This window comes from Xiphophorus maculatus, chromosome 3 (assembly GCF_002775205.1).
Source record: "Xiphophorus maculatus strain JP 163 A chromosome 3, X_maculatus-5.0-male, whole genome shotgun sequence".
Taxonomy (NCBI): Eukaryota; Metazoa; Chordata; class Actinopteri; order Cyprinodontiformes; family Poeciliidae; genus Xiphophorus; species Xiphophorus maculatus.
The window spans coordinates 16,371,349-16,905,799 of record NC_036445.1 but is presented as its reverse complement, the minus strand read 5'-3'; the positions used below and the strand labels follow the sequence as shown (position 1 = coordinate 16,905,799).

Here is a 534,451-nt window from a genome sequence, read left to right as displayed (position 1 = left end):
GATTCTGTGTTTGTAATGATGTAAAGCACTTTGAAATGCCTTGCTGCTGAAATGTGCTATACAAATAAAATTTGATTGATTGATTGATTGATTGATCGACTGAACTTAAACTCAAGTACAGTTTGGTTGTGCAGCAGATAATGATCTGGACACCACCAGCCAGGTCACCTCTAAATGTCTGACAAAAAAAGAAGCAGATTTAAGGCAAGTTACTTAAATCTGAGATATGAATCTCTGCAGCTCCTCCACAGTTAGTCAAAGTCATATTTAAGTCCAGTCAGTTAGTAAGGTGACCTTTTATCTGCTTCTCTAATTAATACTCTCCCTCTCTCTGTCTGACCTGTCTGCTGTAAATCCAGTGCAACCACTACTGGTTGCACTGGATTTACAAATTAAAAGGCCACTGAATACAAAGGAACACTGTAACATAAAATCCCAATTAAATTAATTGAAGTTTGTGGTTTTAATGTGTCAAAGTTTGTAAAAGTTAAAGGTCTGTGAATACACCATAAAGTTAGAATGGCTTTAAGATCTTTTGTAAAAGTAATTAGAAACATGTGGTCATATTGCTCTTGAAAACCAACTTTTATTCAGTGCATCAAAATCAATCATTAAGGTAATCTTGAGTCACATATAGTCAATAGAAACTAGAAATAGATTAGCATAAATTAACTATTAATCCTTACAGAGGACTTAAACTACAGTAGTACTGAAAAAATTAAATTGACCTAAAAGTAAATTACATTGTGTGAAAACTGAGCTCTGCTTAGCGTCTAGTAGTTTACGCGTTTCTCAGTCCAACTATCTGCTGATAAAAATGTTGAAAGTTGATATTTTAAAAGCAGATAGTTTGAAGTTTGTTGCAGATATAATAATGTAAAGGTAGTTTAGACGTGGTGCTGTTCTCTGAGTAGGGGTGCGTGCGTGTGTGTGCGTGTGTGTGTGTGCGTGTGTGTGTGTGTGTGTGTGTGTGTGTGTGTGCGTGTGTGCGTGCGTGTGTGTGTGCGTGTGTGTGTGTGTGTGCGTGTGTGTGTGTGTGTGTGTGTGTGTGCGTGTGTGTGTGTGTGTGTGTGCGTGTGTGTGTGCGTGTGTGTGTGTGTGTGTGTGTGTGTGTGTGTGTGTGTGTGTGTTTTAAAGGGATCAGGCAGGGTGGGGCACCCGGGATTAAATTACACAATACCAAATCTGCCCTGAGGGGGTCTGAGATCTTGTTTTCCTCCATCTTCCTTCTCTCTTCCCACTTCCTGATCTCTCCATTCTCCACCTTTCCACCCAGAGGAAGAAAGACCATCCTCTCACTACAATGTGTTCAGTGTGTCTAAGTGACAATGGCCTTCTTTTGTTTTGGCTGAAGCATGTGTGTGTGTGTGTGTGTGTGTGTGTGTGTGTGTGTGTGTGTGTGTGTGTGTGTGTGTGTGTGTGTGTGTGTGTGTGTGTGTGTGTGTGTGTGTGTGGAAACTCAGAGATAATCACTGAGGACAGTGTGAGGGAGTTCCCACAGTTTCGCCTTGAGTCACATTCTGTCACTGAACGGCGCCACCTGAGTGTTTGTGCTCCTCCACTTTAAACACAGAACAGCTCAAATCAAGCAGAAGGAGGCTGGCAAATTCACAACGTTATGTTTATTGTTCAGGGTTTTTTTTGTTTGTTTTTTTCAGCATGTCTGCAGCAGGACTTTCAGCTTTTGGACACATTTTTACAGAAAATATTGATTCTAAACATTAATTCTGCATGGCACACATGACAAAATTTATAAGACACATGTCAAACATGTCCTTCGATTAGCAAAGTTTCTAAAAAATATACAAACGATTTAAAGAGATAACAGGAAACAGGATTTGTTCAATCATATTCCACAGTGTCACTGCAGATGGTGGAGAGAAGACGGGACACGTTGGATCATAAGAACAGGTAATGAAATCGAACAGGGACCTCCTTGAACTCCCGAGATTAATTCGTTTGAGTCAGTTAATCTGGATTAAAGCAAACTTTGGGGTTAAGGCACAGAGAATCAAATGTCGAAGGAGCAGAAACCAAGAGGCTAAAGCAGCGTTGGCATTAACCTATAAAAATAGAAACAATGAAAAGGACGAGAGACGTTACATTTCTGTGAAGCGAGTCTGATGCTGGAGTCAGACACACTCACAGTATTGTTGATCCAGATACCCAACAGGGGGGATGTGTTGTGGGTAAAACAACGCCAGCATTAATAAAGACACCGGTGTTTGAGTTTTCACAAGACAGAATTATTTCTGCATAGATTAAAGGTTCGAATGTCCATGAAACAAAATAAACCACAGTGATACTACAGTGTCCAGAAACAGGATAAGATGTGTGTCCAGAAGATTGAACTCTGCTGAAGTGAGTAAGAATAATACAGGTGCATCTCAATAAAACAAAATGCCAATGGAAATTAAATTCAGTGACTTCAGTCAAACGGTGAAAATCATATTTCAAGTGTCTTTTTCTGATCATTTTGATGATGGCTTAATGAGAACCCAAAATTTAGACCAAATATGAAAACGTTTTAAATAGAGACATGTCACTCCGTTTGCTTGTCCATCTCAGTTTTTCCCTCCACTAAGCTTTTCTTCATTTTGAATGGAGGCAGCACTCTGAACAATCAGCTTCTTTACCTTTCATTTGAGGAAAATAACTTACTCCTTTCTCTTCCTCCCAGGTAACATGTTTCTGACAAATCAGGTTGAATACAATGAATGTGGCAGCTGTCGTCCAGATCCTGCATATTTCTGCGTTTCTCCCATGAATTGTGAATCCCACCGAAATCTCTTAAAAACATTTTTCTTCATAATTTTCAAAAAGGGAGAAAGCTAGCTCTGGTGGTTGTGTGCCACTTTTTACCACACTTTTTTCTTCCACTTAACCTTAAATTAAGAAGCCTTGATACAAGACCTCTTGTTTGGCAGTAATCGTTTGTGGCTAATCCGCTTTGTGGAGGCTCTCAGTTACTGAAGCAAAACTATCAACTGCAAAATATAAAAATATTTCTGTACTTTTTGTAAAAACATTTTGTGTTTTCATTAGCCTTAAACACTTACAAATGTTTACAATGAATCAATCTAATGTACAGGTTTTGAACCAAACTGCTGATAAAAATGACCTTTTAAATAATATTCATATTTATTGAGATGGATCTGTATTTGCATGTCTTGCATTAAACTTGCAGATTTCCTGGATGCTGCAACCAGAGAGCCATCCAGGTTTGTTTGACTTTGTTTTGCAAGCTTCATTTCAATTGTTATCTGAAAATCCCACCGTTAATCTGCCACTTTTGTTGTTTTCTGGATCTGAACCACCCTTAGCAAATGTTTGCCATCAGAAGATACTGCATCTTTATTTCTCTTTACATTTCTACTCGTTAGCAGTGCATTGGTATTTAGCATTATGTAAACATCTTAAGTTTTACTACAGTACTTCTTTATGCACTACAGCTTCCAATACAATCACTGCATACTTGTCTCCATATGCATATAAACACAATATTCATGCATAATATTCACAATGACATCTCTTTCACACAGTCACTTTCACTCTTCACAGAAAAGCTTGGAGAAAAGATTGAGCTCAGTTGCTACTAGATTATACTTCTCTAGTTTGTCTGGCAGGTATAATGATTCCAGTAACTTAACAGGTTTAAAAAAATCTCTATAAAGCTTTTAAACATACAGAAAATGTGCAAGATATATATATAAAAAATGCTATTTTTGGCTAAAGCTGCAGTAAATTTGGTATAAAATACATTAATATTTGAACCTAATAATATAAATAAGATTTCTAAAAGACTATTTTTAAAAAACACAAACTAACAAGTCATTGTCACATACACATGACTTTGTTTTTGTGCGACGCTACAGTAGGGTCAGATCCAGGTACTGGTGGCCCCCGGGCTTTGTGATGAGAGGAAGGGACATAAGAGGAGTTTCTCCTCCGCCGGTCTGACCCATGAGACTGCTGTTCAGCAGAGAAACAGACTCCACAGGACCCTGGAAGGAGGGCAGAAGGGGGAGAAAATGGGACACAGAAAGACAAAAAAGAGTTAGAGAAAAAAAAAAGTTAACAAAAGTACAAAAAGAAGCCCTTCCACCAGAGCCAGATGTAACCCGCCACCTCTTCAACTGCCTGAAGGCCACATCTGTCGTGGGACCCGTCCATTAGCCTAGAGCGCTACGACACCGTCAACTGACTGTTCATTAAACCCTCGGCGTTGATATGCAGGTCAAACTTTAAAGTGCAGGAGATTAGACTTATGTCAGTTTATACTGACTGAAATCAAAGCCAGTCCAAGTCATAAGCAAACTAAGCGGCTGTTTAAGGCAGCTTAGGTTTGTTACAAAGATGTGAGAACTTCAGATCTGTGGCTCCGTTTGTCATTACTCTGAAATGTATTTCCTGAATATCACACTTAAATAACAAAAATTAGTGCATTTAAATCTTCATGACGGTCATAGTTGGACAAAAATAAAATAATTTCCCTATTTTAATAATTCCTGAAAGTGAATCTAAATAAGCGGTTTTCCTTGGCTGTGTTTAAACATGACCATTTAAAATCAGAGTTTGTACTGAATTGAATTCAGACTCAATGAGTAAGTTAGAAAAATAAACTTTGTGTCCACAACATATACACTGCCATTTGTTTATTAAGTAGCTTGAAGTTGCTTTTGTGAGAGTTCAGCCAAATATATTTGGTGATGTAACATTGATATAATTGTTTGGCTGAACCATAAAACGCAGGCGTAAAACACAGAAAAACAAGAGTAGATCCAGCTTTATGCCAAAATGGCGACCAGAATGCTGTGGCCCATCTTTATTGCAATACATGCAAATAAAATGCAGATTATGTCTGTTCAAAGGGTTTTAGGCCAAAGCTGTGTCGCTGTGTGGAGGAATGAGGCTCCATTTTACACGGTAATCTGGGACGGACACATGATCAGTATCAACAGATAAAATATTCTGATAGAATATCCAATATGTACAATATTAACTGAACTCTGATCCAGAACTACATAGCATTCTGGGAGATGTAGGCAGAGAAAAGGATTCGGCAGCTCAAGCTCTCACAGCCAGCTAAACCAGACTGGTGGCATCAACCAACTGACACTTTGGTTACCTAGCAACAGCTTGTTGAGTAACTTCTGGTTTCCTAGCAACAGCTTGTTGAGTAACTTGTGCAGCAGCAGTTTGCCTCATAACTATGTAAAAATCATAAACATCATGAAGTGGAAAACTGTGGATAAAACAGGAAATGTCACGGCAGGATTTCGGATATTTAAAAATAAATACTGATGTTGAGGTTTGTTTTAAAGTGCACTTCAAGTACACTGTGTTTCATGAAGGTTATTACTCTTAACATATATTGTTTTTTTTGGTCTCCAATAATAAAATTAACATATTTTGTGGGATGTAATAAATAATTACTAAAGTTCTTCTGCGCATGCCACTTACAGGAAGACGCGCATCATTTCTATGGGCCAATTCTCCAGTGTTAAATACCCTAACAGCCCCCTCGATCTTGGGCTGACTCTTCTTATAATGTAAAAAAGCTCAGATTCCTCCAACAAGCCCTCCTGGAGCTCCGACGTGAGTCATTTCTGCATGAAAATGCGCCATCATTATGCTAATAGCTCAGCGCGCTATTATTTCCCACTGAGAGGTCAGATTTTTGTTCTAAGGCTTCCAATGTGTTTCTAATTAGACTGTAGGTGTGAATCACAGCTGAGCTGCTAAAAGCTCCTGACTCAACCATTCACTCAGTGCTGATTCACAACACCCAACACACAGCATATTGGTTGAGAAATATTTGTTTGAATTCCTCTGTGTGAAATTGTAGCAGATTTAAAATGAGATGAGATAATAACAAGCTTTTCTCCAGACAAATACACTTCATCCGTCGACGGCTTTGGTTTTGTTGCATAAGGCTTCATGTTCCAGGGTTGAGAGGGGGGTGTAAGTGAACAGTCAGTTCTCTCGTTTTACTATCCCTGCACTGAGTAAAAAACATTCAGTGGGAGAGCAACACACCACTCAATATTAAACAAAGAGGAAAAATTAAAACGATCCGAAAAGGTGAAATAGAATCCAAGAAATCTCCTTTAATCCTCCAGCGTTGTCATATTGAGCCCAGAAACCCTTAGTGAAAAGTCAAGCCATCTCTAAAAGCTGAGTCTAAAGTAATTCCCCCTAACTAAGCCCTCAGCCAATCCTTACCTGCCACCTGCCTCAGACATCTTAAATACACACCCATTCTTTGGGCTGCGTAAGCAACGTCCTAGCCGGGTCGTGAGCGTGCACGGCCCCATGAGCGTGGATGAGAGCATCCTCTGGAGCATACTGCGTCGTGATGAAAGGAGGGGTATAACATAGACACATTTAGCCATTAAACTCAACAAGGGTCTAAAATTAAGCAGGAAAAATGTTTGGTTTTAAATCAGGGATGCAAACAGTGATACTAAGTCAAACTGATAAACCTGCTACAAAAAGTTAAAACATTTATTAACTCATAAGTATATTGTGAAATCTTTGTCTGTTTCTTTCCATATGAAAGTGATACGTTTTATCCCCCAATCATTTTTATTCCCTTTCTTACGATTAAGAGTTAAAAAATGGGGCTAAAAATTGGACGTAACTCGCTGTCCAGCCAATTTTGATGAACTTTGCGCCATCGTTTTCAGATGCACAGCGACTTAAGCATCAGAAAAAACTCTCTACTTCTTCTTCTTTATTATAATGGCTGTTGGGAAACAACTAAAGGAAACATTACTGGCTGATCTGTATGCCAATCAAGTGACGGGATGGATGATATTCTGATTTTTTTTTTAATGTCATGCAGTTTACCCACTCTACCTTTGCAGCACCCCTGCTCTAAATGACAAAATAATTTTTCTTATATCTTTTCCCCAAGTTTCTTGACTCCGCTCCTGATTTAAACAACAACTTGAGTCACTCCAGTTCAAGTCAAAGCAAGCAGCAGTGCATGTGTGACAGAGCAGGGAGAGGAGACAGGATAAACTAGTTTGATAGCCTCTAGGCAACCGCACTGGATGCCTAACAGTCCACACCCATAATACCAGAAGATTTGAATAAAACACTTGCTGCTTACAGAGAGGTGTGTGAACACTGAAGGTAGAGATTATATATACATCTACAGTATAAATATATATATATATATTTATATAAATATAAAGAGATATACATATATATATATAAATGTGCAATGTGAATGCAGAGAGCTGGTTCTTACCTGATATCCCTGCACAGCGTTGATGAGCTCTTTAACGCCGCTGCCATTGTAGGGCAGGCCAGGCATCCGCACCAACCCTCCGGGGGAAGACATGGAGGAATGGGCCGGGAAGAAACCCAGAGTTGTAGGCGAGCCAGGAGGACTGGGAAAATAAAAAAGTGAAATTAATCTTATTTCACGTCGAGCTTCCAAATGAAAAAGAAAAAAAAAAAAACTGGCTTATTCTCAGAAACTAAAACACACACTAACTAAGCAGCGGGAAGAAAAGCATAAAACTGGGAGGGACTCTGGGTGTTGTCTTTAAGTGCCTTCATAATGACCGTCCAGGCAGAAACAGAGGTCACTTCATGTTTACCAAGCTCTGTGATAACACGGTCTGCAGTTATTAACCACCCTTGTCCCAGTCTTTCTCCTTGACAAGAAACATTTCAACCCCAGACTAAACGTTCACATTTCTCTGCAATTAACATATTTTATTTCTGGATACTAGAGCAGATCTAACAACGTGAGCGCCGCCCCAGTCTAAAGTCTCTAATACGTGATCGCTCTGCATTTAGCTTCATCTGTCCTCCAAATTAACTGTGACCAGGTGATGTGCAGTGATAGTTTATCCCATACAATCATGTGGAAAAAATAGATGCTTTTCCAACATGTCTGCATTTAATAACAATGCTAACAATAGTGAAAGGCTTAAGTAATACAAACCCATAAAAACTGAAAAAGATACATTTTCAGTCAAATTTTCATGAAATTATTAAAGGACCACTTATATCTCTTTCTGGGATATACATATTCATTGCAATTTTTGAAAAAATAATTAGATTTTAGTCTGGTCAGTTCTGCTGCTGGCAGCTCACTTGGATTTAAAATGAGTTGTTGGGGTATAAACTCAACAATTATACCCCAACAAGAAAATAATGCGCAATTATACCACACATCTTTGAAAAGCAGAAGTCGGGCCTCTTGTATAATCAACTAGGATGCAGTTGATTTACTCTAGACAGTAAATCAACAACAAAACACTCCAGCAGCCATTGTACAGCGCACAAAGCGGTAAAACCAGTTGACCAAACGTCCTGGAGCTCCTCTTCGGTTATTAGGTGATGGGCGGAGCTCCACGGGGGTTACTAGGTAACGGCGTAGTTGCTGTGAAATGTGACTTATCAATTGGGAGGTTTTTGAAATGGTTCTTTTTCCAGACACCAAAAAACATTAACTTACTGCCCAAGAACAGCTCGATGTTTTTTTTAAGTTCTTGGGCTGTTTTTAAAAGCAGTTGAGACAAATGGGAGTAGAAAAATGTGCAAAATAAAATGTTTCTTTAACACTCAGCATACTGATGCAGAAATGCCCCATATGAACCTCAGATATGTAGCTTTCTGCACTCCTGACTACTGAAGTAAGAGTGAACATCATGAGTAAAAGCAAGATCCTACATGAACCCCAAACAGGCAATCAAAAACAGACTGAACAAGTTTAACTTTCCTTAGAGATGTGAAAAAACGAAACCATTGCTCTCTAAGAACAACATGAGGGTCAGAATGAAGTTTGAGAATCTTGAAAAAGACAAAAATGTCTGGACCAGTGTTCACTAGAGAGATAAATAACATAAAAATGTTTTGGTACCACACAGAGTGAAGCAAACTTTCCTCAAAGTCTGCTGGATAGGGACAAGAAGAACTTTTGCCTCAGGCAGAAAACACATTTTTGTTGATATTTTTTGTTAATGAGTAAATTAAGGTTTAATTTTTAAATCACTTTTTCAAGAGATAAATAAAAAAAGATTCACATCAATATGTGAATATTTTCTTAAATAACTAAATATTTAATGGGGCGCCCTATTTATTTCATAAAGCTTTAAATTTGACAGCATTTTCAGTTCAGTTTCACTTTAGTTTGGTAAATTATCAACATCACACACAGATAAGAAAACACCTTCAGAAGCCCATAATTTACCAAAAAAAAGGAATAGGCTGAAGCCAAGGTTTATGTTTGCCTAAAATGTTCATGAACTCAGCAGCAGCTTACAGTGTCAAAAAAATATCTTCTATTCATATACATACACACATTTTGAAGGAATATGGCTGAAAATTATGACCACAAACAATTGTTTCCAAGATTTAACAATGTTTTTGTTTATTTTTAACCTCTAATTGTTTAGTTGTTTTTTTTTTTTTACCTGGGGTAGTAAGCACTGTAGTTCATGTACAGTTGAGCAGATGCGGGGTAGTAAGGATGTCCGGGGTGCAGGGGGCGAGGTGCCAGCAACATCTGCCCCATAGGAGGGTAAAGGGCAGCAGCGGCTGCAGCTGCAGCTGCAGCAGCGTCCGTGGGGAGGATTTGTTGAACTGGAGTGAAAGAGTACGATGGAGGAGATAAACCTAAAATAATGGAGGAACAAGGACAGAAACAGAAATATAAAATCCGTCAAACCTGGAGGAAAGGGGAGTCGTGGTGGTGAAGTGAGGTAATTGTTTGATGTTGAGAGAGGAGCTCATGCAACAACCACTGATGTCTTTATTGTGCATGTGATGCATGCATTTTTCTGTGTAATGTAAAAGATTTAAAGAAATCACAGTTTAAACCTTCAAAAAATCTTTTTAATTAGATTATGATTGATCTGATTGATTAGAAATCAGAAGTTTTTGCTCTTTTCCTAATTCCTCATAGACCAATTTACATGAGAACGACACTGAACAATCCCAGCAGCAAGAAGCTATTTAAATTAATAAGTCTTAAAAAGCTATTTTAGATTTACATATCCCAATATTTTAGAGTAAAATAAAGAGGTTAAATTGCTTCAGTAATTTATTTTTAAAAGTAAAACTCTTTTATGACATATTGCTTCCACGATTGGTGTGTTTCAACTGTATGTTTGAGTAAATTAGTAATATTATGCTTTGCAACAAAAATCCAACAAAGTAAGAATATTGCAAGAGACTAATGAAAATACTCCGTTTGCATAAAACACCGACTCAATGCAGCGTGGTGTAGAGAAAATCAGCCTCTGCTGCTGCTGTGGGGTTTAGGTCAGGCCAGTTTGTTGGTCAGTCCAGCACAGAGATCACTGGTCATTAAACCTGATCTGTCCTCCTGCTACATGGATTTTCTACCTCTCCACTCCGCTTTCAGACTGTGAACTCTATTTTTATATAAAATCTCATGTATCTCAAAAGATGATAATGGACCCCTGTGCAACAGTTCTTCTTCTCTTTAACCCAGGTGAGACATGTTTATAGTTGTCAGGGACAGTTGTATGTCCTGTCCTGGGTTCGTAGTGTGGGAAACGACTCTGGTGCAGTCCATGTCTTGTAAATCTCGCCCAGAATTTTGAGTGGGCTTTGCTTTATAAACCTCAAAAAGCTATAGTTAGCCCCGTTTCTTATGGGACCTTAATCTACCAGACTTTTTTCTTCCACTTAACTTTCCATTTATATGCTTTTTTCCCCCCATCGCTCTGTCAACAGCCAGCTTACTTAGAAATGATATTTTGTGGCTTATCCTCCATGTGGAAATATGATTACTTTGGCCTTATATATTTTTATGTAATATTAATTTCTGAAAAAAAAGTATTATCGCTAGCTAAAAACAACAATAATCAAAATGAACATAAGAAATATTTTGAATATATCACTCTGTGTAATGTATGTAATCTAATTACAGTAAGTATTTTCTTATTTATAGAAATTATCTACAAAAAATTCATCTCAAAATAAGCTGAACTCATTCCAACTAAAGCATGTAATATTGCTTCTACTGACATAATCATTTGCACCATAAATCAGAAATTCATCAGCCATCAAACCAGTTTTAATTGTGAACAGACACTGAGACCAAAGCACATCTACGCAGCAGCTCTGCCCACCCCTCACACAGATCCTGATTGGACAAGCACAGGAGGCGCACACACCTAACGTATGCTTGTCTGTTGAGGCTAAATCCCAGGACCACCACTACCGATCTGACGGGATCAGAAAACTGTAAGCCGCGTTGCCGCATTCTGAGCTTGTTGAGGAACTGCTTTGCTTACACTTTTCGGAGCCTTTCAGATCTTTGTGAATCAGTTCAGCAGTGGTAAAGTAAAGGAATCAGAAACGAGTAACAAACATGCCGATGGAAAATTACACTACAGTATCCAATCAGAGTGAAAAGTGAAGGAATGTATTAAAAACAGTATCATCATTACATGCAAATGGGTGTAGTGATCATACTAAATTAAAACAAGAAGACTCAGTCTCACGTTGATACACGCACACACACACACACACACACACACACACACACACTCAGAGTATGAATCCTTCCCACATCCTCCCACAGATCTAGATTGGAGGAAAAACCAGCAACTCTGCCACCCCGGCAGGAGCTCACCTACCCTGCAGACCCGAAGCACCCCCAGCTCCCAGCAGCACTTACGTCTGGACTTACATGGCGGCGGGCTGAGCCCTGTCCCACTCCTGCTCCGGGTGTGTGCGTGTGTGTGCGTGTGTGAGAGCGAGCCTCCCATCAGCACCAAGCCCATCTCGTCAGTGCTGCAGGGAAACACTTCCACGTAGCGGCTGTTCGCGCCGCGCTGGCTGGACATCACGTGTTTGTGGAGCCGCTGCGAGGCCTGCAGTGCCCGCTCTGCTGAGGTCATCTGGATGAAGCAGTCGCCCGACGGACGGCCCTGCAAACACAACGGAGAGAGGAAATGTGTCACATCAAAGAGACATTTGATACTTCATTGGTTAGTCCCAGCAGAGGCACAGAATTGATCCGATAACAACAGCACTTGGTCTTCCACTTCACTTTTCTGTCTGCACTGTTGATCGCTCACTCACCTCGGCATGCCAGAAAATTGAAACTGAAAGTGATTTTCCAAATAATTTGGCTAATAATTATTTGCCCACTGGAAGCCACTCAGAGTGACTTTAAAATTCATTCCCAGCTAGGCTGTTGTATCAAAGTATCAAAGATACAGAGCAGCAGTAACATACATGTCCCAGATGTAGCTGAACACTGTGAATTACACACTCTAGATCAGTGTTTCCCAACCCTGGTCCTCAAGGCACACTGCCCTGCATGTTTTAGGTATTTCCTTGCTTCAGTCCAGCTGATTTCAATTGGTGACTGAATAACAGGCGTGTGTTGAACTGCAATCAGTTGAATCAGGCACATTGAAGAAGGGAAACCTCTAAAACATGTAGGACAATGTGCCTTGAGGACCAGGGCTGGGAAACACTGCTCTAGATCACACCACACATGCACTATTCAGTACAGTGGCACACAAACTTCAGATTCACTGAATGATCCACAAAATCCTGTTAATTTACTTACATTTACACCCACTTAAAAAAAGCCCTTTTTAATTCATTTCATTTTAATCTTTATGGGTTCGAGCCTGTAGAGGCACAGAAGATTCTGAAACATAAGTTACAATTTCATAAGCTTTATATTAATCAACTCATTGGACTGGATCAGACAGGATCCAGAAAACCCAGTACTGTTAATAATAGTTTTGCTGCGTTCTACAAAAATTCAGTAAAGTAAAATCTCAGTGTAGTCTTAAAACTGAACGGCCGAGAAATGTACATCTCTTACCTAGAGATGAAAACAAACATAAAAAAGACAAATAATTTCTAAAACTGGGAACACTACTTACACTAAAGTTAAAGTTAAGGGTAGTGTGGCTAATCTGAGATGTTGTAGCAGATTAAATTTATGTTCCAGACTACAAACATGATCTACAGCAGCAAGAACCAACAGTGTTGAGGGGATTATTTTTGCAAAAACAGAGTATTTTCACATCACCTGCAGCCTCAGGCAATCAGACAACGCCTCAAAAATGATGATGAATGATCTAAGTGGGCATGGCTTTTGAATGAAAGCATAAATCTGAACTTAAAAGAACCCATCAGTTTTTATGAAGCTCATATTTTCAAGACATATTTATTAAATTAATGTGAAACTTCACATTCATCTTCAAGTTCTTCACTTTTTTAAAACTCAACTACATTTTGATGGTAGGTGAATGAAACGATGGAGAAAAACAACTGTTCAGTCAGAAAAATGTCTGATCTAGTGGAATGGAAAATATGGACTATTTGGATATTTTAAGAGAAGCTTTGAAACTTTGTGTCCAAGTTGACTCCATGGATTTCCACAGCAGTCATACCAGCTTGAAATTTAACATATTTTTGTTTATTAGTACAGATTAGTACAGGCTGAACACGAGGGGATCACATTAATGCAAAACTTCATCTTAGACAATGGTTATCACATTTTATTTACCTTCATTGCTACCAATCATTTCTTAAAATTGATGCTCTAAAATGCAAAATGAAGCATTAAATTGGCCTTTGAGAGATACAAGAGAAGTTTGCTGGGAAGAACATTTGCATGTCCCAATAAGGATGGTTTGCACTTTTGAAACACCTTGCAGTTCAAATTTGTTATTGTGTTTTATATGAATCTTTTAATACTACATATTCTACTTATTTGATTATTATTTGGAGAGACAAGCACTTTTGAGAGACAGAAACAAACCGTCCTCTCAAAGAAACAGTGACGCAGTGATAAAGTTTATGTTGAATGTATGATTTTGGAAATTTGTGCAAGAAAATATGTGAGCGCAGGGTGTGTCAAGATGGTTGCTGCATGTACCTGCTGGTTGAGCACCATGTGCACACCATGTTGTCTGACATCTTGTGTAAACTCGCCCAGGAAGGAGAGGATATCCTCAATGCTCGCCGTGTACGGTAGTCCCCTCAGCCTGAGGCAGTCCCTCACACCGCCAGGAGGAGGCAGGAGAGAAACCGCGGGCAGCACTGACACCAGGGGGGCTGGGGCAACAGGGATCAGCGGGGCGGAGGAGTACCGGTTCAACACCTGAAATGCACACAAGGTTTGACATGAGATTCTCAACTTGAAGTACTCATTCTGGATTAGGATTTCCTTGTTTGCCTGAGATGCTTTTTAGATAAAACAGTCAAATGATAACTCAGATCTGCTGTTATTAGTTTAAACCCAACAATGAAACACCTACATGGCAGAACTAAGGAGGCAAAGAAAGCCGAGGCAATGCTGTGTTTAAATATGTCGCGTTGTCAAACAGGAGCTGGCCTGCAGCCAACAGGACACCAGCATGTTTGCATTTCTGGAGAAGACAGATAAAGGCCCCACAGGCTCGTATACAAGAGGAAAGGCCTCTGCATAGATATATAGTTATGGGCAGTAGGTGCACCAGTCATGAGAGATAGGAAATTGAACATTAGAACCTCAATAGACAGAGTGAGGGAGTGCAGGATGCAGAAAAGGAAGAAGTTTGTTTGCAAACACACAGGTAGGATGCAGGTGTAAGGCTTTGTAAAAACTACACCCTTACATTGCTACAATACCTGATAGCCACAAGCATAAACACAATTTAAAACTGAAAAAACCCCAAAAGGTAAGAAACAAAAGAACAAATAATAAATCTTCAATGGTTTTCTACTCATTATTATCCTAGCCTCTTCCTGATCATCCAATTAGTAGCTTTAATGCCGAAGTATATAACTTTTAGAAAAAATATATTTCTATATATTTGTTGAAACTGTCACTATGTCATGGCATTATGTTTTGAGACAGATAATCTGTGAAAAAATGAGCTCCTCTGACTTTCCCCAGTAGGGTCTTAGTGTTGCCAATCACCGCTCCATGTGGCGCTGCTCATCCCCACTTCTGTAGCTCTAAGCTACACTGTAGCTAGCATATCCTGTTATGAATGCTCACTCTAGCTAGCATGGCCACTGATGACAGTTTTCCTGTAACGGTAAGCCATTTCTTCGCCACCATTACATTTAATTTCCCTGCTGGGATGAATAAAGTACTTCTATTCTATTCTATTCTATTCTATTCATTGAGCAGCAAGTACATGAGGTTGATTGGCAGCGCTAAGACACTCCTCTTGACTGATTGGTTTTGGTGAGGTACATTTCCTAACACAGCAGTAGCAGCTCAGGGAGGAGATCAATCTTTTCATAGATTATCAGTCTCATAACCTGGTGACAGTTTTAACAAATATGCAAAAATAATAACTTTTATAAAAGTTACATTCTGCACCTTTAACAATACATTAGACGATACAAGTCTAATATGCATGATACACCTTATTTTTCCTTTATTTTCCTCAAACCTTCCACTGACACCACGAGGCAACCAGACCTGCCACTCTGTTTAAACTGCTAGGAGAATCAAAACCACGTCACACCCTGACATACCTGCTGCACCTCCGCTGCCGTGCTTTTGAACAGCTCAATGTATCTCTTCCCCAGGAGCTCCTTGTGTTTCCTCAGAGCGCACTGAGCGTGCTCCTCGCAGGCAAATAACACAAAAGCGTCTCCCGTCGGTCGTCCGTCCGGGTAGCGGACGAAGAGGATGCCGTCCTTCCCTCCGCTGATGGGACACGTCTCTTTAGAGCCGTCCTCTGGTGAGAAAAATCTGAGAACGTCGTCGTGCGTGGCGTTGAAGGGGAGTCCTCGCATCCTCACTATGATCTGGTCCTCACGGGACAGGAACATTGCCACCTCGTTTGAGGTACCTGATGGGACACAAGAAGATTTAGCCAAACTCACAACACATTATGTTCGCCTTTATGGACTGCAGTGTGAATATTTCCTAAAGGTTTCATAGCTTATATTAATCAGTGGCTGGACAGGAAAACGTGCTGAGAGAAAAAGCGAAAGAAAAGAAGCACGGAAATAGCACGAGGTCGGGAATTAAAATGGGTTTTTGTGGAAGTCACACCACGAGCATGTCAAACTTGACTTTATTGTCTTAATCATTCAAAATTTCTCCTAGCATGTTATTGTGAGGTTCATTCTGCAGCTCTTGTAAAAGATGTTATTAACATTAATGACCAAATGCCACAGTTGAGTCATAGCTGACAATTCAATCTGCAAATTATAAATTTTCTCTAAAATAATTGGAACAAAACACACATTATGGAAATGTTAATTAGTGGGCTACAGTTTACCAAAGTGCATGACATTTTAAAATGTGGGCATAATTTCACCTTTATGTTTTTCAAAAATTTGAGTTATGACAACTATTACATTCAGGAATCTGCAGGAGCAGCAGGACCACCAAATGTCCTCAGGACTTCAACTAAACCAGCCTTTTATTACAACGTGAACAGAAAAATGCAGGAATGCACTTTCCTATTTAAATATAGCAAACAAATGGTGCATTTTTTCCACTAATATTCTTTCCCCTTTGGAGAGATGCATCCAGAAAGTTTTCAAAATGGTGGTTGCATGGGAACCAAAAACTAAAACAAAAATGAATAAGATTGATTGTGTTGCTGTCACAATTAAAGTTTATTTTATTGCTGTAATGATTAAAGAAGCAGACAGATATTCCAAAATGGCGCCCAACAAAACACAAAAAAACAAAGGTGAAATTATTACTTAAAAAAAGACCTTTTGTTAATACATGAAGCTCATTCTCATCCGTTTCATGATCTGCATGAAAAATATTATGCATGGAAAACTGTTTGGTCAGTGGAAGATACCAAATTAATCAAACTGGAAACGTGTGCATGGTGAACATATTAAATTATTCCTTAAAATATGTACTTTACTCACTAAAATGCATCTATAATCTTTTTTCTCTCAATAGATTAAATTATTTCATGTTTCTTCAGCATCAAGGGTTAAAAGTGCCACTATACTACAAAAAAATAATTTATCAAATACAAATTTATGTATGCAATAGTTTTAATTACACACTATTAAATATGTTAAATAAATAAAAGGGATGTGTCAGCATTTGAAAAAATGTGTAAATACAAAAAAAGATACCTTCCCAATAACTAAATAAATACTAAAATAATAACATATAATTTCAGCAAATAGGACATTTTTATTTTATACAATAATTTGGACATTTATTTTTATTTATCATGAAGTACTCAAACTTTTAAATTGCTATAACTACATGTATTTAAGTAATGTTTGTGTTTTCAATTATCCTGTCCATAAATATTGATTTAGGAAATTATGTATTTATTCACTTGTGGCACTTTTTGTTCTTGATGCATATAATCCTTCTGAGAAATGAGAAAATATACATGATATGAATTCATGATTCCTTCTCACCTCCTGCTATCTTCAGAAAGTCTTCTCCCGTTGCTTTGTAAACCTGTTGTTGAAAACGAACATGTTGTCTGTTTAGTGCTTCAGATGAAAGTGTAAAATCGGTGCATCATGACAGAATAAGGGCTTTTCAAGCGGTGCCTCCAGACCCGTTACCTCAATGTATCTGTTGCCCATGTGGTGCTTGTGCCTCTGCAAGGCTAAGTCTCTGTGCTCTTCACTGACAAAACGAACAAGTGCTTCTCCATTCCTCCTCCCCTGAGCGTTGAGACACAGAGCGGCCCCTCCTCTGTAAAATACAACATTGACCATACAGTGAAAGATCATCCTAAATAAAAGCTCGCATGACTGCACTCCATTTCCACTTCAACATACTTGGCAATGTTGAGGCCTTTAAAGAACCGAGCGATGTCCTGGTCAGAAGACTGCCATGGCAACCCTCTGGCTCTGATCACCGTGTTGTCGCACACTTTCTCCATCTTACTGCTGCAGACACGCAACCATACAAATACAGTCTGGTAGGAAACAGCCTGGGTTGATTTTAATGTTAGAAAGAGTATAAGCAAAAAAAAATTCACTTACCAAGTGCCACTTTCAAATCTCTCATTTACTCTCTCTGGGTTGGAAAAACTGTTACCTGGAATGAAAAAGCAAAGAATGATCAAACACAGTCAGTATAATAGTTTAAGATGGCGCAGCTTGTGCTTTTCTTGCTTTCTATTTTAAAATCACCCACTTCAGTATTTTATTTTGTTTTTTACACTTAAACATGGATTGGACATTTTGAGGATACAGACCCTCACAAAAGAGAGTTTTTCCACATTCTGTCATGTTAAAAACTTGAATTCACTTAATTGGATTTTATGAATTAGATTAACCAATTCAAATTCTTCAAATAATTAATAAATAGAGTCCTTGGTTTTGTACTTTGATGTCATGCAGCTGTTCCATGAAGGCCTCAGAGGTTTGCCAGGGCACATTAGTGAAAAAACATAATGAAGATCAGGGAACGCATAAGAAAGGTCAGGGAGACAATTTAAAGTGGATAATGTTATATAATATTATCCACAAAGCTCTGGTCAATCCATCATTACAACAAATCTGACCTTTATGAAAGAACAGCAACAGGAAAAAAGCAGTTTTTGAGAAAATATGTTGCAGTTTTGCACAAACACAGTAAACATGTAGGCAAAGGCACCCTGGTCAGATGAGACCAAAGTTTAACTTAATAGAGTACATGCAAAACATAACGTGGGGAGGAAAACCCAAAGTGAATATCATGCTGGACACGTCACATGTGACATGTGGTGGTGGCAGCATTGTGGTGTGGAAATTATTTTCTTCAGAAGCAACAGGGAATCTGGACAAAGCTGTTGGGAAGATAGATGGAGCTAAATACACAGGAAACGTGTTAGAGGCTGCAGAAGACTTCAGACTTGATAGAAGAACTACGACCTTAAACATCTACAGAATATAGTTTGCTCTATAGCTGTAGAGCAAACTATATTCATGTGTTATTCTTGTAATTCTTCTGGGTGGATTCTGAAAAAGGCATTATGTACCATGTATTGCTACGTTACAAGTATGTGCTACTTTGTGTTCGTCTATCACATAAAATCCACCAAAGTTGAAGTAACTCGATACCATAATTAGCAGCTGTCGTTCTCTTCTCCTACTACAGTAATAGCAAACCTGTCTCGTTGACAGTACAGTTTTCTTTTAGCCTCATGTGTGAGATACTCACAGTATGGCTCAGAGAGCAGAGAGAGAATAATGCTGGTCATAAGCCGGACCTGCTGCACGGCTACTTCTGCAGGCAGAACAGACAGAGGATCCTGATTGGCCGAGGGATCCCACATGGAGGACACATCGACAGGTAGGCTAAGAGCTGAAGATGATCCAGTTAAGGAAAGTGCTTATCTAGACAGACAGGTGTGTTTAATGAAAAATGGGAAGAAGCACGTCTGGATGGGTGACTTAAAACACTGACGTCAGGTTTTCTGTACCACTGGGTGTGTGAGGTTAGCCCTACTGGCTAAACACACACTCTTTCTCTTAGGGCTTAGCAAAGTGCTCCATTCTTTCCTTATTTGCATTTCAAAACTTCTTACTCTGCAGCCAACGCCCTAGCTTTAAACCTGTAAAGAGTTATTGCTGAGTGTAAGATGTTCACACCAGATTAAACCAGAATGAAGAAACCAAAAACACACTTAAAGTGCAGTGAAAATTATTTGCACCCTTACAGATTTCACCTGGAACTTTGTTATTTTCAGATCAAACAGATGTTAATATGGAAAAAGAACCTGAGGATATATGAAATGCAGTTTTCAAATGCTGAATTCCCTTAGGAAAAAAAAAACAAAAAAAACACTTGTTATTATTAACTTATGTGGAAAAATAATACCATGCAATGAAAACTGGCAATACACTTTATGTTTTTGTGAAAGAACTTTAGCCCACTTGTAGTTGCTGAAATATTTTTTAAATCACTTAAATTGGAGACGGTTTGCGCCTTTATATCCTCTTTGAGGTCAAGCCGCAGCATCTCAATCACATCAGAATGTAACTACATCACGCCAAAACGTTCATTTTGTTTTTAATTGTTTACTCCAATCTGTACTTTCTGAAACGCTGCGTTAACTTTACACAAGACTCAAACCTCCAAAAAAAAGGTTCCACTGTCGTTTCATCAGAATATTTTTTCAAATGTCTTGGGGATCTTAAGGATTATTTTTGCCAAATGTGATACAAGTCTTTGTCTTATTTATAATCAATGGTAGTTTTGGTCTTGGTTTTAGTCTCATTCTTATTGTTGAATCATTAACAACTGATCCTAATAGACGTATCCGAGGCCTGCAGTGTATCGCTTTTATTTAGATTTTTTGTGATCTCCTGGAAAACTGTAGGACTTGTGAGGCAGTTTTGTCGGCCAGTCACTTCTGGCCACCGTTCTGTGTTTTGTCCCTTTGTGGATAACGGCTCCTATTGATGTTCACTGAAGCCTTAGAGATGTTGTAACTCTCTAAGGCTGTGTCCCTCGGCCACAGTTAAAATGCTGTACGATTTTAACTGTGTTTCTCTTCCGGTTTTGACACTCTTTAGATCGGGGCCTGACGGTTAGTTTTGTGAGACCTTTTGACCCACTTTATGCCGTCAGACAGGTCATGCTTCGCTGCTTTCTTGATTCTACAACCTCAGCGGTCGTCAGGTCTGGGAGTGGCCAAGAAACGAAGAGTAAAAATGTGGTCAGACACATGTGATGTAGGATTTATAATTTATATTTTCACATAGAGTCACAGTGGTTCGGATGTTTTTTTCCTATACGAAATCCTGCTCTTGTGATCTTTGTTGTTAACATTAGTTTTTTGTTTTAAAGCTTTTAGGTGTGATATAAAATCAATCACACCAGACATTTTTATGACTCCATATTAAACAGTACCAACATGTCAACAAAGGATACACTCTGCCATGACGTGTGCATTCAAAGCCTTGAGGTCAGAGGTGGCGAAGTGGTTCTTGAACTCTTTCCGCAAGTCAAAGAAAGAGTAGAAACAGTCTGGGACCGGGATGTTCTAGTAAGAGGGGAGAACATTCAGAGAAAAAGATGTGAACAAAAAGCCCATTAGCAGCTGCTGTTTTATTACATTCATCACATTCATGTTTGCTCAAGCCAGCATGGCACACACCGCCTTCTTTGCTACTCTTTTCTGTGTAACAGTTGTGGGAGAATGCATTCAGCCTCTCTGTCTGTGCACAGGTGTAGCACGGTATGTTCAAGGGGCGTGTGTCATCGGACAGGTTCAGAGTAATTCGGCTGAGAGCAACGCTGGAGGTTCCTGCAGCAGGGAGGCGTTCAGCCCAACCCAGTTCGCTCACCTTGCTGGCGGCCTCTGGGTGAATCACTTGACGGATATGGAGCTGCCCGTCTGTACACAAACACAACGACGTGCCCGCGCCCGCACTGTTCACCTCATTTGTCAGCTGCAGATTGAACTAAAATACAAAATAGAGAAAAGAGAAAAAAAGCACAAGACGCTTACTGGAAGAAAACTTGATTATCACCAAGATTTCAGGTCACAAGACAGTTGAAGACTCAAAGGACATCATTACCATATTTAAACCGCTGTCAAGACTTGCCGCAGTGTACATGCAGTCTGCCCCGGAGGAAGACTCATCCTCCTCCTTACACTCAACCACTACATCTTCGTCTGATTTTTCCTCTGTGGAGTCTGAGAGGTCAGGCCTAATGAGGATCTCATTCACCCTGCCCAACTGGTTCAAAGACAGAAAACAAGTCAGTCCTGAAACAGTAGCTTACCCAGGAACCTATACGGTATGGAATAATAGCGCACATCCAAATGACTGTGACCTTTTATCACTTCATAACGTAGATATTATAACTCTCATGAGCAAGAGCCGGTTAGTTTGTGACATTTAGCATAATAGATGTTTAACATCCTTACATGTTACCACAAAAGTATCTCTGCTTCTTTGGATTCAAATCAAACAGATAATTAGAGAAAAGAACAAAACAGACATTTTGTTAAAGAGTCGTTCCAACTCTTAACATGGTGTAGTTTTAGTTTATAGTTTCCCTGTCCATTCTATTCACTGGATTTCCTGCTTGAACCACATCCAGAGCTAAAGAGTAAGAAGGCGTTTTTACCGTTTTGGTGTTCACATTGACCAGCTGCCAAACCAACTGGACCAGGTCCTTCTCGTCAGAACCCAGCAGCTCTCCGCTCGCTCCAGATGTGGCGGTGAAAACCACCACCAGGTAGTCTACCTGCGCCGTCATCTGAACGAACACGACCCTAAAATAAAAACCTACGGTGATACTACACTGAACCGAAGGACAGCACGGAGGGTGATATGAGGCTGGAACACGAAGGAGGAATAGAAATTACTTTTAGTGTGACACCTGAGCGCAAAGGTGAGCTTGGTAAATCCAGAAAGTTTGATCCCTCCTTGAACCTGCCGCAGTCACCATCGCGGAGTAATGGCTGAACGTTCAACGCTTTTGTAGCGATTCTTACCTGTCTGACCACGTGACTGCATACCTGGTGTCCCCGCCTACTTTCAGGTGCAGGAGAGATTAGGACGTGGCAGAGAGTGGAGGGCTGAAATTTGTTCCTGTCATTCTCTACAATATTATCCAGCCCTCGAGTTCAGCGGCCTAAAGGGAAAAATTGGCTTTTTATATAATTATAATACTAATGATAATAATAAGAAGGTAAGTAGACGTACTATTGATAACAACAGCAGCAACAGCAACAATAATTGTATTATTATTATTATTATTATTATTATTATTATTATTATTATTATTATTATTATTATTATTATTATTATTATTATTATTATTATTATTATCAGTAGCAACAGCAAAAAATCTTTGTATCACTTCTGAAAAAGAAATCACAAAAAGACAGTTGTTTCTATTTTATAATAACAATATCAGAGAATTTCAACAACGAAGCATTTACATGTAAATGTATTTTATCTGTGAAACATCCAAAGAGAAAGAAAAGGCAGAAACAGAAACGGCATAAAAGCCACAACAAATTAATATCAAAATACACTACTACGGAATAAAAAGGTCAAATTAAGAATGTCTTATGATGAGATAAACACAACTCCCCCCACCCCAAATAAAATCTCTTCTCAGTCATTTGAGATACAGTATAAAAATATTAAGTACAACTTAATTTTGCAACTACTGTTAATTATAATACTAATGATAATAATAAGAAGGAAAATATAAATTTGGAAGCAGACGTACTATTGATAGCAGCAACAGCAACAATATTTTTTTAAATTATTATTATTATTATTATTATTATTATTATTATTATTATTATTATTATTATTATTATTATTATTATTATTATTATATTAATAATAACAACAATAATTTTATCATAATATATACATAATATATATCAATTATTATATATGGATGGCAATTATTATTAATAATAATAATAATAATAATAATAATAATAATAATAATAATAATAATAATAATAATAATAATAATAATAATTTGGCTTATTTATTTATATTTTACATTTAGTTACATTAGATAGTTAATTACTATTTTTGTTTGTTTTGAATCGTACTTTGTTGATTTGCCCCGGATGTATTTACTGGGCCGGAAGTTTTTCTTCTCCCGTCCCCAAAGCGAGGAAGCTATGGCGGGGGACACCTCAACGGAGCTTCTTTTTCTCGATACATTTAAGCATCAAAGCGCTGAGGTAATTCTGACATTTGCATCTCAATTTCGTCCTTTGCATTTCCTTCAGAAAAGCACGCATGCAAAACTCATATCGATCTCATTTAGGACTTTTTGTGGAAAGGTGCTCAACTTTGAAGCTAACGATGCTAACTTGGCTAACATTAGCAGTTGTGTGTTTTTGCACATCTACCGGTCACAGTGGCTGCTTTTAAGTCGCGGTTCACAAAATACCTAATAAACTATGGTGGCAACACTTTCCTTATATCCAACATGAACAAAATAGTCTGTTATCTTCGAGTATTAGATTTATTTTTCGTCCATACAGCCTTTAGTTTGTTTGCTGGTTACCTAACATGCTAATGCTACAGTACAATAAAGAGCTAATCCTGTTTAAATTAGATGATATTTTAGATGTCTGGTTTTTGTGATGCAGTGAATGACTGCTGTCATGTGTTCTGCAGCTAACCAACGTGGATGTGGTGCGGTTTCCTTGCGGGGTTTTGATCACAGAGGTTCGGGTGATTCCTCCAGGGATCAAAGCTCACAGTAACTTACCTGACAACAGAGCATTTGGGTAAGAGCTGCTGCTCCACAACAGCCACCGGGCGAATAATTACTTGTTTTTCCTGTTTTAAATGTATGTGGTCTAATCAGTACTTTGCAGAAGTATCCCTCTAACGTTTTCCCTTTTTCAGATTACAACCAAAAATGTCCTTGGATTTCAATAGGATTTTATGAGGCGGACAACTGAACTCGAAAAGAAATAAAATGTGTCTTTGAAAGTCTTTCAAATAAATGTGTGTCATGCATTTGTTTTCAACCACTTCCCTTTAGCTGCCAATAATAGCTCACCTTTGTTTAATTTAATCTGAGTATAAATCCAGTAGCGCTATAAATGCCTCAGAGGTTTATTTTAGAGCAGTAGTGAAAAAACAGGATCAGCACTCTGGCCAGTTCGGGGTTAAAGCTAGGCAGAGGTCAAATGGTCAAGTCAGGTTTTAAGAGGTCCACCTGCGAATCTCTACATGTGTTTAAATCTTCACATCAATCCAATTAAATCATCTGCAATTTGAAACTTGAAGTTGGCAGTACAATGCTGTGGAGATTCTTTTTCCAATCAGAAACTGAGACGTTTGGTTAAAGTTGATAGAAATATAGACGAAGCTACATAAGATGCAATCCTGGACGGAAATTCATTTGAGATTGTGAAAGCCTTGAAACTGATGCTCGTCTTTCAGCAGGAGGACCCTCAACATAAAGTCAGAGCTGCAACAGTACAGTTCAGATCAAAGCAGATTCACGTTAGGGGCGTGCTGTGGTGGCGCAGGGGGTTAGCATGCCCCACGTTTGGAGGCCTTAGTCCTCGACGCGGACGTCGCAGGTTCGACTCCCGGTCCCGACGACCTTTACCGGATGTCTTCCCCCCTCTCCTCACCCTCCTTCCTGTCTGCCTACTGTATAAAAAATACGAGCCACTAGCGCCGCAAAAACTCTTCGGAGAAAAAAAAAAAAAGCTAGAATGGTTCAGTCAAAGTCCAGATGTTGCAGAGAAGAACTGGTGAAACTTTCAGTCTCTATATATGCAAAGTTAGATCAGACATGGCACAAGAGATGTATAGCATAAGGACATGAACATATGCAGATGTGTGAAATGAGAATCCTAAAGGTTCTAATGTAGCTTTCTGCTGTATTAAATTACAAAATGTAAAAAAATGTTAAAGGGTTGTGAGTAGGGCGCCGGCCCACTGCAGATGTAGTATTAAATATTCCCTATGGAAAAGTTTGAAGGTAATTGGCATGTTTGGGATGTGCTAGTATGCAAGAGAAAATGTGAGTAGGAATGTTGAGCTGTTTGTGATCTATTATAACCAAATGTAATGACTAAGTTCTTAAGAATGTGGAAACGTTAACAAATGGGGTTTGGCAGCTTTTAATAAAACTCTGGTATGGATATATGTAGCCACTTGTTTTTCTTGATATTTTCAGAAAGTAGTTTTGGAGGTTTTTGTATTTTGGCCAGTACCTTTGCCATAAATTGTGCTCCATCATTTTTTAACTTTAATAAGTTAAATGTCACTGTACATTATTTATTATGTCTATAGTAATAAAAGCAGAAAAGCCATTAAGTCAAATGTCAAGATGTTTAAGGATCAGCAGAAGCTGTCAGGGCAATAAGTTTAGAGGTCCTAACTGTGTGGTTACTGTACTTGCAGGGAGACTTCACCTCACGCTTTTCAGTTGGAGCTGTTCTTCAACAATGTCACCAAACCCAACAGCCCCACCTTCCACAGGCTGGGCAGGTCAGGATTATTTCCACTCTCCCTTCTCTCATTTTGTCATTTTAAACCGTCTCGTACTTATTATCTGCATTTCCCGATCGCTTAGATGGAAGAGTCTGTCCCACCTGTAGAACCAGTCACTGCAGCGTGTGGGACTGGTTTTCTTAGGACTGTTGTGCACCCATCCTTAGTACCGTGTCTTTGTTTCCTGCGTTGGCTAACTGGTCTGTCCAGAAACCCAACCCCAGACACAATTATCTGAAAGTGACACAAAAATGTGAAGGTCTCATTGAAGCGAGAGGTGAAAAGGAATGTTTTTGTCTTTCAGTTTTATTCTGGCTGCGTAATAACCAAGGTGTGCACAGCAGCTCTGGAGCGTAAACATGCATGTAGAGTTGCCTTTTTGTAAAGCTTACACACCCGCATTATTATATGTCCTGGGAACTTCAGCAGGACAGGTTTGACTAATCTCTATGACTACTGTAGAAATATCGCTTCGGTATCCTAAGCAGTTGCGACTGGGATGTTTTTAAATAAACATTTCTTGGACTGTGACTCATACTTCCCATTATTATTATAATCACATACAAGATTTTTCTTCTTAGAATGTAGTTCTGTTGTGATCAGTTAATACAAAAACTATCTCTTCTTCACTTCTCAGGAAGTGTGTTAGATGTCATAATATGACAACGCTGAGTGAAATTACCATGGTTTCGTACTCTTTACACAAAAATATCAATAACGGTAAAGCTCTTCAGCTCTGGTCTTTAAAGGTGCCAGTTAAAAATATTTCCCTGCTCCAGTCTGTCTGACTGAGGTGATTTTATAACCCTCTGTTGCATTTACCTGAGCATACTGTATGAAGTTGGTATGTTTTTTTTCCCTTGCTGGCGTGTATTATCAATTAGGCAAATTAAAATGTGTTTCTGTGTTTTCTTTTTGTTATTTTGTTTTAATCATTCATGTTTCGGTTTTTATCCACAGTTTGGAATATGATGAAAACAAGTCCATAGTCTTCAGGCCCAGCGGAAAGGTAACAGATCAGTTATGCGCCACATAATTTCTGTTCTCTGTGGTTGATTTGTGAATAATGATTTGACGCTGTGCGTGCAGGTGAACACAGATGGGCTGGTGCTTCGTGGATGGTACACCAGCCTGACTTTGGCGGTCTACGGCACCGCCGAGCGTCCTCACGGACACGACCACGGTTCGCCTCCTCCACCGCCACCGCCTCCCCCGCAACAACCAACTGGGCTCAAGCGGATTATCAAACAAGGTGGAGCCACTAAGCCTCCTACTACTCTGATCTTTTCTTCTACTTCCTGGAAGAATTTATGTTTCTGTTCTCTTAGGCTTGTATTATTTTTTTTTTGCATGCTAAATGTTTCTGTGTTTATGTTTTTGTTTTTAAAGAATGGGAAAAAGATGACCAGTATAACGGCAGCCCACCCAGACCAGCACCCAGAGGGCCTCGTACTCCGCCTGGACCTCCACCCCCAGATGACGATGAGGAGGAGCAAGTCCCAATGGCAGGTTAGATCTGAGCTGCTGGATCAGTTTTATACATGTTGATTTAAAGTATACAAGTGAATACTTTTGCAGAAGTTTAATATAAAAATATGCACTTTACTGCTTTCATTGAGCTTTTTTTGCATTTATTACAATAGTACAATAATTATTGTATTAGTACTCTTTTGATGGATGACCAGCGACGCCGTCTTCTGGATGGTGGCCAAACTACAACACTAATTTTAATTTAATAAGCCATTAATCAACTATTCATTGTAAGTCGATTGATTTTTTTTGCATCTTTGCTATAGCCAAACTATATTTTGTGCCGTCTGTTTTTCAGTGGGCGTGGTCAAAGATGAACCGAGCCAGGGCCGTGACGACTACCTAGAAGCCGTGTCGCCTGAGCGATCGCTGCCCGCCGATGAGCCTTTCTCCGACGCCGAACAAGAGGAGGAAGGGGAAGAGGAGGAGGAAGAGGAAGAGCAGGAGGAGGAAGAAGCACGGACCGAGGGGAGCGTTCCAGAGGAGGAAGAAGAAGAGGAGGAGGAGGATGAGGGTGAGGACGAGGAGGAGGAGATGGAGGAAGGTAGGGGAGTTCTTGCGTGGGAGTGGGATAATCCATCCTCCCAAATGGACACCCGGAACCCCGCTCTGCCAGTCTTTGGGCTCTGGGTCCGTTTTGTCGGACGCCGCTTCGGGGAAAGGTTCCGTTTGGGACTGAGCAACACCTTGAGTGTTTGCTCAGGCATGCTGCGTCCATCTGCAACCGCTGGATGGAGCATCGAGCTCCTTCGGGAAGGCTTGTTGGTTGACCTTTAGATGCAGCCGCGTGGAAGTCTTCCTGATGCTTCCTCTCAGTCGGGGCTGCGCATGTGCTTCAGTCGCATCATGCATGCTGAAACTAACCCTGCATGCTGGAGAGATGCTGCCATCAGAAAGTAGCTTCATGAGTGTATGCAGCTGTGTTTGATAAAGGGACTGAGCCGTTTTTGTTGACCTCACTCATGTTTATAGAAACGTTTAATAGATTATTGCTGAACTTTTTGCCCGTCTTTTTGCCCAGGTGATGATGGCTATGAGCAGATTTCCAGTGATGAAGATGACTTGGACAACGGTAGCTTCAAGCTGCCCACCTTCGACATCGACTACACGCCCGAAGACCTCGCCTCCGTCCCTCCCGTCCAGTACGATCCATATGAACGAGAACTCAAACCGCTCGTCTACTTCACGCCGCCTTACAAGACTCGCTTCGACGCCCAGCTGGAGAAAACCAGCGTAGAGGAGCCCAGAGATGCTGGTGGGACAGAAGGAGCGGCTGGTGGAGAGGAGGCTGAGGTTGTCGCTCAACTTAAGGAGCTACTGGCTGGTAGCGGTGAGGAGAGAGACGCTCGATGGGTCACTGCTCTGGAGGAAGCTCCTGGACTCCTCAACAAAGGTTTAGCTTATCTAATTAAACAAGGAGAAGCTGAGGAGCCTGTTCGCGTTTTAGTCCTGTGGGCTCTCCAGGCTCTGAGCATGGAGATCGCGCTCACGCAGCCGATCGCACTGAACCTCAGACAATTAAAAGCTGGCGCAAAGCTGGCGTCCTGCCTGGCCGAGTGTCCGCAGGGCCTGGCGGAGCTGCTGCGCGAAGGCGCCCTGAACGTGTTGCTGGAGCTGCTGCATGCTGACCACGTCTCCTCCACCCTCAAGCTCAGCATCCTCAGAGCTCTGGACGCTCTCATCAGCGCCCCCGCAGGAGTCGAGGCGTTCCTGCAGGCTGGAAATTCAGAGAAGAGCGGCTATCAGGTTAGCATGGTCTTTAAAATAGCTTCCTGACTTTTTGAAACCATTTTTATTTGTTACTGATGAACACATGGATAAGTTAAAGCTAAACATGCAACTTTTTTTTTCAAATTTCAAAGTCTAAAAATCCATCCATCTATACATGCTCTTTAGAAAGGGATGAAGGTGCTTGAAATCCTTGAAAATCCTTGCATTTCTATTAGGTGTTTTTAAGATTTAGAAAGTGCTTGATTTCTGTCTAAAGTAATTGAAAGTGCTTAATATTCATACTGCACAGTTTTGTACTAAAGTGCAAGCTGACATTTGATTTAAAACCTAAATTTGGAAAACAGAATTTACAGTTGAAACCAGATATTTTATACACCTAATACAAGGGTGCATTTTTTTCTCACTTTCTGAAGTTAAATCAGGCTAAACTTTTCTTGTTTTGGGCTAGTTTGAATTAACAAAATTAATTAAAAAGTAAAAAATTCCAGAACACTTAAAATATTTTTTACAGATTTTATTTTGTAACTTTCTTTGTACATTGTATTTTATTATTTTATTTGAGCAGGAATGTGATTTGTTTGAATCATTTCTTAATGACTCAATGACTTATTGATTTATGTAATTGAAGTAAAAGTTTAAAAAAATATTTTATATGTTAAACATGTTATTGAAATTAAGAGATTTTTTTTTGTTAATTTAGTTTTTTGTTCTCGGACCAGTCAGCTGTATAAGGTGTGTATGAGAGGAACATTTAAAACATAACATTTAGTTTTATTTTATACACATCACAAGACATTAATAACAGTAATAAATTATGTAATGATTGATTGGAGTTGTCTTTTTTTAGTTTATCTGTATTGCTTTGACTCCCATGTTGTGTTGCTGGAAAGGTTTAAAAACTCACCTTAAAATGTTTGAAATTGAATTTTACTGTGGGTAAAATGTACAAACCATTTTCAGATACCGCTGATGTAAATTGACATGTTTAAATGTCTGGAACAAAAAGTGTTTTGACATTAGTGTTGATTTGCTTCTCAGCGTTTGGTGCAGCTGTTCCTGCGTGAGGAAACCGTCCGGGTGATAAATGCAGGCAACGCCATTTTACAGAAGAGCCACATGTATGAGGTGCTTGTCAGCCTCCAACATGCAGCCGCGGCTTGGAGCGAACCTCAACAGGTGACGGCACACACTCTATCCAAAGAGTTCAAACAAATTTGAACTTTGTGGACATGTAGAAATGAATTTGTTCTTCAAATGTGTCTTTATACTTAAAGCTGAATCAATGTTGAGAAGTCAATAATTAAAGAAGTTGTCAAATTTAGAGTGTAATGTTTAGTAGCTGGTTATCTCTGTCAGGAAATTAATGCTGGGAATAATTCTGTTTATATCTTTTATGCTTATTAAAATATTGAGCATATTTTAAAACAAAATCTTTCCATATATTTTGCTGTTTTTTCTAAATCGCAGTTTTTGGCCCCAGCTTCAGTACTTTTAGATATTTTTTCCTTCAGTGGATTAATCACCAGAAATGCTGTAGTAACCCTGGTCCGCCAGTAGGTGGAATCAAAGTTCATTATAACTGCAATAATATTTCAAACAGAAAAAAGATCAGCATGCTAGGCTAAAGATTCACTTAAAACATTTGTAGTTCATGTTCACTTTCACACAGTTTCATCAGTTTTATTTAAGATTCAGTTTGTTTTCAAAGTTCATTAATTGTTGGTTTTTTATTTATCCTTTTATTATCTTAAAAGTAGTCCATGATCAGATTTTTTTTGTTCTCTTCAGCTTTAATCATTTACACAAAAAACTGCAATTTCTCTAGGATTTTTACACTTTTCACTAATTGTTTTTATGGTTCAGCTACACTACATGTAGACCTTCCCATCTTTGGTTTAAAGACACCCGTGTTATTGTAGAGTCATGTTCAGAGAGACGTGTAGAGAGTAATGTTGCTAATCAGATTAAACTTAATTCGTAACCACAAATTCTGAACCGAAAACGTCACAATTTGGTTAAAATTGATCGTACGTAACTGACTCTGATCCTCAGGAGGAGATGGAGGATGCTGAGAGTCCCATGGAGGAGGAGCCTTCACTGAGCTCCGCCCCCGTCAGTGAGGCCGAGCTCGAAAGGCTTGCTGGGGTTTTGGAAGAGCTTCATCACCTGCTGGAGACGGCCTCTCACTGCATGGTGCAGCCCCCTGGGAAAGCGTTCCCAACTACGGCCAGAATAACCGGACCGCCAGAGAGGGACAACCCTTACCCGACGCTGTACAGGTACAGACAGCAGCTGCATGGAGTTTGCATGTTCTCCCTGTGCATGCGTGGGTTCTCTCCGGGTTCTCCGGCTTCCTCCCACAGTCCAAAAACATGACTGTCAAAAACATGACTAAATTGAAAAATAAGTGTGTGTATGCATGGTTGTTTGTCTCTGTGTTGCCCTGCGACAGACTGGCGACATGTCCAGGGTGTATCCCGACTCTCGCCCGAAACGTTAGCTGGAGATGTACCAGCTGGAGAGGCACCCCATTAAGGACAAGGGTGTTAGAAAATGGATGGATGGATAATAATGAACTTAAACATTTTTAGTTCATTTACATTGTTTTTATATCCAAAATGCTGGAAAAGTTGAAAACTTGAAAAAGTGCTTTAATTTTACCGAGGGGAAATGTGCATAAACTCTGTGGTAAGCTTCAAGATGATTTTTGGATAATCTGTGATATTTATTTACATCATCTTCAGGTACATGCACGCGTGTCATTTCCTGGAGAGCACAATTGTGGTTCTGTCAGCGGCCGCTGCAGTCGGACATGTCGGGGTCACTCAGGCCATCAAAGAGCTCCTCCGCTTCCTGTCGCTCACTCAGTCCGGTCTGCTCTACCTCCTGGCCCAGGCCGCGCCCACAAATCTCCTGCTGCGTCTGCTGGCGTCGGTGGCAGAGTCTGAGGGCGAGGAGAGCCTGCCAGCAGCAGGGGAGGGGGCCCTCACGGGGCCGGGCTTCGGCGAAGAAGGCTTTTGCATGTGGCTGATGCAGGCTCTCCACGCTCTGCAGGGCGTGTCCGAACTCATGAGCCATGTGGCTGCAGGGGGGGAAGGAGGGGTGGCCTTGGAGGAAGGGGACAACTCTGAGGTCCTGGGCACGCTCCATGCTCTGTACCTGATGACGTTCACGCAGACGGGCCGCAGCGCCGTGGCTCACGTTCTGAGCCTGGAGAGCAACCTGTCCTGCCTCGTCAGCCTGCTGCAGCACCACAGCAAGGAGACACAGGGGTACGGCTGCGTTCGCTTCAGAGAGGCACCAATCAGGCGTCAGAATCCACCAGGTTATCCTTGATTAGACTCAGATCAGCTGTATGGGCTGCAACTGATGATTATTTCAGTAATCAATTAATCAATTATAGTGACGATTAATTAACAAATAATTAGCACATTCTGCAAATATTCCCATTTAGCCACTCAAGCTTATTTTCTACACTTTTTGTAGACAATAGTGTAGAAATTGTGTTTAGATATTTGAAAAATTCAAATACATTTTTTTTAGATAATAAAATAACAAAACCTTACCATGTATTTTTTGTCTAATTTCTAGTGAAAATATCTTAGTTTTGCTTTATTTCAAGTTTGCTATCTTACCAGTATTTTTTTAGCTAGATATAAAAGCTTGTTTTAAGTAAATAATTCCTTGACATTGATGAAAAAGTTCTTGCTCTATTGGCAGATGATTTAACTTATAACAAGACATTTTTCCCACATTATAAGTACATTTTTCTGCCAATAGAACAAGTACTTTTTCATCAATGTTAAGGAATTATTTACTTAAAACAAACCTCAATATCTTCCAGAAAAGTCACTTTTAACTTAGGTTGTCTTATTTCAAGTGTAATAAGATGTGTGCAGTCAAAACTGGACTCTTGAATAGTTCTGGTTAGATCTATTCAATCAGAACTGTTCTGGTTGAATAGTTGACAAATAAGTTTTTCTAAAATTTTAAGTGCAGTATATATATCCTTTTGGTTCAGTTTTGGATTAATTACTGCCCTGACTGTGTTGTTTTTTTCAGTAAATTAATTTTTTTAAGTTGGTATACAGTTAAGAATTATTTGATTGCTATCTCAGTTGACAATTATTTCAGTCATCGATTAAACTCAATTAATCCAATTAACCGTTTCATCTCTACAGCTGATCAAATACTGCGATGTCTGATTTTGTTAAATATATTAAATCTTAAAACTTTCACAGGTTTTGGTCTTAAACACATCAACCACTCTGATGCAACAAATAAATAAAACAAAATTTAAGACATAAATCAGGTTGATTTTGTAATACCTTAGTGTTATATTGGATTTGAAAATAAGATGTCAACAAAAAGACCTGCAGCACCGTTTCTGTGTTTTGAGTTCTCAGAAAAGCAAAAATCAAAATGGGTCTCAATTGAAATCCTCTGGTCAGACCTTAAAGAAGTCTAGACGTTGGTATCAGCCTGATTGGTGCATCACTGCTTTACTTATAATTATAATTGTTTCTTTGAGTCCTTTTAGGTTTAACTTTTCTTGTCTGTTTTTCCTTTTAGTGAGGCCAAATCTCGTAAAGCAGTGACGTATAACTACGCTTGTATGTTGGTATTAATGTTGGTGCAGACGTCTAATGAGCTGCGGATGATGGAGCAATATGCTGCTCCGCTGCTCACTGTGGCCAAGGCGGATGACACGAATGCCAAGCTGCAGGGTAAGTATGTCACATATATACAGTAATCTACTGTTAAAGAAGGTTTTTAGTGTATGATTATGTGTGTTTTTATGTTCTGTAGAGCTTAGTAAATGGTTGGAGCCTCTGGAGAAACTTCGCTTTGAGATCAGCAGCATTCCGACTCTCATCAACTACATCAAGCAGGTAAAAGCTTCCACATCAGTGCAACTTTCCTTGAAGATGTTTTTATTGTTTTAATTTGTTTTGAAGGTTTTTTTATCTTGTAAAAAAAGTACAAAAGTACATAATTTCACTTACAACATCCGAAAAATGTCTTGTTAAAAGTCAAATAATCTTCCAGTGGAACTAGTATCTCATTTAATCGACATTAAGGAATTATTGACTTAAAACTAGCTCCAATATCTTGCTAGAAAGTTATTTGTAAATTTGTCTTGTTTCAAGTGTGCTAAGATATTTACACTAGAAACTTGACCAAAAATACTTGGTAAGATTTTGTGTTTTTGCAGTGAGAGCAGTCAAACAAGAGCTGTTTTCAGATTGCAATGTATTTAGTTTTATGTGACTGAAAAATACTAAGTAGAGCATAATTACATATTTGAAGACAAAGGAAAACACAATTTTAATTTTTTATTTTTTTTGCAAATAACATCGTAAAAGTGTGGCCACCATTTATTGGCAGGCATCTTTTTTTTATGACACTCCCAAATAAAATCCAGTGCACCTAAAGAGAAAACTGTTTCACAATAAATACCTCGCTTATGTCAAACCTGAACAGTTTTTGTTAGTTCACTCTTTTATTTGCAATAATTGAATGAAACAATTCAGAAACTGCATATTGGTTAAAGAAGTGTGAATTCTCATAAATATCCTGTTTGTTTGATGTCAGAATGTGGAAAATGTGTTGAACATTGAGGGAACTGGGCTGGTCACTGCTCTGAGAGTTCTCTATCACATCGCCTGTCCGCCTCCTGCTGTTGAAGGTAAAAAAAAAAACTAGAAATGTTTTAATTATTGAAAGGAGGAAAAGTCTCATACAAGTTAATCTACTTTTATGTTTTGTTGGTGTCGTTTGTCAGCAGAGTGAACTCACTTGTCACCTCGATTCTGCAGGTCAGCAGAGGGATCTGAAGTGGAGCCTCGCAGGCGTCCAGTTGTTCTCCGGCGAGGGTCTGGACACGTGCGTGCGCATCCTCCAGAAGCTGTGCGGCGTGCTGCTGCAGCCGTGGCGCGTTCACGGGCACATGGGTCCGACGCCGCAGCGCTGCATGATCCTGAGCGTGTGCATCAGCACGCTCAGGCTGCTGCGCACCATGCTGACGGAGCTGCTCCGCGGCGGGGCCTTTCAGTTCAGAGACACACGCGTGGCCAACGTTCTGGTGACGCTCCACATGATGGTGTGCTCCATTCCGGCTTCTGGGCGTCTGGACGGGGAGGAGACGAGAGTGCAAGCGCTCATCGTGGACGTGCTGCTCACCTTCACGCAGGGCGTCAGCGAAGAGGTGAACACAGGTTTCACACAAGAAGTGAGAAGTTCCTGTTGGTCAGTTTGTTGAGACGAGCGTTCATGTCTGCAGGTCACTCACACAGAGGAGACTCTGGCCAGTAACACCTGGTCTCTGATGCTCAAGGAAGTCTTGAATTCCCTTTTAAAAGCTCCTGAAGGTTTGTTCTCTGGCCTAACGCTGCTCTCTGAACTCCTGCCTCTTCCTCTGCCGATGCAGAGCACTCAGGTGACTCACTGACCTCTTCGTCACCCGCTGCTTTCATCACACGCCTGCTAACATCCTGATGTCTACCTCCACAGGCGTTATCAGTCCAAGATGTTGCTATCGCCTTAAACACCAGGAAGCTGTGGAGCATGCACATCCGGGTCCAGTGGAAAGTTCTGTCGGAGGTGCTGAGGTGTGTGTGCTCCACCAGCTGCCCGCCTCTCCTGACCATGCTGAGGAGGGTCTGCGTCCAGCTGGCTGACCTGTCCTCGCCCACCGCAACGCTCGTCATGAAGACGGTGTTGGAGCTGCTGTCTGAGGAGCTGCAGCCGTGAGTGACGTTTATGTTTGGCTTACGTTCACTTTAGAGGAACCTTGTTGTAGGTAAAGACAAAGTAACATTTTCTTTCCAAAAGTCTTTTCAAATTGTTATCTGAAAAGTGTGGCATGTATTTGTATTCAGCCTCGGTTGCTCGGAGGAACCTCGATGAAAATCCGGTGTAACCAGTTCCCTTCAGAAGTAGAAGTCACCCAATTAGGGTTCGTGCAGGTGCTTGAAATTCTTGAAAATACTTCAATTCCAATTAGATATTTTCAAGGTTTTGAAAGTGGCTGATATTTAAGCTGCCCAGTTTTTATACGTTAAGCAATGTTATTGAAGTTGGAGGATTTGTTTTAGTTAAATTAGAGTTTTGTCTGTAGGTGAGGAAATACTCCAAAACACTTGCAGCTGTAATTGCAGCAAAAACTGATTCTACAAAGTTTTGACTTGGGAGGAGCCGAGTATAAATTCAAGCCACACTTCTCAGATTTTTATTTGAAAAATCTTTTGAATACATTGCATTGTTTTACTTTCACTTCCCAATTACGCTCTGTTTTGTGTTAATCTAGGACAGAAATGTAATATAGTGAAAAGGTTTAAGACATTTTCAATGTATTGCTGGGCCTCAGGAGATATTTTTGATTTATACTGTAAACGTATGTCAATACCTGCGATTTACTACCTAAAGGGCCGAGGGGAAAAGTGTTTGCTGGGGGCAAGTCCTGCGTCTGCTGTCGCTGCTGGACGCTCTGGTGTCGCAGAGGGCTTGTAAGAGCTCCACCCTTCACCTGCTGTCGGGCTCCGTCTCTGGAGACGAACAGGTGGCAGACCTGTTTCCTCTGCTTCTGTCTCTGCTGGTGCCCCCAGCTGGTCACTCGCTGCAACAGCAACAGTGCAGTGTGTTAGTGGGGACAATACTGCAGTCCCTGTGTGACCAGGTAGGAGGAGCTCCTCTGGAAAGAAAATAGTTTTCTTTAAGTTAAACTCCCTTCAAATTTCCATCGCTTGTTTTTATCAGGACATTTCTCTGGTGGTGGCGCCACCCAGTGAGGGCTGCGTGTCGGAGGCTGAGCAGCTGGCTAATGCACTTCCAGGCCGAGACATGATGTCTTCGGTGTGTAATTCCGTGTTGGAGGTTTTAGGGAATAAAGAGGCCAGCATCCCTCTGCTTCTCACCTGCATCAGGACATTGACTTTCCTCACAGAGCACGACTACGGAATCTACCACCTCAAAGTGTAAATGTCAAAGTTTCCCTCTGGCTTTTCCACGTTTAATCTATTCTTCAGGCTTTGGCATCGTCTTAGATTCATGTTCTCTTCTTTAATTTCCTTCAGCACTTTGAGGAAACATGGTCCAGAGGTTTGCTCGCTGCTGAAGAGGCTGGTGGTTTCCTTCAACAAGGACTCGACGGATCTGATTTCAGCTCTGCTTGACTTTCTGAGGCAAATCCTAAACACGGAAACAACGGTAAATTCACCTTAAATAACAACAGAGTGAGACCAGCGATAAAAATGTAATCACTCTGGGTGCAAAGAGCTGAATGTTCTAGAGCAGACATTAGATCACTCAAATGAATCATCTGGTAACTGAATGTCGCAAACTGCAAAAACATGAAATCTTACAAAGTATTTTTAGTCTAGTTGCAAATATCTTTGTACATTTAAAAAAAAAAAAAATTACAAGTAAGTTTCCATTAAGATATAGGATCTTATTTTAGATTTAAAAAATGTCTTAATATTGATGAAAGTTCCACTCTCAGATTAGAATAGAATAGAATATACTTTATTGATCCCCAAGGGGAAATTGCTTATTTGTTGTAAGCTCCTCCATCTTTGGTAATAAATGCAAAGTTTGTAAAATTAAAGATTAAGATTTAAGATTATATCTCTTATTCCCAATGTTATAAATGAGGTAATATTTTAAATATCCAAAATTAAACAGAGCGACTAAAAACAATACATAAAACAGAAATAAAAACCACTTTCAACCAAAACCATAAATAAAATAAATTCCGATGCCTCTGTGAACAGAATTTTGCGTATAAAATAATAATCAGAATGGAAATATTTTTAATTTATAATGCAATTAATTGATTAATTGCCTAATTGTGTAAAACACTGTCAAGGCATCCTCTATCTCTGCTGGTATTTACAGGCTGTTGATGCTTTAGCTTAACTTTCCTATTAAAAAAAATATATTTTAGGAAAAAAAAAACATCTTGAAATTCAGACATATTTGCAGTAATCAGTCTGAATTGTGAACTTTAATTTGTTTCCAGTGTGCAGAGGAAGGCCAGGGCTCCAGTGAGGAACCTGCCTGTGTTGCTCCACGCTTGCTGTCGAGCTCAGAGATGAAATCTCTGCTGCAGTTTGAAGACTCAGAGTCACACCCGCTAATGGCCTTAGAGAAGCTAATCACGGTACGCATGATGCGCCGCTGTGCAGGTGTGTCTTTATAAAGCTTGGCGTGGACTTAATGTGCAAGTTTTCTTGCTTGTTTGTGTTCAGAAATTATGTAAAGAAGACGATTCACTGGAAACCATGATGGAGAACGTGATTGTCCTGAAGCAGACGCTGGAGACGGCCACAGAAAGTCCTCCACCGTCAGAAACCGAACCCGTTCTGCCCGCACCCGAAACGCTGGCAGCCCAGTTCAACCACAGGTCGGCCTCTTGAGCTGTGTTCATAACCATGAAAAAACTGACTCACAAAATGATAAATAAGATGAAAATAATCTTATTTAGCAGTAAAGATGCTGTGCCTTGATTTCTCCTGCAGGACAGTGTTTATTCTGTCAGAAGCTCTGGATGAGCAGCTCAAAGCTCTCTGGTTCTCTCCTTTCCAAACTGATGACATAGAAACAGATCTAGACATGGTGAGTTTGAAATTGGTTCAAGATTTGAAGGTTAGATTTGAATCATTGGTTGAAATGATTCAAATCTAACATGAGACCCAATTGTGGATTTGTAAGCCTTCCCCATTGGTTCAAAAGCTTTTCTCCTTATTCCGCTACATTTTGTTGCATCCCTCTGTTTTTATTGATGAGAAACAATTAGGACTGCAACTAACAATTATTTTAGGAATCGATTATTCTGATAATCAGATAAAAAAAATGGGCATATTTTACCTATTTTTCATTTAAGCCTTTTTTATACAACACTAGAAATGCATTGATGCCCAAATAAACAAATAATTCGGTTCCTTTCTTGAATAAGAAAATAAAGGTTATATTTCCTTAAATGCAATTACGGCCTTCTTTTAGTGAATTTTAGCTGAGTGAAGCTGAAACTATACCACTTGAGGGTTTTTCACTAAAACATGTTTACAGACAAAGGTGTTTTTTTTTTTTTTATCTCAAATGCAAAATGTATAAATATTTTGTAAGGTTTTGGCTTAATTACTGTTGGGAATATGTCGTTTTTCATCAATTGGCCTTTTTGAGTCTGTGTACTCTAGTTAAGTAATGTATTACTGAATTGATGATTATTTCAATAATGGATTAATCACTATTATTCCGGTTAATAGCTTCAGCCATTGAAACAATTTTGCACAAGTATTTAGGCGACTGTACTCTCTCAGGGACATAAATATTAAAGAATCCAGCATGTACAATGTATTCTTTACAGTTTTTCTGTTTAATCTTAAGTGACATAAACATGTCTCCCATCTGGTTTCATTCGTCTGTTTCTGAACCTTGCTTCAGGTGAAGGTGGATCTGGTGGGCTTGGCTCAGGAGTGCTGTCCAGAGCTGGATCTGAAGGCTGAGCTGGAGCGCTCCTTCCTCTCTGAGCCGTCCTCTCCCGGTCACACGAAGGTCACCAAAGGTTTCCGACTGGGCAAACACAAACACGAGACGTTCATCACATCCAGGTGCAGCACTGGCGGAGCCTCAGGTGTGGCTGATTCAGTATCTTTACAGGAAGTCTTAAATCAACGCTTTCTGTGCTTCCCTCTGCAGCGGTAAATCCGACTACATTGAACCTGCTAAAAGAGCCCACATCCTGCCGGCGCCCCGCGGCCGTGGAGGTCGAGGAGGGTTTGGTCAGAACGTCGCCCGGCCCCATGATATTTTCCGGCTGCGCAAACAGAACACTTCCCGCCCTCCCAGTATGCATGTGGACGACTTTGTGGCAGCAGAGTTTAAAGACATTGCTAACCCACTTGGGATTCTGCCTCCCAAACGTCTGCCAAAAAGCACTCCCAAGCCCCCCACCAGAGGGCTGTTTACTGGCAACAGAGGCAGAGCGGCCTTTCACAGCCAAACTCGCTTTTTCACCCCACCGCAGCCTAAAGGTGTTCTGCTCTCAGGTGACGTGTTTATCTGTTTTAACTCTGAAGGTTGTACTTCTTTAGCTGAAACAGTAGAAGGTAACGAACGCCCATTTCTGGTGCTGCAGGTAACTACGCTCGGAGAGAGGGAGGCCGGGGGTTGTCATGGAGCGGCCAGGTTCCTGCTGTGACCCACAGAGGAACCTACAGTGAACCCCGCGGAGGTCAGAGCAACTTCGCCCGAGGGCCTCTGCCTTCCCGACAGCTGCCTGCGAGTACGTTCACTGCAAAAACACATTTCTACACAAGCATCTCAGCTAATTAGAACATCATTAAGTTATTTTAACAGTAAAAAACATTTATTGTATAGATTTAAGATACTAAAATACTATACTTTGAATTTACATTTAGGAGACAGATATTCTAGGTTTATGCTTCCTTCTGCTTTTTTTCTTTCATGATTTCGTTTAGTTGTTACATAAACTATTTATATTTATTGCGTGAATGAAATAAATAAAAAAAAAAATTTTATTTATAAAAAGTTTTTATTCATTGTATTATTTATTCGAACAAGGTTAAAAAGTAATACATGCATATCTTAATTAGGGAACCCACACCAATAGACTGATATGTTTGTAAAGTCATTCAATTAAGGGTTTATTAGATTCAAATTAGTTCCAATCGATTAATAGGGTACACTGAGACATTTCAGTGTTGTAGTTTGACTGCCATCCAGACGAGGGCGCCGCTGGTCATCTTTAACGGAGCCAGTTGAACTTGATACAGGAATTAACGATGGCGGCCATACTAAAATGGGGAAGATAAACGGTTAAACTGTTTTCATGCTTATGGTTCAAACGGAGTCCGCTTTGGGAGGCAAAATGTTTGTTTTGAAACATAAACTCTGGAGAAGCTCCTTAAGTTCCACGTTAAAAGCGCTCATTCACCACATTGCTCTAAGACCCATTTGTTTTTGTTTTTTTAATGTTCTGCCCTACAGGTGCTTATCGGTTGGCCATTCGGGATCGAGCCCCACGGGGCCGCGGAGGTACGGGACTGTCGTGGCTTGGTGCAGGGGGAGGCGCCGGCGCCGCAGGAGGAGGAGGAGGACGGGGCTCTCAAGGGAGCAAATTCAGTGGTGGGGGAGGCAGTGGAGGTGGGAGGGGCAGACATGTGCGCTCTTTCACCAGGTAAATCCACCTGGGTAGTGACTTCAGCCTCGTGGGCTACAAATGGACCAATCAGGATTCATGTCTTGGCTTTGGTGTCACAATGACTTCGTTGAGATGTTTTTTGTTTTGTTACAGAATAAAGGTGGCAGTGACTGAGTGTGTGTTTTATTAAAAATAAAAACGGATAAACTGGCTGAGACTGAACAAAATTAAATGTTCAGAAGCACTTATTTACAATTTCATCCAGTTCAAGCTTGTAACGTGAAAAACAAAGAGATAAAAATGACTTGACACTGAAGGAGAATTAGAAATCAAAGCTGAAAAGATTGTATTGAAATCCATCCTCGGTAAACAAAAAATGTGGATGGTTTCATTTAAATTACCGTATAAGTCACATTTTTAAAATCCTCATTTGTTGGTCAACAGAAATCTGGCAAAAACTTTGTTTCCATTCAATCTGCTTTGGCACAAAAACTGAAAAAAAGATTGTGCAATTGCAGCTGGCAGGAACGAAGCTTTTGTATCCAAATGGACAAATTTAACCATTAAACACAAAAGATGAGAATACAAGGTAATCATGGACTGAAGAGAAATTATGAATTGATGGATATTTGAAGATGAATAAACTGCTTTGGACAATAAAAGTGGGAATAAAATTGTATTCCTTGTATTTCATAAGAGATCTTGAAACATATAAACAGGTATGTGCATTTCATTCAGCTTTATTTGACCAATTTTCTCTAAATGCTCGTGAAAGCATTGGCTACAAACTCGAATGTCTGTCTGGATGCTGGATTAACATGGATTAAGCTCACGCCTTTCCTGAGATGACTCTCGTAGTACAACTGAATAAATACTAATGAACATTCCTAGGTAATTTATAAACCAAACCCAAAACAATGAATTATTCTCAATATTGTTCCATAAGTTCATAATTGTTTTCTTACAATGAATAACCAATGATTTTCTACATAATCCAAATATTATAGTTTTACTCAAACTGAAAAATACATCTGTTGTAATGTGATTAATTCATCACATTTTAAACTTTCTTGTTTAACCAAATCTTTACATTTTGACATGATTAATAATTTGTTTAACTTAAAATAAACTGAATAAATTGTTCCAACTTCCAGTTCCTGTTGGAATAGAGGTATGAAGATGAAATAACATGTCAAAGGAAATAGTTTTGTTTTTTAGCCAATAATTGATCAAAACTAGTGTTCAGTACAAAAACAGTGTAGTTTGATTTCTATATCATTGCTGGAACTTGCAAATAAAAAAGATAAATTATAGATGGAGCCATCTTCAGTTCTAGTGGGTTCAGATGACTGTCACCTCGCGGCTCTTCTTCTTGATGCAGTCCAGGGTCAGACTCCGGGTGCCGCCCTTACGGACTCCTTCCCCAAGCTGAGGTGAAGCGGGAGGGCCTGCAGCACAGGGAGCCTGAGCTGAGTGCAGAGACAGGCAGGAGGCGTGCAATGAGGCCTCCCTCTGCTGGTGTCGAGGTGGCTCTGTGTGAACTTCCCAGGTGGATGATTGCTGGTCTCTTGCATCCCTGGCTGCCTGCTTGGCGGGAGGCTGACTTCTGGTCGGCTGGATGTCTCTGAGTAACTCCAGCAGCTCTCTCTTCTCCAGCTCTGCCTCTGCCAGTTCCTGCCTCCTCAGACGCTCTGCTCCCAGCAGAGCACGCATGTCGCACATCACACGGGACAACTGACCCTGCAGAAAAAAAAATCATCCTATCAGACACATTTGTGACAGCTGTGAATAAATCACTCTGCTTCAAAAAGAACCATCTCAACCTGAAACCGAGAAATAAGAGAGAAATCTCTGTCTATGTAATTTAATTAATGTTAGGGATGCAAACAATTAATTAACAAACGATTACTATTCGATTAATGGTTTATTCAATTAAAATTTGTTCCAATCGATTAACCAATAACGTCCACCTAGAGACCTTCTTTTAGTGCTGTAGTTTGGCCTCCATCCAGCAGAGGGAGCCGCTGGCCATCATTATGCTACAGAAACAAAGATGGCGGGGCCATACGACAACGGTAAAGAAAAACTGTCAAAACAATCCGGTGTGGATTCACTGTATGCTGCTCTGTTTTTTAATATAAACACTCAACAAACTCCTTACGTTTAACCTCAATGGCGCCCATTCAGCTCTGCTGCGTAGTGGAGCTGCGTCTATATCTCATGAAAAAATTACTGATGTACAAAGACAAGAGTGTGATGACGGGAAAGGCATAAAAATTGTAACATGATTGGGGGGAAAACACTGCCAATAAGTAATGTTCATTTTGAAGCCTGAGATAAAGAACTTCAAACGTAAAACTTTAAAAGCAAAGTTTTAAGATTCCTTCAAGAGCAACCATAGACGATACTTCCCTGTTCATGGGGGATCGTTTCACATTTGTTTTTCCATTTCATCTTTTTCTATTCAGAAACCTAATATGTTCCTGTTTTGTTATATTCTATAAATATGTCTAAATTTAATAATGTAAGAAAACCTAAATCTTCAGTTTATTCAGCCTAATCCTGCCAATAGACAATGTTAAAAATTTTATTGTTTTTTTTTTGTTTTTCAATTCAGCACATTCTAAATTTTTTAGCCCTTCATGGAAAGACGGTCAACTCTCTTGATCCAAGAGAAGATTCAGGTTCTTAAGAAAATAGCCGCTTATCAATTCATTATTAGTCAATCGATAAGATCAATCAACTTTAGGTTAATCAGTAACTTGAATCCTTAACTCTTGTGTACTTCAGTATTTCACCTTGAGCTCCTCCACTTCACTCTTCAGCTGCGACTCTTTCTGCACCATGTGTCTCCTCTGGGAGTCCAGCCGAGACTCCATCTCTCGTCTCACCTCCTCCACCTTGCACAGCATCTCCGCCCTGCCAAAAACAAACAAACAAAAAAACCCCAAAGTGACAAGATCAGAAGGGACACTGAAGTGTAGTTGTGATGTGACAAAATGTGGAAAAGGTCTGGGGCGAGGACACAAACCTCATCATGTCCACCTCCAAGCGCAGCTCTGCCACACAGTTGTGCTGTGATTGATCGATGGAGTGGAGAGTGTGACCACAGCCGTTGGGACACTCTCTGCTGCGGAAGTTGCATTCGGACAGGTGGGCCTCCAAACCTCGTCTCTCCACCTGCACCGGACAACCTGAGAGGAGAACGCCACCGAAATCCCCAGTAAATCCCCGGTTGCATGAAGACTTTGTAACATATCTGACGTTTTGTTGCATTTTAAGGGTTGAGTTTTGTTTGCAGACAAGAGTTGGAAGAAAGGCCTATAGTAGCAAGAATAAACAAAAAAGCAGAAAGTGTGAAGCTGTTGAATAATGATCCCTTTGTCGGTCTATCTCTGCTTTACTTATCTGTATTTAATGATCATTTTGTAATATCTACTAGAAAATCAAAAATGTGCTTTCTTTTTCATGTGATCAGTTTTGATCTTAAGTGTACATATTCATCATGGGCATTTATATCTTTATTTTGGATTTTTAATGACCCATTTGAGCCAAATAAATCATCAACATGTGAATTTATCAAACTATCAACATCACATCAACAAATTTTAAAACTAAAACCTCATGGAGAAGTTGGAAATTAGTGACTAAAATTTTGAATAAAGCAAATATTTTAAAGCTCAAAACAAGATTTGTTCATTTGCAAACTTTAAATGAGAAGAAATAGAGCAACCAAAATACGTTTCATCTTTCAGAGATCCACTTAACACTATTTTGAAGAAAGATTTGTCAATTTCTGAAACATGGTGAGCATTGACAAAAAAAGAAAAGCAAGCTAAAGATGGAAGAACTTCTAAAATCTTGTAACAAGATCAGGAGTAATACTTTACTGGATGTAGAAGAAAATAATTTATGCAAATTTCTCAGTTTCAACCACTTAAATAGTAAAATGCTTGCGATAAGCATCTAGTTATTTTAAAATCTACAAACTCCACAGCAATCAGACAGCAGCAGAAATAGCTGATGCAATTTTCATAGCACTGCAAAAAAAAAAAAAAAAAAGTCACACTGCATGTTCACACTTTATCACTGTACCTACCACAACGGTAGCAAATATACTCTCCACCTGAAAATGACATGTTCACAGTGACATCATGGGTTAAAAAGCACATATTTTATATGCATTCCGGCTTATCAAATAAATATAGATCCCAGAAAAACTTTGTGTGTGGTCTCTGGGGGGGTTCAGCGCCATGACAACAGATGAGCCACCTGTTGTTCAGCTGGTGGTTTCACGTTACCTTTGTTGCCTACACTTCCATGACGATAACCACTTAACTTTACAGTAGGTGATATACATAAATTGAAATAATAAAAAAAATCCCCTAGCATATGCCTGGCCTCAGCTAAGAAGTGTTTTCTTACCTGTGTTGGAACAGGCTATGAAGGCAAACTCGCACTCATCCTCATGTGAGTGGAGGCTCTCCAGGGAGCAGACCACCTCACACCCCTGCCCTGCGTTTACACAGCGGATCTGCAGCCGGTTCAGGTCGTTACGCATGTACCTGCCATTAAACAAGCAGAACCTCCCAGATATGCACGACCCTAAACAGTTTAAACTCAGTGAGAGATTTGGAGTGAAGGGTGGGCTGCAGGGACCCACCTGTACAGCGGTCTGAGACTGCTCACATCCAGGGGCAGCCTGTCTTCAGGACAGGAGTGGTGATGGAGCAGCCAGCTGCTGATGCAGGCACTGCAATAAGCATGTTCACATGGCGCCTGGAGGGGGCGCTCTAGCACGTCTCGACACACACAGCAGAGCAGACCCTCATTGACGTAGCCCACAAACCTCTCCAGATCAAAGCCCATCCTGCAGCTTCAGAGGTCACTCAAGTTATGCACTGCAACAACAACAACAACAAAACTGTGAAGAAAATCCACTCATGTTTCTTCTCTCACAAAAACACTCTCCTACCTGAAAGATTAATCTTAACTTCATCCAACTCTTCCTTCTTCCTCCCTTCTTTGGTTTTTGACTTTACATGCACCTGCACAGGTAACCTTCCCTCTTCTCTTGTTGCTGGATGCTTTCCTCCTTCATCCCCTCTCTTCACTCCATGCAGATCCAGGTGAGGGTCTCCTCTCCTGCAAAGCCCTCCCCTGCCTTTTGAGCGTGCGTCTCTGCGGGGAGGTATCCCTGACAACGGCCAGACAGCTGTTAGATGAGATCAGATGAGGCAGAATTACAGCAACAGAAAAACTAAGTCAAGAAGAGAGAAACGGATGCAGGACGTCTCACTTACTGCCTAAGAATTAAAGCAGTGTTGGGACATAGCCATTAGAGATCATTGCCAGTTCTGTCTCTCTTTAATGACCTGCCGCGTCCCGAGGTTTCTCTCTTTCTGTCCGTCTCTGGATGTGGGATTAACATGGATTACACTCTCTCCCTCCCTGATTGGATTAAAGAGCACACAACATCAGATGTCACAAAACACACTAGGACAGGGATCAGAGGTCATCCCTCCTCTTATAGGTTAGACTCAGCAGAGAAATAGTAAAAGAGCTACTGCACAAAATTGTGAAATAAGCCGTTTCTTACTTAAATCTATCTGAAATTTTAGAGAACCTAGCTGTATTGACAAAACACAAAATGCACTAGCATAGCTTCTATCCATGATAGAAAACAGTTTACAGCTACAGAACTGGGCTAATGTGATGGTCCTTAAATAAAATGTTTAATTTTACAGTAAGAGATTAATTTCCTTATAAACAACTGTATAATTATTATTCAAAATGTATAAAAGCTCAAGGCAGGATTTCACTAAATTATGAGAAAGTGAGCAAAAAAGGAAACAAACCAAAAATCAGCAGTGGTGCTGGTTTCCATTAAGCCTTTTGAGTTAATGTGTCTAGGGATTTGGATGTGAATTTTATTCTAAATTAAACATTGGTCCATCAGGCAATTAAAGTTCACAAAGAACCACCAGCAATAAATAAATAAAAATGTGTGAAAATTCCTGTGTAAGTCACCTGTCCACAGACACACATACGCACATTAAGGCAGTTTAGAGAGACCAAAAAACCCTAAACATTAAATGTCTTTGAGCAGCTGGAAAAAAATTAAGAATATCCACACATTCAAACTCCACAAAGCAAAGCACCGGCTGGGATTAAAGGACCATCTTGTACTAAACAGTGCTAACTACTAGAGCGCTGGCAATCAGTGTATGTTTCATTTACATTTAAACACTTGCTATGTTGCCCACGGAAGTCTAATAAACAGTGGTGTGATGTAAACACGGATAGAATCGAAAGCTGACATATCAATTTTAAATATATTAAGCTTTAAAAATATATTTTTAAACAGAAAATAATCATAAAACCCCATCAACGGAGTTCCGACCCCGCCTTTGTGTGCCTCTGCCACTGTGGTGACGTAAAAAACCAAACACACCTTTTTCATTTTAGCCACGCCTTCCGGAAGCGTTAAACCAATCAGATTCTTTCCGCTGTTCAGCGGGAGAAACAACAGAAACGAGTCCAGAGTTGTAACTCGTTGAGTTTCGGCTTTTATATGCTGTGATATAACTTTAATCTCATCCAGGTATGCACAAGACGTCGACTAAGATTATATTACGTCCGAGTTAAAACTCGATTAACACTTTCAGTAACTGTTATTTTATAGCTTTTTGGCTAGTTTACTAACTTGTCGCACCGATTAAACAGGTTCTTTAGCCTTTAGCTTCTCCTGATAGATGGGTGAAGAGAGTAATGGCACTTATTTGTTAAGACAATCTGCAGAATGGTATTTTTTTTTCTTTTTAAACCCTATTAGCTCGGTTACATCATGGGGAAATGCTAAACACCATCAGATGTTTGTTTCAGCTTGTTAGCTTGGTGAAATGAAATGTATAAATAAACAGACTGTTCTGCATTAGTTGAATACTAACAGCTTAGTAAAGGTGGTGATAGGCATAAAATTATTAATCCCACAGCCTTCCAAGGTACAAAATGCTTCCGGCTTTGCAAAGTACACTAAGTTACAATTAATTTTAGTTTACAACAAGAGCAAATACAGAAGCTTAGATAACTACTTGATCATGTAACGATTTTGTAAGTTTGCTTATGTTTAAAGGCAATTACAGTATTTGTGTTTACACTTGAAGGATGCGACGCTCAGGAGCTCCCAGTCAGCTTTTGGGCAATGCTGTGAAAAAACCTCGCTTTGTGCCACCAGGAGCATCTGCTTCATGTCCTGTAGAAGAATCAAAGCCTCTAGCCCCTAAACGTGGCTTGGGAAATGCTCTGGATAAAGTAAGTTTGTCCTAACATTTTGTTCTGAGATGCTATGCTGGAAAGCACATTTTCAAATATTGGTGCATTATGTATTTTTGCTCTCTAATTCATATCTTGCAGGTCCAGAGAAGTCTTTCAGCAGCGGTTGTGAATAAATCAACCTGCAGTGTTCTCGGTCAAACAGGCCAGACTGCTTCAGGTTTGTCCAAAGTGCTGGCCCGTGTTCTCACTGCAACAGAGAGTAAAGAAAATGAGGACGAGACAAAATATGACGACTGTACAGAGGACGTAAATGTTTCTGGTGAGGAAACTCTTATTGATCTGGTTTTGTTTATTTTCTTCATTTTTAAGAGTTCTTTTGTATGTTGAAAACAGCAGAAACATATTTAGCTTGGAAATTGCCCTAGAACGACATTTGCTGGGAATTAGCACTGCAAAAATAAACCGAACTAAATGAAAATGCTCTTTGAAGGCTTAATTAAATGCAGTGATTAGAAATAGAAAGACTTATACAGGTAAAAAGTTACAGATTTGTAATTGTTTTTGATCAGTTTTGAGATAAAAGGTTTGCTGCCGTTAAGAGTTGCATCACAAGACAAATCTAAACATTTTTAGTAATCGGTTGCTGCCCTCATATCACCAGCATGTTTCACTATGTGCAAAGAAAAAAGGCATGGAAATTAAAAATTTGCACATTTGCAACAGAGTGCAGCAAACTAATTTAGATATCTTGTAGATAACCTCTGGATTTAGGGTGGCGTTTCAGACTTGACCCACCAGGTGGAGGCAATGAGGCAACATTTGGATTTTCTGGAGAGATTATCTCGTTTCCAGTCTGTGGGTTTCCCCAGAATCCCCAGGAGCAGCAGCAGGAGGAGGTAACTAGAAATAGCTGGGGTATGAATAGCTGCTAAATTTACAGCTCTTTGATTAATGTGTAAGATAGAAAACCAAAGGAGTCTCTTTTATGTTTTTTACTGGGGTAGTAATGGCTAACTAAAAGAGCAGAGCAGCATAGCAAACAAATACAGATTTAGGCAGGAACACGTGAAAAAGGAGGTTCTTTTAGAAAACATTCCTTAAAAAACCCCTAAATGGCAGTCTTCATTTCTGCTTGATAGTGTTTTACCTTTTAACTTTATATAAATAACTTTTCTCTCCTTAGTTGGGTCCTTTCTACCCACCCACTTTTGCATAGTGAAGAACGGCAGCAAACTGATGTAGAAAGTTCACTGTTACGACGCTTTATGTTGTGTGTGGACATTTGATCACCAATATTACTTTTTATTGAATCCATATTGGTGCAAATCTGTCATATAAATTTTGTTCGTACTAGCTGGTAGATTATAAAGTTCCTATTCAGTCTGCATAAGTATTTTTCAGATCTGGACAAGTATGTGAAAAGAAAACGGAGTGTGGAAAAAAATATTGTTTTTCTAGATTTGATTCTCTTTACTATTTTCTAAAATATCAATCCATCCAAAAATCTGTCATGAATTCATATTGAATTTATGTGTCAGTACGTTTAAAAACGTTTTGCTTTGACATGACTAATGTGATCCCTGGTTCATAAAATCACTGTCACAGTTTCTGAAATGAATAATTGTAAAATCTTTATGAGACTGTTGGTTCTGATCCAACCAACTGATAAAAAAACGCTGGAATTTCATGAAAGAACTTGCAATGTCATTTTGGCAGCAACATGCTGGACAATCATTTCAGAAATGACTGCATTCACAATGAAGAGAATAATCTATACAATATGATGTTGATGAATGCAGTGGAAATGCACACAGTTCATTATACAAACCTGACCTTTGAACCTTTAAGATTAAACTTTACTGAGGTCTTGGATCTGGACAAAGATGATCTGATAGAGCAGATTGTTCAGCTTTAATCCGTGGGCCTTCATTTTTAAAAATTATTGAATAAAAAATATTAGTCATTTTTTGCCAAAGTCACTTTTGGGAAATAAATAAATAAAAATAAAAACATTGGCGATTATTTTATTTTTAAGAAGGTGACGAAGTAAAAGTTTATCCGTGTTATTGGATATAAATTTGTTGCATTAATAGAATATTTGTGTCTGCACATCTACACATTCACATGCCGGTCACATACGCTGTTAAATGTTGGATATTGTTGCGTTTTTTAATTTATTTTATTCCGTTTGTAGCATCTGTCTGCACGTACACTACCGACTTCAGCGCAAAGCTCTGCCTCATTTTTTGCCTGTTTGCTTCTGTTTCACCGTGGATGCCCTCAGCAGTCACAACAAAAGCGCTTTTCACCGTGGATATGATAGGATAGGTGGGTGGATGGGTGGGAAGGGGCAGCGGTCAGATTAGGACCGTCTCCAGCATCTCCGCTCGTAAAAACACGCGGTGGACACGCGCGCTTCTGCCAGCTCGGCACGGGCTGTTGCACGCGCTCCGAGCACGTGCTTTGATCCGTGGAACAGGTGTGAGTTTCGGTGTGTTTTCTAGCGAGGCTGCTTTGAGCAGAACAGGAGCGCGGCTTGTTCGAGCATGCGCAGTCGGCCCACTCCCCTCCCCCCGCTCCTGTAGTTAAGCCAGCGCTACTCCAAATCTTCCCTCTCTGTAGAAAAACAGAGCCCTAACCCCGCTGCAGCATCTAATGTTGCGTTTAAAAACACGTCCCTCATGTCTCCATGGAAAGCTGCAGCTGCTGCCATTTTTATTTAAAGCAGTCCAGACAGCGTGGTTGTGCTGCTGCTGCTGCGCTTGGTTTGGGGTTTACACAGACCGAGCTGTAAGTAGGTCGGGCTGGGTTTAAGCGGCTTAACTACGTCAGCCTAAGCTGAGAGGAATTCATCCAAAGCCTTCCGCTGGTAGGCGGGGGCCTAAACGAGGCTGGCCTAGTTAAGCCTGATTCTTATTGTGTGCAGCACAGCCAGTTTTTATTGTGCAACATAGCCGTGAGAGAACCCAGGACCAGAGTGTGAATCCATGCACTTGTTAGTCAAAGCCTAACAAGGGTTGATCTGGAGGAGAAGAGAAGGGAAATGAGGCATAAATGAGTGCTAGGAACAGTGTGTGACCGGGGACCGAGAGAGAGGACAGCAAAGCAGACAACTCTGAGATTGGGAGCAGTTTTAGGCCTGGTTTGGTCCGCCCCAGTCTGCTATGCCATAAGATGGCCTCCAACTCTGTGTTCATGTCCAGCATGGTGGGTAAAGCGCGCTCTTCCAACTTCACCCTCTCCGAGAAGCTGGACCTGTTGAAGCTGGTCCGTCCTCACATCCGCATCCTGGAGGAGCACACCAACAAGCACGCCGTCATCGTGGACAAGAACAAGTGCTGGGACACGGTGGCGGAGCAGTACAACGCTCTGGGAGGGGACAGACCCCACCGCACCGCCCAGGGCCTCAGAACCCTCTACAAGAGGCTGAAGGAGTCGGCCAAGCAGGAAGTGATGCAGCGGAGACACGCCCAGCCCGAGTACAGAGGGAGCATCTCTGAGCCGACCAGGAGGATTATGGAGATGATCCCTCACTTGTTCCAACATGTGCCCATCCACGAGAAGGACCAGGCTCTCCGCAGGTACGGACCAACTTACACCTGAGACCTGCAAACACTTCATCCTCCCATCCATCGCAACGGCATACCCATTAAAAAATACTTTAAAACAGTAAAACTAATTTTCTTTTTAGTTCCATCATTTTCTCCATTAATGGTTTCATTAGCAAAACATGAAACATTATCATTTGGCCTCATATGACATGGGAAAAATCCTTAGCTTCACAATTTGGAGAAACGCTCAGTCATTTAAAATAAACTTCATCACCTGTGAACAGAACTGGGCAGAGTACCCAAAAATTGTGTTGAAGTAAGAGTAGCACTGTTTCAACATGTTTTTACTTAAGTGAAAGTAAAAAGTAGCAATCCAAGAAATTACTCAGGATTATGGAGTAATTCTGAGTAATTAGGATTACTCAATGATAATCCTAGTTAGGTTTAGTTACTCCATAATTACTTCTTATTTTTTATTTTTTATTTTTTGTAACCCCTCCAGGGGGTCTTTTTGTGGGCTCTAGTGTCCCTTTTCATGAAGTAGGCTGACAGGAAAGGGGGAGGGAGAGGGGGGAAGACATGCGGTAAATGTCGCCGGGTCCGGGAGTCGAACCCGCGACAGCCGCGTCGAGGACTTGAGGCCTCCAAATGTGGGTCGCGCTAACCCCTACGCCACCACGGCACGCCCTACTTCTTATTTTTATCAGCACAAAAGACATCTGATATACACACCTGGGCCTGGCATGATTATAAATTATGCAAAATGATAAATTGTCCCAGATTTTCAAGTAATATAATGATAATGGCAAAACAATGCAAAAACACATTCTCAGAGATTATTAAACTTTAATTTCTACTAATTAAAATTTAGCACTGGAACTGGAAAATTATTTAAACATTCAAAATAAGCAAACAGAAACAACAGAAGCGACAAATAAAATGAATTATAACCTCTCCTTAAACAATTAAACAATATCCTTAAAATAATCTCTGGCTAGTTCAGACTAAAGCACCAAACTGAAGACTTGTCACACACTCTGTGGTAGAAAGAGAAAAATAATGTCATGCAAATGGAAATTATTGAGCTTGTTTTAATTTATCATAATATTACTTAATTTATTGCTTATTACAACAGGTCTACATATACGTAACAGAAGCAAAAGATAATTTGACTAATTAGTCAAGCTTGCCATTTTTCATAAAACCTTTGTATATATTGTTGGAAATGTGTTAAATTCTCTCAAATTAAAAAAACACATCATGTCTTTAACCCTCAGGGACATTGATGGACATTTCTCAGACTTCCGGTGTAGCAATAAAGAACATCTAGATATTAAAGATATAAATGCATTATTATCCTTCTGAGCAGAATTTAATATGAAAGATAACGAGTTTGTTTTAACCATCTTTTAAAACGGTTTTGCGTCTCTTTGCTGTTTGCAGGTTAATATACAACAAGCACACGTCCCCCATTGAGCATCCTGGCAGCAGCTCCTCTCTGGCTGGACTTCAGGATTATTCAGCACCTGTACCAAGCATCGCGCACGAGGTGGTCCAGCTGGACCCCGAAGAGGACGTGAAACCACCGCCAGACCTCCCCGTCGTCACCTCGCACGCCATTCCAGTGCTGGACGGATTTCAAGAGGCAGACGGGGAGCAGGACTTGGCCAGCACCCATAATTACCAGGCGTCCTTGTCTCCCGCTTCTTCCTCGGTTAACATCGCCCTCTCTGCCTCGCCGCTGCCCTTGAGCCACGAATTCTACCCAAACGACGTCTACCCTCGCCACGAGGCGGACAGGTTTCGTCCTCTGCACCTTGCCAAGGAGGAGCACGATCTGGTGTTGGCCAATCACAGGAAGGTTTCCCTGTACCTGGAGGAGAAGAGAGAGGGTCTGAAGAGGAAGCAGGAGCTGGAGGAGGAGCTGCTAAGAGCCAAGATCAAAGTGGAGAAACTAAAAGCTGCCCGACTGAGACACGGACTGCCCATTCCTCTATAGCAGCAAGCAGCATGTACATACTCTGGTTCGCAAATACGCTCACATCCCTGTAGCTTTTTCTCACTTCCATAAACTTCAATGTATTTTATTGTGACTTTATGTCATAAAAAGTACAGTTGCAAAAAAATTACAGCTGTATATTTATGTTGACTTCCCTTTATGAAAAAAGTCTATTCAGCTTTTAATTTTTGTTAGTCTGCAACCTTGGCTCTGGAGCCATAAGTGGCTCTTCCACAATAACTTTGACTAAAAATTACAAAGAACCAGACAGTTAATATTTTTAAATGCAGATTTCATATCAAATGCAGGTTTTTAACCTTTTTTCAAAGATTTCCTGCAATATTTGCACAACATTTTCACAAAGACAAAAAGTGATGTAAAGAACTTTGAACTGCCGTAACATTAGTTTAGAATATGTGATTTAAAAAAAAATCAATCCTGTTTTATGTTTATGTTATTATTAAATCCTAAAAATGTAAATAATATCCTGGTTCTATAATAGGACAAGAAATTTTCTAAAGTAGATATTTGTCTCAAAAGTTGTCTTCTGTTCAAAATGACTCCAAACGAGTTTTATTTGGATGTCCTGACACCAAAAGGGCTCTTTAGGTTGTAAAGTTTGCAGACTTTGATCTTAAATTCACAATAAAATGCACTGAAGCTGGAGGATGTAACGTCACTAAATATGAAAAAGTTTCCCGGTCCTGACTATTTTTGCGACACTCTGAGTGTGTGTGACGGTGGATGTGACACAAGTGCTTCTGATGAACCGATTCATGCTTGGCGGCATTTTTAGAATCTGAATTGCTTTTGGAAACATAGTGCCTCATCCGTACCTACTGCATGTGATTATCGTCCTTTTTTTAGGGGATACGCTGCAGTCGGTTACCTTTTATGCTGATCGGTGTTGAACGTTGTCTTCATTATTCATAGAAGTGGCGACAAGACACTGTGATTGTGTGAAGTGGAAAAACAATTTCTTCATCTCCAACTGGATGGTAGCTGTGGGTTTGTCAGGATAGTGTTAATATTCTTTATTAACCAAGATTATTAGGATTGCTGTTGCAACATAAGTGTAAGTAGTAGGACAGTTTGGACAAATCTTGTCAGTCTGAAATGAAAAAGTCCCCCCCGTTTCTGTAGCATTTGAGGTATTAAGAAGTAATAAACATTAAAAGCGATTATTTTTCAGGTTCTTGGAAAACTGGACAGTTTTATGTATCAGCTTAAAAATGACAACAAAAATTAGGTCATCATAAAAGAACATGTCTAAAAATGTTTTTAAATCATAATTGTGGTACAACAAACATTTTGAAAAGCCTTATCAAGTTCTGATGAAGTGATGTGAGGTAAAAATATGCGACAGTCGGGGAATCTCTGCCTGAGTTGATGGCCCTCTTATTTAAGAAGAAGAGGGATTTTTTTTTATACGTATATACATGTATATTTGTTCCTATTTAATGTGAATTTGTTGCTGGTTGTTCTGTAATGTTTGTATACCAGTTTGTCCTCTTGTTCACTGGTTTCTATTAAAGGGCATTGATTAAATCGCTGCTCTCTCCTTTTATTCTTAAATAATTTCTACACATTTTTATTCCTAAAACATCCAAACCATGCTTTTAATGAATTGTTGCTGAGAGCAGGGGATCGCTCTGCTCCAAGTCAAGGCTTTATGCAACAGCGCAATCTATTGGTGGCTTGTTTATTTGCATCTTCAAGGAATTTTTCAGCCTCTTGCTTTTCTTTCTCTAGCAGGAGTAGATGGAGGCCCCCAGTGGACCCACTCGTCTCCTCAAACCCCTCAACCTCCTGCAGATTCACCTCATGTCTCTGGAGCTGCTGGCCCAGACAGAGTCCGATACTTCAGTGTGGTTTGGTGTAAAGCCAGCAAGAAGAAACACAAGCGCTGGGAGGGAGACGCCGTGCTGGTTGCCAGAGGGCGAACAGTTGTACTCAAAGACATGGAGGGGAAGGATATTGGAAAGGGTGGAAAGGCTTCACATTACAGCTGCTTTTATACTGAGAATTAATTACACTCTGTTTGCTTTTTATATAACTTTTAAAGGCAATATGTAGTTTTAAACACTAGATTTTAATTATAGGTATCAGAGTAGAGGAGCGTTGAACACCTTATCTTACAGATTTCTCTTTGTAAAAATGTTGAAGTCAATGTAAAGTTTTACTTCTATTTCATAACTATAAAATAGAAGTGTTGACTTGATGGACGTCAGGTGTAGTAACATGATCACATAGTTTTGCAGGAAACTATTTGATCTTCACAGGATGTTTGTGTCACAGGTAGTGGCTACAAGGTGTCAGAGCTGGCCTCGCTGTCTGAGGGAGAGACGCTGATGATAGGAGGGAAGGAGATAGAGGTGATGGGCATCGTCTCTGCTGAGGACTTTGCCAAAGGTCGTTGTTTCCAGGAGCCTCAAACGGATCAAGAGGAACTGCACACTAAGGCTGCTCCACCTCCTCCTCGCCGCTTCAACCCCAAACCTTTCTGCCCCCCAACAATGTTGGGCAGAGCAGGACAACCAGAAAATAAACCACAAGCGGAGCAAACCAGCAAACCTCGTCATGACCCGCTAGCTCCAGGCATGTAGGATAAATCCTCAATTTAACTTTCATAATGCCACGTAAAGATGGTTTTGTTGGTCCACAGATCGTAAGGGAATTTTGTGAGACACCATGTCTTGTCACAAATAGGACGTATGTTCATAATTTATGTTGCGGCCTGCTGATTAAAGCATTTATGTGTAGAACATTGATGTTGTATTTGCATTTTCATGCTTTACAGTCCGCTAACATGCTTAATGCTTGACTCACAGTCTGTTAATCAGATAATTGATCTGCTGCTACATCAGCAACAATTATTCATTAGTGCTGACTGAGCGTCTGCATAGTCTGGCATGAGATTTAGTATCATTAATGTCCGAAGAACAGCCAAATAAAACTAGTTTAGAGCCACAAATGTCAAATGACCTTTTAAAAACGTGTTTGAGAAATATTTACTTTAGGAAATTTCTTTTAATTTTTAAAGAACAAGCATTTTATTTCCTTTTTTAGAATTTAAAATAAAGATAAGCATAAAATAAAATTGATATTTTTTTAGAAAAGCACATTGATTCCAATTTAATGACAAGTAAAACAGATCTAAAAACATATTACTGGTACTTAAGGTGTAATTTCTTGTGGAAGTTCAATGAAAATATTGCAGGAAAAAAATGAAAACTTCTATTTGTCTTTAAAAACCTTAACATTAAAACTTAACATTTTTAGCCACAGTTATTAAAAGCCATTTTTAAGGTCCAAAGAGCAGACTCAAAGCTGGACTATTATTTACTTACGTTTTTCTTCATGTGCTTCTAAAATGTGAGACATATACTGTACATAATATTATGATGGGGTCTTTAGTATTTGGGGTTCTCATTTTAAAACCTGTTTTCATAGGTGCCTTAGTGATGCCTCGCCCCTCTTCCAACCACCAGTGGCTTCATAACAAGTCAGGCCTTCCTGTGGTCGACGTCGTCGTTGACCCACACCTGACCATGCACCTGCGACCCCACCAGAGGGAGGGCATCCTCTTCCTCTACGAGTGTGTTATGGGCATGAGGTAGGAGTAACGTTCCTCGTAAGAAATCTCTTCCTGAAATCTGGAGAAGGGACCTATTACACAAAATTTAGATTTTGCACATTTTTTATAATTCCATTTTGGGTTTTGACTTCTTCTAGTTGCAGTGGAAGCTTTTTAAAACCCACCCAGCTGTTTTTTGGCAATAAGTTCATGTGTTTTGGTGTCTGGGGAATGAGCTGTTTCAAAAACCTTCCGATTGCTAAGTCACTGTGCCGTTACCTAGCAACCTCCTGTGGAGCACTGCCCCTCATCTAGCAAGTCAAGTGGAGCTCCAGCACAGTCAGCTGGTTCTACTGCTGTACAATGGCTACTGGAAAAGTCAAGTGTTTTGTTGTTGACTTACCATCCAAAAACCACTTGCTGAATCCTTGTTGGTTGTGCAGCAGGCTCTACTTCTGCTTTTCAAAGATGTATAATTGTGCATCTGTTTGCAACCATTTTGATGTGAAAGTGTAAACATTGAGTTGGGGGGGCATGGCCAGCAGTAGCTTATTTGGACTTAAAGTCCCAAGTGGCCCTATAACAGCTTGTTATAGGGCCACTCCTGAAAGGAGCTCAAAAGACGCAGAACTGACTGGACTAAAATCTTTTTATACAAACAAATGTAACAAACAGGTTTGTATAGTCCATAAACCTGTCCTGACCTGTACAAGGAAACATGATAGGTCACCTTTAAATGATCATGTGCTTCAGAGCTGCAGGTCGTCACGGCGCCATCCTGGCAGATGAGATGGGGCTTGGGAAGACGCTGCAGAGCGTGGCGCTCTGCTGGACGGTGCTTAAGCAGGGACCTTACGGCGGGAAACCAGTCGCCAAGCGTGTCCTTGTGGTCACTCCTGGCAGCCTCGTGCAGAACTGGAGAGCAGAGTTCACCAAGTGGCTCGGCCGGGAACGGATCAGTGTCTTCACTGTGGATCAGGTGCATTTACTTTAGTTTCATAATTCAGACAACATGACAGCAAAGTGACTGTGATGGCACTTTACTACGATTAGTTTTCATATGACCATATTGTTGTACTTGTGAGCTCACTCTCTTACATTTGAAGTGCACACAGTGGCGTATAAATCTCTTAAATGGTTTTAAAAACTGCTGTACTCTACTAGAAAAACCCAACTGTTTATAAAAAAAGTTTCTCAAGGCAGTACTGGATTACAAAGTAAATGGACTTTATTCTGCCTTTTGTTCAACCCCGAAGTGCTGCTTCAATCAGTTTCAATCAATCAACAAATCAATCATTTATTTACATAGTACTTTACACAACCACAGTTTAGAAAGCCAAAGTGCTTTACAAGGGGAGAAGGAACATAAAAGACACAGGATCAAGTAAATACAAGGCAACACAGAACAAACTAAATAAAAGCAGAAATGTCACCATATATTTACATAGTAAAATCCTGCTGGAATGACAGCTTTGATTTAAAAAGGCCAAGTTTGGTAATGGATTGAAGAGAAGATTTAGTTGAATTTGATTGAATTTACTCAATAATCATCAATAGTTTGTTCTTGGTTTCATGGACTAAACCGCTGACATTTGGTGGTGATGTTTTCTGTTTAGGACCACAGAATAGAGGAGTTTTTATCCTCCCCTCTCCACAACGTTCTGGTGATCAGCTATGAGATGCTGCTGCGGTGCCTGGAGCCGGTACAGTACATTCATCTCCTGTCACACTGCTGAACATGCATCTTATAAACACATAATCGTAACAAATTTGTTGGTTCTGTTGTGTAATAAACAAGAAATGCAACTCTCTGAAATAAGTTGGATTGGTTTTCTTTACTTGTTACATTTCTGGTGCCTTTTAATCACAAGAACGATCAAATCATGTTTTTCTTATTTAATTTAACTTTCTCGCATACTGACAGCTGTCTGTGGTTCACCCTTTATTTTTTCAGATCCAGAAAGTGGAGTTTGGTCTCATAATTTGCGATGAGGGTCACAGACTGAAGAACAGCAGCATCAAAACGTCCTCCGCCGTCAGCAGCCTCAGCTGTCATCGCAGAGTCATACTCACAGGTGCACACCTGCTTGAGTTGTCTTAATAAAGACTTTCTAAAGAGACAGACTTCTGGGTTAGTGATCTGAATTATGTTTTTTGTCATTTTTAAGGGACCCCAGTCCAAAATGACCTGCAGGAGTTCTACGCCATCATAGAGTTTGTGAACCCGGGAATTCTTGGTTCGATCACTGCTTATAGAAAAGTTTATGAAGAACCAATTCTGCACTCCAGACAACCATCCTGCTCTGAGGTAATGCAGAAAGTCCTTTCTGACTTTAACCACTATTCCTTACTGCGCAGTTCCTATGCAGTCTGCAAAGGGTGGAAAAAGGACAAAAAAATATCTGTGTTTCCAGGCTTTATTCCATATCCCATCGTTTAAATGACCAATATCTGAATTTATAAAAATAAGTTGCTCCAGCTGTGGGATTTTTATTTAGAGGATGAATGTTGCATTCAGTCACCACATCAGGTCTGCAGGTTTCTGGAATCTTTAAAAGCTTTAAGTTGTGTTTTCTGTCTGCCTCTGCAGGACGAAAGAGTTTTGGGGGAAGAGCGCGCCGCTGAACTCTCTCGTCTCACCGGCATGTTCATCTTGCGGCGGACGCAGGAGATCATCAACTGCTACTTGCCGCCTCGTCTGGACTGGACCTTGTTCTGCATGCCGTCGCCGCTGCAGCAGAAGCTGTACAAACACCTGCTCTGCCACCGCGTCTTCAGAGCCTGCCTGCAGGGCTTCACACAAGGCGGCGCACACCTGGCCTGCATCACTGCGCTGAAGAAGCTCTGCAACCATCCTGGCTTGCTCCATGACACTGTCAAGGTTAAATTTTAACTCTCAGCTCTGTGTGTTTCATATCAGGAAATTTGGCTGAATAGTGTTGCTGTTCTTGCAGGAGAGAACAGAGCGCGGATCTGTGGAGAGCTCTTTGTACGAGGGACTTGCAGATCTCTTCCCAGAATCCTATTGTTCAGCAGGATTCGACACCGCTGACTCCGGGAAACTTTTAGTTCTGTCCGACCTGCTGAGTGCCATCAGGCAGCTCAGCCCTTCAGACCGGTGTGTGGGGGTTTATCTTATGGCTGGGCGATAAATTAATTTTATTGATTAATCGAAGTTTTGGAAAATCTGTTGTTTTTTGCTCCTCTTGAGTTTCCACGGTTCAGTGAGATGTCAACTTGCCCAAGTCTGCCATCTTGTTTGACAAGCGTTTTTTTACAGCTTCTTTTTGATTTTTACTTTGAATTAAAATCAAGTTTCTTTTTTATAAATTATGGGTGTAGGGTCGCAGTATTACAAGAATAAAGTCGTACAACAAATGGAGTCAAAATAATTTGAGAAAAAAAGTCATAAAATTACCAGAATTTAGTTGTAATGTTATGAGAATGAAGTAGAAATTTTATGAGAACCACTTCACCAAACCAACAATTAAAATGAGAAATGTTGAGCATCTTCTGCAGTTATGCTTTTGCATAAGTTTAACAGATCAGGAAATACTCAATGTTTTAATGCATGATCATGAAATGATGCAAATGACTGAAGTATTTTTCTCATTAAAAACGCATTTTTTCGCAGAATTTTAACATGTTAAAATTTCATCTTTTTTTGATAATAACAATAATAATAATATGTGAAATATCTCATAGCTTGGCCCTAATAATTATGCAACAGTACAGAAGGAATGGTTGAAACAAAACCACTTTTTGAAAATATTTTCTGTCATTTGTATTTTTTTTTAAGAAAAAGAAGTGAGAAAAATCTAACTGGGTAAATAGGATCTGGTATGAAAAAAAGAGAAAAAAATCCCGTTTTATTTTTAGGTCATATCGCCCAGGCGTGGTTTATCCGTTACCTGAACATCTGCACTAACTTTACTAACGCAGCTTGTTCCTGCAGGGTGGTCCTGGTGTCAAACTACACCCAGACTTTGGACTTGCTTCAGGACCTGTGTGTTTGTTCCGGCTTCACGTTCTGCCGGCTCGACGGTCAGACGCCCACGAGCCAGCGGCAGCGGCTGGTCGACGCCTTCAACAGCCCCTACTCTCAGAGCTTCCTGTTTCTGCTGAGCTCCAAAGCAGGCGGTGTGGGACTGAATCTGATCGGAGCGTCGCACCTGGTGCTGTACGACATCGACTGGAACCCCGCCAATGACATTCAGGTGAGATTCAGTCATAGAGGCGCAAAAAAGTCCAACAGTTTAACTCTGATTTTAGTGTTTTGTATCCAGTTTTATAATTAAAAAAAAGGATTTTGCTTGTTTTATTAAAGTATTTCTGAAAGCTGACAGTAAGTCATTTTGTAAAAACAGCAAGATTCTCTGACCTTACATAAGAGCAGGGCAAATGACAATTAATTTAGTTATCGATTAATCTACCAACTATTCCGACAATTAATCAATTAATCGTTTAAAAAATTGGTATATTCAGCATATTTTATCATTTAAATAAAAAAAAATAAACATATTACTGCCTAATATGCAACAATAAAGCATTCCTTTAGTGAATTCTTGATAATTTGTAGCAAATGATGCATCTGTGGTGGAAAAAAAACACCTCTAACATGAACGGGTGAAAAGCTCTGCTCTTTCTGCTTGACTACCAATACAGTGTAGGGCTGATCTGTTGATTATTTTCTAGATAAATTGATTAATAATTGTATAGAAAAGGTACTTAATAGATTTTGTTTTACAGAATTTGAACCAAGTGAAGCTAAAACTATGCCACTTGAGGAGTTTTGTGTAGAAAATATTTACAAATAAGATGATTTTTTTCATCTTAACTGCAAACTGTAAATATTCATTGTACATTTTTGACTTAATTACTGCTCTGAGTATGTTGTTCTTTCAGCCAATGGCTTTTTTAGAGTTTGTATTCTCTAATTAACAATTAATTGATTGCTAAATTAATTGATGGTTATGTCAATAATTGTTTCAACGCTTCATAAGCGCTCTTATTTAAATACACTTTGCTTTTAATACCTTCAAAGTCAGAGCGCAGGCAAAGTTTAATTTAAGTTCTCCCTTATGCATAAGTGTCTGATTAGCGAATCACTTGTTTAGTCTGTGTGGTTTTGTGATCTTAGTTTCAGGATTTCTTAATAACAAGGAGATGACCTCAACCAATAATTCACAGCTAACAGTGTAGCATATTTATATCCACCAGGTGGCGCTCTGCTCTCAGTTGGATCCTCTGTAATTTTTCTCTGTAGGCCATGGCTCGGGTATGGAGAGATGGACAGAAAAAGACGGTGCACATTTACCGTCTCCTCACTGCAGGCAAGGGGAAAAAAAAAAGCTTCTAATCAGGCAGAATATTTGTTAAAACCCTCAATGATGTGAAGTTTCACATGCAAGTCTGTCTCCTTTCTTCCCAGGCACTATTGAGGAGCGTATATTTCAGAGACAGGTGTCCAAACTGGGGCTGTCCGGGACTGTGGTTGACTTGGGGAAAGCAGCAGAACACACAAGCTTCTCCACCAGCGAGCTGCGAGATCTTTTCAGCCTGACGGACACGCCGTGTTTGACCCATGACCTGCTGAGCTGCAGCTGCAGCATGGACGGCTCGGTCAACGGTACGGCCAACTTAAAACCATTTATGACAGCAGTTACAGTCCTGAACAAAAATATTCATACCTCTTTAAACTTTTAATGTTACAGCTATGAAATCCCAAGTATTTCATTCAGATTTGATGCAAAGTAGCTGGTAATTAAGACGTGAAAGGAAGATATGTGGCTTTTAATTTAGAAACCGATTTTGCCATTCAAACGATCTGGAGATTCTGTTTAACATATGTGACCGACGAGAGAAAAAGAAGCAAATGAAATATTTGTTTATTATAAGATAAATTAAATCAGTTTATATTTAAACAAAAATAAGTTTGTGCATAAAATTATGTAGCTTAAATTGCCAGTATTAGGTTTGCTTAGCTGCCTGTCTTTTTCTTAAATAATAAAATAACATGTCGCCAGAGAAGCTCAGAAAGCTGGAGGAAGATGAGAAAAAAAAATTTGAATTTAATACGTTTTTATCTATTTTTTTTTTAAATAATTAAATCACAAAATCCAATCTGTTTTCTAATCATTGTCATAAAATAGAAGTTAAAATAATTGATTGAGACGTTATATGCCGTGCTCATCTTTCTAAATGGCTGCCAGTCAAATTCAAGTTGCTTTGCTCCTAGAGCTAGCATAGCGAATGGAAAACGGACAAAAGAACCGTCCAGCCGCCCTGCTCATCACCAACTATAATCAGAACATGTGAGGTAGAGTAAGGATTATTGAATGAATAGTGACTAAAAGTTAGGAAAAAACATCCTAATATTTATGTTTCTTTAAATATTTTGTAGCATTGTTTGCAGGTTTGCAGGAGTCGTCCCTGGTTTAGGTTACAGCATATTCAAACGTCAGAATGACCCAGTCAAAGTTTAGACTTAGACTGAAATGCATGCCGCACTTTTAAGATCTTTATCTCTCTGTATTCACGCTCCATCCTTTACTACATTGTATTGGTTTATACCAAAGAATCCAAATGAAACCCCTTTCACTTTGTGATGGTAACAAAAGGTGGAATCGTTCCAGGTGTATGAAAACTTCTGGGATCTGTAAGCTCCCAGCTTTCTCAACACGTTCCCTCACTTATCTCTCCTTCCTCAGACGTGGAGGTGGAGGAGGTGGAGCTTGTTTCTGACAGGCCGTGCCAGCTCGGTCGTCAGGGCGACCGCAGGGGGGCGGCACAGAAGCATCTCAGCATGTCGGAGCTCATGCGGTGGAGACACTTCTCCGGTGACACACACACCTTCTCAGACCCTTACCTTGATCACGCACGAAGCCACATCACCTTCGCCTTCCAGACCACCATCTCCCACACACCCAGCGAACAGTGACCTGTCCACACACACATTTACACACACACCGTATCTGCATTACAGCTTCCAGCAGTGTTTTATTTACTGTATAGACTTCTAATGTGTCTTAAATGACCTTAACGAACTGTAATAATTTATAAAATAAATGAAATTTCATAAAAATAGTTCATGAGAGAACATTTCTTTCTTAGGACAAAGAATAATAAAAGGGTGTGTCTGCAGCAGGGTTTGTATGCAAGGCAAGTTTTATATCACATCTTAAGATAAGATGCAAGTGACATTTCCTTCTCTCCATCTCTATTTACAGCTTCTCTACTAAGGTTTATGGTTTACATATCTGCAGGTGGTATAGAGAGCTAGTTTATATTTCTGAAGTGTGTCATCTGGAAACTAAGGGCAGTGAACTCCACTTGAATTGTTTGTCTCCTCGTTATGCAATGATCACACACATTAGCATGGAGTGAATCTGCTGTGCTTTAAATGTGTGCCATCATGCATTCTGTTCAGTCTGTTATTTTGGACAACACTGCTCTGTTCATGCCCTTCAACACGAAGCTGCTGTGTGGGAGTTACAGCACGCAGTGTGTCGGTGTGTACGTTTGCACGCACCCTGGAGACGCGTACCATTATGTATATCGGGGTAAGTCAAATTGAACTATCTGCGGGACAATAAAAGCCTCCACGCTAAGGTGCTAGTTATCATTTACATGACGGTCGACTCTGTGTGTGTTCAGTTAGGAAACAGGTTTTATAATAAACGGGTCTCTGGGATGTTGCACTTTTCCTTTATGGATATGACACTTTATGTGTGACCTGTCAGGGATTTGTTGAGGTTTTCTCTGCTTCTTTGCTGCAACCTGGCAAGAAATTTCCTCTATGACTTAGACGTTACACATGACTGCATTTTATTGTTTCCTGTGCAAAAGCAGTAAAGAGAGCTGGCAATGTCTTGATGAGGGTTATTATGAGAGATTCACCAATTAGATGCAATTCGTCTGACTACCCTAATCTAGGAGTGGACTTAAAGTTTTGTCATGATATTTTGAGGTATTTTGATGAAGATAAAAACTAACTATTTTATTTTGGGTAATAAGTCAGGAGAAAATGTTAACTAAACGAAATGTATTAGAAATAAATAAACAAGCACATTATGATAATGTTTTAAAAAACTTACATTTTATTTTTAAAAAGATTTCTTTAAAATGTCAGCGTAGACTCAAGAACTGCATTCACAATTAGTTTTAGCGTTTCAGGCCTTTGTGGTTTCAGTTCATCATTAAAGTCGTTTAAATGGATTATATTTCAGCTGTGATAGCTCGCCTGCGGTGCTCGAATGAATGAGGTTTAAATCTAAAACGTCTCGTCAGGAAAGTGGCTAGAAGTGTAAATGTGAAGCACGTTCTGCTGCCACATGGAATCTCAAAAGGATTCAAGTTTTTCTCCAAGTTTCCATATAAATCTGAGCAAAAGTTTCTTATTGATTAGATTCAAGGCTTTCAGATCAACACATCTAGTTGAGACAGAAATGCTTGGTGGCCTAGCAACCATCGCCAAGCAACTTCCTCTAAGCTGCTGGCCTTGCTCGGCTTTACTAGCACAAGACGCCGCTTGCTGCCGGAGGACGGCTGCTTTTTGGCGGCATTGTTATCGGACACGTGCCCAATAGATGATCGCCCCTCGCTGAAGCAGGATATTGATCTGCGTCTGCGTCTCTGACGGGCACAGAGGTCATATTCTGCTGGGTGCATGTATCCGTGTAAAGCCCCGCGTTGTTGTGCTGCCAATCCCCCCGTAATCCAGACTGCAGCTCGACGGATCAGAGAGCGGCAGCATGGCGTGAACGAATGAAAGTCTTACATCTGGATGTGTGGAGAGGCTCTCAGCTGCTGATGGAGACAAACTGGGAGTTTACTCCATGTGTGATCTGTGATGAGGGGTGACATTTTCACTGATGCCAGGTTATTCTAAAAAGATACAATTAAAATCTTACAATGGAAAATGTAATAAAGTGTTCATCCAGGTTTTTACTTTAAATTTATTTAGATTAATTGTTGGTTTTACTAAAATGCAGACGTAGGCACGGTCTTTTAACATGTCAAAATAAAGTGAGTGAGCCATATCCTGCTCTTGTTGATAAAAAGACAAAAAAGATGAAAAATTTAGGAAATGGTTTACTGTTTTTTCTTTTTTTTTTAATCTGGCAAACCTGTAGCTAAGTCTGTCGCAATAAGCAAGTAATCGTGTCATAAATTAAAATTGCCTCAATAGTTTCCATTCTGATGATGAATATTTCTTGAAGGGCAATTCTGTTGCATATGATTTAAATTTTTATTTTATATGTTATCTTTGGTTGTATTTTATTTTGGATGTTTAAATATTGCGCTAGGTGTACTTTTAAGAAAATTTGTGTTAATTGGTCTAAAGGAGGCCTTTTAATTTGCACAATAATTCCATTGTCAATATAAAAATGGTCTCAAAGCAACAATATTATCTCTTATCACAGTAATTACTGGGACAATTTATCGTCCAGCACATATTTATCGTGACAGTTCCATTTTTGTTTTACATTTAGAAATCTACAGAAATCTGACTGCTTTTCTTATTTCGTTAAACTATTGTGTATTCAGTATGTTTTTTGTAGCTGGTAAAAATAAGAAAAAAGTGTTTTTGCTATTATAATTAGACAAAAATATTTGGACCCCACTGTCGTACTTGGTATTCATTAATAATCTAGGAACAGGCAGCGTGAATGTAGACTCCAGGTTTGGTGGCTTTTAAACGAGACACACTGCAGCTGATGGGGAATAATTTGTTGATTGTTGACCAAGAACCCAGTTTTTCCTGGACAGTCCACTGGGATTAATATCTAATATTTCACCCTGGTAATAAAAGCAGCCTGTCCTCTGTGATTGGAATTGGAATCCAATAGATATTGATTACCCTTCTCTCATCCTTTAATAATTATTTGCTCTTCTCTGCTGATCTGAACCTAGATAGTTTAAAGCTATGAAGAGAGAAGTAATAAAATCTGAAGTTAAAGTAACATTTTGAACTTAAATGTTCTTAAATTAGAAGATCCTTTTTCTTCTTGTTTAAAATCAAAACAAGAAGACAGAAAAGAGGTAATTTTGGAAAAATATAGGCCTTGATTACATTATTTTCCATTTTTGGATGAATATAGACAAAAAACATTGTGGGTGGAGGATATTTGTGTTTTCAGACTTCTCTCCTTTTATCCATCCCACAAATTGTTCCTCCATCCACTCAACTATTCATTCTGTCTATATTTAATATTGAGATATCTTCCATAAATATGTGTTTAAATTTAAAAATTAACTTGGAGTCTGGATGAGCATGAACTGGACAAATGTGTAAGGTGATAAAGTCCACACCACAAAGTATTGATTTAATCACACAGTGGCATAAATCACACACAAAAAACACTGCAGCTTCTAGCATATTCACATTGTGTATTAGAGCTCTGTATTAAAATAAATACTGTCTTAAAATAAAATGTTTTGGTTGAATAATCACCACAGTTTGCACCTGAACAGAGAGCAATGTGAAAAAAGTAGGAAAAAAATAGCGTTTTAGGGTCAAACTAGAGGAAAAATGTGACCTTACTAATCAGAAAGTGCACCTGCCTTCAGACTGAACCAGATGTTTGTAACCTTGGCAGCAAGAGGCTGGCTATTGGTTGATCATAAATTAACCAGTTCTGAGAAAAACAGCCTTATGACAGAAGGAAAAGTCACATTTCAACGATCACTTATTCACCTTTAAGTCTGGATGAAGAAAATTACGTCACAATTAAAAAGACGAGTTTAGTTTTAGTTTGTTCTATGTAAAACACACAGACACACAAAATAACTTCGAAAGTCAAATAGAAACGTTCAGATGTGTTGTATAGATCGAAAAGGTATAAACTGAAGCTTTACACATGCTCACCCTTACATGTTTATTACAAATAAATAATCTCCTCTCTTTGTAGCTTTTGTGTTACAAAAATTAACAGTATACACAGGATCAACAATTAAGTCCAAACAAGAAAAGGTTAAAAACTAAGTAAATCACCATTACCAAGGTTTCAGTCAAATTTCAAATATTCATGTCACTGTGTAGCTTTCGTTTAATTCCCTTTTAAACTGTTTTGCTATTACTTAAGATATTCTGGCAAACTATTTCACGGAGATACACAACTTTTTATTTTTTTGCTTTGTATATTATTTGTGCAGTCTTAAATTTGACTAGATCAGCAAACTTTAATACTTTAAAGTACGTAAAGTAGTAAATATGATCATCAAAGCGTTGGTGTGGTTGTTATATATGTGACTTACATCTATTTAAATGTAGAAAGTTTAGAGAGAGGTGAGCACCGGCTGTTTGTTCGTGGTGGTGACTGTGGCCTCGTGCGTTTCTGGGAGAGTAGAAAGAAAGAGGTCAACTCTCTCTCTGTGTGCATCCATCAACATCCCCCTGCTGCCTGCAGCTGGCCTGAGCGTCCCGCCCTCCCTGGCTCCCCTCCAGCATTTAACGGGGATTTTAATGTAGTCTGGTCATCTGTCAGGCAGATCAGATCAGAGCTGTAATACACAGCAGCAGGTCACACAGACGAGGCCGCAGCCCCGTCCGTAAGTCTCAGAAAAACAGTGAAAAATAAATAAATAATTCCACAATTTCTGTAGCAACCCTCCCCTTCAACAGATTGCTGCTGCTTTTCTCGTGCGTTTTTGAAAATGAGGATCACATGTTTACGAGCCGATGTTTACATCATTCACAAAATACTGACAGGTTGATTCAAACGCAGCTTATTGTTATAATACTGTGACGGCCAGTAGATCTGAGTGAAATGTTCGCTCTGCAAAGATAGCATCGAACGAAGATAAGCTGCAGCAAACGGTTCCGCACATAATAAATCAGCTGCCGTGTTTGAAGCCCGATTCTTTGATATCAAACTCTGTTATCAGTGTGTGGAGCCACACCTCGTGTCTTTCAGCGTCGGGCCTTGTCGTTCCTCACTGCTCACTGCTCAGGCGCAAAAAGCATCTTTAACTAGGAGCTGTGATGTTGAGTTTGCATTTATTGTGAATGATTCCTAATTATTTTTTAAAGCCAGTAATAAGTAAAAAAAAAACAACTTTAAAATGTGTTAAAATGTTAATTCTCCTGCAGATTTGTTAAAAAGAAAAACGTTTGATTCTGTATACAAACTTTTTAAAATTGTAAAACATCTCAGCTTTATGCTTGAGTAAAGAGAACGCTAAGGAAAAAGTAGGATTTGCAAATAATTTATTGTTCCTTTGTTAGTCTGTGTTGTAATGTCTGTTAATTATCAGCCAGGAGCTGGAAGCTGAGCAGCGATCATGAACAGCGGATCAGAGCAGCGATGTGCACTTTCTGATCTGTAAGTGATCCTATAATTATTAAGAGTATCTCAGCACAAGCACTCCACGCATTTCAGAAGATATCAGCATAGTAGCTGATTGAAGTTCATTCGTTTTATTTGTTAAATAGCAGCAGGAGATTCAGATTTTAAAACCCAAGTTAGGATTCTCTGGGCTCATTTTCTTTTTTTTTTTAAGCTGATGAATTAATCCAAATCCAAATAATTGCAGTATTTTAATTTAAATACAGCTTCGTTTATAATTCTTAACTGCATTACATCTGAATTAGTAAATTTAATTAGAAAAATTACTTAACAGCAACATGGTGGGCTTGCTAAAAAATATGCTTGAAGTTTCTGGACCCCTTCCAAAAATAAGTGGAAATCTTTGAAATACATTTTTATTGCTACTAATTTCAGACTGGAAGAAGTAAAATTAGCATTTAATATGAAGGGAAGTAAATCATCAACAACTATTGACGCCCCAGTCTCTGTAAACTGTCAGGGGTCTTTCTGCAGGAACTCTAAAGCACACTTACTTACTTCTCTAACCTCTCTGGGTTGTTCAGCGCATGGATTTTTTTGTGCTAAAGATTTTAATGATCAATAATCTGTTCATCCACTTTGCTTTATTTATTTATTTTTTTCCCTCCAAGGCAGGTAATCCTCTGCTTGTCGACCTCTTCCCGACACGTGCTGCCTGCAGTCAGATGGCCGCTGAGCTGCTGTACAGAGCAGAGCTCATGATTTTACGGCCCACCTCTGCCTCACAGATGCTCAGAGAATATTCTTTTACTTCTGTCACAGTAGCTGTCAAAATGTCTGCAGGGTAAACAAAGTGTAGGAAACGACTAGAAGAGAACAGCCTAATGTTTGTTTTTTTGTTTGTGTGACATTTTTATTCAATCGTGCAGAGAAAGAAGACAGTTTATAATAGCGATGCTTGACAAGATGTCGACTGTTTTTCAGAAAAGAGGAGACCAGATGAGTAATGCAAAGACTTTTCTTTGTCTGCCTCCTTTCTGCTTTTAACAAGACATTCATACAAAGAAAATAACTTAATTTGTGCTGCACAACTTTCTATAGTCAGCCTGTATTTAAGTGAGAAAGACTCAATATGTGTGAAAAATGAACAAATTCGCATCTTATTTTTGTAATGGCATCCAGTAAAACATTTTTCATGATCATCTGTTTTAGTATGATTTCAGGCATAAGAGCGTAGTAAAAGTAATTTTTTTTAGTGACAATTCAAGTGAAACTGTGGCCTACTAACACATAGTCACAACCCTGTGCAGCTGTAGTATCTACAGAGGCTTTTTTATCAAATAAAATCAAGCTTCTTTCTGCTGTGCATACAATTATATAGCAGAAAGATGAAAGATTGTTTCTCCGGGGTCAGAATAGGAAATTAAAAACTATTTAAAAGGTCTAGTCCTCTAGGACCTTCCATAAAAAAAACATTAATACCTTCCAGATATAATATTTATGCCTTCTGTCTTATAAAATTTGACATTTCAAAAGGTGTACACCCAAAATTGAAATTGAATTCTTAATAGCGAGCTCATTCTTTTATCAGCGTTAATTGAGTAAACCATACAGTGTCCATGATGTCTGTGAATTTATACATCCAGTCAATACTGCCGTGTATCCATCCATCCATTTGTGTATTAACTCATGCATCCATCATTCCGGCAATCCATCCGTCCATTTGTCCATCCATCCATCTCTCCATCGCATTGTTCATCAATCTATTCGTGTTTTGCCATCTAACAAACCATCCATACATCCAAAAATCCACCTCTTTGTTCATCTTTCTGGTTGTTTACCATCCATCCATCCCTCCTTTATTCTTTTTCCATCCAAATGGTTTCCATATCTAAAACCTGACCAAGTAGAGATATTTCCATAAGTAGAAATTTAGTGGACTATTAGAGACTCTGTGAAATAAGAGCTTAATTTTTCCTGATGTGGATGCAGAGGTTGTGATCTAATACATTAATATTACTTTGTAGTTCTTAACATTGTGTAACAGCCAGTTAAATAAAAATTTGTTCCATCTGAATGTGGAAAAGTTAATTTTAACAGTAAAATGTTTAACACGCCAATCTGCACTTACATTTGAATAATTTTTAAACGTGAAATAGCTGTAATCTTTGCAGAACTGGATTGTTGAAGGCTTACATTCCTCAATCTCTTTTTGGGGAGGAAAACTAACACAGATGAAGCTCCTCTCTCTGCCATGTGGACGTGAATCAAAACAGTACGCCCCCTATATAAAGCCTGCAGGGAAACCCCAGCAGAGCACAGAGCCGCAGATTACTGAGGCAGCAGGCAGAGGACACCGAGACGACACGCCAGCTGGACAAGTGCTCCGGGATTTACCGATCTTTGGCGATGCACAACTTACTTCACTTCAGTCAAAAAAACCTGATGAAGAAACACTGCTAATGTCATACCCAGTAAAGCAGATTTTTTCAAAAAAAGACTTACTTTTGGGTGCGTTTTCCCCGAAAAAATTTGTTTAAACACCATTCAGAGGTTTCACCGCGTCACCCTAAACCACCACCATGCTCTCCAGTGTGCGGCGGCACAGCCTCCGCCTCCAGACGGAGCTCCACCGCTGGAGCATCTGCGACCCGGGCAGCCACCTCCTCCCGGACGGCCTCCTTGCCCGGGTCCCTGCGTGCATCTCCCGCTCCAAGTCCTGCGCCAGTTCCGCTGGCGAGTCGGACGGAAGCCGCGGGAGCTGGTCGTCATCGGACTCGGTTATCTCCGTTGACTCCACCGGGGGCTCGGTGGAGCCCGGCAGCCCGTACAGGGTGGTGCTGCTGGGGGCCAGCGGCGTCGGGAAGACGGCGTTCGCCAGCATCTTCGCCGGCGCAGCGGACAGCATGGACAGCGACGACTGCGAGCTGTGTGGAGGTATGACATGTTTAAATTACTACAACAATGCAAAGTTTTAAAAGATATTAATAATTGAATTACTAATAGGGTACTTTTTTTTATTAGAGTAAAACTTAAAATTCATGTTTATTTCCAGATGAAGTGTCTGAGAGGGAAATTGAAGTTGATGGAGAGACTGCATCTATACTCCTGTTGGATACCTGGGATGCAGAGGTGAGATATGTTGGCCACATTTCAGCCTGGATCCCGCACTGCACTCACTACCTTTCATTTAATCAGTCAAGTTTATTTGTACAGCACATATCAGCAGCAAGGCAGTTCAAAGTGCTTTAAAAACATCACACGGTTACCAATTTGAGAACAAACATTACAATTTATTTAGATCCATCATCAAAAACAGCAATATGGTCAACGTTCCATTGATTATGGTTTAAAGGAAACTCTATCAGATGGGTTTTTAGTGTTTCAGATTTTAACTCTTTGCAATCTTTGCAGAAAGGCGATGAGTGGACCCAGGAGCGCTTCATGCAGATAGGTGACGCCTACCTGCTGTTGTACTCCATCACTGACCGGGCATCCTTCCTGCGAGCTTCAGAGCTCCGGATAACCCTACGTCGCTTTCGTCCTGCCCGGCACACACCCATAATCCTGGTGGGGAACAAGTGCGACCTGGTGAGGCGGAGAGAAGTGTCGGCAAGCGGTAAGAAGACACCGGAAAAATTATCTTAACTTTTGAAATTGTTTTAGTATCTGTTGCACATTTCTAAGTATTTTTGACGGGATTTTATGTGATGGACTGGCAAAATGTTGCACATAAGTGTGAAGTGAATGGAAATTATTTCCAAATGTTGATTATTAGTCACTCACTCTACAAATCTGGCCTTATTGAAAGATAAGGAAGTAAGAAAGCCATGAGAAGACCTGTGTGCAGGGCCGGATTTACAAGGATGTGGGGCCCCTGAGCTGGAGACAGTTTTGGTGCCCTAACCACCACAAAAAAATATTCTACCAATTCAAATTGCAATATAATAGGTAAAACAGGTAGTTCTATACATTAATTGATGCCGGGTAGGTTTAATACATCCCTAGAGCAGTAGCTCTATGTTGTTCCCAAAATAATTAGTATAATTTCTTAATTTCAAATACTTGAGCATTGATTATATTTGTAAAAATCCCCAAACTTTAATACAATTCATTTGGGCCTATATAAAGTATTTATTTTTTATGAAGTGCAATGTATGTCCCAGGCCGTGTGTCATTTTGGTGGCTGTCGTTTTGCACAGGGGCGCTGCTGGGCTTCAGGGGTCACCAAAACAGTGGCATAAAATTTATTTCCAGTCAGCATTTTCCATATTTAAAAACTGTTCATGTGTAAACAATGTGGTCTATAACAAAGGCATAATGTGTCTGCATACAACTCAGAAAGTACAATGTTGCATCCCTGTGTCGTTTCCCTCTGGCTGTGGAGTTAAAACTTCTTGGGAAAAGGTGCATGTCAGATTATTCTTTACTTGTCAGATGTGATGTGTGGTGAGTTGATTGAGCTAAGTATGGGGGTCAGAAAACATGTTGAAGGCACCAAAAGGCAGGATGCTGGGTCACAGTCAAACATGACTCTGTAAAGCCAGAGTTAAAATTATTACACTTGAAAGTTTTTGCTCATCTACCAGATAAAATACATCAACATTCGTGTGGATGTTGTTTTTACAAGTTCAAAGACATCTGAAGGTTTTTGAGTGAATAATTTTGTTGTTTTTCCAGAGGCCCGTGCTTCTGCCGCGGTGTTTGACTGCAAGTTCATCGAGACCTCGGCAGCAATGCAGCACAACGTCTGGGAGGCTTTCTACGGCATTGTGAGACAGCTGCGCCTGCGACGAGACTCCAAAGACGACAGCAGACGTCGCAGGCGCGTTCACTGCGACAAGCGCAGAGAGAGCCTTCCAGTCAGGGCCAAGCGTTTCCTCGACAAGGTGGTGGCGAAGAACAATCCCAGCATGGCGTTCTGGCTCAAATCCAAGTCCTGCCACAATCTGTCAGTGCTGTAGACCAAACCTGAATGCAGATGGGGAAACACCTGAGCAAATGAGATGAGTTAAAGGCTGCAGAAAAGCAGCCGTGGACGGAGCTGGAGGGACATTTCCTGCCTCCGACGAGCTCAGAGTTGGCGTTTACCTTCCACCCTCCGTTCAGGTGGAGGTGGAGGTGGAGGTGAAGGTCTGCATCAAGCTGTTGACAGTCTGAATGGACTGCAGTTCACAGTAACGTCATGGGACATGAGTATGACATTTAGAAGAAACTAAGAAAATGAAGTGATTTTTATTGTTTTATTTCTTAGTTCTTTCCGCTTCTTGCTTTTTTGTCATTTACAAATGCGTAAATAACTAAAAATTCCCTTACATGTGTTTTTTAAGACCTGTGTGATACTTAAACGTTTAGTTTTTGTTTATGCTGCAGTGTTTTATGCGCTAATTGTAAGAGCAAGTCGATGCTATATTGTCTTTTGCTACTTTGAATCACTGTTTGAAGAAATAAAGTGACGCTTTTGCTTGGAAGAAAGCACAGCAGGCCCCCTTTTGTGTCTTTTCAACGTTGTTGATGAGAAATCAAAATGGATGACTCATCTTTAGCACACAAAAGATTCACACTAGTAGGATTTAACCGCGACACAACTGAGCTGATAAAGGATGAGTCAGGCGGTGACGGTAAGGCTGAGAAACAGAACCAGTCTCCTCGGTGAGTGTCATTTCAAAGAGGGAAAAAGTTTATGAACCAGTCAGGATTCGGGTCACAGAGCGACGCTGAACTTCAAGCTCAGATTCTAAACTTGAACTTTGTCTCAAAGGTGGAAAATAACTGGAGGAATCTGTTGCCAAGGTAGCATTTGCTGTGCGATCTGTACGAGGATTTCAGGGGAAGCAGGCAGATGGCTGTGAGCATGCTGGCGCTCATGCAGTCCAATCCTTTACATAACAGAGTCACTTCCATCTGAATCCATGGCTTCATCTGTTGAACCTCCAACTTTGCAGTTTGAATATTGAGCCAATCAAACAGGGATTCACCCACAGCCTGATTCTGTGGATTCGCACCGTTTTCTTAGCTTAGCTTGCAAAGCTCTCGGCTCAGGATGGGATCAGGCTCCATGCAGCATAACTACATCCACTCTTCTTGACAAAATGGTTTCCAGATTTTAACCAGAGGCCACATCATTCCCATTAGATTTTAGCTTTGGTAAATTGATGTTAGCCTGCTTTGTCCGTCCAAGAACAAATTTTGAGTGTTTCGCATCAGAAAGTAAGACTGTGTCAAAGTTGAACTATTTAGCTGGTGAGGCCAAGTGCTTATTCCTTTTTTCATTATTCAATTCTCAAGCATCACAGCATAATGCTGCCACTGCTGTGCTTGACAGTTCGTCTCATGTTTTAGGTGATGGAGCCTAAGCTTGAATTCTCCAAACAGCTCAGTGTTTTCATGTCTGAACGTGAAGATGACTCCAGATGGGAAATGATTTGTTCGTAAGAGTAGCTGCAGATTTTTATCAAGCCTCCAGCTGTTTGTTTTGCTGGGTTTAAAAGAAAGCAATTTGAGGTCTGGATAAGTGTGAAAAAAAGAGAAGAAAATAGAGTATAAAAATTGTATTTCCAGACTTTTTAATCCATGCTTCATTGTTAAAGATAATACATATCTGAATTTTTAAAATAATTCGCTTTGGTCAGTCAGCTTTTTCAGGTGAGTTTAACTAAAAGGGGGGTTCTTAACCAAATATTTATTGGGGTATTTGTATATATTTTTGACTGTTTCTGTAAATACAAGTTGAGAAAATCTGCAATAATACTGTCCACTCATTTTCCTTCTGTAAATTTGCAGAAGTTATTTGTTAAAATTGAATCCAACCAACAATTCAGATGAATCTTTCTGTTGTGATGCCAAACATAAAGCTTTCATTCCCACGATGGTTAAAGTCAAACCTCCCATTGGAGCTGCAAGACACGAAATAAAGATTTCCACACAGCTGCAAGATGTTTCAGATATTTGATGCTTCCGGTAAGCAGGAAGGCTTGGAGCAGCTGATGTTGAGAGCTTAAGGTCAAACTTTCTAATAGTTTCATGCGTGCTGTGACCTTCTGCACCTTGCAGATGACTTCTTAGAGTCTTATGAAGCAACAGACTGTCAGAGTAATCTGTCCGTCCCTCTGTCTCAGCGCACGGCTCCTTATCAGCTGTGCCTCCAATAGAAAATCTCCCAAGAAAAAGGGCCGAGGTCCAAAGGGCAAAGTCTGAGGGGAAATTAGAAAGATAAACACAGATCTCTGAGCTGCTTAGGAAATTCCTGTATTTCATACGTTGTTTTGTCCTGTTTTAAACTTTTGTTCACAATCAAACTATGTGATGATTAAAAATTACCAATCCTTCAAAGAATTAGCCAATGAATTGGTTGCTTTTGTTTCCCGTTGATTAAAACAGAAGAAATCTTCCTGTGTTTGAGTCAAACTGTGAAGCTTACAGCTAATATCAGGCGATAATGGGTTTGTCTTCTGTATGAGTCAATGCCCTGCTCTTCCTGTCTCTGTCAAGCAGGTGAGCTCCCCCATCATTGGTCGGCTCCGTATACAGGCAGGCTGATTAGACAATCATTAGATCCAATAAAACATGATGGTTAACACTCGGGTTAACGTTTGACCAGAGGGATGAAGCTGTTCAGATCGCTCTGAGGTTTGACTCATTTGGTCGCCGCTGTAAGGTAAGTCACTTCTGTCTCCTCTGTCCTCGTTCTGTGTGTCAGTGTTCGGCCTGCTGAAGCTGAACTTCTTTAGGATGTAAATAGAAGAAAACAGAGCTGCTTGATTTGACTTTGGTAGATTATTTGGTACATTTGTCAAGTGTTTTCAGATTATTGCCAGATTACTGTGATCTTGACTTGACTTTGGCGAGGCCGAGAACAAGGCGTTGGCATATATGAACTCCTGCTAATTTGCTTTCAAGTGTGCGTCTTACATGTGCAACTGCATGCATAAAAATGTTGTATTTATCATAATAAATGGTGAATTTTGTGCTGACAGGGACTGTTTAATCGTTGTGCTGAAGATTTAAGAGATAATCTGAAATCCTTGTTTTGTGCTGCCATTATAAGTTTCAGTTTCAGAGTGTTAAATCTTCACAACAAATCACTTCCTTATTTGATTTTTATGAAACTGACCCAGATATATATATATGTAGGTAGGTAGATCGGGTGTAACCAGTGAGGTGAAATGGAACCAATAAACAGACTGATTATTTTTATTAAATCTGATGTTGAGTAGCAGAAAAATGTTCAAAAACAAGGATTTTTTTTATTTTATTTAGGAGTCTCAGGTGATTGTGCTGATACTAAGTGTGTTGTGAAATGAAAAGGTCATCAGGCAAGAGTCAATGTCACCTTCACTAAATGGGTCGACTTCACTCGACTCCTTCGCCTGCAAGTCCCAGACCAGGGGCTTTACCATCATGTTCATATATATAAAAAAATCATTCTAGTAATTACTTTCTTATTTTGTTCAGGTTTCTTATTGGCTTTGTTTCTGTAGTCATATATATTTCTATTTGCATTTATTCAAACAGAAATCTACCACAATAACTGATCTTAACTGAGCTTTTATGCTGTAAATCTGCCAAAGTTTTACAGAAGACAAAACAACCCAGTATTTCAAACTGGGTTATTTTTAATAGAATGAATCCCACATGGATCATTCCTCATCACACTGGTCCAAACATATCCAAATTTAAACTTTATTTTAGCCATTGCAGCAGTATTAAAATAGGACTTCCGACTCTGTAGGGATCTTTAAACAGCCTGTCACAGTTCAACCCTGCAGGATCTGATTTACAGGACAGAAAACCAGCTGGCTTTCAGTTTCTCCTGCAGGGCAGGTCGCTGATTCACCAGGAAGGTGGAGTCTCTGTGAACTTAAAGGTCCCATTCAGCTCAAAGTGTGCACATGTGCAGACTCAAGGACAAATTTCCGTTTGGTGTAGCCGATGTCTTTGTGAATCAGTGACTCATTGTGCTCAAGATAGAAGATAAAATGTGTTTCTTCAGAGTCTTAAATAACCTTAAATGCTTAAATATGGCCAGACATATCAGTAATATGATGCATTTTGTTGTTAATTCACTGCTTCTTCTGTCAACACTTTTAAATATAAATGCATAGAATGATGTTTATTCACTCAGTAACTTGTGAATGAGGTAATGAACAAAACTGCAAGACCCATGATGCAGCACAACAAACATCATGTTTACACCTAAGAATATTGTGTCCCTATAAAGTTGATTAATTTAGTTTTTCTAAATTTAAATCAAAGTGCTCTTGATAAAAGCCCAGATTATCTCCTGTATCATGGAAACCCTTTATTCGAAAAGATTTGACTCTTAAATTTGGATTTCAACAGTTAATCAGGGCTAAATGATCTGTTAGTAACTGTAATGAAGTTTCCTGTAAACATGTAAAAGATACAGAACTTTGGCAACCTTGGTGTAAAATCCCCAGAGCTGAAAACAGCAACTTCAGCTGTACTAAAGTCATGTGTAACTTGTTTCTGAGCTTAAATAAGTGATTTAATCTCATCCATTTACACAAATTAAAGTATTTTTAAACAACAAACATGCAGAAACCTGGTAAAGCACTGAGGTACAAGAGATTAGATGCTTTTGGTTGTTTGAAATCCGTTCTGATTTTGTCACTTTTGTTTTTCTTGCTCCTTTCTCCCACCTCGCCTCCTCTTCCTCCTCCTCCGCAGCCTGTGGTAATGACACCCATGGTGCATCTGTTGTTGCTCCCATTCCTGCTCAGCATTGTGAGTACATAGCACTGCCAACTGCTGCCTCTGCCGGCCTTTGATACATATTCATCTCAACCATGAAGCTGTTAACGTGTCTGCGAGCCACTCGATGTGTGTAAATGCTTACATCTGGAGCGTCAGAGGAGCGTTTTAATGTACTGTGGCTATTCTCTGTGAGACGATACACCTTTATAGGAAACTTTAATCTGCAGTTTGTCTTCAGACTTTGCTCTTCTGCGCTCAACAGGAATGTAGAAATATATCCGCTGTCGAGCATTTTTGGCTCAATAAATAACTGCCCTCAATGTTTGACCAGATTAATGTTGACTCTGTGTGACTTTTAGTTGTACTTTCAGCTCTGCTGTACTTGAGAATGATTGACCCGTCTCTTCATGCTTCGACAGGCTGCAGGGATGGACCTGGAGGAGCTGAAGGGCCCTTTTGTGGACATTTCATTAGATGTGAACGAGGCAACGGCAGTGCCCCATCCGGTGCATCAGGTAATATACACAACGAAGAAGATCTGGGAAGTTTGGATCGTTCAAAACGTCTTCGTAGGAAACCAGAGTTATATAAACTTGAAAAAAAGACAAAATACCAAATACTGAAACTGAGAGTTTCTGTTTTTTATTGTAATTATTATTCACAAAAGTCTCAAATTGCTTTTCTTTTTAAGTAGTTAGGACATGTAAAGATGTGGTTAATTGATAAACAGGTCAGCATCATGATTGGTTATGAAAAGCGAATAGAAAAAACCCCAAATACTTAAAGAACAACGTTTGTAAAACGTTGAACAAAACCGTTTTGTTTGTTGCCAATAACAATGCATTTTAAATGTATTCACACCCCTTGAACTTTTTCACATTTTACTCACATTACAGCTACAAGCTTTGATGTGTTTCAGTGGAACGTTGTGTGACAGACCAACAGAAATAGTGGCAAATAATTTTGAAGTGGAAGAAAAACAATCCATGTTTTTTATTTTATTTAGACAAACAGGATCTGCAAATCGTGATGTGCATTTGTATTAAGACTTCTTTACTCTGCAAACGGCCAAATCCAGCGAAACAAAATCCTGTCTTAAGTAATTTCTCTGACTGTGTGGAATAAGATCTCTTTTGAAATCCATCTGGTCTGTGAAGTTCCCAGAGAATATTAATGAACAAACAGCATCATGAAGACCAAGGAATACTGCAGACAAGTCAGGGAGAAAGTTATGGAGGAGTCTGATGTAAGATGATTGAGTTCTGCTCAGGAAAACGTTAAGATATTTTCAGTTTGTTTTTTCAACATGAAGAGAAGCCAGAGTACCAAGCGTCCTTGAGTTACTCTGGTGAATTAACTCTATTTTGGTTGTTTTTGCAGTTGAGGGCCAACTTAGCATTGAGTCATACCCTTTTTTTTTTTTTTTTTTACCAATCACCGTGTTTGTACTTTTTATTTCCTCTATATTTAGTCCTTCCCCAATTTATCTCCAACCACTTTCAGCTTGTAAACATGCTGCATTCAAAGCACCTCGTCAGTGGAAGCTCTTTAGCTTGAGCTTTTTTTGCTTTTTTTCCCCTTAAACCTATTTCTTAGAAGTGATGTGAGAAACGTAGAAAGTGAAAGCAAACCTATTTTTCCTGTTTTTTTAAATGTATTTCATGTTAGAAATAGATTTTCAGAAGTACAAATTATAATTTTTTTGCTCTATTACGGATTTTACAGTGAAAATATTTAATTGCACCCATGGTAAAAATGTTTTAGACGACTAACATGGAGCTTTAGGGATTTGTTTTTACGTTATTTACCGTCTCTGTTTGTCGTGACAAGATAAACTTTGATCATTGTCAAAATAGCTATTTTTATTGTCATTTTCCGACTCGTACAATTCAGCACATATTTACCTTAACTTTCTGTTATGTTTACACATCTTTTCCATTTTTTAAGTGCTCCTGAGACAAATGGGCCTCCGCTTTGACACATATTTATACCCCAGAAAAAGAAAGGAGAAAGTTGTGTATTAGTAAGGAAAGGTTTTCCTATAACCTCTGATCTTATTTAAACTCCTGTAACATGGGATTTTTTTTTTTTTGTTCCACTAAATAAATGTAATCAAATTAAAGGTCGGGTTTAAAAAGATTTTTGCAATCTCATTATGCCGCTCCAATAAAAGGTTTTGCACAGCTTTTTTAGTGGTGAATAAAATGTGACAGGGAGCAAAGAGAACTGTAAACCTCTAAAATCACAAGTTAATAGCACAAATCCAACACAGAAAGTTATAAGGCCTTAGCTGGGAGAAGAATTACATAAGTCATAATTTACGTTTTCTCGTAACCTATTGAATAAGCTGAAAAAGTCACTCTGTGTAGCCTCTGTAGTACGTTTTATACATTTAAGAACAAAGAGAGACATATATCGTTGTATTAAGTCTAATCTTTGTTCTCCTGTCTTTCCCATTTTCCACTGTATAGTTTCAGGTCCCTGCAGGTGTTACTAGTTTCAAGATGAGCGGAGAAGGCTTGGACATCTTTAAAATGTCCAACGACGGCTGGCTTTACCTGGAGAAACCTCTCGACTGGTCTGAGGGCACCCACTACATGTTCACCGTAATAAGCTCTGTCTTTTATTCATGCTCCAAAAACTCATGATTTGTGGTGGAAATGCAGCTCCTGTTCATGAGCAGCATTGTGTGCGTTTACATCCAGGTGGAGGCAATGGGAGATGAGGATGTAGTGGCTGGCCCAGTAACTGTGACCATAAAGGTTTTGGACGTAAACAACAACATTCCACGGTTCAATCAGGAGGTCTACACAGCTGTGATTCGGGAGAGGAGAAAACCAGGTGAGCTTCATGTGACTCTTCATCAGAGGATATCTAGTTTCTTCTGCTGTTGAAGAACTGTTATTTTTATGCATATTTCAGACACTTAATAATTTTCAAAATATACCAACAAAGTATTTTTGTACAGGCTTTTGTTTTACTTCAGTAGATTGATCAGCTCGCCTAAATAAAGCCTATTGTAATCCATAAATATCTAATATGATACAAATTCTAAACATAAGAAAATGTGTTTTAACATTTATTTTCTTCTTTACAGTCTTTAATAAGGTCCAGATTTGTTGAGATAAGGGTTAATAATTATCCTGTCCATAAATTTGCTCACTTTAGCTGTGAATCTCTCTATTATTTTTACCTATTTTGTTTTATTTTGAAATTATGAAGCCAGTTAGGAGTCAAACATACCAGTTATTTATTTATTTAAGAATTTATGACCATTTTTGTAGGCCCACCTTTGATCCAGGCCCTGTTTTAAATTACTCTTGTCAACCTTTCTCTGTAATATAAGCATAACTCCGGTTCTGTTTGTCTCTTCAGATGTCCCCTTCGTCCAAGTGTCTGCAACCGACCAGGACGACCCCACAACTCCAAACGCTCGTCTGCGCTACAGCCTGCACAGCCAGGTCCCCAACAACAACAACATCTTCCTGTTCCAGATCGACCCCGAAACCGGAGAGATCTCCACCAGTAAAGAGGGTAAAATAAAATTCATCCTCACACATGAGCACAGACCTGAGGCCCGGCAAAGCTGAGCAAGGTTCACCATCTGTGGGAGAATCTGTAATCTGTCCTCTCTCCCTGTAATCCATCAGAATAGCAGCAGTGTAAATCCAGATTACACAGATCATCCTGTCCACCCAAGATTAATGCTGATTGGAGGCAGATTTCCTGAATCTGTCGCATGATGCTGACTCTTACTAATTTAAATTTGCCAGAAACTGTACAGTTTTAAATTTGTGCATCTCAGTTTAAATATTGATAATCGATATTTAATCAGTGTCTCTTTCAACAGGAGAAGAAATGCTGAAGGCCAAACCAGGAATCCAGTTTTCCAGGGGAGAAGAGCGGAGCATCGATTCACTGGAACGAAAGTTTAACGACTACTGTCCAGGACAGAAGATCCCATATGAACAAAATCCATTCTTCAGCTGCGTAGCGACACAAGGTTTGTTCCCTGAAATCCCAGATGCTCTCACTATTTTGGGCCTAAAGATTATCAGCTAAAACCTGTTACTTTGATACACTTTGATTCAAGTTTACCAAAATGTGGATAATTTGGTGTTAATCTGAGCTCAGTCAGGGAGACAAGTTAATATCACCAAATTCAATGTTTTGAGGGTTTTTTTGCACCCTTGAACACTTTTAGTGGAATATAAAGCGTTTCTAATCTTAGTTTTCTTCTTGCTGGTTAGAGATGAAGAGGCGTAACTTGGACCCTCTGGAGGATCCCGACTACGTCCTGTTAGTCCGTGTTCAGGATCTGGACGGAGCCACAGAGACGGGTCTGAGTTCAATTGCCAAAGTTCACATTATTGTGCAGCCCAACCTGTGGGTCAACCCTGGACCATTAAGTATTGAGGAGAACTTAAAAGGAGATTATCCTCGTGTTATTGCTAAGGTCAGCTGGAACAGAACACATAAATATAAAACAATCTCACTAATTCTACTCTATAGGCAGATCCTGACTCTCATCCTCTGCTTTGTTTCTGCATCCAGGTCCAGTCTAATGACCCTGATGCGGGCTACTCGTTAGTGCAGAAGGAGCGAGAACTCAGGTTCCCTTTCCAGATTAAAGAAAATGGAGAAATACTTCTGACAGAGGCGCTGGACAGAGAGCAGAAAGACATGGTAGAAAACAGAGCCGTGACAACACTCCTTAACAACGTGGATTAGAAAAGCTCTGACATTCCTCACTCTGCTCTTGTTTCAGTACATTTTAGTTGTATTTGCAAAAGACTCCAATGACATTGAGGTGGACCCACCCATGGAGATTCAAGTTCTGGTGAAGGACGTGAATGACAATGAGCCTGTGTGTAAAGAAGAGGAAACTGAAATGGAGATCCAGGAGAATGAGCCAATAGGTAAGTTGTGATTATTACATAACACTTCCACAAAACACCAAAAATGGGGCAGCTGCAGCAAATTTTATTCATCTCGCTATTGCTGCAGCCAGGTTTTTGTCATGACAAACTAAAACTAAAATAACATACACCCATGTGTATGTATTAATACATACTCAAGGATGATTGACAGCGCTAAGACCCTCCTCCTGTGATGGAGAGGTGTTTATTCAGATGACAGCAGGTTCATCTGACAGAGGAGCTGGACAGAGAGCAGAAAGACTCTGATTTCTGTCTGAAATCAGATCAGATGAGCTTGATTTTTTTCCCACAGATTGTCTGTTTAAAGGCATAGTGATAGTTTCAACAAATATGTAAAAACCTTTTTTTTTTACATATAAAAGTTACATAAAGCAGCTTTAATGGGTCAGTATATCTATTTAGGAGCACCTTCGGGGCCCTTTTAAGACCGAGTTTCTGAATTACGTACTCTGATTGTTTTTATCTTTTGTTTCAGGCAGCGAAGTGGGAAGGCTTGTGGCCCACGACAACGACCAACCAGAAACTATCAATTCTTTACTGACTTACACCATCATCTCTCAAGATCCATCCAGCTCACCTAACAGCTTCTCTATTGACCAAACCAATGGAAGAATCCAGGCGTTGCGCTTGCTTCAGCGTAGAGAACAGAATATTTACAACTTAGACGTCAAAGTCAGCGACTCAGGTAACGCTCAGCCCTTTAACAAACACATCTTAAGGTAAACTTTAGGAGAGTTTTATTTTTTAATGAATTCCTGCACCCAGAATTGAGCACCATCTGCAAGGTGATCATCAAGGTTATCGGCGTGAACAACGAGGAGCCCGTGTTTGAGAAGAACTACGTGAGTTCGGCGATCATTGTTTCGTTTTGGTGGAGCTGTTTGGAGGATGTTCTCACTGAGTGTGTTTTCTGTGTGAAGTACGGAAACCACAGTCTGGCGGAGGACGCTGAGGTGGGCACCACGGTGCTGACCATCAAAGCCACAGACACAGACGAGCCCGACACTGGCAGCTCCTACATCATGTTCGAGATCTCCAACGGAAACGACGGAGACGTCTTCACTGTGGAAACTGACGGCAAAGGAGTCGGCTATGTCGTCATTGCAAAGGTGAAATATCTACACACGTCTGTGCACTTACAATACATTTTTGTACTGGTTTCTTTTCCCTATCTGTAGTATTTCTTTGTTTAACAGTAATTAAAGGGGTAAGTCATTGTTTCCTTCTAGGAAGATGTGATCATAGCTGATTGGATTTCTAATGGATTTAGGTCTGAGAAACAAGATGATGGTTGTTTTTGTGTCTGGTGAACTTTTTATGTTTATGGTTCATTACGAATCTTAAAGCAATCCTCTCCAGCAAGGTCAGCAGAACTTTGAGGGGATAAAGAGGTTCGAAGCCTCATGGATTCTCCATTCTACCTTACAATGTGCATTTGTTTCATGGTAAACCCAGTGTGAACTGTTTGCTGCTAAAAAGCTCGATCTTAGTTTTATCTGACCAAAACATTTGATCCCAGTAGAGTATAGCAAAATGCATGTTTACGTTTGTGATGGTAGGACAGAAAAAGTTTTGTTTTCTGGCATTGCTTCCTAAAAATATGTTGTTAAGGAGACTTTGGGGCGCTATGGTAAGGTAAGGTAAAGATTATTTTATTTATAAAGTACAAAACAGAAGAAAAGCAACAGAAAAACAAAACAACAACAAAAGTACTTCACAATTATAACCTAGCAGGAGTTTCTATAAGGAGTAAGGATAAGTAATCCACAATTTATAAACTGTGGATTATAATTTTAAACAATTTATATACTAGTAGGAGTTTGTATAGATCTACTTTCAGGATTACATTATGTTAATGCTATAAAAGTACAATTTCCAAAAGAAAACAATAGTTTTTACCATGAGTGCCTCAAAATGCAGATGGTACTGTGTCGGCTAATATAACCCTAAAATCCCTGCTTTTAAATTAAATATAATACATTTATTATATTTGATGGTTACTCCCTTAATATATATTTTTTTGCCACATCTCTGATGGAAATCTTTTCTTAAAAAAGCCTAAACTTGAAGATTTGCTGTAAATAATATTTAAGTAGTTGAAAACTTATTATCGCTGTTTTTTAATGTAAAAGGTAGAACGTCTGCATTTAAAAGTTAACATACCAATGACTTATTGTGAATTAAAAAAAACAATGTCCACCTGTTTGATCCAGTCTCTCTAAGCAGTTTGTTTTCTGCCTCCACAGCCTCTGGACTTCGAGTCCCATTCCACCTTTGACCTCCAGATCAATGCTCGTAACACAGAGCCGCTGAGGAAAGGTGTGGAGTACACCAGCAAATCCACCGCCACCCTGACCGTGACCATCAACGATGTGGATGAGGCCCCAGAGTTCATGATGAACTTCATGGACGTCGTCGTACCAGAAAACTTCACAAAGGGATCAGTGCTGTTGAAAATAAACGCAAAAGACCCAGAAGGGAAAGAGATCAGGTAAAGAGAGCTCAGCTGTTTCTCTCAAATCTGCTTTAGACGTTATAATGTTTCATTTTCGGCAGTGCGTCAAAGAGGAAATGAACATTCAAAGAGGAACACAAGATGCAGGATGGAAAGGCTGCTTTAATCTTGAGATGCTTTTATAGTTTGTTTTTACCCTAAATTATGTCTAAAGAGGCAATCTCACAAATATGCATCACTCCTTGTTTTATTTTCTAACTAAATTCGGAACTTTTCTTCCCCTCAAGTCTAATACATTTAGCCGAAGTTGCTAAATCTACCCACTGTTTTCTGAGTACATTAAGTTTAGGACAGCAGACAACAGAAACATATCACTGAAATCTATCACTAGAGCTTGAATGTCGGCTTGTTGATTTGTTGAAGAAAACTACAGATTATTTTTGTGCACCACTGCTGCACAGGTCACAAGTTCAGAGTGAGTGTTTATCACAGTTGAGCTGTGGTTTCAAGCAGCCGCTGATGGTTGTGTGTTTGTGTGCAGCTTTAAGCTGGACGGCGATGATAAGGGCTGGCTGGAGATCAATCCTGCCACTGGAGAGATCAAGACCAAAACCAAGATGGACAGAGAGACACTGGAGACCTTTGTTGTCACCGTCACGGCCTTCGAGAAGAGTGAGTGGAGGCAAAATAGCAGCAAATTACTGTGAAACTTAGATCTGAGGACTGGTAGGGAATTTAATTTAGTCGTTTTCCAAGTCTGGATGATCATGAGAGAACCTAAACATAGCATGGAAATATGCTTAGGTGCCACATTATATCCTTAACACAAAATAAAATTAATGATCTCTGAAACTAAAGTGTCTTTACTGTGATTTATAGTTGAATCACTCATCCAGCACTTTCAGAAACTCTTTCAGAAATTAAAAACAAATTGTCATTTTACTGCTTTTTCAACCTCTTTGGGTTTTAAACGTCTGTGGTTCTTATTCTGAAGCCAAACAAAGTACTGAATAAAAAAATGGTACAAATGTACAAACTTAAAACAAATACTGTTTAAAGTAGATGAATCCAGTCCAGATTTGACAAGTCTAAATGTTAAAGATTTTGTTATAGATGTGCAATCCTCCATTTCTGGACTCAATTGAATATTTAAGGCCTAAACACTGTCTTAAAAGTATGAGCCGTAAAGATTAAGTCTGCCCTGCATTAAGTAAACATGGATCAAGCATTTGTTTGTCTTCATGTCCATGTTAGTGTTGTCCCTGATTTGCCTCCACAGACAATCCTGCCCAGTCCTCTGAGCGCGCCGTCCACGTCCGGCTGCTGGATGTCAACGACAACGTTCCCAAACTAACAAAGAACGATGACTTCATCTGCATGCAGAACATCAAACCCCTCATCATCGAGGCTAACGACGGTGATGCAGACCCCTTCTCTGGTCCTTTTGATTTCGTCTTGACAAAGAAATCCCCCAACTGGAAGTTGACGAAGCGTGATGGTACGCTTGTTTGATAAAAACAAAAGGACGATCCAGAGACGTGGTTTTCTTGACTCAGATTTTGCTGACCTGGTTCTGTGCAGATTCCTCCGCTCAGCTGCAGTTGACCAAAAAACCCCTGAAGGAGGGAACGTACTCTCTTCAGATCACCGTTAAAGACAGAGCAGGGATGGGCATCCCAAACGCGTTTGAGGGTAACTTATTTGTTTAAATTGTCTTCAAACTAAACCTCATTTTTCTCCTTTTCTCTTTTGGAGAGCTCTTTTTCTGTTGAGTTCTTGTACCTGATGAATAATGACGGCAAATTGTGGCACGTTGCCTAAAAGTGACGAGCGTGGACACATAAAGGACAGAAGGACTTCAATTCAGGCAAAAATGATGCTTCACTCCATGTCTCCTCTCTGCTTTCCAGTGAAAATATGCAACTGTACAACCTTCGGCTACTGCTACACCCCACCACACGGAAAGAGCTTCAAACCTCCGATGGGAGTCACCATCGGGATCTTAGTCGGCGTTCTGGGATTTTGTGGTAAGTCAGACATAAAGTTGAAAGCAAAGGTTAAGACATACTACAAAAAGAGAAAGTTTTTTTCTCTCTCTGCATGATATTAAATCAGACTAAACTTTATTAAAGGGGCAGCATTCTGTAAAGGCGATTTTTTCATTTTTCTTTCATTAGCTTTACATCATGCTATATTGTTATTCCCACATCAAAAACATACCTGGAGTGCTGTCTTGATTTTTTCGTGCATGTTTGAGAAATACTTTAATCTCCATGGCAACCATTCATCTGTGCAAAACGCCTGGGTGGACCTAAAGCTACCTTATCCTCAAAGTTGCAGTTTCCAAGCTTTCACTTCACAGAGAAGCCCTCCCCTACAACTCCCCCACTCAGCTCCTTCAGACTAGCCAGCAGCAATTAGCAAACACCTGGTGGAATTGCTGAGCTCATTAAATGAGCTACTTCACAAAACAATTTGTTAAAGGTTTAATAGAGGAGTGATGTTGTGATGATTTACTGAAGGTAGAGTTTCAGAAAGAGCAAGAGTTTCTTAAAGAGACAGAAGCCCAATTTCAAGTCATTAAATATCAAAGTCAAATTTCTTTTAAGTGATATTTTATATATGAAGCTCTGGAAAACATTAAGAGACTCCACTGCACTGAACCGCATTGAAAACCTCCTGATTATTCCACCAAATATTGATTTCTGACCTCTTCCTGAGCTGAAACATCAGTATTGTTGTTTCTAAATGAATATGAACTTGTTTTCTTTGCATTGTTTGAGGTATGAAAGCTCTGCATCTTTTTCGTTATTTTGACCATTTCTCATTTTCTGCTAATAAATGTTAAATTTTTACTTGGAATTTCAGAGACATGTTTTCAGTAGTTCATAGAATGAAAGAACAATGTAACATGATCAGAGAAGCTGGTCATTTTAAGTGGTCTCTTATTTGTTTCCAGAGCTGTATGTTGCATTTTTATAATTGAAGGTAACATAGTTACTTGATTGTGCAGTAAAATGGCACCATGTGACTGAAAAACACATAACACTGCCCCTTTAGAATAGTATTTTTTTTATTTCCTTTAGTGTTTGGTGAAATTCTTTTGAAACTCCATGATTCCGTTTTTAACATTTTGGGTTACCCGTCCACAAGCTTCTAATAATAGTTACGTTTTGTCCCATTCCTCCTGACTGAAGCGCTGAAACTGAGTCAGGTTTGAAAAAAAACTTTTTTGCGTCTACATTTTTCTGCTTCAACTGACTACATATTTACTCTCGTTGCAGCTGTCATCTTCATCATAGCGGTAAAGCGCTCAAGTAGAAACAACAACAACAATCAACCAGAGGACGGGGAGCGGAAACCCATGATGTAGAGACAAGAGTATATGTTTTATTTATATACAGAAAGTATCACAAATTACCTTTGAGGAGTTTTGCAAGCCGTACAACATACACACAACCCGTTTTCTCTTCCCTAACCTGCCTGAAAACTGTAAGCATGCATCTTGTTTTTGTCTTCCCGTGAGACGGTTTAGTCTTTATTGTTTGGATGTTTCACTAAGTGAGATGTGATTTAACATCCAGTTCATCCATATTTATTTTCGATAAGCATCCTTGCTGGTAAGTAAACTAAGAGAATTACATATAGAAATGTAAGAAAATCCCTTTATTCACTTTCAAGTTTTCTGATTTATTTTAGTTTATTTTCATGCAAACGTTTTATGAGTGGAGTCTGATTATTAGGTGCAGTGCAGACTAAAGTCACTCTGGCCAGCTGAGCGTTCTCACAGCTTGTTGACTTAATGTATTAAAATGGCTTTCTCAGAGCGCCTCATTAGCAGTTTCATCGTTTCAAATGATTTAATATGTTTTTTTTTTCCTCCCAGGCCCAGCGTCTGCTGGTGTTAAGTAACATGCAAATGAACAGTTATTGGATTGTTTTTGTAAAGTGCAGCTTCCCAATAAACAGAAACCTGGGATCTACTTTGGTTTTCACTGGATTTTTTTCGTTTCTGCTGCTCAGCATCAGGAAAGACGCGTGTTGCTGCAGGTGATGGGGTGACATAACAAACTTCCACTCTTCACCTTCATTTACACGTCTCCTCTGTGATTTTTTCGTCGTAGATTTTACTCTGCGTTTACAGTCGGTGTTGTTGCATCCCCTCCTCCTTCTGCTTGCCAGTCTGTCGCTAAGCATTCGAGGCCGCGGCGCAGCCTCGCAGAGTGATGCTCTGAGTCATCTCTTTGACAGTGGGAGACGGGCCGCAGATTGTCAGCTGTGCTGAAAGGAAGATGGCATGATTGTGGTCTTTTACGCAGCACAAAGAGGCCCCCGACACACATGCAAGTGAAGGTTGAGACGGGGGCCCACATGTGCTTCCACGAACAGGCGCCCACTCCCAGCCATGTGTCACGTGTGAGTCGGTGAGCTGCCTGCTGTGGGATCCAGAAGCCAAAGGACGGAGCCACGACCCGCTGTTTATGTCTGCAGTCCATCTGTATCTGTATCTGAGCAACACTTCTCCACAACAGAGGTGCGTGGAGAAGTTGAAAGGTTGAGGATCAGCAGCGTGGAAGCGGATGAAAGACAGAGTAAACGACGTGATGGATGAACCGCCTCTTCCTATCAGATCTCACCCACACTCTCACAGACGTGCAGCCATATTGTCCTTCAGCCGTTTAGTCACCACCAGAGAGGACATTTGTCCAAATATAGAAACTCTGTTGATCTTAGATTTTAGAACTGATTTTTCATTTCATAGCTGCTTAGGTTGGGGCTTAATAGGACTGCGTTGCAGGTTAAAAGTTGCAATTTTGTCAACAGTAAGCTTGAATTAAGCAAACAATCCAGCAACAGTGAACAGTCATGCAGTTATATACTGTAATACATGCAGCTAAGTTAATTTATTTGTACTTCATCAATAATATTTATGCCAATTATTCTATCTCACCAAGTATTACCCAGATTACATTTTGTCACCTCTGAAAAGCTGAGATCTGCATAACTGTGCAATATAAAACTATACAGGAACAAGTCTTTCACACAAATCTCAACTAACTACTGTCAATGGGCTTTTTGTCGTTTGTTATCCTTATCTAACAATTAAAACAAAAGAATAAAATATTGCAAGATTTAACAGAGGGAGGAGTTTCATTCTGGTGCTCTGAACCTATTAATGAATAGTTTGGGATATTTTAGGAAGAAAATTAAAAGAGCAATCCTGAAAAAGAAAAAGAACTAATAAAATAGGACAAGTATTATATATATATATATATATATATATATATATATATATATATATATATATATATATATATATATATATATATATATATATATATATATGTACAGTACAGATCAAAAGTTTGGACACACCTTCTCATTGAATTCAATGAGAAGGTGTGTCCAAACTTTTGGTCTGTATATATACAGTAGTAGTGAGCTCTATTAAGAGTTACTACATCGACATGTTAGTTACTATATAACTATTTCAATGACTTACTGTGTTATAACCTTAATTTAGCTCCATCGGTAAAGTCTATTTAACTAACTACATCTTAACAGGAATATTTTAGCCACGAATATAATAGTTAATGTGAAAAAAGTCATTGGGAGTCATATTCGCTTCTCCGCTTCCTATTGGTCGACAGCGTATGTGGTTATGTAAACCACACACTGATTCAATATGTTCGTCTTTAGTTACTGGTTTAGTTTAATTTCCCGCAACATACCAATATTGAAGCGCCATAAAATAAATTTGCCACCGTCTCTGTTTCTGACGCAGCTTTAAAATAATGTTAAAACTTGTGAACCGTGAGTCGAACGGAGGTCTGCCTGGAAGACACGGTTTCCTCCCCAGTTTTGTGGCATCGCTTCTCGGCCTTTTGGCTCAGATCATGCGTAGTTTCTGTTCTTATCAGTTTAATATCTGATAGTCTCCGCTTCGGGGACCACATATTAAATTGATTTTTGGAACAGGGAGCAGTACGAAGGGCTTGCTCTGTACTCTCCACGCATCGTCCTGGTATTGCAGTATGTCCAGGTATTGGTGCACATTACTTACGTTGTTAAATGAAAACTAATGATGCTAGTAAATTAAGCTTTGTGTATTTTCAACTGTTTCCGATTACTCGTCAAAGCTGATAACTTTTTAAAAATATATAAACAAAACATGGAGACAATATTCACCCCTTCGTTGTCTTCTGATCATATATCTGTTCATTCTCAGCAGCAATAACTGGACAAATGATGTTCGGAAAAATATTCAGTAGACCGATAGGGACCAAAGTGGAACTTTGTTGTTTGCTGGAAGTTGCTTTGTCAGCTGCAACTGATGTAAAATAACACAGCATTTCAGAAAAGTAACTTTAGACAGACAGTAAAACATTGTAGTGGTAGTGATGGTTTGGGGCTACTTTGCTCCTTCGTAATCCAGACTGTTTTGCTGTAACTTCTAGACTCTTTAGATCTATTTAACAGGACCACGTTACAAAGCATTGCAGGAAATTCACGTTCAGACTTTTTTGAGTCCGTTTAGCTTAGAAACGCCACCTGGTAGCTGAATTAACCCAGTTCTGACTGGTCCAAAGTTCCTCCACAAGAAAATAAAAGACACATTGCATCCAAGGTTGGGGCAACTAGTCTTTTGTTTTTTCACATACAGCCAAATCATCATTTGAAAACGACTTTTTGCTTCATGCATAACATTATTATTCTTATTTATTTGTTTTTGGGGTTTTTTCCAGTTATTTGTTAATTCTTACATTGTGTGTGAATTGTGAGACAGTTATTTTTGTTTTTAAGCATATGCACCGACTGATGGCAGCTTTTAAATTTTGTTGTTCTTGTGACAATGACAATAAAGATTTATCTATCTATCTATTAGTTAATCAATCGGAAATGCTTAAGTGCAGCAAACACTATATGTGTTTAATGTGGGAAAATGCATAAACCACAGAGTAATATGCCATTGTCTTGTTTTACTGATAGTTGAAACAATCATTTCAGTTTCCTGGCCTTTAGTTAATGTTTGTGTTTGATCTAGGGGTGGAGGTTTATCGCATTGTTGATCATTTATAGTGATAAATATCTTTTCACGATACGAATTTTGATTTAATAAATGGTTTTTATCGTCACTTTTATCGTTATCACAATAGTACCACAAATGATCCTGATAAAATCTTAAATTCATATCGCCCACCCCTAAAATGACTCAAATAAAAGCTGGTGCGTATGAGAGAATAAGATACTATAATTAAATACTAATGTGTTTCAAGTAAATGTTTGAGGTTCTTTTATGCTCTTCGTTCCATGCGTTTATAAAACTCAGACAGGTCACTTTAAAACTTTTTTTCAACATTAATGCGGTATAAAACCTCAAGTCAATTCAATGGAAGTTGTGGCTCAGCCTGGTGATGAACTGGACAACTCTGATTTTAACTCTGCTCTTAGGTGAGTCATTTCATTACATGGGATGGTTTATTCTTTTTACTACAGAGCCTACATCTTATTTCTAAAGACGCAGAAGCGCGTAAACAAGAGCGTCACTCAGGACGTTTTTCCACAAAATATCCCCGCTGCAACGTCAGAGCTTCTGCAGAGCTGGGGGCTGAAAAATGACAATGTGGAGTCGTTTATTTCCAGTAATCCAAACTGAATGTCATCTAAACACAGCAACTCTGTATTATGCATGTCAATGCAATAATGACTAACAATGGGAATAATAGAAAACTTGTGTGACGTTTATGAGAGGCACCGAGTTATACTTAAAGCAATTGTTGGTTGCAAAATAGCAACGTTTTGAGATTGACTCAAAATGTTATTGAGTCAATCTTATTTTAACTACATATTTTTTTCAACATGGAAGGAAGCAAGATAATAAAAAGCTTCTAATATCAAACTAAAAGAAGCGAAAAAGGGCAAAACTATTGAAACAGTCTGAATTATTAGATTTTTATGTAATCTGTAAGATTATTTCAGGAATCTCGGACCATCAGCTTTATCACAAAGAATGAGAAGTGAATTACTGAGAAGGGATAAATATCTCCAGTCAGTAGTGTAAGTAACAAAGCATGGCACAGTCAAATATTTAGATTTTTATTTAGATGAATATTAAACACATCAGATCTGATTGGACTGTTACCAAAATTTTTTTCCTGTTTGTTACTATATTATTGTAATTTTTAAGATAAATTGGCAAGTTTTCCTTGCATAGTTTCTAATGATATTGTAGATAAAATAGTTGCTAATTTTCAGTTTTTTGATGTTTCACGAAAAAAGTTTTAAGGCTTACAGGATTAGGCCCTCCTTTACTTACAGATTATCAGAGCAGTTTTTCAATAATTTTTGTTCCTAAGTACCAAATACCGTGTGGTAAAATAGTACCAAATATTTCACATTATACGAAAATCTGAACTGTTGCCCTTTATCCTGGCTCATAAGGTCACAAAATATTTAGAAACTGTTGAACTTTGTATGAAACTGACTAAATCCGAGTTTTATTTCTAAAAAAATTGAGTTTTCTGCTGTTGTTAGGTGCTGCAGCGCCATCTTGTGGTGAAAATAAGACAACATCTCTCCTAATAAGCCCAGCAAGTCATAGTTTATGAGCAGTAATCTTATAAACTATGTTTATCCTGAAATGCAATGACCTTCAGATGTCTAGTTGGCTGGATGTCCTGCCGCGCACATGAAAATAAATAAATACAACTTCACAGGAAGCCGTCTGTTTAGCATTTTATTTTCACATACAAAACTCAAACCCCCATAAGTTACAATTTATACATACAACAGAGAAGATGTGTAACATACTGCTGAGGCAGAATAAATATTTGACGTTGAAACAGCCTGATTTTAAAACACGTCCAGTTTATACAGTCTTTTTGGACACATCAGTAATTCATGAGTAAAAGAAAAAACGCTCTGCTTTCCCTCCAAAGGGAAGAATAAAACAATCCAGGGGCAAAACAAACGGGTAATGACCTGTCAGGAAAAAATAATGTAGATTCTTGACCTCTGTGTTTAGAAAAGAAGCTCAGTGACTGCTTCTGCTTACAGTTTCATAACACACTCCGTCACTTCAGCCGAAGCACTCTTAGATCACAGAGGGGAACAACTCCTTCATTAGTGCATCTCCAAGCAAAGAAGCAGGAGGCAAGACAAAAAAAGCTGCAGCTACGGATTTGAGATCAAAACAAAACGAATGTAATTACCACTTTACCATTTTCAGATTATGTAAATAATTTGTGACCTGAAATGTAAGACTACTTAATTATTTTCCTGTAACTTTTAGGTTGTAATGTGACCCATCAGATTTAACATAAAGCTCAAAGGATCCAAATCATCCTCCTTGCGGGACTGAAAATCCAAAACCCAGAGAGATAATTCAACTTCCTTCAAACAAGCTGCACAGATTGACTCAGTCTTAGTAACAAAAACACTATATCCAATTGTGAATTAGACAGTGACAATGATCTGAAGCAGAGAAAAAACAGCTTTCAAATAGTCAAGCTAGCATGGGCCAGCTAGCAGCATCAAGATCAACCAATGTTTTAAAAGTTCAACACTTACATCCTTCATCTGGTTTAAAGTTTTCTTAATGTGATTCACAGGTGCTGCCCTTCCTCCACCTGTTGTTGCAAATGCTGGTCAGCTGGCTGAAAGAAAGCTACTTTGCATAAATCATGCTCAAGACACCATTTTTAAAACTACCACTGGGAAGCTGTGAAAGTCTTCCAGTGCCACTAATTAACCAGTTAAGTTTAGCTTGTTATACTTTATAAAGAGAAGAAATGCAAGATGGTGTCCCATTTGGCCCAAAGAACACTAGAAAACTAGTGTTCAAAACCATAAATAAATATTTAAGGTAATATTAATATAGTTAAAGTTACAAGATTTTACCAGTGAAAATAGTTGCTGTTGCTAAACTGCTCAGATCTCAAAGAAAACTGGAATCTAATAGAAAAGTGCATCTGTAATAAATCATGTGAAACATTAAATGCGTGTATTAATACCGTGATAATATGGAAGTGTTTGCCCAGAGGATCTCATGCCTGGTTTAGAGTCGGGCCTGCTAACCAGAACCGCTTCGCTTTTCAGCGGACACAAAGCTCTTTAAACTCTTCTTGCTTAAATTTGAGAATGAAAGCGTGCGACATCATCCGCTGTGACTGTTGTGCGTGACAACAGCTGCTCAACAAGATTGGCAGCATAAAAAAAAAACCCACTAAGCCAATCTGATGACCGTTTAAATCCATGAGAAACTAAACTTTCGTGCTGCTCCATTAATATTCCATAAATATAGTTAAAAATAGATTTGTCCATGTGGTGTGCTTGGTTTTTAAATCTGTGGCACACAGTTGAATTAGTCAGTGAGAAATCAGATCAGGACTCATCATCCTGTCTCTGCGCGCCAATCACGTGAGGGTTGAACTGAGTGACGATGATGGTGATGTCATCACGGTACATGCGAGCCAGCTCCTCAGGCAGCGACAGCATCTTGGACAGCCGCTCGTGGTCCACCGTGCCAAACTCGTTGTTTCCCACCGCGTGCCGCATCAGGTGCGTCGCTGAGTTCTGGTCCTCGAATGCGGAGGACATGCGGGCCTTCCGCTCCTCGAGCAGACCCTGCATCTGTCCCAGAGTGACTTTGTAGCCTCCGACTTTAAGTGGCTGGCGCTGGTGAACCCCAGTTAAATACTCGCCGACGATGCGGATCACTTCCTGCCGGTGGAGCGTCTCCCAGAGGCCGTCTGAGCCGATTACCTGCAGACAGAGGAGGGCGATGCTCAGAAACATTTCGATCTTACGTAAAGAACAAACTTTAATCTCTCAACTTCCACTTATTCCTGCTCTATTCAAATCTCGCTTACAGTCTGGGCTTTCTCCCATTTACTTGGATTCCCTGTCGTAGTTTTCCTACCAGGCCAATCAGAGAATAGAAATTGTGAACGACCACATCAATTTTCTGCGCCGTTTTAGAATTGGAGTCTACCTGTAGTTTTAACAATGGCAGCGGAGGAAGTAAACAAAGCAGTTCAGTCTGTGCTGGCCACGCTTTCAAACATTGAATTAACATTAACATCCGCTCAGCACTTCTCTCTGTACTGTAGTACCGTCTTTAGCAGTATAATGCACCGTCAAACTGGCACATTACATGCATGACGGACAACCATTACTGATTGGGTAAAATGTAAAACTTCAGAGTCCAGATTCTCTGTAGGAATAGAGAACAAGGATCTGGTCTCTTTTTACTCGGCTAGTTCCATCTAAGAGTGAAAAACTACTTTTCACAAAAACAGTTTGAAATGTTCTTTACAAATCAGTTAAATTAAAAGAAAATCTGCAGCACATAAAACAGCAATGAACCCAGACTCTTAGAAAGAGCTTTCTAAAATTTACACTCAACCCTTTTATGTAAAGAGAGCAAAAAGATCACCCTTTCAATCTGGAAAAAAGATTTACAAACATGTTTTGGAGGACAGACATGGCGTACTTAATGAAAATAGTAGTAAAAACATCAGAATAAAGAGCCTATTCATCAAACCTGAGAACTAATTAGCTCTTAGACATGGGAGGTGAAGGAAGAAGCCGCCATTAGTCACTGCAGTATATACCATCTAAAAGACGAGACAAAAGACCCCAGCGTGGTTTTCTTTCATTGTACTAAATGTCAAGGATCTCTCGGTCAGTGCCAACATTTCTGATTTATTCAGTAGTTTGACAAGATGGAGGGAAAAGTGAGATAATTGGATATTATTTTAAAGGGAAGACCAAGCAGAATATCGCTGCACATTGAAAACAAACAAGAACTTTTTGACAACTTGTGGTTACTAATTGATTCATTGTATAGAAGAAATTGGCACAGTCTGCAGATTTTTCATTGAACCACAAATTATTAGAAATACATAAAAAAGACTAATAAATAATTAAATTACTTCAAATAAGAAAATAAACATTTAATTGTCTAAAATGAGATAACACAGCATTCCTTTGGTGAATGCTTGATCATTTGTAGCAAAGGATGCTGCTGCAGCCAAAAAATACTTCAAATATATGAGAGGATTTTTTTTTTTCTTACAGAATTTAAGCCAGCTGAAGCTAAAGCTTTGGCATTTAAGGAGTTCTGGGTAGAATATATTCACAGATAAAGCAGGTCCTAATATTAAATGCAAAATGTTAATATTTTGTACAGTTTTGGCTTAATTACTGCTCTGAGTGAGCTGTTCCTTCAGAAAATGACCTTCCTTAGAGTTTGTATATTTCAATTAATGATGACTCGATTACTAAAGTAGTTGACGAGTATTTCAATAATTGAATCATCACAATTAATTGTTTTAGCCCGATGTGTAAATAAATAAAATAATCATCATTGAGGAGAGGAATGTTACCTTCCTACATTGTAGATGTTCTTATTCAACTGAATTAAATAAAACTTTAGCTGTGGCAACAACTGAAATTCTCTCAGACATTTAAAGAACTCTTCATTCATGCGACAGAATGCATGAAAGAATACATGGATGAATGATTGAAGAACTAAATTAACTTACTATTGGATACATACATGAATAAATAAATAAATCCATGAAGGTACTAAGCTGTTGCATGAACAAATTAAATGAACAGCATTTGTCGGCGTTCCTCTCTTACCAGGAAGCGGTCCTTTGGCCGCAGCCTGTGGTACGTGATCTCCGGCTCGGCGGTCAGGTAGGGCGGCGTGTGGTAGTTGGGAGGGATGAACTTGGTGTGCTCATTCTCATGGAGCTGATCGGGTCCAGACTCCAGAACGCGCTTCTGCAGATCGATGCTCCACTTGAACTTCACGTCCCCGAAGGCGCGGAACGGCATGAGCAGGCCCAGCAGCCGGTCCTGATGCAGAGGAAGACGGAGAGAGGCAGAAGTTCAGACTGACTTGTTTTTTAGTTTTTTAACCACAGGCGGATTGGTTAAAATCACTACCTGACGAATAACAGTCTTCCTCTCAGAGTGAGGATGCTCGCTTCGTATCCGAGCGACCTCGCTGTCGTTCTGGGCGTTGTGGTCGTTGGACAGTGTGTGAGCACTGAATGAACCATCCTCCTCCTGCACCCCCAACACGGCCCGGGCATCCCCAGCATTGGCTATATAGCTTTCAAGATAAAAATGGGGGAGGCAGGAGTTTAGATATTAGCTTCATAAAAACAACTGGAACTTTTTGTCACAATGTGCTGCTGGACATTTATTCTCCATACAGATCTGGTCCATCGATGTGCGCCACGCAGGCTGTAGCTCCAGAAAATGCCACTCTCAGAACCCAGTAGTGCAGAAACGCACTTGCGTCTCCAACCTGTAAGAGAGAAATCACACACAGATGGTAAGCACCTTAGCCAGTTTATATCACATGAAGTGACATCTGAACTCATTTCTGGTCTACCAAAGTTTAAATCCGGATCATTCCTAACATTGGCGGCCTGGACTGACGCATGTCCTCAAGAGCTCTTACTGATGGAAACATTTCTCAGATTTGACAGTCCAGATAAATGACATGACCTGCAATTCGACTCTATAATAACTGCTCATGGACACCTTAAACAGCAGAACAGGAAATGGGTCAGCTCATGTTGTTGCTAGGAGGAATGCATCAAAGTTTTTTACTTAAAAAAAGAAAGATTTGTATGAAAACCCCAGACTGTTCTCACCTGAGCTTCCAGAGAAATGTCGTTGTCCAGCCTCTTGAAGGCATTCAGTAAGGCCTCTCGGGTGTCTGGAACATCGCCAGGGCTAAAGAATGAAAGATATATAAAGACAGATTGTCTGAAAAAGAGGAACCAAAAATCTCCAGATCGAACAATAACTGACCAATCTAGACAGATTGGTCAGTGATACTGAGGTCACAAAGAGTAAAATAAGAAACCAGAAAGTCCTGTTTGAAATATTTCACATGACAACAATCACTGATGAGAAAGACCAAATGATAAATTAACATGCATTGGACATTACAACCACACATTTAAATTTATTTTGAAGAAGAATACATGGGTTTCAATTCTTATTTTATAAGTTGGTGGGCATTTGTATTTACCCCCTCTGACTCAGTTCTTTGGCTGCAGCTGCAAGTCTTTTTTTGAGGGCATTTCCTGGCAAGCAGATCTGAAAACTCATTCAAGAAAATATGGCAAAACTGTACAACCTACCAAGAGACGGCAGCCACCTAAACTGCAATGAAAGTATTAATCAGAGAAACTGTCAAGAGACCCATGGTGACTCTGAAGGGGCTACTGAGATCCATCCAGCATTTTTTCCATTACTTGAGTTCAAAATTTAAAACTCACTTTATATTTCCTCTTTGCACACAGAGGGATATTTTTCTGATTTTTATCTGTTAATTTGAATGGTTATGGCTACCAGCTAATGAAGATCCCAATATTAAAAAGAAAAGAGGATTTTGAATGTTATATTATGGCTCATATAATATTACTGATGATTTGACATCGTCCATAAGGAGGGTAAACCCCAACAGGTCAGCACGAAAACTTGACCAACAGGTCAAGTTTTCGTGCTGACCTGTTTGAAATTTTTGTTTCAATGGAAAATTTTAAACAGAAATTAAACAGAACTTGATTAATTAGTGAACTAAATTACATTTTTGATTATTTTTACTATAATGAGATGCAACTACATAGTTGAAAAGCTTCAACTTAATTGGGAAGATGTTTTGAGTGAAAACAACAAGATGTTTTAGTTCATGTGTTAAATTTTTGTCCACATACTGTGATGAATTTCTCATACCGGCCCAAACCTCGTTAACGTCTGAAAATTGAAGCTCACAGATGCTCTTCCTTCAAACACCAAAATAAAAACTCTAGACATTAAAATCTGGATCAGACAAACACCAATAGGAATGGGGTGTAAGGTTGTTACCTTTAGTACTGACTCTGGGGGTATAAATACAAATGCACTCCACACTTCTAAGATTTTTATTAGTCTATCCAATATACTCCCAAATTAAATGAACTGATGTTTCTGCTTGCATTATAATCAAATGTGGAAATATAATTATTCTTGTGGACATGTCTTATTTAAAATACTGTTCTTACCAGGATGAAATAGTTTAACTTAATGTAGTATTGCTATACTGTGTGTTTCTCACCTGGTTAGGTCAATTAGCTCCTGCCAGTAGGTTCTCAGGCTGTTGAAGTAGAGGCTCTGAGCCTCCCGGGTGAAGTAGTCATTGGGATGTTTGTGCCACTGCAGGATGGGACTGAGCGCTCGGCCGGCCTCCACTGAAGCCTCCAGCTCACACAGAGTGTCATGGGGGAGCAGTGAGACTGCTATGTAGTAAAACAGCCTCTCACTCAGCGCCTGCAGAGAAACATTATGAGATTATGATAACATACACTGCTGCCGATAAAACAAATGTCTTGGAAAGTCTCTAGATGTTTTCTCTATGCCTAAAAATAGCCTAATGAAGTCTGATATTACTGTTTGACCAATGCCTCAAAAAACAAAGAAATGAATTAAATCCCCAAAGAGTGAACAGATCACCTGAGCACAGGCGCAACCAGCGTGTCCATCAAACACGCCCAGGAGCATTCCTCGTGTCTGCAGGCAAGTCGCCGCGCTCCGCCGGTCCTCTATGGGAGCGTTGGCCGGAAGCTGGTTGCTTTCAAAACCCATCACAGATGACACATTTTTACCGTCGAACTCTGGCACCTGCAACCGGATGATGAAAACAAACAACAGGATGAGAATCTAAACAAACAAATGATGAATCAGGAACTCTGTGCATGATCCGCACCGACCTTGAAGCTGTACTCGTTGGCTTTCAGGATGGAGTTGACCTGTGGGGGCGTCAGGATGTAGTTGTGAAGCGCTGAGGACGTCTGGTAGGACCTTCCTGCCGGGTGTATCTGCCATGTTTGGGACGGACCTCTAAGGGCAGGCAGGAAACCGAGGTGGGACTGGTGGTGTTGGCATGGTAACAGATTGGAGGCAAAGGCCTTGGCACGGGGCAAACCCCTGAGTAGTTGGGATGTAACAGGCATCGCTGACCATGCAGCACCGGTAATCAAAGCACCACCGATGTGCACACACCTGAAGAAGAAGCACACTAAGAGCTCAGATGTACGGATGGTGAACAGCGCATTCTCTGTTCGCACCATTAAGCAAACACTATGCAAACAAGTAGACTTATTCTCATAAGGTTAAGTCATTCTGAATCTGAAATCCAAAAATCTCCAACACACTGAAGACCAAATTATTATATCTAGAGATGAGGATTTACATGGCCAATGTCAACTTATAGTTTAGTTTTTGGTCTGATCTGCAATGGAAAATAGCTAATTTGTTCACTACTAATTATATGGTTTCCAATCTTTGCTTCACATCAGCTGTTAAACCCAAACCATGCTGCAGCCAGATCAAATCAGATTAATGGCTTGAAAAGGTTGTTGATTAACTACTTTTATTTTTCCTGGTCACTGGCACTCCTATGTGGAAAAAATTTAATAGGGATAATAATTACTGCTAATACAGCTCAAAATATTTCCTTAAAGCATGCACACTTCCCTGTTCAAAACTATCTAGAGGAAAATCTTACATGTGATATGACAAATTTGATATACAGGAAAGGACAAAGAGATCTTATGTATGCAGTTAGAGGATGTTTTTGGTGAAACTTAACTGATTGATCTATTTATTTTCAATGAAAATACAGCTTAGTTATCTATTTCTGTCACCTATGGTGGATAATAAAGAGTGCTTTAGTCTTAATTAGAGGGTAGGTATTAGACCACGTAAGTCTGCACTCATAGTTAGAGACAGATGGTTATCTTTACAAGAAAGCTTCACTCATTTTGGTTCTCCACCATGACTGTCTGCATTTTAAGCAAATGGAATATTTTAGAAAACAGTCAAATTTGTATTTTTCCTAAAGTAGCAAAAAGTGTAGTAAAGTCATTTTCCACAAGTAGCAGCGGGGCAACCTGTTGAACTCTATGCCTCATACAACTGGAGGAAACTTTGTCATCGCATTAAAAGGAAAAGCTATATAACAGAAATAGCAGTTTGGAACTGTAACCAATATAAGGAGGAAGTCTTATATTAAAAACTACAATATGTCTTTTTGCAATGAAATGTAAAATTTGCAATAGAGGAGCAGTATTAGTTTGAGTAGCAGCTCTGCAGACCTCTGCAAATATAGGTCAGAACTGGTGCACAGAGAGTTAAAAATAACTGAGTACTGGCATTTGTTCCTCTGATAGTTATGACTGCTGCTGGCCAGGAAACCGAGTCCTGACCGTGACTCTTCAAATAACCTGCTCCAATTTACTGATTTTAATATATCTGCAGCTTCTGAAGCCACCCTCGTCTCCTTACGACTGGTTATTTCTATTTAAACCTGGAGCATTTTAGTCGTTTCTGCTACATCAGTCTTTCACAGGGTGACCCTGATGTGAACAAATATACCTATTAACCATCCAGAAATAATAATTTTTAAAAAACTGTGACCCAAACAGACCAGAAGACTCGTCTCATCTCCGAGCTTTAAAAGTTGTTAACATAATTAGCTTCTCTAAGCTAATTACAAACCAGGTACAGGACGCAGTTAGCCAACATGATATAAGCAACAGCAGTAGCATACGGAGACATGGAGTGAATTAAAAATGTTTAAATAGACTTACAGTTTAAAACTCAAGTCAGTCGTGAAGGTAAAGCATCCAGATTCAGACTAGTGTAGCTAGCTCTGGGTTACACCCACAAGCCGTCGATAGAAATTGCTAGTTAAACATTCCAGGTACACCAAAGTATACTTTATAAAAGTCCGTTTGTGGAGAAGGGGACAAAACAGAACAAAATGTGCTCTTACCCTATCCGACAGATGTGAAGTAGGTATTTAAGTTCATGACTCGAACCCAACCCCTTCGGTTTGTGTTACTCCAAAGCGCCACACCTCATGCTGAAACCTGATTGGTTGAGCCTTAACCTACGCAGTGACGTCAACTCTCCCGTGCACGCAACGTGTCAAAAACAATAGAAAGCTGAATATTCCAGTCCAAGAAGTGATACTGACATGTTAAATGGATGTATTACAGACAGTGACATACCTCAAGTTTGTAAGTTGGATGATAATGGCTCATAGCTTACGAAAAACCTAAATTTAATATTACCAACAAAAAAAAAGTTTTTTAAGAGAAATTTCAGTATTTGTTTTCACTAACTTTGAATTCTGGAACCAAATCAAATACTGTAAATTTGTAATGGAAATTAACCCAGAATTATCTGAGTTGCTACATTTAATAAAATGTGTCACACCTCTCCCTTTCAAAAACACTTAATTGAAAATATTTGTCTTACAAAATGTTTGTAAGATAAATTAATTTTGACATACTCAGCAAAGTGACAGTAAACTGTTTTAGTTAATAGGTTTGATTGACAAAGGTACAAGTAATACAAATGTATAAATAAATCACCATGCAAACAAACAGTAGAAATTTTAAATTATTGCAAATCTCTTTAAGATAAGATTAGGAAATAGTTTAATAGGAGTTATTTTGTTATTTATTTCCATATTTTAATGCTACAAAACAAAATAAAAAGAAAGGAGAGAAAAAAAGCTATAAAAAAACAGAAGATACTACATATTTGGCTTTCACAGTGACAACATTTTATTATGTCCTATAAGTGGCTATTGAGGTTAAATAAAAATAATTATATTTAAATGTTCATATCTTTGTTATGTAACGAAGAAAAGAAAAATGAAAACAAGAAAGAAAGAAATAAGGAAAGAAAGAGACAAAGAGGAAGAAAGAAAGAAAGAACTTTACCATAAAAACAAAACTCCAGTCAGATCTCATATAAAACAATTTAATCATTAAAAAAGCATACAAATATTTCCAAAAAGACAACATTTGCGTCAAATTCAGCAGTGAACAGATTATTTTAACGAGAACAGAACAAGTGAGCAGTAAACATGTTTGCCACCGAAAACAGACCCTGAGGTCTATATCAGAAACCTTTGATCCACCAGCGTTTTGTTGGCAAGGTTCCTTCTCCCAAGAGTTTTGCGGATGAAGCGGAATATCTGCAATAAATAAATTTTTGGTTTAATGTACATTTTTACTTTGGTGAAGGTAACACACTACAAATACATTAACACCAACCATTTGCTGTAGGTATGTGAGAACAGCTGCTAGCACAAAGTTCTGAGATCCAAGGTCAACAACACAGAAGAATAAAATGTCAAAGATCAGCAGCGTGGCCTCATTTCCATAAAAGAGGACATTACTGAAGGAGTGGGCTTCATCTGTAGAGAGGAGAGCAGTGGTATATTATAAATGCACACATCCAAAGATCTGTAAACAACAAAACAAGGAGAGTTTTTTACCACTGTAAAAGTAGCTTTTATCAGCCGGTTCCATAAACTCCATCCCTATGACTCGCTCCAACATCAGCTTTTCCTTCACCATGTAGTCCATGTCAGGATTGCCCTAAGTCAACAATCCAGCATGAGAAAACAAAGATTTGCATCAAATAAACTTGCAGTATCTACAAAACAAACAACGGAATCAGATTAGATGTGATCCAAGGTTACATTCTCACAGACTGAGCTAATTTCTGGATGTTTGTACTAACATGGTCAATAACGGATCCCAGGAAGTGGTTCATGGTGTTGTACGCTCTGAACTGTAGATCTGACAGATTGGCTGTAGATGCATCCATCAACCGTGACGGCCTGTTCCTCTGGAGTGAAAGAGGAACAGTTCAAAGATTTTTAGTTTTTATTTTATATCAAAGAATAAGGGTGATAGAGGTGATCACATACCCTGCTAAGAGAATCTTGTATTCTTTCATACTGCTGCCTCAGACGGTTGGTGACCGACACCTGAAAGGTCTGAATGTCAGAGTTGGGAACCAAACCCCGCTGACCACACAGTGACTCCTACAGGCACAAGAAGAGAAATACAGCAGCAGCCATAAGTGTTGAACAATCTGAAGTTTTTTTTTTTTTTCATATTTTGTGATATGATAATCACACAAAATTTCTATTTAGAATTAGGGATTAATGTGGAAGACCATCACAAAGTAGTAAGTCATGTTCACCAATGTTCTGTAAATGATAAGAGGCCTTCACAGTACAGCTGCATTTACACATTTATAATATATTTACTAACTTCAGATTTCATTAAGACATGTAAACGTAGAAGAGGTTGAATACAAATGTAAATCCACATTTTTCAGATTTGCATTTGCTAATAAAATAGCTGAAAACCAAATGTTTCCTTTTTTCATCTACTTCACATTGACACATTACTTAATTTTGTAGTGCTTGAGCAACAAAACTTAAAAAGGTTAGAGGGGTAATAATACTTTCACAAGTCTTTATTATATTGTTTGATTCTATGAAACCATATTATCTTTAATATCGTAAACAGTCTGAAGTGCATAATGATGTCCGATAACAGTTTCAAGGATTCCAAGAAGACCTGGTTTCTTGGAAGCAACTTCATTTGAAATGTGGGACTTCTGCAAAGTAGGGCTGAAACGATTCCTTGAATGATTCGAGTACCTCGATTATTAAAATTCCTTGAGGAAAATTTACCTGCTTCAAAGCTTCGTTGATTTATGTTTTATTATTTAGAGCACCGTGTCCCGGCCGGAACATTATTTGCAATAGGCGTAGCTCTGACTTTTGTATGCAAATGTTAACGGCATAACGTCCAATTTTCAAGTTTGGCCCATGGGGATTTTATTGATGGATGATAATGCCCGGGTTTTCATCGTTTTTGGGGAGGACCAATAAGCATCCTTAAAATGACTGGCGTGATGCCCGGAGTACGGCAGCCTTTCTCCTCCGGGAGCTGCTGGTTCAAAGCGAACGGCGGGAAGAGCGCTGCGGGAGTATTTATACAGGTGAGCAGATAGACTGAGCACGGGAGGCTCAGTCTATCTGCTCGTTTGCTCACCTTACCCCCCCAAACAGAAAGCTGGAGCATAGACATTTTTTATAAGCGTATTTGTGAGCCTGCCTCTTTATTATTAAATTGAATAGAATTTCAGATCTTTGTATTACTTTTCTTCAGGTTAACTTAGAAAGTGAGCTATTATTGTTACAGGTTAGTTTTCTAAACTCCATAAAGGTAACTGTTAGGGATGCTCAAAAATGAAAAACTGGACTGATATTGATATCAGATAGTAACACTGGTGTTATGCTAAATTTATCAGTTTTATTTTATAATTTTTTTTACCCGACTACTCGATTAATCGTAAGAATAATCGATAGATTACTCGATTACTAAAATATTCATTTACAACAGCCCTACTGCAAAGCACTGCAAATAAAAATGAAAGATGACAAGGTTCACTGTTGTTGTACATACACGTTCTCTCTTCAGGTTATTGCTCATTTCCTCCATGTTTGTGTCTGCGTGTCCATGCACTGAGCGTCCATGGATGTAGTAACCAAAACAACGATTGAAGAACAGCAGCACAGAGACCTACGCGGAATAACAGATGAAGCCCTTTTATTATTACTATTAATATTATTAAATTATTACTGACTGTGAAGAAAAAAACAGGAGCTACTACTTACATTACTGACAGAGCAGAGATCCACAAACTGGCGAATTTTGTCCTCCACAAAGTGTTCATAAAATACAGTGAAGAATATCACCTACAGGCACATGCAACTGTCGGTTATTACAGCTAAAACACAAAACCTCAATAATTAATAATGAAATGGTGGCCATTTACCTGCAGCAGGGCAATACAGAGCCAAAGTGTGGCGGTAAGGCCGTAGCGCAGAATCAGGCTGTAAGGAGGGGTGTACGCCTCTGGGGAGCGCTGTAACGTTGACCAAGGGTCTCTCAAAGCTAGGTTGGAGAAATTCAGCACCTTAACACAAGATGGCGAAATAGCGATAAGGAAAACAGACATGTACTATCAGAATCCTTCAAACAGAACATGTAGGGTGAGATGTACTTCGAGAAAGAAGAGCACAGCCATGGTCTGAAAAGTTGGGCTGATCTTGCGAATGGTCTGGAGCTTGTTCCACTCGTTTGCCACAAAGTAGGTCCTCCAGATGCTGACTGGGGAGGGGTCACGTTTACTGTCCCCATGAGCTAAAACAACAGGACAAAAGCTCAACTGAAGAAAAATACTGAATAACTAGCTTAAAGAGTGAGAACAGAATAACTGTGTTGGTACCTTGCACTGTCCTGTTCCCTTTGCTTCGTGGTCTCTCCCAGTCTATAAGAAATATATCGACTGACACCTGCATATACAGCTTGTGTAGAAACTGGACAGCCTGGATGCAAATGCACAAAACATCACACTTTTATATACTATTATGTACACAATATGATTTGTTTAAAAGACAGATTCCTCTTTTAAGCTTAGGATTTAGATATGAATCCTATGACACTGGATGGCTGAATGGAAATACAAATAACCTGGAAACTACTAAAAATTGTATTACAGATTACAGAGTGATCTGACCTTGAGAGCAAAGGCACAACCAATGTACATCACAAACTGCTCCTCTTGAGAGGGGAGTGGAAGCAGCACAGAAACAAACTGTTGAGCCTGTAGACACACAGAGGCAGTTTGTCTGATAAGAGCTGCAAAAACAACCAGAGTTGAATTTGTTTTACAAACAAAGCTAGTCATGAAAGAACACAGAGTAAAAAATAACTTGCCTTTAGTGTCTAAAGAATGCAGAAATGGAAAGCAAGAAGGATAAAAAATCATGCAAAGAGTGGAAGTTCAATTTGTGGAAATTATTGTCAAAAACAGGCTGGTGAAACTAATGACAGAGACGAACGCAACAGTACAAATTTGAATGAAACTGAGTGAATAACAAAAAATATTAATATTTCTTATGACCCACCTTATAAAATATGAGCCAGTAAAGGCCAGTTCCCACCGTGACGATAAAGAAAACATTGGCCAGGTCACCGGAGTAAAACAACAGAAACTTCAGCATCGTCTGGAGAACACAGAGACCAGAAACACATGAACGCCTGGCGGTCATTTTTTACAGCGCTTCAAAGACGGCGATGTACCTCCAGATCAATGATGGGGGAAGCAATCCTCCTCTTCCAGCTGACTGTCTTCAGGAGAGAGTAGAGTACGGCCAACCCGCCCAAGATGCCAAGAGCAGTCTGTGTGACCCAAGGGTGACTATTTTTCAGTTACATACACAGATTTGTTGCCATGGTTTCAGCCCAACTTGTACTCACATCTGTCTTTGTATGAGCCTCTGTCTGATCCATCTCATAATCCATAGCAAAGGTTATCTACAAACACACACATTAGAGCATTAATTCACAAACTTTCCAGCTTGTGACCCACAAAGTAAAAATGTAACAGGGTCATGACCCCAACTCTCGGCTGAGCAAACAAGTATTTTTACAGTCAGTTAAAACGTGGTGCCGTGACAACAAAGTCGGCATCAAAAGACGACATTTTGGCCAAAATGTTTTTTTATTGTTTGTAGAATTTCTATAATGTTTATGCTTTCTCATCATAATTTTTGGTTTTAGGTTAATTTCTGAAAAAGACAAGACCCCAGACTTAAATATCTGTGACCCCAAAAACTATAAACTTTAGCCTAATGTAGACAGAGTTCAGGTACAATGCTTGAAGTTAATCCATTAATTGTGAGGATCAAACCAAGTTAAAGGACTCTTTGAACCAAAGTCCTTTTCCTTGTGGTAAATGGTGAAACATTGAAAAATGTGTCTTACAGTGGCCTAAAAGTAAAGAAACAAAACCTGTGTTTTAAGACATTAAGACATGTCAAGTTTTTGAATATGTATCTGTCTTCTGTACACTGCAGATATGGTGAGAGGACATATCAGTGTCTGGTGGAAAATTTTCATTATAGGTTGAATATATCATTTTATTAATCTGACGGTCATGTTTTTATTTTAATGCTTATGAACTTTTCCCAAATAAAACTGTTTATGCTACACATCCAAGGTTAGATGTTGTTTGGCAGGAGGCAGACTGTCTCTCCAGTGTTTGGGGTTCCTTGTCCTTGGTATAAAAAACCATGGTGACTGTCAGAGCTTTCACTCTGACCTGTTTATGAGTGTCTGGCCTTGCAGACTCATATCAAGTGCACAGTATTAACAACCCTGACTGAAAGATTTTAATCTAACAGTGCTGGGTAATGATCTTTTTCCACAGCTGTTTGATTTTTATTCAAAAACTGTCTTGGTTATTAATTAGAAAATATGCTAGATTGCCCAGCAGTTGAAGCCACTCCGACATTTAGCATTTGAAAGCAAGTGAATCTTTATCAAAGCAGACCAAGACTGATTACGTTGCTCATTACTGTGACATCTGAGTGAAGTGTGGCTCTGGTAAATGTGTGTGGTATTTAAATTTGTCGCTATTGCCATCAAGCTTTGTACATGTTCAAAAGAACTGTTGCAGCCCGTCTTAGCTGTAGGAGCTAGGTATGCTGCAGCATTCAGTGGCATAGTGATACAAGTACAGCTAAAAAATAGAATATTGTGATAAATTACTGTAGAGGAATTCAACCTGAGGCGCAAAAAAGGTGTAATGGAAACCCAGTGGCTTTGATAGAAATCATCTGGATTTTTTTGTACAGTAAAAAGTAAGAATGTGCAACATAGCAATGTACTCACAGGCACAGTTTGAGTACTGATGTCGGTGATGAGAACATCTGTGTAAGTCAAAGTCATCAGAGGGGGAAAAATGAGCCCCTCTTGATTTCGAGGAACGAGTTGAAACCTACCAGAGGTTTGAAACACGTCAGTACATTGTACATTTCTCCATTTTTATTTCCATTTTAACCATGACAACATTAAATATTACCTTATTTTGACACTGGTGGCAACGCGAATGACTTTAGGGGAGGATGTTATGCTCTTCTCTCTTCCACTCAAAGTGTCCACAAGAAACATTCGGCGAGTCAGATACCAGTTTCTCATACTATCTGTATAAAAAAATAGAAACATATATTGAAATTATCCAAACATTCATTTAGAAGGAAATTGTATGCTTTAATTAATACAATCTCACCCTGATTGATGAATCCTCCATTGTACTGTTGGTTTTCGACCAGCGTTGGCAGGGGGAGAAGTTTCCTGTTCTCTTCTCCTCCCAGGTCCATGTAAACGTCGTAGAACAACGGTTCGGGATGGGAATCCAGCAGATCCGCCACTGAAAGGTCACACTGAACGTACACCAGAACACATTCAAAAACTGCTTAGAATCTAACTTTTCACAGAATATAGGTTTGTTGTCATTCTGTAAAGTAAATTAAGTTGAAGGCACTCACACTTTCTTGGTAAGCGGTTCCAAAGCTGAAGGCTGCTGCCTGTTTGGCGGCTAATCCTGGACAAAGCTACAAGAGAGGGAAGGAAGAATTGTTGGAGGTTTATGAAGTCTTCACAAGCTGTTCAAATTACATATGGTGAGTACCAATGCTCCTTGAACTTTTGCACATTTTGTCAAAACTTCAACTTATTTTATACAATTTATGACCGACTGAGACAAAGTAGTTCATGGAACACGGTCTTTGAGAACTGAACATGTAGTGAGCGTTTATTTCCAGAAACATTTCACTCTAAAACCCATAAATAAAATTCACTGTAACCAGCTGACTTTAGGAGAACAGCTGTTCAGCGAAGACCTCAGATGTTTGTTAGAAAACATTAGCGAACAAACAGCATTGTGAAAAGTAAGGGAGAGTCTGTTGACAGGACAGTGGTTCGTTGTGCGCTATGCAAATCTGACCTTTGATGAAGAGTGGCAAGATATTGAAAGAGAGCAAGAATTTCTCTTTGCACTTTGCTAATAGCGACAATGTTGTCAGAATCTCTCATTCCAGTCTGGTTGAGCTTAAATTATTTTTCCAAAAATAACAGGCAGATATGCAAACATCATGGGAACATACCTGAAAGACTTGTAGAGGTAATTTCAGGTATGAAATGAACATACGCATACAGCACATTTAAATTTGTATTTGAATAAACATTTTCATGAGGGATTCATCTATGTAAAAGTAATTTGTCCTGGCACTTTTACAAGAAAAAGGTTCCATTGAAAAAACATCCTATGGTCTGGACACACACATCTGATCTGATTATTTTCTCGGCAGTGCAGAAGTCTGAATTAAAAGAGATGATCTAAGCCACAAATCTTATTTGCTGGCAGCCTAAGTGTCTTGATCACAGACAACTTAAAATGTTACCTGCAGGTTGCTTCCTCCGACCTTCTCCCACCTCAGGAACTCCCCCCTGACATTATAGACAGCAGCAAGCAGCTGAATGTTGGTGTTCTGACAAAAATAACAAAATTTACATTTAAAGTTTTATTTAAATATCTGTAATGAAGAAGACGCACTATTGATGTATATTTTTTTATTCGCTTATTGTTTAATGTCAACATGTTTTACCTGATTTCTTCCTCTGAAGCTGAAGACCGTGGGAACAGGATCTGTTTGAAGCACGCGACTAGCCAGCCCGGGTTCGTCTCCATAGAAAAGCCACGGGAGATTAACTCTCCTAGAGAAGAAACAATCAAAGCTGCTGGTGTCTGCTCTGGGCTCAGACTGGAAAAATCTGTTTGAAATGTATGAAAATGCTAAAACTGAAAAAATAAAAAATAAATCAAACAGGATTACCAATAAGCAATTTCTTGAACTGAGCTCAGAGCAGCTTTTGATTTGTAAACGGTGTTAAAAAGACCACAAGCATCAGTAGAGGAACCGGTGATGGAGTGCATGCTCAACACACACATGTTGCCAAGAGCCTGGCATGCTGTCAGGTTGGAGTAGTCCTGCAAGGAGAACATCAGATGTTTATGCAGAGGAGCTAATCCTTCATCTCAACAATCATTGTTTGAATCTTTGTTAAAAAATATAAGTGTGTTTTCATTACGAGGCACGCAGCTGAGGAGGAGTAGAGATTTTCCACAAACCAGGCCGACTGAATGCTGAATTTCTAATACAAAAGGTAAAAATGAATCAGAGTGGATAACAATCTGCTAAATGTAACAACAACTGAGAAACCAAGAGCCGAGGATTCCTACCAACTGAGCATAGTTGACACTGGGATTCACATTAGTGGAAAGGACTCCTGGACGGAAACACAATCCTCCTTCCTGGAAAAAAACAAAGCAAACTAGTGACACATTCCCTTCTGACTGCTGAACATGAGCCAAGTTGTTTGAATATGTTAAGAGAGAGACATGATTGAACTCACTTGAAAATTAGGAGCCGCACACACGCAGGAGGTGTTAGTGAAGGTAGACATACATCTCTCACACCTAGAAGACAATTTGAAAATGTATAGATAATTTAGCCATGAGGTACGCAAATCCCACGATTAAATGATTAAGATACAGAGCCTTAAAAGCACATTTTGAATTTTTGTCATGTTGCATCATATTCCTTTTCCACCTCATTACTTTGTGCTCAGTGTAACTATTTGAAGTCAAACATACTCAAAAGTTTTCACAAGACATTTTAAGAAAAAACTGGAGCTCTTTAGAGACAGCATGTTGCCAGCGTGGGGGATTTATTCAGCAGGACAAAAGATGCAGTGAGATTCACTGCATTAAGGTGCTCCAGACTAGATAAATCCCAATTCACGTACGGGTCATTTACCTGTCTCCATTGGTGTTTGATACAGACAAAGCAGGGCTTTTGTTGCTGCACGCTTCACATCTGGCATTTTTCAGAGGATTTCCATTGATATCCCTTTCCACTAGAAAAACAAACAAAAAAGTCATGAACTCCTGTCCTTACATAAAAACATATAACATTCAACTCCCTCTTCATTCCTATTACTACTGCAAATCAAACCAAAAAGTAAATAACTCACCCAGGATATAGCCTGATAAGCACTGACATTTTCCCTCATTACTGAGGCTGTTTGGACAGCGAATGCACTCGAAGCCATCTTGTGTTACTGCCTGTACGCAAACACAGTAATTCACCAAAAAGTCAGTCTTCTATTGAGAACAGATGATAAATCTGTATTGGACACAGCTGCAGGACTTTCATATTACTGAAACAAGAAGATATTGAAGAAAAATTGAACATACGGGACTGTCTGTAGGACACTGCTCACAAGAAATGGATATTTTATCATTGAAGACATTTAAGGTTCTGTAGCCAGTCTGGCAAATGCAGCTCAGTCCTGCAAAACAAAGGAAAATCAGATGAGTAGTAGTGAGTAGAGCTGAACAATATGTTACGACTAAGTGTTAATGGCAATATCAGTGTGTGCAATATTCTCATTGCAAAGAACTGATTGGTGTGCAATAATTGTTGGCTATCTCCAAATGTTTAGATGTTCACAGCGGACACAAATGACACTGCTAAAAATGCCAAAGGTCAAAGAGTGTCAAGTTAAATCAGCAAATCCTACACTTTTGAATGTGTTCACCATCTCCACCCAACTGGCACGCACCTCGCAAAGAATCAAGCACACCCATCCCTTTCACTGCTCAAACTCAGCAGCCAAATCTATAAGGTAGCCTGGCACACCTGTGCTCACACAATGATCTCTCTTCAGACAAAGAACATCAACTGAAAGCTTCCTCAGACAGCACTGGCAGGAAATGGACATTATTCAAAGTTTACATGATTCAGATTGAATTCAGAAGACCAAAACAGATTTATTGTTTGATGCAATGTTTTCCACGTGTTTGGAAACAGATTAATTGCACTGTTTGGCATATAGTTTATTTATTCATTCACTGTTAACTTACAAGTAAATTATTAAATCACTACTTGAGAAATTGAAGTTAAAATGAACTCATTGTTATCTGTAACTACTATCTCTTCTGTTTGTAGGTTTCCAACTTAGTCATGTGACAACTCATGTTGCTTTCATATGCTGCTGATGAGATTCATCAAAAGAAAAGAAAAAGATGAATAAAAGATGTCATTGAGATAAGTTGTCCCTGCGTCTCTTTGGAGCAAGAAAGCCTTCTTCAAGTCTGGGCAAAAGCTGAGGTGGAGACTTGACCGAGAGTGATGAAAGTACAGATGAGAAAGAAAAGAATGAGGAAAATGGGAATATATGGCAAATGATCGCAATATTTAGTAAAATCAAAAACTATACGTTTAACATTAATAAAAAGAAGTAGGATCAGTGAAGAATAATTAACACGATAGTAGGAGTACAGCACAACTTAAACATCTGTTAAAAATGTATTCATTGTTATATTTTGAAATGCATATTGCAGAGTTAGGGAAAAAAAACATGAATCCAGTTCAGCTCTAATAATGACAGCCATTATGAAAAATGGCAAAATGATGAGTCACTTTTCCTCTGCTTATTATCTCTTGCACCAGAGACCATCTGCTGACAGTTCCTCCTTTTCCCATAAGCCTCCTTCACAGTTACCTCCTCTTAGCACTCTCCTCATCTCCACCCTGTTTCAACACTTGATGTCTCAACAGCAGATTATTATACAACACCCTGTTACATTAGTGATCATACACTCACACCATTTTTTATATCGTTTTCAAAGTATAATCATAAATCACAACTCATTTAACTGCAACTTCTCAATAATTAGCACCTCTGATTGAATAACTAAGGAATCATTTTTCACTTTAATTAAAAAAACTTATGATCGTCATGATCATAGGTTTTATTTAATGCAGGCACACTTCTGGAAAAGAAAACAAGATTAATTTATTATTTTCAATCAAAAATCATACATGCTTTTTGCTCTGAGCCTTCAAGCCTATTCTTTTACTCAGTGCTGTACTTTTATGCATGAAAGTGAGGAATGATTTCACTTGTTTTGGCAGTATAACAACCTTTAATGCTTTTATTCCAGCATTTGTAGAAAAAAGAGCATACCAGTGAAAAACTGATATGCTCAAATACCAAATACTCTCCCGTGTCCCTCCAGAACACACTGGAGAGACTACACCCTTATGGCTTGAAACTGCTTTAAGACAGTTAACATTATCACTTTTTCTCTTTTATTGGCAGCCCTAGAAAAGAAGATGGAGTCAATCTTTAGATGTCAGAAACCAAAGTCTAATTTATTTTTGACCACATATAAAGTTGTACAGCGCTGGATGCTTTCACATAATGCTAAAGGGAAGAACAAAGTAATCAGAGTACAATAGATATTTTTCTTCTTGGGCATGTATGCTCCAAACAATAGGCTGGACTTAAACACACACTGCAGCCTAACTGGTAATATGTTAATACTGTGAGCAGGCCAGCCTCTGGACATGTGACTTTGTTGGGATGTGATACAAACGTGTGTTTGTGTTGATTCAGGTGTGAAGCTAAACGGAACAGACCTACTGATAGGAGAAGACCTTGAAAGTGCTCTGCTTCTCAGCTCCAAGAATATTGTGTTAACATAAACAGAGCTCACATAGAGTTCCAAGATGACAAAGAGACAACAACTGTGTGAATACAAAAGAAATGGTTTGAAACCCCTTAAAACTTACAAAATGTTAAATAAACCAAACTGTGTGTGTCAGTTCACACACGGCTAATAACTAGTGAATGACTAATATAAGTTTGGTGATAAAAAATAAGTCAGTTCTAACAAGACAACCCAGAAGGAGCAGGAAAGAGTTACAGGAGGGGGGAGTTTATCTTGAAATCCTTCCTTTTCTGATGCACTTTATGTACTTTTATAACATTTTTCTGTTTTATTTTCTACTTCTGTAATTTCAAAGTGATGCATTCATATTTCTTCTTTTCATAGCTTTTTCAGATTCTTTATTAAACTACGTACATTCACTGTGTAACTTCTAGTAATTTCAATTTTAACATCATAATATTCCAACACCAAAACAGTGGAATTACTTTGTTGCACTGATTAATTTAACTTTTAACTCTTTATAAATATTGTTTTTATTTTAACATACAGTAAGTCTTCCAATGTTTCTGAAAATCTACAGCTCAGGTTTTTCATTTATTCTGGTTCTGCTATCTAGTAAGACTGCACTGTATATTTCCAACAGATTCAATTAGATGACTCATTCATTCACAGTTCATTTTCGGAGTAAATGAAATGTGTTCATTTTTGAAATATTTTTGCAAAGACACACCAAAACGCCCCAATCAAGACCTTCCTCTTATATCGTGCAAACAAACAACAATAAAATGAACAATAACTAATCATCATCAAGATGCTTGAAACCTAAAGTCTTTCAACCTTTAGTAAATATGGATGGACAAAGAAGATTCAAATTAAAAGTATATCCAAAACTTAAATTTTTTTCTACAAAAAACTATTAATTTTATTCCAACTACATAGCAATACAAACCTTTTCACACTAACACAGGCAGATATTGCTGCGTCTGCTGTTTAAAAGATTTACCCTTAACAGTGTCAAAAACATTTATTCCATGTTTTACTTTTTTCCCCTCAAAACATGAATCAACAGGAAGCTAACAGCGTTTAGCTTCACATAATTGGCTCTCTGATTATTAGATGACACACGCCAACATACATTTCAAATTACTCTACATTCAAGTATAAATAGTAAAATATGTATTATTATAGGTTGGTGTCGCAGCCCGAAATCAGCTTAAGACGTGTATTATGATGATAAAAACCGACCTGTAGAGCTCTGGCGCTGATTTGAACCACATCTGGAGCAAGACACACTTGATATGTCGAAGAATTCGTCTACGCCGCAATCTGAAGGCGCTTTAAACGGAATGATAAACTGCTGGCAGTCAATTAGATTTATATATAACAAAAGTGAAAAATATGGGAGAACTCTGTGTCTGCTAATAAACAGTAGCGTCCCCGTCGCCATGGTAAACAACAGTCCTCCTTTTTTTTTTTTTTTACCCACAATCCTTCACTCAGCCTGGTGATGGGATTTTAGAGTCTTTTTAGAGATCCGAATCATTTGGCTTGGCACACCGAACAGGGAGCTTCGGAGCGCTCTGTCGGTTCCCAAACGTCTCCTCAACAACTTCGACGGACTTCTAGCTTTTAAAATAATGAGCTAGGGTGATTTAAAAAAAAAAGAGCGGGAGTTTATAATTATACTGAGGCGTGACTGCTGTTTAAGAGGAGAAAACAGAAGCGTTGCAAGAGAAAGTCTTCTAACAAAAAAGACCGGAAGGCGTTTCTTCAGCGGTCCATCTGAAGAGAACGGTGATGTCAGATGATTTATATAGTTTTGTTCCAGTCCGACATATCGACGTCCATATGATCAGTGGTTGAATTGCTGCAATCTGGGGTCATTTTTTATGGGCTCTCGCACTCCGAAATAAGGTAAGCAGAAATCTGGTGATAATTCAAGAAAATGTCTGCTATTGAATATTCCGGAATTAGTGACAGACAGACCAAAAGTTTTTCCAAAACCCTTTGGTAAGATTATAATTATAATTTATATATTATATATATTTGCATTGACGCGAAAGTTTTAGACCACTCAGTTTCAAGGTTAAATAAAGAAGTTGTGAACAATGTATTTCTCTTCTCGTTGTGCTCTCAGCGCAAACACATAACATAATGTTGTAATCTTCTTATAATTTTGTAATAGATAATTCTTTCAGATTAGACCCGCCTTGTTTGGTTTATAAGGATTACATGCATTCTCAAGCAATAATTGGGGTCATTTTTCTCAGGTGAACGGTGAAAGAATACATTTAGATTAAACTCTTTATTGGGAGCTTATCAAAACAATCTCAGCTGAAATAAGTCTAAGATACAAGGACGGAAAAAAGGACTATTTTGATGGAAAGTTTTGTGTTTTTATAGGCCATGAGTCATAGGGACTTTCTACAGGAAGTGCAGCTGTGCAGTTATCTTACACCATTAATTTGCTTTTACAAGAGCACAAAGACAGAAGAACATGAATTATTAAGTTTAAGTAAGAATTGTGAATTTGATAATTCATAAAAACAATTCATAAGAAAAATCTTAAAGCTTAATTTGATACGTTACAAAATCAAGACAACTAAGTAGATTTCTGAATAGTTCGGGGAAAATAAGTATTTATTTTTAAAGAAGAAGATTTACTTATAAAGAATGGAGAGGTTTGTAAATATTATGGTAAGTGCACCTCAGCTGTAAGAGACATGATTTGAAAAGTCCAAGAAATCACGTTGTGTAATTTTCAAATAATTAATTTCAATTGTATTGCATGAAATCAGTATTTGATCACCTGCCCTGCTGTCCTCCACTCATTACCTCTATTAATTGCACCTGTTTGAACTCCTTACTTGTATAAAAGACACCCGGCCCTGACACCAGGGACAAAACTGGTGTCAAAGACTGGGGTGGGCTACACTGAAAGCAAGCAGCTTGGTAAAAAGGAAATTATTAGAAAAGCTCCATCGGACTGAGGCTTGTTGCAAGATCTCGCCTCTTGCGAGTATCAAGGATTGTGAAAAAGGTGAGGAATCAACCCAGAAGTACACAGGCTGACCTGATCAGTGACCTGAAGAGAGATGGGCCCACAATTTCAAAGGTTACTATTGCAGGACGAGGATGGATGGCCCATGTATTGTGAGATTTTTTTTTTTAGATTTAAAAGTGAACTAAAATCCCTGCTGCAGTGTGTCACACCTGGTTTTCGGACAACTACGGAAAATAGCTGTTGACCAGGGACAACAACTATTGGTCAAATAGTTAGCCAGGGTTGTTAATCCTGTAAATGTAAAACGTTTCTGTACAAAACATTGTTCTATTTTTCTATTGTGTCAAATACTTATTTCATAAAAAAAAACAAATGAATTATTTAGAAATCATACAATGTGATTTTTTTAAAGATTCTGACTCATAGTTGAGTTGTACCTACAATGAAAATTACAGACCTCTTTTTTTATAAGGAGAACATTTTAAAAATCTGCAGTATATCAATATCCAACACTGTATATAACTCATACGTGAGACAATACTTACGGGTTATAGGATAATGCTTAGTGTTGTAAAATACAAGTACTTAAAAAAATGTGAATATTGTTCAAATTAAATATTTTTGTCAATATTTCAGACAGTGAAACTCATATAGATTCATGATACAGAGTTAAAGCCTTTATTTTTTGTAATTCTGGTGATTATGGCTCACTGACAATGAAAACCACAAAATTCAGTGTCAGAAAATTAGAATGTGAAAAATTTATTACATAGAAAGTTCTATGGAAGGAAGAAATGTGGTAGGAAAAACATGCAGCAGCAACAAATATAGGATTACAAGCAGGGGGCGGTCTCAGCTTGTTTGGCACTCTGGCACCTTTACTGCAGAACCTCCTCAGGGTCCCAGAGTCTGGGTGAAGAGTGCAGAAGCACAGCATCCATGTTACTTGAAGTCTAGAGTGAAGTTGTTCCAGAGTTAATGCAGTCATCTACCAGGACATCTTACAGCACTTTATGCATTCTTCTGCTGCAAGGAACGAGATGAGGAAATGCACTAGGCTATTTCCCCACAAAAGTCTGTGAAAGACACCAGAGTTTTGCAACAGTTGGAGGCTCAGCTTCAAGACGGGAGAGAAGTCAACCTGAGGTCACAAGGGTTTAGGCAAATTAATTTACATTATTCTCAAAATTGATGTTCGCAGCAATTTTGTTTACCAGGTATATGGATTGTGGGTGTTCTTTACACCAGTGGAGGGATCACTGTAATTTACAACCAGTTTATTGCACCAAAATTTCTCAGAGCATCAGCTTTAGGAGATGATAGTTTAACTTGATTTGATGATTTAAAAAAATATATATATATTTTCTGCTTTCCTCTCAGCTGCTGAAGTGAATTAAGTGGTAACGATTTTTAAAAGAAGTTATGTTGAAGAATCAAATTAGAAGGTAATCGTGTTTAATGTTTTAAGATGATCATAAAACATAAATAGAATTAAAGCTGCAAGCAGCCTCGGGCGGCCCTCGCAGCAAGCGCCGCTCCGGCCTATTGGCCACCGCGGGGGTTCCAGCCACCGCAGAAGCTCTCGCACGATTTCCAGAGCCGCAGCTAACTCCCCACCGCAGAAGCTCTGCCGCAGTTTCCAGCACCGCCGCCCGCTAGCCGCCGCAGAAGCTGTCGCGCATTTTCCACGCCCGTCCACCGGGCGACACGCGTGAATGCGTTCGGCGGCGCTCCCCGACGACTGTCAAAAAATCTGGTGCAGATCGGTCGATGCGTCGAGGAGATACAGCCGATGTATTAACTTAGGGGGCGCAGTGGAGCCAAATTACATCTCAATCCCGTTGGGCTCTTTAGAGGTGAACAAAGGTCATACATATCCAGTTTGGAGCCAATCGGATGATCCATGCTTGAATTAGAGCCAAACGTATGAATATGGCGAGGGACTGATATTCGCCATTTGGCCACGCCCACACGGTTCAGCCCGCAGCGAGCAATGACAGAGCTCATCATCCGAATCATCTTGATTAGGTCAAGAGAGCCATAAACGGAGCTTTCCAAGGAACAAAACGGCACTTCCGGTTCCGAGGGGGCGGGGCTTAGATGACGTCATAATGTGATGACGTAGGATCGACGGGCAAGCCTCCAGGATCACTCAGGCCAAGTTTGATGCAGCTCGGTCAAAATATGTGGAATGTAGAGGCAAACGTATACGAACGGCGTTGCCGCCATTGAAAACTCTTGGCACTTTAAAGCAAGCGAGACCAACTTCCTATCTGTCATCCAACACAGAATCACCTTGATTAGGTCAAGAGAGCCATAAACAGAGCTTTCCAAGGAAAAAAACGGCACTTCCGGTTCCGAGGGGGCGGGGCTTAGATGACGTCATAATCTGATGACATAGAATTTTCAGACATCACACCAGCATCACTCAAGCCAAGTTTGGTGCAGCTCGGTCGAAACATGTGGAATCTAGAAGCAAAAGTATGGCATCGGCGTTACAGGTCACTTCGCCACGCCGCCACGCCCAGCTGCTATCTCAAAGCCGGTCAGGGTTGGAAACCTCAACACACCAACATGTCTTCTGTCTCTGGACACAGGTTCATGTTGATTAGGTCAAAGGGCTAAGAGAGCGACCGTTCACAGTAAAACATGACACTTCCTGTTCTCAGGGGGCGTGGCCTACGTGATGTCATCATTTGACCATATGGTATTGTAGGCCACCTGATGACGATCAATCACTGAAAGTTTGGAGTCTCTGTGAGTTTTTGTGTTAGAAATACCAATTTTTCATTTTTTCCTGTGTATTACAAAATCGAAGAATTTCATCTGCAGGGCAATGCTGCCCTCTGGTGTCGAATTACTGAAATAATGAAACTATTTCAGTGGCCAGCAGAGGGCAGCATTGCCCTACAAACGACGAACATGTACTGTTTATTATGTAATTACACAGAAGATCTCTCTAATTCATTCTGAGGGGGCGGGGCTTAGATGACGTCATAATATGATGACATAGCATTGTCAGGCATCACAACAGCATCACTGAGGCCAAGTTTGGTGCAGCTCGGTCGAAACATGTGGAATCTAGAAGCAAACGTATGGCATCGGCGTTACAGGTCACTTCGCCACGCCGCCACACCCAGCTGCTTCATCGCAGCCGGTCAGGGCTTGAATCCACAACACACCAACATGTCTTCTGTCTCTGGACACAGTTTCATGTTGATTAGGTCAAAGGGCTAAGATAGCGACCGTTCACAGTAAAACATGACACTTCCTGTTCTCAGGGGGCGTGGCCTAAGCGATGTCATAATTTCACCACAGGGTATTTTAGGACACCTATTGTTGATCAATAACTGAAAATTTGGTGTCTCTGTGAGTTTCTGTGCAGGATATATAAGAGTTTCGTGTTTCATGGCGAGTAGGTGAACTTTGACCCCTGGTAACCCCCCTTCAGCAAGCTCATACAGTCACCAATTTGATAACTTTAAATCAGACATGCCTTATGATCAGACTGACCGAGTTTGAAGCCGATCAATCGAAATCCCTAGGAGGAGTTCGATCAAATACGAATGCTGTAAACGTCAAAATCGAGGTCAAATGAAATTCAATCTAAAATGGCCGACTTCCTGTTGGGTTTAGAGCATGGCTCTAAGAGACTTTTTTGTACGTCCCGACAAGATACACATGTGTACCAAGTTTCGTAATTCTAGGTTTAAGCATGGCTTGGGGCTGTTCATTTAAAATACTCTAGGGGTCGCTATAGAGAAATTAGGCCACGCCCACCAAATTTTGTTATGAATTCCTGTCGGTGAGTGGATAAGGATCCATCCTAGTGAGTTTGGAGCAGCTGGGCCCGAAATTGTGGAATTCAGAGCCAAACGTATGGCAACGGCGTTACAGGTCACTTCGCCACGCCGCCACGCCCACCTGCTATGTCAAAGCCGGTCAGGGTTGGAATCCTCAACACACCAACATGTCTTCTGTCTCTGGACCCAGTTTCATGTTGATTAGGTCAAAGGGCTAAGATAGCGACCGTTCACAGTAAAACATGACACTTCCTGTTCTCAGGGGGCGTGGCCTAAGTGATGTCATCATTTGACCATAGGGTATTGTAGGGCACCCGATGACGATCAATCACTGAAAGTTTGGTCCCTCTATGTGTTTTTGTATAGGAAATATAAGAGTTTCGTGTTTCATGGCGAGTAGGTGAACTTTGACCCCTGCTAACCCCCCTTCAACATGCTCCAAAACTCACCAATTTGATAACTTTAAATCAAACATGCCTTATGATCAGACTGACCGAGTTTGAAGTCGATCAATCGAAATCCCTAGGAGGAGTTCGATCAAATACGAAGGCTGTAAACGTCAAAATCGAGGTAAAAAATGGACGTTCAAGACAAAATGGCCGACTTTCTGTGATAGTTGGCTTATAACATTAAATGTAAGTTCTGAGTCTTTTGGTGAGCTCTACAGGTGTACCAAATTTCATGTCTCTACGATGAAGTACGTTCATACCATTGTGTCAACATAAAATTGCTAGTTGCCGCCGTTCTGCAATTTTTTTTGCGATTTTTGCGACAACCTTAAAATTCAAAATTTTTAAATTTTCTAGTTGCGACCGCCAAGTTTGGTGAGTTTTTGAATATAATAAAGCCCCCAAAAAGGCACACGAAGAGGGGGGCAGAATCGTAATAATAATTAAAGCTGCAAGCAGCCTCGGGCGGCCCTCGCAGCAAGCGCCGCTCCGGCCTATTGGCCACCGCGGGGGTCCCGGCCACCGCAGAAGCTCTCGCGCGTTTTCCAGAGCCGCAGCCCGCTCCCCACCGCGGAAGCTCCGCCGCAGTTTTCAGCACCGCCGCCCGCCAGCCGCCGCAGAAGCTGTCGCGCATTTTCCCCGCCCGTCCACCGGGCGACACGCGTGAATGCGTTCGGCGGCGCTCCCCGACGACTGTCAAAAAATCTGGCGCAGATCGGTCGATGCGTCAAGGGGATACAACCCATGTATTAACTTAGGGGGCGCAGTGGAGCCAAATTACATTTCAAACCCGTCGGGCTCTTTAGAGGTGAACAAAGGTCATACAGATCCAGTTTGGCGCCAATCGGATGATCTATGCCTGAATAAGAGCCAAACGTATGCATATGGCGAGGGAATGATATTCGCCATTTGGCCACGCCCACACGGTTCAGCCAGCAGCGAGCATTGACAGAGTTTATCATCCGAATCATCTTGATTAGGTCAAGAGAGCCATAAACGGAGCTTTCCAAGTAAAAAAACGGCACTTCCTGTTCTGAGGGGGCGGGGCTTATATGACGTCATAATATGAGGACATAGGGTCGTCAAGGATCCCACCAGGGTCACTCGTGCAAAGTTTGGTGCAGAAGCTATCGACGGTTCACAGTAAAATACAAGACTTCCTGTTGTCAGAGGGCGTGGCCTACGTGATGTCATCATTTGACCATTGGATATTATTCTACATCCCAGGCTGATCAATAACTCAAACTTTGGTGTCTCTGTCAGTTTTTGTATTAGAATTACAAATTATTTAATTTTTTCCTCTCTAATTCAACATTGAACTGTCATTCCGTAGGGCAATGCTGCCCTCTGGTGTCGAATTACTGAAATTACTGAAATAGTTTCATTATTTCAGTAATTCGACACCAGAGGGCAGCATTGCCCTACACATGACAAAGCCCTTTGTATTACACAGTCGATCACAGGGGAACTTTGAGCCTTGCTAACCCCCCTTCCACCTGTTCAAATGTCACCATATTGATAACTTTGAATTGGACATGCCTTATGATCAGACTGACCGAGTTTGAAGCCGATCAATCGAAATCCCTAGGAGGAGTTCGATCAAATACGAAGGCTGTAAACGTCAAAATCGAGGTCAAATGATCTTCAATCTAAAATGGCCGACTTCCTGTTGGGTTTAGAGCATGGCTCTAAGAGACTTTTTTGTACGTCCTGACAAGATACACATGTGTACCAAGTTTCGTAATTCTAAGTCAAAGCATGTCTTGGGGCTGATTTTTTAAAATATTCTATGGGGCAATGTAGAAATATTAGGCCACGCCCAACCAAATTTTGTTATGAATTCCTGTCGGGGGCTGGATAAGGATCCATCCTAGTGAGTTTGGAGCAGCTCACCCCGAAACTGTGGAATTCAGAGCCAAACGAAATTCGACGGCGTTCGCAATGCCGCCACGCCCACCTGCTACATCTCAGCCAGTCGGGGTTGGAATCCACAACACACCAACATGTCTTCTGTCTCTGGACACAGTTTCATGTTGATTAGGTCAAAGGGCTAAGATAGCGACCGTTCACAGTAAAACATGACACTTCCTGTTCTCAGGGGGCGTGGCCTACTTAAAAAAATAATTTCACCACAGGGTATTTTAGGACACCCGATGACGATCAATCAATGAAAGTTTGGTCCCTCTCTGTGTTTTTGTATAGGAAATATAAGAGTTTCGTGTTTCATGGCGAGTAGCTGAACTTTGACCCCTGGTAACCCCCCTTCAGCAAGCTCATACAGTCACCAATTTGATAACTTTAAATCAGACATGCCTTATGATCAGACTGACCGAGTTTGAAGCCGATCAATCGAAATCCCTAGGAGGAGTTCGATCAAATGCAAAGGCTGTAAACGTCAAACTCGAGGTCCAAAATGGACCTTCAATCCAAAATGGCCGACTTCCTGTTGGGTTTAGAGCATGGCTCCAAGAGACTTTTTTGTACGTCCTGACAAGATACACATGTGTACCAAGTTTCGTAATTCTAGGATAAAGCATGGCTTGGGGCTGATTTTTTAAAATATTCTAGGGGGAGATGTAGAGAAATTAGGCCACGCCCACCAAATTTCGCTATGGATTCCTGTTGGCGGGTGTATAAGGATCCATCCTAGTGAGTTTGGAGCAGCTCACCCCGAAACTGTGGAATTCAGAGCCAAACGAAATTCGATGGCGTTCGCAACGCCGCCACGCCCACCTGCTTCATCGCAGCCGGTCGGGGTTGGAATCCACAACACACCAACATGTCTTCTGTCTCTGGACACAGTTTCATGTTGATTAGGTCAAAGGGCTAAGATAGCGACCGTTCACAGTAAAACATTACACTTCCTGCTCTCAGGGGGCGTGGCCTACGTAAAAAAAAAATTTCACTGCAGGGTATTATAGGACACCCGATGCCGATCAATCACTGAAAGTTTGGTCCCTCTATGTGTTTTTGTATAGGAAATATAAGAGGTTTTTGTTTCATGGCGTGTAGGTGAACTTTGACCCCTGGTAACCCCCCTTCAACATGCTCCAAAACTCACCAATTTGATAACTTTAAATCAGACATGCCTTATGATCAGACTGACCGAGTTTGAAGCCGATCAATCGAAATCCCTAGGAGGAGTTCGATCAAATACGAAGGCTGTAAACGTCAAAATCGAGGTAAAAAATGGACGTTCAATACAAAATGGCCGACTTTCTGTGATAGTTGCACTATGACATTACTTGTAAATTCTGAGCGTCTTAGTGAGCTCTACAACTGTACCGAATTTCAAGTCTCTACGATGAAGTAAGTGAATAGCAATGGGTCTTTTGAAAATTGCTAGTTGCTGCCGTTGAGCAATTTTTTTGGCAATTTTTGCGGCGACCTTAAAATTCAAAATTTTTAAACCGCCTAGACGCGACCGCCAAGTTTGGTGAGTTTTTGAATATGATAAAGCCCCCAAAAAGGCCCACGAAGAGGGGGGCAGAATAATAATAATTAAAGCTGCAAGCAGCCTCGGGCGGCCCTCGCAGCAAGCGCCGCTCCGGCCTATTGGCCACCGCGGGGGTTCCGGCCACCGCAGAAGCTCTCGCACGATTTCCAGAGCCGCAGCCCGCTCCCCACCGCAGAAGCTCCGCCGCAGTTTCCAGCACCGCCGCCCGCTAGATGCCGCAGAAGATGTCGCACATTTTCCACGCCCGTCCACCGGGCGACACGCGTGAATGCGTTCGGCGGCGCTGCCCGACGACTGTCAAAAAATCTGGGGCAGATCGGTCGATGCGTCGAGGAGACACAGCCGATGTATTAACTTAGGGGGCGCAGTGGAGCCAAATTACATTTCAAACCCGTCGGGGTCTTTAGAGGTGAACAAAGGTCATACATATCCAGTTTGGCGCCAATCGGATGATCTATGTGTGAATTAGAGCCAAACGTATGAATATGGCGAGGGACTGATATTCGCCATTTGGCCACGCCCACACGGTTCAGCCAGAAGCGAGCATTGACAGAGCTCATCATCCGAATTATCTTGATTAGGTCAAGAGAGCCATAAACGGAGCTTTCCAAGTAAAAAAACAGCACTTCCTGTTCTGAGGGGGCGGGGCTTAGATGACGTCATAATATGATGACATAGGGTCGTCAAGGATCCCACCAGGGTCACTCGTGCAAAGTTTGGTGCAGAAGCTATCGACCGTTCACAGTAAAATACAAGACTTCCTGTTGTCAGAGGGCGTGGCCTACGTGATGTCATCATTTGACCATTGGATATTATTGGACACAAGATAATGATCAATAACTCAAACTTTGGTGTCTCTGTCAGTTTTTGTGTTAGAATTACAAATTATTTAATTTTTTCCTTTTCAATTCAACATTGAACTGTCATTCCGTAGGGCAATGCTGCCCTCTGGTGTCGAATTACTGAAATTACTGAAATAGTTTCATTATTTCAGTAATTCGACACCAGAGGGCAGCATTGCCCTACACATGACAAAGCCCTTTGTATTACACAGTCGATCACAGGGGAACTTTGAGCCTTGCTAACCCCCCTTCAACATGCTCCAAAACTCACCAATTTGATAACTTTAAATCAGACATGCCTTATGATCAGACTGACCGAGTTTGAAGCCGATCAATCGAAATCCCTAGGAGGAGTTTGATCAAATACGAAGGCTGTAAACGTCAAAATCGAGGTCAAATGAACTTCAATCTAAAATGGCCGACTTCCTGTTGGGTTTAGAGCATGGCTCCAAGAGACTTTTTTGTACGTCCTGACAAGATACACATGTGTACCAAGTTTCGTAATTCTAAGTTAAAGCATCGCTTGGGGCTGATTTTTTAAAATATTCTAGGGGACCGTATAGAGAAATTAGGCCACGCCCACCAAATTTCGCTATGGATTCCTGTTGGCGGGTGGATAAGGATCCATCCTAGTGAGTTTGGAGCAGCTCACCCCGAAACTGTGGAATTCAGAGCCAAACGAAATTCGATGGCGTTCGCAACGCCGCCACGCCCACCTGCTTCATCGCAGCCGGTCGGGGTTGGAATCCACAACACACCAACATGTCTTCTGTCTCTGGACACAGTTTCATGTTGATTAGGTCAAAGGGCTAAGATAGCGACCGTTCACAGTAAAACATTACACTTCCTGCTCTCAGGGGGCGTGGCCTACATAAAAAAAAAATTTCACTGCAGGGTATTTTAGGACACCCGATGACGATCAATCACTGAAAGTTTGGTCCCTCTATGTGTTTTTGTATAGGAAATATAAGAGGTTTTTGTTTCATGGCGTGTAGGTGAACTTTGACCCCTGCTAACCCCCCTTCAACATGCTCCAAAACTCACCAATTTGATAACTTTAAATCAGACATGCCTTATGATCAGACTGACCGAGTTTGAAGCCGATCAATCGAAATCCCTAGGAGGAGTTCGATCAAATACGAAGGCTGTAAACGTCAAAATCGAGGAAAAAAATGGACGTTCAATACAAAATGGCCGACTTTCTGTGATAGTTGCACTATGACATTACTTGTAAATTCTGAGCGTCTTAGTGAGCTCTACAACTGTACCGAATTTCAAGTCTCTACGATGAAGTAAGTGAATAGCAATGGGTCTTTTGAAAATTGCTAGTTGCTGCCGTTGAGCAATTTTTTTTGCGATTTTTGCGACGACCTTAAAATTCAAAATTTTTAAACCGCCTAGTCGCTTCCGCCAAGTTTGGTGAGTTTTTGAATATGATAAAGCCCCCAAAAAGGCGCACGAAGAGGGGGGCAGAATCGTAAGAAGAATTAAAGCTGCAAGCAGCCTCGGGCGGCCCTCGCAGCAAGCGCCGCTCCGGCCTATTGGCCACCGCGGGGGTTCCGGCCACCGCAGAAGCTCTCGCGCGTTTTCCAGAGCCGCAGCCAACTCCCCACCGCGGAAGCTCCGCCGCAGTTTCTAGCACCGCCGCCCGCTAGCCGCCGCAGTAGCTGTCGCGCATTTTCTCCGCCCGTCCACCGGGCGACACGCGTGAATGCGTTCGGCGGCGCTCCCCGACGACTGTCGAAAAATCTGGTGCAGATCGGTCCATGCGTCGAGGAGATACGGCCGATGTCTTACCTTAGGGGGCGCAGTGGAGTCAAATTACATCTCAAACCCGTCGGGCTCTTTAGAGGTGAACAAAGATCATACATATCCAGTTTGGTGCCAATCGGATGATCCATGCGTGAATTAGAGCCAAACGTATGCATATGGCGAGGGACTGATATTCGCCATTTGGCCACGCCCACACGGTTCAGCCAGCAGCGAGCATTGACAGAGTTTATCATCCGAATCACCTTGATTAGGTCAAGAGAGCCATAAACAGAGCTTTCCAAGGAAAAAAACGGCACTTCCGGTTCTGAGGGGGCGGGGCTTAGATGACGTCATAATATGATGACATAGGGTCGTCAGGGTCCCGCCAGGGTCACTCGTGCAAAGTTTGGTGCAGAAGCTATCGACCGTTCACAGTAGAATTACAAATTTTTAATTTTTTCCTACATTACAAAATTGAACTCTGTCTTTCCGTAGGGCAATGCTGCCCTCTGGTGTCGAATTACTAAAATAATGAAACTATTTCAGTAATTTCAGTAATTCGACACCAGAGGGCAGCATTGCACTACGGAATGATAAAGGATCCCCTTTGTAATTACATATTACACAGTCGATCACAGGGGAACTTTGAGCCCTGCTAACCCCGCTTCAACATGCTCCAAAACTCACCATATTGATAACTTTAAATCAGACATGCCTTATGATCAGACTGACCGAGTTTGAAGCCGATCAATCGAAATCCCTAGGAGGAGTTCGATCAAATACGAAGGCTCTAAATGTCAAAATCGAGGTCAAATGAACTTCAATCTAAAATGGCCGACTTCCTGTTGGGTTTAGAGCATGGCTCCAAGAGACTTTTTTGTACGTCCTGACAAGATACACATGTGTACCAAGTTTCGTAATTCTAGGATAAAGCATGGCTTGGGGCTGATTTTTTAAAATATTCCAGGGGGAGATGTAGAGAAATTAGGCCACGCCCACCAAATTTCGCTATGGATTCCTGTTCGGGGATGGATAAGGATCCATCCTAGTGAGTTTGGAGCAGCTCACCCCGAAACTGTGGAATTCAGAGCCAAACGAAATTCGATGGCGTTCGCAACGCCGCCACGCCCACCTGCTTCATCGCAGCCGGTCGGGGTTGGAATCCACAACACACCAACATGTCTTCTGTCTCTGGACACAGTTTCATGTTGATTAGGTCAAAGGGCTAAGATAACGACCGTTCACAGTAAAACATGACACTTCCTGTTCTCAGGGGGCGTGGCCTACGTAAAAAAATAATTTCACCACAGGGTATTTTAGGTAACCCCATAACGATCAATCCCAGAAAGTTTGGTCCCTCTATGTGTTTTTTAATAGGAAATATAAGAGTTTCGTGTTTCATGGCGAGTAGGTGAACTTTGACCCCTGGTAACCCCCCTTCAGCAAGCTCATACAGTCACCAATTTGATAACTTTAAATCAGACATGCCTTATGATCAGACTGACCGAGTTTGAAGCCGATCAATCGAAATCCCTAGGAGGAGTTCGATCAAATGCAAAGGCTGTAAACGTCAAACTCGAGGTCCAGAATGGACCTTCAATACAAAATGGCCGACTTCCTGTTGGGTTTAGAGCATGGCTCTAAGAGACTTTTTTGTACGTCCCGACAAGATACACATGTGTACCAAGTTTCGTAATTCTAGGTTTAAGCATGGCTTGGGGCTGTTCATTTAAAATACTCTAGGGGTCGCTATAGAAAAATTAGGCCACGCCCACCAAATATCGCTATGGATTCCTGTTCGGGGATGGATAAGGATCCATCCTAGTGAGTTTGGAGCAGCTCACCCCGAAACTGTTGAATTCAGAGCCAAACGAAATTCGATGGCGTTCGCAACGCCGCCACGCCCACCTGCTTCATCGCAGCCGGTCGGGGTTGGAATCCACAACACACCAACATGTCTTCTGTCTCTGGACACAGTTTCATGTTGATTAGGTCAAAGGGCTAAGATAGCGACCGTTCACAGTAAAACATTACACTTCCTGCTCTCAGGGGGCGTGGCCTACGTAAAAAAAAAATTTCACTGCAGGGTATTTTAGGACACCCGATGACGATCAATCACTGAAAGTTTGGTCCCTCTATGTGTTTTTGTATAGGAAATATAAGAGGTTTTTGTTTCATGGCGTGTAGGTGAACTTTGACCCCTGGTAACCCCCCTTCAACATGCTCCAAAACTCACCAATTTGATAACTTTAAATCAGACATGCCTTATGATCAGACTGACCGAGTTTGAAGCCGATCAATCGAAATCCCTAGGAGGAGTTCGATCAAATACGAAGGCTGTAAACGTCAAAATCGAGGAAAAAAATGGACGTTCAATACAAAATGGCCGACTTTCTGTGATAGTTGCACTATGACATTACTTGTAAATTCTGAGCGTCTTAGAGAGCTCTACAACTGTACCGAATTTCAAGTCTCTACGATGAAGTAAGTGAATAGCAATGGGTCTGTTGAAAATTGCTAGTTGCTGCCGTTGAGCAATTTTTTTTGCGATTTTTGCGGCGACCTTAAAATTCAAAATTTTTAAACCGCCTAGTCGCTTCCGCCAAGTTTGGTGAGTTTTTGAATATGATAAAGCCCCCAAAAAGGCTCCTCTTTGGGGGGGCAGAATAATAATAATTAAAGCTGCAAGCAGCCTCGGGCGGCCCTCGCAGCAAGCGCCGCTCCGGCCTATTGGCCACCGCGGGGGTTCCGGCCACCGCAGAAGCTCTCGCGCGTTTTCCAGAGCCGCAGCCAACTCCCCACCGCAGAAGCTCCGCCGCAGTTTCTAGCACCGCCGCCCGCCAGCCGCCGCAGTAGCTGTCGCGCATTTTCCCCGCCCGGCCACCGGGCGACACGCGTGAATGCGTTCGGCGGCGCTCCCCGACGACTGTCGAAAAATCTGGTGCAGATCGGTCGATGCGTCGAGGAGATACGGCCGATGTATTAACTTAGGGGGCGCAGTGGACCAAATTACATTTCAATCCCGTTGGGCTCTTTAGAGGTGAACAAAGGTCATACATATCCAGTTTGGAGCCAATCGGATGATCCATGTGTGAATTAGAGCCAAACGTATGAATATGGCGAGGGACTGATATTCGCCGTTTGGCCACGCCCACATGGTTCAGCCAGAAGCGAGCAATGACAGACCTCATCATCCGAATCATCTTGATTAGGTCAAGAGAGCCATAAACGGAGCTTTCCAAGGAAAAAAACGGCACTTCCGGTTCCGAGGGGGCGGGGCTTAGATGACGTCATAATATGATGACATAGGGTCGTCAGGGATCCCGCCATGGTCACTCGTGCAAAGTTTGGTGCAGAAGCTATCGACCGTTCACAGTAGAATTACAAATTTTTAATTTTTTCCTACATTACAAAATTGAACTCTGTAGGGCAATGCTGCCCTCTGGTGTCGAATTACTGAAATAATGAAACTATTTCAGTAATTTCAGTTATTCGACACCAGAGGGCAGCATTGCCCTACACATGACAAAGCCCTTTGTATTACACAGTCGATCACAGGGGAACTTTGAGCCTTGCTAACCCCCCTTCCACATGTTCAAATGTCACCATATTGATAACTTTGAATCAGACATGCCTTATGATCAGACTGACCGAGTTTGAAGTCGATCAATCGAAATCCCTAGGAGGAGTTCGATCAAATACGAAGGCTGTAAAAGTCAAAATCGAGGTCAAATGAAATTCAATCTAAAATGGCCGACTTCCTGTTGGGTTTAGAGCATGGCTCTAAGAGACTTTTTTGTACGTCCCGACAAGATACACATGTGTACCAAGTTTCGTAATTCTAGGATAAAGCATGGCATGGGGCTGTTCATTTAAAATACTCTAGGGGTCGCTATAGAGAAATTAGGCCACGCCCACCAAATTTTGTTATGAATTCCTGTCGGTGGGTGTACAAGGATCCATCCTAGTGAGTTTGAAGCAGCTGGGCCCGAAATTGTGGAATTCAGAGCCAAACGAAATTCGACGGCGTTCGCAACGCCGCCACGCCCACCTGCTTCATCGCAGCCGGTCGGGGTTGGAATAACTCAACACACCAACATGTCTTCTGTCTCTGGACACAGTTTCATGTTGATTAGGTCAAAGGGCTAAGATAGCGACCGTTCACAGTAAAACATGACACTTCCTGTTCTCAGGGGGCGTGGCCTACTTAAAAAAATAATTTCACCACAGGGTATTTTAGGACACCCGATGACGATCAATCAATGAAAGTTTGGTCCCTCTCTGTGTTTTTGTATAGGAAATATAAGAGTTTCGTGTTTCATGGCGAGTAGGTGAACTTTGACCCCTGCTAACCCCCCTTCAGCAAGCTCATACAGTCACCAATTTGATAACTTTAAATCAGACATGCCTTATGATCAGACTGACCGAGTTTGAAGCCGATCAATCGAAATCCCTAGGAGGAGTTCGATCAAATACGAAGGCTGTAAACGTCAAACTCGAGGTCCAAAATGGACCTTCAATACAACATGGCCGACTTCCTGTTGGGTTTAGAGCATGGCTCCAAGAGACTTTTTTGTACGTCCTGAAAAGATACACATATGTACCAAGTTTCGTAATTCTAGGATAAAGCATGGCCTGGGGCTGTTCATTTAAAATACTCTAGGGGTCGCTATAGAGAAATTAGGCCACGCCCACCAAATTTTGTTATGAATTCCTGTCGGTGGGTGGATAAGGATCCATCCTAGTGAGTTTGGAGCAGCTGGGCCCGAAATTGTGGAATTCAGAGCCAAACGAAATTCGACGGCGTTCGCAACGCCGCCACGCCCACCTGCTTCATCGCAGCCGGTCGGGGTTGGATTACTCAACACACCAACATGTCTTCTGTCTCTGGACACAGTTTCATGTTGATTAGGTCAAAGGGCTAAGATAGCGACCGTTCACAGTAAAACATGACACTTCCTGTTCTCAGGGGGCGTGGCCTACTTAAAAAAATAATTTCACCACAGGGTATTTTAGGACACCCGATGACGACCAATCTCTGAAAGTTTGGTCCCTCTCTGTGTTTTTGTATAGGAAATATAAGAGTTTCGTGTTTCATGGCGAGTAGGTGAACTTTGACCCCTGCTAACCACCCTTCAACATACTCCAAAACTCACCAATTTGATAACTTTAAATCAAACATGCCTTATGATCAGACTGACCAAGTTTGAAGCCGATCAATCGAAATCCCTAGGAGGAGTTCGATCAAATACGAAGGCTGTAAACGTCAAAATCGAGGAAAAAAATGGACGTTCAAGACAAAATGGCCGACTTCCTGTGATAGTTGGCTAATAACATTAAATGTAAGTTCTGAGTCTTTTGGGGAGCTCTACAAGTGTACCAAATTTCATGTCTCTACGATGAAATACGTTCATACCATTGTGTCAACAGAAAATTGCTAGTTGCCGCCGTTGAGCAATTTTTTTTGCGATTTTTGCGACAACCTTAAAATTCAAAATTTTTAATTTTTCTAGTCGCGACCGCCAAGTTTGGTGAGTTTTTGAATATGATAAAGCCCCCAAAAAGGCACACGAAGAGGTGGGAAGAATAATAATAATAATAATAATAATAAACAGTACAGATACAATAGGCCTTCGCAGCGCTTTGCTGCTCGGGCCTAATAAGAAACAGTACAGATACAATAGGCCTTCGCAGCGCTTTGCTGCTCGGGCCTAATAAACAGTACAGATACAATAGGCCTTCGCAGCGCTTTGCTGCTCGGGCCTAATAAGAAACAGTACAGAAACAATAGGCCTTCGCAGCGCTTTGCTGCTCGGGCCTAATAAAAACATAAATAGAATTGTAACTGGAGTAGCCATACATTGTTTGGAGCTTAAGGACATGTAATTCCCAGAATGTCTTATAATTAGAACAGAATTCAGGGTCAATAAATGGTCTGAGGGGAATTCCAAAAAGAGGAATTGATAATTTTGTATGTTGATTCGTTGATGATTAAAGAAGTTAGTTGATCGAGTAATGAAATACATGGTGAATAAAATGATGAATTAAAGGTTAATAATAGAATTGAAATCAAATGTTTATTAAAGGGAGTAATGTTTGAAAGAGTACATTAAAGGATGTTTATGTTTAATGTTTATGATAATCATGCAGCATATATAGGAATGTAATTGAAATAATCAAACAGTGTGTTAGGCACAGAGGCAGGGAAAAGACATGCCTGGACATGTCTTAGAGAAGATTCCATAAAAGGAAGTCTGGGAAAAAGAGAGCTGAAACCAGAAGGTCAGAAGACAAAAAAACAAAAGGGGAAGCGAATAGGGCTTTGACCAAGTATGGGGATGTTTGGGACTTTCCATGAAGTAATTGAATGCTTGAGAAGTCATGTAGGCCATCTCCCCATACAAAGTCATGGGTTGAAAGAGTATATAAGACCATGGAAAACAAGAAGAGAAGTTCTTCGTCTCCGGTGCAGAAGTCAAGGCAACACAAGGATGCAAAGAGAAGATCAGCAGATGACCGCACCCTGGAGCCACGGGGAAGTAACGACTCTGCAGGGCTAGACAGAGACAAGACCCATCATCCCTCAATCCCTGGTTCCTGATTCGACCTCCTGCTCTGCGCTCAACCCAAAGATTTCAAGGCTGTTGCAACGGACTTGGGGATCAGACGAAGATCACAGTAGTGATGAAGAACTGAGTGCTCAGAAGACAACAACTGGTTCTGCTTTGCTTCTAATCTAAGTGGGATTTTGCTGTACATGGACAAGCCGCAGACCAAGGACACTGGAACCTTCCGTTGCTGAGATAATTTACCATCTGGGTATGAGTTGAACTGCTTCCCAAAGCCTCTTTTAGTAAATTAGTGACACAGTTTAGGGAAAGAAGTTAGGAAATTATTAAGGTGATTTTACTCAAATAGATTTTTACTTTTATTTTGTAATCATTGATAATTAAACTGTCATTTACCCCCACTAAACGCTTGCTTAATAAAGATGCATTAAAATTCGAATAAGGATTGTGGACAGTGAAATTAATTGAGTCAGTTGTCATTTTATGGTTCTTCTAGTTAATGTAAAACCCATGAACATGTTTCTAGAAATGTGGTGGCTTCAGAAATCCCTTTAGTGTTGATAAAATAATGACCTTGGGGCTCATGCCGAGCCACTAAAAACTAACTAGTCTGTAACAAGTGCACGTCGTTGATGGAGGGAGCGCTACCGTTAACAAGAGTGGTTGTTGGAAGTTATGCGGTTGTGAGGGCAACTCAGTTGATTGCTTCTTAACTGAAAAAGGTCATAACTCTTGGACTGTAGGTAGTTAAAGGCTAGTTGAATCTCCCTCGACACCAGCTTAGACAGATCATCTCTCCCAGACCTGCTTCAGGGTAATACTCGAAGGTTTAGAGATTTTCCGGACCCGTTAGACAGAGAGCTGGTCAGCAGTCAGTCCATGGAGGTTGTGAGGTTTAGGGCGGGGCTGGCTATTGCGTAACAACACCCAGGGCTCCAGCTCCACGCTATTAAAAGAAATCCATTGCAAATTGTCATATGGTGCATTTATGCATAATTAATGCAAAAGGAGGTTTAATCAACTGCTTTGTGGTTGGAAATTTAAATACTTTTCAGTAGTCATGCATTTCTGTTTAAATTATTAATGTGATCTTGTGCAACATTCTTATTTATGACACATTAAATTGTGGATTCTTTAAAAGCCATAATCATCAAACTTACAAGATACAAGGGTTTGAAATATTTCACTTTGTGTGTGATGAATCTACATAACGTATTAGTTTAACTTTTTCATGATATTGTAATTTGAATGTAGTGTAGTTCACACTCCATCCGCTGGGAGGCAGCGATGAGTTACACGGCACCTCAGAGTAAATAAAAGGGAGGAAACCCGCGGGCTGACGATCAGTCCGAGGCAGAGATGAGGCAGGAAGAGCTGGCAGAGCTCACAAAGTTATGGATAAGTTGAAACTGGATTTCATCTTGTAAACCCTTTAAAATCATAGGACACGTAGGCACGCTATGTAAGTATTAATAGACACGTCATGGTTACATAACTATTTTTTTTCCTCTCTCCTAGATATTCCCGCCCTTACCTTCTTTGTGTTTCCTGTGGCGTCTTCCTTCACGTTAAGGCTTCACGAATAACACGTGTGTTCTCAACTTTTTCACCAGAGCCTTCTAAATTTACAGACAACACCCAGCCTGCAGGAAGGACAGAATGAGCACGATCCTCAGACTGGAAGGCCTGGACGTGAAGGCAGGCACTGAAGATATACGGACCTTCTTTCAGTCCCTGCACATACCTGATGGAGGGGTTTACATTATGGGAGGACATCTCGGCGAGGCTTTTATTTCGTTTACCACTGTAAGTGATGCACAGGCTGCTTTGCTGCGCAGTGGGAATTTTCTCAAAGGCTCCATGGTGACCCTGCACATCAGCAGTATGGAAGAGATAGAGCAGAAATTCGAGGAGTCCTTAAATAGCAAGAAAACTTCGCTCACTGTAAGAAAACCTCATCCACGTTCAGCTGAAAATGAAATGTCAAGGCAACATAAGACTAAAAATGGCAATGTTAAGTCCAAATCCAGCTCGCACGACGTTTACCTGGCTAAGGTGAAGCCCAAATCCGGACCTCATGGCATTAATATATTGAGGCCCAAATCCAGATTACATGAGGACAACATGACTAGATTGAAGCCAAAATCCAGACCACATGATGTTAACATGACGACGAAGCACAAATCTAGGCTGCGTGATGTTAATATGATCAAGGTGACGCCCAAATCCAGGCCGCATGGTGATAATACTTCAGTTTCATCTTCAGCTGCATGTCCAGTTGATCCTGATCCTGCTGATCTGCCAGCTTCTAATGCACAACATTTTCAGCTGAGTACAACAAACATGTCAGCTTCAAATGCACAACTATTGGATACCGATGCTTTTTTTCTTGGAGTTTGTAGTGTCCTTCAAAGACTCCAATCAACTCAAACGGTGCCAAAATTTGAGTTTCCCCACGTTGACAGCGCAACTTCCTCTGAAGTGGTCAGAAATCCAGAACATACACTGGACTTGAGGCCAGGTTATGTTCGGCTATTTGGGCTGCCAGCTTCAATTACTAAAGGAGACATCTGCAAGTTCTTCAAAGGATTACGTGTAGAAGACGTTATAGTTGACGTCGAATTGGGAATCAGTCGTGGCTGCCTTGTTAAGTTTGCAGATATGCAAGATGCATCTGATGCTCTTGGCTTCAACCAACAGATGCTGGGCTCCATTCCTGTGGAAGTACGTGGAGCAGAAGAAAAACTGTGGGTCAGAGCTCTTCAGGAATGTAGTAAGGTTTTTGATGACAGGTCAAAGTGTAAACATGAAAGATCTCCAACGGAAAAGGCACACTATGAAAGAAGATCTGTTGTTTCCCATAAGAGGACATCTGATCAAGTTCCGTTTAAACCATTAAAACACCCAAAACGTGATGCGGAACCCAATGCTTCATTATCAAGATCCTCGGATTACACAGTCATGGTCAGAAACCTGCCAAAAAACATGACCAAGACTGACATAAAAGAGCTTTTCAGATGCCAAAACCTACCGCACAAAAATGTGCTTCATCTGCTTGACGAAACAAACAATATCACTGACACAGCTTTTCTGAGTTTTAACAGTACCGAGGACTTTGACTATGCCATTAATCTCTCTGGCTGCCATGGTGGCTCTGGTGCCATTGAGGTTACATCAATCACCAAGGAGCTCATGTGGAAAATGATAGCCAAAAACCACCCCAGAAACCAAAGGACTGGTCCGACTGATCCAAGATTACAACGCAGCTTCAGGAAGTCAGAGCCAGTGCAAACCGACGCGCCGCAGAGAGAAAGTCTAAATGAGACGGGTCAGCGGTACATTTTTATTAGGAACATGCCTGCAACTGTCAAGAAAAGTCAAATCAGGAGCCTGTTCTGTAAATTCAGTCTGAGTTTGGATGACATAATGTTACTACATGATAGAGAGGGCTATGGCTCAGGTGAGGCTGTTGTTAAGTTTGAATCTGAACAGCAGGTCACACAGGCACAGAGGTTGCACGGCGAAGAGTTCCTGGGGTCAAACGTGCTTCTCACCCCCATAAATGAGAAGCAAATGAAGAACATTTTGGTGAACACCTGAAGATTTTGCCTGAAAATCAGTTTCAGCTGCGCTTGACTGCGGAGGTTTCTAGTTTGCATTAAAGGTTTTTTCATTTCAAGATTTCCCGATGTTATCGTTCTCTTCATTTATACTACACAGTCTGCAATAAATGTTCTAATAATTAATGGAAGACCGTTCCCAAGAGTTGGATACTACTGCGATGAAAAGAAGATGCTTTGGATTTGTGTACAAACATGTTGGAGATCTTTGTTTACCTTCATTCTGCATAGCTGAATAATTTTTTTATATGGCTTTTGAGGAAAGGTCAGTTTGTTTAGGTTCAATGATTAATTTTTTTCCGTGTTAAAGAGACTGGATAACTTAAGTTTCAACACAATGTGGACCCACTTCAGAGATGAGTTCAATAAGCCAGAAACAATGGTGAAAAACAGCTACATGAAAAAAGGAAGAGGAGCAAGTAACCCACAGCAGTGTGGACAAACATGGACTGCTATGGGGGTTGTGTACAACATAATGCTGAAGCATTTGACAGACAGAGCAGGTAATTGAAGAGGAAATGTCACTTGATAAGAGGCTAAAGCGTGGGATTAAATGCTACCTGTGAAATGATTTGATGTTACATCAAGTTCTTTATTACCTCTGAAAAGAGACAATGGTGACATAAATCAACTAAAACATTCTGTTATGTAAAACTTCCCTTGATCTGAGGAAGTGAAAATTAAAACGGAGGGGAAAAAAGCTACCCAAAATTAATATACACAGGGAAAAACTGGACTTGTGCATCGGTGAGAGACGGAGAAGAGGAGTGAAGCGCCATCTTCTGACAATCAGTTGAAGTATTTCTGCAGAGGGTCAGGATATCTGGATGAACCTACAAAATATAATCCAAACAGAGATTGAGGTGAATGTAAATTAAAGCTGTGACGTTCTATGAATCTCCGTTTATAATCAAGTCTGACTAGCAAAGCTGTTGTTCTGTACCAGACTGATTACTTGAATATCGGTCGTTTTGCAACCTTGGAGGAGTGTTAGAAAAGTTCAAGGACGGGTTGCAAAAAGTCGATGCCTGTGGAGGTAAAAGCAATAAAAGAATGTAGCTAAATTAAAATTCATCTTAAAGGTTCATCAAAGCATAAGATTATTGGTCAGCATACCGCAGGAATGGTCCTCAGCCTGTACTCCATCAGCGCATCTGTTAGCCTTTGTGTCACTTTCAAAACAAGCTGTGCATCATTCTCGTTCTCTATTTGGAAAGATTCCTGACGACAAAAAATAAGTTACAAAGCGCGTCCGTCTAGTTTGATTTAAGGAACACAATTCAAGATTCTCACCAAGTGTTTCAGCACTGCAGGCATGTTGCTACTCTGTGGAGCGGCTCCCAATAATCCGGGTCGATCCACTGGCTTGCTTATCGGTCTGTCCACTGAGTTTTCCTGGTACTCATTGGTATATGCTGTGTTTGAGCTTTCAACCATCGGTTCACCTCTTCCATATCCATCTTGTCCAGGACCGATACTGTTTGCGTACGGAGCTGGACCCATGCTGCTGTCAGGGAAAGCTGGTCCTGACATGTAGCCTCCATATGAGGGTTCCTCGTATTCCCCACATGGAAAACCAGGGTGAGGTCCTCCATGAGGGGCAAACTCTCCTGGAAACCTCGCGTCATGGAACCTAGGGCCTGTTAATTACATGATGAATGTTAATTACGCATTAATATGACCACAAAGTGTCAGTTCAGCATATTTGTGGAAATCTGAAACATCCTTCAAGAAAGAAGACCTTACAGTTGCATCTAAAGAATCATCACAAAAAGTGACATTTTAGTTAGTCAAAAGACAAAGGGAAAGGCATATTCACTCATTCATCATTTGCCCACAGTGATATTTTCAGTGTTTTTTAAAAAAATATGTCAATTTTCATTGCGCATTGCCAACAAAGATTCAATCTAGAAATGTGTTATGGTCGACACAGAACCGCTGACTTGACAAGTTGTTTTTTGTGTTTTTTTTCCCTAAGCAGTCAATGGAATGTTTCACGGGAAGGGAACGTCATCCAAGATTAATGCTAAAGAACTTGGGTATTCAGAGTGCTGTCTTTAAGAATATACACAGAAAGTTCAGTGGAAGGAAAACATGCACATGCAACAGGATAACTTCAGCCTTGTGAGGATTGTGACGTGAAGCCAAATTCAGAGTTTGTGGAAGATAAACTAGGAGAGGACTTTTCCTGGAGTCAGTTTTTCTAGAACCACCGCAACGTTCATACTCCTTGTGTTAAGCCACTTCTGATCCAGACATCTCATCAAAAGCATTTTCGCCTAGCTAAGGCGAAAAGGAGCTGAGCTGTTGCTCAATTATCCTCTTTTTTTTTTAAACTATCCTTACAAAAAAATCTCAAGTTGCTTGGTGTTCAGTTTGAAGTAAAACGCAGACAGTGAGCCGTCTCCGCTGCTCCAATGTGATTTATCGAACCAAAGCTACCAGGAAGTTAACTTAATGCTTCCCCCTGCTGGCACGGTTTATGGAGATGCCAAGTTAATTTTCTATCATGACTTGGCACAGTCCCACAATGCTGATTGTATTAATATCTGCTTTGGTTACCATGGTGACCTGAGCTCGACTGGCCAGAAAACCGGACTGAAACTCCACAGAGTTTCATTAAATAAGTTGAGATCCTGTGAAGAGAGAATCGAGATGCAAGTCCAAACATGTTTGTTTTTCTTCAATATTACCCATAAAATGAATCTATATTGGAAATGTCCTACATCATGTAAATAGTTTGTTAAATCATCAAAATGGCTGATTTGATCTTCTATTAAATGTTTTATTAATTAAACTGAATAAGTGATGCGTTTTAATATATAATCTGTCAGAAGAGGGTGAGAGCGTCAGCTCAGCATAATTGTGGAAAGGATATCAACAGAAGGGACTGAACTTCTAATCAAGAGGTTTATTAAAATACTTAAGTGTTACATTTCTTAATCTTCTGTAGGAATTCATAATTTTGTTAGAATCTATAATAAGTTTTAAATGATGATTTCTGTTTATGTAATCAAAAATGATTACATTTTTGATCCAGAGGATCCAGTCCAGAATAGATACCCGACCGTGACCCGACATGTTTTCTAGCAGTCGTTTTACTGATCAGCACTAAAAGTAAAATATAACGATCTATGTAAATACCACAAAATTTACAAATGGCCCCTAGTCAAGTTGAAGCTTATTTTATTTTTGAATGGTAATAATTTTACCATTCAATAATGGTGAAATTATTACCATTATTGTGGTAATAATGATTACCGTGATCTGAAAAGAAACATTTTAGTCACCAATGTGATAATCAGTATATTTTAAGACAATAAGGTAATTTTTGTATTCTGAAAAGTTATGTGTAGAAGTAATACAAAAGCCAGCAGAGAGGAGAATAATAGAGCCATAAGTAAAGTTAGGGGAAGACCAGAGTGAGCAAACGGGGATTTCCAAAAGCAGAAGTAAGGGTTAGTCAGAGTGATGGGAGGTGTAGTCAATGCCTTCAGTACATGCGATTTGCCAAAAAGAGAAGTTACATAATCCAAACCATAAGCTTGAAATGTAAACAGTAAAAACGGGAAAAAAAGAATTTTAGCCGAGGGCTGAAAAAAAGACAAATAGCAAAACACAGCAGTGGTGTTGGCAGAGAGAGGGAACTGGCAGCCGCTGGTGGAACTGAACGAGTTCCTGGCCGAATACAGAAGTGAAGTGAGCATAGAAAGCTCAAAACTAAAAAGCAAGGTCGTCAAAGTAAACGGACGGAAAAGCGGAAGGTGTGGGTTGCCGTCAAAAGGACGATGAGAGACACCAGGGCCAACAATGGAGACGAGCTGAAGGCCAAAATGAAAGGAACCACAAGAACCATCGCCCTCATGCCACTCTGAACTGATGCTGTCATTCGTACAATAGGAGTATTGAGTGCAAATACAGTTCAGTATTATAAATAAAATTGCTTATTATTATTAGTAGTAGTAGTAAAAGAAGACACTTTTCTGTAAGCCAGTGGTTCTATATTAAAAGTTGAAAGAAAAAAATATGACTTGGTGTGAATCTTTTTAAGCTGGGTTTTGTGGATTGTATTGTCTATAAAATAGTCACCAAAATAACAAATATAATTTATATCAATGTGTAAATGATTTGAGTTGCACTAAATTAAATTAGTGTGATAAAATAATGTGATTTTCTAGTCAATGCAAAGAGAGCTCACCAAATGGAGGACCCATTGGTCTCATTTCTTTATTTCGTGGATTAATCGGTCTGGGAACAGCAGAACCTGTGGAAAATGGTAGGAAAAAATAAATAAAATCAGAGCAGTTATTATGCTATGATGGAGCATCAGGACCATGAAAGAAAAACATTGTAGCCACAGAGAAGTAAATTTGCATCCAAAAGCTAAAATTCTATGTTAATCTTAGATATGTACAAGAAAAATATTTGATGCTCTCTGATGTCAAAAAGTAAATTTGACAGGAAAAAGTGTTTTTTTGTAATCGTCTAAATGTATAACTTTTTCATATCAGAGGAAATATGTGACATTATTGAGGAAAATTCTGAGTTTTTTGGTAGTAGTTTACGCCTCAGTGGCCTCATTCTTGGCCACTGAGGTGTAAACTACCAACCTCTGAACTTTAATACTGTTGAGGTCTGAAATCCCCATTGGTGAGTATGTAGCAAAATCACTCACGGAGTCCTTTAAATGCAAGCACTAAATAGGGCTCCTTCAGAATCACCTAAACATCAGAAGAGAAACAGAAAAATGTTAATAAATTTAAGCTACTTCCAAAAAAACAACATTTATTTATTCAGAATTTAAACAATGCTTTGCTCTCCCATAAATATCAGAAAATGACTCATTATTGAGTTAAAAATTAAATAGTTCTGGACCAGACAGATAAAACTGGGTCTTTTTGAACTTGTAATTGTAATAAGTTTATTACGTACCCTGATTTGCCCCCTCCCCTCTGCTTTTTCCACCTCTGCAGCAGCAACTTTAATTGCCTTTCTGACTGTAGGGTCCTTGACGCCATCTTCCTCTTCCCAGATAACCTTATCAGGGTGAGTTTTTTTCTGTTGCAAGCCAAAAAAAAAAAGAACAAAAATACTTGCTTCAGGGTTTATTTTGAACAAAGGCCCTGTGGCTGAATGGGAGACCAGCCGTACTCACCATGTATCTGAAGCTGTGTTTCCAGCCTTTGACATGATCAACCATGTCATGCTGCACACGGGACAGGGAACACAGCTTGCACTGGTAATGCGGTTGGACCAATTTACTGGGGCTGCGGTATTCCCAGACGTACTGAAGACCTGCAGACATCAAGTCATTACTGAGGCTTCATTTATTTGTAATTTGAAATGAAAAATATAAAAAATAAAGATGGAAAAGTTTCAACACCCTCCAAAGATTTTTTTTTCCCCACACTTGCAAGCAAATAACTTCAGTGAATTTTATTATTACACAAAATAGTCCATAACTGTGAAGCGGAGGGAAAAGAAGAGTGTTTCCAAATAATCTGAAAGATGTGGCATGGATTTGAATCCTCCCCGTACTCCAATACTCCTTACCAAATGCTAAATGTTACTGAATTAGTTAATAGATTCTCCCTATGTAAAATTTAATCTCAGACTAAATAAAAAAAACCTCACTGTCCAGCAGGTTTTGGATATTTTCCTGCTCCTACATATCCAACTTAAATTAATTAAGTAATGCAATCATTTGCATTAAAACATTACATCCAAAACATTAAAGACGGTGGGGTTTGAGAACTAGCATCCAGAGCCACTGCTCTAGTCACGTTGTAATTTTTGGACTACATGCAAAATGCTGCAGGAAGAAAAGTAACTCTGCTCATGACCGTGAACATATCGCCACTTCTTGCATGATGCTGCCACCTGGTGGCGGTGTTAGTGTGGTAAATATTGAACAATGCTACTATTTATCTTGGAATTTTGAGCTTGAATATGAATGTGCTGAATATATTAGACTATTTTTTTAATCATGAAAATTATGCATTTTTATATAAATATATAAAATCTTAATAAAACAGACATAACTAATGATTGCAACATGTTCTTACCGACGATGCTGTCTGTGATGTCCTTCAACACTTTGCTCAGAGAGGGGACAGAAAGGAAAGCATGGCCTTTGGAGAACACTGGAGAAAATACAGCAGTGATTAGCACAACAACTTCACTATAATCGAAGAACAAAATCACTTCAGATTTCTTGCCAAACGCAAAACTGCAGCCAAAATTGCAGCAACGGTTACACTGATGGAGTCTGTTGTGTTGTTGCAAAAATTGCAACAACTGATGACCAGCGAGCTCATCTCCTGATTAACCGAACACCATCAGACATCCCTGCATCTTATTGAAATCTGGGAGGAATAGGAGAAGCTCTTAGCCAACCCTCACATATTTCCCCACCGGTCTGCAGGAGACTGCAGATGCAGTGCCTGCCGCTGCGCTCGGCACCACAAGATTCACCGCTGTGCCACAGAAACGAAGCACCTGGTGAAGTATGAAGTGTAAACACTGTACTTGGCAATGTTTAAAAATTAAACATCCAACAAATGTGATGCTGCAGTATCACAGGAGAATGTGTTGCAATGTCTATTAGTGTTCAGAACCTTTTTACAATCTAAACTGGTCACCCGTTGCAACAGAAAGGAAACCAAACACTGGGTTAAAACTGTGTAAGGGCACCAAGAGAGTCCCCTGGTCACTGAGAGGGGGCAGGTGGATCACTGCCTGGTGAACGAGTCACTCACCATTCAAGACATGAACCACAGCGACCCAAGACCTCCAGCTTCAACTCTCAGCACAGGAAGTGGTGCCGTGTGTAAAAACACTTACCTATGTCAGCAGAATGCAGAGGCTGCTTTTTCTGTCAGCGTGGAGGGAATAAACCCACAAGGAGGAGAGAGACACACACAGGAATTAGTGACAGGGTGACACTTGGCAGAGGACAGGACACCTCGTCCACGTCCGCCGCACCATTCAGAGCCGCTTGTTTACTTCATTCTCCACGAGCCCCGCGTCACGCAGAGACAGCCACGGGAATGAGTTTATCTGGGCTCTGAAAAGTGTCATCGAGTGATGAGGACTCATCAGATGAGAGCAGCAACAATAAGTTACTGGTTTTATAGGGGACATGAGGATAACCACAGTTCAAAATACGCAAACGTCTGCTGCAGCCAGGTAACAGAGCACCGAGGTGAAGACCTGCCCGCTCTTCTGACCAGACGGACGTATTCATGAACAGTGGATCAACTTTTGGAAACAAAACAAAATGCAAAAATAAGCTCAGTTCCTCTCATAGAGCAACTGATATGAACGGTAACACAATTACTATTATTATTACTGCCCACTAGAATTAAAATAACTGAAAAAATAAAAAAATCAACATTCTGTAGAATGTGTCTCACTGTTTACACAAATATTTAGTTGGAAAAAAAGGGTGAAAAGATACACCCCAAGAATAAAAATTCCAGTGTGCCAGAAAGTAAAGTTGAACATTTTTTAAAAAGATATCAAAAAGCAGGCAAATACTCATGTCATTAAATCATGAGCTGTATATTTCATTCTGACTCAACTTATGATCTAAATTAAAGTAGGACTGAACACAAACTGGGCAGCTGACAAGAGTTTATCTCTTCATAGTAATGCTCTGCGCTTACTACGAAGCGCAGAGCAGCTGGATCAGCAGCTGGACTTTTAAAGCTCCCGATAACAAGCAGAGCCAGCCCAGCGCCGGTCCCTGCACAGTGATTCATCGAGAGCTCGACGCCTGTGTGTGCACTGCATGATGCTGCCGCAGCAGCGGCTCATGACAGCAGCAGCAGCACATGCACCCTTGGCCTGTATGGTGCCAGAGATTCACCACTGTCACCCAGGAAGGACTGAAGGCTGAGCCAACAAACCTATGAGGTTAGTGAAGCTCTCTTATTTTAAAGTTCAGTGGGAGTCCATCCCACCGTAAAGCAGGAAGCAGGGTGAGGCGGTGATTTCCTTGAATATGGAGATGGGTCCTTTTTTTAAAAAAGGAGTTCATTGTTCTTTAGATATTTTTTCTATTGTCTTGATCTCTAATCTTAATCTACTGTAGAAGAGGTTAGCCAGTTTGCCAGAAGTAAACCAATTTGATTATACTGAAAAGCTTGGGATGATTTACAAAACTCTAAACTTGTGTAGTTTGTTTTTTAAATTAGAGTTAAAAATAATAATAATAAAATAATAATAATAAAAAAGGAAGTTATTTTATATCTCTTTACTGCCATGCACCTTTTTCTTTTTCTTTGGATACGGTGGCCCGTGATTCGGGGCAGGTTGTTCTTCTGTAGGTATAGCCGGAGCCTCCACCTCAAAAGTCTCCATAGTTTCACCACTGCAACATAAAAAAAAAACCGTGTTTTCCAAAATGAAATAAAACATGCAAATATTGAAAATATTAACTACATGAACTTTATCCACGAGCCGCTAGCATGTATTGTTTTGGTAAACTAACTGATTCAACGAAGGTAACCAAATAACTTTCCCCATGTAAAGAAGTATTGGAAATATATATCAGAAAAAAAGCGGGTCAACGACGGTTGTATTTATTTAATTGTATATTAAGCATGTTTATTTTAGTGTATTTTTGCAAGAGAGCAGGCCTAGCTTACCGTTCCTTATGTCCGTTTTTCTAAAGAAAGGCAATGATTGATAATAAATTCTTATCGTGATAAAAAGCTACAACTCGCTTAGATTTCCATCACGCAAACAACATTACACAAACATTAATACCTTAGATTTAATTGCAAGACCCTTGCAGGCCGCCTGGACTGTTTGGTTTCGGAATAAAATGGGCACTCCGAGAAGGAGATAGGCTGACAAGTATTTATCCGTGTAAAAAAGGGAAAAAAAGAGAAAAAAAATGTTTAACTGCTTTGACTTCATAAATAGACTTTTAATAAATACTTACATATATGTATCTGTTGAATATGACTAATGTTTACATTTTAATCTTTTGTAGTAGAATAATAAATAGAACACTGTTATTATTTACGAGGCACTTGTGCGGACAGCTATATGGTGCATTTATTTTTAATACCGGAGCGTACCGTACTGGAATCCAGACGTGAACTTTTATCATTATTTGCATTGATAACGCCCCTAATTTAATCTTTATTTAAGCTTTTAAAAAGTATATTAATTGAATAATTTCCAAATTAAAAATCTCACACATTATCGAATTACCAAGGTGTTATTTTAGCTTTAGCTCCGTTAGCTCCGCACCCCTTCAGTCCAACACATCGAACTGGCAGTGTTAATAAACACGAATGCTTTGAATTGGAGGACCCAGTGAACAACCAAGACGAAAGTGTATACGTCTTTTTATATAAAATTATAGCCGTAAACAAGGCGGCTATGTGTTTAGCATAACTGAATGTTTGATGACGTGAGAAGATCTGACGGTTGAAGCCAAGCGTTTCTTTTTTACTGTGGTAAGTTAAAATCAGGTGACACCCATGCTTGATCCTGTAGGATGTACGTGAAAGGTAAGTTAGCCACATGATAGCAGTGCAGCCGCTCCGACCTTTCATTGTTAGTGTTTACCATTCAGATTTGGGCTATTTTTACATCCCTGCAAGCGATAAGGTTATCTTCTATCTCATGCTAAATGCACATATTAATTCCGTTTAACTTTGTGTTACAGAAATTCTAAGTGTCCACAAAGATGAAGGCCAAAAAGAAGAAGAGGCAGGACGATTTCCAAAAAGTTAAGCTTAAAGTGGGAAAGAAGAAGCCCAGGGCTGATAATGCCACCAACACTAACTTCCGTACAAGAGGAATCTGTCTGCCTGACCAGTTAAAGAGAGACACAAGCGGCCCCACAACTCACAGACAGCTGGGCATTAATGTAAGTTCTGCAGAACTCCAAAACAAACCTTATATTTACATTGGATTTCAAAAGTATTCGCACCTTTTGAACTCTGTCACGTTTTTCCATTGCACAGACAAACCTCAGTGTAATTGTGTTGGGATTTAATGCTTTAGAGCATCAGAATTTAAAATTATAATAAACTTTTCAAAATATTAATGGATTTAGCTTTAATTCTTTTTTTTTTAATATATATCCAGGAGCTCCTGTCTCAGCTGCATCATTACAGTGCCAATGTGAAACACAGTGCCTTGTTGGGGTTGAAAGAGCTGCTGTCTCTGAGTCCTTCTCTGTTGGAACAACATCTTTCACGCCTGCTCTCCGAAGTGGCAGCTGTTCTATCCGACAAGGATGGAAATGTTCGCGTGGCAGCAACCCGGGCTCTCAGGTCCGAAAAGCACCCCATTTTCAAAAATGATGCAGGTTTTTAGATCTTAAATAAAAACACAGTCTCTAAAACTTGTTGCAGGTTCATTGCACAGTCTGTGCCGGCAGAACAAGTGGCTCCGTTCTTCCCACTTCTCAGCGCTCACCTGACCTGCGCTATGACCCATATCGAGCCAGGCATCCAAGGGGACGCCATGAATGTCCTGGACATCTTCCTGGAGCATTACCCCTCTCTGCTGGCCTCTCGACCCGTGGTGCTCCTCACCAACTTCCTGGAGCTGATCTCTCACAGGCAGAACTCTGGAGGAGCCAGAAAGACTCAGGACGCCAGGGGCCGAACCTGGACACTCTCAGTCCACCCAGACAGGAGAGTGACCAGCCAGCAGTGGCGTCTCTCTGTTCTTCTTAGGTAACTGTCTGCTGACATGGTTAAAAAATTTAAGTAGTAAAAAGATTTTTTAGAATAAAAGCCTTGTTTGTTTAATTTCGTCATGTTTCAGGCTTGGAAACTTTCTGCAAGCGATTGTTGAGGAAAGACCAACGGAGGAGGGCGACTTGTCTATGCGAACCGAAGGAGTGTTTGGTTCAAGTGGGATGAGCCGTCTTACCCCTCTGAATCTGAACTGGGAGGAGCTAACTTACAAAAAGATTGACGTTAAGGTGTATGAAAACTCTGGTGCCACCCCAACTCCCCACTCCACCTTTAAACTCAGGTATGATGTCATTCAGGAAGAAAACAATCTCATCACTCTATGTATGAGTGTAAAATCTAAGTCTGGTTTTCTTCTAAAACTAACTGCTTAGACCTGAGATGGACCCTGGCGGCCTGGGAAGCAAGGGTCTGGACTCGGCCGAGACCGTTCAGAGTTTCGCAGGCACACTCGTGCCTCTGCTGCTGGAGGTTTGGGTGGAAGCCTGCGCCGGAGACTGCTCCTGGAACAGCACCGAGGGCGCCCACCTGCTCACACCTGACGCCACGTCCGTAATGTTCCAGGTCTTATCTATTCTCCAGCTGCTGAGGAAACTGCCCACCCACCGTGAGAACAAGGAGGCACTGGTGAGATGAGATATGCACTTTGTAGTTCTGTCTTTGTTTGTGTTCAAGTAATTTATTATGCAACAAAAGAATAACAGAAGCCATTGCTCTTGGTCAGGATGCTTGGTTTCGTAAGGAATATCTGGAAGACTTTAAGCAACACTTCATGAAGAACTTTCCATATGGTCTACGGGACACACCGAAACATAAGAAGAAAGTTGATCTCAAGAGGTAAGAATCTAGGTTCAATCCCAAAAATGCCCATATTATTTTTGCATCTTTCAGTGATAGATGCTTTTAAATCAGACGTTTCATTATTTCAAATCAGACTGGAACCTAACAGAGAGCTTTTTAAAACGAGCTCTGCTTTTTCTCGACTAATTTTCTGTAGTCGGATATCAGTAGATGTTTGAATTTGCCGACACTTTACTTTCCTCTCTGCAGGAGCAAACAGACAGCGGCCGTCCCTTCTTCCACCGTAGAGCCCCTGGCATTAAACATCACGCTCTGCCAGGTCATGGTGTCTCTCAGCCAGAAGCAGGGCCTCGGTCACGAGGCAGACGGGGACTGGCTGTCACCACTGAGGGCTTTTGTTCGGGACACCCTGGGGAACGGTGTGAAGCTGAGCTACAGGCAGCTACACATGCTGCTGCGCACCGTGTGGAAGATGGTGCTCACGCAGCAGAGCCGAGGTAAGCATGCGCATGATTTCATCAACGCAGAGGCGTGAGCTTAATGCGACTACAAGAGTCCATCGTAGGCGGCGTGGCCGTATGTGTCACGCTCACCCTGGTAAACTGTAGTAGACATTTAACAAACCAAATAAAGGTGTCTTAAAGACTGAGGGTTGTAGATTTTAAAGTCAGTTTGGATGCCAAAAAAGAAATTCAGTAAGTTAAATGGCCCTCCAGCACAATACCGTTAGTATTTTTTCACTGAAAAAATACTAATTTAGAAATGGGAACTGTGGAGGCTGACATTAGTGTTTGGGGACGTCTGTGCTTGCCGCTGCATGTTTTGCATTGAGATGGTATTTTAGCCTTGCATAGCTTTGGATAGATAATTTTTGAAACAAAAATTAACCCTTAGTGGGCCAAAAGAAGCAGCTTTGTTATCCACCAATGTTTGTCGCTTGTGTGTCGGATTTATGGGTGAATTAGAAACTCACGAATGCAAAGGTTCAGACTGTGAAGTTTTGTCTTGAAACAAAAAAGTAATTAACTGCTTTAAAATTTTAATGTTAAAATCTATAGAGTTAATTAGCGCATTAGACCTAAATTGACCCTAAATAAGGCCAAAGAAGGTGTCAGAACATTATAAAAATGGCTAAGGAAACAAACATGAGGATGAAAAATTGGGCATAAATCAAGAAATTTTGTATCTGGAAATTTTTTAAGTATGAAAATGTGTCTAAACAAGATAAAATAATCAGTTTTATTAAAATAATTAGCCTGAAAACCCGTGCTCTGTGTTGTTTTTGTGCAGCAGTGACAGAGGAGCTGCTGGCGGCTGTTTACATCTACTATAAGCAGAAGAACCTGCCGCTGCAGACGAGATCGCTGCTGCTCTCCTTCTACAGCAAACTCTACCTGCAGGAGCAAGAACACACACACATTGCCAGGTAACCAGAGAAGATGTCAACACCGCAGATCATCTGCTCAAGTCTGATTTATGTAGTGGAGTTGATGTGAACGTGTCATCTGTCCATCTCTGCCTGAAGGAGCAAGGTGTTGTGTCGATGGCTGGCCTCTCTTCCTGTTCAGTTGTCCCAGCTGGGCCACCGTAACCCAGCTCTGTCTGCTCAGCTGATCGTTTCCATCCATGCTGCAGCTTCCCGAGGAAACAAAGAGCTTCTCAACAGTCTGCAGACATACGCATGCAGGCTCTACGGTGAGATCACCTGTTATGATGATTATGGGAACGTTGGAGACGACTCTGAAATAGCATTCGATGTTTTCCCAAACACTGAAATCTATAATCATACTGAACTGCAGCCAATCTGCTTCTTTTCAGCCGCTTGCAAATTACTTCTGTAATTTTGATTTTAATGTTTTTCAGGTCTGAACAAGTATAGGGGAAATTAGTTTGAATAAATGTCTATATCTAAGGCAGATATTTGTCTTCTTAATTTTCTCTTCTTTCCTCTAAAAGACAAAAACCTAAAAATGTTTTTTACATTTAAGTTTTGTTTTTCAGTTTAAGAGACATGCTTTGATTTTCACATAATGTGGATAAAATTTGAACATTTTATCCAGCAAAATTTATTTCTTTGGTTTAGTGACTGACTCGTTTTTTTGTTTGTTTGCTTTTTTTTATAGGGGCAATTTTAGTTCTTTTTTTGACTTTAGAGAACTTTAAACTCAGGTTGTGATGGAGCTGCCGGTTTTAATTTTGGTTCGGTTTAAGCAACCCTACCTACAGATAAGAAGTGATTACTATTCAAGTAGTTAGAGGATGAGATTTTCTTTTCAAATGTTCAGAATTAAATAAAACTCAAGAAAAAAGCCTGACATTTTAGTTCAAATATATAATCAAGTAAAAAAAATTGCATGAACAAAGACAGTCTGATGTTCCTGCAGACTCCACTGGCCACAGTCTGCTTGGTCCAGGTTAAAGTTCATGAAAGGACAGTTAGGAAAACACTGAACAGTACGGCTTGTTTGGATCATGCAGAGGTTTCTTTACTTGTCCATTAAGATATCTAATATGGGAACTTCTGGGTCTGTGATGGATCATAAATTGGTCTGAAAATCCCATTGAACTGTGGCAATATTAGAACATTGAAGACTATAGCTACCGTTTCATTTTTGTGAATGAAGTTGCAACATTGCATACTCAGCCATATGCCTTCTCTCATCAGTTTTTTTTTTTAAGAATGAAAGCTTTATTTTTGCAGTTATCATGAAAATGTCTACAGACATTATTTGTCCCCCAGGGGGCGGTATTACTCCACACATTAAACTTCAGACTGCTTGCATATTGAAGTTACGGCGTGTTCATGTGCGCAGCTCAGAGGATGAGTAGATAGTGAGGCGGACGTGTGACACACACACACAGAGCCAAAGGGAGGAGGGGGTCCGACAGAGCGCAGTCCTCCATCACAAGACTCCTTTTGTCTGAGATCTTTTGACATCAGCATGTGCGTCAGAGAAACAAACCAACACACACACACAATTACACATAGAAATTATCTGCACCCTTACAGTAGAAGTTTTTCTGTTCTTTTTGTTTTTGTTTTTCACAATAAATGAATAATCCAATTATCACTGTTTTGTAAACCTCTGAGAGTGCACCATGTTAAAAAAACATTGTTCGTCTGTGTGAAGATCCTCAGGACGGAGTTGTGGTGCTGCTACCAGCAGAGTCCCAGCAGCGAATGGTGCAGCTGCTCTACTTTCTCCCCAAAATGCCCCAGCCTCTGCTGGCCAATCTGAGCGGCTGCTGCACCGCCGGACGCATCTCTGCGACCCTCGCCGCCTCCCTCATCCGTATCCTACACTTTAGGTGAGCGTCCAACCTGAGCTGTTCAGTGATGCATTTTAAATCACATTGCCACTACAGTATCTTGTAGAAACGACAATATTTTCACATTTTATGTTTGCACTGCAAATTGAAATGTTTTTTATTTGGATTTTACGCATCAGACCAACATAAACTATTGCATGATTGCGAAATATGATCAGAATTTTTCTGTAGAGGCTGCAGAGATCCACAGCTCAGGTGGGAGAGTCTTTGAAAAGGAAAAAAGTTGGTCTACAAATCAGAGCTTTATGGACGAGTGGCAAAACGAAAGCCTGCGTTGAGAGAAAACGATAAGAGGTCCAGTTTGTAGTTTATCACCAGACGTGTCAGGGACACAGCAGACACGTGGGAGAAGGTGCTCTGGTCAGATGAGACAAAAATGAGTCTTTTTTCCCCCCATTAATCTTTGTGAGTAAGCTCTGGCTCAGACTGAATGGAGAGCCTCTGTTGAACATTCGTTTTCAAGTCCTGCCACAGATTCTGTTAAATTTTGGCACTGCTTGCATTTTTATTCAACCCCTTTATTCTGACACCCCTAACTGAAACGCAGTTCAGCCAGCTTTCTTCAGGAGTCACCTGATTGGTCAATAAAGTCCACCTGTATGCAGTTATATATGTGGTGGAAAACTGACCCAGCACATCACCCTGGAAATTAAGACTAAAACAATTAATCTGATTAATCATGACTAATTGATTATAGAAATAATCATCAACTAGTAATTGATAAATCAGTAAATAGAATGTTCAGACTCAAAAAAGGCTATTTGCTAAAAGAACAAGACACCCAGATCAGTAACTAAACCAATACTGTACAAAAAAATACATATTTTGCATTTAAACCTTCTTAGTTTATAGATATGTTCTACCCAGAATTCCTGCAAGATATATAGTTTTAGCTTTACTTGGTTCAAATTCTGAATTAAGCTAATTTTTCTCTCTAATTACTAATTAGTTACCGTAATTGAAAAAATAGTCAACCGATCAACCCTGTACTCTAATAATGTGAAGTGAAGCGGAGTGGTTTATTTAAGTATTTATGTCGTTTTTTTTATTTAGTTACATATTCATCCTTTGCTAAATAAAGAAAGACTGGCATTTCTTTTTAGGCAATAAAATGTTTTTGTTATTTAGAAAAAAGAATTTAAATATTTGTTTATTTACATTTTTAAATATTTTTATTATTGTATAAAATAAGCTTAAATGGTTCAATGAAAAATCTGCAGACTGTTCCACTTTTAAATCCAATTAATTGTCAGAATATCCGATTATTAAAGTAAATACCATCCCCACAGTGAAACAAGGTGGTGGCAGGATCGCGATGTGGGGATAGTTTTATTAAGGAAGATGGTCGTGTGTGTGTGAGTGAAAATCAAGGACTAAATCCAATTAGGAATTTGTAGCGAGATTTTCTCTTGAGATAGACCAAAGAAGAATCAGAACATTTTCAGTCTCTAAATGTGCAAAACTGGTAGAGACATAAACCAAAAGTATTTACAGTTGTAATTATAGTAAAAGGTTTTACTTGGAAAAATGTTGAAAGCCAGGTATATACAACTTATATTTACTACTATGTGTCGGACCGCCACATAAGATCCCAATAAAAGTTCTCGGTTCTGTGGTGATAAAATGTAAAAACGTTTGAATCCCAGGGGGGGCAAACGCAAAATCACCGGCCACCACAAGATGGCAGTATAGTGCTTTCACTGTCCATCAAATCTCTTAACTGCATCTTTTTCTCTTCAGGTGCAAATTTCCCATTTATTTTACATTCAACATAGTAATCAGCATAGAAGCGAGTTCTTGCAGCAGCTCACCTTTGCCTGCCATGTTGATTCTGACCTGTTTTGCCCCCGGTGTCAGTGGGCCAGTGTTACACAAATTTTGAGCGGTGAGATTGTAGCGTTCACATGGGATGGGATGTGTGCATAATGGATTTGATACAAAGAGTTCTTTGGGAGGCTGGAATGCAGCATCGTCATGGAGTACTGAGTGCACTGCCTGCATGTGCCTCCCAGGCTTTCTAAAACACACACAGTTATTCACACACATTTCCTGTGTGCATCCTCCCTGAGGACAAGGAGCCATTTTTCATAACTGTGTTTACGTGCGTTTTTGGCTCTGATAAATATTTTTGCTCTTATGAAACTGATAATTTCTAGACGTGATTAAAAGAGGAAGAGCATATTCAGTTTTTTTCTGAAAGAAGCTGCATAACTTTGCGAGTGCTGTGTTCTGTGAAAACAGACTGTTCAGTATTTATTGTTTAGGACGCTATCTGATTTTGCTCCTCAGGTCCTCTCTCAGCGGCTGGTCGGTCGGGAGCCAGGAAGCAGCTCTGCAGGACGTCGACTACATCAGCTTCCTGTTCTCGACCCTGGCGGGCTTCTCGTCCGAACACCTCGCCGCCCTGCAGGACGATGAGACCGCCCTGCTGCCCTCCTCGCTCTCCCCCCTCTGCCTCTACCAAACGCCGCTGGAGCAGTTCACACACCACTGGGATGTTGTCGAGGTGCGAACTCTCCCCTCGCCAGTCGGCGTCGTGCACATAGTGAAACCGCCACGGATGCGGTTCTGAAAATTGTTAAGTTTTGATATTCTGGACACAGCTGTGGTCTTTCAGTCCCCCCCTGGTCTCTCTCTGTCCCCCACAAAGAGCTCAGAGGAAAGAAGTTTTATCACTGCGCTCCTGCTGAGAGGGGACCCTTTATCATGTTGCGCAGGTTGGAGATGCGCGGTTATCAGGCGTAGTCGATATGCACAAATGGTAATGAGAGCCTGTGGCATGATGGTAGAGTGACATTTCTGCACAGAAATTACCACTAACCTAACTGCGCCCTGGGGCAAGTGTGTGTGAGCTGGTCGGGGGGGCTTATAATCACTAATTCAGCCTCCTCAATTAAAGCCTCAGATCCCTCTTCTCTCATCTTCCTGTCTGAGTCAATCACAGCCGAAGCGGGGGGCGGGGGACACGCGATGGCAGCGTTACGAAACGGACCGTGTCAGGTCTGGTTCGGCTAATGAGACGGGATTGTTTTTAATGACGGGTGGGGGGTGGATGCCGACAGGTGCAGCGTTCAGACACGCAGGCTCTCGCACCTCAATTTGATAAAAGGTAATGAGAAATTTGATTTGGATTTTCAAGTTAATGAAGAAAAGCAAAGTCTTATTTTTCACTCTTAAAAAGTTTGGCAGCAAGAAGGCCTGAAATTATTTCAAACAGGTGGAGAGTAACGCAAGGCAAAGCTGGCCGTCATTAGGCAGCTGTTTAATTGTTCAAACATCATTACTTGATTCATCTTTCCTGCAAACATGGATGAATAGGAACAACATGTTGGTTTTGGACACACGGTGGCTTTCAAAAGGCTAAAAATCCAAAGAACATGATCAGTTGTTTTCAAAACTTTCGCACCTTATAGGTGATAATTATCCAGTGACCTTCAACAAAAAAAGAAAATATGTTGGAAGGAAACCAGGCTGTCTTGTGTATTCTTAAAAAGTTTTAATGTGTCTAAAATTAAGACATTGAAATGTTTTAAATTGATTAAAGAAAATGTAAGTTGGTTTTACATATGACAATCTAATTCTCAAGTTTTGATTTAACCGCTCAAGTAACAAATGCTTAAATTTTGGTCCCCAATCAGATCGAGTGTATTGGACTATCTGGTGTGACAACACCTAATGTCTACTGTACACTGAACATCGTTGGCTCTACATTAGCAAAAAACTTCACTGTAAATGGTGTAAATATGTTTGGTCCACAGGAGGTGTGTCACTCTCTGGAAACCATCGGATCAAAGTCGCAATGCTTTGACATTCTGCAAAATGGCATCTTCAGATACCTGGTAGGGGTTCAAACATCTGCTTTGCTACCATAAGAACAGTTCAGTTCAGTCTATGCCTGTTTATCTCTGTGTGCTCTGAATTTCTAATCAAGACCTTATTATTATTATTTTTTGTCTTAGATGAAGTTGGAGGTTGTTCCTGACAGCATGGCAGCTGGGCTGCTGAGAGCCGTTTCCAGACTATTAGACCTGTCCATCCTGCCCGCCGAGCAGGTGCTGCGTTTCCTGTCCCAGTGCTGCCTCAGCCTGCTGGTGCTGCTGGTCATCATGCAGCAGCACGCCCCCACTGAAACCAACCACAAAAGGTGCATTCTGGGGGACAACACGGCAAGTTTGCTGCTTAGAGAGATTCCCAGGGTTCCTATCACAGCTCATTTCGCAGTTCATTTCTGGAGTCTTGAGTGGCAAAACTTAGAAATACAGAAGTTCAGTAGTTAAAATACGGGATGGATGATTGGGATAGATATTTTAGATAGCACCATGTTCCATTTCTCACCAAACCTTAACTAGAGATCTAGACATGAAGTTACTTTACCGGACAGTTTTAAAGCCTCTTTGTCTTCAGGGAGGCAATCTGGAGTTCCTGTGTGACGGCACTCAGCAGCGTCCCTCGCCTGCTGCGGATCGTTCTGCAGTCGATGCACGTTGGAGACCTGAGCGCAGAGGAGCTGCCGCAGCTCGGCCAGATCCTCTCGATGCTGCTGCAGCACACGCCGCTGCACAACCAACTGATGGCCAACGCTGTGCTGCTGCAAGAGCTTATCCAGAATCTAACGGTAAACAATCTCGGCGCTCCCGTTGAACTTACTGGTAGACATGAGAGTTAGGGAGTAGACAGACTGTTTACGTTCTGCATATTTGTGTTTTTAGAGGTTTTTCCGGGGAGCGACCAGAGAGCAGTGGCTGACAGATTTGCTCTACTGTTACAGCGTCACCGTGGCTCACGGCTCCTCTGCACACCGTGGAAGCATGGGCCTCAGAGACATGTACTAACGCCATTCATTTAGCAGAGACGGAATCAAAAAACTTTTTTTTTTCTTTTTTACTCGTAGTTCACATAAACTTCATGTTTTGTTGTGCCTGTTCTGATTGTTCCCTCAGTCTTTAATGAAGCTTAGAAAACCTTTGTTTAAAAAAATAGAATAAAGGAAAATAAAAGTCGAAGTTAACCTCAGCTTTTTATTTTATCCGTCTTTTACATAGCGCTATAAGATTCAGTTTAATATTTAATTAATTTGTAAAATGACACAGCTCTGATAATGAAGGCCTAGTTCAGACATGCACGTTTCTTTGAAAGGGAAAACGTTTAAAGAACAGACCGATGTGTAGAGTGTGTGTCTGCACTGCTGCAGGTGGGCTATCTGTATGACCGGCTGTTGATAGACTACCTCATTCTCCGTAGCGAGGAAAGGTTATCTTGGTGTGTGTGTGAGTATGACAGCAATAGAGACTGAGGGGGGGCAGTGTGTATGCACTCCCTCCGTACTGGATGAAAGGTTATCTTTTACACACGCCATTTCTGTAGATTTAACCCCACCCTGTGAGGTCACGGCTCTGATGTCACATGACTTAATTTTAGAAAGCCCGGCACGTTGAGCCAACATTGTGTGCAGTAAAGTCTGACGAAGTGAGACTGACAGCCAGCTGAGAAAACAAACCGCTGCGTTGCAGAAATATTCATAACCCTGCAAGTCTTCTACCGTTTGTCAGCTTCAATCCCAACTAAAAAATTTTGCACAACTTCAAACCTTCAAGCATTGAAGGTCTTCAACTTCAGGGCCGGTGTCCCTGCGATCTCCGTGCCCTCAAGAGTCTCAAATTTATGAATCAAAAAATGAGGAATCAAAATGTCTTAAATTTATTTTACATAGATGCAAGTTGGCTTTAAATATATGAATCTCAAGTCTTAAATTTTGTCACAGCAGAACTATTTAATCTCTATGACAGTGTATTAATGCCAGTATAGATGGAAAGAAAAACGTTTTTTGGTGGAAATTTACTCATTTAAAATTGAAATTTACTCCTTTTTAAAAAATTGTTAGAAAAAAAACGTAGAAATTTTGAGATTAATCTCTGAAATTTTCAAGGAAAGAACTTGCCGTTACTCAAACTTTAGCCTGACATCAAAGTCCCAAGGAGAAAAAAAAAGAAAACAATACAAAGGATATAGGTTAAACATAAAGATTTTTATGATGGCATATTAGGGCCATTGTAGATATTTGAAACTCAGAAAATTTCCAAAAGTCAAAAAAGCTGTAAAACACGCTTATCAAACAAGATAGCAGTGGGGGGGGATTCAGATTTTCCAAAAATTAAATCTTCAAAAACCAAAAATTTGATTAATAGATTAAAATGGATTAATTACCTAGCCCTAAGGTGTCCCAGTCAAAGTTCAGTAGTCATTTAAACTAATATGTTGCAACGTCCTCCATGCAACCTGCCCAGATATTTCATGTTTAGATGAACCCCAAACGTCTTGAAGCTGAAAAACAAAAAACATGCCATATCTTTTTTTTTTTTTAGATTTTTACTTCAAGATTACAGAAGCTATGTGGTAGTCTACCTCATAAAATCCCAATAAAATACACTGAAATCTGTTTATCCAATGCACTGTTGGTAAACACAGTGTGTGTGTTCAGTGTTTGCCCCGTCCTCTCATCCCCTGTCCTGCGCTCTGTGGTCTCAGGTGGTAGGAGTACAGCTTGGCTTGAGTCAAGGCGCCGGTCAGGTGAATGCAGTCTAAACCGCCCACTGAAACACAAGCAGAAGATCAAGTTTAAGAGCCTCAAAGGCAGTAAAGAGGGGTTTGTGTGAGGATGTAAGCACTTACACTGACTCTGGGTGCGTAGGGGAACGTTCAGCAAGAGGTGAGGCTGAGAGCCCTGAAGCGAGCGTCCTCGTCTCGCCATAGAGTTGCCTGAAGGAACGGCATTGGGAGTTGGCTTTTAACCCCATCATTTCTGAATTCAGTGAGCCAAGGGTGGATCATGACAGTGAGTCCTGTAAGACTGGTTCATCCAGCCCAGGTCCACACCTACAGTATGTCCTCCTGTCTTTATATGTGTACTGTCACATATTACCACATGTCAAAGGCCCTATAGCTCAGTGGTTAGAGCACTGGTCTTGTAAACCAGGGGTCGCGAGTTCAATCCTCGCTGGGGCCTAACTTTATCCTTTTCCAGTTAATACCGTCTGCGAACGCCTGACAAATGCCACACAGGTGTTTTAGTTTGATAGATTTTGAGTCAGGGAGTGGCGGTGGCGCAGGGAGTAGAGCACATGGCCCATGTACTCAACACAGCTGTTGAGTACATGGGCCATGACCTTCTCTCACAACTGCCCAATTCTGAAATTGACCAATTAGCTGATTTCAGAATGATGAGAAATGAAACATGTGGTAGACCAGAGAAACTCTGTATACAGAGGCCTCAACCTCAATGTACCTGCTGTAGGTCCAATTCCTGTCCTATTGTAGCTGTTTAGCTACTCAAGGCTAATAATAGTGGCACAAAATCTGAAAGGTAACCTCTATTATGCTTCCTTGAACAAGTTAATGGGCGAAACAAGGTCTGTATATTCAACGAGATTATAGAATGAGTTGTTTGATGGACTCTTGTTACTTTAAATCCAAATTAGCTGCAGCTAGCCACGTCCCCCAACTCAACATTTACACTTTCACATGGAAATGCAAATGCAAATAGATGTGCAATTATACCAACCATCTCTGAACATTATACAAACCTCTTTTCTGAATATTTAGTCAACAATAAAACTATTTTTCCAGTACATACAGAGATAAAAACAGCTGACCAAATGTGCTGGAACTCAGCTTGGGTTGCTAGGTGACGGGGCTGGGCTTGGCTGGGGTTGCTAACGGCGGTAGGTAACGGCGCAGTTCCCGTAGGATGTCACTTAACAACTAGGAGGTTTTTGAAATGACTTTTTTCCAGAGCTTTTTAAGCACCTGGGCTGTTTTTAGAAACAGTTTAGACCCAAATTGAATAACAAAAAAGTGCAAAATATGAATCCCCTTTCAAAAAAGAAAAATGAAAACAGGTCAAATGGTTTATTACTTTAAAGCGACCAGCATTAGTGTGTCAAACATCCTTCTGCTTTGTGGAAATGAAAAAGTGAGAATATGTGTGAGGGTGTGTGAGTGCGTGTGTGTTGGATGGTGAGGCGTGTGTGTGGTGAGCGGAAAGCTCTACGCAGTCGTTTGACATTCCCCGTGACAGCGCTGAACTTTTCACAGTGCCAGGAACTGTCAGGTAGGGAGAAGGAGAGACAGAGGCAGAGAAAGGGGGAGGAAGACGATGAGAAGGGAGTGGCGGGGGGAACAGCCGGACCGAGGACCCTTTCAGCCCGTCTGAGGGTGGAGGGAGAGCGCGTGGGTTTGTGTGTGTTTCTGCCTGTCCTATCATCACCTGGTGATGTGCGGTGAAGGTCGGGCCTGTCTGAGGGAGCGAAACCGCAGCAGAAAAACCCGGCTGATGGCGTCCAGATACGAACACTGGTACTTACACCTGAGAGCTTGTCGCTTTTCATCCAAACCCACAACTTCGTTTTCACAGTTCTACAGCAGTTACAGCAGCAGCAACTATTTTTCTATTAAACTGACACCATTAGCTTATTCATCAGCGATCGAACTGCAGAAAATATATCCAATATTTACCCATGATTGGAAAACCTCAGCTTAAAGCCAATGCAGCTGTTGTATAGTATTTCCTCAGGAGAAATTCCTCAAAGTAAGACTGCTTCATTACCTTTCAAAACATTTGAGTTTTGCTTTCCAGGGAGCGTTTTTATGTAAACTCCTCAGTGCACCTTAACGCCACTATGAGTATATTTAGACATGGAGGTAAAATCTATTTGTTTTTAAACAGCTGTTGAGTTGTTTCAGGCCTGGTTCTGGTGTTGATATAGAGTTATATGATAAAAGCTACATGGAAATTAATTGTTTTTACTCAGAATCTAAAAATAAAATTGCTGAGGGATCTAATAGTCAGAAAAATAAAAATATTAAAAACTAATTAAACAGTTTTTCAGAAGCCTGCATTTCATGGTGGGCTATGAAAATTTCAAATCTTATTTCCATATTTTGAGGTATTTATTGCAATAATAAAAAGTGATGGTAAAGAAGTATTTATCCTCTTTTAGGCAACTGAATGGCTGCGTCTACATGCCTCACAAACACAAAATCCGCTCTTAAAAAAACATACATGTTTGAAAATAGGCTTTCTCATGATACCAGAGGCTTAAAAAGAGTGATTCTTACCACTAATCTGCACAAAGTAACTTTATTTAATCAAATTTTCAAATGTAATTATTTTTATTCATGCTCTTATCAGGATCAGAGTTCCTTTATTGTTATTGTGCAAGAAAGCACAACAAAATCTAAACTCCTGGAACAAACTGAGGAGAAAAGAGCAAAACTAACTCTGACGATACTGTCAGTTCTGTGGAGGTTCAAACTTCATTAATTTATTTTTATGATGAATGAAAATTCTTCTCATAACAAGAAATTTTTCAAGATAACAAAGAACAATATGATTAATTCAAATCTCTCCCTGCAGTCAAACCTGTAAGTAAATTAACTGCTGGAAGATGATTTACAAAGTTGATATTTGATTAGATTTTTTTCAGCACAAATTTCTTGTAAAATATTCATAATCTTTGATTTTTGATCAGAAATGTATTTGCCGGTTCTTCTTTGTGAAATATGCAGGCTCTGCCAGATTATACAGCAAACTTTTCAAAGTCTCAGTTATGATTATGAATCCACCTGTTAGTATTGGTAAGTTTACACTTTAGCCAATTTCCCTTTTCTTGAACAGAAATGATAAAATCTTCATTAAATATATACATTTAGGTTGTATGCAACCTAAATGCTTTCAATCTCTCCGACTCCACCCCAGACCTGTCTGTGTGCTCTTTGGTCTTGATGCTGTTTGTTTTCTAATTCCGATTGACAAATTTTATTTAGGGGTATCAAAGTAAGACTGCTCAATACAACGCTTTCCACACTTTTCACAGAAATCACATAAAATTTCAATTAAACATCATATTTTGAGGTTGTAACATGACAAGAGTTTTACGATGTTTTGCAGCGTCCTACTTCTCTTACCATAGATGCTCTGCAGCACAGAGCTTTTACTCGACGCAGGTTTGCCAAGCGCTGCTGCTCTGTTTTCCACTTTTTTCCTTCCGGGGGTGCAGCTCGACTTGCTCTGCTCGGCTTCTTCACAGGCCCTCACCTCTGTCTTCCTGTGTGCACGGAACCTGAAATCAACCAAAAAAACCATCTCAGACTGCGTTCAAAGGCCCAAACGCTGGCGAGCCCCCACACCGACGTTCACGAAGCGTAAACAAAGTAAACAGTTTATTCAGAGCACTTAATAAGCAGCATGTATACAACTTAAATGTGAAAGCTGCAGAGAAACAGAGGGCCTCCTGCAGGGGACTGGCAGCCTCTAAGAGGAACACAGCGAGCGTAAGAAGGGGAGAGGGGCTGCTGGTAGCTATTAGAGCAGCCCTGCTGAACTTTTAGCCTCTTGTTAAATCTGTATGAAAGATTTAGATTACAGCCTTTCTGGTCTCACTCTCTCCCACGTTCTCTCCCCCACCGCTCTCCTGCTGATGGCATCCAGAGCAGTTAATGCTCAGGGTTGGGGGGTCGGTGTTACAGGAGGGAGGAGACACATGAGGGCACCACATGGCTCGTACAGTTAAAGCACGTTGACATTACCGAGATCCAACCCAGGTATGAGCCTCACCTCTGCCACGCTCGCTGGATGATCCTGGCGGCCTCGTTCCTCCTCACCTGCTCCTTCTCATGCTCCCTCCCACCAGGCTGCGTTTTCCTGCGGGGCCTTTTGTGATCTAAAGACGAGCTGCTCCTCAGTGATGGAGCTTGATGTCTGACCTCTGAACTTGGCTCTTTGTGGTTCCGGTGCTTGCGTGAAGAGTGACCAGTCGTGGCAGGCTCTTTCTTTCTGCCGTCTCTTGAGTTCGCCTCAGCTCGGTCTGCAGAGGAGGCCGTTGCGGATGCAGCGGACGCGACAGAGGAAGACCGTTCTCCGGCAGCTATGGCCGCTGTGGGAGGTGTAAGTTTAAGAGTTGGGGGTTCTCTGGAGCCGGTGGGAGAGAGAAGCTTCTTCAGCCGGCTGTGCTGTGGGGCTTCGGGTGGAGAGCGGTCGCTCAGGGCGGAGCTGCAGCTCAAAGCTTCTTGTCGCTCAGCTGCAACACCTCTTCTGGAAATCCTGATGTTCTGGCCTGACAAGGCAAAAGTAAAAGTCAATTCAATAGCTCACTCGGAAAAATATGACTCAGTAGTCCTGTTTCCATCAAGGTTTTTCATACCTTGATGGTTTTGAAGTAACGCAAAATTTGAAAAACAAAAACAAAAACACCCTACATTTTGTTTAGAGAACATTGCAGAAGTAATTAAATCAATCAATGATAATAATAATAAAAATCCCATCTGAATATCACCTCTGATCTGAACTCTGAACTAAATACATCTCACTATCTGGAAGTTATACTTTGGAGCACATCCTTCCTTCAAATTGCTTCAGAGATGTTCCCTGATTTGAAAACTTGCTGTTTGTAGTTCCAGCGTAAGGTGCGGCTCGAGAGTGTAGATTTATCCTCCTGATCAATATCAAAACCCTGAGACATTTGATTACGCACAAGAAGGTGAACGTTTCATGTCCATGTTTATAATTTAAGTGTGAGATACATGTATTCATCTGCTTGATGTTCAGCTTGTTGAATATTAATTAAACAAAAGAAAAATGAAATGTGTCATTATTTTTACTTAATTATGATGGATTTTTTTTTATTGTGTCTGTCAAAATGACGGACAGCGAAAAAGTCTAGTGTAACCTCTGGGTGGGAAACTCTCATCCACTGGTGGGTTTGTGCCTTACCAGGAGCACAAAACTCATCTTATACCGTGTATTTTTTTTTTTTTACAAACAAGTGTAGTGTCAACTTCTGATGAAATTACAATTTACATGGCCTGGTTGATTCACTTCAAACCAGCAGATGGAAGCAAGACCTTTCGCATTTTCTTTTCTGCGACATCTTTAAAATTCATTCAAAATTCGCATCACAATTTGACGTAAGCCTGGCTACAAATACATATAATTTCTCTAATAAAGAAGTATGTTTTTATTATTATCATTATGTTGTAATACAGTTGAGTATTTCTTTGGCACCTTTATGCCTCCGCTCTTTGACCTTGGCGTGTTTCTTCGTATTGACAGATGAATCATACATGGTTAGGTCTTCCACAATGTTCGTTAAGGAGAGCGCCTCCTGCTCAGCTCTCAGAAGCGAAACCCTTGGTTTGTCCGCACCGTCCGCTCCAACATGCTGTGTCGCGCCTCGCCTTCGCTGCTCTTCTCCTCTCTTCCTACAAGAAAAACACAAAATGAATCGCAGCAGCCGACAAGAAAGGTTGTGCTTAAAATCTGGAGATTTTGAAAAGAATTGTGATAATTAGCAATGCTAACAATGAAATAATTTGTTTTTTTATTGAATGAACATTGTTTTACAGCCTACAGGTTTAAATTTTTCCTTAATTGCCTGCTGGGTTTCTACATCTTCATGTTCTAACAAACATCTGAGACTTTCATACAGTATTCACAGGTGGACTTTGATTTAGCATAAGGTGTCTCCTGAAGAGAATTGGTGTAACTGGGCTTTATCGAGCAGCACCAAAGTACAGGGGGCTCAATCATTTTACTTCTACTTTACAATTACTTCTTTCCTTCTAACCACTATTTAATTTTTCTGTAATCATTCAGCAACAAAGTGAGCACAGCTAAAAGAAACATCTACTTGTAAACCACAAGTGCTTAAACTACACATTTAAATTTCCCTCACTTCATTAATACATTTATGAAGCGAGGAAATCAAAAGAATAATAATTTGTTCCCTGTTTGAAAAAACCCCAAATCTACTAATTAATACAAAGGTGAGACTGGTGAGCAAATAACCAATGAAGAGCAAACTGGAGGCCAGAGACAGAGAGAAGATTCATCTGTTTACCTATGACGGAAAACAAAGACTAAAACTACAATGAGGGACAAATAGGCAGGAAGAGACACCGTCCTCTGGAACAGTCAACAAATACATAGAAAGATAAATGGATTTCCAGTTGATTTTGTGTTAAGGTTGACACAAGGGATGATGAAACTGCATCAATAGTTAGGAATCAGTGTGCAGGTGGGGGCTGCTCAAAGAGAAAGTATCTTCAAATATGCTAAGTGTGTGTTGCTGTGTGCTCCTCTCTCACTTGGCTGCATCTTTGCGCAGCTGCTCGTGTCGCATGAGGAGCTGCTTCCTCTCCCTGAAGGCCTTTCGGACGGTGTATCCCTTATAGACGGCCTGGATGGTGGCAGCGGCGATGTCCTGGATGGCGGCGATGGACAGAGCGCTGTGCTCCAGCATGAACTGGGTCACCTCACTGTGCCCCCCCAGTAAAGCGTAGTCCAGAGGCGTATATCTGAGCAACAGAAGCAGCTTTAGTCATATAGCCGTCTGCCTGGCCTCGGCTCCAACGCCTCCCTCCTCACCTCTCCTCGGTGTGCTCCATCTGGTTGGGGAAGGCGTTGTAGCCCAGGAGCAGCTTCACAGCATCCAGGTATCCGTTGTTGCAGGACCAGTGAAGCGCAGTCCGCCCCTGTGCTCCCACAAAGAAGAAACTCGGTTCATATGACCTTCTTTTAACCCAAATCAAACACATGTGCAAGCGTATCTTCACCTCCTTGTCCTGTATATTTGGGTCAGCGTTGTTTTCCATCAGAACCGCCATGCATGTGATGTAACCACCGTATGCAGCACACTGCAACGGAGTGCGTCCTGCGTGATCCTGCAGCCGGACACACATGGAGACAAAGAAACGTCTCATTCTATACTTCGACTCAAACCTTTAGAAAAGCCAGGCGTTCTTGTGATTGATCAACAAAACTTTACGCTTTTTGAAGGTTTTTAGCAATATTTACGTATTTGAACTTCCTTCTCACTCTTTCCTTTCCAGTTTATGGCCCGTTTAAAACAGAAATAAAGTATCAGTCAACAAAGTTTGAAATTAGAAAAAGGCTTTATTTTTCATTTGATAGGCCTTCTGACTCTAAAGGCTTTATCAAAGGGTCCAAAGCCCAAGAGATAAACTATTAGTGTCTAAATGTAACAGGCTGTCAAAACCTACATGGTTACTATTTCTTATTTTCTTATAAATGCTAAAAATTATATTCTTTAACAGAAAATATTAAACGTAGTTTGTATAAAATTTGGTATAAACAAAAAGATAAGTCATTTCCATGACTTCTACAAAATAGTGCAGATAAATGTTTTTAACCCAGTCTGTTTCTTTTCTCCTCAAGTTTCTAAGCATCCACCGTAGCATCTACCATCATGGTTAGCTACACAAGGTGCACATAAATAGGTTAAAATAGCTGCCAAAATCCAAAGAAAGCCACTATGAGCCATTACTCAAGATCACTTTACAAGATTACGAGAAAGTCTGAATCATGGGAAGCTTAAATGACTCTAATCAAGGTCATTTACTTTCAAATAAAGACAGATGGCTAATCCTCAATAAGTGAATAGTTTTCTTACTTTTGCCCTTTAAATTAGAGGATAAAAGCAGATGAAACCTCATCTCAAATATAATAAAACCCAATTAATCCATCATGCAGAGACCCCAGGATGGGATTCGAAACCAGGACATTGTTGCTGCGAGGCAGCAGAGCTACCAACTGTGCCACCGTGCACTTAAAAAGTGACAAAAGAAAAAAAACTCTTAAGTCCTCTTTTAATTTTTGAAATATTTGTATCAGTACCTGGACGTTGGGACTGATCCCGTTCTCCATCAGTATCTGGCAGACCTCGGCGTTCCCCCCCAGAGCTGCCCAGTGGAGAGCAGTGTGACCGTCCACATCAACCAGCTCTACACAAGCAGAACCTACATTTATTTGTTTTGGAAATATAAAGAACAACAAAGGTAATAAAGGAACAAAGTAGTTATGTTTTCCACAGTGACAAATACAGACAGTCTGGGTGCCCTGCAGGGATCCGCGTTAAAGCAAAACCTCAGAGCATTTTATTGGCCGTTCATGTAGTAGATTAACTCAAAGTGGTGCCTAATTGTAAAGTGGAAGGAAAGGGATACATGGTTTTCAATATTAAGATACGGCATCAGGTATCCTAAAAGTGTAGTATGCATATGTGTTCTGCCCCATTGACTCCCTAAATAAAACTCAGTTTAATAAACTATATTCATAAACTACATGAATGTAATTTAATCTCAGTATAAAGACAAACATAAAAAACTAAATACAGCACTTCTGAGGTTTACGTTAGTAAACAAACCGTAACTTGGACTACAAAATCTTTGTGAGAAATAAAAATGGCGGATTTGCAAAGCTATTTAGCCAGAAGTCCATGACTTTGTTTAGCAAGTCAGCAGCAAAAACATAACATAATAGTTCAAAAAGTATAAACAGGAACAGAGAAAACTGAAGGGATTGAAAAATTTACACTTTTACTATTTTTGTCCACTGTTCAATTATAGCATCAATAAATACCAATACATTTGAAAATACAGTTACCATGTATAGTTTAATCATACAAATCAGACTTTTTATGTGACTGATCTCCTAAAGAGGCAAGTTACAAATGGGAAGGATTTTTCCAGAGCATCACTTGTGTTTGGGGGGATTTAATTACAGTGACACAAAGTCATTGTCATACAGTTACTTAAAAATGCGGTATTATTGCTTTTACAATAATACCGCAAGTTATTGTGATTAAACTTTAAGTCCATATCGCCCACTCCTGGTGTAAAATCAAAATAAGACACAACGATTTTCGTGGTTGTGATGTGCCAAAATGCGGAAAAGTTAGAGAAGTATAAATACAGTTTCCACGACGCCATAAAACTTCGTTTGCCAACATGTAAGAATCACGCCCACCTTTGATGAGCGTGAGGATAACATCTTTGTATCCCATCTCACAGGCACGAAATAGCGGTGTGTGCTTCATGACGTCCAGAGAGTCGACTGTCGCTCCCTTCTCCAGCAGCAGCTTCACCGTGCTCACCTGGCCCGACAGGGAGGCCGCATGGAGCGCTGTTTGGACAACAATGATTTGAAAGTCTTTTAATTGACACATTAAACACCTTCGAGATTTGTTAATCACTTCCTCCTGTTCACTGTATCGAGTCAAGAGCGTGATTCAGTGATTCAGGCTCCAGGCAGTTCTGTCACCCTTCGCTTAGCATGACTCCAGCAGGGATAAATTATTCCCAGCTGGTTAGACCAATGTGATGTTGCCATGGAGATTATGCGCATACATAGTATGTCATGTATGTCAAAGGGGAGGCCTAACAGAACTCGGTTTGACCCAGTTCTGTGTTTTCCTTGATGCTATCCCGTCTGGTGTTATAATGCTTCTTAAGTCCTCTATAACTTCTGCACTGACTCCTCCATGTCTGGACCCTGCTGGCTCTAGTCAGCAGGGTGAAAAAACAACTGGGATATACATGCCTTATTAATGAAACACATTGTCTCTGTTCCAAATGTGATCTCTTATTGGAATAACCTTGAGTCAGACCTGAACTGGGAGAAAAATCCGATGTCTTCTGTCTAAATATTTGATTATTAAAAAGTATCTTGTAAAATTTTATCCCTGCAAGTTTTTACATAAAGCACATTGACGCACTGTAAAACATTTGAAGGTGGTTTAACTTGAAACTGAAAGCCCACCTGCTGCCTTGAAAATGCAATTTAAGTCAACAAGAAAATTGTTGTGGTTTTAACTCAGTAATTAAAGTTCATGAAGTTGATTTAAGAACAAGAGACAAGTTGTCCAAACATTGTTTTTTTAAGTTTATTAATCTTGAATTGTGAGTTTCAACTTAATGGTGCATATTGCAAGTAAAAACTGTGCTTACCTAGTTAGAGAGAACACATTTATCTATTATTTTTACCCACATTATCAATTTATTTTACTTTAGAATCATTTACATTCTTGTTTCAAATTGAATTAACAAAATTTCTGATCTCATAATGAATTTTATTAAACATCGCAATGAATTCTGTTCAAAAATATTTTGTGTAAACAGGACATTATCCTCAAGTTTAAAATAAATATTTGCCGTAATAACACGCAAGAGTCAGATCAATGTAACACACTTCCATCTCACTCACTAGCAACACAGGACACAAATATGCCACTAAGCATTCTGGGAAATAGTTCCCACTCCCGTCTTTTTCTCCTTTAAATTTTTTAAGTGCTAACCTACAGTAAGTGCTAATTCAATTCTTGGAGGTTTGACAAAATTAATAAAAAGTTAACTGTAAGTTTGTCTTTCACAAACTCACACATTTAGGTTCAAAATCTAAAACTCGCTAAATTTATTTGACTTGAAGACAGTAGACACAACTAAAAGAGGCTCAAATGTTTTACAGTGCATGAACTTGTCATTCTGGCAACTCTAAGAAGAAGATCTCTGTAATTTTTGCTGGTCCTGTCCTTTCTCATATTTTCTGGCAAGATATGTGTACATTTAATAACTTTTCCCTCACTTCTGTAAATAAGTTGTTTGGATTCTCCTCTTGTTCCCCAAATAAAACAAACCAATCATATATTATCAACCTAATTTTATTAGTTCCAAAGTATTGTAGACATAAATTAAACTTTAATTCTCAATATTTAAAGAGGAACACTTATTAAAAAACATTAAAGCCATTTAGACAAGTTCTTATTTGTTTGTTTTTTATGTACTGTACACATTTCTATATATTTATGTTGGCATTATTGTATTTGTTCTACGCTCTGTTCATGATACTGATTTTGCTTTCTGGTCAACCCCGTTATTATCAAAACAGTTTCTCACCGGTGCCGCCATACTTGTCGGCCATGTTGATGTCGATGCGAGGGACGAGGGTGAGCATGGTGCGGATGACTTCATCGCTTCCCTTCCCGGCGGCCCACATGAAGGCCGTCCGGCCCTCCAGGTCGGGCTCGTCTTTCACAGACGGGTGAGACAGAAACACACCGACCGTCTCCTTCAAGCGCAGAGAAAGACAGCGGCAGTCTATTAACGGTGTTAAATGGACTTGTTATGACACAAGAGGCAACAGAGGATAACAATTTGCCTTTGTTGGCAAAGATTTAACTCAGCTAATTTGGCTAAAGTACTAGAAAACTCACAGCGTTGTTGCTCTGAGCCCCATAATGCAGCGGCGTCGCTCCTTGGCTGTCTGAAGGAATCGTCCCAGACGTGTTTCTCTCCAGCAGCAGATGGACAATTTTTGCATGTCCTAAAAACAAAAAAAAATCAGTTTTCACATGAGGAGGAGATAAAGTTGGAGAGTTAGAGACATGAATCTGAGAAACTGATCGCTGAACCACAGTGTCACACAAATCATTAAAACGCTTATTAACAGTGGATCTCCAAAGTGTGAACATTCCTAGTAAAACGGCACAAAAGTTGAGATAATTTCAAAACATTGTCCACGCTTAGTGGCACATTCATCCTTTACAACAAAACTGAAAACAAGCTAGTCAGGACAGGGGAAAATATTTTAAAAAATTAGTTCTCCACATTTATCTTCAGAAAAACCTGCAGCTTTAAAAAAAAATAATCCCTCTTCATCTTCAGCTTCCTGTGGCCAAAACTGACTGATTCAATCTTTCCTCCACCCTGAAATAGACCTCAGTTTCACGTGAACAAAGGGAACCCTGGATCATAATGCTGCCAGAGTTTCCGTTTTTGTGTTGTTTTTGGATCTTCCTTCATGGAAATGTACAAAATGATCAAAATTTGTTTCATCAGAGCCTAACACACATACCCCCACTGGAAGGTTTTTGCTAGTTCTTTATGAAAAGGCTTCTGTCTAGCAACATTACTCCTGAGTCCAGATATATGGAGATTATATGAGATTATTGTCACATGAGGAACACAATCAGTCCTTGTGAGAAATTCATGCAGCTCCTTCAGTTTCTTAGAAGCATCGCATGAAACTGTCTTGACGTTTCATCAGTTCTGGGAAATGTCCAGTTTCTATAATGTCTCCACTGTGCCACTTTACATATGGACCATATACTCTTCTCCTGACTGATACCTTTATGTAGTGAGATCTTTGATCATTTCTGATCTCTCTCTTCTTTAACTAAAGGACTAGCTGAGATTTATTCCATGTTAAAAACATTCATTAAATTTTGGCAGGTGTGAAGTCAAGTAATCTGAATTCAGGTTGAATGCATTTATGCTTTTTTTTATTACACTTTTTGCATCTATTAAACCCAGGAGAACCCCACTGAGGTCTATATTGTCTTAGATTTATATTTTGTTGAACACAAATATGTCTTTTTATCAGAATTGTGTGCATTTTCTACTTGACCCTTTACCTTTTGTGTCACTAAACATCATATTTGTATATTCGGAACAATACTGCTAAACACAGTCACAGCTTGTAGTGGCATCTTCAGGCTTCCTTCATGTTTTCCATGTAAAAATTTCTCCATCCTTTGTGTTTAGTTTAAAATATGAAATAATAAAGTTCGCCATGATTTTTTTGGCTGATATTGATAATGAAAAGGAAAGAAAGGAGAGAATGGAGGTAGGACACAAGGAAGGAAAGGAAGAAAACAAGAAATTAATCAAAGAAAAAAGGGAGGACGGACATGAGGTATGGAAGGACAGAGAGACAGATGAATAAGAGGAAGGAAGAAGGGAAAATAGAAAGAAGACAACTAAGGATGACAGAAAGAAGGACAGAAAAACATGATTAAGGAAGGATGGATATAGACCAGGAAGGAAAACACAAGGAAAGAAAGGATACATTTAAGAAACAACACAAAGGAGGAAGGAAAGAACACCAGGAAGAAATATAAAATGAAGGATGGGCACATAGGAGGAATATATGAATGACACATAAAAGAAAAGATGGAAGGACACAAGGCAGGAGGGAATGATACAAGGAAGGAAGAAAGGAGACAAATAAGGATGACAGGAAGAAGGGCAGAAAGTAACGAGGAAGGGAAGAACACAAGGAGATAAAGAAAGGACACATTTAAGGAACTCCACAAAGGAGGAAGGGAGCTAGGAATTGAGCAAGATAGGAAAGACGCAAAGGACGGAGGAAATAGGGACACAAGGAAGAAAAACAGGTTACATAGAAGGAAGGAGAGCGAAGGATGATTTTTAGACAACAGTATTGGTAATAAGGCCTGGAAAATACATAGAAATATTGGATTCTTTCAAACTCTTATTCGGTTTGCCGACTTATCCAGATCTGGAAAATACTTTGAGTGACGGGGAACCTGTGCGGCCCACGTGTTTCCACTCACCCAGCAGCGCCGCCCAGTGCAGCGGCGTTCTGAAGAGGTTATCGTAAGCCGTGACATTGCAACCCTCATAAGACGTTAACACCTCAACCACTGCCTCGTTTCCGTCGGCAACAGCAAAGTGCAAAGGCGTCCGACCCTCATAGTCCTGCCAGTTCAGCAGGGACTCAGTGGGCGCTGCTTCCTTTACACAGACATGCAGACTGATGAGTGAGGATGGCAGATTTAGACGTGTGTGTGTGTGTGTGTGCGTTAGTGTGTACCAGTATGCAGCGGACAGTTTGCGTGGCGCTGGCCTCCTGACTGTGTGCAGCCCAGTGCAGAGGAATCTTGCCCTCGCTGTCCGGGATGCCGATGTTGGAATCGTGCTTGATGAGAAGGCGGACGTGCTCCCGTCGGTTATAAAATGCTGACCAGTGAAGAGCGGTTTGCTGTAAACAGACAAAAGAAAAAAAAAAAGGCGATAGACAGAGATGGATGAATGAGGCTGGAGGAGACAGAGGGATTGCTGTGGGGCTGAGGTTTCCACTTACGTTCAGAAAATTACTCCACTATGACACGGTCAGGAAATATGAAGGAACGTGCAACACAAAGCTTGTATTGAAGGCCCCACAGCGGCCCAGAGATCCTAACCCAGATATTGACTCCATGACGGCTGCTGAGCTATTCTGAGATCTGCTGAAACCACTGTCATCTGACGCGATGATGCATATTGGATTATTACAAAACTAAATACTGATGTCAGATACACATCAGCTCCTTCAGACAGAGGGGACAGTGTGTTTGTGGTCTTATCAGGAAAACACAGAACAAAGACGCAGATTGTTGCATCGCTTGCCGTTGTGTGCGAGCGCGTTTCAAGGAAACTATCCTGAGCCGGTCTGTTATCTCTCTGCAGGTTATTGGTCAGACGCCTGGACTGGCTGCTTTCTAATTGAGAAATTGCAGTGAAAAAGTATTCCTACCTCTTGAACTTTTGACATTTTATTCTACTATGGCCACACACTTCAGAGTATGTCATTGAGATTTTATGTCATGGACAAACACAGAGGAGGGGGTAAACATGAAGGGGAGGAAAAATTCTAAATAGTTATCTAATTTTTTCCCAAATAAAATTCTGAAAGGTTTTGCATGCATCTACTATTTCATGCATCTACGATTTCTTCATCCCACTGAGTCAACACTTCGATGTGCTACATCTGCAGCTGCAACTTTTGAGGTATTTTTTTAACCAGCTATGAACATCTAGGGACTAAAATCTGTTCCCATTCTTTCCAGCTTAACAGCTCAACCTCTGTCAGGTTGGATGACTATTTGTCTATTTTCCCTGTCTTGCCACAGATTCCTAATTGGACTGGGCCGTTCAAATGCATGAATACGCTTTGATCTAAACTATCCAGTTGTAGCTTTTTTCTGGATTTTTAGGATGGTTGTCCTGATGGAAGAATAACCTGCGTTCAGGCTCATCTCTTGTATTTTTTTCCAGGATTGTACAAGACTTAACTGAGTTCAATTCAATTGAGTTTACTTACGTTGCGCCAATTTACAACAAATGCCGTCTTGAGGCACTTTACAAAAACAAAAAGTTGTTTCTGTTTCGATTGGAGTTGATGGGGAGTATTACAACTCCACACAGCACTTTGCATGTATGCCATTAAATCTACTTTCATGTGAGCAGAGCAGCTTCTTCTACATGTTTGCTGTTTCCCCTGCATTGCTTCTGAGAAACTGCAAGCAGAACTCGCTATTGCCTTCTTTCAAAACTGAGTTCCCTCTTGCCACACTTCCCCAACGGCCAAATTCACAGAGCAACTGATTGGTAGTTTATCTTTCTGCAGGCTGTTCTATCTAAACTGTGGATCTCTGCTGCTACGCCACAGTTACAATGGGCATCTTGGCTTCTTCTCTGATTAAGGCTCTCTTTGCACAGATTGTTAGTTTAGGTGTTTTGGTAGAATGTATTTCTATATTCAGAATAAAATGAATCCTTTATTACAAAAGAAAAAAATGTGCAATGACGTGAGCCTTTTCTATAAATATGAAAAATTAAGAAAGACAGATAGCCTAGTTTGAATATAGTTATTTTAAAAAGTATTGTAGATATTCAAAGCACATTCTGCACATGAACTTGCTGAAAAACTCCTGAATAGACAATTTGCTTCAGCCATAATCAATTCCTTTTTGGTTTTGTAGGAACCACAGGTTGCAAGTCGCTGGTCTAGGGCATCAAATCCTGATAAAATGCGCTGAAGTTTATGGATGTAACGTGAAATAGAGGCGGATGAATAGTTTTGCTTGCGTGTGTGTGTCTGGATTATAGAACCTTATTTTTGTCCTGCGTGTCCACCTCTCCAGGCCCGATGTGTTTGAGCAGCAGGGCGAGGGCTTTGGGAGACGGGTGTCGCGTGGCCAGGTGGAGGGGGGTCATGCCCTCCAAATCCTTCTGCAGACAGTTGGCACGCCTGGACAGGAGCAACTTCAGGAAACGCACATTGCCCTGCAAACACACCGCCAGGGTGAACCGTGCTGATGGGAATTTCAGAAATCAGCCATTCTTCTCAACGGTAGTCATGAACCAGCAGCGGTGTCACGCACACATACACACACACACACACACACACACACACACACACACACACACACACACACACACACACACACACACACGCACACACACACACACACACACACACACACACACACACAGGGCTTTTTCAGTGGTGTCTGCTTCAATCCGCAGGTCATCCATCTCCGTCCCCTTCCTCCTGCCTCGCTACTGAGCGCTTGTGATGAGCTGTTAAACAGTAAACAGCGGCCACGTCTGCCTGTCATCCCCCTCCACATCATTATCACCCTCACTCCTGGCCTCTTTAACTACCGGGCCCCCTGGGTGATGCATCGCAGCGGAGAGCTCAGGCGACGGCGGCATGTCCACGCCGTGCGCACGTGTGGCTGCGCTTTTGTATATTTGCCTTTCTGAGGATGCAAAGCCACAGTCTGACAGATCTATCTTGTGTGTGAGGATGCATCTCGACTGTGGAGGAGAGCGTGTGTGTTTGTGTGGGTAGATGCACGCACGTGGTTGTGTGTGTGTGTAATCCTGTCCTCTCCATTCTCAGTCCAATTAGATCAGTAATCCCTGGTCTCTCTTGCTGTCTCAGCCACTTATTGATCAGATGTCAAAGAGACAGGGCTTCCCATCACTTGCATCCCCCAACTCACACACACGCACACACACATGCACACACTTTCCATCGCTGAGATCCTACCCAATAACCTATTACCTCCCATCTCTTCTTAACGATATGATGATCCTGCATCAAAAGTAGCGACATTAGTATTATTGTCACATGTAGCTGTGTTACAAAAGAGCATGTTCCTATTTGTCTCTTAAGCATGATGTGGAATAAGTCTTTACATATAAAAGCATGAGTTACACTGCAAAAACACAAAAGTATTTTTGGTCTAGTTTCTAGTGCAAATATCTTAGTGCACTTGAAATAAGACAAAACTAACTAACAAGTGAGTTTTCAGCAATAAATAGGAGCTTGAATATTGAAGCGGTACAAGACATTTTTTCCATATAATAAGAGTAAAATATCTTTTTTCACTGGCAGATTATTTCACTTATACTAGTACTTTTTCATCAATATATGGAAAAAATGTCTTGTACCGCTTCAATATTCAAGCTCCTATTTATTGACTTAAAACAAGTTCCTAGTTCCTGCTGAAAAGTTACTTGCAAGTTATTTCAAGATATTTGCACTATTTAAAAAAACTTTGTAAGGTTTTGTGCAGTGTAAAAACTCACAGCTGCAGTGTTTGTCCTTAATCATTATATATTAATCAATAATACCCCACATAAACTCTCAGGCTTTGGTGGCAGCCACTAGGGGGCACTAGCTCCCCACTTGAGCTCATTTAACTTCACTTTGATTTTGATGGGCAGCTTTTGTTGCAATATGTTTTAGAAAATTTATACAGAACAAACGATGCATAAAAGGGTAAATGCTTGAGTGTGCTCCACTGTGCGTCTGTGGGAGTCGGTACCTTCTGTGCTGCCAGGTGCAGAGCGCTCCTCTGGCTGTGGTCCGTCTTGTTGACCAAGGCGCCGGCCTTCAGCAGAACATCAGCGCAGTGTAGCCGGTCGGCCAGCACACAGTACATCAAGGGGGTGCGGCCAAACTGGTCCTCATGGTCCCTCAACTGGGGCTCCGCTACACACGCACAGTCAGAGTTAGTTATTCTGCGTTTGAAAGAATAAGTTTTACAAATTGACTCATTTCTGCTCCTTGTCAAAGTTCAAATGGACTAAAACGTCTGTTTTCCTTCACAACCAGCTTCTCTTCACATCTACTCACTAAAATCGTATACACAATGTGAATAAACTATGTTTTATATATATATATATGTATATATATATATATATATATATATACGTATATATATATATACGTATATACACGTATATGTATATATATATATATATATATATATATATATATATATATATATATATATATATATATATATATATATATATATAGAAGGACCTAAAAGTTTCAAGATTAGGTTAATCTTGAAACTTTAATTATTAATTCTCTGGTAAATAATATGATAAAGAGGCTCATCGTTCTCTTCTGCTCTTCAAAATGGGAAAGACCAGGATAAATCAAGAAACAAGAACATTTTAAAAAATATTTTAAAGTTTTATACAACTGAGACTTTGACAAACATGGCTGGATGAGCCTTTTTCTCCCAAACCAACACAAATTTAAAAACATGCCATTTGCTAAACTCAACTGGAACTGTCTGTTTTATTTAGTTGAGACTAACTGAGTCAACAAGCTGCAGTGAAACATCTCCTGCTCACTCTTACTGTTAAGTATGGTAGAGGATGTGTGATGCTTTGGGCTGAGAATCCGTCTGGAGGATTGATGCAAGTCACTTACTTGATGCAATGAGATTTCCTGAGACAGAAACTTTTAAAACTGCTTTTAATAATTAACTGAGTGTAATGTACTGATTATTAACTGCAATCAGAATGCATGTGTGATTAAACTGAGATTATTTTCTTTGCAAAGTGCCTCAAGATGACATTTGTTGTGAATTGTCGCTATGTAAATAAATTGAATTTAACTGGTCTCCCTCACAAAGGCCTGCAGAACCTTGTCACAGTGGTTGTTACCGTGTGAACTATTTGAAACGTTGACATTTTAAAAAAAAATCTGGTCACCTCCACCACGAAACGGAAAATGTTTGATTTGTTCTCCAGATAGAAAATCAACTGTCCTCTATCGGGATCCAATAATATAGAAACCATGGACCCACAGAGTCTCTTAATAACATTAGCATACATAATTACAGAAATACAAGCAATGCATTTAAATATAAAAGCAATAGGAAATGCTACTTTCTGCAGTTACTCTTTTTGATTTGATAGATTTTAAATAAGGAGGCTGTGTGCTTTGTTTCAGAAATGTGAACTCAATTTGCCTTGTACTCAATCAAGTATATTTTTCTCTTTTGTAGGGTCTATTTTTATTAGAAGTAGAAATTAAATGATTGTGACATGTTGAATGTCACAATATACAAAGTATGTTTCTATGTATTACATTTGTGGCTTAAATTTTATTTTGTAGGAATGAGGAGAAAATGGACTAAAAAGGTTGCTGATCTACACAGATTGTATAAATAAACCCCTCGCTCCTTTCTCTACATGTTATTGTATAAGACCAAGTGCTGAATTTTAAAATGTACCCAAATTAAATGTTGGACTGTTTTACATTCTTCAATTGTCATGTTAAGGCTTTTTTTTTTTTACCCCTCCAGGGGGTCTTTTGTTGGCTCTAGTGTCCCTTATGTGATAGTAGGCTGACAGGAAACGGGGAAAGGAGAGGAGGGAAGACATGCGGCAAATATCGTCGGGTCCGGGAGTTGAACCCGCGACAGCCGCGTCGAGGACTCAAGGCCTCCAAACATGGGTCGCGCCAACCCCTACGCCACCACGGCACGCCCATGTTTAAGGCTTTTTACTCATCTTCAGTAAGTGTGCCAATACTGTTAGAGCGTACTGTAGCAGAGGGAGCTACTGATGAACGCCAGCGTGTGTCTGACCTGTGATGAGTTTGACGAGGGCGCTTCTATCTCCGTTGACAGCTGCCGCATGAACCTGCGAGCCGGGGGAAGCTGATCCTGGGCTGGACGTTGCTGAGGCCTGCAACAAAAACACACTGAAGGTCACAACTCAACCTAAAGCAACATACGCTTACTTATCAAGTGGGCAACATAATGAGCCGAGACAGCTTCCCGTCTGTCCTCCTTGCTCTGAGCAACACCAATAGCTCTCTATAAAGATGGCTTGCATTAAATAAGACAAACTTAGGAGAGTAAAAATGACAGAAATTTTAGAGGAAATACATCGATTTAGCAAACCTGGAGGTGAAGAGCTTGATTTGCATTTTTTCTGTAGTCCAAATGAAATAAAAGCCACAGAATATTCAACAGTAGATTTAAAATCACTCCTGACACCGCTGTAAAAATCTTATATGTTAGTGAGGCAACAATTAAATTAAAACTAATACTAATACTACATACAGTATATAATTAATTGAAACAGTTTCTGATCAGATTTTTACCATTTGGTCTTACTCAGTTCACAGTTGTGGTCAATCATAGCAAATCTAAAAAAAATAAAATAATGTTCAGCTGTCATGGTAGAATATACCCAACATTTTCTCAATTAGATCCTTCAGCTAAAACCAAGGTTCACAGCAAGATTCGAAAGAATCAAAATAATATCTCTGTACAAAGGTATCAGCCAGGAGAGGAAAATAAACAATTTCTCAGGGATTGGCAAAAAACACTAAATCTGGACATTTCTCCAAGTTGAAGATAAGACAAAATGGAAACTGGTCACTGAAAAAGCAAAGTCAGAAGAGGCAAATTAAAAGCATAACACAAATAAACAAATAATATTGTACAATTATCAAGAATTGCATAATCAAATTAAAAGAAATTAATAGAATAATTTTAGAAAGTATACAAGACATGTATATTTGTACATATAAACCATTTATAAGAAATTATAAAAATCAGGAAGGATGTGCAAATAACAGAAAGGATGTAAAGTGATGGTCTTAACAGCAGCTGGGAAGGATCTGCAATAACGCTCCTTTGTGCACCTAGGATGCAGCAGTCTGTCACTAAAGGAGCTTTCCAGCTGAACAACAACTTCATGCATGTGTAGAACACATTATTACATTTAGACATTTATTTAATTTTCCTTTGGGATCAATAAAGTATTTTTGAATTTGAATTGAATTTGTCCAACAGCGATGTTACTTTAACTAGATTTCTTCTGTCTCCCACCAAGGGGTCATCTTAGAACATCCTGTAGGAATGAAGAACTGATGACGGCTCTTCTAAAGAAAACTACCAATACCACAGGGCTCAAATTTCCAAAAAACTTTGTGAAAGAATAAGTTATAGTCTGCTAAGACCAAACTGGAAATTTTGGGACACAATTCTTAAAGAAATGTTTGGCACAAAAACAAAACTGCATATCTCGAAAACAACACCTACTGTGACAGATGAGGGTGGTGGCATCATGAGTACGGATGAAGTTAAATGAACAATTCCAGCTCTCAGTCAGTTTTGATCCAAAACCTTTAGGTGGGAGTTAATATTTTCAGTATCGTGGTGAATGCAGGTATACATCCAAACCAACAAAAGAATAACTTCAGAGGAGAAAATGACAGTTTTCTAATCTTTAGACCTAATCTGACAGAAAATCTGTAGGATGATAAGAACTGGGGCTGTGGACAAGAGAAGTCTTCACAATCTGACAGATTAGGAGAACATCAGGAAGATAGAGTGGGCAAATATTGTATTAAATAGAAGAACACTGAACGCTGAAATTAAATGTAAAGGTGTTTCAGCAGAGATTTAGTTTAAGAGTGCACACACGTATGTGGCTAGACTACTGCAGTTCTTTTAATTTTTTTAATACTTTTAGCCAAAACAGATTTTCCAGCTTTAATTATTTACAGATTAAAGATATCTGTTAAATTACAAAACCAGGATTTTTTTATACATTTTAAACCATTTGAGATTCCTAAAACATACCTCGACGCACAAAAAAATTCCAATAACTGAAGGCGTAAAGTGTGTGTGTGCGCGTGTGTGTGTTTGTGCACATTGATACATGGATGCTGGATGTCTCCTCCTGCTGAGGGGGTTAAATCTCTTCCTGGCCCCACTTAACCAGAACCCAGTGAAAGCTGGGTAATCTGCAGACAGGAAGCAGCTGGGGAGGGGGGACCCTGTGTGAGCATGTAGGAGGGGGGTCTCTCTTCATGTCTTATTCATGTCTCATTAATACTGCAGCAAGCCTGGATGTGTTTGTGTGTGTGTGTTGGGTTGGGAAATGTGGGGATGAGCCCTGCGGGGCAAAACACAGAAATCAATTATTGCCCCTAAACACATAAACGCTCGAGGCACAAACTCCTGGTTACAATGAGAGAGTTTTTCCAAAACATTTTCATCACTGTGTCTAGAAACAGATCTGATTTAACACTGGAGATGCACCAATCAATCGATCAGAAAGAGGAATCTGGCAATTTTCCCTTTAAGGGCTCAGATCCCCAATCACAGGTCAAATACTGAAAAGAATATTTACATTTCCACTAACTTTGAACAACCTTAGAAATCAGATGAAGGTAAGTGACATATACTCTGAGGTAATCCTGGAACCTCTTTGTGCTGGACACAGAACTACTGAATCTATTAAAGAACAGCATTTTTCTTTTCTGTGGTTTAGTCCTTATAAAAAAAACAAATCAAAATCAATAAGAAAATTAGAAATCAGCAAAGAAACTTCTGATCACTGGCTTTCCATTTTATATATGGAAGGATGGATGAATGGATGGACAGATGGATGAAGCTTTTACGTAAATACCACCATTAAAGAACCTGGTTGGAGATTTTTTTCTTAAACTCAGATGTTTATTTTGTACACAACAGAACTAGGCATAAAGTCCATTCCCCCACCTTTTCTACACTACTCAACACTTTTTAGGACCAGGAATTTTTGAAAATTGTCAAAGAAATGATGAAAATCCTCCAGGTTGCTGCTCTATTTTCTTCTCGTTCCACTCTTCCTCCCTCTGGTCACCTCATAAACAGCGCTCATGTAGACACTGCGTGCAGCATGGCAATTACTTGTCATGCTTCTTGCTTTCTCACGCTCCGCCAAGAGGTGGTAGGGACCTAACCCAGGGAACATCTTTGTGTGTGAAAAAGGGGGTTAGGTAGAAAAGAAATGGAAGATGCAGCACCATAAAGGTGTGTGTGTGATTATGTCGCTGCGTGAGTGCTTGGAACATGTGCCGCGTCATGGAAAGCGATCTTCCGTGAGAGGCAGAGAGTTTTTACGGCCACTTCACCAAAATTAACCACAAGCTTCTCTAAACATCTCTAATTAACAACGATTGCTCAGACAGAAGTGTGCACATACACGCATGCAGCTTTCAATTACTAATATTAAACATGTGCAGAAAGAGCAGACATTTTACAAAGTTTTACTAGATTTGATGTTAAAATCATGATACAAAGACTTTGTTTCCCCTTGTAGTCTGAACTTTTCTTGCACCATGAAAATTTTTCCCTCCCTCAAATTTTTCCACATTTTTTTCCACTTTAAACTAGAACCACTTAGGTATTTTACAGCATGTTGACTAACACAACTTCAATCACTGTTATGAAATAGGAGGGAAATGATACAAGGTAAATCTTTAAAAAAAAAAAAAAAAATCTGAAAAGTGTGCCATGGATTTGGACTCAGCCCCCCTGAGTCACTTATTTGTAGACTGTTATTATGCTGAAGTTACAGCTGCAAGTATTTTGGGGCTTATTTCTGGCCACTTTGCACTCAAAGACACAGCAGTGTTTGCCCATTCTTTGCAAAATAGCTTAAGCTTGGATGGAGAGTGTTTTTGAACAGCAATTCTCAAGCCTTGACACAGATTCTCAATTGGATTTAGGTCCAAACTTTGACTAAGCCGTCTTATCAAATGAAGGTGCTTTGATTTTAACCATTCCACTCCAGTCATATGCTGGCTTTTCTCCAGTTTTGCCTGAGTTACTTGTTTGTGACAGCTATGTCTGAGTTGAATAATAGTTTTCTCGCAGCGTGATGATGTTACCGCCATGTTTAACTTGAGGATGCTGTGTCCACGGTGATGTGCTGTGTCAGATTTTAAAGCAAACCAAAAACAGAGCTTCTTTCGGGCTTTCTTTCAGAAATAGCCTTCTTTTTCACACTCTCCTGCTGACAGACATTTCCACCTGAGTTCACTGGAGTTCTGCATCTCCTCCATAACTATCATTGTCATTTTCGCTGATATTATGATTAATGTTATTTTGACATACATAGATTGTAATCTTGCCATTGCATGTTTTTTCTACCTGCAGACCTTTAGCATATTTTGGAATACTACATATGACATGTTTTGTGAATTGGTACTCTACAGATAAACTTAATTGAATTGAATATGAATTAAGATCTTTGCAGTGTTACCGGAATAAAGTGGGGCTCAATTCAAAAACAAAAAAGCCCTATTATAATTTTTTATTTGTAAAAAAAAATCCCTGCATCATTATTATTCTTCCACTCTACTTTTTTTTTTTGACTACTTTGTGTTCGTCAATCTCCTAAAATCCCAATAAGATCCATTGGTATTTATGGTTGTAGCATGACAACATGAGGAAAAGTTCAAGAGTTCTGAATAGTTTTGCGACCTACTGTGTTCTGATTCTTCTTTACATTTTTCAAGTGAACCTGAAAGGCTCCAGCTGCTGCAGGAATAAAGCAAATTGATTATGAATAATCTTAAAAGCAAAAAAAACCCCCAGAAAATCATAATATGGCCGAAAAGTGACACAAGAGGGACGAGTCAATATCCAAATCCATGTGTGGGACATTCATGACCGCCATATGCAGCCAGTTATAGTTTCATGAGAAACGCAGTGCTTTGGAAACACCCACCGCGCGTCCAAATTTGGCTAAAAAGGCTTTTTGAGATGCAGTGTCTGCAGTCAAACAAAGGAGGGTGTAAAAACAACACAAGTTCCCGTTGAGAGGTTTGGAGTGGTCTCATTTAGCTATTCATACGAGTTCCTCGGGGAGCGCTCGGCTTGTTAATAGGAAGACAATAACTCAGAGTAAACCATCGATCAGCAGCTGAGGTCCTGACCAAGTGATTGTGCATCTGTATGAGTATCGACTCATGCTGATGCTGACATTATTTAGTCTTTATTCATATTCTACCTCATATAACCAAAGTGACTTTAACAAAGAATCCAGATGCTTCCCTGAGACCTTTCAGCAACACTACAGGTGTGCGGCACACAAACACGCTGCAGCCTGTACATGCACACAGACCCTAACCAGCACATCAATAGGTGCTATTGAGACGAGAAGGTAAAGAAACCAGAGTGTGCGTTTGTGCAGAGCGTTTTTTTTTCCTGGCTGTCCATCACTGTGAAGGTGTCTGCTTTTGACAGAAGACAGCTCTGACATGCTGGGTATAAACAGGGGGGAACTACACAACGCTAAGCCCACACACGCCCACACGCAGTTTTTTTCAGTTTAAAACATACAGATTTACAGTTTATGAGTCATAACAGAGTGTGTTTAAGTTCTTAGTCAACGTGGGGCCATTATATCCGCTGTCTAGGCCACCTACATGCCCCTCTGTGTGTTTCAGAATGAGTCTGTATGTTTCAGATAAAAAGATATACGCTGCAGGAAACAAGCCCTGGGTTTTGACTGACAGCTAAAGAGGTAGGAGGACGGATAATATCAGTCCAGAGGGATGTCCAATCTGCGAAGCCCCATTTCTGGGGGACTCCCCGGATCCCTGAAGACCAATGAGCCGGTTCCCTCGACTGGTTGGGGGCCGAGCCCCGGGGGCACAGCGGGGCCAATCAGCAGGAGGCGAGAGGGCTGAGTGACATATAGATCTGCTAATTTACATCATTACCAGAATGCATCCTGACAAATGAGCCCCCCGGGCGCGAGCCAATCACCTGGGAGAGTAATGCAATTAGGCGGGACTACAGCTGTCAATCTCACAGCCACAGGGGTCAGTTTGTGATGCCTATGGTTACAACAGGCCTGCCTGCTGTCTGATTATTAACATATAAAACACATATAAACATAAAGCTCCAGTCAGAAGTTTACATACACTCTGCATCAGAAGGGTTGTATCCAGCATGCAGTTCATGGTTTTAGTTAGTGCTTTGCTTGTGTGTGTCTCCAGCTTGGGCCTAAGAATGGTAGAAGAATGCAATTTCTTAAGAAACTTCTACCGAAAAATATTTAGATACGAGTCCTTCTCACCTTGTCTGTGCAGTTCAGCCAGACACTCTGAAAGTAAGAGAGGTGGTGCGTTTAGTGTCATCGCATTATATCACTAATGAGATGCCTCCAGGAAGGAGGAGAGGGGGAGACAGCAGTGCAGGCAGTAAAATGAAGAAAAGACTGAAGAGAAGTGGAGAGAACATGAATCGGGGGGCTGGGAGACAGATAGACCAGCTTGGGGACTTTTTCCTCTCTCCTTCTCCATCCTTGTTCGCCCCTACACCTCCAAGTCTAATTGGACTAAAACTGTGATCTAATTAAATGGCCAATTAAAGTGCAGAGAGCAATGTGCCCACTGGCGAATCAGAGGACGAGGACGTAATCAAATGGAAAAACAAACAGAAAAAGGAATCAATGGAAGTGATGAAAAATGGAAAAAAGGAGAAAAAAAAACAGAAAAAGAAACAATAAAAGTGATGGCGGCTTTGTGCTGCTACTTAAAAATAACTCCTCCACAAAAGAAATCAAGTGCAGAGGTTTCATAGCTGTCAGCAAAAATAACATTTCAAATGTTCTGCTTTATTAAAATGTTTCTTTTTTCAACTTAATCTACAAGATAGCTCCTAAGATGTCTTAATACGTAACAAATGGTAAAAAGCTAAACTTCCTGTTTATCATTTATTTTTAATATCCGCATTTTAGTCTCTGAAAAGAAAATTGAATCATAACTCGTCATGTTAATAATGTCTTATATTTGTGAACATGTGTATGAAAAATAAAAATGGGAACAGAACTAAACAGCACTATGAATGGTGCTTTAGTGTTTATCCACATTTGAATTTGTCTATGTAAAATAGCTGAGGTTCAGTCAGACTGAGCATCAAACATAACATCGAGTTTCAAGTCTTGCAACGGAAAGCAACCAGTCTGGACTTTGACTGGTCCATTCCATTGTAGAGTTGTCTATACGTCAAGAGTCATTGTCTTGCTGAAAGGTGAGCTAAATGTGTTTCAGCACATGAATAAGGTTTGTTCAAAACTCCAAAATGCCATATGAAATAATTCAAAGTTGTTGGTGGTGAGAATGTGACAAAATGTGAAATAGTTAAAATCAAGAAACAGTCACTGAACACTTAATCCAAGGCACTGCACATCAGAATCTGTGTATTTTATCCTGGGCAATTAGAAATTAATCTAAATTTGTGTATCTGTTAAAACACATGGAAACTAAAACTAATGCAAGAAATAATTATGAATAAGACAAGATTTATTTGTCCTTCTTCAAATTTACTTTGCTTTGTTTTCTAATGCAAAAAATCCCAGAATAGAAATTTTTGACTAATGATTTGAGCAGGTCAGTGATTTGTTTTCTCCTCCTCAGAGGGAGCTGATTCTTCCTCGCTCCATCTGTGACTATGTCCCACACTGGGAACCCCCTATGGACAGCTTTAGCACATCAAATATTAATGCTGGGATTCAATTCAACATCTAATCTCCTTAACAATTAGGGAGATGCAGCACCCACAATTAGCTTTGTTACTAATTGTTACCTCTACAGTCTTAACCCCTGAAGGGTAATTATAAACTGGAGACCAACATATATACAAACAATGAGTATAAAGGAAAGGTTCTGGGATTTTGTGAAGCTGCTTTAGGGTTTTGGATTCTTACCATATCTTTGTGGAGGGGGGACACTTTGGAGGATTCTTCCCAGTTCAGATCATCCTCAGTGGGTGTGAAGACACATCCAGGTCCCCTACCTGGTCTGATCCTGGCTCCTGGCAGAGCAAAGAAAGACGCTCACTCACGCTGAGACCCACCCACCTGTCCACACAAATAACTGCCAGTAAAACTCAGCTGCTGTGCTGATGACAGACGTAGGGATGAGAGAGACTGTTAGTTTTTATACTTGATCTTATCAGATGTGCCTTACCGGTATCAGGATATGCAGAGGTTTTAAAGTGTTCCAGCAAAACTTTTTTTTTGTTCTGTTCCTATAATTTTAAGTCTTTTCTGGTTTCTCAATCTTTTTTTTAAAAAAATATTATTTTTAGCACAGAATATTAAAGCTGCAGTATGTTTTTTTTTTTTTTTTTTTTTACATATTTGTTAAAACTGTCACTATGTTGTGACAGTTTTTTATGAGAAAAATAATCTGTGAAAAGATTGATCTCCACATCCTCCTGGGTCATTATTGCCATCTAAAGAAACGCACCAAAAACAACCAATCAGAGCTAGGAGGAAGGGCTTAGAGCTGTCAATCAACTTCATGTACTCACTGTTCAATGTGCTAATGGTGGAGAAACAATTTACCTTTACAGGAAAACTGTTTATCCATCATCATCGGTGGCTATGCTAACTAGCCTAGCATTCACAACACTCTGCTATCAGGAAGAAGTTGAAGCGTAATAGAGGGGGAGCGGACATGCCAGGGTGATTGACAGCGCTAAGACCCTCCTTCTCTCTCTGATTAGTTGTTACTAGTTTAGCACCGCAACAAGGCAGAGGAGCACAATTTTTTCACAGACTATCTGATACCATACTGTCATGACACAGTGACAGTCTCAACATGTGTAAAAAACAAATTTCATAAAAGTTACATACTGTACATTTAAGTTATGGCTATGTAATGACCAACATCATCTGCTAACTTGATAGTTGTCCTGTAAACAGTCACTGACTCCAGAAGTAGATAGGCCTACTAATTAATATGCTAATATCAGCTTGCTATAGCTACAAAAAGCAAAACGACAAAAATATATGAAATTGTGCGCCCTAAGGACCTAAAAGTAAAATTACATTTAATGGATATTTCTTATATGTTTTTGACGGAGTCTGTATATCAATATCAATACTTACTATGGGATAAATACCTACTATACTATAAACAAACTCAAAGCTACAAACATATTATAGATAACACAATTACAACCCTATCAATATGTTTCAGTAGCAGTACGAAAAATGGTTGCTTCTCTACTCAAAATAGCATTTAGATCATGATATTTATATTTAAAATATCTGTGTTAATACATAAGTATTTAAGTGGAAGTGGAATCTTAATGTTTTTACTCAAGCTTACCATAGCAAGATAATCTGAAAGTTTGAGTGAGTTTGAAATAACAAAAATTACAAATGAACGTTTTATGCAGTTGGAAGGAATTGGAATATGCCATTTATGTTTATTTTGGATTTCTTCGTTTTTGTCTTTTTATTTATTTATTTTTGTCACACCTAATGTTTCAGATCATCAAAGTAATGTTAACACAAACATAATTCTTAGTACATTTTTAAACACTGTTTTTAAATGAGGATTTCATGTGCAAAAGGGGGTAAACGCTGTGTTACACATAGATGTGGGAATAGCAAACCTCTAACTACAATGATGCAACTCTCCTGTGTTTCGTGAAATACATTTTTCGTACTAATACTATGGTTCAACACAGCCTAAGATTAAAACCACTCGAAATGTTGATAATGTATCATGCCAGTTTAGTCCTGTTTGTAGTCATATTTACCTTCGGAATCTTTTTTTCTCAGACAAAACTCTTCAGAAAGTTTTCCTCTCAGGCGTCCCGTTGGATCAACGCTGTAAACACTACAACTCCCGTTACAGCGCTACAGCAAAATTCACTCGCCATGTTTTGAGTTCTCTCCGAGGTGGATAGCGCTTGTTCAACAACGCGGCCAAAACTACATTACCCAGAAAGCCTAGCGATAACCAGGAAGTGCGCCTCGGGTTTCCGTGGTCACCCTGAGTTCTGTTCGCCGTTTGTTTCCTGCTACAGAGAAGAGCGGCGTCGAGACTGACCGGGAAGGCTGAACAACACCACCTCCTCCAATAACCACGACATACAATGAAACTGTTCGCAATATCTCCATCTCTGGATATCCGTTTCGCCGCTGTTATATTGCTGGTAAGCGTCTTTTTTTTTTTTTTTTTTTTTTACAGCCAGGGACAGTACGGTCACTAACAGATGGAGCTAATGTTAGCTAAATCCTGCTCGCTGGTCAACTGTACTCTCGTTAAAAGCTTGAATTCATGTTACAATATAAGAGGCGTGTTTATTAAAATTTAAAATGTGGTGATAAAGTTGAAATTTTGATCAATTTTGCTGAATGAGCAATAGAATAGTTAGTAGTAGGTGCTACCTACTGTTATCTATTAATTACAGTGAAGTCATTGCTAATTGCTAGCACGCTTTTTGAAGCTTATTGGTTGCCCTACTGTTTGGACGGGATAAGCATTTGTTGTTGTTTTACTGCACAAAGTTATTGTCGTACTTTTTCGGTCGCTATATATGTGTCTTTGAATGATGCTCGCCGGTTGGTAAATTCCTCTGTTGTGGCTCATTCTCATTGGCCGACAACCCGGAACTAAAGGGAAGCTTAGTTTGGCCCTGAAATGAAAACTTCTCTCTGAGCTGCAGAGACCTATGGTTTGATGGGTTTAACCACGGCGAATGTGGCAGTTTGTGGGTCTGCAGGTGTCATATAGCATTCTGTGAAGTCAGAAGCGATCAGCAATGAAATTACGTAGTTTTGAAATAAGTTATTGTCAATTAGTTGTAGCAGTTTTGCAACTTGTGGCTCCTAATAACATGAATATTAAATGATACAGAAATGGGGAGATCATTTTATTATAAAGGCATCCGGAATGCACGTTTTCTAAGTTATTTATGCTTTGTGCTATATCTCCATTGAATTTTAAAAATGACACTAATGGGGGGAAAAAAAATCGCCCTTCCTGCCTTTTATTTCAGTTAGCTGCAAAATGATTAATTTGACTTTGTAGATTATCCATTATTATGTGTATTGTTTTTCCGAATTGAATATTCTAACTGGAAGCCTGCATGTCTCAAAACCTGAAAGAATTTTGTTGTAAATGTTATTAGTTCTAAAGTTTAAACATAAAAATAAATTGACTTTGGTTCTTTAGTTTAATTAAAAAACGGGTCTAAATCTGCTCTAAGCAGAGTAACACTTTGATTTTAACAAGCTATTATTAGCTGGCTAATTAACCTGCACTGAGCTGATTTACAGACATTCTGCAGGCCTTTTCTAGTTTTACGAAAGAGTAAGAGGTGGAATATTCAGATACACAAATAACTTTTTCTTGTAAGACAAGAAAAATATAGGTGTTTTATGTATTGTTTTTTCTTTCTCAATTAACTGATTAGCAGTTTGCAGCAGCAGGTGGGGGAGATACATTAATATATGCTCTTGACAGCTAAAGAAACCCTGAGCTCACCGACCCATTTCTCTGACATCCAATTATAATGGATGTCAGAGCTGTAGGAACAATATGACAAAAGCTGTAGGAACAATATGACAAAAAATTATAGTGATTTTGAAACTGCAACTTTTTACAACCTTGGTCTGCTTTCATACCCATCAAGAACCTGTGGGTAGATCATAGAAACCAGATTAGATATTAATTATTAGCACAGGAGTAATTCAAGTCTTCCTTTTATACATTGACTTATGGAAATGACAGTGGTATTCCCACCTGTTTGTTTATGAATATATTTATCCAGCTCTAAATGCAGTAGTGTTCTTCTCACATCCTGGTTAAAGCGGATCTTTAGTTATCTTGGATCACACCTCATACATTAAGTATATTTTTAAAGTCTTGACATGTCATAGAACTTTTTACTAAAGCGGATATGACAGTGAGCAGCATTATATACTTGAAATGAACTGAAAAAAGGAACTAGGTGGAAAGGAAAAAAATTTGTAAAAGTGTGATATTGCAAAGGTGACACAACTGTGGTGTGTTTTTCTTCTGCACACTTTTGCTCTTTTGACCTTTACCTTCATTATCACCAAAAGATTTAGGGTTTAGAAATACAGTCATTCATACATAAATAACGATAATTAACATAGTTCTGTTCCCACCCAATATACAACCTTGACATGACTTATCTTTAATATGTAGTGTAGCATTAGATGCATACTTTGCTACTTATAAAAAGCTAAAGTTTTGACCTGCATTTACTTATGGACAAGCAGTGAAAACATTTTTGACATGAATGTAAGCACTGTAGTGCATAGTAGCCATATAAAGCACATTTTTGCATAATTGACATAGTAGCTGCTGTTAAGGTTAAGCCCTGGGAGTGGCATTCTGTTTATTGTTTTTCCAAGTTGAATATTCTAATTAGAAGCCTGCATGTCTCAAAACCTGAACTTCTGGTTTAAATATATCAGGGCTTGTTTTAAAGGTAGATAAGAGACATTAATGTCAAAAGGTAGGCTGCTATTATAGAATGTCTCTTTTATTTGTGGCCAAACATTGCTTTGCTCAGGAGCGCTAAAAAGTCTGCACACACTACCCCATAAAGTAATTTAAAATATTAGTTTGAAAGTTTTGCCAATTTATTATCAATAAAGCAAGAAAATCCCAGGTTAATAAGTAGAGTATACTGTACATAGTCTTTGCTTTGTCAGTTAAAATAATATTTTTAAACAGAAATGTCCGGCTTCTTAAAAGTATGGAGGCAGTCAGCCAATGGTTCTGCTGTTTTCAAGAAACCCAGGGTGCAGTGATAGCAGTCTTCAGATTATCTGCACTGTTGGGTCAGGTGTCTCTCATCTTCCTCCTGATGATACTCCTTAGATTCTGTATGGGATTCTGGTCAGCCCAGTTTGCTAGCCAGTCAGTAACATCATGGTCCCTGATCCAGCTTTGTTTTTTTTTTTGTTTTTTTACTTTTGCCAGTGTGAGCAGGTGCTATGGCCTGTTACAAAATTAAACCACCATCTTGATAAAGCTTGTCAGCAGATGGAGGCATGAAGTGCTCTATCATTTCCTGGTATAAAGCTGTGGTGTGTGGACTTCAGAGAGCTCAGTGGCAGCCCCAATCATCATTAAATGTGGCAAGTTCAAGTACAATGCATTCTGATGTTATTCCTCCTCATTCTGGAACCTTGATTTCTAAATGAAATGCAGACTTTACTTGTATCTGTAAAAACTTTAGACTTCTGAAGAGCAGTCCTGATTTCTCCTTTGCCCAGTAAGACACTTTGTAGCTTTCTGCAGGTTTTGCCTGAGTACAGTGGCCTTGATGTGCTGACTCCAGCTTTAGTCCACTACTTGCAAAGCTCTCCCAAATTCTTGAATTGATTTTCTTGACAATATATATATATACATATTTTAAAAGTTGTACCTATAAAATGACAATTTGTCAAATGGCATTTGAGTGACTCTTAGGATATGAGAGACAAAAGATTTGGTCAGATGAAACAAAGATTGAAGTCTTTGTCCTGAATGCCAGGCGTCATGTTTTCAGGTACATCTCATCACCTGGTGAGCAGTGAAGTATGGTGGTGGCCCCATCACACTGTGGGATGTTCTCAGGCAGCAGGAAGCAGGACACTAGTTTGAACTGCAACAATTCACAGAGACATGGCAATAACCTGCTGCAGAGTACAGTTTACCTCAGACTGGGGTGAAAGTTCATTTTCCAACAGGACAACGCACACAGCAAGCATTAAAAAGGAGTGGCTTCTGAAGAAGTTTGTAAATGTCATGGAGTGAGCCAGCCAGAGCCAGACTTTTACCTGATCGATCCTCGCTTTAGAAGAATAAAAATGTCTGCATCGACATTCTCCATCCAACCTGATGGAGTTTAAGAGGTCCAGCAAAGGCTAATGGTAGAAGATGCTCAAAAATAGGTGCCATGGTTGCAGCATCACACTAGGAAGGCCTGAGTCTGTATTTGCTTGCAGAGGTAGTAATTTCCTGCTGCATTATAACAAAAGGTGAAGCTCTGTGAATGTTTTCCCCATTCAGTGTGGGTAACAATCTGTTATCAATCCAGAGTCGCGAATGCTACCGTTTCTGATTTACTTTGTGGGAAGTTCTGTTTGTTTGACCCACACATATGCATCGTTTTTCTTTTTTTCTGCTGTGTTCATGCACTCAGTTTTAATTGATGATGTTTCTGATTCAACTGTAGGTGATGGGCCTCTCTACTCCGGGGAAAGCAGAAATCATCAGTCTGGACTCATCCAACATCGATGATGTCCTGAGTAAGAAATTACATTTGATGTACATAGATGAAACAAGCTTGACATTTTGCTCCATTATATTTAGATGACTATCACTTTTGTGTTTATTTCTGAAATAAATATCTAGTTTTGGATTAAAACATTTTTAAACAACCTGTCTTTCTTTTTATCTAGCTGTAGACAAGGCAGATAAATGTTGGTATGACAGGAAAGAAAACATTCTCACTTCCTACACTGCCATTTAATGTTATATTCGAGTTTTTTGTAATATCGACTTTTGCACTTGCTCTCCTCCTATTTTTTTATTTATTTTTTTTTTACCCCTCCAGGGGGTCTTTTGTGGGCTCTAGTGTCCCTTATATGAAAGTAGGCTGACAGGAGAGGAGGGAAGACATGCGGGAAATATTGCCAGGTCCGGGAATCGAACCCGCGACGGCCGCGTTGAGGACTCAAGGCCTCCAAACATGGGTCGCGCTATCCCCTACCACACCTCGGCACGCCCCTCTCCTACTATTTTTGGCTCGGTGTATAATAATATATAGAAACTAAAAATTGTCATATTTCTATAAATATATGTTCGTGTTGCAATAACAAAATACTTAGCTTATTTAAAAGGCTTTGATTGTGAATATACATATTTTTAAGGGGACAAGACTACAGTAAAATCTCCTTATTGTGTTATAATTGTTGATCCAGCCAAACCATTAATGTCATAAAATAACTTCCTTTGTTAACACAACGAAAACATTGTAAAATAACTCTATAGTCTCAAACGCTCCAATTAGGGAGCTTTTGAGCAAGGTTGCAATGAAGTTTTCTGTTAACAATCAGAGTTAAAAATTTTATAGCCAATTGGAAAGTTTGCTATAGTTTACAGGTAGATAGTTTACAAGTGGTATTTAAATGTGCCATCTCTGCATGTCCAGCCATGAAAATTTCTGCAGAAGCGTAAACAAGAATCGGCTAGTCTGAAAAACAGCAATACTGATTGGATAAACTGATCGGAATAAAGTTAAGCGAGGCTTATACATCATAAATAAAGTTTATTAGGTCAGATTTTGTTGTTCATGTAATAGTAAGATGCTGCTGTCATTATATTGAAAAAATAAATAAATAAATTCATAGTGGGGCAGTCTATTCTGCTCTTCTGTAATAATAAACCTTTATTTATGTATTGATTTTGTGCCTTTCTTGCAGATAATGCTGGGGTAGCATTAGTCAACTTTTACGCTGACTGGTAAGTATTTCTTTTTTCTTTTATGATACTTTTTGATATTTTTGTATTATTTAAGTTGCATTTAAATTGAGTTTTTGCAAAACTTTACATCTTCCTGCCCTAAATAGAAAATAGTTCTTCTAGCTTTACCACTTGATTTATTTTATTACCTTTTAACATTTTTTTTTTACAAAGTTGTGCAAAGTGAACAAAAATCTAAACTTTCTGCAGGTGTAGATTTAGTCAAATGCTCCATCCAATCTTTGAGGAGGCGTCTAACATCGTGCGGGACGAGTTCCCTGATACCAAGCAGGTGGTGTTTGCTCGGGTCGACTGTGACCAACATTGTGAGTAATATTTTCCTTACCTGCTATTTTGTGTGTTCTCTAACTTTGTTCAAGATGTTACTAAAAATACAACTTGCAACGTTCCTGTGAGAAGCACATTACCGGTAATTGTTAAAGTGAATGCTGCACCAGCGTAGAACACATTTAATGTAAAGAATGGGTTTTGTTAGAACGGAATAAGTTAAATATTTTAAACTTTGTGAAATTGTGAAAATATTTTGAATAATATTGGTTGTATGTTTTTGAGCTGTCTTCTTGATGGCCAAGTGTTTTGTCGGAGACTCGCCATAGGTTATTAGGTTATTATAGAGTTTCTGCTCAGTGTTAAAAAGCCTTAAACTGAAAAATCTTAAATTTAGGTGTTAAAAAAGTCCTGAATTTGTCCAGATTTACCAAAACTGGTCTGAAATTATGTTAAGTCTTAAACTTAGATGATTATTTAATTGTTTCTTTCCCCGATGTACAATTTTTTTTATTTATTCTGTCTTTAATTTGTTTTGCTTAGAATTACAGACAGCATTTATTTGGTATGGTTGTTGTGGTTCAGTCTGAGGAATTTTGGTGTCTTAAGCTGCAACCCCTTTAACTGTCTTTTGGACCTTTGTTTATGCAAATAAAATCAAAAGATTTTGTTACAATATATAATATTATAAATTGATTATTACTAAGTACTCATTTAAACGTAAGTTATTTAATTTTCATTAAGTTGGTCCTAAATTTTAGTCATAAAGGGCCTAAAAAGTTCTCAGAAAGTCTTGAGAAATCACTGAAACTTGCAGAAATTTTGCTTTTAGAACTCCATCTGTGAATATCTGGATTTAAAGCGTAGCTGGTTTTGATATGCGATGAATTGTATTGAAGAAACCACTTGTGTTAAGTGTGATTTTAAAAACGAGGTGTTTGTCCTTTATTTATGGAAACTATTGTTTGAGTTGCAACAACTCTGTCCTGGTCTTGTTGCTGAAAATGTGTTATATAAAAAAAAATACCTTTTAATTTTTTAAAAGGTAATTTTAAAACTAAAACTGATATGTTTTACCTTTGGTAAAGTAAGGTTTTTATTTTTGTATGAACAGTAGTCTTTATTTGACAGTTCAAAGTAGTCATAACCATCACTAAAAAGTACCACTGTTTCTCAATACTACAGTATTACTGCAGAAAACTTCACATAAAAGTCATTAAAATGACCTTAATTCTTAAAAAATGCAGTTTAGTCAGATAGAAGGGAGATCTCGTTGAGCTGAGTTGGCAAGTAGGTGTGAAGTGACATCTGGAGACGGCAGCACTGCATCATAACCAAGATGCTCACTGACTGCATGATGTCAGCTTCATTAAGACACAAATGAAGACTTTGCAGCTCTTCTGTAATGCCATTTGACTGCTATAACCTAATAAATGTATGTTATTCATTCAAGAAAAAAATATTTAACTAGAAGCTCAACCTCATATAAACTTTGCATATTCAAAAAGTATCTTAAACATGTAATAAATAAAAAATATAATTTTTGTCTCAGTTTGGTTGCAAGTTTTATCTAAAATGTAAAAACGTATTTGCGTTTGTTTGCTGATCTGCTGTTTTTATTATAGGTTTAATCATTTTATATTGTTTGACTATATGCTCAAAGAAATTCAACAAACTTTATGTGGGAAGGGAAAGAGGCGCACATCTATACTCTATATTTGATGCACATGTTCACACAGAGATGCCCATCACACCAGAGCTCACACACGTAAGCTGCCAGCTTCAGCCTTTTGAGATAAAGCAAATTAAAGAGAATTATTGATGACCTGCAAACTGTTTGAAGACTAATGACAAAACTGCTGCATCCTGTGAAGACTGGAGGCTTAGAGACGCCCCGCAGAGAGATTGACACCTGCCACACAAGCACACACACACTCATTCAGTGCGCGCAGCGCGAATATTTACTCCTGGCGGGGGGGCTGCTTTCATGTGGGAGATCAGAGCTGGGAGCTGACTGAGGGCTGGGCTTTCAGACTCTGGTTTAACTGCTGTCTCTGTCACCACTCCGCTCTTCATCTCCATGTGGTTGTTTTTTCTCTCTGCATCTCGCTCTTCATCAGTTCATTTGCCTAACTCCTCCTATTCCCCCGTGTGTAGCCGACATAGCTCAGCGCTACCGCATCACCAAGTATCCGACGCTGAAGTTGTTCCGCAACGGGATGATGATGAAGAGGGAGTACAGGGGTCAGAGGTCGGTTACTGCCATCGCTGACTTTATCCGCCAGCAGCAGGTCGACCCTGTGAAGGAGATACACTCAATGGAGGAGGTCAATACTATAGATGTGAGTGCCAAAAGCATTATGTCTAATTACATATAAACATTTGTGACTGAATTAAATCGCACAGGGTCATCATTTAACACTTTACACTTTAACTCAACAGAGAAGCAAAAGAAACATTATCGGATACTTTGAACAAAAGGACTCTGATAACTACCGCACATATGAAAAAGTTGCCAACATCCTCAGAGACGACTGCACCTTCTCCGCTGCGTTTGGGTGAGCTCACCGCCATTTTTACAGCTGCACAGTTTCTCACTGAATGTTTACTCATATGTTTGTTCTTGACCTCTGTCCATCCAGGGCTGTGTCGGCGTCTCAGCGCTTCAGCGGAGACAGCGTCCTCTACAAGCCCGTGGGCGAGGGCGCCCCTGACCTGGTCTACCTCGGCTCCCTCACCAACTTTGACCTGACGTACACTTGGGCACAGGACAAGTGTGTGCCTCTAGTTCGGGAGATCACCTTTGAAAATGGGGAGGTTTGTTTACCTCGTTTTTCTGTTGAATATTTTATAGAAATAATTCATGTTGGCACTTGTTCTGATAAATATGCACTCATGTATCAGGTTACACCAAAATCTGTCCTGAAAGGGAAATCAGGCGTCCATTTAGTTGTTGAACCATACACTGATTCTTTTCGTGGGCGTATGTGTGATTTCCAGGAGCTGACCGAAGAAGGACTTCCCTTCCTCATTTTGTTCCATCTTAAAGAAGACTCTGAAAGTTTAGAAAAGTTCCAGAATGAAGTAACTCGACAGCTCATCAGTGAGAAAGGTAGGCAGCATTTAGAAGATGTTACCAGTTTAGATTTTAATCAGTCACAACTTCCTGTACACAAAGATGGTGTTTGTGAAATGTTTGCGTCTCCGTCAGGATCTATAAACTTCCTTCATGCGGACTGCGATAAGTTCCGCCACCCTCTGCTCCACATTCAGAAAACTCCGGCTGACTGTCCCGTCATTGCCATAGACTCGTTCAGGCACATGTATGTCTTTCCTGATTTCAAAGACCTCACGTAAGTATTTGAGTCATTTCAAATAATACAAAAGTTTCTTGCATTTCACTCCATCCTGAACTCTTATTTCAAAGATCAGAAGAAATTATCAAATGTTTTTATTTTGCGAGAAATTAGAAATCAATTTTTATATGATTTTCAGCTTGAGTGGCATTTGCTTTTTATCTCAGTTGTATGTCTTTAATCACAAAAGTTGTTTGCCACCGGGTTGAGGAGATACAAATAGAAGTTTACACCTTCAACTCATTATGTTTTCAATTATCTGCAGTTGCACTGGATACTGACCTCAGTTCTGTTCAGAGATCTTTGTCTGGATCAGCATCTGTGCATCCAATCAAACTCAAAAATCCAATATGTCTGCAGCTCAGGCCGAAGCGTAGTGAAAGTTGCAAATGAAAACAATTTATTTGCACTTCTGAGAATTGACATCCTATTAAAGCATTGTACTTACCAACCTCTAGTTAATCCTAACCCTGACAATTAGCAAATTTCACTGTTTTTCTAACGCCCTGAACTCTTGTGTGTGTTTGCGTGTGTGTGTGTGTGTGATCATAACTCCCAACTTCTGAGGCAAAGTGAGTTGAGCGAGGTTTGCATAAAAAGCTTCAAATGTAATCTTGTGTTTTTAGTTTTTTAAGATATGAGTCAAAAAACTCTGTTTTACAGCATCTCCTCCCGCTCACCAATGGTGTGACATCACTTCTTCTTTTAATGTGAATAATCAAAAACCGAATAATATTTTTATTGGATTTCTTAAAAAAATGTGTATGGACAGGCCGGAGCTTTCCAAAAACTGGAGGTTTGAGATCAATCAAAACTTTCTGGTTGGTGCATCTCTAATATAAGTTAATGAAATTTGGCTTAAATGGTACTCGTAATTGTTAAATAAATCTTGTTTTATATGCAGAGGGAAACATTCCTTTGAATAGTTCTGATTGATGATGAGTTGTGTGATGCATCATTCACCTGCGCGTGTAATTGTTTATAATGAGATCTGTTCATGAGCAAATGAATTTTGTCTAAAACACACACACACACACACACAAAGTGCTGAACAGCAGATAAATGCCACACCTCCTAAAATCTGTCCTTTATGAATGGGCCAGGACACCGGAGCTAATGTGACATGATTTGGCACGTGCAATAAGTGCTAAACTAATCCAGTCTAATCTAATTTAATCTTATTTATTCTGCTCCCCAACGCACCCCCACAATCAGGCTCTGATCAGATAGACAGTAGCCTGGAGGACTTTACTAGCTCCTTCACAACCTAATTACATCACATCAGCACTGCATGTGATGCACACAGCCTGTAATTACATTAGCACACAGTATGTTATATATACATGTTTGTTTATGTGTGTCCTGATGTGTCACACTGGTGAGTTTGATGTGGCACCAGCACACGAGCCCCCCCCCCCCCCCCCCCCCTCATCACTCGGATCAAATCATAAACCAGATTAGATTTCTTTTCATGCTTCAACAGGACTCATCGGCTGTTTCGTCTCATGGCGTCTCTTCTCGCCAACCAACTTCGTAGCTTCAGCGTGTCGCTGTTGGATATGTGTGGAAAAATAATCTTAAGAATGGAGAAATTGTTTTATTTCCAGACTACATTCCTTATTTTTCAAGGGTGGACTGATTTTATGCGTCTCTCTCACCACAATTTAATAATTCAATCAGGGCAAAACTATGACTTTTAAATTAAAATCTGCTTATATAAGTATTAGATGCATCACAAAGTGATTGTATTTCCCAAGCCTTTTGGTTTCCTTGTGTTTTTATGGTAAAGAGAGCCACATCTACTCATTGATTTATGCTCTAAGCTACACTGTAGTGCACAAAAATCTGATTTTAACTGCTGTACTAAAACTTGGCTAAATACAGCAAGTGTTTTGAAATGAAGACTGATCAAGATCCCGTTTTTATTGCTGAGCATAGACAAAATATTTATTCAGTGTTCCTCATTTAAACCCAAAGTAATAAGCACACTGGTTGCTTTTAAGTTAATTAGAAAATGTTGCAAAAACCTTTTGAATCTTTGGATTTACAATCTGTTTCCTCTAAGAAAAAAAAAGGATGATTTTATTTAAAATAGTTCATGCTTAGTATATTGTTCAGTAGGTAAAAAAAAACTGCAATATTAGTGGTGATTAGTTTTTAAAAATGATATTTTTCTGCTCACAATAATTACTTTATGACAAAACTTTATATTTATTCTTTAAAGATGGGTCAAAGAGATTTGGAAACAGGATTTAGGGAAATATGAATCTTTGACTTCATACCGATAGTAAATGAGTTCCATTAAGCACATTTTGTTGAAGGTTTGTTTCATTTTATTAAATTTTTTCCCCTCAGTATTCCTGCAAAGCTAAAACAGTTTGTTTTGGATCTTCACTCCGGAAAGCTTCACAGAGAGTTTCACCACGGTCCTGACCCCACAGACAGCACACCTGGACAGGTCGGCCATTGGTTTCTCCACAGGAAACCCACTTTTATTTTGAAATGCTGCCCTTTTAGTTCAATCTGACTATTGTTCTCAGGAGGCGGAGAAAGAGGTGGCCAGCAGTCCTCCAGAGAGCTCGTTCCAGAAGCTGGCACCAAGCGAGACCCGCTACACCATCCTCAGACGGGACCGTGACGAGCTGTGACCTAAGCAGCCCTGCAGGGATCCTGAGACTCAATGCCACGCCCCGGGGTCAGGGAGGGGTCAGGGTTGGGACAGGCCAGCGGGACAGACGAGTAACACCCAACACCCTTACTGGAAAAATGGAGAAGGAGGACGACAAAAAGAAGAACAAGGAGAGAGCGGTCCATAACATAATGTTGGAGTAGCCTATATTTTCATAACTCTTTGTCATGCAATTTTTATTTTGATTTAGGAGAACGGGGGGATGAAGAAGAAAACGTGTGTGCAAGGGTCTGGGGCATTTAGGACATGAGAAGTTTACTTTTATTTCTTTGGAGGTTGTAAATATGTTTGTGCTACGTTGGAATCACAATGTTGGTCTAAATTAAATGCAGAGTTTTCTTTATTTTATGTAGTCTTTTTGTCATTACGCTGTTTTTCTGCCCTGAGCATCAAACCGTGTCCTCACTCCAGCTGTGTGGTTCTTATCTGTGGGTTGTTCCAGTTCAGCCTGTCTCGATGCAAGATGCTCCTGTAACCTCATTAACCTCATGGCTGCATCTCCACCATGACCAACTCCTGTCTAATTCATTTGTAGAGCACATGTTAAAACGTTATGCCTGTTTAAAATAGCTTTATTTCAATGTCTCCTCATCAAACAGATTTGGGGGGGGATAGAGACGCCTCGCAGGAGTAGCAACATTTCTAATCGAGACAAGTGGCTGAACTGTTCCATCCTTCTGGGATACAACCCTTCTCTCTCTGGTACTGTTTGTATTCTGGCTCTGGATTATGAAATGCTCCTCGGATATTTTTATGTTCTACTTTTTACTATACGGTGCCACAGTGGGGCGTGTTTATCTGTTTCTGTCATCAGTAACGCCACAATTCCTAAAAAGCATGACAGAGATTTTTAACATTATTTTCTTAACACCTAAAACACATAATCCCCATTTCAAAGTGCTGGTGGTGGCAGCATTATGCTGTGGGGAGACCTCTCTGTCCCAGAGTGCCTCTGGTTAAAGCTCTTCCTTCAAACCTAGTAAAAAATACATCAATAATCAGAGATCAATCTGATTTGAACTTAAAATGAAAGAGCCTAGTTTGTTGCTGAGGTACTAAATTGACTGCAAAGAATGACATGAATTATTTTCTAATGACTTGGAAAACAATTACAAAATGTTCCTAAATGATCTTCACCATCATTAATTTATGTAACTCCTGTTTTTGTTTGTGTCTTCATGCTGGGGGCGAAAACACTATGACTCTCCCAAGTGTTTTTAGGGGAAAACCCAAGCGGTTAAAATGAAGCCTGCTACTTTCTACCAGTTTTTCTTTTTGTTTCTTTGTAAATCCGGTTTTAGTCCCTTTATACCTCTGTAAGGTTTCCGTACTGTTCTGGGAATCAAGACGTTGGACTTGGACGTGTTTGGGGACTCATTTGTGTTGTGTGTCCTGTCCTCCCATTTTGGACCTGCATAGTGACATATCAGCCCGCATACAAAGCAACAAAGGGGGGTGGGGGGGAGTCCGATGCCATTTTTTAATTGCTCATCTCAGAGGTGAAGGAGAACAAAAAAAAAAAGATTAAATAAAAATACATTTTACAGATTTGTGTTTGTCGGAACTCCCTTATTCCTGCTAGTTAGTAAGTAAAACTATTTATACAGCAGCTTTCAAGATAAAAATCACAAAGTGCTTCAATGAACAAAATGCATACATTGAAAACAAAATTAAGTAAAAGCTGATTTAAAAATGTTTTTAATTAAATTAATGACCTTATTGCAGCAAGAGGTACAAACTTACCTAGTTATTGATCATGACGTCTCCTGAAATTATGAGAATTATCCTTGGATATTTATATTTTCTTTTTCTTACAGTTTAAAAAATTTTTTTTTACAAAAAGCCTAAAACACATAAACTAACAAACAACTAAAAACCCAGTAGTGGCAGCATCATGCTGGGCGGTCTCTTCATCCATTATTTCTGTCAATGAGCGACATCTTTGCGAAAAAGAAATACTTTATTTGACAACAGTAGTATCTCTATATACAACAACTTCACACTCTCCAGTCTGAAGTGGTCTGGACTTTGGCACCATTAGTGATACTTTGCTGCATAAATATAAGAATTATTACTTACATTTATCATTAGCTATTCACAAAAACACAGAAGAATAGACAACGTAGAAACCCTGCAGATGAAAAAAAGAAAGAGACGAGGCTTTCATTTGCCTTTTAACAGTGATGCATTGGCACAAAATGTTTAAACCTCAGATGATTTTTCTCACAAAAGGCCACATTTTGATTAAAAAACAGGTATAAGCTGTAGTGTGCTTTGCTGCAGTAAATATTGCTGAAGAAACCATTCACACCCGAAGATTTTTGCAGTCTCACCATTTGAGCTGTTCTTGGAACAACTAGAAAAGTTTTAATTTTATTGTTAGTTTCCCCATAATTCATAAAGGGTCAAAATTGTACATACCACCACCTACATTTTGTCAAATGCACTTCAACCACAGAGAACTATTAACAAGGTTTTGGTGTAATTTGAGCAGAAAATTATATCATTCTTCTTGGCTGAACCTGTAGGGTTCATTCAAATAATTTGGTTTCTTGTTGATGATGTGATTTTAAAACGTAGTTCAGATATTATAAACGATATTCAAGTCATCTTTGGGGAAAAGTCTTCTAGTAGGTTAATGTTTTATCCACTTCAACGTCAGTGTTTGGTATAATTTTCCTGTTGCAGACAAAAATCTGACCCAAACTGTTTTCCTCAGATGAAAAATAATTTGTTAGGGTGTCTAAGTGCAACCCTGAAACCAGTAGAGCTCAAGAAAACCAGTAGCCAAAAGAGTGAGGGCAAGGCTTTCAAACCAAACAACATGGAACCAACAGTGATGCATGGTAGTGGTGGAGTCATGCTACTTTTTCTTAGAATGGCTGCAAGCTTTCTGAACATTAATGAACGACGGCGGGTCTGTGCCAGAATAGCAAACACTTTAAATGAGAGATACTCATAAGAAGACTGGTCCGATATCCAGCCAGAACCAAACAAGAAGCTTGAAGATGTGACAAAAACCTTGAGGATGACGTATCCTGCAGTTCGGGGTGTCCAAACTTACTAAAATTAAGCAAATAAAGTAGTTCATTTTTTGTTTGTTTTGTTTGGTGGGAAAATGATCATAGATCAAAAGCATAGAAAGGATTTTGTGCCTTTTACCGTCTTAAAAGAAAGGCATCTACTTTTTAAATACTTTTGGCTTGAATGAACAAATTTATTCTCGATTATAAGAACAGGATTTGGATCACTTTCTGTCAAGACGCTCGCTATATTTAGCCAAGTTTAATAAATTAGATAAAAGCAGCTAATTTGGCTGCAGCAAAGTCGACTTTTCAGTGAAAGGTTGTCTTCTACTACTACTACTACACTTTAATACTTTATGTTGTACGTAACATCTCCCATTGTAAGAAAATTTTGTTGTCCAAATGGGGTCAGAGGGGCATTTTGGACACACCTGCTGTGGTTGTTAAAAGATTTCTAAATTTTAGTGGAGGTGTATGTATATATTTGAGCCTGTATGTGTGCATGTATGGGGAAAAGTTTGAATTTGTGCTCCTTTTCATGCTTTTAGGAAGTCATTGCATTTGATTTTTTTGTACTCCAACCCAACCTGGGTAAACGTAAACCATTAAAACGATTAAAGTGTCGGAGTCGTCCTGATGCAGAACCACCCGAGCAGGACTGCAGGTCGTAATTAAGGCAGTTTTTAAACATCTGTTTGACAAAGTGCACACATTGTCTAGCGCTGAGTCTCCTCAGACCCACAGGTCCAGGTCAGTCAGTCCACACAGTAGAGCTTCATTTGTCCTTATTTTCCTCCAGTTCTTCTGCCGGCGGCGCTGTCAGTCGACTCATCTGCTGGTCCACTTGAGCTCGGCGGTGTTTTCGGACCAGGCTGCCACCCGCGAAGCCCAGGGCGCCCCCTCCCACAGCAGCAGCCACCCCAGCAGCTTTGAACCCGGCCAGCAGGCCGAGAGGGCCTCCCAGCACGCCGCCCAGCAGCGCCCCGGCGACCGGCAGCACCGCCAGCTTGTAGCCCGCCGCCTGGAGAGACATGAAGAAGAGATACGCTCCGGTTTAATTTACCTCGCGCACCTTTAGAGACGCCAGGACTTTGTGGCTTAAAGGCAGGCTGCGACAGGGCGAGCATGCATCTGCCCTTTCATGATCACTCATCAAAACGCACGCAAGGTTGAAGCCGAAGTCACAAAAAGAAAATACAAACTAGCCTGCATGTGTAAATGTAAACGGACGCATCAAAGCCTTTTTATAACCTTCATTTAGGAGAAATCAGAGAGATGTGGGGCGCGTGTTATTACAGCTGTTATCATCAGAGTGGAAGGTGCTTTTTGCTGATGGCAATTAATGATTGATTCTCTGACCTCACACACACACACGCGCACAGACACCCCGACACTCACTTGATTAACACTCGCCATTAAATTAATCTAGTTCAAAAGCCAGCATTGCTTGTCCACATCCCTGTGGCAGTCGAGGGAATTTTAATTTCATCTGAGCTAAGTTAAAAGGACTCTGGCTATAGAAGTTGTGGAGGAAGGAGGAAATGAGCGGGTTGTATATATATATATATATATATATATATATATATATATATATATATGTGTGTGTGTGTGTGTGTGTAATACATGTTTGACCCGATTAGAGATTACAAGCTTTCAAACACGTTAAAACATCTGACACCCTTCTCATTTGTTTCATCTGCTCAGCCTCTACACCCACCAACCCGGCTCACAGCAGGTGGGAGTTTGTTTGCCCTCTCCCTCAATGCTAAATTTCTTTTAAACAACCAAATTAAACATAATGTTTTATTTTATTACATTTAGCCATAAGTTACATTTAAAATGTTCCCAGTTGTTATTAAAAACCCACCACAGACACATTTTTGGTTTATTTTCTCAGAAGTTTAGTGTACTGTTGACGGGCATATAAAAAGAACCAAACCGCTACTGAAATAACACTGTTAAATTGACCTGCTAGATGTTTTAAACTTGAGCGTTTCTTTCTGTTTTTTTTTAAACGTGGACTATATCCAAGCAGTGGCTCAACAACTCTCATCTACTCATTACCCATACAAAGCACCAAAATACACATTGCCAAAACCTAAATTTAATGAACCAACCCTGTCGTTTAGCCGGGGTTATTATTGGCACCCCGGCTAAAAAAAAAAAAAAACCCAAAAAACACTTAAAACTTTTATTACAGCAGCATAATCTCACACTGAAAAAGTTTAACAAAAACCGGGAAATCATGTTGGGTTTTTTTCCCAGAAGCATTGGTGCTCACATTCGTAGAAACCCTAATAAAGTAAATACAACTAAACAGTTTTTATTATTATTATTTTTAAGAATTTGTAGTCATCAGTAGTCTTTATTTATTGCTAGTCTGACAGGGAAAAGGCAAATAGAGGCGAGCATGTTTTAAAGGCCCAGGTCAGCAATCAAACTAGTGACTTGACTTTGAGTTAACGCTCATGTTCCACAAATATGAGGCGACACAGATTCCTATTCTCCTAGTCACTCTTCAAAATGGGAAAGTTAAGAGAACATTTAAACATGTTGATTTTCATAAATCTGTGAAAATATCTCCTCTCCTAAACTTGTACTTACTCACTTTAACATTAAAACAACTGGAACTGTGACAAACAAAGCTGGACTGGGACTTTCGTCCAACTTAATGTTAGGACGATGAAAATGAAAACGTGAAAAAGTCTCTAAGGATCATTTTTTTATATGAGATCATGTTACAGTAATAGAAGATTAATTTAATCTCACGTTTTCTGCACATCTTTTACAGGGAAGCTATGCTATGCCACATTTATTTAGTTAATTTCAGAGAGCGTTACACTAATAATTTCTCATATTTGTAACTTTTACATATGTAACAAAAACTGATCATTAAACAAATGCCTCAGATGATGAGCAACCTTTTTAAAACGTTTTACTTAAGATGAAAGTTGCATATAGGAATGTGTTTCTGTTTTTCTATCTTTGATTTCAAATAAATTCTTCAACAGGGACATAATTTAAAAAAAAAAGGATTCATTCTGGATAATAAAGAGAAAAAGTTCAATATTTGTAATACATATAAAGGTCAGTGACTTGTCCTCTGATTTATATTGTGTGTTAAAGTAGCTGAACTGGGAAATGACAACATATTTATTTAAATCTAACACACACACACACACACACCCATGTGGGTCCTGCCTTGCTCGCCTTATCCAACGTCTTCATCACTCCCACCGCCCCCGTCTTTCCCCTCTCCTCTCTCTATTTCCTTAATTGCAGCTTTCCTCCATATTGGAAGGGATCGATGGGGACAAACGCAGTGGAATGGCTGGGAGGCAAAGTGCCATCGATCTCCCAAACACCACACACACTCACACAGGGGGATCATCGGGACATAAACACACAGATACATAAACACCCACCTTCCCCAGGCTCCTGGTCCCCTCCTCCACGTTGGCCGCGGCTGTGTTGACGTTGTCCTCTATGCTGTCAATCTTCTCCTGCTGGGACTGAAGCACGGAGGAGCACATTAGCACACACTCATATTCCAAGGTGCACTAACACACACACACACACACACACACACGCCCGCAGGTGCAGCGACCACCTGTTGTGTTCAAAGATTTATTTTCTGACTGACCAAACTCTGCTCTCCTGCACGGTGGAGGCACGTGTGCGCGGCGTCGGTATATTCGTCTGGGATTCGGTCACTGTGTGTGCTATTGTGTGGGTCTCATGAAATATTCAGAGTGGCAGCTGCCTCTCGCCCCATGTGAGGACTGGACGAACACAGGGGCCAAACAACAAGCAGAACACAGAGCTCTACCCTTCGTTTCCTCTTCCTCCTCAGAAACAACCCGCGCCTCCTTCACCTGCTCTTACTGCTCCTCTTACATGACGAAAAGCAACTTCCTGTTGCTTTCTGATGATATTTTGCTCATTCCTGCAGAGGTCTGCAATATTCACCAGCCTCCGAGTTACGCTAAGCTGTTTTGTCGTCGCTCTCTCATCTTACAGGCTGTTATTGTTTTTGTCTTCAAATCTGAAACTTTAGAGCCTAGCAGAAGAACTCTGGCATATACTTGTTTTATTACAATAACTAGTTTGATTTCTTCTAAAGGAAATGACGAATTCCTAAAAAAAAGCTTCATAGAGCACTCTTATGATCTTTTTGGTAATATAAAATAAGACAGAACGTGCATACACAACTTAGATTGCACATAACACAACAACTAAATGGCTCAAAAATATGTTTATATTTCTACAAAATAGTTTAATTTTAAAAAATTCACTTGAAACACGAGTCAAAAACATTTGTTAATATAAAATTTAAAAAAAGCTCATTTTAAGTTGCATGAAAAGAATTGTTGAATTGAAATATTTCCCAAAATAATTTAATATTTATCAAAAGATAAACATTTTGACAAAAAAAACAAAAAACTTTTCTCCTTCAGTCTGTAGATTTAAGAAAACTGTAAACCTTATAAAATTGGCGTAGGTAAGTTTAAGTTGACAAAAACTATTAGAACTAAATAACAGAGAAACACTGGGATAATCGTTTGTTTAAATAGTCAATATTTAAAACTGACAATTTGTAAAAAAAAAAAAAAATGTTTTGCAAAGCAGCCAGGTATTTTAGAAATTAAGATTAAGGCTGCAGAAAAGATGGGACAAAAAGAAGCATTGGGCAAAACTTGTTTTTTCAAATTAATCTAAAACACATTTTAATATTTTTCAGAATTGAATTTTTTCCAACATTTGCTTCATAACCCAGCAGGTTTTTGTTTAATAACTATTGAAAAAAATCTAAAGTTTAAGTTTGTAAGAAATCTGAGACGTTTGGAGCTAAATAACGCTGGAACTCTTCAACATTTTTTAAATAGTTTTATGTGTTTTACAAATTAAAATTTGACGTTTATACATAAATCCAAGATAAATCCAAAGATATTTAAGGTTAATATCAGATTAGAAAAAAGTACAAATGATTCCTCTTTTAATAACAAAATCAGGAAACTATTCAACTTCACAGATGATGTAAAAAAAAAAAAAACTCGTAAAATGACAGAGTAGTAAGAAAATTAGACGAACTATAGAGGGGCTGATTTTATTTGGTTCTTTAAACGCATTTGTTAGCTAAATAGATCATTCAACGCTTAGAGATCGGTGGAAAGTTCTAAAGAGAAGGCAGAGAAGTAAAGAAACTCAGCCGCTAACGTGACAAAAACAAAGGAACAACCACACACTCACTCAGTGTTTCCACTGTGGCTCAGCCTGACGGAATATAACTCCCCAAACAACATCTCTCACCTGAGAGACGCCACAACATGTCTATGCTCTTTTGCCTCCCTCTGTATTATTTTTTCTTACACCGCTACGTCTTCGCTCTCTCTCTCCTTTGCTAATCTCTCCTTCTCTCAGCCTCCCTGCTCCTCTCACTCTTTCCCTGAGGAAAGAGATAATCTGAACCGTCTGTTCTCCACCTGCTCTGTTGCATCCCTCGTTTCCCTCCTCTCCCCACATGACAACCTGCCGTCCTCCCACCAATACCCCCCTCCTCCCTCCCTCCCTCTCGTCAACTCCTCGGCCTCTCCCCAGCGTAGGACCTCTGGGGCCCCGGCCGTTCTCTCCCGAGCTGATCTCTGAGGACGCCGCTCAGGCGCGCTTCCTGGAAACAGTGCGGCTGAGCGGCCTCCGTCACTCCTGAGTTTGCTGCATGTAGACGGAGCAATGCAGTCGATGCGGAAACGTGAACGTAGGAACCTGCAGAGTGTTTTTACTCACATGGACAAGCAGGGAGAACTCCGTCACCAAGCCGCTCAGTTCCTTTAGGTCCTGAGGGAGAGAAAGGTTAAAATAAAAGGTTTTCTTTTATTTCAGTTAATTACTTATCAGACAAATCTACTGCAATATCTAATGAAAATAAACTAAACATCCTTCTCACTCCAATTTCCTCCATTTTTCCTATTTTCAAGAATCAGTTTCCCTTTTTCCTCATTTCTCCTTTTTAGAGTTATACCTCATTACACCGTGCTGTTAAAAAGAAATCACCCATATTTGCTTTTAAGTCTTTCAGACCATCAAACTAATTTTAATATCAGATAAAAATACAACAGTCTCAGAATGATGCACTGCAGAAACACAAAACCTCAAAAGTATTTTGGGTTTCTAGTGCAAATTTTATGTTTGTACTCTTGAAATAAGACAAAACTAACTTACGGGTAAACTTTTTAGCAAGATGTAGGAAAAGTAAAAGCATTAGTTCCACTGGCAGATTATTTCACTTATTACAATACATTTTCCCATGTTAGAAGTGAAATAATCTGCCAGTGGAGCAAGAACTTTTCTTAAAATCAATATCAGGAATTACTGATTTAAAACAAGCTCCTAAACATTACTTAAATGTTACTTGTAAGTTAGTTAAAAAGTGATAACTCCTTGTCAAACAATGACTTAAAGGCGGTTAAACATATGTAAGGAAATGTGTTTAACCTACAATTAGGCCTGGGCATCGTTTTCACCCAGGCCTAATTACTAGCAGACCTGTTGAATGAAGAAATCACTCAAACAGAGTGATTTCCTCAGACCTGCTTCATGTTCTTCATGGTTTTTGTCACATCTTCAACACACATCACGTTTCACATTAAAGAAACTTTGGTAGAGACCGGAAACAAAGTAATTGACTGTAACAGAGCCACGTTTACTAAAAAAAAAAAAAACATCCTGATGATCATCAGCAACTTTGGGAAAACATTCGGTGAGCATTTCAGATAAAGAACATCACTACCAGCGAAACATGGTGGTGGCAGTGTGATGATCTGGGCCTCTTTGCCAGTTTGATCCTTGAATTTTGCTCTCCAGAGGAAAACCCTGTGCGCAAATCCAGCCATTGTTTCTCGACCTCAAGCGTCCTTGACCTCTACAGCAGGATGACCTAAAGGAAGTTCATCTCTGAACGGCTCAAAGTGATACTCAAAGTGAACTAAAACAGACTTGAAACCTCTACAATGTGGCTGTGATAGGTTTATTTGTCATAACCTGCAAAGAATCAGCCAGAGACAGAGATTAGGTTTCTTTTGATTTCTTTTCTGCAGAATAGGAGAATTGAGAACAGACGCGACGAATCGCTGTCAAACACTGTCTGGACTCAATTCTGCCAGTTCTTTCTTTGCATTTCTCTTTATTGTATAGAAAAAGGAGGTTGGGCTTCTTCACACAGTCACACAGAGAATTGACCAACCGTCTTTACATTCTGGAGCCTCCTATGGACATGCCCTTACAAGGGCATGTGACTGACCACAACTAATCAGTTACATATGGAACTAATAACACATGAATGTTTAACGTTTTTAGCTTCCAAGCAAACATCCTAAACAAAGTTAATAATATACTATACTACAAAAGAAAGAGAAGTTAAGTAAATATAAAAAGAAGAATAATATGAGAGTAATAATATAAAAAAGAATAATATGAAAGAATAATATGAAAACATAACTTGTAAAATAAACTCATGAGTAAATGAACAGGAGGATAATTTTTCTAACAGGCTGAATTAAAAAAATTCAGAAAAAAAGGGGGCCAAAATTCCTCCACCGTGATGTAAAACACTCATTTTCAGTTATTGCAAACGCTTGACTGCAGATGTTACCACAAAGTGTGGCACAACCTGTTCTTAGGGTATGGAGGTAATTGTTCTGGGTTCTTTTGTGACCTCCTGGGTTGATGAGCAATAGTTTAGTTTTGTTAGCCTGGACACCCCTGGAAAGGCTCATCTTGATACCATGTTTTCTCCATAAATGCATAATGGCCCTCAATTCCTTAGGAATGGCTTCATATCCCTTTTCCGACTGACAAGTCTAAAGTCATTTGTTCCTCAAAGACAAGCCACAAAAAAAAAAAAAAAAAAACAACAAAGGAAAAAAAACTGAAGACGTCTGCTAGCGGGTAAATACTTTCTCACGTAAAAGTTTATAAACACTTGTTTGTCCTGTGCTGAATAAAGATATTTTTTCTCATGAAATTGACCTTTTTAACGAACGCACCTCTTCCAGATTATCCCAGGACTCGGACGCATTCTGATCGGCCGGGATTTCTGGAAGCCGAAGTTGAATCTGCAGGTCCGACAGCGGCTCCTCGTCTTCCTCCTCCAGATCGTGGCAGCTGCTGGACCGACTGACGGAGGGCCAAGTGTCCGGCGGCGCCGCGGGGACCGGTGGGGGCGGGTTGGAGTGCAGAAGCAGGAAGTCCTGTGCTGCGGCTGACGCTCTGTCCCTGACCGGCTTTACGAGCTCCTCCAGAGCTTCGGCGTCTTCAGATCGGACCCGGCTGCACAGCTGCTCCATCTCTCTCATGTTGGCTCTCAGTTGCTGCAGAACCGTACATGACTCACAGGTTACTCAGAGTGAAATCCCGATGTGGTGCTTAGGAAACTAAAATAAAGTTAAAATGAATTAAGTACTTGATCCTGCGTGATTCCACTTGTTTTTTAAATATGAAACACCGAGGTGCTGAATTTGTTCAAAGTTAATTTCACCCGTACCCTTCAAAATAAGACTCATTTTCGGGCAACTGAAGGAGGACCCAAGCTTGACCGGAACTTTCAAAACAAAATTATAAGGCAGAATTTGTGCAGCCCTCCGACTGCAGTTCAAGAATGATACAAATTTGTTGATGTAGATGGAGACTTTTTATCTGAAATCAGGGTAAAATTATTACCAACATGATTTCCTTAAACTCTTAATACACAAAGTATTCATCTCTTTATGACGAAGCTTTTACAATAAGCAGAACCACGTCTATTTAAAGGCTTTTACCGAAAAGCAAACGAGTTTTTATCTAATTTATTAAACTTGGCTAACTATGTGGCACTGTTGCCTAGCAACAAGAAGGTCCTGGGTTCGAGTCCCGGCCTGGGGTCTGTCTACTCTACATGGAGCTTATGTTCTCCCTGTGCATGTGTAGGTTCTCTCAAGGTACTCCAGCTTCCTCCCACAGTCCAAAACACGACTATCAAGCTAACTTTTTTTTAATAGAACTAAACTAGTCATATCCTGCCCTTTAAAAATAAGCCTTAAAGTAGCTTAATTTGTATTTTTCAGACATATAGTGTTATTTTATAGCATAATCAAGAAACTATGTTACTTTCAGTTGTCATAAAAATGTTGTATATATCAGACATGGCTTGACTTCACAATTTAACAATTTGAAATTGGGCCTCTGTCTCTTTAAGAAGCTCCTGCGCTACGTATTCACTACGTTATCACAACAACGCTTCTCCATGATGCCGTTTACAACTGTTCTTAGGTCAGCAGACGAGCAGTTCCATCAGGTGTTTTCTAATTGCTGTTGCTGCCGCTGGTCTGGAGGAGCTGAGTGGCAGAAGCTCGGCTGGAGACTCCAAGGAGGAGCTTTGATTGAGCGAGCGTTTAGGCACGCTGAAGATTTGTCAAGCATGCATGAAAGAATTAAAGCAACACGCCAGGCATGTTTTTGATGAGGGAATAACATTATAACGAGATACAAAGCTAAAAAACACATAAACTTTACGTGATACCTCCCCTTTCATCAAAATAAAAGCCTTGATATTTCGAATAGTAGATTATTGCAAAACGAGATCTCACATTACTAGTGGATGAAAAATTGAAACGGCTGTCCTTTCAAATCAAAGCTCATTGGGGATCTTCAAAATAAAAGCCTATTCATAATTCATTCATTACAAAGATGAACTCCACATTCCTTGTGAGCTTATGCTCATCATTTACAATGTTTGTTCAATGTTCGGTCCATGTGTGTGTGTTTATACGTGTCTGTGTGGGGGTGTTTGCTTGTGAGTGAGGAGCTTAGTAAGTTTTAGATGTGAGGCAGGGGAACACGGGAAATGCCCCGAGGGTGACAGGAGGATTACATCGCGGCCATCAGCCCTCCAGGCCGAGGAACAACCCGGCCTTGTCGGGTCAACGTCCTGCCGATAACACATTCCTTTAATTACAGAACATGAATAAACATACGCCCACACCCATGTCTCCATGTGTACGAAGCCGAAAAGACAAACTGATTAACATGGAGGCAGACGGGTCGGGCACCTGTCAGCCTGCAAATGAACCGGGTTGGTAATGTGAGCACGGATCCTGACCTAACACATGAAAGACGAGACATTTCATGGATTCTGATTTAAGGACCACCCATCAGTCCACCTACCCACCAACATCCCAAAAAAAACAAAATAAAAAAACCCCAACACATCCCAAAAAACACACAAACATCTAAAGCAGCAGCACCTAAAACCGACTCTGGCTTAATGACTTGAAGACACAGGAAAGCACTCCGTGAGCACTCCCAGAGGGGTGAGAGGATAGGTGTGTGTCTGTTTGGAGTTATTTCACCTTCAGAGACACAGAGGCTTCCAGGCAACAGCATCCCCCCTCAGGGGTCTTCACACCAGCCAGGTGAACAAGAACGCCAAGAACTACTTACCACATGCAGGAATTAAGGTTCTGGTGGAAATTCACTCTATCGCTTATTTAGCTTTTTAGTTTTTTTACATGTGTGGAGAATAAATGCAAATATATTCTTGACATATTGTAAAATATATTTACACTAAACACAGGCCCATCCATACATCCATCATAAATAAAAAACAATTCATTAATACATTTTTGTTGTTATACTTAAGGGGGCAGTATTATGAGTTTTCCAGGTACATAATGCCATTTTATAACACAATCAAGTAGCTATGTTATAAAAATATAAAAATGCTGTAAATATCAAACATGGCTTAAAAGAAATTTGCCTTCCTAATTTGATGCCTTGAAATTGGGCCTCTATCTCTTTAAAAACTCCTGCTCTTTCTGAAACGCCGCCTTCAGGAAGTCAAAACAACACGGCTCCTCCACTAACCTTTTAACAATGTTTTTACCAGCGTTACACTGAGAAGTAGCTCATTTAATGAGCTCAGCAGGTGTGCAGTTCCCCCAGGTGTTTGCTAACTGCTGCTGGCTAGTCTGAAGGAGCTGAGTGGGGAAGTCGTGGAGGAGGGCTGCTCTGTGAGGTGGAAGTTCAGTAGCTTGAAAACTCCTCTAAGGAGGCGCTAGCTCTAACCAGGTGTTTTGCCCAGCTGAATGGTTGCCACGGGAGATTAAAGGATTTCTCAAACATGCATGAAAAAATCAGGACAACACTCCAGGTTTGTTTTTTAAGGGATGACAGTATAACATGATGTAAAGCTTAAAAAAGTTTATCTTACATAATCTTACACATCTTACTACCCCTTTAAAATGAGCTAAAAAGCCTAAAGAACATTGAAAATTTGATTCTGAATCAGAAAACAAACTTTTCTTTGACTTGACTTCTAAAGGGAAATTTAATCCTGTTTTATTGGAGAACTGACTAGAGATCGAAGTTGGGTTTTGAGTTTCAGTCTCTAGATGTTAAAGCTAATAGAGCCAGATCCTTGAAGACCTGCAGCTGTAATTGCAGTGACTTTTCTACAAAGTACACCTTTGTCATTTTTTTGTCCATCATGTAAGGTGCTGTAGTTTGTGGCTGCACTATGAGAGTTAAAGGCACTGTGACTGACTGTTCACTTTGAACTCTATTTTCCAGCAATAGTTTACAGATATCAAACTGGCTATACAGCAGAAAACTAACAATTATTTCCTTAATTTGGATGTTGTCTGTACTTAAATGGATAAACCCACCAATAGCTGCCCTAAATCTGCTCTTTGATCTTTAAATTGGAAAACGTGATTGCGACAAATGTAGAAAATGTCAAGATCTACATGTAGGAGGCCACAGGCTTCAAGAGGTTTATTAAACAAATACACTCTGATGCAGAGACATATGGGGTTAAGGCACTCTAATTGGCAGTCAGTTAAATTATCTTCTAAATAAAACCTGCTATTCATTAAATACACATACTTTAGATGCCTTCCCTGTTCATTTAAAAAGTTCTAACATACCTGAACAGTTCTGCTGGCATTTATTTGCTCCTGATGGAGGCGCTCCCACTGCTGGCTCTGTTGATACTGCAAACACAAAAGATAAAACATGCACTTCTTCCCACTGAGGCAGCATCCAGGTGCGATCATGTGTCCAGGCAGATGCGAGTCCTCACCTTCAGTATGTTACTGTGGTGTTTCTGCAGCCTCTCCAGGTCCGTGGGCAGAGCTACTTTAATGAACTTGTTGATGGGTCCCTCCAGGCGCCTCAGTGTCAGCTTGTTGCCTTCCTCTGCCATGTGTCCCGCTGAGTGTCCACAGCCGACACCTCTGTGTAACTTCCACGCCGCACCTGCTCGGCCGAACCTCACTGTGCCCGCACACTGCAAACACCAGCAGAGCTCGATTTTTATTAAACACACAGTTCGAGTGAATTAACTTCGCGACATTAGTTTATGACACTGAATCCTTAACAACTAATTTAAAGTATAAAACAGAAACATTCATCTATGGCAGATAGCTGTGTGTATAGAGAACAGAGTTTACATCTGGAAGAAAGAAAAGAAGGAAGGACAGCAGGTGTTATGTTTTATTTTTTTTTCTTCATGTGAGATTGAAGAAAGAAACCGAACCTTTAAAATGCAGTGAATTTCAAAGTTTGTTATTTTTAGTCAGTTATAAAAATTCAATCTGGAGAGACTCAGACGGAGATAAGAAGACAATTAGAAGACAAACAGAATTTAAAGTCTTTGGCGCTCGGGCCCCGGCTGGGGATAACGGTTATCGCAGCGTTAGCGATAGCCTTCAGATGAGCATCCCCGATGCTGTTAGAAACGTCATCCCCCCGGGCCCGGCACTGGTGGTGGAGGTTGAAGAAGGGTGCGGGCCTCAGGACCGGGCGAATGGAGGAGAAGGGGTGGTGGTGGGTTGAGCTCGGCTGGAGAGCGAAGGACACCATGAATGAAGGTCCTTATCAGCTGGGACTTGGTCGATGATTGGACGTGACGTGGCTTGGTCTGGCGTTGATAGGTCGACGATTGTGGGCAGGTCGCTTCAATTAACGGGTCCCGGTGGGGATAAAAGAGTCTTCCAGTTTGAATTTGCGCCTAGGCTTCATTTCTATTGAAATTTTGTCCTTCTCAGTTCAGACGTGCTAAAAAGACATTTAAAGTCTGGCTTTATAGCCCATTTGATCAATCCCAACTACCTTGCAGCCACCTTTAGGCATCAATAGACATCTTTATGTTCTGCAAGGATTCAATAAGCTCTGCCCTGGTGGCAGCATGTGTCTTGAAATGACTGAGAAAGAGTCATTGAATACCCTGAAGATTTCTTAATGGCTACTCACATGCAAAGTCATTGCAGTGCAATGAAGTTTGCTCTGTTTTCTGTAGGTAACCAAGAACACAACCAGTCAATGTTTTTAAGGACATTCAATCCTCTTTTATGACAATTTGCCTCTATATTTGATTAATAGAGTGATTTCTGCTGGACTTGTCAAAGGTTTACCTGTTGCGATGCTATTTTGTCTTCAAGAAGCCTGTCAGAGATTTCTTAGCTTAATGTTTGTTTTAAACCAATGTGAATCAGATTTATTGGAGGTCATCTAACAGTCTTTTCTTATACAGATGTCTTATTCCTCAGCATGTCAGAAAGAGGATGCTCTTCTCGAATGTGGTTGTTACAAATATGAACTGGTTTCTGGTGGTTTTATGCTACATTTTGTGAGAATGCTTCTGTCATTTTACGCTAAAGTTTTATTTATGTTCTTACGGCATCGGCAGAAAAAAGGTTATTATCATGGATTGTAAACCTCAAATAAAAACATAACTGTATTCTGGTATTTACACAAAATTAAAACCAAACAAATGTAGCATAATCTATTTTCTAGCAATTTACAGCTTTCTAATGAGCAGAATATTAAAGTGTTTTGTTGTTTTGGGCTTTGTAAAGTAACGCCAGTATAACAGACTGATACTAGCTGGTTGTTCAATCATGGTGTCTTCTGTTTTTCTTCCACTCAACTTTCCATCATTCTGCATGGATACAGCAGACTAGGCATTCGTTTTTCTGGCTGTTTACTGGACCGCTGCCCGGTCAGCAGTCTTCCCCATGATTGCGTAGGCCATAGCATAGCATTTTTGCAGTAACTATACATTTTCATTGGTCCTATGTAATATTCTAATGTTCCAGGGACTGAACTTTGTGTTTTTGTTAGCCATAGTCACTAAAATGAACAGCAATAAATCCTTGAAATAAATTACAATTTCTAATAATTCTGAACATAGTTTGAGTTTCACTAAAAATTATATTTTTAATCATGCTCTAATTTATTCACATACACACATTTTTTCAGCATCATAAATTTCAAACACACTTTAAGGTCACTGATGATTAGGCCAAGTGCAAGAGTTGTGATGTATGTCAACATTGTATATGCTTGGTACATTAATATATCAGAGATTACTACTATGACTATGCATATTAGTATCCCTACAAATAAAACAATATTGTATAAATACTCTAGTATGTAATACGCTACTCGTTCTATATGTGGTTGTATAGTGGGTTGTTTAGCCCACTACCATTAAAACCCAGTGATATCAAACATAGTTTTTAAAACAGTTTAAATAACCACAATGGTAAAAAAAATATCACTACTGCGAAAGTGTTGGCATATTTGGACCTTTTAAAGAATGCTTTTCGCTCTTTCCTATTTCACAGAAACACCAATCACTGAGAAAGTTTAAGTTAAAGGGAAGAGAAAAAGCTATTAAGTGAGAATTGCAACCTTAACTCTTATTGGTCTGGAAGTTGATTGGAATAAGAAAATAATAATAATTCATAAATCTATTCCAAGGTCTTTTCTAGCAGAGGTGGCAAACATGTCGTATACATACAGAAAAACTATTGGATTATTTTGTTCATACCTTTGTTTTGTCTTCAATTATTAAAAACTAAAGTATGCTCGGGTTTATTTTAAAGCAGCAGAGTTGTCATACGTGTATAAAAGAGCATAATTTAAAAGACAATATTCCTTTCGAAAGAACGTCGTACGAATAATTACTTGGCCTCAGGTATTTTTCAGATGAAGTTGAATTTAGCAGCAGTGAGAAAGGAAACCTATTCTGATAGATTATTTTTTTAGAGACCTAATTATGCAAACAGCAACGAAAATCCGTAGCAAATCATTTTAAGAGGCGAAACATTACCTGTTACTATTTTTTCAGTTTTTATTTCCTGAAGCTAAATCAGGTCACATTTCATTAGCCTGACTGTCGCAAAAAGGCTTAAACAGAAAGTGAAATTAAATTATATTCGCTGACAGCTCAGAGTGTAAGCTTAAATTAAAGGGCCATATCAGTTTGAGGCAAGCTCCCTGAAATATTTAACTAGCTTCTTTAAGAGAGACAAACAGGCGTTAATTAACCCACATTATCCTGGAGACAGACAGATTGTAAACATCAAAGTTAAAGGACAAAATGCGCCACTTACCTGTCGGAATACAGATCATTAATGTGATTTATACAACCGAAGCTCGACGTGAGCCTTCATACTGATCAGAAAATTAACTTTCACATACAATTGGATTGATCGAAGAACTATTTCGCCCCAAATCAGCAAGTTGTATGTAAACAATTCTCTTCCTGGTGCGGCACTAAAACGTTACCGACCTCAAACGGCGCCCACAGCCAGTTAGTTCCCAATCTATTTTCTGGCATTTTTGCTCCTAAAGCTTAGATTTTAATTATTTATTCATTTGTTTATTTAGTTACTTGCATATATAATTGTGTAACCGTCATATTAAATCACATATAGAGAACTGCAAAAATAGTAATATTTTTGAATTTCTTCTCATTTTGTCACATGACAAACACAAAGCTCCATGCATTATACCGTGACTTTATGTGATGTTACAACGCAAAGATCTACGTAAACTGGAGAAAAATGACACGTGAATGTATTCAGCTCCTTTCACTTGTATATCTTGAAATAAAATCAAGAGCAGCCAAATGCCATCAGTAGTTCTCTTTGTGTGCACTGATGTTAGTATAAAATGTAGCTGTTCTTTGAAGCAAGCAAGCAACACCATAAAGACCAAAGAACATAACAAACAAGTCAGGGGTAAAGTTATGAGGAAATTACTTTAATGCTCTGTACAGCAAAATGAGGCTCTACAAAGAATTGGCTCAGGCAAATGAACCCTATGCACGTCAAAGTTTCATTTGCAACCATCCATTATTTTTCTTCCACTTTGAATTTATGCACATCAAAATCCTATTAAAATACACTCAAATTTGTGCTTGCTGACAACCACGTTTTCACCTCTATTTTCACAATTTGTTTTGTATCAAAAGAAGAAGGTAAATCCAAACCCCCATGGGTTTCTAGACAAACAGCACCAAATCCGCAACAACAAATACATCCTGCCCCCTCTAATTTAGCAGAAACAAGAGTTTAACCATTTCTGTTGATTTGCTATTTAAACTTTCACTGTCAGTTTTGATCCGCCCTCTCAGTCTGCAAGTCTGGGAGTCCCCCAGAACAAATGGCACTCAAATGGACAAATCGCACTCACAGACTGACAGACAAACGCACACAACAACTGCAGCAGATGTGTACAACACCAGGGGAAATCCCCTGCAGCTGGGGACGGCGTGCTTCACTGCGGCCCCTCGCATGGAGCATCCGCTGAGGGAAGAGAGTGTGTGTGTGTGGGGGTTGGCCTAAATGTCAAAGGTAAAAGGTGCTGTGGAATGGAAACATGCAATAGACCCACTCACACAGACTGATCTCAGAGTAGAGGAGGGGGAACCCCAGCCCTTCTCTCTGACTGTCTTCAAAACACAACACAAACAAAAATCTCACACTTAATGTCACTTTCCACAAGATCTATGCTGTTTATACACACAGTAGGTTGAGACAGCATGACAAAAACGGAAATGTCATGTAAATATGACTGAATTATATTGGGTTTGGACTTTTATGTGAGTTCGTTTGTGCTCATAAATATGAACGGAACTGAATTTTTATCACCCTGTCATGTGTCCAACATTTTACATGTATGACCACACAGAACAAGAGTGGAAATTCTGTGGTTGCAACGTCTCAAGATCTCAAGCCAGACGCCACCCACCTACAGCAAGAAATGTTAGACAGCCGCAAAGAGCTACCCCTTCCTCCTGTACGTGAATTATTGTTTCTGTTTTTTAATTTCTTATTCAACAAAACATATATACAAAAATTTAATATTTTTTAGATATTAATTTTTGCTCTATATTATCTGGAAAAATCTGTAACAAATCCTTAATTGTTATGTTATGTTCTACGGTCACTTTAAAAGATGTATTGGTCCAACTCATATCCAATAATATACTAATGCAGTCATGGTAATAAAAAATAGATTTCCTTTAAATTCAGTTCATGACGTTTTAATTATTATTTTTTAGCAATTTTGCTTTTGTCGTTTTATTCTTTATGTATGTTTTACTCATGTCTTCATTTTCAGTTTTGACAAATTAAGATTATATAATAGTTTGAAAAAAAAAAGGTTTTACAAATGTTTATCAGGTAGTTTAATGGTCATTATGTCATATGTTGTAAAAAATCAGCATTGTGCATTACTCCGTGACATTTATTTTGTTAAAGCCTGCAATCAGGACTTCTTTTAGCTTTATTTAAAGCCTTTTCCTGGATTTCTTCACTTTTAATGGGATATGTCTCGTCATCAACAGCTGATCTGTTTCTGCTTATGAAAAACTCTCCCACAGCATGATGCTGCCACCTTTATTGTGGCAACATGAGAACACACCACTGCTTTATTGTGGCAGCATGGTGTGTTCAGGGTGGTCGTATATTATAATATTAAAAAACACATAGCTTTTAGTAAGCGTTGACCAGAGCCTCTTTACTTCACATGTGTTTCATTCATGACTTTAGCCAAACTTTAAAGGAGACTACTGGGCTTTCTTCTTTCTGCTTTTCTGTTAAAACAGATTTTCCGTCTGGACTGCAGCTTCCCAGATGTTGCACTGAGCTGTGCCTTCTGAGCTGGTCAAAGCTTATAATATCATTTATTACCCCAACTCTACTTTAAACCTTTCCGAGACACAGGATGTGACACAGGATACTCCGAAGAGCATCAGAGTTGATGGGGTTGAATATAAATGAAAGCAAATACTTTTCAGATTTCTTGGGAAATAAATGTTGAGAAACTTCTTTCTTCCCTTCACAGCTACACACTCCTTCCTGTTGCTTTATCACAGTAAACTCCAATAAATTAAAGATTGTAGTGTGACTAAAAAAAGTAAAAAAAAAAAAAAGGTTACATCCATATGTGTGTGTATACGTTTGTGTGCGTGCATTAGGCCCATGAGGACTCAGGTGTGGTTTGTTGCAGTCTACTCTGGGAGGTTCATCAGCAGGAGAGGAAGTCAGCAGGGAGCTCTGCTCACTTAGTTCCTCTTGAATCTCTGTTTTTATAGAAAGGTGTGATTAACACACGCTGACGCCTCACAGGCGCTTTTTCACAGCAGACGCATTGACATGTCGTAGTAGAGGAAACACAGGTGTTACTAATAAAATTAGAGAAGCATGCTTAATACGCAGGTGCTCTTGTGTCTAAATGAGCGAGCAGCACCAGGGATCTGAATCAGCAGCATCCATTATGTTTTTCTCTTAGACCAATGCAAAGGCTTTAATGGTGTTTTTTTTATTTTTATTTTTTTTGCAACATCCAGAAAGAATGTAGCTCTTTTTCAACTAGTTTGTCAAAAAAAAAAAAGAAAAAGAAAAAGGAAAAAAAACCCTCATCTGCATAAAAGATCGCATTAGTCTCTGCGTAATCAATTTGTATGCTGTAGAAATATTTTTAGGATGATTTTAGTAACTTTTTAAGCCATAAAAGTCTCTAGTAAATTTCTAAACAATAAAAAGTTACTAAAAGTTATACTTATTTACAGATTTATAGTTTTTGTCTCTCGGGTTGTCTGAAAAATGTCTTATTTAAGAATAGTAGTCCCTTTGGTTTTAACAGAGTTTTAATCACTAACTTGACCTTATTTAAAGTTGATTACTTTATATATATTTCCTTTATTTAACCAGGTAAACCCCGTTGAGATCTAGATCTCATTTTCAAGAGGGACCTGGGCAAAAAAAAAATTGCAATGAAATAAAACTTTACTTCAGTTTTATTTCAAATCAATTAATTTTCTTCTTTAGTTTGCTTTGTTGTGAATAATGCACTTTTATTCAGGTGTATTTTATGTTTTTGTCATGTTTATTATTTGTCATTTTAGCTTAAACACACATTTCTTTCCTAGGATTCTTTCTGTCTTAAGAGTTACGGTCGTCATTGTTTTTAAAATCTTTTAAATCTGTTGAAGATTGTGCATGAAAAAGTTTCATATATAAGGATTAACTATGTTAGATTTTTAAAAGTTGGAACAGTGGTAGAGGTTTTTAGGAAAGAAAATCAACATGCATTAAGAAAAGATTTTTGAGATTCAGTTTTATTTCCAGGTGATAGTCTTTATCAGTCAGTATCTGAAATATGCATTTATTTATTTGCATATTCCCTCTATGAACCAAACCTTTACAACTTTTTTTCCCAAATATGGTTTTTTTTATTTTGCTGATGCAGTTTTATTTATTTATTTATTTTATTTTTTTTACAATGGTTAGCGTTATGTAAGTTCTGGATACATTTACACTCTTGGTAAAGTTTTTTTTTTGTTGGGAGGCTGGGAGGAATTCCATACTGAGAAATTATTATTTTCAATAATTATCCTGCAGCAATAAAAAAATATATATATTGAGTGCCAAAACCGTAACTGGCACTGCAGGTACTCTGGGACGTAATGTTGCTTTCTGAAGCAATTTGTTCTACACCTTTTGTCCGAAAAGTTTTATATTAATGATAAGATTACAAATTATAGACTTACAGCTTCAATAACCCTCCCCTGAATGTGAGTGTGCATGCATAATTATTATGTATATCTGAGAGGCCCTCTAATTAAGACTCTGGGTATCTGCTACCTGTCAGCGCAGATCGATTGGCTGGAAGACTGGCAGCTCTCTTTCTGTGTGTGTGTGTGTGTGCGTGTGTATGTGTGTGTGCACTATGCAAATTTCAGCGCAGTAAACTTTAGTACTATTTTTCCAAAACATGGAGGAAACACTTTTACAAGACATCATAAAAATGATCTTGGTGTTATTGCTGTTTTTCTGCATATTGATGGGACTCAGTGGGATTGTTAAAACGTTGCACATATTATTTTATAAAATACAGCCACAGAGAATAAAAATGGGCATAAATATTATACTTCGTATTATTAAAAGCCACCTAATATTTCCACCTTCTCTATAAAAGGCATTAAACTACAAGTGTATAGGTAATGATTTCAGATCACTCATTTTATATTTTGCACAAACACAGTGCAAAATATACCCCTTGTGCCCCGTCTAACTGAGACACACTCTTACTGAAGGATCTGTTCACTATTTCCCTATCAGTTGGTATCCATCACTGCGCCATTTGAGAGAGAAAGAAAGAGAGGAAGAGGCAGCGCGGCTGCGTCTGTGTAGGTGCTCTCGGTGCTGCCAGTGAGTGATGGCAGTGACAGTGTAGACGGCGTGTGCTGTGAAATGTCACAGTGCCGATCGATGTTGTTTAACGAGGCTAGAGGCTGATCTGGACCTCATGCTAACATAAAGCTCTCCTCTCCTCACTCTTCCTTCCCCTCTTCCCTCCCTTAATCCCCCCTCTACTCTCTGTGAGCGACCGAGGGTCCCTGGGGGGCGAGAGGTGAGGCCTGTTACCTGTCAAGAGGGTTTGGCTGTGACAAGAGAGACACACACACACACACGCGCGCGCGCACCCACACCCATATATGCAGTGGCTTGCAAATAGTATTCATACCCCTGGAAGATTTTCACATTTTTAAAAACAAAAACTTCAAAGTATTTTATAGGGATTTTATGTGGTAGATCAAGATAGAGTAGTTCAAAGTTTCTAAAAGTTCTGAGGTCAAGTCTGATGGTTTGCTGTGAAAAAGGCTGAAAAAAAAAGAACAAAGTTTTGAGCAGCATCAGGACTCTAGAACTACTGTCTCGATGTACTGATTAGGGATGCACCGACTCAAGTTTTCTGGCTGATCTTCGAAAAGCCTGACCTACCGATTCTGATTTTGGCCAATACTGATTTTTTTTTTAAGGGTTACAAAATATAGGAAGAAAGTCAATGAGTTGGCAACAGTGGGGTAAATACTGTATTAACTGCAAACATGCGGACATGACCTGGCGGGTCTGCCAGTCTCTCTCAAGGCAGAACAAAAGAGGACAGTGGTTAATTTTTAGACCTTTGCTGAGGTAGATAAGATCAGCTTCAGATTTAAGTATCAGCCGATCACTGATTTCCAATAATTAAGGAAATTGGGGCTGATTTATTGGCTGGCTGATTTATCAGTGCACTCACTGATATTTGATATTGTGATATGTTTGTTTTTCTTCTGTACAGCACAGATTTGTAATCTGTGTCTTGAAATGTACTTCATAAATAATAGTTTCATTTTCTTTTTTTTTTTGCAAACACCCCTAAACTTCAATCTAACGAGACATTCAACATTAAAGCAAGGAGGGCATTACAAGACTTTGGAGGAGCTGAACAGATTTAGAATTAAGGTTGGTAAATTTATTGACAGGACAACCATTCAGACTAAAAATGGAAAAATGGTGAAATTAAATAAAAATTAAATTAAAATTAATTCAATTAAAATTGAAAGCCAATAAAGTCTGCAGGGGAGGAAGTTACTGTGGTCAAATAGAACCAAAAACATTTGGCCAAAACGCCACAAGATGGATGAATAAACTATCCCAAGGGTGAAACATGGAGGTAGCAGCATAATGCTGTGGAGTTCTTCTCCCTCAACAGAGGAAGGGAAGCCAGTCAGAACTGAAAACAGGATGATCCTCCAAGAAAGGACTTTTACAAATTATTGTCTCAGGGGGCTGGTTACAACTACGTGCCGCAATTTTGTGATAGTCTGTATCTCTGTTCCCAAATTAGTTTGTATTTTGCACTGCATCATTGGGCATTAAATCTTTTTACACATTGGGTATGGTTAAATAAAGGTCTCTGGGTTGCGCAGACATTAAAAACACAACAAAGTGTTACTAAGTGACAAAGTGAGAAACAGTTCAAGGGGTATACATTCTTTGACAAGAAAACAAGTTTGTATCTTGAAATGCAAATGCTAAAATGTTTTTGTATTTCATGAAAAGTTAATAACAAAGAATCACAACACAGGACGCAAAGGGTCAGAATAATCAGAACTAGTTTATGATTTCAAAGTGCTGAACAGAAAATCCAGTGAACAAAAGAGAGGAAAAAATATATATATATATCGAACAGGAAACTCAAACCAAAGACGTACATTGAAAAACAGCAAGTTGTTTTCTTTTTCATTTCTCTTCTTTTTAAGAAAAAAGAAAATGCACAAGTTGTACCACAATATTTGAAAAAGCTAAAAACACTTCAAAATATTAGTTTTTATTTATATATATATGTATATATATATATATTTATATTATATTTATATATCTGTAATTTGCTTCGTTCCTTTTAAAACTGCTCCTGTGAGGGTGTGAGTGGGCGGTGGAGGCCTGGGGAGATCCCCGCGCAGCAAACGCAGCCGGAGCCGTTTTTGTGAAATGCGATGGCAGCTCTCGGCATCTTGCACCACGATCCTGACCTCTCTCAGGCTCAGGGACTCCTGCGCAGCATCCACGACAGAAATGTAAAGGAAAACCAAAAAAGAGAGCATAAACGTGGAATGTTTAACCCACCCCTCCACAAAACTCCTCTCTCCTCCCTCCCTCCCGGATCTGTCGAACGCCCCGCGGCCCGAGCGGCCAGGGCGTGTGTCTGCACTCGTAGCCCTTCCTTCTCTGTAAGTGCTTTACAAGCCAATCTGTGACCATGTGCGCTCCTCCACATGTTCAACCCCAACCTGTGATTTTAAAAATGAGATAATAATAGAAAAGAAGAAAACAAAACAAAACAAAAAAACGACACAGAAGAGCGAGTTCAAGTCTGGGTGTCTCAGTCATGGATCGTTTAGTGCACAGTTTGTCCTTTGCTGCGTAAAAAGCCACACGCAGAAAAAAAGTCTTTGTATTAAAATAATTTAGAGTTTGAAATTAGACCTTCCCTCCACCGTGTCTTCCTTTTTGTGGTGAAATTGCACTTTGTAATTAAGAGCCTGCCTCGTTAGCCACTTCCACGTGGTTATGAAATATTTGTACGTGTTTCTGCCCTTCATGTCTGACCTCTGACATTTCTCTACACTTCAGTATGAAAACACCCCCCTTCCTCTTATCAGCAGGAGCAAACTTGAATCTCACAGGGGCACGAACAGCTCAGCAAACTTTCTGCCCCACAGAGACTTGACCTTTTCTGAAAAGAAGTAGTCCTTGGACAGAATGAGCGAGGCCAAAGCACAGATCAAAACAGTACTCATAAACCCTTCTCTCTCTTTTTGTTTTTGCAAAAGTGAGCTGCCACCCAGATGGAGAAAGGACAGGAACAAGTCATTCTGCTGTGCAACTCAGCTTCATCATCCTCCCCCACAAGACAAAGAGTGGAGGATCAAATAAAAGGTTGCAAAGCGTCTTTGAGTTATTGTCTATTTTTCTTTCTTTCTTTCTTTTTTTTTTTTTACAGATGAAAAGCGTTTTTGTTGGTTGTCCGTTTGGTTCCCCCTTCCCCCCACTAAGCAAGAGGCTTTCCATTTGCTCTCTCAGCTCTGCATCGGCCAGAACGGAGAGTCTCCCTTTCTCTCTCTCTCTCTCTCTCTCTCTCTCCCCCTTTGGGGAATCGGGGGATTAAAAGGCCTGAACAGGACGTTGACGTGGGTTTCTTTCACCGCGCTCAGCCCGAGTCCTCAGTAGGGCAGGGTGTCCAGGAATCTGTCGATTGACGGCGGCGGCGGTACGAGGTCCTCCAGCTTCAGGTAGAAGATCCGCTGCAGGCCCTGGGTCCTCTGCGAGCGGAGCTCTGCCCTCAGGCCCAGCACACGGCTCAGAGGAGGGACGGCCTTGGTGGAGGAGGAGGACGCCCCGCAGCCCAGGTGGTCCCTGAGACAGCAGATGACTTTATTCTGCAGCTCCTCCACTCGCTTCGAGTCCTTCAGACCCGGGACTTGATCTGCAGTAAGAAAACAGAAAACATTAGAGCTGCAATTTACACTGCAGAAGCAAACTTTTTTTTTTTTGCATGCAACTTGCATATATTTTATTTGGATTTTCATGAAGATACGTTGTTGTGATACGTTGGTTTTCTAAGGTTTTTTGGAAATAATAATCTACACACTAATAAAAACATGATACAGAGATACAGAAAACATGATACAGAGAAAGTTTTATCTCATTTGGAAACTTTGAAGCAGTTTTGTACTGCAGATTTGTTTCGGTCAGGTCATTACCAACTTTCACAGAAAAGATAAACCGCAGAAAGTATCCATTCCCTTGAGCGTCGCTGTTTTTTTTTTACCCGGGTGGAACCACAACGAGCCTCTACATCCAGCCTTTAACACCTACAGACTTGTCTGTGACTCTCTCCATTTCCCATCAAGTATCTTCTGCAGAAAAGTAAGTATTCCCGCATTATGATGCTGCCACTGCCGTGCTTCAATGTGGAGGCAGTTTGCTCACTGTTGGTTTCCCCTTGCTTTTAATGTATCCCATGTATGTCAAAATGTTCAGTTCAGTCTAATTTTCCACATGTTTGCTGTGTCCTCATGTGACACACTTTTCAGATTTTTATTCGTAGAAGGATGTTGAAAAGCATTTATGTCGTTTTTCCTCTTCATAATTTTGAACTGCTCTGTGATAGTCCACCACAAGCGGCCATTTCTGTTCCTAAAGTCACTTTTGTTTCTGTAAAAGAGTTAAAATGGCACAAAGAAACCGTGTTTTAAATGACAAAAATCAAGCCAGCGGAAAACAAAACCCACACATCTATGTATACATCAGAGCTCATTCAGGTAAAACAGCATTAGCCTCATCTTGTTTTATATTGAATTGCACCTCATTAGCCCGTATGGCTCATGTTCTTAACAGCCTTACGTTGTCTCATTCACTGCAGATCAATATGTCGTCTAACCCAATAAGCCTCCTCCACATTGTGTAGACAAACACACACACACATGGTGACATGGCATAGAAATATAGCACAAACATGGAAATAAACACATGCTGCGCATTTACCGCTCATAAATACTTTAAATGAACGCATGCAGATGCTCAAATAGGCCCCGCAGTTTGGAGAATTTAAGTCACAACAGTGCTCAACAATTAGCTGATTATTTGGCCTTGTGAGCAGCCAAATTCAATTAGGAATACACACAAACACACACACACACAGGCCGCAGACTGCTGCCCATAGCAACTCCAGTGGCACTCGTATCAGACTTAATGTGACACTAACTCATTCTGCTGAGAACAGGGTGTCCACCCCCCCCCCCACACACACACACACACACAAGATAGTGTATGCTGCGGGGAGGCTGGTTCTGAGACCAGTCTCACTTTGAGGTATCCATTATTGGAAGTGTATTTATTGTTTGTTTATGTGACCCTTTTGTTTGCAGTGTTTGCGGCTGCAGAGTTACTCCAGCCCTCCTTCCACTGCGCCTTTCAGACCTCTTGCACTCCTTTTTTCTTTCTTTATTTTGCTTCTCTGCTTTTCTCCTTGCTCTCTTTCCCCCATTCCTTGTTTCTCTCTGCGCGGCACTTCCTGGGGAGAAATCAATGTGGGCCCTTTCTGCACAGGCCACTCCGAAGCGGTCGATCGGCCGGTGGCCCTGGTGGCTCTGCCGCGGCTGCGCGCTGTGTGCTTTGCCGAGGTGGCGGAGTGCCACTGCGAGAGCCGCGGACGCCGTTCCAGAGCCGTGCCCCATGGTGGGCTGGTCGATGGAGAACAGAGTTAAGTGCTCCCCCAGAGAGAGAGAGAAGGAGTGAGGGAGGACAGGGTTTTAAGGTGGAGGTGGAGGGGGGCAGGGTGAGGGGGAGTTTTACCCGCTGCACATTAATGTCTCTCTGCAAAATTGAGCTTTAAAGAATAAAAATTCAACATATAATTTCGCTGCATCCTTTGAAGCTACATTTCTAATGCATTCTACAGACTGTTGCATCTTCCTGAGGTCCGTCCGTGGATAAAGTGTCGATTTTTCAGCCGTGGACACTGATTAAAGGGGCCAGGTGTGTGGCAGGTGCAGCAGGTGCTTCTGGGTATCGGGTTCTTGTTTCAGGCAGAGATGTGTGACAAGACGCGCTGACATGTGTGTCTCTGAGCGTTTGTATGACGTCAGCAGATGTAAAAAAAAAAACCAAAACACCCACAACTAAAGCTTCTTACAAATTGAAGAAATAATATATATATATATATATATATATATATATATATATATATATATATATATATATATATATATATATATATATATATATATATATATATATATGAAAAGAAAGCATTTAACCAGCACATTTTAACTGAAAAGCACAAATCTGTTAGCACAATGAATGTACAATTAAAAGGTATAATAAACTGGATTTATATGTGTAAAATAATTAATTAAAGAACTATGTGACTACATTTCCACATAAAGGTTTATTTTTTGGAAATCTATCAACATCCCACTTCTTAACTTGCTAATATTACTTTGGTAAAGTTCTCCATATCAATCAGATTTTGCCCACAGTCTTCTTCAGCTGAACCCACAGGTTTTCCATCAAGTCTATTTTAAAAAGTCTGTTTAGTTTTTTACTTGGATGTCTGCTTGATGTAGAAAAGTTTTATTCCTATTCATTATTCATCTTCATTTTAATTTCATCCACCAAGAGAAAAAGTACAGTTCTGAAGAAAAGTAGTCCCAGAGTATGATGTTGCCACCACCATGCATAAAATTGGGAATGAGGTTTTTTTTCTTTTCTTGAACACAAGCCCAGGTGTTTTCTTAAAGAGAAAAAAAAACTTTCCTCTCTCTAGCTCCTACTTTTTACTCCAGACATATGGCAAATATAGATGTTTTATCACACCTTTTATTATAGATTTACATCCAGGTGACTTTATCTTGTAGGATTTGTTCAAGACATAAACCACATTTAAGGTGAGAAACTATTAAAAAACGATTTCTAAATGTCTTACTTGTTACATCACTAAATGTAAACTTCGAGATCCTGAGCGATTGACAGGAAGTTGTGTTTATCAGGTAACCGTTAATGTATTTCTTCCTGCAGATGATTCGGGGGTTTTGGTTACCTGTGAGCAGAACGAGGGCAGACAGGCAAGCGAAGGCAGATGCATCGAGGTTGAGGGTCTGAAGGTGGGTAGAGAAATCCCGGATGGAGTCCAGCCACTCTCCAAACCCACGAAGGCACTGGAACCTGTGCAGCACCAAGCCGTTGCAGAACACCAGCTTGTCCTCCGACAGCATAGACCTGAGAGACAGAAAAAAAAAAGAATGACATTTTTCATAAAAATGCTGCATTTTCCCCTCATGCATTCAGACATATGGAGAAGGAAACGATTACACCAGCAAGCCAGAAACAAGACACACATCAAACAGAGGCATGAGGCTGATTAAGCTTGTGTGTTTTTAAAATTACTGCATTTAAAACCACTCTTGCATTTCCTTGTGGCAGGGTGGGGTGAAGGGTTAGGGCAGAGGCCTGCTCTGTGTGTGTGTGTGTGTGTGTGCAGATAGGTAAACTGTTACAGCTTTAATGCTCCCAGGCTGTGGAGTGCAGTGGAAACACAAAGCTTTAATGAGGAAATGAAAAGGCCTCTCGGATGCATTTAACCATCACTTACTCACGGCACACAACATCCCGCTTTTATTTTTTTTTTTAACTATCCAGCAGAGCAGGGAAAGGGGGGGAGCAAACAATGAATGACGCATAGGACAGATGGGAGGTCGGAGGAGAAAAAAAAAGAGCGAGAGGAAAACAAATAATTGTGCAGATAGAAAGAAAAAAAATGAGGATTAGGGAAAAGACCTGGAAGCCACTAATTACAGTCTATACAAACATTGGTTTAAAAGTTATGAGACTAAGAAGCAGCAACATTTGTGTCTAATTATCCTAACTACAGATTAAAAGATTTACCCCCTCAAAGTTTTAGCCCAATGCACATAATCCAGACTTTTAAACATGCATTAAAAAAAACTTTTTCTCACTATGCAAGCTTTGCAAAGCATAGATGTATGGATTCAAGAAACAGCATGTGAAAAACAATTCACCGTTTTACCAAACATTGCTTATTTATGTTAGCATGGCACTTTTACCCTTTTCCCTACACTCACTGTGATAATATTCTTTATTATGTTTTATTTTTTAAAAACAGCGTGCATTTTCTACAGAAAGTTGCAAGTCACCGAGCAACAAATAAATACAGGTATCAAGAGATGCGACGCGAGGAGCTTTGAGCTTTCAGCTTGTTTTTGACTTCATCCCTTCACACAGTCTAGTCTAGATGAAAGTTCTCAACAGGAAACTTCAATTAGAAACCTTGAGAGGAACCTTTGAAAAGCGTTTCATAGCTTTCATTCCTCCAGCTGGTTTCTAAAATACAGAGTGCTCAGAGAGATTAACACCTGTGTTTGGATCATATTTAAGCATCGGCCAGTCATCGGGTTAAGCTGATGTTTTATAAAAGTTACCGCCTTTAAAATTGCATGTTAAAAGTAATCCTGGAGAAGCGTAGTTTCACTTTGTTCTCACTGCAATGAGCACAAAGTGACCCACTACTCCCCCTTTCCAAATTGTTGCTGCACAATGCTGGTCAGCAATGTTAGCAACTACACCTTACCTTACTTACAAGAAACACAAATTTAGCTAACAAACAGACAAAATAACCACCGCTTGTTAAAATCTTGTTGTGTTATTCAAATTTTACTAAATCGCAACTGGCATTGCAATACCATTATGTGCAACATCACAGTTGCAAAAGGACAGTTGCAAAAGGAGATCAGCTAGTTTAGATCTCGGAGATCTAAACTAGCTGTTAAAGATCAGGGATAATCAATGTTGTAATTGCAACACCTGCTGCTCTAAGTCCCTGCAGCCCATAAAAGATAAAATATCCTGCACAATAAGACTTCTAAAACTAAACTGGGTAGCTAATTATTCTATATTTTTGCTCTTTTTTCCAAAAACTCCCAAAACATTTTAAAACCAGACAAGCAAGTGACAAATGGAAACAAGCTAAGAATAATAATAATTAAAAAAAGAAGTCTGTTTTTATTTCTGATCTGATTATTAAGTCGATGCCCCTCAGCTAAAAGCTCAGCTTCATTTCATAACACCGCTTGGCCTCCGTCTGGTAGTAGCACATGATCAGCACTACACCGACGGGCTGGCAGTCAAGCAGCCGGGCAGATGCACACTGACACTCACGCCTACACATGCACACCCACACATGCACGCACGCAGCTGGAAGTCTGCCACACATTCCTCTCCCCCCTGACTACGCTGTCACCATGGTTATCAGCCAATAACCACAGAAACTGTTTGGTGACGGAGGGGATCACAGTGATGTGGATCCCAGAAGAGCGAAGCAAATTTGCTCTGTGCACGCTGAACACACACACGCCCCCACACACACACCCCCACACACACATATCCACTCAGGGTTTAGACACACGCTTGTGAGTAGAGAGCTGCAGTGCAGGAAAGCGTTTTGGTTCAGCACGGGGTCAAGCAGAGCTGAAGCAATGGGATCTCAGTGTAGCACGGAAAGTAAGACAGGGCCAGATTTGTGTGCGGTTTCCTCTATGTTGTGGGAGTTAGGCCGATAGGAACATGAGAAGCGCATGCATGGGTGTGAGTGCGTGCGTGTGTGTGTCCGCCCTTTGACGTGACTCAGAGTCACCCCTCCTGTTGGGACTGTGATGCCACCACCCATCCTCTTCCCACCGTGCACCTGGACCTCCACTGGGAGGAGAGAAACTTCGACATCGTCAGCGAGTCTGAGTAAGCGCTTCTGTGTTGCCTGACTGTGTTGGTCCTCTGCCCTAGACGACAGCTCAGACAAAAGGACGAGCTTGTAGCGCCATCTCCCCTCCTCCTCCTCCCGCCCATAAATTTAACCAGCAGCATGCCTTGCAGGAGCGGACCGGTAACCCAGGATAACTCTGAGGCCGAGTCGGGCCGGGCCAGCAGTAAAGGCATTGCGTATAGCTGTGTAGTGCTTCTGTGCATACTCTGACTTGCAAAGGTATTCACATGCCCGGCACCTATTTCCCACATTTTTTTCACATTACAATCACACATTTCTGTGTATGTTTTATTGATGTCACATGATAGGATAACACTGGATTTGGGTGCACTTGTATTGTTCCCTCCTGTCGCAAAGTAGAACCAACTTTCACCGCAAGTACAGCTTCAAATTGTTTCGGAACTAGAAACAAAAAATTTTTTGCATTTTTTTCTTCAAACTGGATGTAAAGCATCTGTGATCATTCCAAAACCTGCCACATAATCTGACTTGGATTGAGGTCTGGGCTTTGACTGGGCCATTCTAACAGATGAATATTGTTTGATCTAAGCCACATGTGGCCCTCCTGGCTCTAGAGGGCCACATAAAAACAACCTTCAAGATAAGAGCTGTGTGCTTGACTTTTATTCTATTGATCAAATCAAATCTGTTTTTATTTATATACTTCAAAATTAACTCAATGTGAAAAGACACTTGTACAAGAAGTACTCATCAATTGCAGAGGCGGTTATTTATTCATATACTAACAGATTAATGGAAAGTTTTATCAGCGTTTTCTGACACAAAAAGTACTTTGAGGGCATTTATGACCTTAATTTGACCCAAAATGAAAATTAATTTGACAGCCCTGATCTATCGTAACTCTGGCTGTATGTTTAAGATAGTTTTTTAGTTGGAAGGTGAATCTAGAAAAGCATCCCTCCATCATGATGCTGTCATCGCAGTTTTTAAAGTTGGAATGTCTTTGGAGGGATTTGCAGTGTTAGACTTCCTCCACACTCAATGTTCTGTTTATGGGTCATTTTTGGCTTCTTCTGACCAAATCACTTTCTTCCCCACACTACAAAAGCACAAAATCTTACCAAGTATTTGTTTCTAGTTTCCAGTTAAACTATCTTAGTACATTTGGATGAAGAGAAAATTTACTTAAAAGTGGTTTTTCAGTGAAAAATAGGAGATTGTTTTAAGTAAATAATTCCTTAATATTGATGGAAAAGTACTAAAAGTGAAATACGGTGGGACTAGCACTTTTTCATCAATATTAAGGAATTATTCACCTGAAACTAGCTCCTGTGTCTTGCTGAAAAATGACTTGTAAGTTAGTTTTGTCTTATTTCGAGTGTAGTGATTTATTTGCACAAGAAACAAGACAAAAATACTAGTTTGCTATTTTATTTTAAACTCCAGAGGGGACATCATGTGCCTTTTTTTTTAACAAGATCCTTTCTTTATTGCCATTCTTCAACAAAAGCCAGATTTTTTAATTTCTCCCCCTTTAATTATCTTGTCAACAGCTGTGGATCTGTACAGATCCTCTGGTTACCTCTGCTAATGTGCCGCTTTGTGTTGATCTACAGCACAAAAACTCATTGAAGTTTTTGTGTTATAATGATACCAATGGTGATAAAAACTTCCAGCGGTTTGAGCGGTTTTACAAGACACTGTGTGATCCAGCTCTTTCCTTTCAGTCAGCTGATCTCAACACGCATTTCCTCCCATAGCAACCCTCTCCAGCCGCTCAGCTGACCAGCGTTTCGATGGAATCAATGCTGTCAGTTCATAGCTTTTACACAGTTTTAGCCTGCAGAACACACACACACACACTCACACACACACAGGATTCTCTGTGCGTCAGATATCAGACGAGCGGAGAGGAACTCTGTGGGCGAACTCTGTCATAGCTAAAGTCTCCATTCATAATTCGCTTCATATGGTGACTACTCAGCTGCACTCCTCCTACTCTGGAGATACACCAACACAGCGGCGCACCGGCTTTACAAGAACATTTACACACTATAATCCATTATGCTCATAAAATGATGTAAGATTTAAAAAATAAAAACACATACATCTGTCTTACCTGTATGCAAGTCGCAGGACAAACAGCTCCAAAAAGGCTGAGTCTATGAGCAGGTTCTGATCGTCACGCTGGAGCTCGGTGAAGCCCGGCAGCCGCTCGGCCCAGCACCTGGTGGTCTCCATCGAGATGGTGAGCAGCCTGTAGAAGAGCTGGATGTGCTCCGCGTCTGAAGTGGAGGATGGAGGGTCGGCGGCGCTGAACTGTTTGGATGCAAAGAGAGGAAAGAAGTTGTAAAACAAGACCCAGCGCAAATCAGACTGAGCTTTTCTGACCGATGGGGACAGCTGGGAGGGGGCACCTGGCTGTAGTCAAGGTCTCGTGGTGTGCAGTGGGAGTAAGCCCTGAGCAGAGCAGAGAGCAGGCTGAGCGGGGGCGACGGCGGGGACGCCTCTGTCTGCAGGGGGCTCTTTGGTTTGGAAGGCAGCCGTCCTCTGCGGCCCTTCAAGCTGTCAGTACGGACCACTGTGAAGCAGAGAAAGACGAGGGGCAAATTAGATTTTTTTTTCTTCCTCCAACTTAGTGACCCGAACTCCTCAGGAGCTGTCCAGCGTTCCCACCTTTCCCACGCAGCAGGCCAGCAGGTGGCAGTGGAGCTGCTCTGCTGGCACATGCATTAGTGTGGCAGGGGAATATGAGCACTCTGGGTGTATTTGCATTGATGTGCTGTGTGTATGTGGGTGGGGGTATTACAGGACGTGTGAGACAGGTGAGAAACCTCAGGGGAATCAGGACAGTATGAGTGTCACGCCGATTTTTCACATGAGAAAAACACAGCGCAAAGAAAAACAGAAAGGCTGTGTGATTCTGATGGCCAGCCTTAACGCTGTTGTGGTTTATTTTGTATGGTTGGATTTTGTCCACAGCATGAATGTGTGTGGTTTCGGTCATTACCGGCCTCCTGAACACCAGCAGGAGGGAAAAATCACAAAAATCGTTACAACGTTGGACATGTTTCACATTTTGTGACAATTTAAACACAAACTTTAATATATTTTCTTGGCACTTTATGTGACACAAAAAGTGCTTTGTCACTTAATTGAGTGACAAAGCAACTCAATTAATTTGCATCTTTTGTGAAGGCCTCGAAGGTTTAGTGAACTAACAGAATTACATCCTCAGCTCAGGATGGAGAATCTGTCGCCACGACAACTATCAGTGGGCCAGTTAAATCTGGACACATAGAAGAAAACCATGAGAAATACAGTTTACTTGATGCTATTTGTCAAAGATGTAGAAGAATGCACTCCTGGAAAGAAATGTACTTTTTGGGCAACATGCAAAACACAACATCTCCATCCTCGTTGTGAACCATGAAGCAGAATGACCTCTTTACCCTAGCAGGGATACTTTTCTTGCACAGGGTAAGGGAAGCTGATTAAATCAAAGCCTATTCTTGTGAGAATGGCCTAGACAAAGTCCAGATCTAAATCCAATTGAGAATCTGGGGAAAGGCTAAAAATGTATGCTCACAGATGCTTTCTGTCCACTATCCCGAAAAAACTAGCAGCCGCTGCTACAAAGCACTGACTCAGAAGGGGTAAATACAAATGCATGCCACACTTTTCAGATTTTAAATAGGCATAAATCTCAAAACCATGCATCCATTTGTTTCCATTTTACAATCATGCACCACTTTGTTGGACTACCGCATACAATCCCATTAAAACCTACTGACAACTGGGGAAAAGAAAGCTGTGAATACTTTAGAAATCAGGATAATGTTTTATGTAAGCAGTTTCTTTCATGTGGGATGCTCCTTACCTTCTTTCACCATGCCCACGCTTAGGCACTTCTGAAAGCGGCAGTACTGGCAGCGGTTGCGTCTCCTTTTGTCCACAGGACAGTTCTTGCTGGCCAGACACACATACTTGGCGTTTTTCTGCACGGTGCGCTGGAATGACAATAAAAAAAAAACCCAAGACATGCCGATGATCAGCCTCCAAACACAATCAGCACCTAATATTTGATTTGTTTAATTCAATTTTTCCTCCCCTATCGAAGAGCAGGAAGCAGAAGCTCGCAGGTCAGATTTTAATTACGCGCTGAAAGGCGACGGTGACATCAGTATAATTAGATAAAATTAATTTTCCAACAAGCCTCGCCTGCAGCAGGGACAATTTTATTACAGCCGGGGCTGACAATGGGGGCCGGAGCGCGTGGCGTAAGGATCCAGGTCCCGCGAGAGGAGGTTGGGAGGGTACGCGCGGGGGGAGTCTGCGTGATCAGATTGTCCGTGAAGGCTCCCGGGTCAGCTCGTGGCACCTTTTCCGAGCCACACGCACAGCTTCGCGCTTCTCTCAGTGGGCCCCGTGGGTGCTGTTTTCTCCTCTGCTGCGTGGCCCGCGCTGCTATTGCTGACCTTATTAAAATGAAAACCAAAACAGCCACATGGGAGGACCGAAAGAACCCGGAGTTTTCATGAATCAAAGGCAATTTATAATATCTGAGAAGACATCAAACATGCGCCAGTTTCTAATATCAGGAACAAGTGGTAGTTTCTGATATTAGGTATGTGGCTCCCCGCCCAGGGCGCTTTCATTTTACAGAGCGGCAGTTTTCTAAGGCTTATTTCATGTCCAGTGTGAGAATGTTTTCACAGTTTGGTAATAGTTATGGAGACTATGCAGTAATATGGGTAGGCTGATGTCACACCCTCTTACCAGAGGTGCAAGTAATAGCAAAGTAGTTAATAGTAGCTGGAAGGTTGGACATTCAGTCCTTTTTTTATTATTAGCTCAAACAAAGGATGGTGGAGGAGGACTGAGAAAGCCACGTTTACTGACTGTTTTTCCATTTAGATTTTTACAGAGCAGAGTGACAATTTGAAGCACTTTTGTTTAAAGTGCTCAGTAATTATTTGTTGGTGCAAACAAGCCACAAAGCAACATGAGATTGTTAACTTTCAGTAAAACCTTCAGGGGGGGATCTTTACAGAAGTCTTTGACACATGGGATTAAAACTCATTAAACCCCTTTTGAGTTTTTTCCCCCTTTCTTTTTTATATGGCCTAAGGTGCAGATATGATAACGCAAAGAGGCTCCATTGAGATAAAAAAGGGCAGGATCAGACCAGCCCCGATCATCAGCATGCCTGCCTATGAAGAACAGCCCACATTTCTACCGAGAGCTTAACTCTTTTCTTCATTTTGATGTTAAACGCACACATGTGTTTAGTACAGGCATCAAGCAATTACCAAAGACACTCAAAACATCCCCTGTGGTAATTCCTGACTTCACATGATCGCAGAGGCGCTTGTTAAGTGCAAATGCTTTTATTTGCAGACTGTTTACATTTTACACGTTGTCAAGCTGTGCCTCTAGAACAAGCCGTAAATTAAACAAACGGAACACACGGAAAGTGCCGCAGCCTCCTATTCTTCTTTTAAACGCCTCTAGAATGTATCAAAACAAATAAATCCAATTAGGAGACCCTTGCGCCACACATGCCCGCGTCCCCAGAGAGACCAATCACACACCAATTACACTGTGGGCTGCGCGCGGCTGCGGAGCCGACGCATCAAAGGAGGCGCCAGGGCCGGATGAGAGCGGTCGCCATGGCACCACGGCGGATTACGCTCTCTGCGCCTCAATGGCCGCTGACCCGTGCGCGCCGGGGATAAGGTAGTTGTGGCTATTAACGGAGTTTATAGGGAAATCAGCATCCGCTTAGTCAGAATAGGAAGAGCGGCCGGGGCGACGCAGGCAGCCTCTGCATGTCAACGTGGGTTCACACCTTTAACAGGTCTACCGCGGGGTCAGCGAGAAACAGTGGCCCCACAGAAACGAGTTTGCAGGTGGTATGCATAAGAGTGTCATGCATATTTTTATTGCATAAATATTTATTGTTTTGGTACGCTTGCCTTGGTACATACGTTTTGAGTTGCTTTGTTTCTGTCAATAATAATAATGAAAAAGTACCGAATGTTCAACCTTCCAGCTGCTATTAACTACTTTCCTGTTATTTCACCTCTGCTAAGATGGTGTGACATCAGCGTATTTTGATTCATATCTGTCACTCACTGAAACCTCCTGAACACTAAGGAGAAAGGCTGTGGGATGCACTCATAGTATATCCTGCTGCCACTGCTCTCTACCAGGAAATCACATTACTGAGATTCAGTGCTGCTAGACTTAAGATATGTGCGGATTTGGTTTGTTTCCCTGCAGTGGATTGAGAGCAACAGGTTTAAAGAGGTGCGTAAAGGCTGAGTTAGGTCTGGCTGTTTGACAATAAAGTCTGCTATGTTTGACTGCAAAGTTTAATTTATAAGACTGCTACTTTGAAGAAAATCTTGAGTTTTCAATGATCAATTAAAAGCTCAATGAATTAACGTATTGTAACACAGGTCTGGTCTGTTTTAATCCTGTGACATGCGTTGCAGATCAGCATATATAAGGCTGCATTCCCCCCCCCCCCCCCCCCCCCTTGTTTCTTATACTCCATGCTTTAGTGATTTAAACTGCAGGTTAATGCCCACCAGGCCAGCAGGGGGCCCTCAAGAGCCCCTACCCTATAAATTGCAGAATTTCTTTTGTTGTTGTTTGTTTTCAACTTTAACAAGAATGAACAAACTTTTAAATTTCCTCTATAGTTTTCAACAGAGCAGGAAAAACACGACTTAGTTAAATTATTTAACATTTAAATTCCTGGGACAAGTTCACAACCAGTGACTGGCTTAACAGCAGCGTTAGGTGGGAGGTAATTTATGCTGCTGCTTTAGTTTCATATTGTATGTCGTTTGAGTCACAATTTATGCACACTGCAGGTGTCAGACAATAAGTCTCTACAAGTACCTGAAAAAAGATGTAAATCCAAGCCCAACTAATTAAACCTGCCTGCCAGTACAGACTTTAAGTGTTCTGCATTAAAGTACTATACAAATAAAGAAGAAAGTCCTAATTTTAGAGAACTTCTCCAATTTAACCAATGTTCAGCTTCTATCTTTAGATTTCTTAAATAAATACTCTCTATGGTGAGTGACAAACTGTCAACGTAGGAAAGAACTAGTTAGCTCACTAGTTACCTTTCAATGCAGAGTGTGCATGAATACAAAGAGGGTGAATCTGTGGGGGCTCTTATCTGGACTCACAAATCAAATTCTGCTCAGAGCCTCATTCAAGCTAGGGTCGGCCCTGACTCTGTTTTCCATTTATGTGACCTAGAGAATGATGCCATGTATACTGTAGGTTAAATTCAATCTGCCATGTTTAACTCAAATTCCAACAAAGTTCTAGTGAATTCACTCTCTGAACCTTTGTAGCCCCAAAACGTCTCTGGGAACTAAACACGCTTCAAGCTGAAAAGGGTTCAGGTGAAAAATCAACCTCTCAAATGAGCACAATTGCCAAAAAAAAGCACACTGTGGGTGTTGTGGGGCCCTGATGGAGCAAGCAGAGGCAGATTCTTGACATGTAACATATTTCGTTTAAATTAAAGCCCTGTAGGGACTTTTCCCCCCCCTCTCAACTTAAATTCTTATCAATGTCTTTGTGGATGAACAAACAATGTTGATCTAAACTTACAAAACAGCAGCCTATTCCTGTGCATGTTGTCTAACTTGTATTTCCCATTTATGCATTTAAAAACACACTTTTCGCATCTGTTTGTCACATTCTGCCACATAACTAGGTATGACTAACTTGCTTTCCAAAAGATGGAACATAAAATTTCTGTGCAGCAAGATCAGCTGATGAGCTGTGCAACACCCTTGTGCATAAAAACACATTTTTAATGCTCTGCTCCTTGCAACAAAATGCATTATAAAAACAGGTGAGATGGAGTCAATTTTTTAAAATACAAGCTGAATAGATTCACTTCATTACTGAAAAAAACCACACACACACACACGCACCCACACACAGTGAATGGCACACATTATTCAGCCAAAAATAATAGAATGAGGGACAGAAAAAGTTGTTTAACATCTGAAATTAATTCATGAGGAAATGTGCTTCGAATTGCATTAATAAACTAGCAATAATTTACAGCTAGCCTGTTCTGTGGATTAATGTGTCATAACTACTCAGAGATAATTAAATATAATCAGGGAAGTATTTCAGGGGACAATAAAACCATCACGATAATGGAGGTAATGTGCATAAAAATATGTAAAAAAGAACCCATGTATTTTGTGCCATATATATATACAGTATATATATATATTGTATATGAAAACCTCCTGTTTTTCTTGCATATGAAGAAAAACTAGTGGTTTTCCTTATTAGTGCTACAACCTAGAGTCAAAGTGAACAAAGGAATTTTTACATATATGTTTCCCTTTACATGTGGCTGCATGCATGTGTCGCTTGTGCATGTTTGCATCTGCATGTGTGTGTGTAGAGGAAGCACAGCAAGAGTAGACAGACTCTGTGGCTGTTGAGTTCTGTAACAAGCACACACACACACACACACACACACACACACACACACACACACACACACACACACACACACACACACACACACGCACGCACACACACCGACACTGACACACACCCTGCAGCCTGCTGCCGTCAGACACTGTTTTCATTAATTACTAAATAAAAACAAATTGTCAACCTAATTGAAAAGAAGGATAATTCATTTCCACCTACCAGAGGCATTATTCAATTACCTCTGCACCCTCTGTCTTGCTGCCACTTCATTTTTGCTCCTGCAGAAAGCCCTAACAAAGTGTGCTGGGATTTTTTTTTAATGTAGAGATATATAAATTAAAATTACAAATAGTGCAAGAGAATTACCCTACCTGATTTTAATGTCTTTCTACTTGGAGTTCTTGTGCCACTCACTTATTTAAAGAAAACCCACCTTGCAGCTGCTAGAAAAATTTAAAGGTCTGTTGCATTTTTATGACTTGCACGTTGGACTTGAAACCGTATCTTGCATTAGCACGTGTGCGCTGATATGTGATGTGTGGCAGCCAGAATGAAAAGCGCACGACTGAATCATTTGCGGAGCCCAAATTTCAACCTGACTCATGTTGGACTTGGTATTGTGTCAGTGAAATGTGGTCAATTTCACTGATACAATACTGACAAGCAGAAAGGAAACTTTGATTTTAAGGGGGAGACCTTTTTCTACGGCATACTCGCTGGGCTGTGTTACAGACAGAGAATAAGTGCTGTTATCATCCTGTGTTCTCAAATAAGACAAGCCACCACACACTCCTGGGTAAATGCAGACACTTTGCCCACTTGGTTGCTGGGAGAGATGACCCCCTGTGGGTGTGCTGAGCTTTCACTATGACTGTGAGGATGATTTAGAGAGCGGAGAGGAAGGTGTAAGAGTGGGAGCAAGGCAAGAGCAAGAAAATAGTTTCAAGAGAAACACGTCAGTTTGATGTAAGTTTGGAGGAGGTGACTGTGCGCGTTTGGTGGGATGGGGTCAAAGACGTTGGCAACAGGAGAGGATAATGAGAAAGAGAACAATTCAAAACACAGAAAAGCTAAGTTGATTACAGATTTTCTGTCGTGTTATCCCTACATTTAAAGTGATATTTTTGATATATGCTGCCTCCTCCCCTCCTGTTGTTACACACCGCCTGTCAGCTGGCTGCAAGACAGCAGCTGCACATTTGCTTTTCTTAAAAAAATCCTGAAAAACGTCAACAAATTCATTTCTTTGAAAAAATATCCAGTTTATAAAAACAATTAGTGCAATAACAATTGAGGCAACTCCACCAATGGCTTTTAGGAAGGTAAATCAGCGGATTTAGTTAGTTTTGTGTAAAATGTGTAAAAAGAACGATAAAAGAAACAAAGCAAGGTCAAATAAGTTCATACTTCTACCTCCTTTTCACACAGTTATCTAAATACATTGTAATGTGAATGTGTTTGAAATAAATAACTAAACTAACTAACTTGTTGCTGCATGGTGCCAGTCATGCAGATATATATATTTATTTACCATCAGCCCATGTAGAATCTTAATTTTATAGTTGAAACTCAGGTTTTTATATTAGTATATTAGTATTTAATTCCATCTGAGAGTCTTTAATGGATTTTTAATGTATCTTTATCATAGCTTTTAATTTGGGCTTATTGTTTTGTTATTTATCTATTTTATCACAACAGTGACTCACTTTGGCTGTTTTAAAATGTTCTTTATAAATAAACCAAGCAGTGATGCAGTCTCGCATCCATGACATATTGTCCCACACTGTTGACTTACAGGCTTTAAAAAAACTTTAGAGAGTTTTTACCTTGAAGAAGCCCTTGCAGCCCTCGCAGGTGCGTACGCCGTAGTGCTGGCATGCTGCGTTGTCCCCACACACCGCGCAGGTCCCCTCTCCCTGTGGGCCCCGAGGGGGCGGCGAGGGAAGGCTGTCCCCTAGCAGGGGGCCACACGGTCCCAGAGCCAGAGAGCGGAATGCGAGGCTGCTGCCCCCGGCCCCGCGGTGCAGCTGGTACATGGGCTGCTCCAGGTGCTGGCCGTGCGGGTGGGACACTGACGAAGAAGATGAGGACGAAGAGGATGAGGTGCGAACTAGCCCCCCTCCGAGGCTCTCGTAGCCGCCAACGCTGCCGCCGCTGTGAGGCGGGGAGTGCTGGTAAAAGTGCGAAAAGCGAGGGGACTTGAGGGGTCCGGACTCGAGACCCGAGCCCATGGAGTGAGGGTGAGACTGGGGGCCCAAGGAGTGTTCATCCCACATGAAGGAGGTCCCAGGCTGCTGTGTCATGGATGGGGTGGTGGGGGTGGATGGAGGGGACTGCTTAAAGTACATGGTGGTGGAGGTCATGGCCTCCATGGGCGGGGCAGTTGGGTAACTCTCCTCCTCCTTCTTAATGGTAGGCCTGTGGGGGGGCATCTGGTAGAGGCAGGAGGACTTGGGCTCGTAGCTGCCCTCCACAAAGACGTTGAAGCTCGGGAGGGAGGTGGTGGCAGCAGCAGAGATCTCACCCCCACCCAGGTCCAGCTTGGTGTAGTCCGGGGTCATAAGGTCAGAGCTGTAGCTGTCACCCTGGTAGCCGAAGGACTGGCCGGAGTAAGCGGAGCCTGGAGGGGCCGGCCCGTACTGAGCCTGCACACAGGGCATGTCTGCGGGGGGGGCAAAGGGCATACAGACGGGTCAGAGCTACATTACACAACTCAGTCACGGCATTTTTATTCAAAAAGCATATTATTGTGTTAGTGGAGTACAGTAGAAGCCTATAGCAACAATTGTTAAATAGATATGCAACATACGGGTGGGATTTTGAGACAGATGCTACAATAAATCTAGAGGAAAAAGCAGAATCTATTAGAGGCTCGTGCACATCAGCCTACCAGTCAAACAGTGACTAAAAACTTCTGCATAGCTCTATTGGAACAGGCAGTTTTTAACTGGATGCACCTTTTCCCTCCCTTATTTCTGTCACGCAGTGCCATTCACTTCATGTCATGCTTTTACACTCCTTGCACTTGTGTTGAACAATTACTCAGCAGGAATATGTGAAGCCCCAACAGGCGAACCTTCAAACCTAAGTGATTTGGGCCACGCGGTTAGTCAGGTAAGGAAGGGGGAAGAAGCAGCAAGATTCAGATCCAGTTATTTGTGTTTGTGCTGTGTGTGTGTGTGTGTGTGTGTGGGTTGGGTGAGCGCACTCTGGTTAGTCAGATGGTAAAGCAGATGAGATAACATTAAATAATAATGGAACCCTACGCTGGTGTTGGAGACTTCCCACATACACATTCACACACATAGATACTCTGATAAACACAGACAAAAACATACTCAGATATTTCCCCTAACTGAGGCAGACGCCAGCCGGCGGGTCTTGAGTTATCCTCTGATTTAATTCAGCTGCTGTCACAAAAACAGACCACCTTTTAAACCTGGGCTGGTCATCACATGTATCTACAGGGCGCTGTGTGATTCTGTTCATATTGATATCTATTGATATTAGAATTACTGCCATCGCTATCTACAATAACTCTTCGAAGAATCTGAATTGAAACATTTAATTTACCTTTGAGATCAATAAAGGATTTTTGAATTGAATTAAATTGAATAGCACGCATGTTGCACTGTTCAGTTTGGGAAACGTACAAACTCTGAAATGAAAAAGTGTGTTGAAACTTATAGGTCAGAGTCGGTTTTCATGTTACATTTTTCTATATAAGAAAATAGCCAATAAAACAACTTGCTAAAAAAAAAAAAAGAAAGATGTTAGGTCTGATTCGAATAATTTTTCACATTCAATCCAAATCAGTGTGATAGCTGGCCTAAAATGTTTGTTAATCCCTGATGGTGGTTTTCACCAATTGATTTCAGTTTATTTCACAACAAAAGTTATTTCGAGGCACATCCAAAAAAGAAAGTAATTTCAATTAAATCACATAATCCAGTTGATTCTCGGTATCAAGCAGTGCATCAAGTTCAGCTCGTTATTTAAATAAATAGTCTTTGTACTCTGAAGTCAAATTTTCCACGTTTCTAGTTGGAAGTAGAGAAAGAACTTAAAATCCCTCTAATTTACCCAACTGGGAAACATCAGAGCTCACAGACGAGTAGCATGTCTCTCATGGCTGCAGAGAGTATAAAATGGAAAGTATACACCTTGTATCTCATTCAACCAGTGGCACAAGGAGTGCTGAGAAACATTCCTGTGAACATGTTCCTGTTGTTTTTGAACAGATCTAGAGAAAAACACTAGTTGTTGACTGATATTGCTAATGCTAGTTGACACCACAACAGTTTCTGCTGATTTTCTGATTTGGAGCTTTGGTGTGAAACTCCTGCTGGCAAAGTTGGAGGTTGTAAGGGAACCCATCCAATATGGCTGCCACACTTATGAAATGTAGTCTATTGTTTTTTTAAATTAACTCTTATGATTGTTCAGACGTTGTTAAACCAGTGGCACACATTAGCAGGCTACTGTAAAGCATCTACAGTATTTGTAAACTTGTTTCTTTAGTTGCTGTTGTCTTGTACCGCTAATACCAGTTTTTGCTGGCACAGAAACTGTTTGCAAACCTGACGTGACGTCATTCTCAAATCTTAAAACAAATGGAAGGCGACACTAGGACGCGCTCGGCTCGGGAGTGACGTCATTTCCAGGTCCCACAGCGCAGCATTGCTTTCAGTCCTGGAATGTGGAGTCTGTTCTTGTGGGTCTAATAAAGGCGCCGCCATCAAATCAATGTCAATTATTTAACTCCACTGCTCACACACTGAATAATTCAGAATAATTTGACAAATCGCATTGTCTTGTATCCATAAATAATGTAAAAATTAAGAAGTTAATTTTCTTTCCTTTTTATTTCCACTGAACGCGCTGCAAGGATGCCTATGGAATTGATTCTCACTAACTCCTCTGTTGTGCGAAAGGAAAAAATGAGACAGCCAACCCCGATCGACCCCCTTTAAAAAAAAAAAAAAAAAAAAAAAAAAATCAAAAGACGTGGTTTTCAGTGTTCATTTTCCGTCTTGTCAGTAATGAATGCCAGCTCAGCCGGAGGCTTGTTGCGTTTGCTCCTTTGTCAACACATCGGCTGCTCCCAATTGACGCCCAGCATGCACGCACTCTGCCGCAATCACCACGGTTCCCTGCGCGTCACACTTTACCCAGTTAGGCACGGGACATGCAAGTCTGAGGGCGCTAACCAAACCTCCTTTTCCAGTCTATCCAAGCGGCATCCTTACTTCGACTCGGTCTGAGGAATTAAAGCCAATTAACTTTATTTGCAGCAAAACTGAAAGTCCGGTAACTTCATTAAAAACACTGTTTCTTCTCATCAGGTGGCCACAGACTTCGCCAGAAAGTACAAGGCACTCTGAAAGCAGCCGGCGTGTTTAAATTTGCGGTCGTAAATGCTCATAAAAACTGCTGACGGCAGACAGAGTGACACATTGATTTAGAAGCTGTGGCGCAATTAAAATATACCTGAAGGGCTACCACGAGTTCTGCCTTTAAGACAGATCTAAGGGATTAATTAAGAATAATCTCTAAATGTATTTATTTACTTAGCATTTTATATTAAAAATAAGAATTCGAATATTTAGCAAGATTTTACATTTCTTTTCAAAACATTTTTATCTTAAGTTATTTAGGTATCTACACACAAAGCGCTAAGGCAAGCCTATAAACCAATATAACAGGTTTATATATATATATATATTCAGGATATGAGTCAAGCTCTATGCCTACGTGTCCCTGACGTCATCATTTTTTCTTCTACGCTACGAGTGACCATCTCTACAACCCACGTGGAAAAACACGCATGGAGCAATCAGGGCGTCATGGGGCCTTTCAGTGCAAAACCTAAATAGTTTTATTTCTTTCTACTGCATCAGAGGAAGAGGACGAGAGGAGAGTGCGGCGGTAACGTTTGAGGCTGTGTTGTGTCAGTAGGTCAAACCCCAGATAAGTATTAGTGAGAGTGCAAGTGTGTGTAAAAGACTCCCAGCACCTGCCATGTCCTGACACACCTTGCAGCAGCTCATTAGGCTGTCAGGAGAGTTTAAGTTTAAAGGTTTTTCGAGTTGACTTTGCCTCAGGTGAGCTCAAGAAGAAGTGAGAAATATTAAAGATGGAACATTTTCACGTTGGTCCCTGTCAGATTACTAGCTAATGCTTTTGAAGAGCAATTATTATTATTATTATTATTATTATTATTATTATTATTATTATTATTATTATTATTATTATTATTATTATTATTATTATTATTATTTCTTTTTAAATAAAAGCATGCACAAATTTTTTTTTTCTCCACCATTGATGTTCAGGATGTCAACAAGTATCTCATTGTGCTAATAACATGCGCCCTCATCCTGAGGAGAACCTGTAGAACCGCTTCTGTCAAGTCTCAACCCTCACCAACACACACCCAGCTTCACAGATTTAGATCCTCCTCCAGACACGTAAGATTTTTTCATAGGTGAAAGTTTGGTTTTCTGTCGACTTCAGCACCAGCATTAAATCTCCCTACACTTCATAAAATACAACCGTGTGTGTGTGCGTGTGTGTGTGTGCGTGTGCATATGCAAGCAGAAGGACAGACAACCCAAGCAGAGTCAGACAAAAGGGGGTGCAGAGTACAGTGAGGCAAAGGGAAACAGTCTCTAACCTCGAGATGTGCATTTCAACTGGACAAACTGCAGCTGTTCCAATAACTGAGCGCGCCTGTTCATTGTCAGAATGCCATAGATCTAACAAATAAAAACATGAAGTTGCACACATCAATTAGAAAACATTTTTTTTTCTTAATACTGTCAAATAAATAAAACAAAAATCAAATTCAGAGGCCTCTTTACACACATGAAGAATAAAGTTATAGATATGTTGTGAAAATACACAAAAGCAGATAGATGCATTTACATGACAAGCCTTCAGTTTGAGGGGCTCATTGTAAAGCACTGAAACGAAAGTGTGTGAGGTTCTCAAAAGAATACTGAAACACCCCACCCAGCACCAATCTCTTATCTTAATGACTGAAATGTCACTGACACCAACACTCCTACGCACACACGTACTCACAAATCATACAACTCTTAATTCTTTATTTGATCGGGAAAAAACCTGGAGGATTTACTCACGTCGTGTTTGATTAAATTCAGATTTAAATTATGATGTAGCTTCTGAAATATGAAATTCACTGTCTGCCATCAAACACACCGCAAAAAAGGGCGCAGGGAGAGCTGTCACTGCAGAAAGCATCAACTGAAAGAGAGAGAAAGAAAGAAAGAAAGAAAGAAAGAAAGAAAGAAAGAAAGAAAGAAAGAAAGAAAGAAAGAAAGAAAGAAAGAAAGAAAGACGAGTCCAAGTATACCTGGTGAAAGAGCTTCGCGCTGAATGGTGCTGGGTGTCCGGGGTTTAGGGGTGTCGTGGCTGCGGCCGGGGCAAGGCTCCTGGAGCGGGGAGGACTCGGCGGACGTGGCACAGGAGGGATCCGATCGCCGTTGCTCCGAGCTCGGCTGGGCGCGCTCTTCCGAACCTGTGCCTGCAGGGTCACATGTGTGGGTTAGAAGAGGGGAACTGAAAGAAAAGGTGGGTGATGACTCCCCTGTGCAAGCAGCGATCAACAAAATCCAAACACACACATACACACCCCGACACAAAAACAAGGAACGAGGTCTGATATTATTATTGCCACAATTTTTTTTGTAAACTTGCAAAACTCTGTTTAGCAAATTCCAAGAGTAGAAAAACCTAATTAACTCTCTTAAAATGTAAACTAGAAAAATCTGCATATCAAAAACAATTTTAAAAAATCACCTCAGTTAATCGTTGAATACGAAATTATTTATGAAAAATCAATTCCAACAGATAAAGTGCAACAAATCACCTAAAAAGACGCGTTGAGACATAATAGAGCATGAAAGGAGATGTAGGTAATAAAACAATAAATTACAACCTGAATCCATGCAAATCTCCTTGGATATCATGGCAGACAAATATTCACATCCCATTATCAAACACTGATTGATTTTAAGACTAAAATCTATGCTGCAAAGTAAATATTAAGAACCACAACTAAGGTCTATCGGCTCATTTCAGAAGTTGCACTTACGTGGGCGACAGGTTTCATTCTAACGCAAAAAAATGAGCCCTCAAGAGTTATAAGATAACCAGAATGTGCGCACCAAAAAATTAATTCAACAAGAATAAGTTGTAAAAGAAATATCTACACACCTATAAAGGTGAATATTTTTAAAAACAGCGCGTCCGGGCCATCAGTTCTCCTGCCTCTGATCTCGGCCGTACCACTCCGCCCAAGGTTCATCCAGAGCGGCAGACTTAATAAACTGGAAGTGCTGGGAGAGTCGGACCTGAAACCTTTCAACCAGCGGGGCTCCTGTGTGCTGTGCGCCTCCAGCTCCCTGTCAACTGCAAGAGGACGCCCAGATGCCGGCGGATTTCAAGACCCAGAGCGCCCCCTTTCTGTCAAACATTGTCTTATATGTTTCTCTCTCTCTCTCCTCCCTCTCTTTGCAAGCAGAGAAAATCAGAGATACGGTTTAAGTTGTAAGACCACTTACTGTCGTCCAGCAGGTTTATTTGCGCAAGTCACAACAATCATGACCATCATTTGGGTATTAGTGTCAACAATACTAATAATCTCCGCGACAACCGTTCTTTTTTTTTATTAGCACTTTCTGCCAAACTAATCCCAGTTTTTAGAAAAAAACACATTACAACTTTGCAACTATTTTGTGCTTCTGTTGGTCAGGATGTTCTTTTTATAGTCTAGAAACATAAAGCATCGTATCAAATTATACGGAAACAAACAAAAATAGTTGTATAACATTTATTTGATTAGAGCTGATTTGGAACAATTAAGTCATTATTCAATTAGGCGTATAGCCATTTGAGTGGGCTTTTGGGGGGAAAAAGGAGGAAAACATTCATGTTTGATAAGAGCATAGCAGGAAAAAGATGCTGCTGTTCTTGCATAACTTCTTGAGGTAAAAATGGAAACATGCGTAATTGCGCTCTTATCTATGGTTTTTAAATGTTTATTAGCACATTTTCCACCTCGAAACTAAGACAGGGTCTGTTTCTCAAACTAGTCTCCACTCGCTTGTGCCTCGTCCTCAAAAGAACACCGTGAAGGAGGGGATCTGGCCCCAATAACGCGCTCACCCGCCAGTAACCAAGAGAACGACACAAGAGCCGCAAAACACGCGCCCCGGAGCGCCGGTATAGGCCCCGGTAGCCCCTCACACCAATAACCCCGGACAGACAGGGGGCAAGAGAAGGCTTCCAGCAAACAGAGGGAATATAAAGGCGAAAGAGAGAGAGAAGAGAAATATATGAGTACTGTAAATCAGCCCTGAGAGGGGAGGCTGTCAGAAGTGGCTGCCTCTGTGCGTAAAGTGTGCTCAAGCTTGGTGAGTTCTCCCCAGAAATGGCCCAAAGCGCAAAAGATATAGATTACAACGTGCTGCCAACACATGTCTTCAAGGGAAATTACTTAAGGTGCAAGAAATGTAGAAATGCCCGTGGCTGTGTTTTTTCTTCTTCTTCTTTCTCTTACACCATATGGAATAATGTGACTGACCACTACTTTAATCATTTGACCTAATTAGAAAGTCTTAATGTTTTTTTCCGTGTACATAGATAAAATGGACGGTTTAAGTTAATGGAAAAACTAATACGGTCCTAGTATTTTCCATAAGAAACCAGCAAACAATCGCATCCAGTCACACTATTGCCAGATTAATTAAAAAAAAAACACCATTAGCGACACATTTCCTTCATAAAACCCTAAGAGTCTAATATAAAAATGGGGAAGGGATGAAATCAAAGAATATTAAGTCTACTCTCCCAGACCCTGCATGAATGTAGGCTGGACTATTCTCCACTCAGACCCATTTGTGCGTCTGACTCCCCTCTTCATTGTGCCAGTGAGTGAGAGGCATCTCATTTCCATGACAACCAGAAAGGATATGATACCTTCCCGGCGCAAATTAAAATCGAATCCAGCCTCACTTGGAAACAACACACAAAGAAAGAGCCTGGCTGGCAGTGGAGCGCCTTCATATAGCAACAGGTCATATGCACACACAAAAAGTTGAGAAAAAGCAAAACAGGATGCTGGGGTTTAAGTTGAGCATGACATGCGGTTGAGTTAATGCGAACGCAAACGCACGCAGCTGATGGGGGTTTGTTATCTGTCAAGCTAATAGTCCATAGAAGTCAGAATACGAGGCGATTCATTCATTCATTCATTCATTCATTCATTTAGAGTTTACTTACTGGTTTGCTGTAGCGGTTCCGTCTTTACATGTGGTTATCACCTCGCATGAAGTATCCCCGTTTCCATCCAGGATAATCACAAGTAATTGTTATAATAAAGAGTGGAAAAAATAGGTCTAAAAAAAAATATTCAGAAGAGACGCGAAGTCATCGGAGGTGAACTTTCACGATCGTCTCAATTTTCTGAAGCACGCAAAAGAAGTTTGTTCTAAAAAAATAATAATAAAAAAAAAATACAAAAATAATAATAGTAATAAAAAAAGAGAATCAATAAAAAAATAAATAAATAAAAGCTCAAACTCTTGCGTCCGCTCCTGGCAGCTGAGTGTTGTCAGAGCTGCTGGGTGCTTTTCGGAGTTGTAACGCGGCTTTGTTTATGTGCGCCGTCTGAGGGGAGAAAGTCAAATACTGCATTTATGAGCGCTCTGCCTCCACATTAGAGCTCCTGGTATGCGCTACGTCAATGTGACGCCATGGGAGAGGTGACGTCACTCCCTCTCGCGCTCTCTGTACTGTACGAGACACATAAGCCCCGAGCGCGTGTGCCAGAGAGAGAGAGGGTGGAGAGAGGATCAGTCAGACAGAGAGAGAGCTACACAGAGGCGCTGTTGGTTTGATGGTTAGAGGACAGGAAACTGAGGGGGATCCGCTGGGTGAGCTGGTGTCTTATTACTGTGCTGCTTCCACCAAGCTCTTTTAAATATATAAACATATCTACATATATATATATATTTTTTTGCTCTTTTTTGAAATCTGAAAAAAATATGTTTTGAAAGGTCACCTTGAGTCTTTCAAACAACCATGACTTTCAGCTAATTATACAGTTACACTTTAAGATGGTTGCTCATGTTTCCCATTTGCCACATAAGAGAGGTTAAGAGAGGTCAGCTCAGACTGGGACTAACTGTGGAAACCAGCGAGGGCCCTGGCTGTAGGAACAACTTCACATGTAAAATAATTACTTTCATTTTAAATAAATGCATTTAACATGATGAAATAAATGAACATAAAATAAAACTTTCAAACGTTTTCAAAAGTTCCTCATACAAACCAGAATTAAAAAAGAAAAATGACAAAAACCATAAAGATGAGGATCAAAGGAAACCAAAATATCTTAAATATCTCATGAAAGAGGGTCATGTGTTAATTCATTATGATAGCTTTTCAGCTAAAATCTTTCTTGTTTCTTCTGAAAATCAAGGCAAGCAATGGACCATATGATCTATATAATAACTCACAGTGTGAGTGCGAGCATATGACAGAGATAAATAACCTTTGAGGTGTCCTGATAGTGTTTTAACGTAACGAACAGTAGAGACGTATGGAAACAACTGGAAGATTGTGTAAATAATGTTTGCAGATATTGTGGCCACCCAGTGTTACACCACCAATGCAGATGAGTCAAACTGAACTAATATTTTACAGTAAGTAAATGTGGTTTCAGCTTAATCACTTACTAAACTGTATTCTAATGACTAAATGATAGAATTACATGTTTAAAGTAAGGACGTTGGGCAGTTGTCTAACACAAAGCAACCACACAAACACAAAGGTTCACACAGCAAAGGGGATTTTAATCAAGGTAAACCACAGAAATTTATTTTTTATCTCTCTCTGTTTTTTTGTGTTTTTTTGTTGCAATCTGTTGAGTAAAGGAACATCAGTGGTGGGAGAAGCATTTAGATCACAGATGTGAAACAACAGGCCACCATGGGCACAGACGTACAGAGGGGCCCCCCGCCCACAGAGGAACAAGACAGACAAACTGAAAGAGACTCAATGCAACCACAAACCAGGCAGGTACCATTCTCTTTGTTCTGCGCTTATTATTGGGGCAGCTCAGAGTTTTGCAGCTTTAACGTTTCGGTGTCGTCATTTGTCGTCTTTCTACGAGTTTCCTTTTGTATTGTTGCAAATTTCTGCAACTTTCTGTAATTAAATGTGTGTAAGAGGCAGTATTTTGTCTGCAGCAATGGGTCAGTGTCATCTTTTATCTGATAAATATTACTGACTTGTTGGTATAAATGTTGCCATCCATAAAGAAACGTGATATAAAGTACACGACGTATTTAGCTGTTTGGAAAAGAATTTTGAAAAGATTTTCTGCATTTAAACGTTGCTGACTGCCTTATCTCAGCATTGTGAATCTTTAAATATTTAACATTTAGATTCAATTTGATCACAATTGTTTAACACGTCACTTCGTAATGTTTTTTTTTCATGACCCGAAATGATTCAAATAGATGATCTCACTCTCTTTTCTGCTATAAAACTCCTCAAAATAGGATAATCTTCTGGAATCAGGCTGCAGTGTACACAACCTCACTCTGCCAAAGCACGTGCCAACTTAAAATTCTTAAAATTATGAAACAGCTTTAGGAGAAAAAGGGATTACCTTGAGTTGGTTTGGGAAATGCTGACGTTTAAATCGGATGATGGCTCAGCCCTGACATTTCTCATGATTTAAATATAGCATTTACTAAATTCTCACAAGTTTAATACCTTTCTAATACTCTTTGGACACTGGTTACCTGGTCAGAGTGCCAAGACATCAAAAAGAGGACCAGGCTAATTTTAACTTGGTGAAAATGACCTTAGTTGGGATTACATTTCAAAAACATCATAGAATGTATTGAAACAGCATCACTTTTTTATTGACTTAAATAAATATATGACATTATTTTTTCTATTTCATTCAGAAAAAAATAATTTTGTAGTATATTTCAATTTTTTAAATTGTTTCAAAAATCTTATTCATGAGTTTATTTTATTATTTTTAAAAACCAATTGTTTTATGTTTGCTACATTTTTCAGAATAAATTAATGCTCAAACAGATTAGTTAGTTTCTGAACAGTTTTATAATATTCTAATGCATTTTTAAAGTTTATATGTGACTTTGGTTTCACTTATATGTTTGAATATATAATTATCGTTATTACATTTCCATTTTAATCTTTTTTGACACTGATTTTAAGTGTTTTTATTTTCTTAAACACGTTTAAGACTCTACGGCTGTGCCACATATTCAGAAGATGCCATAAATTTGATGACCGATATGAAGAGAGGCATTGTCAGACAGCGTGCTCAACAACCACAAAATTAAAACAGTCCTCCGGAGTATATCAACTGTAATTTTCAATCGCCAATCACGAGGCGCGTATTCTCGGGTCAACGTCCTTATTCTGACCAATGATGAGCCCCCAGGGGCGGGGCGGTTCTTGACGCACTGAGGTTCCTGATTGACGCAGGCCTAGTTGCTAATTTTAGCCGCTGCCTGTCCGACGGAGGCAGGGTGAGACTGCAGAGAGCCCATTCATTGTACCGGGGCGGGACCGACTATTTTAACGCCACGATTGTGATCCTGCCAAGCCAAATATAGTCGTAGACAGGTATTTTTAGGCACAGAGTGTGTCCCCGGTTCTCTCATCTGGCAAAGCGCGGCGTATATTGTAGCGTCTGAAATGAGCCGCGGCTCTGAAAGTGTAAAGCTGTTTTTCGGCTGGATAGTTTTACAGTCAGCTGATAGCAGCCATACCCCGGAGAGAGGGAGAGGGAGAGAGGGACTGACGGGGGTAAATCCCAGTAACCCCACAGGTTTCCCCTCACTCCGGGGGAAAGGGTGGAAAAGAGCGTAGATCCGAAGATAAATAGCCGGCAAGTCTTCACACAGACACAGTCAACAGGTTTGTAAATGTGACTGCTTGCAGCTTCGCATAGCACCGCTGCTTCTCCACACTGCCAGGCGGTTAAAGTAGCCTCTCTGCACCGCTGCTGCAGGAGAAGCTGCTTGCTCTAACAGACTTTAACACACTTTGCCAAATAGATTCCCCCCCCTCTTCTGATGTTCCATAAAAAAAGCATGTTTCTAAGTCTTAGTCACAGCTCGGATATCTGACATATTAATGACTTCACCAATTAGTCGTTTTATTTCCATTTTAAACATGTTGCTTCACTTTAATGAAAAGACAAAGTATTAATTATCTCCATGAAAATGGATCCTTTTAATGATCTCCACCGGCTCTATCTGTAGCAGATACAAAAACAAACACTGCTTGTTGGCTAACCCTTTAGTACTACCTTGTTATATTCTGCATGTGAATACAATATTCTTGCAAATGAATATTTATGCTTTTAGTTTTTCTCACCTCATCTTATCAACATTTTATTAGTTCTTTTTTCGGAGATCAGTAGATAATGATGGGCAGTCCCACAGCATAATGCCACCATCACCACTTTTGAACCTCAGAGGTAAAAGTTACAGTGGGCTTTACTTAATGGTTTATTTGTAAAGGAACAGATGTGTATTTGTGCAACTTTTTTTTAAATGTAGAAAACAATGTATAGTTGTCCTTAGCTGGGTTTGTCTTTTCTCAACAGCAATCAGATGTCTCCAACTCCCAATTAACTGTATAAAAAAAGCAATTGAAAACTTGCTTCTGGAACAACTGGATAGCTGCTCATATGCCCCAGGTCAAAAACCACTACTGATGGGATGGTATGTCACACTTTAAACAACCCAAGCAAAAATTAGCAGACACAAATACTCCACACAAGCATCTAAGCACTCATACTGACCCAGATGCCTCCACCTGCTTAGTGCCGCGGCTGCCATGAAACGTGCAGGAAATCCTGCATTCCTCTTCTTTAGCCAAGTTTGTTTGTGATACGGTCAGAGGGTGCAGGGATTAATACGCTGGTCAACAACAGCCATTCATCCCCATTGTGCCATAATTAGCCGCTGGGCGTGCAGATCACATGCAGCCAGACGTCAGGTATCCAGAGGGCTCATTCAGTTATGATTTATGTTTAACCCTCTTCACTGCCTCCCACATTGCTCTAAACTTGATTTCACCTCAGTTTGCAGAAATGTCTCATCTGGTCACGGCTGGTTTGGATGTTAAACGGGGGGGCACTGTTGCTCCTGTGGTGGATCCATGTTTTCAAGCTCTGGTGGTTATCTTGGTGCAGTCTTTATCCCTAAAGTCTTCAGTAAATTATAAATTGACCTAATTTCATCAGCATGATTTGTAGAGCAGAACGTATCCTATAGGCATAGATCACAAGTTCCTCTGCATGTCCACCCTCTGTTATCCAAGAACTATAAACTGATGCTTGTGTCATCAAAGGGCGAACTCTGCTTTATTTACAAAAGAGTCCTTCATTTGTAGCATTCCTGCTTTTGAATGGTAGTTCCCTTTTTTCCTTATCTGTCATGATCTAAGAGTTTGCAAACAGATAATTCATCTTGCAGAGGCCTTTATTGGCCTTATCGTCCGTTTTCTCATCATTCCCTCCATGCTTCGGTTTGTTTTCACCTGGCTTCTTCCTGCCCCTCTGACCGGTCAGATGGCCCATTTGTGACTTCACCACGGTGACGTGTAATCTAGATTAACCTGCTCTCTTATTCCGCCAGACATGGAAGTGATTACAGATTATGACCGCGTCGCTTATATTAGAATCTGATGTGTTGGTAATCAGCTGTGTCCGCGGGCATCACGTGTCAGGTGACTCACTCGCACAACTCTCCCTTTTCACACAAACAGCCACTTTAGTTTGGCCTGATCTGGAGGACGAGGCATTGATTTGCATTAATTCCCTGAAAAGTCAGCGCACTCTGAAACTTAAATAAAGCAGGCTTATCCACAAGATTAACTGGAGCTAAGTCCAAAGTTATGAACTTACAATAGAATTGTTTACTCTGGAGAGGCTGTTCTCTGAACATAAAAGGAGGAAATATAAGCCATAAAACCCATCTGTTGTCGTGGAAAAGCTTTCATGCTCTGCTGCAAATCAGTGTCTTTTTCATGGGGATTTATCTCAAAAATCTAACTTTTTCCTGGAATCACATCTCTGTTCCCTCATCAGTACAATTTAGATCAGAGCAAGAAAATCTTGATTTCATGGTGGAAAAATATTGCTTTCATTTGCAGCTTTGTACTCACTCAATGCACTTTGTGTCGCAGTATTCCCATTCTGCTTTCTGGATCATCTTCTCTTCGTATCTGTGTCAGATGGTCCTGCTATTAAGAGTAAAACACCACCAGAGTGAAATCCTGCAGCTTCTGTAGAGAACTGTTTAATATATGCAGGCTTGTCATTGTTGTCTGATTAATGACAGAGGAAGTTGATCTTTTGTTTAAAGCCTGCCTCAGGTGGTGCATGTTAAACTTGTTTATCTGCAGTAATGCACCGCTACAGTTCCTTGCGAAAGTACCAACACAAAATAGAGCACAGTTTTGAAGAGGAGGGAAAATAATATATGGAGTGCAAGATGTTTGACAAATAAAACACAGCATCTATAGATGTGCATAGATGGAGATTGAGTTAGCCTATGAAACAAAACAATATGCTGAGAGTTATACACTTCTCAATCTGTCATCTCTGAATGAAAAGAGAATTGCACAATTGCAAAGCTACCAAAGCGTGGCTGCCCACTTAAACTGGCAGGCCGGGCAAAAAAAAATGGATTTTTCAGAGAGGCAGAAATCGATTGTGTTTCTGGAGGAGCTGCAGAGTTCATAGTTCAGGAGAGAGATGCCAAAGAGACGAAGCAAATAAGAAGGTGCTTCGGTCAGATGAAGCAGAATTTTCCCTTAGTGCTCCGACGTGCAACTTGCATTGTGTGGTGGAAACATCCTGATCACACAATTCTCACAGTAAAACATGGTGATGGTAGCATCATGCTGTGGTGGCTCTTTGACAGGACAGGAAAGCTACTTAGAACTGATGGAAGAAGAACCTGTTAGAACAGAGATTACAACTCCAGTTCTTGATAGCTTTCGTCCTACAAACCTTTAAATGATTCCTGTGCAATCAAATTTCTAATTTACCATTTGAAAAAAAAAACATTCTGTAGCCAATTATTTTTAAAAAAGATTTTTTTGGGCACGAATGGAGTTTAGTGCACAGTAATCTAATAGGAAATGGGGAAAGACATTCGACAAAGAAGCCGAGGATGAGAGTCAAACCTGTTTGAGGTTTATATCCTCTCTATAGGGGGCGTTCGCTCTGACCACTTCGCTACGTGACGCCCTGCTAATCATTTGATTTAGGTGTCTTGGAAAAGGTATGCATATGAAAATTACAGAATAGCAACTATTGAGGACTAGAGTTGGAGTAACTGTGGTTCAGACTGCGAAATAGTTGGGATTGGGGTGACGGTTTGACCTGAAACGTGTAGCCAGATGTACTGCAGGATGAGAGTTCTGTCAAGACATGAAGATTGATATCCATGCAGTCAGAATGAGCCTCAGCTGTTCTGCAAAATAGTCTCTAGATATGCAAAATTGTCAAAAGTCTTGCAATGCAAATTGCAGTAAATAGTTATTTTACAACTTTTCAAATAATTGGGCAAATATTTTGAAACCATTCCATCATTTTCCATCTACTTTGTGATTATGCATTACTTTGTGTTGCGCTATCAGAAAATATGTTGGTGGTTGTAACGTGACAAAATGTAAAAAAGTTGAAGAGCTCCGCACAGTTTTTGCAAGGCGCGGTCTCATATGCAGAGCTTCTGGTGGAAATGTTGCACTGTGAACTCTTGTCTTGTCCCCAAGCAGCAGCAAAAAGTGATTGTGTCAGTTTGAATGAGGCCTCTATGTCTGCGGCCGAGACACCGGCACTAAAGCACTCTGGTGACACTGGAGAAAGAGGAAGCACAGAAACAGTGGAAGGCTTTTATCTTTGTGTCACCAAATCTGCTCCAACTGTACGTCAGAGTGCAAGCGCGGATGGGGAGGAGGTGTGGGTGCGGGGGAGAGGCTTGCTGGCGCAATGGCAAGGCGCTTCAATGGTGGCATTCTTCCTTTTTTTTGTGGGGACGTGCACACTCATGCACACAGATACACAAAGCTTCGCCAGGGGATTCCCCCCAGGAGTAATACAACCCATCACTACCTTATCACACCAGTGCCCAAAGACAGGAGAGGCGAGTGTAGCGAAGGAGGTCGCTAAAAGACTCTGGGTAGGAAGTGAAAATGCAACTCTCTGTGTGTTTATTTTTTCTTTTGGCTTTGAATTAATTTGAGTTTGTTTTCGTGAATGTTGGCAGCTGGGACATTTTGTAGCATTTATGTGCATTCTTTCACTGCACAATCTGAGCAGACAGATTCAGTGGGATGACTGTAAATACCGACTCTGACAGCAAAATTACTCCAGTGGTAGCATGAGAGGAAGTGGAGACTTGTTCCGACAGTGGTGGGATTTCAAAGGGTCCGTGACGAGGCTCGGCCAGATTATCCCATCAAATCAGTTCTGATGTCTCTCCTCAAGCACACAGGCTTCCTTTAAACGCCATGTTGATGGCTCACACACTTATTACACATGCACTGATGAGTAGCAGGTAGGAGTCAGGCAGGATCTAGCGTGCCATGACCCATGAGGGTGTATTTTGTATCAAAACTGCTCAAAACAGCCACTTATATCAATAATGCTGACACAGAATCTTGTGTTTGACTTTAAGACACATATGTGCTAAAATTTTAAACTAAAATAAGGTGAGGGATATAAAAAATACCATTTAGTCATGGAGATGTACTGTTCTGCTACCTTCAGATGTATACTTGGAACTGTTGTTCAGCATAGCCTAACAATAACATAATTTATAATTTGATTATAAATTATAGCCTTCAAGCCTGGGCAATCTTATTGGAATAGTAGATATCAGAGTAGTATCCAGTCTGAACGTGCATTGTCATGTGAGTCCAAGAGAAGTAGTCACACTGCAGATGATCATCTTAAACATGAGGCATCTCTTGGTGTAAAGTCCTCCCTACTTTCCTGTTTCTTTGGCCTGACACCTTTTATTTTGTCAACAATTTCTTCACTATCATAAACACAAATTTTGCTGCTGAGCAGAAAATCACGTCCAAAGAAAGCCTTTTAAAAACCAGATGTTCTTGTAATACAAGAATATTTGGTTCCTTGAAGGCGAAATGAGTAAACTGAGGTGTATTGTCAATGCAACATCAATGTGTGCAATCTCACAATCAAAAACGATTGCTTTGACACAATATTGAGCTTGCAAATATATTATGCCATATCATGCTCTTCCTTTTGCGCACACCTTGTTTATGTCTTTATGACAGAAGTGATGAAATGGCAAGAAAAAGAATCATGGGGGAAACTCTGGTCATCATTTGATGTCACAGTGATAGTCAAGCATATGATCCCAGTCTTATATTGATCTAACACTGTTCAACCCCAGTATTCCCGAGTCCCAGGCGTCAGCCCCTCACCTGTGAGCTCCCCCCAGGCCTTGCTCTAGGAAGATATCCCGGTCTCTCTCTAATAAGATTCACTTATACCCTCTGGTCTTCCTGCATCAAGATCCCTGGATTTCCCTCAATTGGGTCTTCATCCAAAGTCAATTTGACTCGGAAGATCCTACCCTGAAGCCAGACAACAAGTTTTTCAAAGTGAGAGGAATACTCCAACTCATCCAGCCTTTTGAGGTCGTGATAGTGGTTGTCATATTTGTCCAGTCCATTGAAGTTGGATTATGACCTTAACTAAGGGTAGTAACTTCTTGGATGAGTTGTTGACGGTCTGTTGGAGCAATTTTGTCCATTTCTGGCAATGTTCACCACTGTCTCATGCTTTTTCTTTTGTGAATAACGACTTTCTCTGTGGTTTGCTGGATTAATAAAGTCTTAGAAAGGACTTTGTGACCCTTTACTGACTGATCAATATCGGTGACCTTTTCTAATCTGCTTGTTAATTTCTCTAGATTGAGGTACGGTGTGTTAGCTTTTGAGATTTTTCAGCCTTCCTCATGTTATCTATTTGAATGATTTCACAGGTCCGGTAGTGATTAGGACCAACTTATAAAAATATGCTTAAATACAGTTAATTTATGATTTAACAAGGAGGGCAATTATTTTTGTCATACACACTCTTTCATCTGGATAGTTGTTTTTCTCCTGATAAATGAAATAATAATTTGAAGACATCTTTTTGTATTTAGACAGATTATCTTTGTCTGGTATGAAAATTTGTTTGGTGATCTGAAAGATATGTGACAAAACACCCAGAAGTAATCTTTGAAAACCAAATAATATAATATAGATTAATATAGAATTAAAAACTCTGATGTTCCAGAGATTTTGAAACAAAAACGTAGGTAAATGACGCCTTATGGTATGAAACATTTGGCTTATTGATGTTCATAGTTTTATTATTAAATAATCAGCTTTTCTGTTCTGGTTCAGCCCGCAGTTCCTGATATAATCTATGTTTCAAACCAAAACACGACCAGTCACTTCCTGTTGATCTGGACTTGTTCAACCACCAGTCAGACAATTGCTGGGGTCCTGTGCCATGTACCAAAATAAAAAACAAACAAGCAACAAACTCTGTCATTGCTGTTGTTAAGTGTACAACCTAATGGTGGTGATTTTTAGGGTGTGTGGGTGTCATTTGTAAGATAGAGTCTGGAAATATGTGAACATTGGGCGTATGAGTCAGCTGGTGTAGGCAGTTATTTAAAAAGATTTTCTTGAAGATTTGCAAGATTTGTATCGATACATGTATTCGGCTAGCACGGCTTGTGTCATGTGGTTTCGTCATTAGAGTTGAAACGCTGCAGGACTCCCCCTCTGAGGGATTTTTTTAGATCTGCAGATCAGATAAAGTGGCTGACAGAATCCCCGTCTGTCTCAGATACAGTCCTTGTCCACCTGAAAGCAGACAGCAGTGAAGAAAGTGACTAAGGAGAAGATGCTTGCTTGAAGTCAGTAGATAATTCCTGCAGCTAGTGGTTGCTGGTGGCTTTTTGAACTGTGTGAAGCTCTGGTTGAATATTTGCTCTTCAAATCATTCATCCATCCAAATGCTCTTGCACACCTTTGTTAGTTTCACCTGTATTCTCTCTCTCCACACCCGCTCCATCAGCCCAGATATCCGCTTTGTGTTCTCTTTCTTCTATCTCAGCATGAAATTATGCAGTGGCCGACTGGTGCTTCGCTCTCAACACTCAGACCAATGTCAATCTAGGTCACACATTGACCACGTGGGTTTGTATGCGGGCAAACACACAGTCTCGCACACAGCAAAGATAAACAAGTGGTTGCATTTCTGCATGAGTCACAGCCGTCGTGGGCAGAGGTGGAAAGTTTCCTTGTTTGGGCTAATCCCCCTACTGACACTTTTGATACTTTTATTGAGTGGGTCATGTGTTTTTGTTCCCATGTCAGCTTTGTTGCTTCATCTTGAGCTGTTCGACAATAACAGAAGACTATATTATATATATATACTTGGTCAATCCAGTCAGTACTGCTGAGCCTTGTTTATTATGTTGGTAGAAAGAAAATTAAAGATCGAGATGCTATCAATAATTTAATAGAATTTGGCTGCTTTAAATTTGAAAATATGCATGTTTATATTTGAGGAAGTATTTTTATTTTATCATCACAGTGCTTTTGTAATATAATTTCACCCCAGAACAACAATTAGTCAAATAAACCAATTAAACTCTAAAGATAGGATAGCATTCATACCACTAACAAGATGTGCAACTGTGCGCTTTTTATCTAATAAGACTTAGTCTTTTGTTTTATAATCACTCAAGCAGCAACCGCTTAGCTTAATTTGTGGATCAAAAGGAAATTCAAATGTAGTTATTTTGGCTGCAACAGTACGTAGTAGTTGAGAGTATGTTTACACATTTAAATGACTTTTTCTTCTGGATTTTGCTGATTAAGATTAGCATTTTATAATGTCATTTTGGATTAGGTGAAAGTTTGGCATTTTGCTGAAAGGATGAGAACATGAACTAGATCATCATTGCAAAGGTTACTTGAAATTGAGAATGCTTACATATTTAGTTCTTGATGAGATAAATCTATAGGCTAGTTCACTTTACATGCAGAGACGACTTTATGCACTGCTTAGCTTCAGCTGTTTAGATCAGATAGCTCAGACTGAGGTTGTTTTTGTAAGAAACTGCATTTTAAGCAGTTTTTCTTTCCTTCTGTATGGCACATTTCTGATACAAACTACAGTTTCCAGTCCTGCTCACAGAAAACCACATGTTTGCTAATTGATAAAGTAGCAGAAGCCAACAAGAAAGTCTGCAGAGTCTTCAAAACATCATCAAGAGACAATGTTGGATAATTTTATCAGGCAAAACAGCTACTGTACTCGGGTTACTTCTGCTGATTTACATTTGTTTTACATCTGAGATTATAGGGTTAATAGCAGTTCCATACATGCGAAACATAATTTGCATGCTGCATAATAGAGTGGCATTTAGCGCAAGCTGGTAAAGAATCTTCTTTGGGTTTTTCCAGCAAAGCTGAAGGCAGTTCTTTAACACAAATCACATTATTAATGTTTTTTTCTGCAAATTCAAAGTTTTTCAAAGTTTCAAAGTTTTTCAAAGTTTATTCATACTTAAATACTTCTGTTTTATAATCACTCAAGCAGCAACCACTTCCCATTGATTCCCATTGTGCTAGATGATTATATAAAAACAGTTTTATCTCAACCTGCATTTCTGGTTTCTGAACTGTATGTATGCTGATCAAAACTGAAATATCACACAACACTTCATATTATATAAGCATAGTTTTGTCTGAAATTTGCCATTTTAAAGGTGAAACTAAGTCAGGATTTGAAAGTAAAACAGCATGTGCTTCTTAGCATTTTAATTTTAGGTCTTCTGGCCCAGCAGTGACTTGGTACTTTCAAGAACTAGTATTGCTAGTATCGGTTTAGCAATGAAACCAGCAATGAAACCAGCTTGGTGAAAAAAAAAGGCCTTTGAAAGGTTGCATAATTAAAAATATGTTCACCAAATTAGCAAAGACATCTTCATATTAGAATTTATTGGGAATCAAGTCTAAAATAGGTCAACCTGAGAAAGAGGCTGAGTGTATAAGAATAACAAAAACATTTGACAATGCATATTGAAATTGCAAAAAGAATGCTGTTTGAAAGTTTGACACATGCAATTTTTCTAAAATGGTTTTATTCTGTGAATCATTCATTCTGCGATTTACGATGCAGATGTAGTTTCAGATTTACTAATGGAACCACCACAATATTAACCAGAGGATAAAAAACTCTTGAAACAGTATTTTATATGTAATATGTTTAATGTAAATCCAAGAATCATCAGTTTTACTGACGGCAGGATTCAAGGCGATCCACCCACAAAGCAGCAGATATCATTCAAATTTAACGTATTTCTGGTTCATTTACATATCCAAACATAATTAAGCTGGATGACATGTTTGACTGTAGGCAGCACTTTGTCTAAATGATGCACAATATGTCTATATTGTGCATCAGCATCAAGTATGAACAGTTTAGCTTACAGAGGAGGAAAAGCAAATAAGTTTTTGGAAAGAAACGTCTGATCACGAGTCGGCATGTGGCTGTCTATAATTACACACACACGCACTGTAGTCTGTATGTGGATGCTTTTTATTTTTACATGTAGATTCATTTTATTTGTAAGTTGACTCATTACAGGTCATTGGTCAGAATCACACTTCCCTCTGATAGACTGAGTGTTCAAAAGAGACACTTTCAAGTCTGCTTTACAGAACAGCTGACTGATTTTTTCCCCTTCTGTCAAACTTGACGCCAAAAAGTTCAACTGTTTCAAACTAACGAAAAAAACGTTTTAAAAATATTTTTAGCAACATCTGTGTAGATCCCAATACTTACTGATGCAGTTAATGATCGGCTCAAACTCACAAGGGCCATGACAGTAAAGTAAAAATTAAACATTTAAATGAATTTTAAAAGCAAGCACTACATGCACTTTTTTAATATACTTATTCAAAATTATACGTACAATTCTAACACTTGACAGAATTAATAAAGTTAATTTAAATGTATAAGTTTTCTCCCCAAACCTTGTTAATCAGCATTTTTCATAAATGATCTCTTTAATTGAGATCAGGGCTTCCAAAAATACTTTTGATGCACGTTTTTTGATCTATATCCTGCTGGGAAACACAAGCATGTCTTAATCTAGCTTTCAACACCTGTCCATTGAGGTTGTTTTTCTGCTTGCAACTAATGTAAACACATCATTAAATATTAGAATATTATATCAGACCAATACAACACAATTTTTATAAATAAAAAGTAAGTTTAATACCTGCCTAAAAAATATTTTAAAATCTGCCAAGTGAGCCTCGTTCATCACTTATTCTAATTTATTAAATATGACTATAGTTTTGTCTATATCTACATTAAAGATACATAAAATACAAAACTTTATCATCTATTTCTTGTAAAATGACAGTTTTAGTCTTGTGAATCTTGTGATCAAACTATTTTGTTATTGTTTGATTTATTTGTGTTTTTCTTTGCATTTGACTTTCTTTCCTTTCAGGTGCTTGTTTTGCAGAAACTAAGAGCCACCTCTCGAGAATAACATCTCGCCATGATTCACCCAGACACCGGGGTGGATGTTGTTTGACAGTCTTCACGCCCCGTTAGTGGGGAATGGGTCAGCGTCAAACATTGCCTGAAACTGTGCATGAAAAATGCTCTGCTAAATCTGAAACAGTCTGCTGTGCACGTAGCCTGTGAGGGAATCTGCACGAAAGTTCACACTTGGTGGGGGAAAAAAGAAGCAACTCATTGGAAGAAAGCAGGATTTGGGGAACCAAAAGTTGCTTCTCTTTTTAGACAATCTCGCTGTTGCTTTGCACATTTCCTTTCCAGGAAGACCTAATTGCCTGAGAAATATCTTTCGTATGAATAATGAATATGTGTATTTTTTTGGTCTAGTTTCTAGTACACTTGAAATAAGACAAAACTAACTTACAAGTAATTTTTCAGCAAGATACGCAGTTGTTTAAGTAAATAATTCCTTAATATTGATGAAGCACTTGTTCCACTGGCATATATTTCATTCTTTTCCAGTTGTTTAAGTGAAATTATAACATTTCACCGTGTCATTAAACACCACATGTTTAGGTTTGGTTTGAACCATAACAATTGGAACATATTTTATATGAATTGGTGATTTCGACGATGACACTCGACAAAATCTATTGTTTACTTGTTTCTCAATTGGTGATTATATGTTTTATGTCTTTTATTTTTGTGTTTCATGATAAAGCACTTTGAACTGCCTTATTGCTGAAATGTGCTATTCAAATAAACTTGATTAATTGATTGATTGCTCATCTGCCAATGAAACTAGGACTTTTTCATCAATATTACAGAATTACAGACTTAAAACAAGCTCCTCTATCATGCTGAAAAGTTACTTGTAAGTTAGTTTTGTATTATTACAAATGCACTAAGGTATTTTCATTAGAAACTAGATAAACAATGGTAAGATTTTGTGTTTTTGCAGCTGTAGTGGAAAATCCAGTTCTTGTGTTGCCTTCTAGTTAGCCGGAGGTTTTTTTTGTTGTTGTTTTTTTTTTACAGAGCGTTAGCCGTTTATGATTCACTGCATTCAAAATTCATCACCTCACATTTGACACCTGGTGTTAAACAAAAAGCAAGGTGCGGAAATATCTTCCTCATGGCAACCTACGACTGCCATGTAGGTGCCAGTTCAAGCATTGTTATTCTCTCTGCAGTCCTCTGTGCGCAGGGTGAGGCACTCCCATTAATTTTTACATGAAAAATTTCCTCCAGTGAAAGAGAAACGTCGGGACACCTCTTGTGACGTTCACTGAGCTGCATAGCAGAGGAGCAAGTATGTGCGCTTGCTGTTCCTTGTAACTGGAATTGCTGACTTGGTGAGTGAGAAAGAAGCCTGAAAGTGTTGACACAACTCGATGCTGATGTAAGACGTCTAAAGGGTGTCACTGAGTCACGCATTATCTTCTTGAAGGTTGCAAAGCAGAGTGCGTTTTTAATTTTTTTTTTTGATGGCCACGGTGGCTTGGATTGTTACAAAAAAGGTATCAAACCAAGCATGCTGTGTTTGTTGAGTGTGTTTTTTTTTCTGTCCTCCCACAGACGCTTGAAAATAACCACATTACAGAGCACCAGCTGCACTTCAGCTTTCTGAGCCTCGTCTGAAGGGGTAAAAAAAAGAAGATAAATAAGGTAATTATCCCTGGAAACAGTTAAAGAAGAAGCTCAGTTATATTTTTGGATTTAGGATTTAGAAAAAAGCATAGGGAACTAAATAACGCTAACACAGTTAGCTCTGTACTTTCTGACATACAAAGAAACGCTACTATAGACCTGTGTCGATATTATGTTAGATGTGATTTTCTGCAGTAATTTTTTGAGAAACTTAGATTTTTCATGCTGCAGTTGAATTCATGTCCAACTTGTTACATTTAGGTGTTTGATAACTCAGCAGATTAAAGTGCAGTTTATAATTTGTTTATCAAGGCTTAGCATTTTAACATCTTTAAGATTTTATGTTTATCACATATTAATTAACAATACAGCTGTGATTTCTGTTTATCAGACGAAGGTTTTAACTTACTTTCTTTCTTTTTATTGTTGCTACCTATAAGAAACTTATTTATGAGTTACTTTATTTGACTTACATTCTTGTTTGAATTTTGTTTTACAAATTAATTTAGAGGGATTTGTCTATTTTTTCCTAAATTTACTCAACAAGTCAGCAGTTTCCAATACACATGTGAGGAAAATGAGGGTATAAAATCGCTAGTAGGATGTCACTGACTATTTCCTGAAAATCGGTCAAGTTAGTAGTCACATTATGCCATAAATGTGTCAATTAGATAACAATTTTAGATTAAAAATTTCTATTATTTGATTGCCGTGATGTAATATTAAAATTTTCTAAGACATTGAATTTTGGGTTTTCATTATATCTAAGCCGTAATCTTAAAAAATTAGAATAAATATAATTTTATGTGTTATAAATCTATGAGTTTCAAATTCTGAAACAAGTGACAAAAAATATTAAACTTTTTCACAATACTCAGATGTTTTCATATCTACCTGTATCTAATAATTTGTATACAATTATTATGCAAGTCTTATTCTTCAGGAGTATTTTTTATTAATCACCAACTAGATGCGACGTTTTTGTGACTGTGTCCACGTTAAGGGCTTTGTGAAATCTGTTGACTCTTAAGATAAAAATATTTTATGCCAGATTTTGACGTATATAGGTTCCTTTTTTTAACTTGATCCTTTCTTGAAGAACATTTGCCTGTATTTCCTTAATATTTTAGACACAAGCTGTTCCGCCACACCGTTATTTTTGGCTAAACTCCTTTTAAAGCAGCAGCAGTGTTTCAGGGAGCTGCACCTTGCTGCTCCCCACTGCTTCCATGTGGACTTGTGAAGTTTCAGCGCTCATGATTGTACGCTATTGATCCTGTGGTGATAGTGGGAGTGAAAATTAGAGCAGCTTTAGCTCTGTCACTGGAAGACAGCACTCCTCCCCTCCCCTCCCTTCCCAGCTGAATAATCTTCTTACTCACCGGATGTGATTCACCTATCTCACTCTGTTGGAAGAGCGCAGTGTTGTCTAAATGTTTGCTTGATAACGTTGTGTAGTGTTTGGAAAGTTCTGTGCCTGCTAGATAAATAACTTCATCTGAGTCTCAGCCTTCTGTGCTGAAACTGACTGAATGTGAGCAGAAATATGTTGGCCGGGGATGTTTATGACATTTGAGGTCAAACAGCTCAAACTAGACTTCTAACTAATTTATTGTGGTACATTTTATAGATCTCAGTACTTGGCTACTGAACTTTTATGTTGGAGTGATTAGTTTAAATAAATGAATAAATAATTTTGGCTCTAAAGAATTGCTTTCTTTGAGTTGATTCACATGAAAGTACTGCAATATTATCACAGGATACAACATTAGTGAAATAATTCAGTTATCTTTAAATTTTACTTCAATTTTACAGACGAGATAAAATTAGTAACTCTATTCACACATTGATGCCTAAAGCAGAAGTGATTTTATTGTGTTTAAACATTGACTGAAGATCCGGCTCGGATTTCAGAAGTAAAAATCACTGCAGTTCGGAGTGTTTTGCACATAATTTTTCATACTTTTAAGACACATTGAATGGATTGCACTGAAGTTCACTGACACAACATGATAGTTTCATCAGAATTGGTAACGTTTGAACATTGAGAAAAACTGATAAGGCCTCAACTCCGACATAATTCACCCTTTGGTACGTCTGATTCACATTGTATTCCTTGTGCTCTCATTCAGGTGGCTGATGCTCCATTTTTTAAAAGCAAACTGTTCATGACCTGAGTTGTTTTGGAAAAGTTACATGATAACAATGTCTTGAAAATGTTAAAACACGTGTCTCAGGAAGCTTTAAAATGACCAAAGTAAAGTTATTGTCTTTTATCAGGTTGTGATTGGCTGTAAGGGTTGAATGTGGCTGATTCTCTTCAGAATTTACAAACGTTTTAGCCAATATTTTTGCTGAACAATGATATTCAAACCAAACAGGAAGTGAAGCCTTAATAGTAACCACTACTAAGGCAAGAATAAGTTTGCCAGTTTTCTCTGTGTACTTCATGTCTCCCACTGATGCAGAGGCTTTCTGAGCAGGCTTTGTTTAGCGAGAGACGATGGGCTTACACTAACCCACTTGGCTGATGTTTGGAGCCCCCCTCCCACATCACAGTTTCTGTTCCACTTTTTACTCTTCATTCTTCTCATGCTGCCTTGATGTCACTGGTAAATTATCCTCTCCCTCTGCTGCCCTCTCTTCAAACTCCCCCGCTCATATCTTCCCTTGCTCTCTCTTTCCCTCTTCACGCTCCTTCGATCCATGAGAGGGGAACTTCCATTCTAGCTTCTACCCAGGAACAGGCTTCCACTGTGGAAAAACAGCTACATTATTCGACCGGGATGGGATGTCTCTTCAAAAATAGTCTGAATAAAAGGATATTTTCTTTTTTAAAGGGGCAGCATTATGTAATATGGATTATTTTTGTTTAGCTTTACATCATGTTGTAATGTTATTCCCTCATCGAGAACATACCTGGAGTGTTGCTTTGACTCTTTGGATTGAGGGAACCAAGCGCTGCCACTAATCCTTCAGACTAGTGGCAGCAGCAATTAGCATCTGCTGAGCTCATTATATGAGCTACTTCTCAGTCCAGTGATCTGACAAATGTTTGTAAACGCTTGATAGAGGAATGTTGTTTGGAGTGTCGAAAGAACAGGGACTTCTTAAAGAGACAGAGGCCCAATTGCAAAGTCAAATTTCTCTTCAGTCATGTTTGATATATACAGCATTTTTATAACAACTAAACTGAAGGCAACACAATTATTTGATTGTGCTATAAAATGATACTATGTGGCTGGAAAACGTAATGTCATCCCTTTAAGTAAAGTTTCTAGTGATGTATGCTGCATTTTTCAGCTTGCATGGGAATTTTTTGACAACTAAAAACTACCAATCGTGGTCTTAATTTGCCTAAAATCTTTTCACAGTGCAGCATGTCTATTTTTAAACCTAATTTCCAAATAAATTTAAAAAGATAATTTCCTGCAGTCAGGCACCCACATTCAACAGTCCATATAATTGTCTCCAACACGGAAAGCAAATGTGCATATCGGTCCGAATCTTCCTCTCATCTGCTCCTGAAAGACGGCAGCTATAATTGGCCACCTATCAGCCTTAATGGACAGACAACACACGTAAGCTGGAGCTCAGTCACACACTGGAATACACGCACACACTCTCAGGAAACACAGCACGAGTCATCATATTCAAAGCAGATAGAAATAGACACAGACTACATGAGGTAACCACAGTGGCGTAAGCAATACCATTACCTCAACAAAGATCTTGACCAGTAACCTACTATTGTGTGTGTGGCTGTGGGAGCCTCCATGAAGGGCCAAAGATGTTCTTTTTTTCCAGGAAACGGACTCAGGCTTTTCATGAGGTATGCCTGGAACTTACACAGTCCTTGCAGAGTCCTTCCTCTCCTCCTTTTTTGTTGAGGAGTTTTATGTGTCTCCGTGAAAACTTGGGAGCGCTCCTGGCCGCAGCTGTGGAAATGCTTCGCTGGCCCACTCCACACAGTGGGGATAGTGGTGGAGACCCTGCGTAAATGAGTGTTTGGGTGGAGGGCCGAATCGGTTTCACTGAGAAAAAATGAGCAAAAAAGAAAAAGAAAAAAAGGAGAAAGTGGTATTGCTTAATCTTAATGCAAGCTGTTCTTTCTACTCCCTTTAGTTCAACGTATGCTCTCCTGGTCAAAATATTCTCATTTGGTGCTGATGGATCACAATTAGTAGGCAGAACTTTAAAATGCAGAAAGAAGAAACAGGAGCGAGTGGGAAATAAAGTAGGCACATTTTTAAAAACTGCATCTAAAATCAAGCAAGCTATTAAACAGCCGAGCAAAAGTTTAAGGCCGTAGCCTTATGGTTCTGAATCTGTGCGGAAATGTATCTTTCCTGTCATTTTTCATGCTTTCTACCTTTGAACCTGGCAAGATTGTTGGGCTGCACAAGCAAGGCCTCTTGCGAGGTGCTTTCACAGAAACAGTTGGACTAGTTTTCAAAAATATCTTGAGAGCGACCAAAAAGGAAAAACAAAAAAATCCTGTACTTGATTCCAGCCAATTAGGTTTGTGAAGATGCAAGTAGATACTCGATCCAAATTCCATCAACCATGTCAAAGAAAAACCAAAACACTGAAGATTGTATAAAATTGAAATTGATGTGCGGTTGTCAATGATTTTCTCACAACCTGGATACCAACCATTATCACAAGAAACCAGTATTTGTAATCTTCTTCCCAGTTTTAAAATTTTGATGAGCACAGTAAAGTCAGTGAGAGTGATTCAAGTTTTAAACTCTCGTTACTCGAATTGCTATAACATATGTGGCAGACTTGACTCTTGCTCTGAAGTCACACCACTTTACAGTGGCTACATTCACACAGCAGACGAATGCGACGCAAATCAGATGGTTTTGGGTTTTTTTGCCCATTAGCGACCCATATCATAGCAGTCTGAACAGCCCAATTCAGTTCAATTCAATTCACTCCAGAAAAAATCCGATTTGTGCCACTTCCATTTGCGGTACTGAATTGGACACATATCCAATTGTTTTCAAAGCCCCTGCAGTCTGAATGTTCATGTCGTATTTGATCTGATTTATGTCGATGACGCAAGACGTTCGTCGTAATTCTGCATCAGAAGAAGCCAGGCAGAAAATCCAGACATAAACAATGACCGAAAAATGATAAAATCATGAAAGAAGTTTGTGTCAGTCAAGCTCATCACAATCCAAACAGACTTCTCTACAGAAGTTGCACTCGATGCTCCACAAAGGCAGTTGCTGTTGTGTTGTATTGAGAGCACCTAAATATCAGCTGCATCCACTAACTTCGAAAAGAAATAAAATATGGTGTCCAGATATTTACAAATAAAGATTTTTTTTTATCTTAATGAAATATGTACTGGTAGCATACATAAACATGTAACATAAATGATTTTCCGAAAAGTGCCTACCAGGAAAAGTCATTGTTTGCTATCTTTACCTTCCTCCTGCACGTTAAAACCACTTTCCTCATCTTCTTCTTGTTTTTAATCGAACAGCCTTACACACACACTTCCTCAGGGCCTCTTTAAGTGGTTCTTTCATCTTGAAGCAAATTCGCTCTTGAACTTGAGCCGTCTGGAAATTACGGCAACTAATAATAAAACATTGCACACCATTAAATAAATAAACATGTCAGACTGGTTTGAAAAACAGGACTATCCTCAGTGTGTTCAATTTACTTCTAGAACCAGTGTGAACAGCGCGAGAAAGAACAAAACTGTGGGAATATTTGTCTTGAGTGACGAATCATGACACCAGCCATTGATCTGAACAATGTGCAGCTTAGGAAACTGATAAATCAGAAATCCTGCTCTGTGTCCTCAAACCGGTTTGCCAAGCGCTCTCAAAGGATCTTTTCAGTAGAAATGTTTTGCGAATACAAACCAATCTTTTAAGTTCCCAGTGTCTGCCTCTCAGGAAGCAACCAGTTGATTACCTCAGCCAAAATCAGCCAATCATCTGGTCTTGAATTACATCATAGAAAGTTGGTGTGAGTGTTGGAAGCTCAGTGGTTCTGCTATTAATCACGTTATAATGCTTCCAGGATTTTTTTGCAGGTACACGGTCGATCAAACCTGGATTGATTTAGTCATTAAGTTTTGTGAAGGGGAGCTGGGAAATTCAACAAAAGCCATCTTTTACTTTATGAGAGAGCATGTAGAAAAATTTGAGAGTGATTTACTTTCAAGCTATTACCATATTATATTTTTTAAAGAGTTTATGGTTGTGTAATATGTAGACTGTTCCCACACATCATGAAACACAGTGAGAAGACAGACAATAGGGCACAGCTCACTGTTTCAGTATTCTGGTTTTAGATCAGCACAGAATTTGCATTGAATCTTGTGACGAATCATGTGCCACAAACCCACTAAAATTCACATTTTTTCTGTGAACTTTAAATTTCTCCTTTTGCTTTGTGAAGCGTGAAACCTTTGAAGATTACAGCTTACTTTCAGAAGAAGCAGCTCGTACATTTGGATATGCCAACATGCAGATCAAATTTTTTTCTCGCGTGCTGACAGGGACTGTCCTTACTTTGCATCATGGGAAGCCCCATTTGGAGCAGTGTCCTGTTGAAGATTTGCATGCTCTGTGCTGACTGCAGGCTGTGGTAACTGTTCTCTGTAACAGCCCGCCTGATTCAACTCTGATCTGCCACTCTTCTTGACACTAATGCTCTAATAGGTGATTAGCTGTCAGACGTTATTGTGTTCTGCTTTTGATTCCCATATTACATTGGAAAGGCATGCACCCTGTGAGGCTGCTTGCGTTTGTGTGCACGAATGTGTGTTTTACTTGTAGTAGAAACTGTTTGGGATTCTGTGCCGTGGAATGTCTGGCAAGACTCCCTGTTTTCCCCAGCGGAGCAGGCCATTCACATGCAGCCATCAGTACTGAACACCCAGTGCTGCGGGCCTGGAAATATGTGTCCACTTTCATGGACTAAAAGTGGCTACGCAGTCCATGAGATCTTAGCTCATCGGTTTAACATCTGATCAACAGGAAGTGACCAAATCAGATCAGGTGTGCCTCTTCCCTATATTCTCAATCCGATTTCTGGTTTCTTTGCTCTCAATTTCTCTTTTTATTTTCTTTTTTTCCTCTCTCTTCCTTCTTTCTGTAACTCCAGTTTGACCTCGTGACTCATCTCTCCCACAGTGACCACACCAATGCTGTCTATCTTACACAGACGCAGCACTGACCTAGACCCTCATAGGCACACTCCCACGCCTTCACGCACACACACACACACACACACTCACCCCATTGCGTCACTCTCCTGTGGTGTGGCAAGTTACTACGACGCAGCTGTTTCTCCTTAACTGCGCTGGAAGCCTGGATGTCAGAGCTTTGTTGTGTGTGATTGACTGACGTCTGGCAGCATTTCACATATGTGGGTGATATTGTGCAGGACCTCGTTACTCTTTGTGTTGAGGACAGTCAGAATTGTCAGATGTGACCTCTTACCCTTCTGTGACACACTGACAGGAAGGTTACAAATTAAAAAAGAAAAATAAGCACAACATTGATTTAAATATGGCCAGTGTACGCCACACAATGCGTACACTGGCACTGATTCTGCAAATCTTTAGTGTTTTACTGGAAAGAGGCAGCATGATTTCCTCAAAAAGATTTTCACTCTTTCTCACCATCATACTATGGTGACAGAGAAGCTTTATGATAGCCTATCCTGAGTCAGTGGATCTGTGCTTATGGCTGCTTTCTTAGAACAAGAAGGTGTTGGATCCAAACCCTGGAGGCAACAGACTGTTAAATGTGGAGTTTCTTCGCTCTTCTCCCCACAAGCATAGGATTTCTCCAGGTGCTCCAGTTTCTACTTACAGTATGAAAACAGGTTAGGTTAAAATAGCATGTGAATAGTTACGTGTCTTTGATGGACTGGTGACCTGTTCCAGGTGAACCCCGCCTACTGCTCAGTGACTGCAGGACAAATGTGCCAACGCAAGCTCCTCCCATTAACTCTGCGCTGGACAAAATGGTTACAGAAAATGATTGAGTAGCTGTAGGTTAGTTTGATCCCTGTTACCTAAAAAGAATAAAACAAACATAAATATTTTCATTAAAACAAGACGACGTCTTAAAAGAGAGGTCACCTTTGAAATGAGATGCTACAAGGTTGTGAACCACAGTAAGTGAATAAGTGGCATTCATTGCTTCTGTATGTTTTCAACTTATGAACCTTGTTCTGCTGGGGGATTTCAACGCTCACATGGTTAATGACGGTGAGACCTGGAGGGGTGTGGTTGGCGAGGAAGAGCCACCCTGATCTAAACCGGAGTGATGTTCTGTTATTGGATTTGTGTGCTCATCATGGATTGTCCATAGCGAACATCTTGTTCAAGCAGGGTATCCATATGTGCTCTTGCACCAGGACACCCTGACCACAGTTCTATGTTGTATTGTTGTCCTCTCATCTGATCTGTGGCCGCATGTCTTGGGCTCTTAGGTGAAGAGAGGGGCAGAGCTGTCCACCATGACCACTCTGGTGGTAAGTTGACTCCAACGTACCACTGGAGGGGCAAGGGGAAGCACGTCCTTGGCAGTGGCGGAGGCCCGGGTAGGTGGGTGGGTCTCATGGCGCCCTGGACAGTTGGAGCTGCAGGTTGCAGATCCTGTTCTAAACCATGCCTTGATGCATTAGCTGCAGGGTTGTTGTCCTGCTCAAAGATGATCCTGTGACTCAGTTTCAACTCTTTTGCAGCCGATAGCTGGTTTTCTACCAGCTATCGGCTGGTAATTACAGAATTATTCTGTAAATAGCTCCATCAATCTGTCCAGAAACTCTGACCACCATTTCTGTCCCTGTTGAAGAAAACAATTGTGATCATGTTTAACTCTGCAGAATTATTCTCTGCACTATGCCTAGCTTGTTTGTTCCATCTTCTAAATGTCATGTCAAACTCTAAATTGGACTTTTTATGGATTTCTTTTTGTCACCCTTTCACAAAGAAGGCCATATTTGTGACATGAATGACTAATAGATGTCCTGTCAACAGATTCATGATGCTGTATCGTGCGATCAAAGCCATTTGAGTCTAGTTTGATATACTCTGAGTTTAAATGTACTGTATTCTTATGCAAACCTAAGGCAACGTATTTATTAAACTCTTTTAAGAACCTAAATTTGGTTTTTAGGATGCGTAATGGAAGTAGTCAACATCCTAAATTCATATCACAAGAAATGGTTTAAAAGTTGGCAGTAAAAACTTTTTTCTTAAAAAATATCAGGCAGAAATAGATTCATGTAAGAAATAAATGAATAAAAATAATACTTGACAGATTTGTCCAACTTAACTAGGAAATTTTTCTTTACCCTGGATTAAAATTTTCCCTAATTTGTGTGTGTGTGGGCGTGCACGTGTGCGTGTGTGTGTGTGTCCAGTCATGGTCACCATGGAGAAGTCCTACTAAGAATCGTCATGACAACTCCAGCCATCGACAACTGTGTTATAAGCCAAAACACGTAACCGTCTCCTACGCATCAGCACCGTTCACACATACGCTGATCCACACACACAACAGACGCCCACACGCACGACGACGTATATGACAGATTTTAAACCCGAGTGTCAAAATGGAGTTACTTGTTTATGAGATAAAATTAGGAGAGTGTTTTTCTTGGACAGATGGATGGTAGAGATGACAAGTCCTGAAGTGCTGCTACTTTTAAATCTGTCAAAGTTTTGTCTCATTGGAAAAGAGGAATAAAGATTTGTTTCCATCTCAAAAGGATGCTGAAAAATTAATTTCAGGTATTTTAAAAATATTGAGTTTCAACATCAAAACACGTCTTGTTGAAATAAAAGTGCCAGCAGCATGAATCTGCGGCTGATAAAGTCTCAGGGATTCTCGCCACCAGCTCACAGCTCACCCTGATCACCTCTTACAACAAACACACACACACACACACACGTGCACGCCCGCTCCCGCACACACACACACTGCACAAGCACAACGGTCAAGAAAGAAGGAACCTCCTCCGCTCCTGTTTCTGACCCATTTTCATGTGCAGGCTGCTGTCGAACAGCCCTGCCGCGCAGCCCTCCTTGTTTCCACTGAGGTGGAAAATGCTGGTGAAGTGGAGAAGAGAGGGGTGTGGAAAGGCAGGGGCCGCGGCAGATGAGCTTCAGGGCGGAGGAAAGTATCAGGATGAGTGAGTGCGTCCATTAACTCCCCCAGAGGTGCACCACAGGGGGGCTGAGGGATTTGCCCCTGCACTTGTGCTAAGTGTGTTTGCCTACGAGTGTGTTTGGTCATGTGTTAGTGGAAAGGTGGAGTTCTGGTTAAGAAACATCCGATCTCACTTTCCATCTCGTCTCCAGTGTCCAAAACATCAGAAAACCCTTCCAGTGAACCTCTTTCTTCTCTCTTCGGAAGCTTCTTGAAGAGACACCGACTCTCTCCAGTTTGTTCATTAAAAGTGTTTTAAGTTTTTTAGCTCTGGTTGTAATTTTATGGAAAAGTTGATCATTTTTGAAGTGAGGTTCAGTTAAAAGTTTATTCATCACTTTAGTTTTCAATTTTCAATTGATATTTCTGTTTTTCAGCACATTTAAAATACTTTAAAATAATCCTCCTCTACTCTTGTTGCCTCTGCAGCTGCTGCTCAGGTCTTAAGTAGACCCTCCCGTTCTTTACTCCTCTGATCACAATCCTCCACATATTCATAGCTCTCCTTTCTGTAGGCTTGAATATCTTGCATCTGTCTCTGCTGTTATTTCCTGTTGCTACAAGTCAAGATTTTGTTCATTAAAGGCAGATTAGATACAATCCTTACTTGTAAAAATCTATTAGTATCCTTTAAAGATTTATTTTTATGTTTTTGTCACTCTTAACTGTTTCCTATTATTAAATTAATTTTAATATCAGAAAAAGCTAACCAAAGTGTGTTCAAATAGAAAGGAGAAAACATAAAACAGTGATGCAGGTTTCACAGAGCAGTGGGCCTAACAAAATTACTTCAGGAAAGTAAATTTTCTTAAGTAAATTTACTTTACAACTCATAATAGTACAACTAGAAACAGACTTGGGAAAATGGCATTTATGACCTACATGGTGAAAACCATGTAGGTCATAAATAAAATAAAAAATAAAAAAAATAAACTGAAAAATAAAATAAATGCAAAATTTCCTGCTCCCATTTCTCAAAAAATGTCTTCATGATGCTCACAACCTTTGGGAGAAAATTATGGGGACAAAGTTGGGACTTTTGGAAGGTGTCCCATTGGATCTGGTGTAAAACTGACCCAACATTAAAAACAAACAAACAAAAAACATTTAGGCCTGAACATGGTGGTAATGAACCACTAATATCTGGTCATCAATCCATGACCTTAGTCACAAATGTACACAGCAGGACAACGAAGAAAACCACACCAGCAAAACCGGTTCTGAATGGCTAAAAAACCCCAAAATAACAACAACAAAAAAAACATAACGGAGGTTGTGAAGTGGCCTAATCAAAGGCCAGAATTAAATCTGATTGACATGCTGTTGCATAATTCTAAAAAAGAAAAGTTTTAATTCTTTGCTGAATTAAAACAATTCAGCAAAGAAGATTTGCCAAAACAAAACAAAACAAAAAATTTGCCACAGAAATATAAACACAGAGCTGGTTCAAGCAAAGTTGGCAGAAGCAGTTATTAGATTTACAGAGCAATTATGTTTTCATATGGGGCCAGGTTTAATTGAAAATATATTTATTTCAAAGTTGGACAGACCATGTCCCCTTAATAAATTATACTTTGAAATAAATATATTTTCAATTAAACACAAAACATTTAAAGGCCTTTATATCCAACGTTTAGCTCTTAGTTGGATCACTACATGTCCCATAATGCATCAGGATAGTGCAGATTGTTGGACCCTTCAAACCTAAAAACATTTAGTAACCATTGCTTTTTCACTGAATGTTTCGCTGAAAAATACAGTACCTACAGATCAATTTTCCAGCTTTTGTGACTGCTTCTAATAGCAAGTCATTTTCTAGAGTCAAAGTGAGATAGCTGCTTCATTTAGTCAGAGTTTAATCATCCTGGAGATATGCAGCTGTTTGGAAAACTCCTCATTTGTTGATACGTTCAAAGTGCTTTTGGGGAACTCCGATCACTTGAGAAAAACTAAACTGCGACCTAAAACTCTGGATGTGTGTGACGTACTTACTATTTTTAAAACCTGTTTCCTAATTCAGCTGGTTTTGATTTTTTTGGTATTACTCATAGTGTGTAGGGTTGGAGAGGGTGTGGAGTGTCTTCTGGCAGTGGCCGAAGGAGAAACCCAATCCAAGTACTTATTAGACCAACCTACGAAGGGATGTGGAAAATAAATGAATGGGTGCATATAGTTATACTTTGTAACACAGAATCCCTTTTTGCAAATAAATATATCAAATTTCACTTAAAAAACCTACTTTTAAAATCAGTGACCTTGTAGTGACTACAGTGCTTTGCGAAAGTATTCACATTCATGTTTTTTGACATTACAGCCACAAGCTTCAATGCATTATAGATGATATATCACCACAAATATGAAGTTTTCATGAAATGCCGCATTCAGTGTACATTGATATTCAGTCCCCCTTAACTCAGATGCTCCTAAATCAAATCTACAGCAAAGGATAATAAAGTTGTTCTGGTCAGATTTGGCATAATTTGCAGTATTTCCAGTGTTTTGCTGTATTTAGCGCTGAACATCATCCTGAACACACCATTCCTGTGGTCAAACATGGAGGTGGCAGCATAATGCTTTGGGGATGCTTTTCTACAGCAGAACTATGGAAGCTAGTCAGAGTTGGTAGGAAGATGAATGCAGCTAAATAGACGACAATCCTGGAAGAAATCCTGATAAAAACTGGACAAAAACTTGAGACTGTGGAAAACTTTCACTTCCAGCAGGAAAACAACTCTGAACATACACTGAAACTATTCAAGTGTAGTATGGCCCAGTCAAAGCCTAGACCTAAATTCAACTGAGAATCCATAAAACTGATTTCCACAAATGCTCAATTACTCAATTTGATTGCTTGCGACTTAGTAGAGCCAAGAAAATGCTTAAAAACTTTAATTCTCTTGATGTACAAAGCTGTGATAGATTTACCCCCAGAGGCTTTCAGCTGTAATTGCAGCAAAAAGATGCTTCTGCAAACTTATTGGCCTGAACACAAATGCTCATAACCGTTTCCTCCCACAAGTAATTACTGCTTTGTGTTCGTCTACTACATAAATCCACATAAAACATAATGCAGTGTGTGGTTATAATGTGACAAAACATAAAAAAGGAAGAGCTGCGACTAAGGCACAGCAGGACTTCCAGATAACAGATCAATGATGAGAAATGAGGAAATGAATTTGAAAATTATTGTGGCTTCTTTTAAATACACATTCATAATATGACATGGAGCTATAATTGTTCAGTGTTGGCTTGTGGTGATTTCAGTCAGTTTTCTGTGAATACGAAGCAGGACAACTCACTGGCGTGCAACACCTGCATGGTGTTTCACCTTGTTTCATGAGAAAGAGGCCAACTCTATCGATACTCAGTCCTGTGGGAACCGAGGTTGGAACTACAGGCCTGGGATCCGAAGCAGATCTTGCCACCCTTTCCTCTGAACCCCCTGGTCACAGAGTCAGCGGGTTTGTGGTCCACTGATCAAGGTAGCGACACCACCCACTTGAGTCTCACTTGACGGTTTCGTCCCGCTACCATGTGATGTAAATGGAAGTGAAAAAGGACACCCACTCACCTCTTAGTGCCATGACAATCATATGACATCAGTTTTGCAATGACAAAGCGTTATTATCACCTGTGCAGTCCTGCTGGGCATTTCACGCCGCAGTCAGATGGGCTGATTGAGGCGGGAGGTGATGTATTTTTGAAAGTTGGCGTGGGAGCGTGCGTGTGCAGATAAAGTCAGAACGATGATGTTGTCACACTCGCTTTTCTACCGGAACCAAAATTTGTCGTTCCACCACATGAGTGGAAACCGGTGGAATCTCGTCGGCTGCAGCCCTCGCCGCGTTTTTCGAGACCCGCAAAGAGTTGTCTTAAGCTTCGTTTGCACGCTGCATCACATCCACAACTGGAAGACGGCGTGGGCGCTTGTGGCAAGGAAGTGTGCACTTTCACTGGCTCCTCTGGTGAGCATGTGTGTGAATGTTGTCAGTGTACTAATCCTGGAAAGAGAAGTGAGGCACTTCTGCTGTTTGCTAAGAATAGTCTGCAGTTTGCATCACTTCCTTTTTCTGATACATCATACATGCACACACACACATACAAGGTTGAACAATTTCCTTATCTGGCTTGATGTGGCAAGTATGTTCTAGGTGTATGTGTGAGTGTGTCTGTATCTGTATCTGTGTGTGTGGAAAGCAGCTTAATGTAATAGTACAACGTGTGGGCTGGGAAACAGCTGGCGACTCTAGTTAACGCACATGGCTTCATTAAGTGCAGCGATGAGGCTTACTGTACGTCTGTCCTGTCGTACTCTGCTCAGGCATAAATGTGTGTGTAAGTCGGTGTGTGTGTGTCAATGCGTGTGTGAGTTACAGAGAAAGAGTGAGAGTTGGAAAGAGATGCCTCACCACGTGACGTAAGTCTCTGGTGTTTTCCAAACCAAGGAAGTGGAACCAGCAGTGACGAGGATGTGATGTCACTATCAGGCTTTCTTTCTAAATCAACCTCGTGTTTCAAGATGCTTTTTTATTTCTTCCATTTTCCTCACTTTCTTTTTGTCTGTTTTCATGTTTCCATCTGTCTTTGTGTTTGTCCTGGTGCGTCTTTGCACATGTCTGCTCTCCTGCTATCGCTCTTCATCTATTGCTTCTCTTCATGTTACGCTGCAGGAGAGTGGGCGTTTGCTGCTCTTTTTTTTTATGAATGGGTCGTGTTGTTTACTCTCTGACAAAGCTATTTCTGTTAGCTCTGATGATGAACACATACAGTGTGACCACACCAACTTCCTCTTCGTTTACTCTCCGGCCTCTGATTGGCTGAGCCTCTCCTCTCAATGGCAACGGTTTTGAGGTTGAGAGTGTGTGTTTTTAGTTGTGCATGCGTATGCGCATGTGGGCCAGAGTGTTGAGGGGTCTCTGTGGGCTTCCTTTTTAGTGATAACTGATAAAAACATCCTGTTTCCAAGAGAGAGGCAATCTTCGTTCTGTTTTTTTTTTCTTTTTCCAAATGATGTCAGCACAGCCCACGCTGTAAAGGACAAATTTATATTTCAGAGTGTGACTGAAGAGGTGTCGCAGCTGTCAGCGCAATGTTTTTGAGTGAGAAGGGAACTGATATCTCCATTTAAATAACTAAGAATACATTAGAGAACAAACTTTGTTTTACCTTTACCGATTTTAACAATTTTTTTTTTGAAAGTTTAAAAATTTTGTTTATTAAAAAGTGTTTTGAGCTGGAAAACCTTTCCTAAACATTAACCTTCATTCACGACTCTTTCTCTATTTTCGTACTTCTTTTTCTGAGATTTTCTTTTAAGCAAAATTTGCTTTCTTGATTTGTACCCCAAATAAGAGATGCCTTTATTTCTAACTTGAAAGTGAGAATAAAAATTACTACAGTACAAAATATTTTCCGACAAAGACATGAGGCCGTTATTGATGGCAAACACAAAATGCAATATTTATTTATTTTTTGTTTAAAACAAAAAAAACTTTTTTGTCGCAAATCTTGTATACAGCCAGTCTAAATACAAAATGCACTTTTAAAAAGATAATTTACTTTTTCAATTATTTGTTCCAAACCAACCTGGCCTTATGTGAAAATGTAACTGGCCTCCTTATTGAATCATGAATTTAAAATTACACATTTTTGGTTCAGTTTCCCTATCCACGTTAGTATAATCAAGAAATAACTTAAATACAACATGAAGTAGGCAGAGACCTGAAAAAACAATATGTAAATATCCAATCCAAAGAAAGCCAAGAAATCCTGAGAAATCAACAAAAACTGCAGGGTTCAGTGAAGGTCAGTGTTCATGACTGAATGATAGGGAAGAGAGACGACAAGAACTGAATCTAAAGTTTGCAAAAATGGCTTGTGATCCATAAGACTTTTGGGAAAATATGCTGCAGACGGCCAAACAAAAGTAGAATATCAACAGTCAAACATGGGGTGCTGTGGTGGCGCAGGGGCAAAGCATGACCCACGTTGAGGCCTTAGTCCTTGTAGCGGTGGTCGTAGGTTCGATTCCCGGCCTGGCGACGTTTGCCGCATGTCTTCCCCCTCTCTGATTACCCTGTTTCCTGTCAAACTACTTTCAAATAAAGGCCACTAGAGCCAACCAAAAAACGGTCAAACATGGTGACGGTTCTGATGGTTCTGCTTTGTTGCGTCAGAACCTGGCAACTTGACTCAACTGGAGCAACAGTGAGTTTTTCTCTCTAGCAGAATATTCTGAAGGAGAAAGTCGGTCCACCAGTTTGTGACCATGAAGTTTAAGCCTCCCAGAAAAAGTAAAATGAAGAAGTTGTTTTAGCATTGTTTAGTCAAAATAAAAATCAGATTAAGACACTTTGAACAGGAAGGTTCACGCTCAAAGTCGCCTACATGTGACTGAATTGAAGCAGAGCGGACGACAATGTGAAACACTCAGTCAATTATTGCAATGCTCAAGAGCGGCACAAATAACAAGGCAGCATTACTTTTTCACAAAGATCCAGCTTTGATCTGAATAGTTTTATTTTTCTCCTGATAAAAGAAATTATTTTAATTCAGATTTTTGCATTTTTTCTCAGATTAGATTTGTCTGGTATTACAATTTGTATGAATTTTGTGACTAAGAACATGAAAAGAAGAAATCTGTTAGGGAAAGAAATATGTTTTCCTTGTAACTCGTGTAGGGGTGAGCAGAGGTTTTGCGTGGTGCAGCTCTTACTTGGGGATGTTTGTGGCGGTGGTCGAGACGGGCTGAGGTTAGCGTGTGAAAACCTGGGGCCTCTCAGATATTACAGGCTGAGTATTTTAGAAGTTGTGATGAAGCTCCCATCAAATGAGGCTGATAAAAGGTAACAGCTGAAATATTTTAGCATCATTCTCCTTTGAGCTCAAAGTGATTTATGCTACCTTACTGTTTTATAGTTTCATTAGACTGACATACATGATCTGTGGTGATGAGCCACATGCTTGAGACACGCACACTGAAACAGTGAAGGTCTCTCTGCTCTGTTTCAGAACAACTGATCCTTCCCAAAACACATTTAAAACTGCTTTATTTCCTAAATTTAATAATTAAATCATAGATAAAAAAAATATAGTTTCATAATCTTTTCAAATAAACCTGTTTCCTGCAGGGTTCACTCATTTCTTTTGCTGAATTTCAGTATTGACATCTTTTGTCCAGCCTCTTTACGCGTTTGTGTGTTTACGCGAATCTGAATTTGTGCGTTTGAACCGCGCTGAGGACATCCAGTTTCAGTGCTTCTCCTCCACTGCTCTTTCCGGTTGAGGAACAGAAGTTTTTCTGTCGATGGGGCTTATGGATCGGCACATTCAGCGGCTCTACCCCCCAACTCTCTTGCCCACACAGGAACAAAGTACTGTAGATCCAGACTTTTTTGTTTTGTAGTCAGTTGACAGAAAGGAGACCTTTTACTTAAAAAAAAAAAGTAAAAGCAGTTAAGAAAAAAACTAATGTTAACAGCAACGTCTTGTGCTCTTTTACCTCAGAGCACACACAGAACCATAAAAAGTGTATCCTGCTTTGGGCAGGACACACTTTTAAAACCATCTTCTATGCAAAGTTTTATGGCTTTTTAAATTTCTGCCATTAAATGCTTATAATTTATTGTGGAGAATAAATGCAGAATTTCACACTGGACACTTTTATGTCTGAAAATGTCAGTTTCCTGTGAGCTGAATAAAACTGTTTTAAGGGGCTTCAGATGCATGTGAGAAAACTGTTTGTGGATTAAATGCATAAAACCAATTATTACTGTGCTTCATCACATTATGTAGGTTTTTGGAGAAATTTATTTGGACATAATATAAGTGCATTAACCCATTTAATCCCACCAGCAACAATTGTTGCCAGAGATTTTTTCTAACTTCTGGAAGCTCTAGGAGAATTGTTTTGACTTTAGGCAGCTAATTGAAGTTTTAAAATAAAATAATAATGTGTCTACTCTAAGCAATATCAATTTTATGTATCTAGTGTGAAAGGTCACATGACCAGACCTCTTTACTTCCTGCCTGTGATGCTGGAGGTATCTGTCACAAACAAGTCAGTAAAATATTTAAATAAACAAATATAATTAAAATATTTTAAACATATGTTTTTTCAAGTGTCTTCTACTGATATGTGAAGAAAATTGTATCCCATCATTCATCTTTTGATCAGAGTGAATGTAAGCATGGCAACAGTTGTTGCTGCCAGCATAATACATAGACAGCAGTGTGCCATGTGTCAATGGTTTGCTGTTTATTCTATATGCCTTTCTGTTCCCACACAGCTTAAAAATATGAGATATTTTAGATGTTCTAAACCTGAAGGAACCTCAAAATGATGTCTTCTACATCCCATAGTTGAAACCCTCCCCTATTTCACCCCCCCAAAAGGAGATCCTTTCCCCAAAGTCTGGCCTGTGCACTGAATGACTGTTACAAGATGACGCCACACCTGGAGCTAGTTTAGGACAGAGCAAAGCTGCACTGCTTGGTCTGGTGGAACAGGGAGAATTTCCTCCCGGATGCAGATTTGTTCATACTAACATTTTCACCTGACTTTGCCTCATTGATGAAATGACCAAATGAGGTCAAAGGTCACTCGGCACATTGAGACTATGACATTTGCTGGATGTGGCATTGAATCTTTAGGTATCTAAAATATTTCTGAACACTCTTGTAACCATTCTTTGTTATAATAGGTTGTGCATGTCATGATTTTTCTTATTTTTTTATATGTATAAATAGGCCATATTTGTGTAATTTAGACTATGCAGTTTCCCACCGGCAACAATTGTTGCAGAGTATAAAACCTACAGTTTCACTAACATAACCAACATAAAATGCAATAGTTCATATCATGTGGTAGGGAGGTCCAAGGATTGAAATGCATGCACTTATTTTGCAAGAAAGAAATTTGGGATTAAACAGGTTAACATGTTTTGAAACTTTTTGTAAGATTGAACAATAATTAGAGCAAGTCATATTTATAACAAATTAAGACTCACCCACATTTCTTCACACGTAAAATACATAAAATTGCACAGAGGTGTTTCACAGCCGGCGCAGAAAAGGAGATGATCCTTACTCCGCGTTTTGAGGAGGTTTGCAGCATTTAAACCTCAAACATTTTCTTTGCTGTGCTCCTGACTGTTGAAGTGAGACTGAACACCACGGTGAGAATGGAAGAGCTGAATATTTCTTATTTAGAAGAACTTAATATTTACTGGGTTCTCCTAAATTTTCTAATATCCTGCTTTTCACTTCATACCTGTTTGATTTAGTTCTACTTTTTATTGTTTGATTCAGCTGGAGAAGATCTTGAGATGTGCGTGAGTTTCAGACCATAACCTGAAGGATGATGAAAAACAGAACCTCAACATGCTTATAAAATTTATTCTCAGCCACCAACCTGCAGAGAAAACCTGCTCACGAAATTGAAAACATGTGGAATATAAATGCACGACTTATGCAAAAGCTGAAAGATGGCACAGATAAAACAAAAGTGTTTCCTGACACAGTTGTGGGAAAAAGTCAAAAATGAAAACAACAGGAACGTGGCTGTTTATGTTCCTGGAGAGACATAAACACGGTTTCTGTTTCTACATGTGTTGCTGAGCAAACAACTATTTGCATCTTTTTTGGGTATTTTTACTCCATGTGTTGTTAAATTTATGACTCCTTTTTATAACTCAAAGGTTTTTTTTTTAGCTCATGGCATTGTTGTCTATTTGCATGTTTTTCTATTTCTGTACGTTGAGCTATTTTAATTTTTTTTCACTGACATGGCTTTGAGTTTTAAATTTATACCAGCAAAATATTTTTCCTGAATGGAGAATCAAATATTTGTTCCACCATGACGGCAACAGAAAGTGTTTGCGGTTTGTATTTATTTATTTATGAAACCAATGTAGTTCTCATGATAAACTGTAGGCTTTGCTACTAAAAAAAAACTAGAACTGCGCAACAGAATGAAACTGTAGGAAGTCAAGGAAGAAATAAATCTATCCATATATAGGACAAAGAGTTTAAGTTCTGTAAAATTTATTTGCTCTCTTTAATTTCCTCTGTTTTTCCCTTGTTTCTCTTAAAGGTTTCGGATCAACAGACACAATTGCTTAAAGTAAATAACCTGAATAAATTCATAATTTCCTTAAAAAAATAGTGTGATCCAAACGAAGCAGGCCTTAGTGGAAAGTACAATTGCCCCTGTTATTAAATCTTACATGAAGTGTGACTAACAATCCTTTTTAGTTCAGTGTGGTTCCCACAGAAAGTTCTCATTATTGGCAGACCTATCAAATAAACAAATCAGGCTAAAGCAGTTCAAAAAGCAGCACTTTATGTTAAATTACATAAAATTTTACATTCTTCCAGAAAAAAGTCAGAGTTCAGGATCCAATATTACTCTGTTCGTACACTGCAAAAGCACAAAATCTTAACCAGTATTTTTGTCTAATTTCTAGTGCACTTGGGTCAAGACAAAATTAACTAACAAGTAACTTTTTAGCAAGATATAGGAGTTTGATATAAGTCAATAATTCTTGAATTTTGATGAAAAATGACTGGTTCTACTGGCAGATTATTTCACTTATAACTTGGGAAAATATCTTGTTATAATTTGAAGAATCTCCCAGTGGAGCCAGTACTTTAAAAAAAAATCAATATTAAGAAATGTACTTACTCAAAAGAAGCTCCTATATCTTCCTGAAAAGTTCCTTTTAGGTTAGTTTTGTCTTATGTTTTTGCAGTGTAAACTAAAAGCTAAACACTCACATCTTATTAAACCAGTAGCACTTGCTTTTGGTGAAACAGGTCTTTCCTTCCCTGTGTCTTTGCTCCAGGCATGCAGTGACGTTGTGTGTGTGTGTGCGTGTGTAGGGGTGTGTGTGTGTGTTGCAGATGGATTCCTCTGCTCCATGCTGCCGTGCGAGAAGGAAAATGCCAGTCATCAGCTCACAATGACGAGCAGAGGACTGTCTCTGGGAGTGACGTCACAAATACGTCCAACTCCGGCAGCTTTACTGTTAACACCTGGGTCACTGTAAGCCAGGGAAACCCTCTCTCACACACACCCCCACAATCGCTAATCCAATTAGGACAGTAGTTAGTGGCTGCCTGGCTCAGGCCTCCTCAGACGCACGTTGATCCAATTATCACCGGATGGATTGGCTGGGCAATCCCTGTGCTTCCCAGCTCAAAGGTGCTTAAATGGCACTGTGCCACCGCATCAGGAGGACACCACATACGCACAAAGGATTCCCCCTGCTATTTTCACAGACGTACATGCCAGTCGCGCAGTGAGTCAACAAAAGAAGGGGAAGAAGCCACGAGGTGACTTCCACTCAGTCAGCAGAGTTGCAGAGATTGAACAGAAATAGCAGAGCTCAGCTGGAGTTGGAGATTTCCCCCCACAATGACAAGCCGGGAACGGTCCAAGACAAATGCAGGCAAATGGAAATCGTCAGGAGGAATTTAAAAAAAACCCCAAAAAACAAAACAAAACAAAAAAACAATAGGTTGGACGACCTTGGGTTGTTGCCTATTAGGCTCGGAGCAAGCACTCGTTTTTAAAGTGCTAGAAGAGCATTGATATGATTTGTGGTGGGCGAATGAGTGTGTATGTGTGTCTTTCAGGAGAGCCTCTTCATTAAACAACAACCCAGAACGAGGCGCACTCCAAACGAGGCCACAAGTCCGTTCAGAGGCTCTTACGCGGCTGTGCAGCGACGCTCTGCAACCGCTGTTACATTCTCCTTTATCCTCTCCTCTGCACACAAACACACACTCACACTGCATCAGTACAATGGCCGATCCGCTCCTCGTGTGACAAACCGAGCTGCCATGCTAAAGTCACACACTCGCATGCATACTTCATGCAAACAGACAAAAAAAAGGAAAGAAAAGGCTTTGGTGAGAGGAAGCTCATGAAAAGGTGATTGAGCGAAAGGGGAGTTAGTTGTGTCTGTCATGTGTCATGTCAGGCCCTCCTTTATGCTAATGTACTATTCATCTGTGTCATAGAACAATAATGACTCTCAGCGCAGCGAGCCTCATTGAAGCACTCAGACCAGAGTGAAGCTCTACTGTCCACTTCACTGTTTCTGTCTTCACAGCTCCATCTATCTATTTTTGTTCTTTTTCATCATGTTTTCTCTCCTCCTCTTTTCTGTTTTTCCCCTGATTTGTGTCTCAGTATATGTCAGTGTTTCGGTCTTAGCTCCATTGTCAGCTCTTAGCAGCAGTTAGCAGTCCAGCTGCTATAACTTGAAACCTGGCCTTTTTTGACTCTTCTGATCAGGAGAACAGTTCCTAAAGAAACCTTGACGTTTAAAGCACAATATTACTTGGAAACTCTACTTATTCACAATAATAATTTTTATGTCTAAAGTAGTTTGCTTTAAGGAGCTTGAGTATTTGTCAAAAAAGGACACAAAGCACATTGTGTTTCACAGCACTTTATTTAGTTTCCCTTGCAGATCAATAAAGTATTTCTGAATTGAATTTTTTAATTTAAGTGTGCGAGATTTCACCTTAGCACATTCTTGACCCTCTCCAGGCAATTTGGGAATCGTTAAAGTTGTGCCAGAGACATTTTGGATTCCTCCTCATTCAAGGCAGTGGTTTTCATCCCTTGTCCTCAAATCCACTATCCTTCACGCTTCAGATATTTCTCTGCTCCAGCACACCTGAATGACCTCCTCATGAAGTGCTACAGAAGACTGTTAATCACCCATTTATTAAAGCGTGGAGTCAAAGATAGCTCCACTGTTTTAATGACAAGGATAACCTGTTGAAGTGTGTGTGTCCTGATGTGACCTATCAGCTGCCAAACACAGATAAAGGATAAGGGACCCAAACGGCATCCAGGGATGGAAGAATGGATGTACGGCTGGATGGAAGGAGACCGAAACCAGGCATAGGAGGAATTATGCAATTAATGGAAAGAGATCAACATTAACAACAGGAAGGCAGTGGTGAAGCCTCTGCCTGTACCTGTGAGTCCTGCACACTGCTGCATGGCCGCCGTGTCACAGGTAGTCTGAGAGAAAGTTGGAAGTGACTGAATGAGTGAATTCATTCAGCTGCAGCTTCATTCTGCTGTTTGTGTGTGCTGGAAAGTCAAACTCATCTTGAGATTTCTGCCCAGTAACAACAAAATCGAAGCGTAAAACCTTCCCTGAATTTAACTGCCAGGGCACGAACAAACAAGAACATGCTGTTATAAAAACATGATCAATTGAAACATTCACATAAAAAAGTTTAACTTCAGACCTGCTGATCATAAAAGTGGACATTTTAAAACCTGGGACTTCGATGCTTAAAGACTTGACCCTTGTCATCAAGTACTGTTTTATTCTGTTTTTGAAGGAATTGGATAGCTGTACCTTATACCTGAAATTAACCATTTGAAAGCAGTAAAAGTTGGAGTTGTAATTTGAAAAAGTGCTTTTATTGTTGTCAAGAGATCTTTGTCCAAAGTCATAAACCAGCAGCTTGCAGGCAGCCAGTATGACTTTTCTCAACGCAACCTTTGGAGCATCTGTCATAACACCAAACCAACACATAATATAAAGTGTTAAAACACTCTCTGCAAAAATATTTGATGTTTTCCACTCTGAGATACCATATTCTTTACTCTAAGAGTCTGCATGAACTCTTATTGATATCTGATTAGATGCTGCAGGTAGCTGTCTTTTAATTTAGTTTAATCATGCTTATGCTTTAAAGCTGTTCCTTCAGATATTTTAATTTTGATACTTTTCTTCATCCTTATTATTGAGTTGTACTATCAAATAAAATATGTGTAACACAGGTGCATTATACAATCCTTCCCTTTAGGGAGAGAGTTTAATTTACATTAAAGCTTTCAAGAGTGTTTTTGAAGTATGCAACACTTCATAAAATCAAAGAAATTTGATATTCTATTTCTAAAATAGAGTGAAAAGTATTGAACTATACGTGGAAGTCATCGATATTGAAAATATGTGGATGTCTTGCTGTGAATCTCCGTTCTTGAACGGCTCGCAGTGTTCCTGAAGCCATTGTCCAGCGTGAGTGAACGGCCCATCTAACATTGAGAAGCTGAGGTTTCTGCTTATGGGGATATGGAGGGGATAGCACATAGCCCTGGGGAGGTTCAGCGACGTACAATGTGTGCGTGTGTGTGTGTGTGTGTGCGTGCCTAAGGGGAACTCAGGATGTTGATGCTGATCCATTCTGATGGACTCACACACAAACAGAGTCAGTCTGTGATTCAGAGACGAGACGCTTGGATCCCCTGTGGGACAGCCTAGGGAAGACTCCCTCTCACACACACAGACAGGCAGACACACACATATACATATGCTTGCCAGGTTAGATATCTGCTGAAGTCACTCATGGACCTTGTTCATGCAGGAAAGAGGGATTAGAACGAACAATGGAGTGTGGGATCATTGAGACTTTTGACTGCAATTCTTCAGAGACTGGAGCTGCACTTGAAGCATTTGATTGTGCTTGATTTTTTTTTTTTTTTTTTTTTACTGCAGAGTGTCTCTCTGTGAAATTACATTTGGACTTCTTGGGGGGCTTCTCACTCACCTCTGGCTCACCCTTACACTGGCTTAACTGCATGTAGGCACAATGCTGTGTTCTGTTACTTCCTACAGCGTGGGCCATGAATGGTCCTTATTGAGCAGCTGTGGGAGTGCGAGGGTGCACGGCTGACTTCTCACAGGGCTCCGACAGCAGAGGTTTAGGACAAGACCGGAGGGTTCAGGGTTGATGGAGATGGATGATGAGGCTAGATGAGGAAAATGAGCTGGCGCTCAACTCGTAGCTCTGAGCTAAAAAAAAAACTTTGCCTCATTGTTTCCCAGACTTACTGCTCTTAATCAGTCATTAAAACATGAGTAAAACACATTATTTTAACGTGAACGAGGATGCCTGCTGAGATGTGTGCACGCCAGGGTTAAAACACACAAAGGCGAAGAATAAGCAGGAAAGAGCCGAGGGGTTAATATGAGCTGTATGTGACGCCAACCGTATGCTCGTTATAATAGAGCTGCGAGCCTATAAGTGACAGATATTACACACACAATGGATTATCATTGGGCCATTTTGAGATCAAAGCATTCTTTACAAGCCACTGCCCATTTGCAAGGGGAAAATCTAAAGTGACCTCAATATTAGAGCTGTTTTCTAAGACAGCCGTTTGCTTCTTGGTGGACACGATTCTTTGAATTTCTTTTGTTGGCTGCGCCGAATGAAATGTTCCGAGAAGCTGTGTGTGGTCACAGTGTTGTGCACTTGAGATATACAGAGATTTGAGGCAGTGTTTGTACACATATTCCTGTAAGTGTTTTTTTGTCAGTGGAAAACAAGACACAGAGCCTGTAGCCTGAGGCAGACGTGACTGGAGGTTCCTGTGTGACTGTGGATTTATAGCTCAGTGTTTGCCACAATAGTGTCTTTTCACACTGTTCACAAGTTTTCAGTAGGCTGCAATCTGTTCGTGCTTGAATTCATCTATTGTTGCTCTCACAGTGCTGTAGGTGAGGTATGGGGATTCTTTCCAGTCAAGTCTAAGTCTTTATCTCACTGCTTTATATTATTAAAGAATAATCTTCAATAAGATTTTGTGTCTTATTGAGAAAATAAGACACAAAATCCTTCAAATGTACACCTTTAGGACTAAAAATAAGAATAAATGAGAGGGATTTTTAGTTTTTATAGTACCAGAGATGAACAGTGTTTGTTTATTATTTGTTCTGTTTGAACTGAGATGCTTAATTTGATCAGTTTCAATCATTATATAAATAAAATAGAATGTTTCCTCATAACAATACTGTCCTTTAACTTTAAAAGTCAAAGGATTTTCTTACTAAAGCTCTTTGATGCTCAAATTTCTTTAGATAAGATCCGAATATATGCTTTGATTTGAAAGTTTTCCCTTGCCTACTGCAGGTAAGATCATTGTTAAAGTGATCTTGGTTCTGGATGTTCGGCTGGTGAAATTATTCAGCTGTCCAAACAATTGTTATTTTGTCAGTTCATGATTCAAGTGGACATGTTTGGGTGGGAGAAGCAGCACTATTTTTGTAAAAGTTTCACTCTTGATCTACAGTCGTTACACCGGTAAACTTATTAAGCACTAATATTAATAAAATATCAGATTGGCAGAAGGAGTCTTGTAAAGACCTAGAGAAGATCTAGATTTAGAGATGCTGATGCTTGACCTTGAAGAAGCTGTTCATGTTCAAAAACCCCAACAGGGCTGAACTTAAACACTTCAAACCATCTTCTGGTTTTTGTCTTAAAACATTGTAGAAACATTCACAAGTCCAAATCAAGTTTCAAGTTAATGAAATCTCTCATTCCCTATGTCACTGAATGTTCACAATCATTTGTCAAGTCTTTAATGGGTAGCGTAGGTCAAATATCAATCTTTTGGTGGCTAAGTCTAAGTCTCCAGTCTTTAAGGGCCATTCTAAGTCAAATCTTAAGTCTTGTGCCAAGTCACATCTCAAGCCTTGCATGATCAAACCTGAGACTTTTGAGTGCCAAGAATGAGTTGTCTGAAGTTTGTGATGAGTTAAAATTAAGTCTTAAGTGTGTGAGGGGAAAGCTAAAGTAAAATCTCACCTCCAGAAATGTCAACGATAATTTCCTTTTTTTTAATAAAAATTATTATAATTCTGCAACAGCTGAAGGGACTGATGGTCAAGAGATGGTCTGGATTGAGCCTTTACTTTTTAAAAGATCTGCTCATTAAGATTCATTGTGACCGCTGAGGTGATCATGGGTAGAGTCAGGTTCACCAGGCAGCCACGCAATGATGTTAAAACCATATCCACAAATTTCAGGTATATCAACCAAAGGTTGTATCTGATCTAATGTCTTTTTGGGTCAAGCCCAACTCAAGTCTCAAATATATAATGAACAAACTAAGTTTTACTCCTGGGTCTTCAATTCTAAGTTGAAGTCAAATTTTAAGCATTTCATTAGTCCAGGTCAAGTCTTTAAACCAAAGTCTAAGTCAAGTCTCAAGTCTTTGACAGCCAAGTCCAGGTTTGGTCTAAACTCGACCTCAAAATTAAAACGAGTTCATAAAACACAGTTACATATGGAGAAGCAATGATTTACAATTTTTGTCCGTCTGTGTCACTTTAAACCAGTCACACAGTGCTGGACAACCTCTGTTACAGTGAAGATGATGCTACACTGCTTAAATAAATAAAGTGAAGAGTAATATTCTATTATCCACTGGTACTGCCAAAAATAGCTGAGCACAACAATGAGGGAATCCTTCTGGTGTTCCAGTTTGCGACTGGAACACCATTAAGTTAGATGTGATGTCATTCCCAGGTTCACGTTCCAGCTGAAAGACCTGGAATGCGGCCTCGGAGCCAACAAGTTGTAAAAGCAACAATTTAAGCATTGCTTAGATAAGTGGTTACTGTAACTATGTGTATTCCTGCGTGGGGGAGAGAGAATCCGCCTCAGCTTGCTGTAGAAATAAACATAGCTTCACCTGCATCCTGGTTCATGTCCCACAGGCTGTGGGGGTGTGTGTGTGTGCGACAGGGAGAGGTGTGAGGTATGCATGCCTTGTTCTTACTCTCTTAACCACTTAAACGTCCCAGGAAGTGGGTCACTGTGCCATCTGGCGTCATTTAGATAGCAGTTTGTGTCTGCCTGGTGAACCTGATCCTGTCCATGACCTCCTCAGATGTCACAAAAATGGCAATTTAGTGACAAATAAACTCTGATTAGCACATTTTAAAATGTAAAGGGTTAATCCAGACCAAGTTATTGTAAGACTGTGAAAATCTTTTTATGAAAAAAATGAAGATAATTGAAGATATATTTTTAATATTATTTTTTAAATCAAATATTAACAGGCATGTATTATTCAAAATTCACATTTTACACGTTTTTTTGCATTGGATCTCTGCTTCTGAAATCAGGCCAAGAGCTTAAAAAACTCCACCCAGTCAGTTTAAAATATCTTTTTGGTGTATTGAAAATTAGTCATTTCAAAATATTCCAGAATGTAACATCACAAATCAGCAGGCACTTCCCTTCAAACAGCCAAACCCAGCCCGTTACCTAGCAACCCAAACTGAGCTCCAGTTTCACCACCGCATGCGCTGTACAATGGCTGCTGGAAAAACAAGTGCTTTGTTGTTGACTTTACATTCACAAACCAAGTTGTGCAGGAGGCTCTACTTCTGCTTTTCAAAGATGTACAGTTGTACCAATGCGCATCTGCTTGCAGCTATTTTCCATTTGAGTTGGGGGGCGTGGCCAGCAGCAGCATGTTTGGATTTAACTGACAAGAGGCCAGGTCAAAATAGGAGGTTAAAGGAGGTCAAAGTAGGCAGAACTGACCAGGCAAAAATCTCATTTTCTAAGAATAAATTTTTGTGCAAAAAATGTAATGAGCATGTTTTATATAGACCTAACCTAACCTGGTGAAGGAAGCATAATTGGTCACCTTTAATTCTTTTCAATATTTTAGAAAAACATCAACAGCCACCTACTCTCAGGCCCAGCCTGATACTGTGATAAAATTTATTAAATCAATCTCATGTATATGCTTGACAATATAGCAGATATAAAATACATTAAAGAGACTACACACTCCACTCTCTCCTATTCTTCCTCCTGTTATTAATATTCTTGGAAATATCATTTTACTCTCAACAGAGGTTTCTGCAATACCGCCTCAATATTCTGCTTACTTAGACAGAATAAATTGTTAAATTGTTTAAGAAATCCACTCTAATATCTTGACAATACACCACTTAAATCAGGCTCAGTCTCAAAAGAGAATAGATTCAACAGAACTCAATAAACTCTCATTACTTTTCAGCTGCAAGTGTTTTATGCAGAGCACTCTGTTTTAATCTGACTCAATCTGACTCAACCCAGTTTGTTGACTCATATGTTAGTGCAGCTCCAGCTAATTGACAAGTTACTGAAAAACAAGGGAGTTTGTATTTCAGATACCTAAAACTTAATGACAACGTTTCATCTGCACTCTGTGAGTTCACAAGAGCTGTTTATAGATACTTGTTAGTAGTGCAGACAGAAAACTGCAGCAGCCATCACAGTCTCGCTTACAGTGTAAACATCTTTGTAAATGCTGAAACACACTTTTTGTTGTTGGAGAAAGGCGAGATTTGATCAAATGATTATTGTATGGTGCTAAACAGATCTTTATACAGAAATTAGATGTTAAAAACGTGTTACTGAAGCCTTGCTCTGGATGTGGCTGACATAATCACACCAACAACAGGTATCATGACATGAACTCCGTCAGGGACTGATTATTTAAAAATGCCACGATTGGGACGTCCCCAACACAATCTGTACGACTTTTATTATCCACATTTGCATATGTAGATTCTTCTGAATAAGTTTGCCCCTTCAGTTTCTCAACTATTGGTCCCCAGAGTTTAGTTTAAAGTGGATGCCATTTTAGCCCAGTCTCTTTCTTATTGGTGAATCATAAACTCTGACCTTAAAGCTGCAGCAGGTAACTTCTATAAAATTATGTTTGTTACATATTCATTAACATTGTCACAACATAGTGACTGTATGATATAAAACAAATAAAATTCAGCTCCTCTGCCTCCTCCCTGTGGTCCTACAGCCGTCTGCAGAAATTCAAAGCTCTTTCAAAAACAACCAATTAGACACAGGAGGAGTGTCTTAGTGCTGTCAGTCATGCTCATGTCCATGCTGCTCAATGTGCTATTGGAGGAGAAACAACTTCATCATCTGCCATCATCCGTAGCTATATTCATGCAGGCTCCTCATGAATGCCTAGCAGAGAACAAAGGTGACGGTGAGCAGCACATACACAAGAGCTATTGACATCACTAAGACCCTCCTCTTGGCTCTGACTATTTGTTTCAGCTGTGTATTGCTGGTAGAAGAAAGAGGAGATTGAGTTTTTCACAGCTTATCTGCCTCACATTTTATTCACAGGACTTAGTGACAGTTTTAACAAAAATTTAATTTTTTAAAATAAAAGTAACCCACTGCAGTTTTAGCTGACACAAGTGAGACTTCCATAGTTTTAGATGTTCTGTTTTTTGTTTTTTTTTGACATCCTGGATCAGTTTTTAATCCCCTCTTAAGAGTCGTTTTTTGTAAGCCGGCCACTCCTGAGACGCTTCACTGCTGCTCCATGTTTTCGTTGTGTGTTGGATAACACCTCTAAGCCGTAGTTTACTGTAGCCAGGAAGCCTTAGAAATGGTTCTGAAAGCGCTCTTGTTCTTGAATTTCTTTAGATTAGAGCGTGCTGGATCACTTTCTGAGATCTTTTAAGGTACTTTGAGCAGGATCTCTTTTGAGGGGATTTCCACAGGTCTGGCATTTTAGTATTCATTCAAGTAACTTTGTCTGATATATAACACATATTTGATTAACTGAGATATTTAAGCTGACAAAATAACAAAAGATAGAAGTAGCCTATAAAGGAGATGCCAATGTCTAAAAAACTGTAAAGCTACTGGCGGCTTTAAGGCTAGCCAAGTAAAAACTCTCATATGAGACAAATCATCCAGTGGTAAAATAGAAGCATACCGACATATTGAAGAGAATAAATCACACATCTGGACTGAAATGGACTACCAGAATTTAGCTACAGGTGGACCTTAACAAAATATGTAAAAGAAAATAAAAAACAGCCATTTATTGTAAGTACCTAAAATTTTATTTGTGTAACACCTTTCTCCTTAAAATAAAATCACAAAGTGCTCCAAAAAACGTGTACGAACATAACATCGAACTAAATTAAAAGCCTGCCTGTACAAATAGGTTTTTTGCTGCATTTTAAAATAATAAATGGAATCAACATGACGTGACAGCAATGGGAGAGGATTCAACAATCGGGGTGCAACAGCTTGAAACGACCAATCCCGACGGGTTTTAATCCGAGAATGTGACGCTAACAAAAGACTCAAAAATCAGAACCGGATTTTAGAGGTTGCACTGATGAGAGTATCCTGTGAAACTAATGTGATTTCTGACTTCATGAATCTTTTCATCAGGTGAAGTGATCAATGTTTCAGATTTGTTGGGTTTTGCTTTAAGCATTAACATTTAAACAATTCTTAATCTCAACCAAACAGTTATTAATTGTTTCATTATTTAAACGTGTCTTTATGGCTCGATGACAAATTATCCACCTTAGTGAATCAGTATCAGACTCAAAACATAGATCACATTCAAAATACCCATTGTTTATGTATACATTCTCACATGTAGCTTTATTATCAACACAGTCAAACTAGAGGCATTAAAACTAAACTCTGTCATCACAGTTGCTTTCATTTGTTTTAAGCTCAGTTCTTGTCTTTCTCTTCACGTTTTCACTGCATTCCTTTAATCTGTGAACTTGTTTCTTTTTCCTGCTACATGACTTCACGAGTGTCATGGACTTTATTTTATTGCATCCCAGTTTACCATTAGGTAATTGTCTGCAGCACTCGTCTGGAGCAAGGAACAAACCTGACCACTTAGGTATCCCAGGAATCCACTGCATCATCACATTCTGCTCCGATAACGCTGGAACTGCCCGATTCCTATCGCTGTGGATGTTGCAGCTGTCTTCTTCTCTGTAAGTGTTTGCAGGGATGTTTTGGTGTGTGGGAGTGAGATGTGTTGTGTCCTCATACCATAATAGGCTTCCCTGTGTAAGTGTCCCATAATTCTAGTCTCGTGAGTATAAACAACTCTAAAAGGAAGTGAAAGAGGAGGAGGTTTTCACTCTAACTCATTCGGCTCGAGGTTTACACACAAAGTGGACCCTGATTCACCCTTGATGTCAGACGGCGAGGTTTCCGGAAGGAATTTTAGGCATCTCAGGAAACATCTTCCCTATTCCTGGAGGCTTAGTATTAGACTTATCTTGTTCAGATCTTGAGCCAAGAAACTCTCTTTCCTACACACAGTGGCCAGAACGCTCTGATAGCCAGATGAAAAAAGCCTAATTCACATTGTGACTGAGCAGCTGGGAATGCTGCTGTAATCCTGGCCGTGCCGAGCCACGAGTGATGGATTCCATCGATGAGGTTGAGGCGGCACGCACTCCCGGCAAAACCACAGAGGTAACAGGATATGTACAGGATGTTGTGCAGGGCTGAGAGAAGGAAAGCGACTAATTTAACTCAAAGACGTGTTTAGAGCTGAAAGCAAGATGGTCGCCCTCATGCGTGTTTGGCATGTCCAAAGGGAGCGAAGCACATTGAAGGGGGCTTGAGCAACTGCCCCTTTTATCCTTGATGCCCCTAGTGCCCTTTTTGATTTTTTTTTCTTTTCTCAAAAAATTTTTTTTTCAATTTTTTATTTTTTAAAATCTGCATGTCAGAAGGCCTGTTTGTGCCCCTCAGCAATAATATTTAGCTAAATATAATAATTTAGCAAAAATAAACTAGTCTGGCTGCCCTCAGTCTAATGACTCAGTTTCTCTGCCTCCATGTTGTTCAGACTCCGGTTCCATGGTGAGGAGGAGGGGAGCGGATCTGTGCCCCCTAACTATCAAATTATGAGCAAGAATATTTTTTTTATACAGTGGTTTGTGAATAAAACATAGGTCTGATGTTAATGTTAGAAAAACTGTTTCTATTTATATTTTTGTAATTGTCCTCGCAATAGCGGGAAAAAAAACGCCTCGCCCCTAAACACAGCAATGCTTCGGCTGCAGAGAAAACTTCTGACTTTAACTTCATCATTCTGCTAAAGGCCCGGTTCGCTACAGGCAGCCTGAGTCGGTCCCACTGACAGATATAAAGAATGTCTGTCTTTATATCAGACATCCTGATAAAAGACACGGTACTGCGACTGTCACCGTGAGTCGCGACGCACCTCAAAGCCCCAGTTCCACCCGGTACCACCTGGTATCCGGTACCACCTGGTGACTGTTTGCTCTGCTTCTCCTTAACGTTTCTACAAGGCGGTTTAAAGTCGCTGCTGACGGGATCTGAGCTGGAGGTGAGCAGCTGTAAATAGAAGTTATTGCAGAACCTCAAGTGTTAAAGGAAGGTTTGACCCATTTAGAGTTCACAAAATAAACATCAGAGAAAATATTGTAGCAATAATTAGAACTGCAGCATAAAGCCAAACATGCCACAATTAAATGAATCAAAATGTCCCCAAAGCATCGGCAGACTGGCAGAGGGGCTACCAGGGGATTCTAGGTAGATTTTATTGTCCCCGTATGATGTCATAATATGATCCAGTTAAATTCTTGATTAATATGGGTTGTTGCTATGTTGTTGTACGGTGTTTTAAGACCTTGTTCAAGGTGCCCTTTCTTAACTTTGAGCCCCTGCCCCTCCAAAGGTCTCTGCACGACCCTGCCTGCTCGTACCAGCTGCACAAGCCTGTCGTGTAATTTTTCCACTGTGAGGGTAAAGTGAGGGTCTGCTCTCTGCCGTGTTTAAGCAACACAACATAAGCTGGTAAAAACACAATAAACGGCGCAGGCTTTCCTTCGATGCGGGTGGTGGGTCATCGCACAGCCAGAGGAGAAAGCATCAATGAAGCCTCAAGCACTTGTTGCTTATCAAAACCAAAACAATATAAACAGACTTTTAACACGCATGAGGACATGGTCAATTTTGTTCTGAGATTATTTCTTGTTAATTAAAATTATTAAGTGTTTTTTTTTCACTATGCTAATATTTGCTGTTCGAAGGACTCTGCTCTACCATCTTCAGTGCCAATGAAGAGAAAATCCTTTCAGAGGTGTTGATCCTTCAATCAACAACACTCGCTGTGGAAGATTTCAGAATATTCCAAGGAGAATTGAAGATGTTTGGGGAATTTATGGAAAGTAAATAATTGCATATTAAAACAAACAAACAAATGTTATTATTCTTTATTATGCCAGCAGTTTATGTCTGCCAGTAGCAATTCTGAAAGTGTTGTGACAACTGAGTTTCAGTGTTTAGACTAAGAGCCGTCTGAATATAATTTGAAAGATTTTACACTCATGTCTGATTTCCCGCTTGCCTGTTCACTCGATTTCGAGATCTCACCCTCCACAGTGAACGACGGGTGAGTGAGTGCTTTGGAGTGTGCAGCTCGTAGAGTACTGCGCCCATGAAAGACTCTTCTACTCCCACTCAGTGGGAAGAGAAGAGTGGGCTGCTGTGGAATTGAGAACCCTCTCCGCCCCTCGCAGCACTGGGTGAGAGCCACCGGGTCCTCGCTAAGTGCTGCCGGCCACTATTACAGTGAAAAGGACCCTCTCTCTGGGGTGTCCTTTCAAGTGTGTGCTTAACGGGACACTGCTGAGAGCCTCGGCCAGCCAGCGTGATTGGATGTATGCGTGTGTGCTTGTGTGTCTGCGGCTGCATGTGTGGACCTTTGCGTTTGCTTGTACAATGTGTTGCTGGGATGGTTTGTACCACTGAAACCAGATCAGGTATGTGTGACAGCCACTGCGTGAGCGTGCATTTATAGAGCGGCGAGTGTGTGCCTGGTTACAGTATTAATAGAAGGCCGTGTGTTTGTACAAGACACTAATAGCTGCGAGGCTGATATTGCTGGATCAGTTTCCATCACACTGTGTGGCGTAGAAGCACCTGATTCAGCAGGTGTCTCCCCGTGAAACGTCCTCGATGTTCTCTGGCTCCTCGAATAGAGCCGCAGTGTTCTGAGTGGGACTCGGCCTTGTGATGCGGCTTAGCTGCCAATCTAGCCGGCTATTAAATATGATCACATATTACACAGTCAGAGGGATAGAAAAGGCCCAAATGGAGGAGATCAAGCAAGCAAATCCTTACCCAGCAGGTGTTTTAAGGTTTAAGGTAATCTTTGAATTTGATCATGTTTCTTCTGTCTGGAAGAAATTATAACATTTTGGAGCAGCCCTGTCAAAGTCCTGAATTGAATCTCATAGCGAATTTCTGGAGCGAAAGATTAGTTTGATGGCGAGGAGGCCTTCCAACCGTGAATACTTGAGGCTCATTATCAAAGAATAATTGTTAAAACATTTATTCCTCTTAAAAATGCTTATATATGGGCTAAGGCAATATATTTTCAAACTGTTAAAAGTTTTGAAACTCACATTTGTGATTTCTTTGTAGGCTTAGACCAAATCTAGCCTGAGGGCCAGACTGATAAAGCCCAAAAAACAAAAAATCTCTTTTTTCCTTCTGGAAATGTAACCAAGGCTAACATTAAATGAAAAGATTTAAGAAAACGAGGAAATAGTGTAGCACTCATGTATATCCTCTTGTTTCTCATTATCAAAGAGTAATCGTCAAAATGTGCATAAAAGCTGGTTGGATTGCTATGATGTCTGATTATTTAAAGACTGTGAAAACACTTCAGATGCCTATTTTTATGAAAATGTAAATAAAACCTTTTTTCCCCCTTAAAACAAAGTGCTCCTTTTTCATTTTTTTGCTGTCTTTGGAGAGATTACTACATTGTTTCTCATCAAAACTTCTTACTTGAAAGAAAGAGAATTAAAATCTAAGTCTGTGGTGAATACAAATGTATGAAAAAGCTTGACCTTAGCAATATTAACAATACATTTCTAAATCAAAATTATTACTATTTATTTACTTTTATTTTCTCAACTGACACTAAGATTTTTTTGCCTTAAAAAATGAGAAAATGACAAAAATACTATAAAATAAAGGTGATGATGCGCTACCTGTAAAGTATACCTGAATACACAAAGTATCATAAGTGATATGTCTATTTTCACCACAGTATTTCAGTGTTGCACTGTTCTATTAAACACTAATTACTTTTTTAAAAGACTTTTTATCTCTGAGAAGGTCTGTGAAGCCATCTCGATCTCCATTCTCCCTCCACAGAGCAGAAGACACGTCAGTCGATACTCTAGGAGTTTGAGGGAAAAGAGGAAATATGAATATCAAAAATGATCCACTTGTGATTATAGGGTTAACATGTAACAAAACCAAAGTTGTCTTACATCTAAATAAAACAAATTCAATGTAAATGTAAGTAAAATGAGTAGAAAATTAATCAAACTTTACACAGTCCGTCGTTCATCATCAGTCTAACCCTCCGGGGCCTCGTGGTGAAGCTTTGCTCACGGACCTGTGAGAGCTCTCAGTGGGTATCATCTGCGCTGGTTTGGCAACGTTTACCCTTGAAACCTTTTGGATGGCAGCGATTCAGCCGCGGCTGAGATGTTTTTGGAGTGCAACTTAATGGAGAGGGAAAGGGGATCCTGGAGTAAGTAGACAAAGCTGATTAAGTGAGTCTTGGGTTTCTCAACTGGTAAACCGTGGCACAGTGAGGGGTTTGAATACCACAGAGGGTGCATGGAAGTATCCCTGCTGTTAATTTGGATGAAGGTTTTGCCAGATGGTGAACCAGTATACAAAACCTGGTGCGGTTAATCATCGGCATAAGTGGCATGTTAATTTGGGCCTTTCTGTGATTTATTTAACTGATACTTTTCCAGGGTGATAAAACAATCAGCTTCAGATGTTTTTAAAGACATGAATTGAGTGCGAGTTGCAAGGTGAGGCAGTAGGTAGCACTGTTGCCTGGCAGCAAGAAGGTCCAATGTTCAAATCCTGGCCTTTCTGGATGAAGTTGGCAAGTTCTCCTCATGTCTGTGTGGGTTTTCTCTGGGTACTCCAACTTCTTCCTACAGTGCAAAAACATGAGAGTTGATTGAAACGTCCTTGTGAGTGAATTGAGTGCATAAGCTTAACTTTATGGTGTCCTGTCTTTTATCCGCACATGGCCAAGATTATGCATATTGGTATAAATATTAACATTCAAGTCCTAGTTAAATGAATCCATTTCAAAACTAGATTTGATGCTTTTATTTCTAATAGAAATAAAGATTTCAGCCATCTGACCCAAGCTGTTTCTCTCAGAGGAAAGAACATTTCTTCAAATGATCAGAACCATCACTAGCAACCATTACAGATCAAGCTAATCATGGACTGGAAGACGCTGAATCGGCTAACTAGAAATGAATCCTCGCTTCAAAATTGCCGTCTTTACGAAAGAATCAAATTCACAGGTTTCATCATGTTGGGAGACCTTTTGGTGAAAGGTAAACTTAAGAGCCCAGTGCCAACTTTCAAGCATGGTGGTGGAAGCATCATGCTGTGGGGCTGTTCTGCTGCTGTCTATACTGCTCTATTGAATCCAGCGGAAGGAAGAATGAAGATAGTGTCTATTTTCTACCTTTTTAACATCATCATCATCATCACCAGCAGCAGAGAAGCATTAGGATCATTTCACCATCACTCCCAGTAAGAGTTTTTGTGCTGAAGAAGCAGCAGAAGGTTTACAGCTACAGTATTTTCACTTTTTTTTTATTCTGGCCTTTAATTAGGACTTTCTGTTTTGTGTCTTCCAATTCACAAGGCTTCAAATACTTTTTATCAGGCCTGTGTCTGAAAAAGGGAGACTTTGCACATGTTACGTCTTACACATGGAGCGATGTCTTTTTAACATGTGCAGGAATGCAGGTCGGGGTTTCCCTACTGAAACAGAGAGGGCCTTCACAGAAAGGAAGATGAAATCATCTTGATGCCAGCACCTGTTGCTGAAAAGCATATTTATGTTGTTTAGCTTCAAAAGGCTTTCACAGATGGTGGCGTCTGAACTGAGACCTGTCAACAGGCAACATGTTTCTCTTCTCTTTCCCCGGGAGGATTCTGTATCTTTCATTTCCTAAAAGGATTTTCAGGTTTTGATTCATCAGCGCAAAGGAAAGTTGTTCAGTCATGAACTTCTAGACAATGTGGTCGGTCGCAGAGTTCTGCACTTATTTCCATAGTATTTTAGGTTCTGTGTGGGGTCATCTGGTTTAATCTTTATCATGCTAAAAATTTTTCTATTAATCTTTATATATATAAAACGTAGGTAATTTGATTATTATACATTTTGTTCTTCTTTTACCTTCTAAACTTGATCTCATAGGTGAATATTTTATATTTTATAAAATATTATTGTTACAGTTAAGCAACCCAGTCCTGCTTAATTTCCCCTTTGATTACAAGCTATTTTTAAATTTAATCTAAAACTGGTAGAGAATTGAGCTATCTATGGTGGATGCTGATTTCTGTCATATTTATAGGAATATTTAGGGGTCTTGTGTAGGGTCAACAGGTAATGTGGTAAGATCAGGAGGTGTAAGATGCTATGAACTGATTAAGAGGGCCGCTGAGTTTGTTAGGTGGATCGTGTTGCCATGCGCCGCCGTGAAATGACAGGTGGTGTGATCCAGTTGGAGGCTCGTCCTCGCACGAGCTCTCACACACACACGCGCGTGCACCCCCCCCACACACACACACATCTGGGTGTTACACAAGCCTGTAATTACAACTTCAGGAGGAGGCCGAGTGGAATCGTGCTCACTTGAATACAGTATGGCGGCGGCACACATACGTGCACACCCCCACTTCACTTTACACACCATCATGAGCTGGCAGTTGTTTCATTTTCCACCTCAGGTCAGGCTTAGTTCATGCAAAGCGAGTGTGTGTGTGGGCGTGGGTGTGTGTGTGTGTGTGCGCGTTGTAATCCTGCTCCAGTTTTATTTTTAAAGCGAGCTCAGACAAAGGCCTCTAGTCAAACCGCTCTGAGAACAGGACCTTGGGAACATGACCAGTGGCTGTTGCGTCATAGTGTGTGAGTGTGTTTATGTGTGTGAGACGGGGAACAAAAAAGGGGAGAATCTGAGTTTTCTCCTGTAAAGTAGTTGCTTGTTAAAGCTGCAAAGGAGCAAACAAGGAGAAAATGCTCCTAGAGATGGTCTGCCAGATGTGAAGGAGAGCGCACAGCTGCGGAAAAACACATCACAGCTTCTCCTGAAAGCTGGCAAAGTGGATGTTTAAATGTCAAAAGACGTCATAATTTGATGTCACAGGAAGGATTTTATTTGCTATAGGAGCGAGTCTCCTACATAATATGTGGAAGCAATGTTTGCCTGAGCAAAATAATAAAAAAAAACAATAACCACACCCAGCAAGATGTTCCTTACACTAGGTAAGGGTTAGTGAGGGGTGGAGAAAATGGAAAGGTAAAGTAAAAGAATGAAGTCCAGACAGGTGGATAAAAGACTGTAAATGTAGAGTTTTTGATTAAATTACTAAATAACCGACTTAGGAGTACATACAAATATAAAATTGGTATATGAAAACTAGCTGTTTATGAAACCTGAGCATGAAAACCACAAAGCCTGTTTCAAACTCCATGTTCTGGTTTAATTTGAAAACTTGACTGGCTCCAAATCATCCAGATTGCTGGTTTTGATGTAGACATTAGCACAATCCTAAAGAAAGAACAAACATACAGGTGCATCTCAATAAATTATAATACAATCCAAGACTTTAAAAAAAAAATTCAGCAAGTGATTCAAAAGGTTTAACTCAGATACTAAATGCATAAGACAGAGGAAATAACAATGGTTTTCAGAAAATCTCCAAAGATTTGAATACAACATGAGAACAGTAAAAAAAAAACATAATGCTAAAATATTGTGGCTGCTGATAGCCACTGACTCACTCCATTAAGTAAGTAATCCACAAGAAGTCATTGTTAAAGTCTGTAGCTGTATACAAACAAATTAGTGGAAAGTTAAGTGGAGGGAAAAACTGCAATATGAGACAATGTGTAGGAAATAGGCATTGCTACAGCACAGAGAGAATTGTGAAGCAAAACCCATTGAGGAGTTTGTGGAGATTCACAAGGTGTGAACAACAGTCTGAGTTGATCCTTAAAGAATCTCCACAGGAGATCCAGGACTTCGGTTTCTGCTGTTTGCACTAGTTAGGACACTTCTTAACCAAAAAAACGCTTTACCTGGACTGAGGAGTGTCATAAAGTGGTGTGGATGAGTGGTGAGGCGAAATGCTAGGAGACCCAGGTAAGAGAAATATGGTAGATTTAATGATGAAATAATGCTACACAAACAGTCCAAATCCCAGACAGCGTTGCTGAGCGGAAGATGAGGCTCAACACAGGTAGCAACAGAGAGCACGAATGGACTAACCCGACACACGGCAGAACAGATGTCAAATGAGACGAGGACCCGACAAGGACACAGACACACAGGTGACACTAAATACACAAGAGGTAATCAGGGAACAAGACACACCTGGGGACTAATCAAAGGGCGACAGGACAACACGGAGACACAGATACACAGGAAACTCAAAATAAACACACAGAAAAACACGGACCCTGACAAGGAGACTATTTAAATGCTCTTGTTTTCTTTGAACTAAGTTCTTAGTTTTCAATAGTTACCCAGAAAGGTCAAAATTAATAGCTATACCTGAACATTCAAAATAAGGTTATCTGCATGTTGAATCTGAAAAATAAATAAGTTTCAATCTCGGAATTGAATTACTGAGATAAAATCACTGTTTGATGATATTCAGATTTACATAGATCTGTAATAGTTGTTGAAGAATACTGAAACCATGTGATTGTTACCTTAAGTGTTCAATAATAAGTTTGGTTTTCTTTACGGTTACAGCTGAGTCAATTCATGCCTGAATGCAGTCTGGATTTGAATAATAAAAATCTGCTCATGGTACGAGTTTCTCTTGCAAATATACAATGGATATTTGTACTGAGGGATAAAAAAAAATTGGAGCTTTTAAATGGAAATTCTGATGAGAGAGGAAAGGAAAGAAGTAGGGAGAGGAGAGCTGAATTTGTAGGGCAAGAAAAAAGGAGCTGCAGGAGGAGACCGAGAGGAGAAGACAGAAGAGACACAGGATCACTTCTTCTACATTTGTCTTTTCTCTTGATCTTTGGAAGCTTCCCAGACCTGGAGACACCGGAGTACCTGGGGAAGCCTGGCCTCACTTACATTACATCACACACACACACACACACCCCCGCCTGCACCCGCACGCGAACCCCCACCCTCACACACACACACACACACACACACCCCCACACACGCAGAGCTAGAGTGTAATCTGTCCCATAGCACGTCTGCCAACCCCCGTCTTTCCTTTCTTTCTTCCTCCTTTTCTTCTCATCTTTTTTTTTTTTCCAGCGTTCATGACGCACTCAGGCATAATGAAACTGTTAAGAAAAGTCCGGTCTGGGGCTGAGACCCAGAGTGAGTGGGTGCGGAGGGAGGGGGGTGTAAAGTGACACTATGCCAAAGCACTATTTACAATGCGCCTCTTTAACACACAGCCTATTTATAGCTGCCAAATCTTTTCTCAGCGTCCTCCACACACTGCTGCACCGTCACAAGCTCAGGCATCAAATGGCACCGGTGGACTGGCTCGACGCCACGCTGCCGAAGAGAACACGCCTTATCCTCCAGCATGTTCCTCTGTGAGGCCCGGCCTCGCTGCGCTCCAACCGTCTTCAGCCCTCCACACTCTGCCATTCAGGATCAGGACATTCCCCTTTCCCCCATTCACTGAGTACGCTCAGCTTTTTTCCATTCCTGCTCTCTTATTGGTCCGTTCATCAGATGAAAGGGGAGAAGAGGGACTTAAGTTTCTGTCATGACTTGTTTTTTTGTTTGTTTGTTTTTAAAACGGGGCAGGAAGGCAGGAAGAGCAGGTGAGATAGACAGGTGATTTACTCCTGAAACCCTGTGTGCTGTTACATAAGAGCGACTCTTCAGTGGAGAAAAAGCTATCAACTAACATTTCGGGGTCTTGTGCTCATTTTGTTGTCAGACTCTTTTTTAAAATGCAATAGTGGAAATTTTACAGCACGACTGTTTCCTATGAGGTCACAAAAACAAACCATATGTGAGCAACAAAAAAATCGCATATGAAAGGACAACAGATTTATTTTTCTTCTTATTATTATCATTATTATTTAAATGTAATCAATAGACTAGACCACGTGTCTCAAACCCAAGGCCTGAGGGCCAAATCTGGTCCGCCATAGCTTTTTATGTGGCCATCCAGACTCCATGACCACATAAAATTGTTGTGTTTAAACATTTTATCAATCAAATCAGTGCAGTTTTTACGGCATTGGAAAAAATTAAGAGACCACTTAAAATGATCAGTTTCTCTGATTTTCCTTTTTATAAGTATATGTTTGAGTAAAATGAACATTGTTCTTTTATTCTATAAACAAGTCCATATTCATTTAGAAACAACAGTGCTAATGTTTTAACTCAGGAAGAGTTCAGACATCAGTATTTGTTGAAATAACCAGGAGGTTTTCAGTGGGGTTCAGAGCAGTGGAGTCTCTTAATGTTTTCCAGAGCTGTATTGCCAAATGACATCAATGAGAAAAGATGTTCTAACTCTGTTTCTAAAAAACATCTACCTTCATCTTCTTTGTTTTGTTCACATTAACGATGAGATGATGACAAAAAGCTGACTAGTAGCTCTCTGTGCTCAGCCTCTTGGCCATCTCTGATACACCCAGCAGCTGCAGAATCATCTAGATGTTTCTGTAGAAGACAGGAGTTGGACTTGTGCCGGTAGTCTGAAGTGAAAAGGAAAGGTGAGAGTACTGTGCCCTGTGGTGCTCCTGTGCTGCTGGCCACAGTCGTAGATTCAAGTGGTTGTTGAGGCCTGACCCTGTGTCTTTTGGAGTTTCTGACTAAGAAAATCAGGCTGAATTGTGTTAAAACCTGACATCAAATGAAAATGTGCTTAAGAGTTAAAAGGTTCAGGTTTTTTTTTTTTCTGCACACGTAAAAATGCTGCTGGCTGCCTTTTAGGTTTCTGAACCAGAAGACAGCTACAGTCTGTCTAAAGACTGACCCAAATTTCACTTGCATAAGAAGTAATAAACCCATCTACGCAAATAATCACATTTATTAGCCAAAAAGACGCACACAAATGAAAAGGATTCTTTGAATTTTTCTGCACACCAATGAAGACACTTTGCCCAGAGACTTGCTTTCATATCGTGACCTCCTCCAAAACCTAACGTCTGATTCAGTTTGTGCCAGCTTGGGGGCAAAGCTCGGTGTCTGCTGATCAAAACATTGGCCATTACAAAATATATTATGTGCTTTGTGAGTGCATTTTGTTCAAAAGACATTTTCATGATCACCATTTTGTGATTTCCTGCCCTCGCCTGCAGCACATTTCTTCACTGAAACTCTGGCTCTATTGATTTATTTTGACCTATTTTTATGTCAGACTTAGAAGATGCAAAATAGATTACTAGATTACTTTATTTGGGTGGATTCTCTGCACTTTTCAAGGAAAGTGAAAATGAATTGTAGACCATAGGTTCAGCTTGAAAATGGCTTCAAAGTTATTTTAATCTTGGGGGGATTTTAGCCCAAACTACATATATTTTCTACCCATCTAGTTAGCCATTGTGTATCGGTTTATTTTATTTCAGGTGTGGACAAAGTCGGGTACATTCAAAATAGTAAAAGTATGACAGTTAATTATTAAATTGTACATTTTAGGAGAGCATGCAATCAATATTATCAAGTTTTTTAATGAGGATTTTTTTTAGCTGCAGAATATGTCAAATTGTAGCATTTCAGTACCAGTATCTGCAATATCACTATCCCAAATGACTGTTTGGATGCAATATTTGGTTGGATATCATATTTCAGTGCATGTCAGTAATATATCTGGCATGTTGGATGGACTTTCTCTGCCCTTCATAGTTAAGCTTCAGGACTTAACGAGTGAGGAGAATTGGTGCTATAAAAATAAAAGTAGCTGAAATGAGGACATGAAGGGGAAACAGTAAGGAAAAACTGCAGTAAGTAAATCCCAATAATCAGCAATAGTAACCCAATGACATGTTGCACAGTCCTGGTCACCACTGCTTTCCTTCAGGATCTTGGCTTTTATGATCTAAATCAATAGTGTCGAATGGTGTGCTTGTCATGAAGATTGTGAACACACCTCACTTGAAAATATTCTGGTCTATGAAACATTTTTCTACTCCAAAATTGCTTAGAGAAATGTAATAATCATTGCAACATGTAAGGTATTAGGTATTGGCTTACCAGGATTCTGCAAAATATAGCCAAGCAGGTCAAGAAATTATTTTCATAAAAAAGGCTTTGGAAGGGTTAAGCAGGGATCAACTGTAAATCCCATGCAGCTATTTAAATAAATAAGTTATTTAAATAACTTATTTAAACTTATGTTAAATAAGTTTAAATAATAAACTTATTTAACATAAGTGTTTCTAGTTGTTTGATTGCCATGTTGGTAAATGAGGAGACACCACTGATCAAGAGAAAGGGTTTGAATAATTCTAGATATTATCTATCAAAACATAATGATTTGTACAGAAAATGCTGACAGATGATATAATTATTACCTACGAATTAAAATTCTACATGTGAATGACCAGGACTGAACATCCTGTATGAAATTTTATTTCATAGCTTTTAGGCGTTATGTTTTTGGTGCCATCATTCCCTGCAGAGCGTGACGACAAGCGAGGGGCCGTTAAACCATAATACAGGTGTGCGTTGCATGTGTGGTTGGCTGCTGCTCTGAACCCTGAACTGGTGGCTGTTTCTTGGGCTCGACGACTCTCACCAGACGCAACCTGAGTGTTGGTGTCGTATGCGCCGCTGGTGTAAGTTTGCTTGTATGTTTACTCAACAGGGTGTTAACGTCAGTCAAGTAAATTAATGTTTATCAGGAAAGAAGCAAGCCAGTGTACCTACACCACTTTGCTTTTGCCACCATCTCCGAATGTCCGCAAACACACAGATAGTTAATGTGTTTGTTATGCCCCTGTGAGTGAACATATATACTAGCTGGCCAGCACAACCACAGCACAGGGTTTTGGTAGTTTTCCATGCGTGTGGTGCAGGCCAGAGGGGGCGTACAGTTGCTCACTTGCTTTGGCTTTCCATTGTAATATCTATGGTGGGCGGTGTGAGAGCGTCACCACTGCTTCCTGTGCGCAATGCTTTGCACGGTCAATCACACAGACTCAAGAAGATTTTACTGACTGTGAACAACAAAAAAAAGAAGAGAGCTTCATCACAATACATCCGCTAATAACATGCTGCCCTCTGGGTCGTCCCTTCTCTGTTCCTCGCCGAAGCCTTTTGGGAGGAGGCTTGTGGCCTTTTTCTCAGCTCTCCCCAGGGACTCTGGTCCAGCGGCCCCAGCATTCCCAAACCTCAGCCTGACTTCACTGCCCAGGGCCTGCACACTGACATCATCATCATCCAGACGTCCACGCACAGGAAACTCAGATCAGCGCACACGCTCCAGAGTGGGGACGTCACAGCTCGAGACAAGCCACACACAGACACGCTGATGCCACTCTGCAGAAGATAAAGTTCCCATGACTTCTGGGCTGCGCAATCACTATGGATTTCACTTGGAATCCATAGTGAAAAAAATGCATCTGTGAACATTTATCAGGATAACCGGTCGGCCGAGTCCAATGCTAGCAGTTCAAAAACTGCAAAATAATACCCAAGGGAACACTGTCCTGTAGAAGCGGGGAAAACTACAGAGCTCAGTTTATCACCAGCAGAATGGACTTCATACTGGTTTTGAGAACAAATTCATATTAAATACTGTATGGGGCTGTTAGCGTTTGGTGGAAATTATTCTTTGTCTCACGGAGTCTTTCATTCTCTGCATTAAATGCAAAGTGCTTCTCGGTCTCCGAAGAAAGAAGCATCATGTAAAGCACACATAGCATATCAGAAAATGTGTTGAACTGAAAAGTCAATGTACCACATGGATAAATGTCATCCAGCATTTATTTACTGTGCGTTCTGCAATATGTTTGGCATATTGTAGCATGTTGAATCATACTTTGCAAAAATCCTTGTAAACACCAAATAGTTTTTATTATGATGTATAAAACCTCAGGACTCAAAGAGGATGAATTTCCTTCCTGTCTTTTTAGTAAGTTGTGACTGAACTTGATGTGATTTCTGACTGTAATGATACTGCAATGATGGGCTGAACGATATCAGGCCTGATTGCAGGAAATGTTGAATGAGTGACTGAGGGAAAAAACAAGACCCAAAGTTCAGTCTTGCTTGGTCATCCTTCAAAGTGTGAGACTTACTCACCTCTGCAATCTTACATTATATCACCTAGATCCTCTCACTGTTTCTCACTACTACATTTCCCTTCCAATGTTTTGCCTCCGGCCTTGAAGCTCTGCTAGTCAAGGTGTTAGAGGCACCTCGCTGTCTCTCACTGGCTGCCATCCCTCGAGGTGAACACTCTCCCTTTTCATGTTCACGATCTTCACGAGTCAAACTCAACAGAGAACAGGGAGGGGAGAATAATCTGCAGAGGGAAAATGTTGGATAAAGAGATGGAGAGGAAGAATCAAAATAGGGTTGGTAGGCTGAATGATATCAGGCCTGATTGAATCCCAGCATTGATCTCATGAATAATAGAGCTTCAGTCGCCATATGATTATATTAGACATGACATCCAAAGACAAGCTATGATTTCAAGCTGTGCACAATCATAAGCGGATACGCTCTCACATGTGTGCATCTCCATATATAACCCGGTAAACCTGACTAACCCAATCTAAGATGTCGCACTGAGGGATGTCAAAGTTAAGCATGAACAGTGGAAACCACTGGACTTTAAAAAAGTCCAGAGGATGAAGGCGGTTGGAGCAAAGTTTCTCAATTCAGACACATTGTGGTTGATATCTGGACATCAGACTGTTGATAAACAATCTACAGTATTTCATGATGGTTGTACAGCCATTTCTTCCTTTGCTTTGTCAAAACTGGATCGTTGTGGCTTCACATTCATGCAGTGGTGAATGCAGCAGATCCAGAACCAGTTCTGGATCCAGTAGATTATCATACTGAAACGTGAGAAAGCTCAATATTTCTATATCTAGAAGATCAGGGTTTGAATTTCAGCACGAGGAGGTGGAGGTGATCTTGTGAAATGTCGAGTCCTCTCGCGTCATTGAAGTATTTGTGTTAATTTTCTAGGCCCTCCAGCTCAGAACAGTACGTTCTATACTGGGACTGCGTCATTACTGGGCATGTTACTTGTTTCCTTCTATAATATCTTTTTTCTATTCAAGGATCAACTCAACATTTGTGGATTAAATTTTAAATCTATGAGTTCCCCAACTGATCAGATAGTTGTTATCTAAGTTAATCAGGCAATGAGAGACACCATCAGCTGATTATTGATGAATAAATAGTTATACAGCCACATTCTGTCGATTACTGATTGAGAATTTACTTGTTCATCCCGAAACAATTGCTTTCCCTTTGTATGTACTGTAGTGTTGGAAATATTTTTTAATTACCTTTTAATTAAGTGAGTTTAGTTGCAATATGCACCGTTACACTAAATGACACTAAATCCTTTATATTAATTCTTTCAGCGTTTTATTGGAAGCTTTGTAAAAGTTATTGCTTAGTTTCTGTAGCAAAAAGTTAAATCAAAGTTGTTTCTTTTTTGAATAAAAATTGCTTACACACAACAGATTCATCAATATGAAAGAGCTTCATGAAATAATAAGAGGTTGTCTGCTAAACAAAGAAAGCTCCAGTGTTTTATTGTATTTTGCAGTTTATCAATAATATATAAAGTAATGGTTAAAGTCCGATGCTCTTGCCAACTTACACACACACGCATATGTTTCTTCTGCCATGTTTATTCGTGTTTACAGCCTGTCCCTTCTCATCAGCCATTCAGCGTGTCAAATCTATGTGAGGACAATGTGCAAGTCGGCTGTTTTTCTCCCCTAGTCAATTGTATCTTTGTGCTGCTTTCACCTGTTCTTCCTTTCATCCATGTATGCATGCAATCAGCTGATGAGAATTGGGACAAACAGGAGCCCAGAGCAGGTGAACTGGGGGAGCAGGAAAGAGGAAAAATGTCCACAACATGGACTCTTTGTCAAATTTCATTCAGACCCTCTAGGGCAGGATACTGCACTTCTTGTTGGAAGTTTCCATGCACTCAACATTGGCATGAATGTCAAAATTGAAATTAGGATTTGTACTAAAAACAACAAAAACACAGTCACAAGTCGTTTTACAAGTTCTAATAATCTTGTTTTATAATTTACGCTGGATCTTTATTGTATCTACAGCTTCAGGTTTTATGGGCAACTGCCCAGGATGGCATTAGAAAAGTTTTGAATAGATGAGGGCCCCTTGGAAATGGGCCCTCATCTATAAAAAAAACATATTAGTGAGCTGTGCCCTGAACACATTTTCTATTGTTTTTATGAATTTACAGTTAATTCCCTCTGCTTGCTGCTAAGAATGACAAAGTTGAGATTTGTGCAGAACTGCATTGCATTTTATTTTCATGCCAAATCTGAGAGGATTTTCTGCAGTTCAGTTTCACAGAAATTCACAGCACTGTCATCTCAATATGCTACACAATAAATAATAATTGGATCAGAAATATATTGCTATAGCTATTATTGGCAATGCAGAAGAAAGAAATCAGCTTCTTTTCCATGTGATATTTTAGCAGCTAGTTAGTTGCATGTTTCTAATATGGAAGTTTTTATTCTTCCTTCTAGAGCTTAAGGGATATCAAAACACATCCAGGCCTGCAGCTTTTGTTAGTTAAAGGGAATACTGTATAATCCAAAGCACCGGAGAAAGCAGCAAAAACTGGGTAAACAGACTAATATATATATTTTTTTCCTGTGACAGAAGATCCCAACAAACCCACACCTCACCCTGAAGCTGCCTGAAGATTATGGATTGAGGAAGGGGCCATTATCCATTCATTCTGACATGCCTGGGCTCAAATGTCTGCAAGCCCTGAAGTGGTTATCCTGATGACTGCCGGAGCATTAAGAGGGAACTCCCTACTGGGAGACGCAGCAGGTAGGCAGCCATGAGAGAATGATCAGATAATTATGACAGCTTTAATGTGTAACAGAATTTATTCATACAGGTCAAAAGACCATGGTGGAATAACAAACCCACACAATAAAAGCATGGCGTTAGTAGTTTATGCAATCTACTGTGTTGTTCAGGGCAGCTGCAGCCTGCCGGCTCCCAGTGACACAATAAATGTAAGTTCTGAAGTTTGCTGACATAGTTTGTGGGAAAGTTATGAATAAAATTACAGTTTCTTAAGTGGTTCGTGCCAATACAATTTGTCATCCATGTGGATTAGCGGCCTACGGGCACATTAAAATGGCAGGAAGACTTGTAGGACGCAAACAGTTATGAAATCATGAGATTCACCCACAATAAAAATGTTGGTCATAGTCAAGATCAAACTGCTGGGGGTGAGCAGGATACGAAAAACAGATTCAGTCGATGGACCCACAACTGAAACATTTACAGAAGTCATCATGCAGACTCAAACCATACACATGCAGTAACATGCTTTGACAGATGTGACTGAATGAAAGAAATCCTTCTTTAAAGTGTGTGTAGGAAATTATTTAGCTGTAATATGCAAATCAAAAATCTAGCAGCAGCCGCTGAGGAGGAAGAGGTCATCAGGCAGATCATGAGGCTTTTAGGCTGAGCTAAAATGTATTGGTTCAGCAGTTAGACAGAGACAATGATGTCTGATGACTGAAATAGTCATTTATGTACTCAGATGTATTGCTTTAAAAAGTTGCAGAAGCAGGTGGCAAAAGTTGTCCTTTTTTTCCCCAACAACATCTTACACATTGTTTGTAAATCACCTAAAGCACCAAGGACCGTCTCTAGGCAGAGAAGCTTTTTTGGGTCAATAAACCCAAAGTTTTCCAACTTCTGCAAATGAATATTATTAATATAAAATAAGGTTTTTGAGAGGTAATAAAATGTGATTTTGATTAATTATAAAAAAATATTTTAATTTTTTTTTTAATGAAGTACAATGTGCGCAAAACCCTGTCTTATTAAGTTATATAAGAATTCAGAGGATTAAACTTATAGTTTGTTGAACTCTTTGATTCAATTTCTGGATTCAGACTTTGAAGAAATTTCTCACTTTTTCCACTCTGCCCAGTGAAATTCTTCCAACCAGTCAGATTGCGAGGACCACTCAACACAGCTCTTTAAATGAACCCACAGTTTTTCTGATGAATTTTGCTCTGGACTTTGGCTTCCAAGACTTTATTTTTTCTCTCATGGAATCACTGTTGTTAATCGTTTAGATGTATATTTGGACACCCCTCTTCATCTTTACATTTTCCTTGGACAACTGAAGGTTTTCGGACGTTTGTAGAATTGTTTGCATTTTCATCGACTTCATGCAGCCACTCTCATCTTTGCTCAGAAGATTTTCCTGCAAGCACAAGCCACTAAAAAACACGGCCTGCAGCCGACAAGCCTGCTTGTGTGAACCCAGAGACAGATGCAGTATAAATGCCATGCATCTTTAGTATGCACACAAGCTTCACACTTGGAAGTGTGCCATATATAGATGGGCCTGTTACAAATCCTGGCTCAGATACAAAGTGTTTTACTGCAGTAGCAATAAAGATAAACATCGTTTTTAGTTTCTTACCCTGAGGGGAATTGACAAAGTTTGAATAAAACAGGATTTTTATGCACACAACCGTTATTATTATTAGCTTTATTTATTATTATTATTATTATTATTATTATTATTATTATTATTATTATTATTATTATTATTATTATACAAGAGCCAGGTGATCCCTGGATACACTGTCTCTCTTACTCCCCCCCTTGACTCACCTCTCTCCTCATTCTCTGGCCTGCTGCGCTGCACAAGGAGTGGAAAATCGACTAAAAATACCCCACTCATAAACAACTCACAGACACACTCACACCCAGGCCAGGGATCTTTAATATTAGAAAGTACAAGGCTGACACCAGAGATGCTCCACTTGGTGGGTTTGTCCTCTCCCTAAATTAGTCCAGTGACCACGCTGTCCCCAGTGGTCCAACATGATGGGTGAGAGGGGCCAGGTCTGTAAGGAGGGCCGGACACATGCTCATTACATCACGGCCCAGCTGGCGTAGCCCACATTCCTGCGGTGGTCACACGGGGCATCACCAGGCCTGACACGGCCTGATAGGAGAGAAAGTGTGTGAAATGGCAGCAGGGATCAGTTTGTATTGAGACTGGGGATTCACCTCATTGTAACCCCCCCCCCCCCCTAAAAAAAAAAAAACTCTGTTTACACAAAACAACTTAAAGGAACTCAGTTTGATAGACTACAGCTTTGCAAATAACTTATTACTCATGTAATTAAACAGTTGGTTTCTGTCTTCTTTTCACAAAGATACACATTTCCTCCTCTGCTCCTTTAAAGTTTTCTCCAGCTCTCATCTGCGTGTTCGCCTGAGCCTCCACATTGTTCCATCCTGTTAAAGTCCTTTCATGCATCACAACAGACCTGTTAATTTTCTTCTGGTTTTCTCCCACCGTCGACCGTCTCTGCTTGTTTCCATCTTCCTGCCGTTATTCTTCATAACTCTCTCCAAACGACTCAGGTGCCGTGTCTCTCTTTCTTTCTTTTCTACCTCTTCTTCCTTTGAAGTGTCTGTGTAATTGACTCCTTTTTCCTTCATGCTTTTAACTTTGGCAGTTGAGGCTTTATCATAAAGTAATCTCAGCTTCACTTTTCAATTTTTCTTGTCTTGCTATTTTTAGACAATCTATTCTTCACTTTCACGTTATTTCTATGCATCTTTCCCTGCCTTTTTTCACATTTTGTCACACTACAACCACAAAACTTCAATGCACTATATTGAGATTTTATGTCATAGACCCACATAATGTTGAGAAGAAGAGAGAAAATGCTAGTTTTTGGGGGGATGGCTTCATAACTCTGACACTCCTAAATAAAATCCAGTGGAACCAGTTCCTCATATGGACCTAATAAGTAAATAGAGTCCAAGCAAAAAGCGTTAAGAGCTTTTCTTCTTCTTCTGGATGCACAGAGACTGGCAAAGGATAAACTCAAGGAGATGAATACAAGAGGATGATACATTTTTCAGAGTTTTGTTTGTAAGAATGTATTATTTTTGAAAACCATTTGCTGTCCACTTGTCAGTTCAGAACTAAGTTGTGTTGCTCTTTCATATAGAATCCATAAAAAATTTATTTCAGCCTGTAGCAGGACAAAATGTGAAAAAGGTCAAAGAAGATGAAGACAGTGAACTGTAAGCATTCACATCTGAACATAAACACATAATTACACTTAATAAATGCACCATAATGTCTCATAAGGTAAGAAAATTAAACATTTTCCCTCAAAGAAATCCAAAGGCGTGTTTAAATGTTTATATTTATACATATAAGTGGGTTGCCCCCTCTGTGCTTCGGGTCAATCTCTACTTCTAGAGAAGTTTTAGTGTCTTGGCATCTTGTTCATGAGTGATGATGGAACAGGAGATGGACAGAAGAACTGGGGCTTCCTCTGCAGTAACACGTCCGCTGCTCTGGTCAGTGGTGGTGAAGAACGAGTCGAGCCAAGTGCAAAGCTCTTGATTTACCTATGCGTCATCCAGGGGGAGCTCAGATTAAGAGCCACTGCGTCACCGCATCAAGAAGAGTCAGTTGAGATGGTTCAGGCCTCTGGTCAGAATGTCTTCAGGGGAAATCCCTTTAGAGGTTTTCCCACTGGGATTAGAGCCCAGGAAGACGCAGAATCCACAGACGGGACTATGAGTCCCAGAGAACGCCTTGGGCTTCCCCAGAGTGAGCTGGAGGATGGATCTGCTGCCCCCACAGCCAGATTTCATATGTAGGTGGAAGACATTGAAAAGATGGATGGATATTTCCATGCATTCTTTCTCTGTATAACTATTTTCTTTAAATCCGTGTGGCATTTTTATTTAGTAGTGAGTCAGGGTATACAGCTACACCTGCAGACTTTTAGGCTTATAAACAACATAACTGTAATCTTCTTCGTGGATGTTTAATGTTTGTTAAAATGCATGTGTGTGAAGCGGTGAAAATGACTGATTACGATCACTGACAACAGCTGGAAATTGCTTTTAAAATTGGTGCAGGGACTGTTGAGTCGCGGTTTAGCTATTTTACTCCTGGGAAAATTAAATAAACTTCATTCAATATCATTCAATTGAAAATAAATTTTAGTTTCTTTCATACTGTGTACACCGAGCAGAAGGGGAGCAAATTTAACTTTGGTGATGAGTCTGGGAGAGGAGTTTCTGAATGGAGCAGACTCACGTCGACTCTGACTATTTCTGTCCGACAGAGCAGAGAATCCTCGTCCGGAACGGTCAGGAAGCGTCCGGCGAGCACACGCTGTACACACATTCACAAATTCTCACTTGGCTGTGACCCACATGCAGTTCATATGACAGCAGCCATGTGGCCCGGATTGCAGAATATGGACTCAGATTACTTTACAGTGAGCAAGTTCTCGCCTCTCAGCAGATCAGAATAAGCTGCTGATGGCTGAGAGGTGACACTCGCAGGATAACAGTTCACTGCCAGGCTGCGGGTCTTGTGATCGCAGCAGCTGGACATATTCGATACATATGTAATTTGTAAGAATGGTTCTAATTAATAATAGTCTGTTTGTGTGTTGTTGGTGGAAGCTGTAGCTTGGAGACAGCAGACAGAAAAGGACAAAAACATAATCTCATTTCTCTCTTTTTCTCACATCAAATCAGACCTGAGTGAAGTTGGCCCAGCCCACGTTCTTCAAAATCAGACAAAAATGGTGTCAAACGTTTGTGCTGGTTTGTGAAGCAAAAATGTTCGTTTGTGCCGCTATCATTTTAAAAATATTAAGAAATGTTTCCACAGGTCACGAGAGGTCAACCAGCCATCCCCACCTTCTTCAAATCAGACAACATTGGTGTCAATCATCTCGACTGCGTTTGTGCTGGTTTGTGTAGCAATTTTTTTTTCTTTGTGCTGCTTTGGCTTTGAAGATATTAATGGAGTTTTAGAGGTAATTTTGATTTTGTAAAAGTGGGGTTGGGCTGGTTGACCTTTTGACCTTTAAACTTTTTAACTTTTTCTTCAAAGCCAAAGCAGCAAAAAACAAATATTTTTGCTGCACAAACCAGCACAAATGTAGTCCAGTTGACTGACACCAATGTTGTCTGATTTGCATAAGGTGGGCGGGGCTGGTTGACCTTTCATTACCTCTGGAAACATTTTTTAATAGCTTTAAAATGATAGCGGCACCAGTGAAAGCTTTTGCTGCACAATCCAGCACAAATGTATCAACAACGCTTGACATCATTTTTGTCTGATTTGAAGAAGGCGGGGTGGGCCAACGTCACACAGTTGGTGCTTTGTGACGGACCAAAGAAAGATGTCCTCCTAACACCATGCTGCCTTCCTCATAGCTCAGATTTGCCAAGGTGTTGTTAGGCTTTGACGTTTTCCCCTTTTGCTTTCAAATGTAGCCCTCGCTTTTACTATTTTAAGATTTTTCTTTTTTTCTTTCTGACTAGAATTGATCAAAGTAGCTGAAAAACGATGTGAAAACTTTCTGTACATTCATCTTCTGATGTGTCTGTGTGCAGGTTTCTGCTTTTGGGCGTCCCTCACTTGGTCATCAAACGCGGATCAATTTCAGCCGCATGTCCATCCATTTCATGCTTTACCAACCAGGTGATCTGTTTAAAAAAAATATACCGTTTGCACACATGCTAGACATAACTGCATGCAACAGTGGAGATCTGCTCAGCCTTCAAAGAAAACGTTCGAATCTCAAAACTTCTGCATGTGATGTTCTTCTACAGGACTGAGATCAGGGAGTTTTTAATGATGGACAGAGAAACATTGATTCTCAAGAAACTACTTATAGTTCTATGTTTTACCCTTCGGTGACAGCCTGCCCAGGTAAGAGTAGCACCACTTCAACATATTTTTGCTCAAGTAAAAGTGAAAAGCAGCCACATAAGAAATTACTCAAGTAAGAGTAAAAACGTACTTTGTAAAAAAGTTGTTGACGTACTGAGAAACTGATCAAAACCTTAATCATTTAATATAGAGAAAATCTATGATCAAATACAAACATAAAGTTATGTGGAAATTTTGGTGTTGTAAAGCCAAAAATGAAAATAATTCATATAAATAACATAATTACAAAGTAAAAAGTTCAGATTCAAACATTTTTTCCAACTCACTTTCTTTAAATATAACATTTCTTAAACTTTAACAAAAACTGCAGGTGTGTGTTTTGTGTGAAAATGAGCTTTTTCTTCATTCAATCAAGTTACTCACTGCAGGAAGACTATTTGGAAATTATACTCAAGTAAGAGCAGTGATACTTCATAATAAAATTACTCAAGTTAAGGTCAAACGTACAGCGTAACACTCCAAAAGTAATTTTTCCCTGAAAATTTACTCAAACAAATGTCACTGAGTAAATGTAACTAGTTACTACCCAACTCTGATACCAGGTATGACTGGTATGAGCGCGTTCGCCTCTTTCTACGTCAGGAACAATCCTTTGTAAAAGCATGTGGTTTCCTAACAGGATATGGGTTTCTTGTGAAAAGACTCGGAGCGGCTGTGCTTTAAAGAACTGCATCCTCTCTTTAATCTTTTCCTCCTCCTGTCTCTCACTCCGCTCCTTTTTTTTCCACAAGCAAAACGTCATCTCAACATGTATGCATTCAGGAGGATTCATACAGACGAATGTGATTGCTGGTGCATGGCTGATATTCGTTGATCTCTTTAGGCTTTGATGAAGTGGAAAATAATATTTTTATACACAGAAATAAGATAGCGGATGATTCTTAGGATCTCTACAAAATAAACATGATGCCATGATAGAGAGTGAGGGAAAACTTAATTTTGTTCTTGTTTGCTATGTTATTTTATTTGAATCAAGAAGCAACTCATGATTAAAAAATAGAACAATCTCAATAAAAGAGACTTTGCCAACTCTGATTTATTAAAATAAATGAAATATTCAGTTGTACTTTGCTTACCAACATATGATTTACATTTTATTGGATCTTTTCTTTATAGAAAACTGGAGAAATTTGCCCACAAGTGCCTTCCTTCGTTCCTTCCTACAACTACCCATCCATTCATCCAACCTGTCTACAAAGGCCTGTCATAACAAATGAAGATCCAACACGATCGATGGTAGTTCAGGCAAAACATTATAACCACAGTTTGTAGAACTGCAGCTCAAACCCTAAGTAAAGATTGACATTTCTTCATTTTTGTGACTGTCACATGTTGAATTAATCTCTTAACAGAAGAACAGCTCATAGAAAACTGTTCAAACCATCATGTGAACACGGTAAGAAAATGCCCTCCACTCAAACTGGCCAACATTCTACAGCTCAGGTGGGAGAATCTGTTGATTAAAATCATAAATTTCCTCCTGCATATCACCTTGATCCACACTGTGAGACATGGTAGTGGCAGCATCATGCAGCTGTGTTAACCTCTGTCTGTCTTCAGTGGGGCTGAAAACAACCACACGCTTCACTTTTCATATTTTTACAGCAAAGAAAAAATCAAAATCCATGCTTCCTTTTCCTTTCTCTTCCCACATTTACAACTTTATGTTGGTTTTACACAAAACAATTTTAACAAAATGCAAGTTCATGGTTGTAACAATAAGAAGCATGGAAAAGAATAAGAAAAGCTTTCCTCACTGCTCGACCGCTGAAGGAAACAGCAAGTTGACGGGTGTAGATGCTGCCATGAGGAGTTAGAAACTACAGGTTGCAGCAACAGAGGCGGCAACAGTTCTCCACACTCTGCCTGTGCTTGTTTTACTCCTGATCTCTGAGGGGACAGCTTTGCAGCGGCTGCTTCATATTTAATTGTTTTTGTTGAATTATTCTGGCTCACTGCCGTGTTGTGCCACCGTGAATTGGACCACGGAGTCTGTCAGCGCATCTCAGTGTGTGTGTGTTTTCTGTGCGGACGACAGGGAGAGGGATGCCACGAACAATGGGAGCTTCGCGGAAAGCAGGGGCATAGCAACAGGATGAATTAGTGAACAGGCATGAAATGCTACGTTTAACACAAAGCTCAGGAGCTTTGTGGCAGCTGGAGGTTTCATATTCAACACGGATAGCCTGGTGATTCAGGTTGGACCAAAAACACCCCAACAGCTGCAAAATAAGAAACTATGAAGAGTCCACTTATCTGGAAGGTTTATACTGATAAATAAAATAACATTTTTGATCATGTCACTTCAGAAGTAAATTATAGAGGACACTTAAAGTTCAACATGGCTGTAGAAACAGTTTATGCTGCACAATGTTCAGTAATAATCATTTTTAAGAGTCACACATAGTGTAAAAGTGGAAATACCTTTCCTGAGTGATGACAGTTTTATGCTGTAGTTACTAAATGCTGACTCAGGACAGGTTGGTAAAATGGTCTGCAGCGCCCCCCTCAGGACAGACAAGACAGACAGAGGCAACGTGCAGATGAACCAACATGAATATTGCAACCAGCACTTTAAATGTAAATTAAAGCACAATAATGTCAGTGTGGTGGACATCTGATGAGATTTACATACCAGGCCATTTTTAGATGAATAAAGAAAGAGAAATATACAGACTAATTGTGGCACAGCCTGTTGTTACACACCATGTCCATACCAGCACACAAAGCTCAAATCACCTCAAACTGGTTTCTTGAACGTGAAAACATGAATTCACTGAACTTCAGTGGACTCCACAGTCACCAGATCTTATTCCAACAAAGTACCTTTAACATGTGGCGAAAAGGGAGATTCACACGGGTGTTCAGATGACAAATATGTATCACCTGCATGACGTGATCACATAAATATGGACACAGATCTCTGGGAATTGTTTTTAAATCCTTGCCGAATCAATGCTATGATGAACTGAGGCAGTTCTGAAGGTAGACAGAGCTCCAACTCTGTACTATCAAATTGTACCTAATAACTTGGTACAACTTAATAGTTGTGTCTGAACCAAAGGTATGCATGGCTAGAAGGTGAATTTTATGATAATTTAAGCAAAAAGCAAATTTTTTAAATTTGTTTGAAATAGAAAGATAGGGACAGAAAGGTAAAGACAGAAAATGAAACCAAAAATCTATCTGAATCAGCCTTTACTTTGTTTCATACAGGAAGTAAATTACATTTAAAACTTAGACAAAAAAACCCCAAAAACATTTAGCCACTCTTTAAAAAAACTTTCTTCATAAAAACAATAGAAATCTTATTTAAGGCAAACAACAACCTAAAGTTGAGAGAAGACAGCTCAGTTTGTGTCGCACCCAGCAGAGACAGCCCAGAGACCAAGGAGTCGTTTGTGAGCATAAACTTTGTCAGGTTAGGAAACGTTGCTCTTATAGCAGTTTACTTTTCAGTCACTGTTTCTCTAACAGTAAAAAGAGAAACTCCAAAGAAATATCTGCTTAGGTTTACAAATCATGTGGTTAAATAAATCTAAATGCATTTTTCATCTGGATGAACTTTAGCAGCAATGGTTTCTTTCTTTTTTTTGAGTGTCTGAGCCAAATGAGGAACACATAAGAATGCAGCTGCATTCTTTGTATTTTACCTTCTCTTCTGTCAAAAACGTTTGAAGCTTTAGTTTAAAGTGAGGTTTTAGGGTAGAAGATATACTGTACCACTAAATGCAGGTGGAATTGCAGTGCGAGTGGTGTGACTGAATGTACAAGATGGGACTTTGACATCTTGGACACTCAGGTAAATTACTGTATTACTGTTAACCTCACATGTAAAACATGGGCAGAATATAAGGAGAAAAGTAAAACTTGCACAATGACCTGATGGGTAATACCAGAGTACAAATAGTGATCTGAACCAAAGCATAAATTACTTTTAACCAGGATTTTTGTCTTTAGAAGTACCTAATGTCACAATGGTGATTTGCCCCACTGTTGAAATGCAGACAGACTGGACTTGCCACAGAGAGCTTTTAAATTACTTCATCGGATGCAAGTTTGTTAGGTCGCCAAGCTGCTGCACTCAGACATTTTTCCTGACTTCTTTCTCCTCATGAAACACTATATAAAGAGTGGCACTGCAAAGCTAATCTCACTCTTCTGCAAGTTTCAGCTTTATTCTTTGCTGTCATGTGTTCGTTCTTTTCTTTCATGCCTGAATAAGTCTTATTGGACTTATGGATCTAAGAATGAATATAACCATCATAAGATACAAGTTTGAACAAAATTGAAAGGCTTTGATAAATACTCCTTAAATCCTGGACAAAATGTCTATAAAAACATGCAGTTTTATTTGAAATATAGTTCTAAAGCAACTCCGAGTCATCTGTTAGAATATATGAAAATACATTTTGATAAAATGTTTAATCTTCTGGAAATTTAAAATAACCAACTCAAATCTTTTTTTATTATTATTATTTTTATTGTACAACTTTACAATCAAATTTTGTACAAATGCTGTTAACAAAAAAATGAAACTGTTTTCAGGCCCCCTGCAATTTACAGGGGGCCTGAAAACACAAATGTCCTCCATGCAGCAGGAGCAGGAAAACATGCTGCTCCCGACTTCTGAAGTCTTCAGGTGCGTCCTCAACGCTTCATCCCTCTAACCTCGGGAGTAAAAGCTGCATTCTGGTTACCATAGTCTGATCCAGATTGAGATTGTGAACTAATATGGCCACAAAAGTCCAATTTGAGAGTTGTAGTGATGGCGAAGGAGGAAACTTGTTCATTCGTTGTTTGGTCCAGGTCCAAAGAGTTAAGAAGCTGAGATGTCGGATGTCTTCAGGTGGAGTTTAGGAGCGGGTGTACTTCCCCCAGATGTGGAGCATGAAGACTGAAGCAATAAACAAAAGGCTCATCACCAGCACAGGTACAGGGCCGCTGTCGAAACAATGAGACACTGATTAAAACCTAGATTAACACACAAATCCCATCACTTGCAGTAGCTCCAACCAGGGTGAGCATCTGATTTTATTGATGAGTTTTGGAAACAAGGAGGGGCTCTCATCTCTGAAGGAGGCTCTGAGAGCGAGGAGGGGTTGGGCGGAGGAGCGCATTGCTAGGTAGCAGCATTGCCATGCCAACCTTCGCCTGCGCCCCCCCACCCCCTTCACAAGGCTGTAATTGAGTTGACCTTTCAGAGTGGATCCTTTAATGAAGCTTTGAGGCTGGCGTCTAACGCAGGAACAAACACGCACTCGATATACACCACTGTATGGCCGGCCTGCCCTCCTTCGACTAGTGGAGAGACGCACTCGATAACGACCACGGCACCATTGATCAGCCGCGACTGTTTATGGCCAGGAGACGGGATGCCTTTGCTAATATCAGAGCCGAGGATTCAGCAGAACATAAGTTTGAGGATCAGAGTTCTCCCAGCATGCACTATGCCACCAAATAACTGCGTGCACATAAAGAAGGTCCCAAACTCGGAGGCATCAATTGTTTTAGCAGAGAGTCACGTCTGCCCAATTTCCTGTCATTTAACATCCCAAGAGTCGGAAATACTGAAGATTAGCACCTCTAAGTGGAGCATGTCAAAATGTCAGACTCTGTATGCGAGTTTGTAGGAGCAATTCTTCTATAAAGGGTGTTTTTATTTTATTTTTTTTCATAAATGGTACTCACACTTTAAGGCCTGGTGAGTCTTCAGTATAGAAGCGCCACATGCCGCCAGTGCCGGCAGATCCTGTAGTCCTGGCTCCGCTGCGTGTACCACTGCTGGTAGCTTTTCTAAAGGACACAAATGAAAAACAACTTCAATCCACCTACTATAAAAACATGTTACAAAACATATTTCCTAAGCATCAAGAAAACTAGTTAAAAAAGAGAAGACGGTCAAATCTGTAAACGATAGTTGTACAAACTACACTCCTGTTATCATTGGCATTTAAAAACCATTAACAGTAAAAAAAAAAAAAAAAAAATCCGAATTTAATCTTAATATAACTAGGAAGCAGACTGATTCATGGCTGCTTTGCTTGTGGACAGATTAAACAGAGGTTAATGAGGTAATGAAGAGGATTGGTGGTAATGGGTAATAATGAGAGAGAAGCTGCAGCGACCCTTTTGATTACACTTTGATTAAGTCTACACGACAACATCCATCTACTTTAATCGATGGGGGGGGGGGCAAACAAGAACTAACCACCTGAAACCTGATGCTTTTTACAGCATTTAATAATAATTTTAAAAAAAAAACAGTCGGCTGGAAAGTAAGCAGTAGGAACAGGGTTTTTACTTTCAATTTTTCATGCAAAAACAAGAATCAAAATGGAAATGTGATCAGAAAGAAATAAAATAATAATATAACATCTATGCATTTGAGAAAAAAAAAAAGTCAATATTTTGATGGAAGCAAAGGATAACTGTCCAACAATCTGGTGGCAAAACAACCATCAAAAACATCCTCCACTTTCACTTTTGGATTGTGAGAAGCAACACAAATTTGACTCCCAGCAATTTTCTATTTTCCACAATTAAACATTATAAAATTTAACTGGTTTTTAAATGCAACTATATTTGAATGTACATAGTTGGATTTGAGTTGAACAGATATGACTGTATTGGAATGAATTGATATAAACTTGATTTTATGCTTATATAATTACACAAATTGGATCTTGTACAGAACTTTGAGATGATTTGGTATGAACTAATCTTAAGCTTTAGTGTGAACAGTGTTAATATCACCAAAGACTGATTGGAATTCACTATTTACTGGAAATCACATTCCAGGTAACATAAATTTATGAGTTTATTCAGCCAGTTGGAGGAGGACCAACACCAGACACAGATGATTAAGTCCAATATACTAAAAGTCATCATAATGACACATGAGAAAGATGAGTGAGAAAAACATGGACAGATATTAGAGATGCACAAATATAAAAATTTCAGCCGATATTAACATTGCTGTTATAGCTGATAATCAATACATCTATTTCCCTTCGTCTCTACACAGTGAAAAAAATAACAAAACAGCTGACACCGAATCATCTTCCTCAGTTAAACACTCCCCAATTCTTCACTGCATCACTACCTCTGTCAAACACAACTACATGGCAAACCCAACTCCCTTCCTCCTGAAACGCAAACGGCAACAAGATGTAAACAAACATCAGTTGTTACCACGGAACCTGCAATGCAGATTGATCATGAATACCTACAATATATTGTCAAAATATTCAATAATACACATCGGCATAATATAAAGTGCATCATGCAACTGTAATTTTGATAAGTGCACTCACTTAGCAACTCTCTAAATATTACTGTAAATCTAAAACTAGTGCTAGTAACGTAGACGTTTTGTGGCACAAAGCAAAGTGGGAATCAGATATTATACTGCAGCCTATGTCTAAACCACCCAATAAGTTCCCAACCCAGAATGTCAAACTAAGCATCAGCCAGTTACTGGTATCAAGTACGACCCATAATTGAGGGTTACCGGAGAAAGTGCCTGAGGGAGAGGAGCTTTTTCCAGCTGTGTGGTGCATTGAAGGGCTTTTCATTCCCTCACAAGACAGAAAACTCAGCAGCTTAAAAAAAGTTCAGTTTGTAAAAAAACATGGTTACTGAGGGGAGACAAAAGAAGCACCAACACCGTTTTAAAGCTGAGGTTGCCAATCAAAGGCCAATATGTCTCAAAGCAGCCAACTACAAGCTGACTTCCTGAGCAGATAGCCCAGCTAATAAACCCCTAAAATGAGCTTGCTCTACTTTTCTTACTCCATTAAGACCAAAACCGTCACAAGGTAGAATCATGTAATCTAATTGGTGTTAATTTGATATCACAAACAGGTAACTTTACAATATTGAGCAGCCATAGTTTGGATGGACATACTTTATTAAACAGCAAAACAATTCTTTGTTTTGACGTAGATTGCAGACGAGCCAGTAATTTGAAAAGATTGTAGCAAGAACAGAAGTTATTCTGTCATTATTAACTGTATAAATTCAAGATTCACGCTAACAAATGAACCCTTTTTTACTTATGTGGTCCAAAAAAAAAAAACAGTTTTATTTTTTTTAAATCACAGAGTTAAACAATAATGTAGACATGGATTATTATACCTTACACTAACCTTTGCTGAAACATGTCCCCATACAGTGAAGAGAAAGGAAAGTTGCTTGCATAAAAATGTATATTTTAGACATAAAGTCTAGACTACATACCTTTGCCTGACTGTAGATCCTGCAGCCCGGGGAGCCACTGTTTTACTGGGGGAACGGCTAGACGCCCCAACATTAGTTGCACTTGCGGCTGGTCCAGGCTAAAACAAAAGATAAACATTATTTAAGTGAAATAAATTTACTTTCCAGCCATTTCTTTGGTCAATTACCGTTTCAGAATCTCAAAGCCATACCTTTTAAACAACAATATTAGAGGGTTTAAAAAGTGTATGATGATCTTTTGAAATAATGTTCTAACACAAGATTGCATAAAAGTAAAAAAGTGCAATATTACAGACCAATCACGTACCAACAAACATTAACCAGAGTAATGATCACAAAAATATTAATTTGGTCCCAATATAATGTTACAGAAGAGGATTACATGTGCACTGAATGAGTAAATATTGGTTTATTTATACTTTCAGAATGTTGAAGACTAAAGGCTAGATTACAAATTAAGTCATTCTGGAAATCCAGTATTTGTGAGAAAGTATAGTTTTGAGAATCTAGCATAAACTGTCTAATCCCTATATTAAATGACAGAAAAAAAAATCTACCCACCTGTACGCATGACTATTGGGGCAAACCAGACATATTCAATTAAAATAACATTTAAAATACGTGGCTTCACTATAACAGGTTAATTTTAAGCAAAAGCCGTAGCACTGTGATTACAATTTAACCCTCAACAGCAATTGTAGTCTTGTGATTGGTTATATATACAATTAATGTTAATACATTAAGTATTATATAAGGAAATTGTATACAAATTGTATGAATCTCTAAGGAACGGCCACGTCCACAGCTAACCTGCTAACTACAAAACGACCACTGGCACTAAATGAATGTAACTAAGCTAGCTAGTTAAAATACTAATTTTTAGATGGAAATAAGAAAATTACCATTTTGTTTTATATTTCTTGATGCAGATCTAAAGCGGGAGCCTTTTTTGAATCTGATATCCACGTCAGAAAAAAACGCAGATTGTGAGCAAATTGGTCAAAACTTCAGAAGAGAGCTCACAAAGCTGACGTACGTCTAAAAAGGGACACGAAAGCTAAATTAAGGACCAGTGAGGGCGACCGAGTAGAAGCCTGACTGACTGAATTGCCCCAACACAAAAACAAAAGAAAAAATATAACTTGCACAGCTTTATATTTTCTATTTTTAATGTAAAAATAATAGATAAAACTTGTTCTTAATTTAGAAAAAAACATGCGTATAATAAACTACCAATTGTTGAAAGGCAAATCACTGTTTCTCCTTGACTATGAGAGAGACGTGTCTCACAAGGGTCCACTGTGGGAAACTGACGCCATTGCGGTTCAAACGGGGAACTCAAATGAACTTAAACCAACAGTGAATTGGAACCAAAATGGCGGCTCACTGTTAGTTTTTCATCATCGCTGTGGCTGATCAGGCGAGCTTAATCGATGGTTTCTAAAACTGAACAAGGTAGTGGAGAAATTGAAAGGTAAACATTTCCGTATTTCACGTTTAGTTGAATGTTGCTTGGACTTTTGGTTGCAACAGCTCTCGTCAGGTTATGAGAATTTAGCAAAACTGTTTCGAGCCATTGTCAATATTAGCACATGTGTAAAAACGCCAAACTTTGGCTGAAGCAACCCTTTCATCCGTCAGTGTGCATTCTTACTTTAACCTATAATTACAGACAAGCTAACTGCACGAGTTTGTAAAGTTTAAATGTGTGAGGTCTGCATCTTGTTTTTAGTTAAAAGTTTCTTTTAGATTGTATATTTCAGTTCTGATTACACAAAAGTCGTAAGATTGACATTCTCTTATCTCTTTTTATGTAGTGAGATTTTGTTTATTTAGCTGAAAACATAAACAACTTTAACTTTGTAAAATAGTGTTTTAACAGAATGCATACCCTAAATTTACTATATAATATGTGCAGAATGGCGCGGGTGGTGTTTCTCCATCCGGATCTTGGTATTGGAGGTGCAGAGCGACTGGTGGTTGATGCTGCTGTTGCCCTAAAGTCTCAAGGATGCAGTGTTCAGATTTGGACCGCCCATTATGATCCAAAACACTGCTTCTCGGAGACCCGAGACCCAGATCTTCCTGTGGTATGTAAAAGCACATCTTGATGTGTTTAAAAAAAATAAAAGAAAAGAAACATTACTGCTTATACACGTCATCTGCACGAACATTTTATATATTTTCTGAACTTTTAGTGATTAATTTAAGCTATTCTTTTTCCAGAGTGGGGTGATGATACAACATAAAACACCAATTCGTTTTAAAAATGCATTGCTGCACAAGTTTTAATTTTATTTTATTCTAATATAGATTTTCTCCAACAAGCTGAAAATAACACATTAGGGTAAAAAGCTAGCTATACATTCTCACTATAGTTTGATTTTAAAATGTCTGCTGGCATGTTAAACTTCAACCACACACTTTGTATCCATCAACAAGCTTTTGGAATAATGTTGGCTGCTTATTTTGCCCTTTTCTCATAATAATTGGTAGGGTTCATTTAATGCACTTGGTTTACTTGGCTTTTCAGCATCAGGTATCACTTTTTTCAATAGTGTTAGATCAGAGCCATTCCATAAGTGTAATATTCGCTTGCTTTATCTTCTCCAAAGCATGTTTGGATGTGTGTTTGTGATTTAGCTCCTTTCCTGTTTTCATAAACTCTGAACAGATTTTGTCCTTCCTGAAAATACATCCATGTGTTTAAAAAACAAATATTCAAGACTCTCAACGGTCCAAATTTCTTTCTTAAATGTAAATGTATTATAGGTATGTGCTGGCGACTGGTTACCCACCAGTATATTCGGCTACCTGCATGCTCTGTGTGCGTACCTCCGGATGATTTATGTGGCCTTCTACCTGGTCTTCCTGAGCGGTGTGGAGTATGATGTCATCGTTTGTGATCAGGTGAGTTTATTTAAGCCGCCAGTGTCAGATCACTGAAACTCAAAGGTTTCAACAGTGAAGTCTTCTGTTTTGCATCAAATCCTATGGCTTAACACAAGTATACATATATTTACTTTTTTCTGCAGGTATCTGTGTGTATACCGGTGCTGCGGTTGTCCCGACACAGGAAGAAAGTTCTGTTCTACTGTCACTTTCCGGACCAGCTGCTGACCCAGAGGAAGTCAGGCCTGAAGAAGCTCTATAGAGCTCCTATTGACTGGTTGGAAGAACGCACCACTGGGATGGCTGACATGGTAATTATGCTTTCTTCCATAGGACTCAGATTTAAACCTCTGACAAACCTTAGGATTCACTCCTGGTTAAAAACACACAGTCTTTTTCATCTAATTTTAGCATAAAATATTGTCAAGTATAGCCAGGCAAAAGCTAAAAACTAAACTCAGTCCTAGAAGGTTTCAGCCGTAGTTTGTTCAGATGATTTACTAACCGCTAAGGTAACTCCTGACATCTTGTCTCACCAACAATCATTTGTGGGAACCCCTTAAAGCTGAGGAAGACTGCAAACAGAGACCCCGGGATTTCTATTAGGAGTGATGAAGTCAATGGTGTGGTCATTTATTAGAAAGTGATTGCACTGGGTTTTATTTTCAGGTATCACAGTGAAAGGGGGGGGTGAAGATTAATGCACGCCAGTCTTCAAACTTTCATTTGTAAAGAAAAAAATTTTATTTGAATGTATTTTTTTTGTTGATTTAACACATAAAATTCAAATAAAGCCATAAGGTTTGTGGATTATTTTAGTATGTTTTGAGATGATATTCATGGTAAAGCTCAGAAACCATTCAAGCCATATAGAATGACGACAGTCTTTATGCTGCTAACAAAGTCAAAGGAAACTGTTAGAGATGTGATATAAATAATATTCTCTAATTTCTCTTTTCAGATTTTAGTGAACAGTCAGTTCACTGCAGGCGTCTTCAGGGAGACCTTCCGCAGTCTTAACCGCGTCCAGCCCGACGTCCTCTACCCGTCCCTCAACACTAACACGTTCGATCAGATGTCGACGGAAGCACAGGGCCTGCAGGGTCTGCTTCCTGAGGGAGTATCCCACCTGTTTCTGTCTCTGAACCGATACGAGAGAAAAAAGAACCTGGGCCTCGCTCTGGAGGCTCTGGCGGTCCTGAGATGCAGCCTCACGCCCGCTCAGAGAGCGGGTGTTCACCTGGTGGTCGCCGGGGGCTACGATGACCGAGTTACTGAGAACGTCCAGCACTACAACGAGCTGAGTGAACTGGCTGAGCAGCTCCACTTGGAGGACTGCGTCACCTTTATGCGCTCTCCCTCAGACTCCGTGAAGGTGGTGCTGCTGCAGACCGCCACCGCAGTGCTGTACACCCCCAGCAGAGAACACTTTGGGATCGTTCCCGTAGAGGCCATGTACTGCAGCTGTCCTGTTATCGCCGTGAACTCCGGGGGCCCCCTGGAGAGCATAGCTGATGAGGAGACGGGCTTCCTGTGCGAGCCCACGGCCGAGGCCTTCTCTAAGGCCATGGAGAGGCTTATCAGGGACTCGCGCCTCCGCAGGGACATGGGACTAGCTGGGAGGAGAAGGGTGGAGGAGAGGTTCTCTCTTCAGGCCTTCTCAAACCAGCTCTATGGGTATATTGTCCAGCTGAGCAAGTGATGGGAAGGGAGGACGAAAACTGTGGAAATGTGGAACTGAACAACTGCGGCATCTCAAAAACTAAATATCTTACTGTTTTCGGTGTAGATTCATCAAGAAATGGAAGTCAATTCATTAATATTGATAAAAATGACTAGCAATAGGAAAAATATTCTGGCAGATTATTATGGGAAAATGTCTTGCTCCTCTGGCAGATTATTTCACTTATAGTACTTATTTTTGTCAATTTTAAGCAGTTATTGACTTAAAATAATCTATTATCTGGTCCTGAAAAGTAAGTCAGTTTTGTCTTGTTTCTAGTGTACTAAAATATTTGTACTAGAAACTATACCAAAAACATTAAGATTTTGTGTGTTTTTGTCACTTGGATGTTACTGCGCTTAAGTTTTGTTTTGTTTTTAATTTCCAGGAGCCTGAAGTGTTTTTTGTTTTTTTTTCACATAAAATTATGTTGAGCAAGATTTCTTTAAACTTGCAGTGGTTTTTCTTAGAATATTAATTTAAAGCTTTTCTACTCATTTGAGTCCAGTTCTTGAGTGCACTATATGTGTCATGATCATTACTGGACAGAAAATTAGCATTAAAATGAGCCAAAGTCCAAAAAACAACAATGAAAGGATGAAAAACTATTGGTCAGTACCAGTTTGAAGGATTGCAGGAATGTCTGCCTCACTGAAAGCACAATATAAAGAGCGGCTTGAAACTTTTGCACAGGTCTGTATGTGAACTGAGCTGGGTGTGTATTATTAGTACTTCAAGGACAATTAATCAGCCTTCCCCATGAGAGGTTGCTGCGAGGCGCGAAAGCGATGGAATCCGTGTACCAATTAAGAAATGAGAAATTAGTTTACCTGTCCTGTTGCTGGAAAAATACCACCTTCTTAGGTGTCTGTGTGTCTGGAACTATGGAAAAAGTGCTGCAACGTGGCAACCGAGAGCCTGGGAAATGAATCTCCAACGAGGATTGATTGTTGCGTGAAATGTTTTGCGCTGTTTGTGTGCATTATCCTCCCGCCCCGTCTATGCACATTTTGTTTTTGTGTCTTTTTGAAGAGGAGCAGGGCCGTCATCACCACATGCCATCGGGCAGCGCACAATCTCAGATCGATAGGTGGATGCTTTTCTGCTGCATCCTGTCCGTCCATAGCTTTGTTCCCCTTCCTGTATTCAGAGGACGCTGGCCTGTTTATGGCTCCTGCAGCTGCGTAAAGGGTTATTAGCAGATGATGGCGAGTTGGGCTTTATTAGATGGGCAGTGAGCCTGTGTCTGGGTCATTATCAATGGGGAGAATAGCAGAAGGTCATTGTGTCTCCGTGATGGCCTCCTCTGGCTTCTTACTGTATAGAAATGCTCCTATCGGCATTCTTGAAGTCTTAATAAACAAGAAGACACATAGTTTCCCCCATCTCCGGAGTCCCACTTCTGCTGGTGCATTTGTTGGCCTTTAACAGACTTCTGTAAGGATTTTGTGGGCGAGCAAGCAGGCACAGATACATTGTTAATGCTGTAAATAAAACATTCCAAGAAAAAAAAAAAGCCAGCAAGGAAGTTTTATTTTGCTCTTTAATCACTCAGGGACAAAACACAGAAGATCTTAAGTTTGTGCTTCCATTTGTTGTTGCATTATCATTTGGAGAGTCTTAGTTGTGTCTGAATGAGCTTCGTTCTTATTGAAGGGGATCTACTGGAAGAACCCAGTGAAATTAAGATGTTTTTAGTGTTTTTTTTCTTTGCTAAAACAAACGTATGTCATTTTCCTTTGATTTTTACACAGTTCTCAAATAAAACTAAAAAGCAGTTGAAAGTGGCATTTCTTAATCAGCAGTTGCATAACATTGAAAACATCTGTTTTCTTATTAACTGTATGGAGAATCAAAAGTGCCACAATTTATGTTTCATTGGTTTTGCTAAAAAAAGATAAATATAAATGTTTTATTTAATACAAAATAATTAAATCTCATTGTTACACCTTTAATTAATTCATTAATGATTTTTGCAGTATATCATGATTTCTTTTTCCTATCCTGTATTAAATGCAATGAGTGGTGCCCACAATAATCTAGATGATTGGCATGAAGTGGACTTCCTGTGCAGATTAACCAATCAGATAAGAGCAAACTGATGGACTGCGTTCATCATTATTTTATGGTTCACAGTAACAAATTAACCAAGATATGACTTTAATAAGTTAAACAAATATTTCATTTAATTATTCAGTCAAGTAATTAATTGTAATATTGATATAGTTGGGCTTTAATTTATGGAATATATTTACTTCTAGTTTTATTTAAATTAAAATATAATATTTAATTTTGGCATATTTGACCCTTCATTCTTTGGAGACTTAAAGTTGTTTTGTTTTTTTTACCAACCATTAGAACCACATAAAGTATTTTACCAACCTAGTTGCTCACAGCGTGGCCATATTGAACAAATGTGGCAAAATGCTCGCTGTTGAAGTTGACCAAATCGTACTTGAACTCTTGATGCAGGAAAGTCTCGCAGCGACGCCAGATGGTTTCCAGTGGAGATGCAGTCAGGTTGTGTTTGTTGTTAACGCTGATGCGAGTCCCTGCAGGGACTCGGATCTCTGGGATGCGCTGTCTGCTGATTCTGGTTTTCTTCAGGACCCGATCACCTTTGGATTTCGGAGCCATCAGCTGAAGGAAGCTGCGGCCTGCTTGCTGCGGCATGTTTTCATCTGAAATTGAGACAAATATTTTTCACTAAAACAAATTCACCATATGACGAGAGGTAAGAACACATATATTTTTTAAACAGTTCAAATAAAATGTGACATTATTTAATATTGAAAGTTTCTTACCTCCCACCCCAAAGTGGATAACATAACCTTCTCCAGTATAAACACCCCAAGGAGACAATCCTAACCATGGATTCACAAACTCTATCAGCTGTCCAATCTCTGCAGTAGACACACAACGATCAACCTAAAAAGAAAAATAACACTGAAAAAAATGCCAGCTTTTCTGACATTGATATTACTGCGTCACTTTTATTTTGCAACATTGTCTTTTGGCTTTAAAATTATAGCCATTTTTTCAAGACTTCCTCTTAGCTCATGAAAAAAGCAGCATTTTTAAAACGTTTTGCATATATATATATATATATATATATATATATATATATATATATATATATATATATATAAAAATCTAACCTTTTGTGTTGTGTTTTGGGAAAAACTGCTGCTCCAGTTTCCTCAGCAGTCCATAACTGCAGGTTTGATATCATCTGGTTGACTGTTTTCCTGAGTGCGTTTGTATCATCTGACACGCATTCTTTAGCACCAGATGATTGTGAATGCTTCAGCGTGATATCGGGTCTAATAATTAACTTTTAAACAGCAATGTGTTGTATTTGTGTTTATTCTATCAGGTGGACACAAACAGCCTCAGTGTCCGGCATGTAAAAAATGTCTTTCTCTTGTTGATCTCACTGGTTTTTAGTAATTCTTTAAGTTTTCAGTCCTCACGTCTCGCATTGATTCAGACGGTTCTTCACAGTCAATTTCAAAAGCTGAGAGGCACTGAAGCTGACGGTGTGGCCACTTGTCTTCCACAGCTACAGGTATTATTTGTCCCAGTTGGGCCAATTAGTACTGCTGACTATGGTTTAATTTAAAATAAATACCAAGATCCACCATGTGGAATATTTCAGATCAATTAATTTATTGAACCTGTCAGGTTCTGATTGCTAATATTTTCTGTTTTAATAATCAGCTGAGGTTTATTGTAGGAAAAACAAAATCCAACTTTCACACTCCTGATATTTGCTTTGAGGGCATTTAGACTGATGCTATATGGTAATCAGTCAGGTAATTAGATATTATGGTAATTAAAATAATATAAGTTATTAAGCAGCTCCTGTTAAAACAAAGCATTACATCGCCAGCCTAATTAAAAATAAAATTAATATTCTGCAGGTGCTCCTTGTAGAAAAATGAATCATGTAAGTATTGTGTTTGTAATAATTTTTAATTGAAAAGAAAAATAAGTATTTAAGTGTTTAACTTTTTGTTATGGTGATTTAAAAAACCTGGTTTTAAAAACATGCAAAAATGAAGTCTAATTATCTAGAGCTGGGATATATAGATTTTCATGACGTGCTTTGTGAAATGGTCCTGTACGCTGGTATTCAGCCCCCTTTACTCTGATACCCTTAAATAAATTCCGCGGTCTTCAGGAATCCTTCAGTATTCTGTGAGTTCATTAGTAAATATGGAAAGAGTACGGTCAAACTTCAAAGCTACCGAGACATTATCATGGGTCTACACTGAGCAAGGAGGGCATGAATCGAAGAAGCAGCAAGAGGCCCACAGTTTCTTTGGAGGAGCTCCAGAGATCCGAAGCTCAGGTGGGAGATTTCGTTTAAATTGAACAAGTCTGGCCTTTATGAAAGAGTGGCAGCTTCCTGTTTGCCATATCAAGGAAGAAGATTGTCTGTTCGAATAAGGCCAAAACTAATCTTTTTGTCCTACATGGTGGAAAACTAAGACAGAGTATGATCGTAAACGTCTAAGCAGAATGCTATGGGGAACTGAATGGAGCTAAATAGAGGACAATCCTGGAAGAAAACCAGGATTCTAAATTCTGTCATCTCATATTTTTACTTTACTTCTTGTCGGTCAATGTACTTGCCTTTTTTTTTTTATGTATTTTTATTCTTTTGTCCAGAGATTAGCTTAAAGGATTAATACATGTGAATGTAACAATAACTGGCTACATTTGATGACATTATAGTGCTATTCAAGTATTCAAACTTTGCAAAGATCTGTCTGCAAAGATATCACATTCCAGCACTGATAATAATAATTTTATTAGTAATTACAGAGATAGAATTTGTTCATATGTTTATAACATTCAGTACAGTTTCATACAGAAACGGGAATATTGGTAAAGGTTCAATAAAAAAGTGAAATTGGACTTTGAGCATATTCTTAAAAGACAATGATTTGCCAGACATTCAGGAAATGTTTCACCAATCCTTCACCAATCACCAAAAGTTTCACATCCCAACTTTTTAGACCTCATTTGTTCATAGAAATGGAGGCCTAAGGAAAAGCGATTGGACATTCAAAAGCTGCAGGCAAGCGGTGTGCGGAGAGGAGTGGATTATTTGCATATTTATAGGTATGCATAACTCAAATGAGGGGAAGGTATGGAATCACATCCAAGACTGAGGGGATTACACCATCTAAAAAAGAGATCTAAATCAAACATTTTTTTTGTTTTTAATAGTTTAATCACTGCACCAATGAGAATCTTAAATACTGACTGACTTATAGGCTTACTTGACATTTTTACAGCACCGTTTGAATTACAGATGCTGATGTAATTTAGTAAATACGGAGACTTTAAAATGTTTTTGAATGTAAACTAATGTTATAAATGCAAAATGCTTATTTGTCAAGATTTAAAAGTGCATATTTGTGTGTTCTTGCTGTGTGTGAGTAGAGGTATATGTAAATCATGAGGAAAGCAGGGCTGCAGTGATTCAAGGCCCTCATTGGGTTATATCCGAGGAACCCACAACAAAAAAAGGCAAACACAAACAAAACCCCCACGGTTTCACCCACTGTGGGTTTTTCTTATGAGACATGAAGATGTGGTCTGAAGTCGCTTCCTCACGCTTTAAAGACTTTCTCTTTACATGTAAGTTGCGGACCGTCTCTCCGGCCCCTCCTCCACTCTGACTGCCCTGTGGTGAGGCGGTTATTAAGATCACGGTGCGTCTGAGTGGCAGTGATAACCGGCACCCAGGTGCCACTGGCACATGGTGTTTAATTAATTAATGAGACCGCGGGGTTGGTTTTCTAATTCCACGCAGCCGGCACCGAGGTGTGGTGGGGAGATAGCTGTGAAGAGTTTAGGTCTGGGTTTTCAGGCAAAGACGAGGTGTGTGAAGGCGTGTGTGTGTATGTGTGTGTGTTATGGTCGTATATCTATTTTGCTGGCAGTTTGGGAGCTGACCTCCTTGTTAGTGGAACATTAAACATGTACGGAATATTTTTACCCTGACTTTTAATCACGCCTTGTGATTGTAAGTTAATCATAGGCTAAATGAAGCTGATAATGAGAGAGGCTCCATAAGTGTTAATATATCAGCGTGAACTCCTCCTGCACCCTAACCAGGTCATGGAGTGGGAGCAATGAACACAGAGAATAAGATACAAACAGAAACCAGCAGAAAAGTTAGACATTTTCCACTTTTTCTTTTTTATGAATTGGTGGTGAAATTGTTTCATTTTATGCTAATAAAACAAGCACTTCTTAATCTTACTCAGTAACTTTTCTGCTTAGTTGTGCAGAGATGCCGTTTTGATGACAAACATTTGTAACTTAATGTACCTCATAATTAATTGTCAAAAGTTTTAGTGTAGATAACAAAGCCTACTTAGGTGTTTGTAAACTTTAAACTTTGAGTATCCTCCTTCAAATTTCTTATTTGGTTTAGAAAAAAAATGCAAATTACTTCAGTGTAAAATTGTTAGATGCAGCTTGAGGCTCTTACTACAGCATTAAACGTAATTTACACAAATGACAAATTACACATAAATTTTCTATACAGATGTATTCACCAATAATCTGATTACAATTACTATGGCAACAACAATCAGGTGTGATAACTGGGATTAAGTGTTTTACATCCCTGTAGAGGAATGTTTAATGTTTAATTACTAGTGTGGTTGTTTAATTTCAGCCACACTAGAAGGTTTCTGAGACTTAAGTCCTTCATGAAGATCAAATCACAGCCTCTCATTCATACTTAAAAAATCTGTCCTGTCTTGGCATTTCAGGCACGTCATGTAAAGAAATGATTTGTCTTGCCATTGCAAATTATGATAATGTAAAACGTGATTTTAGATTTTAGAGAAAAATCATCTAAAATACATTTAAAGTACAGATTTTGAATGACCTCAAGAAAGCTTGGAGAATTATTTATCAAGCCTTCTTTAGAGGATAACAGAAAACGTGTCAGTTTGAAATAAAAATATTTATTGATTGAGTCAAATTTCTGCATATTAAATGAGCATTACATTTACTGTCCAACCCATCAATAAAAAAAACACACCAGATTAAATCAATAGTTACATAAAATAATCCTCATTTTTCTCAAAGAATCAGTAGTATTTTATAAAGCCGCTCTGGCCTGGTTTGAGCTCCAGATAATTTAGCATTTTTCTCTCAGTAGCTGCAGGATCTTTACTGAGCTGCTCTAAATCTGTATTCAGGGCTCATCTTTAAAATCACTTTTACACAGTATACATGTGAGGGAATTACGTATCTCAGCCTTTACTGCTTCCATAAACTACTCTCATATATTAGCTTACACACCATAAATGTTAACACTACATGAGTCTTCACTCACATTAGCAAACAGCCTCACCAGCTGATACCACAATGGAAACGAATGATTTATCGAAGCTTCATATAGCTTCTGTCTCTGTGGGAGTTCACAGTAAAAGGACTATAATCTCTGCTAGTCAAATGTTACAGATAGACTCTATAAAAGAGGCTTTATGGCCCAGGAACAGGAAGCATTATGACTTCCTCAGTCCTATGTGTTGTGGTCTGACACGTCTTAAGGCAGTAAAAACAGTAGAACAAAGATTTTAGGCACAAATCTATAAAATATTAATATCTTATTCTCCTGACAAATATTTGGGAGTGGCATTATAATAAAATTCAATAAAACCACATTTTCTATAAAGTAGTTATTTTCCTCTCATGAGCACTGATATGTTAAAAAGTGAAAGATGTCTAAATAATGCCTGAATGTGGTTTACAAGTTGTTGGGATGGAACAAATGACTTAGCAAAGCTGGACTTTCAGGCTAGTTTAGGTTTAATTAAAATTTTGCTTCAGCTTGTGTCGTTCTAGCCGAAATAAAGACGGGGACTGGCTGACCTGAGACACCACTTAAAAGAGGTTAACGGCTCTCCAAGAATCTAGCTGGAGTTAAGAAAAAGAAAAAACAAAGAGTGACAAAAGCAGTCTAGAATTTAAAATAAAGATGATTTGTGTTGCCTATGATTTATAGAAAAATGTCCTGTGGTGTGGTACTACTAGAAGAGTTATTTTCAATAAGTGTTTCACTTAATAGTTAAAAGCATTGATGGTATCCTTTGAAAAAAGAAAACTGGAATCAAAATAAGCGTTACAAGACAGCTTTTGTGACCTTATACAAATGTGATTGTCCTGCAGGCGGCAGGACAGTTTTTTTATGCATAAAAGTCCAAATGTTTCCACCAAATTAGTTTGCTAAAACTCAAATTTATTAAGTTGTTTTATGTCATGTTTCCAAAATTTGACTTTTAAGAGTCAGCAACAAAATATAACCAAATGCAAGCTTGAGATAGAAATTCGGTGCCAGGCTTAATGACCAAAGTGGAGCAGAATGACGATGGAGTCTAATTATCAGACACAAACTAATTATCACCTCTTGGTTCCAGCTTCATAATTAATGCACAAATATATCAGTGGCATTGATGTTTCTCTTTTCCAATGGGTTGAAGTATTCCTAACAGGCCATCAAATGTTGTCAACATCCTGAATCTTACCCAATTCAATCAATAACCACACAATCTATTCAGGGTAATCCGTCACAAAGATTTCAATCTATAATTTAGAGCGTTAGCGCTCTGCTTTCCGATTCATCTTTGATGTTAAATTCATGTCCCAGCTAGGCCTAAGTCTTAATTCGCTCAGATATCCTGACTCCCAGGCGGCTCTTCCTGGAGCAGCAGGGAGATGCAGAAGGAGGAGAAGGAGCGAGGGGGAAGAAGACGGGGAGGAGAGAGGAAGAGGCACCAGGAGAACAGACCTCCCGCTGAACTTGGCCCGCTTCCAGCTCTCATTCAGCTAAGTAATCAGCTGCAAGCCATTCAGTCATACCAGCTTTGAACAAACATATTAACATTTGGGTGCTCATCATGCCCAGGAACATGCCATCATTACATTAGCCATGCAGATGAAGGAGACGTATATCTTCCCGACAGCCTGCAGGAGGAGCGTTTGTTTCTGTTAGCCAGGAGGCGAAGCTTGGTGGAGTTCTGGTGGGAACTGGTTTGAGGAAGGAGTCTGGTAAAGACTTACTGACCAGCGGAAAGTTGGGATTGTTCCTATACTTTGATCAATCAAAGCGATTTCATGTCACATAATTTCTTATTTACCAGTTATTCATTTATGGAAAATAAGCATATACACTAACTGTACAGACTAATGCTACAACATGTACACAAGGATAATTAACACAGCAAAGACCCCCCTCCTGACTCTGATTGGTTGTTTTTGACCAAGAGGAGGCAATAGTTGCACTGGGAGGACATGGAGAAGTTTTTTTTTCTTTTTGTTTTTTTGACAGATTGTGCCTCATATTTATACTGTCAGGACATGGTGACAGTTTTAACAAATAGGTAGAAAACTCTTTTTAAAAAAAAAAAAAAAAGTTACCGCACCCCAGCTTTAAGGGCTTCATAGTTAGTGCAACTCAAACAGATGTTGATACAGATAGCAGCTCGTGGTGCTCCCTGATCAAAGGGTACCATCTCCCACATCCAGCCCAGGAGGAGCTCTCGGCCTGCGGGTCTGATGCCTCAGAGGTGCACAGCAGCAGCAAGCAGAGTCCCATGCAGCTGGGCTGGGATAACCTCCTGTGATTACACCCACAGGGGTGAATGTCAATCACGCTGTCTGCCTGGATGTGTGTATCAACCTGCAGGTGTGTGAGACAATGCCCGCGATGGTTGATACACTCCCTGCATCCTCAGACGGCGTGTTGGTGTGTTGGGGTGCCTGTACGCCCGCTGCCCAGTGATGGCCTGCTAGATTGAGCTGTCAGTCGGCAGGCAGCAGATGAAGATTAATGGAGCGAGCAAACAATAAGAGGCTGGCAATGATCATAAATATGCTAATGGCCATTATCAATACACACTCACCGAAATGCATAAAAGAGAAAGACAGTGTGCTCGCGCATTTGTGTGTGTGTGTGTACAGTGTTCATGCAGCAGAGATTTGGGATAGAAGGTGATTCAGGTTACTGAGTTAAAATCATTCCCCCTTCCCTTGGGAAGTTGCCTAAACACACACGCGCAAGCACGCACTCATCAGCATGTTAGCTGCCTGATGGACGGGCGAGCCAAGCCTCCCATGTGTTATGTTTGAGCTGCGGACTACAGAAAGGGGAGAGGGGGGCTTATTGAAGAGATGACATGATTGGTGTTGCATTAAAACGTGTTTATTTAGTTTTTTTGCGGTGTGCATGTGGGAAGGGCAGCGGATAGCAGCGATGTCTGTGCCAAGCCTCTGATTAAGACTACAGGACCAACTAATGGCACAATGAGAGGCTGATTAGGAGTGGAGAAAAAAAAAGAGAAAGCAGAGGGAGATAAAAAGCCATAGATGGACAGATCTATTCACTAAAACGGTGATGGAGGCTCTTTGTTGTCTCATCCCATTCTGTTGCTCTCTGGGGTCCTTCCTGTCTCTGCAGCATACACTCATTTTTTTAAATGAAAACCCTCTTCCTTTATCTGTTCTGCCGACTCCCCTCCTCCCTCACCACCCATCTGGGTCACCCGACACAAAAAGCAGCAAAAACACTGAGTTCAAACTAAATCCTGGTCATCCACTTCATCACTTGATAACCCACTTATTTTGCTACTTTTCACCCCAATATGAAGAGTCCATAGGGAAACATGGGGTCTCTCGGGACCCTCTGACCTTCTTCGTCCTTTAAACACGCCTGCATTCCCGCTGTTAAACCGCGGCACACGTTCACTCTTTGCCCGATTCTGTTAAAGGGTGTAGGGGAGTGTCGATGGATGGAGCGTGCAAAGCAAACATGGAGAAGTGGTTATGATTGGGGCTAATGAGCTCACATGGGACACAGAGACGGAGAAGTCAAGCCTAGTTTAGCCCCCCGGCCCCCAGAGGTTCACTGAGACCCTTTAAGTCATGTGTGGTTTTATTTATGTGTATGGTTATTATGCACCCATTCTGCTGAGCCAGTAGAAAGCATTCATAGAGTGCCTTGCAAAAGTGTTCGTACCCATTAAACTTTTTCACTTTTTGTCACTTAAAACCACAAACTTCAGTGTGTCTTATTTTGAGATTTTTACATGAAAAACCAACGTAATACACTGCAACCGAGGAGTTAAAGTTATTGGTTAGATGGTTTTCAAAACATGTTTAACACATAAAAATCTTAATATGCGTACGTATTTAACCCCTTTACTCTGAATCTACCTAACTAAAATCCTGTGAAACTTTGTCCAATTGTATGTCATTAAAACTCAGGGATGAATTCAATATTTTCACTAAGGCCTCAGAGGTTTGTTACAGAACATTATAGAACAAGAACCATCGTTAAGGCCAGATGGAGAAGGTTGTTGGGAAGCGTAAATCAGGGAGACGTAGCAAAACAATATCCCAAATTTTGAACGTCTCACATAGCACTACATAGTATGACACAACTTCAAACTAAAGAATGACACTTTAACTGGTAGACAAGAAGAGAAGCAACTTAGAGACCCAGAGTAACTCTGGAGGAGCTGCAGAGTCCTGTAGCTCAGGTAGGAATCTCTACTAACAGGACGAACATGTCATGGGCTCCATAAGTCTGATTTATGGAAGAGTGGTAAAAAGGAAACAATTGTTGAAAGAAAGCCATGAGAAATTATGTGAAGAATTGGAAGCAAGTTATGTAGCGAACAAAAGACAAAAAAAAATTTACGTTTTTGGACAAAATGCAAAAAATGTGTATGTGTCTGGGGGCAAAGAGGTGGGGGTGGGGGTGGGGGGGTGAGTATCTCTGCACATTACCCTGAATAAACTTTCCGCATCGTGTTTCATAGAGGTGGAAGCATCATACTGTGAGGATTTTCTTCAAGCAGTAACAGGAATCCTGGTCAAAGCTGATGGGAAAACTGATAGACCCAAACATGGGGCAATCCTGGAAGAAAGCCTGTTAGGGACCAAAAGACTTGAGTTCACATTTCTGCATGAATGCAACGATAAACATACAGCAAGAGCTTCAATAGAACACGCAGCTCATACTATGTTTTCATTGGAGTGGTCTAGTTCAAGTCAAGAACAAAATGAACTGAAGAACATGTGGCAACAGCTGGCGATTTAAGTCCACAGAAGATTAACTAACGAGCAAAAATGTTGGCCACTAAAAATGCAGGGGTGGTAAAAACATGCCCTTTAAATTGTGGTTGGTATCTAAGATTTTTACTTATTAAAAAGAAAACATGAATCATTTACCATGAAAAGCTTTTTTTTCTTTGCTTTCATATAAAATCCAAATTAAAGTCTGAAATTTGTAACATGATGAAGTCTGGGAAAGTTCAAGGGGTGTCAAATAACACCAAGCATTACCATAAAGCCATTGCTGGCTGATTGTTGCTGAAACTGAGCTGGAGGAACTCAAGACCGACAGATGATTGCCAACACGTCCTCTGTGTCGGTGTGTGACCAGGTGTGTGTCTCATTACCATGCATAGTGTGTCAGTGTTGTCCAGGAGCCTGAGCCTCCTCGTTTACTCCAGGGGGAAGTTATAGATTACTGGCTGCAGCAGACGGGGGGCCACCGGAGAGCCACTGGAGCCCACAACCCAGCACTGCAGGCCTGGCACGGCTCTCAGCTCATCAGCCTGTCTCTGGAGGCTGCGGAGCTTAACCTGGAGCAAGGCTCTGATTAACCAGACTAATGACAGTAAGGCCCCAGGCTCCCACTGCCCAGCACTATAATCACTTCTTAAGGCCCTGACCAGTCGGTGTGTCTATACAGAGAGTGAGCAGCGGTGCAGCTTAATGGATAACTCCACCGACAGCAAGCGTTTTAAGTCAGCTGTCAATACAAGCTTTGAGAGTCACTCACACAGGAGGAGAGTGACGTACGAGAGGCTGTAAATTCAAGTTGTAAATGCATGTTTCCATGTTCGTCATCTGAATATGAATATGTGTCACCACCGTCGGCGATGTTTAATGAGCGCCGATCGATGCCTCATCTGCGCCTCCTTATCGGTAAAGCAAACATTTCATCAGCACAGCGGACCCCTCCACCCTTTGGTACACACTGAGATCCCTACAGTCAAACAGCACAAACCAAACCTTGTGTGCAAATAGGACAAAGATGCTCCTGCTCCTGTCCCACTAATACGGAGGATTACTCTGTGAGTGTAATAAGCATTCATTGGTAGAGACGGTTGTGAGGGCAGGAGGGGAGAGAGATCTAGATTGGAGAACATGCCAATAGTGCTTACTGTGAGCAGAGTGATTTCTGACAAGTCTTAAATGAATCCCTGTGGGTGGGCATCCCAAACCTGCTTTATGACTGTTTGTGTGAGACACAGAGACAGAGGTAATAGCTTGGTGTTATAAGCAGGGTGAAGTCGATAAGTGATCTCACCTCTGCCTGCAAGAGAAAGAGAGAAGAGAGTTTAAAGTGCCAAGACAGCAGCTTTTCTATTTCTGTTATTGTAAGGAATAACATAAAGTGCTTATTTAAAGATAATCCAGCATGAATCACCTAGAAGTGAAAGGGGCAAAGGAAGAGAAACAGCTTACTTTATTTAATATTTCCTTTTAATGATCTTCTTAACATCTCTTCTGAAGTTAAATTTGGTCATGCTTTAAAACTAAATCTAGGGAGTTAAATTAACTTATTTAAAAGGCTAGTTCCCTGAGTGAGCGCCTCCGTTTTCACTTTAGCAAACAGATTAAACATTTGACCAATTTTTAAGTTTGCCATAATGAATGCAAAATGGATATAGGATAATTATGTTCAGGTCTGGCTGGTCTTAGAATTGAGTTTTTAATGTTAGACTCGATCCAAAGTAGTCGTATTTCCACAAATGTGTAATTGTTTAAAGCACCCACTAACCAGCTGACCAAAGATGGTCAAATGATTGGCCATCTTTGGGGGATTAAAAAATGGGCTTCATTGGGGAGAAAATACTTTTTTAGTACAATTCTTTGGTGTGATGAAATAAAATCCAGCTTTGAGCAGGTAAACCTTTCCGGACCATCAATTTGTACTCAAGAAAAAAAGTTGTCGTAGTGAAGATACAAGCACTCAGCCTGCAGGGTTTCCTATTGACTGACAGCTCTCACTAAGCCATCCACCCTCCTGCTGATCTCCAGCAGCATCCCGGACTTACCTGCCGTGTGCGTGCTCAGAACGGTGTGAGGCACAAACCATGTGTGTTCTGAGCTGCAGCTTCCCATGTGCAGGACAGACATACCCATGCATGCTCTCACAGCAGCTGTGTTTCTGAATGGACCCAGCAGACATTGTTCTGCTGTCACTGACTCGTCTCACGGGCCCAGGAGACACACAGCTGACATTTACCACCTCTTTTACACTCCCCCACAGCACATACACACATACTCTCCCTCTTTCCTTTCTCATTCTTTCCTTCTTTACCACCATTTCCATCCAGCTCCTCAATCTCTCCCTGTGCCATGATATACGGGTATGGAGGTGAGGATATGTGTTAATGAGTGGCCCTTTAAGGCTATTAGGCTAAGATTGGTACGCCCTGAGTCCCTCATTACCCAGCAAGCATTGCCCCCCACACGGAATGGTAATTGGTACGCAGAGAGGGAGGGTCGAGGTAACTGTAGAAATAATAGGAGGATAAACACGGGATAATTGGGCGGATCGAGACCAAGAGGAGCAATTGATCAGGATGATTTGTGTCAGCACAAGGGAGAGAGAGTGTGTGCGGAGAGCAGAGAGGTTAAAGGTCACAGTGTTGCATGTGTGCACATGTATGTAGGCTTGTAGCGTCACCTGAGGGTGAAACGCATTTATGTCCTGAAAGATATAAAGAAATTTGCAGAATTAAAATGTTCTAGGTGACTAAATCATGTCAATGAAGTGGCTGTTTTTCTTGCAGACAATGTGGCTCACAGCCCAGGGCGCCAATGTGTTAGGGAGCAGCTCAGGATTAAAAAAAACTGTTATGCTACGTGCTTATTTGCTTGTCCTTTGGAGAGTGGATTACATTGTGTTCAAAGCATGAAATAATGAAACCTAATGTAAACCATCAACACAACTTTAAGACCAGACATGAAGTTTCATCATGAAACCCCCTTCAGTTCATGCCTAATGATCTGTTCAGATGGTATGGAAGCAAAATCCTGTCTAGCTCCTTTTCCAGATTAACTTTGCAGAAGATGATGAACAAAATAGAAAAAAAAACAAAAATTGTTTTAACCATTTTTGTGTTTGAGGTTGAAGTTAGTGGAATGAGTCAGGTTTAAGTCTCAGTCATAACTTGGTATCAGAGAGACAGCATGGAAGCAAATATTTATGAACTGGATGTTGACTGAGAGGGAAAACAATGTAAACTGTAAACTTTTGATTGTGTCCGATTAAAGGATTACACCTCAGCACTGCTTAAATAGCTATTTCTCTGTTGTTAAATGAATCTGATATGCATTCTCTAATCTTAAGTTTTAAAGATGAAGATTCATACTTTTCTCAAAAATATTGTCAAAACTTATCTTGGTATAGCAGCAATGTGTAGCAACTACATTTGACAGACTTGTCAACTTTTGCATATTTTATTCCTAAAATCACTGTTTGTAATTATTGAAATGTTTTCTCCGTTTCTGAATTGATAAAAAAAAAGTGGTTCTTATTTATTTACTTTTTTTTACACAAGATGGTTCTCTGACTTAAGAATTTGATGTTGACTTAATTATAAAAGCAAGTCAGACTTCATGGTAGTTTTTCTACACAGTGTAACATCAGCATCACCTGCAGGATCCTTATATGAACAGCAAAGTTTACCATCTTTCTGTCATTGTTGAGATTTCTTTTCAGCTTTCTTTCTTATTAATTTCTTAACATTCCTTATTTTCAACAAAATTTTAAAAAATGCTTAAAAATTAACTTATTTTTTAAAATCAAAAACTAAATATCTCATTTGAACTTATATATTTTTTAATTTTTGGTCATTTCATTGACTTTGGCATCAGCATATTTTGTTTCCAATTTGTAGTTTGTAGAAATTGCTGAATGTGGTCATCTCTAATTCTAATACAATAAAATTGTGCAGTTTCTATCTCTAATTCTAATACAATAAAATTGTACAGTTTCTATACTGCATTGCATGCTTAAATACGGATGTGCTGTAGAATACGGAGTGGGTTGCTGTAACAGAAGTAGATGCTGAAGTTTGAATGCGATTAGGACACATGATGCTTAAAGGTAACAACCAAAACATTAAGATAAAACATCAAAATTAACTAATAAATATCTACAGTGTGATTAATTTTAGACAAATAACATTGATCTTTTTGATTCATCGTTAAATGTATTTGTAATAGGATTAATGTTCATATTCAGTGGGACCCATAAAATTAAATGCAACAACTCTAGTGTGTCTTGTTCTCTTCAAAGTTTCGTATTTAAAGCAAAATCTTTAATTTACCTGAATATGGAAGGAACCTGGGAGCAAAGTATAAACGGTGGGTTATTGTCGCCCTCAAGTGGTCACAGTTGACATTGCAACAACAATTTATCGTTTTGCTTTCATGTGATTTTGAAATGTTAAAATCCAAGAAAAAAGGTTTTGACCTATTTTCTTACTATGTTCTGTTAAGAAATAGTGGGAAAAATTTATAAAATTAAATATTGAAACATTTTTACAGCATTACACTACTTATGTGATGCCACATTGAACGCATCCATCAAAAATTAGGGAAAAAAAGTGCGACTAATGTAAATGATTCTTAAACACTGATGAAAACCATTCCAATTCTTCAAATCCAAAAGAGAAATATTTGATTTTTCAGCATAACCTAACTATTCAAATAAATGTAGGAAGATGGCCTTTGTGGGGTTTTTTTTATTTAAAATGTATTTCTTTGCTGTGTGTGGCATGTCTTCGAGTCATTTCTGTTTTAATGTAACATATATCTATGTAACAGTACGAGATGTAGACCTACAGTGCCTGACAACATTCATCATTTTTTGTCATGCTACAACCACCTACAATGTATTTTAGTGGGATTTTATGTAGACCAGTTCAAAAGATAGAAGTGAATTAGAAGAAAAATTAAACACAAAAAAACGTTTTCCACAAATAAAAAATCTGAAAAGTGCACTGAAGTAATATTTGTACTCGCAGAGTGAAAAATAAGGTGTGTATTTATATGTAAAAAAATAAAATAAAATAAAGGTTTGATGGGATCCCAGTGGTTCGCAATTTATGTCTAATGGGATTGTTGTGAAAACAAGAACCCTTATTGATCGGCCCTGATAACAGCACGTCGCGACTGCTTATTGGCTGATACATGAGGACGAAACCATTCACCGGGCTGAGAGTTATGATGGATTAAATACAACCAGAAAGAATTAGGTTTTGGGTTTCACTGCGGATTAGTGCCACGTGCCTCTGTTACATGATTGGATTACAAATCTGGGTAATTTTGCAAGAAATTAGCCTGATAATCTCACACAGTGAGCGACGCCGCATCCCGTCCCTTCTCTGTGAAAACAGAGACAAACGGCATCAGAAGATGACTGCGTGACGCTGCCATGGATGAATCCGCAACCATTGACACATTCAGACAGAAATGAGGACCAGTCTCGACCCTTCTTCCGTGTAGTGTTCGCGTATCACCTCCTGCTTCATTGTTAGCCATGGTTTTGTTGCGGAGCGTCGTGTGGCTGACGGTAATGCTATGCCAGAGCGGACGGTGGGGGGTCGCGTCGAGCCCCACCGACGAAGGAGCGCTTCGCACCGGCCACGGCGACCACGGAGAGCCGGGCCATCAGGAGCATCACAAGGATTCCTACAGCACATTCGCCTCCGAGTTCCTGGAATCCAGATATTTGTCTGATGATGGTAAGGATCTGGTTCTCTTTGGATGAAATCCAGGAGGGCATACATGAAAAAAAAAAAAAAAAAGTGAGCCTGCGGGGCCTAGAAGAAAAACAAAAAAAGGGAAACGTGCTTTATGTTGCGTGTAAAGGCTGTTCAGCACCTAGGCCAGCTCCCTGCTGATCCAGTCTCCTCCTCACCCGCACCTACCACACAGAGCAGATGGCCTCTCCTCGTCTGGTCCAGTTTATCATTAGAAACAGATGATAGTTGTTTTGTTTACGTATCTTGCAGGTTATCCATTCCCCACAGCTCCACCAGTCGATCCCTTTGCCAAGATCAAAGTCGGCGACTGCGGAGTTACCAAAGGCTGCATAAGGTCAGGAACATCACAGCCATTCATCCTCTGTTTCTAAACTGATGTGCTGATGCATTTTATGGATGTCCTCTTATGGGTTGTATGCCATTTCACCAGAGCTATAGGAGCCACTCTTTTTAAATCCTTCTCACATTTGGTGAAATTGCGATTTTTATTATGACTTTGTGAGCTAGATCAACTCAAAGCAGAGTTAAAATTATGCACAGTTTAATTTTTTTAATAAATAAAATGTCAAAAAGTGAATCCAACATTTGCATCAAGTCCTGAGGCAAATTTTTCTGGAACTGCAGCTACAACCATGGGGGTTGATTAGGGGAGGAGGATTTCTCTTTCACCTGGCACTATAAAGACTAGAATGTATCACATTTTTATAAATATCTCAAGGTCAGTCTGACTGGATGAAGAGTGTCTGTGAAAAGCATCTTTCAACCACAAATTGAGGTTGAGGTCCTAGCTTTGACTGGTCCATTTTAACACTGACTATGCTTACATCTGAACCACTTCAATGTAGCTCTGACTGTGTGTTTCAGGTTGTTGTCCCGCTGGAAGGTAAACCTTAACCCCAGTCTTACATGTTTTGCAGTCTCTAACACCAAATTATGTTCAGGTGAAATCCAGTTATTTGTTAGGTGATGTGACGTCTCAATTGGTTTTACTGGATTTTATTTAGGTGTATGAACTTTCCTTCCACTGGCACTAAACAAATATGATCTACTTTGTGTTTGTCTACCATATTAAATCCTGCTCAAATTTAATTTGTGTTTGTAAAGTGATAAAATGTGAAGACATTCAATGAATATGAACTTATTTTCTAAGAAACTGTAGAATCTGAGTAGGATGTATTCATTTATTTAATAAAATGCCAGAGTTTATGTCAACCTGATAAAACAAAACCTTTTTGGAGAAGGTTTTTGTATGTGTCTTTTCTGTTGACGGATATGTCCTGTACATGTGCAGGTACGGCAAGCCGGGCTGCGATGCAGAGACATGTGATTACTTTCTGAGCTATCGTCGCATCGGTACAGATGTGGAGTATGAGATGAGTGCGGACACAGACGGCTGGGTCGCTGTGGGTTTCTCCTCTGACAAGAAAATGGTGAGAAGCTGTGCAACACCTGCGATTGCTTCTCCTGTTTGTAAATGTTCATATTCATATTTGCTTTACTAATCAAAACATGCATTTTTTTCTAAGGTAACATGTCAGAAAATGAATAGTTTGCTATTTGATTATCCAGGTTCGTATTGACTGTATGATAATGAAAGGTTGAGAAACAGCAAATATGAGGCAATTTTAACAGTCAGAATGTGTTACTCACTTACTTTTAGACAAGTCAAGAAAAGTTTTTTTTTTCTTAGACATGTTTTTGTTTAAACATTTATTTAACAAACAAAAGTACAAGATATATGATTAATTGAACCTCTTTCTAGGACTTTCTCTCTCAAACACAGTTCGAGAGGAAAGGAAAAAGAGAAATTTTATGGAATTTACAATAAGGACTATCTTGGAAGTATCTTGGAAGCAGTGACTATAAAAATAATATTCATTTCTACTTTGTGTATACCATGTTGTTTGTTCATCATGTAAAACACACGGTACACTGATATTAAAAAATAAAAAGTATTGTTGGAAGAGCTCTGGACTTCAACTGGATACACATAATCTTCAAGTCCTCTGTTGATGCAGCATGAATAAACACCCATGTTACTGTGAGCAACCTCTTTGGATACAACTTCCACACTGTCTGTCACTTCATCCACAAGTGCTACTTGAAGCTGTTTTCTTTTTTTAAATCGCCCCACAAGGCGATTTTTTATGGGCTCTAGTGTCCCTTTTTCAAAGTAGGCTGACAGGAAAGGGGGGAAGACATGCAGTAAGCGTCGTCAGGTCTGGGAGTCGAACCCGCGACAGCCGCGTCGAGGCCACGTTGCCTCTGAATGTGGGTCAACAAACTGGAACAACAAACTGTGCTCGACCGCATTGTTTTATATCTAGGACCAAACAGTACCTAAATGACTTTCAATCTGTCATTATTTATTTGGATTTAACTAAGCACATATTTCTGCGTATATTTTTTTCTTGCAAAATGCCTTGAGACAATATTTGTGGTGAATTGGCACTACAACAATACGCAGATTAAATATGTTGATATAGTTTTAAAGAGCAATTGGCATCAGCTAAATCAGGATCACCAGTATCCTCAAATTACATCACTGCTAAACAAAGCTTTTCTTTTCTCGATGAACCTTTCTGACTCAGGGAGGAGACGATGTGATGGGGTGCGTTCATGATGACAATGGACGTGTGAGAATTCACCACTTTTACAACGTTGGCCAATGGGCCAAGGAGATCAAGAGGAACCCGGCTCGGGATGAAGAAGGAATCTTCGAGAACAATCGCGTGACATGCCGTTTCAAGCGACCGTTATACGTCCCGAGAGAGGAAACGCTGGTGGACTTACATCTTTCCTGGTATTACCTGTTTGCATGGGGACCTGCTATTCAAGGTACGTAAGAAGACCAAAACATCAGTCTGACTTCTTTACAGGAAATTACAGCATAACATAGCCCCCACTGCACCAACAGGTTCCATCACAAGGCACGACATCGACAACCCTCCGGTCAGTGACCGCATGATCAGCATCTATAAGTATGAAGACATCTTCATGCCCTCTACAGCCTATCAGACCTTCAATTCTCCTATCTGCTTGCTGCTCATAGTAGCTCTCACCTTCTATTTGCTCATGGGGACGCCATAATCAAGCACAGCCAATCGCACTGAATAGGAAGGAGGTGATCATGCAGCAATAAAAAAAGTGTTGGTTGCCATAATGAAATGTGTACTTTGCAAAGATAAGGACTATCTTAGACGTATGACACATGATAGATTATACAAGCTTCACTCATCTTGACAAATAAATAAACAAATGTTATGGAGGAGAAATGTGCTTCAGATATCTGATAATAGAGTAGTTTCAAATTAAACAGTCTTTTTCAGCATCCTTTGATTTAGAAGACAGTGCTTACACAAGCCAATGAATAATCTGGTAGTCATTTCAGGATCCTGCTGTTTGCTGGCAACTTGTGTGGAAACTTCCTGGAATGCAAAGAGGAAAGAAAAATGACATGAAAGAACGTCCTTCCTGTTCCCTCACAGTGTTTATGTGGATACAAGCCAACATCCTCCTCAGCCACAGCAATGACTTGTTTATAAAAGCAGAGAAAACACAACTGGCGACATTGTCTTACATAAGCAACATTTTATTGAACTGATAATACTTTATTTCTCCATCATACAGTTTATGTAGCATTTAATCACACGTTGAAATTCCTAAAAAAAAAAAAGTGAAATGTCCAGAACGGAAAATGAAAAAGAAAGTTCAAGTATAAAATATAAAATAAAATCTTTTCTCTGTTTGAATTGATTGCCTCTTTTCTCACACAGTATACGACTTTGTAATATTTAAATGTAGGCCTACTCATAACAATGTGTGTTTAGCATTGCAAGCTGCTTGAAACAGAATAGTTACACATCGACTTCTTTCCATTTCTACCTTATAACACTTTTTAGCAGCTGTTCAAAAAATTTGCTCAGCATTTTTTCTTTATAATGAAATCTGTTTCATCTTAAACTTAATTTCGTTTGAAGTGAGAAAAGTTTTGTTTTTGTGTGTCTGCTAAAATAGTTCTTTAGATAAACTACAAAAATGAATAAACCGACAAAGAACGATAACAAAAAAATAATACGGAAATACTGGAGATTTCAGGGCATGTTCCATTTTCCTACATTTCCCATGTGCCCTTGAACAGTCGCTATTTCTACGTCATATGTTTTCCTCCGTCACGCGGCAGAGCCGTTGGAAGGACTACCAGGAGCAACAGCGGTATCATGGCAGATGAAAAGGAGTCGGCGCCGGATCCCGCCGCTGTCTCTCCCCCGGGCAGCCCTCATATGGGCCGGCCTCTCTCCGTTTCTTTCTCTGAGAGCGTCCAGCCGGCCGTCGGGATGATGAGCCAACTGCTGTCCCAGCCGTCCTCCCTGAAGTTTGACAAAAACATCAAGCAGGCCTTCTACAACACCGGGGCGATGATCTTCGTGGCTATCTGCTGCGGGGCCGCTGTCCTGGTGTACTTCATCCTGGAGGCCTTCCTCCGCCCGCTGCTCTGGGCGGTGCTCTGCGGCACGTTTCTCCACCCTTTCAAGTACTCCCTGGCTCGGCTCGGCCGCTCCTGGCTCACCGGCCTGCAGGACACCGGGACACCCATCGTCGTGGGGACCATGCTGGTCCCGGTGTGGTGCGTCAACTACGGGGTGGAGGAGATGGGCAAGCTGGTGCTAAAGAGGCTGACGGTGCTGCTGGTGATCGGGGCGGGGGCGCCGCTGGCTTACTTCCTCTACCTCTTTTGGAGTGTCATCGGCATGCAGGTGATCCTCGGACATGTCTGCTGGGTCATCGACTTGCTGCTGGACTGCTTCCACGTTGTGTGGGTGAGTTAACACGCAGCGTCATCGGGGCAGTTCCCCCCCCTCCCCCCGGTCCCGGTTCAGACAGAAAGCCTGTTGTCAGTCAGGGTGAACAAGTTCAGCTTCATCAGCTGAGCATAAATTATTCCCAGAAATCCATATTTCTCCTCTAACATGGTGAAAAACAGCGAAGAAACGCTTTATTGCGGCCTGTCCATAGCAATGCACAGGGAGAGAAATGTCCAACTGCCGAAACACAGAGCATAACTGACACCAACCGCCGCTCCTTTAGAGCGAGAAATGAAGAGAATTTTTGACCCCAAAATAATTTTGAAATCGCCGTCACGCCCACAAATATCGCCCGATTGGTATCAAACTCGGTCATGACATTGATACGAATGCCTGCTCCCGTAAAATGTTATCAAAAATTCTCTAGGGCTTACGGTTTTCTGTCAAGGTGCTTCAGAGTGAAATCATGTGCCAGGGTAGCTGACAAATCTCCCAGATTCACTTCCATGTATTTCTCCAAAATTAATGAGCTCTGCATGCACCATCTTTGTCTCATCACTGCAATTATTGTGAGTGAGCTACAAATATGAATCGCGGTACTATGGGAGACGACAAATAGCCCTCTCATGCGCTTCAAACAGTTTTCCAATACGTCTCTCGGTTCCTGAACGGCAATCAATAAATCAATCAATCAATCAAATTTTATTTGTATAGCACATTTCAGCAGCAAAACATTTCAAAGTGCTTTACATCATTACAAACACAGAATCACAATGCAACATAGAATCAATCATTAAATCAAGTTCCATCAATAAATTTGTAATTGATTACATTTCAAATACAATCCTAAACAGGTGGGTTTTTAGTTGAGATTTAAAAGAAGTCAGTGTTTCAGCTGTTTTACAGTTTTCTGGAAGTTTGTTCCAAATTTGTGGTGCATAGATGCTGAAAGCTGCTTCTCCTCGTTTGGTTCTGGTTCTGGGGTTGCAGAGCAGACCAGAACCAGAAGACCTGAGAAGTCTGGAAGGTTGATACAACAACAGCAGATCTTTAATGTATTGTGGTGCTAAGCCGTTCAGTGATTTATAAACTAACAACAGTATTTTAAAGTCTATTCTTTGAGCTACAGGGAGCCAGTGTAGGGACTTTAAAACTGGTGTTATGTGCTCTATCTTCCTGGTTTTAGTGAGAACGCGAGCAGCAGCGTTCTGGATCAGCTGCAGCTGTTTGATTGATTTGTTGGACAGACCTGTGAAGACGCTGTTGCAATAATCAATACGACTGAAGATGAATGCATGGATGAGTTTCTCTAGATTTTGCTGAGACATTAGTCCTTTAATCCTGGAAATGTTCTTCAGGTGATAGAAGGTCGACTTTGTGACTGTCTTTATGTGGCTCTGGAGGTTCAGGTCAGAGTTCATCACTACTCCCAGGTTTCGGGCCTGATCGCTGGTTTTCAGTTGTAATAACTGAAGCTGTGCATTCACTCTAGATCGGTCCCCTTTAGGTCAAAAAATAATAACTTCAGTTTTGTTTCTGTTCATCTGGAGAAAGGTTTGGCACATCCACACATTTATCTGTTCTAAGCATCTGTTCAGTGATTGGATGGGCTCTGAGTCACCTGGTGACATCGTAATGTAGAGCTGTGTGTCATCTGCATAGTTATGGTAGCTAATATTATTTCCTGTTATAACCTGAGCTAGTGGGAGCATATAAATATTGAATAAAAGGGGCCCTAGGATCGAACCTCGGGGTACCCCACACGTGACCTTTGACCTCTTTGATGAAAAGTTTTCAATTGAAACAAAGAAATCCCTGTTCTTTATGTAGGATTCAAACCAGTTAAGCAAGGAGTTGTTCAAGCTGCTTTTTCCATATAAACTGACTGGGTTAGGTCATAATAAGCTTTTAGCATATCGTTCATACATAATACTGTAAGTAAAAAGTTTTAGATCAGCCTCACTTCAGACTAAATGATCATCATAAATTACACAAATATGATCTTGGGTGCTTCAGCATAAACGGTTGACTCAATTACGCGCAGATCAGAACGTAGTTTCTTGGAAAACATGATTTAATTTGCTTGTTGCCTGATCTAATTTTCTGTATTTCCAGTGTCTAATTGATTAAAATCTTATTATTCCAAACCTGCCCTAAAGGATAAACCCTGCATCGCCACAAACAAATCCAAATTAGATTAAATGTTCCTAGACGGACGCCATGTGCTCTTTCTAAAGGCTCTGTGGTGAGTTTGAATATGTCTGGGTTATGGATAGAAAGTGGAACACCAGTGCTGTGAAAAAGTATTTACAACAACAAACTTTGATAGATGGGTTTAAGTTTATAGAGTAAATGTATTAATGTCAATAACTAGATGAAATAATAGAACTTGAAGCCTTAGAGTGATCTTAAGTGAGGCAAGAAATCTCAAAGTGTCTTGTTACGCTCCTTTAGGTGTGCAGTGTCGTGTTTGGCTACTTGCTGGTTGTCTCTCTCAAGTGGAGTCCCCAGACTGAGTGCTACCTGAGGGCTCTGGCGCTTCCCGTCTGGGCTGTTCTGCTCTTCTACATCGGTGAGTCTGGACCTGCTCAGGCACATTTTCACATTTTTCTACAAGCTGCCTCTTTTTCCCTCTGGGGTTGGGTGGTATGGGGAGGGGGGTTGATCTCCCATTTCCCACCCGAGTGCAAGAGGGGTAAGAGAATGTCTTGTCCCCACATGTCCTCCTGACTGAGCATGTGCAAAGTCACAAAGTAAGATGAGGAAGTCTGACTGTATTTTTAGCACACTTCTAAGGTTAGAAAGCACTTCTGACCTTCAAGTGTGAAATATTAAGAGTGACTACAAGCTTTCCAGAAGTTGTAGCAACGTTATTGTAGTGCTGCTAGCTTAAACAGAGCAAAAAACCGCCTGAAAACGTAACTTTTTTAAAATCAAAATTATGACTGAAACAGGGTTCTCTGTGTTTGATACATCGTCATCACTCACATTTCTCTATCTGATTTTAGTTTCTCTGACCGGGTCATGGAGGGTGCCAATATTTATGGTGATGGTGGCACTCCTCATTGTGGGCTCCCTGGAGAAACCCCCTGTCCCAGGAAAAGGTAAAGTCATATGTGCTCAAATATACTTCCAAATATGGCAAACAAGAGGAAGGAAGTCATTTAAAGACAGAAAACCGACTGAGAAAATGTGTTAATTTGATTATCATCACAGATAAGTCAGGGCGTTTTTCATTTTCTGTCTTTTCAACTCGCATACACTTCTTATTTAGTGATAACAGTAATATTAACTATTACAGAAATAAATGTGTTCTAGAAAAACTTGCAGAATCTTTTTGACTAGCTTTGTGACTGTGAAAAGGTCTCGTACTAAAATAACTTGGTATGAATTTGTCCTCCCGGTTTGTCAAGCACAGCCAGTCCTCAGATTACGTTACAGCAGCTGGATACTTGGCCCACAGCGAGGTTTTGTGGAAGCAAATGAAAGGAGGCAGTTTGAACAATTGACTTCAGTGAAGATGCAAAGTCCTATTGAAAAAATGCACCAAAATATTCACAGTTTGGTTTTCAGTGATCTCTGCCTGCGCTTGTTCCTTTTCTCACCCCACAGGCGAGCTGCCGGGACAGATGCTCTCACTGGCTGCCAACACGATTTTCATGGCCATTTCCTGCAGCAACCTGCAGCCAAAAGCAGAGCCCAGTGAGGCTTCCAGCACAGGTGGGGAAGCTCCGCTCCGCTCCATCCTCTTGGGCTGGAGTTGAAAAACTGGTGGTGTTGGGAATGATTTATTGTACTTAGAAGAAGTACTGGAACTCCTAACAACTGTAAAAGAAAATATGTGTCTTTGTTTTTTACAGTCAGCAATGATTTAACGAGCAGTTCCTGAAGAGACTTTCTCTTGGTTCTTTGCACTTATCATAGCCAAAGTGCCTTGCAAAAGTACTTTGTGAGATGTTTAATGCTTTCGATGTTGGTTTTAGGGCTAATGAGTCACCAAATTATTTGAGTACTTCAGTTATTAAACTTCAGCCAGTGATCCACCTCAAGGCTTCATTAAATTGCGTTCCACTTTTTTGCGCCAGAATAATTTTTTTTTTCATACATGGAACTTTTTCAATTGTATTCCATTTTAAGCAAGGAAATGTTTTCTTATTAAAAGCTAAAATAAAAATGTATAAAATCGTGACAAGTTTTTATTCGATTACTAATTTGTCAGAATAATCAATAATTTACTCCATTACTTGAATAATCGTTTACAAAAGCCCAAGTTGTTTTAACACCTATACTTGCTTTCAATAGTGCTTTGTTTACTAATTAGTAATAATAATTAGGTAAGTTTAGAAGGAAATTAGTTGCCTTTGATTTTATTTAGTGGCATCAGATTCAGAGTAAAATTGACTGGAAACTTTTCTTGTTTTATTTTTCTTCCACTTAACCATCATGCACTTCTTTTTGCTGGTTTCTCACATAAAATCTCATTAATATAATCTATAAGTTTGTGGTCTTTACATGAAAAAAAAGTACAGTACAAAAACTCGACATTGTACTTGTGTGTTTTCTTTTTACTCTTTTTAAATCAGTTTTTCTCCCTTCCTTCCTCTGCATGACGGGGTGCCATCAGTAGGTCCCATACCCCCCATGCCGGGCTTCCCTGGCCCCCTAAAGGCCAACCTCCAGCTGAAAGAGAAAAGCAGTCGGAAATCCAGCGACATCTACTTCATCTTGCTGGTCTGGGCCATCGTGCTGGTCCAGATGTGGCTCAACTTCTGGATCCTCCAGCTGCTGCCCATCCCTGTGGCTGGTAACACGTAGACCGCACTCATCTGTCATCACTTCCAAATGAAAAGATCCCCTGCAGTTACATGTTTGCTACTTTGTTGCTTCAGTTTGGGTGTTGAAGAAGCTGATGGTCCACTTTGGTGTGAAGAGCTTCGCAGAGCGGACTCTGAGCTTGTGGTGGACCGTGTTGGAGAAGTTCGTGCTGGAACGCGAAGAGGCTTTGTTGCCTGGACCAATCAAAGGTCTTGCTCAGTTCCTGCTGCGCATTGACACCAAGGTAATGCATTCTGGTTGTATGCAGTTATTTTTTATTCTGCATTTTTATTTCCACACTACCTGAAGTTATCACAAAGCGAAACGTTATATTGCACCAGTACACATTTAGATTTTTCAAACTTTCGCTACAGAAGGCCTTCAGTGGTTAATAAATCAGAAATGTGCTGGGCATCTGCGAGAAGAGTTGCCCAGTTAACCCTCGTTTTTAGATTGGAGCCTTGTGACGGGCCTCTTAAAAGTTTCACAAATCAAGTAGGTAAGAAACTCACAATAGGCATGTTTAATATGTTAGATATTAATAGATGAATTGAGACTGACTGTCCAAAACTGCATTCTGGTTTTGGAAATGGTTTCAGAGTTAAACACCTCAAAACATATGAGGCTAATGCAATGCTAGCCATGTGCAAATTCAACAAAGAATTTGCACATTTTGTAGACTCGAAATGACCAGTTCATATTTGTAGAAGTCTAAAATCTGCTGATTCACATTAAACAGAACATAGAGCATTTTAAATGACTTTAGGATTAGAAAACTGTAACTGTCCTGTGCATGCTTAAAGACTTTTCAGCTTTAAGAAACATCAAAGTATCAGACTACATTTAATCAATTTTAGACCTTCACAAATAACATGGATGACACTGTGGTATCTGTTTCTCTTGGCAACGACAGATATTTAGTCTAAACAGATGTCTCTTCAGGACAACCTCGACACACAGAGCTACAGTCTTCTGCAAAGTAACATGCTGCTCCTGCTGGCAATGTTTCCCTCCTGTTCAGTTTTCTGAATTGCTGGGCTAATGTTAGCATAGCATCTTTCCTCTCTTTTTTGTGATAGAACTTGTTAATTCAGCTGGTAATACACTAATGGGGTTATAGGTAATGGTGTAGGGACAAATGTGTTTATTGTGAGTTTACTTTCCTACTTTCATGCTTTGCTTTGAACTTTAATGAATTTGTTGACTAGCATTTCAGCTAATTTTTGCAAAGCATGTGATAGTTTTGCAAAACATGCACTCAAAAGTACAGTAGATTGTGATTTAAAAACAGGATCAAGCAAATTGAAGCCACCTGAGTTACTGTAGTCACTGAGTTGAGTTTAGTCAGGGAACTCTGATCCAGTCAAATAAGGATATCCCAAAAAATAGACCTGAGCTTTATTTTTATGCGTCCAGTCGTAACTGAAGACTGAAAAATCTGGGTTACGACCACTGACATTCATCTTTAATGCAGCCAGTTTCATTATCAGGCTGTACAAGTGAGTTTACTTTGATTGAAACCTTTATAGATAATCTACACTCACTGTTGCCTTGTAGCTACTGATTTGTTATTAAGGCTCAGTTTCAGACTCTCATCAGATTTATTTCCAGCAGCAGCTGGTGTGGAAAGTTTTAATACACCGACTGTTCTGGATGAACCGGCCAGCACCGACTGGAGTAGATAGTGAAGTCAGACCTAAAAATAGAGCTGAAAGGGGAGCGAAGTTTGGCAGAATGCTGATCAAATGACCAGAAACCGAGTTTAAATTGAGATTGTCACGCTTGCTGGTTGTTTTCTTTGCACTGTCAGATTGTATTACTGGTAATGTTTGGTGTCTCTTACGGCATTAGAACAAACACTGTAGATGTTTTATCACAGATCATTTTTGTGACGTTGGATTGTGTTTGCGGCTGTGTGTTTGCACCCGACCCTCAGACCACTGGCCCCTCTGTGTACAGCCTATTATGAGATCCTGCCTGCCGCAGTGTGTCCACTCACTGCTTGTACCCAAACAGAGGTTGTCTTCTTGTCTTATGGGGCGGCGTGAGGCGACTGTTGCACATATCTCTCCAATAACAATCTTCCCAATGTTTCTTTGTCTCCTCCCCAAAGCTCTGGCATTGGCTTAACAAGCAGGTAATAAGTGCTTGTGTGTGAGAGAGCACGAGGGTAAAGAATAAACCTCCGTCTTCATGTTGGTGTGTGTGAAGGAGTGAACACACCTGTTAGCTGCTTGGACTGGCTTCCTTTTTATCCTCCTCCATCCACTGTCATCTCCCTCTCATCTTTGTTTGTTACCTCGCCGCTTTCCTGCTTCCTGTTTTTTTTTTTTGTTTTTTTTTTTATATTTATTTTTGCAGGAAGCTGCAGTGGAGAGGTGGAGGTGGTACTTGTTGCTCCCACTAATCCCCCCACCCTCTCTCCACCATCTGTATCTTCCCTGCTTTGATCCAGCTGGCAGATTTGTTTTGAGAGACTGTGTGAGCTGCATGGAGAGATGGCTGATGTAAAGAGAGCAGAGAGGAGTGGGAGGAGAGGAGCGTTTTTGATCTGCAGGTTCAGAAAGATGATGTTTTAATCATTACGAAGCTTCACTCTGAGAGGCTCTGTAAGAGTTTAAGCATTAAAGCACATGCAGTAAATTGTGTGATGGTCAAAAGCTCCTACTACCATCCGAATAAATTAATTTTTAATGGAGATGTTAATTTTTACTCAAGCCATGACTACCTGTCTAAAACATAGAGCTGTTTTAGATCATTTTGTTTGAGACAGATGAAGATTAAGATGTCCTCTGAAACGATTAGTCGTGATGAATTGATATTTGAAATAATTTATCAACTGATTTAGTAAAAGATTAATTTTTAACTGGAATGTACAGACTCAAAATAGGGAATTTGCTGAAAGGCCAACTTGCTCAGAGCAGAAATTAGGCAAAAACTGTACAAAGAGTATATACATTTTGTATTTAAGATAAAAAAAAAACCACCTTAATCTGTGAATATGTTACCCAGAATTCCTGTAGTGTAAGTTTTAGATTCAAATTTTATAAAAGAAAAAATCACGTTAGCCCCTTTCCTATCCAGTTATTCACCAGTTTATCTAAAAAATAGTCAACAGATTAGCTCTGCACTCTTTTGATATTTTACAGAGGTTTTTTTTTTTTTTTCCCCCTGAATGAATGTGCTCTTAATTGAATTTTTGTAAATTGTTCTGTGAGAGAATATGCTATATACTGCAATAAACTAATAATTTATCTCTACCAGAGAAGTTTAGGAATATGTGAAGGGTGCTATAAACATTTTCGTTTCTGTATCAATTCTTCAATTGATTCAAATTAAGCGCCAGTTTCTTCAAGAGGAACGCAACTTTAAAGATCTGGTACTCAAAGTGTTTACAACTGTGGTCTAATTTAAAACCTGTTGGTGGCTTTGTGTATTCCGAGTCAGACATTTACTAAGAGTCTATTGCTCTGAATACAGTATCAGTACTTCAGTACTTTAGATTTGTACTAGATTTGTATGCAACTAGAAGAAATTTATATCGCAAGGAACTTAATTTACAACTTTAATTCTTTTTCATATGTGGTGAGTCTGTCCTTTTTGTAATAAAAATTGGTTATTAGGTTTCATTCACTTCATTTTGCCAGATAAAGGTCCATATCTAAGGTGTCTCTAAATTTGCAGCTGTAGTGCAGCAGCTCCTGTACTGACCGCTGCATCATTAACCATTCATGTAACTTCAATGCACTGATGCATCAGGACATCTAACAGCTTCCTCCACTCATTTGCTGTGGACTTCGATAAGTTTAATGCTTTCTGAGAGGAAATGTGATTATCAATGGGAACACTGAGAAACCTGAGGTTAAAACCCCCAAATCTGGAAAATAAATGAATCCTTGTATCTACAGTAATTTTTTTATACATGTGCTGTGGTGCATATGTGGGGTGTAAAACCGAGGCATCAACAGCTTCAAGTTAAAGAGTTGTTAGATTTGGATCCGAGAGTCTAATGGGGTAATTGAACAAAAACATCACGTTAAAATGTTGTTTTTTTCCTGAGCGATCTCATTGCAGGATCTCTCCACAGTCGAGGACGTTTCCCTAGTAAGATCTTCATGATTCTGAGCTAAAGTCACAACTATTTACTAACTCCTGAGTCAGATTAAAAGTGCGATCCATTTGATTTAGTCCTTCCCGGCTGGAATAACACACAGCTGATAAAATGTGGGTGAACCAAGTAGTTTTAAAAAGAGAAATCAGCTGAATCTGAAGATTGTTACTTGAGTTTAAGAACATGCGTGTTATGTTTCCAGACCTGCACACTACAGGTTTAATAAATCAGCCACCTTTTATCTTTGGGTTTAAAACTGAAATGGGGTTTCACCATGTGGGGAAGACGCAGGTTTCTCCATGTGTCTGATCACTGTGGTGTTGAACTCTTGCAGAAATCTGCTGAGGTATCTTCTCTGTCTCCTTGTCAGATGATAGTGTGGTTGGAGCGATCGCTGGACAAAATCATCAGCATCTTCATTATCTTCCTCCTGGTCACAGGGACTCTGCTCATGGGTCTTCTGCTCACTGCTATGGTGCGTTTTTGTTCTATATTTTACTTTCACACTATCAACGTCAACGTCTCCCTGGATACCAAAGCAACTTCTTACTCCTTAGGTTCATCACGAAAGCACTCACATCATTAAAGTTACCAGTAACCTCATCAACGAGACTCTTTCCAACCATCCAGAATGGGCTAAGTAAGGCATTTTTCAATCATCTATCTATGCTTTATAGATTTTTTTTTTTCTACGTTTATTGATTTTTTTCTTTCTTTCTTATGTTCCCTCCTCTAGTTTGCTTCCAGAAGCTCGTGTCGTGCAGAAAGCTCTGAATTCAGCTGCTACTAATGTTTATCAGCATGGGAGAGAATGGATAACACAGAAGGTTAGACGTTTGGTTTATGCTAAATGTCAGAAAAATAAAAAAAAGTCAGACTGAAGCTCAAGAAAACTTTAACTTGGTGTTCAGCTTCAAAAGATGTTGGGGGATAAGGTGAACAACACAGCGATGATCGAGAAGCAGGTGCTGGAGCTTTGGGACCGGCTTTACCATTCCTGGTTCGTGAAGGTGTGTGACACTAGCCGCCTGTTGTTCTGCATATTTTTGATTTGTATGTGGAAATATTATCCCCTCTATGCTGCAGAATGTGACCCACAGCGGGCGGAACCGCGTGCAGAAGAACATGACTCACAGACAGAACAGCTGGCACGGGGACATCCTGGACTGGAAGGACATCGCCTCTTTTGTGCAGGAGAACATCGAGACTGTGCTGTCTGTAAGATCAGAGTTTGTCTGAATTTATAGATTTATAATATATTCAGATTAAACACAGCCTCCTCCTGCAATAATTTGTCTGAAGACTTTTGACACATTTTAAACCTAAAAAAAAATTGAAACAACGGATGAACATGTAGAAAAACACTGTTAAGCACTCTTTAAAATACCAGGACATTTAACAAAGAAAACTTGATCTGCGCAGCTCTAATTTAACAGAGACTACTTGGAAATCCAGTTTCCCTCTGGATGTTTGTGTTTACCTTCTTTTTGTTGTTGTTGTTTTGTAGATCCTGGAGTCTCTGTGGGTGGTGATGAGCAGGAACGTCGGCCTCCTCTTCTCCACCACCACCACCCTCTTCACCGTGTTGTTCCACAGCGGCACGGCGCTGCTCAACTTTGCGCTGAGTCTGGTATGAATCACCGAGTGAACCAGCTCGAAAACACTCAGGGGAGATTTTCCTTTGATTTGCTGCCAGTGTCGGGCTGATGAAAGATGTTCCATCATCGGGAGCATCTCAGCTTATACCTTCCCTCGATAACTAGACTTATTCCGACAGAATCCGAAAGATTTACACACTGCAAAAACACAAAATCGTACAAAGTGTTATTGGTCTAGTTTCTAGTTGAAATGCTTTAGTACATTTGAAATAAGGCAAAACTTAAAAATAACTTTTCAGCAACATATAGGAGCTTGTTTTAAATCAATAATTCCTTGACACTGATGGAAAAAATACTATTTTCAATGGCAGATTATTTCACTTATAACATGGGAAAAATGTCTTACTATAAGTGAAATAACCTGCCAGTTGAACTAGTATTTCTTAATATTAAGGAATTGTTGACTTAAAACAAGTTCCTGAGTTGCTAACTTGTAAGTTAGTCTTGTTTTATTTCAAGTGTACTAAGATATTTGTATTATAAACCAGACCAAAATTACAAATTTAGTTTTTTTGCTGTCTATTTAATAGTTAATAATTTAGATAGTTTTTGCAGTGTTAGGCCCATGAGCAGGTTTTCATTCTGCGTACATGCTCCAGTGCTGATGTGTGTTCTCTTCTGCCATGCAGGTGATTTTCCTCACCACTCTGTTCTACCTGCTGAGCTCCAGCGGCGAATACTACAAACCCGTCAAATGGGTCATCAACCTGACGCCGCTCTCGCAGCCCGGACCCTCCTCCAACATCATCGGCCAGTCTGTGGAGGAGGCCATCAGGTTTGCATCGCGGCTGTGAAATAATAAAACATGCAGGATCTTCCTTCACGTAGACGATGGTCGATGTTTGCGTTACAGAGGGGTGTTTGATGCCTCCTTCAAAATGGCGGGCTTCTACGGCCTCTACACCTGGCTCACTCACACCATCTTTGGCATCAACATCGTCTTCATTCCTTCCGGTGAGTCCGTGTGTTTGCAGCAGATTGCAGTGTTATTCTTACTAAACCCTCGGTGCTGCGTGGCTCTTTTGTTGCTGGCCCGCAGCTCTGGCTGCCATCTTGGGCGCCGTGCCTTTCCTGGGGACATACTGGGCGGCGGTGCCGGCCGTGTGCGACCTGTGGCTGGCTCAAGGCGAAAGCGTCAAGGCCGCCCTGCTGCTCATCTGCCATCTGCTCCCGACGTATTTCGTGGACACGGCCATCTATTCGGATATATCGGGGTATGTTTGCAAAAAGATTTTAAAATGTGATAAAGGTATCCAGATCTGGAACTTATTGCTTTGAAATGCAAATGTTGCAGCAGGTGTTTAACAAAGTTTTTTTAATTTGAATGGGAGTTTCCTCGTTAAATAAAGGTCAAACTAAAAATGTATTTGTTTACATAAACTGCTGCTTGAGAGAGTCCTAAAAAATAGTGTCCTGCAGAAATGTTCATACGCTCCAGTTTACTCACATTTTGTCACGTTGCATATTTAGATATGTAAATTAACCTAAACATAAGGCTAATTGTCCTCTTTCTGGCCTTAAAGGTTTGTTCGAAAACATTAATGAACAAACAGCATCATGAAGACCAAGGAGACCAGACAGGGCTTTGGGAATAACTTTGATTTCAAGTTACTGAGAAAAACAAACAAAAAAAAAACAGACATTCATTCTCCAAATTGTTCAAAATGAATTACAACCTGCTTTAGTGTTCATCTCCATAATATAGTTTTATAAAGTGTTTGTTCTTTTTGTCAGGGGCGGCCATCCGTACCTCACAGGCCTGGCGGTCGCAGGTGGAGCGTACTATCTTGGCCTGGAGGGGGCGATAATTGGCCCCATTCTCCTCTGCGTCCTGGTGGTGGCAGCAAACATCTACAGCGCCATGCTGATGAGTCCCAGCTCTGCACTCCCCACACCAGTCCAGCCAAACTGGCCCACACACCCCATGAGGTACACACACACACGCCCACACACACCTACAGCTGATTAAACCGTCCCTATTTAACCGGTTGTTCATTCGTTGTCCTCTCGTCTCGAAGGACGTTTGCAGAGTCCACTCCCTCCGTGCTGAAGACGACCTCTGACTGAAAGTGAGGGCATGTATCCCTGCAGAATGTCACACGGGTCAGGGACTCGCTTCCCGCCTGGCTGGCTCCAGAAGCTCGACCCGCACCAAGAAGAGGAGGAGACGCTGCGATTGCCGGCGCTGTCCGCGTCCCAGAGCCAGCAGACATCCTGATCCCAAACCCGGAGCAACGCCAACACTCTGCGTTTCCGATGAGAAGCTGATTTCCATCCTCTTTCAGAACTCTGTGCCTAATTCATTTTGTAATATTGAACAAAAAATGCCTAAAACGTTTCGGTGGTTCCTTTTAAGATGATATATTTTGTCTCCAAAGCCCCAGGTGGCTTTGTTTTGCTGCTGTGGCTGCGCAGCGTTTGAACTCCCTACCTCAGGGAGTCTGAAGGTCCAACCAGGACCAAGAAAATGAGCTTTGATGGTTTATTTCTTTCTTAATTTAACAAGCTACTTAAGTTTCAGAGATTCTAGCTGTAATTTATTGATAGCAGAGCCATAACCGGACCCGGCTCAGTCTGCTGCTTTTAATTTCATCAACTCCAGTGACTAGATGTCCTATTTTCAGACACTGTACATCAGAGGAATGTAGTTTTTTTACACTTTTTATTTATTTATCTGAAGCTTAATGTTCTCAGCACATGCATGACCAAGCTTTAATCCTAAACCTGAGGCACAGCCACCTCTTTCTCCACCACTTCCACACACACTGTTAGGTTTTGGCAACTCTTGTCACGTTTTGCATTTCAGACACTTTACTGAGAATTTCAGCACTTTTTTAAAAATAAAGTTGTTTACATCACTAGAGGCTTCAATAAGCAGGCACTACAGATGTGTTTGTACAGAGAGGATAAACACTAATCATTCAGCTACTGTGTTAGCTATGTGAGGGAGGGGAGGAGTTGGACTAAAACTAACGGGCACAGAGATGAACTCAAATACTGTATTGGTTTCTTTGCTACAGTTGCTGTGTTTTTTATTAATAAAATGCACTGAATAAGCAGAATTTAAAACCACAAAAGTGTCATTTTCTTTTTCAAAATGGAACCCTGTTCTTTAAAACCTTAAAAGTCAAAGTGGATAGAAACCAGCTGTCATCAATTTTTAAACCTTTCCCCCGGATTTTCAACTGTATTTAGGTCTGGACTTTGATTAGGCCATTCTGGCTCACTAATATAATTGGAGCTAAGCTACCATCTTATCAGAGCTTGCCAGTGTTAAAGAAAAGCAGCCCCCACAGCATTATGCAGCCACTATCATGTTTCACCCTGGGAATGGTTGGCTTCTTCCTACCTGAGCTGTGAATCTCTGCAGCTCCTCCGCGGTGAACCACTTCGATCAACGTCCTCCTTCCCCCGCCTTACAGCACACCTCTGCTTTTAACTTTTTTTTTTAATTTGTAGTTAAGAAAAAATGTGTAAATTGACTTAAATCATTAAAAATATGTTAAAGAACTGAACACAAAATCTAACCCATTCAGAAAGAAAGTTCAAAACTTTTAAACTATTTGAACAAGAGGAGCAGAGCTGAAACAATGTGAGTCTCCACGGGATTTCAATGTGGACTTTGATTAGGCCATTCCAATACATTTGATCTAAATGACTATTTGCTTACTATCACTGATATTCAGTTAAACTCTGACCTGCTTCCTTGTTTCAGCTCACGAAGCAAATCCACATAGCATGATGCTGCCATCACCATGCTGCACTGCATGCTTTGTTTGCAGTATTATGTTTTCACCACAAACAGTTTTTTTTTTATCAAACTTGAGCTCCTTCTTCCGCATGCTCTACATCGTAACAAACTTTAAATGAGCTGATTCTCTGATTAATGTTCAGTTTATCAGATCTGATGGTTTAAGTGGGCAGCCATTTCCTGGCAGGTTTGCAAACCCTTTGCTAGTGTCTTGTTTTTCTAAAAGTGGCAGCTTGTCAGTGCAGACCACAATTCTGACTTCCGAGACATTTCGTTAGAGTTGATCAGAAGGCTGTAAAGCACGTGACCAACCCAACTCATTTTTTTTTTTTCTTGTTTTTTTTAGACGAACAGCGTCTAAACTTCCCTCTGTGTTTGAGGGAACTGAGTCAGACTGTGTCATCTGTTCTGCAAAGGCTTTACAGATTGTCGATGTGTCAGCGCAGCTCCAGACAGATGGACAGAATAAATATCAAATCTGTGAAATGCTCCAACAGAGGCTGCTGCTGAAGTCACGCATCTTTCCAGAAGAAAAAAAATAAATAAGAAATAGCCGGATGATTCACCCACTGCTGTCCCTGTCCTCGTAAAATGAATTAGAGTTGCTGTAAATGCTTAAACGAAGTGGGAATTATTTAAAGCAACATCTTGATATCTGAACTTTCAGAAAATCCGGAAGGGAACCACAGAGTCAGATCAGGCCTCAGTGAGCGGCTGAGATCTTTAAAGCAAAGAAGAAAAAGGGCAGAAAGCTGTGCCATGTCTTTACTTCGGTTGAAGTTCTGACTTCCTGTTTCATACCAACCTTCATTATCCCAGGAAGTAACTTTTATTTTGCTTCTAATTTGTAATAGGTATATTTAAGAACATTTCTGAACCGATTCTAATGAGTTTATGTGATTTAAGTACAACATAGCTGATATTTAAGACTTGGAAACCTCAGATTTTTTTTTTTCTTCTTCTTCTTCTTCGGCAAACTGCTGACATGTTCTCATCGGTCATAATCTGATATCCTCCTATCTCCAGTTGAAAATAAGTAGTAGAAAAGTGTTGAAACAGTCAACAAGTGTTTCCAAATACATGACTAAATAAGGAGAGACTGAAAGCATCTGAACTGAGAAGGTAATTTCCAACAACACAAATCAACAACATTTGAAGGCCTTGAGTCAAAGTAAACCAATTCACCCTGCTGCTCTGATCAAACTTTGGTTCTGTCTTTTCTCAGTTTCTCCCCTCCAGGCTGCAGCTGTGAGGCATTTCTGCACATCATTCTGCTGAAGTCTGTGGCACAAAACCAGATCATAGATTTAAATCTCTTCAATAGCAGAGTCATTAGTGTCATTTGCTCTTAGAGCCTGGCGCTTCCTGTTTGCTTTCACTTCATGGTGGTGCTGAGCTGGAGCGGTGTAAACGTGTCACGCATGCATCCACCAGATGCTGTCTGAAAATAAATGCACAAGCATCGACACGTTTCGCAGGCTCTAGAGCTAAAAGCTGTTGTCTAATATGTCTTCCTGATGGCTCTCGTTGGACCCAAATCCTTTCAGATGAATAATTCATCGGGAGTTTGAATAATCCACTCTGCATCAAACACTTAGTCTGCGGCCCGGCTTCCTCTCTCTCCCCCCCGCCCCTTTTTCACACTGGACCTTCATGTTTATTAATAGGCCGGAGAACAGTCCCATCAGACTTCTCGGGTTTCAGCGCAGGCTCATCTCTCATCCAGCCGCTCGTTTCTCACTGTGGCGGAGATGAGAGATTTATCTAGTCAATGTGCAAGAATGGCTTACAGCAGTGGCCATGTTTCACACCGTCTGACCATGTAATTCTCAGGTTTTATTACAGCACTCTTTCAGTCACGAGCTAACTAAAGGCGTTAAGAATAGCCGATCAAAGGAAAGTATGATTGATGTTAACACTCCAATAATACTCTGACAGAACAATAAATAATGGAGGGAATTATGAAAGAAACAAGACCTGGGTCAAAGTGTTACTCCAGAAATTAAAGGGGCAAATTGTTATTTACTAAATAAAAATGGCCAAGCATGGGCCATGCCTGCAGAGAATTTAAACTTGGAAAAATGAGCCAAATATAGAGCTCATTTATATGAGCTCTATATAGAGCTCATTTATATGGGCTCTATATAGAGCTCATTTATATGGGCTCTATATAGAGCTCATTTATATGGGCTCTATATAGAGCCCATATAAATGAGCTCTATATAGAGCTCATATATATGGGCTCTATATAGAGCTCATATATATGCTCTATATAGAGCCCAATAAAGCAATACCTGCTTTATTGGGAACTAATAAAGCAGGTAAATATTATGCTTACAAAAAGTCAAATATCCAGAAAGAATCAGGTCTCGTAGCTAGAAGAATGTGTGGCTGCAGAGTACTTGGTTGAAAAACCATTTATTTAAATATCAGTTGGACTTTATGTATGTATTTCAGCTTAAATCTGTGTGATGGCTGCAGTTACAGCCACACAAATGTGGTAATATTCACTCTCACCACACGCAATAAGTTCATTTCACTTATATTTGGATTTCTTTAAGTTTAGGATTTAATTTACAGAATAACTGGTTTTGTTTAGAAAGCAACACATCACAGTGTATTCTAGAATAAGTGCGCACATTTTAGTTTATATTGTTGTGTTTTGCTTGATTTAATCTTTGTTTTGTTTCTGAGTTTAAGTGCTGGCTGCCCAATCCTTAGGAGAGCAGAGAGGTGGAGAAGGGGTGGAGCAAGCCAGCTGAGACTGCAAATTGGTTCACACCATTACTCATCATCCAGAGGGGGGGAATGGGATTTGCTATGTTAGTTTCAGTTAGGTTTCTGTGTATTTTCCCCTTTGAGTTTTGTATGTGGCCTGATCAGCCAGTATTTAAGTCCCCTTTTGTCTCTGTTTGGGAGGTCTGTTTTTTGAGTTAGTCTGAGTTGATGTCTGTTACTTTGACCTCTTTTATGGGCCCAAATTTTGTCATTTTTTCTATTATTTACCCAAGTTTTGTTTTGGGTTAAATAAAAAACAATTATTTTTGACTTTGAACCGGTGCCTGGCTGTTCCTTAACTGCTCGGTCCATCACAATCTGTAACTGACTCTACTGATTCGAGAAAATCCCAACAGGTTTCACTTGTGCACCCAATTCTTGCTTTTAGGGTTTGGTGACCTTTATTCTGTCAGTTGCCAGAGACGACAGGTTACAGAGAGAGAACAGGAAGACGCACAGCGGACAGCCTGAGATAATCATTACAACCTGGAAAAGTAAAATGAATCATTAAACCCAAACGTTTAATTTGACATTCCTGCTGTTAATGACTACACGTTTCTGACTGGAGGTGCACATTTTGGCATAGGTGGGAGAAAAGAGTTGGCAGAGATGAACTGCAATTATTGGAAAAATGCAAAGTTTGTGGTGTGTTTGCGCAGAAAAATCAACACACTCCTCGAGTTCTTCTGTAAACCTTTTCACCTTTATTTTCTACATTTGGATCAGCTCAGTGTGGAAGCCTGGACATGTCAGTTCTTTTTAACCCCGCTCTCTCCCCCCCCCCCTGACATGGGAACAAATGATACACTCCCTCGGTCTCACTATCAAAAACATCGTCACAGTCACTCTGAGGCTCAGATATGAAAGTCCAGTCGATGGCCTCCTCTCTCTCTCTCTCGCTCTCTCTCTTTCGTGTAAACCCTTCCTCCACTGGAGGAAGCTGAAATGTTTCAAACTTTTACAAAACGACTCCAGCTCTGACGTACAGCAGCAGGAGTGACAACACAACAAAAACAACAACAACAAAAAAAAAACACAGTATGATGGTTGAAATGATAATGACATGGTTCAGTTGTCTGAGGCTGAAATATGAATGTAGAAATACTGCCGGTAGACTTGCAAAAGAAAAAAAGAAAAAACGACATGATTATGAATTCAGATATAATGTCAGATATATTCTCGTCGCTCCACTGTTATTTTCTCACTGCTTAATTTTTCTAAAACACCAAATAAACGCTGCTTATGCATCCTAACAGCAGCTGGACCGCTGAAAAAGTGAATATGCAGACATGAGACGTGCTCAGCTGTATGGGTTCTTCCAAAAACAAAACAAAAATCAAGTTTGACCTAGTAAACATGGAGCTGACAAACTGGGAGAAGTACTGAAGAGAAGCACATTCATACCTGCACAGATTCATCCAACACACTCCACAGCAGAATAAAAGCTCTTGGAGTGTATTTTCTGAAAAAGGTCGATGTGGGAAAAACGTTTGCATCTAGATCACCAATAAATAGTCGATTTATTTCAGTAACTCAATCTTGTTACACACAGTTTTTCTTACTTTTTATTTGAATGATTACGGTGTTCAGCTAATGAAACCCCCCCCAAAAATTCAGTTTCCCAAAAGATTATAATATTACGTCAAACCAACCACAACATAGGGAAGACGGCTGACTGGATTGTTGTGTAGCAGAGCGACGCTGACAGCCTCCATATGGATATGCCACAAAAGCTCATTACTAAAAACAAGCTGACTGTTCCAAGCATATTAATGGAAAGTTTAGTGGAAGGAAAAACGTGTCAGAAACATCTCAGGCTTGACAAGGCTACGAAGTAAAACCTATAATTTTTTTGTGCGATTCATAAAGTGAGGAGTATCTACAGGACGTAAGCTGTTCAGAAACTCAGAGGAGTGGAAAAAAGCCCTCTTCTCAGATTAAATAAAAGTTTGGATTTCATTTAGGAATCAGGTCCCCAGAGTGATGAGAATCCAAGTTGGGAAGTTTCCACAATCAGCAGTGATTTGGGACTCTACTCTCATCTGTTGGTCCATTGCTCCAAGTCTAAAGTCAGCACAGCTGTCTATTAGGAACTTTTAGAGCCTATCTGTCATGCTTCCCATTGAAAAGGTTTATTTCATTTACCAGCAGGACATGGTCATAAGTAATCTGTGGAGAGTTATTAAGAAGATGAGAAACATCAACGTAGGTGAGATGAGAGCTGCCAGTGTTCACAGGCTGGCTGCCTCCGTGCTACGCTGCATTGATGCATGATTTTCAATAAGCAAACGCTCTGCTGTAAAAATCTGCTTTTTTGGTTCAACATAATATTTTAATTCCCAGAGACTTTGGGGTTTTATTAGCTGTGAGCCCGAAGTATCAAAAGTAACATTTGATTTAGTCAACATGGTAAAGGAATCTACGCTATCAGAGTTTCATTTTTGAAACTGAATTACTGAAATATGTTTTATGATATTCTTATTTACTGCGATGCACCTGTACGAACTGCCTTTTACAGAGAGTGTGTGGCTTTGTAGTGTTTCGTAGGAGAGTTTCTGATGGTTAAACACTACAGCAGGCAGAAGGTATCAGATAAATATAAAGTAGCTTGTTGTGTTTTTTGCGTGTGCGTTGGCTGTACGTTGAACATCCTTAAAAAAAAACTAAAAGTTACTGACATAAGTAGAAACAGAAAAGGCATGTAAAAACTGGACATAGAAATCTGAAGATATCACAAACATATTTCTATACCTCTACATTTCTGCTGTTGGCAGACATCGGGTTGAGTTTTCTCTCTCTTTTTTTTTTGTTTGTTTATATTACGTTCCCTCCCTTGGAAAATCCTCAGCTTGGATGCTTCAGTCTGTAAGATGAGATACCGAGATGTAACACCAGAGGGGGACATACACTGCTGCAAGACTGCAGGGAGGGGTTTTGACACGTCCACACGCACAAGACGTAATCTCTCTCTCACACACACACACACACACACACACACACACACCCCAACATGCATCCTTCTTCATAAGAGTTCATGTTCAATGTCCGTTATAAAATTAAATAAAAAAACAAACAGGAACTTAAGGAAAGCAAAAACCAAATGTTCAGGCCCCCCCTTCTAAAAGCATACATTCATCTCGGGTCAAACAGACAGATAAGTGCGCGCACACACACACACACACACACGCCCACCCATGCACACTGATCGCAGGCAGTCAGTAAACGTTAAGTGATGAGCTGAGGGGAAGCTGTGTGCAGAACCTCGACTCCACGGTTCTAGAGCCAGTCACTCTTAAAATCTCTTCATTAAAAAAAACACCAAAAGAAAAGTAAAACAACAGATATGGTCTCTTAGAGGGAGTCTCTACAGTCCTCTCTGTTCGCTCTGAGGAAGCTTGAAGACTCTCCGTCCTCTGATCTCTGGCAGAGGTAGTACCGTCCCATCCGTCCTCCTGAATCCCCTCCGGGGAAGTCTCTGTCCTCGTGCCAGAGTTGAATAAAACATGCCCGCTCGTCTGACCGCTCGCTCTGGGCTGCTGTGTGTGTGTGTGGGGGTGTACGTTTGGGAGTGTGCGGAGTGCGGTCAGAAGACCTCGGGTAGTGTGACGTTGCGAAGCAGCCACTGTTGGGAACGTGAGTGTGTGCAGTCTCTGACACTGGGCACCTGGCTGTCCTCCTCGCTGGCCTTGTCCAGGCACTGGTTGCTGTTGACGTGGACCAGAGTCAGCTTCTGCACAGACAGAGGGCGGTAAAGGAGCACATGTGATCCAGCTACAGAATACATTTTTAAAACTAGGGAAGCAAACAATTAATTGACTTATGACTGATTGTCGATTAATTGTTTATTAGGTTAAAGTCTGTGCCAATCGATTAACTAATAACATTCGCTTAGACCTTCTTTTAGTATTGTAGTTTGGCTGCCATCCAGAAGAGGCACTGCAGGTCATCCTCAACCAGAGAGATTGATACAGAAATAAAGATGGCCGAGCCATTACCAGAACGGGAAAGAGAAATGGTCTGACAATCAGCTGACAATATGTTAAAATTTCACTCTGTTTTTTTCTTTCTTCAATTCAGCTTATTAAGACAATCGACTCATTTGATACAAGGAAACGCTCAGGTTTTTAAGAAAACTGACACGTATCATTTAATTGCTAGTCAATCAATAAGATCTACCAACTTTAGATTTATTGTTTTCATTAATCAAAAACTTGCATCCTGAGTTTGAATCCACACAATTAAGTGCATAAATCTGAATGTTGCACAGCATCTAGATTCCAGTCTCTCAGTCAAGTTGAGCAACGTGTCAGAAATCTCTCCCCACTCACCACAGGATCGTATTCCCACAGCTGGTTGCCTTTAAGGTGATGACACTTGAGCATCATGACGGGTCCGTTCAGCTTGGAGACGTCTAAACACAAGTCATCTGTGCGGATCTCCTTGTTGGCTGTGTAGGAGAAAACCTGCAGGTCACACACACACACACACACACACACACACGCACACACACACACACACACACACACACACACACACACACACACACACACACACACACACACACACACACACACACACACACACACACACACACACACACACACACACACACCGGTGTTTTAAGGAGCTTATTTTAAGCTCATTTACAGGTTCAGAACCACAGTTTGAGCTCATAGGGTTAAATGTTAACAGGAAGCATCAGGTTTACTGTGACATCATGCAGGCATCTGCCTGACTTTAGCTTTAGTCTCATTGATGTTTCACTCCCAAAGGCTCTCGGTTCAGAAAGTCCTGAAGAAGCTCCAGGAAGATCGGACTCAGTCCTGGAGCTTACAGGAGTTATTTCAGGTGATGGAAGAACATTGAAATAACTCAAATCACTGCTCTATAAAATACGCTGGTGTGATACTTTTAGTCACGAATAAAGCCTAGCAGAAGCCTTCGAACTTGTTGTTCACGTCAACAACCAGTAATAGCAGTCAGTCTGCCTTGAGTCATTGTCCATTTGAAAAGCCCCAAGCTTTAACGTCCTGCATGATGTTGCTTTAATATTTACAAATAATGTTCTTTCCTCATTATGCCATCTATTTTATAAAAGGCACCAGTTTGTCCTGTTGAAAAAACAGCCCCACAACACGATACTGTCACCACCGTACTTCACAGATGGGATGGCGTTTCCAAATATACTGCTCAAAAAAATAAAGGGAACACTTAAACAACACAATATCAAACTTCAAGTAAATCAAACTTCTGTGAAATCAAACTGTCCACTTAGGAAGCAACACTGATTGACAATCAATTTCACCTGCTGTTGTGCAAATGGAACTTTGTACAGAACAAAGTATTCAATGAGAATATTTCTTTCATTCAGATCTAGGATGTGTTATTTGAGTGTTCCCTTTATTTTTTTGAGCAGTGTACGTTCTCCAAAGATGAAAGACTTTGTTTCTGTGTGCATTTGCAAACTGCAATCTATCTTTTTATGTTACTTTTGGAGTAATGGCTTCTACCTCGAATTCCCTTTCAGTCCCTGTCGGTACAGGACATGTTTCACTGAGGATAATGACACTGCCTCACCAATTCCAGCAGCGTCTTCACAACGTCTTTGGCTTTTCTTCTGGGATTGATTTGTACATTTTGGACCAAAACACGTTAATCTCTGGGACACAGAACCTGTCTCCTTCCTAAGTTGAATGATGGTTGGACATTCCCTATTATGTTTATATCTACGTACGTATGATTTTTTGGAAAGGTTAATGCAGCTTCACTGGACTTGTGACGCTCCACAATTCTCTTCCAGATGTCTTGGCTGATTTTTCCAACTTTCCCATGATGTTACACAAGGAAGCAGTGTGTACAACATACGGCTGTTAAATACATAAACAGAGGTGCCTCCAATTAATTAAAATGTGTCAGTTAACCAATCAGAAGTTTCCAAAGACATGACATCATTATCGATGCCTTCCCTCATTGTGTAATGGGACAGTAATTACTCTGTGTGTAAACTTCTGATTTTTAAGACATTAAAAGGTAGATCACGGACAAATTCTCCAATTATTGTGGCATTTAGCAAAAAGAAATTATTTTAACGATTCTAACTAACCTAAAACAACAGAAGTTTGGTCTGATTTAACTTCAGACAATGAGGAAAAAATGGTGTTTGTATCTTTCCTTTGGTGGCATGTAAACGTCTGGTTTCAACTGTATCCCACAGACAAACACAAAGTTCATTGTCATGAAGAGGAAGTGAAAGAACACGGAGTCAGTATTTAACAGAATCACCCTTTGCCACAGTTACATCTGCAAGATGCTGCAAGATCTTCAGTCTGGTAATTATGTTGTAAATAATTGCTAAAAAATGTTTCTGGTTTCCACAATAAATCTTGTGCACATTTATTTTCAGGACTTTTTTTTTTTTTTTGCTACAGCAGGAACTGCTTACTCACCTGGTTGCCTCCCATGCCGTGGCAGTTGAAAATGCCAACCTTCTCATTTTCCTTGCGGGCCATGTTGTCCAGGCACTGGTTGGTCTCCACGTTACGGATCTGAGGCAAACCCACACAGATCAAAGTGAGGATCACCTACTAACGCAGTGTGGACAGTGGCGCAGTCTGTGTGTGTGTGCATGTGGGCGTGTACGTCAGTGAGCGTACCTCTCCCAGCGAGTAATAGTGCCGGGGGATCTGGGAGTCAGGGTAGACGTTCTCCAAATACCAGCTGAAGGGTTTACACTGGAGCTTTTGTCTCAGAGCGGTGCGAGTTGAGATGTCACCGTAGTCCACCTTGGTCACACCTGGAGACGCAAACACAGACATTCATGCATTAACGTGGAAAACTGCCTGAAGGCGGTCATGACTGCTGAAAAGTTACTTTGCATGAAAAGTTTTGCTTGTAAACAAAACACATGACGTGTTCTTAATAAATCTTGTCATCCAGGCACATTGGACTATTAAATACAGTCATGAGTTACGCTAACTAACATCACAGACTGAGCACACAATCCCCACAGTGAAACATGGTGGTGGCAGCATCATGTACCGCGAAGCTGAAGATGGATGTGGCTAAACACAGAACTATCCTGGAGGAAAAGCTGCAAAACACTTAAGACTGGAGAACGATCAAAAATATACACCTGAAGCTCCAATGAAATGGTTTATATCAAATCACATTCATGTGTTAATTAATGGTCAAGTCGAAGCCCAGACCTAAATCCAGTTGAGAATCCGAAGAAAAGCTTTTAATTAGTATTCAAAGATGCTCCCCGTTAAATCTGAGTTTGTGCTATTAAGCACAAAGAAATGACAAAAGCCTCTGATTCCAGATGTGCAAAGCTGGTAGAAACATCCTCCTGAATACTTGCAGAAAAAGCAGGGTTGAAAAGAACTGAATTAGTCAGCAGATTAAAAATGCATGATGCACTTTTTCGATTTCACCATCTTAATTTTTTTTTAACACAGATATTTCTTTCCTTCCCTTCATGTCACATTTATGCACAATGTTGTGTTGCCATATAAAAACCCAATGAAACTCAAGTAGGTTTGCGGTTGTGACAAATGTGAATATGTTTATAAGTCGCAGTGTCTTAACCAGAAGCAGGCATTCTGAAAACGTCCTGTGCGTTTAAACAAGAAAGTAGTAATAAAAATAATGAGAAACCTTATTACCATACTTTTTATGTTTAATGTCATGTTGAAAGCAACAACATTCAAACACCTGGGTTCCAGCATTTCTGTTTTTCATGACTTTATTTGGACAAGTGAGAGTGACAGGAGTCCTGGAGCCTCCAGCGAGGTGTAATCCATGAGATCAGAGTTTTCTTTCTTTATTCTGTCATGTTTCCATGACAGCATGGATTAGTCTGACAGACCTGCCATGTTTGTGCAAGAAAACATATGCAATAAAAAAAAGAAATACAGACGTGCGTTTGCAGAGAGTGCAAAAGCGGAGATGTAATAAAAAGCAGTGTATGTAGAGCACGTTGCACTGCCTCAAAATTACAGAGGAAGGCGTTCTTTATTACGTTTTCTGAGCACTAATCTTTTGGCAAATGTCTGCTTTCCAGTAAGGTGAGTGCAAGCAGTTCAGAAATCATGCCATGATAAAACTATGCAAATATCAGAACGACCTGGTGAGAATGCTATTCCCTTGAAGTGATTGGCTGCGTTCCTTTCTGCAGGTCTCTCTATCAGCCTGATGATGCAGACAGACGGCTGGAGGAGCCTAAGCTCCCGTCCATCCCTCGGGATATCAGGACTGTCTTAACTTCAGCTCCTCTCTTCCACACTTCCCTCCTGTCTCGCTTGTTAAAATACTGATACATTAATAATCAGTAATAAAATATTAATGGTCCAATGAGCCTTTTCACTGCCGACTGTATAACTGTCGGCTGACCGCAGGAACAGCTTCCTGTGGTTCCCGGCAGCATCCCATGCCAGCTGACGCTGGAAATTCAACCTCGTGTTTATTTCCCAGTCACCGTGCCAATCAGGAAGAGGAAATGTTTTTGTTTCTGTTTGCATGTGTGCCTGTGTGTGTGTGTAAGAGTGTGCGTGTTTGGTAAGTTTTTAACTAAGTGCATTTAACAAACATGTCAAACACACATGTGTGTCACTAGTTCTTATTTTAATGAGGAGGCTGGCTTTCCACAGATGGCATCGCGCAGTTCAGAGCTAAAACCTGGAGAGTTACCACGCTGCTGGGCCGGTTCAAAGGTTTGAGCCAACGGCGGTGATGTAATGTTCTTGCTTTGCATTAACTTGGATATTTTAGACATAAAACACTGAAAACATCTCCTTAAAACACAAACTGAAATAAATCTAATAGCCTCTTAAGCAGAGGTGGGTAAGCAGTACAATATTGCCAACAATACTGTATTATTATCATTCTCTGATAATAAAAATGAACTATGATAAACCGACTATATTGTTGGGGGGGTTCAAATAAGTCTTGCACTGTTGGTTGCACCGTCAACGTAGCATCACAAATACTGTGTTTATGTTTTAAAATAATTATTGTGCTCGTTTCAGGTAGCACTACTTTAAGCAATCGGTGCAGAGAAGTAACCTATTTGACCTTTCATCGGGTCACCCAGTCCATTTTCTTTATCAACTTTGAGTAAAAGAGTTAAAAAGATGAGCACCTTTTAGTGCTTTGGTCAGAATGCAGTAAATTTATAGAGTAAAAAACTACTGGAGACTGTAAAACTCCATTTTATTCTAATGAGGCTTAAATATTGCGATACAATACTGTTCTATATGTATGTATTTGTTTTATTCCAATGATTTCGTTTTTGTCTTTGACAACTTATTGAGTCTAGTGAGAAATACCACTGACTGTGTCGTGAGAAGAGCTCAAACGGTAATAATCAGAGAAGCAAATATCATGCTGTTATTGGTTTGCTTCTAAAAAATATAATTTTCCATAAGAACAAATTATAAAATAAAAAGAATTTGTAAGTCATATGAAAACATTAAATGTCTTCATTAAATAAATGGCTTATCTGTTGGTAAGGAACTGACTACATAATCTCTTGGTTGAATATTTTGAATTTATTATCTGGGTAGTTTATTATCTGCGTCTGATCAGAAGGATCAGCTTAAGGTCCTAATCACGCATTTCTGACCACATTTAGCTCCCAGTATCTGTGCTGATCCTCCTGCTTTTGGATGTGTGTCATGTCCACCCAGTACTGCTGTTGGAACTGGTTGTTCCAACAGAGAACAACTTGTTTTTGAAAAACCTCAATGTGGATTGAAACCATTTTAAAACAGAAATTGAAAGCATTAACAAACCTAACAGTTCCTCTATTTCTCAACGTCAGAGTTCGCATTTTTCATATCAAAATTTCCCACTTGCAGTCATTTTTTTACACTCGTACTATTTCAGGTCTCAATGCACTTTTAACAACATTTGTAAAGTATGTGGAGGACTTCTGGTAGGTATTACATAAATATGTAATAAGAACCACGGACAGGAAGGAAGACTGGAAGAAAAAACAGGATGGATGGAAAAACAGATTCATGAACGGGTCGATAAAGCTGTTAGCTGGTAGGATTGGGAATTAAATGCGAAAATATACATTTTTCCACACGTTTTCTTTGCCCAAACATATCCCAAGTTGTAAAATCAAAGATCATAAAAACTCAGCAAAGACTACAGAAGCATGGCAGCAAGTTTACTCAGCTAACGTTTCTGGTGTTGGAGCCACAGAGAAGACGACAGATGCTGAAGGATTTCAAGGTTGTATGGATTTTAAGAACTTTTGCACAAGTTTCTGACTGACACTAATGAGGTAAATATTTAATTTTAAACGACTCGAATCAGAGAGAAAAACCTTTGATCCGGTCATATTGGCCACAACATATTGTACCATTACAGGACCAGTAGTATAGTAGAATGATTTATTTTGTCATAAAAAAAATAACAAAAGTGACAAAACATAGTTTTCTGTCATTTTACTTTTGGGCTGCCTCCCCGTTTTCTGTGTGTGTTTGTGTGTTCAGGTAAATAGATCCTCTGTAGCATGAAATTACTTGCGGCCACACATCTTGCGCCGCTCGCCCCCCACCACCACAGTATCACACCGTCACCAGGTTAATGGATTGATCACACCTGCCACAGAGATTAACCTCCACACACGAGTTCCTGCGTGCATATCTTAATGAACACAGAGACGCACGCATCGCATGACTCACCAGGAGAGATGATGTAGAAGAAGTTCTTGAACTCATCCATCCAGACCTCTGCCAGGCGGCGGTTGTTCTTGTTGATGATCTGCCCCGTTCCTCCGGGGAACGTGTAGGGCGTTGCCTTTCTGAACACGTGGCCCACGTGAGAGCATGTGACGATCTCCAGAGTCCCTCCACACTGCCAGATCTGTGAGGGAAAGGTTTGCAAAATGCTGTAAACCATGTTAAGGCTTCACGTTATGGTTATTTTAGGAATCAACTAATCTGTTGATCTGATGATTCATTGAATACAAAAAAGAAGAAAAAAAGACATGGCACATTCTACAGGTTTTAACCATTTAAAATCCACAAACCCTTTTTATACAATATTATGAATACATTAACAGATGTAATTAAATTCATTTTCTACATACAAAAATAATTTGTTTTGTGCCTAAAATTAATGCAATATCATCATTCCTTTAATAAATTTGAACCACGTGTAGATAAAACATAATTACATAAAAATATGTTTTTATCTTAAGTGTAAAATATATACACATCTTTGTACAGTTTAGGTTTAATTACTGCTCAGAATATGTTTCTTTTTTCACTAAATGGCATTTTTTTAGTCCGACACTCCAGTTAGCGATTAATCGATTACCAAATTAGTTGACGATTGTGTCAATAATCTGATGAATCGCTTCAGACCTAAGCTACATGTACTGACTGTTGAAACGCTGGAGTCTGTGCTCGAGCTGAGTCTGAGATCCAGTCAGGATGACACCGTGAACCGTCCAGAAGTTGTGCCAGAACAGTGAAAAACGGAGTCATGTTACTTGGCTGCGTTCGCTCACTCTGAAAGAGATTTCCAGGTTTTCTCCGCCCCAGATGTCCATGCCTGCGTCATACGTGCCGATCTCCTGAAAATAATCCCTGTCTATGGAGAACAAGCCGCCTGCCATGGTGGGAGTCCTGGAGAGAGGAATAAATTAAAGAGTGAGGCTGGTTCGTGTCACTTCATTCCCCAGCAGCCTGTTTTCTAAAGGTCACTCAGTATCTACAGATCCCATCAGAGCTTTATATTTCAGCCCCTGTTCTTTACTGTCTTCCTGTTATTTTCCATTTGTCTTCTTTCTTCTGCTGCGGCCTCTGGTGTTGTGATGGTTGTGTCAATGTTTAATGGCCTCAGTTCTCTTCCCCTTCACAACCCCGTAACACAATAGCTTCACTTTTTTTTCATAGAAGAGGCCTGTTTTCTTCTTTCAGTTAACATCCTAAATTCAGTTGGGAAAAAAAACTAAACAAAAAAACAATACATCCCACAGAAATAAACCCAAACGAAATGGCTGGAGAATAAAAAGCTGGTAAAGAAAAAGATTAAAGAAGATTTTAATGCTAAAAAAGCAACTGTGGGAGTGTAAAGAGGTGAAGACAGTATATTGAAGGGCTTCCTTTCACCAAATAACACAAAGTTCTGCAAACTCTTCAGTGCAAAATTAAATCAGAGGTTTTTTTTTTTTTTATGAGATTCAAACACACAACAGTAAAACAAACAACAGGCACTAAATTAAAGGGGAGCTCTGATCCTGAATAAAGCCGTTTATCCAAACAGAGTCTGTCACGTTCATAAAAGCGGCTTTTACAGCCCTCCGCTTATCAAAACACTGATGTCCACAAATGCTGGCAGCATAAAACGACCACAAAAACTCCAGACAGAGACAGGCTTTGCAGTGTGAACTGAAATAGATTATTATTCTTGTCTGGAGGAGTCACAGTAGCATGATACTAATATTTTTTGTATTAGAAAACCTCAAAGTCATTTTTCTTTTTCATGCTGCTGTAAACAATTGCGACTTTAGTTGCTGAGATTTAGACTTTGATGATGCTCGTCACACTGCAACAGCAAAAACAAACGCTACAATTTTCTGTGGATTAGCTACTGGAAAGAAGATCTTTTCAGCTTTTAAGTAACACGTTCTGCATTATTATTGGTTTATAAATCCTCCCCTTCTTGCAGAACCGATTTACTTCTGATTTATGACAAGGCTTTAACTAGGCCACAGAAACAAACATATTTTTACTTTTGCGGTGGAAAGGTGGCGGTAACAGCATCCAATCAATAAGAAAGTCTCCCACTGATGCCATTTTCTCCGTCTTCCAGCTGCATCATGAAAGCTGAGCTTATCTGAGCAGATGCAAACTACGGTACTTTAGAAGTTCTGGGCCTTTTTGTGACCTTCTGGATGAGTCGGAGTCTCCTGGGAAGGTTCACTTGATCCATGGTTTTTCTATTTGTGGATAATCGTCCCTTTAGTGGTTTGGAAGTCTGTGACAATTTTACATTTTAAGGATTTTTTGGAAGTTGAACAAATTACAGACAAGAATGTGATGCTTATAAATAGTCACCAAACCTCAGAAATACATAGTTTAACTGTTTGTTTAGTGACTTTTCAATTTTATGAGATTATATGGAAGTTATAAACCTTTTTTATAATCAAAGTGAGACATTTCACAGTTTCATCAGCGATATTTCTTTGGTTAGTGTCGTCTCACTTCAATAAAAAAAACAAACAGTTTTAAGTAACAAAGCCTCACTGCTGTGTGACAGAATGGGGTTCGTCTCCTAATGTGAAATAATCTTCTCTGCCCTGACACCGCGACCCATTTTTCTACATTTTAGGCCACTTACGATACACCCTTAGGAAAATTCTGCTAAGCAGAACGGTGGAAAACAAGCAAAAACAAGGGCGCTGCAAGTTACATAAGATATATTATCTGAGTGACCTTGAAAAGTGGCGTCAAGCAAGCTTAGAAACAAGAGCAGGAAGCGCAGATGACAGACAGCAAGAAATAAACTCTTGATTTCTGCTTCAAGGTCTAAAGTGTGAGAGGCAAAGCAACAGGAATAATAAAGCGACAAAGAGTTCAGCTGCAAAACAAAGTTCAGGGCGTTCATTCTGTGCTGCTGCCCTGAAAGCATCTCATGATTAAGCATGTCCAATTGATTTGCTACATACAACTGCTTCACACAACTGTGAATGCCTATCAGCAACATTAAAGCTTATGCAGTGTGTTACTCCAAATAGCTGATGAATGGAAAGCAAGAAGGATTTGAAGTGTCTGGCTATTTTATTTGGTCTCTTAGGGAAAATCTTTTCACACATGATTCAGCAGAGAGGTCAGACTCAGCTGCACAGAAACAGAACAAAAAGCCTGATTTCCAGTAGTGAAAATCTACTAGAGGAGCTGTGGCGTGTACGGCTCCCACACCTGACGGGTAGCGTGCGGTCTCCTTTGCGGCGGTCCATCTCCCTCTGGGGTACGGGGTACCAGCGGAAGTTGAGCTTCCAGTTGAAGCCTCCGTATGTCATGTCGGACCCCGCCATGTACTCGAACGTATCGTCGCTGATGACGTCGATGATGGGGCACACAACTGTTTTCCTGGAGGAGCAATCAGACAAACAAAACAGGTCGCACAGAGAGAATGAAGCACAGTTGGCAAATAGATGCAAGATGCTACTATTTGCTTTTCAACTACTGAACCAAATACAAGCAAAACAAAAATCGGATAATGGGATTTCTAAATGCTAAGTAAACCTTAGATGTCTGTAGATGTTTGTGAGTTCATGGCAAGCAGTAAACAAGGGTTTAAAACTGCAGACAACGATGAACTAAACACAAGGACAAGCTCCCTGCAGGCTCAGCAGCAGCAGCTTACAGATTCTTTATAACACTTGGTGCTAGTGTCCATGCGTCTGTTGTAATTTGGCCTTACTTGTCCTGTTTGATGCGGGCCAGCAGAGGCTCTAGCCACCCTGTGGTGCATTCACAATGAGCATCCAGGAAGGTGATGACCTGGAAACCCAGCAGAAAAACAGACAGTCATCAGATGCAGGTCATGGGATAATTAAAATCACATACACTATCTTGGAAAAACAGCCATTGGTCTTAAACTTTGCCATGTTATGTCACGCTAAAGCCACAAATGATTCATTTTAACTGCATGTTATGTGTAACCATGTGGGGTTGATAGGTGAATCAAATTGGGAAGTAAAAGTAAAATGATAAGCGATTTTTAAAATTTTGTACCTGTAAGACAAATCTCAAAAGTCATGTTGCTTTTGTATTCAGCCCCTCTGAGAACCAACATTACACAACCACCATTTGTACTTTGACTGGACCATTCCAATGCTATGATTTAGATCATTTCACTGTACATCAGGCTGTGTGTTTATGTTCATTGTCTTACTAAAAGAGGAACACCTGCCTCAGCCTCTATTAGCTGTTCTTATGGGGTTTCTTCATCAATATTTTTTGTGTTTGTCACTCAAACAAAAAGATCAGATTTGTGGAGTAAACATTCTATCCCACCTGAGCTGTGGATCTCTGCACATCCTCCAGAGTTACCATAGTCCTTTGTGCTATTTTACAGATAGAAGTATCGCTTACTAGGCCTGTCAATTTTAGTGGATAATTATGTCCTGCTATGCTTAAAGTTGAAAAGATAAAACGGTGCTTTTTAGGACTTGTCTCTGGATTAAATGTCTCCACAACTTTCTCCCTGATGTGTCTGCTGTGCTTTTTGGTCTTCATGAAGTAGTTTGTTTCCTAAAAAGACCTTTGATGTTGTAACAGAACAGTTTTTGAATAAAATAAAAATGCATGGATTTATGCATTTTATTTGTCAAAAATGTAAAAAATGTTGTATGCTTTTTCCTTCCTTATTAACACACTACAACATGTTGATCAATCAAATAAACCCCTAATAAATCACATGGAAATTTGTAGTTACAGCATGACAGAACATGGAGCAATAGGTGACCAGACGTGCACACACACCTGGCCGGTAGAGATGGAAGCCCCTTTGAGGCGAGCGCGGATGAGTCCGGACCGCTGCTCCATCCTCACCACTCTGACAGGCACTTCTAACTTTCTGACATACTGCTCCAGCGGCCGTTTCAGGAAATCTAACACAAACACACCGAATACAGAAATATATTATGCAAAAAATATGCAAACATGAAACAAACTCCTAAGCATTTGGATTACAAGCTGAGCTCTTTGTAGCACCAGAGATCAAAGGAAACTATGTGATTATGTTATGTGCTGCCAGTGTGTGTGTGTGTGTGCCTTGGCATGGATGTCTGCATCCCTTCTACCTGCACAAACACTCCCCCCTTGTTCCACAACATTAAAACTCGAGGTCTCAAAAGGTGCATCGTTGCTATGGTTGCAGCTGGGGTGTGTGGGGGGGGGGATGGTGGGTTATAACAGTGTAATCCCTGCGGCTGGCAAATTAAAGACCTAATCTCCCCCAAACAGGGATTACCAGCATGGCCCAGTGAGGGTTGGCACACACAGCCCTACACAGACATGTAAATGTTGACTAGTTACACAAACACACACTACAAAAAACATATACAGTAATGCTAAATAAAAACAGGCTAAGCCTGAAACAGGAGACACTGTAGGAATTATCTGCAGTGTGTGTATGAGTTTACCTCTCTCGCTGGCATCGTCCACCAGGACAATCTCCTCCAGCAGTGTGTGTGGAGACCGATCAATAACTGAGTGGACGGTGCGCAGCAGTGTACTCCAAGCCTCATTGTGAAATACGATCACCACGCTGGTGCGAGGAAGATTATCAGGGTATAGCTTGTTCTTGCACCTTTGAAGGGTGAATTAAACAAACAGAAGAGAATTTGTAAATCAACAAAACTGTTTTTACTGCGGCAGTAATTATCAGGTACTTCAGAGGTTTGAACAGAAAAACTGGTCAGGAGAACTTCAACAATCCAGCCTCTGCTTACTTCTACGAGAGCAGAAATGAAAGATGGTCTGCACCACAGATCAGCTAACTCGTATGAAGACATCATTAAACCAATCAGAGCGTCATCAGGTCCTGACCCTGTTAAAAGTTTATTCCTATCAAAGAAAACTAGAGATGAATAATGAGGCAAAAGCTAAACAGATATTCCCAACACCAGAGAGTGATGCAGGACAGATTGCAAGTCTGCAGGATGGCAGTTGATTAATGTTTCTAATTAGATCTCAAGTCATTATCATCGCAGAGAGGAGCTCACAGTTCTCCTTCTATGAGAGAGAAAATAATGAAATACCTACGAGAGAACAAGAAACGGATCAAACTCAGGAAAAAAACTAATCTGGGAAAGTTTCAGTCAGAAGGTTACATCCACCTATCATGAGGACAAATGTCCTTAATAGCAGGCAATGAATGATGCTTCTAAAGCATTTTTTTTCCCCAAAGTGGAACAATTACACTACAAAGATGATGAATACATTTTAGTAGCTGTGGCTATAATGTAGCTTAGCACCACCAGTGTGTTACATTGATGGTGCTGTATTCAGTGAATGACTGAATGTAGTGAGAAACGCTTTTGGGTCCTCCAGACTTGATAAAGTGCTGCACAACCACAGGCTATTTACATGTCTGAATTTATCTGAATATTGTCTCTCACACAGGGTTTGATTTTAATATAGAGGGTCAAACATGTACATAAATCCCAACTCATACCTAATTAACAATCACTTAGCAAGTTAAGAACACACTTTCTGTAGCCAAAACAGGCTAACAGGATAATTCTGTTTTTTGTATTTGACCTCTTGTCTTGGCACAATTTGAAGTTTGTTGTTTGGCTTTCTGGAGCAAACTTCCAGAAAACAGCAAGACTGCAAAAACATTGAGTACATTTAAATCAAGGCTGTTTAGAGTTGTCTTTGATTCATATCAACTGGAATATAGGTCAATATTTTGATGGGTATTTGCTTGATAATTTTGATGATGGCTTTGAGAGAATGTTTATTAATGTTTCATAACTGGTTACTGTATCATGTTTCTGTGGTGTAAAGCACTTTGAACTGCCTTGTTGCTGAAATGTGCTACACAAATAAACTTGACCTGACTTATGCATCGTGAATGAATTTTAAATAAATTTGAATCGAGTGCTTTAGGAAGGTTTAATGTTACCCCGTCTCGTCCAGTTTTGATTTGTGTTTGCAGATAACTGCTGAATGGAAAAACCAAACTGAGACCAAGCATTGACCGCCTAAGCCATGGGTCTGCAACCTGTGGCTCTGGAACCACAAGTGGCCCTTGATAACTTGGACTAAAGTTCCAACTAAAAACAAATGCAAGTTTTAGCAGTTTGCATCTATTTTCTTAAAGTCGTGAACTTCTGCTTTACAGCTTTTTCCATAAAAATCAACATCCTTTAGAAGATAATATCTAGGTAAAATCTATCCTCTTTTTGCAAAAGTTTTGTTTTTGTTTATTTTAAAACCTTCAAACATAAATAAAATGGTGGATCTTTAAAATAACTCATGATCCTGTTGTACTGATTTGTCAAATTGACTTTTTTAAAAGGTTATGCATTTGCTGTTCTAGATGAGTTGGACTCATCTTGACTGAAGGGAAGAAATGTTTGTTGAGGTTGCAGACCACTGATCTAACCTCACGCTGTCACGCTTGGATAAAAGTAAACTCTTCTGTCACTGACATTATCAAGAATTTGCTACTCAAGAAATATCTTCTGGAGAAAAGTTGCATGATAAAAGGTGCAGACTGAATTATTCGGCCATAACAGCAAAAAGTAAATTTGAATTATTTCAATCTAATATTCTTCCTCGTGATTAGTGAATGAAAACCATTATATCTTTAAAAATATCTATTTACAGTATTCTCTGGGTAGTATTTTGAAATCAAACACTGACATTAGTCAGTAACATCGTTTAAAGGCTATAACGTCTCCATAAAATAACTGAGTGATGGTCCTTTGGTTGCTCGTGTTTAGGTGTTTCCTGAAGGGAGGGCTAACTTCCTGCAACAGCACTGCCTGCTTTTTGTTTTGAGTCCAAAGAAAAATACACTAGGGGCGCTTAAAAACAAAGACTGGATTTCACAGACAACAAAAAATATATTTAAGCCTTAACCCTGGGATTTTTTGTTGGTTCTTATTAAAAGTGTAGCTATACTGTTTACAATAGCTCCAAAACAGGCAACATGCACCAATAAATAACAACGTCATTAATGTGCATAAGCCTCATTGTCTGAATTCATTTGTTTATAAAAAAACTTGGTGAATACTAAAAAATCTAGTATTTTTTTAGTATTCACTAAAAATACTAAAAAATACTTATTATGCATGATTATGTTTATAATGCTGCATTATAAACAGCATTATAACTGCTTATAATGCTGACCCTCTTCCTCACTTTAATCCTTTGCCTGTTTTACATCCTCTCTCCAGTGGACATGGAATGTCAACAATGAATTTCAGCATAATAATTTTTCTAATCACACTCGACCACATTTCTGGGAATATTTAAAGAGTTTTAAGGTTAATTCTAAATTTTGAGGCAGTAGCATTAAACTGCTAGATATTAACATCCAAACATTGCTTGGAGGTTTTGCCTCATCAGTTATTCTGACCCTGCTAGCAAACGTGCTTTAATTTAGTCAACGATACTCTGCAAAAAGTCAGCAGTGTAATCATAGGATCCATTAAAAGACAGAAAGAGAAGAATGAAATTAGAATATATTTTATGAAGACAAAAAGGGTCAAAAGTCCAGGACTGTTAACAGCCCTCATTGCTTCAGATCAAATATGTTGCATGTTGTTAGCAGAGAACATGGGATTGACATATTTTGAACAGGATTTCTAGTAAGTTGAACTTGGGTTTTATAAAAAATGTTTTCTTCTAAAAGTTAAAAACTAAATATAATAAAATGCGTTATCTTTAAAAGAAGCTGAACTGGATTCTAGTTGTACTTGAAAATCCTTAAAAGTGGTTCTAGTACACAAAGTTTATTAAAATTCAGTTCTACCACAGGACAAGCAAAGGCATCTGAGAAACAAAGTTTGTCTCTCAGTTCTCTCAGCAACGGGAACGCAGTGACGGAAGCACAAAACCCAGGTGAAATTATTGTTTTTCCTTGATATGCTGAATTCAGTAATTATAAGCAACCCTCCCCCCCACATCCTCTTCATCAAACATTGAGATGTAGAGATGCATTGTTTTCAAATGATCTCCATTTACCAGCAACTTTACCAAACCACGGTACGTTGACAATGCTTCAGTGATAACCATTGTTCATGGTAGCCAAAAAGGGTAAAAAAAACCAGAAGTCATGCTAAAACAAAAGTCATGCTGGCAAGTTTAACATACCTCCTGTTTTGGCATAACTTCTGTTGTGGCTTTTTCATTTTATTGACCTTTCTAGGACATCATACAATCAAATAGGTTACACAAACTGCTGGGCCCTGCAGAGGAAGGAGGGAGAGCTGAAAGTACGGGTATAGAATATGGGAAAATCAAGTGATGAAAATATCATTAATGTTCTGATAATGATATCAGTTGCAATAAATCCATATTTTCATCTCACCTCCTTTCCTTATCTGGCATTTTAATACCACCATCTGCCTCTATGACCTTTAGCATCGATGTCATCTCCTTAGACTTGACACTTGGAATATAACACCCAGCATATATTGCATTTCAGACAGTCGTTTGAGATATGAAGACTGTACACACTGATATTGTTCTAACAATAAACTTGAGACACGTTGTGCATCCACAGCTGAAAGGGTCATCGGTGTGTTTCTATCCTCTGTCCGTGAACGGAGGAATGATGCCTGCTCTCTGACATGCAACCGTCTATATGTTACTTTGTCAAATCTCTATACGCAGCTCATTCATCAGCAGACGGCAGAAGTGATACCACCCCAGTGACAAATTCAGCTCTTTCAATAGCCAAATGGAATATGATCTCCCTTCCTCCATCTTCATAACTCCCCCTCCTCCTTGTGATAATCCTGGGCGCTGAAGTGCTTCCTCTGCCTGTGCTGCTGATTATGACAAAAGGAATGTAACAGCAACAGAGAGGAGGTCAAGAGTATACTTATTCTGCAGCTGCCTCAGGAGAATGTTAAATAAGACAAAAATTCTCAGACTTTGCTGCGCATGAGTGTGTGCACCCTAATATTCTCCATAGGAGAGAGGCTGATGAGTGTAGTAGATGATTCATAGCAAAACAGAGAGTGTTGGGGCCTTTCAGCCTTCCTCCAGCGGATAAAGATGTTTTTTGTTTGCATGTTTCTTTCACACATGAGGCCCACTCATTTATTACAGTTTTATTTGTGAATCGGCAAAAAGGTGACATGACATGCTGAGGATTTAATACAACAAATCCTTGCTGGGCGTGATGCACATCCGAACGGGCAGGGTGACAGAAAATTGGCTGCTGAGAAGCAGGGTAATGAGTTGAGGGTTGTTCCTCCAACCAGAGGATTGTGGGAATATTTGGGATGGGCGTGCAAACTGGTTTTAATTAGGCAGGATTCCTCCTGCTCCGTTCCACACAGAAAAACCCCAATACGTCCATGGCTGCATACTCAATGACACTGAAATCAGCCGCTCCGTGAAAAAAAGGGAAAGTTCTCCAAAAGGTGTGGTCATGGAAAGTGTTTTTCCTAAACTGGAGATCCACCCAGACACACACACGCACACGCCCACATATCGAGATGGACTGGGCTCTGTAAAATGCTCATTTTAACATTTGACTGCCGTTAATGTGAAGCTTCTTCACCGCGATGGTTTATTTTCCACTTATTTTCAGTAAACAAGCCGATCCACAAGGGTACACACATACACCCACACACATACATAAATAATAAGCACAAATATATGCATGCTTATACACAGTTAGGTGCACATTCCTTCTCTTGATATTGACTCCGTCTTATCTCCTAATTGGAAAAGTAGATAGACGAAAGGAAAGCAGAGTGGAAACACACCTGGTAATCAACTCTCACTCAAAGACTGAAACCCATTTCATGGATCAATGTCCTCTGTCTTTCCTGTCTGCTCTGGTATGCACATGCCTCTGCCTGACAGTCATATATATGTCTCTCTCGCTCTATCACTCTGCAAAGCCCAATTACTGACCTATGTATGTTCCTCTGTGCAATCAAAAAGAGATTGAAGGGAAAAGGAGAGCTGAGTTGTATCCGACTGCCAGAACCAAGTGTGACATTTCTTTCATGACTCTGGCTGGACACAGGCTGGTCTGCTGTTCTGTTGAATCTCTCCTTCCAAAGGACAGAATAACTTACGGCAAACAAGAACTAATGCAAACTTTGCACATGTAGCTATATGTATGGACTTGAGTATTATATTAGTTTCCCTGGGAATTAATTATCATTATGTCATTCATCTGGTAATAAGGCATTTCCCTTTAAAGCCATGCAGACAAAACCTTCAAGTTCACTGGGGAACCTGCGGAGGACAAAGTGTTACTGCACTTCTGTGAGATGTTTTGTAGCAACAACACACAAGTCCGGACTTCCCTCTCTTGGTATCTCATCTGGTTTTACTATCTTCATTTTTGTGCACGCTCCAATTTCTACCTGATTTTTGCTTCAGGCGTTTTAATCCAACAACAACAACTTAAAACCGACACGGTGCCATTAACAGTATAAAGTCAAGAGGTAGCAAAATGACAATATTAGACCAAAAAGTGTGGACTGATGCAAAAAACATTAAAAAAATTAATTGAGTGTAAAATACTAAATTATGTGGAATCCATGTGCGTCTTAATTAGTCGACTCGGAGTTATCTGTGATTATCCATGTGTTTTCTTTTCTTTTTTTTTACAGTGGTCTTCATAGTGAACGTGACATATCAGCTGCTACAGCTTCCTGTTTGTCTGATGCAACCTGCTCAGCAGAGGCTCAGCTCTCAGTCAAACTGTTTCACATCAGCAGACGTACCCCAGACTCCAGCAGCATCTACCGAGTCAGACAGTCGCTAAGAAATAAATGATAAAGTGGCTCATGTCTTAGATGCCGTTGTTATAACATTATAAAATATTAAGCTCATATTTTGCTCAGTTAGTATTTAACTGAGGGAAGGACTGTTTCATTACTTTGATATGAAACACATACACAGTGTTCCAAATTATTATGCAGGTGATATTTTCTCAGATTTTCTTAAATGGTCACTGCAAATGATGGTCAGTATAATTTTCAAGTCATGAACTATTACAGTATAAATGAAATTTTACTGAACAAAGCTCCCCATGAGAACAGTATTTTTTTTCAAAAATAAAAAACTCAAAATGCACTGTTCCAAATTATTATGCACAGCAGATTTTCTAAACATTTTATGGATTATAAAGAACTGCAAACGATCATTCTTTGAATGTGCAGTATTAAGTGGTCACATGTACTAAAATCAAAAGCTATATCAATCAAAAACATCTTAACAGACCGAGTTACATGTTAACATAGGACCTTCTTTGATATCACCTGCACAATTCTTGCATCCATTGAACTTGTGAGTTTGTGGAAAGTTTCTGCTTGAATTTCTTTGCAGGATGTCTGAAAACCTTCCCAGAGCTGCTGTTTTGATATGAACTGCATTCCATCCTCAGATCTTCTGCTTGAGGAAACTCCAAAGGTTCTCAATAGGGTTGAGGTCAGAGGAGGATGGTGACCACACCATGAGTTTCTCTCCTTTTATGCCCATAGCAGCCAATAACACAATGGTATTCCTTGCAGCATTCATTGTCATGCATGAAGATGATTTTGCTACGGAAGGTACGGCTCTTCTTTTTGAACCATGAAAGAAAGTGACCAGTCAGAAAGTCCATATACTTTGCTGAGGTCATTTTCACACCTTCAGGGACTCTGAAGGGGCCGACCAATGATTCTCTCCCGATGATTTCAGCCCAAAGCATGACTCCACCACCTCCTTGCTGACTTCACAGACATGTTGGGATGTGGTGGCCATCCACCACCAATCCACTACTGCGTCCATCTGGACCATCCAGGGTTGCACAGTGAACAAGTCTGTTTGAAAATTAATCTTCATGGTCGGTTGACCCAATGCGACCGGTTCTGCTTGTGAGCTCTGGTTAGTGGTGGCCAAATAGTAGGTTCATGCACCACAGGCCTCTGGAGAATCCTCCACCTTGAGGCTCCAGCAGCTTCAAATAACTGTTTGCTGCTTTGTAAGGGCATTTTAACAGCTGCTCTCTTAATCCGATGAATTTGTCTAACAGAAACCTTCCTCATTATGCCTTTATCTGTACAAACCCATCTTTGTTCTGAATCAGCCACAAATCCCTTCACATTACGATAACGCTTCAGTTTTCATTAAATATCGAATGTTTTCATATCTTGTCATACGGCACTACACTATCTGATGATTTTCGTCAGCAGAGAGACCCTTTCTCTTTCCCATATTGCTTGAAACCTGTGGCCTGCTTAATAATGTGGAACATCCTTCTTAAGTAGATTTCCTTTAATTGAGGCCACCAGACAAACTGATCAGCCCAGCTCTCTGAAATTAATGATAGTGATTCAAAGAGCCCTGACACACAATACCATCTATAAATTTAATAGCACAACAAAAAATTAAATCTTTATGACACTTCAATACAATTTGCATAATAATTTGGAACACGGTGTACTGTTTATGCTACTGTTAAAATTTACTAAACATTTATTCACAACTGGCATAATCTTTTTGAAGCTGTACAAAAATATGAGTTATATTAATCGCCTTAAATTTGGGTTGGTTAGTGTTGAAATGTTTCCCATTAACTGTATGATTAAATGTGTTATAGGTGAAAGAATGTGCTTATTCTGTAAAACAAACGATTTTTTTAAACAAATGGAAATTAGAAATTAGGAGAAAAAAATCAATTTGTAAAAAAATATATGGCATGCGACCATTGCTGTTCTCTGCTCTAGTTCTCTGCACAGACTGGTACTTGGGACACCTGCATGGTGTGAAAACCACAACATGGAAAACTTTCAATATCAATATTATCAATAAAAATTACACTAAGGACCACACTAATTGTGATTAAGAAACTTTTTCCTCACTGTTGTGTTTTCCATCATTGTGTTGAGCACAAATATTTTACCTAAATGTGATACCTGTCAACGATGTTCAACAAAATCTCTAAGTTAACGTACCATACAGATGAACCAGATGGACAGAACAGATATTTGCTGACAAAGCTCTTTAGAAAAGTTGTTAGTTAAAGAAGAAGAAGCTGTTTTCAGTATATGTGACGTGGAAGAACTGAGATGTACGAACTTAAAATTTAAAGAAAACTCTAAACAGCTGATAACAGGAAGACAAGAGATACGTTTCTGAGTATTCAACCTCTCAGATTTGGAAATGACCTTCAACTTCAGCCAATCCCGATGTGAAGTTAAGGGTAATCATAGTAATCAGTTAAAACAAAAAGTTAGTTAAACATTTAAACTCTAATCTGCTTGGTTTTGCTTTAAAATTATATATTTTATAGTAACTGCTCCATAATACACAGAGCTTGACATTGTCTTTGTTTTTAATATGCATAATTACTGACGGCTTACATCAGACAGGCTGGAAAAATGCAGCTTGAATCAAAATGTAAGAATTTAAGAGCAGATTGTGAGCAACATATGAGCTGCTTGAGTCCGTTTCTAATATGTTCAAAAGGACTGAGCAGTGAAAGCACACAATGACCAAGTTTCATTACTTTTAAACCTGACAAATCGTGGACATGTCTTTATTACCATGGTAATATTTATTAACCTAGTTCCCTTCACATTTCATAATCGACTCGGTGGTTTGTGTGTGTTCCTTTTTATTTTTGCAATGTAACCGTGGACCCTGTCTGATAACAACTTCCAGTGAAACACCACCACATGTGACCCGTTTCTGAAAGCCAGCTTACCCCTCCAGACGAACATCAGGCAGTGAGCGGTTGAGCGCAATCATCTCAGACGCCATAAGGTTGAACTGGTTGATCTTAAACATTTCCTTCATTTTCTCCTGGTTCTCTTTAGGGATCACCACCGGCTTCCCGCCTTCACCAGGCCCGTCCCGCGGTCTGGACAGGCCATCTACAATTTATACGCAAACAGATTTTTTTCAGAAATACTGTTATACAATGCAGACCGCCAAAGAGTAAATGTGGAGTTAAGCACTTGCCATCTCTCCCAGGCAGTCCTCTCTCCTTTTTGTCATCGCACTTATTGCACTCGCTGAAGTAGAGCAGAATGAACATGTCCAGCATCACCCAAACCAGAGAGGTGGCTAAAACCACCTTACAGTAGGCAAACCTTCGCATCCTAAAAATGAAAGGACAAAGAATTAAAAAACATGGCGGGCAAAAAGATTTATTTTACTTAAACCACATTTTCTGCTTATGCCTGCTCTATAAATTTAACTTGCAAAAAAATTAATATTTGTCACAATTACTGAGTTGATTCAAACATCCTTTACAGGGTTGTTGTTTATTGTGAAAGCGACGGTGGAGCAGAAACGGAAGCAGGAATGTATCCATCTGCATAAATCTCACTTTCTCTGCAGAGAATTGTTGAGAATCCAAAGTATGGAGGTGGACTTATGGTGCACGCCTTCATAAATCCAACAATAAAAAGTCAGCAACAGCCAAATAAAAAAAATCCCAACAACCAATTCTATAAAAGATAGACATAAAAAACATGGCAAACCAAATAGTGCAGAGCTGGGTTGACTCCTATACAACTGTGAGAACGTTTACAAATCAGCTGGCACATCGGGTTTAAATAGTCATTACTAATTTTCTAACACTCTGCACTCATTGCAGCGCTGATTATTACAGTACTATAATGTTTACTGCAGAGTCGTATTTTTCTCTGGGCCCGCAGTCAGGGCACGGTGGGGAGGATCGGTGTTTCTTATAGCGAGGTTGCTGGGAATATTACAGAGTGCTTTGATTACTGGAAGGTACATAAAAATCCTAAAGCGTACGTGCATGACTGTGTACTGATGAGGAGTGATTTTTAAGACTTATAGAGTCTATTTACATTAAAAAAATGATGATTGAATTCTTAGAAAGTTTACTTAAATACAAGCTTGAACTGTTGATCAGCATCCTTTTAGATTTTAATGTGAATAAAATAACCTTTGTCTACTTCATGGATGGCAAATGTGTTTTGGTTCAAAGTTCAGAGTTGGCTGTAATTTATTTATTCCCGATTTATTCTGAAAACCTCATTGGGTCCAAAAAGAACGAGCTCTGCTGCCAAACAACACGAATGATGACACTGATTGGCGGCATCAGCCAGACATGATTGGAGTCCATAACACAAAACAGAACGGGTCTCCATAAACCTGCCAAAAGAGATCTAAGAGATGCACACACATAATAATTTTCCCTTTAGTCTAGTATGTTGTAGGCTGCATTGTCTAGATTATTTCAGAAAGTAAAAGACATTTGATCTGAGATTATGCTTTTCACGTTTTGCCTAAAGAGGCTAGAATGATTTTATTTCCATATTGTAGGGGTGAAGCAATCCATCAATAATACATTCCTGACAGTACACTCTATTAAAAACTCGGGTTTTCTGATCGTCCATGAAACGCAACTTCTCAGCCATTTTGTTGCCAAAGAAAGAACGAGGCAGTGAAAATAAAGTTCATCCACCGGGTGTCATATTCTAGACTTCATTACTAATCATTGCAGATTCTCTAGAGACTTGTTATTGCTACATGCAAGGAAATGAGAATATCAGATTTTTCTATGACTTATAGTCCAGAAAATATAGCACAGCACCTTTTCTGTGCATCATGTATTCAATCTGCAAATTGTGGCCTGATTTATTAAAATGGCCACTGAAGAATTTACAAATGTTGTCAATCACTGCTTTAATGATATTAATGCCAGATTTACCATAAGTGATCCAGTAGAGTGAATTAGACAGTTATATAGATGACAGTTTAATACTAGTGGATCAGCAGAGCTGTTGGAGATTTTGTGATGATTTCTAAATGTGAAAATATATTATACTGCCTAATTCTCACTCCTGGAGGCTCTGTGTCTCTTTCACATGTTATTTTGAAATTTTATCACATTTTTTAAAAAAAAATATTTGCAAATTTTTCAGATCCTCAGCCCAGTTTTGTTTTGCTTGGTCTCTCTCTCTCTCTTTGAATATTGTTTTTTTTTTGTGTTTTTTTTACAAAATAGAAACATGACAATATTAATAATGGTACGAAATCATGATACGAAAAAATTGTATCATTACACCCTAACTAAACTTTACAATATAATTTGCCTTTTACATTTTTAAAAAGGAAATCCATGAAACATTTATTGTTCCTATAATACTACACCTTAGTTTTACCTCAATATTTCTATCTGTCTTTTTCTATCTGCCTTTCTATCAGCCATGTTTATGGGTCTTACTTCAAATGCTACATCCTTACAGAGCCTTATACTGAGCACTGTGCAAAACAAACCATTTTGTCCATCAGTCCAGAGCAGAAAAATGAGGCCTTTTTCTGTTTTAAAGGTTAACATCCCCGTAGGCAAAGTGAACACTGACGGCTGCATTGCAGAGTGATGCTTTTAAGGTTTCTTAGAACTTTAGTTTTCAGAAAAGTTGCGAAGCAGAAACTAAAGTGTTTCTATAAACCCAATAGTGTGTACAACTACCCTTTATACAGCCAATATACAAAAATCGTTGTGTGCTTAGTGCAGTCACACACAGACTCACAGGTAAGCAAACACACCGCAGGAAGAGTGGCTGTGATAGTAATTGCTTTCTTTTGGTGGGCAGTGAAAAGACAAGACAGCCACATTAAAATTCCACTGCTCCTCTTTCCCTCTCTCCACCAGCACCATCTTTGCCTCTTTCTGACTGATTCTCTGCCTCAATGATCCCTCAGGTTGCTGCCGCACAAGCAGAGGGAAGAAAATTAACTTGGCCACAGTTATTTCTCTCATGCCCCTGGGAGGGGAAAAAAAGTGTTTGTGCATAGCTAGCTTAGCTTAGCTTAGTTAAGCTTTGCTTAGGCAGCTTGGGAGGGAGGAAAACTGCTGAGCAGCATTTCTAAATTCCGGCTGATGGGATTCTGGTGACACAAAAAGGTGTGCACAGCAGAAAACTACAGCAAAGATTTAGCTCCTTTGTCCAAGTTTGTTCCTCCTCACAAGCTTGTGGCATTGAGCGAAACAGTTTCAGTGAAATAACAATGCAGTACTTTCATCAATTGTAATGTCTGCTTCATGGATTTGCTGTTTTTAATTAGATCTCTTCCTTCTACCAGTGAAACACAGCTCAAACATTATCAAGAGTGTAACAATGCATTAATTTATATCACGTATTGATTAAATGATTAAAGCTCCACTGAAGATAAATATCAATCCATATTGCCACTTCTTTATCTTGAAATGATTTTTTTCAATGCTGTTTGCCCTTAAGAACTTAGGAAAATAGTCAAATCATTTTGGCCATTTGTTGTTTTGTGAGTTGATTTGATTTGTAAATTATTTGTGAACTGAATCAAAATTGTATTGTGACACATATTGTCATCCAAACAAATCGATATGACATTAGATCGTAATAAGCAGGGGATTTACACCCACCTTTCAACCCACCTTTAGACTAAGAATCAGGCATGTTTAGGTACAGATAAACAGATAAACCTCTAAAAGAGGAGAAAGTGGCTAGCCAACAGAAAAATGTATTAAACAGTATAAAATATATCAATCAACACTTAAGGAGCATAGGCTTGACTGGTTACAGCCCTATTACATAAACATACCATAGCTAAGCAGCAAAGTCTTTATTAGCAATCCTTGAGTATGGATTTTTATTTACTATTAATCTGATTATGTTTTGGATCAAAATCTCAATTAAAATTTGTAGCTTACTGCTGAAGTGCCCCAGATTTTTATTAACTGTCTTGTAATTTTTAATGGTCCCTGGTGTTACATTCATTAAAAAGAAATGGGCCCACAGCATCACAGATCTCCACCATACCTATAACTGAACATGACATGTTTTTCCATATATTTGTGCTTTGTTTCACCCCAGGGATCTTTATTTTAAATCTAATACCACCTACTGCAGTACAAAAGCTACAAGAAATGGGCCTAATTTAAAAAAAAACAAGACCCTCTAATAGGCTTAAAAGATGTTTAAGTTAATTTATTTTAATCATTTAATAACATGGATGTTTCCCCATAGAGTAAATTTACTCAAACCAAAACGTGATCATTCAAAAGAATCGTCTTCTTAACAGCTTTTAGGAAGACAATACATTAGCCTGAGTCTGTATGTCACAGAACATGTTAGATTTAAAAATCTTGGCTTAATGTTGACAGATTTTGCACCAATTTAAATGAAAAGCACAGAGTCTGCTTGTATAGTGATGCTAACTGGACTAAGCATAGTAAATGTCAGTTTAACAGTGTATAATCATTTAGTCTTTAATCTCACTGAAACTGATATTTCTATTTTACTGTAGCTGAGACAGAAACTTTCATTAGAAATAAACGCTGCACAAAAGACAGGTGTTATTCTGGGAACTGCATGTAGAGACCGTGCGGTATTGGCTCAAAACGATGACAAATTGCCTTGCCAAGGGAATGCTATCAGATCTCCACATCGCTCCTGACCTTGCAGCTTTTCTAAATTTAATGTTTTCGTGTAAGCCACAGAAAAGCACGAAAAGTTTTTCAATCTGGCAGCATCTCCCAGACAATCTCTAAAACACAGAAAACTAACAGTCTGGCTGTATCTAGAGATGTGTTCAGAGATGTTTTGGGGAAACTGTTCAGAAATCTTCTTGTAGAGCAGCTGCTTGGAAAATTCCTCATTCTTTATAAAAAATATAGGAGTATCAAATTGCTTCGCTCATTGTTATCCTCTAAAAAAATATTTCAAATTCCAGGACAATGGAAAGGCTGAAATTCAGTCCTCACCCTCCTATCCTTGTCTGACTGCCACTGAGCATTACTCTATTCACCTTTTCTGCTAGACAAGGCGTATACGCTCTGCAAATGTACAGCACTTCTCTTAGAAGACCAAAGCTAAAAGCTAGCAATCCATCACAGAGCAACAACTGAATTATTTTGCTCAGAGTTTTTTCTTTAAAGGCCAGCTAAAAACTTCTTTTGAAATCTGCTTTTAATTTGGCCTTGTGAATTTTTTTCAATTCTCTATTAAAGCACTTTGTGATTTTTATCTAGAAAGGTGGTGTATAAGTAAAGTTTTACTTACTACATTGTAAATGTGTTTTTCTGAGTGTTATTTGATCACATTGAATGCTAAGGAAGTGCTCCAGGAGCAGCAAAGAAGATGTAGATATACATTGATTAGAGTCACACACCAACACATGTTCCCACTGCAGTGTCTGCATGCCTCTACACAGGCCCGATTTGTAATCGTGCATGACAGAGGACACCTCAGGTCTCCTATGTGCTCTAGGCAGCCTCAGGCCTTGTTTCTATGAGTGTGTGTGAACTGCATGTGTGAGTGTGTTTCGGTTAAGTTAATGTTGAGTGGCAGTCTCTTTGAAGTCGCTCTTTAAAAACAGACTGGCTCCCTCTGTCATTAAACAGACACAGAACTCTCCATCCCTCCGTCACCACATGCTCCCTGATTTATTAACGCATCACGTTCCCGCTATCCTTCTCCTCCATCTCCAGGCTGGGCATCTCGTAGGTCCTTTCCCAGCCACCATCAACCCCCCGCTTCCCTTTTCCTCTCTTGATGATGCTGTCTTTCAAGAGTGGTTGCCATCACTACTTCCCTACAAGAACAATTTCCCCCTTCACATCCTTCTCTGTGTCGCTTTTCATTTTCCCCTCCTCTTCTCTAAAGGCTTAATCCGCCTTTAGAGATTGCACAATCGCGGTTTCTCACAGGCACTTGGGAAAAACTCAACAAGAAGAATCGGCACTTCTCTTGCATCACAATTTGTGTCTGAATCGAAGGAGCCTCCCTTCTGAGGATTTTATGTTTATATGATTTAAACAAATGGGGGTGGGAGGCTCTATGAAGCAAGAATTCAAGTTCTCACAGATTTTCAGTGTAGGAATTTATTTTTACAGACTCAGTTTCCCAGAGTCCTTAGTTCTTTACAAGGATTTAAGTAAGGAAGAAAGGAATGAGGGAGGAATGGAAGAAATGAAACAAAGGAGAAAAGAAAGGAAGGACAGGAATAAGGAAGAGCGGTACACCATTACGAAGGAAAGAAAGAAGAAAGAGACAAGAAAGGAAAGAAAGGGAACAAAGGAGTGAAAAAGGAAGAATACAAGCAAGTAAAGAAGGAAGGACAGAGGGGGTGAAAACTGAAGGATATAAGCGAGGAATGGGAAGGACAAAAAAAGGAAAAGAAGAATAAGAAGGACAAAATGAAAAGTCAACAAATGAAAGAAATTAAGTAAAGGAAAGTAGAAAAGACAAAAGAAAGGGCAAAAAGAAGGACACTGGAAGAAAAGGGCAAAAAGAAAGAGGTAGAACACAAAGATCAAAGCACAGACAGAAGAAAAGAACAGACAGAACGAAAAATAAAGAAGGGACAAATAATAAAAGAATGAAGAAAATGAGGGAGAAGGAAAGAAAAAAAGAAACCGTAAATATGGAAGGGAGAAAGCAAGGATAAGGATGTATATGAACAAGCAGGAGAAAACAAAAAAATGAATTGAAGCCGAGACATTTTGAGAATAGGATTAGGAATAAAAATAAACACTTATTTTCTAGTTTTATTTTAAACCAGACCTGCAAAATTTCAGACTTTTTCAGACTGCAGAGGAACCCCGAAAATTCACATGTTGCTGCTTCTAATTTCTAAGATAAATACATCTGGCTTACTCACTTGCTATGATTAAAGCTTAGATTGCACTTTACAAACCAAATGCATGTAAATTTCAATCACCTCATTCAAAATTGACGACTATTCATAAAAAAGTGCATCTGTTTGAAGCATCTTCAGCGAATAAGAACCTGCAGTCAGGCTGTTCCCGTCTGCGAGCCGTCCTTGGGTCACACGAGCTTGATAAGCTCAATAGTTACCAAGACAACAGTGATCTGAGCGCTGATTATCTGAGCAGCGGTAATGTCCCTCAACTGGAGCAGAACAAGGCGCAGGCTAATATTAGGGATGCAAAATGGAACAAGGTGGCCTCCAGCCCCTTCTCTGCGAGTCCATGTGGAGGAACAGATACACAGCCGCCGACATATGGTGAGCCATCTCAGGTCATTTCATATCAGATCATAACCATGAACTGAGGAACGCAGAAAGGCTTCAGAGAACAAAGAAAAACAACACGAAGATCGAGACAGGATGGAGAGTGAGAGACGGCATACAGCTGTACAGCTACGTTTATAATAATTATGTTTATGTGTAGAGGTGCATCTTAGTGATGTGGAGAATATCATGCAAAAGGTAATTTACTTCAGAACATTTTAAATCAAAAATTACAGAATTACTAAACAGAGGCCAGTATTTTTCCCAAAGGTTTATTTTGGTTAACTGTAATAATTCTGGCTTAAATCTAATAGAAATGTAAACTTTCATTTTTCAGAAAATGCAAATTTAAGATAAGATCAACGCAAAATTATTTTAAATTAATACAGAATTTTATTGGTCTGCACAGTCAGAGGATTGATGACTTGACAACTTACCAAGTCACTCAATGATGAAACCCTCCATAAAGAGCAAAAAACAGGGTTACTGCTAAAGACGCTGGCTGTTCACAGAGCTCTGTACCCAATCATATTATTAGAAAGTTTATCCGATGGAAAATGTGTCGTAGAAAACATTGAACAAGCAACAACTTAAAAAAGAAAAGTAAAATATATGACCTTTTACTTCTTCCTCTAGCTATGTGAACACTTGTTTACTGATTACAGCTGTTTTTAACGACCTCAGATTTGAACATGGCTAAATTAAAAAAAAAGCTAATCTCATATTCTCACCCAATATTTCCAGGTCCCATTTGTATAATTTAGGAGAACCTTTTCCCAAATTATTTTTTAGCTACAAATGTTGACACATGGACATACAAATTCAACTCTACAAGGGCAAAGAGCAGAAACGTTTTTAGAAATAACCAGCTAACTACTGCGTGTTGTTCTGCTGCTTTTCCATCGTCAGTCAATAAATCATGAGTTGGATTTTGGGGTCTTGATTTTGCTTCCACCATTAAAGACGTGGCAGGTGTGTAAAACCAAAGCCAACTGTTCTGAGTCAATACTACTGACAGATTTATTAGCATGATAATGAGTGTTATGGTAATGTGATGCTGTTGGGATACGCATGTTTACGGGAGACCCTAATCAATAATCAATATCAGAGGCAGGGCTCTGCTCTGTAGGCGCAGCTGTAATTTATCCTTTGAAGAAATTGTTCGATGAAATATTCAATGTTGTTTTTCTAAGCATTTTTGATAAGTTACTCTCTGACACAAAAAGGTTTAAGGTGCACTTTTCTGCATTTATACAATATCTGACAAAGGCAGAAAATTTTTATTTTAATTAAAAAAATACATTTTTTAAAAATGTTGTCATATTCTCTTTATTTTGAGAAGAGTCATGGATGCATTAAAAGCTGTATTAAGGGTTAGGGAGCCCTGCAGGACTTCTGCAACATTTCTAAAAGTAATAATAAAAGAAGTGAAATAAATTGAGATACAGATGAGTCAAGTGGTAGATTTGTGGGTTAAATAGTTTTGATCTTTGTTGTAGTGGCTCCTGTTTTGCATGCAAAGGCAAAAAGTGCAAGGAAAGTGTTTTTGCCTCGTAGTGCAAGCACATTTTATCCTACGGTAATTCTTTAATGCAAGAAGAAAGTACATCCAGCTAACGCAGCTGGCGAAAGGAAACATGTTGGACTTTCTCCTGAGCTCTCCATGTTTTTTGCAAAGCCAGCCCAGCATCTTTGGAGGTAACCCCCACTACATTGACTGTAGGATTTGCAATAATTAGTTGCATCTGTGTAAAACAATTATTCAGTTATTTTTGTCCCAAAATAATGTAACGGCTCAACAGTCAATAAGCACCATTTATTTTGGTGAAAAATACCAAAAGAGTTAGACAGAAGAGCCAACCACAGCACTAAAGTCCCTGCTGAAATCGATTACCGATGCAAAACTTGGCTCTGGAGCAAAGTGGAATTGCACACTTCAATCTCCAATCACTGAGGCATTTTTGGCCAGAATCAATACACATTACTTTCACAGCTGGTGTTCTTTTAATGATTACAGAGAGCACCGCTGCGTGTCCCCAACAAAAAGAAGAAGAAGAAAAAAAAAAGAAGCGGACATACTCAAAGACACACACTGAATTCATTAAAAATAAATTGCGGCCGACAAAAGGCCCCACAAACCACTTTATCACGCCTGCTGGTCTGATTGACGCCAGTCCGCTTCAGCTGCTCTTTTAAGAACTTCATTTTTTATTTATTTATTCTTTTACTTCAATCTGATTTCTTTATTGTTACAGTTGTGAATTTACACAAAAAATAAATCTGACACCATTAGCCCACTGTGAAGGTGTCTCTGAAGTACTATTAGCACAAGCTCACACATACTGATCAAACCCCAACATATACAGCCTACACTGTTTTTGCCCAGGAGAGTTAATGCCAGACATTACATGTTTGACTGTTGTTCCACTCTATTGCTACAACAGCTCACAACAAGCAGGCAAGGCTTGAAAGGCGAAAGCGCCACAACAACATTTTCTTCCCTCAGTAAATGAGGAAAGAAAAATATTGTATTTATCAAGGGGGGAAAAAGGTATCCTAACCAACCTGGTCCAGTGTGGAAAAGCAATTGCTCACATAACCTAATAACTGGGTGTGCCACTCTTGGCCGCAGCAATCCCAATAAAGTGTGTGTGATAACTGGCATTGATGTGTGGGAATTTTGCCCCACTGCTTTTTATGTTGGAGGGATTTTTAGAATGACTGGCCGGTTAAGGTCATACCACATCATCTCAGTTGGATTTAAGACTTTGTTTGTGTGGATGCTACCTTTCCAAGTCTCCCCTGAAAAAATGATATTATTCATCTCAGCGGGACTTCCTGGTTAAATACAGGTAATATGAGGTTACAGCCAAGCATTCTCATTTGGGATTTTCTGAGCAGGATTTAAGGCTCCATCAACTGAGGCAAGTCTTCTAGGTTCTGAAGCTCAAATATGTCCCCAACCATCACACTGGCTTTTCACATTAGACATAATGTGATAAAACTATTCAAAAAGATGCACTTTAGTCTCATGAGTTCACAGATTGTTTCCCCTCAAGTCTTAGAGATAATCAAGCGGTTTTTAGGTAAATGTAGGATTTTCCATTGATGATCTTTCTTATTGAGCCAAGGGAGACCAGCAGTTCTTTGTGTTGTTCTGGGCTCTTTTTGTGACTTTTAGGATACGCATGAGATTATTTTGGTAGGTGATCCATTTCAGTGAGGGTTTATTCTTTGTCTACTTAGTAGACCAACAAATGTCAGTGACTTTTTTTCCCATCTGTTCTTAAAAAGCTTGATTCTATTCAAGCGATTTCTTTTTACAGTGCAACAGGTCAGCAATGATCCTGACTAGGAGTGGAAGCAAGACTTTTACTTTTTCACATATGGCCAGTTTTTTTTCAGATAGCTTTTCCAACAAAAGTTTACTCAGGTTATCTTTACCTGATATTATAATTAGTTTTATTAACTGAAACATTGAAAAATGATGACAGAATTTTATTATTTGTTTGAAATATTAATGGTTAAGTTAGTAGTTAGCAGGAGTAGAACTGATAGCATGGCATACTTAGCATTTGCTTTAAGCATTTTGGAGCTCATTAGTAAAGTTACTAGAAGCCCTGACTCAGAATAAGGTTTTTAGGGCTGGGTGCAACAAAAGGAAAGGCAGGTACTTTAAGAGATCAACACATGGCATGAGGTAGTTCAAATGTTTCACCCAAATTAGATGTAAATTACAGAGCAGAGAATGGTTTAAGTGTTGACAACAGGAAGATGGAAGGACCACATCTGACAGTTTTAATAATACTGTTAGCTCATAACTACAGTTTGTTCAGAAAGTCCAAAACACCCCAGTCCTATGACGTCAGTGCTATGGGTTGGCAAATTAACACCATTACTCATAACTCTTGATGCAGGAACAAGTTCCAACACAGAGTCGTCCATCGATACCTTCACATGTTTACTGTTACAGTTTCTTTCCCTTGTCGGGATTATCCAATCAGAAGCTCAAAACGTGCTTCCCATGGCATAAAATGCAGCCAGGTAATACTTAGTGCTAACAACGGTTGTAATGCTTCATAAAATACAGATGTTAGGAGCAAAATTTTTATTATCTGATGGTTTTAGGCCATTTTGGTCGTTCCTGAGAAATATTTCAGTGAAATAACAATGCAGTACTTTCATCAATTGTGATGTCTGCTTCAGGGATTTGCTGGTTTTAATTAGATCTCTTTCTTCTACCAGCGGAACACAGCTCAAACATTATCAAAAAATATTTCTAAAGTGTTTTGAGATTTTCTTCAGATATCTTAAACACAGTTTTATTAAACTAAACTATTGTTAGTCTACAGGCAGTGCTGATCAGCAGTATGCTCCAGACGGAGGTAATAACAGTAATCTGATCACCCAGTGTTAAATCAATCATGCAGTTGTTTCACGACAGCAGAAAACGGGACTTGGAATCACATTTCATAATAAAACAGGATAATTTACATAAAGCCTTGGTGGTGTTGCTAAAGCCAACTTACTGCTCAACTGTATTTGACTTTATGTTTGTTCCCTTATCTGTTAGGCAAAGATGTCAAAAAGGGAGTAAAAGTCAAGAATTAGGATTAATTAAAGCTTAAAGAAACAAAAAAAGTAATGATTCGAAAAAAGTTTGCATCTTTGCAGTGTTTTTGTTTGTGGTTTTGTTTTTGTCTAGAAAGAACTGTTGAATGAAAATCTACCCATTTAAAACAATATTACCACTATCAAGTTGTTGTGAAATTGAAGTTGTTTTCCAACTGTGTCAAACAGTTTTACACCAAATATAACTATGCTGAACACCTACTATATTAAGTTTACTTCTGATGTGCTGATGACCAGTAACAGCCAAATACCAAAACCAGTTTCAAGCCGTGGCTAAATACATACTCCTCCATGGCAAAAGAGCTGTTAAGATAATAAAATAACCAAAATGTTTTGATTTAGTTTGCCAAAACATCCACAAAATGAGTTTCAGGAGAAGAAATGTTTTGCAGGTTTGTGTGGAAAGTTGAATTTAACTGGGTTTATTGCTTCCCTACAATAAAGGAATTGTAGTTTTGTCAGTGTACTACCTCTTAAACTCCTCTCCCAGAACTAGAAATGACACAGCAAATGAATGTCACAAGGGCATTCCTCAAAAAAAAAACAAAGAGGCGAAGCAATGTAGGAACAAAAGCACAGACTTAAGTTAAGACCTACTGTTTAAAATGTGGGACTCTTAAGGCCTTGCAGAAACCTTGCAACATAAAGCACATTTTTGACAATGTTTTCCCTTTATACAAAGAATTGTAACATCAGCAAATACCTAAGAATAATATGAATATTTATGAGGTAAAATAATACAATGACAAAATGCTCATTAGCTACATCTGATCTATATAGTACGTCATTTGTAAAATAGAAAATCTTACATACTTTTCTTTTCTTTTTTTTTTACAGTTTTTACTCCAGTGACTTTTATTTTGTATGCTAAATAAACAAAACATAAAAATAATAGCTAATATTTCATTTAGTTTGTGGAATTTCCTTCCTAATATATGTGTCTGAGCAAATATCCTCTATAATACTAAGACGATTATCTAATTATCTCATTATCTAATTCTGAGTAATTTAATTTTAATCATTACTTTTAGCCTGTCACTGTATATAACCATAAATTTCTGCTTAAAATAACTGTAAGTATACACCAGAGTAGAGAAGTTTTGAGTTTGATTCCATTGTTCAGTTGTTGTGAAACTCCTACCTGTCCTAGTGACTCGAGGGCCTCTGGCCAGATGTGCAGGGCGCTCCACCGGCAGAGAGGGCCGGAGCCTCTGGGATCCCACTTCCTCTTTTACGTGTCACTCAAACATGCTCCTTAAACAGACAAAAGAGAGCCAGACAGAAAATAAACATTTGTTTCACTGAGGATGTTAGAAAATAGCAGATATGCTGGGAGGAAACATTTTTTTTAACACTCTTGTAATCTCTAAGCCATACGGGAGGAAATATTTCTTAAAGAGTAACAAACAGTTCATGGCAAGAGGCGTGTAAAGTGTTCCACACATGCAATGCACCAAACCGCATTCTTCACCTAAAAAAAAACAAAACAGAGTTCCTCACTGTGCACAACCTATAACACTTACTATGGTGAAATTAGTCTTAATGTCCCCAACTATGTTTCCATATATCAGAACTTAATCTTCAGCTCCATAATCTTCCACTCAAAAATGTCTATATACTGACTTTGCAAAGTCATACATTGCCAGTTAAACTCAGTGTCATCTCATAAATGCATCATCCTCAATCATTCTACAACCACCCAAAGGTCAAACCAAACTGGAGACATTTGGACGGCTTCAAAAAGGAAAAGAAAAATGCACATTGAATGTCAAAAGGAGGCAGTGGCGGAGAGAAATATGGATAGGCTGTTGATAAATTCCCAGAGCTGCTCACTTCACCGGATTAATCTGCTATTTTGGTAAAATCCACAGAGATGAGATGAGAGTGAGAATAATACAGCATGGGTTTCTGTGCATGTGCATCTCTGTAGCCTTAATTCTGGCCTCTGGCCTACTTTAAAGCCAAGTCTTCATCCTTGTCCACTGGGACTTCATACTGCCTGTCTGCGTACAGTAAGAGTGTATTAGCTTTGTATTACAAGAGCAGCCATAGCATAAATCTCTTTCTGCCAGCCTACACACTCCTGCAATAGTGGCAGTAAGAAGGATGTGCTGCAGTGCAGGTTTGCATCAGCTCATGAAGGATTCTGACCACCGAAGGTGTCAGTCTCTTTTATCCTGGGTGACTCATCACTACTTACCTAACTTTGTCTTTTTCTCAATCGTGCTTCTAAAGTCTTTCTTTTCAAGCCTCTACTTTCTGCACAAAAACACAATGAGACGTAATACATCCGCAAATTGGTAGAAAAACGAGTAAAAGCTTCTAGAAATACTCTTGAAATTCCCAAAACAGACACAAAATAAACCTACAGAGCCATACCCAACACTGAAACGCAAATAGCAAATCATCTGTGTCTTTGCTTTGCCTGCACTGTAAACCTCTTCCTGTCCTCATTTCTAACTTATCTCATGCTGTAGGAGTGTGAAATGTCACCACAGGCACAAAGACTAAGAGCAGACAAAATGAAACATATACGGTTTCATAGCTCTTTGCTTAAGCTACCGTTAAGGAAATGAAACTTTAAATCAAATTCACTCTTAATACTAAAAGACGTCTTTCCACCTGTGTTTAATTAAGTTTCTATCCAGCAGTGCAGCAAAGGCGGAAACTTCGAGTCAGAGATGCATCATACATGAAATATTACCCAACATTGCATCCAAGCAGTCAGTTGCAATATATTATGTATTTTCACTCCTATACTAAAGCACCAATGAGAAGCTTCACATTAGATACCAACTTCATCGTCACATAGCAAAATTTTCTCTGTCACCTTAACTTTTTCTAACAAGTATCCAAAATATTATTACACACATAGTTTGAAGACCTGGCTTTCCACTTCAGTTGGTTGACTCAGAAAAAGCAATGGACAAGCTCATGAACAATAGTCCCATAAGATCATGAGATATACATACAGTACATAATAAAAATCACATTTAAACACAAAACTTTGTCTTTTGGTCTTTATTTTTCAGTACTATACTTTTATTTAACATTCTCACTTCTTTTTTCTTCACAGTTGTTCAGCTATACACTAAGAACGTACATATGTAAATCAAAAGGGTGGCTCTAACCACCTCTTACTGCCGCTTCAATCTCAGTTTTACATAATGGTCCCTATTAATAATCCAAAAGTCCAACAGTCTCCTCTTTTTCTCAGCTCTCTTTTCATTCACTCTGGGTCCACGTAGTTCCTGTCATGAATCCAAGAGGCCAATGACTGAGGCAGAAAAACAAATGCAGTAATAAGGAGGGGTTCACTGGCAGACAAATGAAAAAGAAAATCATGCCTTTCTTCACACAAGAAAACACAACCACCCTGGGCAAAAATTAAAGCATGACTTACTATTAGCACCTTTAAAGACAAAACTGCCTTCTAAATGTATAGGTGCTACAAAGCCTGTCTGATTCTGAACACGGTTAGAAGACTTTGTTCTGGACCATCTAAAAGGTAGCGTGGGTAGAACTAAACCCAAACAAGTAGTCAAATTAATCTCTCCCAATTCGCAGAGCTCAGAGCGAACCGTCTGAGCAATCAGTGGAGTCCAAGGCTTTATCCAAACTGTTTCACAGAAAAAGCCACCAGGGAGATATATTAAAGCTTTACATTCTCTGAGCAATGAACTGTTTGCAATTTGTGAGTGTTTGGTCCCCAGCCAAGATTTCTGTACGTGTTATGTGACTCTGCTTGTAGCTTATGTTGTAACAGAGGGAGTCCAAAGATGACATCTTTTGTATTTGCAAAAACAAACAGCGCTGCGCCAACCTTGGGCCAACTGGTCCCTCTTTTCTTTCAGTCAACCTCCTGCTCTATAAAAGCCCTCCTGCCTACAGTTCTGGAATAAAGGAAGGTGATGCAGAGGCTGTAGCACTACACACACACACACACACACACACACACACACACACGCACACACACACACACACAGCTGAAATTCATGCAAAACAGACATTGGAGGAAAGGCAACAAAAGATGACAATAACACTATTACAGGCAACTGTAGTCATAGCTCACCATTTCTGACAGATTTCCAGGGGAAGCCCGAGAAGGAAAACAGGAATACCAGGAATAGAGTGTATAGAAAACACACATGAAGCAGCTGGTTGTGTCTCAATGGACACTCCATAATAGACTTTTGTTTTTAAAAGGCGCAAGCAAGGCAGGTTGGAGTTTAGAAAATCCTTTACAAGTAAGCAAACACTTTTATAAGCTAGCCAGAGGGTAGTTTCTGTTTTGCATACAATACTCAACCACATAAAAGCATTTAGCAAAATCCCATCTGACCTGGAAAGATATTACTCACCAACTGTTTCTGGACACCGTTAGCTCATGTGACTGATTGACTGACTTTCATGTGATACATATTAAAATGCATCACATGAGACTGACATTCTCATGATACGTTCTCACACATTTGCCCAGAGCTAAAAATATATCTGGAGATGGGGTAAAATAACAACACAAAAAGCATCAACTAACTACTATTTCATTGATGTGTAACTTCAGTCTTAAACTCTTGTAAGGGTTAAAGTGGGGATGCAACAAGAAGCAACTCCTGACCGAAACCGATTTCGGTTTCTTCGAGCTCTAACCGGCTGATATTGATGTATGTGTTGCTATGCAAATGGAGTCAAGTCCATTTGCATAGCAACACGGCAGTTCAAAGTACTTAATGCAATAAAAACATAATACAGTAACAAATTATGAAACAAGCAATAAACATTACATTTTGTCAAATGCCATCATCAAAATCATCAAATAAACTTGCATTGATCTACTGATTTCTCTTTTTTTTATGAAACTCAAACAATACAAAGTATCTGCAGTTGTTTAATGTGTTTATAGCCTGATTCTTTTTAATATACTTAATATAACTGAAAATCAAATGTTTTCACCATCAGATCACTGATCAGATCCAATTAATAATTGAAAGTTAGTTTGAGCTATTGTGTTTTAAAGAAAAGAAATCAAATTATCCATTAACTTGAAGCCAGACATAATATACACATAAGCACACACCTAGACAGACGTTCACTGCTCTTGCTGCCCACACAGAATTTAGATTATAGTAGTTGAGATGCTAAAGCACTCAGAGAGTGTTATAATGACAGAAGAGAAACAGAAAAGGGAGGAAAATGTGAGTTTTATCACTACCGATACAGTCATTGCAGTAGTCAGCAATAATTGGTATGCTTTTCTAATACTGTGCAGTCCTACTTTGCATGGTAAAACATTTACTGTGTGCTTGTGGGACTGCATATTTACAATATGCCGAAGAAAATGGAGGCAGCAGAGGAAGAGGACGAATTAGGGAACAAAGGACATACAGAGGATAGATGAAAGGACAGAGTAACAGACAGAAAGACAGAGATCTAGTTCCTGTTTACAGAGAGCAGGGAACACAGGAAACAGAGCTTCAGGCCACTAGACCACTATGTGTGTAACCGTAAGCGACAAGATACACACCACACACACACACACACCCCTACTACCTTCAATTGTCTGTGTCCTGAGTGATTACACGAGCTAGATCAAGTCAGAAACTCTCCTATCTCTCTCGAGGTCCCTTGGTGACATCTGGAAACTTGTGATTTGTATTTGGTCCAAGTTCTGGCCAGCAGCCGTGTTAACAGGATCAGGCTTCAGAGCATGCACGCCCCCCAGCTGTGTGTTCAGAAGCTCCTGGCAACATTCCCAATGCAGAACTAAATTCTTCGTAGTTTTATGCAGTGAGATATCTCCTCTTCTGACTGACTCTTGGCAAAGTGTGAATTGAATAACTTTTTTGAACACTGTATTTTTTTTCTACATGAAAAGCACTAATTATATCAAACAGGGACGCAAAGAATCGACTTACGGTTAATTGTCAATTTATGGTATACAGTATTAAATTAAATTTAGCTAGCTCCACTCAATTAACTATAAATCCGTGTAGACCTTTCAGTGTTGTAGTGAGGCCACAATCCAGAAGAGGGCGCTTCTGGTCATCCTGAAGTAGAGTCAGATGTAAGAGAAGAAGATGGCGGAGAAACGGTCCAAATGGTGTCCAATACAGGATGCAAAGTGCACTTTATTCGCTTCCGTTTTGAAATATAAACACTCGACAAACTCCGTAAGTTTCACCTCTAGTAGCGCTCATACAGCGGTGCTGCATAGTCGAGCAGGGTCTACTTCCCAATCAAAAATTATTGATGTGCTAGAAAGGTGAGGATGTAATGACAGAGAAGTGCAGGGCATAACACGGAAAAATTGTAACATGGTGGAGAAAAACAAAATGCCAATAAGCACGATCGATTTTGAAGGGTTAACCCTAACCCTAACTTAATTAACTGATATCTTGCAACTCTTAATATTACATAATAGTTAATTAACTTCTAAATAGCATTGTCTTTTTTCTTAAAACAATAAAAAGTTGAAAACTGTTAAAACCAAGAAGGATTCAAGCTAAAGAAATATACAGAAAAGCCAAACTGAACCTCTAGCACCGACATTTTAACTACTCTGGAAGAAGCATACTTATTCACCATCTTAATTTTATATTTGCTGGCTCATTTCCACATACTTAGAGGAGTACCAGAATTACCCTTGCTGTGTGCTATGCACCCACCTCATGGGTAAAAAAAGCAACCTCATTTTGAGAACCACTGCATTTGAATCGTCTTATCTAAATCATTAAGTTGTCTGTTCTTGTGCGAGATGAAATCAGAACATTTTCCATCTTAACAGAGTCATCAAAAGCAGCAGGCATTTTCTACCTCTCTAAAAGTAGGCCACCAGCATTTTTGCAAATCAGATAACATCTGATGCCACATAACCGACAGGCACGGTACACCTCTAGCTTTAGTGTTTGGATTTGTCATGTGTCTTAAACTTACATCTCACCTACCATAGATAATGTAGTTTAAAAATAATTCAGTACATAATACAGAGCAGTAATTAGCAAATTTTATCAAGATAATTTGTGGAATTCATCACAATAATGATAAAAGTGATAAGATGTGTTAAAAACTCATGGCAGTCTTATTAGCAATAATATATTAGTTATATGGCTGTACCTACATGGCACTGCTGCCAAACCTTTGTACTAAAAAGTAATTTAATAGGTTACTTCAGCCCCAATTACATTTAGTGGTGCAACTTTTTAACTAAGCAGCACACATAAATACATGTACTTATTCATATTTTCAAATAACCCAACTGTAAAAATAATTCTAGCGTTATTCATAGTCTTTGCAAACATAATCAATTTGTGTTCATCCTTGTCAAAATAAAGTATAATTCTTATGATTAAAAAAATAACTTCACTATAAAGATAACTGCCTATTCAGATTTATTACTCAAACTTTTAGAAACTTAAATGGACAGGCTCTTCCTTTTTTCTCATTTGACTTCCTGTTTTATTATTACTCTGTGAAACACTTTGTTATGTTATCTGAAAATCAACATAAGGATTCCAGTAAATGAATAAAACCAGAGGAACATTAACATTGCCCCGCACCCCATGTGTTCTTTTTACTCAGACAAACATAACAACATGACATGAAGACATAATGACAAACCAATATTGTGTCACATTATCTGATTTGGTGCGAGGCCGTATTTCCAAAGACCGGCATTTAATAGCTTTTTGGTTGCTGCAAAATGAGCAATCAATAAGTGGATGACATCTAAATATACACATACAGCATGAAGATGAACTCGCACACGTTTCTAAAATCAGCTGGTGATATTAGAATTTCATTTAAGCAGCTCCATCATGAGATCAATAACCCACGTCACTACACACACACACACCCCTCGTCACACTAGATAAACTCCAATAAGCTTCCATTGTGCCTTCTAAATGTTCAGCAATAACTTGAGCTTAAAGACTTCAGGTAAAACCCCTCTGTGAGCTCCTGGCATGACTAATCTGGCCATCCTCCTTTAAATCTAGCCTTGCTAAGAAATCTAGCCTGATTAAGAACTTAGAGATTTTCTTTCTGTCCTATCCTATTATGTCTCTGTATTCCCCAGGTTTAATACGACTAGATCCACGCACTGTTAAAAAATGCCTGTGGTGCTCAGTTTCTTTTTGCACATATTGTCAAATTTAAAACGTAAATGAAAACGAAATGAAACTTGTGCAGTTTCATTTCCTGCCTCAGGGTGCCTGCAAATACAATGATTCATCAAGTCACGCAGCTCCCTGCTTCGGCTTGCATTTACATTAACAATATTTTTTAACTTGGTTGAAATTACAAGAATTTAGCCCAACACTCGACATTCTAAACAAATCGATCCGAAACAAACTGCTGGATTATTTACATGGAGCTTAGTGCCGTGTGTAAGGCTTGCAGACACTTGCCAATTATAGACCAAATAGCTTTCTTGTGACATACTCTGATAGCGTCATTGGATGGAGAAGGAGTAGGGTGAATAGAATAAGCAGCCACCAATGAGAATGCAAAACCTTGCATGTGTGAGAAGGAACCCAAAATAAAAAAACATACTGAAAGCACGGCGAAAAGTCTGATGGATAAACCCCGTCCCCCTTGAAAAGTTAATGTAACAGATTTGATAAAGACGTCCTGGTGGTAATTTGCAGATTGACCTCTACAAACAAACAAAATAGCTGAGAAGTACTTCCTAATCATTCCATCATACTCCATTGTTGACAATTGCAGCACAACAGCTGTATTGGTTTGATTAAAATCCCTCAGGCAAGTCAAGGATTGGGTTTAGAATGTTATCTAGTTTTGTACAGCCCTCATATTATGAATGAGTGAATGTACAGATTCTTGTAGACAAACAGATGAAAGGCTTATTTTTCAAGACACTACAAAATAGGTCACGTCTGTTAAATCTTACATGTTTAAATAAATCAACAGAAGCGAGGCAAGAGTTTATTTAAGGTTTTATTGCCCTGTGTGCCAATTCAGATATTATTTTTATTTTACTCGGCCATTTTTGGTATAGAGACGTAAATAGCAAGAATATGGGGGGGTGCAGGATCATAAAAGCTAACGACGAAAACACTGACAGTCATGTATATCAAAGGAAATGTCAGGGACAGACGAAAGAAATAAAAATGTACAAAGGTCGTGATTGTTATGTATCGTCTGCAGGTTTCTTTATGAGATATTTTGCTGTGGAGTTCAACCATAAAATATTTTTAAAAGGGAAATTTAGCTTTCTTTTATAAAATGTTTAAAAAACAGATTATTTCTTATGTACATAATGTTTCAGTTGTTCTGTTATATTTATGAAACTTGAATCATGGTAAATATGAAAGAATAAAAAACCTCTTTGGATTTTTTCCAATTGCTTTGTTTGCTCCATACTTACTAAATATGTTAATGAATGGAGTTAGGTGGGTCAAAGTGGAATTTAGAAAAATAAAAATTGAAATGGTGAAATTTGCGAAAATAAAGTTGATTTCATAGGCCCCTACATGACCCTGAAAACACCAGCCTCACTGTGGATGGATGAAGTCAAATAAAGGGCAATCATGAAAAAAAAAAGTTTCGACTGAGGAGGACAAAGAAAAAATGTACACTACATGTTAAAAAAAAAAAATTAGAAAACCATGGATTCTTCCATTGTTCACGACTTTGTGTTGGTCTATCAGAGACAGTCTAACAGGCATTGAAAATATTCACCAGAACTTAAAGTTAACAAATCTTATGAGCTTTTGTGGTTGTTAAACCATAACAGACTGAGACAGACAGCTAGAAAAAATAAGCAGCCACAGACTCCAGTAGTCTAATAGGAAAAGAATGTGAAATTGAAAACAAAAAGGAACCTGCTGTTAACATGAACAATTAAACTAAACCTAAACATGTTCTGATTCAGAATTAAGAAAGATTTATCTGGCTGAGAAAATACGGGGTCGATATCCTGCTGCTCCGTCTCTTCCTGGCCTGGCCACTCTGACCCAAATCCCCCCCTCTGGCAGATTACACATACAACACAAACACACACACACACACACTCTCTCTCTCTCTCTCTCTTCAGAGATAAATGATCACATAGCAACTTGTGGCTTGGTGGAAATGCAATTCCTCATGGGCTAGCATGCAAAACAATGGATGTGCTGTTCTGCAGTCCATCAGTCAGGACTAACTGTTGATATGGCTATCCATGTGACCGAGCCAGAACAACTCTACTCAAAGAGTCCTCAGAGACACAAACACACCGTCACTTAAAGTAGCAGGATGGCAGCCGATAAGAACTTGAGATGGATGGCTGTGTGCATCCCTGCTGCAACTTTATCAGGGTCACCAAAAGACGGATGACTCACTCTGACAAAGTATGGAGCTGCACAGCAGGTTCTGTCCTTTTAGCCCAAAACATAATACGTTGCTCATCTTCAAGTGATATTGGAAAGTCACAAGTACTTTCTATTTCTGTTTGGGATGGAAATTTTGCCTTAAGGCACACTTGACTGATCCCTCTTCTGTTTTTTCCCCCCTGAACTAAAAATAGTTTACAATGAAATACATTTTTTAGGTGATTAGCGAGTAATTAAGTCATCCTGGAAAAGCCAACACAAGCTAAGCTGCCTGTGGCAATGCTTCGTGCTTCATTACAGCTATGAATTGCTTGTTTAAAATTTTAAACAGAGATGAACAATTGAATTACACATTTTTTTCATTGCATTAACTTAATTTTTTGTTTTGTTTTACAAAAAGAAATAAAATAAACAGTGACGTGTTAATGGATAAATGGGGATGATATATTCTATTTCTACTGAAGAACCTGCGCTTTTTTCTTTAATGAAATATAGTCATTTAAAAAAGGCAAACACAGCAAAGGAAAAAAAACTACTGTGAAAAATTGGCTTAGCACAGATGTACCTGTACAAAAACATTTAAAAAGTAGGGATGCAGATATAAAAAATAAGGCAGCTATCAATAACCAATATTATTTTTGCTCACATGGTCGATGACTGATATTTACAGATAGTATTATATACAGTATATGTATTTTCCTACTCACTGAGACCGAAAAACGATCAGCAATGCTGACACTGCTTCTTTGCTTCAGTTAAACTTCCCACAATCCTTTGCTGTATCACAATCTAACCAAACAATCATGACCAAATACCACATAACATAACAGAGTCCTGAAACACAAATGGCAACAAGATGAAAAAAAAACATCAGTTATTAATATCAACCCAGTTTAGACAGCTCACAGGAGGCACCGCCACTATCTCTCCATTCATTTCCTATGGAACTTGTGCAGCAAGGCGACAATCGCTTCCTCTCCTGCAGCCAAACAAAGTTTGTCCATGGAAAAATTTTAAGTTTCACACTTAGACACAGTGCACTGCACATCTAAGTGTGTAGACGTGCACACACAGCCTTGAAATGCGACACAAGAAAGTTGAAAAATGTTGAACTTTGGTCGCTGTCGTCACTATCGCATCCCGTGTGTCAAACATCGGCCAATGCCAATGATAAAGTCGATATGTTGTGCACCCCTAATGAATTAGTAAGCAAAATACAAGATGTGGAGACTGACATACAAAATAAAGACTAAATTAGGAACAATGATGATCCACAAATATCTGAAGAAATAAGTGTGTTGATAAATCATGCAGGCTTTGTTCTGTTTGTTTTTTTGTTGCTTTTTTATAGGAATGTTTACTAAAGAACTAAAATCTGTGAATTGACAATGTCAAGTGTGTTATGTGAATAGGTGATAAACAGTTGCAAAACTGAAAATTTATTTGTTTACTTGCTGATATTTGTCTTCAAAAAAGAAATCTCCTGGACAAGTCTTGAAAGTTGACTTCCAAACAGTAAAGATGCGTCAGATCCAAGTATCCCTTCTGATTTAAGTCACTGTTTAAATGTATAAAGTCGAAAGCCTTGTCTCACATATAAAATAGTCTGCATAAAATAATAGCTCCCTTTGATAAAAAAAAAATCACTGCTTTTGAGAATCTAAAAAACTGTAGTAATCTAATTATAGTTGACTATTCCCTTTCCAGTTATGAAAGTAAAACACAATACATTATAAATCAGACAGCATTTTAAAGTTATTTTCTCTGATCAACAGATTTTGTCCTGTGGTTTAGTTGTGTAGTAAACATATCAGACACAGTGTGAGCTGACAGGCTCTGTTGGTCTATTTTATGTGAATATTTTTAATTTTGTTTAGAGTCTTGTTTTTTTTAACTAGACAAAACTGAAGTTAGGAAACTTCAGTTTTTAAATGTGCTTTACAAATAAATTGTATTGTATATCCATTTATACCTATTTATGAATGTATTAAGATACCCTTTTAGTATGTTACTAAGACATTTCATTTTTAGTAAAGAAAGTGTTTTTGTAAATTAATTTATTATAAACAACTATAGGGTGAGATAAACCAAGAACAACAATGCTAAAAAAAAAATATGAAAAGTAGGTCTAAGGGAGCCAACCACTTCCATGTTTATTGGGACTGCCAAGTAATTAAAACCATATTGGGAAGAGTTCCACAAACACATTGAAAATATATTCAATGTAAAAATTCCATTCAAATGTGAAACATTGTACTTGGGCAACTTACAACTGGACACATGGACCAATAAAGACAAAAAACTGCTGGCTATACTACTGGCAGCCGGTAAGAAAAGCATCACAAGAAAATGGCTAAAACCAGATCCACCCACTATTGATGAATGGATTGAAATTGTTTACCAGATTTATGCAATGGAAAAAATTTCTTTTTTCCTCCAAGTTGAAAAAGGAAAGTTTTATAAGATCTGGACCAATTGGACTGAGTATGTAAAACCGATTAGATCTGACTTCATTTGATTGTTCTTGAGAACTATGTGCCCTGCCCTTGTATATTCTTGTGGGTTTTATTGCTCGAGATGGTGCAATCCCCCATTATTGTTCAATTCTGTTTATTTTTGTTATTGTTTACAACAAAAATTAGTAATAGTCTGTAAAAGAAAATACCAGAAAGGCAGTATGGACAAAATCACTTGGACTCTCTGGTTGTATACTCATGTACGACCTTAAATGGGTAAAGCCGTAATCAACGAATGTGATGGAAATCTGTCTTTCTAAATAAAAAAATAATTACAAAAAAAAAAAAGGAAAAGTCATCAGAAATTTCAGCTCTTTTAAAGAAGATGAAAGATATATTCCTCCAGGTCAGGATGATATTTCCGTATTTGCCATGCAATCATCTCTTTATGAGTCAGCAGAATTTGGATATTTGCTTCTAATGTTGCCTGGAAGGAAAGAAAATCCAGGCATAAGAGTCAGCATAGAAAATAACATGTTCCTGTTGCCAGATGTTAAGTGCTGCATATAAAGACACATTAGTGGTGCAGGATCACAAAGATGAGAGCCAGGAACTAAACTGAACACAATGTTCAAGGTTACTCAAGGTGTTTTCAATAAACTGCGACAAATCTTATTTTTTTCTACTTTATCGAAGTGTTCAAGGTGACTCTTCAAGCTTTGTGTGATTCATACAAAGAACCTCAGGATCCAGCAAATCACAACTCACAGCAACGGTAAACTGAGGATTGGGATTGGTAAATCAATGGAAAAAACAGGCATGAAAACATTTATTTTCAATAATATTTGAAATCATCTTCCACTGTCAATACCTCTGGAACAGAACGTTTCTGTCCATGTTCTGATGTCCAAGTATTCCTCACAAAATAATTGTCTATGTAGGGTAAACTCAGAGTACAACCTCAAAATATCATCAAACCATTAACACTGGCAAAACTGCAAGCAAAAATTATTTCTAAATTTTAGTAACTTTCAAACAATATTCTATGTTCTGCTTTCTATTAATGATTTTGCTGAACATCAACCTTTTGCTCTTTTGTTGTGAGCAGCAATTTTTTTTTGTCTGAATGTAGAGCTACCGTTCAGCTACTTTGGCTCAGGTCACTTGGATGCTGTCTTTGAAAATGAAATTTTTGAGAGCAAAGCAACTGAAGTCCAGATAATTTTTGTTCAAATTTTAACTTACCTAATTATTCGTGCACATTTGTAATAATAAGTAAAGGGGGAAAAAACGTAAATATATATATAGCATATGCAAACATAGATACAACACTGATAAATTGTATTTACTATTTATAGTTGAGTTGCATTTACTCCACAAAGACACATAAGGAGCATGAATCAGTCAGCATTCACTCTGTTTGAGAACAGTGTCAACTTCTTGCTGTTAGATCAGTCATAATATTGTGACCATCATGGGAACTCAGACTGGCCAGGGACTATCCAGCCCCAGATTCAACTAACTGCAGCGCACTGTAGCGTAATTCAGAAAATTTAGCTAAAGTAAATCATCAATAGATCAGGTAAAGCTCACGCAGTGCCTCAGTGAGCTTTACCCAAACATGATCCTGTCACCAGTTACCATTATTTCTATGGACACTGAGCACTGGGAACAACCCGGACAGAGAAAGGGTTACGTAATGTTGGTTGATTTTAGATCAGTGTCAATTACAGATAAAGATCAGGGCTACTAATGAAATTTATTCCCAGTTATTTGCCCGTTATTGAGATAAAACTAGAACTTGGTGAAAGCCAAAACACCTGCTTTTTTAAAAGAAATTGTAAGTTTTTATGACAGTTATGTTAGTTTAAAAGTAAGTGTGCTTTTTGTTCAGAACAGTACTTCTTTTGAACAATTCTGATAATTGTAAAGTAACATTGGGAATCTAACTGAAGTCCATGTTATTGACTAATTAACTGGTATGGTTTACCAACAGACACGTCAACTCTTATCACCTTTACAATTTCTTTCAAAACAGTGTTACATCAAAACGAGGAATAGGTGCAACTTCACTTCATTGTATTGAATTAAAATTATGACAGGATAGGTCTGTACAGATTTATGTTAGTGATCTGAATAATTTCATATGTTTCAATTCTTTTGGCATTGAGTGGATTAATTCAGTTGTATATTTCTATGTACAGTAATTAGATATGACTTTAATCGTTTTGCATTGTTAGTGTCTTGAGATGACTTGTGAAATGGTGCTATATAAATTAACTGAACAGAAATAGGTCAAGAGTGGAACGGACACTCAAAGCACTATGACCAGACAAAACCCGGTCCACCATACAATAGGAACAGAATGCTGATACGCTGTTGTTGTCTTAATGCCACAGGTTTTTAAATCCTTGTGACATGTCACTGCAAATTCACCCTGTTGTATATATAACAAAGGAGCCTACATTATCTTTTAAAGAACACAAAAATGATAAAACATTACCCAACAAAGAGCGTCATATAATTTGGGGCCGCAGATTGTTTTTGTATATTGAGGAAGCTAAGAGATATTCCTGCTGAGTCTTAATCTAATATTAAACTATAAGTGTATCTTTTACCTTTAAATGAGCTCGTGATGCTTTTGCTATTTAACAACGTTGGGACACAGGCATCCAAGCAGAGAGCAGAAATAGCCCATTAAATCCTCCTCAGAGAAGAACCAATGCAGAAAACAAGAGACTGCAGCTAGGAAAAAAAAAACCTCTGCTGAATACTGCACTAAATCCTATTTCCTTATCGTTAAGCCTGCAGAAACTCTGTGTCCATCCAGCTGAGACACATCGAGTGTGACAGCCTCTGAATCATCTGTAAAGGCTCTATAGGCAGTTTAAATATTCTCTGCCGCAGCTTAGGTTTACTGCTCGTTTTTCCTCCTTCACAGCTACAACATTTTCCAACAAGGCTATTTAAGAGGAGTCAAAGTGCAACGAATAAGGCAGGAACAAGTGAGGTCACCACATGACATAACCCAAAGACCGTTCTCCTCCCACTCAGTTTAAAAAGCATGATCTCTTCGATGTAAATTAACCTTTACATGCAATTTTCAGGGAACATATGTGCTGAACACACACGTGTACTACCAGGATTTACGTGTTTGTGTTGGCCTTTAGCTGGTTCCAGTATGAGAGACGGCAGCACAGCACTGACAGGACTCCCTGGTGGCGCTGGCTGACCCACTTCGACGCAATACTATCCCTAATGTGACCTGCTGCAGAGCAAGAGGACACACACAGAGAAGCACACAAATACACACACAAAAAACATACCAACGAAGCCGCCTGCGTACAACTCCTAAAGGACGGCCAGCCAAAAAAAGTCCTAAATACTCTCTACGGTTTACTTTTTTCTCATACTTCTCCTCTGAAGATCATCAACTGAAGTACTATCTGATCCAGCTAAACTACCTATCTACATCCTGAGCGACCTCCTTTAAGATCTACAATTAATCCAGCCCGTCTGTTTTAAGTAGGGGAGCTGATATAACAAGATAAGCATCTTAGAACAACAAACAAGCCATCAAAGCATGTCTCTTTAATTGAAGAGAAATAAGACAAATCTATATTAAGCACTGAAATATCACAGTGGCCTGGGTTTAACCAATTAGGATGCGAAGTAATTTATGACCGCTTCTGCCGTTTCAGAGCTGAAGCAGTGTGTCAGAAAGGTGCGAGCTTCATATAACAGAGCAACACAGCGATACCTTAGAAGTAACTTCATATTTCATATGTTACTTGCAACATTTGTGTTAGTCGGGGAAATTCTCTCAGACTGCAGTGAAATCCACCGAAGTATCTATTTTGCAAAATGTACTACACCATATATGAAACATAATCATGGTAACAGTGCAAGCCGCTACCTTTCTCTGCCTGCTGCAGATACGCCAATTCCCACTCGTGTTCTGGAAAGTGAAAAAAATTCATAAGAAACATTTTTTATGAGTCTGTATATGTAGAAAATAAAGGATATTTTCAGATTGTAAAAATTAACTTGTATGTGTTAGGGGAAGATAAATGTGTGCCCACTCATGCATTATCGCTGTGTTGAGAAATACTTGTCCTTATATTCCCCAAAAAACATTTTCTTTTTACTTATATGCCCTTTATATGAACTACCACAGTGATGCAATTTGAGAGGATTACTGCTAAGTTCAGCCTCATCATTAGTATCACATCATTCTGACTGCTCAGAACTTTGTGACTGATTCTGACCTCCAGTTTTTGTAATGCTTTCTCTTCAAGAACTCCAACTTTTCCAAATCCAGAAAATCTGTTCCCTGATAGACAGAGGTTGAAGGATAAGACAAATCGCCTTTACTGTAGTCTGTTCAGCTTCCTGCTATCTGCTGAACGTCTCTCTCTTCTGCAGCTCTAATGAACTTTTGAACGGTCTCGGAGTATTGTAGAAAATAGTGTCATTTTAAACAGCTCCTTACATCTCTTTGAGACTTACGTGGTCATACTGAAAATGGATCTCATCAACTTTTCCTCATTCAGTGTCAGCAACCCCAGCACAAAGTTTGAGTTAATACTCAGGGTAGAACAAACCTCAACCAGTCACAAATCAGTTTCTCTGTGTATTTCTAATTCTATGAAAATATTTTCCAGCAGATTCCCCTGAATCCACTAACCAATGATGTAATGGGGATCGGCTTGAGGTTCTTATCCAAGTATTACTAACACGAATCTAGCTGACTTCACACAACTCCAGCTCTCTTATCAACCTCACTATTCATTTTTGACAACCTTGTGATTGTCTTTGCAAACAAGTATTGCTAACATGTATACAGCTTGGAGCAATTTTATTTATTTCTCTTACTCCAGAGTATTTTATGTTCAACAGCTGGGAACTTGACAGAGAGTATCTCATTTTACATAATGGAAGAAAGGCAAAAATAAAGTGCTATAAGGATTCAAATCACAAGTTGCTTTGAACACACTTAGGTTGGTTGTTCACCTGAACACAGCATCATAGAACAAGAGCTAGTAAAGAGAAGGCAGTTGATGATTTGAAGCATTTATAAAATACCACTGAAGTCTAACAACACCATTTTCTACTTACACTGCAAAAAAAATAATAAAATCGAAGTCCTATCCTGACCTAACAAATGTCTCAGTATATAAGACTTAAACATAGTGAGAAAACCTCATCATTCCATGTTTCGTCTCTCACACCAATACAGAAACTAAATGGTCTGACACCATCTTATTTAGAAAGTCCTAAATATAAAAAATTTCAGACAAGCAAAAAGGTGATTTGCCTTTCTGTGTAATCCTAATATATTTCCCAAGAAATTATAGAGAAACTTGAAGTTTCAAGTTACTTAATGAAACTTGCCACTTCCTATTGTGATGTTTGATCATTTTACCCAGTGCATGAAAGTGTTGCACTTTTGCTTACTGCCTTTTTTTTTTTTTTTTAGTAGTAGTCTGACAGGAAGCAGGCAGCGAGAAGAGGAAAAGACACTCAGTAAAGGAACTGAAGACAGGACTCAAACCCGGGACATCTGTGTCGAGGTCTATGGTCTCCGTATACGGTGGGCCACTCCAACCATTGCTCCACGCGACGCCCCACTCTTCTGCATATTGTTGATCCAAATGTCATAGTAATGCATTCTGGTTTTACTCTCATCAACTGACTCTTCAACAACAGCAGGAAATGATCAGTTTCACCTCCATTACGCAAAAAATATGTCACTGCTTTATTGGCTTTGCAACAGCCAACAAAAAACTACTATTTTGCTAAAATGTTTCAATAGCCATTGTTTTAAATAGGTTATTAGACTAACAAGAACATCAATCAGTTATAAAGATTAACTTAACATCTAAACAGTGTCTGGCAGTTTATAGTCTCAGTCGTGCTGTGCAGGGCAGATACCAAACGTCCAGTCAATAGAATAAACTTTTCTTAAGAGTTGTTCAGAGGAGCAATTGTGCTTCATGCTGGCAGGACTGCAGTTTTCAAAAGTGAATTGAGGGTAACCACACTGCTTTATCCATTAGGAAAAACTCAACCACTTTGCATTAGTGGGTTTAGTAGTATTCCAGAATGTATGCCAATACTAAGACTGCTGTGAAAGGCAAACCTTAACCAGCTTAATGAGCAGGGAGATCAGACAAACAGTCATCTAATGTGCTGAGAGCGGGTGTTTCTATTTTTTTTTAAAGAAAAGCTCAAATAAAGCAAACTAAATTAGACGTTTTGTATGTTCAAAGAGAAAGGCCCAAAGCCGTAGCCTCACTATAACAACAGAAACATGGCACAACATAAACATCGAGTGCTTGCACCCAAGTTTGCATATGTCAGCAGAATACTTTTTTTCCCTCAGATGATTAATCTATCACAGCAGTACAAGTACAGTTTTTAATAAGGAAATTACTGAACGTAAATCACCTGACTAATTAACATACAATTAGATTTAAAACCCCCAAAACCACTACTTCGCATACATTGACCAGCCATTTTATTAACTACACGTGTTTAATTAATGGAAATAGCAAATCACATAACAGTTCAACTCATATAGGCGTCTCAATGTGGTAATGCGGTTTAACTTCAAACCGAGTATTAGAACTAAGACGAAAGGGAGTTTAAATAACTTTAAATGTGGCATGGTAGGTGCCAGACAAACTGATCTGAGTATTTCAGGCACAGTCACAGTCAGAATGGTCCAAACGAGAGATGATATCCAATTGTAAGAGTTGTGTAGACAAAAACAACTTCTTGACATCTGATGTGAATATCTTGACTGTCTGACAAGATGGAAAGACAACAGTAGATCCAATAAGCTGTCATTACAACCAAGCTGCTGTATGTGGAATACCTTCACTAAGTATAAGACATTTGAATCTTGAAGCAGATGGGCTACAGCAGTTGAAAGACTACACCCGGTGTGAGAAAGAGGAAACTAAGGTTATAATTGAAACAGACTCACCAAAATTTGGCTTTACAGATTCAATAAATACTTCATGGTCCAATGTGTTTATTTTACTCAGGAACATTCAAAGGGCAGGAGTCTCTTGGTAGCCCTTAGTACCAGTTAAGCATTGTTTATACACCACAGTCTGCTAGCGCAGTGGTTCTCAAATGGGGGTACGCGTACCCCTGGGGGTACGTGGAGGTACTGCAGGGGGTACGTGAAGCTTTTCAAAATATCTTTAAAAAATCAGTAGGCTCCTCATAATAAGTCTTGGGAAAAATTATTTAGTAAAAAGTTTGATAAAATATAAATGTGTGTTCATGCACTGAATTTTATATTCAGTATTTAGTTTCAATATCCTTTAAAATAAAACTGACCCCCCCACCAAGTTAGTTTGACCCACGGACCCAGGGCACTCGTCAACGACCTGTCGTTATCATGATTACACTGTAACTATGGAGACGTGGCTAAAGCGTAGCAGCAATGCTGCTGAAAGTACAGATAAAGTGAAAAAGAAGGCACTGTACCTCTTTTTTATTCCAAAAATGTTTTGCCCGTGTCAGCGGGTACTTGACTAAAAATATATTTTTAAGGGGGTACATCACTGAAAAAAGTTTGAGAACCACTGCGCTAGCGTATTACTGCTGTCCATGACCATCCCTTTATGACTACAATGTATCCGTTTGATGGCGACATCTAGCAGGATGACGTTCCATGACACAAAGCAAAATCCTCTCAAATTGACTTCCTGAATGTGGTAATGATTTCACCGTGCTCCAGCTGCCTCCGCAGTCACCAGGTTTTAAACTGGTAGAGCAGCTATGGTAATTGGTGGAAATTCATGTCATCGATATGGATCAGGCAAATCTGCTGTCATTTCAATACAGAGCAAAATCTCTCAGAAATTATTGTGACAAATTGCTGAACCTATGTTCCAATACTAACTGGGTGTCCAGTCAGAACTGGACAGTCAAAAGTAACAAAGTGTACCTAATAAAGTGTCCATACTCACATTTAATTTAACAAACACATGTTAAATTACAATGTTAATTTGATGTGGTCATGTCAATTGAACAGCTTTTATTCTTTCGCTGAAAAGTTCTTTGGCTTTTATGTTCAGAAATCCATTACAATAAGCATGCTAGAGAACAGAGAGTACTTCTTCACAATTTGCTACTTTATGAATGGAATGAGCATTTTAAAAGGGAAAATGAGTGTTATTAAAAAGTACCACCTTGAAAGATGTGTTCACCAGATTCAAAACATACTGAATAGGTCCTTAACGCAGCTGTAGCAGGTTGCATTCCCAGACCAGGCTAGTGAGCAAATGTCTTCGTCTTCTCTTTTTGCCCTACTTCTTACCTGTCAACTGTCAAAAAGGAAACTAATGCTACAGTTTTGTAGGATAAAATTGTACCACCCAAAGATAACAAAATATAGCTTATTTGTAAGTTTCTGGGACAGAATGAAAGGGGAAAGCTTTACATCAAGTCTCGGTATCTATCCCAGCAATTCTTATCCGATTATAGCTGCTGTGAGCGATGGCAATGTAACAAAGATGGGTGACCTAAGTTTTGGTATGAGGTCCTGATGCATGTGTCTGTTTGCATGTGCGTTTAATCTGGCCGTAGTCTGGATGGAGGAACAATGGCATTCCTGTGCTCGGAGCTCCAGGTGGCTGTGGAAACTGAATCCTTAACCAAGCCTCCTGGCACACAGAGTCCTGAGAGAGCCGAATGCTGTTGCCTCCCTCCAAAGACATGGGCCAGAATAGAGCTATTGTTTCAAAGCCACCTCAGTGCAATAGGAGGACCAAATACATGCTCAACATTAGACTGAGTAGATATTAAAGTTTGTCATCTTTTACATGACAAACTGAAGCTAGGTGAAAGTGTGAGAACATACACATCTCAATGTCATACTTCACCATGTTAAAATCATTTGTTGAAAATAAAAAAAAAATCATTCTGAACCACCAATGGTGTTATTGCATAATCAATACAAAAATGAACACACACTTATACTGTACGTGCTAAATGAGCTACAAACCACATGTGACACACAGCCAGACTTTCACATCCTGTACATTTGACACCTTCATTTACCCAACCCCTCTGAAGAGGGGAAAAAAACCTGACATTATTCAGAAAGCTTAAATCAGTCATTGAACATCTGGACATACAAGCACTGCACATGTGCTGTGCCCTGGCTGCAGGGTTAACAAAAAGGCCAGGAAACACATCTACCGACTTCGACGGCCTTGAAATGAGGAACATGATTCATTTCCTTTCAATGCCTGACAGTCATGTTTTACCACAGTACTGAGCTCAGCTGTGGAGCCCTGAGGTGATATTTTGACACAGTCAGGACAAAAGCATTCATTTGGCTGAGTTAAGTTTGTTTCTATGTTGTTCAGCTTCCCCTCTCAGATTTCGGTTCAGACAAAATGTGTAAAAACATTTCCTTTTGGGCTCCACAATATGTTGCAACACCACTGCAAACGATATGCATTTTGCAATGAAGTCCTTGGACTGCCAAAAAATGTTAACTAATTATTTAGACTATGACTGTAATATATTTACTAACACTATATGTAAGTATAGTGTTAAGAAACTACAACTAAGTTGTTTCAAAGCTAAAACAGTAGATGTTGGGCAGAAGAAACTAGTTGTTGGTTTGGAAATAATTGATTAAACAAGCTAACATCACCCTCACAACACCTTGTTTAAAGATTCTCAGCAGAAAAGAGAGGAATTCACTCAAGATTTTTGTAGCTGTATATGGTGAGTCAAGCAGCTCTTAAAGGATGAAGTTACATCTGTTTTAGGTGGAGGTTGCTAAGAGAGTTATAGAAGCTTCTAAAAAAGGAATTTACCCTAGTATTATACTAAGAGACAAAACACCAGATATAAAATTGGCCTACAAATATGTGTGTGTCAGAAAAAAGAAGAAAATGACTATGGCTTGTGAGTGAGTAAAGTTGACCACAGTATAATTGTAGAACATATAATTCTGATTTCTTGTAAGCTTTAATTCCATATCTGAAATGTTTTTATCTTATAAAAGTGATTGTTTCCCAACTTAGACATGCAGCCAACTTTTGTTATTAAAAACATTTAGAAATAATCATCAGACAGATTTTTAAGAGTTTGCAAAAATGTTAAGAGTCCCAAAACATTTGAGTTATTTTTCTATCAGTTTTATTTAGCTCATAAAAAGCAGAAAGAGCCGATTTTCATACTTGGTAACCATGTATCATCACTGCCTTTGGGTATCTAAATATTACAACGGTTCTTTTGATTTCTCAGAGTCTTGTTGCACTAACTTAATTTACTTATTTTGTTTATTCTTGAGGGATGAAAGGTAATCACATTGATTAAGTTTATGTTTACATTAGAAAAGCACCAATCAATCATTATCATAGCCTCTGATCAGCAGGGGACACTGATGTTTCTTTTTATCATATTTATTGAATCAAAAGTAAAAATTCCCATAACTATTTGTCAATAAATACATGAAATAACAACAGATACTATTATGGACTTTGCTGACTTTAATAAAAGACTTTAATAAAAGTAAAAATAACAGATAAAAGGTTAAAGAATGCTTTTAATGAATGGGGATAAACTTGTAATTCTTTGACTTTCTGTTGGATTCAAACAACCACTTCTGTCAAAAAACTGGCAGATTATTATTTCTCTTTCATGTGTTACAAATTGACCAAACTCAGAATTAAAAATAAGTTTGCTTTAAGTTAAATTGCATTTAATTAAATTACAACGCTCGTCATGCTTTATTGTCACAAAAAGAGACTTAGAATTGAAAAAAAAACATTTCTAAGAGTAAAATGTCATCTTAGTGTGATTGTAAGCTGCAAACAAAGTAAGTTTAAGAAATTGGCTCATCAATCATTGTTCCAGACCTCAAATCGTGAGAACCTCTGGCACAGGGGATAAAAATATATATGCTCAACTTTTCCTCTCTTCTTAAGAGACATGTGAGAGCAAAATTAATTTGTTTCCTGTCAATCATACGTCTTCATCCTCTGCTCTGCATCCGTGACTCTCCTTGGATTGATGGCAAATCCATTTTCTTATCTCTTGAGATAATTACAGCATTGTTAATGCATGCTCACTAGAGCACAACCCTTCATTACACACATTCCCTGACATGTCAAGCTCTAACCACCCAAATCAACTCCAATAAAAGGTTCTCCAAGTGATTCATACCCTTAAAATGTGATCAAGCTAAACATTCTGATCACTTTTTCCCCCTTTTTATGCTGATCTGACCTCTAACAGAGCCCTAAACAAGAGGTCAAACTCTTCTTTAGGGTTCATCCTTCCAACCTGTAATGCAACACTTCAGCTCTAATGTTTCAGGGGGAGGGAAAATAGGAAACGACCACCAGGAAGAGTACACACACACACACACACACACACACATTCTGCATTGTAACAGCATAACGATCAACTTTGTGCATGTACTCCTTCCTTTTCTGCTCCTATTCATACACATGCAGACGGGGTAGGGCAGCAGTTAACTGTCACAGTCATCTGAATCAACCCTTACTAAAAGTTACTGCAGCGAAATGCGGCAAATGTGCGATTATTTTTTTAACCTGGCAGTGGCCCATTCCCCGCAAATCAGCACTCAAGGTTGAACACGAAACGCCAGATCTTAATGAGAAGTCTTCAGAACGATGGTTTTCTGCAAAAGCGTACAGTCCGAGAGAAGTATTTAGAGGTGTGTTCGCAGGAAAAGCAAGTGTGGAGACATAATGCGAGTTGTGAGGTGATAAACAGCGTGTTAAACGGCGAGTCGCATCACATCCCAGTTGCTCGGCTGCTTCTGTCAACAAGAACAGCCAGCCGAAGCCCCACTCCGCTGCCGCTGCTCCTGGATATCGTTAGAACCTCGCCGGCCAGCGGCGAAAACCAGCGGTGGAACATGAGGCTCCAAGAAACAACAACCGTAAAGGACGTGTTTCCACGCGTTTTGTTCGCTTACCTGTTGTGACGGGTCACGTCAATCTGCCGCCGTGGCGCAAAAGACCGCAGGCTAGCTCCGAGGCAGAAAACTGACGCTGATACGGTACAAAGTATCACCGCTAAGTTAGCGGGCTAGCTAGCTTAGCGAGCTAACGATGTGGGGAGAGTGGCTCCCTGACAACGGTCGAGACGAGCCAGGCACCTAAAAATTCAGCCAGTCTGCGCGTCTCTTCTTTTTTTTCTGGTCTAAAAGGACACCGTCCAGACTCAAAAATCGCTACAACATAATTAAATCCATTTGAGAAGGCTGGGAGTGTGAGTGTCAGTTCAGTCTTCAGTGCCTCTGCCGCGCCGTGAGCGCTGCTGTCTCTCTCCCGTGTGGACGTGCTGCCTCTGCCGCTGTCTGTCTGACTGGGAGATAGAAGCCCGGCTGGCTGCTGATGTGAAACACTAGCAGCATCTCTGCTCATCCCTCCCTTGGTTTCCTCAACCCGGAAGAAATACTTACAACTGATCCTATCCTCATATTACATAGATGGGTGTGAGATGGTAAAGATGCGCTTAATGCTGGATTTGATTAGTTAAATTATACCTGACTGACAAATAAGGAAAAACAAAAGAACAACTCTCTTCAGATTATGAATGATAGGGCTGAAGATTAGCTGCATGAGCAACAATAATGTGTCAGACAAAAAAAAAAAAAAAATCAGCAGTCACATCAAGCTCTTTCAAAACATGACATTATAAGGGAATATCCACATAAAGACTCTTATTATTATCAAGTCAAATCAAAGGGGTTGAAGGTAATGTTTATTTCTAATTAAATAAAAAAAAGCATTATAGGTGATCACCCCTAAATAAAAGCAGCATAATTAATAATGTGGAAAAGTATTTATCCCTTACAGATTCTTCTGTTCTGCTTTTTTTGTAATACTTCAGTGTTTCAGACTATCAAACAAATTTTCATATCAGACTAAGCATGACCAGAGTAATAAAATGTAGTTTCCAAATTTTAATACATTTCATTTCTTAAAGATGGGCCATGGGGTTATTATGCATTTTTCAGGCACATAGTTCTATTTTATGGTACAATCAGGTAACTGTGTTACCTTCAGTTGTTATAAAAATGCTGTATATCAAATACGACTTAAAAGAAATTTGACTTTGCCATGTAACACATTGAAACTGGCCTCTTTAAAAAGCTCATACTCTTTCCAACACTCTGCCTTCAGCATGTCATCCCAACAATGCTTCTTCATGATCCTGTTTACAGTCATTCTTTGGAGAGTTGGACTGAAAGTTGTTTGTTTGATGATCTCAGCAGATGCATAGTTTCAGTAGGTGTTTGCTAAGGGCTACTGCTGCTTCGCTGGTCGAGCTGAGTGGGGGGCGCAAGGGAGGAGTGCTGTGTTAGCAGAAGCTCTGCTGGGAGCCTAAGCCTCAAGGCGGAGCTTTGGGTAAATATGTGGTGCCGCCGCTTTGAAAGAGCAAGCGTTTAGACACCCCCAAATGCCTGCCATGGGAGATTAAAGGATTCCTCAAACATACATGAACGAATCAAAGCAACACTCCATGCATGTTTCTCATTAGGGAATAACATTATAACATAGTATAAAACTTGATTTTGTATAACACGCCCCTTTAAGAGAAGAAAACCAGACGCCTTGTAGAAAAGATATCACCCCCTGACGTGCTTAGAACTATCAGATGGAAGTAATTTTCCTCCATTCTCTTCATTATTGTTGAATTGTGAACATCGACCTCAACTGGACAAGTAAGGCCAGCAGTGTTTTAGATGTTGCTGTAATTTTTCAAGGACATTTCTGTAAGCTGTCCACTCCTGAAGGTTCATCAGATTGTCTTCAGCTGTGGATAATAACCATTGCTGCGGTTTTCTGGTATCTCAAAGACTCAGACCTTGCAACCCTTTTCATACTGATAGATGTCACCATCTCGTTTGTTCTTGAATATCTCTCTATATAAGGCTTTTCTATTTAAAACATGTTTAAGATACTTTATATTGTTAGAGAGCTTATGTTTTAGTAATTTCTTGACTCTATGGGCCTATCAGTTATCAAGCTTGAGCGTGGCTAGTACAACAGAAGCTAAAAATGTAGTTAATCACTGTTCTTAAATAATTTAACAAGGAGATAATCACTTGTTCACAAAGAACCTGGTTGGTTTGGATATTTCGCCCCTATTAAAGGGAATCATGTAAATGCTTTTTTTTGTTTACTTGGGTTACCTTTGAGCAATATTTAGATTTGTTTTATGCAATCTGAAATATTTAGTTGTGACTCAAAAGCATAATAAAATAAATCTGCACATTCTTACACCTGTCACTCACAGTTGTGGCACTATGAGAGTTATTCTACTTAGCAGGGACTCTTTAAAACACAAAAAGATTATAGTTTTACTAAACATGTGATTAAATAAATAAGAAGTTATCCACCTCTTTCAACAATATTTATAGTTGTCGCCAATGTAATGAACGCCTTCTTCACCTTTAATCAAAGATGCAGAGTTTTAGAAGCACTAACATCTACACCATAAGTCACCAAGTGTTTCATGTGGAATACAATAATTAAAACAAATTGTTTTTACAAGAAATTTGAGACTGGCATCTTCATTACAGAGTAGCAAAGTCGCTTGTGTAAAGTACAGGATTTGTGATCTCGCATTGTATGTGTTAGACAGCCTTTAATTTACATTTTAGAAACCTTGGAAAAGGAAAAAAGAAAACCTCTGAATATTGTCCTTATTACCTACTGTTTTTCAAAACTAAGATATCTTTACTGTATTAGCACAGAGTTAAATAGGGACAAAACTCTAGGGCTTCTGCACAATAGACTGTATCTCTAATTTAGTATTCATCAGGAGGAGAAGTTGTATTTTAGTAGTTAAAGCTTAGCTTCATTTACAATATATAAAACTTTTATGTAGGAATATCTAAAAATAAGCTACACTGCACTTCTGGAGTATGTGGGAAGCAGTGGCAGATCTCAAGGTCCATAACCTTTATGGGCCACTACCTGCAAACAAACCATCAATCTAAAAGGGACTCAGACAGAGCCAAGGGCTTGACATTTATGGCTACTGTTGGGTTCCTGGGTGTTTCCTGTCTGTGGTTGGGGTTGCTGTTTCCCTGTCCATCCTTCAGGGGGCGCCTGGCAGTCATTCCTGGAGGGCGTGGACCAGCTGATATTCATCACCTGCACTGCATGATCTCATTTGGAGGAGCATAAGAGGAGGAGGCAGCCTACACACCAGTGCCAGAGTGTTTTGCCAGTTTTGGTATTACAGGCCACCTGAAGTTCTCCAGTGATCAAACTTTGTGAATTTCTAGTGATCCTTTGTTTTTTTTTGTGCCTCCATAGGAACTCTCACTACAGAAGCTGTGAACCCCTTAGTGGAAATCCAGCGCAGAACCTCTCCTTGTGACGCCAGTGGATTATTGCCCACCGGATGCCCAAGTCCCTGAATCCCACCTTGGTGATCGGATCTCCACGCTCGCTGCCTTCCTCTCTCCGGCCATAACGAAACCCGCCCAGATCTCGTCCGCCCTCCAGAGCTGCCCCACCACCATAAGCGAAGCAGCAACACTCGACCTCAAGTAATCCGCCCAGGATCCTTCAGACCTTCCCCCCCCCCCGGTCCGTATCATCTCAGCTGAAGTAAGAACGTTAAGTTTTTTCCAGCAATTTACCATTTCCTCCAGTCATCGAACTCACCATACTCTCTCACCCTTAGCTCCAACCAGAAGCATCGAATCCTCTCCGGACCAGTTTTTTCCCCTTTTTCTCTGACTGTCATTCTCTGCAATAAATATAATTTTACTGATTTCCCTTGTTCTGTGGGTGTTCTTGCATGTGGGTCAGACGATTAAAACCCAACATGACAGAACACTCTGGCCAACAATCTGACTCAGCAGAAGCCCTTCGGAGATCCATTCAAGAACAAAACACTCAAATTCAAATGCATGACTCTGCTTTACAAGAGTTGGCTAACCGCCAAGCAGAAACCAACAGCCGATTAGAGGAACTAATCACATTTCTTCGCCAGCCTCCTACCTCCCCGGCTTCCGCATCAGCGGCGTCCACGACTCCAGCTCCAGTTTCTGTTCCACCCTCGGCACCACCTGCTTCCACCGGTTCCGTGAGTACGGTCCAGCCCATGTTTTCTCAACTACGCCCACTGAACCCTGAGAGATTTTCTGGTGAAAGAAGTAGATGCAGGGGCTTTTTGTTACAATGCTCAATCCTTTTCAATTATTCACCCGAAAGTTTTCCTCATGACAATGCAAAGATATCCTTTATCATTTCCCAGCTCTCTGGTCAGGCCCTCAGTTGGGCAGAATCTAGATTTTCATCGTCACTAACCTACGGCTGCACATTCGATGAATTTATAAAGGAATTCAAGATGATTTTTTCGCCAGATGCAGATAAGACTTCCGATTCGCGGGATTTATGGATCTTAAAACAAGGTCAACGTACAGTTTCTGAATTCGCGGTCGATTTCAGAATTAAAGCAGCAGCTTCGGGTTGGAACCCATCTGCACTCAAAAGTGCGTACTTCCACGCCCTAAGCGAACAAATAAAGGATGAACTGGCTACATTAGATGAGCCAGCTACCCTGGATGAATTCATAAATCTTACCATCCGTTTAGATAATCGAATTCGTTCCAGGGAAAGGGAGAGGCGGAGAAGGGATCCTCCGATAAGAACTTTTTCTTCTGTTCGCCTCTCAAACGCTACTCCTACTCCGCAGAATAACTTACCGGAACCCGAACCCATGCAGGTCGGGCATGCCCGATTAACACCAGAAGAGAGGCAACGAAGGCTTAAGTCAAGACTCTGTCTTTATTGTGGTGAATCAGGGCATTTCATCTCAAACTGTGGGCTGCGTTTAAATGCTCAGGTCCGTCAGTAGGTGCTGGCATACTGGCGGACCATCTCAGAAAGAATGAAACCCCTCGTCTTCTCCTCCCAGCCCTTCTATTCAACAAAGATCAGTCAATTTCGATATCAGCCATGATAGATTCGGGTTGTGAACAAAGCCTAATTGACTCCCAGTTTGTTCAGCAGATGGGAATTGAGACTATTCCGCTCTCAACCCCATTAAGGGTCTCCGCTCTGAACGGTCGAGCCTTGCCCCAGATCACACACAAGACCAAACCAGTTAAAATGATATTATCTGGGAACCATTGTGAAGTCATTTCGTTTTTTGTCTTTCCTGCTGCTAACTCTCCCATTGTTTTGGGATTCTCTTGGTTGCAGCTCCACAATCCACACATTAACTGGTCTAAAAAGCATGTTGAATCCTGGTCAGTTTCTTGTCATTCTACTTGTCTCCATTCCGCAGTTCCTTCAGGTCCTTCCCCAGCGAAGCAGCAGGATGCAGACCCTGTCGATCTGTCCCTAATCCCAGCTGAGTATCATGACCTATCTCCAGTCTTCAGTAAGTCACATGCTCTTTCTCTACCTCCACACCGTCCATATGACTGCTCCATAGACCTCCTTCCTGGCGCCCCTCTCCCAAACAGCCGTCTGTTCAATATCTCACGTCCTGAAAGGGAGGCCATGGAGACATATATTAAGGAGTCTTTAGCTGCTGGAATCATCAGGCCTTCATCATCACCTTTGGGTGCCGGATTCTTTTTTGTTGGTAAAAAAGATGGCACATTAAGACCATGTATTGATTACAGAGGCTTGAACCAGATAACAGTTAAAAATAAATATCCCTTGCCCTTGCTCTCATCTGCATTCGAACCGGTTGTTGGGGCCACTGTGTTCACTAAACTTGATCTCAGAAACGCATATCACTTGCTCCGTATTCGTCAGGGTGACGAATGGAAAACGGCTTTCAAGACACACATTGGACAGTTTGAATATCTAGTCATGCCATTTGGATTATCTAATGCCCCGGCCTTTTTTCAAGCCCTGGTCAATGATGTGCTGCGTGACTTTTTGAACGTGTTTGTCTTTGTATATCTGGATGATATTTTGATTTTCTCCAAAGATCTGTCTGACCACAAGCGTCACGTCCGTTCAGTTCTTCAACGGTTGCTAGAGAATAAACTTTTTGTAAAAGCCGAAAAATGCGAGTTTCACAGATCCTCAGTCACCTTTTTGGGTTTCATCCTGGAGGGCGGACAGATAAGACCCACCGAGGAAAAGATTAAGGCGGTGGTTGACTGGCCTATCCCAGAAACACGAAAACAACTTCAAAGATTTCTTGGTTTTGCTAATTTTTACCGCAGATTTATTCGCAATTACAGCCAAACAGCCCTACCACTCACTGCCCTGACCTCATCCAAAGTACCCTTTTCTTGGACCCCAGAGGCAGATGCTGCATTTTCTCAACTGAAGTGTCTATTCTCAAGTGCTCCTGTTCTCATTCAGCCAAATCCTGACAAGCAATTTGTGATGGAGGTGGACGCATCAGACTCAGGAGTAGGAGCAGTCCTATCTCAATTCTCAGAATCTGATCGGAAAACTCACCCCTGTGCCTTTTTTTCCCGTAGGTTGAACCCCGCTGAACACAATTATGATGTGGGCGATCGGGAACTTCTTGCTATTAAGCTTGCTTTGGAGGAATGGCGGCACTGGCTGGAGGGTTCGCAACATCCTGTGCTGGTCTGGACGGATCATAAAAACCTGTCTTATCTGCAGTCCGCTAAACGCCTCAACCCCCGCCAATCACGTTGGTCCCTGTTTTTCTCACGTTTCAACCTGTCCATATCCTTCCGTCCAGGTTCCAGGAACATAAAACCAGACGCCCTTTCCAGAATGTTCTCCCCAGATGAGTCCGAAAAGGTTCCAGCCACCATCTTGCCCCCCAGCTGTACCGTGGCTACCTTGACATGGGAGGTTGAAGGTCTTATTCAGCAGGCTCTACAGTCCGAACCTGATCCAGGTACTGGTCCCCCGAACAGAATGTATGTTCCTCCCTCCGTTAGGGCCCGAGTAATCCATTGGCTACACACCTCTAAATTCTCAGCCCATCCTGGGATCAGTCGCACCATTGCTCTTGCATCTCGTCGTTTTTGGTGGCCCTCTCTCCATAAGGACATCAAAGAATATGTCCTGGCCTGCCCAATTTGTGCCAGAAACAAACCTTCACATCAGCGTCCTGCTGGTCTGTTACAACCCCTCGCCATCCCCAGACGTCCTTGGTCCCATATTTCCATAGATTTTGTTACTGGATTGCCCCCCTCCAAGGGCATGACAACCATCCTCACCATTATCGACCGCTTTTCTAAATGTTGCCATCTCATTCCCCTCAGAAAACTGCCTTCAGCTCTCCAGACCGCTCAACTCTTGATAAAACATGTATTCCGACTCCATGGTATCCCTGTTGAGATCCTGTCTGACAGAGGCCCGCAATTTACCTCTCAGGTTTGGAAACAGTTTAGCGCGGCGCTTGGAGCTAAGGTGTCTCTCACCTCTGGTCATCATCCTCAAGCCAACGGTCAGTCTGAAAGGATGAATCAAGAACTCGAGAACACTCTCAGATGCGTTACTTCCTCCAATCCTGTCTTCTGGTCTCAGTTTCTGCCCTGGGTGGAGTACGCACATAACTCTCATGTTTCTGCATCCACTGGGTTCTCTCCTTTTGAAGTGTCCCTAGGTTATCAACCACCATTGCTGTCTGCTGATGAACACCAAATTGCTGTCACCTCGGTTCAGCACCACATCCGCCGCTGTAAGTCTATTTGGAATAGGACCGTTTCTGCACTCAATCATACTGCGGACTTGAATCGGCGTGTGGCTGACCGCAAGCGGCGTCCTGCACCACAATACTCACCTGGACAAGAGGTTTGGCTATCCTCTAAGGACATTCCGTTGAAGTCCATGTCTAAGAAGTTATCTCCGCGTTACATTGGTCCTTACGTTATTGAATCTGTCATCAGTCCATCTGCTGTTCGTCTCCGCTTACCCTCTTCTCTTCGTGTCCACCCCACCTTCCACGTCTCTCAGATCAAGCCTGTTCAGACCAGCTCCTTGTGCCCTCCTGCCGAGCCCCCTCCTCCCGCCCTTGATGTGAACGGGCACCCGGCTTATGCGGTCCGTCGGATTGTGGCCTCCCGGCGGCGGGGTAGAGGGTGGCAGTATCTCATTGACTGGGAGGGTTATGGCCCAGAGGACCGCTCTTGGGTGCCTGGGTCCTTCCTTTTAGATTCTACTTTGATCTCTGATTTCAATGCTTCCTCCTCTTCGGTTGGACCGCCTGGTGGCGGTCATTGAGGGGGGGTACTGTTGGGTTCCTGGGTGTTTCCTGTCTGTGGTTGGGGTTGCTGTTTCCCTGTCCATCCTTCAGGGGGCGCCTGGCAGTCATTCCTGGAGGGCGTGGACCAGCTGATATTCATCACCTGCACTGCATGATCTCATTTGGAGGAGCATAAGAGGAGGAGGCAGCCTACACACCAGTGCCAGAGTGTTTTGCCAGTTTTGGTATTACAGGCCACCTGAAGTTCTCCAGTGATCAAACTTTGTGAATTTCTAGTGATCCTTTGTTTTTTTTTGTGCCTCCATAGGAACTCTCACTACAGAAGCTGTGAACCCCTTAGTGGAAATCCAGCGCAGAACCTCTCCTTGTGACGCCAGTGGATTATTGCCCACCGGATGCCCAAGTCCCTGAATCCCACCTTGGTGATCGGATCTCCACGCTCGCTGCCTTCCTCTCTCCGGCCATAACGAAACCCGCCCAGATCTCGTCCGCCCTCCAGAGCTGCCCCACCACCATAAGCGAAGCAGCAACACTCGACCTCAAGTAATCCGCCCAGGATCCTTCAGACCTTCCCCCCCCCCCGGTCCGTATCATCTCAGCTGAAGTAAGAACGTTAAGTTTTTTCCAGCAATTTACCATTTCCTCCAGTCATCGAACTCACCATACTCTCTCACCCTTAGCTCCAACCAGAAGCATCGAATCCTCTCCGGACCAGTTTTTTCCCCTTTTTCTCTGACTGTCATTCTCTGCAATAAATATAATTTTACTGATTTCCCTTGTTCTGTGGGTGTTCTTGCATGTGGGTCAGACGATTAAAACCCAACATGACAGCTACATTCTGAGGATAAAAAACTGAGCAGGAGTAAACGGTAACAGAATAAAAAAAGTGAATTTGTTTCTTTTTTTTGCACCAGAAAGAAAAGTAGAACTGTCTGTGGGAAATGGGAAAGTTACCCAAAGCTATAAATAAGATGTCAGTGGCATTGCTCACTATTACCTTCTCCAACAGGGGAGTGCTTAATCGTCTTCACTGCCAGGTACAACCTTTTTAGGTACGATTTATTGCCAGAATAAGAGACGCATTTGGGAATGCTTAGATTCTTGCCAACGCGTAGCAAAGCTATCTACCTTGAATCAGCAGTTTCATTTTCTTCTGATGTTCCCAATTTTCCGACTCATTTGCCCCGATAGTAAATTCTGTTTCTGATTGGCAACACAGCCTCCAGGTGCAGCTTTGTGATAAATTCATGGCGGCTAATGATCTGATGTGTGAGATACGGCTTGAGTACACATTTTTAGATTTACACCTACAAATTGGTCTGTGCGAGTTGGGCGGCATCACAGACAAACCATTGTTGGACTTAATGATGTCATTGAGGAGCTACCTGTCAATTTTATGACTTGACTCTGTACCTGCAGAAAACTTTCTGCCTTGGCGTGATGAGATTTATGAACGAGCTACAACCACTCTTGTATAGGAAGCTAGATTTAACAGAGAGGCTTAAATATGCAGTATAACACAATTAGCCACCTGGTATAACAATATAATATGCAAAAGGAACAAACACCTTTAGAGTTATTTATGTTTATGATCGCTTATTTTGTTTTGCAGAGAAAATTTAGCTTTGGCTTAGAATTTAAGGATGATATCAAGTTTTTCAGCCCCTCCAGGGGTGACTGAAGACTTGTCATTTTCCAATTATCTTATTAAACCACAGCTTACAAGAACTTGCAGGATTTTCCAGCACTGCCAGATTGACCAACTTGGTTGGTATGATGTATTCTAGTTGTTATAGAGCCAGTTATTTGTTATTGTTTACTTTGTACCTGCCTTGTATATTCTCACCACTTAGTGGTTCAGACTGCAGCTGCAAAACTCACCAGGAAAACTTCTCCTGCATTGATTATAGCATAATCAATATCACATACAAACATAAACGTATGCTCTGACAGCTGAAGGAGGAACAGCTAATCCTGCTCTCTCTCTATCTCTTTTTCTCTCGTCCTTTCTGATAACTTGGCCTGTGAGTTATTTTTAAAGTCACAGTTTGTATAGTTATATTTACATTATCGACATCATAACTGGATTACTTCAAACCTAAGGACTGTGGGATTTTTTTTACATTTATTTTTACCTTACGTTTCTTCACCTCCAAGTTGAACCAGGGCAAAATGCCTCCAGCCGACCCCAGGGACATTAGCAGTATTATACAACGACTTCAGTCTATAGAAATGAAGATTCAACGGCTGGAGGTGAACTTTGAGATAAACCCTACCTGTGGAAATGAGACAACTCTTCCTCAAATCAACAGAGAGGTCGTACGCCCCGCACCAAGCAGCTCAGCCTGGGTGCCAAGCCGAAACAAAAGTCTCACACTGCAGAGCCCATGAGACGACTAACAGGGAGAACCCTTCACCTGGATGAATCAGGGTGGCCGACTCTGAGCCGAAACCCACCTTCAACTTCAACACCTGCTCCGCCAAAGAAAAGTAGCCTAGCAGCTGGAACCAAAACAGCTCCACCAACCCCACTTCCAAGGACAAAGTGACCAGCCCAAGCCTCAAAACATTTTGACTCTGTGGGAATCCCACTGAAAAACAGATTTTCTGCACTTCAGCCTGAGTCTCTGAGTGAAACCTCACCTTTAAATATCAACAATGAGGCAAGACCAACACATCCACCCCCACAAAGCTCCAAAGGACAAAGCGATCACCAGGAAAACGAAAGGTATGTCAAAAGTGCTTATTGTTGGAGATGAGGCAGTAAATGGAATCAGCCACGTGTGCAATGCCAAGAAAATGAGAGTGATTTCTTTTCCAGGTGACACTGTATCTGATTTAACTTACAAATTTCTCTCTCTAACCACTGATCAGCCAAATATTGAGACGTTAGTTGTGCATGTTGGAGCCAACGTTCTGGCAAAGCAAAAATCTGAGATTCTGAAAAAGGACTTTAACATTCTTCTGAACACTATGGGAAAATTAAAAATGAAGTTATTTCTCAGTGGTCCAATTCCATCACCTCAATGGGGAGACAAAAACACTCCAGGCTGGACATAATAAACAAATGGATGATTAAAGCCTGCTCTGCCAGCTCCGTGACCTTCATTGATAATCTCTGGATCTATTGGCAGTGCTTTCACCTTTTTGGAAGCGGCGGACGCAATCTTAATAAACATGGGATAAAGCACTGAAAACCTATTTCATTTTATTAACAAGGACAACAATGTGATCATCGCTTCAGAAGAACAGGCTCAAGGAGGTCTGTCTAGGATGGAACCCTCTTTGTATCAGGAGCAAACTATTCCAAAACAAGCTGATATAACATCGACTGGAGACGGAGCGACTGGTTCCTCTCCTCCTATCCCCTCCGTCTCTGCTCCTTCACTCATTCACTGCATTCACAAGATACCTATGAAGAAATGTCTTCTGGACCAGAGTTTCTCAAATTTACAGATGGAATGAATCCACAGGTTTGCCTCGGCACGTCTGTCCTTAGTGCTCACGTAGTACGTAGCGCTCACGTTCATTTAAGCCACATGCCTCTGACTTCCCAGATTAGCTACCATAACTATGCAGATGACACACAGCTCTACATTATGATATCACCAGGTGACTGGTGATTCTGGAGTAACCTCATAACAATGGAACCTCAAAACATTGTTCTGAGCCGTATGCAACGAAATTTCGTTCTGTATACACCCTGTGCATGCAAAATGATAATAAAGTCAGTCTAAGTCTAAGACTCTGAACCCATCCAATCACTGAATAAATGCTTAGAACAGATAAATGTGTGGATGTGCCAAAACTTTCTCCAGCTGAACAGAAACAAAACTGAAGTTATTATTTTTGGACCTTAAGAGGAATGCACAGCTTCAGTTATTACAACGAAAACCAGCGAACAGGCCCGAAACCTGGGAGTAGTGATGGACTCTGACCTGAACCTCCAGAGCCACATAAAGACAGTCACAAAGTTGACCTTCTGTCACCTGAAAAACATCTCCAGGATTAGAGGACATACAGTATGTCTCAACAAGATCTAGAGAAACTCATCCATGTGTTCATCTTCAGTCTCATTGATTATTGCAGCAGCGTCTTCACAGGTCTGTCCAACAAATCAATCAAACAGCTGCAGCTGATCCAGAATGCTGCTGCTTGCGTTCTCACTAAACCCAGGACGATAGAGCACATAACACCAGTTTTAAAGTCCCTCCACTGGCTCCCTGTAGCTCAAAGAATAGACTTTAAAATACTGTTGTTAGTTTACAAATCACTGAACGGCTTAGCACCACAATACATTAAAGATCTGCTGTTGTTGTATCAACCTTCCAGAACCCTCCAGGTCTTCTGGTTCTGGTCTGCTCTGCTTCCCTAGAACCAGAACCAAATGAGGAGAAGCAGCTTTCAGCTTCTATGCACCACAAATCTGGAACAAACTTCCAGAAAATTGTAAAACAGCTGAAACACTGACTTCCTTTAAATCTTGACTAAAAACCCACCTGTTTAGAGTTGTATTTGAAACGTAATCAATTACGAATTTAATGATGGCACTTGACTTAATGCTTTGTTTTGATTGTTGATTCTATGTTGCATTGTGTTTCTGTGTTTGTAATGATGTAAAGCACTTTGAAATGCCTTGCTGCTGAAATGTGCTATACAAATAAAATTTGATTTATTGATTGAATACACTAGCTGTGAATTACAAAAACAATCAAACCCGTTGAATATTCTTCCCATTTCACTCTGCAACCACAAATGTCATTGTCTTTTATTTGGGTTTTATATAATAGGCCAATAAAAATGATTTTACAAATTATAATTATTTTCTTTTTTCTTTGAAAACGCAAACTAAATGATGAAGAAAAAGTTTTCTGCCACAATATAGTTTATGCACTCATAAGCTGTACAGGACCTGGATATATAATGTTGCATATAATGGGAAAAGAAGATTTTCTTCACACATTTATTTGCCACTGATTAAACACACATTTTTAAGTTAATGCTCCTTACAAGCAAACAACTACAAACAAATTAGATTAGGCCACGATGTGCACATGACATGTACCTGAAAAGTACAGAGGCTATTCATTCTCATTACAAAAATCGACACATTTCCACTACAGGTCAATGGTTTGCTAACAGTGGTCAATAATAATGGATGCACCCAAGGGCTCTGAAACATCCCTGACTGCTAATCTCTACACATGGCCTCGTAAAAGTACTCACACCTCCTTGAAAATTCCATGTAATTTATTGGGATTTTGTGTGAGAGATCAACACAAAATAGCAAATACTTATGCAGTGTGACATATGGTAGGTTTCAGCCTTCTTTATTGCAGTGCTCCTAAATAAAATCCAATCTATAAAACCCAGATGAAATCTGACTGTGGTGGAAAACTAGCACTGCACATAACCCTGAAAATATCACAGAGCTGTTGAAACATGGTGGTGGCAGCATCATGCTGGAAGCTTTTTTCCTGCAGGAACTAAAAAGCAGCCTTGAATACAAAGAGACACAGTAAGTCAGGATAAGGGGATGCCTTCCTAATACGCAATAGATCTTATGAATGTGTATGGATGAATAAAGAGCAATTCAGTTAGAAAACCTGGGAGAGGCTGAAAATGATTTATGACTGGAGTTGTTGGTTTAAGACCAGAGTATTAATGGAAAAGTTGTTCACATATTAAAATGGCCCAGTCAAAATCCAAACCAAAATCTGAGATAAATGCTCTCCATGTAATCTGACTAAGTTTGAGTTATTCTACAAAGAAGAAAAAAGTAACCCTCCAGAAAAGCAAAGATGATACCCCAAATAGACTTGTAGCTGTTCCTACTGAAAAAGAGACCTGAGAAAACAAAAACCTGTTTGAATTATTCTATCATAACAGGGATATTTTAAACTTCCTATCAGAGTTGGGGGGGAAAAAAGATCCTTCATCCATTTTTTTGCTTACTTTGCCATGGTCCAAAGAAACAGTTGAGCTCCCTCATTTCCAGACTCATTCCATGTAGCCATAACATTAACCATTAAAGTTTAATAGATGTTCCAAATTAGCTTTAACACAGTCTCTGTACATGCTTTATTTATATAAGTGACAGCAGCAGTGTACCAGTGTTAAAAATGCATGAAACATTTAGAAACTCCTTCCCCTGGATCAGCATTCCCTTTGTGACAACAGTCCTCTAGACACCAGAATGACAAGGAAATAAGAGTAGCAGGAATGCCTCTGTGTATCAGCCGGTTTCCCTGTGACAATATGTTTAACAGGATACCAGCTTCTCAGAGTTAATTAAGTTGTTCTCAACTACTCAGAAGCCAGTGTGTTGAATTTGGATGTCACAGAGTGTTGTGAGGGCTGACAGAACGATGACAGGTTCCTCCCTTTGGGCCAATGTAGATGGATAGATTAGCTACAGGCGCTCAACCTCAAAGATGTCTGCATGAAACTGCTGTGACAGTATGAGAATGGAATAACCATGTAAGTCCCTGGGTATTGCGTCTTACTTTAATATATCAGAGGAAAACCAACAGCAACGCCAGCAGACTTATGACTGGTACTCAAATTAAATTGGACCAAAAAAGGAAATTTATTTCCATTTCCACCATTTTACTCATGTTTAAAGTAGGTTGGGGAGCCGGGTTCTTATGTAGAATTATTCCAAACACAGTTCTTGAGCAGTCCCAAGAATTGATCAGAAAACCATGGAATCGACTTCTGAGGTTTCAATGTAATTTTTCTAGATTTTCACAAGATTTGAACACTTATTTTTCCATTTCTGAGACAAAGCCAATGTGCTACCTGGCCCAGGTGAGAAATCCAGATAATCTTCTCTCCAGGTCATTTCAGGAGATCCCAAGGCAGAGGTGTCCAGAGTCATTCCCTGGTTGCAAGTATCCTGCTTGTTTTATTTCTTTTTCTGGTTCAACACACATGAATATTGTAATGATTTACTGTCAGGCCCTTGCTAGACCTGATTACACTCTCATGAGATAATTCAACCATTTTAATGAACTGTGTTGGCATCTAAAACCTGCAGGATATAGATCCTTAAGTAGTAAAACTGGATTCCCATGCTGGCAGATAGCATGACAGGGTTCACAAGTACATAATGCTGGGTCAATGCAACATAACCAGCCAACATATATTATGTGCTAAAGTGTATATAAATAAAACATATTTTTATCTTTTATTTTAGGTTGTTTGCTTAGTAAGAAGGTTTCAACCTCAGTTTGATTATTGTGCCTTTAAAATCAGCTTTCTGATGTGTAACAGTTGTGTTGCACACTAATCTTGCAAGGACATAATTTTTATTTGCATGTTCCTTTGAATAATCTGCTGATACATGCTCTCTTTTACCAAGGACTCATGTAAGAAATGACACTCCCTAGACTTCTACTTAATTAGAAGTTTTGTCAATCAAATTATATTTTTTCTGCAAAATAATGAAGCAGAAAAATCCCAAATACCAGTGCTATGGTTAAATAATTTATAACTAACTGCCTTTTCAGATTGTGAATCAGATGTAAAGTTTGAAATAAATTATTGAGTGAGTCCAGAGATTTAAATAAGAAACTTAAATTTTTTTGATACTCACTACAAAGAGGAAACATGTGTTATCTGCAGAGCTCTGGCCAGTTTCTTAACTTTTATAAAGATTTTTAAAAAATCTGATACTAACTAAGACAAAAGCAGAAAAAAACAGTATCAGTTTCTGGTTGGCTCGCTGACTTTATAATACACCTTGGTTTCTAACTGATTTTTTTGCAAGTAGACAGTTAAATCTAGCAGAAACTTAAAGGATTATGTATTTTCCAGGAACATAGTGCCACTGATCCTGATCATTAAAATTTAAAGTGAAAAACATTCATTAGTTTTGTATTAGGTTCGTCTAGCAGCCAACAGATGAGCTCAGTGGTACATCCTGTACAGGATGTCAGTCCTGTACAGACGCGCAGTACAGAAAGCTCACACCGACTGGGCAATCACAAGGAGCCAATAAACCCAAGATGAATGTAATGTGTCTGGATTTTGTGAGGAAAGACTTCACCTCATACTACACCTTGATCCACCGAAAGACTTCTCTTTCAGTATAGTGCATAAACAATATAACTAACATTTACGCCTGAGGATCTTTGCTTGGTTATAATATTGGTTTTCTAAAGGCTTTTGCAATTCTAAGAGTAATACGATAGCCATTAACACCCTAGTAAGATGCAGTAAAAATATATCATCGGCAAATTTAATGCAAAAAAATTTTGCAGGGATCACAGATTGGAATATATTTATATTCAAAAACTCCATTTGATTCAGATTACCAATCTAGCCCATTTTGTGTAGCTTTAAAATGATAAATAACTGTTAGCAACATTCAGACCATACAGATATTTTAGTTCCTGCTTCATATTAATCACTTGTGTTTTCAGTGAAGTCTGATTATTATTCAGTAATAATTTCTAAAGATTTTTTTTATTTTGATAGTGTTTCATTTATTAAAAGTGTACCTCTGAACAAGACTAGTAAAAAAAAATCTTTGGTTTTTGAATGAAAAAAAAGCTTTTCAGTGCAGAAAGAGAAAATAAGAAAACATTCTTAATAAAAGCTCCTTGCTGACTGCAAGGTATTCTAACACATGTGAAGCTTGATTATATGTGTTCAGTAATACAATTATTTAATTATTAATTAATTATTTAATTGTTATTTATTTACCTGCATTCAGAAGTTGTTTTCTTTGGATGCTTTACTCCCTGCAAACACATGGTGGCAGCATCAATACGTGGACAACATTTTGTTTTCTTCTGAGCATTTGTCATTCTCAATTTTAATTTTGTCTGCATCTAAACTGAGCTTAAAATTGTACCTCTGTAAAAGCGGGAAATTTACATTAAAATGTTCCACATATCCTCCACCTACATGCCGCTAGTAAAATCACATTAGACATAATTTAGCCACTTCGCATTTGTCCATTTGTACCTTTGCTGTTGCATTCCCTCTCCTCTAGAAAAAAAAGTAGGTAAATAAAGCTGGAAAACATTTTCCACTTTATTTGAGAATATGTAAGCTGCCCCCCTTTTACCCGGAAGTTTATCTGTTCCACATCCGGGTTAAGGACTGTTTACTATCAAGATGACAGTGAGCTAATGCTAAGTTTGGACAGAGAAAAGTTGGTTCGCAGTGGCATTATGTGATTAAATTATTGCACTTTTAGTTAAAATGGCATCCCAAATCCCAATAACGGTGAGGGCGCAACCTCCGACTGCAAGTGCTGCGGCTGTCCGGGGGAAGAAGCGTCCAGGCAGTCCGGCGGTTTCAGGCGTTCAGCAGGCCGCAGTGAACAGCAGCATCAGCGGCAGCAAAAAGAAGAAACCCCCGCTGACAGTCACACCAGCCACACAGACGCAGGTAAAACCAGTGACTCACATTCAGAGATGGAGATTATCCCGTTGCTTATGCATTCATCTAAGCAAACTTTAACCTAATCCAGTCATGTTAAATGATTAGCTCTTCTTCAGTCACAGTGTCAGTTTGGGGGTAAACGATACATGAGTTAAGTCTTCAGCCGTCTTGAGAAGACTTACCCATACTCTATTTTCTCGCAAGATGACAGTATTTTTCAGGAAATGTTTCCCTTCGTCACAATCTAGCTTGTTAAAATATTGGAGGTTCCCTTTCAGCTCTATTTGAATTTTTTTTTTATAGCTGATTTCAGATGGCTCCATCTTTTCTGTGTGTCATCTTTCCTTTCAGTAATCATTGAACCATTGTATCAATATTTTCTAACATCTAAGATTATCCTATTTATGCATGATGGCGAGTGAGTGAATAAGTGTTAGCTGGTTTTACATTCAGATTGATTTCTGTTCTTGATTGATGTATTATAGATGAAAAATGATGAATGTGTTTAGTTTTGATGCATTGAGTGAGCAGAAAAAAGTATTTTCAGCACTTAAACTGTTCAATCAAAGCTGGCCTGAGATGATGACTCTGTTCTTTTTCATCTAGAAAGCAGAATTAAATCTATTGTGGGCAGAATAAGAAAACAAGGTTAATAAGTTGTCATTGGTTTTGTAAAAGAAGTATGCCGTTATTCTTTTTGCAGGGATTTATTTATGAGGATATTTGTCCCATAATGTGGGTTTTTTACTGTAACTAGATTTTCAGTGGTGCAGAGATAAACAGTAATTTTAGGCAAAATTGAATACACTATTATTTAATATTTTGTTGTTTTTAAAATAATGAGATAAAATTGGTTTTGGCTACAAAATCTCTTAGATTAAAGTCCTAATAAGAGATCGAAAGAGCATCTAACATTAATATGCAGTAGACCATTCAACATGTTTGGCACCTGTATGAAGGTTGCATGTCTTCAGATAACTGCAGTTGAAACTGTGGTGGAGATGAAGACAGTGGGATCAGTGGACAGCACTCCGACCACTACAGAGACTGTCGTAAAGGCTCCTCCTTTCAAAGACAACACATTTATGGTGAGTGCCGTCAGCAACTGGATTACATTTCTCCCCTCCTTTTACTTCTCGTTCAGTTTCTCTGCATTTCTTCTGTTTTCCACGTTCATGTCGACAGCACTCAGGGATTGGTGGAGCAGCAGCCGGCAAGAAGAACAGAACTTGGAAAAATCTTAAACAGATTCTGGCGTTGGAGCGGACCTTACCTTGGAAGCTCAATGATCCCAACTGTGAGTTTAATTAGTTAAAACAGTCATACTAAGTAAAGCTGGCTAATACTTTAATAAAGAATGATGTCTTGGCTCAAATCACTACTATATTTTCTAAATCTTCTATGGTTTCAGATTACAACATCGATGCTCCTCCCTCTTTAAAACCAGCAAAGAAATACTCAGACATCTCTGGCCTCCCTGTAAGTAATCAATCAACCAAGGACAACATAACTTTATTCAGTTCTTGTCGAAAGCTAAATATGACCACAATCAAATGCATTTCCCCAGGCAAACTACACAGATCCACAGACAAAGTTGCGCTTCACATCATCTGAAGAATTCTCCTACATTCGTCTGCTTCCCACCGATGTGGTTACAGGCTACTTGACCCTTCGAAAGGCAACATGCATCGTGCCGTGACCGGCGAGCAAAGCTCAAAGTTTAAAAACTTGTTGCAACCAGTGACGGACTTGCTTCAGTGGACATAGCAGCAGAGAAACAAGGCATGACCGCAGGAAGTTGCTGCTAAACTGCAGCAACTTCATCAAATGCAGTGATGAAGACAGCAGTCAGTTATTACTAATAAAATAGAAGAAAGACTGTCAGTTACTCTAATGCGTTCTAGTCAATCTTTTGGGAGTTTCTGAGACTGTCTGAAGACATTCCAACAGAGAATATCCAGCAAACATTTTTAATTTATTAGTGGAGCAGAACAATTCAAAGCTCAGCAAAGGTGTATACCTTTCCTTAAATGCGATATGGTGTTTTTCCAGTAAGTACTGTCCAGTAAACTTTGAAAAATTATACTGGCTCCACTTGGAAGTGCTCTTGTTAGAGTTCCTCCACAGTTTCATTTATGACTAAAGGATATCATACACTCTAACAAGGATCAGAGAGCCTTTGGTTAGAATAGAGATCCACAACATGACAGATCCTCTGTCATTCCTAACAGTGGGCATTAGGCCCTTTTCCTGTTGTTCATGTTTGGATTTCATGCTAGACTCATCTGGAGTGTGTCACTCTTAGCCTTATTTCACAAAAGCACACGGTTCTAGTTAAAACCCTAGCCGAGGTTGGCAATCTCCACGTTTATGTTTGTGATTGTAGGACATGAAAGACTGTTTGTTGACATGCCTCTCGAAGAACCAACGTGGCATCTAACGCATATTATGGAGACTTGGTTTTCTGCAGTTTCATTTCAGTGATTGTAGTGAGCTTTACCAACTCTTTTTACTTTCCTGACCATCCTCCAAACTTTGCATGTAAACAAGATACATGTAGATTTTCATCCATCCTTGCTGCCAAAAACTAAAATAAATGATTGGCATATTTTTACCTCAGGGAAACAGGAAGTTGTCAGACATTTCTAATTAAAAGTTCCTAACAACATTGATTACCTTAAAAGTGCTTGGTAACGGTTTTGTTGCTGAAGGTGATGCAGGCTATGTTTTGTAAAATATATTGAGCATGAATAAAGTCGGCGTATACAAACCTGTTGGAATTGCTGCTTTCCTCAGTTTTTGGTGATGTTTTAATAAGTTCTGTTATCAAAAACAACCTTTATATTAAATAAGTCACTGTTTGTTGTGTAATATATTACTGGTTCAACATGTTTATAAAAGAATACTTTATGGTCATTGCAGTTACCCACAACAAAGTTATTTCCAGCTTCCTCAGAAAATTCAAATTGTCACCTAGTTAATCTCCACAGGTTCACCTATTTGTAGAATTTGCCCTCTAACTCGTACAGTGAGACTGTGTCATTAATCACATTAGGAGGGGGCCAGGATGAAAGAGAGCAGTGTTTCTCATGAGGGTGATCCCTTTTATGCAAATATAGAGATATAAATACACAAAGATAATTTTAGGATTTTTTTCTTTTTATTCATGGCTGACTAGTTAGCACAGAGTGTTGTTTTAACAAGAAAGAATATTGCAAAATTTTGGGAACCCTGTGTATCCTAAACCTTATACAGTGGGTAAAATAAATACTTGTTCTCCCTCTGAATTTGTAAGTTTACCCTCTAAAAGTTATCAGGCTCTAATTTCTGTGGTAGTTCTATTTAATTTGAGCATCATTCAGTGAAATAAGTCATTATTTCTGCACAAACAAGCTAGAATTTTGCCTTTAATTGAGCACCAGTAATTGCACTCAATTACTGGCTATAAGCTTGGTCTATAAGCTTGAAACCATTCAGATATATATGCTAAATTGGTAATGTGTATGAAGCATGCCTGTCCACAGAATTGTTCCCTTCATTTTAAGTTTTAAATGATCCAAAACCAAATGGCAGTCACATCATGTCTGGGACAACATAGTTGATCAGCACCAGCCTGAAATGGATTACATAACCATCAGCTAAAAGATATTTGATGTGTTGACAGCTGCCTTTCTGTCTGAGATCAGGAGGTTGCAGGTCTACAAGGAAAACCTAAACATTCCTCTACCAAGCCAGACTGCCAAGCTAATTCTGAGAGCTATAGTGCTGTGAAGTCATTCATTTGACTCTGGGGTCTACTTTGTGGCTTTGTTACTGTGGCGCATTCTGAAAAAGCTCCAGTGGGATTTACTGATGAGGCATCATAAACTAGGATAGCTGACTCTTGGCAACGTGGAGGAGGAGAGCTCAGACTCCTTCACTTGATGTAAAGAGAACCAAGCCTCTGTCAGAGCCTCTGACTGAGATGAGCTGGCTCTCTTCCTGGACCCTACATTCTCAGCTACAAACTCCTCCAGTCCACAATCCAACACTGAAAAGCTGTGTTAACTAAGACAGCCTCACATCGTCCAGAACCTACCACATCTTGGGATTAATATCATCCACCTTTGGTGCCATGATGATGTTGTTGAAATTATTGGGAATTGGAAGAAATATAAGTGACCGTTAATTACGCTCAGTTCAAAGCTTCATGCAAAAACCTTGTCCCATTGATGAGGGCAAGAAAGGTGAGGGACCAGTACAGAGTTTATTAATGATCTAAAGGCATTTGGTTCCAGACTCCTTAAAGGTGCCAATGATAAAATCATAATTGATCCATGTCCTACAATATCAGTGCTTTCTTAACGTGTCTTAATAACATTTTGATGTCTTAGCAACATCACAATGAATCATAGGGAAAAAATTGGGAGCAAGTGGTGTCAAATTAAATAACCAGGTTTTCAGGCAGAGGGATCCTGATTGTGACCCAAGTTAATACCATCTTCACATTCTACCACGGAGGAGAAAATGTTGCAGTTTGAGCAGGTGTTTTTGCAAACATGTACATAAAAACTTCATACTATTGAGGAACCACTAGACAGATCTCTAAAATCTTGGGTGACTTTAAAGATCACCCAAGATTTTGGGAGATTACTGAAGATGACTCTTGGATTGGTCTTACAGAATAACAACCCAAACCTCCAATAGAAGGCATCAAAGGATTGGCCATACCAGAACCATGTTTGAGTCATGAACTTTTTCAGACATCTTCCAGACCTCAGTTCAACAGAAAAACTGTGCAGTAATCTGAAGCTTTGAAACGCAGCCAAAATCCCTTCTGAAATGTTTACAAACCTACTACCAAAAGGATCTTATAGCAGTGGTTACCAGTAAAATTTTTCACAAAGTTAAAAATGCGTTTTTCTGATGAGATCAAATGCACGTATCACTCAGTAGCATTCAAATCAATTTTCATTTTCAGGTAATGTGTTTTTTCTTGATTTTTGGTGCTGTTTCTCTCCATTAAAATTGAGCTAGAATGAAAATTAAAGAATGAAACCATTGCAGCAGGGGATCGAACAAGTTTTTTTTTTTCCTGCACTATTTATAATGGCCACTATGAAATGCAATTTCTGATGAAAACAAATGAGAAGTCTCGCTCATGGCTGAGTGTTATTTCCTTCTGGTCTGAACTCAAGCAAAGCTGATGAGGGCAGTATAGTATATCTGTTAAAGTCAGAGCAGCATTTTCATTCCTGCTGTGGCATCAAAACCTCAACATGGTGATTAATGAACAGTGTCAGAGCTTTCCACTACCCAAGCACACAAGCCAGCAGAGTGTGTCCCAGTGCAGGAGCAGGCAGGTGTTTGTGCTCATTGGGGCTTCCTTTCAGTGTTTGGGTTGTCCCGAGTTTAGACAAAGAGATTTTACATATGGAAGTAACATTATCTAAGAGGCACGGTAGTCATACCTAAATATTGCCAATTATTTCAACCCTTTTTCTCAGTCTGTTTTTGGTGACTTGTAAAAAAAATTACTGCTCAAAGACGTATTTGCAGCTACACATTTCCACCACCTGGGTGCGCCAAAGTTTTGCTCATTGCGCCACCCAATACTGCTGAGTGTGTTTGTTATCTGCACAGCCAGGGAATTATTTATTTATTTATCGTTTGGATTTGTATTTATTCAGCCAGAGTACCTTCTAAACAAGTGCTTGTTGATAGATACCGGTGAGAGGTCACTAATGAAATCCACATTACAGAGGCAGTCAGTCAGATTGTCTCTGTAAGGTGGAAGAGAGTTCCAGAGTCTTGGAGTGACTGAACAAGTGACTATGTCTCCTTTAGTGTTCAGTTTTGTATGGGGGACTATAAGGATGCAGTAGGCATCTGATGTAAGTGGGTGTCTGTCCATGTAGAGCTCTCTGAGTCAAATGCAGAATCATGAAATGCACTCAAAAATATAACTAGTCACAGTAGCTGCACTTGCAGTGGAGTCAGGAGAAAAAATGGGAAGATTTAGTGAAGAGCCTGGCAGCAACGTTTTGGTCTAGGGAAGCTTTGGTTAGACAGAGTGTGTTACACAAATCCAGACAAGAAGAAACAAAAGACTGAATTAAGATTTCCATCTCAGGACAAGAGACAGTGGAGCTAAGCTTGGCTTTGTTTCTCAAATTATAGAAACAGGGTCAAACCGGAAATTTAAAATGATTATCAAGCGTGAATCCTGAGTCAAAGGTTATCCCAAGGTTTCAAATAGTAAATTGGATCAAAAGGCTCAAGGATCTCCATTATCTTTTTTCTGGAGTAAACGTCTGTACTGTCCTCCAGTTTCAAATGATGGCTCAAAAAGACACTTTATTTTTCAGATATTGCGGTATTGTTTAATAGCTTAAAATTTTCTTTACCTTATCACAGAACAGAGATTTATACCAAACAGCTGTATTTTTTCTGAAGTTGAATTACACACTTGTGGACTCACATTCAATAATCAGGTAATTAACAAAAACAGTCTGCTGTACTTAGTTTTATTTAGGGGTATTAAAGTAAAAGAGTCAAATACAAATACACAGAATATTTTTCAAAAGTTTGTTAATTTAGTCATTTCCATCCTCTCCACAGTTATAGACTACATTGTTTTGGTCTTTCCAATTCCAATAAAATACCTGGGAGTTTGTGGTTGTTGACAACATGTGGCAAAGTGAATTTTTAGTAAAGCATTACACTACTGTCACAGTTTATTTAAGTACAGACATGGGTCTATACAGGCAACAGACTACAAAGAATCAATGACAGACTTTCAAATCTGACCCATAAGCAGACAGAATAAACTGGCTGATGACAATCATTACTAATTTTAGGATGGATGTGGAAGTGGATGTAAGCAGTTGAGAGCTGCAGTTCAATCATATAATAACCATCATTATGACATTGATTGTGAAGCACATTGAAGGCTCATCTTGGAGTGATGGAGGATTCAGCACCTGCTGCACTGCAAAAGAGCTGTCATGGAGCGCACACAGTAGCTGACCTGAAATCAATGAGACAACCATCAGTTGTTTTTGTTTACAAGTGTTTGCTTCACTGAACTTCTGCAAGCTCATGCTGCACACTGCAGACACTCTATTCCTTATTTACACACAGTCCATCTTTGGGTATTAGTCATTTTATTACTAGTTGCTAATCATATTAGATTTAGTATTGTGATCATAATAACGCTTATGCACTGCTGTAAAGCTTTGAGTGACTGAACGTAATGTGAAGGTCCTGAATCATTTTTTTCTCTTGTCTTTTAAGAGGAATTGGGCATTTTTCTAATTCTCAAAGTAGCCTTGAGAAGTAGTTTCCAGGTTCTCTGAAAGATATTTTTAATTAAAAGCAATCAAGGAAAAATAACAGGTAAGACCAGCATTTAGTGGTTAATAAAATATTAATCAGAATCTAAAGCACCGAAGTCTGACTGGAAGGACATGTACACACAGGGAATAGCTTTCTCTGAACAATTAAAACATCATTGCAGGGCAAATAGAAATAAGTCAATGTCAGACAAGTGTAAGTTAAGACAGGTTGGACTCATGTCTCGGCTAGTCAAGGACACAGTGGTGTCCCTAGATAGTTCTCAAAGTGGTGGCCAGATGGGGGCTTCAAATAATTTAGGGTTGGCAGTGGCTCAGCAATCTCTTCTTAACACCTTCTTACAGTCCTTTTTCCTCAAAGAAAGAAAATACTCGTTTTTATAGATCTAGGTTATCTTCATCTAGAATTAAAATTGGGTTCAAATTTGAAAAAATTTAACTGTGACAAATAGAGTTACAAATACAAAATTCAATCAGTCAGGGAGCAAATACTTTCTCTCAGCAGTGTGTTCCTGACCATTTTTCTCCCATGTCTCTTTTTACTTTCACCGGCATCACAGCTTCCTCATGTGTGAGGGCGTCTTTAATCACTGCTCTTCTTCTTTGACTTCATGGCAAGCCTTTGCCCTTCACCACCTTCATCGGTCTACTTCGTCACCTCTTTTGTGATTTGTCACCGCCCTAACAGGGACAAACCACATGAAAAATGACTTTTTGCCCAGAAGTGATCATGCTGTGGTTGCTCACACAGTATCACAGTTTTATGGTTCATTTAACCAAGAAGAAACACTGATCGCTGTCTCAAGGAGGCCTACGGCAGTGATTTTCCTCCTCCCGCTCGAATGCAGCAGAAGTAAACGGGCCCAGTTCCCAGTTTTTATTGGGCTGTAGAGGTCAAACTACAAGGTGTCATCAGATAACTAATCAACTCATTCAGATATCATTACACTGGGCTAAATCCCTGTTAATCCCACAGAAGATTGAATCAGTTTTCCCTTGCAGGTCAGCTTGTTTCTCTTTGTGTGTATGTGTACTTGCATGAAGGCAAAAGGGACAAAGAGAAAGGTAATTCTTCATGTTGATAGACAATGATTGTCCTTCAGTGAGCAATATTTGCCATCTCCTCTATGTCCTTCCCTTCGTTTTCCTGACGGCTCCTCTCCCTCCTCTTCGGGCTCTTATTTAGTCTCCAACAGTTGGTGCTGCTCTTTTGTACTAATACCATATTTATTTTTCAAATGGTCTGTTTCACCACTGGTACATCAACATATATTTTGTGTAAGACACATTTTCCTCCTGTTCAAATTGAAAATAGTCACTTGCATTCAATAAAGAAAACCTGACTGCATCTGCGGTCGTTGAGAATGTCATTAAGAATTTGGATGTAATTAATTTTTTAATAATCTGAAATATGTTAGTAGGTATTAACCACTAAGATTCTAATGTTAAAAACAATTTCTTGTAGATTTTAAAGGGAAATTACTGGAATTGTGAAAAAACCCCAGTAAATTTGACTTAATTCAATTCAGTTGAATTCTGTGCAGTTTGGTTTAATTTAATCCACTTCAGTTTTTTGTAAATCAATTTTGACTTAATTAATTTCAGTTTAATTCTTGTCCATGTGATATAATTCAAACCATTTTGCTTTGCTGTCATTCAGTTCAGTTCAATTCAATTTACAGTTGAATTCAAATAAGCTCTATTTGATTCAGTATGATTCGATTCAGTTCAGGTCAGTTCATTTCAGATCAATTTAGTTCAGTTAAATTCGATTTAAACCGATAAGGTTAATTAAGTATACTTTTTTTATTTTTTATTATCTGATTTAATTTCACTAAATGTGATTTAACTGAAACCCAATCTGTTCAATTCAGCTCAGTCCAGATTAGGGCTCTTCAGTTCGAGTTGGTTCAATTCAGTTCCATTCAATGCAAATAAATAATTTACAATACAGTCAAACAACAATTTGAATACTTTTTAACAACCAGAATCAATAAAACAAGAAGGTTGCATCGAATCTTAACATTCCTCTGAAACAAACATGGGTCAACGGAGTGGAAGACTGACTCCTAAGAAGAAAACTTCACCCAAACCAGGCTCCAATATTTTGTCACTTGCCTCAACTGCATTGGGACTGCCACCTATAGTGAAGTAAATGGAACAGCCTATATAGATAGAAACCTCCCTCCCTACCTGTCTGTCTGCTGGATTAGCTCCAGCCCTCAGACAAACCTAGATTCTGGTGAATATGGTACCGTTGTATGGAAACAGAGGTAATAACAGGGATGTGACCCTGCAACCTTCTCAACGACAGATGAAACCAATCTCACCTACCAGAGACAGACCATCTATTCATACCTACCATGGTGAGTGTATACGTGTGTGTGTGTGTTTGTGAGAGAGAGTGGGATGATAATACCCATCCATTCACACTCCTGCTGGTGATGCAACTCAATGCCTCACTGTGCCTAAAAGCTATTATATGTCAGGCCTGAATTTGTGTGTTTTCAGCTGTTTGTGTGAGTGCGTGTGTAACTTCAAACCTGTGTCTCAGAGCAGATATTTTATCACCAGCTCAGCTCTGAAAGCCAATTTGCTGTCTGATGGCTGTTGTTTGAATTTCAGTCGCCATCTCGAAAAATGATCTCGTGTGACTTTGAATGAACTTGTAAATACTCATGTTTCTCCAGGAAGTGTCTGATGCCTCTTTCGAGACCATTTTACATAGATCTTTTATGCAAAACTGAATCAGATAGTATAAATGGGAGAGTATGACTTTGAGTTTTATTTGTTCATAACAGAAATAAAATCCTGTAACTATAAATAAATAAATAAAAACAACTGCTTACTTGTTCTGAATCGTCTAAATTATAGTGGTGGAGAGGAGTTTATATCAATAATTCAGAGGCTTTATGAGAAAGACTACCTCCAATAACTGCTGTTTTACTGCGTGTCTCCAAGCCATTTTTATATATTGGATACACTGCAGAGAAAGAAAAGAGATAATTGGATTGAGTTTTGGGGTAAAACAAAAGTTACAGGCTCAGTATGTGTGAATGTGTCAGTTTAGACTTATTGTTTCTTTTTTTTTTTTTTTTTACAACTCTGGTCCACTGTGTCCTTGAAGAAGAACAACTTCTCACTGATTCTGACAGAAAAAAGAATCTCTGATTCACCCTGTAAGCTTCAACGTGTCCATTGCCCTCACATACATGTGTGAATATATAAGGAACAGATTGAGACAAATGTACCTGGAGAGAAAGAGCAACCAGACCAAGTGCTCCTACAGACATACATTCAGATGCAGAGTTAGTGTTTTGAGGGAGTGTGATGGTAAATGAGGTGGGAAATGAAGAGTCGGAGATGTTGGAACATTCCTTCCCCAGGGAACCTTTACAGCGGCCTGACAAAGACAAGATGGATCAGGACAGACGAAACCAAAGCTTTAGAGTCACTGCAGAAAACAGTGACTTGTTTTCACTGGTGGCCAGAATAAAATTTGCAACCTTTAAAATTTGTAAACCAAATTTTACAGGGGAAAGTGGGGGCTATGGGAGTAGAATTTTTCTCTTTTTATTTGTGTTATATTAAAAAAAACAACACCATTTTAATTCACTTTTAGAACAAAATTTGAAGATCACATGAGTGAGATAGATTGGGGTGAGGTTAAATAACCAGTCAGCACACATTATTTCTACATACAGAAATATTTTAAGATATCTAATACAAAAACACACAAGAAAATACCAAAAGTGTCATGATCTGTGAGTGCTCCATGTTTTTGTTTCTCACTTGTTTTTGCATTCAGGTTATTTGGGGTTGTTTATTATTGTCATCAACATTTTTCTCTGTAGATTCATTCGTTTGTGTTGAATTTCTTAGTTCTTCCTTCTTTGTTCTGTTTTCTCTATATTTTGCTTTACATTCTTATTTTAGTTCTACTGTTTTCCCCTTTGGTTTTCTGTATTCTTTTCCTTTCATTCATCCTCAGTAAATATTCTGTTTATTTGTCACTATCTCTCAGCTGTTATGCATTCTTCCAGTTAATCACCCCTCCACTGTATTTAAGCTTCCTGATTTCATTGTTCATTGCTTGTTACTTTGGATGCACTCAGCCCAGTCCTCCTATTTGCTCCAACCACCAAAATATGCTTCTTATTTTACTAAAATAGAGCAAAATGGAAATAAGCTCAATAACACCAGTTTCTACAGTTTCCTCCACCATAACACAAATTCAAAATTATTGGACAATTCAATTAGATCCAGAAAGTCATTTTTTGCCAGTTGACTAAGGGTAATGTCCGATTGCACTGATGTGTTGATTCAAAGCAAACAGCAAGTATGTGGTCACAGTGGAAAGAAACTACTCCCTTTTAACAAGCCTTCAGGTCAGCTAAGCCCAGTATGAGTGGACATTTGTCACAGCTGTTGGACAATTAAAAACATAAAAATGGCACATGGAAAAAACACAGAAGCCATTCTGCTTAAAGCAAATGAACATGATGGCAGGAATAGCATGCTCAGTGGCTTGGTCCAGGAGACAAAAACTTGTGAATCCTTTACAAAGAGACAAGAAAGAACTTTAATAAAATCCTCATCATCACCATCACCAGTATCACCTTGCTGATTTTTCCTGTAAACAATTAGCAAGAAAAAGTGTTCAGTGTGCAATCTCTTTTCTTTACCCCTCCAGGGGGTCTTTTGTGGGCTCTAGTGTCCCTTATATGATAGTAGACTGACAGGAAACGGGAAAGGGGGGAAGACATGCGGCAAATGTCTTCGGGTCCGGGAGTCGAACCCGCGACGGCCGCATCGAGGACTGAAGGCCTCCAAATACGGGTCGCGCAAACCATTACGCCACCATGGCACGCCCAATGCAATCTCTTTTCTGATCAAAAATCAGAAAAATAAATCAAGTTAGCAGCTGAGAGATTTACAAACAATTTAAATGGAACCAAGACAATTCAAAATTAATAAAAATGTTTTAATCTAAGCCTATCGCTTAAAAAAATATCCCGTTGGCAAATTCAAGCCGTGGAGTAAACTCTGAGACCAATATTTATCACAGGTAAAAAAGCTAAAAAAAATAATTTACGTAAACATTTTTGCATGTTCCCAGAACATGGAGCTGTGTTTACACTAATTAAAAATACACACAACTAGAAAAAGCAGGTCTCTTCACTGATTAGAGAAGAAGTCAGATTGTAATTGAATCAGAGTAGATAGGATGCTTCAATTCTAATTTGGGGATGTTCTTAACAGGCAGTCAATGGGCTAGCAAAATACCCAAAGAATGACAAAACCCACATAATAATACTTGTTTGGATGTTTGGGCAGGATGCAAACTAAACACGCTGATTAGGGTTGGTAATAGGCAATCGTCTAGCTTCAAATTTGGGTATAAGGTGAAGGTAAAAATTTATTTTCACCTTTGGCCAATTTAAAGTGTGCAGGAACACAGCATTCCATTGTTTTGTTCTGGTACCTGTTCTGAAACCGGTAGTAAGTAACATTAGTCAGCACTAACTCAGCAATATAAAGTTCCAAATACAGGACATGGTATTTTTCTTTTATGGCCATGGCTAATATTATTATCCCTGGCTTGACTGCTGTAGCAGGTCACTTAATTCTATTGGAGATGCATAAAGCCTTCCTCTCCTCCACCAGACTCCATTACAATCGGGTCTTATCTTCTCTAATATGCTCTGCTGTTAATGAACAATCAGTCCTGTTAATGTCCTGCTAATTAATGGCCCATCAGCCTCTTCAGAGTGGTAATTAAGTGCCAGTTGAGGCATCTAATTGGCATGATTTCTCACTGCATCAAGTCAAGCCTGACCCTCTTGGGACACAGGAAGTGAGTTATAGCGTCGTCATCCAAGTGGAGGACTTTCACAAAGGATGCTGACTTGCTCATTTAAGGAACAGAATCCTCTTGCTAAACTGAGCAGTAGCCAACTAGGAGAGAGTGTCGCTTGACCAACATTGTGAGGGGACAAACTGTCAAGCCTGAAAGAAACAGTTCTCTGCAGAGAAGAAGACGTCTTTTTAATCAACACTTCCCAAGCCGTAGAGTAAGATCTATTGTCGCTGTGAATTTAATTATTGGACATTAGGATTAGAATGGAAGAAATCCATTATAAACTGTAACAACCTGCTTGGATTTGAATATTACTCATTTTTATTACGCCGTTATAAACTTATAACAGTTATTAAGATAGCTGTTGTTGCCGCCAATGAATCAGAGAATGGTAATAAGGCTGTTTCTAAACTATTACATTCATAATCCTAAACTGAAATAAAATCCATTCATCTGACCACAAACTCTGACCAGCTTCACCTGACCCTGCTATGCTTCATCACAACACGATCCTGCCACAGTGGTTACTCTGTTTAGGTAAAGCTCTTGGGTTGATTCTTTTTTTTTTTCAGGTTTGTATTTTTTATAATTTGTTATCTGTGTTTGACCTCAGTTTTCTGATTTCTTGCTTTGATTTAGATCAGCTGTTTTTGTCTTTTTTTGATCAGCTGCTTTCTTTGTAGTTGTTTATTTCAGCAACATCACATTTTTTGTTTATACCTCGTGCTCAAGTATCCTTTATTTCTTTTTAGTTTTGTTCTGCTTATTCCCAAGTTTGTTTACTCTTTCCTCACGCTCATTTCCTGTTCCCCTCTCTCCCTCAGCCTGCCTTCTTCTCACTCCTCACAGCTGCACTCTGTTTCTAATTACCATCGGTCCATTGTTTTAATAATCGAGTTCCCAGTATTTTACCTGCTCTCTTCAACTCAGATCTCGCTGGTTTCTTCCCATTTTATCATCTCCTGGTCTCTGTTTGTGCTGCTTCTCTTGTTCCCTGTGTTTTACTTTTGATTATGTTAAGTTGTTCCACCTACACACTTCATTAAACATTTCATCATCAACTTTCCATCTTGAGTGGGAGTCCAACCATCACTAAAACCATGACTGCTTGGGCTCATGTATATAGCAACTTTCTTCCACAAATAGTTGGAGGAAACTATTTTCCTCCAACTTTGCATGTTGACCAAAAGGTTTTGGTCTCTGACCAGACCACCGTTTTCCACATCTTTATTGTGTCCCTTATGTTGCTTTGGTAATCTAGCTAAACTTCCTAGGTAACTTTTAACAAAATCATTCCTTTTGTTCCTCTTTCATAAAATCCTATTTTTTTTTGGAGTGCACATGTAATCATAGTTCTGTCAAAAGATTCTCTTTCTTAACTTGTGGATCTTTTTAAGTCATCTAGAGGATTTTTTTTTGTTAATGTTTTCAGATTATGTATTTAACAAAACTCTATGAGAGGATCAAAGCTTGTAACATTATTTTATAACCCAACCATGCTTTAAATTTCTCCACAACTTTCTCCTGACCTGTGTTCATTGGTCTTCATAATGATGTCTATTTACTGTGCCGCCCTTTCTGATGGTCTGTTACATAAAATCGCAGAAAAAACACATTGAAATTCTGGTTATGAGAAACTTTGACAGGTATAAATACTTTTAGAGGTAGGCACTGTATGAGTTGTATGAAATAAAGAGGCATTATTAAGTTGCACAATTCAAAGTAGCTTCCCTTTCTAAATGAAATTGAGACAAGTGGCTTGTCATCCATACACTGCCAGTAAATAAGGCTACCAAACAAGCTTCACACATGGCTGATGAGGAGCTCCTTCACTAATGAGGAAGAAATACTTAAGAGAGCAGAAGTTTCAGCAAGCATGGGTTCAAATCCAGAGACAATCGTGATGCAGACTCACATGGCTGGCTGCTAGCTGCGAGAAACTTGGTTAATTAGACTGACTCTTAAAAAGAAAAGGAGAAGCCAAAGGTTTGGGGCAAACTTTGAGCAAAGAGCAGACTCAATATAATACAAGCTAACAGTGAGAGGTGGCAGTTTTCACTCACATATGGCTGAGTGGTTGCTTCAAGCTGTTGGATAATGAGTAAAAAGAAAAAGGGGGGATGGAAGGATAGGCAGGAGGATGAGGATGAGCGATGAGAGAGAGGGTGGCTGCAGAAAAGGAAGGAGAGGATGGGGGAGACAGGGGTGAGATGCTTCTTATAATGAGGGGACTGAAGAGACAAACACCTGAGTTGAGATTGAGCGAGAGAAGGTTGGAGGCAAATAAAGACTCCAATTGGCAACTCCTGTACACACACACTCACACAATCAGGCCCACACTCCGATGCACAGAGTATACCAGTTGCTTGAAGCACCTTTGGATAATAAGAAACACAATAAGGTGGTTTTTATAATGAGAAACAACAGCTGAACCACCGATGGCAGAGAGAAGAGGAGAGTGAAGAGAGTTGGTGCCAGCGGACAGCTCCACTTACTGTACAAAACAAGGCTCTGCACTGAAATGGGAAGCTGCCATATGACACCCATACTTAAAAATGGTCTTAAAAATGTCTTAGTAAGTGGCAAAATTTAATACATTCCTGACTAGTACATGACAGATACACTAATGGAGAAAAACTGTGCAGCATATTGTGGTGTAACCTGGCAGAACAAACACAGAGAAGTACAACATGATTCAGCTATGACATTATCATTAAAGCAACAGATCAGGTGCTTGTTGGCATCACCTTTTATGAAGGAGTTATCTTCAGAATCAACCATCAGTAAATGCTGAAGGTCCTGAGGGTATTGAGTGTTATACAGGTAATTGAAATATGATAAAAACAAAAGCATAGGATGTGCTTTTAGTGATACATTTTTGTGTTATTCAAATTATTTTCCATAATGAGTGTCCCGTTTTTCTACCCACTTATAATGGGAAATGTAAAAAAAAACAGCAACCTTAAGCTGTATGAAAGCTACATATTATTTTAATATGTTGCTCAGCAGTTTCTATAATTCAGGAGTGAGTGTGTGATCCCTGGCTCCTCCTCATTTCCAGGCCTTCGCTAAACTGATAACATGATGAAGAAATAAGTCAGTCATTTTATTGAGCTTTGTTGGAGCAGGGATGCATCTAAAAGTTGTAGGGGTGGTGCATCTCGAGGACTGGACCTACACACCTTTCATGTTGTTACAATTTGTGTCTTCAGATTGCAGCAACACTTCTGCAGGAGGAGTTCCTATTCAGGATCAGATTATGTCATTTAGCTGCTCTATTTTCAACCCCACAGTCAAACTGGGGGACAACGTAAGACAGAAGGTTTTGGGACTTAAGAGGAAAATGTTCTGGGTGGCATAGTTAAAATGAACCGTGATATTTTTCAATTCTCTGCAATGGCATTTACAGTTAAAGAGAGACTGTAGTGGCAGCTGCAGCTGCCTCTGTGTGCTGCGGAGAATTATCCGTTCTCCATGCTGAGTTCTTGATGTATAAGGTTACAGAAGAGTCAGTGAGTTGAATTCATGAATTCCATTTATTAATACCAAAATACAGCTGGTCCATTTCACATGCCACCTTTAAGAGTCAAAATGGCATCCCAGAAGAGGTTCCCATTCCCTTTGTTACCCTCTCTCTGAGCTACGCTCCAAAGAGGACATTACCTAGCACGTCATCCCTTGCCCCAGCTCTCATGTGCATTTCCTAACATGTCATTTCCTTTAGATTTATCTTAGCTTTAGCTTAGCAACTAGCTAACAGAGATAGAAGGAAAACACAGAATTATTTATTGTCAACAGTGTGATGTCACATCCTCTGTGCAATGTGTGCAGATCTCTCAACAGCTGTTATGCACAACAGAGTGCAGCTAAAACACTAGTCATTAATTTCATGACATTCAAAGTAAAATGTTTATGAAGCAAAAAAAATAAGAAAAAAATGAAGCTTTTCTGTAAATTTTGTCCACACAACATTTTCTTGAAACTGCACAAAAAGCTGAATTATCAACCTCTTGCATCAAAATGGAGAGTTTGCTAAGTATAAAAAAAATCATGAACATGTTTTCTGACGAATGTTTGTGTTGAGTCACATATATCTTTTTATATCTTGCAGATATGTCTGCATAAAGATATGCAGTGAATGATATCTTATATGATATTAACACAGCAGTTCAGAAAAGGAAGCATGGGGGTTGTGGTGTGATGAGTTGGGACTGCTTTGCTCCCTTGGGACCAGTATGACTTGCCTTAATTGATTGAACCATGAAATCTGCACTTTACTAGAAAATCCTGTAGAGGAATCTCCAGCTATCAGTTTCTGACCTGGGTTACATGCAGGACAATTACCTAAAGCATGTCAACAATTCCACCTCTAAATGGCACAAAAAACAAAAACTAATGTTTTACAACTAATTGCCTGGTCAATGTCTGGAGTTAAATTTAATTGAGGTGCTTTAGCATGTCTTATCACGCTGACCAGCAGAGGCTCTATGCTTAAAAGGAGGCATGACAACAAAATGAGATTGCAGTGGCTTTATTTGAGAACTGCAGAACACATTTGCACCAACACACTGACAGAAAGAAGCTGACTTTTACACCCTGAGCAGTTCCACTGGACATACCAAGAACAGGGGTACACAAACCTAACACCAAAACAATAAATTGTACCAACAAATATTTACAAGCATACAGACCCTTATAAGTAAACTAATCTAAAGTCAATCAAAGAATAAATTTAACTTAATATCAGAGCAACACCCCTAATTTACTTGGTGTTCTTCAGGAAATTTTAAACGGTGCATTCATCTCCTTTCGCTACTTAACCCTGCTGAGGAGACACACCAGGAAAGGTAAATGTTCATTCAAACAATTGTTAAGTTCCAATTGAGCCAACGGAAATCCTAAGAAACAAACAAATTGACATTTTTACCCATTTTGCCCCGGTACAGGAAGGATGACCAGTCCTCCCTGCCTGCATGAGTGTTGAACTAAATGTCAAAATATAACTGAAATAAAGAACTGAAACAAAAAAATAGTCTGTAAATCAATTAAACATAACATAATATCAATCAGATTTCTTCAGTGATGGTCTCCACCACATGCCTCAAATAAGTTGTTCATGATAAATCTCTCCAGTGTTGTTGAATTTTAAGAAATTCTGCAAAGAAGACTGGGACAACATTTATCCACAGTGATGCAAAGAAATGTCAAATATTCCAAAAGCATGATGGCGGCTATTGCTGCAAAGAGTGGCACAACCAGTTATAGGGTTTGGTGTAGTAAATCTTTCACAGGCAGGTTGGATTGGATGATGAAATTATTTGATGCTTTCTTTTATTTCCTCTGGTAATCTTTTTTTGAATATGAAAAAACTGATGGAAAAAAAAGCAACAACTGACAAACTGAAGAAATCTGTTTACTGAATTGGGTGTGCGTGTGCGTGTATGTGTGTGTCTTTGATCAGGAAGTACTCTGACCTACCTCTTTTTTCTCTCCTGGATAAGCACTTTGTTGTCCTTGGGAGACTGCTGGTGCTTGGCTTCTCATGCACACTTGCCAGGCGCTGTTCCACTGAGCTGTGCACGTGAGGTGACCTTCCTTTGCCTCTGGCTCTGTCACGCTTCTGTGGACCACAAACACACACTCACACAAATACACCCCCACATACCTGCGGAGCTTCGAGGTAGCACACACAGAGTCCCCAGCGAATGTTTCAAACTGACATTCTGTGTTGTTCACTTTAATGGACCAATAGAAACACAAACTACCACATTTACCCAGATGAACCACCACACATTAGCGTGCCTTTCTTCACACTCACACCCAGTTACTCAGGCACACAATGCTTTACCAGGTAACATCCTCCATTTCCGTCTCTAGAGGTTTTACCAGATGTCGGTCACGTAGGTGTCTTAGCAAAAACATTCACCTTTCACCCTCGAAATTTTAAATCGGCACAGTTCAACCCCCTGTGCAGCAGAGTTTGTCAGTGTGAGATGGTGGGGAAGATGCAACCAATGTTGTAAAACTGTCAGAAATCTGTGTGTAATGTCTAGCCAACCCTACATGTTGCACATTCACTGCAAGGAGAAATGGTGTCCCAGTTCTTATGTGGCGACAGGGTTAGTGATAAAGCTGTCTAGTCCTTCAATCTGAGAGTTTTGCATCACAACAATAATGCCTCATAATGCCTCGCTGGGTCCATTCTGTTTGGTATAACTAACTACATCCATCAACAACCTTGCAAATGTTATAACTGGACGCCTTAAACAAGATAAGCACATACAATCATGATAAGCTAAACCAGTGTTAAACTAATCAGTATCAGTTTGTCTCACATTGGCTTCATTGCGGATTGACACCAGTAATGTAAAGGCTGGTTAACAATTAAATGTGGGATTCCGATTTAGGTTCACTCCGGAGAGGATGTTATACATTTATTGAGTTTAATTTAGACACTTTCACAAAATCTTGTTTCCCTCACCCTAAGCACAATCTTAGCCCAAAAATAAAACATTTCTTCCAAAATGAGTGTCTTAGCATAATATTGGGTTGCACAGTTCAGTAGAAATTTGTATTTTCAGCAGCTGCTGCCCTTCACACTTTTATCCCTTCACAAAAACTGACTATGTGTTAAAAATGAGACTTTGAGTTGCTTTCATTCGCTACGTGTTCCACAGCCACTGGTTGCTAATATAAAGTATTCTGGTGACAGCATGGCTTTGACACAGACCAGTGTGTCTCAAAGTTACACCGCTGGTCTGAGTCAGTGCAGAAACATTTGAATGCTGCTAGAATTTTTAGTTTTCTTGACTGGACTTGCCACATAGGGCTTTTATGTTCCTGGATTTTCTCTCTGTTCGGTCTGGGAAGTCATGGAGAAAATGTTTCAGACATTTCCTCCTGAATTCCTCCTCCTCTATAGATATACACCGCATACATATTTGTCTTATGAACTTAAATTTGAGCTGGACACTTTGCAGTGCATATTTCTGAAGCCTGGATATCGAAATGGCATATTTATTGTGAGGCACAAGCCCAAACTTGATTGATAAGAAAAAGTTGTAAAAATGTGTGTGTGCTATCCAGGCCTAATATATCTGTGTCAGACAGAAATCATGTGCCTTGGTTAGACAGTTCTTAATGACAGAAATGGTGCTAGGTGTGATGGTTGTTCTCTCAGCCCAGATGTTGACCTCACTGTGCAGGCAGCAGAAAATCACCTCGGGTGTCAACGTGGTTATCGGGTCTGTACTGACAGATGCTCATTAGAACATACAAGCAGACATGCACAAACCTAGCTTTTCTCACACATACTGGGTGATGACTTCACAGTTTCTTGACATGTAGAAAACCTTCTTAACACTGAATGTTGCGCATATGGAAACTGGTCAGAGGACAACTTAGAATCTTTTTTTTTTCCTTTGCAGATTTACGTTTTTCCTAAATATAGATTTGGTCAGATCGCAATGCCTGAATCTATCCAGATAATTTCAAATGTATCCAATGTGTAACTATTTCATTTCACAGTTTTTGATTGTAGTGCTCGTTTATGGTATTATTTCAGGTTGCATGGTGTTGCAGTGAACCACATTGTAAGCTATTTTGCTGCCATTTAAATCTACATATCCAATTCTAACATGAGATATGACAAAATAATCTCATGCTCCCACTAATTCCCTCGTCAGCTTCAGAGTTTCTGTTTTCACTCTGAACAGACTGAAACACATCTGCTGCCACATCAGGTTTAAATGTCTGCCTCTAAATCTGGAGAAAAATGTGTAAACAAATTGTCGTGATGCTTTGATCGCAGTGGGAGAGAGGACTTGTAAAAGCAAAGGAGATGGACTTCAACAGAAAGAACAATTAATTTGTTCAAGGTGTTGCTAGTTGAATGTTGTGTTGGAAAAAAAATTAATTCAACAGGTCTAAATGGAAAATGAGAATGTACATTTTCAAGCAGTAAAAAGGAAAGTGATTTTCAATCATGAAACAAATACATTTATTAAAGAAATATGTTTAGTTTATTTGCAAACCTATCCTGCTTTAATTTTCTTATGCCATGTAATAATTTCTTGGATTTTGAGGTGAATATTTACATTGCATGTTATTTTTCTTTCCGTTTTAATCTAATGGCTAAATTCTAACAGTAATACTTTAGTATTTCTTGTTTTTATGTAATTTACTGCACTGCTGTTTCTCCATTTTCCCATAACCCTTTGGAGTCTTGGGTCTAAATGGCCGTTTTGGTCTAATTTTGAATTTACCCTTATATTTCCACCATAAAAACTATTTACCTTACCTTGTTTGGCATCATTATTTTCAGAACATCCTAAACTTTGTGATTTTACAGTGTTTGTTTCATTTTGACAAAATTTATTATCACATTGGAGCAAAAAACACACACAGAAACATGACGTCATGCCCGCCACAGGGCGGGCGTCGACCTTAAAAGGATAAAGCGCTTTGAATTACCTTTTGAGTGAATGATGCAACATAAATAAACTTGCGTTGCCTTGCTTTTAATGTATTCCCACTATAATCTAAAAAAAATTACATGGATTTGGTACGTTTAGTGAGCCATATTTTCACAGACTTCTTACTTCTGACTTTTTTAATTTGGAAGCAAACTCAAAGGTCCATGAATAATTGAAACTTTAAGGAAAAACAACTAAACTCTTTCTTCCCCCTAAACAAAATCAGAGGCTGAGAGCTTTGTGAAAATGGTTTTTACTTCCTTTGGAGACATGTTACTTTCAGTGTTTATTTAATCAACCACATTCACTTAGGGTGTTTTCTTATTTCAAGCAGCAGCTCTAGGGAGATTTATTTTAAATAAACAATTTCTTCTTCAAGAATTTCACACAAATTAAATAAATGTAGAGGCTTGCAGTATGCTATGAGAAAAGAGACGATGTTTTATGATCAGAATCATCTCAAATATGTACAAAAAGGACATTTCTGACTGCATTTTAATTATAGTGGAGTGTTGTCTTAATAAAATCAATAAAAGAAAAACAAAACAGAGGTTTACAAAGGAAAAACAAATCATTACTTATTCAAAAGTGTAATAAAATAAAATGCAAAAACTATAAAAGAGTTAAAATAGTATAAAATGGGCAAATGGAACAATACAGACTTTTCAGCTTTTACAAAACACTAGGTCACACACTTTTCTTGTACAGTAGGAACAATGAGCAGACAGCCAGGTGTAAATAATCCTCCAGAGGCATCTGATTTTTTATTCATGGCTTCATCTTATTTTGCTGGTTCATTGTTGTGTCTGTCGCAGACTCCTCCCTGGTGGCAGTGTTGCTCATGAATATTAATGTTCTGAATTAGAATAATAAGATGCAGCGTTATCATCATAATAAAGGTTTACTGTATATTGGATCTCTAAAGGGATACTAGACCTCAGATCAAATCTTTAACCCCCCCGCCACCCCCCCAAAAAAGAACAAAGATGATTCCATGGACAGGAGGCCAGTAGCAAGGTGCACAGATGTACAAAATCTAGATGTTTAAACATGCAGGACATCTTTTTTAAAATGTATATTTATATTTATTTTTTTGAAGCTATGCTTCTCTTTATGAGCAACAAACTAAACATGTTGCATATATTGTAACTGTTAGACTAGGTGTTTTTTTTAGATGTTTGTGATGGACTCTTTTTGTTTTCTTGTCACAAACACAAACCACTCCCCTTTGTCTCCCCAGCTCATATGTCTCTCAGACACCCAGCAATCCACACGTTTCCACCCACCCACACAGAATAATGATAATTATCTAAACCACAGGGGGCCTGCCAGCTTTGAATCTAGATTTAATCTGGCCTCAGACTGTCATATTTACAGCAACACTTGAGTGTACTTACTCAGATCAGACACACACACACACACACACACATACACACACGTGACTGCATATGTGCATAAATTCACACTGGGCCATATTCACATTACCATAAGATTGTATGGTCAACTTATGTTCAAAGTCCCTCCACATAGACAAAAACACCAAAAAACACATGTGAAAATAATCCCCTTTGCCCCCCACTCCTGTGTCTTTCTCTCTCTCTCACACACACGCACGCCCACGCACGCCGTCTCACATGCCGCCTGGCTGTGTCCTGTGGTCTGTGTGTGCTGATAAGGGTTTAATCCTGATTGGAGCCACGGTAAAAGGCTTTGTTATGAACACTAAATAGACTGGCCCTCGGCGAGCACACTGGGACTCTGCTGATAACGTGTGCATAAACACAGACATGCACAAACAGGGATGCACGGAAACACACGTGTGTCCACACATGGACACAGCCTCTACACATGGAGAGCCTGTGTGTCTTAAAGGAGTATAAACTTTACCTGTAGAAATGCTCATACATACTGACATGTGCAACTGCTTAAAACGGGCTCACCTGTGTGTATGCAGACATACACTCACAGTGCATGGACTCGTTGCATCAGAAATCATGTGCCTGCCTGGATCTTTGCGTAAATGTGTGTGGGGTTTATCAGTGGCTTGATAACACTCTGGAGAGCAGTGAGTGTTGGCAGACTCTCGACTAAATATGCTGTAAATAGACTACTAATAGAGGAAGAGAGATTAGAAGAGTGCTGGAGAGGACAGTAGAGGAGAAATATGAAAGAGAAGAAGAAGGAAATGAGAGAAGAATATTAATGTCAGAGGAGTCTCACCTCTGACTCCAGCCAATTATGTGAGCATCCTCCCTTCCATGACACACCTGTAGAAATCTTTTACTAGCTCTCACATTTTCTATCACATATTTTCCTTTTACTACCCCAAGTTGGATTGTGGAGGTAAATATCCTGGTGAAAAACTCAGAGATCCCTTTAAAAAGCAACACTCTATCTTCCTTGGAGGAAACTAGAAATGATAAATAGTCCCTCCAGTGACGTTTGGATCTTTCCTGGGGTCTGGTTCAGGCTAAACATGCCCAAATGATGGAAGGTAGGCAGGAACTATACAAGTAATATGAATGAATGACCTCAGCTTAGTTTTTTCGAACCGTCTTGGGAGCGGCTCTTCAAACTCCTCATGGACGATCAAAATCATATCCTTGTATCTCTACAAAGAAACAATTTCTGTCATTTGCATCTGGGATCCTGCTCTCAGTGATGATTAAAATCTTAAGGCCGATAGTGAAAGGAGCAGTAAGCACAAGCTTCACCTTTTTGCCCAGTTCATGTTTTACTATATGGCCTTCTGCACTAACCTCATTAGAGAAAAAAAGCACAATCTTCCCATTTTCAGATGAAATCACCCTCACTCTTCAACAAGACATGAAGATACCTGAACTCTTCAAAAGCAGAAACTAACCTCTGACCTGAAATTATCATTTCACATTTTCCATTTGAGAATCATCATGACCCTAAACACAGAGGAGCGGAGTGAAACCCCTGACGGTCAACAATCCCCTGTGCTGCTTTCCATACTGAATGTCAAGTCCAGAAGACAAAGAATTACATCATATAGAACAAGGAAAGATCAGACTCTGAGGTTGCGAAACTCAAAAATTTATTTAAACCACTGCACATTCAGATTAGCAGAGCAAAAGGATTGATGCACTGCCATCTATCTGCACACTGAAGGACCAAGCATAGGGAAAGCTGCCCTTTCTAAATGATTTGAGGTATAGTCAGAAGTCTTTTAGATGCCTACTATGCAAAAATGAACTGGAAAAGCAAGCTTCATGGTAAAGATTTTATCCATTTTCCCCCAATCTGGACAAAAGCCACACAACCCCCCTGTAGTCTCAACAACAGGAGCAACATTGAACAAAGGAGGCTCTTGAAAGTGTAAAACTGAAATCTGTAGTGTTGATTGCCTTGTCCAAAGACACCAATCTCCTTTTCTCCAACTGGTTGATGAAATAGAAAATAATTTAAGCGAATAGTTGTACAATGAAGCCGATGACACCAAACCACAAATTATTTTTCTCAGCACTATTTTCTGTTCATTTGATTGACTGTCCAGGGAAGGTAATCTGTAAAATCTAATCACTTCCTTCCTGAGGTTGTGGCTGTTCTTGACCTTTCATCACTGTACTGTCCTTTGCCCAAAGGTCATTAGATGCATCATAGTATCATTATAACTCTCCCAGGAGGTTACACCGGGGTCAAGGTTGCTTCTCATGGTCAGAGTTGAAAGTTACATGCTCTGTCACCAATAACAACAAGGCTGTGAGACGTATCGTTGACCACAAGTTTCTCCCAATGGTCTTAACAAAGTAAGATCAAGAGTGTTCCTGCATGGATGTTGGTTTCTATGTGTCAGTTTTTTTTTTTTTTAAAGAAGAATAAATTACAGCTGCAATCTCCATTGCCCTTTCGGCGTTGAATACGCTCAGTTAAGATGAATGTTCAGTTTGTAAAATTCAGTCACGTGTAGGTTTTTTCAGGTCATGCACACAAGCTTCACTGACTCAATCTAAAGTATTTTTGCTTTGCTCTGCAGTTGACACAAACCCACAAATACTTCCACAAATGCTCACATAGATACACCCATAGCTTTGCCTGCGTCATTTGCAAATAATCCTAAAAACATATTCCTTTCACTTCCATTTACTGAATACAAGGTTTCGTAAAAATGCAGATGTAATTGAGTTGTTTGAGTTTTATGGATTGCACGAATCAAAAGGAGCAGCTACAGTTTGAAAAAAAAAATCTCATTTAGTTTGATCTTTTTTTGTGAAATCAAGTGATGTGCAACACAGATATTTTTGTTCATTATTTTACATTGCATGTGGTTTTAATGAGTTATTAGCCTCAGATACAATGCCAAAGTTCCATATACTTGTGTTGTAAAAGTTGCATGTAACGTTTTTTTTGCACCCACAGACCAGTTTAAAAATCTTCATTATAGCTTATATAAATTATATATCATTATCTTAAAAGAACATTATATAGTCACCCATTTATTTGATTTGGATTTGATATCTCTCTTTGGGTCCATTGATTTTAATCAAATATGACAGTTTCAGAGCAAAGACCTAAACAAAGTGACTCCACTAACCTCTAGCAAGGTTAGATATTATTTATTAGTGTTGTATAGCCACATTGTCTCATGCTACACTATTGGAAGAAGACTATGTAACTTTTTTTAAATTGTACATTCTCAAAGTGTGTGACCGGTGGCTGAACAAGGCTTTTATTGTAGTACAGTACTTAGTCAGTAACAACTGAGCTTGTATCCTCCAAACACTTAAATGTTTGGAAATAAAAAATAAACACAGGTGTTGAGAAGTTCCTGGATATATTGAGAAACTTCTAAAGATGAATGTAGTAAAATGTATGTGTTGAAGTTTCAGAAGTTTTTTTTTATTTTAACTGCCTATGAGTGAAATTGTTTCACTGCAGAAACATGACCTTCTAAAAATGAACATCCAAAGAAAAATCTGTATAGGTATTTTTTTTAATTATTAACTTTTTTTTTCTTTATTAGTGATCCTCTCCACACACAGCCCCTGCTTTATTTGATATCTTTTTGTCTCAGTCAGTTTCTTTCTCGGTTTAATTCTCACATTTATTTTATCTTCCATTTTTTTTCTCTGTCCTAAATGTAAATCTAACACCCCATCTCACCCCTCCTTTGCGTAACCTTGGAGGGTAAAGCTCCATTGACATCTGCTTCATAAGTATTCAAGACTCAGTGCCTTTGACATTAATCAGCCTACAGTACATTATCTCTGCAAGCCTCTCCTGCGCCCCCAACAATCCCTTTTTTTTTACCTCCTGCTCTTCCACTCATCCTATCACCCCTTTTTCACCTCTCATCTCTCCTCTCCTTTACCTTTGTTGCCCTCCTTTTTTGTCTTGTCTTTAAGCTGTGTCCTCAGCTCCTCTTATCATGTCTCCCACCCTTTTTTCTCATGTTTTTTTCCCCCGAGAAACTGATAACAACAACAAAAAAGAACAATGCTGAGTAAGTTTGTTTCTTAACTGAACATCCTTCTTTTCAGATAACTTGTTCTAGTGTTAGGTAAGAGTAATAAGACTGTTATAGTAATATACAATAGCAAGCTCACAAACAGCCAGTAACACGATGAGGAGTTATTTAACCCTTTAACTAATTGAAATTTTAAAGCATTGCAATCATAAAATTCCACTAAAATGGGACACAGCTTCAAAAGGTTGTCATAAATTTGGTCATTGCCAGATTCGTTAGACTTTAGTCCATAAATAGACCATTTATTTAGTTGTGCTGCCTACAACAAAGCAAATAAAATGCATTGATATACACCAGTTTTAGACACCGGGAGTCTGTTTATTTCACCCACGATGCCAGCTCAATATAGCAATGGATATTCAGGGAGCTGTACCATGGAGCAGCATTAGTTGTTTATTGAGATAAATTTAAGTTCATTTCATGATTTTCAGTGTCATAAAGCTAATTTACCTCCTGCTTTGGACCATCACCATGGTAACATGTAATGAAAACCTAATCTCATTAGGGCAGGTTAAGTTTCCCCCTTAGAGATCAAGACCAACAAAGCATTTCCAGTTTCCCAATCAGAGCACTGAGAATATGAACATATGATAAGGAAGATGGTACTTCAACACCTGCTTTTCTCCTACATTATGTTATTAACTTTGGACAGAAAATTTGGGGGTTGACAGCTAGCAGCAGAAATTATCCTCACTTTAAACAGAGAATAATTACTAGAAACATACTATAAGAAACATCAATCCAAAGCTAAATTGAGTAGAAATTGTTCATGTAAACATAGCAAACACAAGATTAAAATTAGTGAATTTGATGGATAAATTAGAAAAATTGGACAAAATTGGCCATAACTCTCACCAGAAGATGGCAGCAAAGTTTTTTCAGCACAGTGCTTTGTATATTTGGAATATGCACCAATCAGCATCAAGGATACATGCATCATTTTGACTGAAATAAGAACAGAAATGGTGTGGGAAAATTTGCAGAGTTTACAAGGGGTTGAAATTCAAGCTTCAAGCTTAGAAAGATACAGTAGCGTTTCATTAATGATGAATAAAAGAAAAGGAACAGGATAAATATTGGAGCACTGTTTGTTTCATGAAACTCGGAAGAAACTGAGTGAAGGAGCAAAACATGATTCCAATGCACACAACGTCTTTCGCCAAATACTGACCTAAAAGCGATAAAAGTACCAGTGTGGTCATATTCTAATAATTAGAATATTACAGCAAAGCTAATTTATTTCAGAAACTCAATTTATTAACTGAAACACATTACATAGATTAATTACTCACAGACTGATGTTTTCAAGCATGCATTTGTGTTAATTATGATAATTTCCCACTTGCAGGTAATGAAATCAAGACCTTTATAATTAGAATATGACAGAAGACTCAAAAAATACATTTTTAAAAACAAAAACATGAGTCATAAGAATCCATGTGTTAAATATGACTAAACATAGGAACGAGGTCAAAGCATTTACATTAATCCAGGAGATGAGAAGTGGAAAGAACTGAAGTGGGCAGTCTAATATCCTAGATGTGAAGCTATTCTTTGTGTAGAAATGCACAACAGATTCTCAAAGGAGTTTATTTAATACAAGAGGATCAAAGCAAAATGTAAACTGAGTCTCATTAACTTTTGTAAGTCCTTCTCTAATTTGTTTTGTATCTCACTATCTATCCTTAGATATAAAGTCTGATGAGTTTTAATATCAGAATTCTGCAGAACTGAAGATAACACTATAATATGGGTTCTCAGCATAATTTTTGTGGATTATAAATAATGTGCATATGCGTCTGATAGTAACGGTGGTGTGTGCTGGTACAGCTTGTGTAACAGCTCAGAGATCAACCACTGTTTTCATTGGAAATAATGGTCTTGACCCACAAAATGCTGAAAGCTCAACATTTGAGTCTGCAATTAGGGCATCCACCCACTGAGACACACAAAACATGTCTGAGTTCCTGTTTTCCTGAGGCATTTTTTCCATCTTGGAAACTGCTAAGGGGAATTAACAAAGCATCAAATGAAAGTTCTTCCTCAATGGCTTTATGATTTGAAGTCTGTGCTGCACTTTGGAGGTTTACTCAAACAAGCTGTCCTGTCAACAGGTGTGTTATGGAGACATAAGTTATTATCAAAATACCTCACAGGGCAAATATCCCAGAGGGAGTAGCTTAGGAGAGAAGATGAGGACAAGACGAGGTGTATAGCTGTCACACAGCTCCCAGATTATCTCTGTGGTGTGATCTATATGCCTCTGCTGCTAGCTAACAAGGGATTATAAAGCTTCACGTAATCCTGGATGGGCGGCCTGGCTCAGGACTCTCACTGTTACTGCATTAGCATCAAGCATTAATAGCACCCTAGTATTAGTGTTCTCAGCTAATAGTGTCCCAGAATACATTAACAACTAATAATGTGATGCTGTAAGATTAGCATTAAGTCATTATAATGCCTTAGCATGCATTATGAGTCTCGGTGTGAAGACTTGCTATGTATTGATGTCAGTGCACAATAAGTGTCGGCATGTGCAGCGGTGTGCGTTAGCAGAGAAACGAAAGATGCAAATGTATGGAGCGATAATAGAAGGTGACTGAAGACACAGAGGAGCACAGAACTGGTGCTGGACCAGGAGAGGGGTTTAGCAAAGTGTGTGGAGGCATGAATTAATGATGCAGGGATCATGCACACATGCTGACTTTTGCACAAGCATAAAAACAAGGTCATCAAACAAAGGATGAGTTGATAAGAATTCAATCTGACTGAACATGTTGCTGAGAAGTTCGTCACAAATCACTACAACAAAAATGCTGGTTTTTCTGATAAAGTTGTTTTTGATTCCAACAACTACCTAATAAGACAAGGATTAAAACCTAAAATTAATTGGAATATGTCTACAAAAACACAAACTGCTGTTACAATGCCAATGAGCAACACCAGGTCACTGGTCCTGTGATTGCAGATCCGACCAACTAGACTGGTGCATCTAGATGTCATCACAAGGCCTAAAAGCAATGGTTTGCTCTAAATGTATAAAGGCAGACACTCAATCCTAAATGACTCCAGTCAGATTAGGAACAAACAAGTGATTACAACTCTTAATATTTAAAACCTTTGGAGTTCTTAGTTATTGTTGCACGTTTAATGTGTTTGTGTGGAAAGGGCCAGCCAGACAGACAAATGCTAAAAAGATTGAAGTTACAAGTGTGGATTGTTGATAATGAGCTCCAGAAAGGTCAATGAAGAAGAAGATGAATTGGTGTACAGACAGTAAAAATGTGGGGGAAGCAACAAAGAAGAAGAGAAGATAAGAATAAAGGCTGAAAGAGAGAGCAGACAAAGAGGGTAGATGTAGAAAAAATGCAGAAGGGGGGAAAAGATAAACACTTCACAGAAAGAGGTATAATCATGCAGCTATTCAGCAGAGTCATTATCGGGCTGCAGGCTGTTCGGTTCTTTACAGAAAAGCAGCAGGAGTTCAGAGGAGCCTCTAAACCACCCACAGTTACATACCGGGAAAGGTCCTGCCAGCCACGGTGCTATCTTTAGCCACAATTTTTAAGTGGCATACAACTCCATCTCAGATTTTCTCCCAACGACCCCGGGAAGTAAAAATCAGGATTTCTGAACTTGTAGATTAGACTGTTTATTCTTGTGGAGGTGTTTAGCTCCTGAAGAGGAGGACTTGACGCCCATCCAAGACACACATAAGAACAGTATGTAGGGTATAAGGGGAGGGACAAAAAAGAGCGAGCTAATTAGTTCCTTTTTTTGCTATCAGATGTTCAAGGATAACATATGTTAATGAACGCTTTTAATGATGCCATAGATTACTTTGCTAGATGGCTCAGGACGGCTCTGAGCTGAGGCTAAGGGCAGCTGTCCATGTGTCTCATGGTCGCCTCCCAAGATGGTTGAACTCACAGTGCTATTAAAACCGCACGTAACTATGGGTGGGTTTGTGTGTATGTGAAAAATGAGAAATCCGGTGTAATTGCCCTGTCTATCCATATCCGCCCACAGCGCCGTGTGGGACCCAAACTAAAGTGGCTGCAACTGCTTTAGAAATAACTGCCTAAATGGCTGGAGGGAGTTGTAAAATACCCCTTTGTCTCAGCGGCCACATAGCTTGGTCTTAAGGGACCCATTTACTCACAATAACAAATAAAGAGCAGAGAAAATCTTTCTTAGTGCACATTAGTGGGATTTTCAAAGAACTGTGTTTTGGAGAATTTCCGTCGAAGTTTTTGGAGTGACATGATTTGGGTTTCTCCTCTGCTCCGTGAAAGCTTTATATCATTCTTGGAAATCTCAAATGTCGGGGCTGTCAGACTGGAAGTGCACAATGTGATTGTGTCTGCCTTGTTAAAAGCGATACTGTGACACTTTCAGTCTGTAAGCCAGTGAAAACACTGTGGAGAAAGTTTCTACATTCGAAGCCTATTGTCACTGGACAGTTTGTATTGATTATTAGTGTAGTGCTCATCCCTAAAATATACATTTTATTGCTGGTTGAACACAGTATCCTTCCTCACTTGACAGCTCTAGAAACCTTTACTGATAGTGAGAAGCGTGATGATTTATTATAAGTCAAATATGATGTCAGAAATGATAAATAATTTTCCTTTTAATGGTGTGAGGTTGTATCATAAAGTGGATAATCATTTACAGTAAACCTTTTAATTGAGTGCATATCTCAACAACAACAACAAACTTCTAACATTTTACTGAGAAATTTAAACCCATCCATCCATATTAATGGAAAAAAAAAATCATTTTTTTTGCTTAATATTTGCTCAATCAATATTAAGCAAAAATCTTGGTAAGGTTATGCAGTACTGCTAGTTGTAGCTTCTCTTTTAGTTGTTTTCTATTTGGGTTGCACAATTTGAATTGCTGCAAGATGTAACATCAAAATTCACTAAGGTTAACAATATTTTCCTGACACTTTTCTTTCTTTACCATTGTACAATGCCTCCACCACTCCCCATGAGCTTTGTCATCTCAGCCACTAAAGACATTCATCATTACAGCCAGCTAGTCCATCCAACAAGCCAATTGTGTTATTGATACACAGTGTCAACATGGAAACTTTAAATATGATGTCCTACCAGCTAGTGAAGTACACAGCAATCCAGTTTTACCTAATCGCATCATATAATCATTAACACTTTTAACCACAACATTTTTTACATGTCTCGTTGACAACTGACACCAAAAAACAATAGAAATGTTCTGCTTTATTTCAGTACACTAAATTATTTTAGACAATAAATATGTTTACATTTACTTTCCACTGTGAATGTGAGGGGAATGGCCAGTTGTGTCTTCGTGTGATTTATTTACAGCCTGGATGCAGGAAGGCATCGACTGCAGGTGGTAGGGACCGCTGTGTGAGGCCTGTGAAAGCGTTGGGACTGGGAAGGAGCCCACAGCTGGACCCAGAGCTTGTTGAGATGAAAAAAAGACTGATTCATGCTTTCACATTAGTCTTCAAAAAAGTCTCCAATAGCACCAGTAAAGTCACCAGATTTTGATGCAAATCGCTTTTTGAATATAGCGACAAAGTTGTTATTCAGCAACTTTGCCGCCACACTGTTCTCCTCTAATGAAAAGCACAATGTTGTGGCAGCACAATCTATTCTCTATAGCCCCTTTCACAAAACACGCTTCACAATGGCACATTTTTGAACGCTCAGGGTGTTTTGCAAAAGGCAGAAGCAGTGTTGCTAAGGCTTAATTGTGTGATGTAGCAGTTACAAATTATTTAAAAGGTGTGTATTTGATACACAATGTTTCTCGCTACCAACTCTCAATAAATGCTAACATGCAGAGACAAAGATGGTTATAGTTTCTTTTGTAGCAGTTTTGCTTGAAAACAAAAGAAAATAAAAAAGGTATAACATAGTTTTCTGATGTGCAACACTTTATATCAAGTCATTCTTCCTTTGATTTCACCATGCTTGATATTTGTGTCTTTGCAAATTAATGATGGAGCATTTTATGAAAAAGGCTTGAATTTATAGAAAAAATCTAGAAATATGTTGAGCTTAGCAAAGATTTGTCTGCGGATTCTCCTGCTTTTGGAAAAGCTGCTAGGATAAGTAGTTGCTGGTTCTTACCAGTAATTTATTCATTAATATAAGAGTTTGGTAAAATCCCATGGATTTTTATTTTGCTTAAAAGAAGTTCTTGCATTCAAACAATCAGAATTGGACCGATTAAATTGGATTGTGTGTTACTGAATCTTGTAAATCTTTATGATTACAGTAGCATGAATTTGACTTATTGTCTGTTTTGTAGAACCTGGTTTTCTTGTACTTTGAGATGACATTTTGATGAACTGCTGCTAAAAAACTCTGCTCTCTCACTTAATAAAAACGTCTTGTTTTTCTTTCTTTAACACATTAGCAGTTTATTTTAATATTCTGAATGTCCTATAAGGATAGACATAATGGATTGGTACGTAAAACACTAGTGGAACTGTGGTGCAGAGAAACATCCTCACTGCAGCTTGATGAAACACATTGTTCGAGTTATATTTACATACGCGCCTTTTGCCATTAAGTGGATCATTGTGCATTTTGCTGAACATCACTGCACACTCACACAGTATCAGGAGTAATTAATCAAATCCTGTCACCAATCTGTAATCATTTACATCTCCGCTCCTTATTCTATGTCTGGCAGTTTAAATTTGCGTGACAGAGTGCGTGGGTGTGTGTAAAAAACTGTATGTGAGACACCTACACCATCTGGAGGATAGAGGACTGTGCGCGACCATGTTGCAGCACAGAGGGGGTTCTTCTGAAAACACAGACACTCTCTAACATCCCCCCTCCAGGCTGCAATGCATATCACAGACATACAGAGAAATGCACGCGCAGATTTATGTGTTCATTACTAGCCGTAATCACAGCCTCAACCGCACACCTGTGCTCTTGTCTCACGTTACATGCTGCAAGGTGTGCATGCATGAATGTGTGTCTGAGTAAATGTTACAGAGTCCTACTGAGAAATAACTTATTTCAGCGCTTAAACTTTATCAAATTACTTTTCGAATAACATAATGGGAGTAATGCCTCCCTTGAATTCCATTCAGCCAAAACTGAACAAAGTGATTTTAAATAGAGAGAATTAAGGGGCATAGCTGCCCTCCTCTGGGGTGGATCATACATCTGAATCACTCTACAGGATCTGCAGGATGCAGAGCATCCCAAATCCTTTTGGCGAAACTACTTTTACTAGTAAAACAACCATTATTTATAGTTTCAAGTTTTCTAAAGTTCTGCATCTGGAATAACTGTATTTGTAAGCAACTACAGAAAACTGAAAATTCATTAATTTCTTTTACTGTTTTTAGAGGTCTTATTTAGTTGGTTGGTTTTTTTATTTTTTGCACATTCACATGTTCGGTTTGATCTTGTCAATTTCTGACAGTAAAGAAGCATCAGGGAGCGATGGTGCCTATAATGATGGACACAAGTTGGAACATTTTCACCCCTAACCATTTTATATTTTTCCTATTTTGTTTATTATGAGCACAAGTTTTTTTTCAGGTATGAAAAACAGACATTTCATGCTATTGATGTGTCAATTTGAACCACATGTCCTCATAAATTAATATAGTGTTTCAATCAATTTGTACCCACTTTGACAGTCAATTTAAAGTAATCTTCTGTAATATACTCATAGTTTACTATTTATTGCATGTAGAAATAAAGATAGACATCTTTTTGAAAGCTTACAAATACTCTCACAATTCTAACAAAAGTCAAAGTAGAACAAATTACTATTCAAAAGGGAAGGCATGGTAAGAAATTACTGAGATTTCAGATTAAAGCAAGCATTTCTTTGTCAGAGCTCAAGACCAACTCTGGATAACCACCTCATCTCTAATATTTCAAACTTCTTGGCACAACAAACCAATCATTTACATTTTGTTTTATATATATATTGGTCAAACAAAGACCTCCCCAACACAGACATATTAAATGTACAAAGTGTGCAATATCTCTTGTCATGTTTTCAAAGATATCCTATGTGATTTATTGAGTACAGGTGTGAATTTTTGAGTATATAATACTTAAATAAACAACAACACAAAAAGAACTCAAAACTTTAAATGTGACCATTGATTCGTGCCTAAGGAGACTTTTAAGATTGTTGTCAATGCAGCTAAAGATTTGGAGCTGGAATAATCAGAAAATTCAAGGTTAGAAGAAGTTCAAAATACATACACAAACTCAGAGTATCCTTAGAGACTTGGTCAAATCGCACTTTACTATTCTGTTTCAGAAACTGGAAGTCCTCAACAGCCTCCTTAAACTGAGATGCCTATTGAGTGTCCAATAAATTGGCTGACAGGGTTTGTACAGAAAGTTTGCTCGGTTATGCTCAGAGATCTTAAGTCTTGAAGGAGATGCCAACATGCCTTTAATTTAGTGAAGTCCCACGGCAAGAGAAGGCTTAGTACAAAAAGCGATGCACTCTGAGGCAGCACACACACTTGAGGACAATAGCCTTGATCACGGAAACTCTTCAAAATTCATCAGTGCTTGGGAGTGTGATTTATGTTTGAAAGAACATCTTTCACAGGGGAGCAAAGAAACACCGAAGGATGCAGTAGCCGCAGCCTGGAGGCAGGGGTTCCCTCTTTTGATTTTTCTCTAACACACATCATTACTGTAATTCGGGGACGTCTTTGGGAGCGGTTTCAAAAGAGCAAGCTGCAGCTGGGACATTTCAGAGGCCTCAAATGTGCTTGTGTGAAGATCCTTCAACATGAGAGAGCAGGCTGGCACACAGTCTGCCTGAAAGTTCAACACGCTCGCCGTGTCACAGAAAATTTATGCATTGATGTAAACATCAACACACGTTTGTGAAAACACATTTATTCATTATGGGGCTTGTTGTAGTGATGGGCAGTCGAACACTAAGCTTGATCTCAGTTCATAAACACAGTTCATATTACAGTCTCCTTTGTGTCCTACCTTGCTGGACAGCAGATGTGCATTTGTGTGTAAAATAGGAGTTCTTTCATCATTAACATAGAAAAGAGACCCACACAAACAGATCAGTTACAATGAATGTCTTTTTTTTTTTTTTTACTCATACATATGTATGCAAATGTGTCATTGTGCCTTTTTGAGTGTGCTTTTCACACTATTGTTTATTTGTTAATCCCATCAATCCATTCACCAAATGCCCTTGTAGCTCCAGTAGGGGTGTGTGCGTGGGTGTGTGCTTTCACCAGGCAAGGTGTTTGCACTAGCAGACGGTGGATGCATATCTCTCTATTGTGTCTGACCCCCTGCGGACAGCCAATTATACTGGTGACTCTGCTATGCCACCCGCCCATTTAAATACAATTACAATGACATGAAACATCAATAAAAAAAGATTGTTGTGCCGTTTCAATTATTTTGGTGTTACAAAGCAACAAGAATCTGAAATGTATCATTACAGCTTCTACTAACCACGTGTCTTGTATAGATTTTTTTTTTTTGTTCAGTAAATTAAGATGTGTGAGTATGAAAGTATGAACAGGGTCACAGTAGAGCATATATGATCAAACACAAACACACACACCCGCCCCTCCGCACACACACACACACACACACACACACACCTCCAAACACACACAATAAAACGTTATATTCTGTATACTAAACAATAATTGTACTAAATATGAGATGACAAAGATGGAGTCTATTTGGGCCTTTTATTACACTTTTTTCAGTCTTTGAGGTGTATCAACACTTAGACAATGAACATGAACTGAACTGTAAAAGGAATGCATTTCTTGCTGCTATGAAGGAAAGAAAAAAAGAATGAAACTTTTACTAAATCTAAAATTATGATGAGTTGTGCGTGGCAAAATGCAAGCAGATTCTGTGCCCTGGAAATCAAGAGTAGAGAATAACAACATAAAACAGATAAGAGAAGAATAGATTTTTAAAAACTCCTGAGAAAGAGGAGGGAGACAAAATCAAAGAGCATTAGCATAGACTCGCTTTGTCTCCAGTGCGTCCCTTTACCACCGTGTCTAACGAGTATCCAATGCTCTGCCTGACAGAGATAAGGTGTGTGTGTGTGTGTGTGTGCGTGTGGGTGTGTGTAGTCCCAGTGTGTCTCCCTAAGGATTATAGTAAGACAGAGAGATGGATGTTTCTCTCAAACACCAGCTGATTACTACAGACGAAATGCACAACAGCTGAGCAGTGCTGAGAGACCACATGTCAAAAAATATAAAGTGCACACTCATTGTGGTGAATCCTCGGATCTTACACAAACAGGCCCCAATGTAAAACTGTGACCTTTGAACTTGGTTCAGTCTGACATTTGTCAAAGTCTGAAAAATCATTACAAATGAGGTGACAGGTTTTTTTTTTTCTTTTTAATTGAATGCATGATGGAGGCGTTCAGGGAACCACATTTTTGGAACATATTAGCTTAAACTTTGAAAAAACTTGACTAAACTATATAAATTAAAACATTGCTCTAGTTTTTTGTGTGAATGCAGGTCGGGAAAAGCAACATTAATAATTACACAGGAAATGGAAAGACGTTTATGTTTTTATTGGCTCCACAGCCATTTCTATGTATCCATCAAGTGTCACATTTGCTGGATGTGCTCGCGTGTTGACAGCTGATGTTTTTTCTTACAGTAGCTCTGTGTAAGATGTGACACTTTCCCCTCTTGGGTCGTGCAGTGTCACCTTCACTTCTCTGTTCTCTGCAACAGCGTAACTTTGTTTTTCACTCCCATAGCTGAAAGTTGAAAAGCTTGTTAGGATTGTGAGTGTTTCAAACACACCTTTCTTCCGTCTTAGAAGACAAATTTAGACAGTGGATACATTTTTATGACTACATCTGTCAGCGGCAGCAGAGAGAGGTTTCTGGAGTTTTGGGAAAGAGGCTGAAGTTTTCTTTGATAAGTCCAGATGTTTTTTTTTTTTGGTCAGTAGTTTAATGTCAACCAAAATTAATTGAATAAAAAAGGGGGTTTTGAATAGGCTGAAAGAATATGTGAATAATTTCACCTTTTGTGTTGTGTGGCCATTTCTGGTGAAGTATTAAATCTTTGTTTAAATCTCTTGCAATGTGAACATAAAGTACATCTTCTAATTTGTCTCTGCAAATAAATAAGTAAAAAAAAATATTTTTTTCTAAAACTGACCTCCTTTTTGTGCTATGATGAAATCAAGAAAAAAAATCTTTGCAGTGGTTGAGATTAATATCTGTGTGCAGCAGAGCAGGCACCGCGGCTTTAAACCAACTGTCCATTCTGCTCACACACACAGGGCCAACATCCAATTACAGCACTTGTTCAGGTCCAATTAGGGTTATTGGTGAGGGTAATGCTAAAGTAAGATGGATAGTTTGAATGGAAATATGAGGGATCTCCTATATTTTTTCTCTTTCAAGTAACTACAAGCAACAATTATTTCCCTTCTCATTGCTATTATTAAATTACTTCCAAAAAGCTGATGGAGCAAATTTACACTCGCTGTTTTTCACTGGTCTACATGGTCCAAGTTCACATGATGGTCATGTTGAGCGGCCTCTGCTGAGGCTTTCAGCCAAAAGAAGAAGTGGAGAGCCATCAGTCAGCAGCTCGAGCCAAAACTTCCCTCTGCTCTGCAGCCCGAGCCAGACAGCGGGGTCAGGCCGGGGTCAGGGGGTCACAACAAGGGTCGTATGTCAACAGACTCACTCAGTGACCAGCAGCGGTAAATGTCAAACAGGATTGCATGGACACACGTTCACCGTTGTGAGTGCCAGCCTGGTCCAACATGATCAGTGACTGTAACTGATTGTGTCTGCTGCCCAGACCTTCATTTATCACCCGATTTGACTGAGTTGAGGAGAAGGAAAAGCCAAATGGAAACCGTTCAAATATCTTAATGACCCACTCAACACTGTCTCCCAAAGAACTGAAACTCTGCTGTTATCTGTATAAGCTAAGCGATCACATATAAAGAATCTCAACAAGATAAAAGTGATGAATGCTGCTGTACATAAAAAGACTTGCTGAGGGAGTCTTTTTTGATCCTAATCTTTCCCTCTCTTCTTCAGGTGGCCTCTGAAATCAGCATAAAAGAGCAATCGCAATTACAGCTTAACCTCTCCCGTTTCTGTGCTCACAGTCACAGTGTGCGGGATGCCACAGCAGAGTCAAAATAACTGGCGTTTCACAACGCTCACGCGCTATAAATTCCTCACAAATAACTCTCGGGGCCCCCACAGCGATAAAGTAATTTCTCCATCTCTCCTGTTGGGGGCTTTCGGGACGGCAGAGGGCTGTGATAATCTCGTAAACAGTAGCTGTGTAGATACGGGCCATCTGTTATGACCGGGAACAGTAGCGTAGATAGAAGCATTTATTATCGGAGACAGCAGACGATACATTCTCATTCTGTGATACTACTGCTGACAGACACAAAGTGATCCATCTTCACCACCCGAGCGCAGAGAGGATGGAGCGACAGATGGGGAGTAAGAGAAGTACAGCAGGAGTGTAAGGAGACTGACAGGACAGAGACAGAGAGGGAAAAATATAGAGGGTGATTAAATTAATGCGCGCGTGGAGAGGCTGAGGATGGAGAGAAGAATTATTATTGGTCTGGCCTGCATTAGATCCTCCTCGGCCCCGTCGAGGTCACAAACAATCAGACATACTGTAAATACTGGAGGCACACAGAGGAGGTTTTCAACTGGTTGATATAATTGACAGGAAACCAGTTCAATGTTGCCTGAGGAGGGAAAATAAATTGGAAGATGGAGTGGTTTTATTACCAGGCAGTTGTTTCAATGCTTTTAGTTATATTTTAGTTGAGTTCCACACTATATCATTCACAGGTGTGGAGACACAGGTGCAGTTGTCTATTATTACATTTTATGTATTACATTTAAAGCTAATGCAATTTTATATTGTCTACATCTGTTTGGCATTTTGTTCTTTCTTTAATTTTTGTTCGTTGGGCCTTGAGTCCTAAATATAGTCTCTATTCTATTCAGTCTAAACCTACAGTTTACACAACATATTTCCCTCCAATACCTGCTTATTTGTAGATCATTTACAAATAAGTAGCTCTAATTCTGTATAAATTAGAGCTCATAAGGCTCTAATTTACTCAGAATACATATCAGCACAAAATGGTTTTCTTATTGCTGTCATTTCTATACAATGTGACCTAAAATGATTTGCAATGGTTTGGACGCAAAACACTTTTTTTTTTTAACTTTACGCTCATGGCTAAAAAGATACACTCTGTTATAATTTTGCCATACTTTCCAGTCTTAAAATGAGGGAAAATATGTTCTGACCTTTTCAGTCTGTTCTGATGGATTCCAACCTGTGGCACAGTGGTTTAAAGTAAATCTATGACCAAAAGGAAGAGCTAAATTAGAAACAGCAGTTTGGAGGTCGTTAAGGCTTTGAGAAAGCTTTCCCTGAAAATCTCTGTTAGTCTGGTTGATCTGCTCCAAAACTCATTTTGATTAGTGTTTTGGCTCATTGTCCCAATTGAACAACCAGTAGTCTTCAAGTTTTTCTTCAATTTCACCCTTGCACAGTGCATCAGTGGGATTTTTAGCCCGGAAAATACAGGAAATATCTTTGGTGCACTTGATGCACTCTGGTACCAATATAAACATCTTAAAATCCTTATTTTATCAACTATAACCTATGATTTAAGGAGGTAGAGCTTCTGAAGTGAAGTAGGAAAGTCCTAGAGGCTGAGTTGTGTTTGTGCTTGGGACCAGTGGTGAGCTGTGAATGTTTTGATATCTAATATCTTTCTCATTATATCCATGAATGAGCGAGAAGTGGGCTACAGCATGGCTAGGTTGCCAGAGCATCACAGAGAATGTTTTGTACCAGTTTTTATAACATCTACTGGATGCAATGCAACACCACTTTTTAAATTTAGAAGCTCTCATAGTAACCTAAAAATGTTCTTGGACTATTACAAGCCTCAGGCATGCAATTAAACATAGATATTTTCTCATTTTTAATCACTGAAGTCAGAAATCCTCACCCCACAGGAAACGCACATCCGAGCAAATAAATAGCAGATATTTCGAGTGTATTGGATTTTGCACGTTTTTCAAGCCTCTTTCAGGTGTAAAACTGTTGCAGTTCATTTCAGAAACCAAACATTTCATCTTGACTTTAAGGCAGATCCATGAGATAAATATTTTATGATTTCAGTTAAGTCACATATACATGCCTTTAGACTTTGTGTGATTGCTTTTATAAAGCTTTTGGTTCTACGACCACAATCAAATTTATAAATGCTGATACAAGCAGGCATTGTTTCTGAGTGTGCTTTACAAATTTCTGACTGAAGACTGTCTGTGGTGCTGCAAGCAGAGACACACATGCAGTTTCACGCAGGATTGAAACAGGTTTCGAGCAGATCAAAAGTCTTAGCAGTGGCATGAATGAGGTTGCAAACCGTGTTATTAAATTCAGCTGAAGCATACAATTATGAATCCTATATTTATGTGGCACATGGACATTTGCTCACTAGGTGATGGGAAATATTAAAACTCACCAAATTGTGATTGGTCATTAGTTTTCATAATCCTGAATTTTACCCTGATTCATCTTTGTTGATATTTTTCTTCAAGTAAGTGTCCTACAGATGATGCGATCTTTTAGCAGCATCCTCTGATCCACCTGTTTGAGAATGCTTAAGTGATTTAACAGGTGGAAAAAATACTGTTTGGAGGCTGAAGCTACATGTTTGCAGCCCAAGAGATCTGAGCTCGTTTCCTCTATCCCAAAAGAGAAACAGTTTATCATAGTAATTAGTGAAATTTAGAAAGTAGTGGGTGTTTGTGGTTTCAGAGCCATTGCTTGAGGCGTTAATGTTAAGCAAAGCTGACTGCGACTTGACGCCAACCACGATACTCTAATTTTACTCTCAGGAAGGAAGCTAACTCCTAAAATAGAAACCCTTTTACAACGCCTTGGACGGGGCTGTTTCCTGGGCAGCTCTAGCCTTGAGTCAGGTGAGTGCTGGCAAATGCTAAACCTTTTATTAATCTCCTGCAGGTTACTGGCATCTAAGCAAACTCATACTATGAAGGACACGGCTCTCCTGGCAGGAGTTCTGCTGCATCTTCGGAGAAAGAAAAAGAGAGGGTGATTTAACTAAAAACTGAATTAATAAAAAGATAAATAATGGAGAAGTTGGCAAACATATGATGAAAACAAAGAGAGGATGATGGAACCATTCCAGGTGATATTTTTACTTGTTTCCCCAATTTTTTCTGTTAGCTCAGAGCTTTGAGTGAAAAAGAGAGCAAGCAGAAACACAGAGAAAGCGGAAGCTTATTATCAGTGTGCAGATGAGAGGAGATGCAATTAAAGAAGAGCCATATGGAGGATCATATGGTCATTTTATAATTAGCACTATTTTAAAATAACACACAAATTTGCCTATATCAAAAGTAGAGAAAGCAAAGTCTGACTCTTAAGTAACTTTTTAAGGAGGGAGAATTGGGGAATTTCACACATGGTACGATCTGTTGCCCTAAATTTACACTAATTACCAAACAGAAGCCTAACAAGCAACATACTTCATTTACTTTTTCTTTATTATTTGGCAGCTTTGTTTCAAGGTATTGAAACATTGTATTTGGTGAAAAAATGTTCTCAATAATACAACAATCTGTGAAGGAACCTTTTAAGGCTTAAAGAATATTGAATAATTTCGGGGTGACCTCATTAGGGTCTTACATCACGTTTCCTGTAATGAAACTGGGCTTCTGTTCATGCTTGAGAACACTGTTTTGTTATTTTTGTCAAAACCTCAAAGATGTCCAGTTCTAATAACTAAACTACAGTCCCAAACCATGACTCCTCCACCTCTGTGCTCGGCAGCTTATGGTGCAGGTGGACTGATGTATTGTCCTGAAACTGTTTCATTTGTTGACAAAGGAATAATCAACAAACTTTTTCTATACTTTTTGTATCAAGTTTATTACAGGCAAAATATTCCAAGAAAAATTATTGCAATAAACGGTACCTGTACCTGCACATCCCACAAAGCATCTTAATGCAATAGCAATATTTGTATAAATGAAGCAAAATAACCACAATGTGGCAGAGCATGGAGGAAACTTAAGCAGTGATTTTGTGCTACTCTTTATTGAGCTTTTTGTAGTTTTGCTAACCATTGCATGACCGGACCTCACTGTTTACTTGATTTAAAATATGGTAACAATCCTAAAAGGTTTGTTCTTTGTCAGTGGAGAGGCATTAACTTTAATTTGTTAGAAAATTACTCTGGTGCGCCTTCCTGATTGATTTGCAGCACCAACTACTTCTCTAAGGTCACTGCTGATGTACTTCCTGTTTGGTGTTGTGTTAACGCTCCCCTGAATCCTCCACAGCGCCAAACTGTCAAATCTTATGTGTTTTGGTTTCTTAACTCCTGTAGAAACAACAGGGTCAAACTTTTGCCTTTTACTGAAGGCAGAGCCAGACTGATCTCCCCAAATCGTTTTCTCAAATCATCTTCAATAATTGAAATATGGTCTTATTTGAATAAAGTTAGTCTGCAATTCTGGTAAATTATCCCTTTTAAAAGACATTCAGAGAATGTAATTAATCAAAGTACGTCAGACACCGGAGTGCAAAAACTGGATCAGAAACAGAGCACCTTTATGAATAGCTACAATCATTTATTCCCTTGAGGGAACGACCTATATGAGGTAGTTTGTTCATTTTTGCTGCATAAACCTAAACATGATTTACTTCCAGCAGTCTGGCTCCTTTGTGCAGCTCAGCTCCTGCATCCTTGTCATCCATAAAAGGTCACTGCTGCACAAAATGCCCGATGCTGGCGACATTTTCACGTAACTGTCTACACACGAGGGGAAGCCCTGGAGACAATCCTTACAGCTGTATCCCAAGAAGAAGAAGAAAAAAAAAAAAACAGTAAGGTCATCCCACAGCAGCCATCTTTACAGCTCAGCCTATCAGGTCATTCTTCACCTCTTTTATGTGGCAGCTATCAGCCTGTTTGAGTCCCTTTTATGCTCACAACCCCGCCATAAAATTCTAATGAGCCTCATGGCTTAATCAACAAAACGACTTTTATCGTTTACACTATTCAAACTCTAACTTAATGTTTAACAACTGGACTCTTTAGGGAACGAGACGAGACAACTTTTGATTTTCCTGTTATTTATTTATTTATTTCAAAAATAAACAGGAAATTAAAAGTTAGCAATTATTTTATTGGCAATTCCCAATAAAGTAAATTAAAATACAAGTCAATAACTAGAAAAGAGTTTGTGCACTGTAAAAAAAAGTTTCTAAAGGCTTAAAAACAAACCTGACAAAACTTCAAAAACATACCAATATTTATTTGTCAGGAAGAATCTACTTGACATAGTGTCAACAATAACAATTATCATTATTGTGCTCCTTCAGTCTGGTCCATCCTGGTTTATTTGGTCAAATCCAGCCTCCGTTTTTACTGAAAGCTTTTTTTTCCTGTCCAGCAGTGAGAACATCTTGAACCAATTCAGTCCAAGATTGATCAACAAACCAAAAACCGACTTTCGGGTAACACGAGAGTTGTGTCATATTGTTCAGCTGTTGAGCTAAAAGATATTTGCCCTGATCTAATCAGTTAGAGTTTGTCTTTTGCGAACATTTAATGTTCTTTGCACATTAAAAGTATTTTGAAAACAAGTATAAAAGCTCTGTCAGATTCATAATTATGTCGTGATGAACATTCAGGTCAAGGAGTTAATTTTGCATTAAAAGGGAAGAAGGTGATTAATTTTTAGGATGCTGTATTTTGTCTTAATGTAGTAAAGCTTTACTCAGACTAAATAGAAAATTCATTAGGTCAGTTCAAAACTATAGTAAGGGAGTCTTTGGAGACGAAAGTTAATTTTTTCTGTATTTTTGTAAATTAGGGCTGTTGTACTAGAATATTCCAGCAATTGAGTACTCTATCGATTATTGTTACAATTAATCGAGTAATCGGAAATTTCTCTCGCTCTCTCTTATGCTGCTAGTAACAACTCATAGGGTGAAGTGGGATCACTGCCCAACAAAAATAATGATCCTGCCGGAACATGGTGCGCTAAATAATAAAACACAATTTAACGAAGCTTCGAGGCAGGTAAATTTTCCTCGAGGGACTTTAATAATCGAGACACTCGAATCATTCGAGGATTTGCTACAGCCCTAATGTGAACGTAGTTTTGACTGTAGATCTCCTGATACAGTTTTCCCACATTTCCTAATACAGATGCTGAGTGTGCAAATATTTATGTTGTTCTTAAAACATCCAATGCACAGTCAAGTTATATATATCATGGATGCAGAGAGTTGATTCACAGCCAGGTCGATAACTTTGTCAGATAGACCTCATAAAACTGAAATCTAGAAATGGGTAAAGGCTTAAAATAAGAAAAAGGCACATTATATAGGAGGAAAAGTATGATTATGTGATGGGTTCATTTGAAGTTCATTTCATTTCGTCCTAATAAAAGTATGTTTGTAAACTATTTGCCCTCCGGGGGCCAAATAAAGTAGATTTAAGTGTATTGGCAGAACATTAAAGCCGCTGAACAGCCGTGTTGGAATAGTAATGTCTTGTCCTGCTGATGGAACATCAGGCAGCCGCTGGAGCTGCAGCAGAGCCTCAGGGTTAGAAACATACAGGACAGAGGGGTGTGTGTGTGTGTGTGTGTGTTTTTCTGCTGGCTGGTTTTGTCTTTCTGTAATCATGTCTGCTGGTAGTATGTGTGTGTGTGAACATGTGTACATGTTCATGGGAGACAGATTGCTTGTGAGCGATGAAAAAAACATATAAGAAGCAATTTTGGCGTGGAGGCAACAAAGGGATGAAACCTCTGGTATATATTGGAGAAACACTCAGACAGGAGAAAGAAGTCAGAAGAACCCCCTGCCAGTGTAAAACCTGCACAATCCTGCCTCATTTTCTTTTTCATATATAAGAAACTATTCTGGTCTAAGAGTACTGAGAGTTAGTATTGCACCACTGGAGCATTGTGTGCAAGGAAAGGTATTTCAACAAACTGAAGTATGTTTCTCAGTTGTGGTTTGAACTGTTCTAAGTTAAGACCACAAATCAGCAGCAAACAATAATTTGACAATTTGGGAGCAATAAAAACAAGTAATGTGCAACACATGTATTAGAAAAGTGGTTTTTGGAGTGTCTAGATGAGGGCAAGCATATAAAAAACCCCACAGATTATTGTCTAAGGAACCCCAGTTTCTAACTTCAAACGTCAGAAGAAGAAAACTCTTCAGAGCCATTTGATAAATCACGCTTTGGTCAAAACCAGAACAGGAGTAAACAAGCATTGTTTGTATTGGAAGGCACTTTGTTTTGAATGTCGTGATTTACGGACTAAGAGTAAATCACTTTTTTTTCACATTTTGAACACTGCAGAGTGACTAATACACATCTTTTTAACAAGTTTCGAAAAGCAACAACAAAACAGAGACTGAGGAAGTGTGTGACCAAGTAACACTGAGGCTGTTTAACTCCAACACTGAAGAAGATGAGTTTAGTGGTGTGAACAAAATCAAACTCCTCTGCCTGGCGTCTTACTGAAAACTGCAGAAATGCACCGCTCCCGGTCAGAAGCAACCAATCAAAGCCAGTAGGAGGGTCTTAGCGCTGTCCGTCATGCTTGTGTATATGCTGCTCAATATGCCAAAGGTGGAAAAACAATTCGGCATTAGAGAAAAACTGTTTATCTGCCATTATTAGTAGCCCTGCTAACTAGCCTGTGCGTTCACGCCAGGCTCTGTTGTGAAGAAGTAGCTGTAGCAAGCAAGAGATGGAGAAAAAAGTTCAGATTTAGTTGCTAAAGAAACACAGGAAATAAAGCCAAGGTAAACATTAAAAACTTGAACTTGTGGAATATATTCATGGGATTTCTCAGAAAGCTCATATTGAACAAAACAAACAATGAATATAACTATTCATAATATTTTTAACAACTCCACACAATAAATTTAGATTTTTTTCTTTAATAATTGCAGATTTTAGTTCAGTATATCATTGAATAAAAACCCAACTTTCATTCTCACTCATAAGCTCTGTCAAATCTGCTGTGATTTGAAAGTCTTTGTTTGCTGTGACACAAACACACTTTGTTGTGATGTGATCCAATCCTGGAACAAACGAACCCTAGAAACATCAACTTGATGCCGCGATGGATGCCTTTGTACTGAACATGAAAGGAAGCTAAATAAATAACGTCTGTTTCAAAGCCAGTACTTGCATTTAACCCAAAGCACAAAAAAAACAAAAAAACATGTCGACTTATAAAATTACCATGAAAATGTACATATATTTCATATTAGATCAATTTAAAGAAATACAATTTCAATTATTTAATCACAGAATTTATTTTTAAGAATTTGCGCTCATAATTTGTTGTAGTTTGTTATTAAAAGAGATATAAAATCTCAATGATCTACTAAAAAGTTTTAATTCTTGTTTTTTGCATCTTTGCCTTTATTCTCTCGGCTGCGTGTTTAAAATAACTTAATAATTAGGGCAATCTGAAGAACAAGAGAAACCTGTTATCAGTAGTGCAGCTCCTTTACTTGTGTCTTCTCTCTGTCTCTGAGCCCTTTGATTGTTTTTCATTTCCTCCGTCCCACCACGTGTTTCTAAAATACGTATCTCTTGATCACATGTGACATTATGGAATAGGCTTGTCTGAGGCAGGTAATGATTTTTTATGTTTTTCTGCTCTTATTTCAGTGGTGAGAGGAATCGCAGTTGTACCGGTTTTTCGGGCCATTTATTACCCTGCCAGCTCGCCACTCAACTGTCTGAGTAAATGCAATCTGTCCTGATTCACACAATTACCCCGAGATAGAGAGCGGAAAAGAAATATCTCTTACAGTAGTATTGTGGGTCAGAAAGAGTTTACGGAAGCACACGGTGAAAGATAAAGAGAGCAGTCACACCAGAGCTTTGTCACAACAACCAAGAAGTTTGGATCTGCACAACAGCTGGTTCTCTAAAACTGAGCATACCTCTGGTCTCACAAGACACTTTATTAGATACACTTTGCTAATATCAAGTTGGACTTCATTTTCAAAAAGATCCTAATCAGGCACTCATTAAACAAGGTGTACTCATCAATGCTGCAAATTTGTCAACTGCAAATCAATAATTTTAAACATCCAGAAGGTGCGCCGAGATCGATCATGGTGGATTTCAACGAAGTGGAGTTAAACTCATTAAAACATTCAACAAACCAGTTTGAGGTGTTCAGGCTCGGCGACCTCGCTCTTCACCCTGCTGCAGAAAATGAATGCACTATGTTAAGAAAAGCATGAGATGAAAATGATATGTTTGCAAAAAAGGGATCTGGTTGGTCATTTATAAAGATGTCCAAAATTAAGCGTCACACCTCAAAAGTAGTTTGTCGGTCCAGATAAGTCATCTTCACAAACACCATCTTCCAGTTTTTACATGAATCCCTTATCCATCACACCAGAATCAGACGACTGAATTAACTCCTCAACATGTCATCAAGCTCTGGAGAGGACTGTAATGATCTATTCATTTCATTCAAGTGGAACAGAGACGGTGTCTGTCAAGGACTGGAAGTGGAGACTCCCGGTTTAGACATTTACTATGGGATGAGTAAAAGAGGCAAACCACATTGCACATGGTGTTTTCTCATCTAGGCAGCCACAATCAGTTGCAAGCACACGCGCATGTGTGTATGCGTGTGTGCTTGCATCTTTTATATATATATAGCCAACAGTGAATGCCTAACAAACAAAAAAAACTGGTTCTGTAAATCTCACAATCACAGTTCCAATACTGCAGACAAGACGGCCTGAGGAGGATATTGAAGGCAGCTGAGAAGGTAATTGGAGTGTCTCTTACTCTGGGATCTATTTCAGAGTTACTTCAGGAGTAGGACTTTGAACATTGTTAGAGACTCTTCTCACTTTTTGATGTCCTTCCGTCAAAGTAAATGATATCACAACATCAGTAGCAGACCCACAAGACTGTTGCCCATCTTTCTGTCTCAACATGTCGATATGCTGAACTCCTGTTAAGACTGATATCTTCACATCATTGCATTTAATTAATATGTTTCACCTGTTCTATGTATTTCCACTGTAATATGTTAAATGTTTTAGAGAAACGCTTTCATTTTATTGAATTCTATTTTACAAGTGAAGAAATGACGCTAAATTTGATTGATTGACTGATCTTGCATTTCTTTATCATACATTTTAATAGCAGCATTACTGAGTTTAAATTACAGTTTGACATTTTAAAAAAGAAACAGAAAGGACATTCTCGGACTGTTTGCAGCATTGGTTTTTACAATATTTTGTGAAAAAAGATTAAATGATTAAATGAATGAAATATATGTTTGCTGATTTTCCAGATGATAAAATAAAGATATTATTACTTTAGGCAGAATGAGGCTAATTGTTTTTCCCAGTTTCTATTCCTTGTGAATCATAATTAAAGGCCCATTTGATCTTTGCTCTCAGAGAAAGAAATTGAAAAGTGGAGCAGCTGTTGGACTATTAGTTGAAATGCTTTACACTAACTGAACACATTTACTTATATTGGTATAAAATAACATTTCTGAAGGTGTAGCATTGTCTAAACACCATGCAGCTCTGATGTTAGAGCTTTCAAAATAAACAAGAAGAGATTCAAAATTATTTAGAAAAATATTGAAAACCTCTCCTCTCCTCTCTGTACAGACCGGCGGCGCTCCTCTCTCCGAGGGTCATCCTCATCTCCTCTCACTCTCTTCCTCCCTTCCTCTCCTCGCATCTCCGCACCCTCTCCTTCCGCTGCTCCAGCTCCTTCCTCCTCTCTCCTCTCCTTCCCTCTCCTCTCCTCTCCCCCTCTCCTCTCCTCTCTCTCCTCCTCTCCTCTCCTCTCCTCTCCTCTCCTCTCCTCTCCTCTCCTCTCCTCTCCTCTCCTCTCGTTTTGGGACACTCTATCTCTTGCTAATGTAAGCTGCATTCTGTTTCACCCAGTACAGCGAGAGTCATCAAAAACTGCAAAGAAACAGGCCACATTTCTCTCCTAGCCCAGCACTTCTGCATGTGTCTGCAAGTCTGCATGTGTGTATGCGTGTGTACTTGCATCTTGGCGTGTGTGTGTGTGTGTGTGCCTGATGAGAAGAGCTGCTCAGCAATATTTAGCGTTACTGCGACAGAACAGCTTTAGGACAGAACAAAGCCTCACCTTCACAAAAAGACCAAATGAGAGGCGAAGAGGGAGGAAGAGACAGAAATACATTCTGACTCAGGCTACATGTGCAATGTTTTGCTTTATTAAGAATCAGTGTGTTGTGCTAAAACTAACTGGTTTTTCCCCGACACACATGCTCACTCCTGGATAACACAGGAACACAGTTTCAACAATAAAACAACTTGTTTTTATCAATATAAGATCTAAAATACTATTCTACTCTTTTAAAAGAATAAGACATTTGAGACCTGCAGAGATTCACAGGACTCTGAAGGTAGTGTGTAAAGAATACCATCAAAAGCAACGTGCGATAAAAGGCTATAATTTTGGCAGGATTATGTACTATTTCATTGGACCAATATAAATGTTCATGTGTTCAGACTGAGAAGACCTTGAACCAGGCAAATCACAACATTCTTTCTCTTGTTATCCTCTGGCTTACAGGGTAAAATAATGTGGAACTCATATTTCAAGGATGTCCCTGTAAGTTGGTGTCCTTTTAGGTTTCACAGCCAATCATGAGATATTAACAAGTACACACATATAGACACACACCAGACCACACAAACATGCTAGTCGTACAATTACAGATCAATGCCATGTCAAGGCCAGTCAGCTGGTGAATGTATAATCACAATGTAGTTAGTTTACAGAAGGGTAGACACATTAAAATATCTGCTTAGAAGGTGATTGGAAGAATAATCTATCCACATTATTAATGAGATCAACATTGTGTTACTGCTCCACTTTCAGTACAAAGAGGTTGTAGACGACCCGAGCGATGTCTAAACACAAATCTGCTCAACTTTAAAAAAAGAAAAATATAAATGCACAGTATGAGGGCACCACATACGTTATATGTAAAGCTGAAAACAAAATGAACATTAATGTGAAACATTTGACTTACATGTCTTTTGAAGGACGTGTCTACGCTCCACATCTCTCATGCGTAATGCTGTGATCCACAGTTTTTCTCAGTTGCTTTGGTGCATTTCTCAGATCAGAACTGAAATTCAATCAGTTCAGTCTTCAAATCATTGTGTCACTTGTGCTCATTTCTTTGAAATGTTTGCAAATGCTTTTGTACATCCATGCATATGATTATGTCCAATTCGCCACTATTTCTTATATTATCAATTGCTTATATCATGCTGATCAAAATTTATTTTATGGGTCTTAATAGTCTTGATCTCCACAACATTTAAGAATAAGTTATTTGCATTGTCTACAAATAATATATACATTTAAAAATATAGCAAACTTTGTTTCCTTTTCAATGACAGCATCCACACCAAAGAGTGGTGTTGCAGTGAGACCTGTTTGTTCAGATGTTGTTTTTGACAGACTGGAAAAAAAGACAGAACATTTAAATTCCTGACCAGCAACCAGTAAAAGTTCCTCCAGCTGAACATGTACTGGTTTTCAGCTACCAGTTTCTCAGAATGCCTACTAAAAATTTGGAACCTCATAAAAACAAAGTCATGAAAACCTTAGAATTTTGTTGCAAAACATAGCAGATAGATAGATCAAATAGACAGACAGACTTTTCATTACAGATTTTCTCACAAGTACAAAAAAAAAGTCTAGCATGTGTCCCCAAAATAAAATGTGGTGATACTGAAGTGTGATGACGACAGCATCTGAGACTTTCCTATTTTGGCTTCCGTTCGCACTCATGTGTGCTGCAATAAAACGTTGTTACTTTTTATCTTTAGAATTTGCACTCAAATGCTCCATTTGATGCAGAAACTCTTAGAGACATGCTCTCATTTTCAACACATTGAAAATAATTTTCAAAATGCCAAATGTCACGTTTTATATAGTCAATATTTAAAATCAGAATGGTTTGTGAAATAAAATGTGTGAAAAAAGAATGTTACGGGTTGCAATTCACTGCTTTCAAATCTCTAATATACATAAATGTGTCTGATGTGCATACTCATATTTTTACTGACTATGTGTAATTTCTCTCCATGTGTATGCCTGTTGGGCTGTAAATGTGTATCCACACAGGCTGTAACAATGATGAAATATGTTGTTAATGTTGGGGGTTATCTTAGTCAACTGGCAGTTGCTGTAAAGGCATTTGTGTATTGCGCGTCGAGCCAGTTGTGCGTGTTTGTGTGTTTAATTGGACCTCCCTGAGCCAATCTCCAGGTGACGGGACTCATCTGCTCTTCTCCTGATTAAGAACAACAGATGGACGGGTAGGAACAGACACACACACACACACACACACACGCACACACACGCACACACACACACACACACACACAAATCTCTCCCAGTCTTGATGTGTCATGGAAAACACTGAACACACATATTCTACCTGTCACATTGGCTGTAATCTATAGAAACCCGGAAAGTGTAACAGTGAAGCATCTTAACTTCAACAAAACATTACATACAAATGCTCTGCTGCCAGATATTGATGCATCAGATTTGGGTCATTCAAATAATGCCTCAGTTAGTTCATCTTAATCGTTATCACTTTTCTCATCTTCCCTTCCAACTAAATAAACTCACCTTGTTTAAGTGAATTTATTTAACCTGACATCTCTGCTGTCAGTCTCCGTCTCCGTTTATTTCAACACTGAAGTGGCAGATTGAAAACAAATAAAAAAGTTTCCCCTGAGACAGATGAGACTAAAGCATGTAAAACAACTTACAAGCAACATATGTTTCTATTTGCACTGCAAGTAGATGCTTAATCATTGTCATTGCAGAGGGTTTAGCACTGCTATAAAGCTCCAAGAGTTTTAATAACATTGATACACAAAATAATTTAATTAAAGTTGTGCATATGAGCACAATAGGCAATATCGATGTGTGTGAAAAGCCAAATTATCAATTAACTTTGAATGTGTTTGTGGCAGATTTCAGTGATTATTTGAAAACACATTCGTGCAAAAGGTTCTATGAATATTATTTTTTTCAGTTTAACATTTTATGAGCCATTACTGAATAATTTCTGTTTGACAGAACTTTTGAAGTAAGAATTAGGAAAAAGGTGTTGTGCAAATATTTGAGCGGCCTAAGGGATTTGAGCTTGCACATAGCTTGCGTAGCTCAGTCAGCTTGTTAAGGCTAGACGTTGTACACAGTCATCACACAGAAAGGACAGATGCTGCAGATTTCAAAGTTTCACAAGTACTCAAACCTTGTTGCTGCAAAGGGGCTCCTTTAGGAAAGAAAGCTCTCTTTTTTTGTCTGGAAATGTAAATAATTTGGAGCAAAGAGGGAAAGGCAAATACCATTTAATAGCAGTTGGCTCACATTATCTTAGCTAAAGAATTTGTTGACAGAAACTGAGGTATAGAAGGCTGAGAAAACCTTCAGGGAATATTTCAGTGAATTGCTATAAAGTGCTTATCTGTTCTTTTTTAGCAATTTCACAAAAAAGTGCTTATTTAGTGCAACGTACTTCTACTAAGGTACATGCAGACTCCATATTTGCAGTGCTCCAGTCTGTTAGGCGGCTACATCTGCAATAATATGACATATTGGTCATATAAAGAATGTGTTTTCTGTACAATTGCACTGATAGTCAATGTCAGAGCATCAAACTAAGCCTCGTGTATTGTGGTAATAAGACATCCAGTGCACTGATGGCCTTTAAATAAAACTTTCTGGCTCTGATAATAAAGATCTAGACTTGAAATTATTTTCATTCAGTGAAGTTTATTTTCAATTTAAAATGAAAGAGGTAAAAAAAAATACTAGAACAAATGGAGTATCTGTTCTGAAAAACATTTTTCTCTGCTTTTCTTTAGCATTTTAATAAAAAAATAAGATGTTGAAAATAATTTATAACCTTCTCAATGATTAATGCAAAAGCTGGTTGGTGACTATCTACATCATTGCCTTTCTAGATGATTTAGTTGACTTCTTACTCATGTTTTTGGACTGTGGGAGGAAGTCGGAGTACCCAGAGAGAGCCCCTGAATGCAGGGGGAAAAATACAAACTTGATGCAGAAAGAACCATATAGCCTATATGTAATTTTTTTGTACTGTAAGATTTGATGATATGATATAAAAACATAAAGGTCCCCCCACCAAAACTCAGATGTTTGGCATCAGTGACCATTAGAAACCATGATCAATGTTCCTCCAACAATAACTCATATGATACAAGTGTTTGTAAAATGGCACAACTGTAAAAATCTAATGCAGCAGTAAACTTCAAGTATTAAAGTATTTCATAGCAGTATGTGTCGTATTGGGCATAATGTCTGATGGCAACTCTTTAACCTTGTGCGTATTTGTGGGTCCAAAGAAAGACAATCAAATACATGTAACAATGCTTTTCTTTCTTTCTTTCTTTCTTTCTTTTTTTTTAATTAAAGTTAATCCATAAGGGTGTATGTTGTAAATTAAGCCTAATCAAATACAAATACGTCACATTTTTATTCCCATTTTAAAGCATATCAGCCTCAATAGAGAAGAGAAAAGTTGAAGAGAACAGTAACTCTGAAAAAAGTTTATTCAGTTTTACATTACATTATATTTGTTTTTCCCACATAAAAATCAGAAATAGTTGCAAGTGAACCCAATGTGACCCTGGAGCTGATATACCCTACCTCCATATTAATCCGGTGGTTAGGCTACTGTAAAACACTCCATTTGGTCTACTCCCTTTTTTGCCTTCAGGGCTACATTAATGATAATTACTAAGCTCTCAGGATGCCAGTTAATACCCCCTTTAAAATCCTTGTCATCACAGAAAAAAAAGGAAAAAAATAATAACTAGAAATAAGCTTAGTAGTAAAAAAAGAAGTATGAGTCCCAAAAACATTATGAACAATGGAACAATCTTTCAAAAGCATGTTTCACGTTGAGATAGCTAAATCAAGTCCACGAATGCTTGAAAAAAATAATTTCCATTCTTATCTCCACAAAACATGGCGTCTTGCCTCTCTCTCTCTCTCTCTCTCTCTCTCTCTCTCTCTCTCTCTCTCTCTCTCTCTCTCTCTCTCTCTCTCTCTCTCTCTCTCTCTCTCTCTCTCTCTCTCTCTCTCTCTCTCTCTCTCTCTCTCTCTCTCTCTCTCTCTCTCTCTCTCTCTCTCTCTCTCTCTCTAACACACACACATGCAAATAAACACACACAATGAAGAGAAGGAGAGCGAAGGAGAGTGAAAGACAGAGAAAGAAAGAGAAAGAGGGGGTGATAACAGCTTCAATAAATCATCCGGGCCAGTCGCCGCTCCCAGGGGATGCGGGATGGATTAAATTAAGCACTCTCTCCACCCTTGTGTCTATCCATCCGTCCATCCCTCTCTCTCTCTCCCTCTCTCCGTATAAATGCCAACAGCTGATCGCGAGACGGCACACTCACGGGAACAGCTCGAAGCAGCAGAAAGAGAGAGGCGAGGGGAAGAGAGTGAAGAGAGAGGGATCCAGAGAGAGAAAGAGGGGGATCTGTTGATTCATCGGAGTCCCTTTTTGTACAATTTCTTTTTTTGACTTAAAGGGATATAAAGGACTTTTTTTTCGTAAAAGGGACATTTTTTTTATATACATAAAAGCATTCTAAGTTATTATTACATATTTTTTAAACCTCTGATTTTCTTCGCATCCCTCCCTCGTCCTTCCCTTCTTCCTCCTCCATTTCTTGTTTAAAGAGGCCCGGGCTCTGCGAAGTGTCTTCCATCGCCTTTTATATCCATTTTATTTTATTATTGTTCGAGAGCCTTCAGTCTTCCGTTTGTCCGCGAGCGCAAAAAGCACGAGGCACCCCCTCCTCCTCCTCCTCCTCCTCTTCCTCTTCCTCCTCTTCCTCCCTACGGTGGGAGCTGTCCGGTGCTGAAGTTGCATTTCCTCCCATTCCTGCAAGAGGACTGGACCGGGCCAGGCAGGGACGCTCAAGCAGAACAAAAACTCTTTTGACCGGATAACTCGGCAGCTCGGCTCCCGCCACAGCCTGAAGACAATCGGTCCCTCTGCTCGGCGTGTTGACGGACGGACGGGATCGCCACGCTGGCCAGGCCGTCGGCGAGGGGCTTTACATCCGCGAGAGTGTGCGCGCGTGTGTGTATCGCTGCGTCCGCGTGTACGTTGTGTTTGTGGGAGCGTGCGTGCTCGCGTGCGTGCCGGTGTCTCTCACCATCATGCCAAGGTCTTTCCTGGTGAAAAAGGTGAAACTGGATGATTTCTCCACCGGGGCGGAGCTGGAACACGCCTACCGGCACAGGACAGACCTCAGCCTACGGCTGCATGACAAAGGTAGGTCAGGCTGCCTACACGGCGCGGGACTTACAGGTGTCTCGGATACAGACCGATCCTAATGAGGAGTAGGAGGAGGAGAGGGACGCAGTCAGGAGAGGAGGGGGCATGTTCCTGTAATAAGGCTGGTCTATAATGCATGAGACAAAGAGGTGGATTTACCTGTTGGGTCTTGAAGGTTTTTTTTCTTTCTGTGATTGTTTTAAATCTTTACCAGAGCCTTACACATCAGAGCCTGCGGGTTAAAAGAAGATGCAATTCACGCACAGACCAACGGTATGTCAGATATAAAGTTTATCTAAGCTACAAGCATAACATTATAACCGGTATGGGCAACCCGGCTGGTATGCAGCGCCATGCACAACAAACTGCATCAACTTTCTCAGCAATTCAAACTACAGCAGCTTTAAAAACGCCTGCCTGGTTTTATTAAGCCCCTAACGAAAGATCTCTCCTTCTGCGAGACACTTTAATGGCAGAGGAAATCACTTTGTGACAATTCAAATTTCTAAAAGAGAAAGAAAAAAAAGATGTTTTTTTTTTTTTTATTAAACTTGTTCTTAGCTCATTTTTTCATCAGCTTATTTGAGTCAAATTTCTTAATAAGTACTTGTTTTGTTGCTGTGTTTGTATTTTTTGGTTGTTTTATTAAAACAGGTCTCTTGTATATTGGATTGTGGATCTCAATGAGACAATCTTCTAATAATCTTATTAATAAAGAAAACAACCAGAGCGATCAATTTTAAGGCTGTGCATATCTATCCTAGAAGAGCACAGAGAAACCTCTACAGGCAGGTTGATCCTTGATTGCAGTCAACCGTAAAACATGACAAATCTGGACGTCTTCTTGGGTCTCTTGGGAACTCTGCCTTCCCTGCTGATAGGAGCCCAAGTGCAGTGTGCATTGCCCTAAAAGAAGCACTTCCACAAAGATTTTAAAGGGATGGACTAATGGGAAAGGCCATTCATAGTATAGAGTCAGTACAGCAAAATCTAAAGCAATAACATTTCTTTTCAGTTCGAGTTTTAAATACTGTATTTGCCCCTAGGAGGGTAGCTAAAGGCACACAGAGCAGTTATCAGCAAACACCTCAGCAAACTGTACAGCAGCGCTGTTTGTGTAAAACCTCAGGCAGAGAATCAGATGGAAATTTACCAGCTGTAAACAAATTAACAAAGGCAAATATGGACAGGTTGAGTGGCTATAAACGGAAAAGTTAATTATGGGAACAGCAGATTGTTAAATTTGCTGTGTGTGTATGCGCAGGCGTTCATGTATGGTGTCTCGAATGAGGGTGTCAGTCTGTGTGAGGGTGGAGGTGGGGAAGCAGAAGTGTTATGATGTCATGTATAGGTAGGCGGGGGGATGAGTGATGTTATACCAGGAGGGATCCAGAAGTATAGCATAATACTAAATAGAGTAAATAAGAACATGCTGCAGCTCACCAAGGCTAAAATTGTAGAACTAATTAATCAATGTGTCTCTCCTCGCCTTTCAGTGGTCATAATGTTATGCCTGATGGGTGTATAGCCACAGTGATGCGTTTTACTGCATTCATTTCATCTAGTGGGACATTTTCTAATATCATAATTTTCATGTCAAGTTTTTATAGCTAGCCACACTTTCAGTCTGGTTCTTTTTCAAACCCTTCAATACAGTGGGTGTTGTAGTGGGACAGACTGCAATCAATTATTAGGGAACGACTTCAGACAGCACAGAGTTATCACATGGTCATTAACACTTACTTATGTCTCATTCCCTCAACCAGCTATTGAAAATATATCAAAGTTAGATTACACAGCAGCCTGCAAGAGATTTAAGATCCACAGGACCGGGAGAGATCAGACGAGCAGATGCTGCAATGGACAGCAAAAACACGGAGAACTCGTCAACTGAAGTGTTTTTCCTGCAAAATGTAAAACATTCTTCACTGGATTTGATCCTGTAGCATTTGTTCTTCTCTTAGAGTTGGGCTGCGTAAAGGTCACTTGTGAAATTAACTCAATCAAGAGCTTCTCGCATGCTTCACTGATCCTTCCTAATGCTCAGCTGGGACCTTCTTGCTCCCACGCAGAATAATAAGTAACGACAAAAAAAGATAAAGAGAGCCGATGTGCTTTTACTTTTTTCCCGCTTCTGTGAAAGTAAAATGCACCATTTTCAGACATGCTTGAATGGAGATGCGTCAGAATCGCCTCTTTGGTGGCCTGGAGGTTTCAGGAAACAATCAGATAAAAAAAGAGGGCATTTATTCACATTTAAATCTGTTTGATTTCCACCTCAGACACACTGATACACTACAACAGGTGCAATATGAACAGCTTAACCAGCAATTTAGTAGCTTACATTTAACAATGCAACGAGCTCCTCCAAAGCTGCTGCTGTTATCAGACAAGATTGTATGTTAAACTGACCTTACCGGAGGCTGATCCTCTGACACGCTCTACACCGTTTCCGTGCACCAGGTGTTACTGCTCTATTTTTGCAGTGTTGGCAGATTTTTTCTTTTTTTTTTTTTTTTGCACGCTGGTTTTCTCGCTCTGGATGATTCACTCTCTACCTGCAACAGCTGCCATAATATTAAACTGTCACATAAGGACGACATTTTAAAAAAGAGAACTGACGTAGCCTTTTTTAATTTAACCAGTTAAGGCATAACGAATTAAATGAATGTCAGAAAATGTAATAATTGATTGCAGAATTTTAAATATTACTCAGCTTACTGAATGGTTTTAAAAAGTGTGACCTAGTTTTCTGATTTTTTTTTCATTCATGTGTAATTCCCTTGTCTTTTGCAGTCATGTAAATATTGCATCCAAGGAGATACAATTCTAGGAAAAACATTTATTTAACAATTTTACAAGGAATGTCTGAAGCAGAAACATTTACTCGACATTTACAGCCTGTTTTCCAGATAAATCCTAACTCTCTTTTGGAGGCAAAAAGCAGAAATGCTGTTTACAAAAATGAGACATTTGGCATTAAATGTATATAATCTTGTTGTAAACGTTTGGCTTAATCGTCACATTTCAGTTTCTTAACAAATCTGGCCTTTGCTACAATCATGACAGCGAAGCTGATTATTTTGAACTAAATGAAAACTGCAAACCTACCCGCATACCTTAAGTGTGTGTGACACAGAATAAACTGCTTTATTTCCAGCTGGGACTCAATGACAGATTGCTGCACGCCAACGTGCATGCTCTATGCCACCAATCCTGTGCTTCTAAAGCAAAAACGGCTTTTTAATGTCGGGGTTAACAAACCTAACAACCTGCCTCGTTTGACACTACAGCGCTTTTTGTAACGCAGTCTGTCTCAGCCACCTTTTGTCTCCAATCTCTTACCTCTGATTTAAGCAGCTCAAAGCAGCTTCTTCAAACATCCCCACTACAGAGGGCCATTTTAGGAAAACTTTCGGTCTGAACATGACGCCTTTTAGACTCATTATTTATATTTATACCCCAACCGTGTTCTGCCTCGGTGTAAGTGTCGTCAATGTGTATTCTCATGGGACTGCGAACTGCTGTTATTATATGCAAACAGATATGTTTGCCACATGGGATTTGTTACTTCTCTCTTTCATTCCTGCTCCTCCCTGAGACTCAAACAAAAACTGAAGAAAGCATTTTTTACAACCATATAACCTACAGAACACCTAAACCAATCAGTCAATCAATTAATCAATCAATCCAGTGTATTTGTATAGCACTTTTCAGCAGCAAGGCTGTTCAAAATGATTTGCAAAATAAAAACACAAGAAGTTATAAACACCATGCAGTCAACAATTGAACAAACATTACATTTTAATGAGTGCCATCACCAAAGTAAATATACATCATTAAAAGGAATAAGAAATTCTTATGGTTTTATCAAGATTACATTGACCAAATATGACTGCACTGATTGAGTTTTTATGAATTTCTCTTAGTTTAGATATTTCAAGGAACGACTTTAAGAGTGGCACATAAGAGGTAGAAGTTCAAAAATCGGCAACATCAAAACCAATATTCAGTTTTACTGGATGTTTGTGGACATTGGTGTTTAGAGAAACCTGAAGGAAAGGTTTGGATCATCACTGAAGCAGACCCAATCATGAGAGTATAAAGTGGATCTACAGGAGAGTTATATTGTTAGTGGAATTGACAATGACTAAAAGAAACGTGTAGTGAGAGTAGATTTATATGAGAGTAACCTAAATCTGTCTAAAAATAAATTCACACATGTAGAAGTTTTACACATTTTCTCACCTTACAATAATATCTTCTAATGGGATTGAAAGTGTTAGATAAAAAAGTAGTGGATAATTTGAAAGGGATGAATCGTTTTTTTTTTGTTTTTTTTTTAACAAAGAAAGTGTGGTATAAATTTAAACAATCTTTTTTTCTAATCCTCCTTAATAAAACTGAATGTAAATAAATGCCCACATAAACTGTGTATTAATAAACAGAGTCCACTTCTCTGTCATTTATTGTTGGTATAAGACACTTGTTCATCAATGCTATAGAGGTTTGATGTCAAATCAGTTGAAATGTATTGCACTTCCACTTAGTTTACATCATATAAAAATGTTTTTATGAAATAATACCCAGGATCACATGAATGTGCAAAGATTAAAATTAAAAATAAAATATATAGCAAACCAAAACAGCATTAACTAGCAACACAATTAGGCTCAAAGATAGTGGATCAGTATATAATGCATACAAATTTTGGATGATATTTCAAATGGCTATAGTAATTAATTTCTTGTGTTCATGAAGATAAGGCAACATTTTGTCAGTCTTCTGCAGCTTAATATGGTAACTTATGTAGGTTACCAGTATTGAGTGTAGTCATTAAACATAATTGAAATGTTTGTATATTCCAAAATTATATATATTTTACCAGCTTTGTGTGAATGCAAGTGATTTTTGCAACTGCTTCCAGTAAGAGCAGAACACAACCAGTTCTGACCCTCAGGAAAAAAAAAAATTAGTTTTAAGAAAAAGTTCTTAATTTTTCTGTCAAGTCAAAAAAAGCACAAAGACAACAGGTCACTGCACTGACCGAAGCTGCACTGACTGCAAGCCAGTGGTCACTGTAGCATCGACCCCGTTCCGCCCTGGATCAGTCCATGGTGCTGATTCTTGTTTTCACACGCTAAATCAGCTTCTTTTTCCTCAGGTTCAGGGTCAGCCTGTGTGCATTCATCTTGTGGAGGGAGAGTGTTTTTAACTGCAGCTCTTCAGGGCCAAAGGGAGATGTATTGCTAAATTAGTTCAGGACTCACTCTGCGGATTCTTTCAAACAGCCTCTCCTGGTCACAGGTGTACAACGAGGAGAGACAGATGCTCCGTCTCATGAAAAGGAAATTAAAATATATATATATATATAACAGATGTTTGACACACGCTGAAATTGCTGCTGTTTCACTGATTGTACGTTGATTTCACACTTTACCACTTATGCAGAACTTGGATGCAGTTGCTGCAGCATTATTACAGCACAGATACCAAAGGACTGCAGCTGTCAGTGCAGGCATGCTGTCACACCTGATGCTGTTAAACACTGTATTATGTTAATATTTGTAACTCTGCAATTATAATCATCTATCTACTACCACAATCTGGAATCTCAAAAACGTCTTATTGCCTTTTTCAATGCTTAAGTGCATCATATAGCCATTAATCACAGGCTACAGTTTGTTTCTTCTGCCCTGTATTTTTAGATAATCTTTAGCATTTTAAGCTTTTTATTGAGTGTCTGATTGCTCGTGGTTTGAGCATGATGAAGTGCTTGCTGATTTACTGCCACATGTAATGACAGGAAGGAATATTTGATTTTCTGAAATAACAATGGTTAATCACCTTGGGTTTGTAAATCAACAACAGAGGCCTGCTGTATGTTTCAATTACTGTTTTAGCCAAGACTCCATAATTATTAGTTTAAATAAAAAAATCTGGTGCCTGAACAAATTCATGCTTGATTAGGTGTTATGAATTTTGTGTCGTTTTGGTTATTACTGTGCATGTCAAGACATATAAGCTTAAGAAACTTCAGGTTTTCATGACTTACTGTCTGTAGGACTTTAATGATTTTAATCACTGATGTCTTAGTCGCCACTTTGTCCCAGAGGAGCCATACAGTAATAAATTGGTATTATTTTTATCATCTAAACTGCTGTTCAGTGGGACTTTGCTAAGGATTTTGTCATTGTGCCTCTCTTTCCTCAACAGGCAGCCGTGTTAAATAGTGCCATGCAAAAAAATGTAAACACCTTGGACTTGTTCACATTTTATTCTGTTGCTTTTTCATATTTCACTGTTTTTCAGTTGGATTTAATGGTTTGTGGTTTACGAACAATTTTATAAATGAAAGCTTAGCAAGTGTGGCTTGCATTAGCATATACCACTGATTACTCTGATCCCCCAAAAGAAAATTCAAAATCTCTCCTAATTAGTAAATAAATCTATTAGCGTGTGATTTCTATAACATTAATTCATTGGTTCTTTGAAGGTTTTGGGGGTTTAAACAGCAAGTCCTAAAATTGTGGTGGGGATGCTTTTCTTCAGAAACATCAGGAAAGCTAGTTGGAGGCAAAGGGGAGATGGATGGAACCAAATCAAGGGAAATACTGGAAGAAAAGCTTTCAGTCTGCTTCAGGCTTGAGACTGGGGTGGAGGTTCACCTTACAGGAAAGCAATAGCACAAAACATACAGCCAGAGTTACAATGTAATAATTTAGATTGACATGTTCGGTATATTTGTGATTTTCTGTTCACAGATGATCTACATCCATTCTGACTGAGTTTGAGTTATTTTGCAAATGGTCAACTCTTTTAGTCTATATATCTGCAAAGCTGTTGGAGAGATGACCCAAAAGATTAGCTATAAATGCAGCAAAAATACGTATAAGAATACGCAAGCTACAGTTTTCAGAGTTGTTTTTGTGAAAACCTTTAAAAACCATCTCACTATCCATCTCACAGCTGCTATCCTGTGAGAATAGCTTTGCAACATGGAGCCCTAATAAAATGCACTGAAGTCCGAAGTTGTAGTGTGACTGCGTGAAGGCTTAAGGAATATAAATAGCTTAGCAAAACAGGGTAGATGTGTTTTCTTTAGTGTCTAACAAACATATCAAAGTTCTTCAGGGACAGTAATATTAATGTGCATCATTCCTAACTGTGACTCCTACTTTGGTGTGACACTATTTTCTTGTTCCCACCTTAGCTGCCTACATCAGTGACTACATCAGTCCTGTCGTGTATGATGGTGAGAGCGATGGCGGAATCAAGGTGCCCTCTCCTGACCCCCTCTATGACGGTATCCACAGCGACTACGGTGCCCCCGACTCAGAGTCTCCGGACAGCCCGGGCTCGGAAATCACAGACGGCTACATCAACGGCGATGCCGCAGTGAGCGAGGGATACACAGTCGATGCCTTCTTCATCACCGACGGCCGTTCGAGAAGGAAAGCCCTCGGTAACCCCCGGAGCGTCCAGAGGCACACCTGCAATGAGTGTGGCAAAACCTACGCCACGTCTTCCAACCTGAGCCGGCACAAACAGACACACCGTTCGCTTGACAGCAAGCTGGCAAAGAAGTGCCCCACCTGTGGGAAGGTGTACGTGTCCATGCCCGCCATGGCCATGCACCTGCTCACTCATGACCTCAAGCACAAGTGTGACGTGTGCGGGAAGGCGTTCAGCCGGCCGTGGCTCCTGCAGGGCCACATGCGTTCCCACACCGGCGAGAAACCATTCGGGTGCGCCCACTGCGGGAAGGCCTTCGCGGACCGCTCGAACCTGCGCGCCCACATGCAGACGCATTCGGCCTTCAAGCACTTCAAATGCAAACGCTGCAACAAGACCTTCGCGCTCAAGAGTTATCTGAACAAGCACTATGAGTCTGCCTGCTTCAAAGGCCCCTTCTCCCCTCTTGGCCCATTAGACGCATGACAACCTACAAAGAGATCAAATGAGGGACAAAACCGCAGACACAAATTACCATTATCCTTAAAGACTAAACTGCAGACGGTATATTTTTGGTCAGAATGCGACCTTGCTTTCCCTCCTACTACCTCCCTCACCTGCCCACTGCCCCCCTCCTCTCCCTTGGAGCCTGTCCACAATGACGAATATGATGAAGATAGCACAATTTTTCTCCTTGAGATTTTCCCACTTAAGGATTTAACTGATCGACGCATGCACTTCCTTGAAATCACGTCATCTCCTTTTTTCTCTGTCTGTTCAGGACAGAGACACTGATATTAAAGCAGCTTCCTCCTGGCATCTAGATATAATATGACTACATATATTTTGGAACATTGATGATGATGATGATGATGAGAATAATGACAATAGCAAACATATAGCTACTAGTTTTCTCCATGCACTGAAATGCAGTGAAAGTGTTTTTTTTTTCATTCTGATTCTGCTTTTTTGGGGGAATAGTAGTAATAAGAATAGTAATAATAATGAGAATAATATTAATAATGCTCTGCTGCACCAAGTGACCATAATCTCTCTACCTTTGAGGTAAAAAAACAACAACTATTTATGTATTTATTTATTTAAGCAATGTTTCTTTTTATTATTTGTTGTATATTTCTACTTGATTTGACGACAACAGATGCTGTTTATTTGCACTTTAAGTTCTGGATATGTCTTTTTACCACTACAGGCCAAAGCATATGTCACTTTTTTTGCGTACGATTTTTTTCTATTATATTGTTTACCTTCTTTTTTTAATTAACATTATTGCATGCAAAAAAAGAAAAATAATGAAACCTATGCCAACCACATAAAAAAAAAAAAGCTTATGAATTTTTGCCAAAATTCCTATAGATAGAACCCGAGGGCAATATTTTTCTCTTGGAGCCTCCATAGGACTCGTAAAAGCAATAATCACCTAATGCATGGAATTTTATGATGAAGTTATGAAGTATTACCTACTACTGTATAGCAGTTTGACGAATCAGGTATGTTTTACTTCACCTATAGTCATAAACTGAAAAATACTAACATTGCAGACATCAGGGATCATGCCAATGTAGTGTTAGAGTGACGAAAAGAAAAGTCCCGTCTTTCCTTTCTTGTTATGCACTGCCTGCCTCTTAGTGAGTAGAACTAATGTAGGATTTAGGCTTTGTGAGGCTGGGATCAGCTGTCTGCTGGGTGTGGGGCCTATTGTAGAATAACTGCTGTGTGATTGTGACATCCTTGGCAATTTTCTGCATCATCCATTCAACGGCTGGACAGGTGCATTCCGAAAGGCTGGGTATCATGGAAAAGTACATTTATTTCAGTAATTTGATTCAGAAAGGGAAACAAATATATGATAGGGATTCGCTACATACTGAGTGATATACAATATTTCCACCGTCCATTTCTGTTAATTTGCTGAGCTCATGAAAAGTCAAAATATTGTTCCTGGGAAACCTACACAAATAAGACTGCTGACTTAAAGCAGGGAGTCTTGACATTGTCCAGAAAAAGTTTAAGTGATTAAAAGTCATTGCTTAAAAAGTATGCTGTTCACAAAGGGCTCAATCCAGGCATAGTGATGGGAAGTTAAGTGGAAGGAAAAAGTGTGGAAGAAAAGTAAAGCCCAAGCAACAGGGTGATGTATAGCTTCTAAAGAATTGTTACACAAATCCCCTTCATGAGTGTCAGAGAGATTCACAGAGTGTGAACTATTGGTACAGTTTTTGTATCAAGAGATATTTCACTCTCCTGTTTCTGTAGGCAGTCATCCCATCACTGTGTAGGCCACAGCACAATATTTCTGTATTCAAATACTTTTTTTTATTGTTGCTATGCAATAGTAACATTAACATTTTCTGGAAATAACAATTTTGGGTTTTCATTAGCTGTAAATTGACCAAAAACAGTCAAATTATATGAGTTTATGTAATCAATCCGTTTCTCTTTTTAGCTCGAATTACTGAAATAAATAATATTTTTGCAATAGTCTAATTTATTGAGGCAGACGTATTAAATTTAGCTGTGATATTCAGCAGGAAGCCAAAAGGAATCACACTGAGTTTTGCCATGAGATCTGCACAAACCCAAGCTGGGAGGCAACGCGTAACTCTCAGCAGGCCTTACTGGAAAAACCAAGGCAAACTTTGGTGCATTGCTGAAGCTAGACTGAGGTCAACTCTGACTCCAATGCATTATTCAGCCATCTCCCCCTGAGCGCTTCCACAACATTAACTGTGCATTCTTCAACAACAGACGCAGGCTGCACTTTGACTGGCCAGTCTGATTACAGTTCACAGTTTCATGCTGCAGCTGCATGGAACAGAGTCTGCATTGTTCTGCAGCAGGCCCCCCATTCACCCCCACTGAGCCATCCCGTAGGCTCACTTTATGAGTGATATACCTGCAGACAGGTTAACTTGAATCAGCTCTGACCCCATAAATCATTTAGTTTCTAATGTAGGTGGTCAACAGCAGTGATGCTGAACCCAGATCTCTGCAGCTCAGAAACCTTTTTTTTTTTTTTTTCAGATTCATGGAGCTTCCCATGAGACAGACTGAGCAGACGTGCATTTTTAGATCGTACTTATGTGAATCTGTGACACTATACAGTTTGTACATATTGTAAGCTTGATCAGAAACATTCAGAAATGTGTTAACAAGTGCATCCATATGCATGCAAGCACACAGTGCCTGATTATAAGCCATTTGGAATAACAAATCTGTTTGCAACTACGTTTAGCTATGTGAATTGCTGAGCTTTGATAATTACACCGTTTCCTGAGGACTGATGCTGTTTGGAGATGTTTTTGACAGAGGGTGTCTTAAAGATTACACAGACTAAACTTAGTTTTCTTAACTTGTTATAAGAGTGAAAGAAGAAAAGCCTCACATAAATTTTGATGTGTCTGCAATGATGTTCTGAAGGCAAAAAGCATAAATCTAGTTAGAAGTGTGAGAAGATAACATCTCACACTTCTGACTTCTTTATCTTCTACAATAATGGCTGAAAAAAAGTGTTGATCAGATCTTGGTGAAAGAGAAAACATTTTTTTGTTTCTTTTAAATAAGAACATGATCCAGTCAGTTGTGGTCTTGATCTGGACTTCAGTCATCTAAAATTTATCAAATCATCGATCGTAGGTCACCAACTTTTTGAAGCCCTTTTTGTTTTTTCAGTTTGTAGTTTAGAACAGCTTTTATGTACAATACAGGCAACCTTTTAAATTTTCTTTCAGCATCGCAGATGATGTATTTATAGCCAAATTTATACAAACAAAACAAAAATGCAGCCTTTATATTTCTTAGTTTAACTCAAAGGTCTAGAGACGTATTAATCAGGACTTTTAACAGCCATAGCAACCGAGTTCATGTGATGATGCTCTGACTCTGTTTCCCGTTTTAAAGTGTTGGTTGATAGACTTTGCACTCTATTCTGTCTTCTGGGTGTTTGGCTGAAACTCTCACGAGGCTTTTCAGTGGTTTTAAGCAGAAGGAATACTTTATGAAGTCTGCCTGCTTGAGTCTGTCTCCTGGTGAGCTCCTGATCTGGCCTCTTTTAAGTACTTCCATTGTAGTCATCTCCACCTTTAAAGAAAGTAGCACAATGAAACTAACTAGAAATCAGGTAGAGAAGAATTATATAAAAAATAAACCTTGTACTAGCTTGACCTCTCTTCTTCTTCTTTTGTATTTCCAAGTTAAAGAATGATGATAGCCTAAATAATCAATTTATTGCAGGAGGATTTGTAAAGAATCCTTTGGATTGAGACGTTTTTACTGCTGTATATCGATATCTGACTTACCTTAACGCAGGAGGGTTGGATCTCTGTTCCAGAGTGAAAATCTCCTGTGAGTTTTTTTTTTGTTTGTTTGGTTTTTTGAGCCAGTATTCAGACAATGTAAGCACAATGATCACAAAGCATTTTGTGGCACTTCATAATAAAGAATAATCTTAATCAACCAAGGATATTTTGTTGTAGCTCTGTGTTTTTGTCTTTAGATTCAAGTTCTCTTTAAGTCATTGTAAATGTGCCTCACTCTTGGGGGAATATTATAGGTTGTCTCTGTTGTCTAAGTAGCTTTTAAGGCAATTCATACCAATATGCAAAGTTTTCTTTTCTAGTCAGAGGAGTGCTTAGTTCATTTACACAGAAGAAAAACACTTGACTCTGAGCTAAACAGCTCTTGGTTTGCATTAGCTTTGTCAATATTGTATGTTTAAAGAGGCGCTGAGCTGACATTAATTCACAGCAAGCTTGTTAGCATTTTTTAAGCTGCCTCTACTGTTAAATACTGCAGTTTGATAATGCCTTAAAAGGTGTTTAAACAGTGTTTTGCAAAAGGGCATGGTCAGAGCTCCTGTTTGAAGTGCTTTTCCATTGGTTTAAGTGCTGAGAAACTTTCCTGATCACTGCTCAGAAAGCATATGAAATTGCATTTTCCCTCCGACTGCAATTAGAAACACTTGTTCATTTGCTTCCCACAGCAAAGTCATAGTGTGGTGTAAATATCTCATGGCATGTTCTCAATGTGAAGATAAAAAGGAAGAGTTTAGAAAATGTTTCATGTTAAACACACTCTTTTTTTTTTTTTTACTACATTCTACTGCTTAAGCTTTTGTGTATCAACTGTTTTTGTCATGGTTTTATTCTTTCCCATAAAATTTCCCTTACTATCTAAGGCTAAGAGTTCAATACACTGATCAGAAGTGGTCAAATAATGTTTATCTGAATTAATCAGAAGGAAAGGCAAAGAGGAGGCTTCATCCTCCATGTTAAGGTTGACGGACATCCGCTAGAGAAAATGCAAACATTGCATAAACAGCAGTTCATCTTTTGTTTTTTGGTAAGAACAGGTGGTGCAGGGATGTTACTGAGAAATACAGAAAACAGGAGCTGAATCCAGAGCTCCTCTTGTTCCTGTTCCCATACAGTCCAAGCTAGGGTTTTCTCTGTAGCACAGCTGTCTCTGACAGGAAGCTAGATAAGCAGTTTAAAAATGGTTTCTGTAACAATAAAAAACATTTCTGGGAAGTAGGGGCAATAAAACAATGCCACTTCATATTTAGCAGAAGATGGCTGTCCCATTCTATTCATGATCTATAGAAACTTTTTACTCTTGGAAAATTATCTGAGTAAATGTTGGAAGTGGGAAATTGACCTGGATTTCAGTAAATTTTGCACTAATAGCAGTAATATTATCTAAAATGAATAGAGTTGAGAAGATTTTCACTAAAGCTAGAAATTTAGTAATGAATACAATTAAAATTCAACTCACTCACCGTGAGCCTTGAACTTGAACCATTTTACATGCGTGTAAATAGAAATACTTGATGATGGTACATATTGTATATAGCAACATGCTGAATTTATAGTCATCCCTCTTCTCTAAATGCTGTTTTCTCATTTTCTGCAGCATGCAACTCATCCTTTAGTAAAGCTGCAGTTCAGCCTTCTTCCCATAAGCATTCACACGCCAATCTATTTTTGCTTTTCCAACATCTGTGGCATCCACTGCAATAAACTATGTACAGTATCAACACTAAGCTACCTTTGCAGTTTCAAAAGAAAGAATGCTGCCCCTGGCAGCTTTATGAAGTACAGTGTATTTGCCAACCCTCGACAGAATATTGGTTTCACAGTAGCTGCATGAAGTCAGAACAACAACTGCCTACACCCATGAATCACCTTCTTCTCTCTCACTCCTGTCTTCAAGCATCTCCTTTCCTCATATTTTTCCTCTCATCTTTTCACCTCTTCTTTCTCTTCTGTCACATAATTATTTTTCCCCTCTCGTCCAACCACCTCTTCTTTTTCCTCTCCAGCAGAGTCAAACCAGGCCATCGGGCCTTTGAGGACCTGAAAGTCATTTAACTCCTGGTAGATAATAAGTCTTAGAATATAGCTCTTCTCAGATAATAAGCTTTATCACTTGATTGCTCTGCACGCTCCCTACTGTCCTTAGATTCATGTCCAGGGACCTACTTGAGCGGTCGCGGTCTTTCTTTCCTGGCAAATCAAATGAACAGTGTGTGTGCATGCATCATTCGGCGTGCGCGTGTGGATGTGTTGTAGGAGGGAACAAGCAAGTGCTGAGAATGCAAAATAAAATTAAAATACCAAAGGTCAGGTGTGTATGGAGCAGATGTCCGATTAGCGTGAAAAGTTCATCTGTTGGGGCTAAAAGTCTGTGACATTAACCTCTTTACTTTATCTCAGTTTGAATTTAACCAGATATGAATACCTCCAAATATAAATTTCCCTCCTTCCGTCAATGTTCTGCTCTTATTTGCTTTACTGTTCCTGCTGTGCTTCTCGTGTTTCCTGTCATTCCCTCAGCCCTATCTTTCTTTCCTAAAAGCAGTGGACTCTCAGGCTTCTTTTGCTCATCATGCTTATAAAGACTGTTGTCCTTCTATAAAACTATGTAAGAGCAAAATGAAACTTTGGAATGTTTGGCTGACTTGTGCAGCAAGTGAGACATAAACAGATTCAGAGCAAAAGATAATAAAACACTTTAATCTTACTAAGTTAAATGGAGGAAAGTCTGAATCTTTATGTAGCCAAACAATCAAGATCAGCCACTCCATGAGATCGACTTTCCCGCAGAACGGAGCAGAATCAAATTGGGTGTCATAGTGTAACGCTTTATCTAGAGGAAGCTGCTTGTTCTTATGATGCAGGTTATGCTTTTCTTTGAAGACTGACATGTCAGAAATTTCACTTCCTCATCTCTTCTCCTTTTATCTTTTCCTCTGTCTGCTTCTATACTTTTTTTTTTTTTTACATTTAATGAACTAACGATGCTATAGCTATTATTGATAGTAGGTAGCAGGCAAGAGGCAGTGTCCATCCTGGACAGATCACCACTTCATCAACAGGCCACACAGACACACACTGGTCAAACATTGCATGCACACATGCACACCTCAGGACTGATAAAAACAAACAATCATGTTTTTGGACCATGGGAGGAAGCCGGGGTACCCAAACAGAACCCACACATCCACAAGGAGAACATGCAAACTCTGTGCAGAAAGGCCCCAGGCTGGGATTTGAAGGCATTGAAACACGGGCACAAATTAGCATAGGATCATTTGTTAAAACACGCAAGTAATAAGGAAGACATTTTGAAATAAAAATAAAAAACAAAACATTCATTTTAGAATGCAGCATATATTTGAAAAATAAAATATGTGTTCTAATTTTTCAACCAAATTGGAAACCCCTTCCCCCCAAAGTTTTCCAGTTATATTTGCTGTAGATGAGGTATGACAGTTATAGTAAATATGCCACTTTGTTCACTAAAGTGATAAACGCAGATGGGACAGTAATTCTTACAAAAATTGTGCAGCATGTAATTGAACATAAGTAACATTGGAGCGCAGTTTCAGTTTAAAAGGACCTGATATGCAGCACCGTTTGAGAAACAGGAAGTCGACTGTTGTACTTTCCAGCATTTCTATACGCTGCCACAGAGTGAGCGGTAAAATCTCTGTATCAGTGTAGCTACATCTTCCCCCCACCCACTCCAGACATGATGCATGATGTTGAGAGCAAAGCAGTGTAGGACAGGGTTGTGAATGTTCTCACTGCTTCCCAGGCTGTTTGTAGAAATGTCAGCTGTCATCAGAAACATCAGCAAGGAGACAAGTGCTGTTCACAACTGTGGTAGGTGGAGGTTTCAACAAAAACATGTTGAAGTACATGTTTTTGTATTTCAACAAATACAAAAACATTTGACATTTTTTCCTGTTTATTATAAAGGTTTAGATTTCAAAGAGATATTGTGACTGCACAATAAAAACTGTCAAAGAGGATTAGCAACAGCTGAATTATCTATTCCTAAGAATAAGAGGCATTAAAAAACAGTGTAAAAAAATCACCATCTCTCACCATAGAAATAGAAACCATAGATACATTGACATGAACATCAACATGCCAAATACATTTTGCAGTTAGTCTGTTATGTTATGTCTGCTGTCAAGAGTAAAAGCAGTATGCTGTACAAATGTTCAGAAATGCTTAAAGAGCTACAAGCACGTTTGTAACATGTGAAGAAACATGAACGTGTCTTCGTCATAATTTGGCTAAAAGTGACTTATTTCACCTCCAGCAGATGATTCAGTGTTTGAGACGTAAATGTCCAGAAATCTGGCACAGGTGCAGAAAATATCACATTATTGATGCAAAAATATAAATGTCCACAATATTGGTCAGCATTAATGTTTCATTGAGAATAAAATCTGTTTTTAGTTAGCGCAACACAGGAGATAAAAGAGCAGAAAAAATAAGATAGGTGCTCCAAGTATAAGCATAAGTTGTTTTGTAAGTTCTAATTTAAAACTTACTCAATCTTTTTTTCATTTACATTCAAAACATTTTTAACCAGAATGTACTAGATGCACCACTGACTTTGCATAAAAGACTTTTTCCTTTTTCTTTGAAAAAGATCCATCTCAACTGTAATATAGTTGATACCACACCCACTGTTACGTGTTGCTCACAAGTTTTTTTTTTATTAATATGATCATTAAGATAAATTGTATTATATTTAATTCATAAATATATTTGATAGACATCTTACTTGTAGGGAAGGACTTAATATTTTGTTGAGCGTTTTGTACACCCAAACAAGCTCTTGTAAAACTATACAAAAATTGACCCATTTCTATTTCTAACAGTTTGCAAATGAGATGCAAGTGGTTTAGATTAGTTCTCCAGACTTTTGAAGTGACATCTTCGGGAGGTCAATAATTCAGTCAAAAGAATCAGATCCTTTTCTGCTGTGAAGATGTGGTGGTGATGAAGGTTTTTAAACTCTTACAGTTGCTGCATTTTTTTTTTGTTTTTGCTTCATCATTGTGATCGGTATTCCACTGGTTTTTCCCGTAATTACTACGCTTGATATTTTAAATAGTGCCACCAAAGATAAAACTTAAAGAATCCTTGGATTTGTTAGTTTATGACTGCACCGGTGCTTTAGAAGTTTTTCTGTCTCCTTCGACTCAGTCAGTAAGGAAAAATAGATACTCAAGCTGATTCTAATTCAGTGTTAACAAGAGTAATTTCTTTCAGCTTCTGGATAATACTTGCTCAGAAGGAAGAACTGTTAGAAAGGCAATTTATGAAATAAATTTGACTGTATTTTATTACAATTAGGATTGAAATGTACAGCATATCTTTCTCATAGGAGTATAAAACTTGACCTCACCGTTCAAAGTCCCTTGTTTGGTGCTAAAGGCCATATGGACAAATTTATGATATAAGAGGAGATGTGACCTTTGAGATATTTTATTTATTTTTACTATTGAAGCCCTTATGGTGTAGTTGTCATCTTGTAGATTTTGTGGTCCCCTGTGCATCTGTAATGGCTTTGATTTGGGTTAATGATTTCTTTGTGTCTTCACCAACACCACATTGAAATCTATGGATGAGTTCAGGTGAATATTTTAGGGTTTATGACTTTACTTTTTTTATCTGTCAGCAGCAATCAAGCATTGCAAGCTGCCTTGATTGAATTTTATTTTATTCTTTTGAAATGCTGCTAATCTCAAACACCAAAAGTCTTTTGGCTCACCTCGAATTTACCCACTTAAGTGACTCACATGACTTTTAAACTGCAACTGTTCTAACTTCCTGTAGTAGGTAAGCTGTGCAGAAATGCTATTGCTAGCTTCTAGATATAGGAAAATGTACAGGAAGATTAAGTTTTAGCTGTCTTATAACAAGAAGCATAGGAAAAAACCTAGCCACGTTGCCAGCGCTGTAAAGATAAATGAATATTCCCAGGAGAGTCAAATAAATACTTATAGAGAGCAATCCTTTATGTAGGAGTGTGCAGTGGTGGAGGTTGTAGTCTCTGTAAGCAGTGTGGGCATGCACCAAAATGATAGTGAGTCTAAGGCTGCCACATGATGCAGCCTACAAGCATGAGTTTCACCAGTTGTTGCTGTAGCTGATGAGCTGCTGCTGCTGCTGAGGCATAAATGAAGCAGCTAATGCTGATGCAACTGAGCAGTCTGAACTCAACACTCCATCAGTAATGAAGTGCTAACGACAACTCTATAATGTCTAAACCCCACATGAATGCACACACACAATCACCGAAAATAGTAGAAATTATTCAGCACATCTTTTAAAAATTTATGGGCGTCTTTATTTGACTTGGATTCTGGATGAGAGCATGGGCCTGCCTCAGAGCTCTGTAGTTAAGCAAATACTCCCTCGGAGAGCGAAAGAGAGGCAGAGGAATGGGCGAAGGAAAACAAGAAAGGAGAAAAGATGGAAAGAAGAAAATGAGACACAGGGAAACAGAGAGACGGAAAGCTGAGACGGGAAGGGAGAAGCGCGGAAAGGATGGAGGGATAGAGGTAGCTCAGGGAGCAGAGGAGGGAGACGTGACCCAGATTGGGAGCCTAACAGCAGCAGCAGCTGAGTGAGCCGGTGAATCTTTAATAGCGGAAACCACTCGCACGCTAACACACACACACACACACACACACATGCCTACCCCCCTACACACCCCTGCAGACACTGTTGACTGTGACTCTTGTTGCTGGAGTTAAACTCAGGCCTGTTGAATCACTTTATGTATGAAGAACAAAAATGGAGACCAGAGGTTGAACTGGTGGAACTGTTGAGTCAGACAAGAAAATGAGCTCTACTACACAGGTGTGTATTGTGAAAATCGTTCATCCAGTAACTGTTCCATTAACATCATGAGTGTGAAAAAATTATAAATATATAATAAAACAAAATGTTTCAATTCA

General features: G+C 39.6%; 24 protein-coding genes, 1 long non-coding RNA gene and 2 other non-coding genes across 45 annotated transcripts; 16 read left to right on the top strand and 11 right to left on the bottom strand.

Moving 5' to 3' along the window:
• Nucleotides 1-3,752: 3,752 nt before the first annotated feature.
• Nucleotides 3,753-22,377, bottom strand: esrp1 (epithelial splicing regulatory protein 1). Of its 5 annotated transcripts, XM_023330773.1 has the most exons (17): nt 22,281-22,374; nt 22,040-22,187; nt 21,484-21,645; nt 21,250-21,366; nt 20,834-20,945; nt 19,118-19,261; nt 17,956-18,010; nt 17,749-17,859; nt 17,530-17,662; nt 17,377-17,419; nt 15,499-15,818; nt 13,904-14,128; nt 11,675-11,927; nt 9,438-9,639; nt 7,259-7,400; nt 6,259-6,348; nt 3,753-4,004 (listed from the first exon to the last, which is right to left on the bottom strand). In XM_023330773.1, the coding sequence occupies exons 2-17, from the start codon at nt 22,169-22,171 to the stop codon at nt 3,870-3,872; spliced, it is 2,376 nt and encodes a 791-aa protein (XP_023186541.1). In that variant the 5' UTR covers nt 22,172-22,187; nt 22,281-22,374; the 3' UTR covers nt 3,753-3,869. The 5 variants fall into 5 exon arrangements, with proteins under 5 accessions (XP_023186541.1, XP_014328612.1, XP_023186542.1 ...); XM_014473126.2 differs by having other exon boundaries at nt 22,040-22,377; XM_023330774.1 differs by having other exon boundaries at nt 11,687-11,927; nt 22,040-22,377.
• A 1,159-nt stretch (nt 22,378-23,536) lies between these two features.
• Nucleotides 23,537-41,512, top strand: virma (vir like m6A methyltransferase associated). 2 transcript variants are annotated; one of them, XM_023330990.1, is made up of 27 exons: nt 23,537-23,630; nt 24,073-24,185; nt 25,825-25,911; nt 26,875-26,923; nt 27,004-27,166; nt 27,304-27,423; nt 27,743-27,958; nt 28,466-29,190; nt 30,214-30,351; nt 31,228-31,454; nt 31,920-32,447; nt 33,748-33,902; nt 33,985-34,067; nt 34,771-34,864; nt 34,995-35,383; nt 35,459-35,614; nt 35,689-35,924; nt 36,604-36,853; nt 36,934-37,151; nt 37,251-37,383; nt 38,195-38,335; nt 38,424-38,578; nt 38,694-38,790; nt 39,619-39,785; nt 39,874-40,223; nt 40,313-40,459; nt 41,185-41,512. In XM_023330990.1, the coding sequence occupies exons 1-27, from the start codon at nt 23,568-23,570 to the stop codon at nt 41,376-41,378; spliced, it is 5,394 nt and encodes a 1,797-aa protein (XP_023186758.1). In that variant the 5' UTR covers nt 23,537-23,567; the 3' UTR covers nt 41,379-41,512. The 2 variants fall into 2 exon arrangements, with proteins under 2 accessions (XP_023186758.1, XP_023186757.1); XM_023330989.1 differs by having other exon boundaries at nt 27,743-27,988.
• A 183-nt stretch (nt 41,513-41,695) lies between these two features.
• Nucleotides 41,696-46,777, bottom strand: LOC106699992 (RING finger protein 151-like). 2 transcript variants are annotated; one of them, XM_014473125.2, is made up of 7 exons: nt 46,642-46,777; nt 46,314-46,553; nt 46,002-46,239; nt 45,764-45,903; nt 44,370-44,532; nt 44,137-44,257; nt 41,696-43,078 (listed from the first exon to the last, which is right to left on the bottom strand). In XM_014473125.2, the coding sequence occupies exons 3-7, from the start codon at nt 46,205-46,207 to the stop codon at nt 42,680-42,682; spliced, it is 1,029 nt and encodes a 342-aa protein (XP_014328611.1). In that variant the 5' UTR covers nt 46,208-46,239; nt 46,314-46,553; nt 46,642-46,777; the 3' UTR covers nt 41,696-42,679. The 2 variants fall into 2 exon arrangements, with proteins under 2 accessions (XP_014328611.1, XP_023186760.1); XM_023330992.1 differs by having other exon boundaries at nt 46,314-46,535.
• A 1,079-nt stretch (nt 46,778-47,856) lies between these two features.
• On the top strand, nt 47,857-64,829 carry rad54b (RAD54 homolog B (S. cerevisiae)). Its single transcript, XM_023331054.1, has 16 exons — nt 47,857-47,942; nt 48,505-48,652; nt 48,755-48,935; nt 55,919-56,152; nt 56,465-56,764; nt 57,620-57,782; nt 58,497-58,722; nt 59,360-59,446; nt 59,698-59,818; nt 59,912-60,051; nt 60,334-60,624; nt 60,698-60,861; nt 61,699-61,960; nt 63,010-63,076; nt 63,175-63,372; nt 64,454-64,829. The coding sequence occupies exons 2-16, from the start codon at nt 48,506-48,508 to the stop codon at nt 64,681-64,683; spliced, it is 2,811 nt and encodes a 936-aa protein (XP_023186822.1). The 5' UTR covers nt 47,857-47,942; nt 48,505; the 3' UTR covers nt 64,684-64,829.
• On the top strand, nt 50,657-55,895 carry fsbp (fibrinogen silencer binding protein). The gene is made up of 2 exons (XM_014473132.2): nt 50,657-52,197; nt 53,611-55,895. Exons 1-2 carry the CDS (start codon nt 51,791-51,793, stop codon nt 54,164-54,166), a joined length of 963 nt encoding a protein of 320 aa, XP_014328618.1. The 5' UTR covers nt 50,657-51,790; the 3' UTR covers nt 54,167-55,895.
• A 5,021-nt stretch (nt 64,830-69,850) lies between the features above and the next one.
• Nucleotides 69,851-75,508, top strand: gem (GTP binding protein overexpressed in skeletal muscle). Its single transcript, XM_005810567.2, has 4 exons — nt 69,851-72,970; nt 73,089-73,165; nt 73,448-73,652; nt 74,714-75,508. The coding sequence occupies exons 1-4, from the start codon at nt 72,616-72,618 to the stop codon at nt 74,995-74,997; spliced, it is 921 nt and encodes a 306-aa protein (XP_005810624.1). The 5' UTR covers nt 69,851-72,615; the 3' UTR covers nt 74,998-75,508.
• A 2,122-nt stretch (nt 75,509-77,630) lies between these two features.
• cdh17 (cadherin 17) lies at nt 77,631-91,128 on the top strand. The gene is made up of 19 exons (XM_014473124.2): nt 77,631-77,690; nt 79,724-79,780; nt 80,170-80,265; nt 82,222-82,356; nt 82,456-82,591; nt 83,126-83,284; nt 83,601-83,753; nt 84,001-84,206; nt 84,305-84,436; nt 84,519-84,669; nt 85,166-85,375; nt 85,456-85,532; nt 85,611-85,799; nt 86,937-87,181; nt 87,687-87,817; nt 88,425-88,643; nt 88,727-88,837; nt 89,056-89,172; nt 90,430-91,128. Exons 2-19 carry the CDS (start codon nt 79,733-79,735, stop codon nt 90,516-90,518), a joined length of 2,604 nt encoding a protein of 867 aa, XP_014328610.1. The 5' UTR covers nt 77,631-77,690; nt 79,724-79,732; the 3' UTR covers nt 90,519-91,128.
• Nucleotides 91,129-93,014: 1,886 nt separating this feature from the next.
• LOC111608210 lies at nt 93,015-93,205 on the top strand. Its single transcript, XR_002752599.1, has one exon. It is a non-coding gene; the product is annotated as a U2 spliceosomal RNA (small nuclear RNA).
• A 2,663-nt stretch (nt 93,206-95,868) lies between these two features.
• Nucleotides 95,869-105,074, bottom strand: pdp1 (pyruvate dehyrogenase phosphatase catalytic subunit 1). Of its 2 annotated transcripts, none has more exons than XM_005810568.2 (9): nt 104,806-105,074; nt 102,925-103,216; nt 102,668-102,835; nt 102,273-102,484; nt 100,822-100,903; nt 100,375-100,469; nt 100,103-100,271; nt 99,794-100,012; nt 95,869-97,909 (listed from the first exon to the last, which is right to left on the bottom strand). In XM_005810568.2, exons 2-9 carry the CDS (start codon nt 103,165-103,167, stop codon nt 97,529-97,531), a joined length of 1,569 nt encoding a protein of 522 aa, XP_005810625.1. In that variant the 5' UTR covers nt 103,168-103,216; nt 104,806-105,074; the 3' UTR covers nt 95,869-97,528. The 2 variants fall into 2 exon arrangements, with proteins under 2 accessions (XP_005810625.1, XP_023187199.1); XM_023331431.1 differs by having other exon boundaries at nt 104,991-105,074.
• A 900-nt stretch (nt 105,075-105,974) lies between these two features.
• On the bottom strand, nt 105,975-118,932 carry tmem67 (transmembrane protein 67). The gene is made up of 28 exons (XM_023330758.1): nt 118,712-118,932; nt 115,205-115,299; nt 114,982-115,072; nt 114,765-114,864; nt 114,361-114,424; nt 114,188-114,259; nt 114,037-114,099; nt 113,781-113,935; nt 113,553-113,661; nt 113,349-113,435; nt 112,434-112,499; nt 112,175-112,328; nt 111,968-112,088; nt 111,778-111,883; nt 110,362-110,418; nt 110,185-110,283; nt 110,010-110,108; nt 109,619-109,705; nt 109,328-109,427; nt 109,103-109,242; nt 108,875-109,015; nt 108,714-108,794; nt 108,502-108,618; nt 106,947-107,063; nt 106,757-106,864; nt 106,509-106,611; nt 106,285-106,427; nt 105,975-106,205 (listed from the first exon to the last, which is right to left on the bottom strand). The coding sequence occupies exons 1-28, from the start codon at nt 118,911-118,913 to the stop codon at nt 106,125-106,127; spliced, it is 2,958 nt and encodes a 985-aa protein (XP_023186526.1). The 5' UTR covers nt 118,914-118,932; the 3' UTR covers nt 105,975-106,124.
• Nucleotides 118,933-119,019: 87 nt separating this feature from the next.
• Nucleotides 119,020-141,023, top strand: rbm12b (RNA binding motif protein 12B). Of its 3 annotated transcripts, none has more exons than XM_023330765.1 (2): nt 119,020-119,380; nt 138,956-141,023. In XM_023330765.1, exon 2 carries the CDS (start codon nt 139,002-139,004, stop codon nt 140,940-140,942), a length of 1,941 nt encoding a protein of 646 aa, XP_023186533.1. In that variant the 5' UTR covers nt 119,020-119,380; nt 138,956-139,001; the 3' UTR covers nt 140,943-141,023. The 3 variants fall into 3 exon arrangements, with proteins under 3 accessions (XP_023186533.1, XP_023186531.1, XP_023186532.1); XM_023330763.1 differs by having other exon boundaries at nt 138,861-141,023; XM_023330764.1 differs by lacking the exon at nt 119,020-119,380 and adding an exon at nt 136,546-138,804.
• Nucleotides 141,024-141,533: 510 nt separating this feature from the next.
• On the bottom strand, nt 141,534-149,842 carry LOC102220372. The gene is made up of 13 exons (XM_023330766.1): nt 149,735-149,842; nt 149,614-149,633; nt 149,234-149,336; nt 147,806-147,836; nt 147,028-147,105; nt 146,118-146,257; nt 145,895-146,020; nt 145,638-145,683; nt 145,161-145,226; nt 142,256-142,602; nt 142,079-142,183; nt 141,906-141,990; nt 141,534-141,795 (listed from the first exon to the last, which is right to left on the bottom strand). The coding sequence occupies exons 3-13, from the start codon at nt 149,324-149,326 to the stop codon at nt 141,752-141,754; spliced, it is 1,161 nt and encodes a 386-aa protein (XP_023186534.1). The 5' UTR covers nt 149,327-149,336; nt 149,614-149,633; nt 149,735-149,842; the 3' UTR covers nt 141,534-141,751.
• Nucleotides 147,806-161,741, top strand: tex10 (testis expressed 10). Of its 2 annotated transcripts, none has more exons than XM_023330762.1 (16): nt 147,806-148,879; nt 150,648-150,851; nt 151,073-151,260; nt 151,342-151,668; nt 151,760-151,972; nt 152,064-152,316; nt 152,414-152,526; nt 152,740-152,987; nt 153,781-153,916; nt 154,016-154,185; nt 155,622-155,799; nt 158,110-158,326; nt 159,579-159,659; nt 159,780-159,964; nt 160,225-160,435; nt 160,530-161,741. In XM_023330762.1, exons 2-16 carry the CDS (start codon nt 150,669-150,671, stop codon nt 160,650-160,652), a joined length of 2,826 nt encoding a protein of 941 aa, XP_023186530.1. In that variant the 5' UTR covers nt 147,806-148,879; nt 150,648-150,668; the 3' UTR covers nt 160,653-161,741. The 2 variants fall into 2 exon arrangements, with proteins under 2 accessions (XP_023186530.1, XP_023186529.1); XM_023330761.1 differs by lacking the exon at nt 147,806-148,879 and adding an exon at nt 150,213-150,435.
• Nucleotides 161,742-161,826: 85 nt separating this feature from the next.
• Nucleotides 161,827-192,025, bottom strand: invs (inversin). Of its 4 annotated transcripts, none has more exons than XR_002752534.1 (20): nt 191,904-192,025; nt 190,057-190,163; nt 182,139-182,238; nt 180,072-180,238; nt 178,345-178,518; nt 176,285-176,452; nt 176,025-176,205; nt 173,883-173,992; nt 173,566-173,737; nt 171,641-171,796; nt 170,510-170,631; nt 169,429-169,536; nt 169,241-169,347; nt 168,961-169,170; nt 167,879-168,075; nt 166,433-166,931; nt 165,784-165,938; nt 162,490-162,576; nt 162,223-162,410; nt 161,827-162,166 (listed from the first exon to the last, which is right to left on the bottom strand). XR_002752534.1 is itself a non-coding variant. In XM_023330760.1 (19 exons), the coding sequence occupies exons 2-19, from the start codon at nt 190,057-190,059 to the stop codon at nt 162,295-162,297; spliced, it is 2,832 nt and encodes a 943-aa protein (XP_023186528.1). In that variant the 5' UTR covers nt 190,060-190,209; nt 191,904-192,025; the 3' UTR covers nt 161,827-162,294. The 4 variants fall into 4 exon arrangements, 2 of the variants coding, with proteins under 2 accessions (XP_023186528.1, XP_023186527.1); XR_002752535.1 differs by having other exon boundaries at nt 161,827-162,141; XM_023330760.1 differs by having other exon boundaries at nt 161,827-162,410; nt 190,057-190,209.
• trnat-ugu lies at nt 162,751-162,823 on the top strand. Its single transcript has one exon. It is a non-coding gene; the product is annotated as a tRNA-Thr (tRNA).
• A 116-nt stretch (nt 192,026-192,141) lies between the features above and the next one.
• On the top strand, nt 192,142-204,311 carry erp44 (endoplasmic reticulum protein 44). The gene is made up of 11 exons (XM_005810571.3): nt 192,142-192,302; nt 196,347-196,419; nt 197,596-197,635; nt 197,846-197,961; nt 200,081-200,265; nt 200,366-200,481; nt 200,566-200,740; nt 200,924-201,035; nt 201,135-201,276; nt 203,635-203,737; nt 203,820-204,311. Exons 1-11 carry the CDS (start codon nt 192,243-192,245, stop codon nt 203,925-203,927), a joined length of 1,230 nt encoding a protein of 409 aa, XP_005810628.2. The 5' UTR covers nt 192,142-192,242; the 3' UTR covers nt 203,928-204,311.
• A 93-nt stretch (nt 204,312-204,404) lies between these two features.
• On the bottom strand, nt 204,405-222,582 carry stx17 (syntaxin 17). Its single transcript, XM_023330644.1, has 7 exons — nt 222,426-222,582; nt 219,107-219,313; nt 218,952-219,017; nt 215,037-215,360; nt 212,779-212,829; nt 210,420-210,506; nt 204,405-208,015 (listed from the first exon to the last, which is right to left on the bottom strand). The coding sequence occupies exons 2-7, from the start codon at nt 219,227-219,229 to the stop codon at nt 207,770-207,772; spliced, it is 897 nt and encodes a 298-aa protein (XP_023186412.1). The 5' UTR covers nt 219,230-219,313; nt 222,426-222,582; the 3' UTR covers nt 204,405-207,769.
• Nucleotides 222,583-229,455: 6,873 nt separating this feature from the next.
• Nucleotides 229,456-253,873, bottom strand: nr4a3 (nuclear receptor subfamily 4 group A member 3). 2 transcript variants are annotated; one of them, XM_023331140.1, is made up of 8 exons: nt 253,684-253,873; nt 252,821-252,991; nt 247,269-248,104; nt 240,830-240,959; nt 239,367-239,530; nt 239,069-239,268; nt 234,253-234,431; nt 229,456-231,135 (listed from the first exon to the last, which is right to left on the bottom strand). In XM_023331140.1, the coding sequence occupies exons 1-8, from the start codon at nt 253,772-253,774 to the stop codon at nt 230,873-230,875; spliced, it is 2,034 nt and encodes a 677-aa protein (XP_023186908.1). In that variant the 5' UTR covers nt 253,775-253,873; the 3' UTR covers nt 229,456-230,872. The 2 variants fall into 2 exon arrangements, with proteins under 2 accessions (XP_023186908.1, XP_023186909.1); XM_023331141.1 differs by lacking the exon at nt 253,684-253,873 and adding an exon at nt 252,119-252,200 and having other exon boundaries at nt 252,821-252,904.
• A 5,120-nt stretch (nt 253,874-258,993) lies between these two features.
• On the top strand, nt 258,994-328,529 carry LOC102221606. Of its 2 annotated transcripts, XR_312829.2 has the most exons (7): nt 258,994-259,434; nt 271,694-271,783; nt 320,541-320,717; nt 326,322-326,409; nt 326,541-326,640; nt 327,778-327,897; nt 328,014-328,529. It is a non-coding gene; the product is annotated as an uncharacterized LOC102221606 (long non-coding RNA). The 2 variants fall into 2 exon arrangements; XR_002752556.1 differs by lacking the exons at nt 258,994-259,434; nt 271,694-271,783; nt 328,014-328,529 and adding an exon at nt 303,425-303,578 and having other exon boundaries at nt 327,778-327,974.
• Nucleotides 328,530-331,120: 2,591 nt separating this feature from the next.
• sec61b (Sec61 translocon beta subunit) lies at nt 331,121-335,937 on the bottom strand. The gene is made up of 4 exons (XM_005810574.2): nt 335,805-335,937; nt 334,903-335,000; nt 332,353-332,457; nt 331,121-331,605 (listed from the first exon to the last, which is right to left on the bottom strand). Exons 1-4 carry the CDS (start codon nt 335,805-335,807, stop codon nt 331,518-331,520), a joined length of 294 nt encoding a protein of 97 aa, XP_005810631.1. The 5' UTR covers nt 335,808-335,937; the 3' UTR covers nt 331,121-331,517.
• A 348-nt stretch (nt 335,938-336,285) lies between these two features.
• Nucleotides 336,286-339,870, top strand: alg2 (ALG2, alpha-1,3/1,6-mannosyltransferase). Its single transcript, XM_005810575.3, has 5 exons — nt 336,286-336,376; nt 336,821-336,992; nt 337,675-337,812; nt 337,938-338,105; nt 338,756-339,870. The coding sequence occupies exons 1-5, from the start codon at nt 336,336-336,338 to the stop codon at nt 339,494-339,496; spliced, it is 1,260 nt and encodes a 419-aa protein (XP_005810632.2). The 5' UTR covers nt 336,286-336,335; the 3' UTR covers nt 339,497-339,870.
• A 2,029-nt stretch (nt 339,871-341,899) lies between these two features.
• On the bottom strand, nt 341,900-350,267 carry LOC102226941 (HRAS-like suppressor 2). Its single transcript, XM_023330638.1, has 4 exons — nt 350,188-350,267; nt 349,026-349,170; nt 342,322-342,445; nt 341,900-342,198 (listed from the first exon to the last, which is right to left on the bottom strand). Exons 1-4 carry the CDS (start codon nt 350,265-350,267, stop codon nt 341,900-341,902), a joined length of 648 nt encoding a protein of 215 aa, XP_023186406.1.
• Nucleotides 350,268-356,840: 6,573 nt separating this feature from the next.
• Nucleotides 356,841-361,081, top strand: frrs1l (ferric chelate reductase 1 like). The gene is made up of 5 exons (XM_005810576.2): nt 356,841-357,384; nt 357,655-357,739; nt 358,697-358,835; nt 359,997-360,243; nt 360,323-361,081. Exons 1-5 carry the CDS (start codon nt 357,180-357,182, stop codon nt 360,493-360,495), a joined length of 849 nt encoding a protein of 282 aa, XP_005810633.1. The 5' UTR covers nt 356,841-357,179; the 3' UTR covers nt 360,496-361,081.
• Nucleotides 361,082-361,160: 79 nt separating this feature from the next.
• On the top strand, nt 361,161-375,880 carry tmem245 (transmembrane protein 245). Of its 3 annotated transcripts, none has more exons than XM_023330529.1 (18): nt 361,161-362,225; nt 364,665-364,782; nt 365,219-365,314; nt 365,823-365,930; nt 366,838-367,014; nt 367,100-367,269; nt 369,139-369,162; nt 371,507-371,611; nt 371,694-371,776; nt 371,873-371,963; nt 372,048-372,146; nt 372,223-372,354; nt 372,644-372,766; nt 373,424-373,569; nt 373,648-373,748; nt 373,834-374,008; nt 374,529-374,723; nt 374,813-375,880. In XM_023330529.1, the coding sequence occupies exons 1-18, from the start codon at nt 361,626-361,628 to the stop codon at nt 374,859-374,861; spliced, it is 2,592 nt and encodes an 863-aa protein (XP_023186297.1). In that variant the 5' UTR covers nt 361,161-361,625; the 3' UTR covers nt 374,862-375,880. The 3 variants fall into 3 exon arrangements, with proteins under 3 accessions (XP_023186297.1, XP_023186296.1, XP_023186298.1); XM_023330528.1 differs by having other exon boundaries at nt 366,835-367,014; XM_023330530.1 differs by lacking the exon at nt 369,139-369,162 and having other exon boundaries at nt 361,162-362,225; nt 366,835-367,014.
• Nucleotides 375,881-380,012: 4,132 nt separating this feature from the next.
• galnt1 (polypeptide N-acetylgalactosaminyltransferase 1) lies at nt 380,013-441,895 on the bottom strand. Its single transcript, XM_023331086.1, has 14 exons — nt 441,446-441,895; nt 417,814-417,926; nt 405,006-405,145; nt 404,749-404,917; nt 395,495-395,661; nt 394,833-394,960; nt 393,769-393,848; nt 393,264-393,434; nt 390,848-390,965; nt 390,018-390,198; nt 385,977-386,116; nt 385,770-385,868; nt 383,652-383,786; nt 380,013-383,053 (listed from the first exon to the last, which is right to left on the bottom strand). The coding sequence occupies exons 3-14, from the start codon at nt 405,142-405,144 to the stop codon at nt 382,907-382,909; spliced, it is 1,674 nt and encodes a 557-aa protein (XP_023186854.1). The 5' UTR covers nt 405,145; nt 417,814-417,926; nt 441,446-441,895; the 3' UTR covers nt 380,013-382,906.
• Nucleotides 441,896-458,758: 16,863 nt separating this feature from the next.
• Nucleotides 458,759-461,825, top strand: ino80c (INO80 complex subunit C). 2 transcript variants are annotated; one of them, XM_014470847.2, is made up of 5 exons: nt 458,759-459,057; nt 460,026-460,139; nt 460,237-460,348; nt 460,463-460,530; nt 460,619-461,825. In XM_014470847.2, the coding sequence occupies exons 1-5, from the start codon at nt 458,869-458,871 to the stop codon at nt 460,748-460,750; spliced, it is 615 nt and encodes a 204-aa protein (XP_014326333.1). In that variant the 5' UTR covers nt 458,759-458,868; the 3' UTR covers nt 460,751-461,825. The 2 variants fall into 2 exon arrangements, with proteins under 2 accessions (XP_014326333.1, XP_023185813.1); XM_023330045.1 differs by having other exon boundaries at nt 460,011-460,139.
• Nucleotides 461,826-515,376: 53,551 nt separating this feature from the next.
• Nucleotides 515,377-527,644, top strand: LOC102233766 (transcriptional repressor scratch 1-like). The gene is made up of 2 exons (XM_005804672.2): nt 515,377-515,709; nt 522,926-527,644. The coding sequence occupies exons 1-2, from the start codon at nt 515,595-515,597 to the stop codon at nt 523,651-523,653; spliced, it is 843 nt and encodes a 280-aa protein (XP_005804729.1). The 5' UTR covers nt 515,377-515,594; the 3' UTR covers nt 523,654-527,644.
• The last annotated feature ends 6,807 nt before the right edge of the window (nt 527,645-534,451 follow it).

Excerpts from the sequence above, each read along its gene's own strand:
- tex10 (XM_023330762.1), top strand. The coding sequence starts at position 150,669 with ATGAAGGCCAAAAAGAAGAAGAGGCAGGACGATTTCCAAAAAGTTAAG. Across the intron at positions 150,852-151,072 it reads ACAGACAGCTGGGCATTAAT|GAGCTCCTGTCTCAGCTGCA; the intron begins GTAAGTTCTGCA and ends ATATATATCCAG. Across the intron at positions 154,186-155,621 it reads ATACGCATGCAGGCTCTACG|ATCCTCAGGACGGAGTTGTG; the intron begins GTGAGATCACCT and ends GTCTGTGTGAAG.
- gem (XM_005810567.2), top strand. The coding sequence starts at position 72,616 with ATGCTCTCCAGTGTGCGGCGGCACAGCCTCCGCCTCCAGACGGAGCTC. Across the intron at positions 72,971-73,088 it reads CGACTGCGAGCTGTGTGGAG|ATGAAGTGTCTGAGAGGGAA; the intron begins GTATGACATGTT and ends GTTTATTTCCAG. Across the intron at positions 73,166-73,447 it reads TGGATACCTGGGATGCAGAG|AAAGGCGATGAGTGGACCCA; the intron begins GTGAGATATGTT and ends CAATCTTTGCAG.
- frrs1l (XM_005810576.2), top strand. The coding sequence starts at position 357,180 with ATGGTTTTGTTGCGGAGCGTCGTGTGGCTGACGGTAATGCTATGCCAG. Across the intron at positions 358,836-359,996 it reads TCTCCTCTGACAAGAAAATG|GGAGGAGACGATGTGATGGG; the intron begins GTGAGAAGCTGT and ends TTTCTGACTCAG. Across the intron at positions 360,244-360,322 it reads ATGGGGACCTGCTATTCAAG|GTTCCATCACAAGGCACGAC; the intron begins GTACGTAAGAAG and ends CTGCACCAACAG.
- alg2 (XM_005810575.3), top strand. The coding sequence starts at position 336,336 with ATGGTTTCTAAAACTGAACAAGGTAGTGGAGAAATTGAAAG. Across the intron at positions 336,377-336,820 it reads GGTAGTGGAGAAATTGAAAG|AATGGCGCGGGTGGTGTTTC; the intron begins GTAAACATTTCC and ends TAATATGTGCAG. Across the intron at positions 336,993-337,674 it reads GAGACCCAGATCTTCCTGTG|GTATGTGCTGGCGACTGGTT; the intron begins GTATGTAAAAGC and ends AATGTATTATAG.
- virma (XM_023330989.1), top strand. The coding sequence starts at position 23,568 with ATGGCGGGGGACACCTCAACGGAGCTTCTTTTTCTCGATACATTTAAG. Across the intron at positions 34,068-34,770 it reads TCATCAACTACATCAAGCAG|AATGTGGAAAATGTGTTGAA; the intron begins GTAAAAGCTTCC and ends GTTTGATGTCAG. Across the intron at positions 40,460-41,184 it reads TTCCCGACAGCTGCCTGCGA|GTGCTTATCGGTTGGCCATT; the intron begins GTACGTTCACTG and ends TCTGCCCTACAG.
- fsbp (XM_014473132.2), top strand. The coding sequence starts at position 51,791 with ATGGCCTCCAACTCTGTGTTCATGTCCAGCATGGTGGGTAAAGCGCGC. Across the intron at positions 52,198-53,610 it reads AAGGACCAGGCTCTCCGCAG|GTTAATATACAACAAGCACA; the intron begins GTACGGACCAAC and ends TGCTGTTTGCAG.
- cdh17 (XM_014473124.2), top strand. The coding sequence starts at position 79,733 with ATGACACCCATGGTGCATCTGTTGTTGCTCCCATTCCTGCTCAGCATT. Across the intron at positions 83,285-83,600 it reads GATCTCCACCAGTAAAGAGG|GAGAAGAAATGCTGAAGGCC; the intron begins GTAAAATAAAAT and ends CTCTTTCAACAG. Across the intron at positions 87,818-88,424 it reads CGTCACGGCCTTCGAGAAGA|ACAATCCTGCCCAGTCCTCT; the intron begins GTGAGTGGAGGC and ends TTGCCTCCACAG.
- nr4a3 (XM_023331140.1), bottom strand. The coding sequence starts at position 253,774 with ATGAACCTTGGGCGGAGTGGTACGGCCGAGATCAGAGGCAGGAGAACT. Across the intron at positions 239,531-240,829 it reads CGTGGGCATGGTGAAAGAAG|TGGTCCGTACTGACAGCTTG; the intron begins GTAAGGAGCATC and ends TCTGCTTCACAG. Across the intron at positions 234,432-239,068 it reads GTCCTGCGACTTGCATACAG|GTCTATGCTGTCGGAGGACA; the intron begins GTAAGACAGATG and ends TCTGTCTCTCAG.
- LOC102226941 (XM_023330638.1), bottom strand. The coding sequence starts at position 350,267 with ATGCAGGCGTGTTTAAAGGACGAAGAAGGTCAGAGGGTCCCGAGAGAC. Across the intron at positions 349,171-350,187 it reads TATGGACTCTTCATATTGGG|GAGGTTATCCCAGCCCAGCT; the intron begins GTGAAAAGTAGC and ends GTGTAATCACAG. Across the intron at positions 342,446-349,025 it reads AGCACCACGAGCTGCTATCT|GTTGATCGTTGTGTGTCTAC; the intron begins GTATCAACATCT and ends TTTTCTTTTTAG.
- tmem67 (XM_023330758.1), bottom strand. The coding sequence starts at position 118,913 with ATGGCGACGGGGACGCTACTGTTTATTAGCAGACACAGAGTTCTCCCA. Across the intron at positions 111,884-111,967 it reads GCCACCAGTGTCAAAATAAG|GTTTCAACTCGTTCCTCGAA; the intron begins GTAATATTTAAT and ends AACCTCTGGTAG. Across the intron at positions 108,795-108,874 it reads TCTGTATTGCCCTGCTGCAG|GTGATATTCTTCACTGTATT; the intron begins GTAAATGGCCAC and ends ATGTGCCTGTAG.
- rbm12b (XM_023330765.1), top strand. The coding sequence starts at position 139,002 with ATGAGCACGATCCTCAGACTGGAAGGCCTGGACGTGAAGGCAGGCACT.
- ino80c (XM_023330045.1), top strand. The coding sequence starts at position 458,869 with ATGGCATCCCAAATCCCAATAACGGTGAGGGCGCAACCTCCGACTGCA. Across the intron at positions 459,058-460,010 it reads CACCAGCCACACAGACGCAG|GTTGCATGTCTTCAGATAAC; the intron begins GTAAAACCAGTG and ends ACCTGTATGAAG. Across the intron at positions 460,531-460,618 it reads CAGACATCTCTGGCCTCCCT|GCAAACTACACAGATCCACA; the intron begins GTAAGTAATCAA and ends GCATTTCCCCAG.
- stx17 (XM_023330644.1), bottom strand. The coding sequence starts at position 219,229 with ATGGCAGAGGAAGGCAACAAGCTGACACTGAGGCGCCTGGAGGGACCC. Across the intron at positions 215,361-218,951 it reads ATGCCAGCAGAACTGTTCAG|CAACTGAGAGCCAACATGAG; the intron begins GTATGTTAGAAC and ends ACGGTTCTGCAG. Across the intron at positions 210,507-212,778 it reads AGTTCTCCCTGCTTGTCCAT|TCCCAGCAGGAGAAGATTGA; the intron begins GTGAGTAAAAAC and ends TCCGTGCTTCAG.
- erp44 (XM_005810571.3), top strand. The coding sequence starts at position 192,243 with ATGAAACTGTTCGCAATATCTCCATCTCTGGATATCCGTTTCGCCGCT. Across the intron at positions 192,303-196,346 it reads TCGCCGCTGTTATATTGCTG|GTGATGGGCCTCTCTACTCC; the intron begins GTAAGCGTCTTT and ends ATTCAACTGTAG. Across the intron at positions 203,738-203,819 it reads CAGACAGCACACCTGGACAG|GAGGCGGAGAAAGAGGTGGC; the intron begins GTCGGCCATTGG and ends TATTGTTCTCAG.
- LOC102233766 (XM_005804672.2), top strand. The coding sequence starts at position 515,595 with ATGCCAAGGTCTTTCCTGGTGAAAAAGGTGAAACTGGATGATTTCTCC. Across the intron at positions 515,710-522,925 it reads CCTACGGCTGCATGACAAAG|CTGCCTACATCAGTGACTAC; the intron begins GTAGGTCAGGCT and ends TTCCCACCTTAG.
- invs (XM_023330760.1), bottom strand. Across the intron at positions 173,993-176,024 it reads GCACTGGGCGGCGCTGCTGG|GACATGCAAAAATTGTCCAT; the intron begins GTGAGTGGAAAC and ends TTTTGTTTTTAG. Across the intron at positions 165,939-166,432 it reads ATCCAGCGAGCGTGGCAGAG|GTTCCGTGCACACAGGAAGA; the intron begins GTGAGGCTCATA and ends GGTTGATTTCAG.
- LOC102220372 (XM_023330766.1), bottom strand. The coding sequence starts at position 149,326 with ATGGAGACTTTTGAGGTGGAGGCTCCGGCTATACCTACAGAAGAACAA. Across the intron at positions 147,106-147,805 it reads TCTGCATTCTGCTGACATAG|TGTTCTCCAAAGGCCATGCT; the intron begins GTAAGTGTTTTT and ends TATTTTCTCCAG. Across the intron at positions 145,684-145,894 it reads AGGGGAGGGGGCAAATCAGG|GTGATTCTGAAGGAGCCCTA; the intron begins GTACGTAATAAA and ends TCTGATGTTTAG.
- esrp1 (XM_014473126.2), bottom strand. The coding sequence starts at position 22,171 with ATGACGGCGCAGGTAGACTACCTGGTGGTGGTTTTCACCGCCACATCT. Across the intron at positions 21,646-22,039 it reads TCAATGTGAACACCAAAACG|TTGGGCAGGGTGAATGAGAT; the intron begins GTAAAAACGCCT and ends TCTTTGAACCAG. Across the intron at positions 20,946-21,249 it reads ACCCAGAGGCCGCCAGCAAG|AACATCCCGGTCCCAGACTG; the intron begins GTGAGCGAACTG and ends CCCTCTTACTAG.
- rad54b (XM_023331054.1), top strand. The coding sequence starts at position 48,506 with ATGCGACGCTCAGGAGCTCCCAGTCAGCTTTTGGGCAATGCTGTGAAA. Across the intron at positions 60,862-61,698 it reads CAGCTCAGCCCTTCAGACCG|GGTGGTCCTGGTGTCAAACT; the intron begins GTGTGTGGGGGT and ends TTGTTCCTGCAG. Across the intron at positions 63,077-63,174 it reads TTACCGTCTCCTCACTGCAG|GCACTATTGAGGAGCGTATA; the intron begins GCAAGGGGAAAA and ends CTTTCTTCCCAG.
- tmem245 (XM_023330528.1), top strand. The coding sequence starts at position 361,626 with ATGGCAGATGAAAAGGAGTCGGCGCCGGATCCCGCCGCTGTCTCTCCC. Across the intron at positions 371,964-372,047 it reads GAGAATGGATAACACAGAAG|CTTCAAAAGATGTTGGGGGA; the intron begins GTTAGACGTTTG and ends CTTGGTGTTCAG. Across the intron at positions 372,147-372,222 it reads ACCATTCCTGGTTCGTGAAG|AATGTGACCCACAGCGGGCG; the intron begins GTGTGTGACACT and ends TCTATGCTGCAG.
- galnt1 (XM_023331086.1), bottom strand. The coding sequence starts at position 405,144 with ATGCGAAGGTTTGCCTACTGTAAGGTGGTTTTAGCCACCTCTCTGGTT. Across the intron at positions 394,961-395,494 it reads GGACGATGCCAGCGAGAGAG|ATTTCCTGAAACGGCCGCTG; the intron begins GTAAACTCATAC and ends TGTTTGTGTTAG. Across the intron at positions 383,054-383,651 it reads TGTGGGAATACGATCCTGTG|AAGCTGACTCTGGTCCACGT; the intron begins GTGAGTGGGGAG and ends CTGTCTGTGCAG.
- LOC106699992 (XM_014473125.2), bottom strand. The coding sequence starts at position 46,207 with ATGGGCTTTGATCTGGAGAGGTTTGTGGGCTACGTCAATGAGGGTCTG. Across the intron at positions 44,533-45,763 it reads CATAGCCTGTTCCAACACAG|GTTGTCCGGTGCAGGTGGAG; the intron begins GTAAGAAAACAC and ends TTCTCCTCTCAG. Across the intron at positions 43,079-44,136 it reads GTGAAGTGGAGGAGCTCAAG|GGTCAGTTGTCCCGTGTGAT; the intron begins GTGAAATACTGA and ends TTTTTTCTGCAG.
- pdp1 (XM_005810568.2), bottom strand. The coding sequence starts at position 103,167 with ATGCCTGTTACATCCCAACTACTCAGGGGTTTGCCCCGTGCCAAGGCC. Across the intron at positions 100,272-100,374 it reads CACATCGATGGACCAGATCT|CTATATAGCCAATGCTGGGG; the intron begins GTATGGAGAATA and ends TTATCTTGAAAG. Across the intron at positions 100,013-100,102 it reads GGAAGACTGTTATTCGTCAG|GACCGGCTGCTGGGCCTGCT; the intron begins GTAGTGATTTTA and ends CCTCTGCATCAG.
- sec61b (XM_005810574.2), bottom strand. Across the intron at positions 332,458-334,902 it reads GGATCTACAGTCAGGCAAAG|AAAAGCTACCAGCAGTGGTA; the intron begins GTATGTAGTCTA and ends TGTGTCCTTTAG. Across the intron at positions 331,606-332,352 it reads GACTCACCAGGCCTTAAAGT|CGGCCCTGTACCTGTGCTGG; the intron begins GTGAGTACCATT and ends TTGTTTCGACAG.